At 37.3% G+C, this 576,716-nt stretch overlaps 2 protein-coding genes, 1 non-coding gene and 1 pseudogene across 7 annotated transcripts in view; 1 reads left to right on the top strand and 3 right to left on the bottom strand.

The window, feature by feature from the left end:
• Positions 1-137,724: 137,724 nt before the first annotated feature.
• UNC5C (unc-5 netrin receptor C) lies at positions 137,725-515,685 on the top strand. Its single transcript, XM_057727431.1, has 16 exons — positions 137,725-138,112; positions 338,672-338,893; positions 368,516-368,659; positions 386,149-386,252; positions 449,800-449,980; positions 453,871-454,038; positions 456,407-456,571; positions 473,158-473,349; positions 474,022-474,366; positions 477,183-477,270; positions 487,497-487,665; positions 491,229-491,462; positions 504,911-505,060; positions 507,024-507,188; positions 512,882-513,060; positions 513,840-515,685. The coding sequence occupies exons 1-16, from the start codon at positions 137,989-137,991 to the stop codon at positions 514,003-514,005; spliced, it is 2,796 nt and encodes a 931-aa protein (XP_057583414.1). The 5' UTR covers positions 137,725-137,988; the 3' UTR covers positions 514,006-515,685.
• On the bottom strand, positions 404,921-405,026 carry LOC130850540 (U6 spliceosomal RNA). Its single transcript, XR_009052913.1, has one exon. It is a non-coding gene; the product is annotated as a U6 spliceosomal RNA (small nuclear RNA).
• A 10,326-nt stretch (positions 515,686-526,011) lies between the features above and the next one.
• The window catches only part of BMPR1B (bone morphogenetic protein receptor type 1B), a 417,039-nt gene continuing 366,334 nt past the window's right edge, over positions 526,012-576,716 (bottom strand). For 4 of the 5 annotated variants that reach the window (XM_057725929.1, XM_057725928.1, XM_057725927.1 and 1 more), the window contains 9 exons: positions 570,765-570,867; positions 570,149-570,251; positions 553,183-553,279; positions 552,118-552,256; positions 545,840-546,032; positions 544,746-545,043; positions 533,884-534,059; positions 529,710-529,840; positions 526,012-527,749 (listed from right to left, as the gene is read on the bottom strand). In XM_057725929.1, coding sequence (XP_057581912.1) covers positions 527,624-527,749; positions 529,710-529,840; positions 533,884-534,059; positions 544,746-545,043; positions 545,840-546,032; positions 552,118-552,256; positions 553,183-553,279; positions 570,149-570,251; positions 570,765-570,867 — 1,366 coding nt within the window. In that variant the 3' untranslated portion in view covers positions 526,012-527,623. The remainder of the gene's footprint in view (positions 527,750-529,709; positions 529,841-533,883; positions 534,060-544,745; positions 545,044-545,839; positions 546,033-552,117; positions 552,257-553,182; positions 553,280-570,148; positions 570,252-570,764; positions 570,868-576,716) is intronic. The other variant, XM_057725931.1, reaches the window with a different exon arrangement.
• On the bottom strand, positions 567,293-569,015 carry LOC130848065 (protein lin-28 homolog A-like; annotated as a pseudogene).

The following is a 576,716-nucleotide window of genomic DNA, read 5'->3' as shown; positions in this document are numbered from 1 at the left end:
ATTGGGTGACTTTATATAGATGAACAACGTGATCTTGGTTCTAACAGGATCACTACGGTGGGAATGGATTGAAAAGTTCAAGAGGGATGAAGGGAACCCAGTTGGAAGCAATAGCAATATGACAGGTGAGAGAAGATTGTGCAGAGAACAGGATACTAGCAGTGGAAGAGGTGAGGGATGGTCAGTTTCTGAATATTTGCTGATGGTAAAGATACAGTAGAAAGGGGTGAATTGATGATGTTGGAAAGAGACATCCTAGAGTCAGTGACAGGATGGTATTTAGCGCAATTGGAAGAATTAACCTTTACCATGAGCATGGTTGTTGTTAACTGCCCTTAGTCCAAAATCCTCAAGTGGATAAGGGTAAGGTATCAAAGATTCAGAGAGCAGATTTTGGTGCCTTTCTCCTTCTCTCCTATTTTAATCCACTTGTGCTGTCATAACAAAATACCATAGACTGAATGGTTTAAACAACAAATTTATTTCTCACACTTCTGCAGCCTGGGAAGTCTAAGAATAAGGTGCTGGCAAGGTAGTTAATTATTTCCCTGTTATTTTAAATTTTTGTTTTTTTCAAATAATTCATTTATCAAAAGAAGTGTCATAACTTACCTCACATATACCCTACCAATTTCCTGCTAAATTTCAGTCTTAGTGTTTTGTAATTTATGGTCTTATTATGAATGAAATTGGTTTTTTAAGGTTTTCTAACTGATTAATGTTTTTGATAAGAAAGCTATTGTTTGTTATACTTGATACAAATGCTTTACTGAATTTTCATATTGTGTCTATTTTTTTCAATTAAATCACTTTTGTTTTATAAGTATGTATTAATATACTCTGTAAGTAATGATGATTTTTTTCTCTTTTTTCCAAAATTATAGTTCTCATTAATATTTCAAACCAAATTGTATCCTACCCCCCAAAAAAGATAAAAAAATAATGGTGTTATTGTCAGTCATTAAATATTGCTGATTCTGTGGGGAATGCCTTTAAAGTTGTACTGTTAAAAATGATGTTAGCTATTTATTTGAAGCAAATATTTTTTATGATGTTAGTTTAGAATCCCATTCCTGGATGGGTTTATTCTTTAGAAAGGATTGAGTTTATAATAGGAATAGTTTAAATGTTATCAAATGTTTTGAGGGGCTCTCTTGAAAAAAAAACCTGATTTTAAAATATTTGATCTACTGATGAATTATGTAATATTAATATATATCTTGACATTACACCATCCTTGCATTGCTGGGGTTCTCTCAGATCACATATGGGCATATCTCCTTTCATTGTGCTTCAATTTATTGTGCTTCCCAGATACTGCATTTTTTAACAAATTGAAGCTTTGTAGCAATCCTGTGTCAAACAAGGCTATCAGCACCATTTTTCCAATAGCATTTACTTACTTTGTGTCTCTGTGTCATATTAGGTAACTCTCATGACATTTCAAACATTTTCATTATTATTTTATTTGTTATGGTGATCTGTGACCAGTGATATTTGATGTTAATATTGTAATTGTTTGGGGGCTCCAAGAACTATGCCCATGTAAGACTGCTAACTTAATCAATAACTGTTGTACATGTTCTGACTGCTCCACCAACTGGACATTCTGCCATCTATCTCCCTCACATTGAAAGCTTCTAGTCCCTGAGACAGAACAATATTGAAATAGGACAATTAATAACTTTACAATGGCCTCTAGGTGTTGAAGTGAAGGGAAGAGTTACACGTCTCCCACTTTAAATCATAAGCTAGAAATGATTAAGCTTAGTGAGGAAGGCATGTCAAAAGCCAAGATAGGCTGAAAGGTAGGCCTCTTGCACAAAACAGTTAGCCAAGTTGTGAATGTAAAGGAAAAGTTCTTGAAGGAAATTAAAAGTGCTTATCCAGTGAATATACAAATAAGAAAGTGAAATAGTCCTATTGCTGCTATGGAGAAAGTTTTAGATTAGTCTAAAAATCTAGATAGATCAAACCAGTCACAACGTTCCCTTAAGTCAAAGCCTAATCCAGAGCAAAGACACAACTCTCTTCAATCCTATGAAAGAAGAGAGAGTTGAGGAAGCTGCAGAAGAAAAATGGGAAGCTGGCAGAGGTTCTTTGATAAAGTTTAAGGAAAGAAGCTATCTTTATAACATAGAAGTGCAAGATGAAGCAGTAAGTTCTGATATAACTGCAGCAAGTCATCCAGAAGATCTAGCTAAGATAATTAATGAAGGTGGCTACACTTAACAACAGATTTTGAATGTAGACCAAACAGCCTTCTATTGCAAGAAGATGCCATCTAGAACTTTCACAGCTAGAAAGGAGAAAATGCCTGACTTCAAAACTTCAAACGACTGGTTGACTCTCTTGTTAGGAAGTAATGTAGCTGGTAACTGAAGATGTAACTGAATTTGCTGCAATCTCATGATAAACCCCTAACAGATAAGAAATTGCTTCTTTATCAATGAGCAAAGAAAGTGGTTTCTTAAGATGGAATCTGCTTATGGTGAAGATGCTGTGAAGACTGTTGAAGTAACAACAAAGGACTTAGAATATTACATAAACTTAGTTAATAAAGCAGTGTCAGGGTTTGAGAGAATTGACTCCAATTTTGAAACAAGTTCCAGTGTGGGTAAAATGCTATCAAACAGCAGTGCATGCTACAGAGAAATCATTTGTGAAAGGACAAATCAATGGATTCAGAAAACTTTTTGTTTTCTTATTCAGAGAACTTGCCACAGCCACACCAACATTTAGTGACCACCATCTTGATCAGTCAGCAGCCATCATCATAAAGAAAAGGCCCTCAAAAGATTGTAACTTGTTGAATTCTCAGATAGTGGTTAGCATTTTTTAACAATAAAGTATTTTTTAATTATTTTTTGAGACATAAGGCTATTGCACACTTAATAGACTACAGTATAGCATAAACATAACTTATACATGCACTGGGAAACCAAAACATTCCTGAGATTCACTTTACTGTGGTATATGCTTAATTGGTGTGTTCTGGAACCAACAGGCAATATCTCCATGGTACGTCTGTATGATAATGAACTAGGTTAACAAAGCATATAGTTCATGTAATCAAACTCACATTAACTGCCACTTCCACATTTAGGTATTTCACTATTTTGATAAACAGCTGGAAGGGTATTTTCAATTCTATATTCACGACTTCTAACTTAATTTTTGACAAACATCTAAATGTATCTATTTGCAACAATAAGGGAAATCAAATTATGGAACAGAATGAGTCAAATAATGGTGTGAACAAAATAACTCAATGACTGGATTGTTCATTCATCAAGGCTGTTTAAATGCTTATAGAAGAAAATGCATGTGAGTATGTCTTTTTAAGAATGAGTTTCTTTTTATTTTAGCATTCTCCAAAATATGCAAAGATAAAATTTTTCTTGATCTAAATTATAAAGATGCATTGACTACTTCCTTTGAAATGTTTTTCATCCTAATAATTTAAGAAAGCTAAATATAATTCCTAACTGTGATACTGAGCAAAAATAATTGACATCATTGAGTCTTTTACATCAGGAGAAATTTGAGCTGTGACATGTCAGAAAATAATTATCAGTTTGAATTACTTAATTTATCTGTATATAACTATTCAAAACCCCAAGTTTAGTAATGCTGGGTGGGTAAAGAGAGCTAAATTCTTCAACTGAAGTGTGTACTTACCTATTCAGCAGGTCCCAAATACAATTATCTTTATGTAATACCATATGGAATGCCAATACTCCCCAATGTTTTATTTTAAATATTAAATCTACGGAAAAGTTGAAATATTAGTACAATGAACACCTATACACTCTTTAGATATATAAATCAAACTATAAACATTTGTCATATTTGTTTTATCTCTTCCTCTTCCTGTTTGTGTGTGTGTGTGTGTGTGTGTGTGTGTGTATTTTGGGGGGTGGTATTTTGTAGATGAATCATTTGACAGAAAGTTGCAGACATCATGATACTTAAGCACTACTTCAGCATACATATCCTAAGAATAAGACAATCACCTACATTACCACAATACTATTATCATATTAAGAAAGTCAATATTAATTCAATACTACCCAAAATATACTATACATTTCAATTTTCCCCAGAAGAAATATTTCATAATCTCTTTTCTTCTTTTTTTAACCCAAAAGTTAATCATTGCCTTTGCTGTTCTGTCTCTCAAATAAGAACTGTACCTTCTTTTTTCATATTTTGGAATTTTTCTTTTGTTTTGTTTTGTGTTTTTTGATATTGTAAATTTGGGGGGTGAGGGTTGTTTTAGCATTCAGACCAGTTGTTTATAGAGTGCTCTACTTTCTGAAATTGTCTGCTTGCTTCCTCATGATTAAATTTAGCACAAATATTACCTAGATGATGTTATATATTTCCTGCTGCACCATATCAAGAAGCATTATCAGTGACAGTGCTAAATTTGATGAGCTATTTAAGGGTCTTATCTATAGATATCATCATGATAAATGTGTAATTTTTTATTTGTATTTAGTAAATTTTCTATTGGATGATACATTGGCATCCTACCAATAATTATTCCCTAAAAATCTTTCACCCCATAGTTTTATCATCCACTTTTTTGCCTTTCCCTGAATCAATTACTATAGAAAATGCCTGGTTTAATACAATAAAAATATTTTTTCAACATACAGGAACAACCAATTAGTTGTTTTTATGGCTATCTAATTTATAGCATCTCTCTAAACTTTATAATAGGTAATCACATGGCAACCCACAAATTTATCATATCAATACCATAAACACACCAGAAGTTTTGAAATATTTTGTTAGTTTTTAATATCAAAAAATGTAAATATTCTTATGGATTTTTCTGAACACACAGCTTTGTTTAAATGACTACGACATGCTAATAATGGTTTTCTCTCAAATCACGGAAAATAAAAATAAACAAAAGGCATCTCCTACCTTGGAGAAAATATTTGCTCCTGCCTATTTCAGTGGCTTCATCCAGGACATCATTGCTGCATGACTCTTTAATTAAACCAATTATCATAAAGTGATCCCAATTTCTTCATTATAGTCCTTCACTTTACTTAGTACTCAAAATTTACATCCACTTGACAATTAAGGCTCCAAAACAGTTACTAAAGCCTTTTATATCTGGTTTTCATTAGTTCATATTAAACGATTCATTGGCTTGATTTTCACTTCAGTGAGCCCTCTCATAAAATCTGGTTAGACATGATGGTGATATAGCATGTAAAATGAAATGAATTAATACATCAGCAAAAACACTGCCAAGCAGACTATTTTAACACATTTTATTATCTCATGTATATACTTGTCACTGATATGAAAGATATATCAAAATGAGAAGAGTGAGGACTCTAAGCAGTTTTAAGGTTGAAGATACTGAAGCATGAGTTCTGCATTCATTTCCTGAAGCAGGTGTGTAGTCAGCAAGTCTCTCTGGAGAGGCATTATTCAGTGGATAGTTTCCTAGCATTATAGAAGTTCCCATTAATGCCTCTGCAATTAAGGTTTTTATAGCATTTTAGTATTTGAAGCCCTAATTTCAGATTAGTACATAAGTGGGTATGTGTGTATATATGTGTGTGTATGTGTGACTATTTTAACTTACAGAAAATACTGTTTGCAAACTCAGCTCTATTGAGGAATAAGAATATGTCTATATGCATAGTATATGTATAGGTTTGTGAACATATATGTGTGTCACACAAATGTATGCATTTTTTATATTTGAAATCAGAAATATGAACAATTTAGAAAATAGTAATTCTAAAGAATTACTATTTTCTTAAGTCTGATTCGTGGGAACTTCGAGAATGCACCAAAACTGTACTTGTTCAAAAAAACAATTAAAGAAGAGGGAAAGACAGAATGTCTGGATGACCTTCTAAATCTAAGTAAATCATTTCTTACAAATTAAGGTAGTTAATAATGAAGATAATTTAAATATTTTTGCTGACCATTAGTTGTGTCTGACAATATGTCTGGGTAAGATGGAAAGCAGTAAGAACATAGAAACATAGGTCCAAGAAATAGCACACTATGAGATACAGCAACCATATCCATTACACTCTAATTAAAAAAAAAAAAAATCTGCTTTAGAATGACTAGGTCTTCAAGTCATCAAAGATATGCCTAGGAAATTTTCACATATTCTAAGAAATAGATATGGTTTTTTTAACACCCCAAAGCTACAAACATTTATAAGAATATAGATACCAGAGGCTGTACATTAACTCACCAAAGGTAAACTGCTTTCACATTTTCCAATCAAGAACACAAGAGTGGTTTTTATGTCTGTAAATTGAATTTGGCATACTAGCACAAATAAGAGAAAAGCAACTTCATTTCACACTAATGTGAAGGCATAGGTCCCTTCCTGTGACCAAACATAAAGTATAATCATAAGCACTTGACATTTAAAAGAGCCCCTTTATTAATGAGTGTTAAAAATCCTTAAGCTTGCTTCTTGAACTTCTCTAGGGTATAAGATTCTTGATGGAGGCCATTTTTTCTACTTTTTACTCTTTATCTCAGGCTAGAAAATGGTATATGTTCAATAAATACTTGCTAAATGAGCATTTTTCTCATTCTCAATGCTTCCTCTCCTGTTAGAAATCCTCTCTGGTTGCTTAAGTATTGAATTAAAATGGTCATCAGACATTTCTGGCTGCTCTTCTTTTCTCTAATCTCTCATCATTAATATTCCCATCAACTCACATAGCTTCCCCTAACTTCTCTTCAGACAAAAGATTCAAAAGATCCATCCACCTTAACTTCTCCCATAAGCTCTATTTCTAGCTTCACGTTAAAGGAGTTCAGGACATGCCACCCCAAAATACAATATTTTGGTATATTGACTACTTTAGCTAAAGGCACTTGAGAAACAGTGGGTATAGGAATGGTTCGCTGACCTATACTTTCCTACTTAAAACAGGTCATAAATTTTCCCATGAGAAAGGTACCCTCCCTGCACCAGAAAGAGAACATCCCTATCCCCAGAGACTGGGAGTCAACACTGAAATGGATCTATATGAACTTATTAAAATAACACTTATCTTCCACTAGTTTTGTACCCATCGCATACACAGCCTTGTCACTTTCCCACAATTTACTTCCCCAGTCTAATCCCTTTTGTCTTGCCATTTCTTCACAAATTTACTGTTTCTTTATCTAAAAGGTATTAAAACTTTCTGTTCTGCTCACTTATTTGATAGAGGAGAATTTTTCCTCCCTTACAATGCGTATCGGGTGGGCCCCTGGGCAAAATGAGAGGTCTAAACGGCTTCATTCACATAGTTGACAGCTGAGACTGTTAGCTGGGGACCACAGTTTTCTTTCATGTGGGCCACTCCACAGGGCTATTTGGCATTCCTCATATATATGGTATCTGAAATCTATGAAGAATATTCCAAGAGGACAGATTAACGTTCAGTGCTGGTGTTGCATTGGCCAAAGATAGTCACATGGCCATGCTTGGAGTTGATATGGGAGGGGACTCACAAAGGTATGATTTCAAGGGACATGGTCATTGGGGGCCTCAAAAGTTTAGTCTCCTACACACTGCTAAGATAATACATGGAAAAGTGATCCATCAAAATTATATCCCTGAAGTAATTGCAAGGATATAATAAAGCATAGATGAAATAGGAATAAAGAGGTAAGATTTTGAAAATTTGAAAAAAAAAGAAGTTAGGCTATATGATTTACTTTTCTATTATATATAACATTTTAAAATTATATAACCAATTTTGCATGACAGTGACATAAATCTCAGTCAAGAGGGCTTAAACGAAGAACATGCTTATTGGGGAAATGTCCAGAGTAAAGACAGAGTTTTGTCAAATACCCCTAATACACACACACACACACACACACACACACAATTTGTTCCTTGAGAATCTCATACAATAATAATATCAGGCATACAGTTTCTATGTAGACTGGATTTTGTAAGGAATAGTGAGACCAAGCAGGATCCTGTAACACAAGCCTTTCCATGTCACCTGTTTCTTGTATGTAGGAAAATGCTTCAGCCTCCTAGACTTTTCCTGAGCTCCAAAGGGCAGATTCAAACAGTTACTAATTAGGGAAGTGCATGAATGCAGAAGCAAAGGAAAGGAAGTCAAGAAACAATAGTGTAGCAATGGGGCAGTGTCCTGGTTCTTCCTTGGATGATGTGCATAGCAATCTGATACATATCTCTGTGTTCTTCTACAGGAGCTAGGACCCCCACTCAGGTGGAGGATGGTAACTTCAGGCTGAGCATAAGCATGTGAATGCCAGGCCAGTTGGAACCAGAAGGCTGATGACTGAGATTCCTGGACCACCACCCCATTGCCTCACTACCAACCAATCAGAAGAAAGTCACACACCCTGCAGCCCTCCCCTCAAATTTGCCTTTAAAAACCATTCCTTGAAACTGCTCAGAGAACTTGGGCTTTTTGAACATGAGCTGCCTGTTCTCCTTGCTTGGCCTTTGCAATAAACCTTTCCTTGTTCCAAACTCTGACATTTAGGTTCATTTGACCTCACTGTGCATCAGACACATGAACTTGGCTTCAACAACAATAGGAATAGTATTTAAAAATTCAGGATACAATGAAAAATAGGAAGAGAAAATATGAGAGATACTAACACAAGCAATTTTAGAGTTTTACTGTCTTTGTCCGATTTCATTCCTAAGAGTGGTCAGCCAATATAGCAACTATATAATTAACCAAATAGAGTAGATAATAGATCAAGATAAACTTTTGTCAAATGATCTTAGTGTTTAAAATCAGCAGAGTTTCAAGCTACAGGAGAATTGCTCTGGAGGAATTCTCTGTACCCTTAGGTGATAGGAGTTTAGTAATGAAAGGCTGTTGGGCTATTTTCTAAATTTAGAAACATAAGATATATAAGCTAAAAATGTAAAGCAAATCACCACGATAATTTGCTTTTGCTTAGTGTTATATCAAGCCAGTATAATAGCCTTGATTTTTATTTAATCATCAGAAGCTGTTAGAAATTTGCTCATGTCTTTGATTACTGTGAAATGAGGAAATATTTTTAGCTCCAGCAGAAGAACTATGTCTACAGGACCTAAAATAGTGCTTAATTAATAGTAGATAATCAACAGTATTTGTTTAATAAATAAATGACTACAAATTAACATGGTAATTTGGTAGAGAAAATATCTTCAAACACAGGACATATAAGGGAAAAATACAAATGAAAGCTGTTGTTGAGAATATAGGGAGTTTCCTACCGTCCAGCTACTGAAATATCCCATGAAATATCACTAGAGATGTGGCTGAATATGACCAAGGTGAAATTAACTGCCATTCCTCAACAGTTCTAAAGGATGCCATTCCCTATTATACTCCCAAAACCAATGACAGTGTTCACAGTGACAGACTCTAAATGTCAATTTGGGTATCACTGGACAATGAAGAGTTGTAATTATTATCCCAGAAACAATTTTATAACTCATTTTTTTAAATTGATGCTGTGGAAGTTGAGGCAGAAGGCTTCCCATATTGCAACTTGTGCATTAACTATGGCCTAACTGTGTATCTCCCATCTCATTATTGCTAAGGACATAGAATTGTGTCACTCCTGTCTCTACACATGGCTACACATTGTGATTTGATCCCTAAAGAGCATTTAGATGTGAGAATATATATTTCTTTTCCTAAAGGAGGCCAAATTACTTAAGAACATACGTCTCTGTATTTTAAAATACTCATTTCTAAGCCACTAATAATGCTTTTGAGGCAATACCTCACAATATCTTCATAAGAGAGTGATCATATATGTTGTCCTTCTCATATAGCTCTAAGCTACAGCTTGATGAGTTGTCAGTAGGTAATGCTTGGAACCGAGTTGAGAACATAGCTTGTTGGTCACAGTTCTACATCACTTCTTTTAGCACAACTTTCATAAGCCCTGGATATGTAAAGTACTGAAAACGATCACATCTATAATTTTTTTACTCATTTTACTAACTTTACTCACTTTAACTAATACATATATTAATTCAAAATATATGAATTTGAAGTATTACATCAGGCACTAGTAATAAAATATAAAAATCAATAGCCAGTAAATATTTCCATGTAACAAAAATATGTTTTACTGAACTCATAAATCCTAATTCTGAGATGATCTACAACATAACTAAAGTACAGATTTTTCTTAACTAAATTAGGTAGGCAAATAAAACAAACAAAATAGTTCTTCTGATATCCAATGTGATTCTAAGAGACTTAAGTGCTTAAATCCATTTTGATATTTATCTTACATTTACATGAGCACCTGGAAAAGCTCTGTCAGCAACATAATAGCACATATATTAAATAATACTATACATTTTTAAAACTATAAATATGTACATTATCAGGAGGCAACTGCTTATGAAAAGATACATTTTAAAAGTCTGCATTATACTATATTATCCTGTCTTAAATATAGGATATGTTACTTCTTTTATAACTTCATGAGCAATTTTTAAAGATATACAAAAATCATAAAAAACATGTAAGTGCTTCAAGGACACATTCTTGAAACATCTTAAACACCTTTGCAAAAATCAATGCAGGAGAGAAAAAGATGGCGGCGAAGTAGAGAGACGTGGAGTGCATCCCTCTCCACAGATGCATTGGGAATGCACGGAAGGACACAGTCATTCCCACAGAGAACCAGCTGAACACCAGCAGACGGCCTCGGACACCGGAAAGGGCTGCGGAGAACCTGACATAGCCGACTGAATATTCGTCTAATCCAATACTTGGACATTAGTCTGAGGCTTGGACAGTCTTCTATAAACACCTCTATCACCAGGACAAGCAACCCCAAAAGCTTGGACAACCATGAGGAAACAAAGAAACACCATGCAGGCAAAGGAGCAGGAAAAAAACCCACAAGACCAAATAAATGAGGAGGAAATAGGAAAAATGCCTGAAAAAGAATTTAGAGTCATGATAGTAAAAATGATACAAAATCTCGATAACAAATTAGAGAAAGTACAAGAAACAGTTCATAAGAATTCAGAAAAACAAACAGCAATGGATAACAAAATAACTGAAATTAAAAATACTCTAGATGCTATAACCAGCAGAATGACTGAGGCAGAAGAACGAATAAGTGAGTTGGAAGATAGAATGGAAGAAATAAACGCCACAGAGCAGGAAAAAGATAAAAAAATAAAAAGACTAGAAGACAGCCTCAGAGACCTCAGTGATAACTTTAAACGTACCAACATTCGAATTATAGGCATCCCAGAAGAAGAAGAAAACAAGAAAGGGTCTGTGAAAATATTTGAAGAGGTTCTAGTGGAAAACTTCCCCAACATGGGAAAGGAAATAATCAACCAAGTCCAAGAAGCACAGAGAGTCCCATACAGAATAAACCCAAGGAGAAATACACCAAGACACATATTAATCAAACTAACGACAATTCAACACAAAGAAAAAATATGAAAAGCAGCAAGAGAAAAGCAACAAACAACATATAAGGGAAAACCCATCAGGATAACAGCTGACCTTTCTACAGAAACTCTGCAGGCCAGAAGGGAATGGCAGGATATACTGAAAGTCCTGAAAGAGAGAAACCTACAGCCAAGAATACTTTACCCAGCAAGAATCTCATTCAGATTTGAGGGAGAAATCAAAAGCTTTCCAGACAAGCAAAAGTTAAGAGAATTCAGCACCACCAAACCAGCCTTACAACAAGTGCTAAAGGAACTTCTCTAAGTAGGAAACACAAGAAAAGGAAAACACCTACAAATACAAACCCAAAACAATTCAGAAAATGGTAATTGGAACACACATGTCAATAATCACTTTAAATGTAAATGGATTAAATGCTCCAACCAAAAGACACAGACTGGCTGAATGGATACAGAAACAAGACCCTTCTATATGCTGCCTACAAGAAACCCACTTCAGACCAAGGGATACATATAGACTGAAAGTGAAGGGATGGAAAAAGATATTCCATGCAAATGGAAGTCAAAAGAAAGCTGGAGTAGCAATACTCATATCAGACAAATTAGACTTGAAAGTAAAGACTATTAAAAGAGACAAGGAAGGGCACTACATAATGATCAAGGGATCCATCCAAGAAGAACATATCACAATGGTAAATATCTATGCCCCCAATATAGGAGCACCTCAATACATAAGGCAAATGCTAACAGCTATAAAAGGGGACATCGACAGTAACACAATTATAGTGGGAGACTTGAACACCCCACTTACATCAATGGACAGATCATCCAAACAGAAAATAAATAAAGACACACAAGCTTTAAATGACACATTAGACCATCTCGATTTCATTGATATTTATAGGACATTCCATCCAAAAACGACAGACTACACGTTCTTCTCAAGTGCACACGGAACATTTTCCAGGATAGATCACATCTTGGGTCACAAATCAAACCTCAGCAAATTCAAGAAAATTGAAATCATATCAAGCATCTTCTCAGACCACAACGCCATGAGACTACATATCAATTACAGGAAAAAAACTGCAAAAAATACAAACACATGGAGGCTAAACAATTCACTCTTAAACAACCAAGGAATCACTACAGAAATCAAAGAGGAAATCAAAAAGTATCTAGAAACAAATGACAACGAAAACACAACAACCCAAAACCTATGGGACGCAGCAAAAGCAGTTCTAAGAGGGAAGTTTATAGCAATACAGTCCTACCTTAAGAAACAAGAAAATGATCGAATAAACAACCTAACCTTACACCTCAAACAACTAGAGAAAGAAGAACAAAGAAACCCCAAAGTGAGCAGAAGGAAAGAAATCGTAAAGATCAGAGCAGAAATAAATGAAAAAGAAAGGAAAGAAACCATAAGAAAAATAAATAAAACTAAAAGCTGGTTCTTTGAGAAGATTAACAAAATTGATAAACCATTAGCCAGACTCATCAAGAAAAAAAGGGAGAAGATGCAAATCAACAGAATTAGAAATGAAAAAGGAGAAGTCACAACGGACACCTCAGAAATACAAAACATCATGAGAGACTACTACAAGCAACTATATGCCAATCAATTGGATAACCTGGAAGAAATGGATACATTCTTAGAAAAATACAATCTTCCAAGACTGAACCAGGAAGAAATAGAAACCATGAACAGACCAATCACAAGTACAGAAATTGAGGCAGTGATTAAAAATCTCCCAACACACAAAAGCCCAGGACCAGATGGATTCACAGGCGAATTCTATCAAACATTTCGAGAAGAGTTAACACCTATCCTTCTCAAACTCTTCCAAAATATTGCAGAAGGCGGAGCACTCCCAAACTCATTCTATGAGGCTACCATCACCCTGATACCAAAACCAGGCAAAGATGTCACAAAAAAAGAAAACTACAGACCAATATCACTGATGAATATAGATGCAAAAATCCTCAACAAAATACTAGCTAACAGACTGCAACAGCACATTAAAAAAATCATACACCACGATCAAGTGGGGTTTATCCCTGGGATGCAAGGATTCTTCAATATACGCAAATCAATCAACGTGATACATCATATCAACAAATTGAAGGATAAAAACCATATGATCATTTCAATAGATGCAGAAAAAGCTTTTGACAAAGTTCAACATCCATTTATGATAAAAGCTCTCCAGAAAATGGGCATAGAAGGAAATTACCTCAACATCATAAAAGCCATATATGACAAACCAAAAGCCAACATTGTTCTCAATGGAGAAAAACTGGAAGAATTCCCTCTAAGAACAGGAACAAGACAAGGGTGTCCACTCTCACCACTGTTATTCAACATAGTTTTGGAAGTGTTAGCCACAGCAATCAGAGAAGAAAAAGAAATTAAAGGAATCCAAATTGGAAAAGAAGAAGTAAAATTATCACTCTTTGCAGATGACATGATACTATATATAGAAAACCCTAAAGACTCTACCAGAAAACTGCTAGCACTCATTGATGAGTTTAGTAAAGTAGCAGGATACAAAATTAATGCACAGAAATCTCTTGCATTCCTATACACGAACAACGGAAGAGCAGAAAGAGAAATTAAGGAAACTCTCCCATTCACCATTGCAACCAAAAGAATCAAATACCTAGGAATAAACCTGCCTAAGGAGGCAAAAGATCTGTATGCAGAAAACTTTAAGACATTGATGAAAGAAATCAAAGATGACATAAACAGATGGAGGGATATACCATGTTCCTGGATTGGAAGAATCAACATCGTGAAAATGACTGTACTACCCAAAGCAATTTACAGATTTAATGCAATCCCGATCAGATTACCAATGGCATTTTTCACAGAACTAGAGCAAGAAATCTTACGATTTGTATGGAAACGCAAAAGACCCCGAATAGCCAAAGCAATCTTGAGAAGGAAAAATGGAGTTGGTGGAATCAGGCTTCCTGACTTCAAACTATACTACAAGGCCATAGTGATCAAGACAGTATGGTACTGGCACAAAAATAGAAAGGAAGATCAATGGAACAGAATAGAGAACTCAGAAGTAAGCCCAAACACATATGGGCACCTTATCTTTGACAAAGGAGGCACGCGTATACAATGGAAAAAAGACAGCCTCTTCAATAAGTGGTGCTGGGAAAATTGGACAGCAACATGTAAAAGAATGAAATTAGAACACTTCCTAACACCATACACAAAAATAAACTCCAAATGGATTAAAGACCTACATGTAAGGCCAGACACTATCAAACTCCTAGAGGAAAACATAGGCAGAACACTCTTTGACATACATCAAAGCAACATCCTTTTTGACCCACCTCCTAGAATCATGGAAATAAAATCAAGAATAAACGAATGGGACCTCATGAAACTTAAAAGCTTTTGCACAGCAAAAGAAACCATAAACAAGACTAGAAGGCAACCCTCAGAATGGGAAAAAATAATTGCCTATGAAACAACGGACAAAAGATTAACCTCCAAAATACACAAGCAGTTCATGCAGCTTCATACCAAAAAAGCAAATAACCCAATCCACAAATGGGCAGAAGACCTAAATAGACATTTCTCCAAAGAAGACATACAGATGGCCAACAAACACATGAAAAGATGCTCAACATCACTCATCATCAGAGAAATGCAAGTCAAAGCCACAATGAGGTATCACCTCACACCAATCAGAATGGCCATCATCACAAAGTCTGGAAACAACAAATGTTGGAGAGGGTGTGGAGAAAAGGGAACTCTCCTGCACTGTTGGTGGGACTGTAAGTTGGTACAGCCACTATGGAAAACAATTTGGAGGTTCCTTAAAAAACTACAAATAGAACTACCATATGATCCAGTCATCCCACTCCTGGGCATATACCCAAAGAAAACCATAATCCCAAAAGAAACTTGTACCATAATGTTTATTGCAGCACTCTTTACAATAGCCAGGACATGGAAGCAACCTAAATGCCCATCAACAAATGAATGGATACAGAAGATGTGGCATATATATACAATGGAATATTACTCAGCTATAAAAAGGGATGAGATGGAGCTATATGTAATGAGGTGGATAGAACTACAATCTGTCATACAGAGTGAAGTAAGTCAGAAAGAGAAAGACAAATATTGTATGCTAACTCACATATACGGAATCTAAAAATGGTACTGATGAACTCAGTGACAAGAACAGGGAAGCAGATACAGGGAATGGACTGGAGAACTCGAGGTATGGGAGGGGGCGGGGGGTGAAGGGGAAACTGAGAAGAAGCGGGAGAGTAGTACAGACATATATATACTACCAACTGTAAAATAGTCAGTGGGAAGTTGTTGTATAACAAAGGGAGTCCAACTCGAGGATGGAAGATGCCTTAGAGGACTGGGGCAGGCAGGGTGGGGGGGAATCGAGGGGGGGGCGTCAAGGAAGGGAGGGAATATGGGGATATGTGTATAAAAACAGTTGATTGAACCTGGTGTACCCCCCAAAAAAATAAAATAAAATAATAATAAAAAAAAAAAATCAATGCAAAAATGTTTGCAGAATTGGGCATAAACCCTTCTGATAAACAAGTCTATTCATTCAACAAGTAATAGTAACTCTAGTAGAACATCATTAAACATAATTAGAGCTTCTTAACAGCATAAACTCTGAGTAATCCTTGTCATTTCTTTCAAATTGTTAAAGTATTTGAAAGATTAATCATTGTAATGAATTATTTTCAAGTTTTGAATCTTATTTTTAGTGTTGACAAATATTATTGGGAAGGAAATCTAACTAAAGGAAAATCACTCCTTATCTGGGAAGAACAGTTACCAAATTGGTAAATCAAATCTTACCTTAAAGGATATTTATTTTTATATCAATTAGGATTCTTTAACTTGGTCAGCTGTTAGAGTATAGTACTTTTAAAATAAATATGTACACTGAATGGAAATAACATTTGTGAATATTAATATATTTGGATGGTTCCAAAATTAGTTATGGAGAGGCACTGACAACATCAGCGAAGGTAAATCTGATTTGAACAATAGGAGTTCCAGTTCCAGACAAAATGGACTAGAATGCTTTCACCCTATTACTTCTGCTAAGTAGAAGTAAAACTCTGAACATAATATGACAAATAACATAAGAGTGTAAAAGGCAGAAAAAAGACAGATCTCAGGATTTGAGGAATAACACAGCAGTGTGCTTTCCGGGTTATGTTTTTGTTTTTCATATATTCCAGATTGGGGTCTAGAGAAGAGAGCAACCCAGAAATGCCAATAGGCACAGACAAAAAAGACCCAAGGAAAGACTGCTCTCTCTAACCAAAGAATCAAAAAAAAAAAAAAAAAAAAGATTTACCTGGAAGAAGAGAAAACTTCAGCCAACACCACACAGAAAAACGTATTCTTACCACTTCACTACCACCACCATTGCCTTTTCTCCTACCTCCCCGCATTCCCTTGTGACGTCATCAGAGGCCAAGTAGAGAGCCTGGGCTTCTACTACCATGAGGTGGCAGTAGGCAGTGCTCTGTATCTTCTGCTGAGATGGTGTCAGTGGTAGCTGAGTGGGGAGTCTGAACTTGCAACCCTGACCAGCTATTGTGGGTGGCATTACAGTACCCCAATTATGCTAGTGTCCACCTAGGCCAAAAGGAGAACTTAGACCACTTTCCTGCATAGGCAGGAGGAACTCCCTTCCACTCCCAACCAGAGTTTCAAGGGAGGGAGTTAGTGAGAGGGATTTATTAAACCTATGTATGAGTCTGTGCAGACTCCTGAGTAGCCCACATAAGAAACTGATGGGATTTAGCATAGCAGAATATTTGAGAGCTGGACTACTGTTTAGAAAACCACTGAGGTTTTCAGACTAGCCTCTGATACCACACAGACAAAGCAGAGCAGACTAGCACTGCAAAGACTGAAAACTAAACAGACCTATATGCTAAACCTAAATGTGGCAACTATCTAATAAAACGGAAGATTTAAATAGGATCCAGAGTTTAATAACATAATATCCCAAATATCTAAGATATATTTGAAAATTGCTTGTCATGTCAACAAACAGGAAAATCAAAACTGGAATAAGAAAAGACAATAACACCAACGTGAAGGTGAATCAACTACCAGGATCATCTGATAAGGACTGCAATGCAGCCATCTAGAAATACTTCAATGAGCAATTACAAACACTCTTGAAACAAGGGGAAAAACAGAAAATTAAAGCAAAAAGTAAAAAAATTAGAACCAAATGGAAATTATAGAATGGAAAAACACAAGTCAAAATTAAAATCTAATGAGGTATCACCTCACACCAGTTAGAATGGCTATTATCAAAAAATCTAGAGACAATAAATGTTGGAGAGGGTGTGGAGAAAAGGGAACTCTCCTGCACTGTTGGTGGGAATGTAAATTGGTACAGCCACTATGGAAAACAGTTTGGAGCTTCCTTAAAAAACTAAAAATGGAACTACCATACAACCCAGTAATCCCAATACTGGGCATATACCCAGAGAAAATCATAATCCAAAAAGAAACACGTACCATAATGTTCATTGCAGCACTATTTACAATAGCCAGGAGATGGAAGCAACCTAAATGCCCATCAACAGATGAATGGATAAAGAAGATGTGGCACATATATACAATGGAATATTACTCAGCCATAAAAAGGAATGAAATGGAGCTATTTGTAATGAGGTGAATAGACCTAGAGACTGTCATACAGGGCAAAGTAAGCCAGAAAGAGAAAAACAAATACCGTATGATAGCTCATATATATGGAATCTAAAAAAATGGAACTGATGAACCCAGTGACAGGGCAAGAATAAAGATGCAGATGTAGAGAATGAACTTGAGGACACAGGGTTTGGGGGGGAGGGGGCGTAAAGGGGAAGCTGGGATGAAGTAAGAGAGTAGCACAGACATATATACACTACCAACTGTAAAATAGATAGCTAGTGGGAAGTTGCTGTATAACAAAGGGAGATCAACTCGTTGATGGGTGATGCCTTAGAGGGCCAGGACAGTGAGAGCAGGAGGGAGTCGCAGGAGGGAAGGGATAAGGGGATATATGTATAAATACAGCTGATTCACTTTGGTGTACCTCAAAAACTGGTACAAGAGTGTAAAACAATTATATTCCAATAAAGGGCTTTAAAAAATTTAAAATCTCACTGTATATGCTCAACAGCAGAATAAAGTGACAGAGGAAATAACTGATAAATGTGATGACCAATCAATAAAAATTAACCAATCTAAACAAAGAAAAAAATTAGATTTAAAAGTAAAAATGAACAGAGTTTCAGTGACATGTAGGCAATAAAGATCTAAAACTTATGTCACTAAAGTCCTAGAAAGAGAAGAGAAAAAGTGTCAGTCTCAAAAAATATTTGAAGTAATGCCTAAAATTTTCTGTAATTTGGCAAGCGGTACAAGCCTTCATATTCAAGAAGATGAATGAATTCCATAAAGTATAAATTTATAGAAATCCACACTAACATATATCATAATCAGATTTATGAAAACTAAAGACAGAGGAAAAAAATCTTGAAAACAGCTAGCACAATATGACACATTGCCTACAGAGAACAGCAAATCAAAAAACAGTGGACTTCTCACCTGAAACCATGAAGGTCAGAAGGAATTGGCAAAACATTTTTCAAGTGCTGAAAGAACTTGAACCCAGAACAAATTTCTATATACCTTAAGAATGAAAGGGAGATAACAGACATTTTCAGATGATGACTAAGATAATTCATTGCCAGCAGACCAGACTGAATGTGTGGCTAATGGAAGTTCTTTGATCAGAAAGAAAATGATAACAAAGGGAAACCTGAAACATCAGGGAGGGAAGAATGATAGAATGGGTAAATATAGGGGAATAAAAATGAAACTATTTTCATTTTGAGCTTTTAAAAGATTTTTAAAGACTTAAAACTGCACTGTCCACAAGCCACTAGTCATATGTGGTTAATGAGAACCTGAAATCTACTCTGAATGGAGAAGTGCTGTATGTGTAAAATCCACCCTGAATTTCAAAGACATAGTACAAAAATGTAAAATTTTCCATTAACATTCTTGTTAATTTTATGTCAAAATGGTATTATTTTGAATAAAACATGTTATTGAATAAAATATGTTACTAATTGTGCCATTTATTTTTCCTTTCTTTAGTGTGGCTATTAGAAAATTTTAAATTACATATATGGCTCACATTTGTGGTTTGCACTATATTTCTTTTGGGCAGTGCTAACCTAAAGTGTTTGATATTCACACTCATTCATGAAAAAATACAAAAGATGCCCTTCTATAAGAAGAAATCTGAAACTAGTGGGATCCAATAAAATGCAATTTTTTGTTAAAATATTGATATATTTAAATAACTCGGTATAAAATTTTAGTAGTGTGTGATAGGGGACTGTTCACTGGGCATGTAAATTATCTTATGTTAGGTGAGAAAGTATTGCTGCTAAATACAGGACTTGCTTTTAAAAAAAACTTTTTCATTAAGATTTTGTATTACAAATTTTAGGATAACCTCTGAAAGAACAACTGCAGATAGCTTTAAACCATTCAAGGAAAAGAGAAGAGGGAATGCGGAAAGATTTTTCAATAAATAAATAAATAAATAAAATGAAAGACAGATAAATAGAAAGAAAAGGAAAAAGATTATAAACAGAAATTATAAAATGATATACTGAAAGTAAATATAAATATAAAAGTGACAAAAAATAAACCCATTTATTAAAAGATGGAACATATCAGATAAGACAAAGACCAATAATCACATAAAAACATTTCATTCCACTTAATCAAAGTGCAAATGAGCAAATCAATGAGATACCATTTTACCTATTTTTTTTACCTGAAAAAAGTGTGGTTGTGGAAAACCATATGCTTCCAACCCTCTCATTCACATCAAGAGGAGAACTAGAAGCTTAAGAGTTAGCTAGAGTCTCTGGGGTGCTGGTGTGCATGGAGTCCATCCACTATCCTCCCCAAGGAAAGAGCATGAATGGAATTCTCCCTTCTCAACTGAAGAGAGAGGACGATGAGGAAACCACTCAGGGGGCTTAATATTTGTCACCTGCAGCTGCTGTACATGGTGGGCAGATATCAGAACAAGTCTGAGAAATCTGAGGATGAGTAATTCCCTGACAAGTTTACCTGCCGAGGGAAGTAGGGGTGCTTTTACATTGGTATCTGCCTGTCTCCTCAAGCTTGTCCTGACCAGATATGGCCTCAAGTGGGAGACAGCCTGGTGGGCCTCAGTGATCCTAACCAGGATTACCATCCAGAGGCACAAGGAGACCCCAACAGTGAGAGAAAGTGTATGTGGCAGTGGAACACTGAGAACCAGGGAGAAAAAGAAAACAAGAGGGAGAGGCGAGGCTATTACCTGGACAAGGGAATTTCAAGTAAAAACTCCCATTAGGCAGAGAGGTTATGCAGAGCAGATTCCAAAGAACCCAAGAAAGTATTCCATGAGGGATAGTTTTAAATATCTGCCTGATAAAGAGCACATTCCAGCTCTGAAGTGGGTCGGTCAGATAAAGGAGTGTCTCATTCCCTTTCTTCTTCCCTCTCTCATTCCCCTGTAAGGATCAGAGGCTGTGACTGACAAGGCTAAGAAGAAGAAGGGGCAAAGTCATCAGTCAGAGAAAGAGGGGAAAGCATCCTTCTCTCCCGTGGCAGTTGCCTAGCCTAGAGCTGGCACAAGCTGGGAAAGGGGGAGTATCTAGTATTTTGAATGAGGTTAAAATGCTGAATATTACAGTGGACTGAAAATATCACTGTTTGGAGAAGATTTCATTATCTGAAAATGACTTGATAAGCCTGGGGACTTGCCCTAAATTCCATCCAGGAAAAGAACTAGGACTGGGAAAAGAATTAGTCAACACACTAAATGAAAAAAGACAAGAGGAGACAAGAATAAATGTGCTTTATGATTATATCCCACAAGGCATGCTTGATCCACATGGCAGTTAAATCTGGAAGAAAGAGGAGAGACTAGAAAGAAATCTACCCTTATTAGCAGTAGTATTGGGGGGAGAGAGTAATGAGAATACTTGTGATTTTTCTTTTTTCTTTTCTTTCTTTTTGATTTTTATAAAATCAATAAGATGTTTTTTGCCCTGTAACCAAATGGGATTTGTAGTGCATGGTTGCCTGGGCCCCCAGATCATAATGAATTGTTCCTTTTTAGTTAACTACAGAAGTTTCTTTCAGAAGATCGGATGGTTTCTCACTGAAGAACTATTGCAATCCTTCTAGGAAAATGCTAAGATGTATCTAAACTACCGTTTATTTTGTAAAATCTCAATATTACACATTAAACATATATTTTTTGCTATTATATAAAAATTATAAGTTGCACGAACAAAAAACAAATCATTCACAGTGACAAAGAGGTTCATTTTTAGTCTGTAGTAAACAAGGAAACAGGGTTAGGCACAAGGGAGGGGAGTCTATCATATACGTACAGAATTAATGCTTCATAGCTCTTCCTTCATGTTTCCTAGTGCACTTAAAAATTTTATATGCATACAGTATTTTACATATTTTGTAACCTCTTTTAGCTCACAAAATTATCACATACTTTTAGAAATTTATTGTAGAAATAAATAATTTTATTATATCATTTTTTATCATTTAGAGAAATTTTTTAAATTATATTCCCTATAAGAAGTCTTTGATTTGGGGGCATGCATTCCTGGACAATCAGAATGACTTGATTTAAGACCTTAGCTGTAATTTTTCTCTTTATAAAAATACCCAGTCTCCCTCATATGAGTGTTAGGATTTAATTAATCACCTGACACACTGAGAATATAAAGTACAGATCCATGTGAAGATTTTTCATTTACAGTTTCTTTTGTCACCAGAAATACAGCGCTGTGAATTAATTTTTATGTAACTCTCACAGATTAAAAAAAATTCTTTAATAAATTAACATTAAAATAAATTATCTGAAATGTTAGTCTCAATAACTGTATGGTTTTGGTGATTATGGGTATGCAGTTGAATGTCATGAGGGAAAGAATGCAGAAAAATTCTCTTTATCTTCTTTATGGTGTTTTCATGAATCAGATGGGATCTGGTAATTAGAACAGAGAAATATTATGACTGAACTAGAAAAAAATTTTTTAAAAATCAATATAAGAAGCTGATATGTCTACATTGATAAAAAAAACAAGTGTATGTATACATGCGCATGTAAAGAAAGAGAGACCTAGACAGAATTCTGAGATGGCCCCCAAGATTCCTGTCTCCTGGTGTAGTCGCCCTGTATATGTATTCCTCATGAGTGTAAGGAGGACTTATGAATATGAAGGGATAATTGCTTTGATGATTAAATTACATTTTATAAGACACTGTTGTAGCAGGCTGGGAAGATTCTCCTGCTAACTGAAGAATTAAGTCATTGTGTTATGAGAGGGGTCAAATGGTTAGGACCTGAGGGCAGCCTCTAGGAACTGGGAGTGACTCCTGGCTGACAACAGTGTCAGGACAGCTGTGTTCCTTTCTTCAGGCTCTAGATAGAATAAGTTTCCTTGCTTTTTCCAGCTTCCAGAGGCCATTCAGATCCCATGCTAGTGGCTCATTAGTCCACCTTCAAAGCCAGCAAGAATAGGTCAAGTCTTTCCCACATTCAATCACCTCTGACCTCCTCTTCTAACACCTCCCCCCAACCCGCGACCCCGGCTTCACATTTAAAAATCTGTGTGATCACATTAGACCCAATCAAATAATCCAGGAAGAGCTCCCTATCTTAAGGTCAGCAGACTAGAAACTTTAATTTCATCTGTTACTTTTATTTTCCTTTGCCGTATAATGCAACACATTCACAAATTTCTGATATTAGGATGCGCACATCCTCGGGGGACCATTATTCTGGCTATCAAATACTTCAACAAAAAATGGACATTAGAATGATGAAAGAAAAACAACACAAACATTAATTTCAAGGGTTTATTCTAAAATTTTAATCACACTGCTAGGTTGAATATTTAGAAAATGTTCTAAGTTACTGAAATGGAACAAAACTTAACTTTCTTCGTATCTTTCTATGTAAATTATCCTACATTGTATAGTGTTTAACAAGTTAAACCAATATTGTAAATAAAAATAATGTTCATAACACTTTAACAAAGCTGAACATATTTAAAATTCAACTAGCATTTAATTTTATTATCTTCTAATTGATTTGTGTACCTTAGTAATAGAACCAAAAACTTTTCCTTATTGCTCAGAGTAATTAGGAATATTGGTGTGTACATGTTTCAGCAAGATTCCTTTTTCATTGAAAATTAATAAATGTTACTGTGATATAACAATATCATCACTTAGTTGTTTCAAAGAAAAGCCAAATAAACCATTAATTTGTATTCTTTAAGATAAAATATATATGGTGAAAAGAACAGGAATAAAATGTATTATTTTATGTTATTACTCCAAAATTTTCCTTCATTAAAAACTAAAAATACAAGTCAATACTGTTTAAAACTACCACTAATGAGATTTGGTAATTTAAAAACTATAAATCCACAGTTTCCAGAGCTTAGCGGAAGATTTTTGTTTACTCAACATTACTGAATACATATACATGGGCTCTTAGAAAACATGGTTTTTCTGTCTGTCTCTGTTCACCAGTTTAACTGCGCTCATAATACATCATGAACAAAACCTGCTCTAGTTCAAACAATGTTTTGTAATAACACATTCATGAAATAATATAAATCCTTTGATGAAAACAAATTGTACAATGGGGACTTTTTTCTCTAAATAGGTAAAACTAAGTGTTACCTGAAGGAAAGAAATACATACAAATTGCTCAACAAATCCCTGCGGTCCTAGCCACAGGCAAACAAGGAACATGTATCAACCTTTGGGGATATCTCAATAATACCTAATACCTAAAATATCATCAAGCATATCAGGCAAAGGAAAACTTACTTCAGATTGTACACTCCAAAGTAGGTGCAAGGAGGGAAGAAATGCTACGAGATTCATTATAGTTTAAAATATACAATTACTATCTCAGAAGAAGACAAATTTGTATTCTAAGACTGACATGATCATTATAATCAATGCTCTAGATTGCAGTCTCTGATGAGTGTGGCATGGTTTTGTGTTTGCAAGTTTATTTGGTTGCTTTAACTGTTAATACTGCATTATGCCTTTTTTCTATATCAGTGCAGATTTGGAATTTGAAAATACCTTGAGAGATGACATCAAAGGCTTTTTAAGTCTACAGTCTAGCTAGATCAAACAATGGTGTAGTGTTATAGTTCTCAGAGCAACTACTGCTCTGCTGTAGCCCCTCCTGTGCTCAACAAATATTAGGTTTTGAGTTTCAATCTTATACAATAACACCCCAACTACAGGCAAATTCTTGTGGTTTAGAGTTCTTAAGAAACTCCTGGGACAGTAAATAAAATAAAATAGTCATATTTTATTACATCTTACTCATTAGGTCCCCATGAGTAGAAGTGGTTCCCCAAAGACAATTTTCAATCTCAAGTTAATATGAATTATAGAGTGCTAAAAGTCTACTATGTACATTAAATGAAAAGTGTGTACAAATAATGCCTAGTTTATGGCTTTTGTAGAGAATGGATGTTGAGTAACTGCTGTGAATTTAAACCAAAAGGTACTACATATCCGATCATATATATCAAAATATATGTATTGGTCTAGCATATCTCAAAATGACATGTGATTTTGTTAAAAAGGCTTGGCCACAAAATCCCTAACATCATTAAATATCAACAATATTACATAAATTATGCTTAATGTTTGCTATGGACTGGATTACATCCTCTCAAAATTCATATGATTCATATGATGAAGTCCTAACCCCCAATGTGATAGTGCTTGGAGACAGGGTCTAGAAGGATAAAGTTAAGGTTAGATGAAGTCATAATGGTGGGGGCCCTACTCCAATGGGATTAGTGTGCTTATAAGAAGAGACATGGAAGAGCTCACTGCCTCTGTCTCTCTGTGTGCACACTCAAAAGAAAAGCTATGTTAGGGCCCCATGAGATGGTACCTGTCTGCAACCCTCAAAGAGAGCTCTCGCCAGACATCAAACCCTCCTGGACCTTGGTCTAGGATATCTAACCTCCAAAATATGAGAAATAAATTTCTGTTGTTTAAACCACCCAGTCCATGGCATTGTGTTGCAATATAATATAATGTTGCAACTAATTACTTGACTCTTCAGACTAAATGCACATATATATGCTTATTTCAAATTTCATCTCATAATTTTTCTTTATTGGTTAAGTCATTGTTTAATTCCATTGTGGACATTATTTTCATATCATCACTCTATGGGCTTTTTCCCGCATTTTCTTGGAATTTTCCATTTTATGTGATAGTCTTATGAGTGATGGCACTGCTTTTTTATTGACTCTCTCTGGTTTATTTTCCCAAAGCAGCCCTACAGCTTTTGGCAACAATGTCAAATACTTCCAGAGAAAATTCCTACAAAATCTCATTGACTCAGCCACAATTATTTTAAGGCTTCTAAGAAACTTTATAAAATCCACAGACTATCTCTTTTTATTATTCCCTATGATTTCCCTAGTGCCTAATAGCATGGTTGATCTTACATGATATTGGCTAAATCAATGAACAAACAAAAGAGTATGCTTTTCCATCTTTCTCTTGCTATCAAAGGTAGCATCAACAGAATCTAGTTTCCAAAAGCAGCAAATATCAAATTTTCTTCAGTAGCATGTACTGTTGGTGATACAAGCCCTGGATGGGCAACAACATACACTGGTGTGTTTGGGGTATTTTTCTGAACTACATAATCCCCCAAGCCTTATTCTCTGACCCACTCAAAGATTCTGTAAGCTACTTACAATCTTTTAGTAAGTCTTGTCTCTGCTTTAGCCAACCAGAATTGGTTTCGGTTGTTTTCAGTGAAGACTTTGGTTGACACAGCAATTTTACCTAAGCAGAGGAGTCACCGCTTTCAACAGATACCAAAGAGGATCAGTGACCCAATAAAGGGTAAGAACTGCAACTTAAAGGAAAACAATTCGCTTCAGAAAAATGTGCTTAAAATTTTTTTCCAATTAAATTGGGTTTTAAAATTTCGAATGTGAAACATTTGAGAAAAGAAAGAGTAGAGACATAATAGCAGGCTATAGTAAAAAGATTAATATGGGAGTACCTTCTTTATTTTTACCAATTGCCTTTATTCTTTTAATCACATAACATATTAAGAATGTGAATAATTTTATAGTCACACTCATATTCACTGTGAGACTTCTGCCTACTTTGTATAATAAATGATTTGTCTTAGGTTTGAACCTGTGTAGAGTTCAGAGTCCTATGTATAGTGGGAACACAAAATAGCAATATATTTCAAATTTTATAATATAAATTAAAAAGTCAAGTAAATTCTTTATCTTTACATCTCTAGTCATTTACAAATGAGCTTGAATCAAATGACAATACCTTTCTCTAAGGAGCTAGGGAACTTGACAGGCATTATCCATTTCATGTTCTCATTAATCTTGGTGTGATATTACCATTGTTACTTTAACACTGGTGTAACTGAAGGACAGAAAAATTAAACATTAGTCCAAAGCTCCCCCTGCAACACACACACTGACTACTTATCTTAAGTCCAAGCTCATGAGAAAGAAAAGAACAAATAAAAAATGAATCCTTTCTTCAACATCATCTTCAGTTAATATGAGTCTACCTAGTAGTAGGAATGAAAATTACCTGTTCTGAAAACTTGAATTTTATTGTTAAAATTTCATCTTGCCGACTGAATTATGAGACTATTCAGAACATGTCTATATTACATTTAATTTTAAGCTTCTTGCATAACAAACTGATATTACATTTACTCATCATCGTGTACCATAATTTCTCCTCCATCAATCCATGAAGAATAGAAATTAACAGACACTTCAATAATACCCAGAGCTTCTGATCTAGTTTCCTGTCTTCTTGCTTATCCTAATGTGCCAGCTAGCCCACAAAGCTAGAAGTCTTCTTTAAGCATGTAGAAAAGTGCATGACACAGTGATTGGCATACAGTTAGATTTTTCTTTTCCATAAATCTACAACCACATCTAAGCAGTTAGCTCTTCATTTTATCTTAATTTGGTCTACCCCAGATAAAAAGATGAAGGCAGCCTACCTTGTACTATATAAGAATAAAAATAAGAAAGGAAAATATGTTTGTTTGTTTATTTGTTTTTAAGGTCCTAATGCTTCAATTAATAGCTGAAGCAAATTCAGAAAATGCAGCAGGAAATTTCAGGAGAGTTACCTATGTGGTTGAAGAGGTTGCACTGCAGGAAGCAGTGTGAAGAAGAGAGAAGGAAAGGGGGTGATGGGAGGAACAGTTTAAGGCTAAGATCTCTGACAGTTTTCATCACACTCAGAAGTCAAAAGGGAGTTCTGAATAAGGAGAAGGAGCTTATTCAACAATTTTAGTTCGAATCTCAAAAAGGTAAAAATAGAGGTGCCATGTTCCTATCTTGTACTAGAGTGCCTCAGTGTCTACTAAATGTAACAGACAGGCAAACCTCCTGCAGCAGAGGAAGAAACAAAACTCCAGGAGCAAAGCCACCAGCCCCTGGGGTTTGAGGATCATTAGCAGTAGTGTGGTGGCAGGAAACATGGAAAAGGGAGAGACGTGACAGTAGTTCAAATACTCAACAAACTTCATAAGCAGAAATCAAAATTAGCCATCATTCCATTTAATGGAATGCACTAAGTGGAGCTTATAGGTTTCTGTTCTCTCCCTCTGCACCACCTTTCTCTTTCTTTCTCTCCCTCTCCCCCTCTCCTTCACCCTCTCTCCCTTTGTCCCTCTCTCCCTCTTTCCCCATCTCTCTCCCCTTTTCTCCCTCTCTCCAATCTTATCAAAATCCTACAACATTTACACTACAACAACAACAACAAAATTAATGTGTGACAATCTTTCACAATTTCACATATCCAATTTTTGGAATGTTAATATTTCTTCTCTTCTTCAGAAATGGTCAATATATAATCCTGGGAGGGCAGGATGGATTGGAGAGAGATTGAAACAACAAAATTGTGATATTCAGGTAACCCCAGGACTTCAAAAAATTTTAGTTAATGTGTTACTCCTGAGGAGATAAAGGTTATGTCAACTAAATTACTTTGAAGACCCTTCTTATCATGCAGCTCTCTATCTCCTGATGCAGTTGCATTTCCTAACCATCTCAAATAGCCCCTGGGTTCCATTGAATATCAACAGAAGGAACTCATTTATCACTTCCTAATCCAAACCATAATTCATGTTTTCAGTGCTGTACCCTCTCCTTAGACTAATCTTCGTGGACAAAGGACCTCTCTCCTTGAGGCTATTCCATTTAGTGATCGCTTCTGTATTGTTTATGACTTTCCATAATCAATCATATCAAGAATGGAGAAGTCACCCATCACTAGGTTCTTTATGTTTCTGCCCGTGATTGTTTGTGGAAGCTTTATGCCTATTCTAAGGCTTTGCAAGCCAACATCAATGACTTGCTCTTTGAAAGGCCCTGTAGCCATGTTAACATGGCATAACCTGGTAACCTTTGCCCAAAGAATCACATCTTAGAAATTAAAAAGAGATATAAGTGTGACAGACATTTAAAACTACAGAAATACATCTTGATGCAAGGTCAGTTCTCTATTTTTACCACATTTTTTATTTGCCCTATTTTTACCACATAGATGCCTAAATTTCTCTATACAGACAAGAATGAGTCTAGTTTCCTTACCTCATATGTAACTCAATCTATTCCCATTAATTATGGTAAATGTGTTTACTCTTCACATGGGATGATAAATATACCTGAAAGTACTTCATCCCTAATCCTGCACTGAGACTGCAGAGCTATATTTTAAAAAAGAGCAGAGCAGAGCTCTGAAATCCTATAAACATTGTTTGAATCTTTGCTCTGCCAGTTATTTCTTATGAAGCTATGAACAAGGTCTTCACCTCTCTGAGCCTCAGTTTCCTTAATACAGACATGCTGATACCAATTTTCAGAGTAGTGAGAACTCTGTGAGACAAGGTATATGAAGTATCTATCCTATATTTTTTAGTTTTAAAATTTATTATTATCATTAAAGATGTTTCAGAGTTCATGGTTTCCTCATAAGACATCCTAAGAAGTCAAAGTTCCCAGAGCTCAGTCTTATTAAAAGGATAGCAGTCATATAATAACGCAAATTTTTACATATGTATACAATGTATATAATATATAAATATAAATCATATACATATAAATATGTATATATTAATATATAATATATTCATATATATAATATAATATATAGATATGGATATCTATATGCATATATATGTATATACAGATGTCCACATATGTATAAGTATATATGTACAGAACTTGGTTTAATTTTTAATAAACTCAGGTCTACAAAACTTGTAAATTAAATAATTTTTAACTCATCAAACTGACTTGTCACTGACTTAAAAGTAACACCTAAGAAATTGTATATTTTTTTTTAATTTTTTTTATTTATTGGCTACATTGGGTCTTCATTGCTGCACACGGGCTTTCTCTAGTTGCGGTGAGCCGGGGCTACTCTGTTGCGGTGTGCAGGCTTCTCATTACAGTGGCTTCTCTTGTTGTGGAGCACAGGCTCTAGGTGCATGAGCTTCAGTAGTTGCGGCACATGGGCTCAATAGTTGTGGCTCATGGGCCCTAGAGCACAGGCTCAGTAGTTGTGGCGCATGGGCTTAGTTGCTCCGTGGCATGTGGTATCTCCCTGGGGCAGGGATCGAACTCATGTCCCCTGCACTGGCAGGAGGATTCTTATCCACTGTGCCACCTAAGAAGTCCAGAAATTGTATATTTTTAATGATGGATCAATAGCACTGCATTTCTTTACTCAAGAAAGCTCATGATAAGGTATCCATTACTGAAAGCACTGTTATAAAATGTATAACTAAGCTTTTTTTCCTTGTCGCTTTAAAATGTGTTCTATTTGTCCTAGAAAAAGTGTAAGTGGATCCAAAGTCTTTTTTAAATCCCCCCATATCTTCCTGTAAAAACCGAGCAACTAAGATAACTAGCCTAAAATTAACAAATAAACAAATGCACAAGTCACAAGCAAAAGAAATAAAAATTAGGCTGGAAATGAATGAAATAGAGAATAGAAAAATAATAGCGAAAAATCAACAAAACCAAAAATTGGGTTATCAAAAAGATCAACAAAAATGACTCACCTTAACTATACTGACAAAGAAAAAAAAGAAGATTCAAATTAAGAAAATCAGGAATGCAATAGGAGACATCACAACTAACTTTACAAAAATAAAAATTATAAGGAATACTATGAATAGTTGTATGCTAACAAACCAGATAACACGGATAAAAAAGATTTATTCCTAAAGAGACACAAACTACCAAACTGACTCAATAAGAAATAGAAAATATGACTAGACCTATATCAAGCAAAGAGAATTAATTAATAATCAAAAATCTTTCCACTTCAAAGAAAATCCAAAGCCCAGATAGTGTCACTGGTTAATTTTACCAAACATTTAAAGAGCTATGACCAATTCTTCACAAACTCTTTCAAAATAGATAAGAATGGAATGCTTTCCTACTCATTCTATGGAGCTAGTATTTCCACGAAACTAAAACAAGACATTACAAGCAAAGCAAAACAAAACAATTTTTTAAAAAATCTTCAAGATAATACTGGAACATCAAATCCAGAAACAAGTAAAAAACAATTATACAACATTACCAGATGAGATATATCCTAGGAATGCAAGGTTGGCTTAACATATAAAAATATATCAACATAATATGCCATATTAATAGAAAAAAGTGCAAAAAACATGATAATTTCAAAAGACACAGGACACATATTTGACAAAATCACATACCCATTCACAATAAAAATCACTCAACAAATTAGAAATAGAAAGGAACCCTATCAGTCTGATAAAGGGATCTATGAAAACCCCAGAGCCAACATCATACTCAATGGGACTAACTGCTAATAGGTTTCACTGGGATTGATGAAAATGTTCTAAAATTAATTGTGGTGTTGGTTGCAAAATTCTGTGAATATGTTTAAACCCGCTAAATTGTACACTTTAAATGGATGAACTATGTGGTATGTGAAATAAAGCTGTTAAAAAAAGAAAAAACCCAAAGAAGACATGCAGATGGCCAACAGGCATATGAAAAGATGTTCAACATCACTAATAATCAAAGAAATGCAAATCAAAACCACAAGGAGATATCACCTCATGCCTGTCAGAATGGCTATAACAAAATAGCCACAAATAACAAATATTTGTGAGGAAGTGGAGAAGAGAGAACCCTTATACACTGTTGATGGGAGTGTAAATTGGTGCACCACTGTGGAAAACAGTATGGAGGTTTCTCAAAAAAATAAAAATAGAACTACCACATGACCCAGCAATTCCACTCCTGGGTACTTATCCAAAACAACCAAAAACACTAATTCAAAAAGATACATGCACCCCAATGTTCATAGTAGCATTGTTTATAATTGCCAAGATATGGAAGCAATCTAAGTGTTTGTCAACAGATGAATGGATAAAGAAGATGTGATATATACACACAATGGAATACTACTCAGCCATTAAAAAAAATGAAATAATGCTATTTGCAACAACATGGATGGACTTGGAGGATATTATACTAAGTGAAATAAGTCAGAGAAATACAAATATTGTATGTTATCACTCATAGTGGAATCTAAAAACACAACAAACTAGTGAATATAACAAAACAGCAACAGACTCACAGATATAGAGAACAAACTGGTGGTTACCAACAGAAAAAGGGAAGGTGGGAGGGGAGAGATAGGTATAAGAGATTAAGAGGTACAAACTACTGTGTATAAAATAAATATGATATAATGATATATAGTACAACACAAGGAATATAGCCACTATTTTAAAATAACTATAAATGGAAAATAACATTTAAATATTGAATCCCTATGTTGTATACCTGACTCATATAATATTATAGATCAACTATACCTCAATAAAAAAAAAGATACATGCAGCCCAATATTCATAGCAGCATTATTTACAATTGCCAAGATGTGAAAGCAACCTAAGTGTCCATCAACAAATAAATGGATAAGGAAGATGGGAGAGATGTATATGCATACCTACACATGCAATGGAATACTACTCAGCCATTAAAAAAATGAAATTTTGCCATTTGTAAGAACCATGGGTGGACCTGGAAGGTATTTTGCTTAGTGAAATAACTCAGACAGAGAAAGACAAATACTGTATGTTATCACTTACAGTGGAATCTAAAAAATAAAACAAACGAATACAACAAAACAGAAATAGACTCATGCATATAGAGAACAAACTAGCGGTTACCAGTGGGGAGAGGGAAGGGGTAAAAGGTAAAATATGTGTAGGGGATTAAGAGGTACAAACTACTATGTATAAAATAAATAATCTACAAGGATACGTTGTACAGCACGGGGACATATAGCCAATATTTTATAATCACTTTAAATGGAGTATAATCTATAAAAATTTTGAATCACTATGTTGAATACCTGAAACTAATATAATATTGTAAATCAACTATGCTTCGATTAAAAAAAAAATCTGACAGGTAACTTCTACAGCAAGGTCAATAACAGAGTGTCCTCAAAATAACAATATATGAAGGTGGGGCCAAAATACAGTGGTCAAAAGGACTGTGTGATAGTAGCAACCATGGAGGAGAACACAGAAGGAGGCCAAAGAGCTTCTCATTGGCTCAGTGAGTCAGACTTTGTAAAGGGAACTATCAACCATACTCTTTCCCAAATAACAAGAGTCTGATCACCATGCAAAACTTCACAGGTGAATAAAGGAGACATGGGAAAATGTGGACAGTACATGGCAGTCTGGACCCTATAAACTCTAGATACCAACCACACATACCTGGTATAAAGGATTCAGTCCGTCTTGAAAAGAAACTCCCGGAAAAAGAAACCTTATTGAACAGCAAGGAGACACTGGTGCAAAGGAAAAAGAAGTTCCATGTAAAAGTAGGGAGAGAAGCAGATGACACAGATCTCAAAGAACACGTCTATATTGTTGAGCACCCAGTGTTAACGACAGAGGAAGGAGCCCTAGAGATGTGAAGCTGGAGAACATATCCCAACTAAGAAAACAGAAAACCAATAATTGTGCCCGTCACTGATTTATTAACCATTAGTTTCAAATCTGTCCTTCTGTACTCTCCCCTTTGATGCTGTATCTGAGACTCTGCATACTATCACCAAATGGCAACCCATTAGGTTGTATCAATAGTAGTAGGATTTTAAGGCAGAGGAAGGGAGGATGAGTTTATCCTTTTCCTCTCTTTCTACTGTTCCTGATAGTAATGCCCTAGTCAGGACATTTCAACACAATAACAGGAGTTGGTTCCAGCCTCTAATTGCCTTGAGCATTCCCAGAACTGCTCCATTGTCCCCACTCACCATCATCCTTCACAGTTGGACAGGCGTCCCATAAGAAATTCTGAATTATAGTTACATGATGCCTTCCTTTAATCAATGTATTGATAACTTCAAGTTCTTGCCTGTAAATGTAATAGATTTTTTTGAAATTATCATGTTACCCAAGTGTTCCCTGTTTCTCATTCAGACTTTCAACACCTGTGTAATCAATTCACTTATTAAATTTCACTGTGAAGATACCTAGTTTGGTTGCTCTATTCTGGTATAAATCTTATTTGAGAAGGTTATTGGGTTTGTTGGCAATGTGTTTGAATGCAGGCTAGATTCTACATCGATGTGAAATAAGATTCTAGCAATCCACAATATTCAGAGTCATTATGGTAAATTAAATTGTAAGCAGTTGTTTGTGACAAAGTGCCTACTGAAGTAAGTACCTTAACAGATCAAATGGTTGTTGCACTTTACAGTTGTAAAGCAGTGGTAATGGTGGTAATGGCCACTTTAAAAGCTGTGAGGAAGGACGCATGTTTCTTATTACACTAGAGAGCTATACAAAAAGATGACAAGATTGGGACTTTAAACTCTCGATTTAAATCAGATTCTATGGCAGACCTAAAGAAATTACTTATTCCTTACAGCCAACAGAGTCAAGCCTTTTGAATATAAGACCAAACATGTAGTTGTGCAAGTTAAAGACGTACAATGTAAGTTGAACTTACAGTTTCAGCAACTGAAAGAGCATTGATTCAGAGATGTTGGGACACTGTGATTTGAAATGGGAACACATGGCTGAATTTGAATAATGGTGATCATCTGAACCGCCCAGTTTTCCTAAGCCTTCTTTACCAGCTAAATCTTCCCTTCCTCCCGTGTCTGAGGAAACACTCTTCCTTGCTTGAAGAACACATAATAAACTTACTGAGGCAGTCATATGGTAAGGAGATGCTGGGTACCCCAAGACCCCCCAAAACCACCCACTATTGCCTCTAGATCTTTACTTAGTATTAGATATCAGAAGGCTTGAGGAAAACAAAAGTGGAGTCTAAGCAAGAAGATAGTTTATACTCCAAAATAATTGCAACGTTTTGTTAATTTATATCACTGGAAACTTTGGGAAATACATGTGGTAATGAACTCTAAGAGTGTTTAACCATGGAGGATGGAATATAAGTTTTGATCATGCTAAATTATTGATATGGATACACTTATCACAGACTCTGAATTTAAGGTGCTGACTCCAGCAATACAAGCAGCTCTAGCAGCTTCCTTTAAACTAAGACATAGATTTGCAAGCAGCCTATATTCAATAAAGTTGATTTTCTTTGGCATAATGTAGTAGAAGGAATCTGAAGGCTTAAGAAAACACAGATATGGAAGTAGATTTATTATGTGCAATTGCACACTCAATACTCAATTCTTTGAGAGGACCCAAAGGATGCACCCTTTAGTAAAGTATCAAGAAATACGTTAGACATAGTGGCTGGTTTCCCCTCGTGAGTGATTCAAAAGATGAAGGCTGAAAGCCACAGTCTTTTATGACCTATCCTTAGAAGTCACACATCATCACTTCCAAAGTACATTTTTGGTCATACTGATTAACCTGATTTGGTTTGAAATGGGATTGTACAATGAAATGAATACCAGGAAGCAAAGATCTTTGTGGGCCACACTGGAAACTGGTTACTACAACTTGTTTGTGATTTTTGACTTTAAAATAATGAAAATACTCTAAATATATGGTGGAAAATTTAAATGCCACAGAAATATCTCAAAATCTGAAGCTAAATTTTAAATATTCACACATTCTAATTATTTATCGGGGTACTGACATAATCAAAAGGAGGAATTTTTCAAATGACTAAACACAAAATTTGACTGTATTTTCTTAGATATATCCTAAACACAAAAAATAACTGAAAAAAATTTTCAATCTTTTTTGTGTAATCATGTTTTTGGTGGTAGTACTGACAGTGTTTTCTGATAAAGTTAATATATATGCATATATATGTATTTAGAGTTTTTCATAATAAAAAAATTTTAATTAAAATATAAATCTATATGTTTTAGATTTTTTCTGTAAGGTCATTTAAACTATGACTTTTAACATTGATAGTTATGTCATCACATTATATATAGTCTCACATTAGCATATATTTTCTCTCTGGCAACTCCTATGATTAAAGTATACTCCACTTGATATGTATTTTTTCCCCTGGCATTTTAGATACCAACAACCTTACAGATTAGCACATGGCTTTATGCCCAGGCTTTAAGACATGAGGCTAGAGCTAACAATAAAAGTAATGACTAAGCACTGTCTGTTATTTACCTTCACTTAGATGGTCAAAGAGTTTTGAATTCAACAATTAGCCAAATTAGACTTGGCTGCAGATAGTCACTTAATTTTATAGCCTGTTAACTTTGATAGTCATAAGAGAGCATGAATTGTAGAGAGGTAAGGATAAAGTGGTTGGGTTAGTGCCTCATTATCCTTGCATCTCCATTTCTTTCCCTGACATGCAAAAAATGATGAATAAATTTTGATTTATCATTGAAGGAACGAAGAAAGAGGCTGCAGGACGAGACATAGAGAAAGGGAGGAAGGGAGAATGGAAAGAAGCTGTACCATTTATCTATTGCCATCATAATGCTATAGAAAAAGAACCACAAAACTTCAGTGGCACATAACAGTTAGATTTCGATGCCCAAGTGTTGGGGTTACTTTCTAGCTGTATTTGCTGAACGTTGCTGCACTCACTTTGTTGGCATCAAGCTTACCTCGGCCAGCTTCAGCTGGGACAACTGGAATAAATTAACTTTCTTACACTCCAGCAGGCTCTAGTCCAGGCCTGGTGCTGGCAGCAATGCAAGAGAGAGGGTAAGCCTATTTTTACTTTTCCAGCTTCTACTTAGGCATGTTTGCTACATGCTACTGACCCAAACAAGCCCCATGGCCAATCCCAGAACACTGCAAAGCTATATTAAAAAGATCATGGATGCATGATGCAGGGAAGAACTGAGGCCATTTTTTGCAATCTACAGCGAAAGAAATAAAGATAATAAATATAAGACAAAGTGAGAGAGTAGCAGAGACATATATACACTACCAAATGTAAAATAGATAGCTAGTGGGAAGCTGCTGCATAATACAGGGAAATCAACAAGATGATGGGTGATGACCTAGAGGGGTGGGATAGGGAGGGTGGGAGGGAGACTTAAGAGGGAGGGAATATGGGGATATATGCATAAATACAGCTGATTCACTTTGTTGTGCAGTAGAAACTGGCACAACAGTGTAAAGCAATTATACTCCAATAAAGAGCTGGAAAAAAAAAGAAAATATATAAATAAATGATGTGGCTATGTTTTATAAATAGATAGATAGGATAGATAGATAGATGATACAGATAGACAGATGATAGATAGATAGATAGATAGATAGATAGATAGATAGATAGATAGATAGATACAAGACAGTGCAACTTGGTATTCCGTTTATTGACTGTTTTCTTTTTCTTTTTCCAAACCCTAAACAAAGACAATTAGAATTGTGGCACCAATTAACTCTCGACTTGGATTTTTATGTTCAGTTGGAGTTTTTATATCATTTTTATTAATTAACCTTTTTTATTGACTTCAACCTCTTTGTAAACATCTGTATAAAGCATTGTCTTTTGTATATGACAGCTACTTGATAAATATTGATTAAAGTACCAATTTTGGTCAGATTCTTTGTCTACCTAACACCATTCCTTATTTGTCTCCATTATCCCATAACCAAGAGATGTTTTAGGTAAAGCAAGCATTAGTCTGCTTCTCCAGTCCTGATGTTTCCTTACATGTGGAATGATCACCCCTTGGCTAATATTCTTGCCCTCTCTAATCATATTCTGACTCCAGCTTAGGTGGAATTGCTTTTTCTAACTAGTAAGCATGGGACAAGAAACTGGGTACTTACAATCCCATCCCTCTGTTTCTCTTTCTCGTAAGAGAACAGACTCACACCAAGAATATTTTCACTCTACTCTGTTCCTCTATGAAGTCTGTCATAATAAGAATAATCCTAGGTAACTTGTGGTTGATTTTATTAAGAAGCCCTCCTGCCTTCAGATATAAGTCAAGTACTCTAATTCTCACTGAATCAATAAATGAGTTATTTTGGTTCCTATCTGCCTGATTCTGGTTTAGAACTTATGTGTCGGAAACACATGCTATTTATGACTCTTTTCCTTCAAAACATCTCCAACAGTCATATTTTATTATTCTACAATGACGTTGTACTTGTGACTAGAGGTTTGGCAGTCACGTGAATCTGATGTGATCCAAAGGAAAATATGTTCCCCAAACTACATAATCTGTGGCCCCATGGAAGTTTTTCCAGGGTGGCAATGAATGCACAATTTCAAACATTGGACTGAAAGTGAAAATATAATTAATTATCTGAATATAAAATGTTTACTATCCAGAACTTGAAAATATTAAAATGACTGCCTTTCCTGTGCTTCTTACGTCAAACTTTTTTTCAGAGCTTAATTCAAAGTCACTTTCAGACTGAAAATTTCAATAACCTCCATTTCCAATAAAGTTTCTTTTTATTTCCCAAATGATCTACTAACTATAGTTTTGTAATATGTTTTTTACAAGTATTTTCCCAAACCAGTTGTATAATATTAAAAAAAATCCAAGATGGCTAGCTAATCTTGCAAATAAAGATGCTGGATATAAAAATTTAAAGTGACAGCCCTGCCTCATCCTTGAAAATAAAGAAGAGATAATTTCTGTGATTTAATATGATTTACACTTGTTTGCTAACAACTTATATTAAAGCTTATCTGTAACCATCAAAAAATATTTACTGGTATGTACTATAAGGGTTTGTTTAAAGATAATGAAATTATTATAATTGGGTTCAAGGATTACATATTTGGCTCCATGCAGAATGATGAGTACTATCAAGCTGAATTAAACATTATGAATCGTTCTGTACTTTTTCATGACCTGCTGTACTTTCCAGTGGTAAGCAAGGACATAGAAAGATAACATCTATATTATATGTTATGCTTCACAAACTATCTCCATAGAAATACAGAATTCATTTTCTTTTCTGGTCAAAATTGTTTGGATAGGGTTCACTACTGATTTGAAATTTAAATAAAATTCTTCTCATGAATGAGAGGATTTTGTTTGTCAAGCATGTATTGTCTTTTTTGCTGATATGACCTCTGTTTTCAGGTGAATGACTTATTCCTCTTCAAAAGCTGATGGATTTTGTGAGGGGGAAAAAGCTACTATACCTTTGAGAGACAACTATTTCCCTTAAGTACTTATTTCAATATTTTTGATGCAAAGCTAAAATGCATCAAAAACAATTTTCCTGGTTTTATTTGTGTCTGGTTAACTGTTTTGGAAATGTATTAGGTATAGAAATTTAATGAAAGAGTTGTGGCTTTTCACAAAACCCTAAACTTGTCTTTTGATTTAAACATATGGAAAGATGGAAAGTGTGACATAAAAGGTAATGTCATTTGCCTAATGATATTTCATAGTGGGTTCTATAGTTGTTCTACACAGCTGAGTAGTAAAACAAATATATGCAGTACTTATATTGCATTCTTTTCACATTACCTCTTTTACAGTATGAAATTAACTGGTGTCTTTAATCCAATTTTGGCTAAAAAGAGTTACAAGTTGTTTCATTCTATCTAAAAATAGTTTTAAGTACTAGCTTCAATCCAATACATAAATAGTTGTTACCTATGCTAGGGATAGCCTTCACTCTCATCAAAATTAAACTTTTATGTAGCAGAAGGAAACAGACTCGTTTATCTTGTATGTTAACACTCTCTCACACTGCTTAGGGAGCCTTGAGGTTAACAAACATTACTGTAGATTTAAAGTTAATATTTATTTATTTATTAATTTTCTGATATTGTACACCATCACTTCTGCTTTATTCTTTTTTTTTTAAGCTCTTTATTGGAATGTAATTGCTTTACACTCTTCTACCAGCTTTTGAGGTACACCAAAGTGAATCAGCTCTATTTATGCACATATCCCCATATACCCTCCCTCCCGTGACTCCCTCCCACCCTCCCTGTCCTGGATCTCTAAGGCATCAGTCATCATCGAGTTGATCTTCCTTTGTTATACAGCAACTTCCCACTAGCTATCTATTTTACATTTGGTAGTGTATATATGTCTCTGCTACTCTCTCACTTCACCACAGCTTCCCCTACACCCCCTAGTCCCCCAACCCCGTGTCCTCCAGTCCATTCTTTGCATCTGCACCCTTATCCTTGCCCTGTCACTGGGTTCATCAGTACCATTTTTTTTTCCAGATACCTTATATATGAGTTAGCATACAATATTTGTTTTTCTCTTTCTGGCTTACTTCACTCTGTATGACAGACTCTAGGTCCATCCACCTCATTACATATAGCTTCATCTCATTCCTTTTTTTAGCTGAGTAATATTCCATTGTATATATGTGCCACATCTTCTTTATCCATTCATCTCCTGATGATGGATATTGGGGATTTAGGTTGCTTCCATCTCATGGCTATTGTAAATAGTGCTGCAATGAACATTATGGTACATGTTTCTTTTTGGATTATGGTTTTCTCTGCGTATATGTCCAGTAGTGGGATTACTGGATCATATGGTAGTTCCATTTTTAGTTTTTTAAGGAACCTCCAAACTGTTTTCCATAGTGGCTGTACCAACTTACATTCCCACCAACAGTGCAGGAGAGTTCTCTTTTCTCCACACCCTCTCCAACATTTATTGTCTCTAGATTTTGTGATGATGGCCATTCTGATCGGTGTGAGGTGATACCTCATTGTGGCTTTGACTTCCATTTCTCTAATGATGAGTGATGCTGAGCATCTTTTCATGTGTTTGTTGGCCATCATTTTGTCTTCTTTGGAGAAATGTCTATTTAGGTCTTCCGCCCATTTGTGGATTGGCTTGTTTGCTTTTTTGGTATGAAGCTGCATGAGCTGCTTGTGTATTTTGGAGATTAATCCTTTGTCCATTTCTTCGTTGGCAAGTATTGTCTCCCATTCTGAGGGCTGTCTTCTTGCATTGTTTATGGTTTCTTTCACTGTGCAAAAGCTTGTAAGTTTCATGAGGTCCCATTTGTTTATTCTTGATTTTATTTCCATGATTCTAGGAGGTGGGTCAAAAAGGATCTTGCTTTGATGGATGTCATAGAGTGTTCTGCCTATGTTTTCCTCTAGCAGTTTTATAGTGTCTGGCCTTACATATAGGTCTTTGATCCATTTTGAGTTTATTTTTGTGTATGGTGTTAGGAAGTGTTCTCATTTCATTCTTTCACATGTTGCTGTCCAATTTTCCCAGCACCACTTATTGAAGAGGCTGTCTTTTTTCCATTGTATATTCGTGCCTCCTTTGTCAAAAATAAGCTGCCCATATAAACCTGGGTTTACCTCTGGGTTCTCTATTCTGTTCCATTGATCTTCCTTTTTATTTTTGTGCCCAAACCATACTGTCTTGATCACTGTGGCCTTGTAGTATAGTTTGAAGTCAAGAAGCCTAATTTCACCAACTCCATCTTTCCTTCTCAAGATTGCTTTGGCTATTCAGGGTCTTTTGCATTTCAATACAAATCTTAAGATTTCTTGTTCAAGTTCTGTGAAAAATGCCATTGGTAATTTGATAGGGATTGCATTGAACCTGTAAATTGCTTTGGGTAGGAAAGTCATTTTCACAATGTTGATTCTTCCAATCCAGGAACATGGTGTGTCTCTCCGTTTGTATCGTCTTTGATTTCTTTCATCAGTGTCATAGTTTTCTGCATACAGGTCTTTTGCCTCCTTAGGCAGGTTTATTCCTAGGTATTTTATTCTTTTGTTTCAATGGTAAATGGGAGAGTTTCCTTAATTGCTCTTTCTGCTTTTTCGTTGTTAGTATGTAGGAATGCAAGAGATTTCTGTGCACTAATTTTGTATCCTGCTACTTTACTAAATTCATCAGTTAGTGCTAGCAGTTTTCTGGTAGAATCTTTAGGGTTCTCTATGCATAATATCATGTCATCTGCAAAGAGTGACAATTTTACTTCTTCTTTTCCAATTTGGATTCCTTTGATTTCTTTTTCTTCTCTGATTGCTATGGCTAAAACTTCCAAAACTATGTTGAATAATAATGGTGAGAGTGGACACCCTTGTCTTGTTACTGTACTTAAAGGGAATTCTTTCAGTTTTTCACCATTTAGAACGATGTTAGCTTTTGGTTTCTCATATATGGCTTTTTTTATATTTAGGTAATTTCTTTCTATGCCTATTTTCTGGAGAGTTTTTATCATAATGGATGTTGAATTTTGTCAAAAGCTTTTTCTCCATCTACTGAGATTATCATATGGTTTTTATCCTTCAATTTGTTGATATGATGTGTCACATTGATAGAATTGCGTATACTGAAGAATACTTGCATCCCAGGGATAAACCCCACTTGATCATGGTGTATGATCTTTTGAATGTGCTGTTGGATTCTGTTAGCTAGTATTTTGTTGAGGATTTTTGCATCTATATTCATCAGTGATATTGGACTGTAATTTTCTTTTTTTGTGACATCTTTGCCTGGTTTTGGTCTCAGGGTGATGGTGGCCTCGTAGAATGAGTTTGGGAGTCTTCCGCCTTCTGCAATATTTTGGAAGAGTTTGAGAAGGATAGGTGTTAGCTCTTCTCGAAATGTTTGATAGAATTCGCCCGTGAATCCGTCTGGTCCTGGGCTTTTGTGTGTTGGGAGATTTTTAATCACTGCCTCAATTCCCTCACTTGTGATTGGTCTGTTCATAGTTTCTATTTCTTCCTGGTTCAGTCTTGGAAGATTGTATTTTTCTAAGAATGTATCCATTTCTTCCAGGTTATCCAATTGATTGGCATATAGTTGCTTGTAGTAGTCTCTCATGATCTTTTGTATTTCTGAGGTGTCCGTTGTGACGTCTCCTTTTTCATTTCTAATTCCGTTGATTTGCATCTTCTCCCTCTTTTTCTTGATGAGTCTGGCTAATGGTTTATCAATTTTGTTAATCTTCTCAAAGAACCAGCTTTTAGTTTTATTTATTTTTCTTATGGTTTCTTTCCTTTCTTTTTCATTTATTTCTGATCTGATCTTTATGAATTCTTTCCTTTTGCTCACTTTGGGCTTTTTTTGTTCTTCTTTCTCTAATTGTTTTAGGTGTAAGGTTAGGCTGTTTATTTGATATTTTTCTTGTTTCTTAAGGCAGGATTGTATTGCTATAAACTTCCCTCTTAGAACTTCTTTTGCTGCATCCCATAGGTTTTAGGTTGTTGTGTTTTCATTGTCATTTGTTTCTAGATATTTTTTGATTTCCTCTTTGATTTCTTTAATGATTTCTTGGTTGTTTAGTAGCATATTGTTTAGCCTCCATGTGTTTGTATTTTTTACAGGTTTTTCCGGTAATTGATATCTAGTCTCATGGCGTTGTGGTCAGAGAAGGTGCTTGATATGATTTCAAATTTCTTGAATTTACTGAGGATTGATTTATGACCCAAGATATGATCTATCCTAGAAAATGTTCCGTGTGCACTTGAGAAGAAAGTGTATTCTGTCATTTTTCAATGGAATGTCCTATAAATATCAATTAAGTCAAGATGATCCCATGTGTCATTTAAAGCTCTTGTGTCTTTGTTTATTTTCTGTTTGGATGATCTGTCCATTGATGTAAGTGGGGTGTTCAAGTCTCCCACTATTATTGTGTTACTGTCGATGTCCCCTTTTATAGCTGTTAGCATTTGCCTTATGTATTGAGGTGCTCTTATGTTGGGGGCATAGATATTTACAATTGTTATATGTTCTTCTTGGATGGATTCCTTGATCATTAGGTAGTGTCCTTCCTTGTCTCTTTTAATAGTCTTTACTTTAAAGTCTAATTTGTCTGATATGAGTATTGCTGCTCCAGCTTTCTTTTGACTTCCATTTGCATGGAATATCTTTTTCCATCCCTTTACTTTCAGTCTATATGTATCCCTTGGTCTCAAGTGGGTTTCTTGTAGGCAGCATATAGGAGGGTCTTGTTTCTGTATCCATAAAGCCAGTCCGTGTCTTTTGGTTGGAGCATTGAATCCATTTACATTTAAGGTGATTATTGACATGTGTGTTCCAATTACCATTTCTTAATTGTTTGGGGTTTGTTTTTGTAGGCCTTTTCCTTCTCTTGTGTTTCCTACTTAGAAAAGTTCCTTTAGCACTTGTTGTAAGGCTGGTTTGGTGGTGCTGAATTCTGTTAACTTTTGCTTGTCTGTAAAGTTTTTGATTTCTCTATCAATTCTGAATGAGGTTCTTGCTGGGTAGAGTATTCTTGGCTGTAAGTTTTTCTCTTTCAGGACTTTCAGTATATCCTGCCATTCCCTTCTGGCCTGCAGCGCTTCTGTAGAAAGGTCAGCTGTTATCCTTATGGGTTTTCCTTTATATGTTATTTGTTGCTTTTCTCTTGCTGCTTTTAATATTTTTTCTTTGTGTTTAATTGTCATTAGTTTGATTAATATGTGCCTTGGTGTATTTCTGCTTGGGTTTATTCTGTATGGGACTCTGTGCTTCTTGGACTTGATTAATTATTTCCTTTCCCATGTTGGGGAAGTTTTCCATTATAACCTCTTCAAATATGTTCTCAGACCCTTTCTTGTTTTCTTCTTCTTCTGGGATGCCTATGATTCAAATGTTGGTGCACTTAATGTTGTCACCAAGGTCTCTGAGACTGTCTTCCATTCTTTTTATTCTTTTTTCTCTTTCCTGCTCTGTGGCAGTTATTTCCCCTATTCTATCTTCCAACTCACTTATTCGTTCTTCTGCCTCAGTTATTCTGCTGTTTATGCTGTTTAATTTTGGTTATTTTGTTGTCCATTACTGTTTGTTTGCTCTATACTTCTTCTGAGTCCTTATGAACTGTTTCTTGTACTTTCTCTATTTTGTTATCGAGATTTTGGATCATCTTTACTATCATTACTCTGAATTCTTTTTCAGGCATTTTTCCTATTTCCTCTTCATTTATTTGGTCTTGTGGGTTTTTCCCCTGCTGCTTTGCCTGCATGGTGTTTCTTTATTTTCTCATTTTGTCTAATTTATAGGATTTGCTGTTTCCTTTCCCTGTGGTATCTAGTAGTAATTCCTCTTGTTTCTGCCCTCTGCCCCCTGTGGGGTGGTTTGTCCATTGTCTTGAGTAGGCTTCCTGGTAGGGGGGTCTGGTGTCTGATTTCCGGTGTGTGGCTCTGTGTCTTTTCTCTCTGATTAGCAGGACCATGTTAGGTGGTGTGTTTTAGGGTATCTGTGAGTTTAATATGGCTTTAGGTAGTCTGTGTGCTCATGGGTGGGTTTGTGTTCCTGTCTCATTTGTAGTTTGGTGTGAGGTGTCCAGCACTGGCAGCTGCAGACAGTCGGAGAAAGCCGAGTCTTAGACTCTGATACAGAGCTCCATGAGAGTTCTCTGCAGTTAATCTTCCCTGTGTCTGAGAACTCCCTAGTAGTCTACCATCCTGGATTCAGTGCTCCCTCCCCAGAGCCTCCTACTTGACTTCTGATAGAGTAGGCCAGACTTCAGAGGTTGCTTGTCCCAGTTATGTTGAGATCTTTGCAGTTCCTTCTGGTGTCCGAGGTCATTTGCTGGTGTTCAGCTGGTTCTCTATGGGAATTATTGTGTCTTTTGGTGTATTCCTGATGCACCTGGATTCTCTAGCTAAGAGAAGCCCAGGACCTGGCCCAATACACAAGGATCCCTCCCCTTTCTTCTCATTTCCTCATTCCTGTCTCTCAATTCTGTCCTGCGAACCCGAGGGGAGATGCCTTCCACAGGGACCATTTCAAGGTGTTTCACATCCACAAGTTCAGAGCGATGCTTGGGAAGAACCAGCTAATCAGCTGGGTGAGAATGTTCTTTGGACGTGGCCTGGGGGCTGTGGTCCAGTCCATGGTCTAATATTTATTTTTGTTCATAGAAAATTATATTTATAGACCAAAAATTTAGCATTTGAATCAGTGTTGTCTTGAGATTGTTTTTATTTCAATTCACATTTGCCATTGTGCTCAGATCATTTTACAGCTCAGATAATTCAAAAGATAAACATATATTTTAAAATCTTACCAAAATTTTCAGTTAAAAAAATTCTATAACTGTTTATGCACGTTGGGTAAAACTGTAAAACAAAAGCTACTTCTCAAAAAACAAATTATTGTTCTTTTATTTAATCACTGAACACCTATTAAGTGCCAACTCATTGTACGCTGGCTGCAGCACTCAGTTTATGATACAAAATAAAACGTATGAGTGCATTTAACATTTTTACTTATTTCAGATCACAGGTGTGGGTACTGTTATAATCTTAGTTTTATAGATGAACACACTGAAATTTAGCAATGTTAATCAATTTCCTAGATAGCACAACTGGAAAGTGACAGAGAATGAATCTGGACTCATATTTTTGAGAATATACCATAAACACCTTTTTTACTGTATGCTTTATTTGTTCATTTCTTCCACCAGACTCTAATCTCCTTGAATTTTGAAATTATGATTTTTTGTGATTTTTGTGATTTTCCTCCTCTTACAAATGCCTCACATAACACATCATCTGACACTCACTAAATGTATTATAATAAATGCTTGAGAATTCTCAGTTAAAAAGTCATTTCATCAGGGGCTTTCCCTGATCATCCTACTTGAAATTATTCCTCCACCCTATCCTACCTCAGTTTTCCCTAAATTTAAACACTGTTTATTTTTCTGATTCCACTTATGACTTTTCAACATGTATACCATACTAGTTTACTATCGTCTTTCTTCTTTCGCTAGAATCTAAGCTCTATGAAATAAAGTAGTTTTGTCTGTTTTATTCACTGATGTCTCTGCTGAAGCAAAATAGTGCCTGGAACATACTAGACATTTTAGAAATATTTGTTGAATGAAGTCATTAATGAACAACCTGTTATTGGAATTCAGAATAGATATCACCAAAAAACCAGCTTGGAAGCCAATACAAAAGTCCAAGTGTTTAGTTCCACAAGTCAAGTGGTGGCAATGAAAAGAGGAGAGTAAATAATGAATCTAAGAAACATTTAATTGGCTGGGAAAGTTGGTCTTGCTTATCAATTAGGTAAATATTAGACAACTCTCTTTTCAATGTGCAAAGACAACTTCAAATGGATTCGTGGGACCTTAGAGTTGGAAAAGCTTAGATTCCAAAACCATCTCACTTATTCCCTCAATGTACAGAGGGAGACTGAGGGTCTGGTCAGTTAAGTAACATATACAAGGTACACCAGTCCCAAATTCTTCCCATACGACATGGTTCTATGGCAGACAGCAGCAAATACATTTATAATATATTGCTGTAATTTTTAAAGGTACAATTTAGTGGGAAGCTTTGGTTAATTTTGGTGCACACCAAAATCAATTATGAACTAATGACTCCTCCTACTTAAGCCTTATATAATACTAGCCATTCAACAACTCCTCTCTAATTCAAATATCAGTACAGTATGTGGAATACAGAACTTTAGAATAGCAAAGTCTAACCTTGAACAACATTCTTACTAGGTAATGAAAAAATAAAATTACAAGCTATAAAATAGAAGGAAATTTCGTATCAAGGGTTTGATGAGATTGTGTCTTTTGTACTTACACCTACTAAATGTTAAAGATTGATCTTTAGAGCCAACTGAGTATAAAGGTTTTTCTAATACTTAAAAATGTTACACGAGAAAAAGTTTCATTTAGCATGATTGTAAATGAAATAAAAAAGGTCATTTAAAAGTAAAAATTTAAAACACAGTATAATAGAAACTCCCACATTTTAAAAATTGCCTCTTGTTCATAAAATTCGACTTGAAGGTGTGGTTATAACACCATGCTCTTCCAATTATCAGAGTTGTTACACTTTAAATAAAAATCCACAATGATGATAACTAAATCTCCACAAAATATTTGTAGTTAAAATTAACCATACATTTAATTTCTATATCCATGTCTTAAGAAAATAACCAAACAACAGCCAACAATCAACAATGAAATGATGTTAAACAGGTGGCATTTGACGTGTTTTTCTTAATTTTGAAAAACCGTGGGAAAATTATTAACATGGGTCCCAGGGAGGTGATTAAATTGGGTCTAGAGACATTAATTGTAAAACTAATTAAAAGAACAAAGGTCACAGAAGAACTAAGATCTTGCTTTTTCATCCCAAATTCTTTTGGTTTACAGGATTTGTTGCTCCATTAAAATAGCACAGGAAAAGTAAGGCTTGAAATTTAATTAATTTCTCACTACTTAAATAGTTTTCCCCACACTCCTCACACCACCACCATATCTCTATGCTCATTCCCAATAAAGAAAAAGACACTAAATTTGACTGACTCCCATGCTTTGAGAGGATTAGACAATCAACAACCATCTCAGAGCCTGGGGGGTTTACTCTATTCTAAGGCCTTTCAAAATTGGCATAGGTGCTATTTTCTGCTCTTAAATGAAGAGCTTAAGTTGCCATATAAGTGTTCATGTTTGCCTAGTCCTCCCTAGTTCATCCTGTAACATCACCTGCACTTGAACCTTAATAGTGGTCTGACTCCACTAATAGGTGTAACACCTTTGTGCTTCTGCTCTAAATATACTGCTTGCAAGACTATAGCCCCATAAGCAGCTACACTAGCCTCTCTTCTGATCTGTCCCCAGCTCCCAACCTGGTTTTCACCTAGCTCACATTCATTCCACAGTCACTCTTTGAATCAGCAATATTTTTTCTCCCATCCTCTTCCTTGGCTGACAACCTTCCTTCCTATTTCACTGAGAAAATAGAAGCAATCCAAAGAGTTTTCACTCACTCTTACCAACACATTTCATAGCCTAACTATATTTCCCCTTTTGTCATAGATGTACTCTCCATTCACCTATGGAAGTCCAGTCCCTCCAACTCTGGAAACCATGCATTCAAATACACCGTTCTGGCCATTGTCCCCTTTCTAAGCTGCTTTTTCAAATATTTCCTTCACTTCCCATTAGCATCCAAATATACTAAAATATCCCCCTTTACAAGTGTTTTCCTTGAAGATATATGCTTTCTAGTTATTAGCCAATTTCTCTTATGTTCCTTTACCGTAAAATTCAGAGTAACTTACTCAAGAGAGTAATTGGCTTTACACTTTCTTCTCTCATTCTCTGCTAAACCCAATCCATCCATCTCCACTGAGATATCCAATGAGTATCTCAGAATTAACAAGTCACAAACCAAACGTCCAATTTACTCCATCAAACCTTTCATATTTTTCTCCATCTCAGCAAATGTAAACTTCATCATTCTATTTGTTCTGGATAAAATGTTTGGAGTCATCATTGATCTTCTCTGTCTCTCATACCTTGCATCCAATCCATCAAAAAACCTGTGGGCCCTAGCTTTAAAATATAGTACGTTCTTTAAAAAACCATCTCTTAACAGCTTCTTCTGCCTCCCTGGTCCTGACCTTCATCATTTCTGGGATTATTGAAATGGCTGCCTAGCTAAAATCCCAGTGTTTATTCTGCCCTCCCACCTCTCTGCCTTCAAATCTATTCTCTATAGAGTTAAGTCCCAGCTATCCTTTTAAAGTCTAAATCATAGGGCTTCCCTGGTGGCTCAGTGGTTAAGAATCTGCCTGCCAATGCAGGGGACACGGGTTCGAGCCCTGGGCCAGGAAGATCCCACATGCTGCAGAGCACCTAAGCCCGTGCGCCACAACAACTGAGCCTGTGCTCTAGAGCCTGCAAGCCACAACTATTGAGCCCACGTGCCACAACTACTGAAGCCCGTGTGCCTAGAGCCCATTCTCTGCAGCAAGAGAAGCCACCCCAATGAGAAGCCTGCACACCTCAATGAAGAGTAGCCCCCGCTCACCACAACTAGAGAAGGCCCATGAGCAGCAACGAACACCAAATGCAGCCAATAAATAAGTAAATAAATAAATTTTTTAAAGTCTAAATCATATTATTTCAATCCTATGGTAAAATCCTGCAATCACTTCCTGTCTCATTCAGAATAAAAATCAATAATATCCTCTACATCTGGTTTCTTGCCACCTCTCTGACTTCACCTTCACCACTCTCCCCTTATTCCTCTGCTTAGTTGCACTGACCTCCTTGCTATTCCTTGAACGGACCATGCTTCCCCCTTGATATCTTGGCTTTTGCATTTCCTTCTGCATAAAATGCTCTTGTCCCAATATCAACTCTCACATTTCCTTCCTTTCTCTACTCTATTGTCATCTCATCAGCCAGGCTTTCCTTAAACTCTCCATGTAAAAATAGCAACATTCCCCCTTTGACTCTTCCTATCTCCCTTACTCTATTTTATTCACCACCATAGCACTCACCACCACCTGACATAAGCCAGTCTCCCACACTAAAATGATGTGTCAAGGTGGGAACTTTATTTTGTTCACCGTTTCATCTGTAGTACCTAGAACAGTGTTTGGTAAACAGTAAGAAAATCACTGCTCTTTGCAGCCCAGAGGACATTTCTATGCCTTCCAAATGCAGTCAACTTCTTTTTCTCTAGGCATTTTAATCAAAACAACAGAAAACTTAGTGGAGGTCTACACAGTTTTTTATTTCCAATGGATGCACATTGGCAAATTGTCTCCCTTACTTTTATAATCCCCTTGGCTTCCCACCTTGGTCCACCCTTCTTTTATTTGCCAGCATAAATTTAGAAACTTAGCACTGTCTATTTCATTAATCATCTTCTATACTCCATAGAAAATTGCTGCAAATAATTGCCACCAGGACCTAGAGACATAGAGCTAAGATCACAAGCACTGTACCATCAAGTCCAAAGGAGGCCTCAACTCTGCTTTAATTAGAAGAACAGATGCATAGTAGGGTTTGCTTACTATTTGAAGTGGCAAGTGAAACTCTGTCCCCAGATTTATATAAGAAAGTCACTTTGAAAAGATTAAATTCCTGTTACAGAAGCCAAAGAGAGGAGAGCAAATTTCTCTTATAATTAGGTAAACATCCTTCTTTGAAGGTTAGCTAACCATATTAGTGTAGCCTTTTGGCTGATAGCAAGCAGATCTGTGGGTGTTGGCATTCCTGGGGCTGGCTGGATATCGTTTAGAGCAGAGTTCAGCAATCTTTTCCTCCAAAAGGCCATATAGAATGTAAATATTTTAAGCTTTATTAGCCATATACCATCTCTATCCCATATTCCTTTTGTTTGAACAACCCTTTAAAAAATGTAAAATCCATGCTTAGCTCCATAACTATACAAAAAGAGGCCACTTGCTGGATTTGACCCACTGTCAAAAATTTACTGACCTCTACCTTAGAGTTTAGCATTTTTTGTAGTAAGTGAAATGGCTCAAGTGTAAGATTCCCAGGACATGGGGGAGGAAAGTCCTATAGAAATGGGGTATTTAATAAGAAGCAACGATTAATAAGCAACTAGCCATCAGTAGCAGACAAGGCAATGGAAACTCTAAGTGTAGACCACAGTATGTTATACAGAATGTCATCTGAAGTGGTCTTACAAGATGCAGTGGATGAAACTAGGCAGGTGGAGTGTGGTTGCTGTGTAATATTGCTCATACATTAAGAAAATGAAGATGACCTGAGAACTGGTATTAATGGCCTGAATCGTATTTCTATCCTTGCATAATGCACAGAGATGTGCCTGCTGAGAAGAGCCCAGATGAAGTAGTTTATGAAGAGCCCAGATGAAGTAGCATATGTGGCTGCCACGTAGTCAGTGTTCACATTTCCATTGAAGACCTAATATATGCCAGATACTCCTCTGGGTACTGCAGGTGTAGCAGTAGACAGAACAAAGTCCCTGGAATCATGGAGCTTGCATTCCAGTCAAGAAATAGAGGCAGTGCACAAGACGGATAAGTAAATAAGATGATTTCAAGTATCAATAAGTTCTCAGCGTCAATCAGTCACGTAGGGGCAATGAAGCAAACAGAAGGTAACAGTCAACCCTTTATTCACCTATTGCAACAGTGCAAGCAAGAGGCAAAAAGAAACATCAGCTTACCAACGTTTCATTTTCCCCCACAGAAAGCATAGGGTGAGAGTCAGATGGATGAAGCACAGATAGGGCAATCACTTCACTGAAGGAGCCCCATACAAAAGGCTCTTTCTCTTTCGAGATCCATGGGCTGGGAGAAGGTAGAAGGGGAAGGGCCATGAGGAGAAATATGCTGTGTCAAAGTGCCTGAGCCTCAGCCAAGGTCCCGAAGAAAAGAGACCTCCAAGTGGAGAAGCCTGGGCTGGGAATGCAGACAGATGAGAGTATGAGCATGGCTGGCCTGGAAGGTGGAGGCAGGAGGTGAGTCCTGACTGTGACTCCCTCCAGAAAACTGCAATACACTCATTGTGGTGTGCAGAGGGCAACCCCACTGTCACCCCACCCTTGTCATGGTCTATGATTGGGTCTGAAGGATCACACAGAGGCTGTGGACCTGGAGGGGACTCCTCCCTTAGAAGAAAGCTGTTTATACATAAATGTAACTGGGAAGGCTTCACCAAGCAGGTAGGCAGTTAAGCTGGCACCCAAATGACAAAGAGGAGGCCACCATATGAAGAGCTGAGGAACTGACATTCCAGAAAAGAAAACAGCAGCTGTAAAATGTAAAAGATGTGGCAAGGGACTTGAAAGGTTCAAGCGAAAGAAAGAGGAAAGGACAGTGCGTGAGGAGCACTGTGAACCCAGGCCAGGCTGCTACAAAATGAGACCTCTCATCTCCTGAGCTGCTGTCACTTTCTAGGCAATTTTCTGGGAGATGGAGATTTTTGTCAGAAGGGAAACAGTCTCTGCCAACATACACACATTCAGACTCAGGTACAGTTATTGTAAATAAAGAGCAAAACTTTAGCGAGCTCCACCCTTTCAGGGACTGTGCCCAGAGCATTATATTATGAGGTCCTCAAAGCAACCCTGTGAACTGGGTTTTATAGAATGTGTTTTTACTTATAAAGCAAATAAGTCTCAGAGAGGTTAAGAAAGTTGTTGAGCGCAACCACTTAAGTGAAGCTACAGCCCACATTCTTGCTTCTACACCACGAGAAACTGGAAGTGTGGAGTCTGTGTTTACCAGCAAAGCCCACTGGGGTCTCCAGGAAAAATAAGATGGAATCTAAGCGATAAAATAAGGTCTAACCTCTTCTTTTGTGCTTAGTCTAGTTTCACTTGCCTGTAGGTGGCCATGTGCAGAGGACTTGCACCTGACACATCGGATTAGCATTCTCAGCGCAGAATTGCTGCAGGGACACACTGCGGCGCCTGTCTGGAGAAGCGCTAAGCACACTACCACAAACCCAAGATGGTGGCGGCCGGCCGTGGGCAGAGACCCTGCGGCTGCTCTGTGCGCAGGCGCGGAGCTGTGAGCCGTGCAGCTGTGCATCCCGAGAACTCCGCCCCTCCCTGCTGAGGAGAACCCAGGAAAGCACCCCTCCTGTGGGGAGAGCATGTGCTCTAGGGCATGAGCTCACACCTCTCCACCCCCGATCAAAGAATAGTGCTGTCCTTTGCTTCTGAAGCTGGCTCTGTCTATTGGCGAGAGTGACACCAAGCAGGGGGACCCTTGTTGGAGCCCTACTTGAAAGGGTAGGTAAAAACTGGTCATTACAAATTAGGATGGAAAGCTAGAAAAGGTCCAGGAACTCAGGTGACTTGCTGTTAAGCTTCTTCCTCTTCTCTTGGGACTCTTTATCTACCTTTGTCTGAGGAGCGATTTGAGAGTTTTGGATGATGCTAAATGTATAGCTATCGTCTAAGTGGCTGATACTGCAAATGCTAGAAGCTGCTTAAGCTGGGAAGCAGGTTGTGATTCCAATGAACCTCACAACACCCCATAGGATCTCAGGGTGTCCTTTGCCCCTGGACACCCTGAGATCCTAATCCTCACCTTGTACCATGACTCAATTTTATGCCCACATGGTTTTAGAAACGCTGTTCAAGCAAACATCTTTAACTGGAACACAGTCCTTTTGGAAGAATTGATGGCCGATTAAAAGAAAGAAGCAGTAGGACAGGACAGAGTAAGCAAAAGCCTAAGACAGAAGAGCTCAACATTATTAGCCTGCCTCAGAAATTAATTTCTCAGTCTTCCTTGGTGATATAGTTTATCTTCTATTCAACTTCAGTTTTATTTTACTAAGAATATTAATGTATCTAGTTATGGCAAAAAGAAATGGGGGTCTTAGTGTTTTTGTCTTTGAAATGGTGATAATATATACTTACATTAGAGAATCTGAGATAGAAGCAATGTGTGTTGCATAAGTACAGAGGAGTCTGATTATACAATAATTAGAGTCTTTTTCTGGTCTGAATATTTTTCCCCAGTGCTTAGAACATTTGCTAAGGCTCAAGGGGAATGTCCCTATTACTACCTGCATTTGCTATAATAGTTTTTTCACTTGGCTACCATCTTCCAAGCCTACAAAGAGAATGATTAATATTTTAAAGCAGCAGCACAGAGTGTTATTATAGACTGTCATTCTACCCTGGGCATTTTAATGCAATTGCGCCTTGTGACTGGAGTGGAGACCTCAGGTTAATGTCTACTGTCTTTCACTTTCAATTTAAACAGTAGATTAAAGATGATTTGCTCTTTTTGAACATGACAGAGACCTTTTGAGATGAAATGTCTTTAAGCCAATTTGGTTGCTGGAGTTGTTGGGCCCAGATCCCTGAGGGTAAACATTATGGTGACTGCTGAGAAATACCTCTCAAGTTCTTAGAAATGACTGCTTTTCAACTGTAGCAATGACAGACAGGAATACCAAAACAAAACTCAGCATCAGTTCTTTCCTTTACCAAGTTATCTATTCATATCAAGAGGACATTTTCCTTAGGAAAAGAGGTTAGAGCTTCTCTCCATTCACTACATCTTCTGTTTTCCCTTGTATTGATTGGTGCATCAGTGATTTCTTTTTCTTTTCTGAAAATATGCTATACCTCCTTATCTACCATACTTTTTAAAGGCTGCATCACCCAACTCATAACTGGTTTCCTCTTCAATTCAGTGCTACCACAAACTGTCAAGCATTTCTCATGCAAGTTTAGGCAATTAAGCCCTCTTTTGTGTTGTGTTTTTCCCATTTCTGTCAGTGGGGTGAACCAATATAAACTCAGAAAAAACCCAAAAAGTCAAATGCCATGAAGTGGATACATTTTGTGCTAGAAAACCATAGGAAAAAATTAATTATTCTAGCCATTCATATGCAGATTGATTTTTTTTCCTACTGTCACAGAACTTTGCACAATGAAGTGCTCAAAAATTATTACCTTTTGCTTTATTTTGTTTGTCTTTAAGGAACATGAATGAATGATGCATTTATATCAAAAATGTCCCTGGATTAATTTAAATAAATCTAAGCATATACATTTGATCTCTGAGGTTTTAGTTAGTATAAGCATAATCCATTCAGTGACTAAGTTACATTTCATAATCTAAAATCCTTTAGGAGTCAAGTTTCATAACATTCTCACTACAGAATAGCTTTCAAACAAAAATGTTGACAGTGTTTAAAATTGTTAAAAACAGTGTTTAAAACAGAAAAGAGAATTCAACATTAGAGAAAGTACTCTAAAGAATTACAATGAAGGGGGAAAATCTAAATCTACATAATATCTAAGACTAAGATAATCTCTTCTAATCTTTTCCAGCTTACTTGGTGAGAAATGAGAAAGTTCAGCAGAACTTGATTACAAAAGATTTAGTACGGAAAAAAAAGCTAAAACCGTGCCATGCATTTGCATTCTATCTTAATTTTTTTCTTGCAGTAAGTTTAATATATTGTTAATTGAATCATAAACACACCATAATAGTTTTTAAATTGCTTTTATACTTTTTTTAATTTTAATTTTTAAAGATAACATTTTAAAAAATCAAACAGAGTCATATTAGAGGGAACCTAGACTAAGAAAAACATGTAATAGCTTAAGAAAGTTCCTATTTGTTTAAATGACATTATTTCTCTTAATTCACACAATCAGATGTATATCATTTGTTCCTCTTGCTTCTAGTTTCAGAAGCCGTTAACTTCATATCACATGCAAGGCAGGATGTTTTGCGGTATAGTTTCCAGCTGAAGAGGGTACATGGGGTGACTTCTTGGCTACCTCTCCTGGGCATGCTCCTCCTATGGCTTTTGACTGTAATGTGAGGTAAATGGCACTGTGACTATTTTCATCCTAGTTTCCTTGTGATCAGAAAAGTAGCTTGGTCAGAGCAACAACCTCTGGAGCTCAAAATTCTATACCCAACTTCAGCTTGATCTCAAAGGGTTTTTCATTTGAAAAGAAACCGGCAATACTTTATAATACACAGTATTGTATAGTACAATACTTAAAGGTAAAAAAAAGATCTCTAAATTATCTATCCTGTGACTGTCTCCTCTATATTCCTTCTCTCTCCTCCTCTCTTCCTTTTCCCCTTACCCCTCTTGATGATTGAATTCCTGAAGGATGCAGAAGGCACACACAGCTGGGCCTAAGAACGTTGTATGCAATACGGGTTGTGTGTGTTAAACTATTTACACTGGTGTGTGGGAGGAAGCGAGAGATTTTGTTGCCCGATAAAGAGCAAGGATAACACAGAAATGGGAATTGAGAATAATAAACGTTAAGAGCCTCAACAGCTGACATTTAAAATGTTTACAAACCACAAAATTTCCATTAACATAAGCAGTGTTGTTATAAAGCAGTAAGATACAACATAAAGAGACACACATACACAAATAATCTCTGTGCATTTCATGCATCAGAACAAATGGTACAAGATGACCCCTAAGATTCTTATGGGATGATTCTAACTTAGTCCTATTTCATGTGTAGTGTGAATATTGGTAGTGTTCAGAAAAAGCACAAGGACATTTTCTTTTTAAATTGCAATTGTTTCCACAGAACATTATGTTCCAGTGTTCCCTAATGGCACAGTCAACCCCTATAAAGTATCCATTTATATTAGAAGATTTAGCTCTAATAATGTGTTTAAATTTTTTTCTTAGTTCTCAACAAAGTACATTAGTTTAATGCAGACTCCTTGATTTTTCTAATCATGTTTGCTAATCTGCAAAATTCAGTAATTTGCAATGGATCTCCCAGTCATTAGTGTCAATTAAGGAGGCTCTCCCTTATACCAGATGGTACTGAGGGAACAGAACAAGAGAGTGGGAATCAAATGTGTTTTCTGAAACCCTCCTACATGCCAGTTTAAACAAAAACTGTGTGATTTTTTTAAGGAAAAAATATAGTAAGAGTTGAGAACATAACGCCTTGTACTTATGGAGCATCTTAAATCCAGGAAATCCACCAAAAAAGAATTCACTAATGATACCCTTATGAGCTGGGTGTAGAGAGTCCATATGGCAATGATTTCCCTTTGCATATGAAACAAAAATAATAGTCTACACAGAACCCTGTTTTAACTCTGCCCTGTGCTTATGTTTAAAACCTCCATTATTTGTAGAGGAAGAATTAGCAAATCCCCCATTCCATCTTGTCAATTTAGAGTTTGGTTCCTAGCACAGGGGGAAAAAATGTAATAGTCTCAGCCTTTAAAGCCTTTAAAGACCATGTATTTCCTTAACCAGGAGCTCCCGTGAATGGCAACAAAGTATTATTAGTCATTACAAGGTCTGCCTTAATTATGGGAACATGGCAGGCTCCCACCAAGTAAGGGAGGAATGAATAAATAAATGAACAAAGGAAATGGTCCACCCTTATCCATAAAGTACTCTTTCCGAAATCCTCCCCACAATGCTTCTGCATGTTTTTATGGCTCCATGTCTCAGGTTAGGATCCCTCTGGGCGGAGAACTAAAGATAATGATTTGAGTGAAGTATCAGTAGTTTATTTGATAAGTGATCCCTGGAAGCATAAGTACTGGGGTAAAGGAGTGAGACAGGAAAGGAAGTTCATACAGGGTGTAGAGGAGCTTATTCCAGTGTGCTGCACAGCTGGGGCTCAGTCCTGTTAGGGACTTCAGGGAGACCCCATAAGGAAGCTTCATAGTTATTCCACCCACCGGGCAAGAATGCTGAGCTATTTATCCACCATCTCCTGTCCACTATTGATTAAGATCTACTCCTGGAATTGTTAACAACCAGGAAATTCAAGCTTGTCCCACAAAAACCTGAGAGGAACCAGAGTCATAGGTGTTTGTATACACCATTAATGTATTCAAATAGTGAGAGCTGAGAAGAAATGGGCAATGCATCTTTATTAACTGGTATATTCCCATACCTCAACAGGCCTTGCAGCCTTTTTTCCACTGCTCTATGACAAAAAATGGCTTAAACTTATATTTTGGCAATCCAAACCAATTACAGTTTTACTATCATTTTGAGACAAATTAATTTATAGGTATAAATATGTATACAGATAAATGCAGCATACTTTTTGCCTTAATAAGCAAACAATTTAACTTCATAGCTTCTTAAATTGTTTTCCATTAACATCAACTGAATCAAGGCTCAAGTGTAAACATGATGATAGCAAAATAGGTCAAAAAATAAAAAAGAAAGACCATTTTCTTTTGTCATCAGTCCTGTTAAAATCTGTGAAGTCATGAGGAAATGGGCATCACATCACAACTCCTGTGGGAAGATCATATTCACAGATTTCATCCAAATACTGGTAACATTTTCCTAACCATCTTTAATTCTACCATTCTACATGCCTCCACCCTTTTAGGACCCATCATCCCAAAAGACTTCAATAAAATGTTTGATTAGTATTCAAAAGTGAAAATTAACTCCATCTTGGCACACAACTGACTTTAGGACTTTCTGTCCCCGTCAAAGTTGTTTACTAGAATAGCATCTATAATAACTTGATTTTCTCCCAGAATTATCCCACGTATCTTTATTCTTCACCTTCCTATTGAGAAAATTTAGAGTTCTCAGCATGGAATGATTTATGTGCTGTGGTTTAAAGGAGGAATATGCACCAAGTAGGAGTTTTTGGATGGAAGAACTACTCTGAGATAGTTTCTTAGTACGCCACTGTACTTCAAGTCCACAGGCCCATCTGGCCCGGACAATCTGTGTCTGCCCACATAGGAGCTCCCCATGTGCTTCAGAATGTAGTGAAATGTTCCTTGAAGAACACACACATTTAGGGCATTTGTTAAAGTCCAAATAGTAAGAACAACCACAGAAGGGCTTATTAATGTAGTTACTAATGGATATAACAGCTTTTTTCAGTTAGGCTGAAAAGGCTGCTGCTGAAACTTAAACCTGACTGAGATCTATGTCACTACTTTAAAACTCACTTCTTTTGCTAACTGTCATCAAGGTTAGTCTATGGACACTCCTTTTTAAGATTTTCTAATCCCACTGTCTAGCCAAGGTAAGTTTTATGATTCCCTTTTTCCTATTTTCTTTCCCTTGCTCTATTCTAAATTGAAAAATAAATTTTACAGATAAGAAAAGACTAAGGCTTAAAAACATTAATCAAGTTTTCCCAGGACACACATCTAGTTAGTGGCCAAATCAGGAGCTCACATGTGACTGACCACAGAGCTTGGGCCATTGTCACCCTGTAGCTCTGGCTCCTGTGTCATGTTTGCAGCAGTGATATGACAGTGCCCAACAGAGATGAAGGAGGAGATTTGTGGTGGAAGTAATAAGAAATTAAGGGAGCACTCATCAACAGCTGGGAAGGAAGGAAAGGCCCACAGGAAAAAAATAAATAATAGAAAAGTAAGGAAACAGTTGCAATAAATTTTGCATGTAAATTATAATATTTTTGCCTTCATTATATCAAAGCATTTTGTTCATGTAAATTATCCAACATCCATACAACGATGTTTGTTAGTGCCTACTATGTTCCAAGCACCATTCTAGGCACTGCTGATACCAAAAGAAAGCCCTGACTTCATAGATTTTCCATCATAGGCAGGCAGAGAAACAACAGGCAAAGAAATAAATGGATAGCTTATATAACTTTGGATGGTGAAGAATGGTCAAGAAAGGAGTTATTGAATTATGCAAATTTATTGAATGATTTAATTTATTTAACAAATGAATTAAAAGTACTCAATGCACCTAGTTCATTACTCCAATTTCAGTTCGAGTTTAAGCATCTAGTTCAAAAGCATCTAGTTTAGGCATCCAGTTCATTGTTGAACTAATGAGCTTGATGCTATTTCAGATAGGCAGGCTTCACTGAAGAAATAATCTTTAAATATCACTTTGTTGTTAATGTTATTCAAATATTGCTTCTGGGAAGCAGAGCAGAGGAGAGTATTCTTATTTTCCCAAAAGGAATTGAAGTCCCAGATCAGTAAAATGACTTGCCTACTCTGTCATAAAACCTGCAATGAAGAAGAGAACTTCAGAAATTCAATTTACTGTTAATAATAATTGTGTTTGTTATATATAGTCACCGTTGCTATTGGTTAGACAGGGCTTATACCATCATCCAATTTTTTTTAACTGAGGAAAGAATTATTAAGAAATTTACCCCAAAGCCGGAGAGGGAAGGGTCTGAGTCCAAGTGGGATTCAGTCCTCACACCTCCGTGTTCTTACCACACACTCCAGTACCACCCAATGAAGCAGCAGGCTTCTGGTGAATATTGACTTGATTTTCTCCCATAGTATTTTAAAGTAGTGCATATATTTCAACAAGTCTCACCCACTCACCCACTCAGCTTAAAAAGAGCAGCGCTATGTTTCAGAAGAATATATGAACACATTTCTTACCAGTTTGTCATGTTCATCGTTCACAAATATTTACTGATTTTTCTAGAGTTTTAGGTGTTTAGAAATCACAGATCCTTGTAAGAATCTGATGAAGGCTATAAATCTTCCCCCAAATAAATGTATAAAGTTTCAGGAAGTTCATAGGCACATAGCATATTCTGAAACCCATTGGGGTCAATGGACTGCAAGTGAAAAACTTTTGATAAGGTGTGAACCCACACTTCCAATAAAAGCAAAAAAAAAAAATCAGCCAGATGTTCTTAGATATACCTTCTGGGTTTTTTAATGAATGTAATGTCCATCAAGACAAATGTCCATCAAAATTAAAGGGAGGGCAGGCAGAGATGCATGCAGTCGAGAACAGGGTAATGTAAGACCTGAGTCACACAGACTTGGTTTGATTCTGTGAGCTTTGTGTTCTTGAATATAATGCTCAATATCTTTAATTTAGTTTCCTCATCAATTAAGTGTGAAAATGATCACTAATCATTTTAAATTAGGTGATGCATATCAAGTACCAAGGTCACTGCCTACACTTCTATAAATACCCTATTTCGTTATTTGGTTTATTGTTAATGTTGTCATGGTGTTATGTCTATGTGATGCGTATTATGTCACTACATTACTGTACATCAATGTGATAGAATTTTGGCAAAGCTCCTATTTGAGATGAGAACTTATTACTAAACCAAAGTTCCAAATTTCACCAAAAGGAAAAACAAAGGACATGATCAGAAGATAAACCTCTACACAGTGTACAGATATTTCATAAGCACAGGATGCTATTTAATTGTAATAAGGTATAACAAACACAAAAATAGTAGATAATATTTCAACATTTCATCTTACTTTAAAAATCTGTTGTGTGAGCAAAACATTTATGTAGATGAGATTTTAATTAGACACATTTTCTATTAGCAGGATTATACCTCCAAATTTTGAAACATTATACAATGATAAAAAGGATCAACAGAAAGGAAAGAACACCTCCAAAATGTTTTCCACTGCATCTGGGGATATGCTAAACAACATCTGAACAAAGATAGCTGACTTTTCACTGCCCCCTTTGATATGTTTGGATTTATCTATGAGAAAGATGAGGCAGTCGGTGTTTATATATTTGGATATATTTGCCTTAAATATTTATACTGTGCAAACTGCTTAAGCATTTTGAGGATGTTTTGTGAATTCCTCATTAAGTTTTAGTTCAAATGAAATTTGTTGAAAATGTCAACATAAATGAAACCATTTGTTGACCAGAATGAGCTTTATGTTATCATCTAACAGGAAGTAAGAACGTCTGTAGATACAGATACTCATTCTAACTGACCTCATTTTTTTCATTTATAAAATGAGATATAGTAGAGCTCATCTAATGAAGACTTCTAAAAGGTGGCTCGTATTTGTTCTACTCCCTCTGTTTTCATTATAACCACCATATGGCAGGGACTGCTAATTGTCCAAACCCACACTCTCATTCTCTCCTTCTTTCTTGATAACAAAACCCTTATTGTTGCTGGGAAACCACACTCCTAGACCCTTTGAAGCTAGCTATGACCACTTAATATCTGTCCCACACGATGTAAAGAGGAGTGCTCTGTGGAAGTTCTGGAAAACCTTAAAGAGAGGGTTCGTGCCCTTTGCCTCCCCTTCCATTTCTCTATTGCCTGGGATATAGACCTGTTGGCAGAATTTGTGTGTCCATGTTGGTTCAGATAGTGCCATGCTTGGGAAAGTAGAGCAGTAAAACACGTGGCAGCTAGGAATCCGATGAGTGTGGAGCTGCTATATTTGTCTAGGACCTCCTATCTCATGAAATGGAAATGATAAGTTTTTATCTTTTGTTTTTCTATAACATACAATTGCACCAAATTCCAACGTTCACTATTTTTTATTATTAAGTATTTTAAACAGATTTTCTTTCTTCAAACTTGATACCTGGTTTTCATATCATTGACTATCATTCCTTTATTCACTTATTCATCAAGGTTTTAAAAAGAACCTACTTGTGTCAGTCACTGGGAAAGCAGCTAGTGATTGATCAAAAAACAGAATAGATATGATTATGGAGCTTATAATCTACCGGGGGGAGCCAAACATTAAGCAAATAACAAATAAATTAATATATAAGCATAATCAGTGGTGTAAAAAAGGAAATGATGTGATGAAAGTTAAAACAAGGTCTTAATTTGAATTGAGATTCAAACCAGAATTCTCTAGAAATGATATTAATCGAAACCAAAGGATGTTTAAAGTTACCAGAAAGAGAGTTGGAGGAGAGGAACATGTGAAAATGCCATCAGCTATGAAAGAGCTTAATTCATTTCAGGAACTGGAAGAAAGTCAATATAGCTGAAGATTAAAGGATAAAGTAAGGAGAGGCAAGAGATGCCACTGGAAAGGTATAACACAGGGTCTGTTGGTAATGTTGATTTGAAATTTTGTTCTAAGGGTGATAAGGAGAAATTCAAGGAACTTAAGCAGAGCATGCATGAGCTTACTTTGGCTTTAGAAATATTATTCTTCCTGTAATGGGAAGAATGGATTGGAAGAGGCAAGAGTGAAAGATGGAGAAGAGTAGGTTAGTTAATTGCAAGGATTCAGGTGAGGGAAGCTGGTGACTTGGGCTAGAAGTGAAGGCAGGGGAGATGAAAATGTGTGCATATTTGAAATTGTTTTGCTAGCAGTGTTGACACAGTAGAAAACAAAAGTTAACTATAGAGGGGTAAATGGTACAAAGGCATTGTGGCATGAGCATATAAAGGAAGGGAAGTGCCATTTCCTGGAACAGAGAAGTCTGAAAAAGAAGACGTGGAAAGAAGTCAAGAATTTACCCTTGAACTGGTTTAGTTTACCTGTCTGTGAGACATCCAAGCGGGAATGTCAAGTAGGAAGTTGGATAAACCGGCATGGTGCTTAGAAGAATAACATAAAAATGCAAGCAATTTATATCTCTTACCTGCTCAAAACCTTTCAACAACCTCTCATTGTCTGCAGGTATGAAAATGTCCAAATTCATAAGAATAGTGTTCTTTTCCATGCATGATCAAACAACTTTTCTTGTTATGTATCCCACTAAGCCCTCCAAAGGCCGTATGCTCTAGTCACGCTGGTCCCTGAAGGCGTCAACCATTTTCACAACTATGTGCCTTCTTTGTTCATATTGTCTGCAGCTGATATACAGTTTCCACCCCTGTCTCTTTCCCATATTTTTGTCTAATAATGCTACTCACATTGCAAGACTCAATTCAGAACCCAAATCCTCTGAGCAGTTTCCCCTAATTTCTAGATATAGTCTTCCTTCTTTTCTATGATGTTGTTAGTTTACTTATCTGAAAATACAGGAAATATTTAACTGTTTTATATTTCCCAAACTGAACTTGATTTCTATTTCAAGCCCTTCTTCCACAAGATGATAGAAAACTTAACTCAGTTAAGTCCAGTTTTTCCTAGTCAGTTTCTCAAACGTAATAGATTTAATTCAATCAACAAACTATTTTCAGTCAATTTAAGATTGATGCAGTCACTTCAAGATCTGACACTCCTTCCTCTTTTCTCTGAGACACATTTGATTTCCTGAGATACTTAAATGGTAATTGGGAAGTCAGTTTCTTGTTATTCTATAACCTCCTCCATATTGACTGATAGTTCTCTATTTCTTCTGACATCAGGTTATCACCATCCACCTTTCCTGGTCCCTCTATTTAATGCCCTTTTACTCCACATTCTCCTTGTCCTTAGCTTGAGTCTATTCCATAATTAAAGCCCCTCTTACCTAACTTCCACACACTCTGTGACAGCACAGGAAAAATGCAGTGTTCTTCCATGTTGACACAAGTTCAGAAATTTGTTGAGTTTACCTCCAATCCCCTGGTTCTTCTGTGGAGGCATATTCACTCTAGATATCCATTTCATAGATATCAGCATTCCATGGGGATCTTCTGAGAGGCTGAGACTGCCAGGGTTCCAGCCAAAAAAAATAACCTACATCTCCACTACTCTCTAGTTCCCTAGAAGAGTTATTTGGGGCTTCGATCACTTCATCCCTTCCCCAAGATCTTCAGACTCAGAAGAACAGGTCATAGATCCCTTTTCCTCAGCTCTAACTCCCTTCCTTTCTGATTCTTCCTCTCTGTCTAGACTACTCTACCTCCTAATTTCTGAGTAAGATGTAGGCTTGTTCTCCATGTCCTTTTAAATCTGTTGATAAAAACATGAACTTCATTTCAATACTACTAGGAACCTAACTGTTTAAAATTTCAAAATCCTGGCTCTTCCATACCACAAATATCTGACTCAAAAATTAATTAACTCATTATAGTTTAAAAAGTCAATTTAGATATTCAAAAGCCAGAAAACTTGCTCCTTGTTCTCTATAGTCTATGTAAACATTGCTCTGAAGAAATGCTTGCCTCTTAGGAATAAGAGTAAGGAAATTACCAGGTTTCTAAAGCCTCAAAATTTAAATCCACCACAGATATTCATTAAGCAGTATTTCATTCTACTTGTATTAAAATCCAGTCTACAATTCTGCCCACTCTTGGGAAGAGGTAGTCTTATGAGATGGTTAAAAGATCTCAGCTTTCGTGTCAGATGGCCAGGGTGTAAGTCTCAGGTCCACCACTTACCAACTGAGACCTCTGAGCATTTTTTTTTCTTTTTTTTTTTTTTTAATTTTTTATTTTTTTGGGCGTACACCAGGTTCAATCATCTGTTTTTATACACATATCCCCGTATTCCCTCGCTTCCTTGACGCCCCCCCCTCGAGTACCCCCCACCCTCCCTGCCCCAGTCCTCTAAGGCATCTTCCATCCTCGAGTTGGACTCCCTTTGTTATACAACAACTTCCCACTGACTATTTTACAGTTGGTAGTATATACATGTCTGTGCTACTCTCTTGCTTCGTCTCAGTTTCCCCTTCACCCCCCGCCCCTTCCCATACCTCGAGTTCTCCAGTCCATTCTCTGTACCTGCTTCCTTGTTCTTGTCACTGAGTTCATCAGTACCATTTTCAGATTCCGTATATGTGAGTTAGCATACAATATTTGTCCTTCTCTTTCTGACTTACTTCCTTCTGTATGACAGATTGTAGTTCTATCCACCTCATTACATATACCTCCATCTCATCCCTTTTTATAGCTGAGTAATATTCCATTGTATCTATCGGCCACATCTTCTGTATCCATTCATTTGTTGATGGGCATTTCGGTTGCTTCCATGTCCTGGCTATTGTAAAAATGCTGCAATAAACATTATGGTACAAGTTTCTTTTGGGATTATGGTTTTCTTTGGGTATATGCCCGGGAGTGGGATTACTGGATCATATGGTAGTTCTATTTGTAGTTTTTGAAGGAACCTCCAAATTGTTTTCCATAGTGGCTGTACCAACTTACATTCCCACCAACAGTGCAGGAGAGTTCCCTTTTCTCCACACCCTCTCCAACATTTGTTGTTTCCAGATTGTGTGATGATGGCCATTCTGATCGGTGTGAAGTGATACCTCATTGTGGCTTTGACTTGCATTTCTCTGATGATGAGTGATGTTGAGCATCTTTTCATGTGTGTGTTGGCCATCTGTATGTCTTATTTGGAGAAATGTCTATTGAGGTCTTCTGCCCATTTGTGGATTGGGTTATTTGCTTTTTTGGTATTAAGCTTCACGAGCTGCTTGTATGTTTTGGAGGTTAATCCTTTGTCCGTTGTTTCATAGGCAACTGTTTTTTCCCATTCTGAGGGTTGCCTTCTCGTATTGTTTATGGTTTCTTTCGCTGTGCAAAAGCTTGTAAGTTTCATGAGGTCCCATTCGTTTATTCTTGATTTTATTTCCATGATTCTAGGAGGTGGGTCAAAAAGGATCTTGCTTTGATGGATGTCATAGAGTGTTCTGCCTATGTTTTCCTCTAGGAGTTTTATAGTGTCTGGCTTTACATGTAGGTCTTTAATCCATTTGGAGTTACTTTTTGTGTATGGTGTTAGGAAGTGTTCTAATTTCATTCTTTTACATGTTGCTGTCCAATTGTCCCAGCACCACTTATTGAAGAGGCTGTCTTTTTTCCATTGTATACGCGTGCCTCCTTTGTCAAAGATAAGGTGCCCATATGTGTTTGGGCTTACTTCTGAGTTCTCTATTCTATTCCATTGATCATCCTTTCTATTTTTGTGCCAGTACCATACTGTCTTGATCACTATGGCCTTGTAGTATAGTTTGAAGTCAGGAAGCCTGATTCCACCAACTCCATTTTTCCTTCTCAAGATTGCTTTGGCTATTCGGGGTCTTTTGCGTTTCCATACAAATCGTAAGATTTCTTGCTCTAGTTCTGTGAAAAATGCCATTGGTAATTTGATCGGGATTGCATTGAATCTGTAAATTGCTTTGGGTAGTACAGACATTTTCACGATGTTGATTCTTCCAATCCAGGAACATGGTATGTCCCTCCATCTGTTTGTGTCATCTTTGATTTCTTTCATCAATGTCTTAAAGTTTTCTGCATACAGATCTTTTGCCTCCTTAGGCAGGTTTATTCCTAGGTATTTTATTCTTTTGGTTGCAATGGTGAATGGGAGAGTTTCCTTAATTTCTCTTTCTGCTCTTCTGTTGTTAGTGTATAGGAATGCAAGAGATTTCTGTGCATTAATGTTGTATCATACTACTTTACTAATCTCATCAATTAGTGCTAGCAGTTTTCTGGTAGAGTCTTTAGGGTTTTCTATATATAATATCATGTCATCTGCAAAGAGTGACAATTTTACTTCTTCTTTTCCAATTTGGATTCCTTTGATTTCTTTTTCTTTTCTGATTGCTGTGGCTAACACTTCCAAAGCTATGTTGAATAACAGTGGTAAGAGTGGACACCCTTGTCTTGTTCCAGTTCTTAGAGGGAATTCTTCCAGTTTTTTTCCATTGAGAACGATGTTGGCTTTTGGTTTTTCATATATGGCTTTTATTATGTTGAGGTAATTTCCTTCTATGCCCATTTTCTGGAGAGCTTTTATCATAAATGGATGTTGAACTTTGTCAAAAGCTTTTTCTGCATCTATTGAAATGATCATATGGTTTTTATCCTTCAATTTGTTGATATGATGTATCACATTGATCGATTTGCGTATATTGAAGAATCCTTGCATCCCAGGGATAAACCCCAATTGATCATGGTGTATGATTTTTTTAATGTGCTGTTGGAGTCTGTTAGCTAGTATTTTGTTGAGGATTTTTGCATCTATATTCATCAGTGATATCGGACTGTAATTTTCTTTTTTTGTGACATCTTTGCCTGGTTTTGGTATCAGGGTGATGGTGGCCTCGTAGAATGAGTTTGGGAGTGTTCCGCCTTCTGCAATATTTTGGAAGAGTTTGAGAAGGATAGGTGTTAACTCTTCTCTAAATGTTTGATAGAATTTGCCCGTGAATCCATCTGGTCCTGGGCTTTTGTGTGTTGGGAGATTTTTGATCACTGCCTCAGTTTCCGTACTTGTGATTGGTCTGTTCATGGTTTCTATTTCTTCCTGGTTCAGTCTTGGAAGATTGTATTTTTCTAAGAATGTATCCATTTCTTCCAGGTTATCCAATTGATTGGCATATAGTTGCTTGTAGTAGTCTCTCATGATGTTTTGTATTTCTGAGGTGTCTGTTGTTACTTCTCCTTTTTCATTTCTAATTCTGTTGATTTGCATCTTCTCCCTTTTTTTCTTGATGAGTCTGGCTAATGGTTTATCAATTTTGTTAATCTTCTCAAAGAACCAGCTTTTAGTTTTATTTATTTTTCTTATGGTTTCTTTCCTTTCTTTTTTATTTATTTCTGCTCTGATCTTTATGCTTTCTTTCCTTCTGCTCACTTTGGAGTTTCTTTGGTCTTCTTTCTCTAGTTGTTTTAGGTGTAAGATTAGGTTGTTTATTCGATAATTTTCTTGTTTCTTAAGGTAGGACTGTATTGCTATAAACTTCCCTCTTAGAACTGCTTTTGCTGCATCCCATTGGTTTTCAGTTGTTGTGTTTTCATTGTCATTTGTTTCTAGATATTTTTTTATTTCCTGTTTGATTTCTTTAGTGATTCCTTGGTTGTTTAAGAGTGAATTGTTTAGCCTTCATGTGTTTGTATTTTTTGCAGTTTTTTTCCTGTAATTGATATCTAGTCTCATGGCGTTGTGGTCTGAGAAGATGCTTGATATGATTTCAATTTTCTTGAATTTGCCAAGGTTTGATTTGTGACCCAAGATGTGATCTATCCTGGAGAATGTTCCGTGTGCACTTGAGAAGAAAGTGTAGTCTGTCGTTTTTGGATGGAATATCCTATAAATATCAATTAAGTCGAGATGGTCTAATGTGTCATTTAAAGCTTGTGTGTCTTTATTTATTTTCTGTTTGGATGATCTGTCCATTGATGTAAGTGGGGTGTTCAAGTCTCCCACTATTATTGTGTTACTGTCGATGTCCCCTTTTATGGCTGTTAGCATTTGCCTTATGTATTGAGGTGCTCCTATGTTGGGGGCATAGATATTTACCATTGTGATATGTTCTTCTTGAATGGATCCCTTGATCATTATGTAGTGTCCTTCCTTGTCTCTTGTAATAGTCTTTACTTTCAAGTCTAATTTGTCTGATATGAGTATTGCTGCTCCAGCTTTCTTTTGACTTCCATGTGCATGGAATATCTTTTTCCATCCCTTTACTTTCAGTCTATATGTATCCCTTGGTCTCAAGTGGGTTTCCTGTAGGCAGCATATAGAAGGGTCTTGTTTTTGTATCCATTCAGCCAGTCTGTGTCTTTTGGTTGGAGCATTTAATCCATTTACATTTAAAGTGATTATTGACATGTGTGTTCCAATTACCATTTTCTGAATTGTTTTGGGTTTGTATTTGTAGGTGTTTTACTTTTCTTGTGTTTCCTACTTAGAGAAGTTCCTTTAGCACTTATTGTAAGGCTGGTTTGGTGGTGCTGAATTCTCTTAACTTTTGCTTGTCTGGAAAGCTTTTGATTTCTCCCTCAAATCTGAATGAGATTCTTGCTGGGTAGAGTATTCTTGGCTGTAGGTTTCTCTCTTTCAGGACTTTCAGTATATCCTGCCATTCTACAGCGTTTCTGTAGAAAGGTCAGCTGTTATCCTGATGGGTTTTCCCTTATATGTTGTTTGTTGCTTTTCTCTTGCTGCTTTTCATATTTTTTCTTTGTGTTTAATTGTCATTAGTTTGATTAATATGTGTCTTGGTGTATTTCTCCTTGGGTTTATTCTGTATGGGACTCTCTGTGCTTCTTGGACTTGGTGAATTATTTCGTTTCCCATGTTGGGGAAGTTTTCCACTATAACCTTTTCAAATATTTTCTCAGACCCTTTCTTGTTTTCTTCTTCTTCTGGGATGCCTATAATTCGAATGTTGGTACGTTCAAGGTTATCACTGAGGTCTCTGAGACTGTCTTCTAATCTTTTTATTTTTTTTTCTTTTCCCTGCTCTGTGGCAGTTATTTCCCCCATTCTATCTTCCAACTCACTTATTCGTTCTTCTGCCTCAGTCATTCTGCTGGTTATAGCTTCTAGAGTATTTTTAATTTTGGTTATTTTGTTATCCATTGCTGTTTGTTTTTCTGAGTTCTTATGAACTGTTTCTTGTACTTTCTCTATTTTGTTATTGAGATTTTGTATCATTTTTACTATCATGACTCTAAATTCTTTTTCAGGCATTTTTCCTATTTCCTCCTCATTTATTTGGTCTTGTGGGTTTTTTTCCTGCTCCTTTGCCTGCATGGTGTTTCTTTGTTTCCTCATGGTTGTCCAAACTTTTGGGCTTGCTTGTCCTGGCGATAGAGGTGTTTATAGAAGACTCTCCAAGCCTCAGACTAATGTCCAAGTATCGGATTAAACGAATATTAAGTCTAGGAAACACATACATGTATAAGACACACAATTACTGAATCCGTTAGGACATAAGGCTCTAGAAAGACCTGACAGAACCCCAGTGTGCTATCAGATATTCAAAGAGAAACCCAACAGAAATTGACAACTGAAACAGAACAAATCAGAGACAAAAGCAAAAGCAAACAAACAACAAATAACACCCTACACATACAAACATCAATCCAGGGAGATTTTGTAAGCTAGGATCAAATATAGAAATGAGCTGGAGTACCACCAGAGAGAATGGAGATTCTCAGAATGTAATTAGACAACTGTACTAAGAACTAAGATAAAGACAAGCCTAATATTAAATACCAAGGCAGTGCGTCATCTGGAGAATAGAGCAAGGAGTCTGAGCACACCGATAGTGTTGCTTATAAGTATGTTAAGATAAACTTAAAATGGCTGGAAGAAAGGGGAACAGAAGAGCGTAATGTGGTTGTAAATATGCAAATAAAAAGAAAGGAATAGAAATGTATAAAAGATAGGGATGAAAGGAAAGTATGAGAGATATTTTGTCTGTACTACCAAAAACTTAGCTAGATATAGAAGTATATAAAAAGGGAAAAAAAAAAAGAATAAAAAATATCATTAAAAAGTTATGTCATAAAACTTGTAGATCCCTTAGGGCTAAGATCGTATTTAATAAATCAAAAAAAAAAAAAGAGAGAGAGAGAGAAAGAAAAAAAAGAAAAAAAATCCAGAACTGATCCCAGAATGGACCAGTTCAATAGGTATTGATACTACTATTTCTGTTTCCTTAGCGTCTCAGCTGTAAGTGTCCTTCTCCTTGCCTTGGGTTTTTTTTTGCGTTATTCTGTGACCAGCAGAGGTTCCTTTATTGTTCGTCTGTAAGCCTCAGCGTGTGGGGAGGGAGAGGGTACAATAGTGGCGCCTTCTCCTGGGAGTGAGTGAGCAGTGGCGCACTGTTGTTTCACTCAGGCTTGGAGGTGCCTGTTGCAGAGGCCGCTGGTGGCTCAGGCATAAACAGAAAGTCTTAGAGTTGGGCCTCTCTCGGGGTTTTTTTCTTTTTGATGCTGGGTTTTTGTTTGTTTTTTTTTTTTCTCTCGGCAGCCTCCCTGCTGCTGGCGTTGCAAGGAGTTTTAATCTAGCCCCACCCGAGTGCCTGAGGCTGCTTGTTATCCCTGAGAGCCTTAGGTGGCCTGCAGGGCGTCTCTCCACTGCCTGTTGCAGAGGCGCTGAAAGAGAGGGAGAGGCTATGTGCGCGGCTCCTCCCCTCCGCCCGTGAGCCTGCAGCCTCCAGCCGCCATCATGGCCGGGCAGCTCTCAGGGACGGGCACTCCTCTCCGCGGACCTCCTCCCTCCTGTCCTCTCGGTCCGTCACCCTACCGGCAACAATGTTTCTCACCCTGAACCAGCTCTCCAGTTCCCACGCTCCCGCTCCTGGACCCTCCGTTCAGCCGCAGATCGATGTCTCGGTCCGGAAACGCTGAGCTGCGCTGCGGACCCTCCGTATGTTTCTCACTCCCTCCCGTCTGCCACAGCTCCGCCGCTTCACCCTCTTTGAGCCCTCGTAGATGCCTCCCTATCAGCTATGTCGGGCTCCCCGCAGTCCTTTCTGGTGTCCGAGGCCGTCTGCTGGTGTTCAGCTGGTTCTCTGTGGGAATTACTGCGTCCTTCCGTGCATTCCCAGTGCATCTGTGGAGAGGGATGCACTCCAGGTCTCTCTACTTCGCCGCCATCTTTTCTTCTCCCTCTGAGCATTTTAATTAGCTTTTTAATTGTCAGTATCTTTTTATTTTTACTGTTTATCTACTTGGCTGCATCGGTGCGCAGGTTTCTCTCTAGTTGCGGAGCACGGGCTTTAGACCACACAGGTTTAGTTGCCCCGCAGTATGTTCCTCTACCAGAGATCGAACCTGCGTGCCCCCTGCTCTGAAAGTCAGATTCTTAACCATGACCACCAGGGAAGTCCCAATTGTCAGTATCTTTACCTGGGATGTTAATTGTACCAAAATTCAAAGGGTTGTTGTGAGGATTAAATTACATAATCCACTTTAAGCACTGATAATGGTGTTCTGAAATGTAACTAAGAAGAGCTGAAAATAAAAGGTTAGTTTTAATTATTATTGGCAAAAAAACTATTCCTTGAGTTTCAGAGTGAAAAAGAGCATACGGATCATCTAATCGAACACTGTCAATCTGTAGAGAAGGAAAACAATTTTGTAAAGGACAAAAACAATTTTGCAAAGGCCACAAAGCCTGGATGCACTCAGACTCATTGGTGTTTTACTTTGTTTTCTCTGCTTTATATATTATACCACACTAACTGTTGTACTTAATGAAGTGATCATAAAGTCTGATTCTATATGAATGATTATATTTGTCAATGGCAATCATGACCTAAAGATGTATAAAAGGGTCATTTTAATACTGAACATTGATAATGAAAATATAGAAGAACATTTGGCTACATTCTGAATATGGAAATCCATGAGCAGTCCTCTTTCTCTATATCCATGAGAAAGACCTGCTCAAGGGCACTCAGGGCAAATAAATCCAGATTTGTTGCTGACCCAGACTTTAGAGTTAATTCCTCAACCTCTTTTGAAATGTTTCTCAAACTCTAGTCCTAGATTTAAGAATCTAGAAATTGTGTGAATTTTAAATATATTTTCCTTTTGATGATAGCCTAGTAATTAATATAAATGTGCTCTTGGTCAGTCTGATGTTTACCTTTTAACAGAGTAGGATCTATATTTGGAATTTCTGCATTCAATGCATAGAAGAAAGTTGGGGCCATGAGATTCCATTAAGTGATAATGCATATGTGTTGGTAATATGTTTAATTTTAGTGTCTAAGTGAAGTAAAATTTGAACAATTGAAAAATGACAGTAACTATCCCTCTATTAAATGTGTGTATGTTGTTTGTTTTACATGGAAAATATTATATAGTGTTTGCAAGCTAGTGGGAATAATCCTTTAATAGGAAAATTAGGATGATGCAGAAAAGAGGTAATGTATTTGCAGGAGCAAAAGTCCTTGAGTAGAAGAAATTGAATGAGATCAAATATGTAAGTATAGTACACTCAATAAGAATAGTACTATTGGATGCTTTGTTGCAGAAGGAAACATAGAGTATACAGATACATAGGTAGGTATGTGGTAAAGTTGATGGCAGAAGGATAATGTTTTCTTGTCATTGATATATTCTCAGTGAAATAAAAAGCAAAGTCATCAGCTGACTCCACTTAAAGAATGTTAGAGTGAATTGACTGGGAAATACTGTGAATGTTACCTGGAAGTGCTGAGAATCCACTTGAAGTTTGACCTAAGCCGCAAAAATGTTCCTTTAATAAACTGAAGTACTCACTGAATGAAAAGAAAGAGTATGAATAGAAATGTAACCAATCTGTTGACACTAATATATAAAATGTTTGCAAAAATAATTTGTATATTTTTACATAATAATATGGTAAAGGATGTATGCAGAACAGCAGAAGTACTCAGATTGACAGAAGCCTTGCAAAGGTTGTCTGGTGCAAGTTGATGATGTACTTGAGAAAAAATAGGAACAGCGAAGTAATCCACTAAATGGCTCAGACAACTGACAAGTATAGGAAGTGACAGAAATGCCAAGCCAGGAAATATAGACAAATTCTTCCAGACATATACTAGAGGCATAAAAGCAAAATCAATGTTTGAAATAGTTTGCAGCAAGTGAAGATCTTGATGTAATTGATACCCATGGCATGTTTATTCAATTTCAGAAAAAAGAATACCAAAATAAAAGTTAAGCATTTAATAGGGGAAAAATGAAAAGAGTGGCTCTATCTAAAGAAACTTTTACAAATAATAAAGAATAGCAAGATGAGTGTGAACATTTAGGCACCCCAACTGACACTTACCACGTGAGATACAGTCTGTGAAAAGACTATTCTCTAAATAAAGTGAAAGGTAAAATCATTGGGGCCATTTGGTCTTTATCAGTACCAAATTTATGCTCAAGAATGACAAGGAGGGGGAGAAAAAGATGGCCGCGAAGTAGAGGGACATGGAATGCATCCCTCTCCACAGATGCATTGGGAATGCACCAAAAGACGCAATAATTCCCACAGAGAACCAACTGAACACCAGCAGACGACCTCGGACACCAGAAAGATCTGCAAGGAGCCCAATATAACCGGTAGGGAGGCATCTACGACGGCTGAAAGAGGGTGAAGCGGTGGAGCCGTGGCAGATGGGAGGGAGTGAGAAACACACGGAGGGTCCGCACCGCAGCTCAGCGTTCCCGGACTGAGATGTCAATCCACAGCTGAACAGAGGGTTCGGGAGCAGGAGCGTGGGAACCAGAGAGCTGGTTCAGGGTGAGAAGTATTGTTGCCAGTAAGGTGACAGATCGAGAGGACAGGAGGGAAGAGGTCTGCAGCGAGGAGTGCCTGTCCCTGAGAGCTGCCCGGCCATGATGGCGGCTGGATGCTGCAGGCTCACGGGCGGGGGGAAGAGCCATGGCCATAGCCTCTCTCTCTCTTCCGGTGCCTCTGCAACAGGCAGTGGAGAGATGCCCTGTGGGCCACCTATGGTGCTCAGGGATAACAAGTACCCTCAGGCACTCAGGTTGGGCTGGATTAAAACCCCTTGGAACATCTGCAGCAGGGAGGCTGCAGAGAAAAAAAAAAAAAAAACCCGAGAGAGGCCCAACTCTGAGACTTTCTGTTTACACCTGAGCCACTGGTGTCCCTCTGCAACAGGCACCTCCAAGCCCGACTGAAACAACAGTGTGCCACTGCTCACTCACTCCCAGGAGAAGGAGCCACTATTGTATCCTCTCCCTCCCTACACACCGAAGCCTACACACAAACAATAAAGGAAGCTCTGCTGGCCACAGAATAATGTAAAAAAACCCAAGGCGAGTAGAAGGACACTTACAGCTGAGACTCTAAGGAAACAGAAATATTAACATTAGTCTGAAGCTTGGACAGTTTTCTAGAAACACCTCTAACGCCAGGACAAGCAACCCCAAAACTCTGGACAACCATGAGGAAACAACGGAACACCATGCAGGCAAAGGAACAGGAAAAAAACTCACAAGACCAAATAAATGAGGAGGAAATAGGAAAAATGCATGAAAAAGAATTCAGAGTGATGATAGTAAAAATGATACAAAATCTCGATAACAAAATAGAGAAAGTACAAGAAACAGTTCATAAGAACTCAGAAAAACAAACAGCAATGGATAACAAAATAACTGAAATTAAAAATACTCTAGATGCTATAACCAGCAGAATGACTGAGGCAGAAGAACGAATAAGTGAGTTGGAAGATAGAATGGGGGAAATAACTGCCACAGAGCAGGAAAGAGAAAAAAAAGAATAGAAGACAGTCTCAGAGACCTCAGTGATAACATTAAGCGCACCAACATTCGAATTATAGGCATCCCAGAAGAAGAAGAAAACAAGAAAGGGTCTGAGAAAATATTTGAAAAGGTTATAGTGGAAAACTTCCCCAACATGGGAAACGAAATAATGAACCAAGTCCAAGAAGCACAGAGAGTCCCATACAGAATAAACCCAAGCAGAAATACACCAAGGCACGTATTAATCAAACTAATGACAATTAAACACAAAGAAAAAATATTAAAAGCAGCAAGAGAAAAGCAACAAACAACATATAAAGGAAAACCCATCAGGATAACAGCTGACCTTTCTACAGAAACGCTGTAGAATGGCAGGATATACTGAAAGTCCTGAAAGAGAGAAACCTACAGCCAAGAATACTCTACCCAGCAAGAATCTCATTCAGATTTGAGGGAGAAATCAAAAACTTTCCAGACAAGCAAAAGTTAAGAGAATTCAGCACCACCAAACCAGCCTTACAACAAGTGCTAAAGGAACTTCTCTAAGTAGGAAACACAAGAAAAGTAAAACACCTACAAATACAAACCCAAAACAATTCAGAAAATGGTAATTGGAACACACATGTCAATAATCACCTTAAATGTAAATGGATTCAATGCTCCAACCAAAAGACACAGACTGGCTGAATGGATACAAAAACAAGACCCTTCTATATGCTGCCTACAGGAAACCCACTTCAGACCAAGGGATACATATAGACTGAAAGTAAAGGGATGGAAAAAGATATTCCATGCACATGGAAGTCAAAAGAAAGCTGGAGCAGCAATACTCATATCAGACAAATTAGACTTGAAAGTAAAGACTATTACAAGAGACAAGGAAGGACACTACATAATGATCAAGGGATCCATTCAAGAAGAACATATCACAATGGTAAATATCTATGCCCCCAACATAGGAGCACCTCAATACATAAGGCAAATGCTAACAGCCATAAAAGGGGACATCGACAGTAACACAATAATAGTGGGAGACTTGAACATCCCACTTACATCAATGGACAGATCATCCAAACAGAAAATAAATAAAGACACACAAGCTTTAAATGACACATTAGACCATCTCGACTTAATTGATATTTGTAGGATATTCCATCCAAAAACGACAGAATACACTTTCTTCTCAAGTACACACGGAACATTCTCCAGGATAGATCACATCTTGGGTCACAAATCAAACCTTGGCAAATTCAAGAAAATTGAAATCATATCAAGCATCTTCTCAGACCACAACGCCATGAGACTAGATATCAATTACAGGAAAAAACTGCCAAAAATACAAACACATGAAGGCTAAACAATTCACTCTTAAACAACCAAGAAATCACTAAAGAAATCAAACAGGAAATAAAAAAATATCTAGAAACAAATGACAATGAAAACACAACAACCCAAAACCTATGGGACACAGCAAAACCAGTTCTAAGAGGGAAGTTTATAGCAATACAGTCCTACCTTAAGAAACAAGAAAATTATCGAATAAACAACCTAATCTTACACCCAAAACAATTAGAAAAAGAAGACCAAAGAAACCCCAAAGTGAGCAGCAGGAAAGAAATCATAAAGATCAGAGCAGAAATAAATGAAAAAGAAAGGAAGGAAGCAATAGCAAAAATTAATAAAACTAAAAGCTTATTCTTTGAGAAGATTGACAAAATTGATAAACCATTAGCCAGACTCATCAAGAATAAAAGGGAGAAGATGCAACGGAATTAGAAATGAAAAAGGAGAAGTAACAACCGACAACACAGAAATACAAAAGATCATGAGAGACTACTACAAGCAACTATATGCCAATCAATTGGATAACCTGGAAGAAATGGATACATTCTTAGAAAAATACAATCTTCCAAGACTGAACCAGGAAGAAATAGAAACTATGAACAGACCAATCACAAGTTCGGAAATTGAGGCAGTGATTAAAAATCTCCCAACACACAAAAGCCCAGGACCAGACGGATTCACGGGCGAATTCTATCAAACATTTCGAGAAGAGCTAACACCTATCCTTCTCAAACTCTTCCAAAATATTGCAGAAGGCGGAAGACTCCCAAACTCATTCTACGAGGCCACCATCACCCTGATACCAAAACCAGGCAAAGATGTCACAAAAAAAGAAAATTACAGTCCAATATCACTGATGAATATAGATGCAACAATCCTCAACAAAATACTAGCGAACAGAATCCAACGGCACATTATAAAAGTCATACACCATGATCAAGTAGGGTTTATCCCTGGGATGCAAGGATTCTTCAATATATGCAAATCAATCAACGTGATACATCATATCAACAAATTGAAGGATAAAAACCATATGATCATCTCAATAGATGCAGAAAAAGCTTTTGACAAAGTTCAACATCCATTTATGATAAAAGTTCTCCAGAAAATGGGCATAGAAGGAAATTACCTCAACATAATAAAAGCCATATATGAAAAACCAAAAGCCAACATCGTTCTAAATGGGGAAAAACTGAAAGAAATCCCTCTAAGAACAGGAACAAGACAAGGGTGTCCACTCTCACAGTTATTATTCAACATAGTTTTGGAAGTTTTAGCCATCCAATCAGAGAAGAAAAAGAAATAAAAGAAATCCAAATTGGAAAAGAAGAAGTAAAATTGTCACTCTTTGCAGATGACATGATATTATATATAGAAAACCCTAAAGACTCTACCAGAAAACTGCTAGCACTAATTGATGAGTTTAGTAAAGTAGTATGATACAAAATTAATGCACAGAAATCTCTTGCATTCCTATACACTAACAACGGAAGAGCAGAAAGAGAAATTAAGGAAACTCTCCCATTCACCATTGCAACCAAAAGAATAAAATACCTAGGAATAAACCTGCCTAAGGAGGCAAAAGATCTGTATGCAGAAAACTTTAAGACACTGATGAAAGAAATCAAAGACAACACAACAGATGGAGGGATATACCACGTTCCTGGATTGAAAGAATCAACATTGTGAAAATGTCTGTACTACCCAAAGCAATTTACAGATTCAATGCAATCCCGATCAAATTACCAATGGCATTTTTCACAGAACTAGAGCAAGAAATCCTACGATTTGTATGGAAATGCAAAAGACCCTGAATAGCCAAAGCAATCTTGAGAAGGAAAAATGGAGTTGGAGGAATTAGACTTCCTGACTTCAAACTACACTACAAGGCCATAGTGATCAAGACAGTATGGTACTGGCACAAAAACAGAAAGGAAGACCAGTGGAATAGAATAGAGAACACAGAAGTAAGCCCAAACACATATGGGCACCTTATCTTTGACAAAGGAGGCATGAATATACAGTGGAAAAAAGACAGCCTCTTCAATAAGTGGTGCTGGGGCAATTGGACAGCAACATGTAAAAGAATGAAATTAGAACACTTCCTAACACCATACACAAAAATAAGCTCCAAATGGATTAAAGACCTCAATGTAAGGCCAAACACTATAAAACTCCTAGAGGAAAACATAGGCACAGCACTCTATGACATCCATCAAAGCAAGATCCTTTTTGACCCACCTCCTAGAATCATGGAAATAAAATCAAGAATAAACGAATGGGACCTCATGAAACTTAAAAGCTTTTGCACAGCGAAAGAAACCATAAACAAGACTAAAAGGCAGCCCTCAGATTGGGAAAAAATAGTTGCCTACGAAACAACGGACAAAGGATTAACCTCCAAAATATACAAGCAGCTCATGAAGCTTAATACCAAAAAAGCAAATAACCCAATCCACAAATGGGCAGAAGACCTCAATAGACATTTCTCCAAAGAAGACATACAGATGGCCACAAACACATGAAAAGATGCTCAACATCACTCATCATCAGAGAAATGCAAGTCAAAGCCACAATGAGGTATCACTTCACACCGATCATAATGGCCATCATCACAAAATCTGGAAACAACAAATGTTGGAGAGGGTATGGAGAAAAGAGAACCCTCCTGCACTGTTGGTGGGAATGTAAGTTGGTACAGCCACTATGGAAAAGAATTTGGAGGTTCCTTAAAAAACTACAAATGGAACGACCATATGATCCAGTAATCCCACTCCTGGGCATATACCCAAAGAAAACCATAATCCCAAAAGAAACATGTACCATAATGTTTACTGCAGCACTCTTTACAATAGCCAGGACATGGAAGCAACCGAAATGCCCATCAACAAATGAATGGATAAAGAAGATGTGGCATATAGATACAATGGAATATTACTCAGCTATAAAAAGGGATGAAATGGAGCTATATGTCATGAGGTGGATAGACCTAAAGTCTGTCGTACAGAGTGAAGTAAGTCAGAAAGAAAAAGACAAATATCGTATGCTAACTCACATATACGGAATCTAAAAATGGTACTGATGAACTCAGTGACAAGACAAGAACAAGGACGCAGATGCAGAGAATGGACTGGAGAATTCGGGGTTTGGGGGGGGCGGGGGGGTGAAGGGGAAGCTGATACGAAGCAAGAGAGTAGCACAGACATATATATACTTCCAACTGTAAAATAGATAGCTAGTGGGAAGTTGTTATATAACAAAGGGAGTTCAAGTTGAGGATGGAAGATGCCTTAGAGGACTGGGACGGGGAGAGTGGGGGGGACTCGAGGGAGGGTGGGGGGGAGTCGAAGCAGGGAGGGAATACGGGAATATGTGTATAAAAACAGATGATTGAACTTGGTGTACCCCCAAAAAGATAATAAATTAATAAAACAAAATGCAAATAACAACTTAAAAATAAATTAATAAAGTCGGTATTTGAAAAAAAAAAAGAATGACAAGGAAATTGCAAACATTCTATGAACTGTATTTTTTTTGTTTTTTTTTCTGGATGCATTTTTTTTTATTTTTTTTTAATTTTTTTTATTTTTTATTTTTTTTGGGGGGTACACCAGGTTCAATCAACTGTTTTTATGCACATATCCCCGTATTCCCTCCCTTCCTTGATGCCCCCCCTCGAGTCCCCCCCACCCTCCCTGCCCCAGTCCTCTAAGGCATCTTCCATCCTCAAGTTGGACTCCCTTTGTTATACAACAACTTCCCACTGACTATTTTACAGTTGGTAGTATATATATGTCTGTGCTACTCTCTCGCTTCGTCTCAGTTTCCCCTTCACCCCCCGCCCCCTCCCATACCTCGAGTTCTCCAGTCCATTCTCTGTATCTGCTTCCTTGTTCTTGTCACTGAGTTCATCAGTACCATTTTTAGATTCCGTATATGTGAGTTAGCATACAATATTTGTCCTTCTCTTTCTGACTTACTTCCTTCTGTATGACAGATTGTAGTTCTATCCACCTCATTACATATAGCTCCATCTCATCCCTTTTTATAGCTGAGTAATATTCCATTGTATATATATGCCACATCTTCTGTATCCATTCATTTGTTGATGGGCATTTAGGTTGCTTTCATGTCCTGACTATTGTAAATAGTGCTGCAATAAACATTATGGTACAAGTTTCTTTTGGGATTATGGTTTTTTTTTGGGTATATGCCCAGGAGTGGGATTACTGGATCATATGGTAGTTCTATTTGTAGTTTTTGAAGGAACCTCCAAATTGTTTTCCATAGTGGCTGTACCAACTTACATTCCCACCAACAGTGCAGGAGAGTTCCCTTTTCTCCACACCCTCTCCAACATTTGTTGTTTCCAGACTTTGTGATGATGGCCATTCTGATTGGTGTGAGGTGATACCTCATATGAACTGTATTTTTGTATTTACTGAAAAAATTTTACAGAGCATTCCCATCTCATAATATTTTATCAGATAAAGCACAAAAACTTCATCTCTAACCAAAATTTTGGAAAATCCATACATATATGTCTATAAAACATCATTAATGTACCTGGCCTTATCATACAAGCAGCAGCTTTCTGAGAACCACAGACTTGCCAAGATATGCCCCAACTCTCAGAAAGTCTCCAGAAAAAGCAACAGATCACATACAATTAAATTAACTTTACCTCCATGGCAAGGAAGTTATAGACATAGTGCTGTTTTTTGAAATGCAATCTACTGATATCAAAGCAACGTTAGTTCTCACTAATCTGCTAGAGTTCTTTGGAAAGAACAAATAAACCGTTGAAGAAGGAGGAACTAGAAGGTAATTGTTTTTGACAGGAAAAATTTTCAAGATATTATTAAAACTATAGTAGAATAGATTATCTAATAAAATCACTTTTGTTGGCAAGGAAAGAGAGAAAGTAATTTAAAAAAAAAAAAAAAACCTCTCTTTAAAATAGCCAGGTGAACCCAGGCTTCTAATTCACCTCACCTACAACCCATCCCAGATCCCAAGGAAATTTTCAAAATAATATAAAAATAGGAATCAGTACTTGAAAACATTGCTCGTATTTCAAAAAAAAAATGAGAAATAACTACAATATTATAGTGCAGTTGGTTTCAAAAGATGTCATAACTCCTTTGATTAAGCAATGAAGGAAGCAAGAAGAGGCAATTTTGATCCCTATGATTTGAAAATCTAAGAGTTGGAGTTGAGAGAATGTCCTAGTACAAACTGGATCCACTCTTCCTCATTCATTCTCCCCACTAGAATTCCACAGCAGTGTGCTGGACAGACAGGTTCTACAAACCTCACCTAGTGGAAAGACAGTTGGCTTCCACTGGACATGAGAGTGAAAGCAACATCAATAAGGAGGTCAGATATCATCATGCCACACATTTGGGAAAAAAAAGGCAAGGTCAGACAAGAGACAGCAGAGATATTTGATCTTTCAACCAAAATTCACTGAACATGAAGTCTCCTGGAATTACACACCTAGGCTACGCCCTCTCCTCACGCTCTGGCTCCAGGATCTCTGAACTGATAATATAAGCTTACATCAACCAGCCCTTCAGACAAAAATAATTAAATAATTTCAAAAAAAACTTTAATAAACATGCACACCATACAGCCCATGTGCACATGCGCGCGCACACACACACACACGAACAGAAACTATATAGATCATAGTCTGTGACCTGTATTCAAAATAGAGATCACAGAAGGAGAAGCAGTTTTAGGAGCAACAGCAATGGAGCAATTTCTGGACATGCCGAGTCTCAAGGGCCTGCCATACCCTGGAAGGAAATGTTCGGTGGGTACATGTGGCAGGCTACCTCTACAATGGCCCTGGATGCCCCACTTCCTGGTGTGCATGCCCCTGTGTAAGCCCCTCACCTGAGGGGGACTGGATCAAGTGATTTACTTCTAATGAAGAGAATCTGGCAAAAGTGATGGGTTGACATTTCCAAGATCATAATATAATAAGACGGGCTTCCAGCTTGCTCTTCTCTCACTCTCCTACTCTGAGGGAAGCCAACTGCCAAATTGTGAGCTGCCCAATGGAGAGGGCTATAGGGCAAGACACTGAGAGAGGCCTTAGATCAACAGTTTCATGGAAGTGAATCCTGTAAACAATCATGAGAGTGCTCTTGGAAGCAGGGCCTCCTTCTGTTGAGCCTTTAGATGAGACCACAGGCAAGGCCTACATATGATTGCAGCCTTGTTGTCTACACGAGACCCTCAGTCAGAAGACCCAGCAAAACTAGGCCCAGAGTCCTGACTCCCAGAAAATATGATATAATAAAAGTTTGTTGTTCTATGCCATTACGTTTTGGGTAATCTGTTACATAGCAATACATAACTAATACAATACAGTACAGGCAGACCTCAGTGATATTGTACGTTCAGGTCCAGACAATCGCTATAAAGTGAATATTGCAATAAAGTGAGTCACATGAATTTTTTTGGTTTCCCCAAAAAGCATATAAAAGTTATGTTTACACCATACTGTAGTCTATTAAGTGTGCAATAGCATTATGTCTAAAAAAAAAAACCTGATGTATATGTGTTAATTAAAAAATACTTTATTGCTAAAAAATGTCAACCATCATTTGACAGTACAGGGTTGTCACAACCTTCGATTTCAAAAAATGCAGTATTTGTGAAGTGCGCTAAAATGAAGTGCAATAGAAGGAGGTATGCCTGTAATTGAATACAGCAGTTTGGAGTTCAGGATAGAGCTTGATTTGAAATCTTAATTGGCATGTTAGGAATATCAGTGTCTAGGTGATAGCTGAAGGTTGAGAATGAAATAACACGGGGGGAAAAATAAGAATGGGAAAGGACTAATGATAGAAGTTTTCATACTAATCTTGTCAACTTATCTGCTAACAGCTTCAAAAAATAATGTCTTTGTCCCTCTATGGGGTCTTCTTGTTTTAAAACTGATTCACCATACATGTGAATGCACAGTGATAAATACTCTCATTCAAAGACATGTCAACTCCAGATGGTTCATGACTCTATTAGCTTTAGATCATACTCTTTCATATGCATTTAATGAGCACAAATATCACCCTGGATTTTTCCTGTCAGGACCAACTGTAAAATGTAAAATTGCTAACATTGGGATGTCTTTATTCATGGACAGAGTGCTGACCAAAAGTGCCTTTGAATTGTTCTTAATCAAGGCTGATTTCTGAGAAAAGGCAAAATGTCAGCAACAACCAGTTAACCAGAGTTTTTTGTCCTCTTTATTTTGTGTTTTTGGATCATATGCTATGCTGTTTGGGGACAACAATAAAGAATAGAGAAACAATTGCAGTGAAAATTAAATCATTTAACTTTTTTCCTAAATGACGGTAGGAACAGTAAACCTTATACTATGATGAGACTTTCTCAATATTTTCATGCTAACATCAGCAGCCCTTGCTTGCTTAAAGCTACCATAACTGTTGACATTTAAATTCCAAAAATACCACAGAAACAATCTCTATGTGATAGATAAAAGTTATTTGTATAGTTTATTTATCATTAATATGTCAACAAGATTAATTGCAACAATAATTTGAGAAAAATCTTAAGCCATGCTGAGTATCTAAATGTTTGTTGCAAAAACTTCATTTTCCTGAACTTGCTGTTCTTTCTAGATTATGAAATAGACTGTTATGAGCTGCCTTTAAAACATTCACATCTACAATATATACTTCCATTCATAATAGTTTACCAAGGTATATAGAAATTGCTATTTCCCAGGGGATTCTATTTTGATTCCTACCTACAGTCTAATGTTCCAGGTGATCCTGTACGGACGTTATAAAGGAAGTAAAGTACAGAACCACTCCTCCTTCTTTTATTAAAATATTGACCCATCCTTTAGTAAGCCAATAAATAAGCAAGCTAGAACTCCATGTTCTTTCATCAAAGAGCATGTTCCCTCTTCACAGTAACGCCTAAGAATTCTGAAAATTTCTCAATGCTGAATTTGAGGCTTGGTGTTTTATCCAGGAAAAGTCTCTTTTCTATATCTCTAGTTGGCATTTAACAACCTCAAACTATGCTATGAACTGCGACATAAAAGTGCTTTCCTACAAAACATAAAATATCAAAGTGATATTTACAGAACTGTAAATATCTTCCTCATTGAATTTCGAATTGTTATATGAAAGGGCAAGTCACTCCTCAGTAATACTAGGAAAATTAGAACAAAGTCAAATAGGCAAATTTTCAGTCACCATTCAACCTCACCCCTGCAAATGTCTTTGTTACAAAGTCAAATAAGAAACAAGCGTGTTGTGGCAAGACCAAAGGAATCATTCTTATTTCAATACATGAAATCTTGGCCTTAATATTAAATTTTACCAGAATTTTTTCAAAGTAGAATTCAAAACACCAGTGGTTACTAGATCTTTCTGGGCCTCCCTCTCTATCAATGAAATAAACACTGTCACATACAGCTCTTGAGAAGATACTGTGCTTGCTCCATTGGCATCCTCTTTAAATGTTAGTTCTCTTCTCCATCACAATTTAATAGATAAGACATGACCACACAAAACAAATTAAGTGAACTATACTATATTCCATAAAAGATGTATAAATTCCTATTAGAAAGGAGGTAATAGTGTCAGATATTTATTTGGATAAGGCTAGGTGAAAGAGAAAGGGGGAGAATGAGAGAGCAGAATTAGAAAACGTGACACATTTTTAAAAAACAAGACATTTAAAAAATGGAAATAGTCTAGCTCATCAGCTGAGTGGGCTACTTCTAAAAAGAGCTTTTGGAAGACTAGCCTAGAAAGGTGATTTTGAGTCACATTATGAATGGTCTTGACAGTTTAAAAGCGTCCTGTAAAATATCGATCTAAAGTTGGTAGGTAAAAGGACCCTGTAGTGTCCATGGGTTGCTTTAGTTCTTTTGTTTTCTTCTAAATGATTAGAGAAGGGCTTTAGGATAACTCCATCTGAAAGTTATACATTGATTGGCTCAAAAGAAGAAAAGCTAATAGATGAGAGAGGTCAGTCAAGAGCTACCGAGGATAGCCCAGGTAATGATGTTATAAGCCAGAATAGATGCAGAACTAGAAAGTGGAGGAGAAACAGGAGAGACACACCATTGGTGGCTATAAAAGAGGGCTCACAAATGACTGAGTGTTCATCTCAAAGAAGAACAAGAATAAGAAGTTTCCTAAGTTTTCTACTCAAGTAATTAGAGAGAATAGCAATATCCTAGCCAGAAGAAGGAGTAATTTTGTGAGGAAAGATGAGTTTATGTTCTGACATAATGATTTTGAAGTATGTGAAGACATCAGGGTAGCTCTATTCGGCAGGTGGTTGAAAATAAGAACCTGAAATACAGGAGGGCCCTCAGGTCTGGAGATATAATCTCTTTTTTTTAATTGATTAATTAATTAATTAATTGGCTGCATTGGATTTTTGTTGCTGTGGCAGGCTTTCTCTAGTTGTGGTGAGCGGGGTCTACTCTTCATTGTGGTGTGTGGGCTTCTCATTATGGTGGCTTATCTTGTTCCAGAGCACAGGCTCTAGGCATGCGCGAGTTTCAGTAGTTGTGGCACATGGGCTCAATAGTTGTGGCTCACGGGCTCTAGAGCGCAGGCTCAGTAGTTGTGGTGCATGGGACTAGTTGCGCCACAACATGTGGGGTCTTTCCAGAACAGGGATGGAACCAGGACCCCTGCATTGGCAGAAGGATTCTTAACCACTGCGCCACCAGGGAAGTCCCTTGAGATGTAAATCTAAGAACAATAAATGAGAATGCTGAAGACATAAATGTAGATAAGATCATAAGATAAGGAGAAAGAGGATAAAGGGCTGGGAGTTCATGAAAGGTCTATAGTTAGCAGGTGATAAAGAAGCTGTTAGAAGAGATACAATTAAAGAGTTCATGGGAGTTGGAAGAAAACCAGGATATAATATCAATAGTACTATGAGATAGCAATGCGTAGCTTTAAGAAATTAGATTAGAGTTCCAGTCCTAGCTCTACTGCTTCATCAATACTGGAAACAGTACTGGTACATACGTATGAATTTAGGTGAGATTAAATCCAATAACGCAAGACAAACATTTAGTAGCATGTTTGGTACAGAGTTAATATTCAATAAATTTTAGTAATAAAATAATGATGAAAGAGTATTTTTTTTCAAAAAATAAAAATGTGAAACTGATGAGATAAATATCCTTATTGTCCCCATTTTACAGATGTGGAAAGAAACCAACAATGCCCTAAGAGTGATAAAAGATGGCTCCAGGCTCTAACCAGATCTGTCTGATTCTAGAACTTTCTTGCCTGGTAGTAATTGTTCTTCAGTGGAGCAATTTGGACTCAAATTCTTTGGGAAATGATTCTTAATTTTAAGTCTACTCAAGAGTGTATATCCCTACTTGCTTTCCGAAACTTCCATTTTTGTTTATACAAACTGAGTTTTGCTCAGAAGTCTGGAAACCTTAGGTTAAAATAGCATTTACAGTTAAATGTGTTTGTATTATTAATACTCACACTTGGCCTCTAGCACCCACATATTTTGCCTCTAAAAAGTTGCCTAGACAGCTTAAATTTGTTTCCTAGTACTGTTGCAGGGTTTACAGGAAGCACTAGAAATTGTGTTGCTTCCAGTTTGTGAAACATTTATATTCAGGGTTTCCATTTTGAGATTAAATTGGGAAATGAATTAAACTAATACCATTAGCTCTCCTCTGATTAGACATCTGCTTTGATGAGATATAAAAATATTCTCAGCAAAGGGCAGTATATCAGCCACCCCAAAGAATAAAACCTTTTTATTATGTTCCCTACTGACCAGATATGCCAACATAAACCAGACTAGAAAACCTAAGATAAATATATATAGATCCATACACACCCATATGTGTACACCTATAAGTTGATTAAATCTCTACTTTTAAATTCTCTCAAAAGAAAAATATGTTTTTCAAAATCTGATAAATACCAGCCAATATACTCTATAAGAAACACACCTAAATCATAAGTAAAAGTGTAGAAAAAGATATATATGCAAACATTTGTCAGAAAAAAAGTTGATATAGCTCTATTAATAGCAAATAAAAGAGGGTTTAAAGCAAAAAGTACTTCAAGAGATATTGATCACTATATGAAAATAAAACTTTCAAATCACCAGGAATCTAATTATTCTAAATGTGTATATCCTTAATAATGTGGCTTCAAAATTGAAAAATCAATCATAATCGGTGGAGATTAATACATTTCTCCCAGTAGCTGACAGATTAAGCAAAGAAAATCAACAATGAAAATAATGTTACTTGCATCAACATAGATAAATTTCATAAGCATAATAATGAGTAAAAGGCAAGTCCCACAGAACATAGATTAGTGATTGCACAGGGCTGGGGCTCTGAGGAGGTATAGGGAGTGACTGCCAATGAGTACAGAGTTTCTTTGGGGAGTGAATAAATGTTCTAAAGTTAGGTTGTGTCCATGGTTGCACAAGTCTGACTATACTAAAAACTACTGAATTATAGATTTTAATAGGTGAATTTTATACTACATGAATTACATCACAATAAAGCAGTTTTTTTTAAAGTCACAGACAATGCCCAAAGTGTGTTATCATTTTAATAAATTTTTAAATGTATTATCCATGATAATAAATATATGCACAATAACAATAAGCACAAAATCAAAATCATGGCAAGCCAGGAGAGGGTTATGGAAACATGGCACACAGGAAGCAGCAACAGTAATGCTCTGTTTTTCTTGTTGGGTGCTCTCATAATTTTATTATTACAATTTAAACTTATATATATGTATATCCTATTATGTTCTTCCATTTGTGTACATTAGTTCATACTTTTAAAATACCGATAATATAACTGGTTTCACATCAATTCTAAACATTTTTGTACTTGAGACTAAATATGGTGGATATTGATACTTTTCAACATTACTTCCCACATGTTATTTTACTGTCCTCACAACTAACTGAGCTGGGGGCTCAGATATCATCATCTTATTATACAAGTGAGGAAACAAAAAAATCCCAGTTTAATTGATTTCTACAGAGTCACTGAATGAACGTGCAAGTTCTTGTTGGAGTCAAAACTAGCACCCTATTTCCTGACTTTAGTGAATTTTCCAGTACAACTGACATTCTGGTTTTTGTTTGTTTGTTTTCTTTAATTTTCATCTCTAGAATTATAGAGATTATAAAATAAACACAACAAAAATAAGTACAATTCCTTGAGTCTTTACTATGAGCAAGAATCTCTACTCTTGTTACCTTACTTAATACTAAACAACCCTGTGTTGCTGGTGTTAATACCAAGTGTACAAGTGAGGAAAAGGAAAAACAGAAAATTTTACTTACCCAAGGGTATAAAAGTAATAATTGGTAAAGATGTAATTCTGAAACGCAGGCTTGCATTGCATTAAAACTAACATTTTTAACCACTGTAATAGATTATCTGCCTAAAATTCAATTCTAAATCCACACTGCAATTTAGGAGGGCATAAAAAAAGTTACAGGAACTCTTTGAGAATACACTACATGCATGTAATTGTCAGTACATAACAATAATACAAGAACTGGTACACTAGATTCTGAAAGTTACAGTTTGTCTTCTGTTTACCTACACTTAAGTGGATAATTTAGGCCCCAAAGAGAACACTGACCACATCTACTCCCTGATACAGATTGATGTAGTTTCTAAACTTTAATTTTACATGTCTTTTTTAACAGATGAACTTTGTAATTTTCATTTATAGCAGTATAATCTCCAATGCTTGGGATAAATAATAGGCTCAGTTTGGGGCTTAAATTAATTCATTTTAAGTTGTAGTTTAATTATTGTCCTCAAAGAAAGGCCATGCATTAGCACATGTGATTGGGGGAGTCAGCAAAAGACAAGCGATAAGCTTTCAATATGAGGTGGAGCCCTTGGGTTCAGACCACCTGTGTAAATCAAAGCTCTGCTTAAGCCAAGGAATTTGTAAAACACCTGTGTTTTATAATGTGTTTTATTTTCAGCCATACAAGCTACATTCTGAGGGATAGGTAATTTGGTTAGACTATTTAGCTTCTCCCTAGGGTTTACTACTATCAATGAGAAAATGTGTTACCTGTAGCTTCTAAAAAAAAGTCACTATTACCCTTATCACATGTCTGGATATCAAGTTCAAACTCAGGCAAATTATACTTGAACATTTGGGATTTTAAGAGCACTTCTAATCATTGCTTTTTTTAAAAAGCTGTAAAGTGCACCAACAGAATTGCAGCAACATCAATGATTTTCAGCTGTATTTGGAGATATTGGTGAAGAGGGAAATTATGTTTTCAAATGACACATGCTCCATACTCCATTAAGTTCTCTTCTGCCTCTATGAGACTGTTCTGTCCACCTTGAGAATAAAGAGATAGATTATGGCCTACTATACTTGTAAATAGTGTTTTATCAACAAAAAGATTGTGAATTATATACTTTGCAATTATTCTGTGAAGATTTTAAGATGTCTTCAGAATCATCAGGCTTATTTAATCACTCTGACATAATCAGATGGTAAAGAAAATATATGACTATACAAAAGTTCAAATATTTGTTTAAATTAAAAACTTTAAAGGGAATGTTGGTATATTCTCCTTCAGTGGCCTATGATAATAAGGATATTAAAATTTCCTTTGGATTATATTTCACTAAGTTCTATTTTATACATAAAAAATAATTACTTTGGTAAAACACCTAGAAACTATTTAAACATGTTTGCTCTAGCTTAATGTGTATGCTTAGTTTTATATTATTGTTTCTTAATGTATTTAATCTATTAGAGATTTTTATTAATTAATGCATTTTAATTCAATTTGACTAGACTACACTATGAAATGTAGGTATATTAAATGATTAATGATGAATAGGTTCAGTGAAGAGTGACAAAAAGAACAAAATATAAAAGTTTGAAAACAAATTATATTAAGTTCTTTTAAATATTCTTATGTAAAAAAATACATTTGTGTAAAATAATTCTCACACTGGAAGAGTATATAGGCCAGAGACGTGACTTCAAGATAAACACTTATAGTTAATACAGCCAAGAAGAAAATCACTGCCACGTTTGAGGATTAAAAACTTCATCACTCAGGAATATGCCAGGTCAAATTTAAGGTGGGTCATTCTTTGACATTTTAATAGGTGCAAATTAAATATAGTAATGGGTATATTTTACACAAAGTAAGATCTCCTGCAATCAAACTACAATAAAGCTCTTTTTTTTTTTTTTGAGAAAAAACAAGTTAAACACTCTGGAATGCCAAAGAAAGGTGACCATAAAATGACAAGATTTTAGTAATCAAATCACACTTCCTGCCGGACTTTTTGTCTGAGGGATGGAGAAGAGACTCAACTATGCAGAAAGACTCAAGGACTGTATTTTGACTACTTTCTTGAACTGGATAATTGAGAATCAGGGAATCCTGTTTGCTTCTTATCGTAAAAGGCTTCCATGGTGTGGAAATAAAGAGAATAGAAGACTTCCGTATCGATAGCTTTATCTTCAGAGGCCACATGGCACACCAAGGTTAAACTGAAGAAGGCAGATCCATTGAGTGGTGGAGGTGAACAATTGTGATGTAGTAGTTGCTGTAAATGCAAAGTTTCATACCTTTAGGAGTAAATTTTTAACTCCTTTGCATGGTGAAAAAGAACTTGGGGCTCCCTAATGAATCCTTAAACTTAACTGCTCTACTTAAGCCCAGTACCAAAGGGAATATAATTGTATTGAAGGTTTTCAGAGGCTGTGACTTACTGGAACAAAGTGATCAATTGCATTGGAAGCCTTTGAGGAAATTACAGATCCTGGTAAATACATGTTAAGTGAATTGCAAAGTGAGCCTTAGAATTGTGTAAACTGCAAATAAGTCATATGCTGCTTTGAAAAGTGAGTCAATGAAAGAAGACTGGAAGACCAGAATGAAGGGGACTCCAAAAGACATCTAGCATTTATATCATGGAAATGTGAAGAAATAAATTCCCTGGAGAGAGAAAGTAAAACTCAAAAAGAAAAGAAGAGTTTGAGAAAGAGAAATTGATGCTTAGTAAAGAAAAGAAAGAAATCACATAAAGGCCAGGAAAACACCAAAAAAGATGATGGGGTCTTAAAACAAAATCTACTGAATACTGTTGTATATCATTACACTAAAGTTGACCTGTAATGTCCTAGAGCCCCAGGCAAGAGGAGCTCCTGCTCTGGTTCCCGTGTTTTATAGGTCTCCTTGTTATCATGCATGTGCGTGTGCGCTTGCACACACACACACACACACACACACAGAGTTTTTCTGAACCACACAGAAGCAATTGTGTGCTTGGATATTATGCTTAGTACTGGCAGAGTATGACCATTGAGATACCACAGAAAATAGCTTTCCATATCTCTTGCCCTATGACCTCAAAACAGGTCATTGTGCACAAATGCTGTGAGGCTTTCAAGTTGTCTTGCTGCAGATGTAAGAGAAGAACACAGTTACTAAATGGGGAGGATTTGAGTAGTGACATTGTTCATATAAGAAAAATGACAAATTTTCTTGTCAAATCTTTCCTCTCAGATACCATGAAGAAATAAATTCCTGTGTAAAAAATTATCCGCTGCAGTAATGCCAAGCATTCACTTTATTATTTTGCTTGGTGTTCCAAATAATGTCTCTGGAGGTACTCTTGAATTTGGGTGATATTTACAACAGTTGCCCATGATGGCTGAGAAACATTTTGCAACATTAGACAATTTATTTATATTACTCTTAAATATGCATATGCCTAGGTCTAAACATAACTAGATGGATATTGAATACTGTAATTGATAATTTTTATAAAATATTTAATAAGATTTCATATTATCTTTTAAAGATAAAATTCTCAGACTTAATTTTGATTTTAAACGTTCATGTTTTCTAGTTATAGGTCATATTTTCTTTTAATTTTAATACAGAATTTGAGTATTTTCAAAGAATATATATTTATATTAATAGCATAGTAGTCAGGGTCCAGTCAGTGAAACAGAATACACACCAGTTATTTTCACGGAAAGAATTCAATATAGGAAATGTGTTAAATAGATTCTAGAGAAGTAAAAGGACAAAAATATAACACTGATTAACACAGAGATATTTACTGCTTAAACAAGCCATTACTCATAGGACTGGGAGAACAAAGAAAAGAGATTGGGTGTTTAGAACCTGGAAGTTTATATGGAGCCCTACAGAGCTAGGACCTAACCCTTAAAGCCAGTTCTTCAGGAGCTTGGAAGAGTGCCCCCATGGAGCTGGAACTAAGATATTAGGAGAGTACACTAGCTTTCTGGAGCTGGTATCTCTGAAGGAACAGAACAAGGTTTATCAAAAACCAAATCCTTCATACTGAATAAAACAAAACAGAAAGATGAATTTATGCCAAGGCTTTTGACCTGCAAGCCAGGAAACTCAAGACTAAGGGAGCACTGAATTCCAAGTTGCTCACAGACTAAGGGATTTTTAATGGATACATATGGAAGTTATTTGGCTTTTTCAGCTGATTTGGTTGCCTGCTGGTCTTCTTTCTTACTTGGATCAGAGTAGCTGAGTCAGGGCAATAAGGAAGTCCAGAGATTGCATGAACAGACTTGGCATTTGAGGATTGGCTGGTATGCTCTGCTGCTTTATGAAAAGAGTTGTTAATTCCTATAAGGTTAGGTTAAGGTTCCTATGTGTGCCTGAGCTGCCCATCTTCATTTTGTCCCCGACATAGGTGACTCCATTTTAGTTTAGTTCTATGGGTTGGCTTTGAATGTGAAATAAACAACAACTATAATAACAGAAATTGAAGCCAACAGCCACTACCAGGGTGCAGAAACATTGCCACAGAGATTCTGACAGCAACAAAAATTAAAATCAAAATAGGCCCTAGTCCTTCTTCCTCCTTTTGCTTTCCAGTCTTCTGTAGTGCCCCTATTGGAACAGGCCAACGGGGATCTAGTTGACAAAGAAGAAATGGGCATTGCCAAGTCCTAACTTAGCTTAAAAATGTAGTGTAGAAAAGGGTGGTTTTGCAGCAGAGAAACAAAAACTTAGTAAGTAACCTACATGGTTCATACCCCTGAGTATTCATATTATCTTCTGCATATATTTGAACTTTCTTGTAACAATAACAACCATTTTGGGGGGATGGGGGGGCTACCAAAATACATCTATTCCTTAAATAAAACTCTCACTTTCTCTTCTGAAAGGAGAAACATATATGTATGTGAACGGTCATTGCTACTCAGTATAGGTACTTCAACGTATTCTGTGACAATCACAGTATTCATCTCTGGAAATTATTAGTACCTCCTTAAAATCAGTCAAATTTCCACCTGAGTATTCTGTAACCTAAAGATTAAACTGCAAGATTAAACAATGCCAACCACCCTTATGGAAAACAGCAAGATGACCTGCACACAAAAACAGCAAAGGATAGTATGCCTAGAGTTTAAATCCCTCATTGCAGTAATTAGCCAGGAGGACATAGTTACTCTTCTTTCACTATTCACTTTATGTTACCTTTGCCTCCAGGCAGAACCTTGGCTAGTTGGAGTTCTTTACCTGGTGGGGTGATCCCAAACTTCATTCCTAAAGAATGTAAATCCTCAGTGTTTCTGCCCTTTTCCCGGCCCCGCCTTGGTATAGTATTTCATTAACTTTTACTATTTGATATGGAAATAATTAAATGTAGCTCAGGGAATCCACAGGGTTCCAAGTATAGTCCACCATACCCCCATTGTAAAGAGGATCCTAATTTCTTCTTGATTAATACCACATCCATCAGAGTGACACCCACCCCTGTTTTCTTTGCCTGTTAGTTCAAAACAATGAAAAGTCCAGAATGGACACATAGCAGTCCAGTTCACCGGACTTCTTGTCATAGCTCCTAGTAGAGGCAATCCCTCCTTTAGAAACTAAGAACTCCAAAGCAACATAATTCCAAGTTGCAGGGAACAGGAGCAAAAAGAAATTCTATGAGTGGATTGTAAGATGTCGTAATGAGAAGAACTATTACCATATTTATCCTTGATTCCAAAACCAATATTCTGGCTATAGGAGTAAATATCATAATGAATTGGTCACTGATTCAAGTATGGACTGCATCCTCTTGGATAGAAGCCCATTGTTTCAGGATACTATCTCCCAACTGCTGCAATCATATACTATCAAGAAAATAACTTACTAACCAACATATATATGGAATATAATTTTTAAATTTTAACATTTTCTGTTTACTATGCATTTTTGATGAAAATATATTCAATTTTGAATTCATTAAATGCAATTACACTTTATTTTTTAAACCTTTAGATTATGATTGATCTCAAGTTAAGATCATGATAGCAATAAAAGATTTGTAAATGAAACTCGAAACTAAGATGCTGAAAAGAAAAAGATAGGAAATCCTCAAAGAGTTGGTGTTCTCAAGTTTTAAAATTGTAACAATAAAAATGAATAGACTTCTGTCAAATGTGACATAAAATCCACAAATGAGATGTTACTAAATACTTAATTGTGCTATAGTTGCTAAGCAAAATAATAAAAATAAACATTATAAAAGTATAAAAATGTATCATTAATTTTCAACTTGAATAAGTCAGCTGAAATTAGACATTATATCACTTACTGGATGATGTAATTAATGATCAAAACAATTAGAATGAAAAAATTACTCATGTCAAATTTATGATTCAGAAACAACAAATGCAACCCTGGACTACCTGTTATAATATGAAAAAAACATATTCATAAAGTTGATAATTAGGCAGGAAAACACAAAAGTTCTTGATGATTTACTGTGTTTATTCAGTAGTAATTCTGGAAAGTGGTAATGATCATTCTGAGAAGATGAAAATACTTCTAACAAAACATAATCCTATTCAAATTTACTATCACAATTTTTCTGTCTATTATCCTGACAGAATATTTTTATTTAAATTTATGTCAGAATTATTTCAAATGGGAAAAGAAACTGTAGAAATGGGCTTTTTAAAAATTGTGGCAAAAGGTAATGATATAATATAAAATTTTCTTTTTTACTTATTAAGTGTCTAGCTCAGTGGCATTAAATATATTCATATTCATAGAATTGTGCAACCATAATCACTATCCACCTACAAATTTTTTTCATCACCCCAAATTGAAAATCTGTACCCATTAAACAATAACTTTCCATTGCTTTTTCTCCCCCAAAGAAACAGGATTTTATATTATAAATTCCAAAGCAAAATATTTTATTTCTACTATTACATTTCTCACAATCAATCTTCAAGATCAACTTTGGAATTCATTTATAATTGGAAACATTTAAGCTGGCAAATAAAAGAATAAAACAGGAAACCACGTTTGCAGAAATACAAACACACAAGCAATTACTAGAACTAGGGGTGGGGGTGGGGAGTGAATAAACAGTAAGAAATCAATAGCATTCAACACAAACAAGTAATTGCCAAAATAGAAATGGTAATGTTGCTCATAAAGATTAATAATATTTCTTCGGTATTTAGCTAAGCACAGCAGTGTTTTGTGGCAATAGCAATACAGTATCTTGGAAAAATTTGGAAAACTTTTTTCCATTAGAAAAAAACAGAGGAAAATGACTAGCTTTAATAGAATGATTTAGAAATATGATGGTAGTATGACCCAATATGAAGACAGGTAAAATATTGACAGGTTATTACTATCAAAGATAATTCAGAATGATATTGACACGAAGGGCATTAAAGTGAGAGAATGTATTATACCTACAATGAAAAAGGAAACAGTACACAGTTCAACCAGTTTGTAAGGGATAAAAATCCTGTTAAACAATTTTTAGTATACAAACTATTGAATTACCAGATAAAAATATAGAAGTCAAAGTTGAAGAGATTTTCATTGATTTTTTGCCTGATGTAAAAAGGATATGTTTTGAATGAAATGAAGAACTGAGTAAACAGCTTTCAGTTTTAGGCATTGACTTTCAAGATAATTGCATAACAATTCGAAGGAAAGTGTCTACAAGCTGGAATTTGGCTAAAGCTCTATATATATTCTAGGTGCCAAGCATGGCTCATAGTTTGAAACTGTCATGCAGAAACATGGTCTCAATGATGCCAGTAGCAGTAATAATCTTTGGAACAAGTCAAGATTATATGATATTTTCCAGATCTTTCCAAAGGTGGAACAGCTTGGTGAAACATGTATCTTATTTGATCTTATGATGACTCTCAGACACATTATGGAATGCAGACTAAATTTGCTTAATACCACTAGAATTAATTTAGACAAGACAAAATTCATTAGCAGAATTAAGGAAATATACTAACTATCCTCAAATCAAAATTGAATCATGTTTTTTGGTAGAAATTAAATGAATTTTTAACTCGAGCTACATGCAGTTATTTGTTATGAACTAATAATATTAATCATGATAGGAATAGGCTATAAAAAGTAAGTTAAGCTTTATTATTTTCCTTTACATTTCTAACATTATTTTTAACTTTGGGGATTTTTTTTTCTAAACTGAAGCAAATTTTATGTGAGCTGTGACATTTCAGTAAAATGTAAGGAAATTGGATCATATACAAATCCTGAAATTAATTTCTATAGAGACTTTTCTATTACAGATCAAGATTTAATCTTGAGTTAAGATATGTGGCCAGGTTTAGCAATATGTTGTTATTTAATTCCTCTACCACCATAGTACTGAAATATTTAAAAGAAAAATATCAACAAATACTGTGATTTATATACTGCTTTGGCAGTAAAAACTGTGATGTGCATTGAACTATAAGATAAAGTTAAAATATTTTGTAGTATTTTCTGTAATCATGATAATTTATATTTGATTCCATTATAATGTATGATCATAGCATCAAATTTATTGTATGTTTCCTATTTTAAATATGGCTTTAGTAATTTTATTCTATCCACTACTGCCTCAATCAAGAGAAAATCATCTAACTTGAAATTAATAAAATAAAACTGTAAGAACTATAATGCTTCAAGAAATGTTTAACATAAAAATATGAACTTTTTAATTATAATGATCAGTGATTTTATTATGATGAAGGCAAGAAAATTAAATTTTATGGAATAAATGTATAAAATATATGAATTATGTGATTTTATTACTTACCCAGATGTCACCAACCTATCAACAAACCACTCAGTAATGAACAATAATAATTAATTAAGCTCTCTATTATATTACTGACTTTCATTGATAAAAAAATGTTGCTACATTTGTCATCAATTTTGTCATTAGGAAGGTATACTTGCCAAGGTTTGGGGAAATAGAGATATCCCCAAGAGTCCTCGGGCAGCAATGGAAAGTAATCACAATGGCCTTGCTAGAACTCCAGACCTTTTCCATCTCATCCACCTCACCCCTTCATAGCTCAGCATCAGCCAGGAGGGAGCAGGTGGAGGTTGACCAAAGCCAGTAGACCCAACACAAAACGTACAGGCTGTTGAGTCCAATTTAGGGGCACAGATCATTCTCACAGCTTTCGGATTATTACAAGCACTGAAACCAGCAAATGCAAATGAAATAGCTGATGCTGATCATTTTCTGGAATTTTACCAGAAAGCAACCTCATTGTGGCCCAGGAAAGGCCCAAGGCCAGGGGTTAGGAAACACTCAGAACAAATTCCTAGAATTCTCCAATAAGTAAATAATGAAGATAATTAATTACTTTAGTTAATAAGAAATGTGAGAAAGGAAAATGAGTGGCAAATTTATATCATTATAGATGTGATTAATTAGATAAAGTTTAGTTTGTGTGGTTCCAGTTTAGCACAGTTTTCAAATAACAATGTCTGCTCAGTAGAGAATCATAAAATGGGATTATCATCCTATATGCCCTTAGTGGAAGTCAGGAAGCCTCTGGCCCATGGGACAATAGAATTTGTCTTTTGAGCCCAGAACTCATCTGAGGAATAAACAGATCCCTGGGATTCTGAGCTTCACTCTTATATTCTGAATACCTACATCTGTGCTTTAAATTTTAGATCTAAATTATGTTTTATAAAATTGTGTGTATTTAATCTTTTGTAAAAGCTGTTTCTTCAGTATAAAATAAACTCTCCCTTAGAGTTTCTATGGTTTACTTAAAAAGGTATTAAGGAAATCGCTGGGTATTCAGGAACTGCAGAGTGAAAATGAAAAGGAGTTTTCATTTGGAAACAAAGAGTTCTATTGTTAAATCTATGAAAGCCCTTCTCCTTTGAGCATGTGGTTTGTAACAATTATGTGGTCTGGCTGGCCCTGTGCATGCTCACCCATGTTTGTTTGTTCTCCATTTCCTTCTTTCACATGGGCCAAGGACATACATTCAACAATTAAATCTTCCTAATGCTAGTGAAAAATCACACAATTTGAGGTTGCTTGGTGTTCAGATTTGCGGGAGAAATATCTGGTCTATGAATAATTAAACCAAAGTTGGTTAACTCACATGCTTTGTTGTGATTTTCTTTTCCTATTTTAGGTATAAGAAATTCTCCCTGTCTGGGAGGGGACTTTTCTTTTCATTTATGCATATGTTTCCTTTTGTGAGGAGTGGTAGTAGATAGACTTTTTAACATGTCAGTAAAAAATTTTCCTTATATTATTTGGGAAATGGGACATTCTTTTTGCTTTTTAGGACTAATTTCCATTTCTATTCCATGGAAGAAGACTGCTAGTACCAAAGAAGGCTCTAGCGACCCAGGGGGGTGGATGTCAACTATAAAAAGGCAGATACATTAAAAAGGCCATATGCCCTCAATGAGTTATCAGGTAAAAGATTTGTGTCTTTGGATTTTTTCCCTGAAGACATAATCTCTTACTCTGAAAGAAGAGGGAACCGGAACATCAATTTTCCTCTTTTAGAGAATGCCAAATATAAAGTATGTTTTACAATTTATTATATTCTTAAAGATTGCAAAAGTATATGGCATAAAGAACTGAGAAATATATCACTCTTTAATTCAGAGTTTCTTGCCTAATGACCCCACCTGAGGTAAACTTTTCTGAGCTAAGAATGTGCTTCACCTCTGCAGTAACTTGTGACTAATACTGAACACAAAATCCTAGGAAGTAATGTGGCTTTTATAATTCATGAAAAAGAAAAAGCTGGATGCTTGCACTAAAATGTTGAATGTTTGTAATACGATTCACTATGAACATCTAGAAAGAAAGGGAGGGAGGGTGAGAAGGAGGGAAGGAAGGAGGGAAAGAAGGAAAAGGGGGGGAAGGAGGAAGAAAACCTTCATGGAGTTCCATGTAATGGGATTATGATATTGTAAAGTAAATGTACAGTGTAATTAAGATTTTGGCAATTTCATTTTTTTGTAGAGCTAGGTGACATTTAAAAACTTGTATGGATAATGTTTCATGTGAATTTTTCAGATAGGAATTTATATGTTCTAGCTCTACATTTTTCCCCTAGAAAGAAGGGGAAGGGAGTGGCTTAATAGTGATGCTAAAAGATACAAGATTTTCAAAATAAGAGAAATAAGCATCTCTAAACTTGCTTTTGGAAAAAGAAGAAGGGAAAAGGACAACCCTAAAGCAATCAATGCAGGTGCAAAAAGTAGGGGCTCTTTTGTCAGTCTGGGGCCTTATGTCCTTGTGATTGGGAGCCAGGTTGGGAATTTCTTTTTCTTTTCAGACAGCTAGAAGTTGACTCTGGTATGGCTGACAGAAATAATCAGGAGAAACTTCACTCTTCTGGGCCATTTTCCAAATGCATAACTGAAGGTCAAGAAGAAGAAGAGAAGGAACAAGAAAAAGCAGTCAAGCATTTTGACCACACTATTCCCATGAAGGCTCTACTCATACATTCTATTTCTAAGTCATGTTAATCTTCGAAAAGCCAATCATAAAATGACTTATGCACAAGCAATGGTCCCTTATGGCATAAGTGGATGATGCCTAAAACTCTGAACAACACTCTTTAATTTAAACACATGGATTGGGGAGCAGCTTCTAGCATTAGAATGTTAAGTTTAGCAGGATAATTAATATATTTATGATGCCTTAACCAATCATATTGAAACAATACTGAAAAAGAAATTGCAGAGCTTTGTGCACGTAACGTATAAACATCAACTCAAGATATCACATTAAGTAATTTTCTTTTCTCTTCTTCCCTGTCTACCAACACAACCAAACAGTTCTGTGTAGTCTCACCAGATGGCCAATATGTTATATCTAAAGAGGCTAGCTACATCTGGATTTTGTTTCCTTCCCTGTACCATCTTCTAGGTCTTCTAGGAAGGTGTTTGAAACCAGATTTGGGGGTAGTAAAAGAGGAAGAAAAGGGCAGAAAATTCCTGTTGCTCTCATACATATGAAAAAATAATAGAAAACTATAGTATTATAGTATATAAACTTATATACTATACTATATAAACCAGTAAATTATAGTATTATAAGCTACAGTAACTTCACTGGCAGGACAGTGATATATCGAGGATTTAAAATAATAGCACAGTAATTGTAATTCTATAATAAATAGAAATTGTTACATAATCATTATTGTAATCATTTGGAGTTGTTAAGTCTACCAGAAAAGATGTGCATGCACACGCACACACACACACACACACAGTGTGTATATAGATTTCCTAGTATTTACATAATTTTCAAAGTTTTTATTCAAAAGTTTGTATCTTAATCAATAAAACCATTTATTCAACAAATTTTATTGCTTTCCTGCTAAATGCTAGGCACTGTTCTAATGGTGATACAACAACATACAAACAGACAAAATCCTTGCCCTTATCAAACTAATATTCCATTATAGATTTTATTCTCTGGTTTTGGTCAACATTCATCCTTCAAATTATAATTGGTAAACAGAAGTAGAAGGGAAATAAAATTGAGTGCCTTCAAAAATCAAAATACACTTATGGTTGTAGCATAGTCTACTCATTTTCAGTTATGGTACAAAAGTGCATAAGTATTAGGACATATGAGGATTCTTTAATATTGAAACCAGTTACCTTCAGCCTCTGATAAAATTCAGCATGGTTCCAAACAGTAATAAGTTGCAGATCACTGGCCATATCCAAGTCTCTTAAGAGTTCTCAGGAGAACAGCCCCCAGTAAAGCTGATCAGAAAGCTGTGCATTTTTAAGAGTTGATTTTGGCTCTATGTACAAGTTGACCTCTAATACCCTGGATGGTTCTCTATTAACCTAACCACAGCTGTCACCCTTTAAGACCAGTTCACTTAACATTAAGTATATGAAAAGACAACCATCAAAAGACGAAATCCAATTCTACAGCTGAAATACAAACTGGATCTACCTTTAGGGAACTAAATAAAATTCAGCCAAAATCAGTTTAGGTTATTGACCAGAGAGAAAGGACCTGAGAGCTCCACTCAGCTACCTGCCTTGGTTACCACTATAAGCACATACGGAACTTGATGAAAACCATTTAGGAACTGCGTGACATAAACAGAGGAGGCAATAAAACAGGGATTTTATGACAAACTTTTGATTCTCAAGTAGGGATTGGGCACTGACCACAGTGTGAATCCCAAGAGGTCATTCCATGAGGCTTTCTACATTGGACTTTCTGAGCTTCAGAGTCTTGTTACCACCTGTTTACCTTCTTCCGTGGAAGGCCACCCTGGAGTGGAGATGGAGAGCCTGAGACTCCTCAAAGATCAAAGGCTTAGATAACCCGTATTTACATGAATTTAAGATGCCTCTAGGCTCTCCAAACTCAAGATTTGTGGAGCAGTTGTTTTATGCTGTGGATATGAGATAATGACAACAGCAAAGTCAGTGAAACCAGAGCTACACAATTTAAGAGAATATGATAGATCACTCTGACTGAAATGTATTAAAATATCCCAGCCAAAGACAAATTCCACTTTCAATTATGTACATAGAGAGAGGCTACTTTTCATAATATCCACATCTTGTCTTAATATCTCTCTTACTTTTAATTTTTCTCAATCTGTTTTCATTGGTGATAAGTTGATCTCCATGTTATACACACACCCATATAACTTGTGTATGAAAATTGTTGTCACTCTTGAGCCTTATTTTTGCCATGTCAAATATACTTACTGTCTCCTTCTTATACTCTTTTAACCATTTGTATCACTCATATTTTGTCAACAGGTAATTCATTAAAATTTGTATTTGGAAATAATTTTGATATAAATTTTTTTAGAGAGAAATGTATTTCATAGCTGAGTTAAAATTTGCCCCTAGCTCAATGTTATGAAAACTATATCTGCTCCATTTCACCTTAATTTTTCTGCCTTTTAAATTTTGCTTAATATTGCTAGCGCTTCCATTCCACCATTACTCAGACTGAAAACTTTCAAAATGGTGTCTTGCTTCTAATCCTCCATTCTTTCCTTTCTATTTTCCCCAAACTTCTATCTATATCTCATTACTAAATCTTAAATGAAATCTTCCTTCTTTCTAAAATTCCTTCCCAAGCTTCATCCTGAGCCCAGTTTCTTGGACTTCTGTAATGTGATTTACATTCATGTTAATTCTCCTGTCTCTGCACTATTCTCTGTGATTGCTTATCTCTAAGGTGCAATTTAATCCTTTAATCCAACCTGCTTATCCCTTTCTGCAGCAGAATTCCTAGTCAATTTCTGCACGGTTTATGTCTCAAAGATAGCTTTCAGATCCTCTGATACTTAGGAATTAAGCAAGAAGCATTTGGGCTTGACCCTCAGTTGACATAACAAAGTGGCACCAGTCTCAGCTCCTTAATGTTAAGCCTGCTCCACAGTGCACCCCTCCAATAGTTACAATCCCCCCAAATCCTCAGTGTGTGCTAAGTGCCTCTCTGGTTGCTCTTTAAGTTCTGGAACCAGGCCGCCTGGATCGGAAATCTTGGATTTGGAATCCTGGGTCTGCTGCTCACTAGATGTGTGACCCTAACCAAGAATTGCACCTCCCTCATATGAAGTTGCTGTGAAGTCTGAGTTAGCACAAAGTTCTTAGAACAATGCGTGGCATTTGAAGGCACTAATCAAATATTAGCTAATATTTTATTTGAAGGATAGACGAATTAGAAACACCTCAGTGTTCTATTTTAATTGAGCCCTCTAGTTCTTCTTTAGAACACCTTCATGCCTCTCTTTTAACTCTCATACCCTTAAACTCAAGTGTCACTTGCCACCTTAACATAGAAAGCACTCCTAGACTAAATGAGTAACTAATCTGAATGCTGTCATGAAGTAACATGATTTTCTCTTGGACAAAATCTGGAGAATTAAATTTTAAAAGTTTAGGCACTGGTAGGAGTATGAGTTTTACAGTCTGAATGACTTAAGGTTAATTCCTGGCTCCAGTACTTTCTGATGCATAAGCTTAAGAAAGTAATCTAATCTCAGCAAGTCTCAGTTTCTTAATTTATAAAACAGGGTACTATTAACCTCATGGTATTTTTTAAGATTTTATTTTATTGCAATATAGTTGATTTATAATGTTGTGTTAATTTCTGCTATACAGCAAAATGATTGTTATGCCTATATATACCTTCTTTTTCATATTCTTTTCCATTATGGTTTATCACAGGATATTGAAAATAGTTTCCTGTACTATACAGTAGCACCTTGTTGTCCTTATAGTGTTCTTGAGGGAATAAATGAACTGTTTTTGTACAAAGCATGGTGCTTGGCTCTTTAAGAAGTCTTAAGGCATGTGTGAAAAAAAAAAATTCCATGGAGGACTTAAAGGTGGATTGATGTTTGAAATGAATACTAAAACATGAATAAGAAGCACCTGGAGGGACTTCCTAGGTGGCACAGTGGGTAAGAATCTGCCTGCCAATGCAGGGGACACAGATTCAATCCCTGCCCCAGGAAGATACCACATGCCGTGGAGTAACTAAGCCCGTGCGCCACAACTGTTGAGCCCATGTGCCACAACTACTGAAACCCATGCACCTAGAGCCCGTGCTCTGCAACAAGAGAGGCCACCACAATGAGAAGCCCATGCACCACAACAAAGAGTAGCCCCCGCTCACTGCAACTAGAGAAAGTCCATGTGCAGCAACAAAGACCCAACACAGCCAATTAAATAAATAAATAGATAGATAAATGAAGCACTTGGAGGGGCAGGACAGTAGAGTGTGGGAGGTAGAGGTAGCATAGAGGTCAGATGTGGAAGGGGTGGGGAGTTGGGGAGAGTTTAACAAAATTGCCTCTACCTCAGGAACCCAGTTTTGCTTCTGTGTTAAAAAACATTAACATAATTTATCATTTGTTTAAATATTCTCAAGGAAACCTAATGATTCATTATATAATTTCAGTTCCATACAGTTGTCATGGAAATACTCTATTTGGCTTATATTATTTATTTGTATGTTCTTCCTGTCAGTAAACATGGATTACTTATCTCCAAGAGGCAACCAGTTTCACAACTCAGACAACTCCTCCCACTTCCTGAAGGTACAGATTATTGAGTTTTGATTTCAATATAATGGGTCATGCTGAAGAAAGGAGACCAAAATAGCAAACTACAAGTCATAGGGAAGCAAAGAAATTCTGAGCTCCTAAGCAAATATAAACATGCTTCTGGATATTTTCCTATGACGTTTTTCTTACCAAATTCATCCTAATGTTATGAGTCACTAATGTGGTAAAACACTAGAAAACAAATTTCAAAATCACATTATCTCATAAGCCTTTCTCTGCCAGACTCACATTTAGTGTCTTAATTGTTTCTATGTACAATATACACTGAAGAGGATGACATGATTAGATAATCAACAAAAAAAGTCTCACTCCAGTGTCTTCCTCTGCAATGAGGCAAGTGAATTTTTCATGTTTGCAATGAAAAGTATTTTATATATGACTGAAGAGCACAATAAACTCTCTGATACAGATAACATTTAACATGTTTTATTTCAATCAACAGCAAGATTATTACTTAGATATCTTTCACAACAGAGAACTTGGGCCTCACAGACTTGTGTCATCATTTTCTGCATCTTCATTTTTGCAAGAGTCTTGAGCATTTGCAAATAGAAAAAGAAATTACTTTTGGTAAGTGCAATATTGTGCCCAAAAAAGCACAATGTTTGACCCAAGTTGTTGGTCATCCAAAATTACATATTAAATCTTGCTCTTATCAAAATATTAATACTGCTTCACCAAACAAACATGAACTTATTACCCATGAAGGGAAATTTCTTTTTCTTTTTTTTTCAACCCAAAGCAGCAACAATGCTATTCTTAAAGATTGTGCTAAAATTTGTAATATAATATTCTTATCTCCTTTCATCATAGTGCAATATATTTTTTCATGTAGATAAGGCTGAGAGGAATATATTATCTCTTTGTTGTAATATTCAGGAAAAGGGTATTTTGATAGTTTTCAATATTCTAAAAGTATAGCGCAGGTGTCAAATTTAATTAAAACAAACATGTACAAATAAATGTTGTAGAAAATCAGTCTGAATGTATATTGACCCCAGATCTTATATTTGAAATGTTATTTTTAATTTAAAGTAGGGATGCGTAAAAAACTGATTTTCTTATTTCTACTTATTTTCCTGTGATTTTCTCTTTAAAAATCCAATGTGGATAACAAACTGATCAATTGAGTATACTTTCATTTAATGAATGAATTCATGTGTGTATGTACACATATGTATGTGTGTATGTATTTGACAAATATCACATAAATGTTAGTACAGAGCCTGACATATAGGAATGGCTTAGTAATTTTAAATAATTAAATTTGGATCTTTTGGATGTGTGGAGGGGCATCTAATAATGTTTATGTAAAATAAAAATCTTTGATTATGCAGTGAAATTGGGTCATTTTAAAAAGTCCGAAAAATTCAACTTGGTTGACAGGACATATTTTTCAACATTATTTAAAGTTAGAAATACTGGGGAAAAAGTTCTATGTAGCTCAAATATTTAGACAAACCTATAGAGTGAAGCCTAAATAACGACATACAGCCTAGTGGATATTTTATATGAAACATGATGCAATACATTTTTATCCTAATTTTTTTGCTTTTATTTTTTGCATTCCTTGCTAACCTACTTCATGCATGTACTAGGTAAACATAACATTCTCTGTTGTGAATAGAGAGACTTTATAAAGCCTAACATTCAGATGATACATGTTTTATCTTTTAGGCATTTTGGTGTTATTTAAACATGAATTTAATGGTCAAGGCAAACAAAATATGCATTTATCTGGCACATGGTTTCCTCTCACACATTAACGCTCTTTAGGCACTCACCTATCTTAACCCCTATAAAACCCAATCTTAACCCCTGTAACTAATATTACTATTTGTCAGATTTCATAACTCACACTACCTTTCAACCCATAGGCCTCTCTTATTACTGCCCTGCCCTTCATTGCCTTATCCTAAACCACACCATTGTCCTATGACATATTTCACAAAAGCCTGAAAATTGTCAGGAAGGAACTACTTCAATCAATATGTTCCCTATTTCCTAAAGCCATCTTCTTTAAGTCTTTTATGGTCCCCTCCCCCCTCCCTTTTTTTTTTTTGGTTAAATCAACCAGGATATTTTATTTAATTGATGCTTATATGATCAGTGACAGTTCTAAAATATATTTCTATTATTTGGTGCATATTTTTGAAATTTTATTTGCATTTTAAATCATATTTCTATTGGTCTCTTTTCTTTTCATGGAGTCATTGGAATAACTAGGAACACAAATCATACAATTTGATATATTGGTTCACAGGAGATTTAATTTTCTATGGGTATCTGCTTTTACATTTGGTTAAGGTTTAAGAGCTCAAAGTATTATTCCTGACAACATGTTAAATGTTTGAGGTATGGATGTATAATGAAATAAAGCAATAAATGTCTTGTGTCCATATTGATTTTGTAGATGAATCTGCTTTGAAAAATCTGGCACCCAGTAGTCCAGTATTATTTAACTGGTAACCTTTTACTTCTTTAAAAGAGTGTGGCACCTCCATACCCAGGTATAATCCCCCACAGACTCTTAGCGACAGGAAGAGAATTAATTCTCATCCTCTTGTGCTATAAGGTCATTTCAAGGAAACTGGCTCTCAAGAGCTGCACTTCCAGGAAAGCTAGGCAGTGCCAATGAGTTGAGACATGATCTGATGTTTTCTACAGTATCTGTTATTATTTACAAGAAGAAAGTGTTCCTCAAGAATTAAGGAATTATTGGATGGCGGAGTAGGAGGACATGCGCTCACTCCCTCTTGCAAGAGCACCGGAATTACAACTAACTGCTGAACAACCATCGACAGAAAGACACTGGAGCTCACCAAAAAAGACACCCCACATCCAGAGACAAAGGAGAAGCCGCAATGAGACAGTAGGAGGGGCTCAATCACGTTACAATCAAATCCCATAAATGCTGGGCGGGTGACACTCAAACTGGAGAACAGTTATACTGCAGAAGTCCACCCACTAAAGTGAGGGTTCTGAGCCCCACATCAGGCTTCCCAACCTGGGAGTCCAGCAACAGGAGCAGGAATCCCCAGAGAATCAGACCCTGAAAGCCAGTGGAATTTGATTGCAGGACCTCCACAGCACTGGTGGAAACAGAGACTCCACTCTTGGAGGGCACACAAAAAAATGTGCTCACCAGGACCCAGGGGGAAGGAGCAGTGACCCCATAGGAGACTGAAACAGACCTACCTGCTGGTGTTGGAGGGTTGCCTGCAGAGGTGGGGGGCAGCTGTGGCTCACGAGGAGGCAGGGGCACTGGCAGCAGGGGTTTTGGGAAGTGCTTATTGGTGTGAGCCCTCCCAGAGTCCCGTTAGCTCCACCAAAGAGCCTGTGGGCTCCAGTGCTAGGTGGCCTCAGGCCAAACAACCAACAAGGTGTGAACACAGCCCTACCCATTAGCAGACAAGCAGATTAAAGTTTTACTGAGTTCTGCCCACCAAATCGGATTAAAGCTTTACTGAGCTCCGCCCACCCAGCCCTACCCATCATCAGTCCCTCTCATGAGGAAGCAGGCACAAGCCTCCTAGATAGCTTCCTCCACAAGAGGGCAGACGGCAGTATCAGCAGTATTTCATCTTGCAGAACTGAAAACCACAACCACAGAAAGATAGAGAAAATGAAAAAGCAGAGGACTTTGTCCCAGATGAAGGGACAGGATAAAGCCCCAGAAAAACAACTAAATGAAGAGGAGATAGGCACCCTTACAGAAAAAGAATTCAGAATAATGGTAGTGAAGATGATCCAGGGCTTTGAAAAAAGACTGGATGTAAAGATCGAAAAGTTTACCAAAGACCTAGAAGAATTAAAGAGCAAACAAACAGAGATATGCAACACAATAACTGAAATGAAAAATACACTAGAAGGAACCAATAGCAGATTAACGGAGGCAGAAGGGCGAATAAGTAACCTGGAAGACAGAATGGTGATAATCACTGATGCAGAAAAGAATAAAGAAAACAGAATGAAAAGAACTGAAGACAGCCTAAGATACCTCTGGGACAATGTTAAACTCACCAACATTCACATTATAGGGGTCCCAGAAGGAGATGAGAGAGAGAAAGGACCTGAGAAAATATTGGAAGAGATTCTAGTTGAAAACTTCCCTAATATGGGAAAGGAAATAGCTACCCAAGTCCAGGAAGCACAGAGAGTCCCAGGCAGGATAAACCCAAGGAGAAACACGCCAAGACATATAGTAGTCAAGCTGACAAAAATTAAAGACAGAGAAAAGTTATTAAAAGCAACAAGGGAAAAAAATGACAAATAACATACAAGGGAACTCCCATCAGGTTAACAGCTGATTTCTCAGCAGAAACTCTGCAAGCCAGAAGGGAGTGGCATGATATATTTCAAGTGATGAAAGGGAACAACCTACAACCAAGAATACTTTACCCAGCAAGGATCTCATTCAGATTTGATGGAGAAATCAAAAGCTTTACAGACAAGCAACAGCTAAGAGAATTCAGCACCACCAAACCAGCCCTAACAGATGCTAAAGGAACTTCTCTAAGCGGGAAAGGTAAGAGAAGAAAAGGACCTACAAAAACAAAAACAAAACAATTAAGAAAATGGTAATAGGAACATACATATCAATAATTACCTTGAATGTAAATGGACTAAATGCACCAACCAGAAGACACAGACTGGCTGAATGGATACAAAAACAAGACCCATATATCTGCTGTCTCCAAGAGACCCACTTCAGACCTAGGCACACATACAGACTGAAAGTGAGGGGATGGAAAAAGATATTCCATGCAAATGGAAATCAAAAGAAAGCTGGAGTAGCAATACTCATATCAGGTAAAATAGACTTTAAAATAAAAAATGTTACAAGAGACAAGAAAGGACATTACATAAAGATCAAGGGATCCATCCAAGAAGAGGAGATAACAATTATAAATATATATGCACCCAATATAGGAGCACCTCAATACATAAGGCAAATGCTAACAACTATGAAAGAGGAAATGCAAGGCAGAAATAGAGACACAGATGTAGAGAACAAACATATGGACACCAAGTGGGGAAAGCAGGGAGGGTTGGGGGGGAATGAATTGGGGGATTTGGGATACCAAATTGTACACTCTAAATATATGCAGTTTATTGTATGTTAACTGTATCTCAATAAAAATTCTTTAAAAAAAAGCAGTTAAAAGTGATGTAAGTGAAAAGCAGGAACACCTATAAATCAAATAAAGATACGACTTTAAAGAACAAAAAAAAAAAAAAAAGAATTAAGGAATTATTGTGGCATGTGGCTTTGAGACGTGACAAATAGGGAGCAAGAGTTCATACCTTAGCATTACCTTCCTCATATGAGGTTTTTTGATGATATTTTGATATCCCTCAAAGACAGGGAAAACCTAATAAAACCAATGAAAGAATTCTCTGTTCTATGAAGGTAACTGGAAATGTGGAGAATCAAGGAAGGTATTTATCATGCACCATAGATGCTTCAGGATTAGTGTAAAAGTGTAATAGGGGAGACAGACTGTGAAGTGAATGAGCTAGTCAAGGAAGATAGGGGATTTTAGGGTCCCCTTTATTTCCAAATCCCTATACTTTCCTGGCCCATATCCTTAGCATCTGTTAAAGTGAATAGATTCCCACAAAGTATCTTAGGCCTGTCCAACTCAAAGCAGGTGTTTGAATCTTTTTCTAAGGCTTCCATTTGCCTAAGGTTCAAAAGAGAGGAAGGAAAGAAAGAAAAGAGGAAGTGAGGGAGGAAGGGAGGAAGGAAGGAAGGAAGATGGAGCAAACTAAGGAACAAAATGGTCTTTAGTGAGAAATTGTGGTGAAAGAATTAAAACCAACAGCTATCCTGTGCTGTAGATTTTCTGTGGACCCACCACCTTTTAATTTCTGTCTTTTCTTGGTCAATTTTCTTATCAAGGTGAAATTTTCCAAAACAAAACAAATAATGGTGTATACCTTCTAAGTATTTCCCTTTATCTGTTCCTACAATTGAGGATACATACGTGATTTTAAGTTCATCTTTAGAGCACTTTTTATTTTTTAGTACTTGCTTTTCCCTACAGAACTGATGGTAGAATTTGTTTGGGAGAATTATAACATCTTCTATTCATGTTTTGTGGCAACACTCTGCTTTCATCATCCTGAACTCCATTATTCATACCCATATCATTTCCATGCACTCATATCTATTCAGAATGCTTCATATTCAGTCACATCTTGCTTTTCTGTGCTCATTTTCTTATTAGGGCTTTTATGCATATATTCAACAAAAATGTCTTGAGGCTTTAAGGGTTTATTGTGTGCCCACACTTGTTCCGCTCTGGGACTACAGCAATGAGCCAGACACCCCTGCTCTCAGATACTTAAGACATTGATCCAAAGGAACAGAGTGATTCGAGACATAAATATTCAACTTACACGAAATCTTTTCAATAATCCACCTAAATCATTAGGCAGTTAGTCACATATACCGTGCTCTCTTTAAAGCATAATAAGTAAGCAATTCAGAAAAATAATCCTAAGCCATTTTCCTGAAATAGAAAAAGAAAATGATTTTTATAAACTTCTAAACTTTGCTTCTAATACAAATACATTTTTGTTTGTTTGCTTTTCATTTTTCAACTTGGTAAAATGTCTGTAATGTTAATTGGGCCATTTTTCAGTTGTCAGCATGTTAGTTTTTTCAAATTTAAATTCTGTTCTCAGCATTCATTTTTCATATCATTTAATATTACAGAGTGCACCCTTTTAAACTGTGTGCCCTACATACAAAACCATCTAGCATAAATAATACCTGAAACCTGGAGTAACGCTAAATTCTTCAACTAATAGGATTGAGCCTCATGAAAGCAATATGTAGCCCAATGAAAACAAGTTTGTTTTAGCCAACCCTGAATCAAAGAAAGAACTTTTAAAAGTACAAGCATTATCCATATCATCAGCAGTAGAAATAAATAATAACTTTTAAATTAGTATGTACCCTTGACCTAAACTTTATTGGTTTATGTGGCATTTAAGAAAAATAAATATATTCAATATCCCTTTTATAGTATTTCACAACTGTTAACAGATTTTAAACTATCAAGTGACCCAAAGAAAAAGCATTACAACTACGAAGGACTCAAAAGCAATTTGGCGAAATGTTATTTGAAGTCTCTGAGGCTGCTAAAGGCCAAACACATGGAAGTTTATTTTCCATTTTTACTGACTGTAGTTTTATCCAGACCAATGGTCCTTTCATTTCATGGTATTTTCTCAATCCATTGCTTTAAGTTCTCAGCTCTCACCACGATCAGGATGACGGAAAAAAGCAGAACTACAATTATTACCAAGAGATCCTATCTGCAGTGGCCTCGATTGATAGAGCTACTTTCCAAGCTGCTATAAATGTGTTAGGCTGCCTTTGACCTTTTTCCTCATCTCAGTGAGCTACAAAGGAGCAACTTTCACTGAACTGTTATTTTTCTCCTAAGGTCCATAACTTGTAATGCCTTCAAACTGAGATATCCTGATCATAAGAGAATACAATTACAATCTAGTGCCTCCAGAAGCTTCCTGGAGATTCCAGGTTGCTGCTTCCACTTTTTTTTTTTTTTTTTTTTTTTTGAGTAATACAAGAACCTATTTAGCAGTTATTTCTCACTAGAAATCACAGTCTAGCTAGTGAATTTTATCTGGCATGATGTAAATTCATGGCTGCACTGCTTTTATCTTGCTGAATAAGGAGTATACTGAAAATAATTGGGGTGAGGAAAAGTTTCCTTGTTTTCTTCTTTTATGTTCACTTTTTACTATACTTTGTTGTACTTTGTGGATATACTGCCTCATATTGTTTCATTTATGTTGTCTCTCTAGGTGAACTATAAATTCCTGAAACCAGTGAAGAGGTTTCCTGATTTGTAAAACCTCCCTTCATGCTCAATACTAAACAAAATATGGTGAATACCAGCTTCCTGAAATAAGTAGTTAATTAATTAATGACCATTTGCTTTGAAAGAAGTAAAATTTATAATTGTTATCTAAAAAAGTTTAATTTCCGAAATAGTAAGACTAATTTTGAATAAATCCATTAATGCTTTCAAGGTAAAATATTAGTTTACATCCTTCTGTGGAGGATAGTATGTAATCTACTTATGTTGTCATACATAACATACCTATGCACTATGCATATTAATACATGTACAAATTGCATGTATATTTTACTGTACTATCAACTAAGTTGTGAAATCATAAGGCATGAAATGAGCCAAGTTCTCTATAAATTGTAAATGTAGAATAGTGTATGTTTTTGTCAAAGGACCATTTTTTTATATAGTCCTCTATCTAATCTTACATTTCAAAAAATTATTAGAAACCTTAACATTGAAAAATCTGTGAGAATACAGTTATATAGTCAATGAAACTAACAATCTAATATAAGCATCCAGATCATGGCTTAACTTTCTAAGTATAGTATAAACTATCAGGAATCTTTGTTTATTCTTCTTTGAGGGCAAATCTCTTTGACCTGTTTTGTTTGCTCCTGTAATCCAAACAATTAGAATAATGCTTGGTGCATATTAGGAGCTCAATAAATATTTGTTGAGTAAATGACTGAATGACTTACAACTGTGTACAAGAGGACAACATGTGAGTTTATATTGATAGAGTTATGTAGACAAAGGCAGAAAGGATGAAGAGCTTAGCAAGGAGAAAGCCATGTGCAAAGGCCCTGTTGCAGAAGATAATACATAATGGTCCAGTGCTGAAAATCCTCAGAGTAGCTGGAATATAAAAAATGCAGAAAGTTATTTGAGATAGCCATGGAGATAGAAATGGACTATATTATAAAAATCTTTTCAGGCCATGTTAAGAATAGTGATCTTTATTTTTAGAGCAATCAGAAGCATTGCAGGATTTCAGGTAGGGTGGATTCATGATCTGACTTGCATTTTGAGGAAATGATGCTCATGGAGCTGAGAAAGGTTTAGAGTTCAGCATGACTAGAAAAAGGGAGCCCAGTTAGTAGGCCATGTGGTACTCCAGGTAAGAGATGATGTGGGCTGTACTAGACAGTAATGGTGAAATGGAAAGAAGCTTGTAGCTTTGACATAAGGTCACAAAGTACTGTGCACTTTCTCCATACCATTTATCAACGTTTGTAATTGCCCATTTGTTTATATGACTATTGAGTAATGTCTGCCCCTACTAATCTCTGACCTTCTGATTCTGTGCCTAGTCTGGTTCTCCATTCTATGTCAACATTTAACTCCACACCTGGCATGCAGTAACTACTCCAAAAGTATTTGTTGATAGAATGAATGAAAGTGCATTCAAAATTAAAACTGTCTTGTCAACGTAGATAAAAGTAAAGAGAGATTTGCTAAACAATCTATGTGTGAAACACTGAATTTTAGAATTTTTAAAGAAACCTGAAAGTACTATAGAAACCTTAAAATGTATATGAGTTCTAGAGTTTACTGTGTTTTATAACATTTCTAAAATATGATTGGCTGAGACAGCTCCACCTTGAGTAGCCCACTATCTTATGAGGCAATTTATTCCATTGCCAAAGAACTGGGCTTTGAAAGTAATTCTTATGATAAGACAAAATTCTATATTTTTTTCACTCCCACTATTAATCCTAGTTCTGAATTCTTGGAGCATCCTAAGAAAAATCTTATCTTTTTATTACTTTTGAAATTGTTTAAATATTTAAAGGTCGTTCTGTTGAGTCTACTCTTTCAAGGCTAAATAATCTCAATTGCTTCCAGATGACATGCTTTCTAGAATTTTTACAATCCTAAATGCCTTCTTCTGGAGGCAATCTAGTTTGCTAGCACTCCTAAAATGTATACCTACATTTGGGGAGCACTACATTGTATATATACACAGATACACAGTTTTTAAATTTATGAGGCAAAGGGTCAACACAGTACTATAATTGTGATTTGACCAGCCCAGGGTGTAATGGGTTTATAGCTTCCCATGATCTGAGCATTGTCTTTAAACAATATTAAAAACTAAAATTGAGAATAAGTCACATGCCCAAGTTGGGATCTCCTCATTCAGAGCTCATGCTTCTACCTACATGATTATTTCCCATTACATGTGAACCATAAGATTGTCACAGTAAAAACATTATGATTAGAAAAATAAATGATCCTTGCCATAATACACTTACATTCATTAAAACAACAATAATTATCAGTATATTTCTAATTTCCAAGCAGGATCTCAAAGCAATTAATGTAAATGCAAATACTTTTTAATAAATTAGGCTGGTTTTCACATGGAAGCACAGAAAATGTTGCAATTGTAAGTCATCCTTTCTATACAAAATATGGCTCATCCAAGGAATGCACATGTTTTCTGAAAAACAATTCCAAACTGAGAACATTTTCAATTTTAATTAGGATAATAATACACACCACACTGATATGGTTATTTCCCCTCATCTAATAAGCCTGTCAGTAAAAATCTAAAAATGTGTTTAAAACACATAAAACAAAATCGTATCCAATTATTAAGGACAGCCTCTATTTTCATCTGTTTGTAGTTTTTCAACCCAGATACAAATCATTTTTTTAGCCATTATATCTGATGTACTGAAGTCTAAATACTATAGGATAATTGAGTAAGTTGTTAATTGTGGAATCTAACTGAATCAGAATCAATTATAAACTATAGTACCTATTATTAAATGATAATCACTGCTATAAATATTAACATAAACATATAATGGAAAAATGTTAAGAAATTTCTAATTTTGAAATGTATTCTTTCATATCTTGTCTTATTGGGTCTTCTAATAATAGACAAAAAAGGACTTGCATGAATTCTTTAAAAGAAACTGATATGGATAGAAACAGAAACACTGAATCTGCATAGGAAAAAATATGTCATAATATATCAAAACCTAACAATTATTTTACAATCAACAATTTTTACTGGGTACAAACTATATGTAATATATTATCCTAACAAGGAATTTAATATCTATTGTATGTATGTATATCATTTAATAATAAATAATAATGTTTAATATACCTATACTATAATAATAGTATGTAATAATCTACACATACTATACATAAATATATATGTTTTCATAGATACATAAATTTTTTGAACTGGATCACAATTTAGATTCAGTAGTCCCCCTTTATCCTTGGGGGATAAGTTCCAAGATCCCCAATGGATGCCTGAAACAACAGATAGTACTGAACCATATGTATACTACATTTTTCCCTAGACACATTACCTATGATAAAGTTTAATTTATAAATTAGGCACAGTAAGAGATTAACAACAATAACTAATAATAAAATAGAATAATGATAACAATAAAAGTTATGTGAATGTGGTCTTTCTCTCAAAATATGGTACAAATTTAATGCCTTTTTCATCTTAACTAAGCACTTAACCACACACTGTGGCCATAACTTGTGCAGTTTGATGTGCAACAACAAAACTGGTACAAATTTCTGTTTTCTTCTTCGCGGTTTCACAGATAGAAGATTCCTTCTTGCCATAGATTATAGCAAACTCAGCACACAATTTTTTTCCTTTCCTTACGAAGTTGAGAACTTTCACCTTTTCATTTAAAGGAAACACCTATGGCTTCTCTTTAACATATCCAAATTGCCAGCATCACTACTCTTGTACTTTGGAACAATTATTAAGTAAAATAAAGGCTACCTGAACACAAGCACTGTGATACCAAGATGGTCCATCTGATGAGCAAGATGGCTGCCATGCAAGTAACTGGCGGGATACACAGGACAAGGAGGGGTCACGTCCTGAGTGGGATAGTGCGAGATTTCATCACACTACTCACAACAGCACGCAATTTAAAACTTATGAATTGTTTATTTCTGGAATTCTTCATTTAATATTTTTGTACTGGGGTTGACCACAGGTAACTGAAACCTCAGAAATAGAAACTGCAGATAAGAAGAAACTACTGTAATTACATTTATTCATTTTTCTATAGGCTGAACAGTTATCAGTTTTTCAGTAAGTAAGTACTAAATGTAACTAAGTTCAGATTCATATTCACAACAGATTCTTTTTGCATAACAAGTCCATTTGGTGCAATTGTTTGTACAATAAATGTCTCAGCTCATAAAATTAAAAATATAATACATCTGAACAGTCACCTAAAAGTTGGATCAAATGGTCACTTGAGGTTTTATCCATTTTATTAATCTTCATTTCTGGGTTGTAATTTCTATTAGTTGGATAAATTGCCTTTTATTGTGGATAAGAAGCATCCTATAAATAGATCAGAACTGGCCCAATGGTCTTTGAGTTTTTGCTTCAATACTTAGATACTATGAATTTTGAAAGACTATATAATTCCTTCACACAATTTTAGTCAGTGCTTAATGTCTTCATAAAACCTCAAGTAGTTGCAATTTATATTTTCTAACATGTTATAATTATTGACATTTAAAAAAATCCTATGTCATTTTAAAATGTAACAAATGGAATCTAAATATCATAGCAACCTTATACTTGCTATCACTCATATTTTAAAAATACGTGAAAAACTTTTCAACAGTCAGAAATTTGACATCATGAATTTTCTCTAGAACTCATCTATGCATTCTACTTACCCAGACAATTTTATTAAGACGTAATAAATTATTAGGTTTTGTCTCTTATTGACCCCCCATCATAATTTTCAACAATAAAATATTTGTATAAACTGAAATTTAATTTGTTAAAGTCTACAAGGCTCTCAAGTCCTAAAAATATCTTTTGGATTGAGTTAGAATTATTTGTAATACAAACTTGAGTAAACAACATGAACATGTTACATTTTGTAATAGTTGTTATCCTCCATACAGAGTAAAATTTTATTAGAAATGCATCTCCTAATGAGATGAATGCAGTTTTATTCCCCAATTAATTTGTGTATCCAGGGATGAATATTCTTTGTTACTAGAATAAGATAGAGTTCACCATCAATTCTATTCTATTTGATCTGTCATCAAATAGCAATCAATTAGGTACTTTTTCAATTTTGTTGAAAGCAAAGGATTAGAAACCATGTGATTTGCAAATGAATTTGGTGCTGTTTTTAGATTCATTTACTTCATCAGTACAAATACCAAAATTTGTAATGGTCATTTTATTTATGCTGAGAGTTGGGCTTCTACACTAAGACAATTCAACAGTGGCTGCAACACAGAAGGGAAGAGAAGCATGATTTTCTTTTGTGAAGTAAGAGAAGGGCAATTGTGAAGTAAAAGACATGCAATTGTGAACGGGGAAGTGGGAAATGAAGCCAGGTTAGGTACAAATATGCTTACTCAAGCTGATCTTTCATGTGTGTGTATGTTGTTTTCTAGTACTTAGGGAAGTTTGAACACCTCTGACCTAGTCCAGTGTTCCACTAGCAAAATAATCCATTTTAAGACAACCTTGAGAGAGATTAATAGCTATTGGTAGCCCTCCACGTTCACATTATCTCAATTTGAGTTTCAATGTCCAAGACACTCTCAGATTGGAGAAGAGGAAAGAGTGTGGAGAAAGAGGTTTTATTCCACTCACTGGCTCCCAAATTTTCCACCCAATTGTGCTGAATTTCCAGTTCCCCTCAATTGTTCTGGACAATAGTGGGTCTGAGCACAATGGTAACATGCATCACACCATGTTGAGGATTCCCTGCTTCAAATGATTTTAACTGGAACTAAGATTTTGGAGAAGCTGTCTGTACTTTTAGGAGGAAATTCCACTGCTTTTATCCCCAAACACACTCACCATTCAGTATCAGAAGGATCCATTTCTGCAATCACAGAAGATTCAACATTTGTTGGATTGACTTTGTTTTACTAATAACGCTGATCATAGTTACTCCCTTTAGTTATCACATAGGTCACATTTTATCATCATGTCCAAACATATATCATAAAAAAACTGACCCTATATCTATGGCATTCCCTTGAGATAATCTAGACAACTGTCCTAAAAGAAAATGGTGTTACTTAAATGTAAAGTTTTCTTAAAGATTCATGGTGACTACTAGTGAACTTTAACTTGTATATAAGCTCACAACTCATTGGACCTAGAATTTTTCCATGGATTGATGTAAGCTTACCAAAGTGAAACATGTAAGATTTACCTATCTCCTTTTTTGGAAAATACTATAACATTTGCCAGTTTTTCAGCCTTATGTCATCTCTACCACTTATATTGATTTACCAGCTATCACAAGTTTATATATATACATATACGTATATGTGTATACATGCATTCTTCTCTGCTGTAGAATTTTGTCTTTACAAGACACCACTAATGTAAGACATCTAGATGATTTATCATCTGTCTTGGTTTTAATTTCTTTTAAAATAAATAATTAATACTCTTCACTTTTAACATGTCTCTGACAGAAAATGAGGAAGCAAAATATTAGTTTTATTAAATGAATTAGAATGTGCTGTATCTCTATACTAATGACAATATTAGAGCTTTTTTGTTTTAATCAATTTGAACAAAAATCTATTTGAATATGGCATTTTAAGTATCGGGCATCATCCACTTAAGCAGACATTCAAGCATGGATAATTAATGTGTGGCCTGTAAACCCCATTCATATGAGCATTTAAGCCTCTGGTATGTATTCTGTTCAATGTACTCCAGTGAGGTTGTTATTCTCTGAGTACTAATTTCCCTTAGGGTGGTTCTCACCCTCTAATATGGTCATTATCATAACAAGTGCACCAGGATTTTTTTTCTTCACTTACCTTGTATGATATCTGTTATCAAAACTCTATCCTAAAATGTTCTTCTCAGAATGACATCTTCCTTTAATAGTATTCACAAAATGAAGCTAGTATGTAATTGTAATCATTCTTTGTAATGAATGGAAATATCAAATTATTGTCAATGTCCCAATATTTAATAATCATAAATATTTAATAATTCAGGAAAAACTAAGAGTGAATGGAGAATTAAAAATTCCAGATTCTTAAAAAGTAACACTTTTCCATTTAGTCATTCAAGTAGCTACTGGGTGCCTACTATGTGTCAGGTGCTATGAGAGGCGCTATGGAATCTGTGAGGAATACGATAGAAAGATCCATGGCTTCATGACCCTTTCATTTAGTTGGAGAACACAGAGAGGTCTGGTGGTGGTGAAGTGTGATGAAAGACATAAACAAGAAAATGTGATGAAGAGTGGAGATGGAGGTGGGTGATTATGGATGACCTCTGAGATACTGGAGGGCAGGAAGTTGCAGTGATGTAATGAAAGGTCCCTTCCAAGCCTGAAACATTTTTGATCTACAAGATTGTCATCCTTTCAATTAACTCAGTCTAATTTTACAATATGTCCTGCCCTGTCCTTTTTGAACTATAGCTTCTCTCCATTTTCTTCTGTTTCCTTCTGTCCCTTTTCTTCTGCCAGATCTTATTTTTATTTCATTCCTCAGTTATACGGAGAAATATAGCAGTCCTGTAACTTGAGTTTTATCCTGGGAGATTATGGAAATGGGAAGACTGGCAAAACTCAGAACCAATAATCCAGTTAGCAGTGGCTAGTATGTCGGTTATGGAAAATCTCCATGGACAAGGAAGGGGTCCCACACCAGAACTGTAGTTTTTATAGGGAAGAGGCAAGAAAGTAGAAAGGCCAGAGTTAACACCAAATCGATATCTGACCTGAAAAAGCAGACCCACGCAAACAAACAGGGCGAGCTGGAGCACATGATCCTTCTGTTACTATGTTTGCAGGTCTCAGATGGATGAATGTCAAGATTAGTATATTTCTAAACTATTATACAAATCAAGTGCTATAGTATTTTGGGGGACTCCATTCTGCTGTGCTGGCATCTGGGGATGCAAAGTTCAAAACCATGAAGCTGCCCTCAATGTCTTCACACTAAAGAAGTAGGCACAGATATGTAAACAAATAATATGCCCGGGGGGAAGTGAGTGGCGTGCTCTGTCTCTGTCTCTGTCTCTCTGTCTTCTCTCTCTCAGAGGTCTCAGTGATTATTTTTGAGACAACTAAGCTGATTTGACATATAAACAGTAATTTGACAGGAAACTCCATAACAAGTGGACATTAATGAGTTCTCGTCTGTTCATGTGAGTTAAAAAATGTCTTAGGAAGTAAATCAGGAAATTCTGCAGGGGTGAGCTAAACAGATAAGCTGAAGAAGGACAATTAGATCACACGTTTCTTCAAACTCCACAGCCTAGCCACTGACTATGGAGTGCATAATTTGGGACTGATTTAGAGGGTATAAAGAAATTGGGGTGAAGCCTTCTACCTCTGACCTTGAAGGAATAGAGATGTCCAGGTGTCCCCATGCATGTCAGGAGAAAAGATGTCATCCAATGAATCCATCTATGACCCAGGGGAGCTGGGTGAAGTTAAAGGAGATGCTTACAAAAGCAAAGCAGCACCATCCAGAAGGGATAGAACACTACAATTTTAAAACATGACTATCTACAGTTTGTAGTATATTTTGTACTTATACTGTAGCAAAGGTACTTTTGAAAATGTCATATTGGCTCAACTGTTTTAAGGGAAATAGGCTGCTGTTTAGGTTCAGGTCAAAATGCAAGCAAAGGTATAGATGGCGGCATGAAAAAAAAAACTGCTGCATAATGAAATGGATTCTAGCTATATGTGAGAGCTGGGAGTGGGGAGTGGAAGATTCAGGAGTAGGTGATCAGAAATGTCCCCAAAACCTCACCCTGACTTCTGCCCTTGTATTTGACAGTGTGCTTATAAAACCTTGGTATCTTGGCCCTCTTTTGGGGTTAACAGTATCAGGAGGGGCTGGAGAAGCAGCTGGTTCTAAGATGTTAAGAGACGCTGCTGTTTCATCAAAGTCCTACATAGATGGACCCACAGGTAAATCACCAGATGTAAGACGCTGATTCTCTCCCCACCTTGCTTAGCAAGAGAAGCAAGGACATATATTTATTCAATCATTTTTTCCTTTATGCATTTCATAAATATTTATTGACTACTGCTAAGCTCTGTGTTTTCTGCCAGTGGCCAGAGAAAGGCAGCGCCCCTGTGATGGTGCTATAGGAAAAATTCAAGTCCTGCAGAGAGATCAGAGACTCCAAACACATGCAGGAGGGGGAGCTGCTGCAGCTCTGGGCTACTTCAGCATGCAGATGTGCAGAATGCTTTGCAAGGCCTGTCGCTGTGTGATTTTCCATCTGCTCAACTTCAGACAAGCCTGCAGACAGGAAAGGGCTCTATCACTCAGGACATCTCTAAGAGATTTGGAAAAGATTTCTCCAGCCTCTGAAGTCTCAGCATGGGCATTGAATGAGAGAAAAGAGAGTAAAATAATAAGAAAAAAAAAGTAATTTTTCAGAAAGGAAAAGAGGGAACTAAAAAGGGAGATAGCAAGGTGATGTGACCTAAGAGAAAAAGCATTGACCTTGGTGGGGAAATCATATTTATGGTGCCCTTACTATGTTCTGTGTATCGTATTTGGTCATCTGATATCCATTCACACAGTGATGCTTGACAGCAACTCTCTTTATTCAGGTTTTATTATCCCCTATTTAGAGACAAGTAAACCAAAGGTTATTTGGTTGGGTTAAGTAACTCACCCCAAATCATATCAAAAGCTAACATCAGAAGCATAACTTATATCAGAAATCTTCTATTCTAGGAGCTTTCCAATATGACCAGAAAACAGAAGACATGGTTATTGGTACTGATTCTATCATTAAAGTATCTTGATTTGGAGACTTCCTTGGTGGTCCAGTGGCTAAAAGTCCGTGCTCCCAATGCAGGGGGCCGAGGTTCAATCCCTGGTTAGGGAAATAGATCCCACATGCTGCAACTAAGACCCGGTGCAGCCAAATAAATAAATATTAAAAATAAAATTAAAATAAAACATATTGATTTGGATAAGTCAGTTTGACATCGTGAAACTCAGTTTCCTTATCTATAAAATTATGTTCCCTAGGGTCAAATTCTAATCATGACAGGAAAATAAATCATGCTTTGGCTCTTTAGAAACTTTGGCTCTTTAGAAGCTCCTAGAGAAAAGAGGGGTATGTGGAAAGGGAAAGGGAAAGACTAAAGCAGTAGGAAAATGGGTAGTGGAAGGATACAGTATAAGAGATTAAAAATGTTAGAAGGGAATAGGTAGCAAGAGGGCTAAAATTGTGAATATATATACATGTATGTGAGAGAGAGAGCTACTGAAGCATTACTCATCCAATTCTGACAATTTCTTCTCTTTATATATTCCACATTCATCTACTTACAACACCACCTAAACAAAAGAAAGGGTGTTATCCTCCCACCCTCCCAAGAATGAGAAACTTTGGTGCCTCCAGGGGAACACAGGCAATTCCTTTTGTGTGTAGCAAAGGTTATTTACCCCCTGATGGAAACTGGAGTAACTTTCTGGCGCTTCTCCCTGGCATCTTTCATTTCTTTGGATTCAATAATCACCTGGAAGTCATAATGGTTTAAATGCTCAGATATCTGCATTTAGAGTTTTTCCTCCTTTCCTTTAGTTTAACGAGATCTTAGATTTTAGCATGTGTAAGAATTACTGGGCAAATTAGTACACACAAAACATATACCATGCTTTGTGACTTGATTTAAAGGATTTTTCAAAGGTAATTTTGGTAATTACCAAAAGGTAATTATTTTAATTATTCTGGATCTCAAATCTTACTTCAATGACTCCACTAATAAGACTTGTGGATATGGTTACTTACCTTATAATTCCATATATTTGTGGTCCATTTTATTGTGACCTATATCTATGGAAACCTATCCAAAATAAAAATTATCTTTGAATGACCATGTGGGACCTGCCATTTAATGCCATCATACAAATGGAAATAATGTAGTATTTGAGCTAATCAGACGTTTTAAAATGAGTCAATTTTAAGACATTGTTGGGAGGTTCAGGCTTTGAAAATTATGACATAAAATGCAAAGAAATGCAATCAGACAAGTTCCTACCAGGAAAAGAGTTCATTTTTTACTCTGCAGCTCAAATCAGTGTCTACATGACATTTATGTATCTTTAAGCTTTACATCAGTGCGGTACCGTGGGGGCGAGGTGGGAGGCTATCAGAATCACCCAGGAAGCCTTTTCAAACTACACCAGCCCTCCTCCTCCCGCAGTCCCTCCTCTCCCTGAGATTCTGCCTAAGATGTGTCTCTGAACTTGAGCAACACCATCTGTTCACTTACAAATAGGCATTTTTATCTCCAAAAGGGCAGGTTTCTGCACATGAGCCTCTAACGTGTGGGGGGCGGGGTGGGGGGGGCTGAAATATCCATCAATGACATAATCTTTCAGTTGAATGCTGACATGTTAAAAAATGGATACGTCTATATTTTCTGAGTGATATATTCAGTCGGTGAGCCCCTCGTACTAATGAGATGAAAATTGCTACTTTAACTACTCATATAGGTCAGTAAGCTTCATTCTGGGAGTGTTCTGTGAATTCAGGCTTGATTCTGTGAGATCTACAAATACAAGCATTTGTAGATTTAAGTAAAAAATTGTGGCAGACTCAGCTCAAATCAACCACTACTATTAGAAAAGCATGGTGAATGAGTAAATCAACTTCATATCATAAGCAGTGTTAAAAGCCATTTTTATTATATACACGTTTCCCATAGCTTAAATTCCTATGACAACTGTGTTACATTCCCTGGAGTGCATTTTTTTCCGTTTAAAAAACATTGTGAGGCTTGGTAGATATTGTTCTATTCTCCACGAAACTGACCTTCGAGGCCTCCTTTGCTTGCAAGCGTTATCTTGACTTTGTGAACATAACGTACCAACATAAGCACAAACATTGCTCACATTTTTATGTTGTAATCACATAGTTGAATCATTTTATTCTAGCATGCTTTTGCCAAATTTTTGGAATATGTTGTTTTTTTAAACTAAATATTCATAAATTATAATTATAATTTTCATTTTTTAAGTAAAATATTCATATGAATGAAGATAACACATTAAAGTACTTATGGAATTAAAATATTCAAAATGCTACACATATATCTGATATAACAAGTTTTTATATTGGTGAAATGACTAAAAGATTTCTGAAACCTCTTTGACAGATTGATACTTATTTACTGAAATTTCATTAATAATATTTAAATATAGTTAACTTTTAATGTTTATTCAATCTCATGCATAGTTAGTAGTTTCTATGTGAATTAATGTGTTCAACTCTTACAACAGTACTATAAAGCAGATACTATTAGTATCCCAATTTACAGACAAGAGTGCTGATGAAAAACAGGAGATTTTCTAATGTCACAAGATTAGTCAGGGGCGGAGTAGGGATTGGAACCCAGGCACTTTCCCTGCAGAGCCTGTGCTCTAAAACACCTGATGACTATCAAGGTCCACTGGTGCTCTGAGGCTCATCCTCAGGTTGAGTCCTGCCAGCCCTGCAAAACACACTGATTCCCACTCATGCCCTTGGGCTCCCAGAGTGGGTATCATGGAAGTTACCATGGCTTTCAAATCAGTGCTACCCTGCGTGTCTTTTTCCATTAAGGCCACTGTGGATGCCTCTCTGACACAAAATTGTCTTTGAAACACAAAGTAGTTTCTCTTTAAAAAATTTTTTTCCACTGAGGTACATCATGCTGATGTAAGGTGATCTTGTTGCCTCTTCTTAATCCGTAGGGTTTCTATCCTCATTTCCTTCATATGTAGACACCATGCAAGAAAAGACACCAGAAAAAAAGATCTGACATGCTGGCTCTTCCTTACTCTTTTTGCCACAATACCTGGAGATAGACATGGTGAGATTTGGATTTCCGTTTTTTTTACTCCCCCGTATTATATCCTCTAAATCAGCAAGTTCAATATCCTCAATCTTACTTAGAAGTAGCATCTTCCCTACACTATAGAAGCTAATTTAAAAATCCATTGTTCGGCCACAAACATAGAAATATTATCTTGGTGTTCAGAAACTAAATATGAATTGTTTTCCCTATGCATTCCTGCTCTATCCATAAGTATGCCCATTCCCTGCACCTTTCCCCTCTTCCTCAGATCAATGAGTACCTTGAGACGACAGGAAGGACTATTCTGTTTATGAAAAGACAAAACAGAAGGGCCCATTACCACATAAATAAAACTATTATCCACTTACTATATGTCAACCAACAAATTAGCTGTTGTTAGAGTCCAAAGATGTTTGAGACACAAACTTGAATCATACAGACCATATAAATTAGTAAAAGAAAACTATACATTTGTAGAGATATCAATAGAAGGTGATACAAATGCACATGGACATCGAGAAAGGCTGAGCACTTCCAGCTGTAGCACCCAGGGAAAGCTTGATACCTGGGTTAGCATTTGAACTAGACATTGAAGAACAGTTGGTCTATTTGTGAGGAAGGAAATTTCATGCAGAGTAAGGGTCATGAGAAAATGCAGAGACTTGAAGGTGTCAGCTTGCCAGCTCATAGGCTGTGACCAGACAAAAGACTTGATTCCTGGGAGAATGAAAGTTGGCCATGGCAAGGGCATAGAGGCACAGGTTTGGCTCCCATACCAGGTTCCAGTTGCTAACACCCCTCCTCAAATAACTTATTTTCAATTTCTTGAGAGATTTCAGCCTTTTCAGATATTCAAATAGATTGTTTTCAAGTTATTTGGCCCTATCTCCTACAATCACAAATTTGCTCAACAGATTCCTCTTAATCTATAAACCAGCACAAGTTGTAGCCTTTGGTTGGAGTGGTCTATGAAATTAAAAGTAAACCATTGCCTGTAAGTGGTCCCCTTGTATTTTTAAAAAGCAATATATTCACAAACGAAAAAAAAGTCTGTGAAGAGTGAGGTCCTCTTTGATCTCACTAGTGTTGAAAATGCAAGGTGTATTATTATTGAGAATAATAATCATCAAAAGATCTTTCTGGTCCTAAAAAGAAATAAAATAGCAAACAACAACAACAAAATAGCATTGATTAAATTAAAATGCACGCAAATTATTCTATCACTTACTCATTTTTAGATGAATTTTTTTCATTATGTAATCACTCTTAGGGTCTTCTAACAGGCATTGGGTAGGTGATGTTGGTGAGTCAAATATTCATATAGTAGGGGAAAATTCTTCTTGAGAAGCTCAAAGTCTACAGAAGCAACACATGTAAACAAGAAAGCAAATGAGCTGCAAGCCCTTTATTCTTGAGAGTGCCTCATTTATAACATCCTCATAAATCTTAATGCCAGGCTGCCCCCTGAATTCTACTGTACACTAGGCTGTTCTTGGCCAGTGGGGCCATCTGGTGGACCATATGGGTAATCATTTGAACCATTCTTCCTTCCTCACTATTCATCTCATGCTTTTTAACTTCTGTTTCACACAGTTCTGTTCAAAATACCTCCAGAAAATTCTCACTTGAATTATTTTAATCCTGTTTTCTTTCCCTGAATTTTTCATTTGTTTTCCTCAATTTTATCAGAAAAAAACACTTTTATCACAAAAAAAATCAGAATACTTCTTCACCTTCTTTATTTCTTGTAATGTAACCTGTTAACCAAAAAATAAACAAAAACCAACTATGATCAACATGAGGTTAGTTAGTACTAGTGCAACATCTCTGTTAAAGAAAATAAAATATTCCTATTTCCAACTGAAATTAAACATGAAGTAGAAAAAAATGGCTCCATTGTTGACAGTTGTTGGAAATATCATGAAATGAACTTAGGAATCTCAATAATATTTACTTCTTTTCCTCATTCTTCTTTATTTATACCATAAGCACAAAGATCAAATGTTTTGCTTTTTGTCTTATTTAATTATAAATGATTTTTAAAAAGTTTTAGTATAATTACATGTGCTGTAATATCACTGTTTTCCATGTAATTGTGCATGATGAACATGATTTTGTGGGCTGAATTCTAGATCATAATTTATGATATGTTTCTGTAAAATAAAGCACAACACATTTACAACAGTGACCTCATAAAAAAAATTCAGTAAAAAATTGAAAGTAAAAATCTCTTAGTGTATAATAACTGATTTAGTTTATATATTTTTAAAGTTTCTTATAATGATTATTCATTTATTCTTTAAATGCCTACCTATTACCTTTTCTGTGCCAGGCACAGTATAAGGGACTATGAAAAAAAATATTGTTATATAATCAAAATGTTAGTGAATCATTACACTATTGCTTGAACAAACCACTTCAAGTCCCCATGAACACAAGTAGTCCTAAGAAATTAGTGTCCCTCTCACCCTTTAAATCTTATTCCTAATTCTTTAATGCTTTTAATTGAGTTGAGGATAGTTTACTGTTGCAAGTAGCTTTGGGGGATTACATAGTTTATTCTTAATTATATCATACATATTTAATGATACAAACTTATTGTCCTGTGTTCTGGAATTAGTAACCCACCATCCCAACTGAACATCCCCTTCCTCTTTCTGCTACTTGTTATGTTCAGGCTTTCACTGCTTTTCATCTTCATTATTAGAAAAGACTCCATGACTTTTCTTCCCACATTAATTCATTTTGCACATTAATACAAGACTTGGTCATGATAGAATCTCATTGCCCAAAGCCCTTTAGTACCTTTCTAGTATATGCATGATGTAGGATAGACCACTAAGCAAACTACAAAGAGCCTTTCCAAAATTAGCCATACCTTCCTGTCCAAATTTACCTCGCTATATTTGCCTGCATCCAGACAAACTTAAGATCCCAATGTGACACTAATTTAGATATGCTAGTTACTTAATTCCTCTACGCCTTCACTTCCACACTCATGCTTAAAATGAGGATATTAACGATATCTACTTCATATAGAGTACTGTTGTGTGTATCAAATGAATATATGCAAGATGTCAGACTGTGTTCAAAAATGTTAACTGTAAGAATTTTTTTAAAATTATAATTAGTAATTATATTAAGTATGATCTTTCTGGACTCCAAACAAAGCCACTCAGTGTTTGATTTCCGTGCTCTACTCTTTTCTTGCTTTTGCCCCAGTTGTTTCTTCTGCCTGAAATGCTAACCTTTCCAACTCTCACAAACATAAATTCTATTTATCATTCAGGTCTAGGCCTAATATGTTCTCATTTAAGTCTCCACTAATCACTTCAATTTGAGGTTCTCTTTCCTCTCACCTACCATAGCTATATTTCCATACCTCTCCTGCTGCACTTCTTAGAGTCGCCCTGTTTAGTTCTCTATTCCGTCTTATTTTCTACTAGCTTATTAGCACCACAGGAGAGGTCACCAACTGATTTATCTTTAACTTGACCTGGGACATGATTTCTCACACTATGCATATCAGACACTTCTTGCTGTGATAATGCTGCATATGAAAATCACCCCAGCACTTGGTAGCTGAACTCAACAAGCTTGTTTTTGTTTGTTGTTTCCTGCCCGTGGGTCATTGGGTCTGCTGCGACTCAGTTACACTGGGCTGGATGCAGGCACCAGGCTCCAGGCTGCACATCCCTTCATGGTCTTTCATTCACTCTGAGTGGTGGCTACCTGGGAAATGTTCTTACCATGACTAGTGGCAGGAGCACAACAAAATGAGTAGACGTATGCAGTGGGAGGAACTAGCACTCTGTAGCACCTGCCCACAGTCATCGGCAAAAGCCAGTGCCACGGCTAAGCTGCCATCAGTGTGGCAGAGAAGTCCATCCCACCACAGTGGGGGGGACTTCAAAGGCCAAAAGCAAATCTAGTAACAGAGAAGGAGTCAAAAATCTGGAATAATGCAATCCAGCACAGCATGTTTACTCCAGAGCACCTTTTTTAAGGACAGGAGTTCCCTGTAATGGACTTTGGGAAAGGGGGCCTAAGGCGATGAGGAATCAATGGACAGGTTTTTAGGACAGTAAAATGACAGGATTTGCATTTTATGAGGTCATTCTGGGGTGTGTGGAGACCATGGATTGGGGTGTGAGGGCAGACTAGCTATTGAGGAAGTAACTATGAGAGACCACTGAAAACATGCCCGTATATTGCATGGCTGTGGAGTTGGAGATAATGGGATAGATCTCCAGGACCTATCAGGAGTAAAACTGGATTTTAGTAATGGAATAGGTGATGTGGGAAAAAGTGAGGAAGATACTGAGAACAGCTCCAAGGTTACACTAATAACGTAAAATTCATGTATGGAGAGCCATATCACTAATGCTATTCCTTACATGATTATGCAAATTAATAACTATGGACAATACAAAACATATGATAATGTCCTAAGTACAGACACACTACAAAGCACTTTCACACACATTTCATCTTCAGGGCACTTTATGTGTACATATTGTTCCTGTTTTTTATAACAAAGAAATTAAAGTGCAAATAAGTTGCAGAAACATCTGAGCAAATAACTTAGATAAATGGAGACTTAAATCTATATTTCCTGATTCAGAATCTTCCCGTCATTCCATAAAGTGTCTTATTTCTGCAATCTGTAACATGAAAAAAAAAACTGTGGTCCAATTGGGCAGATAAATTTAAAATAAAATGAGGTATTTGAAGGGCTCTAGTCAGCAAGAAGTTATAATATCTATCCCCAGTAATATTCTAAATTACACCTTCTATTAGTTTTCTTCTAATTTCTGTCAGGTTTTTCATTGTTTTCTCCCTCTCATAGCAATTACAGCCTGCTACACAAATGCAGAAATAACCCTGGACTTACTTTCTCTTCCTTTATTTCTTATTTTTATTCTCTTTCTACTTTTCCTTTTCTCTTTTTCCTTCCTTTGTTCCTTACACCTTTATCTCCTTTCTCTCTTTTCTCTCTCTTCTCAGTCTTTTGTGTTATCGTTCCTTCCTTTCTTTTCTTTTTCTTTTTCTTTTTTTTGCTTTCTTCTTTTTTGTAAATATTATCTGTACACCTCAACTATAAAGTCCTTGAGGACAAGATGCTATCTCAGGGCTACACGTCTCCTAAATTTTCAATAAACATTCTCTAGTGGACTGAAGAATACAGTCTGTTCCATCCTTTTATTTCCCAGTATGACAGAAAACACTTCCTCCCTTTTACTCAACTAAAGACAGAAGAATGACTTCCCATCTACTTACAATTCTCTAAATAAACTGTCATCTTCTGTTTTTACGTCTTTCTCTTTGTGTCTTCCTCTTGTCCCTCCTCTCCAATAGAATTGTGTCCAACACAGATATCCAGCCAGCATTCACCAGAACCTTTTCCTTATCCACTACACATGACTAGCCTACTAGGGTCATTTGACAGGCCATTGAGAAAATGCAAACTTCTTGGGCTAAGAACTTCCAGAAATGCGATTTACAAAGCAGCTATGCTGGCTGTATCCCCTAGGGCCTGTTGTTCCTTCTTCTTACTGCCTGGCAAGTGGGCCATGATGCCTGGAGGTGGAAAAGCCATAAAGAAACTGTGAGAGTGTAAATCACACATTATAGAACATGGAGCCAAGCCATGAAAAGAAAATACCTGAGCTTCTTTTAATCCAAAGTGACCCTGAACTGCCCACTCCCAGATTTCTTATTGTTTGAGATGAATACACATTTTGTGTTAAGCTTATCATTACTGATACACAAGTGCCTAAGTCATCCTTCTGGGTAATTTTCTTCTCAGATTCCCATAGTAATGATTTCCTTATATCTTTATATTTCCACCATATTTTTGGATTTATGTGAAATTTTGTTTATTCATCTATATTATTTGTTAGACTGTAAACCTTTGGTGCACAAGGACCCTTATTCATGAGTATTCTTTGCCAGGGATCCTGGAATGGAGCCTCAATATAACAGGGGCTGAGTGAAAGTTTTCTGAATTGAATTGAATTGAGTTGAGTTGAACTTAATTGAATTGCATTGAACTGAATGGAACTGAATTGAATAGTACTCAGTTCTCCCAGGCAATTAATGGGAAAAGCGATGTATTAGGAGCTGTTCCTCAGTTCCCCTGAATTCATGCTCTTCATTGGGTACCGTGATGTGTTGTGGCACAAAACTCAAGCCTGGAGAAGAATTCATTCTCCCCTTCCACACCACAGAATAGGCATAGTTACTTTGTCTGTCCTGCATCCATTTTCTTGGCATTTGTTCTTTCATATCAGTTGTTCCTTCTCAGTATATTGATTTTCCTCTTGGGGAACTGCTTCTCCCCACTGTCAATCCAAGTTTGCAAGTCCCGGAAACTGGCACCTGATCCAGGCCTTGCCATTCCGTATATTCTAATCACTTGGCCATGGTGATTGGCTCAGGTTTGAGTATGTGTCCCCAGATAGGCTGGGGTCATGATTCTGGTATTTTGTCAGCTAGATGGGAATGAGAGTGCTCTTTGTGCTGAGACTGATAATGTTAAAGACAATATATCCCTGGAGATACCAGGCATCCCAGTGTGGACACCATGGGTTTGTGAATGAAGCCAAAACAGAGAAGAGCAGAACTAAGAGACTGGGGGGAGTTGGGGAGGGACTAAGTCCTGTGAGTGGTGGCATTTAAGTTCTTGGATCTAGAACATGATCCCTGAAATCAGACTGGGCAAGGTTAGTTAACCCCTCTGTTTCCTCATGTATAAAATGGAGATAATAATAGTACTTTAATCCTCATTTTGAGGATTAAATGAGATAGAACATATAAAAAGCTTAGAACACTGTCTGACACACAGTGTGTGACCAGTAAACGCTGGCCATTATTAATGTAGGTATTTTTATCTCTGTCTTTTAAGTTATGTATAGCAATAAATTATCTTTTTTGCTTAAGGTGGTTTCAGTTGGGTTTCTATCACTTGCAACTAATAGGGTCTTGTCTAATACAATTAATATAAAGCATAAACCCCCAGAGTGTATGGGTTTATGGCGGGCCAAATTCCCTTCTGTGGGCTGAGGCAGAGAAGAGGCCCTGAATCAATTGAATCTGGACCATCTGGCTCTCCTCAATTGATGTCTATCAGCAGTTTTACCTGAGGCCTATGAACCCCCAACTCCTAGTGAGTTTCCTCATCACTATCCTACTTATATTCAATAAAATCCTCCTTCTTATATATTGCCAGTTAATAATATCTCTGATATGATTTATTTTTAAAAATACATAAAAAGACAAAAAAAGGGGAATCGAACATATGAGATAAAAATGAAAGAAAATATTTCTATAATTAAAATACATTTTAAGTTTTTTATGTCTTAAGCCTTAAGCTGGAAACTTTTCCCATACTAGTTTAGAGTAAATAATATTATAACTAAGCAGCCTACATCCTAAATAGGATACTTTTCTTGGTGTAGATTTCTGGAGGGATATGCAGGGGATTTGCATGTTTAATTCCCATTAGCACCTGTCACTGGGATTTATTATCCCAGAGTTAATTCTCCACTCACTGCAGCCAAGAAAAAGGAAGCCCTTGTACACGGATTTAAATGAAGCGTTTTATTTTTCAACATGAGATGAATTTCATGTCTGTTCCTTAAACACCTGCAGTATTCCAATCCTGAAAAAGTCATATCTAAATTCATTTTTGTGAATATTTGCCCCATATGATTTTATTCAACAACCAGAAAACCCCATTCATAATTTGAAATTTTGTCTTGGGGAAAAAGAAGAAGTTTTAATCAAGGACTTAGTTTTAAGATCCATTGGCTCTCATTCATCCATTCAATATTCAAGAAATGTTCACTGACCACCTATTATGTGCCAGGCAGTTTTCTAGGTTCTGGGTATAGATCAGTAAAAGTGCTAAGAAAAAAATTCCTCCCCTTGAGAAGCATACATTCTTTTGGAGAGTACTCAACAGATATACATATACATATATACATACATACCTTTATGTATACTTAAACATAGGCATATATGGTTTTTTTTAAGAAGATTTTTTTTAAATTAATTAATTTTATTGGCTTTGTTGGGTCTTTTTGCTGTGCGCAGGCTTTCTTTACAGTTGCGCAGTGCGTGGGGGCTACTCTTCGTTGTGGTGCGTGGGCTCCTCATTGCTGTGGCTTCTCTTGTTGTGGAGCACGGGCTCTAGGCGCATGGGCTTCAGCAGCTGCAGCACACGGGCTCAACAGTTGTGGCTCACAGGCTCTAAAGTGCAGGCTCAATAGTTGTGGCACACGGGCTTAGTTGCTCCGTGGCATATGGGATCTTCCTGGAGCAGGGATCGAACCCGTGTCCCCTGCATTGGCAGGCGGATTCTCAACCACTGCGCCACCTAGGAAGCCTGGCATATATGTTTTTATAAAATAAGTACTAGATGGAAAATCAAAGCAGGTATATGCAATTGAGGGTGATGAGGTAGCTGCTATTTTACGTAAATTGGTCAGAGAAGGAATCTCTAAGTAATGACATTTGAGCCCAGATTTAAGTGAGGTAAGTTAGCAGTTCTAGCTCAGAGGCCTATGCAGTACTGCATTATCTCTTTCATGAAGGATAAAACAGGCAGGATGTTGATACACCAGGCAAGTTTCATATGCAAGTATAGATTATAGAAAAGTCACCTGCTTGATAAAGCTATTGAGTTGCTGGTATTTTTACTGTCCTTGTTCTTGTGCACTAACTCTTCCCTCTTTTTTCCACCTCATCTCTACATACCATTTCTCAAACCATTCTCCTGCTCTCTGTAGACTGAATTTCAGTATTGAACTACTTTTCTCCTTCTTGTCTCTTACTCTTCCTTTTAAAGAATTAATTTTATGCAGTGTCTGTTATTGGGCACTTCAATGACCCAAATAGAATTATGTGACAATTTACTTCTACTTAACTAACTTGACTTTGAGGATTCTTCTCTATTAAGCCTTTTTGGCAATCAGTCAACCAATACTGATTGAGCACCAACTATATACTGCGTTCTGTGTTAGGAGCTTGGTATGAAATAGTGAAAAAGACAAAGTCTCTGCCCTAAAAAGAGTTAAATTCTAGTTAGAAAAGATAGGCAATAAAATTGCAAATGAATAAACAAATAAATTTTAGAGTTGTTAATATAGTGAGTATATGTGGGAGTTTCTTTCTTTAGTATTTAAGTTGCTGAGTGGCCCAGCTACACTGTCCGACATGGTAGCCCTTCGCCATGTGGCAACTAAAATGAACTAACTACATAAAAATAAAAATTCCCAATACATACTAGTCACATTGCAAGTGCTCAGCAGCCACATGTGTCTAATGACTACCATTTTGGAAAGCGTAGACACAAACGTTTCTCATTGCAGAATGTTCTGTTGGATAGCACTGGTCTAGCTAACATGCAGCTGATGGGAAACTTACCTCAAAGATAAGAACAGCAGCTAACAATTTTATGTGTCAGGAACTTCACATACGTTTAACTCATTTATCTCTCACAAAAGCCTAGAACATAGTTATTGCTAATAGACCCATCTCACAGATTAAGAAGCTGAGGCATCAAGCTTTATTTTTCAATATCTGTTAGCTAGTAATAAGAAGTGCTAAGAATTAAACCAGACGGTCTGTCACAGGAACCTCTTATCTTCTTACCAAAATATCTTGATATCTTGGTAGGGAGAAGCTGAAGAGGATGAAGAAGTGATTTTAGTATGTCAGGCTGTGCCTCCACAGAAATAAGAAATGGCCACATTTGTCAATGTCTTTGCCAAGAATGACCTTTTTAGATCTACCAGACTCATCCAAGACAGGTCTTATTGTCTAGAGCTTTAGATGGAGGTTAACTTTAAAACCACCTAATAAAATATTTCACAGATGAAGAAACTGAGACACGTAGTTTACCTGATCTGTCCAGGATAACAGAATGAGTCAGGACCACAGCCAAGATTAGACCACAAGCTTCCTGCCTGTGTGTGTGTTTACACGTTGCCTCCTTGGCACTAAGAGCTTAAAACTTCCTTGATATATTATTATTTGTTATTAGTTTAGAAATGTAATAATCTTGGGAAGTGGTTTTCTTCTTCCCAGGTCAGTGTGCCAATGTGTACTGAACTTTTAATCCATCCATTTTCCTTTTGTCCAGTCTTATTTTATCCATCCATTCTTACATTTACCCTTTACCATTACAACAGGGATCCACAACCTAGCTACCCAGGCAATTCTTCCCTGAGGAAAAAAATAAAAATAAAGATTCATAGCAGTTTGAGACCTTACACCATTAGGAATCTGGAAAACATATCATAGGTTCCACCATCACTCTGAGTATCTACAAAATTTGTTGTGCATTGTTTCTGGGAGTTCCTCCCAGTATCATCTCACCACTCTTTACATACTCAACCTTGCCAGCCACCAAGATGCACGAAAATAAAACTCTGTTGAAGAATGAGTTTTCCTTGAGTTTTTAGTTTCTGTTCCACTACAGAGTGGTCACAGGCGCCCAGAGCATAAAGCTGTCTAAGTGGGGCTGAAAACCCCAAGACTGCAGCGGGTTGGGGCACTGCAAAATCTTCATGCTTTCTTCCCGTCCACGCAGGACTTCAGCTCGAGCCCGAAAGCCGCTTCATCAATCGCAAGACCCGAAGTCGCAGAGCGAGTCCAGTCCGGGGGAGTCTGGCTCAGGCTCTGGCGGCGCCGTGGAGAAGCTGGCAGGCGGCAGACTGAGCTCCACTGGACACAGCCAAGTGGCTCGGGGCGCGCCCGCTGCGCTCTCAGAGTCCGGGTCTGGCGCACCGCGGGAGGCAGGCGCGCTCCCACTCTCCCCGGCCGCTTCTCTCCTCAGGTCTCTCTCGCCTCAGCTTCCGCAGGGAGACCAACTGCCGCTCTCCACCTCCGGCTCTGGGCACGCGGCTCCCTCAATCCTTGCTTACATAACGCGGGCTGGCGCGCTCCCGCCGCCTCTTACCCCCCAGCGGAGTTGGGCTGGGCCCTCCACGCCTCCGCGCTCCTGTGCGCCCCGAACTGGGAGGTGACCCTCTCTGGCCACCCAGCAGCAGCAGCAGCAGCAGCAGCAGCCGGGAGGTCTCTCCGCCGGCGTGAGAACACTGAGATTGGAGACGGGCGCGCCTCGCTGTGCACAACTCCCTCCCTCCGCTCCCTCCCCCTCTCGCTCTCTCTTCCTCTTCCTCCGCCCGCCCCCCGCGTGCCTGTGCGCGTTCGGCACAGGCGAGGGGACCCGGGGAGCAGTCCAGGCTCGGCTCGCGGCGGAGCTGCGGCTGCTCCTGCTGCGGAGGGGAGCGGCGGGCGAGGTGGCCGCCTTGCGCCTTCCCGGACTTCCCAAGTGGGGGCAGAGCAGCCGCTCGCGGAGCCGCCAGTTAGAAGGCACAGGGAAAGCGGGACCTCCAAACTCCTCCTCAGCGTCTCCTCTCCACCCCCTTCTGGCCCCTGCCCTTGGAGAAAGTGGAGTGTGGCGCTCGGTCATCGTTATTTCCTCAGACAGCTTCGCGGAGCGCGGATTCGGCTGCTGCCCAGTGGGGCTCTCCGCTGCGGGCGCGCCTCTGTGTGTGGTTCCCCCCGGCGTACCTCTGTCGACCATGAGGAAAGGTCTGCGGGCGACAGCGGCCCGCTGCGGACTGGGACTGGGATACGTGCTGCAAATGCTCGTGCTACCTGCCCTGGCCCTGCTCAGCGCCAGCGGCACCGGCTCGGCCGCGCAAGGTAAGGGGGTCCGCCGAGCTCCGCGGCCACCTCCCTTCGCTTCTCCCTTCTCTCCTTCTTCCTCTCCTCCTCCCCGGTTCTCCTGGCTTCCTTAATCCGCCTCGTTTCTCTCAGCTGGAAATCACTTTAAATTCTACTTTCCCAACTAGTCAAGAAGCTTTGGTTATGATTATTTTTTTAATTTATCTTCCGAGATGGGCACGGATGGGCCGGGGACGCGCGGGGTGTGGACGCACGTCTGTCTCTGGGCATGTGGGCGCCTTGGGTGTCTTCTGCACTTTCTGCTCCACACTCACACGTTGTTGTGCATTGTGCACTGCGAGGTTTGGAGAGACCCTGGGTGCGGGTGGCTGTGTGGCCTGCCGTGCATGCACGCTGATGCGCAGAGGCTGCCCGCGCTGTGCCACGTCTGGGTTGCGGGGATCTCCAGCGAGTCTCTGAGCGCCAGCCGCCGAAGGGCGCTCAGCCAGGGAAATGTGGCCGCTGCGGCCGGGGACCCGCTAGCGCCGGTGCCCCTCGGCGGCTGCCCGGGGCGCCGTGGAGGTTCGCCACGCACCCGCACCCGCGCCCCCAGGCTGCGGCAGGCCCCGGGGTGTGCCTCCTCCGCGCTCCTGCCCTCTCCGTGTCTCCCTCCCAGCAGGCTACCCGAGAAACTTAAAGCCTCACGGCTCTGAGGACACGGACTGGCCGTTCCAACCGCATCCGAAATTCCTCGGGGTAACCGGCCACTTTATAACTCTGACATTTTAATTTAATGCGTCTGAGCTTTAAAATAAGTGTCCGGGGCCCTGGGCAAAACCAGAGCGTGGAGAAGTTCGGCCAGGAGTTGAGGGTAGGTGAGGGAGGCGGGGAGGTAGGGGTGCTGATTGCCTAGTTTCCTTCTTGTCCTCCGAGTTTGAGGTGATAGAGGCAAATCCCAGCCTTCCGAGCCCGGGAAGCTGAGTGGAAGGGAGACTGAACGAAAAGAGCCAAGGCTCCCCTCTCTGAGGTCCCTCTCGGGTCATCTGGGTCCCCCACCTTAGGGCCAAGCCGAGCGCCCACCTGGGTCTTACCGCCCAGTTTTTTCGTGGTCGCTGGCTTAGGGGAGGCAGCTCAGCTTTTCCCTGGGATGAGGGTGGGGGTGGAGGAAGCTTCTGCAGCGTTCGGAGGTAATCCAGGCATCCCATCATCTCGGTTACACTCTTTCCAAATTTAGAAAGCAGAGGAGGTGCGGCGATAGCCTCAACTCCCCGGGAGATGCTCAGACACTCTGGAGACTACCGACAGCATTCCCTCAGATCTGCGAAGGCGCTGGGGGCGAGGGTGTTGGAGGTGGAGGGGAGCTCTGAGCTAGGCTAGTGGGGTCCGGGTGGGGAGGCAAGTGATTAGCGAGGCTTTGTGAATTAGCCATAGCTACTTGGGGAGTAAATTTTCCTGCTGCCTCGCTGAGTAGCCACGCTCATAAATCCTTCCTTCCCTTCTTGCCAGATGCCTCCCATCCCGAGGTTCTGCTCTGGTTTTCTTATTCATATTTCTAAAGCTCAGCTGTCTGTCCGTTTTACAAAGGAATCTCCATTGAGAATCATAAACTTATTGAAGGTTTCTTGAAATTGGAAGAAGTTCTCAGGAAGGCAGCTGAGGGTGCTTAGAGGGGGTGTTTGGAAGTTGAAGTGAGCAACCTGATGAATTGTTGTGGAATCAACCGCGTGACTCCCTGTGGAATTCGCCTGCTGTTATTGGGCTCACAAAGGACTAAGCTATAGGGTGAGGGTGAGGGTGGGGGCGGGAGGGGGACCAGGCGGTGAGAAAACTGTTTGGGAAAAGGACAAGTTAAAGTCCCCAAAGATGCCAAACAGGAGATATAGGATCCCTGCCGAGAGCTTACTAGAGCCAAATTAAAAAGACTGGGTAGAAAAAAAGATCAATAAAGATAATCAAACAGGAGATTGTAAGTGGATTAATATTGAAAGAGGAAGGGAGAAGAGATTAAAAGAAAAGGCGCTCAGGATAGACTGAGCCTTTGCCACATATACTTTTTTCATCTTATAGACCAGGCAAGCCAAAGATTGAGGATTGAACTTACTCTTCTGATCTTAAGTGGAAAATTAAACGTATTCTTTTGGGTGTGTGCATTTCACCTCTGTTCTTCTCCGTTTAGTTTATTTTTTTCTTTCAATTCCTGGTGAACAAACTATTTATGTTTGAATCTTATGATCTTTGAGAGACACTATTCCACCACTTTCATCTTTGTTTTCCTCCATGTTCCAGGATACCAGCTATTCCTGTGTTGTCTGTTAGGTATCAAAATTGCAGAAAGCACCAAACTCTACTTTCTGCTGCTAACACTATCACTCTATTCCATTCCCCTAGCCTGTTTACTACTGAACTGCTAATACATACACTTACTTCTCAGAATCGCAGTGCTATAATGGTCTGATAGTCAGACCTTCCTTTCCTTCTAATTTTTTCTCCTTTCTCTTCTCTCTTTGGACTAGATCATTATGTAAATAAAAGATGCTGTTGCTCCCTCAAGGTATGATTTCCTTGTGCTGAGGACTTAAAGATGGGAATAAACTATTTTTTATGAATGGAAGTATGTATGCAATTAAGATGAGAAAGTTAATTTAAGCACTTTACAATGTGAATAAGGTTTTTATCCCGTTGTTAGAAAGATACTAGAAAATTAGAAGTTTTAGGGAATATGTGTCTCTTCAGAGACAGCCAAGAAAATAGCAGATGTTTAAGATAAAAAAAGCAGAACGGGTGTTATTTGTGAGTGTACTTCGTTTTGTAACTGTGGTTTGCAGAAAGACAGCAGTTATTTTAAACAGGTCTTTGGGAGATTCCCTAGACTTTAGGCAACAACTTTCTCCTTTCTGGCTATGTTCTGATTGTTTTGTTCAGGACTGCTGGGAACTCCTAGCTCCAGGGAATTTGTGGTGTCTCTGACTTTCAAGAACGAAAGATTTTACTAGGAAAAGGCAGTGTGTGTGTGTTTGTGTGTGCGCTTGGTCACTTTGCTTCAGAATTAGTGCCCTCCTGTTTTATAAATGCATTTTATTTCTGGATTATACAGCATTGGTATTCTGCTTATCTAGCACCAACTAGTGTTACGAGTGTTAACACCACCAAACTCAGAACAGAAAATTACTGAAGACTCTAATTATATTGGGATAACTATTATTGTAAGATAATTTATAATGTTTTTAAAACAATATACGTCTTCCAAGAAAAGAGTAAAAATTACTTTCATGAATTTCTGCATATTGGTGTGGTACAAATAGACAACTGGCATGAAAAATTGAATTTCCTGACAAATATACCATATATTTTTCTACTTCAGGAGCAAAGTAAATTCAGAAATTCACATTTGGAATTTGCAGTAAGGACAAGTAGGCTAGTTTACCTTTGTTTAGTAGAATAATTTCATGTATCCTACCTTAGGGAATACTTAAAAGGCTTCAGAGAGAGCAAACTTTTCAAGTACTTGCAAAGAATGAGGAACCATTAAATTGTTAACATTTATTGACTTCCTGGCCTTCTGGGTTCTGGATACTGGGATTCTAAGTTCAACAAGACAGGGTCGTAGAGCATCTCCCACTGTAGTCTGGTTGTCCTGATCAGAATTCATACTGATCCTTTTTAAGCAACCCCCCTGAGGACATGAAGGAGGCACAGAGCTCCCCTAAGCAAACTGTCTTAGCTTATTTAGAATTATTGTTGAGACTTAAAAATAACTGTTCTCTAATGTATGCTAGGTTCTCCAATTACTGCAAATAGCCAGAGTGCTTTAACTGCGTTTAGCACTTTTCTGATTTAGGTCATGGCTTTGCTGGAGCAGCAGAGGGAGTCACTCTCAGAAGAAACATTAAAATTACAGGCTGCAACCACTTCAGGAAGATAATGGGGAGGCATGGCGGGGTGGGGACTGAGCCAGTGCTCTTCCCTTGCTCTTTTAGCCTACATCTTTTTTAGTTTGACTTTAGTGTTTGTGGCAGTTAAAAACAAACCTGTTCACATCCCCACAAATTAGAAATCCATTAGCTCATTTGGATAGTGTATGGCATTAGAAGTAAAGTTCTGAACAATTATTGTGCATTTATTATGTCCCACACTGCATGCTCTTTGTTAGGGACACAGATTTGAGGAGACAGTTTCACCCTTCGAGGAAGACAGAATTAGAAGCATGTAATTATCATTTACTTTCTGAAATATAACAGTGGGCATAAGTATAGTACCTTCTGGATTCAAGCATCCAATGTTAGTAAACCTAGGACAAGCTAGGGTTGTAGTGTGAGTGGTAGTAGGGGTTCCATAATTTCCACACAGAGAAACTTAAGGATGGCAGTTTGGCTGGAAGTGGGTTGTTCTTAAAGCTGAGTTTTCATTGCAACAGTCTTATTAAATCTTACCTAGATTTACTATATAATTGGTCTGGCTTTGGGGAGGCACAAGTTAGAGACTTAGTGGCATGTGCCCATTCTCCCTGTTAGTTTAGTGGTTGCCACTGCCTCATAATACCACCTCCATCACCTCCCAGCTGTGTGGCCATTGGTGAGTTATTTAGAGGCTCTGTACCTCAGTTTCCTCAGATGTAAAATGAGGATAAGATATACTGTAAGTCATATCAGGGTTGAATGAATTAATACATCTAAAGTATTCTTTGGCTTCCAACTCTGTAAACCATGCGCAAAGAAATCTAGAAGTTAAAAAAATTAAAGATTATTAATTTTGAACTCAGAGGGGGATTGCTGCAGACACTGCTTCCCCCAAAGCAACAAATGGAGCTATCTGAGGAGATGCTCCAAAGTGTACCACCGCAAACTCCTGGACATGGCTTGGTTCAGCCTGTGGAAATAGCCTCTGGGAAGTTCTCTTTTCATAGCCACGTTTCTTCCTTTCTGCACAATCTGGGAAAATTAACCTAAAACCAGTTCTAAAACTGCCATGTTAAGTCACAGCCTATTAAATCCTGGCTGCAGGCTCCACTCTTGACTTTCTATCTTTACAATGAATATTGAAAGATAACTTTGCATAAATCCATAAACACTTTTATGAAAAAAAAATGCAAGTTCCAGGTTTTCAGCTAATGGTTTTGAGAAAACCAGCCCTTTATGCAAATGTGGATAGTTTTTCTTAAAAAAGAAGAGACACAAGTGTATGTTTAAAGACCATAATTGAATACATGATAAAACAACATAAAAAAATACAAGTCTCCTATATACCAACGAGTTCTGTTCCGAGAGCACGTTCATAAGTACAATTTGTTCTTAAGTCCAACAAAGTTATCCTAGGTACCCAACTAACACAGTTAGCTGTATAGTACTGTAATCTACTAGGTTTGTAATACTTTTCACACAAATAATATGTAAAAAAACAAACACAAAAAATAAAGAAAATGTTTTTAATCTTACAGTGTGGTACCTTGAAAAGTATAATAGTACCAGCTACATCACTCCTGCTTTTATGCTTGCTTTCGGACACCCTGGGCTTGAAATAAAGATATTGTACTACTGTATATGGTATTATATAGTAAAGTACGCAAAAGCACACCACTTGTAGGCGATACGTGCACGTGACAATGTATGCCATACACATGCACTAACTTACATGATTCGACGCGCAAGTGCACGTTTGCATCTTTGAAAGTTCTCAACTTGGAGGTCTGTATGTAGGGGACTTACTGTACAGAGGAATACGTTGACTTGAAGGCAAAGCAAATTCACCTGGACTTTCATATATTTAAATTATATTTGCAATAGAAAGTTTCAACGTCATAATTTAGAACAACATGGATAATCTAGATAATATATATTTTGTAAGTGTCACAATTAATTACTTCTATTTGTTTAATGGTTATTGCTATTGCTATTTTTTTTTTTTTTTTTTTATCACGCTGCACAGCTTGCAGGATCTCAATTCCTTCACCAGGGATTGAACTTGTGGCCCTAGCAATAAGAGCACTGAGTCCTAACCACTGGACAGCCAGGGAATTTCCTCATGCTTGGTGTAAATGTTGTTTTCTGGCCAAATTTTAAGATAAAACTAGATATTTGTGGGGATTTTATGTTATTTAGAATTGACACATCTTTTACAGTATTTTCATTCTGCTTTTATTTTTAGATTGCCTGGTCTGCAGTTACAGAGGCCCAAATTTCTCATCCTTTTTCTTTTTTGACCTAACTCCCTAAAGCTATGTATGGGCTCTTCTTTGATTTCAGATTTATTTGGTTTTGTTACTGCTTATGTATTTCTGTCAGAGAGCTCCATGAATCCTGAGACCTTGGGTATTGTTCCATTATCACTTAGTTCAAGGATGTTTAAAGTAGAACAGAAACTCACAGAAACTCATTGCTATGTTTTATGTGACTTTTTGAAGTACAGTAAGTTTGCCTTGAACAATATTAAAAGATCTACTGCCTCCTTTTTTCTAGTTTTTAAAAAGAAATCCAATAATCGAATAATTTATAGTTTCTCCTATTTTAAATATTTGTAATATCCAAATTTATGGAGATTTTAATAAAAAACATTTGATAGTAATAATTTTGTGAGCTAACAAAATCAGAAATAGTAAATTTTATTATCTTCTCAACCTGATTTAGAACTTTCAGAAGAATTTCTGCCTTTTCCTGAAAACCAAATATATTCTGTTGCAGATAGCTGGACACTTTATAAACAAACTAATAGAAAATATTGTTATAATTTTGCAATTAAAAATGAGTTTTGGGTTAAAGTTTTAATGTGGTTTCTCATTTTGAGTATTCCTGCCCCCTGCAAAAGTTACTCCCTTAGGATTATATAATGAGATTTTGAAAGACAACAGAAGAATTCTCCCAATTTTATAGGTACTTAAAACATATCTAGCCTTCTACACATAGTGTTAAAGTTCTGTGACATTAATTAAATTGAAGTTATAATTTGGAAAGTGAGCTGTAGCTTTGAAAGTGCCAAATATGCAGATATTTGTCCTTACGTTAGTATACCTTTTATGAGCAGTGAGCAGTGATTCAAAAGTGCTTTGTGTGGCAAAAGTATAAGCCCAACATCTGAAAGCTCCAATGTTTGGGGAATACCCTCTTCTAATTAAATAACTAGCCATGTCTCATGGCCAGTGAGGTAGTGGAGTGAGAGAGAGAGAGGGGACAGGTGAGACTTCATTTTATTGATGTGCCTGTTACAGTTCTTACTTAAAATATGAGGACTCCAAATAATCATATTAACAGATGATATTGATTAATCAAATTTAACTCCAGAGTTACTAGTCTTATTTATTTTAAAATGTTGTGAAGATAAGGGTTTTATCTTCATTAATCATTGTCATTTGGATCCTGTGGCTAGATTCATTTCTCAGCAATTGTGAGAGCCATAAAAATGCCTCATGTAGATGAACGTATATTACCTCTTCTTCTAACTAAGGTTGTTAAACAACAGAAACTCCCTCAGCACATTTAACAAGTTTATTGATGAATGCTAACATTTCTCAGTTTTAGTCAATGTCTTAATTGATTATTTAATCATGGACTGACTGAACTCAAATGTAATTTATTGTCTTCTCTTTTTTTCTCTGTTCAGAATAAAAACCTTATATATGAACATTCATTTCCAGGAAAAACACATTAGTACTTGCACATTAAAATGCATCTGTAGCCCAGTTATAAGGGTAAATATGTCCATGAGTGGAAATGCAGGTGTTTCTCAAGTCAGGAAAATTAATATGCATAATAATATAAAATATGAAAGAGCAGTGTAGGAGTAAAGTGTACCATTTGTACAGAAAGGTAATTATTTTAAAATAGTGCATACTGTACATTCTCTTAGATAATAAAACTTTAGTGCAATATGATAGGGTATGTGATTGATATCCACTTTTAAAGTATAGGCATAGTGAAATACATTCATGTATCAGATAAAAGTGAAGGGAACAGTTTGGGATTATTCTAGTCTCTATGAATTTGCAAGTTTGTTTTTTGCATTCAAATTGAATATTTTAGATGATTCTAATATGTTTTTGGAATTCAAGAACCAAAAAAAATTATTTCAAGACGCAGATCAAAGATGACTCTTTAATAAATATTATTCTCCAACTTTTACAGGAACGAAAAGTGACAATCAGTGAAGAAAGCACTGTTGTTGTTTTATTACATGTTGTTGTCACAGACCTGTGTTATCTCTGATCCAAACCAAACAAATAACCAGATTACTACCACAACAAAAACTTTATGATTGGAAAGACATAGGAAATAATGGTAATTTCACTTTGAGCATTATGTCTGTGTGAAATATGTTGACATTTGAGTTTAGCTTTTGCTAAGGGAAAATGATATATTTTATCTTTCATTGAATAAAGAGTTTGCCAAATGTACACATTGTAGCCACCCAGTGGAAGTAGGCAAGTTTGGCAAGCAGCAATCTGAGTCATTCTAAATAAAACAGTAATTACGTTACCTGTCATTTTCTTTAGCAACTTTCCTTTTCCATCTGTATCTCCATAAGATAATGAGAGAGTATAAGCTTTAAAATGTGTTAGGGATCAAATTCAAGCATTGAAAGAGCCTAAGACATTTTCCTCCCAGCCTACTATAGCCATCACCCACAGAGCATGAAAGCTGGGTGGAAAACAGAAGCCCATTTCAGAAACTGCTCTCAGAAGCTGAGGAAAAACAGGCATGTTCAAATGATTTATTGTTTGTGCTATCTGGAATAGAGACTTAAGATTAGTATTTCATCATAATATTATTCAGTGGGCATTCTGACTTGAAACCTTTATATAAAGAGAGTCTTGATACACACCTATTTCAATTAACATAGCAAAAGAGTTTCTAAGTATTTAGAAGTTGTATTTTTGAAAGAAGTTACATTTGGACCTGTTTGAGCAGGAGGTGCTTGAGAAATCTAGACTTAAATCAGTGGTATACTGATACACAGAATCCTTCAAAAGTCTTCATAAAATGCTTTGCTATTTCCTCAGCTACTCTGTTAAGCAATGTCATTAATAATATCAATGTTGTATGTTAAGTCTCACCCCTACATCAGAAATTGAATAGCATTCTTAGGATTACATAGGAGTTATTAGGGACAATTGTCCCAGAAAAGAATTTGCTTAAGTGGAGTTTTATCTTTAATATAATTACATTTTTAGAAAATGTTGCCCATATCTTTCTCATATATATTGATCAAAATATATATTTTTGTTTGTATTTACATATTTATTTATTTATTTAAAAGGACTACAGTGAAGAAAGTTAGAGCTTACTTACTATAACCTGATGAAAAAATAGAGAAGAAGGATGGCTAGAAAAAGTTTTAACAATAGGTATGTTTTCCCAGTAGGGATGGGGTAATCAGTTTATTGGATTTATTGGAAATGATGATCACATGAAAGATATACTTTTTTTAAATTGAATTAAATAACTATGGAATTATTTCCTAGCAGGGTATTTCCAGACAGATTCTTAATGGAATGAAGAGTTACAAGGAGTAGGCAAATATAGTTCAGTAATTCTCTGTGAGTATATATACATACAAACACACACACACACACGTATATACATATGCTTGCGCTTTTTTTTGTTTTAGGAGAGTTTATTTTCAAACAGCCTTGGCCATACCCTTAAAAAACAACAAAAACTCCACGTTCACTGGCTTATTTGAAACATGTGGAGGAGAACTTCCGTATTTTCCTACACAGTAGACTATAATTTTTTGACCAAAGGAGGTCAACTATCCTGTGTGCACAAGTAAAATCCTTCATTCACATGTGGGGCCCCCTCTTCAGTAGAGACACCATTTCCCTGGTAAGCACCCTGCCTCACGTGACCTCTTATGGTTGGGCTGATTGAAGGCAGAGTCAGTTGTATCATTTTTCTCTGAATTCAGTGATGATTTGTTTCAACTTGAATAAAATGGAGTTATTTTTCCAGGCTGCAGAATGTTTAATTTTCTTGGACTCCCTCAGATGCCATACAGGTGGCTTTATTTCCAAATTTCTCCACTATATCCATCGATACCTTTATTTAAATAAACAAAGATAAAGTTAGCTGAGGTGAAAAGAAGAAGATTGTTACTAATGAAAGAATATAAAAAATTTAATTACACATAGAGGGATAATATACTTTCTTGCTTATTTTTAATATTATGTTGTGTTGATTAATATATAATTACATGACACATCAATATGCAAATATGTTAATTATTGCCATATGTTTCCACATCACTTGGCATTTCTGAGCTAGGATTTTAAAAGATGCAAATATATTCTAGCATGCAGGGAGTTGTTTCCTATGTTCTCTGTCTTACATATCATATGTTCATGGATGATGTGGGATTTTCATAGGAAAATATGTAATATTCTGTTAAGAATAGCAAAGTAATAATAATGCCCCACAAAGTTTTGTGATCACAAGTCTAAATGGTAATGAGAGAGGTTGCCTGTTTAATGCTGAATTGCAAGGTTAAAAAGAGGGTCTTAAAGATAACAGCGGATTCCGTAGTCCTTGAGTTTGTTTTGCATTCAGTGACAGTCACTAAATTAGGGAAAGGAATGTTCAAACAACACACTTGAGGAAAAGTGATTTTTATAGAAAGGAGCCATTTCTGCTAATAGCCAGTAACTGCACGTAACCCTGCTGACATTAAAAGTCCATTAGCTAAGCCCAGTTTAAATAGCAGCTGATGCAGTGTCAGCTAAATGTACTTTGGAATTTTTTCATATAATGCAGTAATAGCAGTTCTATAATTTTTTTCTAAAACTACATACATTAAGTAAAACAAATGTCATCTGATAGTAGCGGCAGGGCTGCTAATAAGCAGGCATAGATTTGTGATGAAACAAAAGTAGCAGTCTATAGAACAAGAAGATAATAAATGGTAGTGATGGTTTTAAAAGGGAGCCTTTGAGAAAAATCATATGGAGAAGCTTAAGCTGACATCCAGAAGGAGTTGTTTCCATAGAAGCACGTATTAATGTGCACTACTTTGAGATAGTCATTTAAAGTGAAGTGATTTTTTACTCTTAGCCTGTGTTTAGTGTTTCAGCGTATTTTGAAACAACAGGAAGCCCCCTCCTTAGACACTTGTTATATGTGTAAATGGCAGGGGAGTGGGGGTAGGGGATAAAAGGAGATTGAAAAAGGAAAACAAGTGAAAAAGTGAAAACAGAAATATAACTTTATATGTGTTAATATCTTTGAGGTGATTACTCTGGTAATATTTTTTAAGCAATATTGTTTATTAATGTTGCCAACAATGAAATCAAAGGTTGAAATGTTTGTATTATTTCCCCCTCCTGTTTTTCCACCTTTTGAATATTTCACAATCTCCACTTTAATCATCTGAAAGACAGGAAGTTTTACTGCAAATCTGTAATAGAATCCAAGAATTTTTAATAAGTCATCTTAAAGAATTCTGTAAGATATTGTTCTCGAAACTGTGAGACCATTGTGCAGACAGTGAGGGTTGCTCAGTAATCTAATGTGTGAGTTGAGAACAGGGTAGTAATTAATCAGTGGCTGTCGTGCTCACACCACTATAAAGTATTAGGAGAACCTCCATGCCAGCCACCTCTCCCCATTATCAGACCATTAGTAAAACCCTGTACAGCCAACAATGGGGAGCCCTGCTTAAGCTTATGACCCTCACCACTTGGGTATAAGCTTTGTGCATATTCTGAGAATGGTTACTCGAATTCTCATCACACTTTCTAGTACTCAGAATTATTTATCATTCTAACCTGAGAACTTATTTATGTCTAACCTGAGATATCACATCTTTTATTTTTAAAGTTAACTCAGTTTTCTTTATATGATTAAAAAAATACCTCACATAACCCTGCATGGCTTGAAAAGAGGGGAAAAAGAAAAGAAAGGAAAAGGAAAAAAAGAAGAAAGGACTACTATTTAATGACGATGGGGTGGCAGAGATCTCCCTTTTATGTTCACAGATTTTCATACAAGCATTTCATAATAAAATCAAGAAGTTCTCTTTGGTGTTGCTAACTGTTGTAATTCATTTCAGGCCACTGTAAAGGCTTGTTTTGAATGAATTGGAAGCTTCTATGGACAGAGTTTATGCAATTAAATTCCTAACCAAAATCCCATTTACTAACATATCGTATGAGGGACTTGATGAATAATCTCATCTTTAGTATGTAACTCAAACATTAATAACAGATGCAAATATGCCTCAGTTCAACCAGTGAGCTTTGATTTTTAATTCTAAACTGACTTTAGTTTTTCCAGACTAAGACATCTGTTAAAAGTGACTATTTTCCGTATGTTTTTCCTTTTCTGTTGCATAAATTTATTGCAAGTTGAAAAGAGAATGCCATAGTATTTGGCCACACAATAAATTTGTACACATCTATGAACTAGTGTTATGAAATTGAATTATGTTGAAAATTACAAGATGATGCTAGACTGATTGAAATAGGACAATTATTACATTAGAGTTTGGAACAGATTTTAGAAAAAAAATTACCCTGTAATGTTAATATACTGTTACATTCTTGGAAGTTTTACAATGTATCTTTTTTTTTGGATGAAGAATTACATTTTTAAAAATTTTGAGTGAACACAATATATAGTATGGTTTGGGCTAAATTGAATTTGTTTATTTATTTATGCTTGGAAAACTTTTCTTAAAATAATCTTTAATAATGTCTATTCTTTACTCTGATTATCATGACTGTGTTTAGAATAGTGAATGGTTTAGATCACTTTTTCTTTTTTGCTGTTTAACATTTCTTTTCTTTGTTAGAGAATTAAAAGGTATTAGATATATACATGTATGTGTGGGTCTGATAATTTCCTGGTATAGGAAGTTAATCAAAATTCATTGAAAAAATTAATGTTTACAATCAAGATATTCCTGGTAACTATGCTAGGGAAATACTAATGCAGCCTTTATAGAAGTCTCTTGGTACAAGTGAATAAACTGTGCTAAGCTCTAAGCTTGAAAATTGCATACAAGTTTAAAATCTCTTAGCTTCACTCCACATTTGTAAGTAGAATGTGAGAGTCATAATAGTATTAACATCACAGATTTGTGAGGATTAACAGGGTTATCAAAAGTGAAGAATTGAGAACGGTGCCTGGCACCAGATAAGCGCTTAATGCCCATTAGCGATTGTTCTTGCTGTTGCTGTTGTATTTTCATTATGTAAGTTTATACCATACAACAACTTTCACTTGGCACTGCTATGAAAATAACTGAATATATCACAAGAATGAAAGGATTGCCAATTAGGGGAACCATCAGGTGGATAAATACCATATGAACCAACAAAAGCGCATTGCCAAAGATGAAATTCTTAAAAAGAAATTGGTAGCCAACTGTTCAGTTATTAGATTTTAATTTTACATTAAAGCTATTTGGAAACTCAGCACGTGTGTTTGGTTTTATGGACAAGTTTTAGGTGATTTCTTTTTTTTTTAATGCCAGATTCTGAATGTAGAATATATTCCATTAGAACTAGTATCTAATAAATGTTAATGAAATAATCAGTTTATATTTTTCTCTACTATACATTGGCTATACTTGTAAAGACAAATATAAATAAAAACATTGGAAAAAACAATTGGAAAATTCTTTAAATTTTTTATAACATTTAAACTCTTTCTAGAAGAATATAAACATTTATATCAGAAATTTTAATATAGCAAAGCATTTACTGATCCTAGAGTAGAAGCAAAATTTATTAAACTGAAATTTCCAAGGAAAGCCAAATTTCTTGTATGTGCAAGGGGCATGTTATAATATAGGCAAAAAGAGAAATTAGACACCAAACTGTTAAATATATATGTTGTGATTGACACTTGCCTTTAATAAAGTATCATTCTAATGGATTAGTTCATGAACAAACTGTAGCTGAACTCATAGTTTCTCATAGGTATACACATGTTAATTATGAAATATAAGAAGGAAAAGGGAAAAGTGTGCAGATCATAGTTTTGCTTGAAAAAAGTTTCCTGGTGTCATTTATAAAATGAAAGTGTACTGTTGCTTTAAGTAACAGCTGTATTTTGAAAAAAAAATGAACAGGAAATGCTTTCAGCTATAGACAATATTCAGTACTATATTTTTGAATTCACTGTGACATTAAACTTTTGTTCGTTTTTAAAATAATCTTTTAAATGCCTCATTGTAAAATTAAAATAAGACAAAACATAAAAAATTTTTTCCTCAAAATGTGTCAACTTGATAGGAAGAATATAACCCAAAACATTTATAACCAAAAATAATGCAGTTGTGGACACTTTGCAAACAGAATGTAATAGATGCAGTAACTAACTAAATAAACAAGGATAACTTCTTCACCCCACTAAAATGATACCCACACTAGAAACACTTTAAAAAGCCCATTGAACACTGATCTGTTGCCGTTTTCTTTGTCCATAAAGCAAAGTTTAACACTCTTAGTTTTTAACTCCAACCCCCCCCCCCACTTCCCCAAGTCCAGCACTGTAGGAAACATCCCACTTTTAACAGAGAAAATTAATAAGAACTCTGGAATCAACAGTGTGGTTTAGTTCCTATGTAATTATAAATACTTCTTATCTTTATAGGATCTTATTCCATTTAAAAAACCCACAGAAACAACCTAGAATGTTTTAATGCTTGATTAAACTGCTTATTTGGGGGTTTTCTGCTGTATATAATATTTGGTTTGTAGAAGTTTTCTCTGAAGATTTCCAGGGGAAAAAACCACAACCTTTAAAAAGATGAGACTGTATTTATAACCTCTTCTTCTAGGCTATAGCTATTTTTTTTGTTTATTTGCTTTTCTTAAAGACAAACTTCTCAAAACTTTGATTTTCTGAACATTAAACAGTCTTAGGAAGTTCTATTGTGTGATTACTGAGGTTTTGGAGTTAAAAAATTGATATAAACAATATATCTTTTATACTGAATGCATTTTTATTTGTTATTATTTTGTTGAGGGAGGAGAGGAGCAATTTAGAAAGTCAAGTTGTTAAGACAAACAAAAAATTATATTTTCAGTCTCACATATTTAGACATTTGCAAGCACTTAAACATATGCAACGCTTTAATGATGCTATATTAGCAAAGATGACATATATTACCTAAATATGTTTTGAATATGCCCATTGCTCCCAACTGGATCACTAAAGAAGGTTTTTCCGGCTTCCTGTCCTGCCCACTCTCCTTTATCCTCCACACAGAGGCAAATCCTAGCAAATGCTATAAGTAAAGCTCTTTTTTCTTAAAACCTTTTGATGGCTTTCCATTGCTTCTAGAATCAGATCTGAACTTCTTAACATGGCTGATGGAGATATTTGTTCTTATACCTCCAATTCCATTCCTGGAACTCCTCTATAGTCTCCTCTGACCATGCACCTTCCCCAAACCTGGCACAGGTTGTTCCAGTGCAGCCCTAGAAAGGGACAGCCTTCAGGTATTTTCAGCAAGCTGGTAGTGAATGCGTATGGTGGCTTACACGCTTTCCTTTGCTATGAACACGTGTTCAATCTTTCCATCGCTTTCTACTGGCTGACTTCTTTTCCATCTTGATGTGTAGTTTAGATCTTCATTTCTTCATGAAGCTACCTTTCACACCCAACTGCAACACTCTTTCCTTTTCCTTGTGTCCCCAGCTGGCACATCAGCATGAGAGGGCAGGAACCATGTTCACTGTGGTATCTCTAGCATGTAAACTCGTGCTTTACACAGTCAGCATGTGATATAGATCTTTTGAATGATGTTGGATGAATGCGTATTTGTTCATGCATAAATAACACGTGTTAAAAGGGCTTTTGGTGACTACTCTTTGTGGTGCACTTAGCGGGAACTTTCCAGGTTCCCTCATCACCCACTTGGAGAACTGCCAGACAGAGTGAGCCGAATATGAAGTTGTACGTGGAAAGAACAGTTTTAGGAGTAAGAGTTCACCATCTGTTAGATTTTGCCTAAAAGGCCAATCTCCTTACCCTGCTTTCAGAAACCCATTCTGATCCATTCAGAAATCTATCCAGATCGTCTGCCCTATAATTTGGGACTGTTAAGTAATGAAGAACTTGGATTCTCATAGAGTTGAAGGAAAGAAACCTCAGACAATTGATGGGTAAGCAATGTGAGCACAACTAGACTCTTAACCAGTTTGGTCAAGTTGCCTAAAAAGAATGGGGAGTTAAAGAGGTCTACAAGTCAGGCAGCACCCTAGCGTGCCCCAGAGAACCTTTCTGATTATTCAGTTGTAGAATTCTATCATATGGAATATTGTTAAAATAGACTTTCTACTGGGTGATGAAGTTGTTTTTTATTAGGATTAGTGTCGTGTCAAACATTTCTCTATAGCATATTTCTTCTTATTTCTGTCCATTACAAAGTAAAGAAGTCTCTTGCAGGGTATGTGTCTTGGTCTCTTCAGCCTGCTGTAACAAAATAACACAGACTGGATGGTTTATAAACAACAGAAATTTGTTTCTTACAGTTCTGGAGGCTGGGAGTCCAAGATGAGACCCCAGCATGGTCATGTGGGCGAGGATCCCCTTCCTGGTTCACAGACAGCCATCGTCTCTCTGTGTCCTCACACGGCAGTAGGGCACAGGGTCTCTGGGGGTCTCTTTTATAGGAACACCAATGCCATTCATGAAGGCTCCACCCTCACGACCTAAGTATCTCCCAAAGGCCTCACCTCGTAATACATCAACTTTGGGGATTAGGACTCCACATGTGAATTTGGGTATGACACAAACACTTGACCTGTGGCAGTATGATAGTATGACTATGAGGTGGGTGGGGGGCAGAGGGGGGCAGAGTAGCCCGGAGTCAAGAAAAATCAGTCTGGTTGGGAGTGTATATTAAACCAGTTGTCTTCCTGTAATTGACTATTGTTTGAAAGTTCTTTTGCTAGGACCACAGTCTATTATCTTGGGGCAGGATGTTTTGTTTTTTAGACTAGGAGATAGTGTAGTGAAGTGTACCATTATAAAGCATTACTGAGTCAGTTATTCTCCTAGGCGCTTTTAAGGTAACCAAAATATGTTACGGATTATGCTACACTGCCAGCAAAGAGGAAATTATAACAAGTAACCACTTCTTTTTTGTTAAGACTTCAGTAAACACAGACCCAACTTGCCCTGAGTAATTACCACAGAGAGCTAGGCAGTGGTCTTTAACTGGTAGTTGTTTGTAATCAAGCAGCCTGAATCTTGCCTTGACATAAAGCAGAGGAAGTGGTTAGAAGACAGACCTGTAATTATCAGCAGCAGGTGCCCATAATGGAATGCCAGAGAGATGTTTAAAGAGGCAAATATGACTTTAGGAAAGCTTTCAAGACTGTCAATTTAGACCAAAAGACATCTAAATAAAAACAGGCTTGTGAGCAGTATTAAAAGAATGTTTCTTTGAAAACAAAAGAAAATGTAATAAATTCATTTTATGCAAATTAACCTCTTCTTCCATATGCTGAAACATTATCAAGATATGAAGTCTGAAACAAGAATGGACTCCATATCCAGAAAAGGGGTAATTTAATAGCTTTAGACATTTTTTGGTTATTAAAAGATTTATGGTATAAACAAAAGTTTTGTTCTTTAATAAGTATTGCATGAATAAATTGAATGAAAAATTAGCTCTTCTAAAGTGAATTTTTATGGCTTCAAAGGACACTAGATCATTGATTACATAATCATATATGACCAAAAGTTTTTATTTTAATTATATAAGTTAACAAACTTCTCCATTGTAACTTTTAATTTGAAGAATAAAAGCAAAAGAAACTGTATTAAATGGGAACCAAAACTTTAATATACATTTTACTAGTTTACTATATACTAATTTATTAGACATTTGTCAATTGTACAGAATTTCACTCTTCAGTGATAATAACATTTTTCAGTTTTCACCTCTTTTCTAAAAGAAATAAAATATCATCCTTTCTGAATGTTACTTAGAAGGAATAATGATCCATAAGATAAACTATATACAATAAAAACTTGTAATCAAGTTGTAAAACAAATGTTAAATGTAGATTTATAATGCCAGTTCCCCTTTAAGAAACACACAGCTAAGTTGTTTGATAGTGCACTATTATTTCAATATTTTTCTTTCATGTTAAACTGTAGACCAAAGGCTATGGTTTATATTAACTTAAAGGAAATTCTACTATATGAGGCAGAGAAAGACTAAAGAAAACCAACAAAACATAATTGCCTGGGTAGCTTTTTACGTTTTTAAATGGGGAATTTTCTTTTCCTTTTACTTTCTTTTCCAAGTAAGCATACACTTTGGCTGTTTTTATGTTGTGGGAGTGAATAACCTCATGGAACTGAATACCTTCTAATGGAGAGAGGAGTCATGATATATCTGTAAGACCCCATTCATTCTCAGATGTGCTTAGTGTGTATTTGGGGGAATATTTGTTTTCCTGCCTAATACTAACCATATATTTATCATTATGAAAACAAGTGGAGAAGTCAGTCATTCACTGCTCTTGCCAGAAATGCCTTCGGCTCCCACAGTACTTGTATGTCAAGATCTTGCCCTACTTAAAAGGAAGACATAAGATTTACTCTGGAAATTTACCAGGACAGACCAGCCCTCAAAAATGTGAAGGAAAAGATCTCTGTAGCTAAATTAAAATAAACTTGAGTTGCACTTGACGCATTATGCTTAAGATAACTCCATCTAAAAATATATATGTAAGTTGTAGAGGGTCTCAGTCCTTGTTCAAAGTGAACCCCAAATATGGAAAAGAGATTCAAGAATTACCTAAAAATGGATGGATAAAAATAAGGGGAATAATAGTTTTATGTCTTGAAATTTATGTGCATATTTTGACTTATTTGGAATTCTTTTTCTTCAGATTGTGAAGTAAATTAAACCAAGCTGAACATAGGGCTCATAGCTTATATAAGTGTAACAAAGCATCCAAGTACTTACCTGCATTCTCACTAGTGAAATTTAAAATTTACATGGAGGAGAAAGATGTGGTTAGAGCTGGTGGATATGTAAGTTACAGTATATTTCTAACTATTTTAATATGTAGTATATTCTCTCAAACCACAGTTCCACTTAACCTTTTTTTAATGGAGGAAAACTTCTAGTACAGCTGAGATCAGTTCAATTTAGGAAGAATTAATTGCTGTATCCCATAGAAATAAATGAAGTAGAATAGAATAAGAAGTGGTACCCGTCTTTAAGAAACTTAAAAATCTTGTTTGGAAGATAAATATTGCAGATAAAATATACAAAATTGCAAGATGGCAAATAAAAATATTTTGAAAGAGATAAAAGGAGAGAGAAATGTGATTTGGTGCTAGAACTTTCTGCTGGGATAAACTCTTAGCCAATCTCATTCCCTTTTATAAGTACTCCTCCCACTAAACTTAGAGGCCACCGGAAATATTTTGTTGTAGCTGTTCAGGATTCGATTATCTCTTCACCTCTTCCCATTTTCTTCCCCTTTCAATTTTCAGAGTAATTCTTGCCTCGGGCTTTCTCCTATTTACAGCACTTGTCTTTGCCTTGAAGAGGGGAATTACAGGGCCCTGGTTTCTGATTTCTTGAGATGCTCTCGCCTTTGCTCTCCCAGGGCTATGTTACACTTCTTCAGTGCAAAGTGAGTCTCTGATCCAAATTCAGCTTTTTTAATACAGACTCTGTAGCTAAGCTACTTTAGGCCAGACATGACTGCATCTCTCAGCAACAGTTTGTGTTTGTCAAGTTGTACAGGTTTGTTGTCTCCTTTTAAATACAGTTTTACATGTTGTAAAACTTGTTTGGATTTTGAGTAATGGTCTCCTTGGTGTTCTGATGTTTGTAAAATGATGTCAGTGCTTGAAGGTAGAGGATTTGCCCTTCTCTATAAGGGATATATGAAGGGGAGGAGGACCTTTTGCATGAATCTCCAGGGTGGGAAAATGGTTGAAGTTAAGCATATGCAACCTGTAGAACTACTTCAAAGTCAATTGTAGAACCTTCTATACTTAACTAAAATTCTTCAAGTAAATTTAAATTGAAAGGGCCAGAGGGATCTATGTGAACAGTTCTGAAACTTAGATTTAAAATTTTAAATATAAGAATGTTTTGCCTAACATCTCTCACAAATGTTTGAGAATATAGATGGATAGATAGACAGATAATTCATAGATATTCATTTTAAACTAGGTAGTATAATAATTTTTAGACCTCTAATGTTCTTACTCCATTGATCTCCCTTTAGTAAAGGCTTTTTAACTTTTTCTTATGCTTCTTGTCATTTGGAGAAACTAAGAGTATTGCTAGGGTAAACAGTATATGGGATGCCGATGAATATTTCTGAAGCTCTGGTATTTTCCAGTTTTAGAATTGTGAAAATGAACACGTGGGAAGAATGTGGGAGAAGAGTGTAAAGTGATTTTTCAGTTTAGTGTTACAGCTGTGCATGTGGTAGGATATTATTAAAAGTTTCTGGAATAACTGGATTAAAAATATATATAAAAGTTCATGTTTTAGATTAATAAGAGAACTACCTCATATTATTTTAAATGAAGGCTTTATAACTTTTAACAAATGCTCTTCTTCTCATCTGACCCACTAATTAGGTCTGTGAAAATAGACAATTCATTTTTACTAAAATATATGAAAATAACAATCATAAAAGCAATTATGAATGCTTTACTATGTTAAATGATATACATAAACATATATATTGATATTGATAGCTCCATAGAATACCAGCTTCAGGACTGTGAAGAAAGATATGGAGGATGAGAGCTACTCCAGTATTTCAAAAATCCTAAGGTTTGCACAGCTTGCTGAACAAGAATCTGGAGTTTGTCGTTAAATTAACAGTATTAACTCAATTTGATAACACTGATCAGAAGCCCTAATTTGTAGTGTATCTTTGTGATTAAAAGTGTGTTAATCTATTATTTTTCAATGAATGTAATTTATTAAGTAGTTAGTATAAAACAATGTCAAAGGCAGCGAAAAACATGAGGAGTCCTAAGTAGTGGAAAATTTGCAAAATACTGATACATTTTGTTTATTAATGTGTGTGTTTTTATCATTAGTTGTTAAAATATTTGGAATTGAAATTGACCACATTACTTGAGTTCAGTCAATTTTTGTCATTTGATTTTGTTCATTCGAATTTATTTGTAGAGTTTTTATACTGAATTTTAAATATTGTCACTTGACTCAACTTTATCTTAAAAAGCTATGATACCATGTCTGTATTAAAGATGTTATGGTTCCTATTGGTTTCTTCAGTGCTACAGTTTCTTTTAAAAAAGCTAAAATTGAACTCTCAGCTATTTTTATTCATGAGGGAATTAATGCAAATAATTATTCTTCTGCATCTTTATTATTAGTCTGTAATGTTGGTAATATAACTATATGATAGGATCATTTTCCAATTCACATAATTAGCTTCAGAGACCCCAACACAGAACAAAATTGACTTATTGTGAGAGTATTATTTCAACTTTGAAAAATGAGAGGCCCATTTAGGGCCCTTATTCGACGTTTTAAAAAACTTGACTTAATTATACAGTTTTTGGAATATAGTTCTTTTGTGGAGATTAAGTAGTTTGGGCTTTAATTTTGATTTTAAGATACAAATGTAAAACTTCATAGATATTGCAAGTAATGCATTTGTTCTTATATTACACACTAGTTTAGTTTTTTGAACTATTTGACCATTCTTCATTAAAAACTTCTATTTTCACTATTGAAAATTTAAGTATATCTTGACTAAAATTTGTATAGGAGTACATTTTATTTTATATCATAACCTCTTTTATTGAGCATTTTCTTTGTCAGATACACTTTTATCATTGAATTTACATGTCTATCTATCTGCAGCATGTTGAATAGAAGACTAGATTCATTACAGTGACCCAGAGGTAGGGAGACCACATAATTATTGACTAAATTAGGTCACTTCTGTGAATGAATGGGAAAGCTATTATTTCTGGAAACAAGCATACACTGGGATTGTCCTGGGTTAACAAGATGAATAATCACCCTACCAGGACCCTGCAAGATCCTGTAGTACCTTCTAAATCATTAGGTAAAAAAGGTAGTTTATATTCATAGTGGTTTTAGAATTAAATATACTTTATTCCATATTTTTGAAGTGATTTCCATTTCCCTTTCTTGATGTTGAAGAGAATAATTGATTAACCAGAATAGCTGCTTTCTTGCCTATGTCAAATAAGAGAGTGTGCTTTACCTGTGCACCTTCACTCTTTCATGAAACCTATTTGAATGTTTTATTAAGTGTATTGTAGGATGTAAAACAGCTTGCTTCCGGTAACAGATTATTTTTCAAAAAGTATTAAAAATCAAGATTTGTTCTAAAAGGCCTAGAAAATTCTTTGCCAGGGTTGGTCTTGCCCCCTTTCCTCCCATTTTTGTTAGTTGTCATTCTACTGTTTGGAATTGTCCCCAAATGGCCATAAGATTTGAGAGGCTCTGTCAACACATTCATTTTGGGCAGCTCCATAGATACTCAACAATAGAACACAAAACAGAGAAAACCTTGACAGTAATCTTCTCTAAGTTGGTTTATTTGTCTTTGTTGATTTCTACTTCAGAGCATATTGAAATTCAACTGAAAGGACCAAAATAGATTTTTGAACTGAAAAGAAGTAGTATTTCCAAACAAGTATCTTGGACAGAAGCGATATATATTTGCCATATACAGTATTATGTCTTTCTTTTTAAAAATAGTCTTAGCTCATTGATATGAGAATTGCATAAGGTTGTTTTTTTTTTTTAAGTATTTATCTTGGATGAAAATTATGGTGAAACATATTTGAGCTACATGGGTCTCACATTTTTTCGTCTTGTGGAATTTACAAAAATCATTTTATTAAAATTTTCTAGAATGAAAAACACACAAATAAACACACAATCATCAAGTTTCAAAAGGTAATTCTGCAAACTTACAAGAGGATAAGTTTGGAATTTCACCCAAGAATTATAAAACTGATCTAATTACTTTGGTAGTTGAGCATTCATTGGTATTTTAGGAAGAAGAATAAAGGTGGGGAAACAATTAGTTATATTTACTCAGTTAGAACTAATGCATGAGGCCAAGCAACACAGGGGAGGGCATTCTCAAAATTGCTACTATTATGTATATTATACTTCCTTTTGGCGTTTGAGCTTCCAAATGTATTCCATCAAGTCTGTGTGCAATGCTTCTTTTTTTGACAGGGGCATGTGAAGGGAGGGCTTTCTCTAATTCAGCCAGGCTTCAGTGACCCACTAATTTGGCATCATTTTAAAAAAAGAACACATGAGAAGCTGAAACCCAGATGGAGAACTGACTTGCCTTGTGTTCAGAAACTTGACCTACCCAGAACATATATTTTACAGATGAGGAAACAGACCCCCATAGAGCCCAGAGTTCACACAGGTGTTAATGTAGATGGGGATACAACTCATGTCCCCTGGCTCCTGGTTCCAGCTGTTTCCTACCATGCAGCACTGCATCTGCAACGGCCCCCATGCAGATTTATATTTCATGCCTCTGAATCTTATTCTTCCTTGGTAGATCCAGCGGTCACAGGCTCTAATGCCTACTGGGACCAGTGAGGTTATATGAGTAAGTGGGCTGAGTGGAGGATGACAGATACTGCTGGGGAGTGTGGCAAACCAGAAAGTACACATCCTGCCTGACAGAAGGCTCTAGTCCTCACTGCAGGAGTGTGGGCCTGATATGGTGACGGCTTCTAGTTTTTCAAGAAAAGCCAGAAATCTCGATTTTTATTTGAAATTTCTCAGGCAGGACAGGCCAAAGAAAACTTGCACTCCTGTGGACGTCTGCCAGCTGCCTGCAGATTACAACCTCCACTTCAGTGGATGCTTCTCATCTCCCTAACAGCAGCAATCGTAAGAGGCCCTGCTGTTTAAAACATACAATGCACCACATGTGCATTATGTCCTGTAATCCTCTCGACATCCCAGGAAAACATTGAAGATGAGGAGACTGAGGCTCTGACAATTTGAAGTCATTTTCCGAAGTCCAACAACTAAATGCAGGGCAAGGGCTGAAGCCTAGCCCTGTCTGATCCACAGCTTTTAATCTTATTCTCATACCCTACAGCCTCCCTGATGGTGCAGCCATCACTGGTTGAATTATAGCTACTGGTGAATCTACAGAGCTTTCCAAAGTCCATTTCAATTCAGCTTTTCCAACATGTATTGAATTATCACTATCTAAAGAGCATTTTGTACCCTGAAGATGAAGGGTAGCATTGCATAAAGCGTAATATTTGGCCTGGTGAACAAGCTACATTTGTAAACTAATAATTATTTTAAACACGGACATTGGTAATTTCTAGAATTTAAATCATATCTCTAGTGTAATAAATTTCTACCTGGCTATTTAGTTCAGTCCTAGCTGGGATGACACTTTTTTTTTTTTTTTAAATCAATAAATTATTTGTATACATGTAATGCAGCTGACATTCAGGCTTTTAAAAATCTTATTAGGTGATTGGTACTTTTGACATCTATTCCTAAAGGTAACATTGTTTCAATTTGATTTATTATGTATTTGGAATTGGAACTCTGACTCTTTCCATTTTTTTTATTGCACATCATTTTAAAAGCAATTATAAAAATTATTTTGTTATTAATTATTTTGATCTTTCAACTCTGAATACAGTACTGTCATTTTCAGTTTAGTGGAACTAGTAGAATCATTTAAAATTAATTTCTAATATTTTATTGTTATTTTCTCTAAGTATGGCCATGCATTCTTTCACAACATATATCCCTAATTAATTGCATAGTCACATTTCATTTCAACTACTGTCATTACTTTTCATCTGTCCTAACATCTGTTTCTGCTACATGCAGAGATGATCAGTTATATCAGAAGAGAGGTGACAGGAGATCTCTAGGGAATGGGCACCACAGTGGATGCTCTTGGTTCCCTGTCCTGATCTTCTTTACTGGCCCAGTGCACGCATCCCTCAGCTGCTGTGATGTTGGCGGCTGAAGGCTCACAGCTGTCCCTTTCTCCAAAGAATTGCCATTGGCTGAACCAGGAGCTGCCTTGCCTTGTAGGTTTCTTCAAGGTGGGAACAACACTGTGGGGCAGTTCAGGCTCCCTGTCCACAAGGCTGAAGCCTGACTCTAGCTAAGAGCAGATTTTTGCTTAGTTCCTCCTCTGCCCTGTCCTGCTCCCTCACTCCATTTCTCCTGAGACTGTCCTTCAGTGAATGAAAGGCACAGGAATCCCTGTATCAAGCTCTTCTTTGAGGGAACCCAGGTAAAGAAGACACAGGAATACCCATCAGTGTTGTTGACATATACTGTGATTTGCTAGAAAATGTGCCTGCGAAGGAGGGGCCCTTTAATTTCTTGTGCTTTGCTCTGGTCCCTGGTATTGCTCAAAATCAGAAACTATACAAGACTTCGGGGTATTTGTATACAACAATTATGAGAACATGTAGCTTGAAACACAGACTTTTCTGCCCTGTTGTCTCTAATATAGATACAAATCCACTATTAGGAGAAAAAGAAGAGGTTAAAATGAAAATACTGAAGTGATTTTAAGAATTCTGCTGGGGATTTCAAGAGCCGTTTGTTTTGAAGGTGATAACAGAATCCACTGTGATTTTGACTCTCAACTCTGAACCTTAAATGATTGATTGAGAATGCAGAACATTTTATTTACTACGATGGCAAAAAAATAAAATTGCAGTTTTTTTTTTGGTAGGTGGTTTTTCATGTTAATAGCTTGTTAGTAATGATGAAGTTGTTAAAATTTTAATAAAACATCACTTTCTCTCCCTCCTCTTTCTCATTTCCCCTCCTTTCTACCCCCCTCTACCACTCTCACCAACCCCCATCTCCCATACACACCTTTCACTCTCTCTCACACCTTCTTTCATCCAGCTCTGTCTAGTTTTATTTAAAGAAATATTACCACTGCACTTTAAAAATGATCATTTAAGTTTCTGGTACCAATATGTGAATAATTGAGGGATTTTGGTTTTAATTCTTTTATAAAAAAGGTATTTTCCAAAAATTGTTTTACATATAATTTAGTATCTGGAAATCAAATCTATAAACTATACCTTAAGAAAATGCTTAAATAATATCTTTTTTCACATGCATTTGTTCAGCCAGGGACTATTTGTAGATGATCTAGGAAAACTGAATATGATTTAGTATGCAATATTAAATTATTTTAGAAATAAAATACCAGAAGAAATTTGGTCATTTTTTTTCTTAGGAAAAAATGCACATTTCTGACATTTATTTTCAGTTTGATATTCATTAAGTTGAATTACATAATTTGTAACAGCCAGTTTTCTCATTCACCATGCCAAGATCAAATTGAATGATAAAATTAAATAGAAAATGATGTTTACTTTTACATAATTTTACTCATTTTGTTCTCCCTTGCATTCTGTAATATGTAAAGATGGGTAGCGAGTTTTAAAAATAAACAATTATTTCTCTCTGGAGTTTACATTTTTAATGAAGTATTTTGGGAAATTTATGAAGAACTAAGTACCTTTCTCACATTTTTCCTGTGGATGTTTCTACTTAGGGTGCCAAGACAAAGGGGGAATCGTTTTTTAAGGGTATATAGTAAAAGGTACCGAAATTACCAAAAAGCAGCATTTACTTTAAAGATTTTTTTTCTGAAGATAGTTTTTTAAATGCAGCTTCCTCAATGACTCAAGAAATCTCAGTTTCATGTTGTTCTATTTTTAGTGACTTATCCAAAGAGATATTAAATATCTCTTTAGATTAAACAATTTCTATCAGAGTTCAGTATAAATTTCCATCATGTTTTCACCATTCTGGATTTTGGAGTTTGTTATAGTAACTAATATAACCTGAACAAATATGAGTGAGTCAGTTAATTATAAAAAATGAAGAAGATAAGTCTTGAATTTTACTCTTGACTTAGGTTTAAACCTTACTTGAAATAGCGACTATCCTTTTTGTCCTGAATTGGTTGAAGTATCTTAGAACAATGATACAACAATGCATCAATACACCTACAAATATATTTCATATTCCTTATGGGGGGTGGGGTGATCTATAAACCTCTTTCCATGTTGGGTATTTAGAGACCTGAGAAGCTCTGTGACTTTAAGAAAGTCATTTTACCTTTTTGGGGCCTCAGTTTCTTCATCCATCTCAGTGTTTTAGGGAGTTGATAGAGATCCCTATATACTTCAGCATGTCTGAAAGGCTAAGAATCCATCTTGGCATTGCTAGCAGAACATTTTTATATGATTCCCAGTGGTTCAGGCACTGGTGATGTCTGGGTTAATGACTCCTCTGGGAGTAGAGCTTCTTCATTATGAAGTCAGCATGTTCCAAAAGCTCTTTATAAATAATTTCTATTAAAGATGCAGGCATTAGGAGCTATGCAAGACAAAAATACCTTCAGCTATGTTTGCAATTTAGGTTTGAAGGTAAGTAGGGCAGACAGTGAAAGAAATGGGGAATTCATAAAATTCTCCTCTTTCTGTTTCCTTATGCATTCTGGGCAATTAAGACATTTATTGAATGCTCCCACAATTAATTCCATTTCTTGTATTGATACAGGAAAGTGTTTGCTGTGAGGCAATTAGGTGAGTAGGTTGATTGTACTTTACTCCAGTGAATTCCAGTCAAAGTGTTGCCTCAGTCAGCATTTGAAGGAGGAAAGAGTTAAAAAAGAAAGAATGTGTGTGTGTGTGTGTGTGTGTGTGTGTGTGTGTGTGTTTGAGGGGGATGTGTATTTATGTTTGCTTTTCTGTTGAAGTTTTCTGAACTAGTAAGTGAAGCAGTGTTTTGGGTCATTGGGTGTAACTAATGGTGATGGTAGTGCTGATGAAATAATCTTAAGTCTATTTTATGGTCTATAAAGGGGAGAAATCATTTAATCACTCTGGAATGATAGGGTGGTATGATGGCCTGAAGGGAGATCTCTAGTTTCTCTGTCCAAATGGATTCTTCTCTGGGGGTTTCTGGCCTTGTTCTAAAGCCAAGCACCCAGTCCCCCTTTTCAGTGGGTTCAGGTGTCAATTACCACTCTCCTAGAATGTTTTTTTCTTAAGCAGCTGCTTGTAGCTTAACAGTGTACCCAAGCCTCATCGTAAAATTCTCTTTAGCTCCCTTTTCTCTGTGTCTTTGAAGCAACATTTCCCAAATGTTGATTTAACCTTGAAGCTACATTTCCAGAGTGTGTGATCCTTAGAAAATAGGAGCTGATTCTCTAGCCAAATTTCTCCCTCTCTCTCTCTCTGTTTCTCCCTCTCTTCCACTCTTTCTCAGCTTCAAAATGAATTTCAAATAAGACATTTTTGGAAATAATACTCTCAACCAATCTCTCTAGTTCTCTATCCCTGAGACACCCAAGTCAATATATTTTGCAAGTGCTGCACATGTATTTTTAAATATTAAATTATATTTCTCACTAGAGTCTCATCTATGCCTCCTTTAAAAAACTGTGTAAGTTTATTTATAAGGGCTTATACCTTGGGAAAATAACCTCTTCATCAAAGTAATAGTCATATTTTACTTAGCTATTCTTTGAACTCAGTCACCAAGTAAACCCTACACAAAATTAATATTATTTGATTGCTTTCTTATAAATGAAATTAAAATATAATTCTTCTAAACTAAATGGCTGAAAAGTACTTTTTAAAAAGTGAGATGGTTGTTCTTCTGCATATTGAAAATGACAAAATTCTTCCAACTGTAGTGAGCTACTACAGTTGTAGTTAATTTCCTAGGCCTTCCCCCATATTTATATACCTGACATTGGATCTTCATATAGTTTTCTCTATAAATGTGCATATTTAAGGTCAATATTTTAAAATATTTTAACTGTATTTTGTAGCATAATGACTAAGTCAAGTTTTTCTGTGTATGTTATAAAGAGCTTAAATCTTATCATTGTATACAGAGTCTTGTCTGTAGTGACCTCTTCTTTAGGTTAGTCGGTTAACAGATGAATGAAGTGTTGCTCGAAGAAAGGGAACAAAGACCATCTTCTTGCTCAATGTAAATATGGGGTGCTGGGTAGCTGGTGATTTATTTGCAGTGAGAAAATGGGCCTTGTTTTTTCAGACACCAACACCAGTGACATGTAGGCCAAACATAAAGGAGATTGTGTGGCCTTAGTTCTGGAAATCTGGTGGGGCAAGGCCTTCTTCTAGTGCTTTATCAGTTCTTGGACAAGGACTTCAGGGTTATGTTGAGTAACACATTCACTATCGCAGTCTTTTCTCCTCATTAAGGAAAAAAAAATTCTGCCATAATGTGATCCATGATTAGAGTTAATGCAGTCTCTAACATCTCCCAGATGTTTTAACGTCACTCATGTCACTTGCAGAGTTTATAAATGTGATTTGTCTACTGACTTTTCTTTTTGGACCAAACATTATCTTTCTGCTTGAGGGGAAGAAAGCTAAATCAGAGATTCAGTGAGTTACTTAACATAATTTACAGTATGTTTAGAAACAGTGCTAAAATGCAGAGTATGTAATCAGTGGCATGTTCTCATGAAGAATGTATTTGCACTCCCTAACAGAAATGTGATCATGCCAAAATGACCAGATGTCTCTTCTTAATGGATCCCTTTTTCTATACTGTGCCTCAATTCTGACTTTTCATAACTATAAAATATATTTCTTTTCCAGTACAGGGATAGATATAGCATAATCCCAACCTGGAAGAGTGTATCTTTGTGGTGTTGAGTTCGTATTTTAATTTTCAGAATTGTTGTCTCGATAATGGTATTTTAGGAGCACTTTACCACAGTTATCCTTTTTTGTTTTGTTTCAAGTTTCTGTGTTGTTTCAGTTTTTAGGGGGGGGTGTGTGTATGATGTAGATGGAGCACCCTCTTTTGCCTTTTTATTGTGTATGCTGGGCACCCTGTATCAGGTAGTCATATATTTATACATAGTAAGTGTGACTCCAACATAATGTTATTGGAGCTTAGAAACCCCCTAATTCATAGATTAAAACATAAATCAACAACAAAATGAGGAAGGTACAACTTTCAAAGAAGTAAGAATTGTATTTGGAGGAAGTAAGAATTTTCTGAGTTAGATTTAAGGAATAAGATATTGATATCTTGCATTTGAATAACACTTTAGTACTTTTATCACTATTAGTTGTTTTTATCTAACTTTATAATTTATAAAGCAATGTCTATATGTTATTACATCTAACCTTCATAATTAACCTTTGAGTCAGAAAAAATAGGTATTATCCCCTAATTTGTAGAAGAGGAAACTGATAGTGAGTGACTGAGCCATGTACACATCCTTTCCCTTCTTATGCTCTTTCATTACTTCATGGGGCCTATAAACCTCTATGCTGAGGACTTCAGTTCTCTTTTCCTACTGCTCTCCATGTGGATGAGCCATGGGAAACAGTAACTTGGCACTCACTGTATGTCCTTTAGGGCACACAGGAAGCGTCATTCCAAGAAGAGATTTTAAAATGTGTGGTTGAAATGAAGCCTTCTGCTGCTTGGCTCTCCAAGAGATAAACACCAGATGCAGACATTGATGTAACAATGATTATCCAGGCTGATGAGCATGTTACTTTGATTGCAAGGACAGTGGACTTAGAGGCAGTGCTTGGGAAGGCTTTGGGAGTAGTGGGAGCTTTTGCAAATCCATCACTCCCTCCACTCCAAAGGGTCATGTGCTCACTCTGACCAGGGCAGCTGACTACCACTGCACGTTCACACATACTCATCCCCAAACTTTCAGTGTCTACCAGCTGCAAGTCTTGGAAAACAAGGCACTTGATCTTCATAATCTGAAAAATTGGCCCAGCTTACAGCAGTTTCACTGAAAGTATGGGCCATGTGTGTTTTTACTCTTCATTACATATTCAGTGCTGACTATGTTTTGGTTGAATGAATAAAGGCTATTCCAAACCATATTCCATCCTTGTAGTACTGTTTCATTTGCTTAACACTTAGAACCTGCAGTCCAGAATTTATATATAAGAATTTTCTGTGAGGAGCTGTATTTTGGGGTCAATTTGTGATATCACAGTTTAGTCAAGTATCAAATATTTCTAATTTTAATTCCATTTTATTCTAATCCAAATAAAGTGACTATAGCAATTACCTTTAAGGATTAGGTTTGAACATATAGGCAAACATTATTACTATAGTACTGAGAAAAAATAATGAAGATTTTTCTGCACAGGTAATCCAGACCAAAAGCACAGACAGTTATAGTTGCTTAATTTTTCACTTAAGTTGTCCAATGTACGCACAGTTTATAAGTTTGTAATAAAAAATTTAATTTGTGCACACATGCATGCGCTTCCATAATTAATATATGTATACATGGACAATGCCACATCATTTAAGATTGGTTAATATTTATAAAAATTTTGCAACATCTGTATACGCTATTTAGACTGCCAAGTTCTACTTGGCTGAAGCCACCATACAGCCCTAAAATAGGAAAACATGATCTCTGAAAGTATAAGAATTGCTGAAATTTATTATTTTGGGTGAAAATTGATCTTTTTTGAGGTGTATTGTTTTTTAAAAATCCTATTAGGCATATAAGGTGTTTTTTCCTTTAGATCTTTATTGAACATCTGGTGGCTATTGGCTATATATAGCAGAGGATTAGAGCTACTTAACTGCATTCCTCATGCTTAACATTCATTTCTTTCTCTACCATAAAGGAAAATTTAATTTTAATTATCCATTTTATTCAGCTAACTAAAACTTTGGCTTACTGAGGAAAACCTAAGTAGCTAAGCACAAATACCTTATTTTAAGGGCAAACAGTAGAATATACTTTAAATTCTCTCTTTGGGATTTCAATCAGAATATAGGCTGTGCAGATTTCATTCTGTTATTACCACTTACTACCTGTTTAAATTTGGGCAGGTACTTAGCATTCTGAGATTCTGTTTGTCCATCTGTAAAACTGAAACCATAACACCTTACCCTAAGACCCTTGTGATAATTTATTGAGAAGACATGTGAAAGCAGCGTGTTCCATGAATGTACTATAATCAGGAATTGGATTCCAATCAGTAAATTAATTGCATGTATACCAGTATAAGATATATTGCATAAAAGAAATATTCTTGATGCCATTTTTGAATTATTCTTAGTTTTCCATATTACTTATGTAAAGCAATTGACTTCTTTCCTATCATCTGTATATTGAGGAATGCCTCAAGAAATTGAACCATACAGTAAGAATGTAAGAATTACTTGCTTCAGAAATGAGAAATTAGATACATTTAAAAGAGTACATTATTAAAATGGAGGAAATATCAAGGAATAAATGAGCATTCATATGTTTATTCATTTGATAAATATTTATTGAATCTCTGCTGTTTGCCTGGCACTTTCCTTGTATCTAAAGGTTCAGTATAAATAAAACTAATGTGTGATTCCTGCCCTCATGGTAATGTAAGAAATAAACAGTGAAGAGTGATATAGAAAATTATTTAATTGCAATTGTGATAAGTGCCTTGAAGGAAAGGTACAGTAAATTATAGAAAAATATGATAACTGTAGAGACTGCCTAGGAAGGCTTTTGAGAGGAGGCTTTTTGACCCTTAGAAGAGTCCTAAGAATTAACCCAGCTTAAAGGAAATTCCAAACCACTACAAGGACCAATAGAACTATTATAAAGTTCTATAAATTAGTCAAAGCATACTAAGGTCACACATATTTTCTTTAAGTCTAGATTTTATGTTTGTACTTAATTTGGAGAATAAATTTTTTAAAAAAATTTAGAGACACAAACTGCATATAGCCATTTAAATATAAATGTGTATTTTGTTAGTTGAGTTACTCCTTAGGTAATCAAGCTAATCCAATACAGATTTGGTCTTGAGTTATTATATGCTATGTATAATTTTTGAATGGTTTTCCTGTATAAATAACTTCTGGTGAAAGAGACCATGGAAAAATGACAAAAGTGGTAGTGGGACTGGCAAAACTGGCTAATCTCAGAAAGCTGCTTGGAGAAACAAGTTAAGAGGTTTGTCATGATGATTGGCAGTACCTGAGCATACAAGAAAAACATACTGAGGTTTGAATTTTCAAACTCCCAGAATATTCAAAAGGGATTTGCCAAGCTGTTCTAAAGCTGTTGCCTTATTCTGCCTCCCATATTGCCTGTTTCTCTTTTAAGTTTGGTGTGCTCTATCTAATATCCTCAGTTATAGAAATAAAATAATTGAAGTGAACATTTCAACATTTCAATACTGTTTGGTTCATGTGTCTTGATAAATATATAACAAGCTTGAACTTTGTGAGGAAATTACTATGGATTACTATTAAAATTTCAACATGATGGGCCTGCTTGTGAAGGAAAAGGAAAAGGAATACTGATACCTAGTAATGCTGGCCGATCTTCATGTTTATAAAAGATGTCAGTCTGTATCCTGAGATGGTATTACAGAAAGGAAGGTTTGTGAGAGAAAATTGCTCCCTGATGCAGTTGGATCATAATGTATTTGTTTCTCTAACCATTACCTTCTTATCACGTTATGAATGGAGGCACCACTTAGCACACCAGGTCTGTGTGCGCCTGGCATTCTGAACCTTAATCTGACTAATGCCCCCACTGCAAGATATAAATAGATTACAAAGAAAAATTCAATATTTTCGCCTTTCTCCCACCAGAGCAGCCCACATTAGTTGTTTCCTGCCACATAATTGCATTACATGTCGGGATGTGATCCATGGTTAATGGCAGTCACAGTCAACTGTCACTTTGCTTTTAGCCTCCATCATTCAGTGTGATTTACATATTTAGTACCATGACGAGAACTAGTTTTGTCAAACCACTTGTGGAGGCGTGATACCAACCTCTATCAAGAAAATAGGTTTTTTATTTTTTCCAGAGGGACACATTTGCCAAGGAGTAAAGCACGTATACACGTAGCATCGACGAGGTAGACTAATTTGTGAAGGATTTTTATGTCCTTAAAAATACTGACTAGATTTCTGGGTCAGCACGTCTGAGAAATGATTTTTATTACCTGAAGAGTTAATTTTTGTTTTAACCTAGTTTTTAAGAACAAAAACAAAATTACTTTTAAGTAGTAGTAGCAAACACCTGAGCAGTTTTCTGTGAATGTGGCATGAAAAAGTTGAGAGCCTAGTTTAGAATCGTCATTAACAAAACAAATATAATTTCAGGTAGAGAATCTTTAAACCCTATTAAAATGTGAGAAATGGTAACTTTTAGAAGATTGTATTTTTATGTGTAATTAGATGTCAATTTAAATGTACTTAAATCGTTCATTTATTTATATGAAAGTTTCCTCCCTGGAATGACTTGACTATCAGAAGATTTTGAGGATGAAAGGTGAAGTTCTCTCATTGTCTTATTTTATATCTGGATTCTTCAGAAGCATACCCAGTCTCCCTCACTACATTGTCTGGGGGAAGAACATTAGACAATTGCTAGCTGTGAATGAGAAATTCTCCATGCTTGGTTGAAAATAGTCCATCCAGTTTCTCTGTCAATGTTCTGATCTGTAAGCACAGGAAGAACTGCCTGATTCCAATCCGTTTTTCATACTTTCATCAGGGTATTTTGTTGTGCGGGTGAAATGCAAGTGTAATTATTTTTCATGTGTTCCCTCATCGAGTTCAAGCTTGACTCTCTACTTTAAATCTTAAAATGGGCCTTTATCACCAACTAAATGAAGGCACAGTTCCCTGTAGTCATGGGGCATGCCTCCTGCCTTCTTTTCCAGCCTCCTGCCTCGCGTTCTGGTCCTGCCTCCTGCCTTCTTTTCCAGCCCCATTTTTACTTCCATATTCCATTTGTATTGCTATGCTCTTTAACCACTTGGTGCCCAGTACCTGGCATCCTGCTTCCTCCTTGTCTGACAAATATTCTTCACTCAGCCTTCAAGTTTCATTCCGAACAGGATGAACTTGGCATAGCAATCTCCTTCTCTCACATCTTCTTCCAGACAGTGCCCAGGATGTTACCCCCAGTCATCCCCCACCCCGCCCAACTCCTCAGAAGAACGCTTCCACCACTTTCCTTCTACAGTCATTGGTACATATTACTGTTTCTCTCAATTTTTCCATTGCCTGGTTCTGAATCCCTACGTCTTTCTCCCACACGTGAGAGGAAACCCTTCAAAGAAAGGAATCCAGGACCGTTTGATCAGTTTAGCTTGTGCATCTAACGAGGACGATAGAGTTTCTCTCTCTAGAATATAGGCATGAGAGCAGATCTGCTATCCGTGGAGCTTAACTAGGAGCTCTGTACATACCTTTGGAAGGAATGGACCGGTGTAAATATTAAGTGAGGAAACCACTAGCCAAACAAATGTAGATTGTTGTCTGGTCGATAAACATTTCTCTATCAACTTCTACATCTTGGGCTTTTTTCTCCTTAGGTAATTTAATTAAGTTGAATATTAAAACCCTTACAACACTAATTTCTGTGTGCCTTATTTTTGGCATGTGGAAGAGAGGCAGATGCCATTTTCCTTAGTCATCTGGCAGAGCTAGTCTGGAATTCTAGCATGCCATGAAGGTGCTGAGGTTAGAAAAGGCTCTGAACCTGAGATGAACAAGAATTAATAGCAATCTCTTGTTAGAGAAAACACACACATGTGAACACAGTTAAAATCATGAGAGTATTACAAAACTCTCCTATGTGGTATTTGGGTTAGGCTTCTACCCTGGAACTCTTAGCTCCTGCTATTTGCACAGAGTCATCAGTGGCACTGTCTGCCTTGCAGTTATCAAGGGCTGTAAGGAGTTTCTCTCGGGTGAATCACAAAATCATTAGCTTTTCTATCATTGAAAGAGTTTCCCAGCTATTCTTTCTGTTTTTCTGGACCAGTATCCCCAGGGTATCAGTGTCCTATTATACTCAACAGGAATTATGAAATCACTTACCCTGTTTCTCAGGGCACTGGCTGATGGGGACCTGAAGAAACCTCGAATTGTCTCTGATAATAGCTCAATCTCTTTTCTCTCTGTGTATCAATTTATCTCTCTGGACCACCTAATAAAATAAGGGACAAACTTAGGAAGATGCTGAGGCAAATTTTGTACAGGGTTGTAAAACATTCTATGGGCTGAGGTTTTATTTATTAGTAAACTTGATACCAAAACTGTTGTTTGATTTTCTGTATTGGCGACGTCCGAGCTATTCTACTACGACGTGTCTGCTAAGTCTGAATTCTGATTTTGCTATTTTATTTATGATAAAATTTTAAAAGTAAGAAATTATGAAGGGATAAAAAACACTGAAGAAATGTATTAAAGCCATTTTTTAAAATATATGTGCCTATGTGTATATGGAGAGAGAGAGAGAGAGAGAGACCCAAGGATAGAGAGAGCCAGATTTGATTGCTTTAATTCTGAATTCCCAGGGTCTGGCACATGGTAAGCACCAAAAAAATAGTTGTTGAATGAAAAAATAAAGAAAAGAAGGAAAGAAGGAATGAGCATTAGGTATAACTAGTTATTTTAAAGAACTCTATCCATTTACTTATTCATAACTGAGAGCGGAGTGTTGCTTGCCCTCTAGTGGTCTGTTTTAATGAAATAGGAAAATAAAACTTTAACCTGGCTTTTAAAAGATGAACATTTACTTGATAATATAAAGTATTTATAGATGGATAGTTGGGTCATTTTAATTTTTTTTCTTTCAATCTTTATTGGAATATAATAGCTTTACACTGTTGTGCCAGTTTTCGCTGTATTAATTTTTAATAAATATATGTCTAATAAAATTTTCATTTGACAGTGTTAAAATTTTTGCAGTGAAATATGTCAGGGAGGATTTTGGAAACCAAAAAAAAGAAGGAACTTTTCCCTTAGAAAGATGCAGATATTTTATGTGTGATGTTGATGTCTTAAACTTGATATTGTTATATTTTAGGTATATTCCCAATTTGTTGTGCCTCAAAAGGTGTAGATGGAATTCAAATTGTGTTTCATGTCTTGCAAGAATCAATCAAGTATTTCACAGGTGGAAAACAAAATTTGTCTAACAGAGTATTGTAATTATAGACATGAAATGCAAACACTCTTCTTGTGGAATATTCTGATTATAGATACTTACAAGACTACTGGCAATTTAGACACCAGTGTGTCTGATTTACTTAGTTTTTTAAATATTATTCCTATTGTTCATGTTTGGTTACTATTATGCAAATAATTATTTGGATAAAAATGGCCTTCTAGTCTAACATCAAGTATAATCTAATGAGAATAAAATTAAATGAACATTCATAAAAATTTACATTATGAAGAATGTGTTTTGCTCTTAACAATTCTCTAATTGTCTAATAATTGTCTTTAATCTATACAATTGCAATTATGTTTTAATTGAATTAAAAACAGGGAATATACATTTTTAGTGAGCAGCAGTGGTTGATTCAGTTATTTAAAAGATCGGATGTCCATCTTTAACTTTTCATTAAATCTCTTTTCTTTGCTTCAGTTTATAGCTTATATAATAGACATAAAGATGGATTTTTTTCTAGCTACAAGGCAGGACCTAGAAATTAGGATGAAGGCTAATGTCTGCAAAAGAGCATAGAATTATTGACTAGGAGTCTGTATGAAATCAAACCATGGATAAGGAAGCTTAAAATAAAACTAATAAACATTGGATTATATTTCTTTGACTAACTGCCATCAGATACAGCAAAATAATTATACTGAAAAATGTGGGAAGGTATTCTTGTGGTTACCAAAAAGAAAGCTTTTAAAAAAAATCTTTCTCTGGGTTTCCAAAGTTTTTAATTGATATGGTAAAATAAGTCAGGGGTATACTTAATTAAATGTTATTAAACATTTTTGTTGGTATCATATGATATGTTAAACCTTTTACTTCATTGAAAATTGTTTCCATGTTCTCAATTCCCTAGGATTTACTTGAATTTCACTTTTGAATTTAGAATTATAGTGAGAAACTGTGAATACAACATAGTTTAAAAATTTAAAGAGTTTCAATTCTTTTCTTGACTCTGGAATATTCATGTCCAGATTTCTAACAGTTTTTCAGAAGGAAAAAAATGTTTCATCTTCAGATAAATTTGGGACACTGTGTTTAATAAAAGCTGTTTACAATAGGACTTCACAGATTATTAACACAATAATATTAATATTTAATTAAGTACTGTTCATTATTAAACTCCAAGATGGGTTATAACATACAGCTCTGTCCAAGTTTGAGGAACTCTTTTTTCTAGAAACTTTGGGCCACAGGAAATGCTTATCTGGTCCACCCTCTTTGGGAACAAACAAGACTTAAGTAGGTCGTTAAAGAAAGAGTAGTAAAGGTGGACAGAAAAAAAAAAAAAAAACATTAAGTGAAGAGAGGAACATCAGTGAGTCACAGCAAGAACGAAAACATAATTTCCAAGTATGGTTTATTAGTTCACCCTGACTTGACCAGATGATTCATATTAGCAAATACTGTTCATTGAAAGTGGGCTATTAACAAGGGCCAGACTGTCCAGAGCCTCTATGCCAGCTTAAGAGATTTGGGCTTTATACATTGCATACAGGAAACTGTTAAAATATTTTAATGAGAAAATTGATAATAGTGATAATAACAGTGGTCATCATTTATGGAACACTTGTCTTAGGAACTTTTCTAATTGCTTTACTTGTATGAACCCATCTGTTTCAACATCCCTAAGTTGTAGGTAGGAAATAAGGCAACAAAATACCAAGTAACTTTTACAAGATCAGTAACCTAGTGAAAGTTGGAGCTGGCATGCATGCATTCCCAAGCAGTGTGATTCCAGAACCTAGGCCCTTAAACTCTATTCCATAGTATAAAAACAGTGTTATATGAGGAGATTAAACTGAAATCATATGAAGGATGGATCCAAGAGGCAGTAGACTGGAAGAAAAATTGGTTGGTCCGGAGGTTCTTGCAGTAAACCAAGTGTGAGATCCTAATACTGTGTATTTTTCACTAATGTGGTGGTAGTGGGAATGGAAAGGAAGGGGTGAAGTTCAGAGATTCTAAGAAGACAACATTAATGCTGAACATTTTGACTTAATTGATGGCTTCACATTGATCCAGGGAAATAATGGAGTTCCCTGTATTAGTTATAGCTGACTGTGGCCTTTTGAACAAGACGATGAGAAAGATTATAATACCACTGACAAAACTGAGGAAGTCATACAGAAGAAATAGTCATAGGGGAAAATGATGCATCTGAATTTTAAAGCTCTTTAGTTGGAAATGATGTCAGCGTACTAGAATCATGTGACTGTATATTGGGAGGGAGAAATGGCTATACACAGGGTACTGGAGTCATTAACACCACTGTGATGACTGAGATCAGGAGGACCTATGAGGCTCTTTTAAGGCTAAGTATGAGATAAGAGCTGAGGTTAGAGAAAGGCATCTTGGGATCTGCTCAGTGTTACAAGTCTGTGGAAGAAGAAAAGTCAGAGAAGGAAAGTAAGAATGTGTAGAAAACAGAAAATGTAATGTTACAGAGATTACTTAGAAAAGAGATATTTAAAGTGATAACATCCAACACTGTTAAAGAGGACAAAGAGAGAGAGGGAACTGAAATGAGGGAGGAAGGGTTAAGCCATTTCATTGATTGGTCTGTTTGGCTGTCATTAGAAAGAACTTAGTCACTCCAGAGTTACCAGCTGTCAGTTATCTATCCTAATTATCTAATGGTGTATCATTAGCTCATTTTCTTCAGTCAGTTTAAATAGATAATCGCTTTCCTTTGTATCTGTCAGTTAATTTGCTCAGTGTGATATTATATTAGAGAAGAAATGAAATTGAATGTTCTGTTTTTTTGGTATGCTCGATAGTCTCAAATTCATGAGAGTAAAAACTTTGAAAACTGAAAAATGAAACACATTTTTTGGGTTCTTACATCTTTATTGAATTCCTAACCTGTACCTCAAAATAAAATTAGAGTGCAATTTCTAATCATTTAGTGTATATGTGTTTTGTATATACCTATATAAGGGTACCATTTATTGTTTATATCACTCATATTATACCTTGTTTGTATTATATTTATTAATATACTTGCACTCAGAATCTAAGAATGAAGGCATTAGAAGACAATAATAATGGAAGAAATTGAGATATGTCCTGGATATTATCATTGCCATATACATAAGCAAGCATTTTATTCTATTTCACTCCTCTTATTGGTATCGTACAACTATTTAGAAAAAAAAAACAGATTGGTGATGTAGATTCTGATTGATTTTTCCCATTTTTACCATCTGTATAGGCCAACTACATAGTCATTTTGCTAGGTCTTCTTTCCAATTAGCCTTTACTCAACATTCTGGGTCTTTTAAAAATGTAAAGTAACATGTAACATATTATTACATCAAAGACCACTCAAAATAGCAACTTTAAAATGTGTGAGTGACAGGATAAATTATTACTGAGTATTATGGCTAATATCACTATCACTTAGGGGCAAAAAACATCATGCAATGTTGGTGGTTTGATGACGTATTTTGATTGGAATGTGCTGCACTATTGACTACAGTTAAATTTAGTAATTTATGGTAATTACTGAATCTGAGGCAGATAAAAGCAACATCCTAAGTACAAACACTTTCATAGCACTATTGCTATGAACTTATTGCTCCAGAGTTGAATATCCTGCAAGTACATACTGATTTTGCTTCTAAATTATTTTTGATTTTTTTCATATAACAGAATGTTTTCTACTTTGTCTGTATTTCTTGGGGAGGCCATAAAAATAAATTTAGCCAGTTGTTGAGATTAACATGAATTTATAATGAAAATAAAAATTCAATAAATGAAGTAAATAAATTAAACATGATTTTCATCCTCTTCTTTTTGCCAGATATTAGGAGAAAGGATCCAGGTCAGCACATATCCTAGTCTTCTGGTACCATTCCCAAGAAAAAAGCACTTTAGACTGATTCTTCACCCTTGAAATAAGTTCAGTCTTGTGTTCTTTGAATCTGTTCTTGGTCTTCCTCAGAGACAGAGATAAAATCAAAGTTGTGACCTTAATGCTTCCTCTTTGCAAAAGACATAGTTTCTCACTTCTTGCAGAAACTACGGTATTGCTTTTTCAACATCTCCTATATTTCAAATAGAGGGGCAGCAGTTTCACCATTAGATATAAGGTTATATAGACACATATTTTCCCCCAGTAGCATAGTTAAGTGATACATTCATTTGGATATCATTAACATTTCTAGAACACAAACACAATGTGCTCTTATAACCTAAATTTGACATGTGTTGAGGAAGAACTTTTCATAATAATGATCAAACCAATTTGCTTTACTTGCTTAAAATATTATGTCACCCAGTGACAGAACAAAAAAAGTGTTTATAAGGCATACTGCATAATTAGGAAGTAAATTCCTAAGATATATGGCTAATACGGCAGGGTTTGAATAGCACCATTTCTGAAGCTGAATCATGGTCTTTGATGAGAGTGGGCTGTAACAATGCAGGCTTTGAGAGCCTTGCAAAATCTCAATTAAGTTGCTGAAATGTTTCCACAGTTTATTTTTCTAGGATCTTTTCCATGACTGCTTGCTCATAAAGACCTGGTTGTGGAAGGAAATTGGGCAGGAACTCTTGAATTGGCCTCTTGTTTGCCTAGTTCTTTTGACCTGTACCAGGGTGGTAACACTTTAGGGGCCTTAAGTTGTTCATTTGCTACTGTTCTTAATTGATAAATTGTGATAAATTGTTCTCTGTTAATGAATAATTAAAATCAAGTTCTAATAATGGACCAATTGAAGCAGGAGAGCAAAATTCTGAAATTGAGAAGGGAATATTTGTTGATTTCTCTCTTCGAGTCCCTGCCATATCTAGCATTGTTATTTTCATTTTTTTAAGGAGAATTTCAGGAATATTTGGTTAAATAAGCTAAGCCTCTGAGCTTTAACTGTTTGAATTTGAATAATTTAAAAATATATAGGAATCCTTTATTGAAAGTAATTGTAAAAAAAATGAAAATTAGATATCATAAGAAAAGATCATCAAAATTATAAAACAGACCGCCCCCAAATTTAAATTGAAGTGTATGACATCATGAAGCAAAGACATTAGTCAATGATTCACATAAGAGGGTATTGCACACATATACTGCATATATATAAAATATCTTTGCAAAATACATTTTTAAAAATTTGGGCACAAGGGTGAACTTTTCATTGCCCATTCTAATGTGTCAGCATCTCTTTTGAAACCACAGCTTGATTTTGTTATTGTGTGTGTAGACTTGAAGTAATGTGTGTTTTTCTTCCATTACAAACTTTTTTCTACTCATCTTCAAATAATAGGGGAAATCAGTATTGAAATACTCCCTAAATTATTCAGTACCATGGTCACGATTATGATTCATGCTAGTCTTTTTGGGAGTACTGTTACGAAGTTGGGTTCACAAAGATGTGATTCATGTAACAAATGTATACGTCCTTTATATATATTTACCACAGACATGGGGTCAGGAGGAAATGAGAGGTGCCCAAAAGAGACAACTGGGGATTTAAAGACAGGAGGTTAAAGAAATGCTTAGTGTTTTCAGTTTATTTTGTGCTATCTTTAGAACTGAGTGGTGGGGAAATTTGCTCAGAGGGGAATTCTGTTTGCAGTAAGAAAGGGGAAGAAGCCCTAGTGCAGAAAGGCAGAGAAAAATGGAGAACATTTTCCAGGATCTGAGAACCGGGAAGTGCCATCTTATATTACCATACATTGAATGTTCATTATTTCATAGAAAATGTCAGTGGAATTTCGAGAATGGAAGTCTTGGCTTTACTGTATATTGTGAAAGGAGTTAAGATGAAACCATGTATTGTAAAATCTGTAGGAAATAAGTTTTCAGGATTCTTAGTGATATTAGATAGCAGTTGATTGATTGACGACATTAATTTGACGTTCATTTTAGGTTGATATGAAGTGATAATTAGGGGCTGAGGTGAAAGAGGAGAAAATGCCGTAGGTCTGAAACTAAAGTTACACTAAGGATACTAGTGAAAAATTTCCGTTGAATATAAGCAAAATGAAATTGGAGAGGATAGAAGCAGTGTTGAGTGTCAAACAGCAATGAAGAACTTAGAGGGCTGGGGGAGGCATGCTATTTTATGCTTTTTTAAAGAGTTGGCTAGATTGTTTTGCATCTTCTGCAAGTGAAAAGAAGAGAAATAAAATAAAAAGTACATAAATCATACAGCTTCTATTCTATGATTTTAGTACCTCTTAATAAATTTGTTGAAGTTTTTATTTCATTTGCCTTCTGTTCTTCAGTAACTTTCAGAAGGTTTGTGTCCTGGTGGTAGCCAAACAATATTAGAAAAAAAGAAACTGAATTTATTGCATCAAGAGAAGAATGATGTCAAATGACTCTAACAGACAATAAGTTACAATAAGAATCTAAATGAATGTCAACCTATTAATGTTCAGAAAAAGTTAGATGTATTGGCCAATAATTACAAATTTGAAGATAATGGAAGACATATGAATTAAACTTTTTTCCTTAATAGGAAGTTAGGGTATGGAATACATTTTGGGAATATTAATAAAGGTAAAAAGAATTTTTTTCTGAAGAAAGAGGGAATGTAAAACTAGTTAGAATAGAGCATAACATCATTTGAAAAACCTGGAATAGAAGATGTGTGGAGTCTTGGCAGGATGAAAACAAAAGATTCTGGTAATATTTTATAACACTATAATATTCAAAATAACCTGGACTGAAATTTATGTTTTATCCTAAAAGGAAGTTATGGGTGATGGTTTTATTAAGCATTTAATGTAATGAAGATGTCTATTTCCATTGTTAATAATGGTAAAAACGGTGACGGGTATACACTGAGTGCTGTCCACAGGCAGTCAAGCCCATGCTGAACATTAGAGGTTGTCATGTAATTATGTTCTGTAATTATGTCATGTAACAGTTTGCAATTACTTATACTAGGGTGAGTCAAAAATTATCCACATTCTGGCTGTAGAATTTATAGAAGTTTTAATATACTGGAGTGCGGATAATTTTTGAATCACCCTCATAAGTCAGAAACATGTTTATGTGAAAATTCTTTTTGTTACGTTTCTAGCAAAGTTTCTGATCCCAAGTTTTTACTAGGTGATCAGGGCTGAACCAAATCCACTGTAATAAAACAACCAACCAAACTAGGAAAAATGATATTTGTCAGTAAAAGATCAAGTGTAAATGCTCATTAACTTGTGTCAAAATTAGTGATGGAGTTTGAATATACCAGCATGGTAAGAATTTGAAAACATGAGTATTCTTCAAACTAATGAACCACTGTTTTTGAATTTAAAAAAAGGACCAGTTCTTAGAACCCTTATTTGTCAACATAAGAGTAGGATTCATTTGTAATATTTACTTGACCTTTTTTTATAAACTGAAGGAAATAATTCTCCTCTTTCCTCTTACAGTAGGGTTTATCTGTGGCAGCATCACCACAGGCTTCCAATCAAGAAATAAACATTGCAACATTTCCAACCTAAGAGGAAAGGAGCTTTGTTAAACATATATTTCAAAAACTGTTTTACGTGGAAGAGGTCATTCATCACTGTGAGAATATTTTCAAAGGTGGTATCAGATGTGAAATTCAAAACTCCCTCAAAAGCTGAATTCTGAAAAAGCAATTGTAATAGACAAAAGAATCCTTGGTCCGACTCAGGTTCCTAGGATTCTGATTTACCTTTTTAATATTTGTACAAGTTATAAGCTGGTATTTTAAAAGCTATTTCACTTCAAATTATTTTATTTCAGATATATATGTATGTATTAATGAGAGTCAAAGAATATATTTAACAACAGTTATTGAGATTTCTATTGTATTTAGTATGTATCAATAATACTAATATTTGATAGGCTGGAAATGACCTTTCAGCTATGAAAGGGTCCGTTAAGCTAACCAGTAACAAAAAGTACGTGCAAGTGGAGATAGTTAGACTTTTTAGAAAGCAAACTCCTTTCAACATGTCTTAATTAAATAGTAAAATTATATGTAAATACCATATTTATAAAATGGTTGCTGACAATAAAATCCCTAAAATAATGATCTGGTTCTGACAGTTCTGAGTCAGTGAAATTTGCCTCGAACTAGTCCTTCTTTTAAAGGGCATAGGCACATGCAGAACAGAGGACTAGCTGCATATATAGCTTTAAGAAGTAAAATCTCATTATACTATCATCTATTTCAGTATTTCAAACACAAAGCACTTTCCAAGAACTAAAATAAGTACATTAATTCGTCCCTCTGTGTCAAGGCAGAGTTAGAATCACATCTTTTTTAATGTCCATGAATAAGATTTTTTATCTCCAATGAGAATTACCTAAATTCTACAAATACTTATTAACACACAGGAAACAGCATTATTCTGGGAGTTCATTTGCTAATGGTCATGTAGTTCTATTTGTAATAGCTGTTAATAATAGAAAGCTGGAAAATTGATGTTTCCATGTTATAGCACATGGCTTGCCTGTGGGGAAGAATATACCATACTTGTATGTAAACCCAATCAAGATGATATGTATGGGACTGAATTTTCCCTCCTTAAGTAACTAGTAAATGAAAATTACTCTCTAGTATTTCAAAGAAGAAAGTGCTAAAAACTATTAGCTAAAAGAGCTTTCTGCCTGACTGCATTAATTTCCTATTCATTTCATTAAAGAGAAAGTTTTGATAGGGCTTATAAATTACAACATGTTCGTAGCAGACTAATAGCTTGAGGAAAAACATGTAATGGCTCTCCTTAATCAAAATAAGAGCAAGTTGTTGTTTATCCAGCTGAAGAACCTTGGATCAAGGGTACTCATTATTTTTATGGCAAATCAAAAGTAACCCATAGAAACATGACCGATGAAATAAATATAGAAAGTTAGGAAAAAACACTAATGTGGCTATGATGGACTAGTTTCTTGGGAACTCATCTGTTCATTAACCAGCTTATTTATTTGGGACTTAATGTGGGCCAGTTATTGTTTTATAAGCACTAGGGCTATCATGATAAGCAAAACACTTATAGTCCCTGTCCTCATGAAATTTATTGTCTGGGAGGACACTGAATGGGTAGGATGAGGCTTGCAGAGGCTCTTGACTCCTTTGAAACTGGAAAGCCTCTCACTAATATTCTTTGTGGCATAACAAAGTGCTAAGAATGAAACCATAATGGAAATTAAATTTATTTTCTATTAAAAAGAAAATATTACAGCACTTCTGTGAACTAGGGGTTAAAAGATTGGCTACTCTAAAAACAAAATAAACCTCCAGATTTTATATCATTTATATTGTCTCCATGTCAACTGGCTTTACAGACTACCTTTAAAGTGCTTTAGCCACTAATGAGTCAAACACTGAAGGTGTATTAAGTATTTGAAGGATGGAGGGATTCCTCCTCGTGTGCCTTGTTTTCTGACACTCAGGTCTGCACTTAATGGCCTAGGAGGTAGCCAGTTAACCTTTCTGAAACACAGCCCTGTCTGGTCATGTTAATCACAGTGAACGACTGTCCTTTCACTACTGATTTTTCCTCCCCAACGTCTTCACCTTCCATATATGTACACACATACCAGCTTCTAACTGGACATCACTGTAAACTCACCTTAATGGCTTAGGCAAATGTCTTCAAATGAGGAAACGCACGTATGGAATGTGTTTAGTCTCTTTATGAGACTTAAAGGCGTTTAGGCTTCCTGTGATTGACTGCTGTGTTGCTCCCTCCATCTCCCCACAACTTCACTTCTCTGGCCCAAATCAATGTCAGTAGTTAAGTAAATCCGTTATATGAGCGCTGTCTGTTGACCTTGCCTTCCTCATTGATTACATGGACAGGGCACAGGAGTGAGGTTTCTAGGGAAGAGAAATGTCTTGCCACTTGCCCTTGCCACCACTCCATGAGATTGCTGGGGTTTCCCACAAGGCGTAGGCTACTTGTGCAAAACGTGAGAACACTCAAGTAACCGCAAGGAAGCTGAAAGCCACATCCAGCCTTTCTCCATAGCCTATGGGAGTCACTTACAAAGGGAAGACAGCAGTCGAGTGGTTTGTTGGCCTTCAAAACATTCCTGAAAAGGACACTGACCAGATCCTCAGTTGCCTAAGGGTATCAAGCTGACTTTATAACCTCCACCCATTACATCCAGAATATTCCTTCCACCTTGAACTCTGAGAATCACTGGAATTTGTGTTTTTCAAGTTGGAAATAACATAATGAATGGGATTTGACGTAGAATATGTTTTGCAACTGTATGTCTGAAAATATTTTCCTCACTTGAGTGCATTTCACCTCGTCCTTGATAAACTTCCTTTTTCCTCCATTTCATGAGGGGAAAGAGGTTTTATTAGCAAAACATTTTACCAATACAGAATGCTGTAAACTTGCATTTTTTTCTTCTCTAAGCATAGAGAAGTGCTTTTTTTTTTTTTCAATTTGAAAAGGACAGCAGATTTATGGCAGTAAAAGATAGAAAAGTATCAGCAATTAAAGTAGCATTTCTCTGTGTCTTGCCCCACCTGAGTTTTCATGAAGTTTTTACACGTTACTTCATATAAATCAACTCCAAAATAAAATATTTAAAAGTAAAATATGAACTGGGTTATAATGATACATGACCCCAGGAAAAAATATATTTCCCAATCAGAAAATATTTTGGAAGAAATAAAATGATTTAACAGAAGGGATTTTCCACAGGTCTTTTTAAAATTTCAAATATGTAGAGGTTGGCTCAAAATTTGAGCTACAACCAATCTGTGAAGAAAAAAAAATCCTACAATTAAATGATAGTATTAGTTAACAACTGTGTACACATTTTAAGTTTTTAGAGCACTTTGACCAATAGTATCTCATTTGGTATCTTTAGAGAAGATAGAATGATTTTCTTCTTATGTAATACTTGTCAACTAGTCAGGGGGAAATGTATTTTAAGTACAACTACCCTTGTCCTTCTTCCCTTATAACTCCCTGAATGATCTTTCTTTTTGCCAAAATAACTAGTATATTTACGATTTGAGATTAGAAAGTAAGAAATTGAGTGACTATAATAAATGGTAGGCAAAATTGCACATGGTCCTCAATAAAGCAATCTAAAAGGAATAATTATTTAAAATATTGTAATCCAATTCTACAACATTCAGGGAATAATAATAAACAATAGCTGCTGCTTCTTAGTTTTTAACTGAGTTTCAGCATCTGTGATAGGTGCTTCATAAATTAATTGTCTCTGATGTTCAAAAAGCCTGAAAGGTATATGTTATCATTCCCATTTTATAGAGAAGAAAATAGTCTAGTTAAATGGTATTGGTGCAATTATGAAATCTACACCCAGGTCCATGAGATTTGAAAGACTGGTTTTAGCATTATTCTATGATTATGACTTATCTAATCACTGAATGGAATATTATGTAGCTATTTAAAAGGTTATCATAAAATTATGTGGGATTATCTGAAAATGCCTGTGAGGGAGTAAATAAAAATGTAGGTCACAATAAAATGCATATTTTTAGAAAGACTGGGGAAAAACACGTAAGATGAAAGTACTTTCTGCGTTATGCTTTCTTTGCTGTACTTTCTAAACTTTCCTTAATATCATTATAATTATATTGTTCATAAATACCTATATTTAAATAATAAGTGAATTAAATGGTTGAATGATTAATGAGTGTGTGGAGAATACTAATTATTCTTTGTGTTACCTGTGTGCCTTTCATACCATCAGCTTACACTTACTGCATTAAGCCTTACAATTTGTGTACATCCCTAGGAAACTATTAATGATTTCCACATGAGTGTGGGCTCTAGGATCCAGCATGGCCCAGAGTGTTCATTAAATATACCCCAGGTGAATGACTGTTGAATAAGCAAGGGTTTTTCTTAAAGCTCAGTAATAATACAGCATTCATGGAATAAGCATAGAATTGATGAACATAATCTCTCATAAATGCCTTACATTACATATATCAATATGGGTTTATATTTCAAAATAAGTATAAATATATATTTCTTGTTGTACTTGTTTTCAATGCTGTTGTCACTTAGGGCCCAATATTTGTCACTTGATCAAATTAAAGTTATTCTTGATATGAATAATGTCTCTATTTTAAACCTAGAGTGGGCTAAAAGTGATTGTTTTGTTAGTAGCACACTTGAAAATATTTTAGGTTAAAAAAAATAAAAAATAAATTAAAAAAAAGAAAAAAAAAGAAAATATTTTAGGTTAAAACTTACAAATGGGCTGAAAATGTGCACTTTATAGCTTCCTAATTAAAGTAAAAACAACTTATAATTAATTCTAGTTTTGTATTCTTCAGATATTTAGCACACCACAATATTCAGATATGGTACAGTTCGAAATACAGTCAATACCTTTGATTTCATACCAGATACTATTATACCTTTTCTTGGCCCATCTGGGTCACTCACTAGTTTGAAAGAAAAAAGAAAAAAGCCATTAGACACATTTGGTTAAATCCTAATTTCTGAGGCTCACTGAATATCTCCTTTGAAAATCGGGAGAATCTAAAGCATGTAAGTAGTATGCCTACACAGAGGAGGCCACACTGCTAAGCTGATGAATAAGGATTTATGCAAACTAATTTATGTACAGAATGGCCAATACTGTTTTTCCCCAGAATAGTGTACTATCCCAGGCCTTGGATTTTCAGTTTTCTTGTGGTAGTTTTACATTTAAAAAATTTCTTTAACATTTATTGAGTTGGTCCTATGTGCAATATAAACGGGATAATGTATGTAAGACACCTTGAAAGTACAAAGTCCTATACAAATGGAAAGTGTTGCTATTAATATTAATATCATGTCCCTGAATAATTTCTAATTTCTCCATATGAGAAGAGTGTTGCCTGTAATCTGGATACTTTATCATGCATTTGAACTTTAGTGAATCCTTACAATAAAGCTCATTTTTTTGGCCCTTTATGTTGTTGCTACTGTAATGAAAAGAGAGATTTCCACTAGGTTCATAATTTAAAAATGAAGATGACTGAGTTGGCCACCAAAAGAATATGAGCTTTAGAGTCAGAACTCCCTATTTTTAGTCCTGGATGTGCCATTTAATAACTGTTCAAACTTGGGCATCTGTTTAATCTGCTGGAGTTGGTTCCCTGTCCATAAAACATGGATTATAACCTACGTCTTAATTTACTCACTGATATTGTTATGAAAGTGCAGACAAATAGTACATGTGAAACTAATGTTATCTTGATAAGTACACATCAGTTATTATCTTTTTTATTATAAATATGTGGATCTCAACTCAGTATAAAGTCCACCCTTTTCCTCAGAGGTTCTATCAATGCAAAAAAAAAAAAAAAAGTCAGTGCTTAATTTGACCTTGAAATTGACAAACTCTTCCCTTCTGGTGTTAGAGACAACAGTTTTGTCAATTTCAGGGCAGGCTTTATAGACCAGCAGAACCTGACCTCTATACTAGTACAATTTGTCTGTCTTCAAACTGACCAAAGCTAAAGGTGATATCCAAAAGGAATATCCTACTGTTAAGAACATTGGCAAGAGAGGAGAGTGGGAAATGTGTTCCAATTTTCATTTCAGTTAGGCTTGCAAAATATGGTGTTATGTAAAAAGAGAAGAATAGACAGCAATAATTTCTTCTTTCCAGCTTAATGACTAGTTGATTTCCATTAAAAATAATTAGAGAGGGAGGAGATATGAGGATATATATGTATACATATAGCTGATTCACTTTGTTGTACAGCAGAAACTAACACAACATTGTAAAACAATTATATTCCAATAAAGATGTATACAAAAATAATTAGAAATGCCTGTGTAAATGACAGGCACGAGCGTATGTAAGTTGATCACTTTTGTTACGTTTGGAGAAATATCCTAAATAAATCTAATTTCCAAATAGCTCTATACATGGAAACCATGTGTGTTAATACAAAATATTCTAATTTATAATGAAATCAAATTTTCCTCAGTTTTTTTCAATCAAATTTAAAGAAAGGTAATAGTGAGTTACTTCTGGGTACTATGATTAATGAAGACACTCACAATAGGTACTGATTTAAAAATTGTATCAATTCTGCACTTTAAGAGCATATGAATACATTATGTGAACATTCATTTTAAAATTGGATTTTAAAATGTTTTCATTTTAGCTAAGATTTAGTTTAATAAGTCTTAATATTAGCATTGTCTTTTTGAAACAGAAGACACCCCTCATTTCTTCATCAAATTTGCTTTTTCTCATCTAAATTTTACATCTGTAATTTTAAGAATTCCATTTAATGTGGAAAAGCATTCTAAACAGAGGTACATTCCATGCACTTTATTTGATAAAAGCATTGACTTCTCTTAACTGTATATAAAGGTGGAGGGGCAGGGAATGGCAACAAGATCTGAAAAAGATTTCTAAGGCCTGAAGCAAATTATGGGAGCTTTTTGGTCTAATTTTTAACAGCTGAAAAATCTCATCAATAATAATTTTTTTTACAGTTTCTGAAATCTTTGAATGAATTATGGGTTGCTGTTATTATTATGCCAGTTGAATGTCTGAACATACAGACCCACCTGGACACTGTCATTAAGTTATAAATGGTTTGCTCTTTTATAAAATGTAAATGGATTTAAATATCATTTTACATTCTCCAGATAGTATCACTCCTTAAGCCTATCCAGTGATTTAAGCTCTATTCAGTCAATCATCTTTTTTCTTTTTTTTTTTTTTACTCACTAATCATATGAGTGATTTTTCTTTCTTGCCCTTTTCAATCTAGGGAACATTTTTTAAGAACCTTAGAGTGAGTCAAGATAACTGACTCCTGCAGTTTTAATATCTCCTTATTGAATTTTGATATCATAGTTTTGATTTAATCATAAAATGCACCATATATTCGGCATCTTTGGCAGATTCAATTTTTTAAAACTTAAAAAATGGCATTGTAGTTGAAATAGAATAGTAACTGGGAATGGTAGTTGAGATTTCCTATCTATCATTTGCTTTTAGATTGTTTATTAATAACAAGATTGGCCTTTAGGTTGGAATATTGTTGATCAGCCAGACATCTTTAGCTTTGAGTTAAAAAATGAATGGTTTGCAAAGATCTCTGAAACAATCAGGAATATGCAGCAAGTTTTGTCAACATTTTAAAAATTCCTAACCCAGTTAAGGTGTGTTAAAAATCTATACAACTTTTGCCCTACAGTACATAGTTGGAAATGAATACCTAAGCACAACTTAAACATTTAGAAGAGAGATTTATTGGAAAGCAATTAGTGTGTTTATTTCTTACCCTTTTTATTACTACTGGTTTTTTTCACAGATTAAAAAAATTGTTCAAATTTAATAAAGCTCACCATCTGTTGTTTTCGTCCACTGATTTAAAAGTGCATTGTTGGGTAAAGACATTTAGAAAATCCTCTTTATTTATTTTTTTAATTTTTATTGGAGTAGTTGATTTACAGTGCTGTGTTAGTTTCAGGTGTACAGCAAAGTGAATCCCTCTTTTAAAAGAGTGTACACACTAGCACCTTATTTTGAAATTTGGTGTTTAACAGTCTGTTTCTAACTTACATTTCCTGCCATCTGTACAACCATGAAGTTCTACACAGTAATTGGATTGTTGTACTCACAGTTTTCCAAAGAGGTTTTATGAATTCCTCTTTCTAAGCAATATCCTTACTCTTGGTTTGGAATTTTTTGCACTTTCTTTCTGTTCCATAATGGTTTCAGATTTTAGTTCTGGGAATAGCTCATCCCTGCTAACCCCAGCCCATGGCCATTTCACATTTATCTGAACTTATATTGCAGTTATTATCTTTGTTCTAATTTGGGCTTAAGCTTACATTACCATATATTAATGCAGGTTACCTCTAAAGCTGTCCCCCTCCCACTATATTGTCATATGTACTTATAAATTCTCTCCAACATATATCCAACATATAATAGCAGTTTAATAAATATTTATGAGTTATTCTCTAATTGAAAGGAGTAGTTTGAATCAGTCAAAATCAGCATTATTTAAAATGTAAAAGAAATGAAACTTTTTACTACTAAATATATCTCTAGCTATCGGAGTATTACCTAACAGTAATCCTTGGACAATTTCTTTAATATGTAAATGAAAGAGGTAAAGTAAACCTAAAACTCTGGGACTTCCCTGGTGGCACAGTGGATAGGACTCTGCACTCTCATTACAGGGGGCCAGTGTTCGATTGCTGGTCAGGGAACCAGATCCCATATGCATGCCACAACTAAGAGTTTGCATGCCACAACTAAGAGTTTGCGTGCTACAACTAAGGAACCTGTGCGCCACAACTAAGACCAAGCACAACCTAATTAATTAATTAATTAGTAAAAAAATCCTAAAAATCTTATCTAAGTTAGTTGAAAATTTTGTTGTAAGTTAAACATTGCAATTATAGGAATTTACTCTGCTGAATTCATTAGCTGATGAATTTATCTTAGAACCACAGGCCTCTCCACTAGTAAACTAATCTCTTAAAGATGAAGTTGAGGGTTTTTTTGCATGCTAACATAAATGAAAGGTTAGGTTTATTTTTTCCTACCTTGAATAAAATATACTTTTGTTCAGAATGGCCATCATCACAAAATCTGGAAACAACAAATGTTGGAGAGGGTGTGGAGAAAAGGGAACTCTCCTGCACTGTTGGTTGGACTGTAAGTTGGTACAGCCACTATGGAAAACAATTTGGATGTTCCTTCAAAAACTACAAATAGAACTACCATATGATCCAGTAATCCCACTACTGGGCATATACCCAAAGAAAACCATAGTCCGAAAAGAAACATGTACCATAATGTTCATTGCAGCACTATTTACAATAGCCAGGACATGGAAACAACCTAAATGCCCATCAACAAATGAATGGATAAAGAAGATGTGGCGTATATATACAATGGAATATTACTCAGCTATAAAAAGGGATGAGATGGAGCTATATGTCATGAGGTGGATAGACCTAGAGTCTGTCATGCAGAGTGAAGTAAGTCAGAAAGAGAAAGACAAATATTGTATGCTAACTCACATATACAGAATCTAAAAATGGTACTGATGAACTCAGTGACAAGACAAGAACAAGGATGCATATGCAGAGAATGGACTGGAGAATTCGAGGTTTGGGGGGGCGGGGGGTGAAGGGGAAGCTGAGACGAAGTGAGAGAGTAGCACAGACATATATATATACTACCAACTGTAAAATAGATAGCCAGTGGGAAGTTGCTGTTTAACAAAGGGAGTTCAACTCGAGGATGGATGATGGCTTAGAGGAATGGGTCAGGGAGGGTGGGAGGGAATATGGGGATATGTGTATAAAAACAGATGATTGAACTTGGTATACCCCCCAAAAAATAATAAATAAATAAAATTTAAAAATATATATACTTTTGTATCTTAAACAAGTTTAAAAATGTTTAATGTACAAGGTTACCTAAAGACAAAATCTTTGATATCTGGTATATATTTTGAGAATGAGTATCATAAAACAGCAAAAAAAGAGTAGATAATTCAGGTTTCTAATGCTGGAAGAGGAAGGCTCAGTAACTATGGATGGTTTCTGCTAAGCTGACTACCTTTTTTTTAATTTTTTTTTTTTTTTAATTGGCTGCATTGGGTCTTCATCGCTGCAGGATTTCTGTAGAGAGCGGGGGCTACTCTTCATTGCAATATGCAGGTTTCTTATTGCCATGGCTTCTCTTGTTGCAGAGCATAGGCTCTTGATGTGTGGGTTTCAGTAGTTGCAGAGCGTGGACTCAGTAGTTGTGGCACACATGCTTAATTGCTCTGGCATGTGGGATCTTCCCAGGGCTTGAACCCGTGTCCCCTACATTGGCAGGTAGATTCTTTTTTTTTAATAAATTTATTTATTTTTTGGCTGTGTCGTGTCTCTGCTGCTGCACACGGGCTGTCCTCTAGTTGCAATGAGCAGGGGCTACTCTTTGTTGTGGTGCGTGGGGTCCTCATTGCTGTGGCTTCTCTTGTTGCAGAGCAGGGGCTCTAGGTATGCGAGCTTCAGTAGTTGCGGCACATGGGCTCAATAGTTGTGGCTCACAGGCTCTAGAACGCAGGCTCAATAGTTGTGGTGCACAGGCTTATTTGCTCCTCGGCATGTGGGATCTTCCTGAAGCAGGGCTCAAACCCGGGTCTCCTGCATTGGTAGGCAGATTCTTAACCACTGCGTCACCTAGGAAGTCCTGATTACCTATTATTTTTAACAAGAAGCAGAAATAACTTTATAAATTATACAACAAAGTTTTGCAAAGTCTCTTTTTAAAAAAATTAATAATAAATGGTAGAAGCATGGTAGAAACAAAGACATAAAGAATCTTGAACTATCATAATCTTGGCTACTCAGATAGTGCAAGAAAAAAGTACTTAAAATAATGTGGGTAAGCATAAAATAAGAGTATAATTTATCCAGAAACCCTATTACTATATAAACAGCATAGGAAATATATCCTGTTTTACACAAGAGATTTATTTCTGTCATTCACTTCCTTTCTTCTTCTCACAACTATTCAATCTCCTTCACACACACGGACACAAGCACACCTTCCTATAAAATTTTGCACAATAAATGGTAACTAGATAACTAATGTACTAATGTCAAGAGTTTCCGTGTATTTTCTTAATTTTATAGGCACATTTTGATATAAGCCAAAATTTTCTGGCTAATCTTGATGTTAGCTAAAAATGCCAGTGATAATGACATTTTACTATTTGGACATATATTGATATTCAAATGGCATTCTGTTTGAGAGTAAAACAAATCAGTAAATATCTCAGGAATGTCTTATTAAAAAAATAGAACAAAACAAAATGCAGAAATAAAATGATTTTCGTTGGAACACAATAGTAACATTTCAATGTAATTTACAGAGTACTTTCATGTAAATTATCTCATTTGATCTCTGAAACTATCTTATGTAATAATTATTTCTCACTGGACAGCTTGGTAAACGGGTAAACGGGTTGATGAGTGGATGAATCCAAATTTAGGTACATATTCTCTGTGACTGTCTAGTGGTCTTCTCTATCACAACTTCACAGTAAACAGAATGAATTGTCTCAGAATTAGAATGACTTTTTCTGACTTGCCCAGTTTTCTGCACATAGGTCTTCAAAACATTCAGTAAAGTCACATATCTTTGGCCTCTTTGCCAAAACTCCAAATGCTTGTTATCCTAAATGCTGCATATTTTTTCCCTACCAGTGAGTGACTATGATCACTTCTACGAAATACTGACCCTTTTCCGTCTTTAAAATGGCAAGGCAGTGAGTGCTGTACTGCATTTGTACCTGTGATTATTCTGTCAGTCTCTAGTTAAATAATTTACTATGTTCACATTTCCTTCCTTGTTTCATGCAAAATATATATATATATATATTCCTTCCTTAGAAAGGAAGCAATCTGTATATTCCCTCTTAGTTTTTTGGTGCCACCTGCCTATTCATTTGTTCATTCACCAGATACATATTAAGTTCCTACTCTATCCCATGAGCTAGGCATTGGAGAATTAGATAAACCTAGTCACTGCCATGAGGATCCTTTTATTTAGTGGGAGTAACAGGAAATATATAATAATTACAGAAATAAAGTATATTCTATAATTGATCTAGTATAGTGAAATGAGACCTGCCTGAATATAAAATAATTCAACGGTTGTTCAATTTCAAGCATTTTATATTCACAGAATATTTTATCTCGAAGTGTTTTGTTGTTTATTCTTCAGCATAAATCAAAAACTTCTCAGACAATGGACTACCTCTTAGATGTTCTTGTAATCAATATGACTAATGGATACATGTATTCAGAGACAAAATTTTCCCCTTACTAGGAAGATTATTGAGAGATAACTACTGAATGGTAATTTTCTTTTCCATTTATATTTGTGGTTATGCTGACATTTCGGTAAGATTTTATTGAAGCAATAAGGTCACTAAAATGCAGATGATGAATCTAATAATAGTGTTAATTATGCTTTATTTCATACATATAGACATGCAGAATCTGAGTCATAGTCAAGATGTTAATTACTTTATAAGGATTAGAATAAATTAATGTAGGGGCTCCTTTTATGTATTAATTAAAAGTTCACAGTGGAATCAGCAATTCAGACAAGCAATAAAATGTGGTTGAATGCTTATTTCATTATGAACTTTAGGATGTTTATTGGCAGAAATATCTTGAAAAGTTCAAAATATTTAGCATTGTCACATTTTAATGGCTTTTTCCTTTTGAGTTACTTGTGTAAAGATTTTTGGTAACTTGTTGTATTTGAATTTGATCATTGCAACCCCTTCCATCTTCTCGAAATACTTCTTTTGACTGCTGTGAAATCAGATTCTCCTTCCATGTTTCCCTCCCTCTCTTTGCCTCTCAGATCCATCATTTTCAGTCTCCTTTTCTGACTCTCCTTTTTCTTTACAACTCTTAAGTGTTGAGATCTCAGAGCTCCATCCTGAGTGCCTCTCTGGTCTCTATCTGTGTATTAGGACTTCTGCATATATTGTTTCAGTTGTGTGCCATGACATTGATTATCTTTTGTAGGTAATTGCACTTAGTCCCATGGATTAAAATTTCAACTCTATGATGATGCCTCCTAAATTCCAAATTTCAGTCCTGACCTTCCCCCTGAAATCCAGAATCATATAGTCAGCGCATATTGACATCTCCACCTTGAATAGGCCGTCCATGACAGAATCATTGATTTCTCTCCCTTCTTTCTTCACCCCAAAACTCATCTTCTGCATCCCATCACCACCCCTCATTTTCCCATGGTGTACGTCACCATCTCTTACTGAGCTTCACTTGCCTTCATTCTGTTCCTTACAAACGCTACTGTACTTTCCACATAGAGTCTTTGGTTCTTCTGACTGCAATTCCCTATCACCAGAAATTGACCACTGCTTTCTTAACAGGCATCAGTATTGTATTACTCTATGGTAACTTCTTAGATCTTGAAAAGTATATTTCTTATTTATTTCCTTCCTCCTTCCATTCCTTGCTCCCTTCCTCCCTCCCTCCCTTACCTTCTTCCTTTCCTAAATTCTCTCATTTTTATTACATTGTTATACCCTCATCCCCTTTGTGCATAACACAATTTAATATAGCAGAGAATAAATAACTATCTGCCAAATGGCATGGTTTAGTCAAATTCTCATTTTTCTAAATGATCTTTTCTTTTCTGAGGCTACCTCAGAAAGCTGGAGGGTGTGAATATCCTTGTGAGAGTGAGCTACTACTTTACCTAACATTATCATTATCTAAAGTTATCTAAATATTTGAAATATTCTGTGCTAACAACTCTTGCTTCCTCTTGAGACTGTGAATAGAATTATTTCCAGATGGTCCTGAAGTTTCAGCATATTGCTACAGTTAACAAAAAGCTCTTGTAAATGTTATATTAACCACTAAGGAGCATGTGCTACCATGAATTTGTGTTATGAGTTCCTGTTGTTAATGGTAGAATTTGACTGTATATGCATTTTTCTCCTTAAATTATATATAATGATTAGAATATTGGTTGTGAAGAATTACAGATACCAAAGGATTGACCATTGCAATTCTTAAAAACATATTGTATGCCTCTTAGCAAAGAATTAATTTTCAGAAGTGATGGAAGTATTGCACTGTTTGATCTTAAGAAAAATTTCTTTTGAAAATCTGCTAAAACAAAGCTAGGAAGACCTGGATTATTGTTTTTGGGGAGTGTATAAAATGTAATTCATTTATCTTTTTCTTTTCTTGTATTTATATCAAGTAAATTAATGGAAAATTCTCTTCAGAACATTATATTTCTCTGTTACTATGAATAATAATATTACGAATAATAGTAGCAGCATGTTGCATTATATAATACAGTGTTTTTTGAAGTTCTTTACTGTGAACATAAGTAAAGAAGTAAGCTTAACATCAATATTCCCGCCATTGACTTAGTTATTTCCAGAACATTTCCAGGATAGAGTATGTAGAAAGTCATTTGGGCTCACTGTAGTTTGGAGGAAGCTAAAGATTGCTTTATTGATTGGACCAGTGTATTAATCGAAGAAAAAAGAAAGGTCATCATACAACATCTGAAAAGTTTTAAAGAAAATGGGATGGGATTTACTAAAATTCTCTTCCACCTACTTGTAAAAAGGTAATTTAGATGAAAAAGACAAACCTAAAATTACCAGGAGGAAGGAGTTAACCAATAATGAATTCAAGGTCATAAAGTATACTTCCTATTTCTTTACAAGAACCTAGGGCTATAGTTTCTTTTGCTACTTGCCAACTTATATATGGTTACCAAGGAAACTTCCTGTTCCAAGTTATGCTGCATGAAAGTTACATGTATTATTTTAATTTAGACCCCATATTTAGATTCCATTTAAAATAACTAGGATGTGGTAGGAGGGAGTTCTCTAATATATCTTTTAACATTTGTAGTTTCTTTCTTAAAATGAAAAACTTTGGTGGCACCTAAGTATTTATAATAGTGTAAATCAGTACATAGTACGTTTAACCCTCCCATAAATCTAGCCAGTCTAGTTTCTTTGTCTAAACAGAATAAAATAGGCAAAAAGCAGTGTTTTACTTTGAGTGATTTTATGTATGGATATTAAAAAGTATACCACAGAATTTAGTGTTTATATGGCATTTCTCTTCTGTATCTCCTGTGGCAAAATGTGTGCTAGAGATTTGTGGGTGTATTTTCAAATGGGAATAAATATCTGTAGAGTCTTAGAGAATATGGTACTTCAGTCCTTTATGAAAACCTTGTATTCAGATGTCTATTCATTCACTTCTTTGTTCATTCAACAAGCACATACTGTTCACTGTCAGGTACAAGGCAATGTGCTAAACATGAAGGATCCCAAATCAAATATTGTACCTACTCTCAAGGAGACTATCAGGAAAGATAGCAATAAATCAATCATCATAGTATGCTGTGATAAATTCTATAAAAGGGAAATGTACTGGGGTCCAGGGTCATGGTGGAAGAGCATTCAAATGAGATGGTAAGACTCAGGACCATCTGGGTTCTTCCAGGATCTGGAAAAAGAAATACATTAAAGACTTTTAAGCCAAGGAGGAACTCAGATGATCAGATATGCACTTGAGAATAACTGTGATCGCTATGTGGAAGCTGATGGGGATGAGTCCATATGAGAGATAAGAACACAGTATGCTTGGGAGACTGCTGTGTTATTCAAGTCTGGGCTGATGAGAGCCTGAATGAAGGCAGTTGCAGTAGGAATATCAAGAAGGGATACCAAAGAGTGTTGACATGGCAATGATTTGGAGTCAAAGAATGTTAGAGAGGAAAGAGACTGAGGATGGTGAATGCCTGTATTTTATAGGTTAGGAAAAGATAGCTTAGAAAATGATGGTTACATATAGTCTAAAACTTAGACGAAGGCGATATTGTCAGTAGTGTGTATGCAATAATTTCAGGAACATTTTGTACACTGGGTTAAAGTAATAAAAACGTTCTGTAATGGTTATAAATTCTTAAATTATACATTTAATTTTCTTTCCTGTATATTTGACATTTTGAACTTGAACAAATCAGAAACTTAAAAGGTAAAGACTGATTTTTTAAAAATTAAAGCTGATTAAATCAGATAAAAATATTTCAGCAAAAGGTTGCCCCTTAAGAAACCTGGTATTTTTCAGAAAAATATTTTTTAGGGTTCATTTCTAACATAAATTTATAAAATCAGTTAATGTCATCTAACATTTTCTTAACTATTACAATATTCTAAATGGAAAAGATATTGGAAGATTGTATAATTAAATACATATTTGAACCTGCAGTTATTCTGTTCCTAGTATTACTCATAAAATTGACCGCCTGGGTAAAGCAGAAATGTAATTTACAGAACCCTAGCTGATAGCCTTGATCCTTTAAACCCATAGCTGAGATTTAACGTCAAAATAAATTACAGAAAAACATAACAACAAAACATCAGAACACCATCTCCTTCTATTTTCCATTTTAAAAATAACTAAAACTCAAGATGTATTGCATATCTGGCCTCTATTAGTTTAGGACCATTTTAAAATCATCAGTATGATAATCATTCAGTTTTTAAGTATTTATGTTGTCAAATGCATAGAGAAAATATGAGTATTCCACTGACGTGTAAGGAGGGAGTCTATATTATGTAATCTTATGACACTGTTAATTTACTTTGGGACCACATGAGATCCTTATACATCGTATTTTCCCAAACAATATAAAGTACGTGTTTAGGACTGTAGGCATTGATCTTAGAAAGTTCATAATTTTTTTATTTGATCATGACTCAAGTGCCTAGCATAGAGTCTCACACATCATTGTTTCCTTACTACATTTTTGCTAAATAAATAGCTTATGATACTTCAGGCACAATTTTAAACATAACTCACTTAGTATCACTATAATAGACATTGTCATATTTTGTCCCAGCATAAGATATCTAGTAATTCCCAATACAGTTTAGTGCAGTGAGTTTTTTAAAATTATATGTCTTTTTATTGGAAATTATTGCCGGAACATGTAGTTAATAACATACCATGTTCAATTAAATGGAAATTTTGTATTTTTTTCAAAATATATGCTCATACTAAAGAAAGGAAGGCAGAATATAAATGTCAGATATTCATCACTGCATTTGTTTTGAGACCACTTACAGGAATTATGTTACATCAGCCAAAAGAGATTATATATGCTTCGATGAATTGCATTTGTCATTTGCTAAATATTTTATAAGCAAGGACAAAAGTTTAGAGAGTGTTTTCAGGTTTAAAAATAATTTCTTATCAAGATAACAGGAATTTGTGAAAAGATTTGGTTTTACCTTCAGAATTCATACAGAATCTCACCTCCACTCCTTTCGCCTTGGTCTAAGCTACTGTCATCGCTGGAATGAGTCACTGTATTAGCCTCCTAACTAGTTGATTTCATCACAACAGACTAGGCTTCTACAGCAATGAATGCAACTCTCCAAACCTCACTGACTTGATACAAAAAAATTCATATATCTTTAAAAAAATTTTATTGGAGTATAGTTGATTTACAATATTGTGTTGGTTTCTGCTGTACAGCAAAGTGAATCAGTTCTACATATACATATATCAACTCTTTTTTAGATTCTGTTCTCATATAGGTCATTACAAAATATCGAGTAGAGTTTCCTGTACTATATAGTAGGTCCTTATTAATCTATTTTATATATAATAGTATGTATATGTCAGTCCCAATCTCCTGATTTATCCCTCTCCCTCTTTCCCCTCTGGGAACCATAAGTGTGTTTTCTATATCTGTGACTCTATTTCTGTATTGTAAATAGGTTCATTTGTATCTTTTTTTTTAGATTCCACAGATAAGCGATGTCATATGATATTTGTCTTTCTCTGTATGACTTACTTCACTCAGTATGACAACCTCTAGGTACATCCATGTTGCTGCAAATGGCATGATTTCATTCTTTTTTATGGCTGAGTAATATTCCACTGTATATATGTACCACATATTCTTTATCCATTCCTCTGTCGATGGACATTTAGGTTGCTTCCATGTCCTGGCTATTGTAAATAATGCTGCAGTGAACACTGGGGTACATGTATCTTTTCAAATTATGGTGTTCTCCAGATATATGCCCAGGAATAGGATTGCTGGATCATGTGGTAGCTCTACTTTTAGTTTTTTAAGGAACCTCCATACTGTTCTCCACAGTGGCTGCACCAACTTATATTCCCAACCAACAGTGTAGGAGGGCTCCCTTTTCTCCACATTCTCTCAAGCATTTATTGTTTGTAGATTTTTTGATGATACAATTCATATATTTTATTCACAAATGTGTATTTTGACAAGATGAAAGGGGCTGGGGGCAATTTCTTACAGTCATTCTGGGATCCAGGCTGAGGGAGGCTGCACCATTTGGTGTTGCCAGCTGAAGCAGTAGGGGATGAGACTGGAGAATCCTAGAGCATAAAAGTGATACAGGTCTCTACTGCTCACATTTCGTCACTTAACCCCAGTCCTGTGGCCCTGCTAACTGCGGAGGGGCTGGGAAACGTAACTCTTGTATGCCCAGGCAGAGAAAGGGGACTGGGAACTCCTGAGCCCTGGTAATGGCCTCTACACCAGTTTGGAAGATCAAACCCTTCCTTGCTACAAGACAATCTCAATAGAACAGTAAAACAATCATTTTAATGTATCAGATTATGTCACTCTTCTGCTTGAAATCATTGAATGGCTTCCTATTTCACTCAGAGGGAAAACCAATGTCCTTACTGTGAACAACAAAGCCTAATGTAGACCCTCCTGCATGGCTCACTCCCTCACTTCCTTTAGGTCTCCTTGTTAGAGAGGACCTTCTTCATCACTCTTCTTTATTTTTCTCAATGGCACATTACCACTCTTTGATATACTATGGTTATTGGTTTTGCCTATTTATTGCTTGTCTCTTCCTACTAGAATGTGAGTTACAAAAGGGCAAGGACTCTTGTCTCCTTCACCCCAAGGCCTGGAATAGTGCCTGACATGTTAGATCATGAATGAATGGATGAATGAATGAATGAATGAATGAATGGAATTCCCCTAAGAACTATATTGAGAATCTCATTTCCTCTATATAGTTAACTTATTTGTCATATATTATTCTTCAAAAAACATATTTTCTTTTATTTTTTCCTTGTTTCTGAGGGTATCACTAAAATTAGTTATACACAGACTTGCCCCATGCTTAATGGTATCTAGGTTGAAAACAGTAAAAATGAGAAATCAAAGGAAAACCTGGGGTACATTTATTTTATTCAGAGATTGTATCAAGGGGAGGAAACCTGCAGGTCAGTAGAGGCCTGATTTGGGGTGATTTTTTAACGTAGCTTCTGAGCCATATAGAGTCAGTAATAGAATATAGAACCATAAATGGATCTTTTTCCTAGCTTTATTTCATTTATTCTTAGAGTGGGACTGTATCTGGTTGTTGAAGTGAGAAAAGCTTATCACTCTGTCATTTTTTATACTGAAGTCATATTCTATGAACTTAAAATTATAATTGTTTATGATTTCTAGTAACCAGTTGCTTACTAACATGAGTAGAGAAAAATATGCATTCCTGTATATATATATATATATATATATATATATATATACACATTTACATTGGTAGAGTTAAGGAGTGGGTCTTTATAAAATAAAGAGTTAAAAGTAATATGAAAAGTGCTGATTTGACTTTAATAGTTGCAAAATGAAGAATGTTAATATCCTTTTTTAGTTCACTTGACAGGAGATGAACTGTCAAAGAAGGGAAGACAGAAGGGAGTCTGGATGAATTATTTGCTACTGTGAGACTGATGATTTATTATGCCTGAGTGGAACTTGAGTTCTTTGCCAGTGGACAGTCTAACATACCAGAACCAAACCCAGGCATTGACTATTAGCAGGAGGTCTTGAAAACAAGGTAGTGATGTGCTGGTGCTTATAAAGGGCTGGCTTGTGGGAACTGCTGGAACTCCCTGCTGCTATTCCAACAAATTCCATTGTGGTCATCTTAATGTGCTTTTTTTTTTTTTTTTTTTTTAATCTGAGGCATAACAAGCAGGCTGTGTGAGATGGCAGAAAAAGGTCACAGGAGGTGAACTTTGAGAAATTCTCAGCCAGGTTCCATCATATATACAGGCATATGGTAGCATTTATTGCTCATTTCTGAGAATATGGCCACAAGTGTTTTTATTTTATTTTTTATTTTTTTAATAAATTGATTGATTGATTGATTATTTTTTTTTTATTGGCTGTGTTGGGTCTTCATTGCTGCACCTGGGTTTCTCTAGTTGCCGAGAGCAGGGGCTACTCTTCATTGTGGTGCATGGGCTTCTCATTGCAGTGGCTTCTTTTGTTGTGGAGCACGGGCTGTAAGTGCATGGGCTTCAGTAGTTGGACCACATGGGCTCAATAGTTGTGGCTCACAGGCTCTAGAGCACAGGCTCAGTAGTTGTGGCACATGGGCTTAGTTGCTCCGCGGCATGTGGGATCTTCCCAGACTAGGGCTCAAACCCATGTCCCCTGCATTGTCAGGCGGATTCTTAACCACTGTGCCACTAGGGAAGCCTGCCACTAGTGTTTTTAGGCAACTGTTTCCTAAAGTAACAAGTATCTCAGAAGCAATAAACAGATGTTCCATTGTATGTCAGAGTTCTCCAGAGAAACAGAACTGATATATAAAAGAATATTTTTTATAAGAAATTGGCTCACATGAGTATGGAGGCTGAGAAGTCCCTGGATCTGTAGCCAGCAAGCTGGAGACCCAGGCGAGCTGATAGTGAAGTCCCAGTCTTAATCTGAAGGCTTGAGAAGCAGGAGAATCAGTGGTGTATGTTCCAGTCAAGACTGAATGTAAAGGCAAGAGAAGACTGACATCCCCAGCTGGATAATAGGCAGAGAGAGCTAATTCTCCCTTACTCAGCTCATTTCTTCTCTTCAGTCCTTCAAAGGACTGGGTAAAGACCACTGACATTGGGGAAGGCCATCTGCTTTACTAAGTCTACCTCTACTGATTCAAATGTTAATCTCATCCAGAAACATCTTCACAGATACACCCAGAATAATATTTAACCAAATATCTGGGCACTCTTTCACCCAGTCTATTGACACATAAAATGAACCATTACATTCATGAAAGGTAAATTACTTTTTGGCAGAGGGGGAAGGTTTCTGGTTGGAAAATACATTCACATTCTTGAGTCTCTTATAAACTAAGCTGTTCCTTAGAATGTGAGGACTCATCTCTGTTAAATACAGTTCATTTGGCATTTCAGACCTTCCATTGGGTATTGTAGCTGTTACATTCTAAACCTCCATATTGTTTCAAATATACATTTAAGTAACTAAGGGGGAAAATACTGTCCACTCAAGTGGTAACGTAGTTTCTATCTTCTGCAGGTGGTTTACACTGTAAGATCTCAATCCTGGCTGCACGTTAGCACTATCTAGGGGAGCTTTTGAAAATTCTCAGCCTTGGTCCGCTATCCAGAACGATTGTATTCATTGGGGTGAGTGTTTGGTAAAAGCCCCCCAGGTGATTCCTGGGCAGCCAGGATTGAAATCCCCTTGATTCCAAAAGCAAGCATTGATGGTGCAGTCCTTTACTGTGAGTTGCCTTCTGCTTAAGAAATGCCGTGTGCTGTGTGTATTGTCTGGTGGTCTAGAATTCCTGCTTTATCTCCCTAGATTCAAATGTCTGCACTTTGCCAAATAAATGCCAATTCCTGGACTCTCAGATGCTCCTATAGGCTATGCTGGCAAATACTTCAAAGTTTCTCACCTCTATCATTGTTTCACAAAGTCTGTCAGTGGCTGACTATTCCCTAAACACTCCGCAGGCCATGATGGTTGGACAGTTCAAGGAACCTCTAAACTTAGTACCTCCAAGTCCAGATTGGGCTTGTATTCCATCCCCTGCTGAAAGAAGATTAAAATTCTGGTGTTACATGACAATGTCAGGAAGCAGAGAATGGTTTCTTTGAAGAAAGGCTTCTTCAACTCCAAGCCAGTAGAGTTGCATTTGGAAAATAAACCTGAGGAGTATCTCTGTAAAACCTTAATTTCTTTGTCCTATGCCTTGATTATAGAGCTTAACAGTCACGCATCTTGAGAGTGACTGACTTCCTTTCCCATATCACAGAGTACAAAACATATCTCTTGCTTCTGGCATGATCTTTAGTCATACACTCAGGGATATACCCAGTGGTCTAAAATTCCATATCACATAAGCTCAAACAGGAACAGTGATAAGTTTTTTACTCCCAAACCAGAGACACACGACAAGAAAGAATGTACATATAAAAATAATGGGGGAGGCTATTTAAAATCAAGAATGACCTGGAAAGTAAAAATTCATGTAAGTCTGCATACAAATAGGTATAAGAATAAAGCTGCTATTTATTTGGGCTGCTGTAACAAAATACCACAGACTGGCTGGTGGCTTCTAAACAACAGAATTTATTTCTCATGGTTCTGGAGGCTGCAAGTCCAAGATCAAGGCAGCAGCATAGTCGGGTAAGGGCCCTCTTCCTGGTTCATAGCTGGCACCTTCTCACTGTGTCTTCACACAGTGGAAGCAGCATTGGGGTCTCCCTGGATCCTCTTTTGTAAGGCATTAATCCCATTCATGAGGGTTCCATCCTCATGACTTAATCACCTCCCAAAGGTCCCACCTACTAATACCATCACACTGGGCATCAGGATTTCAACATGTGAATTTGGGAGGGTCACATAGTCAGACCATAGCAAGCACACCACAGTCCCTAAAGGTAGATGTTCAAATAAAATATAATCCTAGATTCCGGACATCATAAACCATTGTGTCTGCCACTGATAGAACGAAATAATTAAACAATAAAAACCAGATCAATGAAAGAAAAGGCACTTGTGCCAGTTTAAACTAACTGAACTGCTTCAGGGGGGAGCGTATACATCATTTGATTTACATCAAGGGTTTGGAATAGAAACAACCACCCAGATAGTGGAAGGATCATGAGTGTCAACAATATTGTCCATAAAGATGACAGGAGGGACATAGAGTGAATGTGAAGCTGTCCCGAATCACTAAAATACATGGAAGAGTATCATTAACTGATTAGGGAAAGTAAATGTCAGGTAGCACAGATATTAAAAGAGTAGAGGTTGGGGAAAGTGACAGGGAGAAACAGGAAGAATGACTGTCTCTTACCCCTGTCCTGTGAGTCAGGAAGATTGGTGACAGAGGCACGTAGAAGGCTTGGTTTTTGTGGGCAAGGGTTATTACAGAAGAGAAGTGATATTAATTGAGAATGAATGACATGGTAGAAGAAGCTTTGGGAGCAAAAACCAAAAGGTTGAGGAAGTTGTCAATGCAGAGAGGGAATGGTGTAAGGACTGAGTAAAGGATTGGGGTTGGGTATCCGGTTTGGAGAGTGGTAGATCTGAGCTTAGAAATCTAGTCTAGTAACAATAACACCAACATCAGCAATAAAAATAGTTAAAATCTATCGAGCACTATGTTCCATGCACTATTCTAAGCATTTACAAATATTAACTTATTTAAATCGCATATCAGTCTATAAACTAGATACTATTATTGGTCCCAGAGAGAAGCTACATAATTTGGTCAGGATCACATGACTAGTGAACCCTTGGGCTACGATTCCAGCTCAGGTAATCCAGCTCCAAAGCCTATGCTCTGACGTATGAGAATGTGAACGTAAGTATGACAACAGCTGAAGGCAGTTGTGTCTAGATGACAGTTTTTTCACAAAAATCATGCTTTTTACAAAGACAGTACAATTCTAAATTTAGGAGAGTTCTAATGCAACATATACTTGATGAAAAAAGGCTGGTGTATGGTCTACACTTTGGGGAGGTTGTTTGGTGAATGTGGATGGATCAGGGTGGGAATATCCAAAGGAGTTTTGGTTAGAAGGTGGCCACTCTGACAGCTCAGAGTCTCCATCTCACGTAGGGATGTACCTGTCTGACAGTCCATGGAGCCCTCTTCTCGGCCAATGCTCTTAGCATGGGTCTGCCAGCTTCAGTTTCTCAGACTTTTTCCCTTTCTTTGATCCACGTTAATTCCCCCTTACATTGACATATTCTTTTCTCGGTCATGTTAATATCATCACTTAGGTCTTTGTCCTGGGAATCAGGAGTCTGTTTAATTTGCAGTTTTTCTTTCCTGTGATCTATTTTGTATTGATCTCATAGCTTTAACTCTCACAAGGTAGTCTTATTTCCAAATTAGTAGTCTGCATATGTACATAACATAGAAAGAATAACAAAATCATTGGGCTAAAGGGGATCTCAGATTAGTTTTCCCCATACATGGCTATGGAAAAGAGCACAGGCTGTGCAGGCAGGCAAACCTGGATGAAAAGACTCTGTGTGACCCTGAAGAGTTACTTCACCACTACCAGCCTCGATTTTCTTTTCTGTAAACTAGGGGTAAGAATAGCATACGCCTCAGAGGGTTAAGAAGATTTTTTTTTAAGTACAGAAAAATTCTTACTGCTATAATATGCATTATTTAATATTAAACAACTGTAATTTTTTCACACATCATCTCCACCATTTAATATGTGATCTTAGACAAATGACTAAGTATTACATAACTTCATTTCTTCAATTTTTTTTATTGGTGTATAGTTGATTAGTTCATTTACAGTGTTGTGTTAGTTTCAGATATACAACAAAGTGATTCAGTTATACATAAATTCATTTTTTTAGATTCTTTTATCATATAGGTTATCACAGAATATTGAATAGAGTTCCCTGTGCTCTACAGTAGGTCCTTGTTGGTTATCTATCTTATATATAGTGTAATTTTTATTAGTAGAGTCATACACCTTTTCTTCTCTTCAAAGCAATACTGTTTTTTCAAAGAAAAAAGGGAAACGGGGACTCTTACTGAACAGTACTAACTATGTATGTGACCACATTGGCCTGATCTGAACTGAACAAAATGTCACCCCAAACCAATGTGTATTGGGGATTTTTTTTATATACACACACCTGAGAGTTTTAAGTTCCCAAATTAGTAACAAATGATAGTTTTCTTTCACTGGGCACTTAATCTTATCATGAGACATAAGTTAATATATGTAGAACAGTGGATAAATAAGCCATTGCTAAATCTTCATGACAAATTGCAATTCAAGTCTCACTGTTCTTATTTTATGAATGAGGATGTGAGAAACTCGTCCAAGTTCCCACAGCTAGGAAGGGCCGTGAACTTGGAACTCAGGCCTTGCTCTAATGTCTGTGCTCTTCTCATTATATCAGCTGCTTTTCAGCCTGTGCAGTTTTTATCTCATACAGGACTTTTTGGTCTGTTTTGTTTCTTTGTTTGTTTCTTTTTCTTTTTTTTTTTTTGATTAAAGTGAGATTATGGTTCTTTGTAGCATATGAAAAAATTATAACATTTTAGAAACTATATCAAAATATGAATTTGTGTTTTTAAATTTAGGAAAGGTGATAGAGATAAAGGAAATGTTCTCTGACAAAACTAATGGACATTGCAGTTCTAAAAATTTTTATTATTTTTCACTTGGTTATATGAGATTTTATGTCATTTGTGCAATGTTTTATCTGTAATCTACTGTCACCTTCTGGGGCAAAGAAAATAACTCACTGCCTGTCATCTCCAAACTGCCATTCCTTTTACAACTACAAAATACCCTGTGGAGATGGTATATGCCAGGCCTTTTTAAGAGTTTACAAAGACTGGAGACCAACCGCTTTCAAACAGAAATATTTACTGAGAAGCTAATCCATATATCAGAGATATGAAGAAAGAGAGCATGACTAACAGCTGAAAATAGGGCTCATTATTGGAGAAATCTGCAATGAGCCCAGGGGGAAGTTCTCTAATTCTAGAAAGGATGTGTTTAAAAGGAAAGGTCAAGAAATGGAGTGAGAGCGAATGATATATTTGAAGTAAAAAGTTGGACAGACTGACTTCAGTTAGTGTGTATTAATAGAAGTGAATAAAATGGGCCCTATTAAGTTATTACAGTGCATCATATGGTCTTTAATCAGAGGTATTTGCTTATCTGACTAGGAAACTTGGCCTGTCCTCAATGGTATGCAGTAATGCAGGCAAACATAATTAGGCCTGGCATAAATTCATGAACTTTTAAAAATACTTTATTCCTCTGAGAAGTATAGTGGGGACCTTCTTGATATCATTAGTGACCATGCTGCCTATTCAGGGAAGGAAGTAGCTGATAAAATTTTTGATTCGGGGTCAAGCACTGAGGGAATTAAAACAATTAATGAATTAATCATATGAAAAATTAATACTGATCATAGAGGCTTCCTAGGAGCAAGTTGTGCTTGCTGTTTTTGTTTCTGAATATTCTGAATGTCATAGAACGAAAGTGAAGATGAAGGGCCTGGCATGTAAGGTTCACAGCGCAGCTTGTGTTTGTTTGGCCAGGGAGCTGGGTTTTATTTATTTATTTATTTAACTTTTTAAAGAACTTTTATTGAGATGCAGTTGACATAAAATAAACTACATATATTTAAAGTGTACAATTTGATTTTTTTTCCTTGTTAGTAATGTATATATGGCAATCCCAATCTCCTGCCACTTGTGTTTTTAATGTGTGCCATCATTTAGTTCTCTCAGCGGCTCTTCATATTGAGTATCATTATTACTTCCTCTTTATAGATTGGGAGATGGAGCAGAGAAGTGGGAGTGACCGAAGCAAGACCCAAAGTGGGTCTCTGATTCATAGTCCGTGTTCTCTTCCATCATGGATTTTTCACAGGGTCCCTGGAGTTTCTTATCATCCTTCAGTTGGCTTTCAGAACACAGAGTACAAAGACACCTCCTAATTTAAAGTTAGATTATGCCTTTATCTTCGGGAAAGCAGAGACAGTTGACTTCAGCTTCGAGTGAACAAAGCAGGAGGTAGAACCCCAGGATGACTCCCAGATGGGGCTGCTTGTTAGAGCGCAGAGCAGGCTGTGGTGGAGACAAAGAGGTGGAAACACCTTCACCAGGAATGTGCTTGGTGATATAGGTAAACCAATGTTTATTAAACCAAGATATTGTAAAGCGAACACGAAAAGTTCAAAACCAGGGAAAGCTAATCTGTGGTGTTAGAAGTCAGAATAGTGGTAACACTTGGGTGCCACGCATAGGGACTTGAAAATAGCACGAGAGGGGCTTCTGGGATTCTGAAAATTGCTCTTTCTTGCTCTGGTGCTGGATGGGCACATGGGTTCAATTTATGAAATTTAATGAGCTCTACATTACAATCTGTGTATTTTTCTAGGTGTTTTTTATTATTCATTGTTTTTATTTTGTGCTTTTGTTTGTATATAATTATGTTTTTCTGTTTCTACATTTTCTGGTCCTTAGGTTTCACTTTTTTATCCTGTTGTTCCATATCTTTTTTTAACTATATGTATGACCAAAAAATGCGTACGTGTGAATATATATGTATATATATGTATGTACACATGTGTGTGTATATACATTTATACATATATATATGTGCGTGTGTGTGTGTATGTGCGTCAAGCCCAATTTGACTGCATCTCAAAGGCCAGTCACAGAAGGGCCAGTCACAGAGGGCCAGTCACAGAAGGCAAATCAACTCTGAGGAATGCAAGCACATTTTTTTGTGCAATATAAACATAAGAGGGGGAAAAATAACACTAATGTGTTCTGTGTGAAAGAAAAATATCAAGTACAGAACCATTGAAGGAAGAATTTATCGCTCAAAGTTTCGGTGATGTAAGTAAGTGATTTGATCTTATGAAATATCATTGTCTTCAACACAGGAAACATTGACGGCTGAGGAAAAACATGTTTTGTGATTGTAGCCTATCAGGGTGGAAAAATTGTGTGATCTCTGTGAGAGAGTTAGACCTTGAAAAGAAACAGACTGTCAGGTGGGAGCCATTATCCTAACAAACATTTCCCTTCCAGAATTCTGCCCTTCTGAGACACTGTATTGACCTTACTCTCTCACAATTAAGTCATTAATGGCTACTGTCTCCCCTATGTAGAAGTCTTCAATGCAAGTGATATTAGACTTGGAATGTGCCCAGAAGAGTGGAGATCTTAATATTTCTGGAGTAATTTCAGCATAGGTCACTGACTTTGAAAATCTGCCTGCATGTGACCATCTCTAGCAAGACTTCATCTTTTGATAGCTTTCTTGAAAATGAATACTTAAGAACAGGTCACCTCAATTTAACATAAAGTTATACTTGTATCAGGAGAAAAGGAAAGAAAATTCAACCATTGTTAAAGAGATAAATTCTAAAGGGAGTTTGCTCTTATCATGAAATCTAGAGATAAATGCAGGGACATTTCTCAGCAAAAAGAGGAAAGGATATAACACACTGTTCGTAAAGCACAAACAAGCAGCAAGCTCTTAAGAGAGAAAAAGGGCATATTTTGCTCAGCTACCTAGTGAGAACTTCAGTATTCACAAATGAACTTCCCATTCATAGATGTTAAAATAAAACATAGCCCCGGTTAACATAGATGGGCATAGGGCAGAAATCGTAGGCAAGCACATCTTTGTTAAAATCATGTTTCAGATATTTGCGGTACAACAGGTCACTGATCACAAGTTCCAAGGGGACATTTTAAGACAACCTGTAAGTAGGCAGTCAAAATCAAAAGAAGAGGCTTCATCACTAATTATGATCGGATGAGTCTATCATCAGAGTATATTTTGAGGAACATAATAGGAATTAAATTCCAAATGCTCCATACCATTGACTGTTGGCAGCAAAATATAAGATATTTGAGTAACAGTTTTGTTATTAATCAATTTATGATCCTTTTATTTCAGTGACGCATAAGCGACATGAGAATTTGCTATAAATGAACAACAGCTTTGTTGAATAGGAGCATATTTTTTTTTAGATTTTAAAACAATAGAATGGGCCAAATATCCTTGTAAATTACATTAATGAGATAGATTGCTACTTTTAATGGAGGCTCTGTGCTCTACACTGTGCCTTATGCAGATTTGCCAGTTAATAAGCCTGAACAGTGTTTCTGTTCGTGGAAAATGAATCTGAAACAATTGTCAGATTATCTGTTTGGCATGCCTGGCTGCTGTCTGGAATGGCACTTTGCTAATGTGCTATTACTCAGTGTCATTAACTCACACAAATGATTGAAAGGTGAATTTATATGTGTACTATGGGGCTCAGCACAGGGAACATGCTGCAGTGAAATGATGTTACACAAGATAAAATGAACCATTCATTCTGGATTTCCATTCTTTACTCTTCACGTCCTCACCAAAGAAACATATGATATTGAAATATATGGAGAATAATGAGACAGAACTATTACCTAAAAATCACAACTTAAAATTGCCTCAGTGGCTGCAAAGTTATATAGTTGGAAAGTGGGTAGTCATCTGTCTCTCATGATTCCCATATTGGAGGGATATTGGCAAAAAAAAGTCAGATAAGTACTTTTAGAACTTATTTCATACAAGAATATTTTGGAAACCTTAAATAGAAAAAGTAGAACTTGTGATGGAAATGTGAAATGAAAGGCCTCTCACTCCATCACAGGAATTTAATTTACACTTTTGTGGATTAATTAAAATACTTCAGAATAGAAAAAAATTTTTCTTTAAATAACACGTCTGTAACAGACTATTACAGCAAAGCCTTAAGATGGAAACTACCAAAGATTTTCCATTTCAGTCTCTTTAATGAGTTGTATTTGATAGTCCTTCAGCAGATATTTTCATGTACACCAATGCTTTTAAATTTCAAAATCTTTGTAAATTTTGAATAGATTTGTAAATAGGTTGTGCCCTTATTCTTAAGGAAATAAAGAGAAACTGTGCAAAATATGCTTTGATTCTGATTCCCAGTCTCTGCAGAGCTAGATTTTGTTAAGATTTAACACAGATGTTTGAGGCCTGCATTTATTTATTTATATTTATAACATAATATATTTATATTATTTTTATTAATCCAATTTCAAACCAAAATCAGTACTCTCAAGGAAAATCTTTTCTTGGGCTTTTAATTCAAGCCTCCTTACCCCTGGCTTACTGTATGTCCCTCCCTCACTCTTGGCCCTCAGAAATAAAGAGTTTTAAGTTTCAGCCATTTTTCCTATATTTAAAGTTAAAAAGTTGTATGAAAAGTTTTAATTTCCTAATTTGGCTTCATTTTACTTGGATAGTGGTTTCCATCTTTGTATCTTTTCTTTGACAAGGATAAAAAACCACGTGTTTCCTGACATTTACCATACACAGCAAGAACTTTTTCAGCACCATTAATCTATCTTGTTGAGAGATTGAATATTTCATACTTTTTCTTTTTTTAAGAAAACAAGGCAGGTTCTTGCAATTTACAAAGAATAATTAGTAATTTCTGCTTAGCTAAGCAAATAGACCAGAAGGGTAATTTGGCCTTGCTAGAAATGGGTTTTCTTTTTATCACTGCCATAAAATATTTATCAAACCAGAATGTTGCTTATTTTCCTGCTCTAGTTATAAATGTTTTTTAAGCATAAAATTTGATAAATATCTGACCCATCTCAAAACCTATTATGAAATAGCCTTACTTTGTTTTGAGTCCTCACCTTGTTCACGCTTATGGTTTATTGCCATCACATATTTCTGCAGTTTTTTTCCTGGCCCCTCTCTCTGCCCTTTATGTAGCCATCATCTTTCCTTCACCCCCACACTAGAGCTACTCAAGCAGGGCCCCCCCTTCCAGGGCAGTGTCTCGTTCAAAGGTGCAGTCTCCATTTTCCCTGGTGTTGTAATACCTCGTGGAGAGTTCCATCCTCTGCTGACCAGGCAGCCTAAGTTACACTGATAAATGGATCCCTGTTAAATTGCTCACTCATCCTTCCTTTAAAATATTGACCCTTCCTCAGAGGCCCTCCTAGAAATAATACCTTATGCAGTGACTATTGGACACAGGGCTCCTCTTAACTTTCACATAACTTTATGGCTTTTCAAAACTTAGCTTTAGAATCTATGCAACAGTTTTGGTCAACTATGGGATATGTTGCTACAGAATAATGATTGTAAGTTCCAGGGAAATATGAAAAGAAAATAAATGTATATTGTAAAGGTTCTATTCTCTCTCCTCCCTCCTCTCTCTCCTTCTGTTTATATCTGATCGTTCTTTATGTGACTCTCTTTATGCAGACACACACACACACATACTCTGATTGCATTTCCTGGAATCCTATGCTTTCTTTACCCTCCAAAAATAATGTGATTGCATTAGTTATCTATTGCTGCATAACAAGTTACCCCCAAATTTAAGCAGCTTAAAACAAAAACATTTTATAACATTTATAAACATTATTTTTGTACGGGTTCTGAAGATCAGGTATGCTGGATGAGCCTAGTTGGTTGGGTCTGACAGGATCTTTCATGAGGTAGCAGTCAGGCAAACAGCAGGGACCAGAGTCCTCTAAAAAGCTTGACTGGGGCTGGAGGGTCAGCTTCTAAGTTGGCTCACTCATGTGGCTGTTGGCAGGAGGCTTCAGTTTCTCATCATGCTTTGAGTATTCTCACAACATGCCAGCTGGCTTCCATTGAGCAAGTGATCTCACAGAGAGCAAGAGGACAAGTAGGAAGCCCCGTGCCTTTCATGACCTACTCTCTAAAGTTATACACTCTCACATCCATCTCATTCTATCCACTAGAAGGGAGTCACTAGATCCATCCCTCACTCAATTGGAATGCAGTTAGGCTCTACCTCTTGAAGGGAGTGGCATCAAAGAACTTGTGGGCATATCTTAAAACCACATCTTTATTAAGAAAGAAAATATCTCTAGCTGCTGAAATTAACACTGTAATGAGTTTTGTTAATGGCTTTTAAATGTATAACAAATATGAGATTTCTTTGAGGGTTGGGATTTTTTAAGTGTTATTCACCCTTGTATCCATAGTTCAACTCAAGCATAGAACCTGGTAGATACTAGTAGGTGCTGAATAAGTATAGAATTAATTAACCAATGTCTCCAAAGGCTGGGGTATGTTTCCTGAACTTCTAAAGTTTTACTGCCTACGTTTGGTTCTTCTTGCTTGGCTTTCAATAATGTTACATAGGAGAAAATGGAATGAAATGAGTTTATGTCTTTTAATTTTGAAGATGTAATTCTAAAAGTTACAGGTGTCCAAATTTATCTCCTAATTACTGTCCCAAATATGTATAGTTTATATGTAGTGTATTATATGTTGATTATCTGTTATTAGATATCTTGTTTATTACCTGATACCTTTACTAGATTTTAAGCTTCATAAACACAAATATTTTTGGCTGTTTTGTTTAAGGCAGTATCCCCAGCACCGGGACATTGTTCTGTATAGCATAGGAATGTTTATTAAGTGAATTAATTAAAATATTCACTAAACTAAGGATGTCAGAATTTAGATATAGTTATAACTATATCTAATAAGATCTAATAAGCTTAACTATAACTATATAGTTATGTTTATTAGGTATAGCTATATAAATATATAGTTAGATATAGTTATACTTATTTGGAGATCTTCAAAACATCTCTCTGGGCTGAAGATTTCAGTGTTAAAGAGTTTATATATAAAAAATCTATCATTGAAACACCTATTTTTAACTATTGCCCTGATATAGGCCCTTGGGGATGACCCAGTTTAATTGATTAGCTTGTTAGCACTTTGGAAAGTATAGAGTAGATATGGGGCAGTCAAGTTTTACAGTGAAAGTATGGTAAAGAGAAGCCCTGGATACTGGTGAAGACAATACATGTTCAGGCCTGTGCAGGGTTGAAAAGAGGAGGAAGCTCTTGGGCTAAATCATTTATTTGCGGTTCTGAGAATAAAATATACTAGATATTCTCTGTTCATTTTTAGCCATCCTACATTACCCAAAATGATGATGCAAATTTACTTTAAAGAACCACCAAATCTGTTCAGAAAGGATGAGAGTGAGAGAAAGACTATTTTTGCTTCCTTCGACATGCAAGAAAAAACAAATACATGCAAAGGAGCTAGAACTTTTCTGTGAAGCTCACTACATAACATAGCGTACCACAAAATTATGCGCTTTTAAAGGGACTTTAGAGACTGTGTATTCTAATCCCCTTTTATTATGTTAGAGAATTTGGATAATTATCTACTCCAAAGTGTGTCAGTATGCCAGTTTTCATAGTTAAGCCTCTTTATTCCTTCATTTTGGGAGGAGATGGAAGTTATAGGCGGTGATATGGCTTGAGAAGCTATCCCCTGACAGATAATACAGGGAGTATATTTAAAATAATTCATCCTCTTCCCCTCCTGAGTGTTCCTAAGTCTTTATGGCCATTTGTTTTAAATTTTTTTATTGTTTACTTAACATGGCCTGTAAATGACCCATACAGTTTCATTCAGGACTCTGCCTTGGTGGTAGGATGTCAGGCAGGCACGTGGTCCAGTCCTCAGCATTGCTGAGGATGCATGTTTAGCCTGGATCATCTCTCTGTGAAAAGTTCCAGGAGAATTTCTTTTTTTCTTTTTTTTTTATTATTTAACACCTGATTATGTTATTTCATTTGAACATCAGAACTCTTCACTTATTTTGCCCAAAGTTAAAACATAGAACTTAACCCTGCTTAGAACACTAGTAAGTGTTCTCAGTTCTGAAAGTGATTCTTTTATTTATTTTTTTAAGTCATCATTATTATTATTTTTTAGTTTCACAACTTACAGGAAGGATAGATGGGAAGATATTCTTCAATAGATTCAAGTTGAAGCAAAAACTTATTTGGAATTTTTTTTCATGTTCATGATAAGAAAGTAAGACAATGGCTTTTAAGAGAAATTCAAACAAATAATTCCCATAAGTCATTTCAGTTACAAAATGATGTGAATTTATTTATATTTAAGAAATGCATCTGTGACATTTGGAAGTATTATTAGTGAAATGGTATTCTGTATTTAATTATACTTTCTGTAGATAATGCATGAGTACACGTTATTATGTTCATGAGTTAAAGAATTTAAAATAGTACTATTTTAGATTCTCTTACTTTTCTAGCTTAAAAAAACCTTTCACGTACCATACAGGATCCTGTCAAATAGCAATTCCTAAGGCTTGGAAAGAAACTTCTCTAATCAGACTCTTCTTAACGATGCTGTGCTCGATACTTGTCGTCTTTTAACTGTCTTTGACTAATTCTCATGTCTTAAAGAAAGATGGAATGGCTCACAAATGCTAAGATTAAAATGCCAGATGCAGCACATGAATCAATTGTAAATGACAAAAAACGAACAGTAACAATTTCATTTCCTTAGGAACCAATTCATTATTATGCAGCCTGCCAATGATGTTCCAACTCTTCCCAGCAGGCCAACTTAGCCTTCACCAACTATTTTTCCTTAAAAGTAAAAGCAAAACAGAGCTTTTTAGATGAGCCTTATGCTGTAGTTCACTATCAGTAGTTTCCACGTTGATTGTATTAGGTCACTAAAATGAGAAGTTTCTTTGCATCCACATATCCAATGCTTTTCTGTGATGTGGTAAAAATAGTAGCTTGTGAATAATAAAGGGTGTTGTTCTCTATGTAAGCTCATATTTTCAGCTTACATAAAAGTATTCATATTGATGAATTTCATCTTGTGCTTCCTGAGAAATGCTCGTTTATAGTAATCATCGGCAATCATTTCATTAAAATGCTCCTTTATTTAACTAAATATAAATGGTTTAATAATACAGTTGCAGAGTTTAAAAATACTTAAGTGAGCTGCCTCTGGTTTGTTTACGTATTTCTTTCCCTCCGTAGACTCTCCCCAGAGGGCAGGACCTGCTTCTTATTCATCTTTGTGTAGGAAGTACCCAACGCTGTGGTTTGAAAATAAGGAGTCAGCATAGGCCTGTTGATTAAATGAATGAATGATTAAATAGATGTAAATGTTGCTATAAGGCTTATGCTGAGATTACATTTAGTGATGTAAGAGTTTTAAAATCCCACATTTTCTTAAGCCTTGTCACCTTTTCTCTCTGTCTCACAAGTCATGTAAGTCACGTGGATTATTCGTAGTTTTGACTTGGAGGATTTTGCAGTACTAAGATTCCCTAGGCTTCCAGCCCTGTCCTCTGCTCCATCTTCCATTTTCCTGCTTTCCATTAGAATGGGTTCGTGCATCCTTCTGCTTCAGGGTTTGTTGCCTGAGCTTCAGCCTCTGGTTGTGCCTCATCCTGTGCCCACCACTCATTGCACAGTTGGGCTTCTTGGCCTTTGAATCTGGGAGAGGCTGATGTCTTCCTAAGCTGAGACCTCTCCTGCCCGTACTGCTTCCTGAGCACCTTTCCTCTTAGCAGCAGAAGCCTCTTGTTCTCACTCGTTACCAATCCATCTACACATTTAGCCGCTCCACCATTCCTGTGACGACTCGTCCCAGGACAAAGGTTGCAGTTGGATCCTGCAGCCTGGTTGCCGCTCCAATCACTGACCTTATTTATCATCCCTTTCTTTAGCCCTCTATGTGACTGGAAGCCTGGTTTTTCTCCAACATAAAAGCCCAGGGTTTAGCCAGTGGGGAGCCACAGCATGTTGGAGGGTGGAAGCTGGAGGAGTACCTGCCCCACCAGAACAGATCAAATGATCATCAGAGATATTTCCAAGTTTCCTTGTTTAAAAGTCAGGCAGATCAAAGACACTGCCACCCTCTAAAATTTGAAGACTAGCAGAGCAGCCTCAAGGCCTTCACCCCTTAGTGACCCCTAAATGTTCACCGTGTGTTATTTCACGTTCAAGTGCCTGAGTGTATGCAGTGACTTTGTAGTGTGCGATTTGACTATCCACCTTAATCAAGTAACCTGGAGAATCAAAGAGCACATTTACGTATACACTTAAATTTCTTGAATACACTTATCAACGAGAAAAAGGCCATTCGTCAGTTATTTCAGTATATTGGAAGAAAATCATCTGCATAAGTTGTTTTTAAATTTGTTACCTAAACCCAGGATACTTGCTAGTAGTTAACTGTATTTTTTCGGAAAGATGTAAAACATTACAGACTTCATTCTTACTCGTTTTATCCAGAAAGCTTTATCTGACTTTTCCTTAAGACAATTACTTCCTGTGTGCTTCCATATTATAAGAACTTACCCTTGAACTAGGAATTACTCCTGTGGATTTCATTTTTATATTCAGGGCTAACTTGACTATATTCTGCACTAGAATGCTTTTAGGCTGAGGAGGGCCTTTATAGGCAGGGAAGGGGTCGTGTTCATGATTTTATCCATAATGCCTAATATAGTACCAAGAACATATTTATTACTCTATAAATATTTCTTGAATTTATAAGTAAATCCATAGTGTACATTATGCTATTATCCTGTGACTGGCTTGAGTGTTTTATTTTTTGTTGTCTAAATTTACAATTATTTACTGTGTATCCACTTAGGTATAGTCTGTTTACACATGTGTATGTCAAACAGAAGGTATTTATATAGAGAGAGGGAGGGAAGGTGAGCAAGTATTGAGGAAATATTTTACCCATCCAATAACAGTTAAAAAGCAGCATTAACTATTTTTGAATGTGGTTATATTTTATTGTAGTACAGCATATCATTTTCTTTCTATTCCCTCACCTAAAAAACCCCAAGGCTCTATCAAGTTGATTGAGGAAAGAATTTTGGGAATCAGTAAACAAAAAGTCAATAAGTAATTCCAAGTGCCAATCATATAACCACAAGATAAAAATGAGAAAATCAAAAGGGGCAAAGAAATGTTTCCTCTTATTTGGCTAAATTTACACACATGAAAGAATATCTTGGGTGGGGAAGCAGGCTGATTTTGCCAGCAGCATTGCAACCACCATCAGTACCATCATGTGCATCAACTCTGATGGACTACCTCCTGTGTGGCAGGCACTGGGCCCAACAAAGGATTAGGAAAACACCTGGTTTGAGCTGTGCAACTGCATGCCGAAGGTGGACTTGCCCAATGAAAGAGCCAGAGTTTTCATTGGTGTTTTTTGGGTTTTTTTTTTTTTTTTTTTTTGCTGGAAAAAGACTAAGTAAACAACTTAACTGACCAGAAAATGAGAATGTATTGTTTTTCACACTACCATTAATCCCATTCTATCATCTTGAGATATTTCTAAGGTAAAACTGAAATTTTATTTAGATTAATGTGAATAGTTGATTCTCTGCCTTCTGGATGTTAATCGTATTTTGAATGAGCCAACAGTAATTTGTAATTTTACTTAGGAGAATGTTTTCATATGGACATTTGAGTATAATGTGTTCATAATACAGTATTTTAATCACAAAGAAAGCAACAATTTCTTTCTCTGATTTCTCTCTTCTGATGTCTATTCAACTCATTCCTGCCCTCCTCTCCATATTGGAAAAGGATTGTATCACATCTTAACTTCACAGGAAGATCAGTCTAATAATATGTGTTATTATAAATTTCATGCCTTACATTGTCCTTGGTGGAAGAGATATTTTGCTTTAAGAAGTTTTCTCTTCAAGTCTGAACAAATAAAGAGAGGACCTGTTTATATCATGAGAGTACTTAACGAAGTGGAATAGTTGTCACTGTCAATAATTTAAAATTAATACTTATGAATGTTTTCTATAATAATAAAATGTGACTTTTCATGATGTAATATGCCAAAATATCAAAAATATCTGAAATATTTTAAACCATCTGTAGTGCCTGTGTAGAAAACATTACTTTGTTTATAATTTTTGTAAATAATAAGAATCTTTTGTCTACATGTGGTAGGTAGAATTCTAAGATGGCCTACAAGATTACTTCCCTCTGGTAAATACGCCCTTGCAGAGTGTGGGTGGACCTATGAAAATAATGGGATGTCCCTTCCATGATTATGTTACATCATTTGGCAAAAGGGATTTTGTAGCTGTAATTAAGATCCATAAACAGTTGACATTGGCTTAGACAAAAGAGAAATAAGCAAATTGCTAACCGTCTAGGTTATTCTACACAGAAAACTTATTATTATAATGTTATTTAAATTAATATATAAAATATATTTGTTTATAAATTATATTTATATATTGTATATAAATATATAATAGTATAATATAAAATAATTATAATTATTTTAAAGTTAATATTTACATACACATATGTATAAATGGATAGAAAAAGCAAGTTTATTACAAGGAAATATGAAAAACACACTTTATCCTTCATCCCCTCCAAAAGATTTGCATTTTAATACGATCCATCCAGACAGTTTCAGAAGCGGGCTTGTAAGATACAGTAACCCACAGACAGTCCTCATGGGGGGACTCTCTGGTTACTTGTTACTCTTACCTCTTTTTAAAAATGTAGTTTTCTTGTCTTTGATCCAAAGAAAAATTCATTTTCACAAGAAGGAAATGGAATCTGAATCTAGTACCTGTCTGTATATTTTGACTCATTGGCTATTATGAAAAATAACCTCAGTTACTGTTTAAAAGAATTGGTAAGGTGCTCAATGTTATATGAATTATAGTTCATACAAATTCCTAATCCATGAGTAACTAATATGGTACACATGTAGAAAATTATTGAAAAATACTTAGATATTTCTAAGATTGCTAGTTGCTTGCAAAGTTGAGAACAATGTTGTTACCATTCACCTCACTCTATTGCAGTAAATAGTATCACTGTAAGTGATTGCTGTTCTACTTGAAAGTCTTTTAGGGGAATTCTTTTAGACCATCCTGGGATCACATGTTCCACCACCGTTGCAACGTGATGTGAGTTAAAGCCCTTCACGTCGCTTTATGTATTTCCAAAGGAATTGGAGCCCACATTAACTGCACTGCCTCCAATTCTGTTATCCTTGATAACACGGTGGGCAGTCATTCACAAGGTTGTTAGAATATTTATAACTTGTAAAGAAGTATATCAAGTCCATTGTAGTATTGAACTGGGTTGTAATTATAGTCTATTTGTATACATTTATTGTATTTTGTCCATTTGCAGTGTGACTTATGGGTCTGATATATTCTCAATCAATTATATGTGCATAATCATTATTGAACCAAAACAGACAATGGCAGGTCTGGAGCCAGTATAGTCTGATGCCTTGATGGGCCTTTAGGGACTTTTAATACACTTATTACTGGAATGATACAGAGTCAATCTACTGAATGACTTTGTACATTTTGATGTTTTTTTAATCTCCAGGTTATACACCAAAATCAGTTCTTAGAGGAAGGAACATAAAGTAACTATTACAATGCCATTTGAAAGGAATTAAATTGAATTCCAGGTGCATTTCACTATACTAAATATAGGAAGGGACTAGGGATTTGAAGGGAAATTCAAGAGTTGGAAGGAATAGTAAAAACACTGCACCATTGTAGTACTTTTGCCTCTAATGGAAGATAATTTTCAAATGGGACACAGGGTTTCTTTTAACTGTACTTTTTTCTTAAAATAGATGTAGTGAGTAAATAACCTAGGAAAATTCCTAGGTGGTTAGCTGGGCTTAAATGGAAAGGTGTTAGGAATGTCCACATAACTTTCTGAAATTAGGAGATAAGAGAACTCAGAAATCTTTTTAGAGAAAGCCAAAGGAAATTGTAATTTGAGTTTATTCATTCATTTGTTTATGTATTAGTGAATATAACCAATGGTTATAAATTCCTGCCATACTATTTAAATTTGGGGCCACTGTGAACTTCAATGTTTTATTAAATAATAGTAATAATAGTACCCACTCATTCAATCATTATGAGGATTAAAGGAGTTAATATGTGTAAAGCTAGAATAGGTACTCAGTAAAATTAAATAATTATTATTTATTTAAACCAAATCTTTTGAGTACTAATTACCTGCCTGACAGAGAAGATCTATGTTTGTAATTAACCTACTCTGAAAAAATTAACGGTAATTTTGAAAGGCCTTAGAAGAGATCTTGTTGAAGTGCTTTCCTTCTTCAGTTAGCTCTGGTAGGAGGCTATATATTTTGAGTTTGAGAGGGAAAAAAAGGAGAGACAAGTTTTATAACTTTAGAAAAAAGGAAAGAAATGGAAAAAGCAAATTAAAACTATGTGTTAGCTCTTGTGGAAAGAAAAACAGATATGTAAGGGAAACGACAGAAAATTCTATTCCTGTGTTTTTCTTCACCTGACTGAAAAATCATTCAGCAAAAATGCTGTTGGTAGAAAGATGTGATATAGACATTCTCTAAACTATCTTTTTTATCTCAGTGATCTGTATTTCATGGGCAACACAGAGGTAAAAATGTAATATTTAATGTAATGAATACTATTTAAATATTTAACTATTATTGTAATAGTTAAATATTTAATTTTATGGGGAGGCCACCTTATTCCTACCCTAGGTTCCATTTTTGTTAATTTGAAACTCCTAAACTCCTAAAAAATAATCCTAGCCCTAGATTAATAATGTGTATTTTGAAGCCTCATTTCCTTGTAAAATTCATTGAAACTATGTAATAAAAATTATAATTAAGAGGGTAAAATATACACATACACACAGCCTACAAGTTCAAGCAGAAACAGAAATATAAAGGAAAAGTAGATGAAAACACAAAAATGTCTCCACAATAAGTAAATATTGTTAGACACGAGATGCCAATGTTCTGGGAACATTGACGTTATAGATGAACATAATATGTTATTGTTTGTGTTACTCCTATTAAATTTCTTTGGTTTTAAGTACTTATGGACTTAGAATATACTCTCATTTGCTTTTTTTAAAATTTTTATTTATTTATTTATTTTTATTTATTTTCTGTGCTGGGTCTTTGTTGCTATGCATCGGCCTTCTGTAGTTGAGGAGAGTGGGGGCCACTCTTCATTGTGGTGCACGAGCTTCTCATTGCGGTGGCCTCTTTTGTTGTGGAGCAGGGCTCTAGGTGCATGGGCTTCAGTAGTTGCTGCATGTGGGCCCAGTAGTTGTGGCTCTCAGGCTCTAGAGTGCAGGCTCAGTTGTGGCACATGGGCTTAGTTGTTCTGCGGCATGTGGGATCTTCCTGGACCAGGGCTCGAACCCATGTGCCCCGCATTGGCAGGCAGATTCCCAACCACTGCACCACCAGGGAAGCCCTGCTTTTAATTTTCTAAGTAAATCTCTATTTCATGTTTATATAGGAAATATAATTTTAATGGTATTTTAAAAAATCTCTTATCAATGAATTTGTAATACCCATTAAATATGTAATTATATTTTTAAAAGAAAACCTATCTCTTTCTATCTACATGCATAACTTTACCTTCTTCAACTTACCTGAAATTTCCCATGTCCAAATTTTGGATAAGTCCTTGAATATTTGTAATTTTCTTAATATGCCTTGGCTCCAGTAATTTTTTTTAATCAGACAATATCTGTTATCTGAATATAAAGTCTAAAAAAACCCATTCATTTCATTTTCAAGATTTATATTGAACATCAGAACCAAATTTACATCTTGCATCCAAAAATTAAGAAATTTCTAATGACAGTCAGTGAAAATGTATAAACTTATGTTAGTTGAGTTTACCAAAGCAAATTAGCCTGTTTCTACTGTTGCTATGGTTGAGTTCCCTCAATTCATTGAGTTCTTTAGCCCTACAGCTCGCTTTCCTGCAGTCCTGGTATGCTCTTTGTACATAGTCCTCATATCTATGGAATGTAGATGTGAAATTAACTTAGCCTGTAATTTTATTTTACTTGAGCAGATTTTCTTTTCTTGATTTTATGTTTTTAACCTCTCTTAGAGAGTTGATGGTCTGCTCCACTTGTTAATATTATATTCTGAATTAATGTTTCATTGCCTTAATACAATCGTGGCCATCATATACAATTAAAATTAGGGGGAAGAGATACCTCTACATAAGGGGAGGCTGTATGTTGTCAACCTGGCACAAAGCCCCTGTCACCCACAAGCCTCAAGGGGCAGCAGTCATTATTATAGCAAATAAATTAGCATCTAAGGCCTGGCTCTCACACTTGTGTTTCAGACACCAGTAGATTCAGTCTTCTCCCATGGGTACACTAAGGTATCAAACCAAAACTCCAATTTAAAGTGGAAAACATAACCATTATATGGAGTGAAATACTCTCATGGACCATGGTGATGTATTCTCTCCCTATAGTCTAGACACATGGGAAGTCAAATAAATGCTAAGTTATTCATATCTAGTAAGAACTAATATCTCAAGGACAAGATTACCAAGGTCTGTATGACAAAAGCATTTTCTCTGTGTAGGAAAATGTGCATGGAAAAATAAGTAATAAAAGTTGTTTGGAATCAGGGCAAGGAGAATTAGATAAATCATATGGCTCTGGACCATTGCAGATGGCTACCAAATGCAGTAGAGAAGCTTCTGCTAATGGAAAGGGAACAATACAAGCCCCTCATCTATCTCCAGTTTAGACATGACTTTGCCAATGGGAAGAAATTCTTGAAGTTTATTGCCCAAAGCTCATACTCTCCCGAACAAAGTTTGAAAAATACTTTGAGTACTGACCTCTGTGACTCCCCTTTTAATATAATCTTCTGGATGATTAACGGTCCTCTGCCTTCTCCAGGGATTGAGACACTATTTTAATACATATATACATTTTGCATATCCCTTTCTTATTCCATTATGTTTCCATTTTATAGTTTAACATTAAGAGGGCAGTATCATTTCTTGCTGTTTTCAAGTTTGGGGGAATATCTTATCCTGGTCTGCAAATATTGACAAATATATATTTCTTAATGTCCTTTCCATAGACTTAAATGTAAAATTAGAAATGTTCTGCAGATATTTGGATACTGATATATTCAAATCATTAGAAAATTAGTTTTACAGATATAGAAAATGTATGTATATACATATGTAAAAAAATATACGTGTGTGTTATTAACCACAACTGCAACCAGAAAATGATTAATTCTAAGTCCCATTCTATGTTCAAGAACACCTAGATATTTTCTGCCAGGTTAAAAAGTAAATCAGCTATATCTGCAGCTAATTATATATTACTTCTAATTCACCTCTTCCTCAGTACACCATTTCCCCTCCTCCACAAATCCCACTTGCTTGTTTTCTTGCAGAGCTGCCAAGAAACTGTGAACAAATTTAACGTCTGAATAACTGCTTGCTCTCTCAGTGACCTTGAAAAATTACTTGCATCATTAAAAATTCATAGAAAAGAAAGTTTTTGAGAAGACTGACATATGTAATCATAGTACCTCCTGTTATGCTGCTGTACTATTACAGTCTTACGAACTTTGAAAATCATCTCAAAGACATTAACTTTGCTCTAGTTACCCAATTATATCAAAAGTTTCTGATTTTTTCCAGAGAATAGTACTATTTTCTGTCAGGGAGTAAGAAAGGAAAAAGAGAAGACTGATTGATCCTGTGAATTTTTGTGATATTTCACAATGACTGTTCCAGTGACAAAATTTCAAGTGAAATATTTCGATTGTTGTTTTCATTGAGGGTGAGGCTCACACAGCATACAATTAACCATCTTAAACTGTATAATTAAGTGGCACTTAGTGCATTCACAGTGTGTCTCTAGTTTCAGAACTTTTTCATCTTTCACTAAGAAGACCTTGTAATCACTCTCTAGGCCTCTCTCCTCCCTTCCCCTGACAACCACTAACGGATTCCCTGTCTCTAAGGATGTGCCTATTCTGCATTTCAGTGGTTCTAATTGTAAATATGTATAAATGTTAAATTCTATCTGTGCATTGATTTTGTTATCTATTTTTCTTGAGGAAAGAGATATGGAGGGAAAGGATATAAAATCCTAAGAATAAGTTATGAAAAATCTGATCAGAAGAAGCCTTATGATACCCCTCTCAGAGCAGGTACCAGACTGTAGTGTAATGATCGCCTTACTTGTCTGTTTCTCTTCGAGACTGAAATCATCAAACTTTTTTCACTTTAGCCCTAGTGCTTGGCACAGTGCTTTCATACATTTGAATGGTTACTGTTTCCTGAAGGGAATGGGCGGCAAGAAGAGAAGAGGTGGAGCTCATCAATAATATTTTGACCTAAGTTAATAAATAAATAATTATACTGGACCCTTCTTTCCTTTCCTTTCCTTTCCTTTCCTTTCCTTTCCTTTCCTTTCCTTTCCTTTCCTCTCCTCTCCTCTCCTCTCCTCTCCTCTCCTCTCCTCTCCTCTGCTTTCCTCTCCTCTCCTCTCCTCTCCTTTCCCTTCCTTTCCTTCCCGTTCCTTTTTTTCTTTTCTTCTTTCTTCATTTCTTTCTCTCCTGTGTGTGTGTGTGTGTTGTTTTGTTTTTGAGGTCTGATTTTCCTGAAGTTACTCTGAGGAATATAGACTTGGTTCCGAAATGTATCCTTACCTTCATTTATCCAACATTTAGCTTTATTGGCATATCGGCAGTAATTATGATAATGTATGTTACTGTCTAATTATCTGGGCAATGCAGTCTCATTTCGTCCTGTCTCTTTTCTTTCTCCAGGCATTTTTTCCTCTTGACACAACCTTTATCAACTCCAGCCCCATCCCCTTGCCCAAAAGCATTAATGCTCAGTCTGCTGGGATCAGTCATTGAACACTAAGTACTATAGTGGGAGACACATAGCATAGTGCACATGCAAAAGGGAGAAAAACTAGATCTAAATCACTTCCTCCTGTACACTTTCTCTAAAATATGATTTTTATTTTCCATGGGATAGTGGGAAACATGATCATTTAAAAACCCAGTGTCGATCCCGTTCAGCTTCCTACAAGGAAGCTCTCTTTGCGTAGACAAATTGCCAGCCACGGAGAGTGGTGGATATCATTTTAGCAATGGCTAAGATAAGGATTTTCCTTTACCTTACCTTTTTTTTCACTTCATGTTTGAGGATAATTCTACTGATGCTGGCAGATCTGTTTGTCGTGTCTGAAAAAAAGTCAGTGGGAAATAATAGCCTTTTCCATAATTCTTTAAACATCAGTGTCTACGAGCCCTCATTCTGTGTTGGTTTAGACAGACCGCTCCTTCACAGGTGGGGTGTTAGGACTGTATTTTAATCTCCTGTTTCCAAGGTTCTGTGAAGATAATGTTATACGTCTGATTTAAGGGCATGAATAGGTCGTTGTTGATTTAACTGAATTCCTAAGGAAATTGTTTTCTGCTCATTTTGTCTTTCCTCTGGGTAACACATCACATTATCTTGTTTGGGGGTGTCTGCTTCGTGCTGCTCAGCACCATTAACATGCATCTGGGCCACCCTTTGTGTGGAACTGTCCCCTGGTGAAACCCTCAGTGGTCTGGGGTAGAGAAAGACTGCAATTTACAGAGTCCATTATCACCTCTGGACGTGTAGAATGATAATGGAAGTGACAGAGGTGCAGCTGAAAATTGGCTCTTAATATTTTATGTGCTCAAGCAAAGGATTGGAAATCTCATGCTGCTCTTTAGGGAAAATGAAGTATGTGGGATTTTTTTTTTTTCTATTAGAAAGTCATATGCAAAGGGTTGACTGCAGGGTTTCAAAGAAAGTATTAAAGCACATTCATTTTGTGTTAACCAGTACTTCTCACTGGAGGTTTAGAGAGAAAAAAAATACTTCTGCTTGAAAATTAAAATATGGAAACAAAGTATATCCAACACTGAAGCAAAGTTTTAGAACTGACAATTCTAAAACAATGCACCATATACATTACCACTGTGTTTTAACTGCTGTCTTATGTCTAAGAAATCACAAATATTTGCCTAAAAAGATTATCTTCAACTTTTGGGGTTTTTTTCTCACTTTCCCCCACTATATTTTTCTTCTTACTTACAATTTAGAATAATGTTTCAAGAGCAATCATTGTCGCATTGATTTTGAAAACAGAAATTCTATCAGAATTTTGAAGTGTTTAAGACGTACAAGGTAGAAAATAAATACAGCTTCTGGAACAGTCATAGTAATAATTTAACACTTATCTTAATATATTACAATGCTTATAACAGCGCTAAAGAGATGCTTGTTGAAATAATTCTTTCTTAAAAAATGTAGTTTCTGGCTTGACTAAGATGAGACACAATACAGTGCCCTTTTTATGAGTATTTTATTACTTGTCATCCATCTTATTTCAGACAAAACAAAAGTAGCAAGGTAATAGATTTTCTTAATAATAAAAGACTAAATATTATTGAAATTTAGCAAATGTAAGTCCTGTCTGTATTTCCATGATGGATATTTACGCTATCAAGAATTTCTAATTTCTCTACCAATAGAGTGTACATTAGTGACATTACTTATATCACTATTGCCTGATGACTAATTTGTCTAGATTTTACATTTTGAGGCATTTGGAGATGATGGAATAAGCCTGGTGGGGTTTTTCTTCAGTTGCTTTTCAGAAAGGACAGCCTACTTTCTCTTGTATGTTTCTGTCAATGTTTCTTTTCTGGATATGAATATCCCTTAACTGTGAGTAGGAACCTTTCAAGTTGCTATGGTAGATTTCAAGCCTCATTTAAATCACCAGTGCCTGCCTTTTGAATAAGGTCTGTGTAGATCAGTTTATTTAGATGTGTCATTTGATTTAGTTGCCACTGACAGGATCAAAGTAACAAGACTCCAGATTCAGTTAAGGAGAATTCTAAATACTACAAACACCCTGCCAGTGATGCTCAAGGAACTCCTTGGATTATAAATTTCTTATATTTTTGATACAAAGTCTTTATATTGTGCGGAATCATTATTAGTTAATATCATTAAGTTTTATCAAATTTATTGAGCATTATGTGGCAAGCAAAATTTTAGGCACTTTTATGTGTATTCTCTATATGACATTAGTCTTTTGGGGCTTCCAAGTTTATGAGGGAAAAGATGGTCGCATTGGTCACTGTTAGCCCTGGAGCTAATCCAGTTCCCGGAAATTAATAGAAACTCAACAAATATCTGTTGAATGAGAAAAAGCATTACTTTACTTAATTCTAGACACGACAACAGGAGATAGCTATGTAAACATTTTAAGGAGTGGTTTCATTAAAGATCCGCAGTTCTGGTATTGATGGCAGGGCAGTGGTCCTCTCTTTGCTTTTGGGTACCTAGGATGTAAACAAATAGAATTCCAGAGATAAAAACTTCTTCATCAAATTGGGGCTTAGTTGGTTCGCTATTTAGCAGTGGGTCAGGTAGCAGTGTTCTTTCCTTTAGTTACCAGATGTAGTTAATCCCTCTGGGTCTTGCCAGGTCTAGAACAAAGTGTGAATATTTAAAGTGTCTTTTTTTTTTTTTTTAAATAATTGAATCATACAGTGATAAAATATTCATCTCAAAAGAGTGTATCTGTTGCTGACAGTTTTTCTATGTAAAAATGTATTTCCCAGGTGTTATTATATTACCATAGCCCTGTGTTAAAAATCTGAACGCATTATTGGTAATTGTAATTTAATTTATCAAAGGAAAATATGTAGAAAATTCCATTACTTCACACTTTGTCATGCTACTGAACCTTATGAACACTTGTAGCAGGTCTACATCCATTGCCACCATCTTCTCTCAGCTCCACACTGAGGTAGAGCTGCTTTGTGCACTGTCCATCCGGTAAAACCAGGCCAGTAAAGCAGGGTATGAAGACTTTTTTATAGTCTACCTTTAAATTGCTCCACCACGTGCCATCATTAGAATTTATTTTATTTATATATGGTATATATGTAAATTACATATATATTCCACAGATGAGGGAAGTAAGGCCCAGCTAGGTTGTATGCTTTGCCACTGATGACGAGATTTTCAAGTGTTGCATGTGGCGCTAAAACCCTCGCTCAGAGTTCTTCCACAGAAGTTACAGTGCAGTGTCCAGAAATCAGGCTTAGGTGTCTTTTTTTGAGTGAGAGAAGATCCTGACCAGAGAAGAAATCACACTCTAAACTGGACAGTGTGAACATGGAAGTGATTGTGTCCTCTACTGGCCAAGTCCTCCATCTCACTTTCATTGATCACAGTTGTAGCCATCCTAAGGGGCCAGCTCCCAAGCCCCTTCTTCCTGGAAGAAGAGCCTTTTTTCTGCATCTTCGTTTTCCTCTATTACAATATGCTTCATAGGTTGCCTTGTGGTAACCTTTTTTGTTTTCTATCATTGCATGTCAGTGAATCTACAGTTAGGCAGGCCTGAATTTTAATCTCAGATCTGCCGCTTCAAATTAGCAGTGTCACTGGGTAAGTTGCTAAATTTTCTAGTGTAACTTTTCTTGTTTGTAAATTAGGTCACCTGCCCCACAGTCAAGTTTTCAAGCTTAAAACATGTAAATAGCTTTGCAAAATGTGTGACACAGAGTAAGTGCTCAATAAATAGTAGCTATTATTATTTTTGGCCTGTGTATCTCACTAGAGTTTAATTCAGATATTCATCTGTCTAAGAATCTAACACAGTACTTGGATATTGGCTTTTTTAAGAATATCCATCTACCTAATATCCAACTCTTCAGCTATTACTGGACAAACTAGATTCAGGTCTAAGCGAATTTTTTCTAGATAAAATATAACATTTTTAACATACTACATAGGAACTCTTTTATCTTGATTCTGTGTTTCAAGATACTATGAATATATTTAAAAATGATTTTTATATAAATTCTTGATTGGGGTCAGAGAAAGAGATGAGCACAGATAATGGTAAGCCTCTCCCAGTCTACTGACCTGTGCATAGGGAATGAGAGAGAAATGCAGCAAGGACCACCTGATGAATGGTTGGCCAAGATATAGCAGTGGTGCTGGAGTCATATTCAGTCAGCAGACATATTTCATGCTCCACTATTTACAAACCAGAAAATGAACTGGTTTTAAATTGTGGTATCACTTAAATAGAGTCAGAGTCCCGCTACTTAGTTTACAGTTCTTTGAGGTTTGACAAACACCTTTAGTTATGTAGCCACCACAGTTGTGTAGCCAACACAATCAAGATATAGAATATTTATCACTGTCATGAATCTGGAATTAGGCAGGCCTAAGTTTAATTCCTGCACCTGCCACTTTCAGGCTGCTGGTCATTGACTATTTCCCTCACATCCAAAATACGGCTTCATGTCCACTTTTTGCCAACCCCTTTCCTTACTCCCAGCTTCTGGCAACACTTTATTTCCTGTCCCTATAGTTTTGCCTTTTCCAGAATGTCATATAAATATAATCATATAGTAGCTTTGTTCTTTGCTCTCTTTCATTTAGCATCGTTATTTGATATTCACCCAAGTTTTTGTATGTGTCAGTAGTTAATTCCTTTCATTCCTAAGTAGTATTCCATTGTATGGATGTACCATGGTTTGTTTATTCATTCACCAGTTGCAGGTTGCCTACAGTTCTTAGTAATTATGAGTAAAAACATTACACACATTTGTGGACAAGTTTTGGTGTGAACCTAAGTTTTCATTTCTCTTGGGCAAATACCTAGAAGTGGATTGCTAGGTCACATGGTAAGTGTTTCAAACTATTTCTGAGAGTGATTTTTTAAAAAGTATAATGTAAGTCGTGTCATACTGATTTTTTAATTGAAAAATTATGATTTATTATGACATAATATTAAGCATCATCTAAGATTTTCTTAGTCATCATTTTGAGCATCGCTTATTGAGTATTGAGTAATTACTATATGTAAGCATTTTTATTATGTGATCCTTTAGAGCATCACCGTATAGAGTGCTAATTTTCCCTGAATGGATTCAGACAACGATGGATTCTCATCTTCTATTTTGTAGATTTTTTTCCTTCTGTCTTTACAACTTGCTTTCAATTTGCCCTTTGGCTACTTCTTGCTGCTCTCTGCCCCTCTTACTTACTATGTTTTATCTACTCCTTAATAGTAAATTAGACTAATAACAGATAAGCTGTGAGCGAGGGCCTGTCTCTTTTAGTCACTCTTAAGAAGACATGTCCTTTTTTCATTTTAGATACTTTTCATAAAATCTTCTTTTGTAAAAACCAACCTCTTCTTTGCAGGTTCTTTGTCATCTTCCAGAAACTTTATATTCTTGATAAGTAACTCCTGGTGGTACTATCTTAATGATAACATAAATTCACATCCCAATTGTTCCCTCTCTTCCACTCTAGCAGTGAATACCCATCCTGCCCAAGGTAGCTTAAGACTTCCTTCCTCTTCAATAATGTATCTTGATGACTCCATTGATCTTGATTTCTCTAACTCAGATTGTTTAGAAAACTCATTTACTCATTTTAGGCTTATCTTAGCAACAGAATTGCCAGAAACTTTCACCTTCTTCTCTGAAGTGCTTCCCTTTGCACTGGATATATCAAACAATGTCAAACCAATAAATATTTATAAATATTATTATTGATTCGATAGTATAAAGCAATGTTATTGAGAGCATTATCTTACTGAATTTGCATACCTTATGTTCTGAGTCTATCACAGGGTGCTATTAAAACACAAACAGACCCTACATTCTGGCTGTTGCTGTCACAGGGTGATAGAGAAAAGCCCTATCTGATTCCAGATGGAATGCAACAGACACCTAAGCTGCATTCAGCTACGCCCGCCTCCCTTTTTCACCATGACTCACCTAAAGACAAAAGAATTGATCCTTTTAATTAATGTATCTAAGAAAAGAAAGATGGAGTTAAAGAAAATTAAAGAAGGGGAGACAGATGGAATTAAGGAGTAAAAAGTAAGAATGAAAATGATATATACTTATAAGTAAGGAGGAAACAAATAAACTTTGGTTATTTAGTTTGCAAAGCATTCCCTGCAAGTTGATACATACTTGATGTATGAATTGTCTGTAAACACTCTCCTTTGCAAAAATAGAAAAGCAAAAGGTAGCTAACAGTGAAAATAAGTTGAGTGAGGTGACGGCTTTGTCATTTTTTAAATTGGATTTGCTCTCTACTTCCCTTCCAGAATGACACATCTGAGGCTCTGCCTCCACTGCTGTCAGTTTAGTTCCCTCCAACGTTATTAAACTCTGCCGTGAGAGTCCCATTATAATAATCCTACTAAGAGAGGCTATTTATATGCTTTTTGGTACATTTCTAAATATAATTGAAGGCTGTTTGAATATAATATTTCAGTTAATTTTTTAATGGAAGCAAAATCTTGGATTTGCACAATGGTGATGATGCCCCTAAATATAAATATCAGAACTAGACCAGAGGCACTGGGTACCAGCAGCCACTGCAGGAAGGAATTATTAATCCACTGCTCCAACCTGAGGACCTTTCTCCTTAAACCTGTGGTACTGTTAATGTCCCCTTGGCTAATCATACAGGTTCCTAAATGACTTCACAAGGCAATCCATTCTTGCTACCTATTGTCAGACAAGCAGTTATCCTCGTTTCATAAATGGGGTTGCTGAGGCCCAAAGTTAACTTCCCGAGATCTCATAGTGAATAAAGGAAGATGAGGTTAATGAGAAGCAGGTCTCCATCTAACCAGTGCTGTTTTCATTGTAAAACCCCATGTTAACAAGGGTAACCAATTCTGTTGCTTTTCTGTCCATTTTCAGTACAATGTATAGAGAAATTTTTGTGCTCTCAAACTTTCAGTAGACTGTCAGTATATATGGAGATGTACTATTTTAGTAGCCATCTCCATGACAATAGACTAAGGAATTCATTCTGCAGTATTTAAAAAGGGTGATGGAGTCTTAATGGATTAATATAAGATTATATATGTAAAATAGGACATTCATGATTTAACTAAAAATTTTCCTAAATTTGGCTCGAGTTTGTCTTTAGTGAAAAATAGGGTATTTGTATCATACAGGAAGGAGCAGTTCAGATCCTATTAGTATTTAGACTTAGAATTCAATAACCTCACGGAAACCCAAATAAAGAGTAATATTTTAAAACAACAGCAAATACATAGCCCAAATAAACTTTTGCTATACTCCCTTAAAATTGGTAAAATTCTATTCAGAAACATCAATTTTCACATTGCAGTTCTGAAAAAGTATAAACTTAAAAGAATAAAATAACAAAAGGGAATATTGGTAAAAACCAAATTTTCGGTAAATTCCAAAAGGAGAAAAGAACTTCTTAAATTCTCAAAGGTTATAGATTCCACCAAGGCTGGAAAGATGACCCACCAATTGCTTTGACTGTTCATATAATACCTAAGTATATTTAGGTTAGCAGACAGCATTAGATCATTCAAAGGAATCTCTTGAAAGTTAGTAAGCCTTAAGAAAAGAGCATTTCAAACACTAATTCATACTGTGAGTAGAAAAAAATAGGTAGCTTATTGCCCTTTAGTAATTTTTAATTACACTTGAAAATAACAATAAAAACCAGCAAAGGCCTCTGAGGCCCTCTGTAATCTTTCAGTGGCCCCCTGCCTGGCTGTGTCCCGTCTAATCTGGCAGGTACCATTCTCCTCTTGCTGTGTCACACTGGCCTCCTGATGTCTCTTGGCCTATCCAGGCTTCCCAGTTCAAGCCTCCTGCCTTAGCTGTTCCCTCTCCAGGGGATATTCTCAGAGCAGAATGCTTCCTTGTTCGTATCATCAAGTCTTTTCCCGACCAGTCCCACTAAAATATCACCAGCTTCCCACTTGCTTTCTCTCCAGTTAGCTTATTTCTTTACATGTTCCCTCCAACTGGAATGTAATCTCTTTGAGGGAGCAAGGACTGTCTTGTTCATCATTAGGTCCCCTAAACCTAGGAAACACCTGCCTGAGTTATTAGTAAGATAAATAGTACAGGAAGAGGCTGTACATAATATGTATTTCTATGAATATGTGCACGGGACTTCTAAGAGAAAAAGTAGAGGACACATCTATATATATTACTGATTGTTTAGAATACATTGCTAATTATTCTTTGTAGGATTACTATTATTTTACCTCACCAAAATTTTTCCAAGCACAAATATTAGAGGCAGAATACATTATTGAAAAACAGTAGGGACCTTTAAGACTTTGTAATTCGGTTTCTTTCTCTCCACCTCAGTTGTACAGTTAAAGTAAGCGGGATCCAGAAAGGTGACATAGTGCACTGGGTCACATGTCTGGTAGATTGTACAAGCCATTCTCCAAACTGAGCTTCTGAATGGAAATCAGTTGAGCGTTCTTTCTGCTTATCCAGGTTTTCTTTCCTCTCTGCTGGATTAGCCATTGATCTACCTGCCTAGCATCTCTTGGTCTTAGTAATTTCCTATTTGGCTTCATGTAAGGGACTTATTCTGAAACAGTGCTTAAGAGCCCAGGCTCCCAAAACAGACTGTCTGGTTTGAGTCCTGACTGTAACATTCACCAGGTATAATATCCTAGTTAAGTAAATTATGCACCTGCATTTCAGTTAATTTGCCCATAAGATGGTGATAACTACTTATTTTTTCCTCTGAGAATTAAATAAAGCAATTGATATACATAAAACAGTCATTATACTTATTTTTTACAAGGGCTGTAAAACATTTGTTTGTAGAGTTATTTTGGATAAATAAAAATTGAGTACTAACATATTAAACAAATAATACCTGGGCAGAGTAATTTAGAAATTTCGTTGTTAGTTAAATATTGATTTAAGACAAAAGCACCCTGGACAGATATTTTTACCACGAACTAAGGAGTTCTCTTTCACCATTAATTAAATGTAAAACAATTTCAGTATTGTCTTTTGAAACATTCAGTTTTAAATTTACTGCAAGGAGAGTAATAAATTCATTTGAAGTCCATTATGAATGATTTTTATATTATGTCTTGCATTAGCAGTGCCATTGCTTCCTTTCATTAAGCCAGGTAATGACGAGATAGATATATTTGATTCTTGAGGAAGTGGATAGAAACAAAATGCAAAAAATGGGAGTCTGCTGGCTTTAAATTGAAGTTTACCCTTTTGTATCCATTTTTGAACCAGTTTCTCAAACTCTTGAATTTAAACAACTTCCGTGAAGGAATGCTTTTTTGTCAAAAACCAAATTTAGATATCAGGAATTCTAAATGCTAATGTTATACTAAGTTTATTTCCAACTGGCCTGACCAGTTTTTATTTTTAAATTGTTTTTGTTCCTCTTCTTTTAAAAATCAGTTAAGTATGGCTTAAGTTTAATATTTGTGAAGTCCTTTTATATTCTTCAAATGAGTGACTATGTAAATGCAAAATATCATTGTTAATTCTCAGGAGTGTTATAAAAATTACTTGATGTTTGCAATATACGTTGAAGAGGAAAATTGAGATATAAGCACTTTGTGAAAGTTTTATGTATTAAAGAAAACCATATTAGAGCTAAGTTTGCTGATGAATACTTTCTAAATTTCATTTCCCCGAACTTTCAAAAGTTCACTGAGGCACGCATGCCATGCTATTCAAACACTTCATGAATTTTTCCCTTCTTTTTTTTCCATTTTTGGGGTTTTTTTGTTTGTTTTCTTTAGTGTCAGGTCTCAGGAATTTTAATATTCTCTTAACCATCACCGTTACAAACGTCTAGAAACCTATTTGTAACATCTTAACATTGTATGCCAATGATATTAGCCGTAGATGCACTGTTGCCTTTTTACTTTAAAGGCATAAGTAGAGTTTTCTACTCAGACTTTATTTATTAATTAAAATCATACCAATATTTGAAATAATTATGAGAGTATAGAGAGAGACTCTAACATCCTCCCTTGATGGTAAAAGATGCGAATGATCACTACTAACTTACTGCTGAAAGCTATGAAAAAGTGGTCTGTTTTGTTTGACTTTCTCACATTTAGAGAGCCAGATACTTTTTTTAGATGTTCATCTGGGGTATCTCTTTTTTTGTCCTCATTCCCTTCTCTGCTACTGGTGATTAGGGGGGATAAAAGCCAACAAACACAGATAACTGACCTCCCACTGAAAATAATCTGTAATCTGGTGTCTCCATTTATCCCATTACATATATTTCTGGCATCTCTGTCCATGTAGAGCAATAGTGAGCCTATCCGTGATTTTTAAATGTCCAAACAGTAACACAAACAAAAATAGCTGAAGGTGGCTGCCTTGCCAAACAAAGAATGGAAGTGGCAGAAATGCCAATAAAAAGCAGAAACAGCAACAGTTGACCAAATCTGTGGCCACAGAGAGTTGGAAGACAGGAGAGAAATGTGAATGAGAGAAAACACACAATCAGTATTATGGATGTGGAAGCTTTTGGCTTGTCCTCTCCTCCTGCACCCTTCTCTCTCCCTTTCTAATATTTCAACCCTTGGTAAGGAGTTGATGAAGGAGCAGTGCTATGAGACTGCAAGAGAAAGACTGGCATTCCATTTCCTTGTGCCTGTGGGGTCGCTACACACTCTGACATATGGGTTTATGTTTCCCACACAATTAGCCAGTCAAAGTGGGAATGTTCATTGTTTTAAGAAAATTCAAGTTGACATCAGCATCTCCTAAATTTATTTGACCTCGGAACACTTTTTTTTCCCTGAAACACCATTCACGTCCCACTTTTAGAGCTAGTGTTCCATAGAATGCACTTGTGGGTATGATGCTTTAAATAATCAAAAAAGGTTTAATTACATTTTCAACATACCACACTAACTAGGGAGTATGTGATATGGTTTTGAAGAGTTTCCTTCAAAAAGAGTTCAAATAAAAATGCTTTGTTTCTAAAAGCATTTCTCTTTCATCTGTCAGAAGCTTATCTATGACCCTAATCATATCAGATAACTAAGGGGATGCTTGTGTGCTGTGTTAAATAAACTTTGTCTTAAAACATAAAAAGGAAAAAGAGGAAAGAAAGAAAACAAAAACTCACATAACACTCTTCTTTTTGCTAAATGATTCAGATTTTTCTTTTTGAGTTTACGGTTCAAATGGCCTCTGAACCCTTCTTCATGTCATCCATGTGAGCTGTACCTATAAATCTTTTACATTCTAGAAGCTTACGATGTTTCATTATTTATCTGTATTTGTTGGGGCCAGTCTTGATGAAGAAGACTGTTTATAATGGACTGCTTATTGCAAGGGCCTATAAAAGAAAAATAAGCTGAACTTGGCCTGTGAACTTGGGTATGTAGCAGAGGTGTAGTTTTTCTTACTACATGACAGGGCAGAAGGAGACTAAAATTACTGATGGAAGTTTTTGAGGATTTAGGAATTAAAAACAAAGCTACCTTGTATCATCTTCACTAGGGGAGAAGGAAAGACATTTAGCATTTAGGGATGACCTAGTACTACATAATGGCCCTCAGTTTATTGCTGAGTTTCCTCACTGTTTATGGATAACATAACAAGGAGACAATATCTATAGATCATTTCTGGAAAACAATATTTTCAGAAGCTAGAACTACGATTTGTAAATTTTTCAAATCAATCAACAAAAGCCGCTGTTTAGGAAGCTCCACAGGTGGTGAGCATTTTCTATTCCAGCACATCTTAGATAATGTGTGCTTAGATTCCTTAGATGCAAAATGCAGATAATAAGAAATACCTATCTCTTAAGCCTATTTGAGTGATAACTATATTTTTGCTCTCATTATTTATCAGTGAAAAGTTAGCATTTTTCACAAATTATGTTTTTGTTCTGAGGAATATATTTTTGCCTCATACTATACTTTTTAATATATTTTTATGATTATCTCATTTACAGATATTTTTGAAAAGATACTTTTCCATGGTTGAATTTTTAACTAGGAGGTTACTTGTTTTCAGACAATCATCTTGACTCCAAAGCCATGAGAATTTATTCTTCTAATCTGCGCTACTAAATAGTGATACGTGGTTTGGGGGAACTTTGCTTTAACAGAGGAAGGAGAGGGTATGGTTTTGATTTTTACTTGTATTAGTTTAAAGTGGTCATGGAATCTCCAAGTTTAGGTGTAGGACTATCTGCATGAGGAATGGCTTATGAAAAATAGAGCAATCCCTGGAAGAACAAACATTTTTTAGTTATGTTGGTAGACTTCAAAACTCTAATTTGGTAAAACAGGGGCAATATCTGTAAAAGGAGCGCCTCTGTGGCAGTTTCTTTTACCATGGATTTTGTTATCGTGATAGAAAAGAAAATCCAGACGATTATGAATGAATTTAGAGGTGGGAATGCACAAAGGTTACCTGCAGCTCTGCCTTTATTTTACACCTAAATAAACTTCAGCTAAATTGTGAAATTAATCACCCTGAAGTCCTAGGCCCTGATAAGGATCCTACCACTCAATTTTATTTCTTTTGATGCTGCAAAACAATTGAGTAAAGTTTTCTTAGTTGGGCTTTTGCTTTTTTTACAGAATCATACAGCATCACAAGATCTTATCTTGATGCTGTATCATTCCAGTGATTGGATCCAGCTTCTTCAACTTCTTTGCGAAGTTGCCATGTTACAGGAAAGCTAATTATAGTTCTATATCGAACTGACTGGGCCTTGTTATCTACTCTACCCACCACAAAATATGGTGATCTCTATGATAAAAAATTTTCAGTATTTTATAGTTTCTTGCTTTATCAACTCTCTTTATGAGAGGACTATGTTGTTTATTAAAGATTATTTAGCACATCTTCAAAATTCTAGAATTTTTCCCTAGTGTTACAGGTTCTTAATACAATATAACACAGAATAAAATAGGCTTTTATTTTCTCATTTATGTGATACTATTATTTATGAATCTTCAATAAATAAAAATATCGAAGTTAATAATTTAAAATCTTTTGCATTTCTTGAATCCTTGAGAGTTTTGAAAGAAAGAACTATGGCCATAAAATATCACCAGTTCAAGTATTCAGGGCCATCTAAATATGAATTTTTAATAATATTTTTAATAAAATATAATAAATATATTAGAATTGACATGATATACTTATGTAAATTTCACAATTAGAGCTGCATAATTTATTCACATCAATATTAGACCTATATCTGATGTTCAGCTATGCTTTTATTCACTTTAAAATGGTTTCTGTTCTGCTTAATTGGTTTGGATTTGCTCTGTCAGGTTTTTTCTCCTTTATTTCTTTAGTGAGAAAGTTGCAGACCTGCTGTTTTATATTGTCTCTATTTTTTTTTTAGCCAAAAAGAAAAAGGCAAGCAAATATCCAAGCCCGATTAAAAGCAGTTTATTCACTTTATGAGCACTTCAGAACATGCTTCCTATCTTCATTGAAGCATTATGAAAATCCCATGACACATCCTTCATAGAAAATAGAAATTGGAAAATACATAAACCGTAAAATTCTGTTAAAGGTCATTATTTCTAAGATCATAATATTGACTGTGTTCTAGAAAAATAGAGCTTAATGTCACAGGGACATGTCCCTCCACACCCTTGTTAATTGATTTGCGAATATTTCTATTGGCTGTAGATCAATTAGCGTTATTCTTGTATGTATCAGTAAAATATTATCTTAGTAGCTTGAAAGTGTTTAATTCTGAGTTATTCTTAGAGTAATTACCAGAAACAACCTAGAGCCTTTTGTCCTGAGTGACCAGTCTTCACACTTTTAGAAAGATGACTGCTTCAAAAATGCCCAGACAAGAACTGTTCAACCATAGCAGTTTCTATAGTTATTTGTATATCTTGCAATATTCAGTGTAATATTTGAACAATCACTGTAGTTACAATTTTTCTTTAATTTCATAACTGTGGGTTTTTTCCACTTTTTTATACTGAAGAATCTGTTTTAGTTACAAAAGAGTTTTGTGGTTTACCTCCAAGAAAATAATTCGTGGACTTTTTGAAGATATTACTATGTAATAGAGGAGGATTTTCTCAATTTCAAAGAAATAGACTATAGGTTATTATTTTTAATCCACTACAGCTAATGATTGCTACAGCTAATTTTCTCTTTGGATTTTTTTCCATGAAAGAAATTATAATTTCTTATATCCCTAGTTATTACCAACCCTGCAAATGGATAATCACAGAAAATTATTAGAATAAAATTATTTTAAGTTAAATTTTCATTTAATATCATAAGGTACTTTTAAACTGTGGAGAGGGGTCTTCATAAAAATCACACAAATAGCAATAAGAAATTGTACAGTTGTTTCTGCTACAAGATAACATGTGTGTTCCTAAAATTCACCTCTCTATACAAAATCATGAAATTAAAAATCACAAGCACTTAGTGGGAAAAGAGGGCATTGGGGCATAACACTCAAAATCTGAATTAGGCACACACACAAAGACAAAACCCTAATAAAAGTAGTAGCATAGTCTTACATGTGTAAATGGTTAAAGAAATACATAAATGCTACAATAAATATGGACTTTACCTTGAAAGAGATCCAAAGTTTGCTTATAGAAGAGTTTCAGTTAGAGAGTTATTGTGAAGAAGTGGAGGGAAGGTTATCTGAAACCTGGTAGGAAGTTCTAACACCAGATGTGGATGAATGTGGTTCTTAACACATGTGATGAACTGAAGTAGCCGGTAGATGTTTGAGGGGCGTTTTGTGTGGGTGGGTGGGTGGGTGGGTGTATGCACACACGTGCAATTTGTGGATTCCTGTGTAACCTGTTCAGTTGGGTGTAGTTTTCTGTGTTCCTCTGTTGTCTGTCACAAATAAAATGATGCATAATCAAATGGGAAATTTGTGTCACGCTCAAATTATTTCCTGTTGGGAGTTTGCGTTTTCAAAACAGAGTTATAGGGGAATTGACTATACGTTTGAAAGCTAGGCACACTAACTTTCTAATTGAAGATGATGAGCTTTATGGTAAAAAGAGGTGACTGTTCAGTATTGTCAAAAACATCAATACAATCAATATGCTGCATTTTGATTTTTTCCCTCTACTGTTATGCAAAATTGAGCTTCAACTTCTGTCCAACTTGATTCATTCATTTAAATTTGTTTTGCACTGAGAAATAATATCTCACCTGGAAGAGATATCAGAATCAGGAGACCACTGAGTATTCATGTAACATTTAAAAATCTTTTGTCTGCTTTCTTGTGCTCTGACTCTGGGATTTGTGCTCACCACCCCAGTCGCTACAAGTAAACATGGGATTCTCTATTCATTTAATGAATGAATGGATTTAAAGGACTAAGTAAAAGCATGGGAAATGCCGAATTTATTCAACCTATCCTATTTCTACAAGAGCAAGAATGTCCTGTGATGTGTTTCTGTACTCTGAGAGAAGTTAACAAATATTGGAAGGAACGGGCTTTGAGAGACTTCAGTGCTTCTGTGGCCCTTGCAATGTGCTTTCATATTATGGAGCTAGACTCCAGTGCACAGAGTAGAAAAATAATAAGTTCTTTGAGCTGAAACTTCATAGTCACTGTGGGATATTCAGGAAGAAGACCAATGGGGAGAAAGATAATATAGTCATAGCTTTGAACTTGTCCTGGATTTTACTTGCTAGAAGCCAAGTGAAAGTCACTCTGACACCTTATTATTACTAGCTCTTTCTCCATGTAGGGAAAAGTGCTCCACAGTCCATGTTGATAAAAGTGAAAGGGAGTTCGCACATGAGAGAGAAGGTGGTCTTGAATTTAGTGTGTGAAAGAAGGGTAGTAAAGCTAAGATCTACGCCAAGCTTCAGCTTGGAGACCACTTTCAGTGGCAAGTCTTTGCTACCCATCTGATCCAAGTTAGGTATCCTTTCTTGCATTCCCAAAGCACTTTTCAGGCTGTAGTGTATTTCTCTGTTTCCTGTGTCTTGTTGTGGAATGAGTATAGAAACATTTCTGTCTCATTCCCTATTCATTGCCCCTGTTATTAATTGTTTAGTTAATTGTCTGAGGCAAAGTAGGTGCTTAATAAACATATATGAATGAATGAATATGCATTAGAACTTAAAAGCTTACTGTCTAGAGAAAGAGAGAAAAGATAAACATACAAATTGGGAAATAATATGGCTCATTATTATATAATAAACAAGTAGTGTCTAAGAAAGAAGCAATCAAAGATCCTATAATTCATTCAGTGAATAGTTATGTGCTGTATGCCTACTATGTTTCACCATGTTAGATGACATAGTGAATTAGAAATATATAGTTCCTACAATCATGGAGGTTCTAGCCTAGTGAAGTGCACAGACATTAAATAAAGAAAACCTAAACAAATGTGTAATTCAAATTTTGATAAGAACAATTACAGAGCATAGCTGGGAAGACATAATCTACATGAGCAGGCAGTAAGGGAATTTTTAAGGAGGTGATATTTAAGAGTGACAACCAAAGAATGAGGAGGGACAAAAAGAAGGATTAACTTTTGTGTAGGCTGTGAAGATAACAGGAGCTCAGCTTGTGTGAGAAAAAGAAAGAAGGTTGATGTAACTGGAGATGGGTGAGCTAGAAGTGATGGACTGGAGTTCTGGTTAGAGAAACAGCCTGGAGCCAGGTCGGGCTTGCTGTAGAGGGTTTGGATTTTAATCAGGTAGAGTTGCATGCATTCTTCAAAACACAGTGAGTTTTAATAGTTTGGGATTAACAGATACAAACGACTATACATAAAGTAAACAAGGACCTACTCTATAGCACAGGGAACTATATTCAATATCTTGTAATAACCTATAATGGAAAAAATCTGGCAAAGAATACACACACACACACACACACACACACACACACACACAAACTGAATCACTTTGCTGTACACCTGAAACTAACATACAACCCTGTAAATCAATTATACTTCAATTAGAAAAAAGAACTTTCACTCAGGGAAAAAAAAACCCACTGAATTTAGTCATAGTATTTGTGAATTCTGTTTTGTGTAAATGTTACATAAGAAACTAAACAAATATTGAACTCTAGTTAATGATATGCATTCTTTTCTATTTAGGGGAAAGTGTACTAGAGTTTGTAATTTACTTTGAAGTGCATCCAAAATATAAGATTAATTGATAGAGGAATGAATAGATGTATAGAAATGTGTAAAGTTACTAGTAAAATCTAGGTGGTGGATATGTAGATATTTACTATAAAATTTCTTCAATTTTGCTATATGTTTGTATTAATATTTGTATTAAAATGTTGGGAAAAGTAAGGGAATGCTCAAAAATGATAATAATAAAAACATAACAGGGACTTCCCTGGTGGCACAGTGGTTAAGAATCCGCCTGCCAATGCAGGGGACACAGGTTTGAGCTCTGGTCCGGGAAGATCCCACATGCCACAGAGCAACTAAGCCTGTGCGCCACAACTACTAAGCCTACCCTCCAGAGCCTGCGAACCACAACTGTTGAGCCCATGTGTCACAACTAATGAAGCCTGCACACCTAGAGCCTGTGCTCCACAACAAGAGAAGCCACTGCAGTGAGAAGCCCAGACACCACAATGAAGAGTAGACCCTGCTCACTGCAACTAGAGAAAGCCTGCATGCAGCAATGAAGACCCAGTGCAGCCAATTAATTAATTATTAATTAATTTTTAAAAAAGAAAGAAAGACATAAGAATCACAGAACCTCAAAACCAAAAGGAAGCATTATTCTAGCCTATAACCACTTGATTCTTTTCCTATGAGTTTTTATTTTTATGGAATTGGTACCGCTTTCATGGTAATAATCATATCCCATAGCTTTAAAAAACATTTCAAATTATTTGCATGATTTGCACCACTTAAACTATCAAATCTTTTGATGGGGTATTTCTTTGAGTAAGTATGAAGATAAATCTGTTAGATTAAGAACTCATGAATCTTCAACTGTCCACCAGCACCTATCAGTATAGTAGAAAGGAAATGAACACACTTGAGTCTATTAGTGTGATCAGCTCTCTGAAGAAGATTCTACTTTAAAATTTTTTTTTCAGTTTTGTGGTTAACTTAAATGATATAAAAGAAGAACTACTGTTTCTTTGAAAGTGTGCCCAAGAGGCTTGGTGTACTTAGGAGTCTGGCTTCTAACCTTTCTCTAAGAATTTAAGTAGTGTGATTCCAAGGCTCTGGAACAGAGATTACTCTTCTCCTTGATTCCTTACCCACCATGAGCATTTCACTGATAAATTAGTGCATCACAGAATCACATCAGAAACCTTGTGCTTGATCTCCCTATGTTTTCAATAAAAACATTTCCCTTTTATTGATGTTTGTTCTTATTGACCCTTTGAGGTCAGAAGACAGAGTTTCTTTATTAAATCGGTAAATCAGGGATATTTAATTGGCTCTAGAAACTTCTGAGTGATCCTGGCCTATTCCAGCCCCAAACAGAGTTCTGACCAACCACTGTGAATTCTGCTTTTCCAAGAAGGTAGGGGGTGAGAGATTATAACAGGCTCTGTGTAAGTAGTCAGTCACTTATTGCCTTCAAAGCACTGATTTTCTTGGTGTAGGCAAAATGCCAAAATCAATGTTTTTGTCACATATAAAGAAATAGTTTAGCATGTAGAAAACTATACGGTTATTTCCCTTTTTCTGAAAAGCGATCAGACATTTAAAAGGTAAAATATGTGGTTTTACAGAGGAACTTATTTTTATTCTCCATATTACAGAGAAAATAATTAGATGATTGTTGGCATTAGCAACTGCGCTAAGATCAATTATACTGCAGGAGCGATGAAAGCAGACTTTCATAATGAGAGCAAATGGCCTGGAGTCTGCGAGAAATTGCTGAGAATCTTTTTAGGGTGGCACCATTGCTAATTAAAACCTGAGAAACAACACCAAAATTGTTCAGGAAACACGATACTCATTGCAGAACCAACCTTGAGGGTCATTCCAATTTCTAAACTATCTTCATTGGAATTTGAGTTTTAAAAAATGTCTCCAGAGCTGCATAACCTCATTTATACTCATTTCCTTTTATATCCTTTTCATTTGGTTCCCTTGGTTTTCTGTTCTTGCGCTTGACATCATTATTACTTAATATGAGGCACTGAGAAGTAAGGGAAGCAAGTTGTTCAGAAATCATGCCTGTGGCAAATATTTTAGACTGGAGAATGTAGCCTCATCTATCATCATCATTATTACTAAAAAGCTGTAGGTCAGGAGTGTCTTAAGTCCCCTGTGTTTCAGCATTGTCTGCTAAATTGGGGTTAATTAAAATGTCTCTTTTGAAAGTACTTCTGTTGAATACACACACACACACACACACACACACACACACACGCACATTTTTGCTCCAGTCTTCTTTAAAGGAGTCATTATTCTGTGTCTTGCAGGGGAGAATGAAATTGACATGTAGAAGGTATTATTTCATTTTTCTAGACTAGAAACGGAAGAAAATCATCTAGAGAATTGTGACTTTCAGATAATATGTTTTTGAGCCACTACCCTTATTCTCTTGATATTTTAAAACAGCAAAAGTATCTTCAATCTGTGCTTTTACTCCTCCAAAGAATGTAGCCTCTGAAGTAAGGGTGGGTAAGTATTATCTGGGAAGTTTATTTATAAAGTGCAGCTTTCTCAGCTCCATTCCCAAAGATTTAGATTCAGGAGGACAATGGTGGGACCCAGAATGTTGTGTTTTAAGAGGGCTTTGGGAGATTCTGATGCATGTAATCTTTGGACACATTTTGAAAACCTTTGCTCCATACCACCTCTCTTGAGTGTTATGGGGGTGAGTGAGGGGTGCATTAAACTGCACAGAAGGGGAACCTAAGCTGACATGGTAGTAGCACTGGATTCAAGCTGAGTACTGAAGGTTGAGTGAGAGTTACCTGATTAGGCGGGTAGGATTAATGGGAATGAGAAGGTGAGGGTATTTTAGGTAGAAATAAATTTAAGTGCAAAGACTTAGGGGCTAGAGAGAAAATGGTGCTTTCTAGAGTCTACAAATACATCTATCTGGATGAAGTATGTCAATGAGTGGTTGAGGAGGCATGATATAAAGATGAGGTTGGAAAAGTGGGTTGAGATCAGATTACAGAGTTCTTGTAGCCAACTCAAGGATTTAGTTCAGCATCCTGCCAGCTATCACAACTCCTGTACACTAGGTGCTTTTGCCACCATTACTGTGCTTGTTCAAGTTCTTAAGCTCCAAATAATCTTGGGTCTATCACAGTCTTAAGAAGAAAGCAGCTTTCGGTACAGTTATTGTACTGCAATTTCCAAGGGCGGAACCCCTACAGAAATGACAAGTCATGATGTAACGTGCAAGAAGAATGGCTTTTTGAATATATTTTATTTGGAGATAACTTTTACCTAATAATTTAGACTGCTCTCTTCATTGACTTTGCCTTGTAAATATTAGGAAACAAACAGTAGCACTGTGGTAAAACAATGTCTTGTGACAAAAATAAAACGAAAAAAAAAAACGGATCTAAAATTCTACCGTTAGGTCTTGTGGCCTGAATTTTTAAGTGCATTTCTTTTCTACACAGTAACAGAAGGTAAACCAGACATTTTTAATATTTTATTTTGAATACATTTTATCTTGAAATTTAAATAAGTAAATATTACTATCTGGCTTCACAAATTAATATTAAGATACATGTTAACCTTCAGACCGAAGAAATTTCTTGTTTTGTGTCTTTTGGCCATTAGTTTTTCAGTCAGTTACCCATACATGTTTTCTCTTCCTGCTTAAGGATATGTATGTGTTTAAATGTGTCAAGAATTGCCAGTCAAGTAATGGCAAGTAAATATGCACTAAATGTAAGAAATGTAAGAAGACACCTACCTTGAATTTAAACTTGATGTGTTAGCTCCGCTGCTGTGAAAGCGACTTCTTGGCCCTGCTCTGATCACATCAGTGTACAAACACCTTTAAATGGAAAGCTTAGCGTCTGCCAGGAAGCAACTTTTTTTTTCCTCTCCTTTTTCTCCATTTAACTTTGAAAGTAGGAGGATTTGATTTTTTGATCTGCCAAGTAGCTGTCAACTCAAAACAACTAGATTTTATTTCCTAGTGTTTGATTTCCTGATCTGGATAAAGACTTGAACAAGAAAACATCTACCAATCTAAACAGGTATTGAGGCAAGAAAAACTAAAGCTTTTACTCTATGAGTTCTTGATAGAATGCAGACCCAACCTTGTAGTCTGCATGATTAGATAGTAAACTCCAGGGTTTTTTTTCTGAAAGGATCACTAACTATTATTTAAAGGAAGATGCAAAGTATTCCTTCAACTAGAAATTAAATTCTTAAGGCAGTCTTTAAAGACAGTTTCAGACCTGTCATCTAGATGCTACTTTTAAAGTGCCACCTAATGAACTGGAAAAGGCCTTTATTAGCAAATTTACTTGCGTTTGGCCTACCATAGTGAAAGCCTTGTTTAGGGTGGGTTCTGCTTTCTCAAATTGCCCTCTTTAAATAAACAGAGCAAGGGAAGAAAGCTTTTAGATGTATAACATGAAGCCATTACAAAAAGCTGAAAGTCAACCCATGAAAGAAAGGAGCTGTTTAGTGTATTTCCAGTTAAGGATCTGGGTGGTGCTGGAGAGAGAATGGAAGATAATAGACTCCTAGTGACGGGGCTGTCAGGAGACCGAAAACTGTTGCAGCTTTGTGGGAGAATAGAATTGCTGGCTTTGCCTACTTGACCTTTAGTCTGAATAGATGGGCTTAAGAAGATCACAAAGGGCTTTGCAAGAAAGTGGTCTGTTCAGTTCTTTTGGTTCCTGAAACTCCTCTTTATTCAGGGGAGTTTTAAGTTTGTTTCTTGGTACCTTAAAGGGATTCCATGAAATCTCTATTACCATAGCATAGCTATGTGTTTTAAATGAAGGCATTGCTCACTGTATGGCCATCATGCTTCCTATGCAGCAGTGAGATGGAGTGTATTTATGGGGAAGGGTTACTGAATAGGGACTCCAGCATCTGTACACTCCACATGATCACTCCTGTCAAAGGCATTCACTGGGTCCCCTTCTCTGTTTCTGGGTAAATGCATAAACTTATTTAAATGAAAAACACAATCACCATTTTGAAAGTGCACTGGATATCAAATGCATATATATTGCTATGTAGATGAAAGGCTTGTAGATCAATTGATAATATTTTCAGAAAATGGGGCTTGACAGTAGTGGCTCATGTGAAGAAGATCTGGGAAATTTTAGTTAAGTACCCACTGAACTCATGCCGAGGTTGTGATGTGGTAGCCAACAACTGTATTTAATCTTAGTTGCTTTCATGGAATTACAATTTCCTACCCTAAGATACATGGACACTGATAGTTCACTTAAAAAATTGTGTCCAGTTGTGAACATTCTACTTCCAAACAAAACTGGCAAATTTGTGAACATACAGAGGAGACTGCTTTCTAAACCCCTTTGGAAAAAGAAGGGATTGATTGTATTTAACAGAGACATTTTGTGATTTGGATGGAAGAGAAATGATAGGTATGATCATAGATTTCAAATATCTGAAGGCCTGTTATATAGAGGAATTTCATTTGTGGGGTTTCAGAAATTTATAGTTTCTCAAACCATATAAATATATGCCAGAATAAATGACAGATAAAGAGATGACGTAGAAAATATTAAGAAACCATAAAAATTACACAAGAAAAGAGGAGCAAATATTTAACTTCTTTTGGAGTTGAAATGGGTGATACCAATGAAGAAACCGTAAAGGAAATATTGATAGTTATGAGTAGGAATATCTGAATTACTCACAAATTCTTAAAAATTATAATAATTTTTAAATATAAAGAAGCTAAAACAATTATTAAAATCCTATTCAGCAAGAATAGTTAATGGCATGAATAAATGTTCATATTATACTTTTTAGTAAAAAGATCACTAGCTCAAAGTTTAATTCTTAAAGTTGAAATATGTGTATTAAAGTAATTGCTAAGATATCCCTTTTTAATGGATTTCTCTGAGTGGTTAAATTGTAAGTTTTTAAAATTTTATTTTTAGTATTCTTGTATTTTCCAAAACTTTTCATAATAATTCTGTTTTCTTTATATTTGTAGAAAGTTATAAAAAGCAAAGGATGCAAGAAACAAAAGTGCATTAATTTAAGACTTAAGGGTAGATATACTTAAGGTAAATAAAAAGAAGATATTTCTAACAATTAAACTTTTAACAGTGTCTCTTGTCCTATGGGCTATGCCTTTCACTGGAAGAATTCCTGCAGAAAAATCACAGTAAATCAGAGATAATATAGGATGAATTGCCTTAGTGGAGAGTGGGGCTCTGGATTTGGGTATCTCAAATGCCCTTTCAACACTAAATTTCTGGGGGCAATTTACAGTTTGAAAGATTATGCAGATTGGAGCTGAAAAGTGAGGTAGAAATCTGCAACTTCAAGTTATTTAGATATTTTTGAAATGAGAAGGTGGAGGTTCAGAGAGTCATTATAATGGGAAAAAAAGCAGCTGATGAAAACTTCCTGAACCCTCTTCCAGTTCTTTCCCCTCCAGTAGACACAGAATAATTGATTGGTGGTTAAAGTGCATGGATTTGGATCCCAGTCCAGTCACTTCCAGTTTCTGTGCTTCTCTATGCCTCGGTTTCCTCATCTGTAAAACTAAAAGTGCGATTATACTTGTAAGGTTGCTGAGAGGACTGAATAATATATATAAAGCACTCAGCAGAGTTCCTATCATATATGAACAATTGATATCACCTATTCTTCATTCATTAAAGATATATATCTCTATATGATAAGTTTAGTACTACAATTTGGGAGGAGAGGAATGTCAAGGGGTATTCCTATTAGTTTATTTATTTTAATGATATCTTAGTACCGTCAGAAGTCTCTCACCAGGTTTCTTATCCTGCAATCAAATTTACTAAGAATTTCATGAACCAGAGAGAGAAAAAGTAGAGCCTGTTATGTTGCCCTCATGAAAAAAAAAATACATGGCAGTTTTCTATGTGTGAATTCATGCTTTCCTTTTATGTAGTGTTTAATGTTTATGGAAAATAATTTTGTTATATAGTTATCCATGCTGAGAGCGTCGAGCTTAGGCCATGAGCATACTTCTGTTCATTCTAGAAACAATAATAACTCTGTTGAAATGTTTGTTTCACTGCCATTTGTGTCTTCAACTTTAGAAGATTATGGAGGGAATGTTTACTTCAGAGTTAACTAGAGCCTGGCTCTTAATCACACCAATACAGATGTTCACTTGTCCCAATACTTTTCTCTCAGGCACGCAGGAATGGGCACAGAATCTGTACATTTAAAAGAAAAAACTGAGATGACTTATGGCTTTGGAAGTCTACTCTCTATTTTAAAGGACATTTCTCCCTAAATGCTTTTATTTATTTATTTATTTATTTATTTATTTATTTACTTACTTACTTATTGGCTGTGTTGGGTCTTTGCTGTTACATGGGCTTTCTCTCTCTAGTTGTGGTGGGTGGGGGCTACACTTCATTACGGTGGGCGGGCTTCTCATTGCAGTGGCTTCTCTTTTTGGGGAACACGGGTTCTAGGCACGTGGGCTTCAGTAGTTGTGGTACGCAGGTCCTAGAGTGCAGGCTTGGTAGTTGTGGCTATGCGGGCTCTGTAGTTGTGGTGCACAGGCTTAGTTGCCCTGCAGCACATGGGCTCTTCCCAGAAGAGGGATTGAATCCATGTCCCCTGCATTGGCAGGCGGATTCTTAACTACTGCACCACCAGGGAAGTCCCTAAATGCTTTTTAAAATACATTTGTGATTTATATTCCCTGTTCCAAACATATTTTAAATATTGAAAGCTAAAACAGAAGATTTATAGAAAAGAACAGTATAAAAATGTTCTTTTCTGTTTTGAGAATGTATTTTCTTATGAAAGCTTTTTCAAATCTTATAGTGGCCCGTGGATGGAATCCCTAACCTACAATTTCACAACCTCATAATTCCATGGTGTTACTTATAGCTATTTAAAATTTTAAAGTGCAGCTGCATTGGGAAAGGTGAGCTGAGAGCAGACACCTTGCTTCCTCTTGCCCTATAAAAGCACCCAATAGGTTAAGCTGCCCGTGAACACAGGTGGAGGTCGTACCCATGGATTCTGGTAGCATGGCCAAATCACTGTTGTCTTTAGTGTCACAGAGGTTCAATATGCAATTTTGTTTCCTCCAGCTCCCAGAGAGCTGCTTCTATTGAGATGCTCTGGTGATGTTCAGTTCAGGAAATTCTCTTCTAAAAGAAGATATAATCCTTTCATATAGAAAGTACCATCATTGCAATAGGGTTTGTCAAAGGATTTATCTGCATTAGTAAAGGTGTTCCCTAGAGGTAGCAGGAGAAGTCTCATTACTGAGCCAAGACCACCACCACTTTATGTATATTTAATAATGATGTTCCTGAGATTTAAAAATCAGCAAATTTATAGTTCTGAGATTGTGGATTGATATTTTTGTCTTATATGCATGATGCCTACAGTCATCCTTGGGATTCCATTTTCAAGAATGCTCTTCTCAGTGCCTTCCCTCATAGTTTTGTTGTTGTTTTATATCTGGAAGAGGAAATACACCTAACCAAGCATGTGAGTACAAACACACATGTAAGTACAGCAGAATCATCCACTGGCAGCCATTATCTGTAAAACTACTTAAAGAGAATAGCATATTAACACGCACACCGTGAAGCAAACTCCATTCTCTCTAGAGTATTCTTTCATTGAGATACAAAGACTTTATCTTTGGCACAGTGGGTCTGAACTAATTGAGATGTCATTAAAAAAAGAAGTCAGTTAAGAAGGTTAGAGGAGACGGATGTTGTTGCGAAATTGTCAGTGTGCAAGAATACATTTTTAAGTAAAAATACAGCCCCCAGTTGCAGATCTAATCAGTGGCAGATATGGGGCAGGAATGAGGGGGAGATAACAGAGAAAAATAATGTCTCAAAGAGAAAAGAAAAAAGACCAAGACCCTAATTGAAATGGGAAGCACTCATTCTAGAAAATGTTTCCTTAACAGATTGCTCTAGCCCTCTGCCTCAAGGTTTTTGATTAAATTAATGATGGTAGTGATAAGCTCCATTAGTGTTGCTGTTTCCAGAGGGACAGTTTTTACAGCCTTCTCTTTTCCTTCCTTTCCCAAATCTCAGGTATGACAATAGAATTGCTAATTGAGGCCAGAACAAGCCAAGAAGATGAACTTATTATTACTATGCAAATGCAGACAATCTGGGAAATTAATATTTCATGTGTGCCTACCTAAACGAGTAATGTTTCCATTATGGGCTTCGTGTCACTCAGCCGGGAAGCTGTTGCTGCAGCTTGTTGTCGTCAGTGAGGTCTTGAACTTCTCTTTTTTGTTGCGTGTTGCCTGCTGTCTTGGGACCTGTCAGCACGTCTGACATGTTGGCCCTTGCTGTTACCACAGATCTTCCACCAGTGCAAATAGATGAACTTGTTATGATCTGCAGGACACTATCAACTTGATTTCCTGTCTTGGTAGTAGAGTATTAGAGGAAAAAAGCATCCAAGTCTAGATAATGAAGAAGGGAAGAAGTATTTCAGTAAAATGAACCATAAAACTGATAATAGAGGATATGTTAAGGACTCTTCTGTGCAACATAATTATCTTACTGAGAGCTTTGGAAAACACAATAAAAAGAGTGTTACATTGGGGGCCTGAAATAGCTACATTAAATTATTCATAAACATTTGTTTGCTAAACACCATTATATTTCATATTCTGATGAAAACTATTGTAGTTAACACTGTGTGTCTGAAAAAGAGAGTGTAGTAGTAGAAGTGAGAGGGAAGTGATTTTGGTTTTAACTTTCTGATTCTTGTTTTGTATTAAGTATTAAATAATAGATACGCTACTTAAGAGCAGAAGAAAATCTTTTTCACCTACCATAGTGCCTGAAATAATATTGAACATTCAAATAGATGTCCAGTAAATATGCTGAACTTATTTTTACTTCCCTAACCTTGTTGAAAAATAAATTCCAGAAATGGAGGAAGGAGATGAGTGACAGAGAAAAGTGGGCTTGTTGAGGTGTCCGCTATTCTCTGTCATTCTGTCTGCAAAGCCATTGATTCAGATATTATCCTTCACAGTCTGTTAGGTCTTTCTTTACCTTTATGAAGAATACTCTACAGTTATAAGTGGTATTCAATAGGAAAGAGTAACTGGAGTCAGGAACATCTGTTCCAAAAAAGATCATGTGGAAGTTTTCAGGATGCAGAGTAATTTGTTTAGACAGAAATGAGTGGAAAGTACATGTGTGACAACTGAGAAAGGGGAAGGCGTTACTTACATTGATATTTGCTTAGACAGAGTAGAAAGACTGAACTAAAACATTACAGAGATTGAAGATAGTTAGATCTTTCTGAGAACTGGCCCCAAATCTCAACATGTAATACACGGTAGACCTGGAATTAAATTCTGCAGTGGCCTTGGTTTGCTAATCTCAAGTGTTAATCATATGATTTATAGAATTTGATCAAAGTACCTTTTGTTCTTTACTGGAGAATTTTCTTCATTTAAGCTCTTTGAAAAATGTAACCCAGATTATATCTATTTCCCTTTTCTGGTCCTTCTTTGAGTCTCGTATATCTTTTCCATGTTACTCACAGAACAAATGTATAGATGCCTCCATGAAAGAGTATGTTTTCTACTATGTTTGCAGGACCTCTGTGTTGAAGCCACTTTTTATTGCATCTTTTTATTACAGCTCATTGTAATAAAAACTGGAAAAGATTCCCATTTAAAAGAAAGGAAAACAAAATGAACAAACAAATGAGTTTAAACCAATTTAGAACTCTAAAAAATATTTCATATAAAAATATTTCATATGTTTTAGCATATGCATCAATAAAACATACTTGTGTACAGTTTTACTGGGAAATATTTATCAATCCTCTTTTCAAAAATAAAAGTGTGCAATTGCTGGTAGCTAAAACAAATTAAATTTGTTGAATCTCTGGGCTTATGAAAATATTGATTCTTGTAGTTGTATCCTCTTTGACACAAATATATCAGACATTCTCAATGAAATTGCTTACAAAATAGACTAAATCTGCCTGAATTTTATGTCAGACATCCCCAATGAATGTAACAAGGAGGAAGAACTGAAATTGGAACCTAAAGATGCTGTCTTGGTGCTTGTTCGGTGAGTTTTCATCATATTTTAGAAGGTTTATAATACTTTTCAAGTAAGACTAATTTAACCTGATCTATTTTTCAGACACACAGAAAGTGCAGAATAAATTAATAAATTCTAAATACTTACTAATGCTTTGTTTTTATACTTGATTCTTTGTATTTATTATCAAGCCCCCTCAAGTGCAAATGTTGAAAATGCCATTTCTTCATAAAAAGACCATCAAAATTATGGAAATACTGTGTTACATATCAAGTTCTTTTTATTTATCTTGTAACCAAGATCATGCTACTCATTTCTAAAAGAACTATGGAACTATTTTAAGCTTATATTTTAGAGGTTAAGTTCTAGAGGGCAAGGATCCTTTGTTTTGCGTATTTGTATTATTGAGTGTATCCATTATAGCATCGGGAGTAATTAGTATTTTATAAATGTTCAACATGTACCAGAAAACCACCCCTCCAGGAAGGAATTCCCTGGGTGCACAGCTCTGAAAGAAACATTGAGGGTCTTTAGGGTGGCAAGGTGGTGACTGCATTACCACATTACTGTAACATTCTGTCTTTTGTACAGCTCAATAAATATCCGTTTACTTTAATTGAGTGGGCATAAATAGCATTTACCAGAAATCCTTTGCTGGCAGCCAGCTGCATTAGGCTGCAAAGAACCATAGAATATTCTCCCTGGAGCTGGAGGGAACACAACCTCTTTTTAGTGTTCACCTCTGCTCAAAGGGAAGACTCAAGTTGTAAGATCAATTATGATTTCATTCTGATCACTAGTAAATAGTTTATTAGAAAATTTCACATTGTCATAAAGAATCCATGGGCAAAAAGGCAAATGGAGTAAAATTCTGGGTTTTCAAATAATTATTTGAGTTTTTAGTGGTTTTCATCATCTTAAGAAATTAAGAATTACTTTCTCTGCATATGTTTACATAATAGCAAGCTTACTTTGTCGTCTCAATTTCCCCGATATAAAACCAGGTAGGCTAGAGGGAATATTTAGAAACCAGTGATAAAACCTCATGGATGTAGTTTATTCCATCTCCATCAATCACTTATCACAAACTTGATATCTTAATATTTCAGCTGTCAGAATATTGACTTTAATCTAAGGAAGTCTATGTTTTTGTTTACATTATCTCAATTCCAAGTATCTCTGAGAAAGAAATTAAGGGATGTCAAAAATAGCAAAGACTATATAATGTCTCACCTAATGGGATGGATACTCCGGAAACAAACTAAAGTCAATGATACGGAAAGTGAGCAACAGAAAAACATTCTGAAGTCCAGGAAGATGAGAGTAGGGGGAGGGCGGCAGTTTAGGGAGGAGTGGAGTTAGTCTGAGATTTTGCCTGGTGTTGGCCTCTCATTGTCATGAAGAACAGGAACTGTCATATAATCATGTTTTACCTTGCTAAAGAAAGTTACATTTTCTCTTGTTAGCACTGAAAGTTTTCCTTTTTCTCCAAAGTTTTACCTTTTCTCTCTATAAATGCTCAGGAGTCAGAGCCGTGGGCATCTGGTGCTTGTTCAATAAACGTTATTCATGTTGTTGTAGCAGAAGACAGGCCTCAGGTTACTACACACACTTCCCAGCTGTCATCCCTGTGCAGATGGATATTTTAGATCACAGCATGATTACTTGTAATACATTTTCTTCTCATTCTTAATTTTGTGTTTCTTAAAATTCCTAACCAAGTTTATTCTAAAAATTGCTTAAAAGATAACACAAACTCCTCCTCATTTCCAAAAACTATCAATAAATTAAAGCCAAAGGTTCTTATCATGGCATTTCTTATCATGCTTGTATAGTTTTAGAATTGAATTCTGAAAGAGAGCAGTAACCTCAGACTGATATTTCAAGGGAGCACACAATCGTTTTTGAAATGTGTAATCATTCACTCTGGCAAGACTAAGGCTCTAAAGCTATCAGAGTCCACAGTCATGGGCAAGTGGGGGAGGTCCTCACTGCTCCTTCACCTGAGGGGAGGAATCGTCCACAGATGAGTTTGGAGGATGCAGCCCATTGGGAACACAGTCTCCCAGAGACTTTTTGCCCACTCCCAAGCTACCGCTTCTCCATACTAAAGAAGCAGTAAGAATTAAGTTTCTAATCTCATCACATGATCACCAAATATCTTAATATATCAGTAAGTCATTTTCTTTGGGAGAAGCAGCAGCCAGAGACTACCTGGTGCTTGGAGGGAGAGGTGCCTATAAGGAGGAGTGTAGGTACAGAAAGGGAAGCACAGGAAGACAAATTTCAGTTGCTTTAACTTTCTCTAAGAACTGACAGGATAGCAAGCAGGTAAGTCCATTTCATGAAATTCCACAGTTTGAAAGCGTTCTGAGAAGTTTGGAGAAGATGCATTTAAGTCAAATGAAGTGGTATACTAAAGAAGATTGTAAAATAAGATTACTAAACAGAAGACTATATCTGTCTTGCGGAGTAAAGCTAAAACTATAAATAGACTCATAAAGAATTTAGCTAAAGTCACAGATAAACCATACTTATTTATTTAGAGGGTGTTTGGGTGTGTGTCCCTAATCTTTTGCAATTGATATTACGGGAGAGCAAACGAGTATCACTTATCTTAAAGTGCCATTATATCAGAATTCTTTGCTTAAAATTGATAGAGCATTCTTGGATTTTTAAGGACTCTCCCTTTTGTGCTTTGCATTTTGTATATAGTTGTTTTAATTGTGCTTGATAACAGGTTAGGGGAGAGGGAATAACTGGTGTGGCTCTGACAAAACAACAGATAACAACCACATGTTTATTTGGACCTGGCATAATGCTAGAGGGGAACACTCAGTCCTCTGTGTGCACATTCACCTACTCACTCCCTTTGTGCCGGCCCCCATTTCCTTCCTGCCTTGGCTCTACTTCATGAATAATCACTGTATGAATGATGAAATACAACTATGAAATGTTATGTCAATTACAGAGATTTTATATGATGCTAATTAGCTTAGGAACTGAAGATGCTTGCCTCCTTTTTCCTCTACATTAGTTTTAATCTATCTGAACAACATCCCAAGGAAACATTTTCAAGGAGAATTACAAAATGGTCATCAAGAGGATGATTTTTCCTGCCCACTAAATGTGAAAATCACTATGCAACAAGTGCATGATGTCAAACACTGGAGTTTATTAATAATGAAAATATAGGTCAAAGAGCTCTGTAGTAGAGGGAGGCATGTTTAAAACAAATGATTAAACCTAATGCACATTCAGGACTTACAGTGCTAATTTATGTAAAAAGATGTATTAAATCTCCACCTGGCAAAATCATTTTCATATACAATTCATTTTTCTGTGTGCCATTAGAAGTATAGTTTCTCAGACTACAGAGGTCCTGATGCAGCTCATTTTGAAATACATAAAATAAAATACACTGGAGCAAGAGGAGTCTGAAGGTCACTCAGCCCAGGCTTAACAGTGGGTAAGCATGTGGTTTGGGATTGAACAGACTTGAATTCAATTCTTCTTTCTAGCACTTAACTTACCGCGGGCAAGTTCCTTGGCCTCAGTCTGTCACCAGTAAGAGAGTTTCATAGAATCTACTTCATATGGCTATTTAAAGAAATGTGAGACAATAGATTTAACACCCCTTGAATTCCTGGAACAGAAGTTTGAGCTACCACAAGCACTCATCTAGTTCTGATATATGCATTCTATATGTCTTTATGGAGTATTTACCTTGTACAGGATAGGCACCCTGCTGGATCCTTTCAAACAGCTTTAAGTGCTATTTATTAAATACTATAAATGCTTATTTTTCCAAGAAGCACAAGCTATTTAATTACATCATATATTTTGCTCTGCTGCCCTGTGATTTGGACATGGTGTGCAGACATTTCGATAATGATGTCATAGAAGTTTTGGAAGTGAAAGCATATTTCTGTAATGTTGATAAAAATATATTTAAGCAAACTGGACCTAACTGTGAAAAATCCAATTTATCTTGAATCATATCTCATCTTAAATTTAACACATGAATTTTCTTTCTATCCCCTAGAGCCAGGGAATCAAGGTAGCACTTATATATGACAGCAGAGATTTTGTATCATATCCACATCCTTATTGCCTCTTTTTTTGTTGATATTTAAATCACTGTCCCCAGGATAGTCTCTAGTTACTTGGTGTTCCACTGGATTCTTAAGGATACACTGAAGAGTGAACTTCTCTTAAATTAAACTTTCTAATTCTCTAGGGAAGCTACAGTGCACACCACCATTTTAGGTGCTTTCTCACTCTAAAAACTCATATTTAGCCAGTAATCTTTCAAAACCCTTAGGCTGAGTGCCCACAGAAACCCTGACAGATGGTTCTCTTGTCTCTGTTGACATGCTGGCCCATCCATGAAATAAGTGCTTAAAAGTTCTTCCTTACATTGACTTAAATCTTTCTAACTTCCATTAACCACTCTTTTTCTAACTTCCATTCTATTTCTGACCTCTGGACGTTCATAAATAAATTTACTACAAAGCCCCCTTTCTCTCACTTATTTGGTCCTATTTGAATCTTAACATGTCCAGTTCCATCAGTGTTTTTGCATGATCTGATGAAGTTTTAAGTTGGGGTTGGGGGACATAGGGACATAATTGTCTTTCAGTAATTGCCAGAGTAAAAAGCAACAATTTTAAGCAATTTTCAAAGCACTTGAAAAGTGGTCTCAAAGCAAGTGCCTTTTTTCAGAATGATGGGTTCACACTTCAGGTTGCCTTTTAAACACCTGCATGTCCTGAACTCAAACAATAAGTTCACCCTGTTTACCCTGTACTTTCTAATGACTCATCATGGATACTCTTCAAAGTTGTTAATCACTGAGGTTATTTAGGAAATGAATTCTGATACATGTAATAAGCCTTATTTTAAAAATCATCATTGTTTAAATGAAAATGAGACATTGAACTTATTAAAAGCAGACAGTTAACCTAATGAATAATGTGTAAATTGTGCCCAGGAACTAGAAAAGCGACTGACACATAAAAGAACCTTAATAAATATCAGCTCAGTCAGTGAATAATTGTTTTAACGTATTCATTCTATTTTTCATTGACTTGCTTTTTTGTTTGTTAGTTTTTCTTAGAAATCTGTGTTTTGGGGGCAAACTCCAGGTGTTTGCTATGAATCATCTGTTTTCCCAGCCCCATCTGAGATTTGGTTTCAGAAAGTCAAATTAGGGCTGGGAAGCTGTAATCACCGAAACCATTCCAGTGATTCCTTTTGCCAAGTAATTTGAGGATCATTGTCCTAATGTATTTGTAAACTTGAACTAAAAAGTTTCTAGAAGAAGGAAGTAGGGTGTAAGTAAAAATTGGCTAGTTTGAGACAAATATTAATGGCTAATGAACCTTTTGTATGCTAATATTTTTTAAAAATTATTTACTTGGTACTTTCACATTTATTTTTCTGGTACTCCCTTTAAGAGTTAAAATGGTCTGTGACAGCTCAGGCTAAAGTATCAAAAAGATAAGAAAAGAAAGAAATCTTTAGTTGTGGTGGCCAGGGCTCAGGTGGATTTATAATCAAGGGAGAGGCTTAAGGTTATATGAATTTAATATGATGAATAAATATTATTGTACTGAAGATTTGGGCTTTATTTTATTTCCCACTTGTAAAAGAAAGGTCACAATAATCTCCAAAATTCTTTTCTTTATATTTTCAGCATAATTATCCAGATCATTGTTTCTCCTTCACTGCACTATATAACCTCCTTGAAGAAAACACGTTTAAGTTCAAAGACATTTTACTGTGAACCTAAAAAAATTACCTTAAAATATTAGGTTATGAGTTTCTATCTGCCTAATTACAAAATGCAAAACAGTTGGGTCTAAGCACCTTAGTTGCTAAGTATTTTCTTTATACTCTGCTTTTTGCCATCATATGTCAGTAAGTTCAGGTAATACTACCTATTGCGTGACAGAATTCAAATCATTGCTGACGGTCTTCATAGTAAAGCCAGTTGAATTCCACACTTAGCTTGTGTCTTCAGAAACTCATAAGCAGTTATGGAGGTGCTGGGAGCACAGAGTCAGTTTTACAGGCAGGGTAGACCTTCAGATGCTTGCCTAATTTCTTTGTTGGTACGACCTTCTACATTTTCATCCTATCTGTCCTTTTTTTGGGGTGGGGGGGTGACTTTCCCTCTCCAAAAAGGCCTGGGAAGAAAAAGAAATGGAAACTGAAACAGGAGATTTGAGGGGTTTATAAAGAACTGATACAGAATCTCTTCTTAATTTCAGAATTTTTACCAACCATATGAGTGATTCAGTACATTAACTTGGTGTGCTGTTTAAGGTGATACATTGATCTGATTGTTTAAAAAAAATTCATATTAGTCTATGTGCCTCCACTATTTAATAAGGTCCAGAGAAGTTTGACAGTGTCTTTGGGTCTGAGAGAAAATTAGGAAACAGCTCTTCTCTGAAGAGTGAGGACTCTTTTCCCATTTCCCAGGCTGTATCTCTTGTTTTAAAAGAAAAGCCAGGGAGCCATTCTGCACCTAATAAAAGAGTACATTTGCAGGGTTTGCCATGGGGAGCTGTGTAATCTAATGATGCAGGAATGGGAAATATATGATCTTCTGCTTCCTCGGCTGTTGCACAGACTTGCAAATAGATTATGAGGAAGTTTTCAACGCTTTGGAAGCAACATGTTTTTAATGCAGAAGTTATTATTGTGACAAGAACAAAAATGAGATATATGGCAAAGCTACGAAACACTTTCTCCAATCTGTGTAGCTTGAAAACCTTCATTCCCATCATTGGGAGAATGAATTCAGTTGATTATTCTGACTTGTATTGTCTTCAATAAAGTGCAAAGGTAATAAGACCCTCCACACAAATGTGGTATAATCAGAATAATTAGATGTTAGATCCCATCTGAATGATGAGGCTGATGAATGGCAATTCTGGAAAGGAGTGTAACCCTCTGTAGGAAACTGTTGGAGGTCAGGCTCCACCATGGGTGGCCTTGAGAAGGCAGGGCTGAGAAGGCAGGCAAGGAAATATAGGTCAGTGCTCTCTCTAGTTGGCATCTCCAGAGAGCACATGAAAATGCCCACTTGAGTTGCGTTAGTGATGTTATGAGAGATGCTGGAAACAGAGGAGGAACCATAACAAAATTTGAACAGGATATGTCTCAGGTATATTAAAGTAGTAGCTCCAAAAAAAACCAAGGAAGTTTAAGATTCAGGAGGCTGGAGTATGACAGGGGCATTGGGGTATGAGTTTGGAGAACTGAGTTTGCTAAAGAGGGAAGGTGGGTTTATCAGAAGTTCACAAGGGATTCTCCATTCTTTGTGTACCAAGATTTGCTGTACCTTCGAAATAAAAAAATTGACATGTTCACTTTTGTTCAGTTCCCATAAATGAAAGAAGCAAGAGCGAATCCTGGCTTTGTAGATGGAAAGCAAGTGCTGATGCCAAGGAAAATTCTGAAGCTGATAAACTTTTACTCTTCTCCTCTGTTGTCTGTGCAATTTGGCCTCACTTTTTTGTTGTCTGCTGTTTCTCTTATCATCTGTCTTATGCTCTCAGTTCTCTCTGGTAACAGTGGGAACCTAAAACTACTCAGGGTCAGTAGTTGGTGACTTTCTGTCCTAATTCTCACAAGAGAATTTACACTTTAATAGTCTTCCAGGAATAAGGCAATAAATCATTTACTGAGTAAATCATGAATGGTAGGTTTTCAGGCATCAGTATAATTGTTTTGGAGACATTTGACTTTTCACTTCTCATTTTATACCAAATACAGTGACTTTCAACTCAGTATACCCTTAATATATTCATTTATCCAACAAACATTGTCAAGTGTCTACTAATATGTATCAGGCACAACTCTTGATACTTGAAAAACAACTATAAGATAAAGGTTGGTTTCTTTAAGCAGCTTACAGTCCAGAAAAGGGGGAAAAGCTGCCATCTAGTTACAATAAAGTGTGAGAAAGGAAAAGCAGATCCGGTGGGAGCCCCTGATGGGACATTTGTACCACACAGAATGTGTTCAGGGAAGGCTTCATGGAAAAGGTAATATCCGAGTTGAATTTTTTGTAGTGATATGAACCCAGTGAACAGAATTGAGGAGGGGGAGCCTTGAGAAGGGGGAGAAGTATATGAACATAAAAAGGCTTAAAGAGCGTACCACACTGCAAGTCATTTGCCCTGAGTTGAACATGAGATAAGGGTTAGGACACTGGCAGGAGGGGACCTGTTGAGGGAAAATAGTGACTAGTTTAGGATTCATGATTTTAGGATGCTGAAAGCCATCAGAAAAACTCCAACTTAATAACCAGCTGTATTCTCCCAGACATCACTTAGCCAACTGTGAGAATTTAAAACTTATGAATAAAGAGACAGAGATCCCATTTAATTGCAGCTTTTTCATTTGCTTAATTTCCTTCAGTGTAATACACACTCATACTGTGTTATGTGAATTATTTAAAATATATGTGCTTTTCCTCTCTTGTGCAGATTTATAGGTGGATGTAAGGGAGCCTGATGTTAAACATATGTGTACATTCATTTTTGAAAATTGGGAAACTAGAGAGTTACTATTTCCTGCAGGAACTTCTAACAAAAACCAAAAAAGTAATATAATGTGCCAGAAAGCTCAAGGGAATGTATAAAAGTAAATTGCCAGGAAGAGAAACCTGGCCACCCAAAGAAAGATAATTTTCTCTTTAAAATTCTGCCCTCTGTGTCCTTAAACAGATAGGCTGAGTGACTGACACAGGACCCTTTACAGACGTCCAAGTTTCTTTTGCCCCCAGACCAGAAACATAAATCTTGTTTCTCTAATAAAGACATTTAAGGCAGAAAGTTATGATAGTATCCTCAATATCTTAAAGTTAGATGTGTCAAGACATGGGAAGACATCCATCTTCCCTGTCCTGCCCATTCTCTGGTGTGTCCTGAGGGGCTGTGGCATGTGTTTTCCTTGAAATTTTCAATAAAAGATAAGAAAATAATTTCTTTTGGATGATCAGCTTTCCCAGCTGAACTCCTGCGAGGTTGACTTGTAGAGACAATTAAACCGAGCATTTGCTCAGTTTACGTGGACATTGTTATTGCAGCATTTGTCCCTTTCCTGACAAATTGCATTATTCCTCTGCCCTCTGAACCATTAGAAGGTCCAGAGGGGATCAGGTGGTGATGAGGAGGGGCTGATGGGCCGATCTCACATTTGTCAACCCTGAGGCAGAGCCAGGCTGAACTGCGAACTCCCTTTGATTCTTTACCCTGGTGAGGGGGGTGGGGGCTGAGTTTGGGTGGGACACACTTTTGAATGCTGTCACTTGCCTTTGAGCAGAAGGACATCATCTCTTTAGTGCTCAGAGTGAATGCGATGCCCCCATATTTGTTCGATAATTGCCCTGATTTCTGCCTGAGGCTTGACTTTCTTCTAGCTAAATGTTGTGTCCCCTAACACTCTCCCCCATTACTAACAAAGTACCTCTTTCATTTGCTCTGGGTGGTAGCTGCATCGTCCCCCCTGTGCTTCAGCTCTGAGGCTGATTCAGCATCACAGACTTCCCTTTGTGAGCGTCTTGCCTCTTCTCTCTTTTCTCTCCCCTCCTCCAGGAATTGAAAAAATAATAGGGGATTTTAGTTAATGCTGAAACATCTGTTGAATTCTAAAGGAGTAGAGTTTGTAATAAATGCACAAAAGTAAGAGAGGACAGGTAGCCCCTTGAATGGAATCTGTTGGTCTTTTTTTTTTTTATTAAAAAGCTGTGACCTAGTGTAGGATGCTGTGTATTTGGAGTGGTACCAGGGACAATATAACCCAGTGGATTAGGACAGTTGTCAGGAGCATGCAGATGTTGTTAAGAGGTGCATTAGTACCTCTTCCTGGTGTGGTCCAGGGTATGGTGTCTAACTCCTCTGAGAATTAGTTTGTCATCTATAAAGTAGAGGTAATAATAGCTATCTTACAGACCAGGAAGCAAATACAATATATATGTAAGGCACTAACATAATGTGCTAAGCACCCCAAAACTATCAACAGTCACCATTTTCATTGGCATAGTCATTCTACTTATGCTGTGATCACCTACTCTCTAAGAGGATAGAGCCAGGAGCCAGCTGGGAGAATGGGTGTGACAACGTTCCTTCCATATGATGTCTGCAGAGCTTGGTGAAGCCCATCCTTTGCCCCGGGCCAATCCTGGGTGCACACAACACTGACTCTGCCCTCGTGGACCACACCATCTTGTGGCAGGTGAGGGATGGATCAGAGTGGACTCCAGAACAAGTCAGAAGATAAAGGGAATGCTTGTGAGTGTGGTGAGTGCTATGAAGAGTAAAAGGGGCTAAGCCAGAGAACAGTGCATTGAGTGGGTGCTTAATTTAGTTTAGCTGGTCAAGCAGAGCCTCTCTGAGAGCGTGGTGTAAAGTTCCCCAACTTTATTTGTATAGGATCCCTTTCCACAGCAAAACATTTGACCACCTCCACAGAATAAGTAGTGGTACTTTCAATTTTCATTCATCTGAGAATACACAGAGATAAAAGGCTATTGTGAATTCAGTAAAAACTTTTGCACAAATATTTATATTTTATTCATCAGAGCAACGTCAATGTTTATTTGAGAAGTAGAAGTACGTATGTGTGTAGGATATATTATTGGTTCTTCTGAAGATAATGCCAGGTTTACATTTGGACCTGAGGATTTGGACACTAAAATTACTCTGAGTCCCTTGGGTGTTTGAGGCCAGTATGTTGGGAGTTGCTGACAGGGTGAAAAAAGATTTGGGTGGAAAAGATAGGAGACCTGAACCCTATTTTCTGCTTTTTCAAAAATTAAACAAAGAGCAAAGAAGCCAGTTAACTTTTTTTTTCAAGAACTTTTATTGAGATACAGTTAACAGACAATAAACAGCATATATTTAGAGTGTACAATTTGATATCCCAATCTCTCAATTCATTCCCCCCCAACCCTCCCAGCTTTCCCCACTTGGTGTCCATGTGTTTGTTCTCTACATCTGTGTCTCTATTTCTGCCTTGCATTTCCTCTTTCATAGTTGTTAGCATTTGCCTTATGTATTGAGGTGCTCCTATGTTGGGTGCATATATATTTATAATTGTTATCTCCTCTTCTTGGATGCATCCCTTGATCTTTATGTAATATCTTTTCTTGTCTCTTGTAACATTTTTTATTTTAAAGTCTATTTGATCTGATATGGGTATTGCTACTCCAGCTTTCTTTTGATTTTCATTTGCATGGAATATCTTTTCGCATCCCCTCACTTTCAGTCTGTATGTGTGCCTAGGTCTGAAGTGGGTCTCTTGGAGACAGCAGATATATGGGTCTTGTTTTTGTATCCATTCAGCCAGTCTGTGTCTTCTGGTTGGTGCATTTAGTCCATTTACATTCAAGGTAATTATCGATATGTATGTTCCTATTACCATTTTCTTAATTGTTTTGTTTTTGTTTTTGTAGGTCCTTCTCTTCTCTTATGTTTCCTGCTTACAGAAGTTCCTTTAGCATTTGTTGTAGGGCTGGTTTGGTGGTGCTGAATTCTCTTAGCTGTTGCTTGTCTGTAAAGCTTTTGATTTCTCCATCGAATCTGAAAGAGATCCTTGCTGGGTAGAGTATTCTTGGTTGTAGGTTCTTTCCTTTCATCACTTGAAATATAGCATGCCACTCCCTTCTGGCTTGCAGAGTTTCTGCTGAGAAATCAGCTGTTACCCTTATGGGAGTTCCCTTGTATGTTATTTGTCATTTTTCCCTTGTTGCTTTTAATAACATTTCTCTGTCTTTAATTTTTGTCAGCTTGACTACTATATGTCTTGGCGTGTTTCTCCTTGGATTTATCCTGCCTGGGACTCTCTGTGCTTCCTGGACTTGGGTAGCTATTTCCTTTCCCATGTTGGGGAAGTTTTCAACTAGAATCTCTTCCAATATTTTCTCAGGTCCTTTCTCTCTCTCGTCTCCTTCTGGGACCCCTATAATGCGAATGTTGGCACGTTTAACATTGTCCCAAAGGTATCTTAGGCTGTCTTCAGTTCTTTTCATTCTTTTTTCTTTATTCTTTTCCGCATCAGTGATTATCACCATTCTGTCTTCCAGGTCACTTATTCGCCCCTCTGCCTGTGTTAATCTCCTATTGGTTCCTTCTAGTGTATTTTTCATTTCAGTTATTGTGTTACATATCTCTGTTTGTTTGCTCTTTAATTCTTCTAGGTCTTTGGTAAACTTTTCGATCTTTGCATCCAGTCTTTTATCAAAGTCCTGGATCATCTTCACTATCATTATTCTGAATTCTTTTTCTGTAAGGGTGCCTATCTCCTCTTCATTTAGTTGTTTTTCTGGGGCTTTATCCTGTCCCTTCATCTGGTACAAAGTCCTCTGCTTTTTCATTTTCTCTGTCTTTCTGTGGTTGTGGTTTTCAGTTCCACAGGACGAAATACTGCTGATACTGCTTGATACTGCTGTCTGCCCTCTTGTCCAGTTAACTTTTTTGAGTCTGTTTCCTCATTATTGGAATGAGGATAATAACATCTGTCATTTAACTTCCTAATGATTGTGTGAGGTTGAACTAATCTGACAGATAGGAAAGTTCTTGCAAAGCATTTCAAATTATATGAAGATATTAGCGATGGCTTGAAATAAGAAATTCTAAGACTACAGAAATCAGTTCAATCGTTAAAAAAGCTAATTTGTCAAACTACCTACTTTACCTGCCTCTTCCTGGATTATGGTCCCAAGAAACTACACTGGCATCAGCTGCTTTAGTCTGTGTCCATTTCTTAAATGATGTGAATGTGGGTCAAATCATGGGCTCAAAAGAGTAAATGGATTATTATCCTCAACCCTCTAATCTTTGGAGAGGTTATACTATGTAGGCTACTTAATGCTGCAGAAGAAGTGGTGAATTTGAAGTAGCTAGAAATGTCTCTTTCTTTCTAAATATATATATACATAGATAGATAGCTATATATAGAAGTATCTATATATAGATGGATAGATATTTATAGAAATTAACAATTGTTTAAGCAATAAATGTATTTAACAATACATTTAACAAGGTAGAGACATTTATTTTAATTTACATATTAATAAATGTGTAGTATATTTTTATACTACTAGTCAAAGATAACATTTTCAGAAGTCAAATAATTCCTTACCTATCCCTTTCAAACCTCTGAACCAACCACTTTTGACACTTTTAATTGTTTCTTCTGGTGTTCACATATTTATTCCTAAAGAAACTGTTGGTTTTATTATTTTTTAATGTTTTTAGTCATCCATGATTGACTTTCAACAATTGCAAATTGCAATTTAGCTCTATTATAACTCCCTTTTCCACCCCCCATGCTCCCCTCGCTTGTCTCCCCCATCTAGTTATAAAACACTTTTTGATTAAATTAGTATTGTTTACAGCCTCATGATTGTGTATATATCATCATATTCTTTTCTTGTACAACTTTTTGTTTTTACTGAAATAATAATTGCCTCTCTCTGCATCTCTCTCAGTATTTCTCTCTCTTTCTCCCTCTCTGTCTCCGTCTTTGTTTGTTACCCCGTCACTTCAGATTTCTAAGTACTAACATTAATGTATCCCCAAAGCCTTCCACCAAATTCTAAAATCCCTCCCAGCAAGGACAAATGCATCACATAATCTATCTGTTGTCCCTTGGAAACAATCATTTTGGAGCCTTCTGTCCTCTGTCCGAGCTCCAGTGTTTTTGGTGCCCCTCCAGGCTTGCTGCACAGCTGTCTACCTAAGATCCCCTTGCCTGTTGCCTGAGAAATACCCTCTTCTTTTACTGGATATTCTGCCTCTTGAAATACGTTACTTCTTCTTGTCTGGTTTACTCTCTAGTGTTGGTGAAATACACCCTTTAGCATCTTCCTAGGAATAAATGTGTGAAAGATAAAGATAAGAAAGAGTAAATTCTAGTGTCCTTGGAATATATGAAAACATCTTTATTCTCTTTGAATAGTCAATTGGTACTGAGCTGTATATAGATTTCTAGATAAGAACTTTACTATCTAAAACCTTAGCTTTTAATAATTCATCATCTTATTTCCATAATTCTTTTTTTTTCTTACAACCAACATCTGCTATGGTCTACTTTCCCATACTTTTCTGTTTTTTCATTAGAATTAGGAGTTTCAGGGGTGAGGTGCAACCATCCACTTATAATCAATAAGTTGTACCTCCTTTGTGAAACCCCTAAAATATCCCCATTTAACATCATATTTGTTGAATTTGCAATTGATAACCAGTGAATTATTTTGGTTTTAAAAGCATGTTTACATTTTTGAATGGTCATATTTTATTTATTTTTTAATTTTTTTATGGCTGTGTTGGGTCTTCGTTGCTGCACATGGGCTTTCTCTAGTTGTGGCGAGCAGGGGCTACTCTTCATTGTGGTGCATGGGGTCCTCATTGTGGTGGCTTCTCTTGTTGCAGAGCATGGGCTCTAGGTACGTGGGCTTCAGTAGCTGTGGCACATGGGCTCAATAGTTGTGGCTCATGGGGCTCTAGAGTACAGGCTCAATAGTTGTAGTGCACGGGCTTAGTTGCACCATGGCATGTGGTATTTTCCTGGGGCAGGGATCAAACCCATATCCCCTGCATTGGCAAGTCGATTCTTAACCACTCTGCCACCTAGGAAGTCCAAATGGGCATATTTTTTAAATAATTAAGTTGCTGAAAGTATAGTTTGGTGTGAACCAGCTTTTGAAAAATATAAAGATTACTTTCAGTTAACAATTTTAACCACTAAGATTTAAATGTTACTCTCAATACCCAGGAGCATATTACTTTATTTCTCATTGTTTGAATTGCTTTGTAAGTTATACTCAGAAATTTAAACATGGAAATAAGGAATAAATACACTTTGTTATAGAAGTAGGGTGGCTTAAAGGACTAAGAGTAAAAGAAGTCAAGATTATGACCTATTTTTTGTTAGATAACCTATTCTTTTGGCCACATTCTGATAAATTTGGACTGTGAATCAAGTCTGCCCTAGTTGCGTCACATATAAGCCATGCCTAAATCACAGTTGTCAGGTTTCATTTTAGAGAAATGAGATCAGGCTTGGCCCTAATGGAATCAAACAATAACTTTTCAGATGATTTCAAGGTCTTTGAAAAGCCTGCCACAGTACCTGCAGATCATGGCACTGTCTCCAAGAAGCTCATGCTATACATTGCAGCCTATTAACTGGAGGGCAGGCAACTTCTTACCCAACTTAACATTGATTTAGATGATGTATTCCTACAGGTGGGGTCCAGAGCATTAGAAAGCAGTGAGATGGGAAATAGAATTAGTAAATGATTAATGTGAGAGTGGAGTCAGAAGTCAAGATATTGGAAAGTCAAGTAATCTTGGAATCTTAACTTGATCTAGCATGTAAGTAGAGTTGTTTCTGTTTTTCAGAACTCATTCAGACAGGAATTTCTATATTTTACTACTTGGCTAACATCTCCTAACATTTGCTAATTTCAATTTTTAACGAAAAGAGTCTGCCTTAGGCCCCAGGCTTATGGCAAGTAAAAGTATTTTACTAAAGGATGAAGCATTGTTTTGTGTTCATTTTACATATTATGGTAACCTGTTGACAGCAGTTGATACTATTTCCATTTAATGTGATGATATACAGATTTTTCTTGTAATAAATATGCTTAAGAAAAAACATGAATTGATTTCAATTAAAAAAAAATCACATACAAGCCACAAACACATGGAGGCTAAACTGAATAACCAAAAGATCATTGAAGAAATCAAAGAGGAAATCAAAGACATGACCACAGACTGTTATCACACACATGCAAGCCCCAAGCCAAAACTCAACAATATATGTTATCATCAAATATTCAGGCACTGTTCAAATTTCCCCAGGTGTCCCATGAATACATTCTTCGTGATATCTGAGTCCATCTTTTCTTAAGGTACAAAAAAGAAGATTGATCCTCATGGTGCTTTGACCGTCTTATTTTTCTGAATGTCTTGTAGAGAATGGCTTCCAATCTCTTTTTACTATATTTGTTATAAGTAGGTATAATCATGAGATGACCTTATTGTGTATGTCCCCCAGCCTGATCTGTTTAGCTACATATTAAAATAGTTATTTTGTACTAAAAAAAATCACAAATAATACTTCAAGGCAAGCAAATATATCAGAAACTGTGAACATGGAGCTAAGGTTTAGGATGCAGGATGAGAGGATGGGAGTCCTGGACTTTGGTTCTGTCCATAGCAAATATATGACATGAGCAGGTCATCTAACTTCTCCATCAAAAATGAGGCGTCAGACCAGATTTCTTATTTAAACCCCTTATATTTCTTAAATTTTGTGATTTGAAGGATTTTTTTCTGGCACTTACTACGTGTGTAGGTTGTTTTTAGTTTGATGTATCTGGGGAGGAGTGAAAAATTATGATGATAGCCATCAACAACAGTGCACTAAGGAACAGAGGAATCACACAGCAACAAACCAACTTTGTTTCACAGAACTTCAGAGCTGGTAGCACCCTTAACAAACATAAAGACTAACTTCCCCTGCCAACACTCATTTAATAAAAAAGAAAACTAAAGTATCTCAGAAAACTCACGAAGCTTATTATCATACAGCCTAGTAGTCAGAGGCCAAAAACTACTTGGATCCTTGGACTTCGGCCTAGAACCTTGGGTCCACTTGGATCATCTTCATATGATATCATTATGACCTTGTGATAGGAGTTTCTCCAACTTGTCGAATTCAAGAAGTGTGGGTTGGTCTGGGATGCTGAATTTTTTTACATCCAACACAATCAGAAACCAAACAGGGCTCAGCCAAGTAGGCACTTGAAGAATTATATGATTTGCTTCATCAGTACCAGCAGCTAATAAAAATAACTCAAGACTACTAACTTTTTTCTAACATACCTTTGGGTAGTTTTGTTCAAAGTATTCTATTTTCCTTCAGTGGTCAGATCTAAATGAAATATGAGTAGTATAATCAGACCCCCTTCCAGGAGAACATATGAAGATTAGCAGACATTGTAAATTATTTCAGAATTGTAAACAGTTGAGTTATTAATTTGTTTTCATATTTGGTGATATAAGTTACTCTTAAGGACAAATAGAGGAGGAGAATGTTTATGTGCTTTTTTGTTTTTTCCTCCCAGTCTGTTAGAGTGTATTGATTCTTCATCAATTTAATTATTGTGTTATATATGTCTAATGTACTTGCCACACAGGAGGCTAAGTAGTTTCCTTCCCCCAAGGTAGCTTTCTCTTGCTAGAAAGCGATCCATCTGTGAGCCACACTGGCTACTTTGGAAATATGCTCCTATTGATTACAAGAAAGAATTTTAAAAGATGACTCAAGAAACACTGCTAAGGAAACATACCAGTGTTTCCTTCTTTAATTATGACCTAAAGCAAATCCTTGAAACAAGAGATTGTGAAAGATCTGTAGAGCAGTGCAGTGACATAGAAATTGAGGTAAATGGAAAGAGATGGATTTGGGCCAGAAAAAAAGGCACTTGTGAAATAGGGATTGATCTGCCGCTGACAGTGGGTAAGGAAAATATATATTTATTTTATTTCCATGATAAAAGCATTATATTTAAAATATTTACAGTGACTCCTGAAGGGGAGCAAGGCTCTGAAAGGTAAGAGAAATAAAACAAAAATATTAGGAAATATTTATTGAGCACGATTGACTTCCCTGCATCAAAACTTTCAGTGGCTTCCCACTGTCTGTCAAATTAAATACCTTCTCTTCAGCTCCACACTGAGCTTTTTCCCAAGTGTGCGTCCCAGCCAAGCTGACATGTTCAAGAACATGCTCTCAGTTGCTCTATCAACACGTTTTTGCTCAGGGTGTTTCCTTAAATGTTCTCTTCCCAGCCAACTCCCTGTCTCTTACTTTTAAAATGGCATTAATACTGAGAGGCTTATTTAAAGACCTTACTCTGAGAAGCCTTACCTGATTCTCCCAACCAGATGCAATATTTTGCTCCTTTTTTATTTTTAATGCCCTCTGCATTTACTCCTGCATTCTACTTATTGATTATTGGTGCCCTTGTCTAATTCTTTCTCTCTGCCTCTAAGACTATGAAGTTCTTGACCTCCTGAGCATAGGAGTAATTTATACTCATAAATTGGAAAAGATATCTTAAATACCTTACAGCGTATTTTAAAGAATTGCTGTTTAATACATGATAAAGTAAATAACCCAAAATTTAGATCACTCTTAGGAGCACAGAAGAAATGTCCCAAGGAGACTTTAGATTAGTTTACAACATTAGAAAAAAAGGAGCAATCTCTTTAGACTAAGGGACTCTGGAGAAATTGTTGCCAAGGAATCAGGATTTCAAATAGGTTTAGTAAGATTTAGCTGAGTGGAAATAATAATCTTGAAAAGTTGCCTGAACTAAAATGGAGAGGAGGAAAGTATAGGGTACAGCCACAAAATAGATAGTAAATATGTGTTACAGTATATTTATATAGTGATAGAGGGTTTTTATAGTTTATAAATTATCTTTGTGTATATATTATCTTTGTCCTCAATACCACCCTGTAACACTTAGGTACTATAACCCTTTAAGGCTATCTGGGATTATCTGTTTATTCCTCTCCTCTATTGGTCTTGCGTCATCAGAAACAGGGAGAAGCATTTGTGTTTTTTATTCCCCTCAAGGCTAAGCAGTTCTTCAAGAAATAAACAAATGGAGAATGATTATGCCTATTACACAAAATAAGTCCCTGAGAGAAGTATGCTTGATCACAGAGCCCAGATTTAAACATAGGTCTTCTTTGTCCATGTCCAGAGCACTTTCTTCCACATCAGGGCCTCCGTGTGCCAGGACAGCAGGCCCAGGCAGAAGGGAGAAACATTGCATAGTTGATGGATGCTACGCAGGGTGTCGGAGTCATTTAAAAATTATATCCAGCAGAGTGAAACATAGATACTATCTTTAAGTTGCAAAATAGCATTGATCAGAAGGCATTCTGAAAAAAATTACCAGAAGGTAGGGGTGGAATTAAGTGAAGAAGTTGCATTAGTAGTATTACATTTCACCAAATGAGTAAAACTACAAATGATACATTTTTAGAAACAGCTTTTAGGGGAAAACTAGATAATTAGTACCTGAAATTGCAAAAAGACAGGAGAAAAGCTATTTCTCCAATCTCTCTATTAATAACTGCTGTCCACATCTTCAGAAACCAACATAAGACATCCCTTTCCAGATGCTATCCTTGCCGCCATCGTACTATGATATATCTCAGATTTTCAATTAAAAAATCAGTATTTCTTGAACGTCAACTACTCATCTAGAGAATACACAGGTGAAAAAAAACAAAAAACAGCACTCTTCCTGGCCTCATATGAGAAGGCCTCCTATCAGGCAGTTCTGCAGGCTCAGGTCTAATTAGCCTCACCTCTCTCATGCCCTTGGCCACTTTTTCTGCCCCAGATACCAGTAGGGGCTCCACCCCAGCCTCTCATGGACAAGGACTAGAATAAAAATATCATGTAGAGGCACTAAACAAATATGATTGAGTTCTTTGTATTACTATCCAGTCTGTTTTATATTATTGAATTATGTGTTTTCTCTAGCAGCTTCAGAACTCCCCCCAAAGAGGGCAGTCTAACTTATGCATCCTGTAGCACACTCAGTCATTAACAAGTTAAAGCCCCTCAATCAGAAAATATATTGAAAAGAAAAATACCTCTAAGATTTCTTTCAGTGAGAAAATAATCTCTTAAAAAATAAAAAAGGAAAACACCCTACCATCCAAAACTCTGTTGATAAAGTCAGAATAAAAGAAGAAAGAAGACATTTGATGGTTATTTGGCTTTGGAGGTGATGCAGTTTGGCAGTTGTATTAGTTTCCTGCTACAGAAAAAAAAAAAAAAAAAAACCCCGCAAAACTAGCAACTTAAAATACCACGCATCTTGTACTTCACAGTGTCTGTAAGTAAGGAGTCCAAGCGTGGCTTACCTGGGTTCTCTGCTCAGTGTCTACCAGGCTACAGCACATTTGTCAGCCAGAGGGGAGTTCTTATCAGAGGCTTGATGGGGTGGGGAGAAAGATCCACTTCTTGGCTCCCACAGGTTGTTGAAATAATTCCTTTTCTTACGGCTATAGGGCTGAGGGCCATATTTCTTTGCTGGCTGTTGCTGAGGTCTGCTCTGAGCTCCTACGGTCTGCCCACAGCTCTTTGCCACATGCCTCTCTCAGACCATGGAAGCCTACTTCTTCAAAACCAACATGGGAAGTCTGTCTGCTAAGACAGGATCTTTTATAATGTAAGCTAATCATAAGAGAGACATTCCATCACCGTTGCTATATTCTGCTGGTCAGAAGTAAGTCACAGGTTTCTCCTCCGCTCAAGGAAAGGGGATTATACAAGGATGTAAGTCATTGGGATTAGTTTAGGATATGTTCACTACAATAGTTTTGTCCACTACAGCATGTGTGTGTGTATCTCAAAGATAGATTACCTTTTTCTATAACAATTTTAGGAACCAAATCCAATGATTGAGAAGTTAACCATTATTTCTAGAAATATATAAGTGAACATATGCAGGTATTGTGTTAGTTTAGGGGTAAACAATGAAGACAGTCCCTATAGTTGAGGAACGTATACTTCAATGGGGAAGACTACTATTAAAGACAAACAAACAAAAATCCTACACATATACAATTATAGTTTCCAGTAAGTTCTGAGAAGGAAAGGAGCAAGGTTCTCAGAAAAAGATTAATGAAGGAAACCCATTTGGGTGTTATGAGAGAGAATAAAAAGCAAAAAGTACTCTGGATTTGGTGATCATGACATGCTTCCTTAAATGTCATCCGACCACCTAAAGAATCTCTTGAAGTTATTCAAGAGGAAAGAAAGGGAACTTTAGGTAGGAAGAACAGTCATGCAAAGGTGTTGAGGCAGGAAAGACTAAGCCCATCTGAGAGACTGGAGAAGATCAGTGTAACTGGAGGAGATGCACTGTGGATAGATGAAGATGGGGAGGTAGAAAGGGGCTACAGACCTTGATGAGGATTTTACATTCATCCTGAGTGCAGTGGGAGTCCATTGAAGGGTTTTCAGTGAGGAAATGACAGGATCCAATTTGAAAACACTAATGGAGAAAAAATATTTTGCATGTTTTCTTTAACCTCAATAACTTAACAATTCTTGTCTGTTGTATACAATGTCTTTTTGTGAAGTTGTTGACAAGGTTTCCCTGGTAGTCTCTAGGGAAGGCCCTACTTAAAGTAATTGCTACTTAATCGTGTCTCATTTAACATTTTTAGAATACTTTTTTGGGCATTATAATTTCTGTGTCTTGGGCTTTTTCTTATTTTCTACTGATTGCATTTTTATTTTAGGGGCATAACATTGCAGGTGACATACTTCTATTCATATTTCTTATCCTAATTATGTTGAAAGTGTTAGAAAGAGCTGTGATATAAATAGCATGTTTAAAGTAAATTGACCTTATTTTGGAAGATTTCAGTGGAGAAACAAGAACTAAGATCTATATTTTTCCAGTATTATTCAGGGAATTCATGGAGTAAAATAATGTTTTCAGTTTCCTCTCAAGTAATAAACAGTATTTTTCCTGTGATTTTTATCTAATTAGTTCTAAAGCTGCATTTATATCTGAAAGCCTTCTGCAGCAACCTCATTCCCACACAGAATTCACTGTTGGCAGAAAAAGGACATGCTGCTGAAGTTTTTTTGCTACCAATTAAATAGCAAAAACCATCCCACTGAGAAAGCACAGACTAAACTTTATCTCATTAAGACAAAGTCCAGATGCCTTGTTTACTTGTGGTTGAAAATCAATGCCCTATTGTCTTCTAGAAATACATAATTTGCAACAGAAACAAGAAAAAGGAAGTATGCATGTGTTGCTTTGTCTAAACTAGTAGTTAAAATGCAAGTTTTTATTTTCAGATGAAATTTTAACAAATCAATAATAGTTTAGAATGATATAAACACTCAATGGGGAGAATCCTCTGTTATGGTAGAACTTTACTTACTGCCTTGTGCCTAGGCTGAAACTCAAATAATTGTTGAATCAGTGAATAATGAGTGATCGAATGAAGTTAGACCTCTGACTTGCAGCTATTATTCTCACTAATTTGGTAGACAGTTTACAGAATCTGGCAACGAGGATTGGGCAGGACTGGTATCACAATTGGGGGTGATCTTGGTTGCAACTTTGGTAAAATGCAGAACAGATTCAGTTACTCAGCAGTACAGAATACCTTTCATTAAAATTCTGGAGACATAATTTCTTATGATTACCCAAGTCATTTTGATGACCCAAGTAAATGGTTTTGATTATAACCATGGAATCCTTTATTTCAATTTGCATATGGTTAGAGATATAAATTTTCTTCCTGCCCTTTGGGAGCAAGGATGTATATTATCCACTGTAGCATTTTACATAGGAAGCAAAAAAAAGTTACATTTGGCTAGTTCTTATTGGGAAATTGTGTCCCAAGGGTGCAATAAAGATGCCAATTTTATGAACAGATTGTAGAACTAGACACATTGAATTATGAAGATGGAGCAGAATGCAGACAATTAATAATACTACTGCTCTAAAATATAGATGAGAGTTTCCAAGAAGTGTTTTTGATAGTTGTCTCAATGTTGTGTGATGAGATGATCTCTACTCTCTGCCTTGCTCAGCTAATTGAAATATGCTTTATTCCCTGAAGTCCATGTCTAAAAATTTGAAGGACAGTAGAAACTCAGACGTTGTTTCTTCAGTAGATGGACATTTGTCCAAACAACTGAATTTTAAGGATGTTGCTGGGCACATTGTATACATTCATGTCCTAGGTATCTGATGACATATATAGACAAAATCTACCAAAAGAGCTCCTTAAGTTTCTACTTATAGTGTATCCTGTACAGTGCACCTTTTTCTATTTTGGCAGAATGTACTTGGTGTTTATTTGAAAACTAATTGTTATCATAATGTCAAATGAAAAGTCAGGAGGGATATAAAGATAGTTTTTTCTTGTATGTGTAAACCATAATTAACTAAATCCTTTAGCTGCCTGAGTGTTTTCTTATTAACTTTTTTTTAATGTTACTGTTTAAAAATCATTAATGGAATGAGATTAACAGAAAAACAAATGTGAGTTCTCATGTCCATACTTATTTAGTTGAAAATAATACTGATTGGCAAAGATTTAAGTACATCAATTTATTAACCTTGGAATTTGGTAGACATTCTTACTTTGTGTAAAGCACTTGGGTTTCTCAGAACCATGAGTGAAACCTATTTTATAGTCATTGGAAACTTTCTTGCTTCCCACTTCTCAAACCTCTACTTTTCCATTCTGTGCTCTGCTCTTCCCCAGGGCACCCAGACAATACAGGTAGACTTCCCACCTTTCCTTTTCCTACCCCCGCTTCCCTGGCTCCAGCCTCCTGGCTTCCCTGTCTGAATGTACTGAACCCATGGGGTCTGCCATAGATTCTAGCAGGTGGTACATAGAAGTTTGGTGAATGTCAGTGTCTCTAAGGTCTTTGGACCTCAAATCCCTTATCTGTAAAACAGGCATAATTATAGTATTTACCTCACCAAGTATCTATGAAGATTAGATGAGCTAAATATAAACCAAATCAGTTAAATGCAACATGTGAAGCACTTAAAGCTTAGTGCATAGCATCATCATCATCATTAATCTTCTACAAACATAAATGCCCATTAAAGTGGAGTGTTCCACTAGGATGGCTATGATGAAAGATAAACAGCGTTGGGGAGGTTGTAGAGAAATTGGAATGCTTATCCATTGCTGGCAGGAATGTAAAGTGTTTCAGCCATTGTGGAAAACAGTTTAGCTGTTTTCTAACTTTTTAACTTTAAAAAGTTAAACATAGAATATTCATATCACCCAGAAATTCCACTCCTAGGAATATACCCAAAAGAATTGAAAACATGTGTTCATACAAATACATGTACATGCATGTTTATAGCATCACTATTGACAACAGCCAAAATGTGGAAACAGCCCAAAGGTCCATCAATGGATAAACACATTGTGGTATATACATACAGTGGGATACTATTCAGCCATAAAAAGCAGTGAAGACCTGATACACACAGTACGACATGAACCTCAAAAACATTATGCTAAGTGAAAGAAACCAGATATAAAAGGTCATATACCATATGATTCCATTTCTATGAAATATCCAGAGTAGGTAAATCCACAGGGATAGAAAGCAGAATGGTGGTTGCTAGGGTCTAGAGGGGAGGATAAAAGGGGGAGGAACTGTTATAATGAGTACAGGGTTTCCTTCTGGGGTGATAAAAATGTTTTTGAACTAGATAAAAGTAGTGGTTGTACAACATTATGAATGTACTAAAAAACTGAATTTTTCCCCTTAAAAAAGGAGGAAAAAAAAGAAGCTAAGAGTGGACCAAAACACTGTACAGAATAAAGTGCTATGATTTTCAAAAAAAAAAGTAGAGGTGTTTCCCTCTTTCAGAAGAGAAAATACAGTTCATCTCTCTTTTTTCTCATCTCATAGATTTAACAAATATTCCATGGACCCTTAGAAACATATATCCAACACTTTTACTTTATAAGTGAGAAAAAGGAGCTCCACAGAGCTAAAATATCTTTACAAGATCACATAGCTAGTTAATGAGTACCAGATCGTGAATCCAAGCGTTCTGATATCTGTGGGGTCAGCACATGTTTTCTACTCACAGAATCTCCTATCTCCTCCTTTCTTTGTAGCTTCCCAGGATTCTAAAGGCACAGACTCTCAGAGTCATATCCTGTGGGTTGATCTCAAGCTGAAACTCCTTGCCTTATTTATCAGTTACCTGTTTATAATAGTCTGCAGGTTATTTCCTAGGACTCTTACCATAAAGGCTGATTCAGGAAAATAAAGAAATTGCTTTGGGATGAAGTCAGAGAAACTGCGCTGCTCTAAAAGCTGCCCACATGCTCATTCCAGGTCAATAAGATGCAGAAACAGAGCCAGCTTCATGGGTGTGTCACCAGAAGCGTTGTGGACCTCAAAAGGGCCCCATGCTTAGTTTAATGCTCTGCTGTTGCTATCTTGAAATTTGTAGTATTTTTTGAATAAAGAATCCCATATTTTCATGATCTCTTGGCCCTACCAGTTATTTGCCCAGTTCTCTGAAAGTGGTGGGTCTTTTTGTGGTTAATCCCTTGGTACTCAGGAAACTTTAAATCTCTGCATGGAAGGAACTAAGATGCAAAACAAGACTATTAAACCCCTCAATTTAGTACTATAGATAAGGCGTGTATTTTCATTAAAGCAGCATGTTGCATTTTATTTAAAAGAGGGTTCTTTAGCTTTGATATGGCAGCTGAGAAGGAAAAAACCTTCTCTGAGACAGCTGTACCCTTTGACAGGTCATGGAGGACACTAAGACTTGGAACTCTACAGATTTAACCTGGACTAATTCCTCTTGAACTCTGTGTAAAGGGACTTTGTTCTGATTTTTTTTTAATGATGAATATAGTTTTATATATAAGAATAAAGTGGGGGAATGAATTGGGAGATTGGGATACCAAATTGTACACTCTAAATATATGCAGTTTATTGTATGTTAACTGTATCTCAATAAAAAAAGAATAAAGTTATTAGTGCTTTATTAGAACTTATGCAGAAGAAAAATTGCTTTACTGTGGTGATGACCAGCATTTTAACTATCCAACTGACTTAGTGACCCTGTTGGAAAAATAAGGCAGTAACTAAAAAAAAAATCACAGAAGTACATTGCTAAAAGGCAAATAACTTTGGATCCAGTTAGCAGTCAGTTAGCTTTTCAATGTAGACAACTCACAGAGCTCAAACTAATAGTCTACAGGGGGCCACTTTTACACTGATGTAAAGAGAGGCTTGGCCAAATGACCTGCCCACCGTGGAAGGCTCCTCCAAACCATTTAGCTCCTGGGCAGAGAGGAGGGCTGAGGAGGCAAACTGGTGGGAAATGGGGGGCTCACTGTGAATCTTTGCCCTTTGAATTAATTCTAGTTGACCTACTTGAGCAGTGATTGAGAAATTTTTGATTCAGTTTGCCCCGATCTATCCCCTGGTGAGCATGGGCTTGTTATTTTTTAATGAAACCATTTTCACAGCCTGTTGTTTTAGGTGTCAGCAATAGAAGAGAGTGAGGTTATTTTTTTGGTTCTTATTCTATTTTTCCATCAATTCTTCTAGTGTTGTTTGTGCTGCTGAATTGCTTTGAACCAGCATCTTTCTGCTGAGTGTATTTTCTAGCAAACAGCTGGATAACGCTAACAAAGGATAAAAATAATTCCAGATAATGACAGATGAGAAAAAATACGTAGCAAATACCTTTTTAGAATTATGACTGTATATTGTTGTCATCCCTTCTGATTTATGTAGAGAAATATGTTGGGAGGTACTTGTCCCAGTATTGAACTTTTCCCGCCCAATTCATAGCCTATCTCTGGAAACCAATGGAAAAATATTACTTTATATGTTTTGCTGTTAAGGTGAACACAGTTTTTTTACTCCAGTTTTCATCTTTTGGCAGTCAGAGTAAGTAAAGGTCAATCCTTGTCCTACCAAGAGGAGTTTTCCAATTAGAAACATTTTATTCATAGTACAAGGAGGGACTGACTGCACAGTTAGCTCCTCCTGGTTTGTGAGATTTCATTACCGCCTTTCAAAAATTGCTTTAGTAGGATTGAAGGTACCTTCACAAATTATTCATAAAGCTTCAGGAGTGGACAGAAGTCTCAGTTAGATGGTTAGAAAGCAGCTGGATACAGAAGTCAAGCTTAGCTAACTTTAAAAAATAAAACAAATGGAGTAGCAATACTGCAGAGAATAGCAAATTTATTTCACTGCGTCAGTATGAGCTTTGGTCCATCAAAGCACCACTAAGGGCAATGCATTAACAGTACTCAGTACAGGTTTGCAGATAAGATGTCCTTAGCCACCCAACCATACATCTTCATTTATTTTTCTATTTCTTAATGAAACTATCAGATAATAGGTTTTCAAAAGTGAGTGCCATTATCATAACTTTAATCTTATTTACATTCAAAACTGTCCTCCGGGGTTGATGCCTACAGGAGAGATGTATAGTAAGCCAATCTTTAAAAAACGAAGATCACGTAGGAATTGCTTTTTGAATTCTATTTTTTAAAGCATCTATAATTTATGGAATAGCTCGTTATAATAAAACATCAGAAAAATGACCATTTCAGGTTTTTAATTTCAAGTGAGTAAGTAATCATGGGAAGAAAGTATCAGTGTGCTAAATGTTCTCCACATAAACATGGTAAAATGATACTTATGTCCATATTTCTGGTGTGGGGGTGGACAGTTAAACCACAGAAATAATATTCTCATTCAATATTTAGACGCAACAAAAAAATTAAATATTTGAAAATGTTAATGGTGCCTAGTGAAACTTCCTAATCAAGTCCAGAGTGTCAATTGGAGTAACTGTAATTTAGAAAATACTCCAGGAGAACCTTAATAAGATATAAGAAGTGTCCTATGGGGTTATCACCTCAGCCCACATAGCTGCTATAAGCATTTTAAAGGAAGAGTCTTTTGCTTCCTTTCTTGATATCCTCCCCCCACCCCGATTCTGCCAACAGTGTTGTACAGCCAGGGAAGATGATCAGGTCACAAAAGTTCTGTCCTGGAAAATTCAAATTACTTACATTCATTCACTGTTTTATCCTTTGACCTTCTTAAAATAGTAATTCCTAATATATTGGTGTGGGGGAGATAACATTGCAGTCAACAGGCGTGACTGTTAGATTCCTTCTGAACCATCTAATTCCTCCATCTGTCCTACTCCCACCTTGCATTTTATCATCAAGTGACACATAATAGAAGAGCAGTTTAATAAATCTAAGCCTGTGACTTACTGTGTTTCCCCAAGGGTAGAGATCCCTTCTGTTTCTTTTCTCTTTTGTTTCCAGGTTAAAGGGTGCATTTGTGGATATCTAATACCATGCATGCTGATCTGAAGGAATGTCCCCAGGGGAATGTGAGATGTATATATCTTATTTATAGTCTCCTGGGAGAATTTTACTTTTAGATAGTCATGGCTAAATCAATATGGCCTAAGTTCTTCCGAACCAGTAATATATGTTTAGCCGAATTGGTTTATGAAATATTTGATAAATTGAAATTCTCTTTTTTTCTATCTTGTGACACTTTTAATCACTTGGCAGTGATAAGATTTTCATGGTAAAATAGTGTATTGGAAAAGTGTTTAGATAGTTCAAACTTTTAAAAATAGCTCTGCCAGTTGTTTAAATTTTCCCAAAATTTATACCATTTTTAGACTAATTAATGACTAATCATTTACTAGAATGCTTTCTTCTTGCCTAAAAATTGTACCAGTTATATAATTATTTTCTACTGACTCACAGAAAAAGGAGTAACTGCATAGTTACTCAATAACGAACCAGGTTTCTGGGGAGAGGAGGTTGTTCTTAGTTGAAAATTGGGTAAATTTTTAAGCAATTTAGTTCTTCTAGGTCTCAAAGATATAATTCTGTTAAAAAAAATTCATATATTTTTCAACTTACATTAAAAAATATTATGAGTACCTATTACAAAGCACTGGTTTTCCTCATGTAAAGAACAGGGCTCACGTCATAGTTTGTACAACATGGTAGTTGAAAAAGTTGAGGTTTGTTATCATTAAAACAGTTATAACACTGTCTACCAAATAGTTTTTATCTATATTTAATAGATATTCTCACTGAGTTCTAATAGTTTATGTATAAAGTGAGTGGTGCTGATAGTGAAAGAAAAGGCAAAGAGTGGAAAATATATTAGAAAGAAATGACAGTTACCTGACTGTCTAGCTCATCTCTTGCAAATGATTTAATATATGAAAATTGTTCAGCATAATTTATGCAATTGTCAGAAGATACAATATAATATACTAGAAAATGATTTAGATTAGTTGCAATCCCATGCTCCCCAGTTTTTAAAAATGCGTCAGTTTGGAGGACATTTAGCCTCTCTGCGTCTCAGATCTCTCCTCTGTAAAGGAGGGTTAAAAAGCCTGTCACCAGGTTGTTGTGAATTAAACTTGGAAGGTGCTAGGAAAAATGGAAAGCATGCTGTAAGAGTTAGCTTTTTAGAATCCATTTAGAATCACCCACTTTGAGAGCCAGAAGGAGCCTTTGGAGATAGTGAGCCTCCCCAGTGCCATTTGGGAAATAAGAGAATAGGCCAGGGCGGCAGTGACCCTTTGCTTCATGTCACACAGAACTTGGACCTCAATTTAGACCTCTTGACACACTGAGCCCTCTTATTTATTTGTGTGTTTATTTGTTTTGTTTGATTATATCTACTTTTTAGAATGTAGCCCAAAAGATAGAACCCCATTGGGGTTATTAAGTAGTTTATTAAGGGTATTAAGAAGTTCAAGCAATGAACTTTTAACTTTACCTTCTAGAACAGCTCTTTCCAGGAGAACTATAATGCACATGGAATATGTAATTTAAAATTTTCTTGTAGTCACACTAAAAAAAGTAAAAGGAAGCAATGTTAAAATTAATTTTAACTATTTTTAACTCAATATATCTAAACTATCTCATGTTATCAATATTTTAAAACTATTAATGAGATGTTTTACATTCTTTTTTTTAAGTAAGTCTTTGAACTCCACAACACATCTTAATTCACATGCTAAATTTTCATTGGAAGTACCTGATCTGTATTTGATTTCATAGAATTTGCAGTTGAAAAAAAAACTTTGCACACTCCAGCTGTTTCAGATACTTTTAAAAAATATCCTATTGCTGAATTAAATATCAGTTCGGTTTGTCAGTTACATTAGCCAGATTTTCAGTGCTCAACAGCCTTGTGTAGCTAGTGGCTATCATATAGAATAGCACAATTTCAGAAACCTGTGCAATGCTCTTAGTTTAGCACATCCCTATTTATGTGAGAGAAAAAAAAAAAAAAGAGTCAAAAATCCATCTATCCATCTACTTTTTTATTTCATTGACTAATGCTTTATTTTGTTATGCAAACACCTTCTCCATGCTTTCTGTAGTAAATACTTAGATTTTCCTTTTCATACTGACTGGTAAAACATCCATTATAAGAACTGATGGAAGATAAATGTTGGGAAATTGCCTTAACTGTGATTGTTAGTACTTGAATTGACCAGATTTCCTCTCCAACAGCTTTGAATGCTTTGTGGGTTTGTATAACTGTGTGCCCTGCTTTATAAGTACTTTCAATGTAACCTGCTTTGTTTCACTTGATTGCTCTAGTATGGTTAAGCACAAATGTTTTGGAATAATAACAGGCCTATCAAATTGCCAACTGGGAGATCCATGGAATATGCTGAGGGCAGCTTTTTGTAGCATTTCCTGTACCTGGCAAACCATTTTAGAAAAAAATGTTCAACTTCACAATCGATTCTTAACTGGCAGATCCTAGAAAACATTTTTTGTATGATATAAGACATTAGTTACCATTATTTTCTTATAAGTTAGTGTTCTTTGGCTGTGTAGAGAGATGGTAAAACAAAGGAATTGAGAGTGTGGCTCGTAAGTCAGGCTGGCTGTGTTTGTATCATGATTCCACTATTTATAAACTATATGAATTTGTGCAAAGTTACTTCACCTTTACAAGCCTTAGTTTTCTTATTCTAGAATGGAGTTAGGAATTGGATGTACTTACTAGAGAATCAAATGAGAATATATCCTCAGCCCCGTGCCTGGCACCGAGCAAGTGCTCAGAATATGAATTATTACTATACAGAACTAGTACAACTATAAGGCACTGTCACACTTTAAACCTGTTTCCAAAGGTTAAAAAGAGGAACAGCACATGCCATATGTGGCCGTGGTGAAGGAAAGTCAAAGCATATAAACCCTGAAGAGTGGAGCGTCAAAGTGGAGAGTCTCCAGTTTCATTTTTTGTTGTTTTTCTTTTCAATTAGTGTGCAGGTTCTTTCTCCCAAGACATAAAAGGAATTGTTCATCACTTTCACTGTGAAAATTTTGCTTTTCCTACCTGTTCCAAGATGACTAGTTTGCATCTGTTTTGAAACAAGACTTTATAAACAAATTCTCAAAAATGATTCTATGAATAATAGATCAGACTTTTATCAAGGTATGGTTTTATGTTCAGAAAATTATAGCAGAGATAAATATCATGAAGTACATTTGCTAGTTTTGTGTAGTGCCAGGTTGGTAAATTACTGTACTTTTTTGCTGTCCTGTTGTTGTTGTTGGTTGTGTTTTAATTTACATCATTCTTCATGTTCCTCAACTTCTATTTCTCAGAACTCTTTTCTGTATTATTATTATTAATGTGGCATGTGTTATGTTTATAGTGCTTGTATAAAAATAGATCATCTCTGTTAAGTAGTTTTCAATGTTTAAAGCAAATGTGCATACTCATTGACTATGAAAAATATCCTTCTGGAGCAAATGTAGAACCATCCATCTCTTGAACGGAGTTCTTATGGGCTTTGCTTATCTACCTGACTCCCTTGAAAACATAGCTTGGAAATCATTCCCGTACTTTTGGGAGCAGTCAATCATTTAAGCATTTTCTACTGAACAGCAAAATCCTTGAGATAATCAGGTTATTACAAGTAAAAATATTTTAGGAAAGGGGTCTTTGTCAGCTAAAGTGAAAACCTACACTGAACCAATGTTTAAGATGCATTATCATGTGCGGAAAGAAAATCTTACCTTGCTTTTTGACAGGGTTAGTTACAAAAGTTCATAGCCAGGTCAGCAAAGGAGGAAACAGGGTTTTAGAATATATTCAGCATTATTTTAAAAATATTGAGTTGTTAGCTTTGTATGTGGATGGAGCTTCAGAACACTTTTTTTTTGTTTTTCATTTTAAAAGTGGAACTGAGTCAGAAAGTGGCATAAAATTAGAAATCTCAGGATATTTAATTTGACACATGGCTGTTTATCCTTAAAGATACTGAATTTGAACAAATAGAGCACAATGTCGCGTAAAACATGAACGCGTTTTTAAAAATGTTATTTCTTTATGTTATAATACGTTTTTCTTCCATATTTGAATTAATATTCTTTAAATTTGACATTTTATTTATGTGAGGAGTGAAAGAGAAGTGAGTGCATCTAGAAGACCAGAGTTTAGATTAAACATTATCACAAATGTCCAAGCCTTGGTAATATACCTTGTATTCCATTGACATCTTGTGTAGGTTTCTAATCTTGGATTATAACCCATATGAATGTCTATTAAGAGCCACAAAAGATTTTCATGGAGAGGAAAAAAAAACTTTACTACATTAAATTAAGTATAAGAGGAGCATCAGATAAGGACATTTTGGGTGGGAATTGAGAACAGCTCCAGTTTGCCCTTCCCGACAAGGCAAGCACATAGTCATGGTGTCTCCTGTTATCAACATTTTTGTCCCCAAGAGAGACTAGCAAGTCACAGCCCTGCAGAGTTTGTCCTTTTTGTTAAAGAGGACATCACCACCAGGGAGACAGAGATCATCTCCTTTTCAAAGTATAAACAGGCATTAGATAGAGAAGGACAGAGGGCTTCAGAGAGAAACAGTGGAATGATCAAAGGCATTCATTATGCAACTGTACTCAGTGTGCTCAGAAGAAAGAAATGTTTGAGTGCATCAAAAGCTGAGTGCTATAGTGAGGAAGGAGATAAGACTGACAAAATATGGAGACATAAATGCTTGGCCAGCAATACATGCAAAAAGTGTATCTGGGCATAACAGTAGTGTCAAAGAGACCAGTTAGAGATTGGATGTAATAAAACCAGAGTGAGCTGGGGGAATGAAGAAACAGATGGAAGAAACATTAGAAAAATTACAGAGAAAGACACTGCAAGTTATGATGGATGATTAGAAATGAGTCAAGATGACTTTCAAAATGGGTACCAAGCAGTAATGGTGGCACCATTAATAGACTCTGTATGTAGAGAGAATGTTAGATGTCTTTAGAAGAGGACTGAGACTTCTTGATGTTTCAGCTTTGTATAAACCTGATTCAGCCCTTGACCAACTTTTTAGCTTGGGATTTTGCAACAATTGTCATCCTAATAGAGCCTGATTTTTCTCAGGTCATTACTAAAATATGGGCAAAGAAGAGAATTCTGGACATATCAGAACTCAGAAAGATATTAAATTAAAATAAAGACTGACATGGTGTATTTCTTAAATATGTGTGACTTGAGGTCCCAGGAGGACATTCAGGTAGGTTGTCTACTGGAGTTTGTTATCATGGGATTAGACCTTCAGCCTGTGGCCAGCATTGGAGATAAAGTTTGGATAGCCATTAGCAAAAGTAATAATTTTGTTGTAAGAATATAAGGATTTACAAGTTTATAAGCACTTTTTTGTCTCTTCTTTCTTGTGTAAAAACCATCTACTTGATAGCAATGGAAACTTCTGACACTTTTAATTGCAGAACCCTGGAATAATACACTATGCTATTAGAATTCCTCTTTATGTGTTCTATAGTTCTATAAAGTATCACTGAAAATCATTTGGCTTTAGTTCCTACTTGTTTAGTGATGATAAAAATGAATTTTAATGAAAATATAAATTTTTTACAAGAACAAAATGAAATTGAGCAACACAACATTATATATTCTTCTGTCTTCCTGCAAATTGTAATCTACCACTTTTATAGGTATCAGCAATTCAGCATATCTACGCAATAGGGAAAAAAACATGAGCAGCACAGTTTGTTTTCAGAGCATGTTTGAAATAAGATGAAGTCTTTATGTGCATGAAAAGTTTTTCTTTGAGAGTTTACAAAGCACTGAGTGAACAAATGATATAACCAGGGGCCATAATCATCCTAATGATTGAGGACATTTCACTTCACTCTGGGAGATCTCCCATTGCCACTTCCAGATGGGCTCCAGACCTCCCTCTGGGCATGGATGCAGTGCTAGGGAACTCATTACCCTTCTTCCCTCTTTAAACTCTGTTCTTTTTTTACATTCTTTGTCTAATTTATTGGTAGCACTAGTGGGCCAAGTCAGACACTTCACCTCTCTTCACCAGTATCCACATCAATTCGAAGATCTAAGCTTCTCAATTCGGCCTTTAAGGATCTTGTACGACTTTCTTCCTCACCTTCTCCAAAGCCAGTATTTTGGTACGAGCCTCCTTAATCTCTCAGCAGATTTGCAGTATCCTTCTGCCTACTTCTCTCCTTGTGTGTCTTCCACCCCTTCCAGTCCCGCCTCCACACAGCCGCCAGAATAATTATTTTTAAATGGAAATCTGGACCTGTCACTCTCCCCTGGAAAATTCCTTGTTGGTGTCTTGCCAGGATGTCATTCAGGTTTCTCGATTCCACCTGCCCAGCTCCCATCTACTCTCCAGCCTCTGTCCATACTTAGGCGCGCGAGGCCTGTGCTCCAGCTCCGCCAGCCTTTCTGTGCTGCCTCACAGCTGCTCCGTTGGGCCCTCCTTGTGGAACACAGCAAGCGTGGAGAGTGCCTTTACCCCCCTGCTGACCTACCTAGGTCATCCCTCAAGATTCTGCTAAACTGTAATCTCCTCTGACCTCCTCCCTTGTAGGCACAATTTGCTCCTTTCGTTTTAGACGTCTCTCTATTATTCCTATAATTTTAATTATTTGTCAATTTCTCCTTACATTTTACTATGAATTCTTTAAAGACTTTCCATAAGCACATTGTATACATGAGCCCAAGCACAGCACCTGATACGTAATACTTACCCAATAAATATTTCCTTCATGAATTGATTTAAGAAAGTAGGCAGAGATGGGCTTAATGTTGGGAAAATATTCAGTTCTCTTCTTAACCTTACCATTGACAAGCTTTCATATAAAGCTTATTGGAAAAAAAAATATGTATATATCCACACACACATATATATATATATCTGTATTGGGGAGGTATACAATTAATAATAGTTATATACAATAAATATTTGGGTTTGAAATATGCTACTTTAGTTATTACTTTCTTTTAGAGTAAATTATTTTTTTCAATACTCTACTGCTAATTTAATAAATGACACTTTATGAAATAAACTAGTTAATGCTATCTACAAAAGTGTATAGGGTACTAAAGAAAACAATGTTTGGAAAGAATCTAGTGCCCTTTTTAAAATGAAAGATGAAAGAAACAAATTCAAGTATCCTGACATAAAGAGGAAACCCATGGTCTTTTTGAAAATTAAGATGAAAAGTTTACGTGTACAGTTATTTGCTGGTGTAATGAGAATGTCCATGTCTCAGCTTAGCAAAAATTGGGAAGTTTATATTAAAGCTAGTTGTCATGCTTCAATTAAGTTAGCAAATATGAATGTCAATATTATCACAAATGCAATATTAAAACTGATGTTTAGTCGACTTGAATGCAATGAATGATTATATTAAGTCTAGTACTCCTTCATATTGAATAAGGAGTAAACAGCTTGTTTTCCTTATCACAGAAATCTCTTGGTGTTCTGTTTTTTAGTATTTATATAAATAAGCAGTTAGAAAAAGGTAAACAAACTCATCATTAAGTTGTTGTGTTAAATCAGTAAAGTGATAATTGAGTCTTAACATCCAAAACAGAAATCTTGAGGATAACTATTATGGAAATAGTTTTTAAAAGGAGAAAACATTAAATCACCCAAAGAGGTTTAACATCCCACTATTTTTATGTACTGAACAAAAGCAATAAAGAAAATCCATTCACATAGAGTTTACAGTACTTATCCTTTTATAACTGTTTATCAGTTTGAAAAAGATGTCTAACTAAAGGTAAAATATATATATATATACCCACACACATACATACACACATATATATATCAGATAATTTGCATGTCTTTTTTTGAAAGAAGAAAAAATGAGAATGTGTTGACAATTTAGCTTCTTTTTCTTCATCCTCTTCTTTTTTTGGTTTGTTATTTTCACGCTTATCTTCCACTTTGATATTGCATTAAGCTTTGGCAGCATTGTTTATTGTGTATTCTAGGGATGCTTCCTGTATAGTCTCTGTTATCATATCCTGCTAACAATACAGTAAATGGAAATTTGGGAAAAGCAACAGTAGGAAATGCTGTGTATCTGCAGTAAGTTAATCAAATTTAGACACCCCAAACCTAACACAGCCCACAAGACTGATAGCCAGAATGCTACAGTAAATTGTTTCTTAGCAGGAAATCTACAGTACCAGTGTAATTTAGACAATGGAGCATTTGACAGCTAACTCATCAAAAGCAGTGCACCCTGAGGAAGTTGCTCACTTTTAGTTTTACATTTAGCCAAACATTGGTAAAGCAGTGGCCAATAGGAGAATCTGTTTAGAATCAAACTATGGCAAGGCTAGTTATCCTGTTGCCAAAAGTAGACATAAGCAGATAAAACGAGGGTGAGTCAAAAATTATCCACACTGTGGCTGTAGAATTTATTTTAATTACCTTTTAGAAAAGACAAATGCATCATTTTTTGACATATTCTTCTTGCTTTTCAATACACTTTGTCGATCTGTCAACAAGCTTTTGTTTTAGGCTGAGCTGCGAGCCACGAATGCACCACTGTCTTCACTTCTTCACATGGACAGGCATCCGGCTCCTTCTTGATGGCTAACACTTGTGTGACCTTCCTTGAACTTCTCTATCCGTTCATACACACTTCTTCACGACAAAACACTTTCTCCATACTGCACACAAAGTCTTCAATAAATAATGGCACCAGTTACACTCTCAAACCACGAAAAGCGAGTCACTGCACGCTGCTCTTCTTTCGTGCAAATCACAAGTGGGCCATCCATTTTTGCTTGCACCGCAGTTACAAATGAACTGATGTAATACCTTCACACCTGCACAGCATTGACTGGGGAGACAGTAGCCTTGAACAGAAAGTGCTCATAAGACTGTGCAGTCAACTGAAGTTTTAATATAACCGGCGTGCGAATAATTTTTGACTCACCCTTATAGATTAGTCTACCTGGGGACCCTACACTATGTACTTAGCCAGATTAGAAGATGGGTCATCTATGCCTTATGAATTCCTTTTGAATGCCAATTTGCTCATATATTAATAAGCATGATTAAAAGCTAAGCTATTATCCGTTCCCAAAAGATTGAATTATGCAAAACGACACAGGATAGTCCTGAGTTGTCTCTCATGCAGTGTACTAGAAGTAATCAAATAAGCAAGATGATGTTTGTGACTTCAAAGAAAAGAGAACTTTGGAGAATATGTTCATAATGTTTCTATATGGAAATTTATCTTATATAGTGGGCCAGAAAGTGGTAAAATATTTAAAGTGGATAAAGATGCTTCCAGTTCCCAAATTTGGGAGAGCATTTCTTTGAATGTGAGCTTTTTATGTTTTACCATATTAAGCAAAGTATACAGAGTTATTTCACATGCCCCACAGTTATCACCTATTCTTTTCTGCTTAAGAGAAGACTTCAGGTTCAAGATCCCTACTCTGTATCCCAACTTGCTATAAGGAAAGGCCAGAGATACCAGTCACAGCGGAGTCAGGAGAGAGAGCGAAGCTGTGAGAGGAAGAAAGTCACTGATGGCTGTGACACCAAACCTGTTGTCATATCTGCCAGGCAGTATAAGTGAGAAGAGTGATTCACTGAAATAGGTTGTACTAACCAGGCCAATGACCTCCTGCCATCAAAAGTAGAACAACAGAAAAAAAGATGTTTGGAGAAATTAGAGAGAAAAAAACCTTTTCTTACAACTGTAGATCTTATGAAATCCCTATACAGATCAAGCATAACTGATCGAATTTAATTTTTGAATTGAAATGTGCTATAATCAAGAAACAGTGTATTTCAAGGCTCAGAAAGAAGAAAAGGATATAATATATCTTGTTTTTCATTCTGATATGGACCACATTTTGAATAATAATATTCAGATTTCCTTTGTTTAAAAAAAAAAAGTAGAACCAAGAACGTGTGTTTAGGAATAAGAAGCTAAAAGGAAGTAGCATTGAAAAATTGAAAAACTTTTAAAGACCAACATGACAGTGGACTGCAAGGCTGAAATTATAACCCAAGGAAATGTGACCTTACATTTTACATACTAAACACAAAACCTTTGTTACATGCATAAGCCATCAAAGAGTAGGTAAAAAAACAAATGCAAGAATAAAAAGTATTATAGAAGCGTGACAAACAGTTAAAAAGAAAAAAATGTTACTCTTCTGAGTTGTGATATTTGTAATTTTTTTCAGATTTTCAATTTATTAGAGTTTCTTTTCTCATTCTAAATAAAATATCCAATTTGTATGTAAATGTATATGCATGATTTTGGATTCTTCTTCTTATTGGGGCCTCCTAAATTTTTAAAGCTTAGGTGCCACAAAACCTGGACATATTCCTGCAGGTCAGAGATGATGTCCCTCGTAAAAAGTGCTGACACTGAACTTTGAAATAGGCCACTCTTGACCTGCACCCACTCATTGGCATCAATTTCACATTGTCTGGGAAACCTGGAGACTAGATTCTCACCCAGCTTTGTCTGGGGCCCCTGAGCTTCTGGATGGATGCTTTAGCAACCCTAGAGTGTGGGCTTTGTTCTTTTCTTCTAGTAACACACTCGTACGGACAACCTGCTCCTACCCACCTCACACGCATACACGCACACTTATATTCTGGGGTTGTGTCAACAGCCAATCACTGTTAAACTGATAGCATGTTAGCATGCGAAGACCCCATTGTCTGAATATCTTAATAATTTTGTAAATTTATAGTTTTTATTCAATGCTTTAGTAGGATTTGGGTTTTTTTTTAGTTTGTTTCTTTGTTTTAATATCTAGGCACATATGTTGCCATTTAAGTAGTTGGTAAGTGTATATGCAGTATTTTTCACAATTGTTCCAATTCTCCATTATTGACAGTAACATACTTAAAATTTAGAAGTAAAGTATCAGATCATTAAGTTGTACAATTTAATCTGATGTTCTAATATCTGAGCTTTCGACATAGTCTTCAAAATTTTAATTACTTTTTGTTAAAGTTAATGCTACCCAAGATTACTGTCTCACAGTCAGGGATATATGGTGGTGGTGGTCATGGAGTAATTTTTATTTTTTGGTGGGGAGGAAGTTAAGAATGGCATGTTTATTTGAAATAAGATAAAATAGGAAGATGTAAGAATAGGAACAGTTGCTCCTTCCACTTCTGCTTTCTTCTAGCAACATGGCACCCACACAGGCATGTTTTCCTTTTACAGCAGATCTGCTGTGGACTTCAAGCCGTTCAGCACCTTCATGAATAATTTCACAGAAATGTACAATCAACACATCCAGCTCCATGATGTTGCTCTTCAAAGTGGCTCTCTTAGCAGCACTATTATGTTCAATAATGATGAGTGTTCATATTGAGAAGCAAAGCATAGATCTCTTTCTGTGCCCATGAGTAATTCAAGTTGTGCCTTGTTAGAGGATAGTACAATGAAAGTTTTAAAAAACATATGATTCTAAAATAAAAAGCTCATTAGAAATCTATAAACAGTAATGATATCAGGTATTAGGATTTAAAGGTGTTGAAATCCTAAGTGGCTTGTTTTCTGGTTTTCTTGTGGACTGAGTTAAATCCTCTCTCATATAAATTACATACATAACAAATATTCATTACAATGAAGATTTAAAATTGGCATGGTAAAATTGAACAACATATGAACTTTTATATTTCACTTGTCATGTGGTCCCTGGGAAAGAGATCTTTTCTTTAATGAGGTTAAGTTAATTAAGGTGGGCTCCCTGCTATTAGCTACATGCAAAATCGGAAGCTAAGTGCTTAATAATAAAATTAGAAATGATCATTTAATGAATTCTGAATAAATAGTGTGGTTTTACTCAAGGACATTCACAAAAGGGAGTTGTCTGTCACATAGAAAGAAAGGTGAGAAAAATAGCATCTCTTGGCAACTCTAGAGATTTAGTTTGCAGGGTTTTTTTTAATGTCCACTTTTAAAAAGTTATCTTAAAGATGGTTACATAAGGAATATAAAGGTCTTAGACATGAAGAAAAACAGTAATTTATAATCATAATTATATTAGTGATTTTGAGTGTTCTTTATAATGTATTGTTTATATTCTGCCCAAATTTGACCATGTTAATGAGACATAGAATACAAATTGATAAACTTTATTTTGTTTTAAATAAATTTAAATGTTTATATTATTTTATTTATTAAAATCAAAGTAAGCTTAAGAATACATTTGAAATACTTGTAAAGAAACCAGATATGCAACTATAGCTCAAATGAAAATTGGTGCATGAGAAAATGGGACCAAATATGATTACTTTTCATTGAAGAGAGTTAAGTCAACATGGAGGGCATGAAAATAAAGTAAGGAACAAAGAGAATTAACAAATCAGAAACTTTAAAGAGAATATTTCAGAAAGCTTCCTAATGGAGGAGGAGTAGAATGACAAATGCAACAAATGCTGTAATAACATATATGGTTTTTGTCATCAAGCCACAAGTCTTTCAGGGACTGCTCAAGGCTCCTGTCCTTCTAGTGGCCCCATCTAAGGACCTTCCCTAGGAGTAGCTGACAGAACTAACAAAGACAGGCGGCAGGGCTGCCATCTTGTCACCTCCTTATCTTCTGCCTCTGCTCTCTGAGATTCCTTATCATGCCTCAGAAGTGCCAAGTCCTTGTTACTCTGTTGGCTCCTGAGCACTGATCTACCACCATGTGAAACTAAATCATGTGAAACTAAATCCAAAATTCCACAAGGAATGGGGTCAACCTATCAGTGAAAATAATAGCCCATTTGAGCACTTCTTTCTCTGACCGGAAGGCAAGCTCTCCAGAGTCCACTGGGGATATTTCCTAAAAACACTTTGAAAGCTCACACATGTGTGCCGTGATTTTTTTAGAAAGCAGGATACTCTGTTTGGGGAATAGGAAAGCCTCTGCAACAATGAAAAATGGTAGAAACAGGAAAGATCCATGAGCATGTCCAGAGAGGTGTTTGCATAATGTTGTTTATGTTTTCTAAAGCTTAGATAATTGCTCATTAAAGACTTCATGGAGTTTATAGAAACAGTGCCTGCTACATGATAGCCACTGTATGGCATAAACCTATTTTAGCAAATTTTCCGATAGTGCACAGCATGCATCTGTGACTGAGACAAAAATCAATGCTTATGGATTTAACAGTGTAATCCTATCACTTGTTCTGTGAGATATGATTTGAAATGTAAAGTACGTTAAGACTTAAGTGAACTTGGAGGCATGGAGTCTCTGGGGTGTTTCTTAGTATCCTATTTATTATTGATCAGACTATTTCTTTATTGTCTCTCTTCTCTTGGCCCCAGTTATTCTTCTTTCCCTATTCACCAGTAGCTTTTAAATTATGTGTACCAGAGCCAATAAACTATCCTCAGTATGAATATTTACTTCCTACTTTCAAAACAAGGAATAATTCCTACAGTTTTCAAAGCAAGAACATTATAATGTGACCGATTAGGTTAAGTCTTAAAACAAAAATACTACTAAAATGTTAGGTGAAGTTTCTAAGTTTTATCAAGGAATTTTAGTGTTTTCTCTAGAAACATAAAGCGAAGTAAGTCAACTACTTTTAAGTAAACTTAAATAACCCTAAATTATCGTTTTATATTTATAGGAAGTTCTTAATGTAAAATTTGAGAAATTATGGGTAGTAATCTAATTAAGATTTTAAAAATGAGATGCTTACCTCACATTTACTATGAAAGAATAATTACAGTTTAAAATAGTCATAGCTACCTGGAGTCATTCATTCATTCATCCATTCATCCAAGAAATATTTATGGGAGACCTGATGTTCCAGGCACTGACAGGAAGTGGAACAAAGCCTGCAACTGTTAATGATATTCTAGTAATTCCTCATAAGCTTTGTACCGGAGGCTACTACTAACTGGAATTTACAAAAGTCATGTTTGTAACACGCAAAAAGTTTGACTTTCTTTTTGCTCCTGAAATGATCATTGGCCATAATAGCCTTAGGGTATCATAAAAATTGTTACAATTACATAGGCTTTTATCAGCACTTTAACCTGATTTGAGATAAAATTCTGCCCAGTTTAATAATATGTTCCTTCCATTAATAGATTATATCTCTGAGTATCTGACTTTTAGTCCCTGTTCTGAAAGTGGGTTATATTTTCCATTTACTGTATTCTTTTAATATGGATGATTCATTTGCAAACTAATCCCAGTTCTAAAAAGTATAATTTTCATTTTCATCAGAATATTCTTAATTTAGGGAAAAGCATGAACTGCCAATGAAAGTTAGGCCACCATCTACATAAACTACTAAATCTTGAGTTTAACTAGGTGGCTTTGAGATGTAGGCAAGAGAAATGAAAGAAAAAAATATAGATTTCCCTACAAGGTAAGGTATGAGTGAAAGTCATTCAGAACACTTCTGTCCAGACTATGTATGAAAATAATTATGGGGAAAAAACCTGTCCCATTGGTGTGAGCTCTTCTTGCTTGGGTGCATGTGTATGTATTTAAAGCTTGTCACTTACTTAGAAGGAATCCTGAATTCGATTGGATAGTATCTGCTTACACATGCAGTCTGAATGTTTTAAAAGTTATTTTGTCTTTAAAAGAGCAAATCCACAGAATGACCTTGAGCTACTATTAATCCATCTAAATGTAAGGCGTGAATGCAGAACACATCTGCCATCTGTCAGCTGAGAATTCCCCTGCCACTACCCCAGCCCCTACTCCTCACAAAGTCCTCTTAGGGCTAAGATAACTTAGGGAGAGGTCTTCCTTGGCTGGCAAGGAAAGAGTGCATTTAGGCTAATCATTAAAACCCATTACCTAACAAAGTGCATATTCTTAAGGAATACAGTGATACTTGCCAATGAATTAATCAGCAAAACAGACTATGAGAAGGTGAGATTAACAGTCTCAGAAAAGATCAAAATCCATGAGATGCCAAAGCAGTTTCTAGTAGCCATAAATCTTAGCCCAATTAAAGGGATTTTCTCTTAGCAATTTAGAATTCTATCTGGATTTGGTCTCTTTGTTGCTCCACACTGTTTTATATCTGAGGCTGGGACGACCAGGACTCTCCTGGAGCTTGATAGGGAGAATCATTTATTTGAATAATTGATCATTCAATTAGTAGAGCAAATGTTGAACAGTTGGACAGCTCTTTTTATCAGTGTTGATGGGAAGTAATTGGCTGCAGTTTGTTATAAAGCAGAAAATTGAGAAGTGTGATTTTAAAATAAGAATATTAAATACAACCTTCCCCCTCACAATAAAGCCTTCTTACCTGTTCTTTTTGCCATAGCTGTTTGATTTTCTTTTCCCTCAGTGTTATTACATTCCAAAATATAATCAAGTAAGTGATTACATTCCCTGAATATAACTGAATAGTGATTTGCTTATACAAAGTGTGTCTAATGTTAAATAATTCTGTAGCGTTGAGGCTGATGAGTAGAGAATATTAGCACTTCATTGGGTTTAAAATACTGGAGAAAAGGCCGGCAACCAAAACTGTTGTCTAGGGGCCCTGAGGATACCTTTGGGCTATGCTGACTCGAAGCTCAATTTGTAGGAAGAGACTATATTTTCAAGAAAAATGCATACATCTTAAATGGTCAAATTTGAATTTTTAACATAATAAAATAATAGATGGATGTATAGTGTATTATAGACAATAACTTGTCTTGAAGTCAATTTGAAAATACTTAATCAAGGAAAACCCTGTGTAATTGCAGCCTATGCTTTTTTCATGTTAAGTTTAAACTAATGTCAAAAGACAGTAATTTGATTCAGGATGATAAGCTCATAACTCAGTTATCATAATAAAAAATTTTAAAAACATTTTATTTAAAAAAAAGAAGAAACTTCTAAAGGTATAAATAATTGCTAATTCTTAGGCTGACCGTGTTTTAAACCAACATATCTACTTGTTCACAGAGAACATGGGAACAATTTTAATATTTTAAAAAAATCTATTTCCTTCTAGTTTCTAATATATAACCTTCTTCTTAGAGTAGAAACTGTGAATCACCTTATAGCTCAACAGTACAAGATATAAAGCAAGCATATTTCACTGAAAAAAGTATGTGTGTTTCTGTACGTATATATGAGATATATCTATATGTCAAGGGCAAAATTTTTAAAAAATATATATGTGTATATATTAAGGGCATTAATAAAAATGAATTAATAAATCAAATATCATTTATGTTTATTCCCTTTATTTTGAAAGCATTTTGTGTAAGAAATATTAAATAATTATGTAGTATAAATTAATATAACATAAAATAATGTTAAATAGTGAGCATCTTATTTCATTCCTGCATTTAAAGGGACTTTCTTAAGAATTTTGCCATTGAGAACATTGCTTTTCATTTTAAAATAGACACTTTGCTATTAGAAAATTATCTGTCTAATCTTATTTTAAATGGTTTTGTTAAAGATAAGTGTTAAAAGTTATCAAATAGTTTTTTGGCTTTAATTAATTATATGATATTTTGGTTGCTATTTAATTAGCATGTTGCATTAACACATTTTCTTTATAATAATCACCGTTGCATTTCTACCATTGTTTCATCTGCACTGCAAAAAGAATATCTACACATTTCTCGATAATGGTTTCTTTTAAAATAATCCACTGCTGTTTTTTTCACCGTTTGGGAATGTGGAAAATTTATTTTTCTGTGAAGTTACAGAATCTTAAGAGAAAGTGTTTTGATAATGTTTTTTCTTGTTAATTTTAACTGTTTTAAAATATTTTTGTCAATTATGTCCTTAATAACCAATTCTAATTCATCTTTATATTGATTCAGAATTCTGATTATTTACTCTCTCTGTCATCTTCTCTCACCTTTTTCTTAATTTAACTTTTTATTTATTCATCCACTTCTTACCCAGATGTTAACTGAGAATCAACCATGATAAGCCACTATGCAAGGTGGATGAAGGAAAGACAAATAGGATAAAATGCTCACTTCCCAGTTTCTGTTAAGTATTTTTAGTGTATATTACTCCAATCTATGTTGTTTTCCATGTCAATGCTATTATTTAATACTTGAGGTGCTGATTTAAATATTCAGTATTACAATTCAACCTTATTATATCATTGTAATTTAGCTCCCATGACATTTTTAACTTTCTTATTAATAATGTGATTCTAAACTCTGTTTACTTTATATGACCTATGTACTGTGTTTGATTTCCACGCTCTTCTGCTTCCATCTTTCCCTATTATATAGAAAGTTTCTGACTGGTGCTGGACCGTACATCTTCAGGCCTGGGCGAGAGGGTCTGCTGCCCTCTCTTACTCTAGAGGGTCTCCATTCTGGCCCTCCTCCAGCTATGCCTCTCCTTACCCACCTCCTCTTCTAGATTATGCTATGGGTACCCAGGACTGCAGAGTTCCCTGCTCAAATGGCTCTAGCTTGATTTCAGGGATGGCCATGTAGGTGCCTGCAAGGCCACTCATGGCAACAAGGGGATACGCAAGTGGAAAGAGAATAATAAGTTCTTGCTAGGACCCATGGAACTCACCAAGGAACTCAGAGCACTTAAATAATGATAATTTAGAACTTAGTCACATAATAAATCCCTGGAAGGTATATTTGTCAAGATCAGAGATACCAAATATTTTATTTATTAGTTTGTTAGCTTGATTTATAACTTGAACTGTTTAGACATATGGCATGCAGGCTTCCATTTGTACTCTTGTCCTGAGTCCTGCAAATGCTGGGGACACGTCTGTGTTAAAATACTACTTTCCTTTGTTTTCTTGGATTACTTTCCTAATTTGTTGACATCTATACTTGAGGGACATTGCTTTGACATCACTTTCCTCTTTTCTGAACATCAAACTGCACACTTACCAAGTTTGTGTTGGGATGCGGACCTGCTTATAATCCAACTGAAGGGCTGACTTAGACCCATTCTTCACATTTACTAAAGATGACAGCTGGAGGCCAACTAGAGAGCAGGTCTCATCTATGGTGATTTGATGAGAGATTGTCATCAGAATGATTCAGTTATATTTAGAATTGCTTCTCAAACCAAGATGAAACAATGTGTTTATTCTTGCCTTTTATCTTGAAGCTTAGTATATTTCAAGGAACAAAGGGGAGTTAATGGAAGTATTCCCTCATCTTCCCACATTTGTGTAAAGAGTCAATGTCTCATCTTCTATCCCATAGTCCATCAACTAAGCCATTTATTTCCTAGAAACTGGAGGTCCGTTCACTTACTCATAGTCTTCTGTTGGTATCCATGTGCCAGCCACAGTGCTGATGCTGAGGAGACAGCAGTGAAACAAGTAGTTTCAGGACATTTGAGAGGAGGAACTAGATGAAAATCATATTAACAAATCAACATATGTCATAATGTTGAGTGAAGATTAAGGCCACCAAGAAAAATGAAGTAGTAAATAAGGAGCCAGAGAAGAATTAGGGAAAGCTTCTCTGGGTAAGTGACAGTGGAAGGGGATCCTGGATGAGTTGAGAGAGCAGAGTGGAAAGAGAAATGTCCCAACTGACAGAACCACAAACAACCCTGAGGCAGGAGATTATTTGGCAGGTGTCAGAGGAACACCAGAAAAGCCCAGTGGCTGGAACTGAGTTGAAGAGGGAGAGAGTGGTAAGAAGGATGGGAAGCTAGTGTCAAGCCGTATAGATATAGGGCGTTTGAGGGCCTGGTGGCACGAAGCCATCAAGGGTTTTAAGTGGCATGTGTTCATTTCTGTTTTAAGACTATCACTTTGATGTTGGGGAATAATGGTGTTTAGGAATTTGAAGTCAAAGTAGGATGAGTTGAGGGAGGCTCCTATGGTAGATACAAGACAAAAGATCATGGTGGGTTGCGTTCTGAGAATGCTGCAAGAAATGAATTTGGGGATATCTGGTTTTGCAGAAGTCAGCTCTTAATTCTAGCTGCAAGGCGTGTTGGCAGACTCCTGCTACCTTTTTTTTTTTTTGTCATTCTTCTCTCTCATGTGGTAGTATAGCTTCTGGAGGGCCTAGAGTCTGGTACAATCTCTTACACTCAACTGTACAGAAATCTAGACTATATTCTTTTGTTATATTTGCATTCTCTGAGCATAATAGAAGGATTTGGGGGTACTTTACTTAGGAGCAGAGCAAGAGAGTCTCCTCTGTGTTCACAAACCACCAAAGTTCTGGCTTTAAGTCCTATGTTGTATATCTGTTTTTGAATGTGGAATGAATACTGATTTTTAATAAAAATGTAGTATTACTCAAAAGAGAGTGAAGAAACTGAGTATTCAGAATGCTTACCTCGTAAAATGTTTTGACTATTTCTCAATTTTGTAGACTAAGAAAGTAATAGGAAGGATTAAGAAATCTCTTTGGAATCAGTGCCTGATAGAGCAGATATTTCCTGTTTGAAAATTAGTTTTGTGTATGTGATTGGGTAGGGAGGACTAGTTACAGCATCTGAAATATCACGGAGACCATTATGTCTGCACTTGTGTCTCTGGGTTCACCTAATTTGGGCCTCAAATAAAATACATGGATGCCAAACACTTAGAAAGCAGCTGTGCTTCTAAATGTATTAAGCAATTTACCTTAGGTAATGTATCCTATAAAATTTTAATTTTGGATTAAATAAACCATATCCTTCACCATGCCTATTGCACCTTGATATTCAAAAGATGAAATATGGGCATAGTTAGTGAATTTCTTCTCCGGATGCTCCACTGGAGAAGGGTCAATGGTTTCCTAATGAAAGTCGTCAATAGCAGTTCCTCTTTGGAAGCTCAAGGAAATAAGCATTAAACAACAGGCATGGGTGTCTTGGGTGTTACACAATTATGTGATAGGATTGTTACATGTTTTAGGAAATGGTTTCAGGAGGCATTGCATTGAAGAGGTAATTGATAGGAAATTGTAATTTTCTGGGCTCTGGTGCTAGTTGCATTATAATCTAGAAACCAGAGAGACGGATACCTTGAAAATCTTTACTAAGAAATGCAGAACATGGTCTTTATAAATAAATTGCCAAAGTTCAGTAAGGGTTATTGCATTTTAATGTTTTATTTGGATGGAACATATGTTATACTGGATAAAACTTGAATTAAATACCCTTTTGACATTGCTTCTCAAGTGTCTGCTGTATGCTGTAAGGTCTTGAGCTTGCTTCCTTCTATGAAAAGCTATTTGCTTAACAGACATTGACAAGGCTCTTGTGTTCCCAATACTTTTACATATTAATTTGTTTAATCTACATAACAATGCTTTGAAGTTGGTAATAAAATTATCCCTATTTCTCAAATGAAAAAACGTGGAACAGAGAGGTTAGTTAACCTGCCCAAATTCTCATAGGTATTAAATGGTGAGCTCAGACAATGTAGATGAAGAGGCATGGCTCTTAACAGACAGATTATGCCGCATCTTCCTTATCCTTTAGAATAACCAAAGGTTTTGATAACTTTTCCAATTCTAATCTCAATTCTATCTGCTTTCACCAGAAGCAACAACAACAAAACACTTGTGTTTTATTGTCTTTCTTATCATAACTATAAGTTCAGCAAATGTTGAAGCACAATGGCAAGGCTGCCTATGCAAAGTGTGTTTAAAAAGCTGTCTGGATTTTCTCATCTTTTACATTTCTTACTTCTTTTATGGCACTGTTTCTGCAAGATAAAAACCAAGAAAAAATCTACCAAGTGGCACTATGGTGAGGAGCCAGTTGTAGCTGGGAAAAAGCTGATTAACCGAAGCATTTGTAAAAACAGGCAGGCTTTCAATTCACCTATGAAGACACTTGCTTTTCCCAGTTAAAAGAGGGAGATAGGTCATAAATATTGAGCCAAGAAAGTTTATCTGTTTCCTGTATAACATTTTAATAAATAAAGAGTGAAAAGAAAATCAATGCTTGCTTATTTTCTAATGCCAACCCTGGTTTATCTCATTGTCTAATTAACATTTGACATACCATGTAGAGTCTTAGAGCACACAGAATTCACTAGTGGCCTGAAGCAAATTCCGTTGCTGTGATATTATTAGATCACTTAAGCTAACTTGTGATAGACAAAGGTAGTTGCAGAAACACTAAGGAATATTTCAATGCTCTAGACATCTTGCTTTCATAGATGGCATCTGTCTTTTAAGTATACCCAAAATTAATATCAGCTGTTCTAAGAGTATTAGATGATAATGAGTCTCCAAATTTCCTATTATTGGCTGACTACAGGTCCTTTCTCCCTGAAGAATGAATACAGATTTAGGAAATTACAGCTTGTCTCCCCTGTCCTTGCTGTTTCTCAATCAAAATAGTAGCCTAACCATGATTGCATTTGATAAACCCATGTCTTATTTTCCTCAGTTTATGTCCCATCTACAGCTCTGTTGAAACAGTCAGTTTTACTCAACATGTATTAAGTTCTTGCTGTGTGTAAGGCTGGACAAATGGGAAGATACATTGCTCAGTTTGATAATGGAGACAGCAAAGCATAACCCAAGGTAGACTGGGTTAAGTGCTACGGTGGCATGAGAAGTATTAATTACACCTAAAGAATCAAGAACAACCTCAAAAAGAAGCCAATATTAGATCTATGAGTTTAAGGATAGGTGAGATTTAGCCAGCTAAAGGATGGGTAACTAGGCAAGGTATGAGGGTGCCTTGGAAACAGAAAATACAATGAACAATGTCATTCAGGGAATTTATTCATTAAACAGATATGTATTGAATATTCACTATGTTTTAGAAGCTATTCTAAATTCTTAGAGTGGTATGACCTTCTAAGACTGAATCAGGAAGAAACAGAAAATACGAACAGACCAGTCACAAGTAATGAAATTGAAACTGTAATTAAAAATTCTTCCAGCCAACAAAAGTCCAGAACCAGATGACTTCACAGGTGAATTCTATCAAACATTCAGAGAAGACCTAACACCTAAGCTTTTCAAAATCTTCCCAAAAATTGTAGAGGGAGGAACACTCCCAAACTCATTCTACAAGGCCACCAGCACGCTGATACCAAACCCAGACAAAGATACTACAAAAAAAGAAAATTACAGACCAATATCACTGATGAATTCAGATGCAAAAATCCTCAGAATCCAGCAACACATTAAAAGGATCATACATCATGATCAGATAGGATTTATCCCTGGAATGCAAGGATTCTTCAATATATGCAAATCAATCAATGTGATACACCATATTAACAAATTGAAGAATAAAAACCATATGATCATCTCAATAGATGCAGAAAAAAAAGCTTTTGACAAAATTCAACACCAATTTATGATAAAAACTCTCCAGAACGTGGGCATAGAGAGAACCTACCTCAACATAATAAAGGCCATATACAACAAACCCACAGCAAACATCATTCTGAATGGTGAAAAACTGAAAGCATTCCCTCTAAGATCAGGAACAAGACAAGGATGTCCATTCTTACCACTACTATTCAACATAGTTTTGCAAGTCCTTGCCACAGCAATCAGAGAAGAAAAAGAAATCAAAGGAATCCAAATTGGAAAAGAAGAAGTAAAACTGTCACTGTTTGCAGATGACATGATACCATACATAGAAAATCCTAAAGATGCCACCAGAAAACTACTTGAGCTAATCAGTGAATTTGATAAAGTTGCAAGATACAAAATTAACACACAGAAAACTCTTACATTCCTATACACTAACAATGGAAGATCATAAAGAGAAATTAAGGAAACAATCCCATTCACCACTGCAACAAAAAGAATAAAATATCTAAGGATAAACCTAACTAAGGAGGTAAAAGACCTGTACTTAGAAAACTATAACTGATGAAAGAAATTAAAGATGACACAAACAGATGGAGAGATATACCATGTTCTTGGATTGGAAGAATCAACAGTGTGAAAATGTCTATACTACCCAAAGCAATCTACAGAGTCAGTGCAATCCCTATCAAATTACCAATGGTGTTTTTCACAGAACTAGAACAAAAAAATCTTAAAATTTGTATGGAGACACAAAAGACCTTAAATAGCCAAAGCAAGAAAAATGGAGCTGGAGGAATCAGACTCCCTGACTTCAGACTATACTACAAGGATATAGTAATCAAGACAATATGGTACTGGCACAAAAACAGAAATATAGATCAATGGAACAGGATAGTAAGCCCAGAGATCAACTATTGTCAACTCATCTGTGACAAAGGAGGCAAGGATATACAATGGAGAAAAGACAGCCTCTTCAATAAGTGGTGCTGGGAAAACTGGACAGCTGCATATAGAAGAATGAAATTAGAACACTCCCTAACACCATACACAAAAATAAACTCAAAATGGATTAAAGATCTAAAGGTAAGGCCAGACACTATAAAACTCTTAGAGGAAAACATAGGAAGAACACTCTTTGACATAAATCACAGCAAGATCTTTTTTGACCCACCCCTTAGAGTAATTGAAATGAAAGCAAAAATAAGCAAGTGGGACCTAATGAAACTTAAAAGCTTTTGCACAACAAAGGAAACTATAAACAAGACAAAAAGACAACCCTCAGAATGGGAGAAAATATTTGCAAATGAATCAACAAACAAAGAATTAATCTCCAAAATATATAAACAGTTCATGCACCTCAATATCAAAAAAACAAACAACCCAATCAAAAAATGGGCAGAAGACCTAAACAGGCATTTCTCCAAAGAAGACATATGGATGGCCAAGAGGCACATGAAAAGCTGCTCAACATCATTAATTATTAGAGAAATCCAAATCAAAACTACACTGAGGTATCACCTCACCCAGGTTAGAATGGGCATCATCAGAAAATCTACAAACAATAAATGCTGCATAGGGTATAGAGAAAAGAGAACCCTCCTGCACTGTTGGTGGGAATGTAAATTGTTACAGCCACTATGGAGAACAGTATGGAGGTTCCTTGAAAAATGAAAAATGGAATTACCACATGACCCAGCAATCCCACTCCTGGGCATGTACCCAGAGAGCACCATAATTCAAAAAGACACATGCACCTCAGTGTTCATTGCAGCACTATTTACAATAGCCAGGACATGGAAGCAACCTAAATGTCTATCAATAGATGAATGGATAAAGAAGATGTGGTACATATATACAATGGAATATTACTCAGCCATGAAAACGAATGAAATTGGGACATTTGTAGAGGCACGGACGGACGTAGAGACTGTCATACAGAGTGAACTAAGCCAGAAAGAAGAGCAAATATCGTATATTAATGCATATATGTGGAATCTAGAAAAATGGTATAGATCAACCATTTGCAAGGCAGGAATAGAGACACAGATGTAGAGGACAAATATATGGACACCAAGAGGGGAAAGTGGCAGGGAGAAGGCTGGGATGAATTGGGAGATTGGGATTGCCATGTATACATTACTAATAAGAAAAGAAATCAAATTGTACACTTTAAATATTTGCAGTTTATTGTATGTCAATTATATCTCAATAGAAGTCCTTAAAAATAATAAAAAGTATACTCACCTTAAAAAAAGAAAGAAAAGCTACCTGAAATTAAAATAAAGTAGGAAATTCTCACTAAAAAATAAAATGTTCTGGTCATTTGCAATGATAAGTATATAGAGGAGCAAAACAGACAAAAATCCCTGTTCTGGTGGGGCCTGAATTCTAGTGAAATAAAAATTAACAGTAAATAATAGAGAAATAAGTAAAATATTGACAGGTTAGAGGGTGATAGATGTTGTAGGGAGAAAAATGTGGAGCAAAGTAAGAGGAATTAAGAGTGCTAGATGCAGGACGAGAGCTGTAATTATAATAAGTTGAATGAAGATTAAAGATAAGAATCAGAGGCCAAGAATTAAAGATTAAGGCCAGGATTTAGATTAAGGGCTGAGAATAAAAGTCCTATAAGACCAGAGTAGGGTTGGGTGGTGTCAGATGAGGTAGACCAGAGCCATAAAATAAAAGACTTTGAATGTAAATACAAGATGATTGACTTTAATGCCAGAGATAAAGGGGGAACATGAAAGGATTTTGGAGAACATTAGTAATATGATTAAACTGCATTAGAAAAATAAACAAAAACCGCAGGCAATGTGGTGTTTCCATTCAGGCAGGAAGAACAGATGGGTGGTTCTGGTAGAAATTCATTCAGGTGAAGCTAGGGACCATAGGACTAAAAGTTGATGGAAAAGGAAAATGGGGGTGGAATGTGGAAACAGGTCATGAATACAATGGACAAGACTTGAAAATGGAGTGAGTGTAAGGAGTAAGGGAGAAGGAAGAATTAAACTTGATTCCCGTGTTTTCTAACTTTGTTGACTTAAGAGAAAAGGTATATTTAATTAACTACATTTGAGCTAAGGAACACAGGAGGAGAATCAGGCTAGTGACCCTCATATAAAACTTGTGTAATCATAAATTACCTCGTTCTTGATTTTTTACACCCTCCCTTCTCTCCACCTTGGACAGGTTGAAATTGAAAATGTGAGTTGCATATTTATGTAAAGGTGTCCAATCAGACGGCAACTTGCATTTGACACAGAGGTTTGGAGACATAATTTATGAGTTATGAACTAAAGTCAGGGAAGGGAATAAGAGTATACAGGGATTGCAGAATAAATTTTTAAAATAATTATCAGTTGAACTCATAAGACCTACAGGAACTTTCATGGTCATGAAAAAAAAAAACTGTACTAATTTCCTTACTGAATATGTATTAATGTACTTGAAATTAAAGGAAGTAGAGGGGAAAAAAAGGAGTATACAGGGAAAGAAGGGGGAAAGAAGTCAATTTTAAGGAACAAAACAATCTTCAGCCAGCCACAAGAATTGAAACGGTAACTCAGATTTCCTCTTTGATTTGATTAAATGAATTTTCCTACCAACATTTCCAAAAGTTTTCCTTGGTAACTCTATAATATACAGCTTGTACTATGCTATCAAAAATATGTAAAATTGTAAACTGTCCACCTAGTATCCCTTCCACAGTTCTGAGCACTTAACATTCTTCCATTATAAAACTTTTTACTTCTTTTGTTCTAGATCATCCGTGATTGGTTCAAATCAACGAGTCAGAGAAAAAAAACCAGCGAAGTTTACTGTTTGCCTTACTTTAACTTAATAATCTTAAACAAAGCTGGCTTATTTTTCTTTAACGCCCTCTCATGCTACCTGAAGAGTGTAACAGAGATATGTATATACACACAGAGATATATACGTATAGAATTATGAATTACTAGGAGAGTTGACATTTCCTTTAGGAGGCCATAAACTTGGACAACTCAGCATTTAGGTAGAAGGTTATTGGCTGAACAGTCTTTCAGTTTGTTATCAGACAAAAGACTGAAGGGATCCCGTGGTTAATGTCAGCCATGTGCTGTTTCTTGATTGACTGATTTAAAGATTGTTCTGTTGCATAATTAGAATAACCTATATGTGAATTGCTTAAAATTAGTGTTAAGGGTTGGAGAGTGAGTTATGAGCAACAATTTTGTAGCTTAGTTAAGTGTCACTAAAATACAGACATATTGTGTTCTATATGACTAAAAGCATGTGGTAGTTTCTTTATAGGCTCATTTTTTATTTATCTGTACAGTATTTAGAACATTATGTAAGCAAAGGGTAATGCCAAGGACTTAGAGATTAGAGACTTCTAGCTGTTTATTGATAAACAGTTATTGTGAACATTATTCAATCCAAAAATTTTAGCTCACTAAAATCAATCCTAAGCTTCATCAACATGCTATTTCAAGCAATTAAAAAAATCATATTATTATCAAGCTTGAACAAGCAATCTCAGTACTCACTTTTGAATAATTGCTGCAGTAATGCTAGTAGGTAATAGTCACCCGACTTTATCTCAGGTGCATTTTTTCAACATAAAGAGACCGTCTGTTAGCTCAGTAGAAATGGGTGATAGAAATCATAACTTTAAGTTGAGTGATAGAAGTAAAGACATTACAAGCTTCAAGCCTTGGAATCACATTTTTGATTCTTCATCTTGCCAATTCTGGAAAAGAAGACTGAGAAACATACTTTTGTCTATCACCAGAGAGATTTGACATTATTTTCTATTACCAGGGGACAACTGCTTGAGGGCTTCTGCAGCCTAGATTAAGACTTTGTCTGATGGTAACAAGTAGTAACATATCTCTAAAATTTCATATTTATCATTGCATAACTCCTTTTGTGCTAACAGTGTAGCTTAATAGAAAGCCCCAGCCTCTACAGTCAGGCAGACCAGCATCCTGTCTGCATTCTGTACATACAAGTTATGTGACCTTGGAGAACCTGCTCTCACTTACCCTTGGTTTCCTCTTCTATATATGAAGCTCATACTTGAGCTGATAGTTGTAAGGATTAAAAAGGCCAGGTACTTACGTGCCAAGTACTGTGCCTGCATACAGTAGGCACTCAACAAATGTAATATTATTTAATTCAAAATCTTAGAAATTCTTTCTGAGAAAGTCATGCCAATTAAATGTGGCCATAACAACAAAGACAGAATATCAAACTGTTTAATCATGTCAGCTATATATTATTCAAGCCGTAAATTAATTGACAAATGTTAGGTGTAGTCCCCTGAGTGTATTCCTCCTTTTCCTGTCCATCTCTACCAACACTTGTTAAATTTTTATTAGGAAAACAGATGTATTGAAATCCCATGCCTTTCACATTCTGTTCCCAAGGATATGTCTCTTCTATTTACAAGTGAGATTTTGGGTAAATAATTCTGAGAGAAAAAGGCAGATATTATGTAATTAATATCCCAGCTTGACTCTTCTGGAAATTCACTGGAACTAATAATTAGAAAAATAATTATTTCTTTAAAGTGTATTGTGGTATGCATTTGAAATACACATAGGTACCCACATGGGGTGCTAAAGTCAGTGTTTACTTCAACTGCCATTCATCTTCTTGTCTTCCAGCAAGATTAACCTTTAAAAAGGTGAATTACATTAGCTATTTTCTGTTTCAGTCATGCACGCAACCTTATCAACCCTTTAAAAGGAAGCACTGAGGTTGATGGACCTCCGCGGAGCATTCTGTGTAACTCTGTCCTTTTATGTTTCCTGTTGAAAGTCTGTGCTTGTAAATGGTGTTATTAAATGGTATATTTTCAATGAGGTTTGACTATTTCATATGTTAGGGGCTCCCTTTGTGGGATCCTTAGAGGCACATTACCACAGGGTTACAAGGCAGGGAGAAAGCTGCTCCTTGTTACCTCGGCCATGCAAGAGCGTGTTGTATTAGAACCCCAGAGCTGCAGTCAAAATGCCTTTCACAGGCCAAATGCAGAGAGTTTTGGGGTGTGGAAGCAAACGTTCTATGTTCATGATAGGTGCCAGGAAACTTCACAAAGGGTGGTGAGCATCGAATGTGGTGTTGGCAACTCAGCAAAGCACCCTCTGTGTCACTTGCATTGAGGAATTGGATGACAGTGCCCTGTGCTAAGACAGAGTACTGAGGCCACATATAGTTCAATCACTTATCAAAGAAGGCTCCCAAACCTGATATGATAGGACCACTTTTAGAGATTTTCCAAACTGAAGTTCCCAGATGCCACTTCTTCAGAATGTGTGTAAGCAACACAGACAGTCACTAAGTATCTTGGCATAAAACCACTGAAGCTATTTTCCCCACCTTTCCAATCAATGAGAGTATAGTAGAGTGGGGCAACAGGAGAAGTCCTTTCAACTTTTCTGACAACCTCAGGACCATGCTACATAGATCGTCTGATAACCAGATATGCAATGGAAGGACTGAAGCTTAAAGAAAACTATAGCTTTCCTTCTAGGCTGCCTGTAAAGGAATGCATGACCACTTTGAACTGCATATTCTTTTTAATGACATGGTCTTCTAAAAAACCTGGATCATTTCATTCATATAATCATTCACATAGTGCTTTTCTTGTGAAGCCTTTGTCCTACTGTGATAAAAATGTAAAACTGCATGCAATAATTGCATAGAATCACCCACAATGGGTGGTGCAGTTTGCTACTTTTGCAACTCCTAAAGAATGAAAAGCACACATCAAGCTACCAAACATAAATGAGCAAAAGAAGGTTAATAGAACAAAACAACAATTAGCTGAAAATGAGTACAGATAAACCTTCCTTTTCATGTAGGCCCTGGAGTCCACACTAGCTGTGCTTGAGAAAGCCAGCAACAGGAAACCAGGTCATAAAGCCCCACTGCGGCCTAGAATATGCATCCTTTTCTTGGCTGCATGTTGGTGAAGAAGAGTTCTGGGAATGTCAGAAATCACATGTCCAAAGTAAACCAAAAACCAAGCAATGCCTCCTCAGGAGTCAACTCTGTGATGCAGGCAAATGCAAGCTCTCTCTCTAGACGGTGCTGCCCAATAAAAATATAATATGGCCACATATGAAATTTTAACTATAATATGACCACATATAAAATTTCTAGTAGCTGTGTTAAGAAATAAAAAGGAACCACTAAAATTAACTTTAATAATTTAATTCTATAGTCCAGTATATCCAATATATGATTATTTTAATGTGTATTCAATCTTATAACATTACTAATGAGACATTTTACCTTTTCGGGTGTGTGTGTGTACGAGGTCTTTGAAATTCGTTGTGTATTTTATACTTACAGGACTGCTCAGTTTGGACTAGCCACGTTTCAAGCACCCAGCAGCTGCATGTGGCTAGTGGCCAATGTATTGCACAGTTCAACTATAGACTAAATTTTTCTTGTTGATAAAACGGATTTGAAATGGGTGCTCATTAGCTCCATTCTAACCTTAAAACTGTGTCCTGTATTTTTTTGTGGATAGCAAATAGACAGATAGCAAAATTACCCTGGAAACCACAAAATGATAGAATAATCTTAGAAACACAAAATTACCCTTAGAAACCACAAAATGATAGAATAATCTTAGAAACCACAAAATGATAGAATAATCTTTTGTTTTTAATTTGGCTTATGAAAAGTAGCTTTATCCATATTTACCGTTTATACTGGTTTTCTTCCTCTAGAATGCCATCCTTCATATTTTGTCCTATTTTACCTACTGATCCACTTGAAACTTTTGCTTAATTTGTTCAGTTTGTGCTATCTAATATGTAACCCTAGCTACATTGAATGATTGAGGACTTAAAATATTGCTAGTATGACAGGAATTGAATTCTTCATTTTATTTCATTTTCGTTAGTTTAAATTTAAAACTGATACTGGAGTCAATTGTTAGTATTTAAGTATGTTTGGAATATTTTGGGTATGTGAATCTACTATAGTTACTGAACTATAAATTTTATGAGAACCAAATTTCTAGTGAAAATTTGTTTTGTTTTATTTTTTAATAAATTTATTTATTTATTTATTTATTGGCTACATTGAGTCTTCATTGCTGCACAGACTTCCTCTAGTTGTGGCAAGCAGGGGCTACTCTTCACTGTGGTGCTCAGGCTCTTCACTGTGGTGGCTTCTCTTGTCTCTAGGCATGTGGCCTTCAGTAGTTGCAGCACATGGGCTCAATAGTTGTGGCTCATAGGCTCTAGAGCATAGGCTCAATAGTTGTGGCACATGGGCATAGTTGCTCTGCGGCATGTGGGATCTTCCTGGAGCAGGGATCGAACCCATGTCCCCTGCATTGGTAGGTGGATTCTTAACTGCTGCACCACCTAGGAAGTCCCTAGTGAAAATTTAGCTCTCACATTAAGATTGCTGGAATTATAAATATAATACACACTGGATTGCATAGGCTTAGTGCAAGAAAAAGAATGCAAAATGTCAGTGTTTTTATGTTGAGTGTACATTATGGTGACAATTTTTTTGATATATTGGGTTAAATAAAATATTTAAACTAACCATTTGTTTCTTCTTCTTTTTTTTCTTTTGTAATATGACTACTGGAAATTTTAACTTGCCTATGTGGTTTTGGGTAGTTCTGACTTAGGTTCTTATACTTACCTGAGTTTGGGAAATTCTCAAACACTTGGTTTGAAGAGTAATGGCTGAGAGTAGAACACATTCCTGAAATCTACAAATCGTAACTGATTTACAGGTGGCCCCTTGAAAAAATCAAAGGGTTTAATGAAGTGCATCATAAGTGAACATTAGCAGCCATCAGAGCTGGCCTAACTTCCAACATACTGCTCTGTGAGATGTTCTTGCCTCTTTTGTTTTGGGTTTCTTTTAATGTATTCATATGTTTAAAGTCAATTAATAATTCTTACCAATTCCATAAAGTGACCTGAAGTATAGTAGTAAGTCTATATTTTGTTAAAGTGTTTTGAAATTAACAGTAAAAGAAAAAAAAAAGATACTATAATAACAGAAGTTTTTACTTAGATTCTGTGGGTAGAGGGAAAAAACATAGACGTCATTTTATTGAATTTGCTTTTCCAAATACCTCAGTGTTCAATCGAACTACTCAGCTATGAAGTATTATAATTTCATACATCACAGATAACTAGATTTAATGTTATTTTAGACGTCAAAATGTTTTTAAATCATGAAAGAGGTATTCATACACGAGGCTGAACAGGCTGTCAGCACACCAGAGGCTAATTTAGACTGTGTCTGGGTATTTTCATGGGCTCTAATGCTTCTGTGAAAGCATCTATTCAGTGCACCGTATCTGTCTTTCATCAGAATGAATTTGTCAGTCATTTCTAGGGAAGATAATATAAAATAATTTTCTGAATGTACTATTTGTATTCCATTGCTAACAAAATCTACAATTGTGTCCTTAGATAGAAGCTGGTCAATTAAAAAAGAATTTCTTAAACACCTACTATGAGCTAAGTATGGTAGGCCATGTAACCATTTCCTGGAAACAACTAAAATCTATGTGAATCATTCAAATTAATCTATGTGGAAAGTTTAAATGCGAGAACAAAGAAAGATAATATTAATATAATACATAATAATGCTCAAAAATTTGAATATAATCAGGAAAACATTATCAATCTTAGTTTCTTTCAGTTTTTTTGGAGTAACCATAAGATTTATGAAGAGAGAAGATCAAAATTTTAGAGGATAAGTATAGATATTTAATATGTAGAGTGTTTAGAATATCTAATATCTATATGCAAATAAAGTAGCACGACATAATATTGGAAAGGACTGGAGAAGAAGTGAGAAGATCCAGATTTGAGTTCTGACCTACCATTGATCGGAAGTATAACTTGGGGATTTGTTAGTAAGCTTTCTGAGCCTCAGTATCATTACATTAAAATGGTGATTAATAAACCCTTCCCTGTCTGATCTTACAGGGTCTTGGTGAAGATAACAGGAGATAGGTTTCTGAAGGATTCTTCCTGAACTTTAAATGACTAGTCGAATGCGAGATATTATTACCAACATAACTTCTTTAATTCCTTTGAAGGTTTTTGTTCCTCTGCTTTCTTCAGCTGTTTGTAAACCTGATATCATTGCATATTGCACTTGGGCACAAATAGAAATGTTTTGGCATAAACTGCATCGCAAAGAAAAGTTATTATTTTAAAATAACAAACTCAGTTAAATGTGACCAAAACAAGTTGAACAATTAAAAAATACAAAGTTAGGTTTAACTGGACGTAATCAGAAGATCACAGAGAGTTTTAATATGAAACTATAGTTGGCCCTTGAACAGCACGGGGGGTGAGGGGAGTCAGCCGTCCGCACAGTCGAAAATCTGAGTAGAATTTATAGCTGGCCCTCTGTATCTGAGGTTCCTCTGATCCCTGGATTCAACCAACTGCAGATCATGCAGCACCGTAGTATTTACTTTTGAAAAAAAATCTGCATATAAGTGGACTTGCACAGTTCAAACTGTTGTTGTTCAGAGGTCAAGTGTACTTTATAAATTATTTTACAGTTAGGTTTCCAGCGAGCATTTATTTTAACAAAGGGCCTACCAGTAATAGCTTCTTGTTACATTTCATAATGAACTGTATGTCTAGTTTAGTATTTAATTTTTTATTTAAATGAGAGATTTTAGACTCTGAAGCAATTTCTCAAGACTTAGAAGAATCCAAGAAGAAGACTGGGATTTTAACTGTGTTGTCTCTGTTATTGTTGAAGACTCCAGGCAGTTTAGATTTCTCAAGAAGTTTAAGATAAAAGGATATAGTGACTCATCCATCTCCTAATTTGGGCTGAAATATAACTTGTTAATTGATTAGTGTTTTCAACATTACATGTATTTTATTAATATAAAACTAATGCTTACTTTGACTTCATTTCTTAAAAAACTTAAGCTTGTACCTTTCTCTTTTGAACAGTAGGTAATTCCATGCTCTTTTATTGACAGGATTAGATAGTGGGTTTGCATTATCTTTTCTCTATGGTATTCTATAGAGAGTCGAATTTAATTTTTCTTCAAATGGAAGAAAGATATAGATAATTGCTTATAATCTGAATATGAAAAAAATATTTCTCAGGAAATTCCTTACCGCGAAGGAATGGGGCGGGGCGGTGGGGGGCGGCAGAGACAGTTACTTGGTACATAACAGTTAAATCCTGGATTAGAAGGAAGATACTGCTCTGTAGGTGAGTGCCACTGCCGGAGCTCAGATCTCTAGCAATGATCACTCATCTCAGAAAACCCAAGTCTTGTCATTTTACTTACCTTTTATGTTATTTATTCTCCATAATTTTTCATATGCATTGGTATTTAAGGCACGTGTAGTTTTAACTTTATGAGTATTAGAAATTGATCTGTGTTTGAAAAGACCACTTTACATTTCAGCACATATTTGGGTGTTGAGAAGACCAGTTTTAAATATGGTACGAGCCATTAGAAGTAGCATTATGAAATAGAGTCTTCAAATTTTATTAGAAAATAAAATTTCCAATGAGGGTGTGCTTGTAAAAGCAAAGTGGAGTGCTATTTCTGTTAGAAAATTAAAAGAATAAATTATGTTGTTTTATTTTGTTTATATTGAACTGTGCTCGATAAAGAATTTGGCAACGCTTAGAAAAATACATAAACTGCAGTGAATAAGATAAATCATAGAGGAAGTCCGTAAGGCAGGAAAATCATCCAGGCCATGATGATTATGAATTGATGATGATGATGACATGTTTATTCAGTGTGTCCTCAAGGCCAGGCCCTGTTGTGAACACTTTTCATGTAGGAATTCGTTTAATCCTCACCGTAACTTTAACTGGTCAGAACATCTTACAGATGAAGAAAAGGCATTAAGATGCACGTTCCGAGTCACAGAGTTAAAGAGGCAGAACCCATGCTGGAAACTTGGCACCTGGCCTTTGAGCCTGGGCTGCAGGTCACTGAGCTCTGCTGCCTTCTCTGTAAACCCAGCATGCAGTTTTATCCACAGGGTATCACAGATTTGGCTCTAAGACTTTTAGCAGCTAAAACAAAGCTGTAAATATAGTGTCAATGGGAATAATATATCAGTCATCTTGGGGAATTAAAGTCATAACACTTTATAGATGTATTTGAAACTACCTCACTGCACCATGTATTGAATCATACCAAGAGTCAAATTTCACCCCCATACCAGTAATGGGATGCCCCTCCTGAAAGTATCCACACCTCCAAACAGCAGCATATTAGTACAGCCAGGTGAGCACCATTGTATTTTGCTAGCTCAGCTGAGAGTCATATCTTTCAGCCTCCAGACCAATGGTATTTTATGACATACAGGTCAGAGGGTGCTTTAGAAATTTTCACATTCTGAGTAAGGATAGCAGCAGGTTGGACTAGGAATGATGCAAATGGGTAATTTTGAACATGCAGCCAAACTTGTGGCAAATCTTACTACATTGATAAATACAGATGTAAATGTGTATGGATTTGTCATCCCAATACTTTATCCAAACAATTTAGCCAGCATGGTTCAAATCCTGGGTTACAATTGCTTCCTCCAAGAGTAAGATTCACCATTTAAGAAAAGCAATCAACCCAAGCCCAGGGGCTGGAGCTGTTTTATCCTGTGAACTAGAGGTGGCCTAGTCTGAGTTTGACTCCAGGAGTGAGGCATCAGGCATGCTCACCTAGGGTTGCCAGGGGAGCTGTGGCTGTTAATCCACCAGAAAAGAAAAGCAGCAGCATCACCCTGAAAGTCTCAGAGTATTTTTTTGTAACTAAACAATGAACTACCTTGGCATCGCTTCAGAAGAGGCGTTTATATCAAAGAACTTTTTTTTTCCTCTCTCTCTCCTTTGTGACTGAGAACAAGAGGAGCAAAGCCTCTTTTATACAGTGCATATTAATCACTATCAAAACACACAGCTGTTGGATTAATTTGGGTACTAATTTACTTATAGTTTGATTTTACCACTTAAAATGAAGTATTATCACTGAGGCAACAGTGTGAAAGTATGTTGTTGTAAATGACCTTTGAGTCATAAAAACGCCACTTGTTTTGCCAAATAATTAATCTGATGTTCAATGAATCTCCCACTGCCCAGAGACCTCTGTAATGCTGAGATGCAACATTTGATGTTTGCAGATGCTTGATTTAGTGGTGCTTCTGCCAGCTGATCACTAACAAATGATAGCACAGCCAAAGAAGACCAGTGAGATTTGTGTCTGGTTTGTGTAATGGTAAACCTGTGGTGCCAGCTGTCTGCCAGAAACTCTCCTTAAAAACTCAAATATAGTGAGCAATAATCAGTTCATTAAAAGATGCAACAGCCAAGAACTATTACGGAAATTGAAAATACTTGCTTGTGCAAGCTTTTGGCTGGCCCAGTCAACCAGCTGAGAGAGGTATAGTTGGGTTGGGTTTCTGTGTATGACTCCAAGTGATGACACTTACATAACTATGATGTGAATGGCGCCCCCTAGAGTTGTGTAATATAGTAGTTCTACATTTTATATTGTCCATGGTTCTTACCGTTTTAACAGTATCCTATGATTATTTAACACATTTGTGCCCCTGCTTGCCTATAAACTCCTTCAGGATTAGTTTTATTTTCTTATTCTTAATATTGCCAAACCCTGGTAGAGTCCCTATGGCATAAGAAACTTTTTTTAAAGCTCATACATTTAATTGAACAAAAGTGAAAATGTATTTTATAAAGCCAAGGATTTTAGCTTTTGTGTTTAAACAAATAAGAACTTTCCATAAATTTTATTCGTACTGGTATACCAGCTCAGCCTTCACACTGTAATAGTTAGGAATCTTTAGGATGCAAGTGAAAGAAGACCAAATCAAACAAGTCTAAGTCAAAAGAAAAAAATGAATTTAGTGGTCCACATAACAGAAAATCCCAGAATTAGACCCATCTGACTTCAGTTGCAGGCAAGTCCATTGACCCATTGAGATCATCATTCAGGTCAATGGACTCCCTACAGCTCTCAGCTCTGCCTTTCTCTATGTTGGCTCCATTCAAGCTGGCTCTTTCCATCCCACATCAGTGTGGCCACTAACAGCCATTTCTATCAGCAGTCATTTTCTTTCCATGACAACAAAATCCCAGATTTCATTTTTTTTTTTTTTTTTTTGGCACACGGGCTTAGTTGCTCCGTGGCATGTGGGATCTTCCTGGAGCTGGGATCGAACCCGTGACCTCTGCATTGGCAGGCGGATTTTTAACCACTGCGCCACCTAGGAAGCCCCCCAGATTTCATTTTGATGACACTACCTTGGGTCACATGCTCACCTTGCACCAGTAATTGTGATCACAGGACTGGAATGCTCTGATGGGCTGGAGGAGAAATGAATGGGAAACTGAACCACTTGGCCTGAGAGTGTAAGAGACATTTCTGTCACACCCAGAAAAAGAGGAAATGGATGACGGGAAAAGAAAAACGTTTCCACCATAGTATCTTTCATTAAAAGGTAATGAAACTAAGACTCAGAAAGGATAGATGTCTTCACAATGTAGGTCTTCTGACACTGAGTCCAGTATGTTTTGCACATTTTCTGTCATTCATTCGGTCATTCCTGTGAAGACTAAGGCTTGTAGGTAATTAACAGCAAGGACTTTTTTAGACCTGTAACATGATACTCTGAGATACTGAAGACTCAGAAGCAGTGACTGGATAAATTGATAATAGGAGTTATGAGAATGTTTTTTGACTCTTTGGTTCAGGAGGATTCAACTTGATTTCCCAATTTATGAAAAAAGGCAGCCTGATTTTCCTGACAGATCATACAAGTGAAAGCTGTCCCTGAAGTACTGGCAGTGATTTCAACAGAAACGAGTTCGGATAGCTTTCTTCTTTCTCTGCTCTCCTGACAATTGAAAGAATTTTATTTGCTTTGCTTTGGATGCGGTTCTGATTTTGGTGAGAGTGAAGTGGCACTTTGGCCTGAAGGACTTGCATGTGTTTTAAAGAGTCATAGACATTTGAACTGCCTGCAGCCCGCACTGCATAGGAGACATCTTCATAAATACTGCATGATTCTGCATCCACATTTGCCCAGAGCGGTGCATCCTTGATAACCACATTTATTTTAGTTTAGTTTTGTTGACTTTATGATTCATTTCATGCAGTAGTCAGTCTGGAAGATATGAAGAGGATGATGATTTCACAAGAACTTGAACCCTTACAGAGGAAGAGGGAGTTTGGGGCAGAGCGGGGGGGGGGGGGGGGGGGGGAATCTGCCCTGAAATCAACCTGTTTATTTAAGTAGATTTGAAGAAAAACAGAGCATGAGAACAGCAAATCAGCCTGACTTATCTAAGAGGAGTGGATAAAATAGTCCCTGCAGGAGGAAACGTGTAACCCAATCCAGTAGTTTATCACATCTTCCTGAAACCTTGAAATAGCTCTATGAATTTATATTGTTTCCGAAAGCCATGTGAGCCGGTGCTGTCTTTCCCTGCCCCACTGTGAACCCTGAAATCAATCCACTGCTCTCTCAAACTTTGGGAAAATGATATGCCGCTAATGTCAGTGAACTAGCTGCATTCACAGAATGGTTTTTCACTCCCTGAGTTTACTGAAGTGGAAGACAGAAAGGGTACGCCTTCCTGAAAATAACCACATGTGCTCAAAGACTTAGATTTTCTAGGCATGAGTGCATTTCTGATAAAATACCTCCTTAGCATGAGGAAACCTTGTTATCCTTCCTTTCCACAAATCGTTTGCCTCCTTTATATTTGTAAAGATTGTCAACTCCTGTTTCTCTTTTGGAGGTTTGATAAAACAGAAGCCTTGGTGAGAGGAAAATGGATACCATTCAAGGAAATCTACCTCCTGTAACAGAAGAGGTCAGAACTGTATCCTCTGTGCTCTGTCCTTCCACAAATCTCCCTCTTCTGCCTCAGTTTTCATTAGTTCATAGTCACTATTTATATAATAGATATTCTGAAGAGGCACTTTGTAGGTGGGTAAAATGCAAGTTAACATTTCTGGCTCAAGAATAAAAGTTGTTAAATTTTGCTTTTGAGTGACTACAAGTTGCTAAAAGTTAAATTTTGCATTTGAGTTGCACTACATGTCAGAATATTTTCTTTATATTATTTTTGCAGATTGTTCTAGCGTGTTATCACTTATTTCACAATAATTTTAACAATGGTAATACCTTATTCTGTGGGGGTAGTTAACAGTTTTCAAATTTCTTACACATATTATATGCCACTGTGTTTCATTGTTCCTGGCTGTATGTGGACAATGATTTGCTAAGTCTTTTCCCTTTATATTAGATAATAGCTTTTACAGGTAATTTAAAACAGTTAAATATATCAGTGTAAACACAAGTATGTTTGAAAAAGTTAGGAAGTAATCAAACAATAAGAACATATTGTAATCCCTGAAGAGATTAGCAGATAAGTATTAAAAAATAGTGTATTGAAAAAGTAGCATCTGTATATCTCATTTTGACCTGTAACTGATAAACAGATGTTGGTATCTTCTTGAGAAACTCCACAGAGCTGATTATTCATCAGGTGATTTTCTAAGTCAGTGTACTGAGTGTCAGTCAAAGGAAACTTCTGCTACTTATTAGCTGTGCGGACCTTGTGCCTATTTCTCTGTGCCTCTGTTTTTTCATCTTTACAGTGGAGAGAACTACTTTACCCATGGTGCTGTTGTGTAAAGTAAGTGAGGGAATAAATCTAAAGTACTTAGTGGGACATCTGGCATTTTGTAAATGCTTTAAATTATCAATATGTGTTATTTTTCATAGTTTCTATGTTGTTGCTAACAGTAATACTGTAAGAGAATTGTGGACAATGATTTGCTAAGTTACAAGTTTCCACACTGTGGGAGGCAGCATCACTTATAGGGCACTCAGGCTTACAAAGCCAGAAGTACCTGGATTCCTTTCCTAGCTTCCGTTAAACGGATGGATAATCTTAGGAGACATATTCAAAATTTCAAAACCCAAGTTTTCACTTATGAAAGACATAGGGAACTCCTGATAAAAGGTCACATCCCATAGGGTAGCTAACAAATGAGACAGCAATATAATGTTATTAAGTAATATAGGAAACAATTGGCTTCATGAAGAAAACTTAACCTCTTCTTAGGAAGTCTCTGGCTTTAAAGCAGGTGATCGTGGAGCCCATCATTAAATCTCATTCAGTCTTTTGCCCTAGAGCTGAGTATCCTGGATCAACAACAAACAGTACATGCCTAATCTTTACGTTGTAAAACAAAATTAAAGTAATATTTTCTGTTTATTTATAAAATGTAGGAACAGATTTAAAGTAATTGGCAACTTGGAAAGTTTTAATTTTACCTCAGCAGAGACATACTTAAGCAGTGCAGTATTCCCTATCTTAATCCCTTATTTTATTTGATCTTTACTTTATCTTCTAAATAGATAACAGCATTAAAAGTGGTGCTTAATTCTGTAGTCCAATATGAGTTCCAAAACAGACTTATCTGGAATGAGTTCAGCTCTACTGCTTGGTTAATCTTTTTCTGATTTTGTTGAAGAATTTAACTATAGACCCCAATTATACTACTTCTAAAAATAATAATACAGTTTTAAAAGTTTAACTGTTTTTACGTGAGACCAGAGTCTTTGGAACTTTTGGTTTACTTGTAAACTTCTAGAAATGCTGAAGCATTTGTCATACATCAAAATATAGTCTTTTGTTTTCTATAAATTTATTTATTTATTCATTGGCTGTGTTGGATTTTCATTGCCGCACACGGGCTTTCTCTAGTTGCAGTGAGTGGGGGCTACTCTTCATTGCAGTGCTCAGGCTTCTTATTGTGGTGGTTTCTCTTGTTGCAGAGCACGGGCTCTAGAGCACAAGCTCAGTAGTTGTGGCACATGGGCTTAGTTGCTCCGCAGCATGTGGAATCTTCCTGGGGCAGGGATCGAACCTATGTCCCCTGCATTGGCAGGCAGATTCTTAATCATTGTGCCACCAGGAAAGCCCCTGAAATATAGTCTTTATCAGAAACATCAAGGTAGATTTAGATTTTGAAAGATTTTTTATTTTATAAAAATAGTTCACTGCTCTCAACTTCATATAAAGATGGCAGGCTAGGCTAAAGTGACAAAGAATGCCTTGAGGGAAACTTTGAATGAATAACTTTGAAGGAAAACTATTTTCACCAAAGACTTGTCCAGATTTAATTACTTACAGGAGTTAAAGACAGGGAGAAAAGGCCAGGAGCCTAAGGGATTTCAGGAGTAAAGTGTCAAGGAGAAGTGAGGTCTCACATAGAGAAGGAAGTGTTGCTGCTTTAAGGTTTAATAATTCTGTGACCTAGTGTCAAGTGTTGTGATTTCCAGTAGCAGAGTAGGTGAAAATGTGAAAAATTAACCAACCCTGCATCTTGCTGGTGGTGATTCATACTCTTACCACTTCTTTAGTATGCTGGGTAGATTATCTTTTGAAACAGTAAATTTTGGAAGAATGTCATTTACTCCATCAAAAAGGATAAAAATGGATATATTAGTACATAATCAGTACCCTCACTTAGTAAGCAGAATTCATAGAATATGAATTTACATCACATGCCACATGGAAACTATGATTTTTAAAAGGACACATGTGGATCCAGAATTCAACTGTCAAAGCTAAAGATAATGACATTAATAAATGCTTGTTTGTTCTTGTTAAAAAAACCCCTGCAGAATTTTGGTGTCATACAAACACTTCCAAAGCCTTAAATGTACAGTTTTTTTTTTTTTTCCTATTGTATGTTAGCTTATATGAAGCATAGTAGGACAACGGTTGGCACATAGTAGGCATATTATAGCACTCACTTTGGCAAGTGATGGATCCAGTGAGGCAGAGAATCTACTATACAAAGCAGTAGTCAGCACAGAGCAACATGTACAGCATGATCCCATTTGTATTTCCTTAATACCATAGATATATAGGTATATAGATATATCTCCACACATGTTTACACACACATCTGCATAAGTAACTGCATAGAGAAAGTTCTGGAACAAAACTCACTAGTGTTAACAACAGGTAGGTCTGGGGAGTGGGACGGAGCTTGAGGAGTGACTTTCTGTTTTTGTTATTTGTTTATTATAGAGTTTTAGCAACTAAACTCTATACATATTGTAACTTTTCAGTAAAGAAAAATAGCAGCATAAATAAGCAATGCCCATGGGATAACTCAAAAATAAGAAGACAGCAAATAAACTGTCAGGTGAATTAAGAGTGGGGGGCTGAGATAGTGCCCCGAGTTTACATAATCAGAAAATATATACTAGAGCCATGACATTTCAATATTGGCCTGGGAGATCTGTTTCTGCCACTTAATAGCTGTGCAATCTCAGACTAACCCCTCAGTTTCCTCTTCTATAAAATGGGCCAACTCACAAATTTTATGTAGATATTGAATTATGCAACAAATTACTTCTTTACAACTGCAAGAAGCACTCACCATGTTTTCCCCACTCCACAGTTCAGTGACAGCCACCTAGCCAGTGAGACAGGACACAAAGAAAGGAGACAATTTCCTGAAGAAAGGGCACAAGGAAATGAGACACTTCCTGTAGTGTCTTTCTCCCACCACTGTAACCCTGGCCTCCTTCCCACAGTCCTGGTACAGTCATGGTGGAGGCACAGACTTCTAGACTAGAGGACTTCTAGAGTACTCTCACTTTCTGGAAGCTCTGCTATTTGTATGTATGGTATTCTCACGAATTGGATTTTAGTTCTCGTGATACAAACCTTCCTATCAACCTACCTAACCACACTTACAAAAAGCAATAAATCATTGGGAAGTGACTGGGACCAGCACCATGTTCCCAATTTGCAGTGCAGTGTTTCTTTTACCATCTCCTGCTGGCTCCTCCAAAGCAGCACAATAAACATACTTTGGAAATTTATATGGTAACTGAAGTTTGTATGTATGGAGACTATCAGTGAGAGAGCAAATTCCAAAATTTTATTTCTAAATTACGTCCAAATTTTTAAAAGAGAGAATTAACATAAGACAAAAGTAATTTACATGCCCATAAGAAAGAAGGATTCAAGAAAGTGCTAACACAAAATTTAAAGTCTCATTTGTTACAAAGTAGAAAAATGAAGAGTATTGACTTTTACATTTAAAAAAGTGTATAACTTACAGTTTCAGAAATTTCTGTATCTCTTCATCAATTCATTCAATAAACATAATCTTTTATTCATATTTTGGTTTTGTTGTATACCAGACATGGCTGAGTACTACAAATTCCTGAATGAAATACACATAATCTTGTTCAGATAAGCTCTCTGTTCAGCAGGGACACAGAAGAGGTCAGTATGACTTACTACTGTGTGAGGAGTGCAGGATATAATGGTGCCTACTGTGCCTTGGTGGCAGAGAGAGAGGCATGCTGGAAGGGTCTAGAGTGACTTCCTGGAGGAGAGACAGCTTAAGGTGAACTTGGAAAGAAGAGTTTATTAGGCACAGGAGAGAAAGGACATTTCAGGAAAACAGGTTAAAGAGATACTAGCCCTCAAGAGTGTTTAGGAAAATGAGAGAAGCTTAGTATCCACAGCAGCAATTACAGCAAGAAAATAATACAAATAGTTACCAAGTATGAAGATTTTATCTGTAGTCAGCTCTGTGCTCAATCGTGACTATAATCTTATCTTACAGAACCTGCATCCTATTACCAAATTGCTGTACCTACCCATTTTATAGCCATGTATATAGTAAGCAGTGGTGCAGAGATTCAAACGCGTCTGTGGGGGCCCAGTAGGGGTTTCTATTTTTGTAGCAATTACACAATTCATAATCTCTGAGAACCCAAAGTCTATGTGTTCTTCCCTAGATACAGAAAGCCCTGCAAGCGTTTATTCAGAAAAGGTATATTTAGCTCCAAAGACTATAATAAGCACCAAGTATACAAAGACGAATAAGAGCCAGTTAGTTACATACGAAGTTAATTATAAAATGCAGTGCTAAAAATATATATGAGTTCCTACCAAAGTTGAAGGTAGGGGTGGGAAGAGGTAGGTTCTAAGCTGGCAGAGGTGAGGAAAGCAAAGAAAACTTCCTAGAAGAAATGATGCCTGAGCTGAGGCTTAGAGGATGAGGAGGAGCAAGTAAAATAGAAGAGGAATGTCACTGAAGACAGAAGGGGTAGAAACTGCATATTGTGTCCAGCGCAGGGTAATCGATCTGTATTGTTGGAATGTGGAGGCCAAGGCAGGGAGTGGTGAGATAGGAAGGTGGAATGGTGGGCATGCTTCAGATTAGGAAGGAGTTTGGATACTATGCAGATGAGCTTGGATTTACCTTATAGGAAATGAGAAGCTTTAGGATTTTAAATAGGGAATTAACTTGAGATAGGAAGCAAAGGATACCAATTATGAGGCTTTGAAAATGTTCTGACAAGAAATGGTGATGGCAGTGGAATCAGAAATTGAGAAAAAGAGGGAGATTCAAGAAGCACGTAGGTGGTAAAAGTGGGAGAACTTGATTCTTTTCATGTTGGAAGTGAGGGAGAGGAAAGACTCAATGACAATTCTTAGATTTCTGGCTTGGGAAAGACTGAGATTTCATAATTGTGAAGATTCCTATACTTGTGAACTTTATCATTGACTTATGGCTACTGTACTGTTCAGCTATGTTATTATTTCATTAAATTTAAGAGATAATTTCTTCATTTTAAAGTCACTAAACAGGGCTTCCTAGGTGGCGTAGTGGTTAAGAATCCGCCTGCCAATGCAGAGGTCACAGGTTCGATTCCTGCTCCAGGAAGATCCCACATGCCGCGGTGCAACTAAGCCCGTGTGCCACAAAAAATAAAATAAAATAAAATAAAATAAAAAATAAAGTCACTAAACAGAGACTAATTTGTGTGGGAAATCTCAGATTAGAGTGTTTTAATGGTTGTCTTATCAAATGTTCTTTAAACTATGTGATTTATCATTGATCATTATCATTTTTAGGTCTTAAGTTTAGAGGTAAATGTACCCATAAACCTGGTATTCTTATTTTCAATGTATTACTATAGATTTTATTTTCATAGTTTCCAGTATTTTGAATTTAATTCTTATTCTTAATTTGGTGATATTTCTCCTTCATCATCTCAGCCTAGTACTCTGATAGGTTCAGTTTCCCTTACTTATGAATTGTAAATGCTTACAAAAAAATTTGTGTGTGTATGTAAAACAAAACTAGCACACTGTTGAAATTCTTTGAAATTAGGTTATGGATAATTGAGGTTCTTTTCTGTAATTTTGCATATACTTGAAATTTTCCATCATAGTTTAAAATATAAACAGATTTTTGATCAATAGCTATATATAGATTATATTCTGATAATTTGAATTATCCTAATACATTATCTATGGAAATGACATTAATTTTCTTCATAATTCTTAAAACAAGTAATCAATTTTAGATATGTTCACTTCAATTGAGAAACAGTTTTAGAGGCTACTGGATGTATGTTTGAGCCAGGCTGCAGTAAGGAATACAAAAATGATTGGGACTCTCAAATTGCATTAAAGGATTTTTACAATTAAACAGTAAAAAATGGTTTTCTCTGGGAGGATTAAGAATAGATTTTTGGGTGGTATTGAGATAAGCATTGAAGAGTCAATAGGAAATAAGGCACTATGTGCAGAGCAAATATATGGAAGTGAAAAAATTTTAAAGCTATGTTTATGGAATATGGAATTACCAAATTTAGCTTTGGTGAGGTGGTGGTAAATAAGCTGAAAATTAAATTAACTTGGGGCCATGTTTTGTTGAACACTGAAAGTTTCCAGCAAAAGCTGTTATGATTCCATTTTCTGTTTAGAAATGCTAATATAATGATGTGATATAGATGGTATTGAGAAAGGAAAGTCAGGAGCAAGTCAAATCAGTTACAAGGGTCTTGTAAAAATCTCAGTGAAAATGGTAGAACCTCATTTTGAGTTCTGGTGATGAAAAGGGGAATAAGGATTGATTGCAAGAGAGACAATTTAGAGCAGATTTTATGCACTGTACATGTAGGCGGGTTCAACTTGATGGGGAGATGGGACTCCAGACTTTTGAGGATATTATAGTCAGAAATAAGGAGTTGAGTCAAAAGAAGAAGCTAGTTTTAGAGGGAAGGTAAGTTTATCTGATATTGATGCTGAGCCTAGAGTGTTAAACAAAATGGGTAAAATTTATGATCTCATAAAGCTTAGAGTTTTCTGGGAGGGTAAAAGAAAATCGCAACTAACTTGGCAAGCAAGCTAATTTGAGATAGTGATAGGTGATAATGTAATAGGGAAGGACATTTGTATTCTATTACAAGTTAATCACTGAAGGGATGTTGTCTGTAAGCTTAAATTATACATAATGGCCCATCACCAGGAACCCTGCCTCCCAGGTAATGAGCATTATGCTAAAATACCTTTGTTTAGCTCACAGGAGACATCCTGAGCAGGCACACCCGTGAATGACTGAAGGAAGGAAGAAATTAACACATACCCTCCAGCCGCTGACCAGAATCAGGAAATGTTTGACTTTACTCCCTCCCCTTTTAGTATAAAAGAAGCCTAAATTCTAACTCAGGCAAGATGGTTCTTTGAGACACGAGTTCACCATGTTCTTAGTGTGCCTGCTTTCCAAATAAAATCACTATTTCTTGCCCCAACAACCCATCTCTCAATTTATTGGCCTGTTGTGCACTGAAGTACATGTTTGGACTCAGTAACAATAAGAAGAAATCAAATAGAAATCAGGTAGAATGTCTTGGAGAGAGACATCAAAAGATTGAGATTGGGTGGTCAAGAACCGCTCTTTGTCCAGGAGGCATCTTGAGCTGAAACTTAAGTGGAAGGAGAGGGAAGATCTTTCCTAGAGGAATGAAGAGCAAGCACAAGTACAAATGACCTCTGGTGGAGCTGAGTTTGCTCTGTTCAGAGATATAAATACCAGTCTGTCTCGAGCATGGTGATGAAAGGACAGGAGGGTTGGAAAGGAGACATAGAGGCTGGCAGCAGTCAGATCAGGCGGGTCTTTTTTGGCCGTGGTAAAGAATCTGATTTCATTCTCAGTCAATGCAAAGGCATTGAAAAGTTTTAAGAAGCAGGGGCGGTGGGTGGAGTGGAAGGTTGTATGTGTGACATGATCTGATAATTGTAGCCATAGTTGTGGATGACATGCCCAAGGGAGAGACTGAAGGAGAGAACCTTGGTAAGTATCTTACTGTATTCAAGCAGCAAAGAGAGAAGAGAAAGGTCAAAGAGGTAGGACGGGAAGCAATCTAGTGCTAATGCACAGTCCCCAAGAGAGGAGGAAGTTTCAAAAAGGAGGGAGTGGTGCAATGAAGGCAAGTGTAAAATGAGGCCAAGAGGTTGAAGAGGCACTGTAATCAGATGTATTGTATTTCTCACTCACAAAATGTTTTAAATTCGACTTTGATTAGTGAGGGAATGTATTTAGTCAAAAGCCATGCACACCTCATGATATATATGACATTTACACTTGCTTAGAGGATAGATATACTTTTTTTATACGGGAACTGGATCTCTACTTATAAACAGTAAAGGACCACCTTTCAAATATGTATATTTCTGGTATATTTTGTGCAAGGATTCTTCTCATGATTTCTATTGATAGAGTAGTTTCTATATACTTATATTCTATCCTATAGAACTTCTTTAGAAACAACAATTCAAATAGAAAGGAAAAAAAGAAAAAAAACCTGAAGTTTGTGCCAGGCACTGGACTGAATGTCAGTTATACAGAGATGAATAAGATAAGCACTGTTCCTAACCCTTGAACTTGCCTTCTAGTGGGGAAGAAACATAAACAAGAAGAGTAGAGAGCAGTGGGAAATGATCTCAGGGGTTTATGTCCAGGCTTTGAGGAGGAGAGGCCTTCAGAAGAAGGAGTGTTTAATATCTAAAGAATGAGTAAGAGTTACAAATGAGATGATGATGAAGTTGTGAGAATTGTAATGGCCAACTTTATGTGTAAGCTTGGCTAGGCTGCAGTCCCCATTATTCAACCAAACACTAATCTAGGTGTTGCTCAGGAAAGCCTTAGCTCTGCTTGTTAGGCCTTTCTACTGATGGAATCAGGCACACACACATTATCTAGGATAATTTCTCTTACTCAAGGAAACTAATTTTGTACTTAATCACATCTAGAAAATGCTTTCACAGCAGCACCTAGATTAGCATTTGATTGAATAATTGGGGAATGTATTCCTGGCCAAATTGACACATAAAGCTGACCATCACACAGAGTTTTCCAGGAAAGAGAGAAGCATGTGCTATGTGAATATAATGTTGACTTTTCAAATCTTTATTGGATTCTTTTAAGCTATAAATCATTCTTTTAGTGAACTAGTAAGGTTTAATTTTAAATTTATGCTATCTTATCTATTTATAATTGTTTAATTTCTATAATATTCTTCTGAGTGATCTTGTTTTATTCTTTAGATTCCTTAAGTTCAAAATAACAGTACAGGATTTGTAACTATAACCATTAATAGAAAGTAAGAAAACAGTAGAACTTTTTCTTAATTCACTAAGTGTTTATACACATTAGCAAACCTTTTTGACATCCTAAAATTAAGCATTTTAAAGTGAAAGTCAAGTATTAATGAATTATAAATGTTATTTACATAACCAGACTAATAGACCAATTTTTATTATAAATTCAGATTTTCATAAATTTAGTATCTTTTATTTCATTATTTCATTATTTCATTTTATAAGAAAAAAGATGAGAGATAAAGTGCAGCTTGGCTGTAACCGCTAGGACGGTCCTAGCATATAGAAGATGATCCACAAAGATTTATTTTTTAACTAATTTTGAGAAAGATAGTAAACTATTTTAGTTCAAAGCCAGAGATCACAGACATGAGGAAATTAGGACAATGGACTATAAGAGAAAAATGAGATGAAACTAGGCAGAATGAAATAAGTGCTGTATAGCTACAAGTGATATGGTCTTTGAACACAAGTTTTAGTGGAGACACCACATAAGGCTTTATGGAGTCAGTATCATTGACTTGGGAGGGCTTAGTTAGTGAAGAAACCTGTAGTGGTTATTCTGGGCTGAAGCAATAGGTTGCACATGGGATTATTTAATTTCTTCACCTCAATTTAAATAAAACCTCAAAAAACATATTAAGAACTAGAAATCATCCATAATCTAGTATCTGAAAAACTCATTCTAAATAGAGGATAAAAGTGCCCCCTAAAGCGCTTCAATTCTTCTCTCCAGAAGTAGTTACTGTTAGTATTTTTGAGCTTTGGCTTCTAGGCTTCGCCTTATGCTTCATCTTGTAATTTACTGATGCAGCCATCTACACACACGCGCGCGTGCGCACACACACACACACATACACACTTCTTTCTCCCTTCTTCCTCCTTTTTTTCCCTTTTCTTTCTTCATTAACAAAAAGTGGCATCGCTCTATACAGACTGACCCAAACCTTGTTTTATTTGTCTAGTGAATAATGGACGCCCTTCTAGTTTAATACATACAAATCTGCCTCCTTATTTTCATTGGTGAAATAGTGTTCTCTTGAACAGATATATCATAAATAATTATCTAACCATTCCTCAGTTTGTTGTTAAGTTGTTCTCAGACTCATTTAAATAGTTAATTCCAGCTGCCTTTTTTTGCAATATATCATTTATTTTTTAAATAAACAATGCTGCAGTGAACATCTTTGTATACATTTGTATTTTGATGTCATATGTCTGTAACATGGATTCCAAGAAGTGGGATAAACTATTTGGAGGTATGCATAGATTTAATTTTTATTTGTATTGTCAAATATTCTCTACTGTGATACCAATTTACACTACAGCCGGTGTATGCAAATACACATTTCCTCTACACCTCATCAATCATTCAGTATTTTTTTAGCTAATCTGATAAGCAAAAAGAAAGTTACCATCTTACTTTACATTGCATTTATTAAATTATTTGCAGGAGGGAGCAAATATATTTTTTAAAAACTTTCCTAAGAGCATGGTGCATAGACCACATGGCAAGGGTAGAGACTGTAGGCAGGAAAACAGGAGGATTTTATGTTAGCAAAAGTCAGAAATAATAAAGGCTTAAACTGGGGCAGAAGGAGGTGCCTCTCTTTCACAGCTAAGTGCATGTCAAATAGCATGCTGACTTCATGTCACTATTAATAATGCATGGGCATTATTTGGAAATTATTTCTTTAAAAGCAGAAAAAGTTTTCCTTTTATAGTTAGAAATCATTCAATACCTTCAAATTGTGCAATACCTTTAAGGCATTGTATATTCAGCTACTTAAATTTAAATGATGCATCCATAAATATGTAACTTGAAATATAAGCCATAGTCTTTGTCTTTCAAAGGATATTTTAATCAAAATATTAAAAATAAGCTGGAGTCTCATTCAGATAGTTAATTCCAGTTGCCTTTTGTTGTAATATATCATGAATTAACTCTCTGATGGATGGGCAGCCAAATGCAGATAAAATTAGCTTTGCAGTCATTCATTTTAAATTGCTCTTGAATCATTTGGAAGTAAATTCCATTTCAGAAGAATACGCTTCAGGTCTCAGGCAAAGAGATAATAGTCCTATATTTTATGATATAAGCAATAATAGTTTGTCTTATGATTCAGAAATATAGAAACTTATGTATTAAGTTGATGAAAATTAAGGCTTAATATATAGCAGTAAAACCAGAAACCTAAAGCTTCCTAGATTGATGTTCATAGCATAATATTTTCCTGTCAAGAATTAGGTGGAATGAAAGTCTATAAAAATAATACATGGTGCAAAGCTTTGTCTTCTTGTATGTAAATGAAAAAACAAAAAGCTATCTGAGATAAGAGAAAAGGAAATGCTGAGATTTACTTGATATCAAGATAAAAATGGCAATATCATTTTGCCGTATTGAGTGATGGTAAAAAGTGGAAAATTAAGTCAAGTGTTGGGGAGGGTAAAATGAATAATAATGTTACATCTAAATCAAAAAGGCAGTATAGCTTTAAGTTAATACTGAATTCAATGTACAGAATAAAACCAACTTTGGAAATTTTACTTATTTAATTTGAAAGAGCTACATGTAGAAAACCTATTTAGCAATTTAATTAATCAACTCAGTTCCCTAAGTAGCATAATGTAGGCAATATCAGCATCTGGAATGTGCCTTTATGTACAACATATAATAACTTAGGATAACTGTGGCACATTGTCAGAAATAACTTCACAGTCTGAAGTTGCTATTCAGAAATCGAGTTTCTATTATCTCCGTGAAGACTTCAGGGGGCTCTTTGGCTATTTATATTAAGAAATAAAGTAGTAAGAGGATGCACTCACCCGTCTCCCTGGCTGAAAAATCAAATTGTTCTTTATAGCTTCAAGTTTTGCAGCATGACCTTAATAGTAACAAAAAGCTAGTTTATTTGTGTAGTAAAATAAATTGCATGTTAGGAAATGATCTCAGTAAACAGTCCACCAATTGAAGGTAGAATCTCAAACCTTGTTTATTATTCTCATGTACTAAACAGCCCTCTAGTGCCCTAAAAAAGTTAATTTCGGTGTGGCAGGAATTTTACTTGTTTTGGATCAGGCCCTTGGATGGGCCCTGGAGTATATCCAAAGGGAAAGCCAGAAGCAGATAAAATCACACACTTTCCCTTGTACACCACTGTAAACACACTTGCTTAGAGAATTGATTGGCACCTGAGTTTCTCAGTCTGAAAAGCCATTTCTTCTTCTAGAAAACATCTAATCTCTGTAAGAAGCTGGGAAATACCAAATAAGTTCAAAAACGGATATCCCCTAAGTAACATGTAATTTCAATTCTCAGACTTCACATGAAGTGGAACACTCAACTAAATGACATTTGTAGACAGGGCCAGCTTCATGGTATGTGACCTGTGCTGTCACACAGGACCAGTGCTTGCTTTAATACTCTGCTGTCACCATCTCAGAATTCTTAATACATTTTCCTACAAGGATCCCCAAATTGTCATTCTGCACTGGGGCGCACAAATTTCATAGCCAGTCCAGTTTGTAGATATTACTATTGTCAAGATACCTTATATTTGTAAATGAATTTGAGGCACTATAAACTCTAAAATACCTTATGGATCTGTTAATAATGATCAAAGTCACCATTAGTGTAAACATTTTATTGACCTCTTATTAATGCCTGATGCTATACTAGACTTATGGAAAATAAAAATGAAAACGACAGTAGTTCCTGTCTTCAAAGAACTTTCATAGTAGTGTTAAGCACTTGTTATGTATTTCTAGCTTTTGAAAATTGGGAATAGTCGCATAACTCTGGTTGCCAAAACTGAAAAATAGATTTCTCCATATGTGAGAGGCAAATTTATAGTGCAGAACAGCTAAATGTTCATGAAGAGGTATTTGTAGGTGATCATCTGCAGATGACAATTTTCTCCTTATTAAACACACATGGTATTTGGAGATGATCACTTTTTCCTTGTTAAATACATATAGATGTAACTATACTAGATATTTAAATATTCAGCCATTTTTCTTTATAAATTTTGCTGAAAGAGAACTGACTTGCTTGTTTTATTTTTTAAAATAACTAGAAAAAAAATAGAAGATGAAATTTCAAAAAAGGCAATTTATGAAATACCACTATATCTGGAAATTAATGCTTACACTTACCATTTATCATTTTTTTGTCTAGAGCAAAAAAAGTATTATCTTAGCATGCTTAACCTGATGGTGAGGGAGTTGTTATCTGGGCCAGTTTCCATGGTTGGGCATTGTACCCAGGCAATCTGTTGCAAATGAAGAAGAGAAGAATTTCACAACATCCTGTGAGCCCTCTGGTAATCAGTCCATTCGCATTTTGTCATATCTCTTGCTATGTATATCTTACTGACTCAGGGTCTTGAAAATTATCTTTATAAATATCATTCTTACACCTGACTTGAGTACTAGAAGTGATGTACCATATTGCCCAGTGTGAATTAGTCTAGGGCATAGACTTAAATATACTATGTATGTATTATAAGAAATATTAATAAACTAATATGCCATAGTTGGTTGGGGCCACTCCCTAGGTCAAATTTAAGAGATGGGGTTCATACAGAGACTAGGGTAATATATTAAAGAAATACTGGATTAATGACATGAAGAAAACATTTCAAATGATGGAAATCATTTCTTTATAAGTTACATATTAAGTGTTATTTAACAAACACCTTGAAAAATGAATACTTTATGAAGCCTCAAACCAAGACATAGAATTATTTCTCTTTCCTTGTAGGGATTCTCTTGTTTTAAAATTCCAAATTAAGTAAATGCAAAATGAGATTGTCTATACATTTTCTAAATACATCAAATCATTACTGGTTTTTTTCCCCAGTAGTTAACAGAGCCCTGCTTGACTTGAAAACATGTGTGACTTTTTCTCAATGTCCATTAGTGTCCCACTAGTTTACAATAAAATAATCAAAAGAATTTTTTTTAATGACTAAAGCAGTTCATATCATTTTATCCACATTTGAACTTTGCTGAAGTCAGGGATGACATGAAGGATAAAGAGATATATGCATTGGCCAGGCAGGGTAATCAATTTTTAGTGATTCTCTATATTTCTATAGAATGTGAATATATAAATACTTTTGCTACATTATTGAATAAGGTAAGGCGGTGTACAATCATCTGGTATCTTGCAATCATCATTCCTTCTGAAGGAAGAAGTCTTACCTTCTAAAACAATGACTGACAGAAAGGCTTTTTATATTTTATGTACCTGAATAAATATATTGTTATGAAATACATACATGATGTTGTATGTACAAATATACACCCATAGTAGAAAAAAATCGAGTTGACCCTCTGCCTTCATGAGTAATAATAATTAAAAACACAGTAACATTTCACAGGATTTGAGTCTGATATTCTGTGGCACTTCATTGATTATCAGTTCTGTCCGTCATTACATATAACAGTAAGTGCTCTGGAAGAGAAAAACAAGAAAAAATGGAATAAGGCCTTCAGGACATCAGCTTCATGCTGATGGGTCTGTCCATACCTCAGTTCCCCATTCCTTCGCCTTTCTGAACTATGTTTATTTAAGCAGTCTTGAGTGTTCTTGCATATTGACTAAAAAAGCTGAAATTGATGGAAATGAGGTTATTCTTTAGTAAGCTGACAGTTTGGGTCCTTGATGTTCAACAATTGAAAAACCAGAAATGATGTCCTGCCAGAAGAAAGTAAATGAAGGAAGTAAAGTGAGAAAGCAAGTTAGAGACAGGAAACATCATTTACATTGCATTTACATTGCAGGCTCAGTAATTTATAACTGTGGAGCAGTTTTGAAAGCTAGTTTTGTCTGTGATGCAAGTGAAGCCAGTTTTGACTGCAAAACAGATTGGTAGAGACCAGATGTCGTAACTATTCGACAGCTATAACATGACCTGGCTGAAAAAAGTCCCAGGCCAAGATTCTTAGTGGACAAATGTCCCCTTTACCAATTGGCTGCCTCCCTGAACAGGGCAACAACTGAATAAGTGATGAAATGAGTTCCAAGATAATGTCTTAGCAACAAGTTTTTAACTACCAACACCATAACCTGTATTTGCTGCTGAATATATGTACTTTTAAAGAACTTGTAAAAACTTTTAATTTTGGCCTCAGAATTTTAACCTTACATATTAGCCCAGGGTGCTTAATCAACTTAGGGAATTAATAATAAGTTTGTTCTCCCTCGTAGGAAGAAAATTATCAGGCCTAACTTAAGTATAGTGTATTAGACTCTTTTGACTTTTGTGAAATATAATAATAGGGTTTTTAAAGGCACTTTTATTATTTTATATGTTTTATTTGGAATCATGCAGAACCCAAGTTAAAGGAAAACATACCTCAACGTGAGCAAATATCTCAAATGGTCTTGGGTTTTTTCTGTGGTGTTGGAACAGCAGGGTGGAAGCAATATGTTTAATAAATTTCAGTGTTATAAAAAATGAGACTTTTGTTCTTCATGTTAATACTTTAATATTATTACTATTCTAATGAGAATAGGTGTGGCTAGTCATGTAACACATATGGTATTTGAGATATAGTTTCCAAATAAGACTAAACAGCATATCTATATTCTAGGCTGTACTGTGGAACTACTATTGGTTGACTCAATGTTATCATCTACATTTCCAGTGTTGAGAATAATTATGAGCTTAATAAATATGGTTGAGTGAATGAACATGTCATGAAGCGTCATCTTTTGAAAATAATGACAGATTTGAATCTGAACTGAAAGATCTTTAATTTGTATTTCTAGTATTTCTTCTCAGCTCCTTGCGGAGGATTCAAGGTTTATCTAAGAGCCTTGTACTTTTCAGATAAATTTTTCTAATGAAGATCCTCTTGCTTTTGTCAGCTTTCAAGGGTAGCACTATATAGTGGGAGGTGTAGTGCTATGTTGGGAAGATCACAGTTTTTGAGGGAGACAAACCTGGGTCTGATCCCAGTTCTACCTGTATTCTCAGGGCAAGATGGTTATCCTCCCAGATGTTGAGTTTTGCCGTGTGTAAAAATGAGAATAATCATCTAAATCCTTTACTGAACAACCAGTCAGTAGACCTAACATGCTGCCTGGTGCATAGCAAGCACTCAAATTATTTAATTAGATGATTTACGAATTATTATTGTTACCAAACCAGGTTTGTTTGCCCAATATGCAGCAAGTCAAAACACAGAGATGCCTAGGTTTGCAGTAAAGAGATGGTTTATTCACAAGGCAGCCAAGTAAGGAGATGAACTTGTCTCAGAACCACCTCCCCAAAGGCAAGGGCTTGGGTTATTGGTGAGATAAAGAATAAAGGAGCAGGGTGGTCTAAGGCACGGGGAGCATGGGGAGCATGGGGAAAGGTGATTGGAAAGAGGCGCAGTAATTGTTGTTCCGCACAGGCGTAACTCATCTACAGACCGCTGCTTATTCAAAAATGAAGGTACTTAGCACGATCTAAGGGTGGAGTGAGTTTTCAACCCTCTGATGTCAAAAGGTCACCCAGTGGATGCTCACACATGCCCAGTTGGAGGGTTGATGGTCCTATCCAGTCTTAACCAGCTCAGCTCAAAGTAGACACAGCTGACTCCAAGTTCCTAGAAAATGACTCAGGCAAACATCTTATTGTTCAGGTGAGGTGCCTCTTGGAGGACATGCAAGAACTTGTCTACCTTCTTTTGTAGACCTTGATTAGTGAAGGCAGGTGAAATGGATTTGATTAATGATTACCCACAATTTCATTATTTTTGAAAGAGCAGCAAGTGAAAGGCAAATGGCTACAATGTTTTGAATGTTTTTCACTTTCTTCTTGTTTTACCAGATGATGACTTTTTTCATGAACTCCCAGAAACCTTTCCATCTGATCCACCTGAGCCTCTGCCACATTTCCTTATTGAGCCTGAAGAAGCTTATATTGTGAAGAATAAGCCTGTGAACCTGTATTGTAAAGCCAGCCCCGCCACCCAGATCTACTTCAAGTGCAATAGTGAATGGGTTCATCAGAAGGACCACATAGTAGATGAGAGAGTAGACGAAACCTCTGGTGAGTTTTCCATAGCATTTGGACTGCTGTTTAGGATTCACTTACTACTTAGGCATGTTGTCATATTGTTCTTTCAATTTTTGAAATTGAAACTAGAATTATTATCCTTTGGTAAAAAGTTTTAAATCAGTTTGGTTAAGATTTGGTGATCTTATTCCATACATTGCAAAGTAAAATGTAATGAATAAATCTTGACTTGATTCCTGTTGGACTACGTAGAATTAAGGCATGGTTCATGCTTAAGAAGATAAATAATGAGAGTGAATAGACTAAATTATGGTAAATAAATACTCTAGTAAAAGATGCCCTTGAATTTCACTTGCGCATCAAGTCTGGTGTCAGGTCTAAATATCCTGGAACATGTTCAACTAAGGATAAATTGTACTTGTTTACATGACTGTCAAATGTTAATTTCCATGCATAGTTTCCCCTTATATATTTTTAAACAATTTGTAAACATTGTAGATTCGAAATATTCTGTATCTTTTACTTACATCTGAAAATGAATCCTAATTATCAATTTTCAGCTAAAGTTAAATTGAGAGTAATTGAGAATAGTTATACTGTGGAATCCACAAAGAGAAGTGGTGAGTATAGCCTCCAACTGGGTGGGTCTTAATCAGAGTATCTTTGCTTCTGGCATTGTTAAAACTCCTGACTTTATTGCTCTGTAAATACCATTCTTAATAGTGAAATACTATAGGTAAAAAGTGGATGAAGTAGATCGTAATAAACTGTGGGATTTACATTGGCTATAAAGGAAACTTTCTTGATAGGAAATTTTTATTCCATAATGGGTAACTTAAGATAGTTGTGGAAACCCCTAGAGTTATTTTAAACTAAAAAGATATATATCTTTCTACAGCAGTGTAAGAGTTTTTGTTTGAATTTCTCCGGTAGGGAGAATAATAATTTGAACTTTCACATCCCTTCCAGATCTGTGATTTTATAATATTGACATGTATTTTAAAAATTAAGACTCTGTTGATCAATATTTCCAAGCTACATAGTGACAAATATGATAAAAATGAAAGCATTTAAATGTCTTCATTTTCTTTCATAAATACCTCTACATACCAAAATGAATACGTTTTAAAATTCAATTGTAATTAATTCATATTTGTATCCAAATGTTGGTTAATGAGGGGCAACTAGTGACCAGCATTTGAAGAAAATTTGTTTTCAGTTTCTCTAACAATAAAGAGCTATTAAGTGATGGAACATAAATAGAACAGATTGTGAGGGGCCTGAGAAGAGGCATCTTTCAAAAAAAAAAAGCATGTGAGACATATACTTACATAACACAAATGGTCTTAGAAAATCAGTTGGCAGTTCTACATAATTGTCAGTTTGTGAATCAATATGCTTACTGCATGCAAGCTGATGACTGTAGAAATAACTGGGTATCCAACTGTATGGTCTCTTCCTTCAGGGAATTGGTCTATTACACCTCTTGGTCTAATTACTCAGTAAATAACTCCACCAGATGTCTTCAAAATCTCAAGGGAATTGAGTTTTATTTGTTTCAGCTCATTTATTTGTAAAGATTTCAAATACACACGTTTTAATAGTAAGAGGAAAAAGAAAGAAATCACAAAACTAAAATGAGAGTCATAAACATACCTAGGCTTGTCTTTACTAGATTAATGAAAATGCTTTTATAGGAAGATTATAAATAAAAACAAAACCCCTCTGATATTGAGCACCTCTAGCAGCTTCATGCTATCTTGGTAATGTGTGTGTGAGTGTGTGTGTTTTTATTTTCTTTTTAAAAAGACATTTCCTTAAGCATTATTATTTTTTTATTATTTCCACATAAAATTAATTAATATTGCATATATCGATAATCTAAAATACTTCTTAAAGCAACTATAAATGAAAATATATGGCATGTTTTCATTCAAATTCAGGATGGGATAGATTAGAGCTAAGGAAAGATTTGGCAGCCCTAATGCTTGCATAGTATTCATATTTGGAGTGGAATGCAACATACTTTTTCATTGTCTTTTGTTTTCATCCAAAACTTTACAAGATAGCTAGCATCCAGGAGAATGATTACCTTTAAATTTATGAAAAAGACAGAGATACCCACAGATACTAGTATTATTTGGTATTGTTCTTAACATACTAGACAATGCAATTAGACAAGACAAATAATTGAAAAACTTAAAAATTGTAAAGCAAGTTGAAAACTATCATTTGGACAAATATGACTTTGTAGCTGTGGAAAACATTCAGTTTCAAAGCAAAAAAATTGAAAAAACATTAAGAGAATATAGAAAAGTAGCTGATAAAAGATATACATAACCCACCAACTTTTCTAAGTACAGTCAATTCAAATAATGGAATAAAATTATCATTTATAATAACAATATAAAAGATGTAGATACAAAGCTATCAAGAAATTTGCAGAATTTTAGAAAAAATTTAAAATCTTCTCAGAGACCAAAAAAATACAATGACTTGAATAATGACTGGAAAGACATATATTATTCCTAGATAGAAAGACTATGTTTTTAACTGTTTGCTATTTATAAATGAATCCATAAAGTCACCAACATTGTGTGAAAAATAATTTGTGAAAATAGCTGGAAGAATTCTGAAATAGTAGCATAATAATGAAATATCTGCTCTTTATAGTGTATTATAAGGCTAAAGAAGTTTGATTTTAGCAGAGAGTAAGACATACAGATTAATGGACCAATGGAAACCAGGAAATAAACATCTAAGGCATTTTACAGTGTGATGAAGATGATTTTTAAGCCCACAAGGTCAGCAGTTGGAAAAGTGAAAAATAAGTAAAGCTTGCGTTCTAGCTCATTCTTTAGAATAAAATAAATTCTAGATGTTAGGGCTTAACATCATCATCATCCTCGTCATTATTCTTGCCATTGTAGTTACCACCATCATCACTAGAAGAAAATTTTGGCAATTTGTTAATTGGTTGTTTGGTTTCAGTGGTGATCAAAACTTTTTTAATGAAGACAAAATCCAGAAGTCTTATAAGAAAGCATTATTTAAAAAAAAAAGCATTATTAAATTTAAAGCAAGAAAACCACAAAAACCAAGAGACAGATATATACTAATCAAAGGGCTAATTTAATTAATATATTATTAGCTCTTAAAACATATTTAAGAAAAAAATCTGCAACCCAATATAAAATTGAGCAGACTTTGAAAATGGAGATATAGGAAAAGAAATGTAAATGGTAAATACGCATCTAAGAAAATGTTGTCAAGGGACTTCCCTGGTGGCACAGTGGTTAGAAATCTGCCTGCCAATGCAGGGGACACGGGTTTGAGTCCTGGTCCTGGAAGATCCCACATGCTGCAGAGCAACTAAGCCCATGTGCCACAACTACTGAGCCTGCACTCAGAGCCCGCAAGCCACAACTACTGAGTCCATGTGCCTCAACCACTGAAGCCAGTGCTCTGCAACAAGAGAAGCCACTACACTGAGAAGCCAACACACCCCACAACTGAGTAGCCCCCCGCTCACCGTAACTAGAGAAAGTCCAACGCAGCCAAAATTAAATTAATTAATTAAAAAAAAAAGATAATGTCAAGATGAGAACAGTTGTTAGTATACACTGTTGATGAAGGAGGGGGATCGGGATATTTCATACTTTCTTGATGAGGTTCCAAATTGATACAGTCTTTTTTGAAGATAAATTTGAAAATATCTATCAATATTTAAATGTCTATACCCTTTCACTCAATAACTACAAGTTTAGGAACTATCTAAAAATAAAATTCCTAATGAGCACAAAGACTTGTATGCAAGGTTGTCCACTGCATCCTTGTTGCAGTTAGCATACCGAGGACTGTTCATCTCTAGAGTGGAATACTGTGCTGCTTTGTAAAACAATGAGGTGTCTCCATATGTGCTGTAGAAAAATCTCTCACATAAAATTTGAAGTGAAAACCAAAGGACAGAACATTGTGTGCAATATGTCCTTATTATGTAAAAAAGAGGATACACACATATTTGTCTATGCATTGTGATTTTTTGGAGAAACATACAAGCAGTTGACAGCTCAGAATCTGGGGCAGTAAGAGACTTACTGTTTGATTTTTGTTCAATCTTGTGAATGTGTTTTCATGATAGATAATGAAACTTGAATTTTAAAAGCCCAAACTACTTTATTGCATCTTTGCCTATTATCATAAATCTCCGATCTGTACAACTACTGGGAGTGGGGGAATTTGTAGGCCTCTTATTAGAGCTCTTTGCTTTTCTGTGAGATCAGAATATTGTGAATGGAATTGAACTACTTGGTTACTGGGTTTTTTCCTCTGAAGTTACATTCACCTGCAACTTTGGTGCTTGACTCTTTATTTAATACAGTCTGGGTATTGCTTTGTTATGGGCCTTAGTGATTCTTAATATTAAATGTTAGAATACATTGTCTTGAAATATATTACAAATCAGAGAAATTTTCTTGGCATTTTAAAAATCAAATTGATTCTCAGATGATAGGACAAAGAGAAGTCATTGCAAACAAGTTTGTTTTTATAGATACCTCTACCTTAGAATAATGATATCTGGAAGCATGTGGCGATCAGCTACATTGCCTTGCAACTAAGAAAAATCAACTACATTCAGTAAATTCTCCATCAGAGGTATGTTTTAGTTAAAAACTACAAAATAATAAAACAAAAAAGAACAAAAGTTTCTCTGCAACTCACAAAATTCTTCCTTTTAAACTATGAAGGTATTAAATATGGTCCCCTGCTCTAAAGTATTAAGTAAAGGATTATTTATATTCACTGAGCAAAGCTATTCCATTGATCATAAAAATACTGATTAAAGATCATTCATTATTGTTACTGTTTACCTTTCCATCATTTAAATCACACTTGCATTTCTTGCAAATATGTAATATTAAGAAACAGAGAAGAGGAAAGCAGCATATATTAGATGGTTTAGAAATTTCCAGTGTTGAGAAGCTCTTGATTTGATAATACAGTAAAAACTACGCATGTTCCTTCAGGATTCTGATGAAATTTTGATCTGCTCAAAATTTTATGGTTACATTTTTACGAAAAGCTCAGGCTTGGCTGCTTGCTTTCTATTTACCTGAAGCCTTTTCAACCCTTGTTTCCATGGTACCTAAGATTCACCATTGAAAAGTGCATATTTCCCCTCTATGAAGAAGCAAGGGAGTTTAGAAAACTTTCATTGGTTTGAAATTTTAGTAAGCCCTAGGTTTTCCCTTTTCACCTTTAATTATTCTCACATCAGCAGAACATTATCAATAGGACCGACACAACAATGCAAAGAGTTCCAAGCTTTATACTGAATGCCACGTATTATGTCATTTAGTCATCACAGCAATCTTATGAGATAATTTTGGGATTCTCCTTTTGCAAATGAGAAAACTGAGACTCAGCAGGGTAAAGAAACTAATTTGCCCCAGTTGCATAGCTAGGTGGTGACAGAGTCAAGATGTAAACCCAGGGCTCTCTGATTCCAAAGCCTTTTGCTCTTGGACCTATAGTCAGTGTCTCCCTAAATTCTGCCATAACTTTGAATACAGAACTAAATTAAACTAAAGAAGAGCTAGGTAATGCAATTATCCCTTTTCTCAGAAAAGCATATCTGGTTCTAAAATGTCAGCTACACATATATCTTTCAAGCTATTCATCTCCTTTCTTGCCTTGTGACGAGATTTTCATATGTGGCCCTTTGCGGTTCTTTAATAATTAAGATAGTGCTTAGGATTTGATTGTTTTTATTTGTAAAGGTATTTAACATTTGAACAAATAGCAAAAATAGAAAGAATTCCAACTGGTGAGCAAAAGGTGAGCCTTAACAGAAAAAAATTGATGAAGAGAAACTATACTTGGATACAAATTAAAGTAAATTGCCTTTACTCAAAACAGAACTTTCAAAAAATATATTGTGCTCGCTTAGGTCCCCATTTGTTATGAGTGGCACAGTTGAAATTCTTTGTCCTCTTGTATTCCTATTTTAGATACCTCTTTATTTCATTCTGTCAGCAAGAACAGAAATCTCAGCTTCACCCCTTCCTCTACTTGCCAAAGTAATCATCAAATACTGCTAATTCCTTCTCAGAATTCTCCCATAAAACATCCTTCTGTCTTTAATTCTTGCTGCTACTCCCCTAGTATAGGTCTTAATTGTATTACCTCTTAGATTATTTAAATAGCCTCCTACACTTTCTTGGTGTCAGCCTTTATCCTCAGGTAGTTGTAGGCCAAAAGAACAGGCCCAAGTGTTTATATCATTCCATTTCTTAAAATATGTCTTTCCTTTGTCCATGGAATAAAGCATTTCCTTCTTGGTCATATATTCAAAAGCTTCAGTACAATCTGTTCCTAATCAAACTTTCTAGCCTTATTTTAATAGTTTCTCCCCCTACCACATGCCCTATATACTAGGCCAGTTTGGTTTTTCCTCTTAAACTGTGTTCAGTGAACCACCAGTGTCTTATAAGTGCTATTTGGGATAAAAACAAAAAAGAAACAAACAAAAAGCTTTGTGGTCACATAATTTAGGGAACACTGCAATAATTGTATTCCCCTTTTGGAGAAACTATAAAGTATGTTTGCATGTAGAAGTCCCAGGAAACTCTGAAGTGGAAAAACTTTTTTCAACCTCATATTATTTGGTAGGTGAACTCTTTTACTCAGAACTTCTGTTAAAATGTCATGAGAACTTAATGTCACACCAGGACATGATTAAGAAAATCCTGCTCATACATTTTCAGAGTGAAATTATGCAAGATTTGCTTAAACTTTATTAAGTGAATGCAAACACTCTACACTTTTGTGTCTTGGGATCCTAAAAGGTTTAAGTTGCGAGACTGTAACAGTCATTTAAACTCAGTGAATTATTGGCATGCTTCTCTTTTAATTATATTAAAGTGAGCGTAATCAGTTTTCCGTTATCATGACTCAGTGGTCCAACTTAGGTCATGTGGAACTTTAGGAAATAGGTCTGGTCACCTCCTGGCCTATTCCTAATTTTAGATATTTGAAAGGGATGGTTATCACTTCTCCTCTCCCACGTTCTCCCTCCTCTTCAGTCTAAACATTATGAAATGAAGAGTAAAGCTCCAGGAATTCAGGGATTATTTCTATCTTTTTTGCTATTCCAGTTCCATGCTTAACTTGGTGTTGGGTACTTAGTAGGTGCTCAATAAATGTGTGTTGTATAAAATAATGTTTCATTATACCATACTTTCCTCCATCCCACCTCTGTTAAAATCCTACTCATTCTTAAAGAAGTATCTCAAAAGCAATATCATTGATAAATCTTTCTATAAAACCCCATCATAGCATAGACCTGTCCATATTTCACTTATTTGTGCTTCTGTTTTCATTATACTCATAAATGTGAAATGTACATGTATATTCAGTTAAACTATATGAAGTTATCAATATTCAGTCATTTTGGCAGTACAAAATAGCAGTTTCTTATAGTTCAATATCATGTTATTTATGATATATTCATATATATATCATATTATATGTCATACATATATTATTATGATATATTCATATATATATGTAAAATCTCTCTCTTCAACTAAATTAGAATGGTATGGTAAGATCTATGTTTTGTAAAGCTTGTCTTTTGTAAAGTTTATAACACACTGCATTAAGCGCAGGAGATGATACATAAAAGTTTGTTTTGTGGGATTATAACCATTCATCCTGCTAAATTTGGGTGACTGCAGTGCAGTGATAACACATTGATGGTGTTTTTATTTGGAATACTTCATGAATAGGTAATTTGAGAAATGCACAAACAAAGCATAATCTTCTATAAGAAAAGTTAGTTTACACATTAAATACACACATCAGACCAGTTGTTATTCTCCATGTAAAATAATTACTCTAAACTGAGTTCTTATTAATAGAGTGAATATTTTCAAAAGAAAGTTAGGTGGGCTTTGTTTAAATTTTAGTAAATGATGCACAAAATTTGGAAGCGCCTTTTGAACTTTATTCCATATTTTTAAATTTAATTCCTTGGGAGTATTGCCTTTGCAAGAATAGAGACTTATAATTGTAATATGTTTGCCTGTCAATGAAGATAAATTATTCTGGAATATAAATCAATTATTTATTTGATTTCCTTCTCAGAGGTCATTCTGTCAATGCTAGAAACTAACAATTTTTCTTTTCAGTATGAGGCTGGCCCCAAAATAAAAATAGAAAATTGGCAAGGATCCATGTACGTTAAGGCTTTTCCACTGAGTCAGTCTGATAACTTGGCAAGAACGTAGTTACCAGTTAGTGATAACAGAATATTAATTATCCCCAAATATATACTTTTTCTTATTCTTCATTTGTTAGTGCTCACAATTGATTTATCCTACTTTCACATTGACGTTGTCTTTGAACACCTGGGTTCCCATGGCCAACATAATCCCAGCTGCAGTTACAAAAGTTGGTTGGATCAGAGTTCCAGAAGTTGGATTTTAGTTGCTTGCAGTCCATTCTAGCATGAAAATAGTCTCTGGTAGCTGAGTGATTTGGGCTTTCACTGTATATAAAGCTGGCTTTTGTTTCCATTCTTTTCCTAACTTACAAACAGAAGTGAGTACTTGAAAAGTTTGGGCTGCACATTTGGATTCCTTTTGTTTCTAATATGTCATTGTCATGAAGTTTTTCTTGTTGTTGCATGTTTTATAATTCCAGTATTTGCAAATATCAATATTATAGATTCTGCACATACTGCAGAACACCCTGACTACACCATATTTACAGAACTATATAATTTTAATTTAGTTTTATCCCATGGGGAAGATTTTTAACATTTGAATTACATACTGTATAGAAAAATGTAACACCATCTATTTTTTAAACAGATACAGCCCAGAACATGATTGCAAAGTAAAGGCAAGAACACATTACACCTTTCAATGCAGTTTTAGCTAGCTGTGTTTCATTAGAGGAAAACAGTAATTTTCTAAAATTATATACAGCGAGAGTTTTTAATGTAATGAACACAAAGGAACTCTCCCCTGCCAATTAATACTTAGGGCAAGGTTACTTGTAATGCATTACTCCTTTTTCTTCCTAGAATTAAGATGAAAGCATTGATTAATACAGTGTAATCAAGAATAAGCATATAAGTAGACATGTAAGTACATACATATGTATATGTGTGTGTGTGTTTGTGTGTGTGTACCTTTCTAAATTTTGAGAGGAAAAGATCAAACACTACCCACCCCTAGGTTCACACAGAGACTATAGTAAGAAACAGGAGTCCAAGGACCATTCTTCACTAGATTACTTGCTACCCAACCAGGGCATTTCAGGAGCAAAACTAGTGATTGTGTTGCTATAGCAATTCTGCCGTGTGCCCAGCAACCATGCACATGTCATGGCTTAGAGTTTTAATATGCCCACTTCAAAGTGAGAATAGCACAAGTGCTAAAAGCCGTAATGTATTTTTAATCTAACCTTTGGCTAAAATATATAAGGGCTTTAAGGAGAGTTTCATGTTCTTTATTTTCATGGTAAGGAACATACTTAACAGAGTTCTGGATTGTAATATGAAATGGATTTATCATCTTGTTTAAGGAAGTTTAAGAAACAATTCCAACTTAAAAAAAAAGAGGGTTTGCTTCCTAAAGAGCATGGTTTTCTCTCAAAATTTAAATGTTCTTTTTTGGTGTCTGTACCTATAGTGCTAAATATAAATAAACCTGGTTGATAATTATGCAATAACGACCCAGATTGTTGTCCTTCTTATTCTGTGATGTCACGAATTGTTACCCATTCTATTTGAGGCTCTGTATCTATCACTAAATCTTCCTATCCAATATTCTCCCAATACTTGGCTCCAAATTCTCTGTCTCCTAACCTCAAGTTTTTGGGCCATTTAAAAAAACAGAACAAAGAATTTTTAGTTAAAAAAATGGTGCAATCAATGAATAATCTAATGCTAAAACTTGAGGGGAGAAGCCTTTACTTGCTCTGGATTCATTAGTCTCCTCCCCCAAATATGATCAATCCAGAGTCATCCCTTAGCTGGCAATTTTCAGAGCCCTCTTGGGGATGCCTGTTGAAATAACCACTCTTGCCAATTCCTCTGAAAAGCACTATTTGAAGATATAAAACCAGCATGTATGACATGAGAACTACAATTAGCAAAATATCAGGGTCTGGCAAAAAAGCAAGCACAGCATGTAGGAAGTGTAATATCTAGCAGTGGAAAACAATTCAGATTAGGGGAAGTCTTGGATTCATTCCTAATTTCATTGAGGGTTAAACCTGATTTTAAAAATCTGTTTTGTAGGAAATCTCCAAGAACATGAAAGCAAGAGCAACAAGAAACTGTTAGGGCATTTGCTGTCAACTCTGACTGCATTTGACAATCACCAGTGGGGGATTTTCGAAAATACCTATGTCTGGCCCCACCCCCAGAGAGAATGGTTTATTTGGGGACAGGGTTTAACTTTTTTTTGTCTGTCTGTTTGCTTGTTTTAAGCTCACTGGTAACACTAATGTACAACCAGGCCTGGAAACTGGTGAGACACTGTTGTGAAAATGCAGCATAAAGGAAGTACATAGACTTTCTATTCAAAAACCATGACCCAGATACTTTACTTGGTGCTATAAGTAGAGATAAAACTAAGACCTAATGCACTTAAGGAGATCACAGTCTAGAGAGGGCAAAATAGAGAAGGGAAAAGAGAGAGTGAAAAAGTGTATGCTTTACTGTTTGCTTGGGTTCTCCTTTCATTATGAGAATAAATTTGTGAAACCCCTTGATATTTCCATGGTATAGAGTTACATGATAGAGAGCCCCTGCTTTCTTCAATATCCCTTCGCCTGTCTCTGCCTATTAAACTTCTCAGGCTGAGAGATAGCAGCCTCCTGAGGGAAGAGGGGGGAACTCTAGGGCTTGAGTGAATTAAAATTTAGCTGGAAAAACCCAGGGGAATGTTCTGTACAAGGCAATTCCAGGAATGGCAGGGAATGAATGACATGCCTCTTTTTATAGCTACAGCCTTGATGATTCTAGACAATGATGCCCTGTGTATGAAATGAGGTTAGTAACTAAAAGGCTACCTCCCCACACCCATTGCATGGGGCATTTGTGAAACCAGAAAAACACCGCATGGCAGACAGCTTTTCCTCACCTTTTTGCTCTGTGAGATTCTTGAGTCTACTCTTTACATGTAGAGACAGAGAGTAATTACCCTCAGTCACTGTATTAGTTTCTGAGGGCTGCCACAAGAAATTACTATGAAATTCGTAGCTTAAAACAACAGAAATTTATTTGCTTACAGTTTCGGAGACTAGAAGTCTGAAATCCAGCAGAGCCGCCACACTCCTTCTGGGCACTCTAGAGGAAGATCTTTTCCTTGCTTCTTCCAGCTTCTGGTGGGGGCCCCAGCATTCCTGGGCTTGTGGCCCCATCACTTCAATCTCTGCCTTTCTTCACATCACTGTCTCTTCTTTGTCTGTCTGCTCTGTATGTCACTTATAAAGATACTTATCACTGGATTTAGGGCCCACCTGGATAATTCAGGATCTCAAAATACTTAATTTAAGTATATCTGCAAAGACCTTTTACCAAATAAGGTAACATTCAGCTGTTCTGGGGATTCATATGTGAACATAATCTTGTTAGGGGCCACCATTTAGCTCACTATAGTCACCAAACATCTGTCAAGAAAAAGTCACTTAATGTGACAGTTGGGAGGGGCAATGAACTTTAACAGACATCACACTAAGGAGACATATAGATGGCAAGTAAGCATAGGAAATGACGCTCCACATTGTATGTCATCAGGGAAATGCAAATTGAACCAATGAGATACCACTACAAACCAATTCAAATGGCCAGAAATCAGAACACTGACAACACCAATGCTGGCAAGAGTGTGGAATAACACAAACTATCATTTATTTCTGGTTGGAAAGCAAAACGGTACAGCCACTTAGAAGGCAGTTTAGCGGTTTCTTCCAAAACAAAACATACCTAACCATACGACACAGCCACTGCACTCCTTGGTATTTACCCAAAGGAACTGAACACTTATGTTCACACAAAAACATGGATGCTTATAGCAACTTTATTCATAATTGCCAAGACTTGGAAGCAACCAAGATGTCCTTCAGTAGGTGAATGGATAAATAAGCTTTAGTCCATCCAGACAATGGAATATTATTCAGTGCTAAAAAAAAAATAAACTGTCATGCCATGAAAAGATATGGAGGAATCTTAAATGCATATTATTAAGTGAAAGAAATCAATGCAAAAAAGGCTACATACTGTATGATTTCAACTATTTGACATTTGGGAAAAGGGAAAACTATGGAGACAGTAAAAAAAAAAAAAAAAAAAAAAAATCAGTGGTCGCCAGGGAAGGGAAGGATGAATTGGTGGAGCACAGAGGATTTTTAGGGCAGTGAAACTACTCTGTATCATACTTTCGTGGTGGATACATGTCATTACATTTGTCCAAATCCATAGAATGTACAATACCAAGAGTGAACCTTAAAGTGAACTACGGGCTTTGGGTGATTATGTGTCAATGTAGGCTCATCGATTATAAAACAAGTACCAGTCTGGTGGGGGATATTGATAATGGGGAAGGCTATGCGTGGGAGCAGGAGGTATATGGGAAACTTCCGTACCTTTCTCTCAATTTTGCTGGGAACCTAAAACTTCTCTAAAAAATAGTCTGTTAAATACTATGACCAAAGAAAGGACATGATAGTGAATGGGTGAGTAAGGGTGGATGGGGATGAGAGGGAAGGCACTTACCTGGCTATTTTCCCTTGTTTAGTCAATATTTCTTCTTTTTTTTTAATTGACTGCATTGAGTCTTTGTTGCTGCGCACGAGCTTTCTGTAGTTGCGGAGAGCGGGGCTACTCTTCATTTCCTTGCGAAGGCTTCTTATTGTGGTGGCTTCTCTTGTTGCAGAGCACGGGCTCTAGGCACGCGGGCTTCAGTAGTTGTGGCTCACAGGCTTAGTTGCTCCGCGGCATGTGGGATCTTCCCCTACCAGGGATAGAACCCGTGTCCCCTGCATTGGCAGGCAGATTCTTAACCGCTGCACCACCAGGGAAGTCCGAGTTAGTATTCCTGTGTTAACTATACATGTGACAGGCAATGAAAGCATTTCCTCCTGTTCTTTACCAGCTTTCTGAAGCCTCTCCCAGTCTGTTGCATTGTACTGTGGGCCAGATGTAGGGAAAGAGCTGCACAGCCCAGGCTCTTGTATCGCTCACTCTCCTCATGCCACGGCATCCTTGCCAGCCTCTGTGCTCTAACAGTTGTCCTGTCTCATGGAGACCTAAAAATTCTCACAGCCATGTTTCTCATGAAAATTCTTTCCCCACAGAGTTGCCAAAACCAAATCGAAATAGCCAATACAACCAAAAGAGCTGCATTTGATAATTTCCTCTACACACACACACACACACACACACACACACACACACACACACACACTTTTGCTTGGCCTAGCAACACAATGGGAATGTAAACACGTTGTTAATGCAGTCACTCTCAGTTGGCTTCCCAGATGGCTTAAGTTCAATAGATTTTTCCCCCTGATTTCCTCAGCTTCTCCTAGCAAGTGCTAAACAGCCATTATGCCTTTTCCTGCACATTGAGATTCATCTGCAGCTACTAAACTGCCTCCAAAGTGTTTCAATTTTGCATGAGTGCTAAGCTGGGGACTGGGAGACATTACCCTGTGCTGAAGGCCCAGATCATTAGAAAGAGCATGTAAATCCTCTGAACCAGAAATAAAAAGTGTAGAGATTTCCTTTGTGAAGTCCCAACTGCAGCTTTATGTAAAACATGAACCTTTGGCAAGATTTTATGTGTTTCTTTTTACCTTCTCAATTTTAATTTTGCCTTTTTTTTTGTTTACTTTGGCATATGTGTTCTAATTTTTTTTTAAGCACAGATTTATTTCATAATCAGGAACATACAAAATAATAGCCATGCGCTGTCATTATTTCTCTTCTTAGGACACCAGAGCCCTCTTCACTTTTAACAGGGATGGAACTTCAAAGTATTACTAAGGGATCACCCACATGATAGATTTTTTAAAACAAACCTGAAACCAGCTTTGGGGGGATGGGTTAAGATTTATGAGATACGTGTAAGGGACATAAATCTATATTATTTAAGTATAGATATAGGAAGTATACAGATACTGGATTATGGAGAGAGGTTGGGGTAGATTCAACAGGGGATTGTGAAAATTATTAATGAGGAAGTTGTGTTCTCATTTTTCAATAGATATATCCCTGTACATTATTACCTGGAAGTCTTATTTGTGTTTTTCAAGGTGAACATATTTTTATCTATACTTGATCTGTTTCCATCTCTGCTGTCCTCCCAGTCTGCTTGTCAGACTGTCTTGCTGCAAATTAGAAGCATGCATGTGGTCAGCTGGAGCAGTGCCTACCAGAGGGCGGACACAGTAGGATTGGAATTCGGAATTCCTGCAGTTCTGCCTGCTGTGGGGCTGGGCCCGTGCCCTAAGCCCACAGAGTTGTGACAGAAGCACTTATGGTGGAAAGGTTGACTCTCCATCCTCATTTGGTATTTCCTTTGCAGGAGAATTTTGTGAGCAGTTATGAGAGCATTTTACTTTTTTGTCTATAGTATATCCATTCAAGAGTAATAAACCAGGTTCCTCTTACATAATTGCTCTGTAATTATTCCTCTTTTTCCGTGTATGTATGTAATAACTCAGGCTGTCTGTTTTTTGAGATTCTGAGAGTAAAAATATACATTTATGATGAGATACAGCAGTTCACTATTTATCTCTAAACGCATTTCCAAGGACATTTATTAATCACAGATTTATTCAACACTGCATATGCAAGTGAGATCTGACAGAAATGTAACTTAATGGGCTTATAATAGGGTATGAAGTAAATGCATTCCAGCTTGGAAGTAAAAAGAAAATACTAGATGAATGGTATGCATATAAATATACATAGTGATGTTAGATGTGTGTTTACAGCTTACATAACATACCCACTTTATGCTGAAACCCAGTATTGTTTGTCAGCATGTTGTATGTATCCTTCAGACTGAATAATCCTATCCATTAATTTCATTTTACTAAAAACATGGCTAATCATGAAAATGTCATCTTTATTAGTGTATCATCACAAAATATTATTTATTGTGATTCCACACCTCATGACACTGAACTGCACATATTAAATAGGAAGCTTTCCTGTTTTCCCATAGAGATTGTTTATCCGCTAGGGTATCTATCCTTTGAAGGGAATACATTTACAAAAGAAAGGAAGAGAACAAAACTTTGCCTGAAGATATGAACAGATCCATGACTGAAGCTGTTTGTTCAGTTGGCAGTATTATACAGTTACATAAATATCTCAGGGAATCCGAGCTGGTGGTGGGAAACGATCATTTTTCCTTCTTTCTTTTCCTTTGTGGTGCTAGTGCCAAATGGACATGAAGACAAGTTACACACGACATTCAGAATCAGGCATCATTCTTACATTATTTCAAATGTTAGTTTTCCTATCTCTTGTGAAAACATCAAAATAAGATGTTTGATGGTAAAGAAAATTATAATAGTAACTAAACATTTAACCTAGATTTTCACATCAATTTCCTCAACATTTATTTTAGAAATAGTATTTTGAAAAACTGCAAGCGTACCATTTGAAAATATTTTGTTACATAATAAGCAAATCATACTGTTTTATTGCATTTTGGGTATAATATTAAAATCATGCATTCAGATATTTGAAAACTCAAAATTAATAGAAATTCTTCTTTGTGTATCTAACAAGATGTTGCCAAATTTTTTTTAATTTAATAATTTGGAGCTAAGCACTGAATCATGGTTTAAAAAAAACAACAAAGTATTGTGAAATTTATATTCTCTTCGTTTATCCAAGTCATATGAAAACCCACTGTGTGTCAAGTGTATTATAGTCAGTATCATTTAAGTCTGTATTATGCTAAGCTACAGAAACAATTAGACCCTTCCAAGGATAGGATGGCTCAAATATGATAGAATGGCTTACCTAATAGTCCCAGAAACGTACCCTTGAATGTAGGGCAGCACTGTTCTCTTCCGTCAGGCATGGACCCAGACTCCTTCCCTCTTGTGGCTCTGCCATTCTCTCAGGCTTCTTCTTCTTCTGCATCCAGCCAGCAGAAAGGGAAAGACAGCAAGGAGAACACTCACCAGCTTCTTCAACAGCTTGGCCAAGAAGATGTCCATGTTCCTTCCACTCACATTATATTGACCAGAACTTCTAAAAGGAAGCTAAAAAATATGGTCCAGTTGTTTTTCTGGGAAGATGTAAGGAGCTGTCAGTCTTTGCCACAGTCTGTCTATAAAAGTACTTTCCTTTAGAGATTTCTTTTGATCTAGTAACAGTCTGGTGAAGTATTCTGGGAAAGGACTATCTCTTTTTTATCAATTTAAATTTTAAGAAAATGAGAAATTTAACGATCTGCCCAAAATTAGGCATGATGCTAGCCAAGAAAGGACTAAAAATTGGGTTTTCTTCCTTTTGGTCTAGTATTCTATCTTTTCTACATTTAGCTCTTTCTGTCAGTAAAGACTTTCATACCACAGAAAACAATGATCCAAATTTCATTTGATTTGATAACTATAGGTATTTCAGTATCATTGTGATTTCTTAAAAATGTAATTCCTTGTTTTTCCTGTTGAAGTAGCTTTATCGATTATATTGTAGAAGGACATCTAATACTCATGTCCTAGTCCCTCCTTCCTGGGCACACAGGAATACTACAAGTCCTTCATCCTTGCCATGCAGCTTGGCCTAGCGATTACTTCTAGCCCATGGGCTATGAGTGAGCTATGTTGAACTTCCAAGCCAAGCCTTTTAAGAGCAAGTGTGAGCTCTCTGTGCTCTCTCTTCTCCTTGCTTAGGGACCCTGGTAGCCATAGTTGAGAAGATGTAGGTTGAAGATAGATGCAGCCTGGATTACCAAGAAAGTTCATATAAAATAGCTGCCCTGAAGACTTTTGTGATGGAAAAATAGACTTTCATTTTGTAAAGCCTCTGAAATGAGGGGCATTGTTTAGTACACAGCGTGGCATCAACTATTTTAGCTTCTGAAATCACATTAGTTAGGCTAGTTAGTCTCGTATTAAGGGCTTACTCTGCTAAGAGTTTTACATGTATCACCTCATTTAATCCTTAAAATAACCTACTGAGTTAGGAATTTTAATTCCCATTTTCTTGATGAGGAAAGTGTTATTTAGTGAGGTAGAGGAATTTTCCCAAGGTCATACATCTAGTCATTGGAGGAACTAGAATTTGATCCAAGTCCTCCTCCAAAGATCATACTCTCAATTAAGTTAATTGCCAGAATTAATTAAATGTAAGGTTTTACTGGCATATGTGTAGCAGTATTGTCTTCTGGAATTCTACCTAAAGCCTTAGGTTTACAAAAAACTAAGTATATGTAACTTAGAATCAGTAGAAGTTCAAAGAGACATTCTCTGTATTTAAAAAAAAAAAGGGAAAAGCTTAAGTGTGTTATACTTATTTGCATTATTTTATTGTCATCTTTCCCTTTGGAATAATAAAAGATTGAGGTAAGCATCTCAGAATACATGGAAATATTTTGGAAATATCAGAACAAATAGTTATTTCTCAGTCTCTCTATAAAGTTAAATTGAAAATTGATGTTTCCGCAGGAGTTCAGTACATACTCCTGGCTTGAAAATATGAAATGCTAATATTTTTCTTCTCTACTTAGAATTTCACAAGTTAAATTTTTTTCCTTCTTGTAAATTGAGTCATTCTCGCATACTAGAATTCTTTTTTAAAAGGATAAGAAAAAAGGATCTTCTCATTGGTTCTTGATCTGTGTTTACTCAGCTATTCCTGGAGGCTCAACAATTTTGGAGGCTCTAAAAAGCATTACAATAACTCCTCTTTTTGTTCCCCGTTCTTAGTGTGAATACCAAGCATGTTCAAAATTTAAATCAAAGCTGTATTTGATTATTTCTTTCTGGCTAAGATAGGAGGTACAACTGCCGTCATGACTGAAAGTTCCTTTCCTCTAAAATGTAAGGGGACACAAACACATATCTTTTAGATAAGTATAGCATAGTATCCTGGGGGGAAATTCTTTCGTTAATTCAACACATATTTATTGTATGCCTACAGTATGTATCAGGTATTATTCTAGGCCACAGCAACGTCAGGTAACATACAAAAAATTCTACCTTGATGAAGCTCATATCCTAGTTGGAAAGTGAAGAAAGACTCTAGAAGATGTGATTGTGGTCATCAATTTTAAATCTTCTCTAAACGATGGATGTTTGCTTATCCTGTCCCAAATTAGTCAGAATTGGCCTAGTTATTTCCACTCAGTTGCTTAGTGTCCCTGCCTCACCTGTGTTCTCGAATAAGGATGTAAGAAATTCCTAATGGGTGAGCTGTACAAGCTTCTTGGTTACTGATATCAGGAGACTCTTCACTCATCCCATCAAGGTAGCTCCACTCTATCTGTGCTTGAATACAGTGGGGAGCTTGAGGGTGAGTAAAGTCCTGGGTGACTCGGCTGAAGGACAGGAAACTTAAGGGCAAATCACTAGAACCTATTCCTGCTGTTCAAATTCCATTTCTAAATATCGTAGCCACCTCTGTATTGCCCTGGATGGTTCACATCCCTACCCAGACTGAACTCGCAGCTCTGTTGAAAATTTCCCAAGCCAGCCACATCTTTCTCATCTGGGTATGTGACTAATACAATTTACAATACAATCAGGGTGTTCTTCCCCTCCCTTAAGACTATGTTAGTACCCCAATGGTAATTTTGTTAATAGAATATAGTTTTATTCTCAGTTATTATTTTATAGGATATGTAAAAGGAATTTTATGGATTTCAAAACTTCTGTAGCTGTTATTCCATTTCTTTTCTCGCAACCCAACGAAACGAACAGATTCTTAACTTCATTTGAAAAGTTGGGAAACCAAGGCTTGATGAATTTAAGACTTTCCAAAAGTCAGATAGTAAATACAGAGCAGGAATTTATTCTTTTATCTAAATAAATCTCTAGATTGATGTGTATTAGATCAGTATTTGTCTAGTCCCTCAATTGTAATAATAATTGTCTGGATGAGTTGAATTAAAAAAAAAAGATCATTTATAGTTTGTTTTTAAAGTTTTTTAAAGAATATGAAATGTAGGGTGGGGGGGAGTTGAGGGAGGGAGGGAATATGGGGATATGTGTATAAAAACGGATGATTGAACTTGGTGTACCCCCCAAAAAAATAATAAATAAAAAAAAATGGGAGAGAAAAAAAAAGAATATGAAATGTATTGCTTTTAAGATAAACAAGTACCTGTTCCCAATATCCGACATGGGAACTGTTATAAGTGGTAGTCACTCTAGAGGTGACAGCTCTTAATGCTTGTATCTAGATCATTTGGGATAAGAAAAAAACGAAAGCCTGACAGTATGAGTAATTATTATTCTGAATGTATGTACCTGATTTCTATTGTTAGACTGTTCTCAGAGGGTCACCAAGAATATTGCTCTTAACACTTACGATTAATGACAATATAAAGATCATACACCTGAAAACAAATTTTGTAATGATAATTAAAATTAAAATTATTAAAGTTCAATTTAAGTAAATCAGATTAGTTTTGCTTACTAGTAAAGTCATATTAATCTTCCTAAAGCATATGTCATTTTTAATATATACAATGGAATATTACTCAGCTATAAAAAGGGATGAGATGGAGCTATATGTAATGAGGTGGGTAGAACTACAGTCTGTCATACAGAATGAAGTAAGTCAGAAAGAGAAAGACAAATATTGTATGCTAACTCACATATACGGAATCTAAAAATGGTACTGATGAACTCAGTGACAAGAATAGGGAAGCAGATACAGAGAGTGGACTGGAGAACTCGAGGTTTGGGAGGGGGCGGGGGGTGAAGGGGAAGCTGAGACGAAGTGAGAGAGTAGCACAGACATATATATACTACCAACTGTAAAATAGATAGTCAGTGGGAAGTTGTTGTATAACAAAGGGAGTTCAACTCGAGGATGGAAGATGCCTTAGAGGACTGGGGCGGGGAGGGTGGGGGGGACTTGGGGGGGGGAGTCAAGGAAGGGAGGGAATATGGATATGGGAATACGGGTATAAAAACAGTTGATTGAACTTGGTGTACCCCCCCCCAAAAAAAAAACCTTAAAAAAAGAAAAAGAAAATATACAAGAGCACCAGCTGAAAAAGATGCACAGCAGTTGCAGAGATATAAAATTCTAAATAAATGTGCATCTAAGGGGAAACTGAGACGAAGCGAGAGAGTAGCACAGACATATATATACTACCAACTGTAAAATAGTCAGTGGGAAGTTGTTGTATAACAAAGGGAGTCCAACTCGAGGATGGAAGATGCCTTAGAGGACTGGGGCAGGGAGGGTGGGGGGGACTCGAGGGGGGGCATCAAGAAAGGGAGGGAATACGGGGATATGTGTATAAAAACAGTTGATTGAACCTGGTGTACCCCCAAAAAAATTTAAAAAAAATTAAAAAAAAAAAATCCAGAAAAAAAATAAATAAATAAAGCATATGTGATTTTAAAAAATGTCATTTCACCACTGTACAATTTTCACAGGCTCCCTTCTCCACAATATAATCTTCTATAGCTACCATACAAGGCTCTCCAGGAATCTCTCTTCTAATTCCATGGTCTTATTTCTTTACTTAATTCATGTAAACTACCCTGTACTGTGGTCTCCATGCTTTTTCATCTCTGACCTTTGGCTTTTTTCTGTTCTCTCCTCCTCAAGTGTCTTTGATTCCTCTCTAAATTTTTAAACCCAAACCATGCTTTAGCATCAAACTCAAATATTCCATTCTCCAGGTTTCCTCTGATCTCTCCTTCCAAAGCAGTTTCACTATAGCTTTCTTTGTGGGTTTTTCAGAATTTTCCAAACAATGGATTACTTTTATTCAATTAGATCAACATCTGGAGAATGCTAAACAAGACCGCATTGAAAGCCATGATGAAATGGGTTCTGTGTTGATGTTGACTGTAGGGTTCTATGGTTTAATAAATTTGGGGGGAATGGTGGCAGTCCAAATTAACCCCACTTCTTTCTTTATGGCAGAACTTCTGACCACCGCCTTAGTATACTAATGGGCACTCTGAGTTTCTAAGAGAAAGTTGTATTAAGCAGAAATCTCCAAACTTATTTGAGCAAAACACTTTTTTTAGACAGTTTGAAGAAGAGTGGTGTAATGAAAGGAATAGGAACATTGGATCCAGACAAATGTGGATCTAAATCCTGATTTCGGTAGTTATTGGATGTGTGAACAATTGTTTAAATTCCGACCTCCATGCCTTACCTGTATTATAGGTATGACAGTATTAATCCCAAGGATTATTATGCAGATTAACTGAGACCCATGGTAGATGCTCCGTAAACACTAGTTACCTTTACTGTTCTGAGTTTCAATTACATTTACCTGTAGCTGGGATTTTACACTACTTTGTATTATAGCTGTAACATATAAATCACTCATTCAACATACATTTACTAGACAGATATTTGTGCCAATTACTATAATGATGAATATACAATGCATATGACACAGTCCCTTTACTCAGTAAACTACTATTTTTATCTCTAGTATTAGGCAGTAAACTTCTGAAAGAAGGATCCATAGGCGTTTCATCTCTGTGCCCACCTTGGAAACTACTATGCATGAAACAGGTGCTCCAGAACAATCTCCACAATAGAATGTAACCCATAGGAGGATAGAGTCCTTATCTATCTTCTTTACCACTGTGTCATCAGCACATAGAAGAGCGTGTGGCACATAGTAGAGTCTCAATAAATACCTATTGAATGAATGACTGGACGAAAGTAGTAGTAAGGTCTATAATTCATAAGTCCACAGTTAACTAATCTCCAATAACACGTTATTCCCCACCCTATTGACAGGATTTTTTTTTTAATTTGTTAAAATTACTTCTATTGAAATTACTAATGAATTACATGAAATAGGGACAGAAAGAAATGCATGTAGTTAGGTTTAGATAATGATTAAGAATGATACTTTTAAAGAAAAATGTTGGCATATATATTCAAATATATATAATAAGTTTGATGTTTTAGGGGAAATATTTAGATGAGTAGTGTATTTGCTATCTCAATGGAATGTGCTCTGTGTTTTTCCAAATTAAACACATTGTCATGTTTTCACAGAATTGCTCCTTTATAGTCTAAAGAACATTGACATACGAGAAGAGGTTAGTTACAGAAAGCATTTTAATTCCCATTTTGGACTCAGAAAGGCTTCTTGGAACAGAGATTCAATAGTTTTTTTTTTGTTGTTGTTAAGAATTTTTATTGAGATATAATTGACATACAATAAACTGCATATATTTAAAGTATACAATTTCATTTTTTTTATTAGTGACATATATATGGCAATCCCATCTCCCAGTTCATCCCACCCCAACCCCCCCATCCCCTGCTTTCCCCACTTGGTGTATATATTTGTTCTCTACATCTGTGTCTCTATTTCTGCCTTGCAAACTGGTTGATCTGTACCATTTTTCTATATTCCACATATATGCATTAATATACTAAATTTGTTTTTCTCTTTCTGACTTACTTCACTCTGTATGACAGTCTCTAGGTCCATCCATGTCTCTACAGATGTCCCAATTTTGTTCCTTTTTACAGCTGAGTACTATTCCATTGTATGTATGTGCCACATCTTTATCCATTTATCTGTTGATGGACATTTAGATTGCTTCCATGACCTGGCTATTGTAAATAGTGCTGCAATGAACATTGGGGTGCATGTGTCTTTTTGAATTATGGTTTTCTCTGGGTATATGCCCAGTAGTGGGATTGCTGGGTCATATTCCATTTTTCATTTTTCAAGGAACATCCTGTTCTCCATAGCAGCTGTATCAATTTACATTCCCATCAACAATGCAAGAGGGTCCCCTCAATCGTTTTTTCATCACCAAAGTCAAGAATAGGAATTACATGATGGGCCGAAGCTGGTAGGATTAATTTCTGTTAACTCATTCATACAAGTCTATAAGTAAGAGAAAATATTTTGTATACCCACCACTCTAATTATCCTTCATACTTGCATCCCTGAGTCTGATGGTGGTTAGAAATTCAAATCAATAGTAGGACCAGGACTTCCCTGGTGGTCCAGCAGTAAAGAATATGCCTTGCAATGCAGGGGACGCGGGTTCCATCCCTGGTCAGGAGACAAAGATCCCACATGCCTCGGGGCAACTAACCCCATGTGCCACAACTACAGAGCTCACGCGCCTCAGCTAGAGAGCATGCGTGCCACAAACTGCAGAGCCCACGCGCTCTGGAACCTGCGTGCCACAGCTGCAGAGCCCATGCGCCCTGGAGCCTGCACGCCACAAATAGGAAAGAGAAAAAAAAACATAGCCACAACTAGAGAAAAGCCCGTGTGCCACAGTAAAAGATCCTGCATACCTCAGGGAAGATCCCACTTGATGCAGTGCAGCCAAAAAAATTAATTAATTAATAAAGTAAAGTAAAGTAAAATAAAAAATGTAGGCGCACTGGTTCTCCTGTAACATCTAAAGCCTGACACTTCATATGTATAAAATAGATGACTAATAAGAAAAAAAATCGAATTGTACACTTTAAATATATGCAGTGTATTGTATGCCAATTATATCTCAATAGAAGTCTTTTTAAAAGGAAAAAAAAATAAAAAATAAAACCTGACACTCCTACAAAGAAAAGGGAAAAAACAGTGTTAGCATTGTCAGGTGAGTATCATTTGTCACTCTTTTAATACCATCATGCAATTCAATTTTCAAGTCTCAGAGGGGAAGACTGCATTTACCTATGGTTGTCGTATAACCTTCTAGAAGCATTAGACGTCTCCCCACTACAGATACATAATCCAATAAATATTTTTTTCTCAGCTCTAGAGAAAACAAAAATGTAACAAAACAAAACACAGATCCCCATTGGACACAGAATGCCACACAGAACCAAGTGACTAGAAACTATCACATAAAAGGGAATCAAGTCAACGGCCTAGGTATGAAATGCTTTCAAGCAAATCTCTCAAACCACTCAGTCCCAGCCATGTTATTCCTTAACTTTTAGATAAATTCCTTTTGATCACAAAGATAGTAAATGTAACTTTAGCAAAATTATACTCATAATAAGGTTAATATACCAGTAAGCTGCAATTCCCAATTACACGAAGTAATTTTCGTTAATTAGATGGCCTATTTATATAGTAAATGTTTTATTGAAAATTCAAGGAAAGATTGTCAAATGACTTCATGTAACATAAAACAATGTCTTAAATATAAAGTTCTACCTTTTGAGTTATGTTTTGATTATTTTAGTAAGAGTTATGTTACTAAAATAATTATCATTTTTTTTATGGTATGACATCCTTGTAAACAATGATAGCATTTTGTGTGGTTAAGTTTATATTAAGACATCTTGAGGTGATATGTTTCACATTTTAGATATTAGTGAAAACTAATACGGTTAAGCTCCAGAAAAAAAGCTTAAAAGAGAAGAAAAAGAGACCACGCTAATTCAATAAAATTGTAATATATTCCAGAACATCCTTACCTGCAGCTTTGTACGTTTCCCACCAATCCGTGTCCTAACTCTGAATGTACTATAATGAGATTTGGTAGAGTCACCTCCACAGCTCTTCTCCCAATAGGGAGAATGATGCAAGAAATAGAATTGCCAGGTCTGCACAACATGGTGTCTCAAAACTTTCCTTTGCGTATGAAAGATAAAGTAATTGCGAGGAATGAGAAATGCAACTCAGCCACACAAAACACCTAAATCCAACATGAGGTGAGGATGCTTTTTAGTGAAACATACCTGGGGTATTAGAAGGTGCAGATTTGAGGAGCGCATTTAAAAAATCTTTTAAGGTGATGTATGATTTTTGAGTATCACCTAAAAACATGGTAAATGAAGAGCACAAACTTGGGTGTGATATTTGGTCCATCTTTACATTTCTCGAACTTAATTTTTGACATTAGTGGACTTTTAATATTTGTTGACAGTACTGCAGGATTACATTTCTGGGGAATAAAAATGGATTTTTTAAAAAAGGGAATGTTAATTAATTAAGTAAGTAATTTTTTTTGACTGCATCGTCTTAGTTGCGGCACTCAGGATCTTCATTGAGGCATGTGGGATCTTTCATTGCAGCGCAGGCTCTTCATTGTGGTGTATGGGCTTCTCTCTAGTTGTGGTGTGCTGGGTTTTCTCTTCTCTAGTTGTGGCGTGCAGGCTCCAGAGCCCATGGGCTCTGTAGTTTGCGGCATGCAGGCTCTCTAGTTGAGGTGCATGAGTTCAGCAGTTGTTCCTCGCACGTGGGCTTAGTTGCCCCAGGGCATGTGGAATCTTAGTCCCCTGACCAGGGGTCAAACCTACGTCCCCTACGTTAGAAGGTGGATTCTTTACCACTGGACCACCAGGAAAGTCCCAGAATGCGGATATTGTTTTAAATAATTATACAACAGGATTAATCATGGATTTTTAATCACATTGTAATAATCTCTAGAAAAACACTATTTGTGGTGCTTGACCACTGTTATGAAATTGAAATTATGCTAAAGATAAGCAATAAATGTCAATTACCAGATTTTATTGCCATATTCATGTAGAGCCTCACAAAGATCAAATCAGAGGGTTGCATTTGCATCTGAATTTCTAAAATAATTTGAAACTGTCTATTAACAATTAAAAGGAGTTTCATTATTACATATTCATACTCATTATAAGACTTCTTGGTATAGTATGCTAATTACTTTCCTGCACTCTGACTCCCAAACCACAGTGACTCCTATTATAAAAGCAAATCACTGCAAACTTCAAACAGCATGCATCCTTGAGATGCCACTATTAAAGGAAGAACAGTGATGGGAAATCTTTGATGTTATCAGACAGGATGGAAAATACACATTTGTATTTGAGTAAATCCTGTAGGCCGAAGCATTTCCCCCCACCCTTAAATAACCTGAAACCAATTTCGAGTTCCCAAATGCTCTTCAAAGCAACCTGCCTTGGAAGTAATGCTGATGGTATTTCAAATTTCAAGGCAGCTTGCTTATTCCATTTCAAGACTTCAAGCAAATTTGAAATTTCACTTTCAAAGAGAAAGGATATTACCTACTTTTAGCCAAACCACTAGCCTCTGGTTTGGTGAACAAAATGTCATAGGTAATGAACCTACCTATGGTAATGAAAAGATGATATAGAACCAAGTAACTCAGAGTCTGAATAATGCAGCTAATTCTAGAGAATTCTAAAATGTAAGTGTTTAGATAACTTCATGCTTCAGTGTTTTCTTGTTCTGGTGTTGTTGACCAAATGTTGGAATGTAAACTTTGGGCATGTGGCAGGACCAGTGTACACAACTTAATTAATCCATCTTCACTTCAATGGGGCATCTGTGAAGCTGAAGACAAAAATCGGTGTATGCTTGATGCCTGTGCCCATGGGGAGCCTGGGCCACACACTTCAGAACATTCATACTATGAATAATCCCTGTAGCGGGAGTGTTGGTCTGTGGCTTCTTAAAAGGATTTAGATTTGCGGTCAGTAGAAACATCCATGAACCTCTTTGGGCAAAAGGATATAGTGGCCCTCATGAAGTCCCCCCTCTCATTTAATTAGGTTTCCTGTAATTGCTTTAAGTAAAAGGGGGGGAATGAAACCTGAAGTCATCATCTTGGGACACAAAATATTTGTGTGCGGTTTTAATATCCTGAGCCCACTTCTTGCTGCTCTGCATTTTGGAAAGAGCCATTATAGTACTAAGGAAATACACACTGCAGGTTTATCAGCCCTTCGGTGACTGTAAATTTACTGCAACAACCTTTAGAGGAAGGGTTTCATTTCCAGTAACTGCCTTTCTGCATGAGCAGAGAAGGTATAAACAAGTAAAACAGGCAAAAGTATTAAACACAAAAGAGTGGAATAAAAAGAAAGGGGGCAGGTGAGGAGGGAAGGCTCTGTCCCATCTTTGCATGGATTTCTAGATATCAGAAAAATGAGAATAATCACAATGAGACAGGAAAATGAAAGGCCCAAGCAAGGACCAGAAAAGAGGAAGGGAAGTAGTGTTACTTGTTAATAAGTTGGTTTTTTACTGTGGAGATTTATTAGTTAGACATTGGCTAAAATAATATAGTAATCTTTTCATAAAAGAGTGAGGGATTAGGATATGCCAGTTACTTGAAAATTCTTTTTAAATTGATCACTATATAAACATAAAAGCATTACTAATTTCCAAAATTTTTACATAATATTAAATATACTTAATAAACTTTTGTAAATAGAGTTGCCCCATCAGGATCTTGCCCTGCCTTGGGCTTATAAAACCCACTTTCCTGGGGCTTCATTCCAATTCGGGGACTCTTGAGTGGACCTAAGAACTTAGCTGTTCCTGTGACTCAACTCCCATCAGTTTGTGATAGGAAGAACTGTTTATCCCCCAATGGGTCAGCATCTACTATTGTTGGGTGGTTGTTAGTTTCCCTGAGTGCTTTTACCCATATGAGCATGTCCTAGATTTTAGGGTAAGTACTGGAATATTCTTTTTAGGATCTCCAGATGACACCCCTTTGATGTCAATACTTAATACCAAGAAGTCATGATCTAACATTTTAAGAAATCATAAGTTTTAGGAACTAAACTCTATCTTGTACATATCATTATATCATATATATATCATATATCATATCTATATGTATATTTATATGTGTATATATTTTTAATTCTCATCTGATTATGTTATCTTCTTGTTTAAAACACTTGGCTGCCAGAAAGAAATCCCAAATCCTCAACGTGGTGTACAACAGTGGGTTCTCAAATTGTAGCAAGCATCAGAATTCTTGGAGGGCTTGTTAAAATATTGCTGAGCTGGACTCTCAGTTTTTCTTTTTCACTGAGTCTGGAGTGGGGCCCAGGAATCTCTATTTTCAGCAAGTTCCCACGTGATGTTGATAAAGCTGTTCTGTGGGCCATACTTTGAGAACTGCGGGTTTACAAGAATGTATATAAACTGGTCCCTTTCTTGTCTCTAGTTTCATCTGATGCTAGTATTCTCTACGTCCAGTGCTCAGTTGTCTTCTCCTGGGTTCTCCATCTCCTCCTTCGCCTTCCTGCTTCTTCCCATGTGTCCTGTCCCTCTCCCCACATGATTTAATCAACACAGCTCATGTTGGAGCCTTCATAACCAAGTTGGGTTCCCTTGTTATTTACTCTCATTGTCTCTATACTTCTCTGCAGCATTGAACACAATTGTAATTAAATAATCAATTGCACAATAATCTAGTTAATATGTGTGCTCCTCACAAAAATAAAAGTTGAGAGCAATGACTCTCTTACTCATAAGAGTTTCACAAGCACCTAGTGCAATATCTTCTACATAATTGATACTCAGTAGATATTTGGTCAATGAATGAATTAATGAATGAATAAACAGTACAAAGTAACACATTTAATTTTTCTTAGTGTGCTCATACCTGACCCAGAGCAAATTCTCCTACTCCCTAAAGGGTGCCCCTGCCAGTTCTATCAATAGACACTCCATGCTGGAAGTGTGTGCAAGAGAACTGGCAGTTGCCCACATATACTGTCCAGATAATCCTTCTTGCTGAGTGCAGAGAGGCATCTTGCAGGATGAATCTCTGAAACAGACTTTGGTATCACAGGATAAATACCCCTAAGATGATAATCCCAGATTCTTAGTTCAATTTTTGTTATATTTAGGATTACATAATACTGTGAAATAAATTCCAATCATTTTGAGCATTTTTAACTGGAAGCCACTTTATTTTTAACAGGATTTTGGTTATATTGTTATTATAGAGAAACATTTGGGCTTTCAAAATATTACTCATGAAAACCTTAAAGTCATACATTCTTTGGATAAAACAGCAGAGGTTTGTTAACTGAGGCTAGTATTCCTTTTAAGAAAAACAATGTGCCTTAATAATAAACAAAGCTGTTTAAAATGACTTCGTTTTAAAAAATCACCACAGGTTTGTAAAGTACTAGGTCATGTAATAATAAAAACTGATATGCATATTTGTGTATATAGATATATATACTGATGATTTATATACCTATGATTATAGTTTTAGGTCGTTCTCTCTGATTTCATGTAAAGAATTAGGTAGGCTTAGTCATTGTAAAGTTGTGTGCAGCATATGGGTATCTTACCCACAACCTATGTAATTAAGATAGAATCCTTAGAAGATGTTAAATTCAAGTTGATGTTTGAATACACAAAGGAAGATAACTTGCTGGAGGGTGAATATTAGGCTATGAGGAGAAAGGTGTAATTTTGTGGCATGATAGATCAGCTCCACTTTCATTTTCTGACAAATCTGGAAGATCTGAAATAGCAAATAAGAGAATGAAAAAGCTGTGGGTCAAGTAACTGGAGCCAGAGGAAAATCGGAGGAGATGAGAGGCAATACCTGGGATGTTGGTCTGTGGCATCAAGAAGGATCACTGTGGGGGAAATTTAGGTATGGTGCTTTGTATTTTCTTAGTTCAAGTTTTCTCCTGACTTAAATCTTCCTTTGCCTTCACAGGTCTCATCGTCCGGGAAGTGAGCATTGAGATTTCACGCCAGCAAGTGGAAGAACTCTTTGGGCCTGAAGATTATTGGTGCCAGTGTGTAGCCTGGAGCTCGGCAGGTACCACCAAGAGCCGGAAGGCCTACGTGCGCATCGCATGTGAGTCATTGTGCAGGGACGCTGTGGATTCCAGAAACTGATGGAAAGTGGGAAAATTTAGACCATAACTGCTCTAGTGTCAAAGAACCCTGGTTAAAAACTGCTCCCAGATTTCTGCATTTGAGCTACACTTTCCCTTTAAGTTACCAGAATATCATTTTATTTTTTGTTTCAAGGCAGTGTTATCTTCCTTTTAGGGATGTGAAAGAATTAGTGCTACTTTCAAAAGACTGAATTTTCCTTTTTAATCTGGTAGTAATTAGGCTATGGGAAAACCAAGTATATTCCTTTAATGACTTTATTCTGTCAATTTGTTAGGACAGTGTTAACTAGTTTTGCTGTTAGAAATAGAAATTACCCAGACAAGTTTTCTCTATTTATTTTAGAACTGTTCTAGTGCATCAAAATACACACTGTTTTCCAAACTGTGTTAATTTCTAGAGTGTTTGTGTTCAGGGAGAGGTTAAAAGGTGCCTCACAAAAAAGGGTTCCATAATCAATAATTGCGGGAAATACATTTTTTGGACAAAGTTAAAGAGGTTTCTTCATTGCAAAACTTTCCAGATTCTTTAATATGCTAATGTGTATATTATCTCCAAGGAGATGTAGCCTGCAGCTCTTTCTGCAAGCCCTTTTCTCAACTAGCACTGTTCATGCCTTGAGCAGCATGAATGCTGCTTTAATATGTCTTAAGGTTCCATATTGAGAAATTTTCTCAAGTATGAGACCACTGAAACCCATGTAAATTTTATTATCTGAATTCCTTTGCATGTCTATATTTTATTAAATTTCAATTTGCATTGATGTCGATGTCACTTACCTGTAATATGTCACTAAGTCCCAACAATTTTGACTCTGATGCTTCCCCCAGTTCTCTTCTCACCTCTTCCTTCCATCCTGCTTGATCTAGAACCCAACTGTTGCAAACACTTCCCAGTTAGTCTCCATGACTCAAGTTTTTTCCCTTTTCCAATCCTTTCTCCATATTACCACAAATGAAAGATTTCAGAAGATTCCTAAAACTCAGGTCTCACCTCAGCTCACCTCCATCTCTGATTAAATTTTGATAGTGGCTTGTGAGACAAAGTCAAAATTTCCTACAGTGGTATATATCATTGAATTAGTTTGCTAGGGCTGCCATAAAATTCTACCAACTGGTGGCCTAAACAGCAGAAACTTATTTTCTCACAGTTCTGGAAGCTGGAGTTCCAAGATCAAGGTGCTGGCAGTGTTGGCTTCTTCTGAAGCCTCTCTCCTTGGCCTGTAGATGGTTATCTTCTCCGTGTGTTCACAAAATCTTCCTTCTCTAACTATCCACATCCAGTTTCTCTTCTCATAAGGAGGCCAGTCAAATTGGATTAAGGCCACCCTAATGGTTTCATTTTAACCTAATCACCTCTTTAAGGTCCATATCTCCAAATAAAGTCACATTCTGAGGTACTAGGAGCTAGGACTTCAACATGTGAATTTGGGGGGGACACATTTCAGCCTATAACAACCATATTTCATTGTTTACATAAGGTAACCTAAGTTTCCAGCTCCAACAACAAAGAATGTCTCCAATCTAGTCACACTAGATTAGAAATACTTCCATTTCTTTGCTTGCCAGCTATTGTTCATACTGAAGGGCTTCACCTTTCTCTTACTTCCCTTCATTATTTGTAAAAATTCATTTATTCAACAAACATTCAATAAGCACTTACTTTGTTCTTGGGACAGTTGTAGGTGCTGGGTATGGAGCCAGAATCAAAGCATGTAATGATCCCTGCCCTCAGGAGGCTTGTGTCTTGTGAGCAAGGGCACACTCTAAATGCAACAAATAATCAGAGACAGAGCAGATGGTAAGTGCTATGAAGAGAGATAAGTGGGAAAAGCGGGTATGTTGTGCTGGGGAGGATGGTCAGGGGAGACCTCCAGAGGAAGTTGACAGTTGAAGAAACCTGAAGGAAGGGAGAGAGGAAGTCAGGCAGAGGGGGCAGCAGGTGGCGTAAGTACAAATGCCCTAAGGCAGGAATGTGCTGGTGGGTACTAAGAAGACCTAATTAACCAGAGTGGCTGGAAGAGAGTGAGTGAGAGGAATCTCCTGGATGAGCTGAGAAATGTAAGGACAGGAGGGCAGTGTGGAGATGGCCTAGACCCTGTGGGTGTAACATCTTTGGTTCTCAGTATGAAATGAGAATTTGGGGATGTTTTCCGCAGAGAGATTCATGACATGACTTCCATTTTAGCAGAACACCTGACTGCTGTGTTGAGAATAGACCATGAGAAGCAAGAATAGAAGCAGGGAGACCAGTTATGAGGCTTGCAGCTGTGAGAGATCTTAGGATACCATAGATTAGAAGCTGTGAAGCTGTGAGACCTGGATTCTAGATATATTCAAAGGCAGAGGCAGCAGCACTTTTTTTGAGAGATTGGATGTGGGATGTGAGAGAAAGAAAGGAAAGAGTGATTCAAGAGACCTGAGCTTGTTGAAGGATTTCTTTCAGTTGTCCTTAGTGAAGTCATTCCTGCCTCAGCAGTCTCCAGAATGATAGATGCTCCTTTCTCAAATCTTTCAGAGCAGTTTGTCCATCCTCTTAATATAGGCTTATCTCCTTTGAATTGTATTCTCCTGTTGTAACATCTGTGTTTCATGCCAGCGAGTTCCTTGAGATCAGTTTTGCTTAATTCAGCTTTGCTTAACTGTATGTCTTCAGCGCTTAGCACAATGCCTAGAACATCAAAGATGTTTAATAAATTTTGTTGAATTAAAACCATTATAAATAATTGCTCTATATTAATCATTCCTCTCTGAGCATGTCTAAAGAGATTTTTTACTTTGTGCTATGTGGATTCTCCATGAAATAGACTGTGAGTTGGAGACATGCATGTGGGCAGTGTATTAGCGAGGCCTCTCCAGAACAGTATCTATGGAGGAATAGAATTGGGCAGAGGGAGAAATGTGAACTGCAGTGCAGGTACAGCAAAAGATGGCCCCATGGGAAACTCTGGAGCTAGGACAGCCCTTCAGAGTTGCCCCGCCTTGAGGCATGGGAGGTAAGCTGACCTTTCTCCCCGACACTGAGTAGTCAGTGGATGTAGGCCCCTCCTTTTCTCCTCACCCTCACCAACTTGTATGACCGGGGACAAGTCAGCTCTTCTCAACTGAGGGCAATTCCAGGAGGGAGAGGCTGGGAGCCTTCACCATCATCACTCCCAACAGATGGGATCGGTCCTGAAAACGTGTCATCCACTGCAGTTGTCTACCACAGATCTTGAAGATTTTATTTTAATAATTATGAAGAAAAAGGTATTTCCAAACATTTTACAAAGAACAAGAAAATTATTGTTTTGGTCAGATAATTAAACGAATGCAAAATTAGCTTCTAGTTATAATCGAAAGAGGCACAATGATATACAATTATATCTTTCCTTACTATATGTTCACTAATATCAAGTATAATAAATATTTAAAATTGCCAATCTACACTCTATACTAAATTGGCTTGCCTAAAAGCTGAAATTTAAGGGCTTCATAGTTACAAATGATGACTCATGGGGTGCCAATTTCATATATATGTATATATAAATAATATACAATTAATAAATAATAAAATAGCATATATAATATTCTCTTCATATACCCCTATTTGCCACGTTAAAAATTAAAAACATATAAGAACCTCATTTTTCTTTGCAACATATTACATAAACTTTGCTATTTACTTCACAGCTTTTAAACGTAGTTTGACATTTTCAAATAATAATAAGACAAACTCTTCTTCTAGTAAGACATTAGTTTGCCCATAGCACCTTTTCATCTTCATGTATTAAGACTGAAGAGCAGTTTGCTTGTACTTTCATAATTAACTGAACTCATATGTGTGTGGCCAGGGAACGACATTCAGTGTATAAAGATTTACTCATATAGATTTATATCAGGATGAAAAAAAAAAGTTAAATTTCACATTCTCTCTGTCAGGGCTGATCCCTACCAAGCGAGTCCTCGCTGATGTCACAGGAAGGCTGCAGATTTTCTGATTTGCTATGTTTCAAGTCAGCTGTGGTGCTTTGCCCAGTAATATTTGACAGATGGCTGTCACATCAGCTGCATTTAAAGCTTACATTTTTCTCAGGTAAAGATAACCAGGAGGCTAAAGTTAAAGAAGTACAATCACCTCTCACCTAATTCCATCTATACTCACTATGCGTTCTATGGCGGGGCTTCTAGTTCTTTCATGAAAAACCTCTATTTTCGGAAGTTTATAAAGCAGAAATGAAGATTAGCTATTCATTCAAGTTTTCTGATATTTTATACATTCAAACTGTATAAAATACAAGAATAAGTTTGTGAGACAATCAGGGCAGAGGGAAAACAGGAAATAGGAAAAAGTTCGGATTCGGCCAGGCATGAGCTGAGAACATGATATGCCCGCTGTAAATCCGTATACATTTAGCAGAGCAGTGTCAGGTGTCCTTAGTGGGTGCTGCAGCTTCCATCATAGAGAGAGGAGTTTCTTCTGAGGGAACCTGAGTGGACACTATAATGACTGTCCAAAGTAGAACCCTGATAGTGACGCAGCCGCCAGTTTCATTGAGTTGTTTCTTCCAGTGTCCCTTGTTATAACAAGGCCAGTGCGAAAATTATGTGCTAAGGTAGGGAAATGTAATTCAGGCAAAATACCAGCAAACACGGTCTTTCTTTGGGAAGCGTCTTGGCTGCTGTTGTTGATGTTGTGATCACTGATGATGTTGTTCATGGTTGCCGTTGTCGGGATGGTGGGTATAATGTGAAAGGAGTAGCACGGTGGAGTGGTTAGAGCAGACTTTTGGGGCCAGGTTGGCTTATGTATTCAGACCCTAGTTCCATCACTTACTAGTGAGAACTTCGTCAAGTGACTTGACCCCTCTGAGACTTAGTTCCATCAACCATGAAATGAAGATGATAGGGTTATTTTAAGATTAAACTAGAATAAGCGTGTTAAGCATGTGGCATAGTGCCAGACAGAAAGCAAGTGCTCAGGGCAGGATAAGGTGTTCATCACAGCAAAGATAGGGATTCAAACAACTTTATTTGTGCATTTTGAAACTTACTGATACTAAGTTAACTTTCAAAGCTAAACAGTTTTTTCTTCTTTCACCGCTTCCTGTACCAGGCCTGGGATGTCAGTCCTAGAGGCTGAAGTTCTCTGCTGATTCAAGTATAATTAGACTGTAATTTTGTCCCTGTGCCTGAGGATGGAGGAGCCTTCTATGTGGTCACCCTTCTCCTCAATTCAGGAGTTACAGTGGATTTATGTGCACAGACAATCCATCTTCCTGGGAATGTCAGGATAGTTCCTAAGGAGTTTTTGTTTCTTATTGTGCAAACCAGTAAATCACAGCCACCACCACAAAGGCCACTGACTACAGATTGGAATAGGATAGTTCCTGGGAAGAATTAAGGAGAATCAGGGTGGTCCTCTCTGCCTTCCTCTCATAGCTCACTCATCCTTTTCTCTGAGATCAGAGCCACCTTGTGAGCCATGTAGACCTGGACCAAGCCGTGTTTACAACTGTCTGTAATGTCTAGAACACTGTCCAGAACAATAACGTCCAAGGAACTATAATGACAGCCACGTCATTTCAACTTTTTTTAATAGCCACCCTTAAAAAAGTTAAAAAAAAGAAAAAGAAAAGAAAAAAAGAAAACCCAGGCAGAATTAATTTTAATAATATGTTAGTCCACTGTATTTATCATTTCAATAAAATAACCAATATAAATAAGTATTCAGGACGTACCTCACATTCTTTTTTTCATACTAATCTTTGCACTACAGTACTTCTCAGTTGAGACTAGCCACATATCAACTGCTCCATAGCCACGAGTGGCTCACACTGGACAGATAGGCTATAGAATAATAATAATAGATGTACTGTTTCAATCACTTTTTCACCTCACATAGTTACCGTGTGTGTGTGTGTATGGTGAAAGCACTTAGGATAATACTCTCTTAGCAAATTTTAATTACACAGTACAGTGCTATTAACTATAGTAACCGTGCTGTACAGAAATATCCCCAGAACTTATCCATCGTGTACCTGAAAGTCTATACCCTTTGACCAACACTTACATGGATTAGTTCATTCAATCCTTGCAACAATTCTGTGTGACGGGTGTTATTTTCCTCATTTGACAGATGAGGAAATGGAGAACAAAGGGAGATTTAAAAACCTGCCTGAGTTCAAAGCTCATATATGGAGAAGCAGATCAGACCAGCAAAGGAGTCCATGCTTTTAACCAACACACTGGATACAAATAAGAGAGGAGGTGACCGTGATTTTGTGTCAGGTGGCAGTTCACAAAAAATATCTTATTTTCCATATGCTTAATGGTATAGGCTCACTATTATTTATAATGAAGAGGTGTAAGAAGGCCTTGGGTTCCTGGCTCCCTCCTATTGCTTGGTCTGCTCCAACCACACCAGTTTCTTTGTTTTTAGAATATTGGATACACTCATTCCAGATACAGGCTATTTGCAATAACTCTTCCCTCCCACCTGGAACATTCTTCCCCAACTCTGCCTGTGGCTCACCTCCTTCTTTCATTCAGATTTCTGCTGGGACATCAGCTCTTCAGAGGGGGCAACCCTGACCAGTTTACCTAGTACCCACTGATGCCAACTCTGTCACTTTTCTAACCGCAAGCCTGCTTTATTTTTCTTGAGAGCATTCCTCATCATCATTATTTGTGATCTGTCTCCACCACTGGAATATCACCTTTACTAGAGCAGGCACTGTTCTAGTGAAAAATAGTGCTTCGGACATGGCTGGTGCTAAAGAACTGAATACGTAAATAAATGGAATGAAATTGAATTAAATTGAAAGCATATGATAAGGCAAAGTGATGCTGCTATTTCATGCTAATGATTTGTTCTTTCAGTAAAAATCTTTTATCACCCAAGGAATTTGAGGACATCAGAAGAGATTGAAGTGACTGCCCTGGGCTCCCCCCCACTTCAAATTCCCATTAGACTTTTGTACCTAATTATTTTCTCCATAACACCTATCAACTTCTAACCTACTATATTCTTACTTATTTATTATGTTCATGACCTATGGTCTATTTCCCCCAGCCCCTTAGAAATTAAGGTCCACATGGGCAAAGATTTTTGTTTGGTTTGTTCACTGATCAATTCAAAATGCCTACAATGATGCCTGACACTGTGTAGGAACTCCATAAATATCTTAAAGAAATGAATGAACTAATATTTTTATAGTAGGGGTAGTAGTATCTCCAGTTAAATGTGTATGTCAGCTTGTCAATTATTATGTTAGTTTATATATACAGAAGTCATTATCTGTGACCTTGTATGTTACTTTTCCATTTCCTACCTGTCTACTCAGCATAATCAAAATTAAAAATCCAATTTAAACAAATAATGCAGGTGTTCTCCATTAACCAGGTGTTCTGAATAGGTTTTACTGTGGCAGAACCTGGCAGCCTAATGTCAATGCCTTGGTAGAGCTCAGCAGGCTTGCCAACACAGCAGAATAAATGGCCTGTTTACTAACGTGCATTTCTGAGCAGTGGTTTGATCCCTTGTATGACCATGTAAGCCCCCAGTAAACCCACTGTAACTTACAGAGGCCAGATGTTGAATTAGATGAGATTAATTGCACAATTTAGACACCTTTAGATAAGAAAAATTTTAACAATAAATATCTCCTGTTTCATATAAATCTCAACTTATATTAATTAGTTCATCATGTGGTTCCTATTTCAAGATTAAAAACCATAACACATACCTTATTGCATCAGTCTGTATTTTTCCAAACATATTTGCTTTTGTGTTTAGACAGAAGTTCCCAAGATTCGTGGAGGCTCCACAAATCCATAGGCATTTATAGCTCATATTTGTTCTGAGAGGTAGACATCTAATTGATAGAATACTGTCTCACAAGTTATAGTTTGGGAAAAAATCATCCATCTGTGTGCTATTGGAAGGGCTGGTAACCCACTGGACTAAAATATGTCATTAAAGTTATGTTTTCTGCTGTATGAAATGGGAAGTTTATGGCTAAATTGCTTATTTGCAAAAGTTTGTCTGCAATTGTGTTCTCCTTTTGTACTTTGAGAAAGAGCCTTAACTTTTTGATATATCGGGTTTCTCATCCATAAAGTTGCATGTTTCTTATTTATCCCTAAGACATACCTTAAAAAATATTGTGATGACATATAATCTTCTTTTTTTCTGAAGATAAAGATGCAGTGTGAATAGAAGAGTGGCTTATATGTTTTTTTCCCCCTTCCTCTTCTCCGTAATGGATGTCTTTCGAGTTCTAGCTCTAAAATATTTATTTTTTTAAAAAGCCTTTAGCAAAGCTATCTGAATACAAATATGTTTGTCCTGTAAATGCCCCAAAGCCAAGAAATAAAGAAAAATGGCTGAAATCATACTTCCCTTTGCAGGGACTTTGCTCACTCAGGATTTCTGTTTAAATGACCCCATGCAGTAAGGGATAGCCATGCCTCCGCAAAACTAAAGACATTGCCAAGATAATCCTTCTGCTGATTTGCTCAAAGATCATTCTAACCTCTGTCCCTGCCTATAACTGTGATATTATGAAAATGTTTATGCTAAATTCATGAGTGGTCAAAACAGTTTTTTAAAAAGTAAAAAAGGTTACAAAACAATAATAGGAACAAAATCTTTCCTCTTCAATCTTTTGTCTTTGAAAGACCCCGTGTCGTAGTAACCAACATTTATGGTATGCTTACTGTATGCCTAATTCTATAAGCCCCTTGTGCATCTTAACTCTTGTGATGCCTCCAACAATCCTATGAGTGGGTTCTGTTATATCCTTATTTTGCAAATAATGAAACAGAAGCATGGAAATGAAATATTAGATAAATTACCCAAGTCACTTGTTTAGGAAGCAGTAAATCTGAATTTTAAACTTTTCTTTTTACAGTCTAATTCGTTGTACAGGTTTGCAGAAATGTGATAGTTCACATCGCAATCCAACCATAAAGGAGACTTCATGTTTTTGTTGGTTCGTGGTTTTTTGTTTTGTTTTGTTTTGTTTTGTTGTATCTTTTACAATATTTGAGAAGAAAAAGCAAGTTAAAAAGAAAACTCCTTCCAACATGTTTTTTATACTGTGTCCCTTCCATTTAAAAACCACAATGGAAGTTGCTGAATATAAATTTTTTTTCATGATTTTTTTAAATTCCAGCAAAGATACTCTGTTCCTGGAAAAGAAAACCATGGCAAACTTTTTAGGGTTCTATAGCATTGTCAGGACTACTTCACTTTTAATAAATGCTCAAAGCTTGGAAGGCTAGTCTAGTTTTCCCAAAATATGCTATATAGGTCGGTTCATGGCAGTTATTTGCTGTTAACAGCCAGATTTAGTGATTTAAGCATAAGTTATACTCTATTATGACAACATAATTATCGCCTTTTATCATTATTGGAAGGAAGGCTCATTTTTCCCTCTAAGAACACAAGTATTATTACTTTATGTGACCATAGATTTATTTGCTAGAGGAACACTTTGAAAGAACAGTGATACAAAATTTTAACAACTGAAAAAATGTGTTCACCGCCTCTTTTCATTGAGCATGAAAAGAATTAATTGATTACTAGTTTCTGTCAAAAATGGGGTCTGTGGCTCACTGAACCTGTATTCCTATATGGCAGCATAGAGCTGAGTAGCAAGTAAAAAGTTAAGTGAATTGGTTTTGTACCCATGTCTCTATTAAAATTTGAAAAACCAAAGACAGCCCAGGTTGGTGCTGTGTTTTAAGATAAAAAATAATTCTTGTGCCTAACTTTCTTTCATTTAAGTCACCTGCATGTCCCCTAGAGACGTGAAATTTCAGTTTCTGTGCTAAACAATATCAGCCGTCAGTCTGGACAAAAGTAAGTACTGACACTGGGGAGACACCAACAGGGACTCATTGTCTTAAGAACCACAGGGCAGAAACAGACTTCTTGGTTCCCACAGCCTCCCAGGCCCCTCTCTCCCTCTGTTTACAGGGCCTAGCACAGTGCCATGCATATAGTAGGTGTTCCATAAATAATCAGTCAATCAATCTGTGGTTCTCAGATTTTAGTGCTATGTGTAAAACACACCTGGGGACCAATAAAAACTGGATTCCTGGAGCCCAATCTAAGTATGGAATCTGCAGTTTTTTTCACGCACATTATGGTAGTCCCCGAGTTTCTCTTTGTGACACATCGCTTTTAATCATTAGTCTCCCACACTCGTAATTACTTTGTCTCACTTGTTTATGATTATTTTGACTGACGATGATAATGTCTCATGTTTGTGTAGCATACTAAAATTCACTAATACTGTGGGAAGAATGGTGTGGGGATTACCATCTTCTGAGCACATATTATACTCAAGGCGTGATGCTAGAGTTTTATAGGTGCTTCTTCCTATATAACCCTGTAAAAATAGTTACTATTATCACACCCATTTTTTAGCTGAAGAAACTAAAGTAAGACGAGGTTAAGCAGTGTGCTCAAGGTCACACAACTAATCAAGCGGTAAAGTCAGAACTTGAACCCAAGTTTGTCCAAACTGAAGATCTTGCTCTTGGCTGCAGTGTTATCTTGCTTTGCAGGAGCTTTCAGACCTCTTTCACAGTGACCTATAATAACAAATATGTTTATATCATGATCCATGAAATAAACATATACCCATCTCTTCACCCATACACATACACAGAGGTGTGTGTGCATGTGTGTGTGTGTATGTACATATGTACATACATAATAATACTGTGTATGATCGCTTGACATTTTCTATTTATTCCATTTCATATTTTAATGCTGGTTTTTTTCATCTTTATTGGAGTATAATTGCTTTACAATATTGTGTTAGTTTCTGCTATACAACAAAGTGAATCAGCTATATACAGTATACATATATTCCCATATCCCCTCCCTTGAAAGCCTCCCTCCCAGCCTTCCTATCCCACCCCTCTAGGTGATCATCAAGCATCAAGTTGATCTCCCTGTGCTATGCAGCAGCTTCCCACTAGCCATCTATTTTACATTTGGTTGTGTATATATGTCAGTGCTACACTCTCACTTCATCTCAGCTTCCCCCTCCCCCCACCCCATGTTCTCAAGTCCATTCTCTATTCCTGCCCTGCCACTATTTACCCAGATGAGTAATCATCTTTTATGCCAGAACTCTCTAACTAATAGTAATAGAAATAGTTGTAATAATTTATTACATGTGTTTTGTGCTTCATAATCTTCCCAAACCTTTTCAGATTCAATATCTCTTTTAATATTCACAAAACCCTACCAGATCTAAAAGACAACCAACATTAATAAGATAATAATATGTCATTTATATCTTATTATTCAATGGAACTTAAGGATTTTATTTTCCATTAGAATAATCTATTGAAGTATATCCATCAGAGAATTCTTGACTTCATAGTGTCAGTCTATCACATTGTCAAGATTCTGTCTTTTAAAAAATATTTTATTCTAATAAATCTTTCTGCATAATGAAGTAGCATTGCTAAGGGAATAAACATTTTTAACAACTGTAAATTAGTTTTTTCAAAACTTGGAGTGAGAACATGTTTCTTTTTCAAAGACAATAGTATCAGCAACCTGCCTTTTCAGACACCATAGAGAGATCTTTTGCTGGTATTTTCTCCTGGTTTCCTTCCCAAATCAGCAGGGCTCACAGGGTCTTGGATGGTAGTATGACCTGTTATAGTCAAAGCTCCCACCTGTCCAGCCTCAACTTTCCCATTGTAGGCCACTCTCACCCTTTTCAGATGGTGTCAGGCAAAGATGCTCAAGGGATGTCACTGCGGAGGAGACCTGATTTGGGGCCCCTTTCATAAATATGCGCTTTGGTGAGATAGGTTTTCTTGCATGCTGTTTTGGGTAGGCATTTCCCTTCCACCTCTCCACGGAGAGAGAAAAAATTAATTTTGTCAGAGTAATTCTCATTGCATTTATAATCATTAGAGCTTTAATATTCATCTGTTTTTGTGATGTATATTCATATATTGCTCTCTTGGATTTGTACAAAGGATTTTTTCATATTTTTAATATGAAATCTTCTGGAACCCATCCATCACCCCATTTTCTTTTTTTTTTTTCCCCCTCAAGTATCTAATGCCTTTTTTTTTTAATTTTTTTTAAATTTTTTTAATTTTTTTATTTTTTGGGGGGTACACCAAGTTCAATCATCTGTTTTTATACACATATCCCCGTATTCCCTCCCTTCCTTGACTCCCTCCGCCTCGAGTCCCCCCCACCCTCCCCGCCCCAGTCCTCTAAGGCATCTTCCATCCTCGAGTTGAACTCCCTTTGTTATACAACAACTTCTCACTATCTATTTTACAGTTGATAGTATATATATGTCTGTGCTGCTCTCTCGCTTCGTCTCAGTTTCCCCTTCACCCCCCGCCCCCTCCCATACCTCGAGTTCTCCAGTCCATTCTCTGTATCTTCGTCCTTGTTCTTGTCACTGAGTTCATCAGTACCATTTTTAGATTCCGTATATGTGAGTTAGCATACAATATTTGTCCTTCTCTTTCTGACTTACTTCACTCTGTATGACAGATTGTAGTTCTATCCACCTCATTACATATAGCTCCATCTCATCCCTTTTTATAGCTGAGTAATATTCCATTGTGTATATATGCCACATCTTCTGTATCCATTCATTTGTTGATGGGCATTTAGGTTGCCTCCATGTCCTGGCTATTGTAAATAGTGCTGCAATAAACATTATGGTACAAGTTTCTTTTGGGATTATGGTTTTCTTTGGGTATATGCCCAGGAGTGGGATTACTGGATCATATGGTCATTCTATTTGTAGTTTTTTAAGGAACCTCCAAATTGTTTTCCATAGTGGCTGTACCAACTTACAGTCCCACCAACAGTGCAGGAGAGTTCCCTTTTCTCCACACCCTCTCCAACATTTGTTGTTTCCAGATTTTGTGATCATCACCCCATTTTCTAATTCTTACCCATACCTGTATATTGAAGTGCACAAAAGTTCCATGAAGATTGTCCTAAGAGGAAAATGTATAAGCTTTTCTTTTCAAAGACGCATCATCTCCTAGATTATTGAAAAATAATTTCTTCTATTATTTCTCTTGGACACTGATAATTAGTATAAATCCTTAAAGATCTTATTTGACAAAGGATAGGCTGTTTTCCCCTAAAATGCATATTTAAAATCTTAGTTTACTCAGTCATAGGCCCTTATGACAAAAGAGACCTTTAAAAGCATCCAGTCATTTACTTTCATTTTACAAATAAGGAGGGTAAGGCCACAAAGTCTTCGAACTCCCAGGTAGCCTTCTTTTCTGCCTACCACACTGTCAAAAAGCAGAGTTCATGTTTGTAGAACGCCATGAAATTAGTGGGTTTCACATCATAAATAATTTGTAACCACACTATTATTACTGTGCAAAAAAATCACTGACAACCTCAAAATTCTACCATAAAAAATGAGACGCTGTGTACACCCACATGAATGTGTTCTAAAAGGCTTTCTTTGATCACTGTGTAAATGGTAAATAGAAATCCATATAGTTTCAGGTCTAATTCTATATCTGCTAATTGGATTTCACTGTATGGATTTAGTAAACCAATATTCATGTTCTTAAGTAAACATCTCTCTGAATGTATGCATATGACAAAGCTGATTTTTCTTTTAATTGATGGAATCAATGACTAAATCAGAGGTAAGCCAAGTTGACTTTGCAAAAGTAATCTAGGTTATAATGAAAGGACTTCATACTTATTTTAGTAGCAGCCTTAGAACTAATGGAAAGAAAACAGAAACGTAGAATCCTAAAGGTCTTCCAAGGGCAGAAATTCATCTTTTTCCTGACAGAAATGCCCACATTATTCTAAAACATTCTGTTTTACATCTAATTCCTAGCTGACAAGTGTCCGTTTTTCATGCTTATTCATTTGTCACCCTTGTGTTCTCTCTGCCTGCAAGGCATCCAGCCTGCCTTCGATCACATCTCTCCAGATGATAAAGGATATGCTTAAAATGTTACACACCCTACTTACAGAGTACCGTGGAGGCATGTGAAAGGAGCAGCTGCCATGCTGGCTGGCGCAATATATTCTGTTCTCTTTATACAACCTGAAAGCTAGAAAAGAGGTTTGGGGCAGGAATTAAAAGGATTTTTCAGGAAGAAGTATTACCTTGTGGCGAGTTAAATGCGAATCATTTTAGAAATTAGATGAAATTTATGTAGAGTTTAAAATTAAATAATAACAAAACAACAGATTTATATGGTATTCAGTGATGGTTCAGTTAAACCTGTCTTTTGAAGTACATGCTTGTGATGCGTGGTCACCATTCTCAGTTAGGAAACAAGGATTCTCATAAGGTGTGCCTTCATATGGCAGGAATTTGAAAACTGTGCCCCAAACTATACCATATCCTAAGAAGAATTATAGCCTGCTGTGTTCTGGCCCATCATCCCTTAATGGTGCTGCTGACTTCTGTGCCCATAAAATTTTGCAGACGAGTAGTAGGTCTCATGATGGTCATTTTCCCAATTCCTGTGCACCCTCAACATAGCTGGGCTTCAACTCCCTCTTCATTCATAAATTTCCCAAGCTTCTTCTCCTGAGTCCTTTGCTGCATTTGTCCTGTTGGCCTCCCAGTGTCATAAAACTTTGTTCTCCTCTTGGTTCCTCTGACACTTGTCTCTTGGTTTTTCTTCTGTGTCTTTGTTCATACCATATCATTTTTGCAGGCAGCTTTTCCCGTTGAATGCTGGTGTCCTTGTTTTTTGTTTTGTTTTGGTTTTTTGTTGTTTTTTTCTCTTCTCGTAGTGTCATCTATTTCTAGTGCTTCAGCTATCCTCCTAGACAATGAAGCACAAATCTTCTTTTCCAGAGTTTAGACTAGTGGTTCTCAACTTGAGGTGATTTTTCCTGTCAGGAGGGAGACATTTGGCATTATTTGGAGGCATTCATTTTGTCATGGCTTGAAGGGGTACTACTGGTACCTGCTGGGTAGAGTTCAGGGATGCTGCTAGGCAACTTACTATGTACAGGACAACCTCACAACAGAATTATCCAGTCCCAAATGTCAGTTGTGCTGAGGTTGAGAAGTCATGATCTGGACCTATTGGGCTTTTCCATTTGAGTAGCCTACAGATGCACCAAACTGAATGTGTACCAAAATAAATTTGCTATCTTTGTCACCACTTTCCTGCCCAATTTGCTGTTATTTCATTTAATGATGGTATCAACTTAACAATTGCAGTAGCTCAGAATATAGTATTATCCTTTCCTCTTGGTACTCTTCAAATACCTAGGTCTTCCCCAACCTATGATCTATCTATTACTAGAATCGGCTTTCTCCTCTTCTTATCCACTATCACTAGCTGAGTTCAGGACCCCATCATCCCTCCTGCTCTATTCAAATGGGTTCCTAACTACCTTCTGTTTCTTCACTACCACCTCAATCACACTGATGGCAGTGTGACATCTGATCTCCCTCCTCTGCTTAAAAGCCTTTGAGGGTTTGCCATACCTCAGCATGGCAGGAAGGCTTTTCATAAATAGATCTCAGCTCACCTTTCTAGTCTTGAGTCTGTATCTTACATATCTTCATTCTAAGTACCTAATAAAGTTCTACCATAAGGAGATAATTTGTAAATATTAAAAGAATTTCTTTTCACTATTTGAGTATATATGTGCCTCACTCTTTCTAATTCTCAATCCTTATTTTGTGATATTCTGGTTAGTTTAACTGAGAGTCAATATGTTATCTGATTTAAGAACTAATTCCAGTCTTTAGGTCTTCACCCTACCCAGCATCAGACGGGAGTTTTTCAACATCATTTTTCACAAACAAGATATACCCTGTCAAGAACATTTTATCCCATTAAAGTTATTTACTGCTGCTATTGTTTTTATTAATATTTGGTGTTTTGCCAAAATTTTCATCTTAATGTAGATTAAAAACAAAGAGAAGCTACCATAAGAGAAAAGAAAGAGTAGAAAAAATTGTAATGTTTTTGTTGAAAGGGCACAAATCAACCAAAAGAGATGTGAAGCGATGTGTGGGATAGAAAAATATGTATCAAATCAAGAGTCAGCTGGTTCTAACGCAGCATCAATTATTTTGCTGTGAAGCTTTGAGTAATTAGAGAAACTTGTTTGTCATGTGTAAAATAAGGACCTGGTTTAGATAACTTTCAATTTCTAATAACTCTGGATTTTAAGTGTTCATTCCTGCCGTGTACTCGATTTCTTGATGATCAAATTAGAAATGCTTTTCCAACAGAAATTTTGTCACCATGTGTAGAGTCTCTCGTCTTACTTCAGACCCACATAGATCCAATAATCTTTTCACAACCCCTAAGTTCATGAAGGTTTTCTTCTGCGAAGAAATTCAACCAAATGGCAAACATATGACAATGAATTTTTGTCTCACTGCATTTTCCAAGTGTGCTTTCTAATAGCTCCTTGAAAGACATTAGAGAGAGACCTCTAGAGTCTTCAGATTTCCACCCATTAGTTCAGTAGGCTGAAATGGTGCTTTTAGATTCTTAAGTCATTATTGAGGACATGGGATGAAAGGAAAGAGGCATTAAGTTTCTAATAAAATCAACTGGTTAAAATTCCAATAACTTTTAATGGGAAGGAGCTGAACAGTATATATTAAATAAATTTTTTCTTTGTTTAAAAACAAATGCTGCTTCAAAGCTCTATGACTGACTCATTTACTTTTTAGCTTTGGTGTTTAAAATGACAAACTGGTTTCTAACATTTTTGTGTCCATCAATAGCAGTCTTTAAAATTGTACTGCATCTTGCTATATCAATTTTAAGTATATATAAATACATAATTAGATTCCTGGTACATTTGAGCAGAAATGAGTATTTAATCTTCTAATTGAAGATTTGTCACATAATTATATATTGAGGTATTTCTGGACTCATCCCAATAGTTACTCTTTTCCCTGTCTTGTGTTTGAGACACCTCAAGAAGCTATATTCATTCCTTGAGGACTCCAGCATTCTGTTTTTCACTCTGAACAGAAACTTGCTTTTGAGTTATTTATCAAAAGATCTCAGAGTTATTACAACTTCAATAGTATCTATTGTGAAGAAAGAAAAAATATTAATATACATTAGGGACTCTATGAATAAGTATCGTGACGATGGGATTCTTTTGATTAAAAATGTGATCATTTTATAGTTAATTATTAAGAAATACTAAGGAAGTACAATGAATGAGTTTCACTAATTGTTAGAATCAGGATCTCCAAAGCATTCCAGTGAAGATTAAAGTAGGAATAGTTAATAGCCTCTAAATTTTGTAATTTCCACTATACAGAATATAACCACTCACATTATGGTACAGCACTAACATGGTTAAAAAATACAAAGAAACATAAAAGTAATAAACCGCAAAATTTTTATCGTACTTCCTATACATGAATAAATGTTAATTAGTTTTGTCTTATATTTTATTGCTTGTGCTTTCTAGATCTGCGGAAGACATTTGAGCAGGAACCCCTGGGAAAGGAAGTATCCTTGGAACAGGAAGTCTTGCTCCAGTGTCGACCACCTGAAGGGATCCCAGTGGCTGAAGTGAGTAGCAAAACTTCTTCACATTTAGCACTTGGCACTTAGTTATTCTAACAGAGGCCTAATCCATGGCTAATGGTGCAGTGAATTAGGATGTGGCATGATGAATTGTTGGTAATGGAGTCCTAACTGCTTGCTACTGGCGAAATAGATTGATTGGGAACTGATTAATGACTTGGAGTCAATTAGAATGCCCCACTGGACAAAGCCACAGGCAGCTTGGTTTAATTTTGCCATTGTCTTTTAAGAAATCAGAACCACTGTTTTATTTTATCTGGCACTAATCATAGAGAAAGATGGTATGACTTAATAAATGTGCCATCGATTTTATTATTGTTCTTGATCCTATGTGAAAAATGTAAGAAAGGCATGTATGTGTGTGTGTGTGTGTGAGAGAGAGAGAGAGACACAGAGAGCCTGTGCACTCCACATACGTATTTCCTGCTCTGTGATGTACTCATGGACATACCTAAAAGCCATAGCCACACGCAATGAATAAACACATGTTTGAGGGAATGTCAATTAGTTTCATCCTGTAAGCTTTCCATTTTCTGTTTTTGGTGAAACAAAGCCTATTGATAGTTAATGAAATATTGTAAATCAGATTCATACCATGACTTTTTATTAGCACCAAACGACACAATGCCCTTTGAAAATGCCTGTCCGTGGGGGATAGGCCTCCGTGACCCCAAGAGGGTTCCATGCTCTCCTTAAGACGCCATCGTCTTAGAGCGCACTGCTGAGGAAAGTCATCTAATACCCAGTTCAGATAATTCCAAACTCTGAAAAATGTTACCCTTTTCTGATTATTAGGAGACATTCTAATATGCATTGAACACTATTGTCCTGGCAGATCCAATATACTACAAACACAGGAAAACTTTAATTTGACAAGTAACATAGCTGCCAATTTGCTGGTGGCCCTTGTTAGCTTCTAAACTATCAATACATTAAGTTCTTTGGAATTTTTACTCTTTATTGCATATGTGGAAAGAGGTATTTTAAAAATTGCTTCAATTTGGGCCTGTATATGAGTCAGCAGATTTTTTATAAAAATTAGCCCGAAATTTTTCCTGTCTATGAGATTGCAAACCAGTATTACTAAGATAACATTGTCCAAAAATATTTTAATAGTTGGTCAGTGCACTTACTATTAGATTTCCATAGTTTTTCAGTCTTTTGAAAGTTCAGGCAAAAGTAGGAGTCAGCACAGTTAGCTGGTCCCATGACAACAAAATTAAACATCTGATTGCTCTCTCAAAATTAATAATAATAATAAATTAATTAGAAATTTAGGCAGGGCCTTTACAAAGTTACTCCATTTTCCTGTCACAGCCATTCTTGTCTCCAGTGTATCAATGCAAAGACTCTAAGTGGCACTTGTAATGAAATTTCCTTTTTCACTTTGAAAGAAGAAAGCTATTTTTTGCCTTGTACCTGGCATCCCATGGCACTTTCTAGCACTGTATCAGAGACTTTGTATGATTATTGCTATTTTATCCAACCACACCAAAACCTTATCTTCCAACAGTGACACACAATATGATTTATTGTGATTATAAAGGAGGCAGCTCTTATCTATTCAGTACTTCATTTCACTTAGGACAATAAGTGCATCTGTCTCCTTAACTGTATTTCTGAAATTCTAATGCAACCCTCCACCATTAAACTACCTTGAAGACCAAAACATATCCTGAGTAACGTGGGTATCCATAGACTCTTCTTGACGCGATGTTTCTTAAAGAGAGCAGATTCCTACAGAGATTTTCAGTGAGGAGATTCTAGTAGTTTCTTCATTTTTTTCTGGTCTCCTCAGCAAACTGGTTCACTTTGTCAAGAAGTAAAGATTCATGAGTGCAAACTAATTGGCTGTGAATTTTATCTGTATCATCACTGGGGAAGAGACCAATTAACACTTGGCAAGCTCAAAAAATCATATACCCATTTGACATTCAAAGAACTATATTTAATGTGAATTTTTTTTCATTTTTTTTGAAGTCAGGATAGAGATCAAACACACATGCTTGAGAGCAGGCTAATAAACTCCTGTGTAGATTATTTTCAGCACCCCTAGAGTCACCAAGATCAGATATCTAATGAATGCCCTAGCATGACACATTACAACTGTCATTTGCTCAAGAGGGGCAGATAAATTAAAGAAGAAAGGGATGAAATGTAATGTGGTGAATTAAGGGATTATAAGATTATTTTAATTTACGGATGTATATATTCATTATTTGATTTGTTTGAGGAATTTAATAGCATAAAAATAGCATAAAATGGAATATTGATCTTAAAGGGACACCAGCAGGTAAAGCTCTCATGTTTTACTGTAAACAAAGTCAGTCCTTAAGACATCAGGCCATGCTGGCAAGGATTCATGCTTCCTTCATATTCAAGGCAAATGAATCTAAAAAACTTGGATAGAAAATGCTCAACAAATACATAGCTGATTGATTCAGTTTGTCTTTGTTTAATAAGTATACGTCTAGTGCCATTGAATAAGTAATCAAGTTCATTCTTTGCAGAATATCAGGAGACAATCATTTCCTTCCCATAAAAGTCAGTAGGCTTCTAAAGAGCTCTATTAATCTTGAGTTACAGTGGCATCACCTTTGGCACAAATAATAGCATAGGCACTTCTGAGATAATAAATAACATTTAATTTTCTCCCTGGGATTTCCTTGGTGATGCGGTGGTTAAGAACGCGCCTGCCAATGCAGGGGACAGGGGTTCAATCCCTGGGCTGGGAAGATCCCATATGCCACAGAGCAACTAAGCCCATGCACCACAAATACAGAGCCCATGCTCCCTAGAGCCTGTGCACCACCACTACTGAGCCAACCTGCCAGAACTACTGAAGCCCACACACTCTAGGGCCCATGTGCCACAACTACTGAGCCCATGTGCTGCAACTATTGCAGCCTGCATGCCTAGAGCCTGTACTCTGCAGCAAGAGAAGGCACAGCAATGAGGACCCCGCTCACTGCAATGAAGGGTAGCCTCCACTCACTGCAGCTAGAGAAGGCCTGTGTGTAGCAGCGAAGACCCGACACAGCCCAAAAAAAAAAATTTTTTTTGCTCCCCTATTGTGGCTTTAATTTCTGCTACAGAATGTTAAACTAATTTCATTACAGAACTCTAGGTTTAAATTCAAGTGTCACCATTTTTAAGTCTTGGACTTTAGGCAAAGTATTTCAACTCTCTGTATCTAAGTTTCCTCAGTTAAATTACAAAATGAAGATAATAATGGTGTCTCTCCAGAATGTAGTTGAAGGTTAAATGAGATATATGCAAACCATTTAGAACATGTAGAAACACTTAAGAAACATTATTAATGCTATTATTATATCACCTATTGATTCACAGAAGACTCATTTCAACCTCTTGAATTCAAAACTGGTCACTGAGCACATTGCACCTCTGTTGGGTGCTGTGGGGTATGAAGAGATGAAGCTTCTGTCCTATGAAAAATCACGAAGATGCCCTCCTGCTTTTTCTATCCAGTTTCTTTGGTTAGAGTCCATAAATCCTACAAATGAAGATAACGTTTGAGCTTTAAAACAAGGAAACTCCCTTATTTAACATATTTGCTTTACAAATAACTTGTTAACATGAATATCTACAGCAAGTCCTGATGTGCTGCTGTCCTTACTCTGATTTTTCAAGTTGTCTATTTAGTCATAATGGTCCCAGGATATTGGACCAGACTTCATATTTTCTCCCAAAGAGGAAATTTGGGCTGGGGCTCCTTTTCCAAGCCAAAGGAAAGAGAGTGACAGAGAAAGTTCAGAGGAGGACGAGGCCAACCCAGGATTCCTTATAAGCCATCTCTCCAGGTGCTAACAGTTTTGACTAAGAACTCCTCTCAGTACTCATTGGTTAAGAAAAACATGTCAGTTATTAAGAAGCAGATAGAGAACTACTCAGTATTTGATACCTGGTATGAGTGAACCAGTATAACTGCCGGAACATCAGCTCCTGTGTTCCCTGATTTTTTTCACAGCTCCAACTGTTACCTGTGTTGAAATGTATCTGTTTACTATTCTGCCTGCCTGCCTAGATTGGGATAAAATAAGGAGCAAAAAGGGATTTTTGTTCATGTTTATCTTTAACACCAGCAGACTGTAGGTTACATAGTAGATTTTCTAGGTATATTTAACTAAATGAAACAAAGAGTCCCTGTTGGGTGTGGCACAGAGGCTGCACCTCAGGAAATGGAACTTCCCAGAAAAGGATATTTGCATCTCTGAAGATGCTTACTGAGAGAACTCCATGAGGGTGGAGTAAGGGAATCTATCAGTCTAATGGTTCTAACCCACTAGATCGGAATAAAAGGCCATTGGGAGCTACTTCAGTTCAAAGACTATAGGACAGGCTAATAATAATTATATTAAAATTAAAAGTAGACTAGGTGAAAGAAAGAAAAACAAATCCCAGAAATACTCTAAAATGGTATTGCTCAGTATTTTTAATAACTCTTTTGCTAGGTAGGATCAAGCCAAAAATATAATGCTTTTCTCTCATTTCTGGAGAGGCACTTGCCTCCCTTTCAGCAGAAACCCCCCATCTCCCCAAAGAAGCCAGAAAATTAATCTGCCCATGAACGGGTGCTGGGTTGCTCCCGTGGCATAATAGCAGCACTCTACGAAATGAATCCCTCTTTGCTCATTTTAGTTTATGCCTGGAAAACTTTGCTGTCATATGGTGAGCCAGAAATATACTCAGAGATGCTTTATTTCATCAGATTATCTCCTTTGGCGAGTACTGGGGTCAGAACATCAATGGATACAAGACTTGTTGGCATGGCAGAAGGAGCAAAACTGAATTTTTCACTAAAACAAACCTGTGATTTGTTTCACCTTAAACAAGGGGATAATTGCTCCTCTAATTATAATTGAACTATTTCTCATAAGAGTCTAATTGGAGGAACAGGGCACAATGTTCAAACCACCATCTTATCAACATTTGCATCTCTAATTAGCAAGTGGGAAAATATGGGGGGAAGTGCAAAAGAATAGGTTATTTTGCTGAGTTTAGTCTTGTTAAACAGGAAAGAGATTTTTTTAAAGCTGATACTGCCAGGGAAAAAAGCTGCTGGCAGCTGGAGGCTTCACCAAATGTACAGCATCAGGTGGCTCTCCACCTAATTGATTATTAATATTGCCACTGAACACTTTGTTTCATGAAAGGCATGCATGTTGCACTGCCATTCCCTCATAATTGGAACTTCGTGTCCATGCATTTCCATGCAGGTGCATTGTCTCCCAAGCTGTGCTTTATATTCTTTGCAGGCAAAAATGGTTTAGAGAGAAAAGAAGAGTTTGAATACTAATTTGGAGGGAGACACTGCTTTCAGTGCCCGGTGATATCTGTTGGAATTTTCTCCTAGCATGCGTGTAGCGACAAGAAGGGATTTTGCTTATGAGATGCTTATCAGCCTTACAAATAGGTTTGCTACAAGTATTAGGTTCCCTGACTGGCAGTCAGCCTGCAAGCTTTGCATTGGTCCAGTCAGTATTTGCCAACGTCATCTCTTTATTTTGGTCACTTCATATGTTTTTCTGCCAATATAAGTAATATGCCTCTAATATTTACGCACAGAGAGCACAAGCACAGATAACTGTGTGAACCAAGTTAAAAATTACAATAAAATTAAACAATATCAACATCAAGTTTTAAAACACGGGAATAAATAATAAACCTTCTCTGATTTATAACAGATTTGTGGCTTGACCTCTGCACATACACACTGATTCCTTTGAGCCTACAGTACAATATCCAGTTTTTATTTTTAATCATTAATTCATTTATTCAAGAAATATTTATTGTTCACTCACTGTGTGCTGGATACTCTTCTAGTTTAAGGAAATATACGTCAAAGTCCCTAAAGGGTAACAAAACAAAACACTACCAAGAATAGAAATAAAAGAACAAGACATTGTCAGATAATTGCAAGTTAAAGGAAATAAGACAATGTCATATCTGAGAGGTTGATGGTTGTGGGGGATCAGGAGACACTTTAAAGTTCAAGGAGAATCTATCTGAAGAAATAACATTTGAGCTGAGATCTGAATGACAGGAAAGAGCCAGACTTGAAAAGATCTGGGTCAGGAAGCTCCAGGCAGGGGAGCAGAATACCTCAGAATGTGGTTATGGTTTAAAAAGGAGGCCAGTGTCTCTGAGACACAGTGAGCCACGAGAAGGGCAGGAAGCCCTTCACTCAGAGGGTTAGGCTGAGCTTGGGGACTCACACGTGGTAATGGTGTAAGGGATTTGGAATTGTTTCTGAATATATGCAGAGTCATTGGAGACTTTAAGGAATTGCCATGACCTGATATATATTTATGTCATTCTTGCTGCTCTAGGGAGTACAGATTTTATAAGTGTAAGAATGGAAGCAGAGATCCATTCTTGCTGCTCTAGGGAGTACAGATTTTATAAGTGTAAGAATGGAAGCAGAGACAACATTTAGGAGATTTTGCCTTACTTCAAATAAGAGAAGATAGTTGTTGGTCTTAGGGTAGAAATAGAAGAGAGAGAGAAAGGTGGAGAAATAAAGGCTACATTTAAATTCCTGTGGGTACAGAAAATGCTGCACATGGATCTTAAATTTGATTTTATCAAATGAATAAAACCTGGGAACTGTTTGGTCCTTCAGAAGAAAGTGAAATCTTCCATGCTAAAGGTCAGCCACCCCGGTAGAGTGATCTTTTCTTAGATGACCTAAAATCAGTGGTCAGTAAACGTCAACTGTTTTCCGATACAGTCTTTCTCTCTCAGCGATGCTTCAGCAGGGACAGTGACCTAGCCTGAGTCCATAATCCCAGGGCAGGAGGGTCTTTTATTTCCACAGCCCTTATTTCATGAAAATAAGGTTTTTGGTTTTTAAGGAAGTTCTTTGCTTTGAAATTTCTTTCAGTGCTTCGTCATATGCCTAAAGGCACTCTTTATTATAAACTCATTGTGGAAGAAAAATGGTAGTCATAGAGAGCAAAAAGAGCAAAAAGTCAGTGTTTTTTAATGGTGGTCAGACTTAGCAAGAGTCCAAACACTTTTTTTCTTTAAAGCTCTTTATTGGAATATAATTGCTTTACACTCTTGTACCAGCTTTTGAGGTACACCAAAGTGAATCAGCTGTATTTATACATATATCCCCATATCCCCTCCCTCCCGCTCTCCCTGTCCTGGCCCTCTAAGGCATCACCCATCACCGAGTTGATCTCCCTGTGTTATACAGCAGCTTCCCACTAGCTATCTATTTTACAGTTTTTAGTGTATCTATGTCTATGCTACTCTCTCACTTCATCCCAGCTTCCCCTTCAACTCCCCCCCCACCCCCAGGCCAGTGTCCTCAAGTCCATTCTCTACATCTGCATCTTTATTCTTAATTGGTAAATAAGAGGAAATGCTGAGTTACTTAACCTGAAAGGCAAGATTATAGTAAAGACTGATTAAGAACTATCTCAGGATCTAATCAACTTATAGTCCTTTTGCCTTGGAAAAGTTAACATTTTAAGGACATTTCAGTGCCATTTTGCTCCCTTGTAAGATATTATCAGAGTAATTCTACTTTGGACTCTTTTGATGGTTGTCATTATTAATTCATTTATCAACGTGCTTTTATCTCCTCACAGTTGAATTTAAGGCTTTAGAAATGTTGTTTTCAAATTTCAAGACAAGTTCACCTCCACAACGTGCTCTGCACACATTCAGCTCTCAAAAGCAATAAGCCAGATATATGTGCAATTAAGGGAGTGTTTCCCCAGCAGGAAAACAAAATCCCTTTCTTAGCAAATTCCTTCCCTTTGCAGAAGCTGCAACAGCTGAGCAAAATGTCACTCTAGTTTCTGTTACTAACCAAGTCCCTACGCCAGACTTGCAGTGAACCCATCGCTAAGACGCTGAGGTTTACAGCTGAGAAGAGGTTACTCACAAGGCAGCCAAGTAAGAACATGGAGAACGTCTTAGCTCAGCCTCCCGGAGGTGGAGGGGGTTGGGATATTTACGGGATAAGCAAGGCGGTGATTGGAGGTGGGAAAAGGCGTGGAAATGGGTGTTCTGCGCAGGAGCATCTCCGTGAAACGCTTTTTCATACTCAAAATAGAGGCGCCAAATGTGGCCTGAGGGTGTGTTTCCAGTCTTATGAAGTCAACAGGCCGCTCATCGCCTGCAACTGACCACAGGCCCAGTTTTAGGGTCAGGGGTCCCAACCAGCATTAGCCGCTCCCACCTCCCACCGGGCAGGAGCTGACTTCAAGTTTCTGTAAAACAACCGGACTTCGAGGAAGTTGGGGAGGTATGTAATTAAAGAGAGAAAAAAAGAAAGAAATACTAAAATGGGCTTAATCAGTGAAGGAGTTTAGAAACAAAGAGGCTTTGATAAGCTGTTGCCTTCCTTATCTGTTCTGTAAGACAAGCTCAAGAATTTCTGTTATCTGCTTCTGTTAAGTCCTTGGGGCATGGTTTCACTTTTACTTGCTTTTTTTTTTTTTTCCCATCCTTTGGCTATTGTTTTGGTACAGTTGTCTAAGGTGTAATTTCAGCTTGCTTGAAGTTCAGTACTTTTTACAGTATAAAAATACAAATACTTTCACAAAGCTGCTGAAAGGTACAAGGTATGTTGGACTGTGGGGCAACGCAGAAGTGGAGTGTCTTACTGCTGTTGCCAACCTAAGCAGCAAATAGCTGCATAAACAAAGTAGCCTTCCGTTCTTGACAAGAGAGAACTTGTAGAACAGTGTCTCCACAATAGACTTGGGGGGTGGGGAGACTTTATACACTTTTTCTTTTTTTTTTCATGGCCTTTTGATGCCTGTCTTTTAAGATACTTTTTATCCACAACTTTAATGGGTAAATAACGTTCACTTGCATTCTATAATGAAGACTTTTTTCTTGGTGGTCATATGAGACACCTGTTGTCAGTGTGAGACCGCAGCAGAAAATAATTCTGTGGTTTTGAACTCTGGAGCAATGGAGTTAAATCCTACCTGGTAAAAGTCTACAGAACAATTATTAGCTATAGGTATCTTTTAGCATTGTCGAGGCTTTACTATTAAAAGTGTGATGCATAGATGATCCGTACTGGCTTGACCTGGGAGCTTCTTAGGCACAATCTCAAGCCCCATCCAGGGCACTTAATCAGAATCTGCATTTTAGCAAAATTATCAGAACCAGTCTGCAATACTGGTTCTCAAACTAGGGTGCACACTGGGATCACCTGGGATTCATTAGAAAATACGGGTGCTTATAGTAGCCCACACTAAAGATACTGATTTAATAGGTATTTTATGCAGCCTGGGTTATCACTATTTTTGATAGGTTTTTAATAGCTCCCGGGGTGAGTCTAAAGTGCAACAAGCTTTGAGAACCACTGGTCTAAAGCAGTGGTCCCCAACTTTTTTGGCACCAGGGACCAGTTTCAGGGAAGACAGTTTTTTCTTGGACAGGGGTATGGTTCAGGTGGTACTGCAGATGAAGCTTCTTTGCTAGCCGGGCGCTCACCTCCTGCTATGGGGCCTGGTTCCTAACAGGCTGCCGGCTGGTACTGGTCTGCGAATGGGGTTTGGGATTCCTGGTCTAAAGGGCAAGGTTAAAACAAACAAATACAAGAGAAGCTTCAAATTTTTTACTTCTAAACCAGTCAGTAAAACTTGGCGGACTCCCAGCTTCTAGCTAATGCTTCTTCTAGAAGCTTGACTTGGCTGAGTGTGCATTTGATAATTGCCCCATAATTGCTTTACCTATTTGTTTGATTAATGTACCTGCATATGGCAATTCTAGGCTGAATCTCCATTCTCTTAGGTGTACACGTGCTTCTCAACTCTGCTATGTCATTTTCAACCTCAGTATTCAGACTTGAGGGACCCCAGTTTGAGTTTAGCAGAGTAACCTTTCTGATGGATATGGATTTTTCTAGCTAATGCTTGCTGGACTCACTTCTCATATTGGGTGGCATGTGGCAATTTTCCTTTGTTAATTAGAACAAATGTGCCAATTATGTTAATGTTTCTCCCAATATCAATCAGTGAATAATTTGACACAACACATCTGTCTTTCACAGGGGAGTAGAATAGAAAAGAAAACTGCAAGGTGCTTTGCTCTTTATTATTGACATATATGATTAGACAGTTCCTTAGCCAATCACATGGTTAACAAGTTCATGCATCAAAAGGGCAAAGGGTGCCAATAGCTCCTTGGGGGTCTGAGCACCTCTTCTTGTTGGCAATTTCCTGACCAAAGTCTGACTATCTCTAAAGGATCTCTGCAAAGAATTTAAGTGGTCTGTCTTTTCTTTTTTCCTTTTTTTTAATAAACTTGCATTTCCTCATCAGTAAATGCAGGTATGTCATTTACCCTGAACTACAGAAAGAAACAGGTTCTTAAGACGTATTTACAGCTTTCAAAAAGAATTCAGCTTAATTGATATAAAAGAGTACACTGAAAGAAATCACACAATCTAGCCTGTAGGATTATATTGAAGGTATTGTAAACATATGTAAATCCCCATTGGATTTATAATTTGTTGCAGTTTCTGCTTATATGTCTCCATGTGTCTTAACTTTGGAGCTTTCTGATTAATGGGAAAAAAATTGATTTTGCTTCTATTGTTTTACTGGCATTTGCAGTCCATACTTGGCAGGAGTTTATAGAGATGTAGCCAAATTATTTCACAGTGTGAGTAATGCCTATACCCTTGTGTTGACTCTGGCAGTATGGAGAAGAGACTCATGAAACCAACATATTAGCCTTCTTGAAGATAGTCAAAATGTATCCTGACCACTTTTCAGATAAAGCTTTTTGTTTAGTTTAGAATTTAAAGCATATGCACTCTAGGAAATGTGGCTTACATTCCTAATGTTTGATAATATTAAACTATGTACTTTTGTCATCTAAAGGCAAAACATCATCGTTTTTATAATGTCTATATTATTGTGGTTCCAAATATATTGTCACTATTGTTCTCTTATAAACAGTTGGCCAGAAAAGAAGAATGAATTTCAGATTATAAATTCTTTTTTCTTACTATGACACTTAAAGGAATAACTGAGAGCAGACATTTAATGTATTTGGAAATAGTTGTGCTTGCTAATACTAGTGTACTAGTGCCAGGCATTTCTAGAAAGCTCCGAATACATGAATCATCCTGGGATATGTTCCTTTTGCCCTGGGGGTTGGAAGGGATGAGGCAACGAATGGATGTGGTTGTTGATTTATTTTTATTACATCATTCTGCCCCAAATATGTCTTTTATTTTTTAATAGTAAAACATGAACGTAGTTAGGTTTTAAACAATTTTAGTAGTAAGCCATGAAAAAAAAAACTACTGGAGATAAGTAGTTTTTGGAAAATAATTGTCTTGTGTAAATGGGTCCTCCACTTTATATACTCTTAACTTTGGAAGTTTTGAAATCTGTTGTAGGTAGCCTAGCTTTTATGATGTTTAATTAGAGAGGAGGGAAGTGAATAAAGGTGATAAAGTGAGTATAGGAAGTCAAGATTAAATATGGGGATTATTTACTCCATCTGGAATGTTAATCCACTTTTCTCTGTCCTTGCTGATGATACAAATCAAAAATTAAATTTAAAATGAAAAAAAAAAGTATTTGGGGAAAAGATAATAGAATTTTTGAAACATGAGGGTGGTTAAATGCTTGAGGAGCTGCTCAAAAATGGTTAGTCAAGACTGAGCCGTTGAAAAATGATCTTCATGTTTTTCTGCAAAACTTCTCTTCCCCTGACAGCACTTATATAGCCAATAGTTCTGAATTTTATAAAATATCAGTAACAATAAAACTATGCATGTAAGAGCCATAAAAAAAAAAAGTTGATCCTTAAATCACACCACACACAGGCAGGGATGGCAGTTTTACACACCTTTTCTGGGAACACACAATATGGAGTCAGTGTGCTCTAGTTCTACAACTTATAATCAAATTGGGATTCACTCATCTTCATTAATAAAATCATATTAGGGTTTTCAGAACTCTGTGCTAGGCTGAAGGCGTCAGTAGGACTGAAAGACCCAACTGTTGGAGGGATTTCTAAACAGTTTATCCTCTTACTATCCTTACAATATGAGAGCTGGGAAGCAGTCCTCTTATAGGCTGGCTAGAAATATGACATCTCTTCTGGTATATGCACTAGGAGGAATTGAGGTTATAAATAAGGAGAAACTTTCCTCACCAGTAGAGTTTTATGAATGAAGTCTCATAAACCAAAACCAATAGTCCTATGTAGTGGACTGAAAGATTTCTCCCCATTTTTTTTTCCTGATAGGTATTATGAATATAGAGGTATGTATTTCTTAATAAAGACATGGAGGGACACCGAATCATCAACATTTAAAATATATTCATGCAGATGTAGTTCTGTTTGGGATAAACTTAGGGAAGAGACAATTAAATTCATTGACCGTCTCCTAATTCTAAGTGCTTTACCTTCCATATTTCATTAAATCTGCCTACAACCCTGGGAGGGTCGGTCTTTCCCTTTGTACAGGTGAGAATTGTGATTCTCAAAACTTAGAGCCTACTCAAGGCTGCAGACTGAGCAAATGGGAGAGCCAAAATACAGAGCCAAGTCTGGCCAACTCCAAAGCCGATGTTTTTTCTTATAACAAAAAACATTTTAGTGACTGTATATTTTTGAAATTTAGTTCACTAAAGTGACACAAATTGGGTGTAGCCTTATTTGATCAGTTTTCGTAAGTTAAATCATATAAAATCCAAAGATATCTTTTGGGTAAAGTTCTTTATTTCAAAAGTGTTATATTATCTCATCAGTTTTCCAAAAGTGGAGTACTCACATTTATTTAAGTTGTGTTACTATTACACACACTTCTTAAAATAATTAGAATTTTAGAATGTAAAAGAGAAGTGAAACTCAACTTTGGGTCCATTAATAAAGAATATCTCAATGATTTTTAAACATTTTATTTGATCAAGAAATTTTCCAAAATGTTTTTCTAAAGTGAAATTAATTGATAGGTTCACAGGTCACTGTTTTTTTGTCTGTCATAATACTGCTCTTAGTTTTTTGATAAATAGTACTTCTTAGTACTTAGAAGTCATCTGAATATTTCAGCTTCTAGAAATTAAAATATATGTATATATTGCTAAGAATCGATGGAATCCAACATTGTAATTGTCTGAAACTTTAGGAATCCTAATTTTTTAACATTTTTCCTAATTTCTGGCATCTGCAATAGTGCTTGGTGCATAGATATTCACAGAGTAAACTAATTTTGAGTAGATCCTACTATCTTATTGTTCTGTGCAGTCATGTCTTTGTTTCTTCTCTTTGAATGTGGCAACATATCTCAATTGAAGGAATGCTTATTTTCAGAACCTTATTGATTATTGCAATAATTTTTATTTTCCATATGGATAAAGTTCACTCATCCATGTCTCTGTTCATATATCATCCATTCTTTCTTTCACCACACTTTATTTCTGCTTCTCAAACAATAGCTTTTGCAAGTGCCCTTCCCTGTACCTGGAACACTCTGGCTCAGGATTGGCTCTTCCTAAATATTCGTGTCCTAGTGCAGCAGTCCCCAACCTTTTTGGCATCAGGGACCAATTTTGTGGAAGACAGTTTTTCCACGGACCGGGGGTTTGGGGATGATTCAAGCGCATTACATTTATGGTGCGCTTTATTTCTATTATTATTACATTGTAATATATAATGAAATAATTACACAACTCACCATATTGCTGACAGGAGGTGGAGCTCAGGTGGTAATGCAAGCGATGGAAATACAGATGAAGCTGTATTTACAGCTCGCCTGCTGCCGGCTTCCTGCTGTGTGCCTGATTCCCAACAGGCCACAGACCAGTGCTGGTCTGGCGGTTGGGGACCCCTTTGCTAGTGTGTAGACACCTCTTCAGAGAAGCCGTGCCTTTCTTCTAAAGTAAGGGTCAGCGGACTACAGTCTACAGGCCAAATATGGCCCACTTCCTGTTTTTGTAAACAAAGTTTTATTGGAATACAACCATGCTCATTCATTTACATTGTCTATGGTTTTTTTTCAGAGACCATATGGCCCCCAAAGTCTAAAATATTAAATATATAGTCCTTTACAGAGCAAGTTTTCTAACTCCTGATCAAAAACACTTTATAATGCTGATTTTTTTCTAGACCTTAGGACCACTGAAATTATTCAATATGTTTATTTATATATTGTTTATTTGTTTATATGTTGCTTTTTTTCTCTCTTGAGAATCACTTTGAGAACAAACTTTGTTTGGTTTATTGATGCATCCCAGGTACCAGAAATAGTGAGGCCACATAGTAGATGTTCAACAAATATTCATTGGGTAAACAATCAAAACATTTTTGAACATCTCTGCTAGGGCATTATGCTTTATATTGTGCATACAAAATGTATTGTTCGAAATGTATCATTGTAGGTATCATATACATATACAAGGTATATATTGTAAATATATATTTTAAATATTTATAGATATATATATATATAATCATGCTCTCAAGAGCTTTCATGATAGGATTCCACAAACTCTACATAAATTATTACAGTATAATATGATGAATGGTTTGAAAAGAGTGCTAGCGCTGCACGTAAAAGGAAAACACTGACTCTGCTTAGAAGAGACAAAAAAGGTTTAGAAAGGAAGTGTCTTTTGAGGTGAACACTGAAGAATGAATGGAATTGTCTCAGCAGAAAAGGAGGAGAAAGCATTCTGGGTAGAGTGCACAGACAGTACAAAGGTAGGAGTGGCCATGTTACTGATGGTTACATGCTAAGGAAACTTCAGGAATTTCAGTGTTCCTAGAGAATAGGATTAAGTTTTCCAGGTGAAGCTATTACCAGCCAGAGTCCTTGGACTCTTTAATCAATGGAAATTGATAAGAAGCAGACAAGGAATTCAGGCAAGGCTATATTGGGGCTCATGCCACAGCACGAGGAAGCGAAAACAAGAAACAAGTACCATTTCTTGCTCTCCTAGGAGGGTGCGCTGGTTCCTTCAGTGGGGTGAGGGTGGGGGCAGATCAGTGGGTTCCGAGGGGTGGCTTAGGGGGTCTGCCTACCCACTTGGTGCTGTGTGCAGGGGTTATGCACAGTACCTTGCTTTTGCTCCAAGTACCTCAGATGTTGGTTTGGGGCCTTTTGTAGCTCATTGTTTATAATTTGCCCCAAGTGAGGCATATATGCAGTTATTTTTAGTCCTTTATAGTTTCTTTGTATTTCTGTTGTTTGAAGAGACGTTTGTCCAGGTGCAAGCACTCTAGTAAAGGGTCCCAGGACCCAGCCTGTCTCCAGGCTAGAGCAGTCATTGAGGGCAGCTTGCAGAAGCTTTCATGTGGCACACTGTGAAGTTTGGATTTTAAACTGGATACAGTGACACATGGAGAACATCTTTTGCTGATATTATTGTTTTTAAGATTTACTTTTTAGAGAGAATTGTTGGAATTAAAATGGTATCAGAATACTTAAGAAGACTGGGGCTAAAGAAGAGGGCCAGGTTTGAGAAATATTTGAATAGTGTTACTGAACCCAGGTTCAGCTGCTTGCCGATCACAAGCCAATAATTCAGGAGACAAGTGTCAGTGGAAAGGAAAGGTGCTTTAATTGGAAGAGCTGGCAAACCTGGGAAAAAGGTGGACTCATGTCCAGAGACCAACTCCGAAGATTCTGCTCAGCCATGACAGCTTTTAAAGGGAATAATAGAGGGGGGAAGAATCAGCAAATCATCGAGGCAGAAGGTTGAGGTCTGCGTCCTTCTCTGTTGCACGCAAGCTGGCTGACTCTCTCTTCAGATGTTATCTTGCCCAAGTGATCTGCCCTTAGGATTGCTAAGGGAGCTGTGGCGGGTAGAGAGCTAGTCATTTTTTAATGGCTTAATTCTTCGTTTTTACTTCTTTTTATCTAGGAAAAGATTCAAGAGGTTAGACAAGGCATGGTATGCATTCAGGAGAGCATAAGTCAGGAGTTAGTCTCAATTGCTTAGTGATCTCATTCATATAATTAGGTTCTTTTAAGGTTAGATGGGAACAGAAAATGGGCAAATGAGAAAGGGGCAAAAGAGCTGCTTTCAGTTCTCCACTGTTAAACATTATTCCGTTTCTGTGGGAATAGGGATGAAGATCCACCTCCTGTAACTACTTCTTGCTGACATAGGGAGCCACATTCTCAGAGTGGAAGATGTCAACATGGGTCTGTAGCATCTCTGTGCTGACAATTTTAGTTGCTTTCTTACATATACGGGCAGAGCAAGCTACAATTATTTTGATGCCCATGAAAATATAGATTATTATGAGCAATAATATTATCTCCTTCCTTTGAGGCCAATTCTTGGAATTATGTTAGCCATAGATTCAGTACTGCTCACGATGGAGCAGCTTATGTCATGGCTACAGTCTGGTCATCATGCAGTTAGCTTTCTTCCCCCCTGGTTTTGTACTTGGGGTTACCCTGTAGGGTTCTGCTAAGTTCCAGTAAAATCTGTAACACAATGGAATGATTTTTGAAGAGAGCTGCGAGGATTACTATAAGCTTTGAGTTTAGGAATGGGAGAATAAGGACTCAATTAAGAAGACCAAGTTTATAGAGAGAGGACCAATGTGAGGAGATATTGACAGCAATTCAGCACCTTAGGCTTTTCATATTTGTTGGGCATTCAGATGGAATTATCTAGAAAGTAATTGGAAATGTGAATGTCGTTTAACAAAACTTGAGACTGAAGTTAATGGTTTTTGAGTTAGAAGCCGTGAGAGGGACTCACCCAGCCAGTACATAGAGGCTGGTTGTTTGAAACCTGGCATCACCTGAGGAGCTTTAAAAACACTGATACCTGGGCCCTTTGTCAGCCCAGTTAAATCAGACCCTCTGCAGGTGCGGCCCAGGCATGGGCAGGGCTTCACAGCTCCCCACGTGATTGGGGGATTCTCAACAAAGTTGAAAGCCACTGCTATAGTTAAAAGGGGAGAAAATGAAAGAGAGATCCCTGGGGAGGACTATATGAAAATGGTGGATGAAATGAAGGGACCAGTGAAAGAAGTTTTAGGAAGAACAGGTAAGTGGCAAGAGTACAGCAGAGCGAGAGAAAATGCACTTGGACTGGGCAGTTGGTGAGGTCTCTGGTCATCTCTAAAAGTGAAGTTTGAGTGTAAATTCAGACAGCAGTAAATTGAAGAGTGAATGGGCAGGTGAATAGCTGGTGATTGAATGTGCTGCTCTTTCAAGCAGTTTAGCCACTAAGGGAAGGAGAATGCAGAAGCATAGATGAGAAGGAGTGGACTTGTGGTGGGCAATTTTGTTGGTGGTTTGTTTTGGGGATGGAGGAGATGTGCATGTTTGTGGGTGACCTGACAGGAGAAAGGAAGAGCTTTGAGAAGAGTTTGTGTCTTTTGGCCTATTTGGTCTTAAATACATACGTCATCTGCTGAAATTAAGGAAGACCACAACAATATTGAGTAATTTGTTGATGACCTAGGGCCTGAAAAAGCCTAAGAGGTGGAGGAAGTGACTGGTGAGTGCAAATCTGAATGCAAGATTCGGCAAGGCAAGCCGAATCTTTGTCTTAGTTGCTGACACTTTTCAGCTCGGGTAAGATCTTGTTTTCATTTGTCTTTCTTTGACTGAATGTTGCACGAGGTCTCATAATGTGAAGATTGGTTTTTAAAGAACTATATCACATTGCTTAGCATCTTTGGCATGGACCATGTTGCCTAAGAAAATAACAAACCAGGGACTATTAAGTTAGGTTTAATGCAGGTGAATCTGGATATGTGCGAATAGAAGGTGTCTTTAGGACAGAATTTGATGGAATGCTGTTAGGAAAAAACGTGACCATTAAAAATATTTTAAAATATTTTGCATTAGATATTATTGTTTCCTGTTTACTAAACTTAAATCTTAATTTATAAGTCATTTAAACTAGTAAAGACACTGAAAGTTGCTATAACTTAATTTTAACTGAAGTAAATTATTTACTCTGTAGAAGAACAATGTTAACACCAGCTTAAAGTCGTATAGCAGTAATCAAAAGTGCTTTCATATATATTCTTTTTATATCTCACAGGATCTTTATGGAGTCATGACAAATATTAATATGTAGAGATAGAAAAATAAAGTTTAATGATGTTAAGTGACTTGCCTAAAGTCAAACAATTAGTGGATGGGACAGCTGGGTCTTAACTCTAGCCCTTAGAACTTGAAACTAAAGTGTCTTTCGGTAAGAGCTCATCGGCCTTATGTAAATGAGAAGCAATACACATAACTGCAGAAGTACCCAGGAGAAATATGCAGAGGGTTCCATTCACTGGTCCCCAACTCCCACTCCTATTATCCTGTTCTTTGGTTTTCTTGATTGTCAGCCTCTCTCATTCTCCCCTGAGTTCTTTTCTTGATGACAGAATCACCATCCTCCCATGCCCTAATGTAGTGATGGTCAAAATTTTTTTTTTTTTGGGGGGGTACACCAAGTTCATTCATCTGTTTTTATACACATATCCCCGTATTCCCTCCCTTCCTTGACTCCCCCCCCTTGAGTCCCGCCCCCCACCCCAGTCCTCTAAGGCATCTTCGATCCTGGAGTTGGACTCCCTTTGTTATACAACAACTTCCCACTGACTATTTTACAGTTGGTAGTATATATATGTCTGTGCTACTCTCTTGCTTCATCTCAGCTTCCTCTTCACCCAAAAATATGGAACGCTTCACGAATTTGCGTGTATCCTTGCGCAGGGGCCATGCTAATCTTCTCTGTATTGTTCCAATTTTAGTATATGTGCTGCCGAAGCGAGCACGATGGTCAAATTTTTTTAGCACATTTCTAAAAGACTTAAATAAAAGTAGAGGGATAGATAATATATATCTATATATCTCCCCAACATTTTAAAGTTGATATCTAAAATGTTTATCATAAAATTAAATAGTAGGAAAAGATAACATGTCTGGATGTATTATAAATATTTGGCATCTTTAAATAAAATGGTTTGGTGACTGAAGATGATCCAATGGAATGCAAACACCAGACACCGTAATGATTTCTTACCCAAAATTGTCCATTGACAAAATATGAGAACAAGTTCTTCTTTAATAGAAGGAGATATTTACAGTGTTCCTTTTTCTATCTTAATTTTTATTTCTACACCACTTCCTCCATGGATTTTTTTTAGTGTATCTAATTTTTTAAATTTATTTTTATTGGAGTATAGTTGATTTACGTTGTTAGTTTCTACTGTACAACGAAGTGAATCAGCTATATGTGTGTGTGTATGTGTATATATATCCCCTCCCTCTTGGATCTCCATCCCACTCGCCCCTCCCATCCCACCCACCTAGGTCATCACAGAGCTGAGTTTCCTGTGCTATACAGCAGGTTCCTACTAGCTCTCTGTTTTACACATGGTAGTGTATATATGTCAATCCTAATCTCCCAGTTCATCCCACCTTTCTCTTCCCCCACTGTGTCCACATTGTCTGTCCTCTATGTCTGTGTCTCTATTCCTACCCTGTAAATACTTTCGTGCCACTTTTCTAGATTCCACTCATATGCGTTAATATATGATATTTGTTATTGTCTTTCTGACTTACTTCACTCTGTATGACAGACTCTAGGTCCATCCACGTCTCTACAAATGACCCAATTTCGTTCCTTTTTAATGGCTAAGTGATATTCCATGGTATGTATGTACCACATCTTCTCTATCCAGTCATCTGTCAGTGAACATTTACGTTGTTTCCATGTCCTGACTATTGTAAATAGTGCTGCAATGAACATTGTGGTACGTGTGTCTGTTTGAGTTATGGTTTTCTCAGGGTATATGCCCAGCAGTGGGATTGCTGGATCATATGGTAGTTCTATTTTTAGTTTTTTAAGGATGCTCTGTACTGCTCTCCATAGTGGCTGTATCAATTTACATTCCCACCAACAGTGTAGAAGGGTTCCCTTTTCTCCACACCCTCTCCAGCATGTATTGTTTCTAGATTTTTTTGATGATGACCATTCTGACAAATGTGAGGTGATACCTCATTGTAGTTTTGATTTGCAATTCTCTAATAGTTAGTGATGTTGAGCATCTTTTCATTTGCCTCTCGGTCATCTGTATCTCTTCTTTGGAGAAATGTCTGTTTAGGTATTCCACCCATTTTTTGATTAGGTTGTTTGTTTTTTTTTTGATATTGAGCCACATAAGCTATTTGTATATTTTGGAAATTAATCCTTTGTCGCTTCATTGACAAATATTTTCTCCCATTCTGAGGGTTGTCTTTTCATCTTATTTATGATTTCTTTTGCTGTGCAAAAGCTTTTAAGTTTCATTAGGTCCCATTTGTTTGTTTTTGTTTTTATTTTCATTACTCTAGGAGGTGGGTCAAAAAGGATCTTGCTGTGATTTATGTCATAGTGTTCTGCCTGTATTTTCTTCTAAGAGTTTTATAGTGTCTGGCCTTACATTTAGGTCTTTGATGTGTTTTGAGTTTTTGTTTATGGTGTTAGGTAGTGTTCTATTTCATTGTTTTACATGTAGCTGTCCAATTTTCCCAGTAAAACTAATTGAAGAGGTTGTCTTTTCTCCATTGTATATTCCTGCCTCCTTTGTCATAGTTTAGATGATATAGGTATGTGGGTTTATCTCTGGGCTTTGTATCCTGTTCCATTGATCTATATTTCTGTTTTTGTGCCAATACCATACTGTCTTGATTACTGTAGCTTTGTAGTATAGTCTGAAGTCAGGGAGCCTGATTCAAGATTGCTTTCGCTATTCAGGGTCTTTTGTGTTTCCATACAAATTGTAAAATTTTTTGTTCTAATTCTGTGAAAAATGCCATTGGTAATTTGATAGGGATTGCATTCAATCTGTAGATTGCTTTGGGTAGTATAGTTATTTTCACGATGTTGATTCTTCCAACTGAAGAACGTGGTATATCTCTCCATCTGTTTGTATCCTCTTTGATTTTTCATCAGTGTTTTATAGTTTTCTGCATACAGCTCTTTTGCCTCCTTAGACAGGTTTATTCCTAGGCATTTTATTCTTTTTGTTGCAGTGGTAAAGGAGATTGTTTCCTTAATTTCTTGTTATGATCTTTCATTGTTAGTATATATGAATGCAAGAGATTTCCGTATGTTAATTTTGTATCCTGCAACTTTATCAAATTCATTAATTAGCTCAAGTAGTTTTCTGGTGGCGTTTTCTATGTATAGTGTCATGTCATCTGCAGATAGTGACAGTTTTACTTCTTTTCCAATTTGGATTCCTTTTACTTCTTTTTCTTCTCTGATTGGCATGGCTAGGACTTCCAAATACATGCTGAATAATAGTGGCAAGAGTGGACATCCTTGTCTTGTTCCTGATCTTAGAGGAAATGCTTTCAGTTTTTTACCATTGAGAATGATGTTTACTGTGGGTTTGTCTCATATGGCTTTTATTATGTTGAGGTAGGTTCCCTCTATGCCCACTTTCTGGAGAGTTTTTATCATAAATGGGTGTTGAATTTTGTCAGAACCGTTTTCTGCATCTATTGAGATGATCTTTTTTTTTTTATTCTTTAATTTGTTAATATGGTGTATCACCTTGATTTGCATATATTGAAGAATCCTTGCATCCCTGGGATAAATCCCACTTGATCGTGGTGTATAGTCCTTTTAATGTGTTGTTAGATTCTGTTTGCTAGAATTTTGTTGAGGATTTTTGTGTCTGTGTTCATCAGTGATACTGGTTTGTAATTTTCTTTTTTGTGTGGTATCTTTATCTGGTTTTGGTATCAGGGTGGTGGTGTCCTCATAGAATGAGTTTGGGAGTGCCACTCCCTCTGAAATTTTTTGGAAGATTTTGAGAAGGATAGATGTTAGCTCTTCTCTAAGTGTTTGATAGAATCAGCCTGTGAAGCCATCTGGTCCTGGACTTTGGTTTGTTGGAAGATTTTTAATCACAGTTTCAACTTCATTACGTGTGATTGGTCTGTTCATATTTTCTGTTCCTTCCTGATTCAGCTTTGGAAGGTTATACTTTTCTAAGAATCTGTCTGTTTCATCCAGGTTGTCCATTTTATTGGCATATAGGTGCTTGTAGTAGTCTCTCGTGGTGCTTTTTATTTCTGTGGTGTCCGTTGTAACTTCTCCTGTTTCATTTCTAATTTTATTGATTTGAGTCCTCTCCCTCTTTTTCTTGATGAGTCTTGCTAGAGGTTTATCAATTTTATTTATTTTCTCAAAGAACCAGCTTTTAGTTTTATTGATTTTTGCTATTGTTTTCTTTGTTTCTATTTCATTTGTTTCTGCTCTGATGTTTATGATTACTCTCCGTCTACTAACTTTGCGTTTTGTTTGCTCTTCTTTCTTTAGTTTCTTTAGGTGTGAAGTTAGATTGTTTGGGATTTTTCTTATTTCTTGAGGTAGGATTGTATTGCTATAAAATTCCGTCTTAGAACTGCTTTTGCCTCATCCCATAGGTTTTGGATCATTGTGTTTTCATTGTCATTTGTCTCTAGGTATTTTTGATTTCCTCTTTGATTTCTTCAGTGATCTCTTGGTTATTTAGTAGCATATTGTTTAGCCTCCATGTGTTTGTGTTTTTTACAGTTTTTTTAACTGATTTCTAATCTCGTAGCGTTGTGGTCCGAAAAGATGCTTGATATGATTTCAATTTCCTTAAATTTACCAAGGCTTGATTTGTAGCCCAAAATGTGATCTATCCTGGAGAATGTTCCATGTGCCCTTGAGAAGAAAATGTAGTCTGCTGTTTTTGGATGTAATGTCCTATAGATATCTATTAAATCTAGCTGGTTTATTGTGTCACTTAAAGCTTGTTTTTCCTTATTAATTTTCTGTCTGGATAATCTGTCCATTGGTGTAAGTGGCATGTTAAAGTCCCCTACTATTATTGTGTTACTATCAATTTCTCCTTTTATGGCTGTTAGCATTTGCCTTATGTATTGAGGTCCTTCTATGTTGGGTGCATAAATATTTATAATTGGTATATTTTCTTCTTGGATTGATCCCTTGATCATTATATAATGTCCTTTTTTTATCTCTTGTAACAGTCTTTATTTTAAAGTCTGTTTATCTGATATGAGTATTGCTCCTCCAGCTTTCTTTTGATTTCCATTTGCATGGAATATCCTTTTCCATCCCCTCAGTTTCAGTCTGTATGTGACCCTAGGTCTGAAGTGGATGTCTTGTAGACAGTGTATATACAGGTCTTGTTTTTGTATCCATTCAGCCAGTCTTTTGGTTGGAGCATTTAATCCATTCACAGTTAAGGTAATTATTGATATGTTTGTTCCTATTACAATTTTCTTAATTTGTTTTTGAGGGTTTGGGTTTGTTTTTGATGGTCTTTTCCCTCTCTTGTGTTTCCCTCCTAGAGAAGTTCCTGTAGCATTTTCTGTAAAGCTGGTTTTGTGGTGCAGGAATTCTCTTAGATTATTTTGTCTGTAAAACTTTTGATTTCTCTGTCGAATCTGTATGAGATCCTTGCTGGGTTGAATAATCTTGGTTGTAGGTTTTTCCCTTTCATCACTCTAAGTATATCCTGCCTCTCTTTCCACCCTCACATTGCACTATGGGAAGATTAGGATACAAGATATGCCTTTATTTTTAAAAGTAGAGGGCAAGTTCTCAAGGCAATTAGTTTTAGGATGCATATGGGCATTCAAGATACAAATATTAATTCCCTTAAATACATTTTTGCCCCATTGGAAAATCTTGCATGCTGCTGGTTACTTGAATCCAAACTTGAAATCCTCATGCCTTCTAACACATCTTTATTGAAATTGAAAAGGATTTTCCCTAAGTCATTTGTATGCCATATTTTATAATACTTCATATCGTTTAAGATGTGATTTCTTCAGGTCATTTGTATGTGAAGAGAACCCTCTAATGGTGGAATTAAAAACCAGCTCCACTTAAAAACATTTCAAGTCACTGCCAAAAATTCAGGGGACCGTTTTGGAGAGCACAGAGGTTTTCCTAATGCCCCGAAATCAAAGCACACCTAGTCCTAGTGTTACCTCTGAAAGTGAATCTGAGTTGATCCTTTAAGACAGGGCAGGGTAGTAGTGATAACAGACCATGGATCCTCGGTTCCTTTCCAATGGATCTCACTGCCTCCCTAGAGAACATTAGCCAGAGGCTAGGCCAAGCCCATCTCCTGGTGTAGCTAAGGTGTTTTTTGGTGTCCCAGCTTCTTCTAGCCACCATCACATGATCTGGAGCACACTCTGTCAATGCTCAAGTCTGTGGCAATACAGTTGCCTCCTCCAAGTTCTTTGCTTAGTAGACAAAAAAGAGCCCAGAGCTCCAGTCAGTCCTTAATTCAGGTCTGTGCTTACTCCTTTACAAGCTTTGTAAGCCTGTGGTAGTTCTTCTCTCTGAGCATCACAGAGCTCTTGTGAGGAACAGAGGTTATGTACCTAAAGTACCCAGCTAGCTGCCTGAAATGCGCCCACAGTGCTATTTTCCTTCTTTTCACTCATAGCCAATGTGCTCCATACCTCTTGCCCCTTTCTATTCTCTAAATTTCAGCACAGGGAAAATACTCTGCTTTTGATCTCTCCTTAAACCAGCAGACTGTTAGTTTGCAACCTCCTTGGGAGCCTCCTGGGTGAAATTCAAAACTGGCCCTCAATGGGGGAGATCAGGGAGAGACCCAAGAAAGAGGCAGACCACTCCAGACTGGTAGGTGGCAGGTTTAATAAGCAAGGAAACTTATATACAAGGCTTGTCTTGAATGGCCACAGGATGAGTAGATCTCCGCACCTGCAGGCTAGAATCTTAAAATTAATAGAGAGGCCTAAATTGGGTTCTGTCATGTATACCATCAAGATGGTCCCAACATCACATTACAGTCTCAGAGCTGCATCCTTGGGCAGCTTCTAGTGCAAAACAGGCAAGCAGAAATTACATCCCAAGGATGGGGGAGGGAGTGAAGGAACTCCAATTGCCCACGTCCAGCTCACAGGTCAAGCTGTGGGCCTGTCTTGTTGATTACCTCCCTCAGCATTCATGATTCACATTAGAGACTACAGGGTGCCCTCTCCACTTCCAGGCTGAACACCTACTTGCCCCATTTGTTGACTTTGCTTTTTTTTTTTTTTCTTTACTTTTGCTTTAGGAGACAGATTCAAAAAAATATTGCTATGATTTATGTTAGAGATTGTTCTGCCTATATTTTCTTCCAGTATTTTATGGATGCCTGTCTTACATTTTGGTCTTTAATCCATTTTGAGTATATTTTGGTATATACTGTAAGAAGATGTCCCAGTTTAATTCTTTTACTTGTAGCTGTCCATTTTTCCCAGCACCACTTATTGAAGAGACTGTCTTTACTCCGTTGTATATTCTTGCCATAGATTAATTGACCTTAGGTGTGCAGTTTTATTTTTATTTTTATTTTCATTGTTCTGTTCCACTTATCCATGTGTCTATTTTTGTGCCATTCCCATACTGTTTTCTTCTTTTTTACATTTTAAAAGTATTTTTGTTTTATATTGGAGTATAGTTGATTAACAATGTTGTTTTAGCTTCAGGTGTGCAACAGTGATTAAGTTATAATATACATGTATGTATTCTATTTCAAATTCTTTTCCCATTTAGGTTATTACAGAATATGGAGCAGAGTTCCCTGTGCTATACAGTAGGTCCTTCTTGGTTATCTACTTTATTTAATTTTATTATTTTTTATACATCTTTATTGGAATATAATTGCTTTACAATGTAGTTCCTGTTGCACAACATGGTGGAACAGCTATGTTTATGCGTATAGCCCCATATCCCCTCCCTCTTGAGCCTCTGTCCCACCCTCCCCATCCCACCCCCGTAGTTCATCACAAACCAGCAAGCTGATTTCCCTGTGCTATGCAGCAGCTTCCCCCTAGCTATTTAACCATGGTAGTGTATATATGTCAATGCTACTCTTTCATTACATACCATCTACCCCTTCTCCCCCCTCCATTCTCTATGTCTGCATCTTTATTCCTGCCCTGTCGCTAGGTTCATCAGTACCATTTTCCTAGATTCCACTTATATTCATTAGCATAGGGTATTTCTTTTTCTCTTTCTGACTTACTTCACTCTGTATGACAGACTCTAGGTCCATCCACCTCACTACAAATAACTCAGTTTTGTTCCTTTTTATGGCTGAATAATATTCCATTGTATATATGTGCCACATCTTTTTCATTCATTCATCTGTGGATGGATGTTTAGGTTGCTTTCATGTCCTGGCTATTGTAAATAATGCTACAGTGAACATTGTGATACGTGACTTTTTGAGTTATGATTTTCTCAGGGTATATGCCCAGCAGTGGGATTGCTGTGTTATACAGTAGTTCTATTTTTAGTTTTTTAAGGATGCTCTGTATTGTTCTCCATAGTGGCTGTATCAATTTACATTCCCACCAACAGTGTAGAAGGGTTCCCTTTTCTCCACACCCTCTCCAGCATGTATTGTTTCTAGATTTTTTAATGATGGCCATTCTGACCAGTGTAAGGTGATATCTCATTGTGGCTTTGATTTGCATTTCCCTAATAATTAGTGATGTTGAGCATCTTTTCATGTGCCTCTTGGCCATCTGTATGTTTTCTTTGGAGAAATATCTATTTAGGTATTCCACCCATGTTTTGATTGGGTTGGTTTTTTGTTTTGTTTTGTTATTGAGCTGATGAGCTGCTTGTATATTTTGGAGGTTAATCCTTTGTCCGTTGTTTCATAGGCAATTATTTTTTCCCATTCTGAGGGTTGCCTGTTAGTCTTGTTTATGGTCTCTTTTGCTGTGCAAAAGCTCTTAAGTTTCAGTAGGTCCCATTTGTTTATTTTTGTTTTTATTTTCGTTACTCTAGGAGGTGGGTCAAAAAGGATCTTGCTGTAATCTGCCTGTGTTTTCCTCTAAGCATTGTATAATGTTTGGCCTTACATGTAGGTCTTTAATCCATTTTGAGGTTTTTTTGTGTGTATATGGTGTTAGGAACTGTTCTAATTTCATTCTTTTACATGTAGCTGTCCAGTTTTCCCAGCTGTTGGGGAAGCTACTAGAGTAGGCTTGTTTAGGCTTCAGAGGCAGAAGTAGGCCTCTGACCAACCTGTGATTCTGTCTGTAATGAGCACCTAACAATTACATACCTAACAATTGCTGCTAGCAAGTGAAATGGCGCTTATGATAGAAAGGGAATGGGTCTTGGAATTTCTTGAACCCTGGGGACATGGCCAGTCCCTTGGGGTCTGGAAAATCTTGTGACTCACATGACGAAACCAACAGCATTGTTAAAATAAGTCCAAAGCTGCATTTTTGCACACAAACTGATGATATCAGTTTGTGGCCTGGAATTATAAGGAGAAGCCCTCAGAACTCCAATCTGAACTCTCACCTGTGGAGTGGATCTGCTGTCCAGGACCCTTCCCAACTGGGGCTCCAGATTGCTGTTCCAGGGACTTCCCAGTGCTACTTGAAGCTGGATGTAGATGTTTCCTGAATTTGCTGATGTATATACACTTATTTCTTGCTATGTTGTCAGTGGTTATGCTGTAACATTGGGACACCGGATTGCTGCTGCTTGGATCTGAATGTAGGTGCTTCCCAAGTTCAGTGATGTATAAACCTTTGTCTTTACTATTCTTTCTCAGTATACTGTAATCTTTGTTAATTCAATAACTCTCTCTAAATTCTTGTGTAACTGTGTGTAGTAGAGTGGTTATTTTGCCAGCAAATCTGATGAACCTTGAAACCGAAAATAAGGCTTTTGGCAAAACACCAGCATCGCTTATTGAAGAGGCTGTCTTTTCTCCATTGTATATTCCTGCCTCCTTTGTCAAAGATAAGGTAACCATATGTGTATGGGTTTATCTCTGGGCTGTCTATCCTGTTCCATTGATCTATATTTCTGTTTTTGTGCCAGTACCATACTTTCTTGATTACTGTAGCTTTGTAGTATAGTCTGAAGTCAGGGAGCCTGATTCAAGATTGCTTTCGCTATTCAGGGTCTTTTGTGTTTCCATACAAATTGTAAAATTTTTTGTTCTAGTTCTGTGAAAAATACCATTGGTAATTTGATAGGGATTGCATTGTATCTGTAGATAGCTTTGGGTAGTTTAGCCATTTTCACAATGTCAACTCTTCCAATCCAAGAACATGGTATGTCTCTCCATCGATTTGTATCATCTTTTATTTCTTTCATCAGTATCTTATAGTTTTCTGCATATAGTTGTTTTGCCTCCTTAGGTAGGTTCATTCCTAGGTATTTTATTCTTTTTATTGCAATGATGTATGGGAGTGTTTCCTTAATTTTTCATTCTGGTTTTTCATTGTTAGTGTATAGGAATGCAAGGGATTTCTGTGCATTAATTTTGTATCCTGCTACTTTACCAAATTCATTGATTAGCTCTAGTTGTTTTCTGGTGGCATCTTCAGGATTTTCTATATATAGTATCATGTCATCTGCAGGCAGTGAAAGTTTTACTTCTTTTCCAATTTGGACTCCTTTTATTTCTTTTTCTTCTCTGATTGCTGTAGCTAAAACTTCCAAAACACTGTTGAATAATAGTGGTGAAGATGGGCACACATGTCTTGTTTGTGATCTTAGAGGAAATTCTTCCAGTTTTTCACCATTGAGAATGATGTTGACTGTGGGTTTGTCGTCTATGGCTTTTATTACATTGAGGTAGGTTCCCTCTATGCCCACTTTCCGGAGAGTTTTTATTATAAATGAGTGATGGTTTTGTCAAAAGATTTTTCTGTATCTATCGAGATTATCACATGGTTTTTTCCCTTCAATTTGTTGATATGGTGTATCACATTGATTGATTTGGATATATTGAAGAATCCTTGCATCCCTGGGATGAACCCCACTTGATCATGGTGTATGATCCTTTTAATGTGCTGTTGGATTCTGTTTGCTAGTAGTTTGTTGAGGATTTTTGCATCTATGTTCATCAGTGATATTGGCCTGTAATTTTCTTTTTTTTGTGATATTTTTGTCTGGTTTTGGTATCAGGGTGATGGTGACCTCACAGAATGAGTTTGGTAGTGTTCCTCCCTCTGGTATATTTTGGAAGAGTTTTAGATGGATAGGTGTTAGCTCTTCTCTAAATGTTTGATAGAATTTGCTTGCGAAGACATCTGGCCCTGGGCTTTTATTGGAAGATTTATTTTTTTAATATTTGTTCATTTACTTATTTATTTATTTGCTGTGTTGGGTGTTCATTGCTGCACACAGGCTTTCTCTGGTTGCAACGAGTGGGGGCTACTCTTCATTGTGGTGGGCAGACTTCTCATTACAGTGGCTTTTCTTGTTGAGCATGGGCTCTAAGCACACGGGCTTCAGTAGTTGCAACACACAGGCTCAATGGTTGTGGCTCATGGACTGTAGAGTGCATGCTCAATAGTTGTGGAGCATGGGCTTAGTTGCTCCATGGCATGTGGGATCTTCCTGGAGCAGGGCTCAAATCCATGTGCCCTGCATTGGCAGGCGGATCTTAACCACTGCACCACCTGGGAAGTCCCTGTTGGAAGATTTTTAATCACAGTTTCAATTTCAGTGCTTGTGATTGGTCTGTTCATATTTTCTGTTTCTTCCTGGCCCAGTCTTGGAAGGCTGTACTTTTCTAAGAATTCATCCATTTCTTCCAGGTTGTCCATTTTATTGGCATATAGTTGCTTGTAGTAGTCTTTCATGATCCTTTGTATTTCTGCAGTGTCAGTTACTTCTTTTTTTGTTTCTAATTCTGTTGATTTGAGTCTTCTCTGTTTTTTCCTGATGAGTCTGGCTAATGGTTTATTGATTTTGTTTATCTTCTCAAAGAACCAGCTTCAGTTCTTTCAACTTTGTTAGTGTTTCCTTCATTTTTTTTTTCATTTTTTCTGATCTAACCTTTGTGATTTCTTTCCTTCTGCTAGCATCAGGGGTTCCTTTGTTCTTCTTTCTCTAATTGCTTTAGGTTTAAGGTTATATTGTTTATTTAAGATTTTTCTTGTTTCTTGAGGTAGAATTGTATTGCTATGAACTTCTCTCTTAGAGCTGCTTTTGCTGCATCTCATAGGTTTTGGGGCATCATGTTTTCATTGTCATTTGTTTCTAGTTAATTTTTTAGTTTCCTCTTTGATTTCTTCAGTGATCTCTTGGTTATTTAGTAGCACATTGTTTAGCCTCCATGTGTTTGTATTTTTTACAGTTTTTGTTCTGTAATTGATATCTAGTTTCATAGCATTGTGGTCAGAAAAAATGCTTGTTACAATTTCAGTTTTCTTAAATTTATTCAGGATTGATTTCTGACCCAGGATGTGATCTATCCTGAAGAATGTTCCCTGTGCACTTGAAAAGAATGTTTATTCTGTTGTTTTTGGATGGAATGTCCTATAAATATTAAGTCCATCTTATCTAATGTATCATTTAGAGTTTGTGTTACTTTATTTTCTGTTTGGATCATCTGTCCATTGGTGTAAGTGGGGTGTTAAAGTCCCCTACTATTTTTGTGTTACTGTTAATTTCTCCTTTTAGGGCTGTTAGTATTTGCCTTATGTATTGAGGTACTCCTATGTTGGGTGCATAGATAGTTACAGTTGTTATTTCTTTTTCTTGGATTGATCCCTTTATCATTATGCAGTGTCCTTCCTTGTCTCTTGTAATAGTCTTTATTTGAAAGTCTATTTTGTGTGATATGAGTACTGCTCCTCCAGCTTTCTTTTGATTTCCATTTGCATGGAATATCTTTTTCCATCTCCTCACTTTCAGTCTGTATGTGTTCCTAGTTCTGAAGTGTGTCTCTTGTAGACAGCCTACATATGGGTCTTGTTTTTGTATCCATTCAGCAAGTCTGTGTCTTTTGGTGGGAACATTTAATCCATTCACATTTAAGGTAATTATCAATATTTCCTGTTTTCATTTTCTTGTTTTGTTTTTGTGTTTTAGGTCTTTTCCTTCTCTTGTGTTTCCTGTCTAGAGAAGTTCCTTTAGCATTTACTGTAAAGCTTGTTTGGTGGTGCTGAATTCTCTTAATTTTTGCTCATCTGTGATGCTTTTGATTTCTCCATAAAATTTGAATGAGATTCTTGCTGGGTAGAATAATCTTGGTTGTAGATTTTTCCCTTTCATCACTTTGAGTATATCCTGACACTCCCTTCTGGCCTGCAGAGTTTCTGCTTAAAGATCAGCTGTTAACCTTATGGGGATTCCCTTGTATGTTATTTGTTGCTTTCCCTTGCTGTTTTTAATATGTTTCCTTTGTATTTAATTTTTGATAGTTTGATTAATATGTGTCTCAGGCATATTTCTCCTTGGCTTTATCCTGTATGGGACTCTGCACTTCCTGGACTTGACTCTTTCTTTTCCCATGTTAGGGAAGTTTTCAACTATAATCTCTTCAAATATTTTCTCAGACCCCTTTTCTCTTCTTTTTCTGAAACCCATATAATTCAAATGTTGGTGCATTTAATGTTTTCCCAGAGGTCTTTGAGACTGCCCTCAATTCTTTTCATTCTTTTTTCTTTATTCTCCTCCACTACAGTTATTTCCACCATTCTGTCTCACAGGTCACTTTTCTGTTCTTTTGTCTGTTTTTCTACTATTGATTCCTTCTAAAGTATTTTTAATTTCAGTTATTGTGTTCTTCATCACTATTTGCTCTTTAGCTCTTCTAGCTCCTTGTTAAACATTTCTTGTATTTTCTCCATCTGCGCCTCCATACTATTTCTGAGATCTTGGATCATCTTTACTATCATTACTCTCAATTCTTTTTCAGGTAGATTCCCTCTCTCTTCTTTGTTTGGTCTTATAGGTTTTTACCTTGTTCTTTCATCTGTTGCATCTTTCTCTGTCTTCTCATTTTGTTTAGCTTACTGTGTTTGGGATCTCCTTTCCTCAGGCTGCAGGGTCATAGTTCTTCTTACCTCTCTTCTCTGTACCCAGTGGGGAGTTGGTCCAGTGGCTTGTGTAGGCTTCTTGGTGGGGGAGGACTGGTGCTTATGTTTTGATGGGTGGAGATGGATCTTGTCCTTCTGATGGGCAGCGCTGTGTCCAGTGGTGTGTTTTGAGGTGTCTGTGAGCTATTATGACTGTTGGCAGTCTGTCTGCTAATGGGTGGGGTTGTGTTCCTATCTTGCTGGTTGTTTGGCATGATGTGTCTAGCACTGGAGTTTACTGGCCGTTGGGTGGAGTTGGATCTTGCTGTTGAGATGGAGACCTCTGGGAGAGTGCTTGCTGATTAATATTCCATGGGGCCAGGAGTTCTCTGGTGGTGAAATGTCCTGGACTCAGCTCTCCCACCTCAGATGACCAGGTCTGACTCCTGGCCAGGTCACCAAGACCTTACAGGCTTTTTGAATGTCTTAGGTCCCCTGCCAGTGTTCAGTAGGTGTTCTGTAGGAGCTATTCCCCATGTAGATGTATTCTTGATGTATTTGTGGGGAGGAATGTGATCTCCATGTCTTACTCCTCCACCATCTTAAAGGTCCTCCCTTTTATTTTATTTATTTATTTTTAAAATAAATTTATTATTTATTTATTTATTTATTGGCTGCATTGGGTCTTAATTGCTACAGATGGGCTTTCTGTCATTGTGGTGAGTCAGGCTACTCTTCATTGTGTTGCGCAGGCTCCTCATTTCAGTGTAGCTTCTCTTGTTGCAGAGCATGGGCTCTAGGCACATGGGCTTCAGTAGTTGTGACACATGGGCTCAGTAGTTGTGGCTCATGTGCTCTAGAGCACAGGCTCAACAGTTTTGGCACACCGGCTTAGTTGCTCCATGGTGTGTGGGATCTTCCTGGAGCAGGGATCTAACTCATGTCACCTGCATTGGTAGGCTGACTGTTAAGCACTGTTCCACCTAGGAAGTCCCTTCCTCCTCTATTTTAAATATGACTGTGTGTATATGGCAATCCGAAATTCCCAGACTATCCTTCCCCACCATCCTTCCTCTCGGTGACTGTAAGTTCATTCTCTAAGTGTGTGAGTCTGTTTCTATTTTGTAAATAAGTTCATTTGTATCATTTTTTTTTCAGATTCCACATATTAGTGATATATATTTTTCTTTCTTTGTTAAACTTCACATAGGATGATAGTCTCCAGGTCCATCCATGTTGCTTCAAATGGCATTTTTTCATTCTTCTTAATGGTTGAGTGATATTCCATTGTATATATGTACATCTTCTTTATCCATTTATCTGTTGATGGACATTTAGGTTGCTTCCATATCTTGGCTATTGTAAACAGCACTGCAATGAACATTGGAGTTCAGGTACCTTTTCAAAGTATAGTTTTTCTCCCAGGAGTGGGAGTGCTAGATCATATACTAGCTCTATTTTTAATGTCTTAAGGAACCTCCATATTGTTCTCCATAATGGCTTTACTCATTTACATTCCTACCAACAGTGTAGGAGGGTTTCCTTCTCGCCACATATATTGTTTGCCTATACTGTTTTGATTACTATATCTTTGTTGTATAGCTTGAAGTCAGGGAGCCTGATACCTCCAGCTTTGTTCTCTTTTCTCAAGATTTCTTTGGCTACTCAGAGTCTTTTGTGGTTCCATAAAACATTTAGGATTATTTGTTCTAGCTCTGTGAAAAAATGTTATGGGTGTTTTGATTAGAGTTACATTAAATCTGTAATTTGTTTTGAGTAGTATGGACATTTTAGCAATATTCTTCCATCCATGAAAATGGGATATTTTTCCATTTATTTGTATCATCTTTAGCTTCCTTCATCAGTGTCTTACAGTTTTCAGAGTATAGATCTTTCACCTCCTTGGTTAAATTTATACCTGTGTATTTACTCTTTTCAATGTGATTTTAAAAGATATTGTTTTCTTGCTTTCTCTTTCTGATAGTTCATTATTACTATATACAAAAGCAACATATTTCTGTATATTATCTTGTATCCTGCAAGATAACATACAGAATTCATTTATCCTAATAGTTTTTTGGTGGAGACTTTAGGGTTTTCTATATATAGTATCATGTCATATGAAAGTACTTCTTTCCCTCCAGTTTGAATGCATTTTATTTTTTTGTGTGTCTCATTCCTGTGGCTAGGACTTGCAATACTGTGTTAAGTAGAAATGGCAAGAGTGGGCATCCTTGTTTTGTTCCTGATTTAGAGGAAAAGCTTTCAACTTTTCACTGTTGAGCATGGTGTTAGTTGTGGGTTTGTCATAAATGGTCTTTATTATATTGGGATATGCTTCTTCCATACCAATTTTGATGACAGTTTTTATCATGAATGGATGTTGAATTTTGTGAAATGCTTTTTCTGCATCTGTTGGGGATGATCATGTGATTTTTATCCTTCCTCTTGCTAATGTGGTGTGTCGCATTGATTTGCAGATATTGAATCATCCTTACATGACTAGAATAAATCTCACTTCATCATGGTGTATGCTTCTTTGTATATATTGCTGAATTCAGTTTGCTAATATTTTGTTGAGAATTTTTGCATCTATACTCATCAGAGGTATCGGCCTGTAATTTTTTGTAGCATATTTGTCTGGCTTTGGTATTAGAGTCATGGTGGCCTCATACAATACATTTGGGAGTGTTTCCACCTCTTCAAATTTTTGAAATAGTTTTAGAAGAGTAGGTATTAGCTCTTCTTTATATGTTTGGTAGAATTCCTCTATGAAGCCATCTGGTCCTGGACTTTTCTTTGCTGGGAGGGTTTTTTGTTTGTTTGTTTACATATTCAGTTTTACTACTAGTTATTGGGCTGTTCAGATTGTTTCTTCATGGTTCAGTTTTGGAAGATTATGTATTTTTAGGAATTTATCTGTTTCTTCTAGGTTGTCCCATGTGTTGATATATAACTGTTTGTAGTATTGTTATATGATTTTTTTTTTTATCTCTGCGGTATCACTTGTTACTTTTCCTCTCTCATTTCTTATTTTGTTTGTTTGGGTCCTCTCTTTTCTTAATGAGCCTGGCTAAAGGTTTACCAATTTTTTGTATCTTTTGGAAGAAACAGCTCTTGGTTTCATTGATGTTTTCTGTTTTTTTTAATTAATATTTTAAAAATTTTCCTCTTTATTTATTATATGTTTCTGCTGACTTCGGGCTGCATTCTTCTTTTTCTAATTCCTTAGCAGATAAGTTAGGTTGTTTATTTGAGGTTTTTCTTGTTTTTGGGGAAAGCGTTAATTGTTATATATTTCCCTTTTAGAATTGCTTTTGCTGCATCCTATATATTTTGGAAAATTATTTTGGGAAGTTTTATTTTCATTTGTCTTAAGGTATTTTTTGTTTTTCTCTGTGATTTATTCAGTGACCAATTGTTTTTTTTAGCAACATTTTTGTTTAGTCTCCATGTTTTTGTGTTTTTCCCATTTTAATTAACATAGTTGATTTCTAGTTTTATATTGTAGTCAGAAAAATGCTTCACATAATTTCTATCCTCTTAAATTTGTTGGGACTTCTTTTGTGGCCTAGAATTCGAATTTTCCATGAGAATATTCTGTCTGCACTTGAAAAAGTGTATTCCTCTGTTTTTGTATGGAATATCCCATAGATACCTACTAAGTCCACCTGGTCTATTGTGTCCTTTAAAATGCCTGTTTCCTTATTGAATTTATGCCTGGATAATCTGTCCATTGATGTAAGTGGGGTGTTAAAGTCCCCTACAATTATTGTGTTATTGTCAGTTTCTCCCTTTATGTTTAACATTTGCTTTATGTATTTTCATGCTCTTATCTTACATACATAGATGATGATGAGTATACTATCCTCTTCTTGCATTGATCACCTTTTCAGTATATAATGCCCTTTGACTTTTGTTATAGACTTTGGTTTAAAGTCTGTGTTGCCTAATATGAGTATTGTTACCCCCACCTTCTTGTTTCCATTTGCATTAAATATCTTTCTTCATCTCCTCACTTTAAATCTGTGTGTGATTATCTCTGAAGTGTATTTTATTTTATTTTTTTATAAATTAATTAATTTTTTGGGGGATGTGTTGGTTATTTTTTGCTGTGTGCAGGCTTTCTTTTAGTTGCAGTGAGTGGGGGCTACTCTTCGTTGCAGTGTGCAGGCTCCTCATTGCCGTGGCTTCTCTTGTTGTGGAGCACGGGCTCTAGGTGTGTGGACTTCAGTAGTTGCAGCACATGGGCTCAAGAGTTGTGGCTCATGGGCTCTAAAGCTCAGGCTCAATAGTTGTGGCGCACGGGCTTAGTTGCTGCATGGCATGTGGGATCTTCCAGGAGCAGGGATCGAACCCATGTCCCCTGCATTGGCAGGTAGATTCTTAACCACTGCACCACCTAGGAAGCCCCTGAAGTATTTTAAACAGCATATCAGTGGGTCCTGTTTTTTATATCGCGTCAGTCACCCTGTGTCTTTTGATTGGAGCGTTTAGTTAATTGATATTTAAAGTGGTTATTGATAGGTACGTTCTTATTGCCATTTTTTTGTGTGTGTGTGATTCTGTCTTTTTTTTTTTTATTTTTTATTTTTTTGGGGGGTACACCAAGTTCAATCATCTGTTTTTTTTTTTTTTTTTTTTGCAATCATCTGTTTTTATACACATATCCACGTATTCCCTGCCTCGCTCAACTGCCCCCTACCCTCCCCGTCCCAGTCCTCTAAGCCATCATTCATCCTCAACTAGAACTCCCTTTGTTATACAGCAAATTTCCACTGGCTATCTGTTTTACAGCTGGTGGTATATATATGTCTATGCTACTCTCTCACTTTGTCTCAGCTTCCCCTGCATCCCTGGCCCCCGCAAACCTCAATTTCTCCAGCCCATTCTCTGCATCTGCATCCTTATTCTTGTCTTGTCACTGAGTTCATCAGTACCATTTTTAGATTCCGTATATATGGGTTACCATACAATATTTATCTTTCTCTTTCTGACTTACTTCACTCTGTATGACAGACTCTAGGTCTGTCCACCTCATTACATATAGCTCCATCTCATCCCTTTTTATAGCTGAGTAATATTCCATTGTATATATATGCCACATCTTCTTGATCCATTCATTTGTTGATGGGCATTTAGGTTGCCTCCATGTCCTGGCTATTGTAAATGCACCATTTAATGCAGTAAACATTATGGTACATGTTTCTTTTGGGATTATGGTTTTCTTCGGGTATATGCCCAGGAGTGGGGTTACTGAATCATATGGTTGTTCTAATTTAGATTTTTAAGGAACCTCCAAACTGTTTTCCATAGTGGCTGTAACAACTTATATTCCCACCAACAGTGCAGGAGAGTTCCCTTTTCTCCACACCCTCTCCAACATTTGTGGTTTCCAGATTTTGTGATGATGGCCATTCTGACTGGTGTGAGGTGATACCTCATTCTGGCCTTGACTTGCATTTCTTTGATGATTAGTGATGTTGAGCATCTTTTCATGTGTTTGTTGGCCATCTGTCTTCTTTGGAGAAATGTCTACCTAGGTCTTCCGCCCATTTGTGGATTGGGTTATTTGCTTTTTTGGTATTAAGCTTCATGAGCTGCTTGTATATTTTGGAGGTTAATCCTTTGTCCGTTGTTTCATAGGCAACTATTTTTTCCCATTCTAAGGGTTGCCTGTTAGTCTTGTTTATGGTTTCTTTCACTGTGCATACGCTTTTAAGTTTCATGAGGTCCCATTTGTTTATTCTTGATTTTATTTCCATGATTCTAGGAGGTGGGTCAAAAAGGATCTTGCTTTGATGGATGTCATAGAGTGTTCTGCCTATGTTTTCCTCTAGGAGTTTTTTTTTTTTTCTTTTTCTTTTTTTTTTTTTATTTTATTTTATTTTTTTGGGGTACACCAGGTTCAATCAACTGTTTTTATACACATATCCCCATATTCCCTCCCTTCCTTGATGTCCCCCCTCGATTCCCCCCCACCCTCCCTGCCCCAGTCCTCTAAGGCATCTTCCATCCTCAAGTTGGACTCCCTTTGTTATACAACAACTTCCCACTGACTATTTTACAGTTGGTAGTATATATATGTCTGTGCTACTCTCTCGCTTCTTCTCAGTTTCCCCTTCACCCCCCGCCCCCTCCCATACCTCGAGTTCTCCAGTCCATTCTCTGTATCTGCTTCCCTGTTCTTGTCACTGAGTTCATCAGTACTATTTTTAGATTCCGTATATGTGAGTTAGCATACAATATTTGTCTTTCTCTTTCTGACTTACTTCACTCTGTATGACAGATTGTAATTCTATCCACCTCATTACATATAGCTCCATCTCATCCCTTTTTATAGCTGAGTAATATTCCATTGTATATATATGCCACATCTTCTGTATCCATTCATTTGTTGATGGGCATTTAGGTTGCTTCCATGTCCTGGCTATTGTAAAGAGTGCTGCAATAAACATGATGGTACAAGTTTCTTTTGGGATTATGGTTTTCTTTGGGTATATGCCCAGGAGTGGGATTACTGGATCATATGGTAGTTCTATTTGTAGTTTTTTAAGGAACCTCCAAATTGTTTTCCATAGTGGCTGTACCAACTTACATTCCCACCAACAGTGCAGGAGAGTTCCCTTTTCTCCACACCCTCTCCAACATTTGTTGTTTCCAGACTTTGTGATGATGGCCATTCTGATTGGTGTGAGGTGATACCTCATTGTGGCTTTGACTTGCATTTCTCTGATGATGAGTGATGTTGAGCATCTTTTCATGTGTTTGTTGGCCATCTGTATGTCTTCTTTGGAGAAATGTCTATTTAGGTCTTCTGCCCATTTGTGGATTGGGTTATTTGCTTTTTTGGTATGAAGCTGCATGAGCTGCTTGTATATTTTGGAGGTTAATCCTTTGTCCGTTGTTTCATAGGCAATTATTTTTTCCCATTCTGAGGGTTGCCTTTTAGTCTTGTTTATGGTTTCTTTTGCTGTGCAAAAGCTTTTAAGTTTCATGAGGTCCCATTCGTTTATTCTTGATTTTATTTCCATGATTCTAGGAGGTGGGTCAAAAAGGATGTTGCTTTGATGTATGTCAAAGAGTGTTCTGCCTATGTTTTCCTCTAGGAGTTTGATAGTGTCTGGCCTTACATGTAGGTCTTTAATCCATTTGGAGTTTATTTTTGTGTATGGTGTTAGGAAGTGTTCTAATTTCATTCTTTTACATGTTGCTGTCCAATTTTCCCAGCACCACTTATTGAAGAGGCTGTCTTTTTTCCATTGTATACTCGTGCCTCCTTTGTCAAAGATAATGTGCCCATATGTGTTTGGGCTTACTTCTGAGTTCTCTATTCTGTTCCATTGATCTTCCTTTCTATTTTTGTGCCAGTACCATACTGTCTTGATCACTATGGCCTTGTAGTATAGTTTGAAGTCAGGAAGCCTGATTCCACCAACTCCATTTTTCCTTCTCAAGTGCACACGGAACATTTTCCAGGATAGATCACATCTTGGGTCACAAATCAAACCTCAGCAAATTCAAGAAAATTGAAATCATATCAAGCATCTTCTCAGACCACAATACCATGAGACTAGTATCAATTACAGGAAAAAAACTGCAAAAAATACAAACACATGGAGGATAAACAATTCACTCTTAAACAACCAAGGAATCACTACAGAAATCAAAGAGGAAATCAAAAAGTATCTGGAAACAAATGACAATGAAAACACAACAACCCAAAACCTATGGGACGCAGCAAAAGCAGTTCTAAGAGGGAAGTTTATAGCAATACAGTCCTACCTTAAGAAACAAGAAAATGATCGAATAAACAACCTAACCTTACACCTCAAACAACTAGAGAAAGAAGAACAAAGAAACCCCAAAGTGAGCAGAAGGAAAGAAATCGTAAAGATCAGAGCAGAAATAAATGAAAAAGAAAGGAAAGAAACCATAAGAAAAATAAATAAAACTAAAAGCTGGTTCTTTGAGAAGATTAACAAAATAGATAAACCATTAGCCAGACTCATCAAGAAAAAAAGGGAGAAGATGCAAATCAACAGAATTAGAAATGAAAAAGGAGAAGTCACAACGGACACCTCAGAAATACAAAAGATCATGAGAGACTACTACAAGCAACTATATGCCAATCAATTGGATAACCTGGAAGAAATGGATACATTCTTAGAAAAATACAATCTTCCAAGACTGAACCAGGAAGAAATAGAAACCATGAACAGACCAATCACAAGTACAGAAATTGAGGCAGTGATTAAAAATCTCCCAACACACAAAAGCCCAGGACCAGATGGATTCACAGGCGAATTCTATCAAACATTTCGAGAAGAGTTAACACCTATCCTTCTCAAACTCTTCCAAAATATTGCAGATGGCGGAGCACTCCCAAACTCAACCTCTAGGAGTTTTATAGTGACTGGCCTTACATGTAGGTCTTTAATCCATTTGGAATTTATTTTTGTGTATGGTGTCAGGAAGTGTTCTAATTTCATTCTTTTCCATGTTGCTGTCCAATTTTCCCAGCACCACTTATTGAAGAGGCTGTCTTTTTTCCATTGTATACTCATGCCTCCTTTGTCAAAGATAAGGTGCCCATATGTGTTTGGGCTTACTTCTGAGTTCTGTATTCTGTTCCATTCATCTTCCTTTCTATTTTTGTGGCAGTACCATACTGTCTTGATCACTATGGCCTTGTAGTATAGTTTGAAGTCAGGAAGCCTGATTCCACCAACTCCATTTTTCCTTCTCAAGATTGCTTTGGCTATTCAGGGTCTTTTGCGTTTCCATACAAATCGTAAGATTTCTTGCTCTAGTTCTGTGAAAAATGCCATTGGCAATTTGATCGGGATTGCATTGAATCTATAAATTGCTTTGGGTAGTATAGTCATTTTCACGATGTTGATTCTTCCAATCCAGGAACATGGTATGTCCCTCCATCTGTTTGTGTCATCTTTGATTTCTTTCATCAATGTCTTAAAGTTTTCTGCATACAGATCTTTTGCCTCCTTAGGCAGGTTTATTCCTAGGTCTTTTATTCTTTTTGTTGCAATGGTGAATGGGAGAGTTTCCTTAATTTCTCTTTCTGCTCTTCTGTTGTTAGTGTATAGGAATGCAAGAGATTTCTGTGCATTAATTTTGTATCCTGCTCCTTTACTAAACTCATCAATTAGTGCTAGCAGTTTTCTGGTAGAGTCTTTAGGGTTTTCTATATATAATATCATGTCATCTGCAAAGAGTGACAGTTTTACTTCTTCTTTTCCAATTTGGATTCCTTTTATTTCTTTTTCTTCTCTGATTGCTGTGGCTAAAACTTCCAAAGCTATGTTGAATAATAGTGGTGAGAGTGGACACCCTTGTCTTGTTCCTGTTCTTAGAGGGAATTCTTCCATTTTTTCCCCTTGAGAACGATGTTGGCTTTTGGTTTTTCATATATGACTTTTATTATGTTGAGGTAATTTCCTTCTATGCCCATTTTCTGGAGAGCTTTTATCATAAATGGATGTTGAACTTTGTCAAAAGCTTTTTCTGCATCTATTGAAATGATCATATGGTTTTTATCCTTCAATTTGTTGATATGATGTATCACGTTGATTGATTTGCGTATATTGAAGAATCCTTGCATCCCAGGGATAAACCCCACTTGATCATGGTGTATGATCTTTTTAATGTGGTGTTGGATTCTGTTAGCTAGTATTTTGTTGAGGATTTTTGCACCTATATTCATCAGTGATATTGGTCTGTAGTTTTCTTTTTTTGTGACATCTTTGCCTGGTTTTGGTATCAGGGTGATGGTAGCCTCGTAGAATGAGTTTGGGAGTGTTCCGCCTTCTGCAATATTTTGGAAGAGTTTGAGAAGGATAGGTGTTAACTGTTCTCGAAATGTTTGATAGAATTCGCCTGTGAACCCATCTGGTCCTGGGCTTTTGTGTGTTGGGAGATTTTTAATCACTGCCTCAATTTCCGTACTTGTGATTGGTCTGTTCATGGTTTCTATTTCTTCCTGGTTCAGTCTTGGAAGATTGTATTTTTCTAAGAATGTATCCATTTCTTCCTGGTTATCCAATTGATTGGCATATAGTTGCTTGTAGTAGTTTCTCATGATGTTTTGTATTTCTGAGGTGTCCGTTGTGACTTCTCCTTTTTCATTTCTAATTGTTGTTTTACATCTTCTCCCTTTTTTTCTTGATGAGTCTGGCTAATGGTTTATCAATTTTGTTAATCTTCTTAAGGAACCAGCTTTTAGTTTTATTTATTTTTCTTATGGTTTCTTTCCTTTCTTTTTCATTTATTTCTGTTCTGATCTTTATGATTTCTTTCCTTCTGCTCACTTTGGGGTTTCTTTGTTCTTCTTTCTCTAGTTGTTTTAGGTGTAAGGTTAGGTTGTTTATTTGATCATTTTCTTGTTTCTTAAAGTAGGACTGTATTGCTATAAACTTCCCTCTTAGAACTGCTTTTGCTGTGTCCCATAGGTTTTGGGTTGTTGTGTTTCCATTGTCATTTGTTTCTAGATATTTTTTGATTTCCTCTTTGATTTCTTTAGTGATTCCTTGGTTGTTTAGGAGAGAATTGTTTAGCCTCCATGTGTTTGTATTTTTTGCAGTTTTTTTCCTGTAATTGATACTAGTCTCATGGCATTGTGGTCTGAGAAGATGCTTGATATGATTTCAGTTTTCTTGAATTTGCCGAGGTTTGATTTGTGACCCAAGGTGTGATCTATCCTGGAAAATGTTCCGTGTGCACTTGAGAAGAAGGTGTAGTCTATCGTTTTTGGATGGAATGTCTTATAAATATCAATTAAGTCGAGATGGTCTAATGTGTCATTTAAAGCTTGTGTGTCTTTATTTATTTTCTGTTTGGATGATCTGTCCATTGATGTAAGTGGGGTGTTCAAGTCTCCCACTGTTATTGTGTTCTTGTTGATGTCCCCTTTTATAGCTGTTAGCATTTGCCTTCTGTATTGAGGTGCTCCTATATTGGGGGCATAGATATTTACCATTGTGATATGTTCTTCTTGAATGGATCCCTTGATCATTTGGTAGTGTCCTTCCTTGTCTCTTTTAATAGTCTTTACTTTAAAGTCTAATTTGTCTGATATGAGTATTGCTACTCCAGCTTTCTTTTGACTTCCATTTGCATGGAATATCTTTTTCCATCCCTTTCCTTTCAGTCTGTATGTATCCCTTTGTCTGAAGTGGGTTTCATGTAGGCAGCATATAGAAGGGTCTTGTTTTTGTATCCATTCAGCCAGTCTGTGTCTTTTGGTTGGAGCATTGAATTCATTGACATTTAAAGTGATTATTGACATATGTGTTCCAATTACCATTTTCTTCATTGTTTTGGGTTTGTATTTGTAGGTGTTTTTCTTTTCTTGTGTTTCCTACTTAGAGAAGTTCCTTTAGCACTTGTTGTAAGGCTGGTTTGGTGGTGCTGAATTCTCTTAACTTTTGCTTGTCTGGAAAGCTTTTGATTTCTCCCTCAAATCTGAATGAGATTCTTGCTGGGTATAGTATTCTTGGCTGTAGGTTTCTCTCTTTCGGGACTTTCAGTATATCCTGCCATTCCCTTCTGGCCTGCAGAGTTTCTGTAGAAAGGTCAGCTGTTATCCTTATGGGTTTTCCCTTATATGTTGTTTGCTGCTTTTCTCTTGCTGCTTTTCCTACTTTTTCTTTGTGTTTAATTGTCGTTAGTTTGATTAATATGTGCCTTGGTGTATTTCTCCTTGGGTTTATTCTGTATGGGACTCTCTGTGCTTCTTGGACTTGGTGAATTATTTTGTTTCCCATGTTGGGGAAGTTTTCCACTATAACCTCTTCAAATATTTTCTCAGACCCTTTCTTGTTTTCTTCTTCTTCTGGGATGCTTATAATTCGAATGTTGGTACGCTTCATGTTATCACTGAGGTCTCTGAGACTGTCTTCTAATCTTTTTATTCTATTTTCTTTTTCCTGCTCTGTGGCATTTATTTCCCCCATTCTATCTTCCAACTCACTTATTCGTTCTTCTGCCTCCATCATTCTGCTGGTTATAGCATCTAGAGTATTTTTAATTTCAGTTATTTTGTTATCCATTGCTGTTTGTTTTTCTGAGTTCTTATGAACTGTTTCTTGTACTTTCTCTATTTTGTTATTGAGATTTTATATCATTTTTACTATCATTACTCTAAATTCTTTTTCAGGCATTTTTCCTATTTCCTCCTCATTTATTTGGTCTTGTGGGTTTTTTTCCTGCTTCTTTGCCTGCATGGTGTTTCTTTGTTTCCTCATGGTTGTCCATACTTTTGGGGTTGCTTGTCCTGGCGATAGAGGTGTTTATAGAAGACTGTCCAAGCCTCCGACTAATGTCCAAGGATTGGATTAAACGAATATTAAGTCTTGGAAACACATACATGTATAAGACACACAATTACTGAATCCGTTAGGACATAAGGCTCTAGAAAGACCTGACAGAACCCCAGTGTGCTATCAGATATTCAAAGAGAAACCCAGCAGAAATTGACAACTGAAACAGAACAAATCAGAGACAAAAGCAAAAGCAAACAAACAAACAAATAACACCCTACACGTACAAACATTAATCCAGGGAGATTTTGTAAGCTAGGGTCAAATATAGAAAAGAGCCAGAGTACCACCAGAGAGAATGAAGATTCTCAGAATGTAATTAGACAACTGTACTAAGAACTAAGATAAAGACAAAAGCCTAATATTAAATACCAAGGCAGGGTGTCATCTGGAGAATAGAGCAAGGAGTCTGAGCAGACCGATAGTGTTGCTTATAAGTAAGTTAAGATAAAATAAACTTAAAAAGGCTGGAAGAAAGGGGAACAGAAGAGCGTAATGTGGTTGTAAATATGCAAATAAAAAGACAGGAATAGAAATGTATAAAAGATAGGAATGAAAGGAAAGTATGAGAGATATCTTGTCCATACTACCAAAAACTTAGCTAGATATAGAAGTATATAAAAAGGCAAAAAAAAAAAAAAAGAATAAAAAATATCATTAAAAAATTATGTTATAAAACTTGTAGATTTCTTAGGGCTAAGATCGTATTTAATAAAGAAAAAAAAAAGAGAGAGAGAGAAAGAGAAAAAAAAAAAAAAATCCAGAACTGATCCCAGAATGGACCAGTTCAATAGGTATTGATGCTACTATTTCTTTCTCCTTAGCGTCTCAGCTGTAAGTGTCCTTCTCCTTGCCTTGGGTTTTTTTGCATTATTCTGTGACCAGCAGAGGTTCCTTTATTGTTCGTCTGTAAGCGTCGGTGTGTGGGGAGGGAGAGGGTACAATAGTGGCTCCTTCTCCTGGGAGTGAGTGAGCAGTGGTGCACTGTTGTTTCAGTCAGGCTTGGAGGTGCCTTTTGCAGGGGGCGCTGGTGGCTCAGGCATAAACAGAAAGTCTTAGAGTTGGGCCTCTCTTGGGTTTTTTTTTGTTGTTGCTGTTGTTGTTGTTGTTTTTCTCTGGGCAGCCTCCCTGCTGCTGGCATTGCAAGGGGTTTTAATCTAGCCCCGCCCGAGCGCCTGAGGGTGCTTGTTATCCCTGAGCTCCTTAAGTGGCCCACCGGCATCTCTCCACTGCCTGTTGCAGAGGCGCCGAAAGAGAGGGAGAGGCTAAGCACGCGGCTCCTCCCCCCTGCCCATGAGCCTGCAGCCTCCAGCCGCCATCATGGCCAGGCAGCTCTCAGGGACGGGCACTCCTCTCCACGGACCTCCTCCCTCCTGTCCTCTCGGTCCGTCCCCCTACCGGCAACAATGTTTCTCACCCTGAACCAGCTTTCCGGTTCCCACGCTCCCACTCCTGGACCCTCCGTTCAGCCACGGATCAACGTCTCGGTCCGGGAACGCTGAGCTGCGCTGCGGACCCTCCGTATGTTTCTCACTCCCTCCCGTCTGCCACAGCTCCGCCGCTTCACCCTCTTTGAGCCTTTGTAGATGCCTCCCTACCGGCTATGTCGGGCTCCCCGCAGTCCTTTCTGGTGTCCGAGGCCGTCTGCTGGTGTTCAGCTGGTTCTCTGTGGGAATGACTGCGTCCTTCCGTGCATTCCCAATGCATCTGTGGAGAGGGATGCGCTCCATGTCTCTCTACTTCGCCGCCATCTTTTCTCTCTCTTATTGCCATTTTTTAAAATTTATTTTATATTGGAGTATAGTTGATTAACAAAGTTCTATTAATTTCAGGTGTTCAGCAAAGTGAATCTGTTATACAAATACATATATCTACACTTTTTTAGATTCGTTTCCCATATAGGCTATTATAGAGTATTGAGTAGAGTTCCCTATGCTATACAGTATCTCCGTATTAATTGTCTATTTTATATATAGTGGTGTGTATGTGTCAATCCCAATCTTCCAATTTTTACCCCCCACCCCTCTTAGCCCAGTAACCATAAGTTTATTTTCTATATCTGTAACTCTATTTCAGTTTTGTGGATAAGTTCACTTATAGCCTTTTTTAGATTCCACATAAAAGCACTATTGTATGATATTTGTCTTTCTCTGTCTGACCCAGTATGACAGGCTTTAGGTGCATGTGTGTCACTGCAAATGACACTATTTTGTTCTTTTTTATGGCTGAGTAATGTTCCATTGTATATATGTAGCACATTTTCTTTATCCGTTCATCTTTGATGGACATTTAAGTTGCTTCATGTCTTTGCTGTTGTAAACAGTGCTGCAGTGAACACTCGGGAGTGTGTCTCCTTTCAAACTATGTTTTTCTCCAGAAATGTGCCCAGGAGTGGGAATGCTCAATCATATAGTAGCTCTATTTTTAGTTTCCTAAGGAACTTCCATACTGTTCTCCATAATGTCTGTTCCAATTTACATTCCTACCAACACTGTAGGAGGGTTCTTTTCTCTCAACACCCTCTCTAGCATTTATTGTTTGTAGATGTTTTGGTGACGGCCATTCTGACTGGTGTGAGGTGATATCTCATTATAATCTTGATTTTCATTTCTCTAATAATTAGTGATGTTGAGCATCTTTTCCCTTGCTTCTTGGGCTTCTGTATGTCTTATTTGGAGAAATGTCTATTTAGGTCTTCTGACCATTTTTTGACTGCATTAATTATCTTTTGATATTGAGCTGTGTGAGTTGTTTGTAAATTTTGGAGATTAATCCCTTGTGTGTTGCATTGCTTGCAAGTATTTTCTCCCATTATGTGGGTTGTCTTTTTGTTTTGTTTATGGTTTCCTTTGCTGTGCAAAAGTTTTTCAGTTTAATTAATTCCCGTTTGTTCATTTTTGTTTTTATTTCCATTAATCTAGGACAGTGGTCCCCAACCTTTTTGTCACCAGGGACCAGTTTCGTAGAAGACAATTTTTTCACAGGTAGGGTGGGGAGGATGGCTCAGGTGGTAATGCAACTGATGGTTCAGGAAGTAATGCAAGCGATGGGGAGTGGCAGATGAAGCTTTGCGCTCTCGCTCACCACTCAACTCCTGCTTTGCAGCCCAATTCCTAACAGGTGGGTACTCTTGCTCTAGGAGATGGATCTAAAAAGGTATTGCCGTGATTTATGTTAGAGAGTGTTCTGCCTGTATTTTCATTTAAAAGTTTTTTCATATCCCATCTTAGATTTATGTCTTTAATGCATTTTGAGTTTATTTTTATGTATAGTATTAAAGAGTTTTCTAATTTCCTTTTTTAAAAATTACACATAGCTGTCCAGTTTTCCCAGCTTCATTTATTGAAGACACTATCTTTCCTCTGTTGTGTAGTCTTGCCTCCCTTGCCATAGATTAATTGAGCATAGGTGCATAGGTTTATTTCTGCACTTTCTATCCTGTTCCATTGATCTGTAGTTCTGTTTTTGTTTCATTACCATACTATTTTCATGACTGTAGCTTTGTAGTATAGTCTGAAGTCAAGGAGCCTGATTCTTCCAGCTCTGTTTTTCTTTCTCAAGATTGCATTGGCTATTTGGGCTCTTTTATGTCTCCATATGAATTTTAAGACTTTTTGTTCTAGTTCTGTGAAGAATACCATTGGTAAGTTGATACAGATTGTGTTGAATCTGTAGATTACCTTGGGTAGTATGATCATTTTGACAATATTAAGTCTTCCAATCCAAGAACATGGTATATCTTTCCATCTGTTTGTATTTTGTTTGATTTCTTTCTTCATTGTCTTATAGTTTTCTGAGTACAGGTCTTTTGCCTCCTTAGGTAGATTTATTCCTATGTTTTTATTCTTTTTGACGCATTGGTAAATAGGATTATTTTGAAATTTCTCTTTCTGATCTTTTGTGGTTAGTGTATAGAGATGCAGCAGATTTCTGTGTATTAGTTTTGTAACCTCCAATTTTACCAAATTCATTGATGAGCTCTAGTGGTTTTCTGGTAGCATCTTTAGGATTTTCTATGTATCGTATCTTGTGATCTTTAAACAGTGACAGTTGTACTTCTTTTCCAATTTGGATTCCTTTTATTTCTTTTTCTTCTCTGATTGCTGTAGCTAGGACTTCCAAAACTATTTTGAGTAATAGTGGTGAGAGTGGACATCCTTGTCTTGTTCCTGATCTTAGAGAAAATGCTTTTAGCTTTTCACCATTGAGTGTGATGTTAGCTGTAGGTTTGACATATATAGGCTTTATTATGTTGAGTTACATTACCTCTATGCCCACTTTTTAGATAGTTTTTATCATAATTGGGTGTTGGGTTTCGTCAAAAGCTTTTTCTGCGTCTGTTGAGATGATCATATGATTTTTATTCTTCAATTTGTTGGTGTGTTGTGTCACACTGATTCATTTGGGGATATTGAAAACTTCTTGCATCCCTCAGATAAATCCTACTTGGTCATGGTGTGTGATCCTTTTAGTGTATTGTTTGATTTAGATTGCTAGTATTTTGTTGAGGATTTTTGCCTCTGTGTTCACCAGTGCTATTGGCCTGTAATTTTCTTTTTTTATGGTATCATTGTGTGATTTTGGTATCAGGGTGATGATAGCCTTATAGAATGTGTTTTGGTAATGTTTCTTCTGCAATTTTTTCAGAAGGATAGGTGTTAACTCTTCTCAAGACATTTGATAGAATTTACCTGTGGAGCCATGTGGTCCTGGACTTTTGTATATTGGAAGTCTTTTAATCACACTTTCAATTTCAGTACTTGGGATTAGTTTGTTCATATTTTCTGTTTCTTCCTGATTTGGTCTTTGGAAATTGTACCTTTCTAAGAATTTGTCCATTTCTTCCAAGCTGTCCATTTCATTGGCATATAGTTGCTTTTGGTAGTCTCTTATGATCCTTTGTATTTCTGTGGTGTTTGTTGTAACTTCTCTTTTTTCATTTCGAATTTTATTGATTTTTTTTTTTCTTGATGAGTCTGGCTAAAAGTTTATCAACTTCATCTTCTCAAAGAACCAGTTTTTTAGATTCATTGATATTTTCTGTTGTTTCGCTCATTTCTATTTCATCTATTTTTTTCTCTTTGTAGTTGCTTTCCTTCTACTAACTTTGAGTTTGTTTGTTGTTCTTTCTCTAGTTTCTTTAGGTGTAAGGATAGGTTGTTTATTTGTGATTTTTCTTGTTTCCCAAGGTGAGATTATATTGTTGTAAACTTCCCTCTTAGAACTGCTTTTGCCTCATCCCATAAGTTTTGGATCGTTGTGCTTTTGTTTTCATTTGTCTCTAGGTATTTTTTGGTTTCCTCTTTTATTTCTTCAGTGATCCATTGGTTGTTTAGTAGCATATTGTTTAGCCTCCACTTGTTTGTGTTTTTTATATATTTTTTTTCTTAAATGTGGTTTCTGATTTCATAGTGTTGTGGTTGGAAAAGATGCTTGATATAATTTCACTTTTCTGAAATTTATCAAAGCTCACTTTGTGGCCCAGCATGTGGTCAGTTCTGGAGAATGTTCCATGTGCACTTGAGAAGGCTGTGTATTCTGTTGCTTTTGGATGGAATGCTTTATAAATATCAATTAAGTCTATCTGTTCTCATGTATCATTTGAGACCTATGTATCCTTATTGATTTTCTGTCTCAGTGATCTGTCCATTGATGAAAATGAGCTGTTAAAGGCTCCATTATTATTGTGTTACTTTCAATTTCTCCTTTTATGGCTGTTATTATATGCCTTATATGTTGATGTGCTTCTATGTTGGGTGCATATATATTTGCAATTGTTATATCTTCTTCTTGGATTGATCCCTTGATCATTATATAGTGTCTTTCCTTGTCTCTTGTAACAGTCTTTATTTTAAAGTCTATTTTATATGAGTATTACTACTCCAGCTTTCTTTTGATTTCCATTTGCATGGAATACCCTTATCCATCCCCTCACTTTCAGTTGATATGTGTCCCCAGGTCTGAAGTGGGTCTCTTGTTGACAATGTATTACACATCTTGTTTTTATATCCATTCAGTCAGTCTGTGTCTTTTGGTTGGAGCACTTAATCCATTTTCATTTAAGGTAGTTTTTAATATGTATGTTCTTATTGCCATTTTGTTCATTCTTTTGGGTTTATTTTTGTAGGTTTTTTTCTTCTGTGCTTCTTTTGTTCTGTTCTCTTGTGATTTGATGACACTGACTTTAGTGTTGTGTTTGGATTCCTTTTTGTTTTATGTGTGTGTGTCTATTGTAGATTTTTGATTTGCGGTTACTATCAGGTTTTGATATAGTAGTCTATATATAAATAAAATTGTTTTAGGTTGCCTGTCTTTTAATTTCAAATGCATTTCCAATATCCTGCATTTGTGCTCGCCTCACAATTGCTCTTTTTGATATCATATTTGTGTGCGGATGATTTCCTAACTTTACTGTGTGTTTGCCTTTACCCATAAGCTTTTTCATAATTTTCCTGTTTTTAGTTGTAGCACTTTGTATTCCACCTAGAAAATTTCCCTTAGCATTTTTTGCAAAGCTGGTCTGTTGGTGCTGAATTCCCTTAACTTCTGCATGTCTGTAAAGCTTTTGATTTCTCCATGAAATTTGAATGAGAGCCTTGATGGGAAGAGTATTCTTGGTTGTAAATTATTCCCTTTCATCTCTTTAAATATATGTCACTCCTTTCTGGCCTACAAAATTTCTACTGAGAAATCAGCTGATAACTTTATGGGAGTTTCCTTGTATGTTATATGTTGCTTTTTCCTTGTTGATTTTAACTTTTTAAATTCATCTTTAATTTTTTCAATTTGGTTACTGTGTGTCTCCACATGTTCCTCCTTGGGTTTATCCTACCTGGGACTCTGCACTCCCTGGACTTGAGTGACTGTTTCCTTTCCAATGTTAGGGAAGTTTTCAGGTGTTATGTCTTCAAATATATTGTTATTTGAAAATATTATATTTTTTCTATTATATATTCATATATTTTCTTTCTCTCCCTCTTTTCCATATGGCACTGATATATTTGAATGTTGGTGTGTTTATCGTTGTCCCAAAAGTCTCTTAGACTGTTATCATTTATTTTCCTTCTTTTCTCTTTGTTCTGTTCTGTGGCACTGATTTCTGCCATTCTGTTTCTCAGCTCACTTATCCTGCCTCAGTTATTCTGCTATTGATTCTTTCTAGTGTGTTTTTCATTTCAGTTATTGTATTGTTCATCTCTGTTTGTTCCTTAGTTCTTCTAGGCCTTTTTTAAACATTCTTGTATTTTCCAGATCTGTGCCTCCATTCTTTTTCTGAGATCTTGGATCGTCTTCACTATCATTACTCTGAATTTTTTTCAGGCAGAAAATGCCTATCTCTACTTCACTTAGTTGTTCCTTGGGGGTTCTTTCATCTGGCACATATTCCTCTGCCATCTCATTTTGTCTAACTTTCTGTGATTGCAGTTTCTGTTCCACAGGTTGCATGGTTGTTCATCTTGCTTCTTCTGTCTGTCCTCTGGTGAATGAGGCTGTCTAAGAGGCTCGTGCATGCTCCCTGGTCGGAAGGACTGTTCCCTCTCCACTTGTGCATGGAATTGGGTCTTGTTCCTCTGGTGTGCTTGGCCGTGTCAAGGGATGTATCTGGGGACAGCTGTGTGCTCGGGAAGACTGTAAGCAGCATGCCTGCTGATGAGTGGGAATGCTTCCCTGCTCTTTCAGCCATTTGGTGTCCCAGCACTGGAGCCCACATGCTGTTGAGTGGGGCCAGGTCCTGGCAAGAGAATGGCAGCCACCAGGAGGGCTCACGCCAATGAATACTTCCCAGAACTACCGTCGACAGTGTCTTTGTCCCCACAGTGAGCCATAGCCACCCCTGCCTTTGCAAAAGACCATCCAATACTAGCAGGTAGGTTTGGCCCACTCACGTATGAGGTCATTCCTTTTTTCCCTGGGTCCTTGTGTGCACGAGACCTTGTTTGCAGCCTACAGTAGTAGAGCTTCTGTTTCTCCCAGTCCTGTGGAATTCCTGCTGTGAAACCCCTCCAGCCTTCACAGCCAAATTCTCTGGGGACTCCTTCTACTGTTGCCAGACCCTAAGGCTGGGGAACCTGACATGGGGTTCAGAACTTTCACTCCTGTGGGAGAACTCCTGTGATATAATTATTTTCTAGTTTGTTGGTTGCTCACTCAGCAGGTATGAGATTTGATTTTATCACAGTTGCACCCCTGCTACTGTCTTGTGGCTTCTTCTTTGACATTGGATGTAGGGTATATTTTTTGGTAGGTTCCAGAATTTTTTTGGCAATAGTTGTTTAGCAGTTAGCTGTGATTTAGTGTTTTTGTAAGATTAGGGGTGCTCATATCCTTCTACTCCACCATTTTTTCTCTGTACCCCTGTTACTTCTTTTTTGGTTGTTTTTGTATTTTTTCTGTGTTCTTTTAGTTTTGTCCCTTGTGGCTTGGTGATTTTTTTTTTACTGATGTGTTGGTGTTCCTTTCTCTGTAGTTTTTGTGTATCTGTTGTAGGTTTTGATTTGTGGTAGCCACGGGGTCCATATATGTTGACCTATAACTGTATCTGCTTGTTTTAAACTAGTAGTTGGGCTTCCTAGGTGGTGCAGTGGTTAAGAATCCACCTGCCAATGCAGAGGTCACAGGTTCGATCCCAGCTCCAGGAAGATCCCACATGCCGCGGAGCAACTAAGCCCATGTGCCAAAAAAAAAAAAAAAAAAAACTAGTAGTCATTTAAGTTCAAAACCATTCCAAAATACAGTAAAACCTTGGTTTGCAAGTGGAATTCGTTCCAGAAACATGCTTGTAATCCAAAGCACTTGTATATAAAAGCGAATTTCCCCATAAGAAATAATGGAAACTCAGATGATTCATTCCACAACCCCAAAATATTTGTATAAAAATGATTACAGTACAGTAATGTAATGCAAAATAATAAAGGAAATATAAAGAAAAATATACAAATTAACCTGCACTTACCTTTTAGAACCTTCGTGGCTGGTGTGAGGGAGATGAGAGAGGAGGGTTATTGTGTAGGACGACTTTCACTATCACTGATGGAATCACTGCTATCTACTGGCTCAATGGAATCATTTTCTTTTTGTGCAACTTTAACAAGGAACGTATCCAATGACACTTGTTTTTGCCTCCTTTTGAGAATTTTGCAGAAATGTGACATTGCATTGTCATTGAACAGATTCATTGCTCGCACTGCTACAGCCTTATTTGGGTGGTGGTTTTCTACAAAATTTTGCACTGTTTCCCACATTTTACGCATCTCCCTAATCTCATTTGAAGTGAGGGATTCCTCCACCTTTTTCTCCTCCTCCTCTGCCGATGAGATCTCCTCCATAATCTCTTGCTGTTGCTTGTGATGCAGATCCATCAGTTCGTCGGTGGTCAGCTCCGTTGGCTCAGTTGTGATTATGTGACATTCAGCATCACATACTACTCATATTGCAAGATATCACTCATACATCAAGTTAAAATTTATTAGAAATGTTTGCCTGTCTTGCAGAACACGCACAGAGCAAGTTACTCTCAACCCAAGGTTTTACTGTATATCTACATTTTTTTACTCCCCTCCCTCACATGTTGTGTTTTGATGTCACATTTTACATCTTTATGTTTGTCTCTTCATTGTTTGTTGTAGTTATACTTGATTTAATTTTTTTTTCTTTTAATCTTTCTACTAGCTTATTTAAGTGGGTAATCCATAGCCTTTACTATATATTTGTCTTTACTAGTGGGATTTTTCCTTTCATTTAGATTCTTATTGTTGTCTTTTCCACTGACCCTTAAACATTTCTTTTAGGGTAGGTTTAGTTCTGATGAACTCCTTAGTTACTGCTTTCCAAGAACTTCTTTACCTCTCCTTTAATTCTAAATCATAATCTTGTTGGATAGTGTGTCCTACGTTGTAAGGTTTTCTCTTTCAACACTTTAAATATATCATGCCACACCCTTCTGGCCTGCAGAGTTTCTGCAGGGAAATCAGCTCATAGCCTTGTGGAGGTTCCTTCATATATTTTTTTTTTTTTTTCTGTTGATGCCTTTTGAATTCTTTCCTTAACTCTTGCCATTTTGATTATGACATGTTTTGGTGTGGGTCTGTTTGGGCTCATCTGTATCTGGATATCTGTTTCCTTTTTCAGGTTCAGGAAGTGTTCAACAATAATTTCATCAAATGTATTTTCAGTCCTTTTCTCTGTCTCCTCACCTTCTGGGCCCCCTATAATGTGGATATTGGTACACTTGATGTTGTCTTAAAGGTCTGTTAAGTTGCTCTCATTTTAATTTTTTTTTTCTGTTCTGATTAGGAGATTTCTATTATTCTGTCTTCTAGATCACTTATGCATTCTTTTGTATCACTTAGTCTGCTGTTAATTCCTTGTAGTGTGTTTTTCATTTCAGTTATTGTTTTCTTCAGTTCTGACTCATTCTTTTTTATATTTTCTAGTTCCTTATTAAAATTCTCACTGTGCTCATCTATTATTTTCCCTAATTCAGTTAGCATTCTTATTATTAATGCTTTGACCTTTTTATCTGGTATATTATTTGTTTCATTGCTTGCTTTTCCAGGGTTTTTCTCTTATTCTTTCGTTTGAAACAAATTTCTTCACGTTCTCATTTTGCTTAAATTTCTCTGTCTGTATGATATTAGGTGAAACAATGACCTATTCTGGTATTGAAGTACTATTCTTGTATGGGCGCATCCCTATACAGTATGTTTATGCCCAGTGGCTTTGGTGGAAGAGCTGGGTATGACATGAGATATCTCACATCTTCCCTTAGGGTGTAGCAGCTTTTACCTTTGTAGGAGATGGAGGTGCTAGAGCCAGAGCCAAGTGTGAGCTGGGGTTTCTTCTCTACTCATTGACCAGCACCACTCTATTAGGGGCAGAGGCAGGTCCCAAGTTGCTGGAGCAAAAACCTTGAGGGTCAGTTCCAAACTGGCTCCATTTCCTCTAAGTGTGTGCTCTCTCCCCTCCCAGTACCTGCACCCTCATCCTGTTGGGAAGCAGTGCTGGAGCAAGAGAAGTGCATACTTGGTGTGGTTGGGGCACAGGCTGTGGTGGTTCCAGCCCCAGGCAGAGTCCAGGACCTCTCCCCATGTGGTGCCTCAAAAAGCACCAGCAATGGCTGCCCTCACCCCATCCAGATGCATTCTGGGCCCCAGCCAGCTCAGTCCTTCACAACTGTGCACTCCCCTCAGCTACTGCAGCACTCCTCCTAATGTGGAGCTGTGCTGTGGAGCAAGAGGAGCCAGAGCAGGTGCTCAGCTCAGACTGTGGCATGTGCTGGGGCAGTTGCAGGAAACTGGTCAAGGCCCAGACAATTTCATTCTGCTTCCTCTGCCTTGTTCCTGGCAGTAAGCAAGCATGTGCAGTCTTCACAAGCAGGGTTTAGGTTCCTTACAGCCCTCTTGTTAGTATACTTGTTTTCAGACCAGCTAAGGGCACTCATCTTCCCACTTTTGGACCCCAGGGCTGGAGTGCCCAATATACAGCTTGAACTGCCCACTCTCTAGGGCTGATCTTTGTCCTTGTAATCTCCCTTTTTCTCTATGTCTCTTCCCAGAGACACAGGTCCCAACCTGGTTGCTTCTCTCCCCTTCCTACTCTATTCTGTGAGGATCTTTTTTATAGCCTTGGCACCACAAGAGTCTTTCTGCCTGTCTCCACTTTGTTTTCAATGAGAATTGTTCCGTATGTAGATATGTTTTTGATGTGCTCATGGGAAGAGGTGAGCTCCACATCCTCCTACTCCACCATTTTGATCTCTCCTTTGCTTTTTGTTTTTAGGTGAACACCACTTCTCTGTTTTTTTGTAGAGTTGTTGGGTTTTGTCCCATCTCCTTTAGAATATTCTTAATATAACATTAATAATAATTTAAGAATATTGACTATATGTCAAGCACTAAGTAATTTTGTTTTAATTCATTTGATCCTTAAAAACCTTATGGAATCAATTCTAGAATTATCTTCATGTTATAAATGAGGACCCTAGGGCACATAGAAGATAAGAAACTTGCCCAAGAGAGGCACAGAAATGAGTTTTGAACCCAGGCAGTATGGCCTGAGAGCAGCCCTCTTATGTGGTGCTGTAGGAACTGCTTCTTATAGTAAGATTCTCAATGACACACAATGGGATAATCCACATCTAACAGTAACCAAATATGCAAACAGGGCATCCTAGCATTTCCTCATAATTATTTTTATTACCTGTTAATAAAATCCCATGTCTTTATAAATACTTGAGAAAATTACTTCAAATATGCCCCAAATTATTGAGAAGACTGCAGTTACTGAGCCACAAGGACAGAAACAGTGCTTTGCCTCACTGCAACCCTGACAAGTTATGGTTTATGGGCGAAGCCTTTTATTGTTTTCTGAACTTCATCCTATTTTTCTCTCTTCTTGAATGTTTTATACATAGCTAAAAATAACTTCTAACTCAGAAAGACTTCTCTTTGTATAAATCAAATTGTTTGCTAAATGGGAGGGGTGAGAGGAAGCCAAGTCTCAGGGTGAAGTCAACAGGGAGCATTGAAATGAACAAAATATGAACAGAATTCAGAGGCCAGACTCAGGTACTGACTCCTGATTAACCAAGATTAGCTTACAAGTAATTAGCATTGCAAAAATATAATTAAATACTTACTACTCAATACTATTAATTTCTACCACCACAAAAGATACTGTATTGTTTCTTGGGATTGTGCATACAGTTTATGTAAGGAGACTCACTGTGAAATTACTCTAAATGGAAGGGTGCCACTTTATGTGGTTGTGTTGAGTTCTGGAGATACTGCATGAAAATGATATATTTTTTAATAAAAGAATACATCTGTAAGGCTTTTATATTGATTTATCTTGCTGATTCAGACAACCCTTTACGTGATAAACAGAATTATTCTCACACATTGTTTTTCCTTCCATACATCCTCTAATAAGTTTTCAATTAACCAGAATGGGAATAAATGTTTTTATCTTTTTAATCAATATCTGTGTTCTGTTCTTAGTGCTGTGATCTAAGAGAAGCAGAAGTAATGAGAGTTTTATTGTTGTTATTTTTGTATTTCAAAACTATAGAGGAAAAATAGTCACTCTTTTCATGGAAATAACTGGAGAACTTTGAGCAATTTAGCTATTGTAGAGAATCAGGCTGTACTACCTGGATTCCTTGTAAGATCAGCCAGATCAACTCATCATTATGCTTTCAGCCCTTAAACCTTGTCTCACTCCTTTACCCTGATCCACACACAGGTCCCCAAGCCAGAAATGAGATGTTTTTGTCTTGCAGCCTCCTTTCCACATGCAGTCAACTCTTCTGCCCTATCCCTTGCCCCTTCAGATTACTTTCTGTATCCACTCTTTTTTCCCCAGTCCCCTTGCTCGTTCCTTAATTCACTCTTCATGGTCTTTCATCAGGACTATGACAGTAGCCTTTTAAATTGGTTTCCAGCTTCCACTGTGCCTCCCTAGTAATTCAGTGGCCCCTAAAATAGTCATTCTTAAAGCAAAGTGTCATAATGCCTCTTGTCTTTAAACCCTTCAGTGGATCGCAGCATTGGAGTCCCTCAGTGATTTCCTGAAAGCAGCTTCTCCATCCTTGCTTTGCTTCCCCTGCCTGTGTAGTTAAGACCCCTGTCCAGTGCTGACTCCCCAAGAGGCTTCAAGCCTGTGTGAAGCATCTGCTGCTTCCTCTTCCTGAAATGTCCTCTTCATCCTTCATCCTGCACAAGCTTAATTCCATCTTTGAGAAACTAGTTTAGATGTCTCCTCCTCAAATGTCCACTCCTCACATCATTTGAACCCCAACTTGCTTCCATCCTTGCACATGTCTGTTTGTCACATTGTAATTAGTTGTTTATAGGTTTGTCTTATATGGGGAATGCCACAACGCAAGCATGTATCTGATTTATCTCTTTATCCCCCAGCACTTGACATGATGCGTAGCACATAGTAGGTACTCAGTGTTTGTGGAATGGAATTGAAATAACAAGATGCCAAACTCATTGTTTATTGAAATTGACAGCTCTTGGGAAACTGTATTGTAGTCTCGGGTTCACTGTGATCACCTAGATTCTGTGTTTACTAGATAAAGTTCTGCAGTAATTACTCAAACACCTTATAATTTTGCAGCAGACATACAGGTGTAATGTGGGCTAGAGGGAGTTCTATTTTCAAAAATGCCTTAGTTAAAACATATTGGCCACTGGACCCTTTAGACTCATACTAATAAATGGCAGTGAAACATTGGAGGTCTCCTAGCATCATTCCAGAGGCCCTCTTCTATCTCATGAGTTCTCCAATGAATCCGCTTGAAGGCCAGGCCAGCTCTGTAGGACTTGACCTCAGGCAGTGGAGATTTGTATTCTTATTCTTCAGCAGAACTTAGCTAGAAGGGATGTTTAAAATTGCTCTCACTATACATATATTTATTATTAATTTTGACAGTTAAAGCACCAACTTTATAGAGATCTAAAAATGTGTAACAGACTTGACCCCACTACGTCTTGTTTTTTGCATACATTTAGCAAATGCTAATTTAGCACCTACTATATATGCCAGTTCCAGGCCACAGGTATATAACAATGATCAAAAATTGACCCAAATCCGTGGACCTTACATTCTGGTGGAAGAGACAGCTAACAAGTAAAATACAGACTAAATGGGATGAAGAAAGTAAAAGATAATGAGAGATTGGGGGTGTACGCAGAGAGAGATGTTTCAGTTTTAAAGGTTGATTAGGAAGTGACTCATTGAGAAGGTAACATCTGAGTAAAGACCGGAAGGAGAGAAGAAAGCAAACTTACTGGGGGAAAGATTATTCCAGGTAGGTGCACCAGCAGACTCAACATCCCCTAGACAGGAGTACCCCTGATGTGCATAAGAACCAGCAAAGGTGCCAGCATCTAAAAAGATAAGAGAAAGGGAGAGAATAGGTGACCTCAAAGAGGTCAGTGTTCCTGGTGATACAGGACCTTGTGGGTCCTTGTAAGGACTTTGGCATTGACACTCAGCAATATATGGAACCATTGGAGGGTTGTAGATGAAGTATAGCATGATCTGACTTAGGGTTTAAGGATCACTCTGCTGTGTTGAGAATAGATGTTAGGACCAAGGGGGGAAAGCAAAGATATAGACAGAAAGTTGTTGCAACAATCCAGGAGAGAAATGATGGTGACCTGCATGGGGAAGGGAGTTTTGCTGAGGGGACAAGAAGTGGTCAGATTCTGATATGCTGCTCTGACATCAAATGGGCAAAGGCAGAGGAAGAGAGGAGTCAAGGCCAGCCAAGTCTGAGGTTTCTGTCTTAAGTTACTAGAAGGATGGAGTTAGCCTTAACTGAGACAGGTAAGGCTGTGGGAGAAGCAGTTTTGGAGGGCAGTTCGGGAGGTCATTATTAGACAACCCAGTGGAGTTGCAAGAAGGCAGTTGGATATATGAGTCTGAAGTTCAGGGACAGGGTCTGGACTGGAGATAAATTTAGGAGTCATCTGCATGAGACTGGATGAGCTCACCAAGAATGTCAATATGGATGGAAAATAGAAAGAAAAGGAGGTCCAAGGACAGAGTTACCCAGGGAGAACAGACCTAAGTCCAAGGAAGCTGTGGGGTTGGGGGGAAGATGGGAAAAAATTAAGAAAGTGCCCTGTCTGGAGAAAGCAAGCGAGGAAGAGGGAGAAGCTGATGGGGGTCAAATGCTGCTGCTCAGTCAAGTGAGTGAAGTACTAAAACCTCACCAGTCCATCTAACAAAGTGAAAGTAATCAATACCTTTGAAAAGAACAGTTCTAACGGTGGAGGTTAATGTGAGTTAGAGTAGATTCAATAGAGATGAAGAGGACAGGAACTGGAGAGAGTGTATAAAAAAAGTATTCCAAGGGGTCCTTTAAGGTGAGCAAAGGAACGTGGGGGTGACTAAAGGCAGAAATGAGTGGGGAGGGGTTTTAAGTTGTGAAAAATAACCACGTCTGTTTGCTGGTGGCAATGATTCTGTGTAGAGGGAAATTAATGATGTGAGAGAGAGAGGAGAATTTCTGGGGCTTGCCCTTGAATAGGAGAACAGGAATGGGATACAGAGTAGAAGTGAGAGGTGACAGATAGGAGCAGAGGGCTGCCCCAGTAGCAAGGGGAAAGGTGCAGAACGGGTGGTAGGCGGGTAGTGGGAGCTTTGGGAGATGTCTGGTGATTGTCAGTTTTCTCAGTGACATGGAAATCTTGGTCATTGGCTGAAAGTGAGGATAGAGGGGGAGGTAATGTTTAAGTAGAGAGGAGAAGGTGTGAAATAGCTATCTAGGAGTGTTGGACAGTGAATAGATGATGAAAATATAGTACAATTTTTTTTGGCAGAATTTAGGGCCCACTTAAGTTCTGTCATCATGAATGTAAGACTAGGCCACTCAACATGGCTTTGCACAGCCACATTCCACTACAAGGATGCGAAGGTGGAGCAGACAATGCAGATCAAGGAGGGCACTTACTGAATCCCCAGGTGTGGTGGTGCATTGGGGTTGGGAAATCAAACATCCTACATTCGAGAGGACTCCAGAAAAAAAGAGCAGCATCATGAAGAGCTAGAGAAAAGTGAAGAAAACAATCTGAAAAGAGGTTGAAATTTTGGAAGATGTTGGTGCTGTGTTCCAAGGCAGCGTGGAAGGATTTCAGGAGTTTTGGAGGGTAGGTGATGGGGATGTGCTGAGCAAGGTGATGATTCCAGTGTAGGAGGTGAGTGATGACCTGCAGTCCAGATCTGAGCTTCTCTTGGAGATGAGGTTTCAAAACAGGACGTTGTGACTCAATTGGGAGTTCTAGGGCATCGGGCACTGGGAGGGGGGCATTTTGCGAAAAGCCAGAGTCCTTGGATCCTTTCTTCATTCCTACAGCTATTTTCTAGCTATACACCTCATTGTTTGTTCAAACAAAGGCATACAGGCAAGCCCAGTGCAGAGAATAAATCAAAGCAGAGCTTCCCTGGTTAAAGGCAGAGTGAGGTGAAGAAGGCAGTGAGTGTCCCTCACAGGGTCCAGGGGTACTGCCGCAGCATTTCTAGGGCTCCTCAGGGATCCTTGAATCTCAGGTCATAATCACTGCTCCGATGTTGAGAAGAGACACTGAGGAAAATACAGAGTCATGTATAAGAAAGTAGAGATCATATACCCAATAATCATGCAAGTCTTTTTTAAATCTTTTGTCAGCAGTGCAGATTGCTTTTTCTTCTTCCATGCAATAAACTGTTCAAACAAACAAGTGGTGTGTAATATCCCTTGGGATCTCTTTGTGTCATTTATGATCAGGATAGCATTACTGTTGTTAACTATTACGTACATAGAAGAAACCATAGTTTTGAACGGCCCTGACTTAGATCTGGTTCTCCAGAAGCAAACCACGAGGCAAAGGTTTGAATGAAAATGATTTGTTGTAGAAGTGCTCCCAGGAGAGCCCGGAAAGTGGGTAGAGCAAGAGGAGAGAAAAGGAGAAGCCCAGAAAGTATACATTTAGGAGATGTCTCAAGGAAGTAGCTTCAGCCTGAACCCTGCAGGGGAACTCTGGAGAGTAACAACTCAGGTTCCAACCTGTTTGGACACAAGGCTTGTTTCCACACCTGTGAGGGAATAGCAAAGGAGAAAGTTGCAGGGGAAGCTGTGAACCCCTAGGTACTTCCAGGCAAAACATCCAGGAGCCTGAGGGCCATCCTTCCAAGGAAAGTAGTAGGTACGGGCCCTTGAAACAAAATTGTGTGCGCATGTGTGCGCGCGTGCACACACACGTAACACACACATACACACACACACACAGGATCTGAGACCAAGTCAGGGCAGCCCAACAGTACCTTCTATAAGTGGAAAGCTTATAGAAGGTACTGTTCAGATGGCAAAGATAACCTGTGTAAAGATTAAATTCAAAAGATATTAATGTCAGCTTTTCATTATCATCAAGCAATTTTCTAACAATCTGAATCTTGCTTCCTTTCTCCTTGCATGTCTCGCAAGATCATATTACCACACATGCAGGGCCAAATTTTGAGAAAATCCAGGTCAAGTGACTGTGCATCTCTAGTCAAATATATCCAAGCACAGGACTGGATGTGCTGTCTTTATTGAAAACAAAATTCATGTTTTAAAACTCCACTATTTTAGGTGGATTTCACTGTTTTTCACTTCCATTAGTGTAAATATCAACGATGCTTAGCTAGTTCAATGTTTTAGCTACATCATTACAAATAGTTGCTCTTATCTACCTCCTCATATGTTTATTTCAAGATAATTGTTTTTTATTTTTCCCTTTAAATTGTGGTCTCTCTTCTAAGGATTAGAGAAACATTATTTTAGAGTCCCTGTGTTAGCTGTAATGTAGAGCTGTAACATCCAGCCCACTGACAGATTTAGAGATTAATTTCCAGACCTCTTGTGGTGCTAGGGAAGCTCCTTAAGATTTTGAAAATGGCAACACTGTTGACTCCCTACCACTAAAGGTTACTTGTAGCTATATCCACACTGATGCAAAAGGAAGTTTAAGTGTGGTAAATATCAATGTTATTTTGCTTTATGGAAAAATCTGTGCATGGGGGAAAAAGCAATTTATAGAACAAGAAATAGGTTATCCTTCATAAGGACATTTTATATAGACATATTTCCCTCTTTTCATTCTGTAAGGATAAAATTGCTGTTGCTAAACTGATATTTGCATAGGAAAAATAGTTCAGTAGTTTTGAACAGTCATGTTTTATGTCAGGTTATCCGGAAGCAAACCATGAGCTAAAGATTTGATGCTGGTGATAGACAAAAGGAGAGATTTGGCTGTGATTTACATGCTATTTAGATTATATTGAGAGTTGGTTGAAAACCTTTTTTTTTTTTTTCCTCCCAAGATTTTGGCTTGGATATATCTCTAAATATGTGTTTGCTACATTTTAAAGTAAGTGCATTTTCATGGAAATCTAATCCATATGTTTCAGCAAGGCTACACATAAATCATCTATTAGAGCTACATGATGTCTAAGATGCCTTTTGAGCTTTTTTAATAGTCCTTGTATTCTTTTCTGAAAAGCAGCAGGTAAGTTGCCAAGAGTAAACAAATCAAATAGCAAAAGGTTTGAGTTCAGTTTGAAATGCTTAGCCTATTATTTTTGATTGGGTTCTGAACTTGGCAGTGTACATCCCCTATTCCTGCCTTGAGGGCAAAGTGAAAACAGTTTGAACAGTGTATTTCCCAATTGGGTCATTGACATTTGAGAATAAGGTAGTACAGACAGAATATTTGTCAGGTGAGTGATACTTAACATGACCTCAAAAAGTTACTTCCTCCAGTTTGCAGAAGTTCATAGCATGGAACAATGTTATTCACATTGCAAAACAAAAGTTAGGACAGACAGCCATGGAGGGATCCATACTGGAAATTTATCTGTTTGTCTTATGCATTTTTAGGTGGAATGGTTGAAAAATGAAGACATCATTGATCCTGTTGAAGATCGGAATTTTTATATTACTATTGATCACAACCTCATCATCAAGCAGGCCCGTCTCTCAGATACTGCAAACTATACTTGTGTTGCCAAAAACATTGTCGCCAAGAGGAAAAGCACAACTGCAACTGTCATAGTCTATGGTGAGTAAGCTTTTGGGGCTTCAATCTAGTTCAGTCAAACTGCAGTTTCTCATTTTAATTTTAAAATATCAAGTGAAGAGGTCCCCTTTTCAGTCCCCATTGTGGCTCTCTTCCAGCTTCTCATGTAGACAGTGAGGTTTAACTGCTTTCCTGATACTCATAGAAAAACTAGACTTGGAAATTTCTAGTCCTTTGTCAGTCCGTTTATAGGAAAGTGAAGGAAATCTACCTAAGTACCAGGAGGGTTCGCTGCTTCCCTAGGCCCTCCCCATCTCTATAGCGTGGACCACCGAGATCTAGAGGGAGTTCCGAAATGAAGATGCTTAAAGCAGCCTGCTGCTCTTTCTGTGGGCCTCAGGAGAGTGATTGCAAAACCTCAGGTAAACTGGAGCTGACATGTTCTCTGAACACATCAGAGCAACTTTAACTTCCTGGAACTTGCTCTATACTCCACCAGCGGCATCTAGAGGGAAGCAGCCCTAATCCTAACCCTGTAGCAAGTTGCAACATGATGACATTTTCAGAAAGCTTCTCTTCCACTCCGGCCCTTTCTAATCCATCTCATCTCTAAGCCTGTCCTTTCTCCAGAAGTTCTAGATGATTCCTCACCCGATTTTGCTGCCGCATGTGATGCTTTTAATCTCCTCGTCTGCTTTAGCACTCAGTGGTTTTCTCATCATTTCATGAGTAGGTCTATCTCCCCAGCTAAACTTTTAAGCTCCTTAGTAGACTGAGAGACAGTCCTATAAATGTATGTGTTTCTCACAGTGTTAGATACATATTAGGTCTTCATATTTTTGATGAGTTATTGTCTCAGAGGAAACTGAATGACCCTAAGAAATGTTTTGAGGTTCTGCCACCTCTGGAATGATATGGCTACAACTTAGATGTAAGGAAACTCTTCGTAGCTGCTTCAGTGTTAAATGACACTCCAGGAGATTTGTCTAAATGACTGCAAAGGAAGGATAGCCACGGGAGAGTATGTGGCTTATGGCACTTACTGCAAGTAGTACTATTTGGGTGGATGTGTCCTCATGCTACAGGGTGTCATAAGAATAGAAACCACCACAATGTTCGAAAGGCTGAATGTAGTGATCCTTTAACACTGTCATTTTCATTATAGGACAGATGCGTGATATTTTTTTTTTTAATCTTCTGAATACTCTGAAGTTAAATTTCCTTAAGTCACAATGGGATGTTTCCCACTTTTTGTCTTTTTCTAAACTTTCTGAATGACTTAATTAGCACCAGTGGATATGCAAAAGAGAAATGGGGCACATCACAGCTTATACCAATCATAAATAGCTAATGAAGACAGACTCTAAATAGATGCATTGCATAGATGTTTAATGTACATGCAGATCTCTTTTCCTATGTATAGCATGCTTTCAGAATCCATAAACACAAGCTGAACATTGTCTTTAGGAAGGATCAAACACAAGTAACTTTAAAGAACAGCATGGGATTAGGGGACAGGAATCTTATATTCTAGGCCTAGTTCTGTCACCGGCTGACCTTCAGTTGGTCACTCAAACAGGATGCTCGGAGCCCATATCTCCTTCTCCATAAAATGAGGGAATAAGCTTAGGGTCTTCAAGACCTGTCTTTCTCTAAAAGTTTATGATTATTCATTGCTCATTAAAATGCTGCCAGAGCAGTACATGCATACTGTAACCCCAGTTAGCTGCTTGCCAGTATGTTGGTAAGCAACTTATACCAACAGGTCTGCGACATTGGAAATTTGTGAAGTTGAGTGGATTAAATTGCTTTTTGGAACACTAAATGGAACTCTACCTGGCAGACATCCGCTTGTCCTTTTCATGGCTTCGTAAAATAAGTTGTCCAAGGCTCATAGGTTGAATTCACTAGAAGTCCACAGAAAAACATATATATCTAACCAGTATTTCATTTCTGGGTCTGTTGTATATATTTACTTTTGTTAGCATCATTTTAAGCTTGCAAATATACATTCATTATAGAAAATTTGGGAGATACGGAAAAACTTTCAAAGAAAAAAATACCTATAATCCTGTCATTTTGTCATCCAGAGATAGCTTTAAAAAAGATTGATACTACTGGAGTTTTCTTAGCACAGATAGGATTTTAAAATAAGGGATATAAATATATTTTTTTACTTAAAAGATAATGTTTAAATATCCATGTATTAAACAGATACAGTATCTTTTTAAATTTATTTTTAATTGAAGTATAGTTGAATTACAGTGTTGTATTAAATACTGCTGTAAAGCAAAGTGACTCAGTTATACATATATATGTATATATATACATATATGTACATATACATTCTTTTTCATATTCTTTTCCATTATGATTTATCACAGGATATTGAATATAGTTCCCTGTGCTATACGGTAGGACCTTGTTGTTGATCCATTCTATGTATACCAGTTTACATCTGCTAATCCCAAACTCCCAATCCATCCCTCCCCCACTTCCCTCCCCCTAGGCAACCACAAGTCTGTTCTCTGTGTCCCTTATTCTGTTTCTATTTCATAGACAGGTTCATTAGTGTCATATTTTAGATTCCACATATAAGTAATATCATATGGTATTTATCTTTCTCTTTCTGACTTACTTCACTTAGTATGATAATCTCTAGGTCCATCTATGTTGCTGCAAATGGCATTATTTCATTCTTTTTTATGGCTGAGTAGTATTCTATTGTGTGTATGTACTACCTTCTTTATCCATTAACCTGTCAATTGACATTTAGATTGTTTCCATGTCTTGGCTATTGTAAACAGTGCTGCTATGAACATAGGGGTGCATGTATACAGAATCATTCTTAATAGCTGCCTAGGAGTCAATCTCATGAATGTACATGTTTATCATGTTCCTGTTGTTGAATATCACAGTTGTTTTCAATTATTTATCTTTAAATAAAAATAACTTTCCAGTGGATAATAGTGTATATCTGTATATATATAACACATTCATGATTATTCCCTATTGCATAAGTTTCTGGAGAAGAAGATGGGCATATGATGTTCACATATAAGCTTTGTGTTATCTGAGTAACACTCTTCTTTACCATCAGGAAGCAGATATCTGCATATACTAGTTGTGCCATGTTTTAACCACCAACAAATAATTTTTGTTAGAAATTGCTTAATTAAAATAATCTCACAGACTCATATATTGAAATATGAAAGTATATCAGAGTATTTTCTAGAGCAAGATCTCCAGAGGTAAATACTGAACATAGTGTTAGAGGGTAGGTTTTATCATTGCACCTATACTGATTGCTCCATCAAACACCATAAATACTCTTTATACACAAAAGAGATGTCTATTTCAGTTACATCAACTAATCGCTGATTCATTCAAATAGATAATTAGTTAAAAATTCAGCTATCAAGATTTTTTAAAAGCTAGATTCACTTATTAATGAAACTAACTAAAAGTCCTTAAAAGGTTATAAAGTTTGCATATGCTAAAGAAAAATAATCATCTGTTATTAAGAAAAGGCTAAATGATTTCATCAGTTCCTATGCTTCATAGCCACTCACAGCCTTGGTATAAGGATGTAAACATATATTGTTTGAGGTAAGTTGTCAAAAGTAATGCTTTTTTGGAGCTTTACTAGGTAAGAGGATTTTTTTTTTTTTAAACAACACTGGCTAAGGAGAGGAGAACACTCCTATTTTTGAGTAGGTAAATCGAAGTTCATAATTTATCTCATTTATCTCTATGCTTAGATTCTTCAGCTCTGCAACAAAATTTTAAGTGAAATGATATCCAAGGTCTCTTGTAGCTTTGAAATTTTCGATTTTTTTTATCGTCACTTGGGATACAACTTTTTTGTGTTGTGTGTCTCTGTATATATGCACATACATTTAATTCACATTTTGTTTTTTACCTCCTTCCAGTAAATGGTGGCTGGTCTACCTGGACAGAGTGGTCTGTGTGTAATAGCCGCTGTGGAAGAGGATATCAGAAGCGCACAAGGACCTGCACCAATCCAGCCCCACTCAATGGTGGTGCCTTCTGTGAAGGGCAGAGTGTGCAGAAAATAGCCTGTACCACATTATGCCCAGGTAAATGAACCAGCGCTCATTCCAAATGTCTCATCCCATTCTAGAAATAAGTTTTAGGGTATATATACAAAGCCTTATTCTTGACCTGAGTGTGTAATAAACATTATTTAAATCCATCATTCCATTCAGTGCTTATGTTGCTGGGAAATCAAGTCTTTTCCTCCAAAAGAATACTTAACTTTATTACCCTAACATGAGAAATAGTATAAAACAGGAGATTAAGCACACATGAACATAATCCCTCTCTGTTACTCAATGAAACTGTTGGAGCCAAGATTGCAGGATCTGTAGTTCAAGGCATGTGAGCAGCATTGAAAGCCACACATTTAGAATAACAACCCTTAGTCTTCAGAAAGCCATGGAAATTAATTGGAACTGAAATTTAGAAAATGTTTTAGGTGAAGTACTTGATATTTGGTGTCAGTTTCTGGGCAAGGGCAAATAAAATATTTGGAAGGAATTAATAGGAAGTCTAGGTTTTATGACACATGAGCTAATGGATTTTGAAAATGCAGTGCAGTCAGCTATTATCTGTACATGTTGGTCACCTATTTTTGAGTTATTTGCAGTGGTACCTATAGCAAAATTGCATCCCTTTGCCTCTGAACATCTTTCTGTGTTATCTCATGTTGTCCCAAGGTTTTATCCTTTGATAAATTGAAGTTACTATTTACCAAAACCCAAACCCACTAAAATGTCTAATTATATAATATATTGAAAAGTTAAACTAAAATTATTTTGAAATAACCCATAAATTTATTGTATTCCATTGGGGTAGCTATTATAGTGTCACTTTTGTTATTTAGATACAAAGACTCCTTATTTCCCTTTATTTTGCCTAACTTTTGTCAGGCTCATCCTTTTAGTAGAACCTTTCTCAGAGATAGGTTGGAGAAATGAACTGGAGAGAAAACCATAATCTAAATTTTATACTCCTGTGTTAATTTCTAAATATCAAAACAGTATCCCACACTGAACCCTTTGAGAGCTTTTATTTATGGAACAAACTTTGACACTTAGGCTAAGAATTTCAGTATTTAATCTTGTAATCTCCTACATTTTGTCTGCATACTGACTCCTACTGTTGGAAATGCACTGAGCGTTTAGTTGAAATAGAAATGTGTGTTTGTGTGTGTACTTTGGGATGGTCTAGGTCAAAGCAAATATCTTCACATAGCTGGGAGTTGATTATATAGCTAACTCTGTACAGTTGAAATATTAATACTTTCATCATTTTTTCATGTGGACATATTTATACCTCTATACATATTATGCATAATACATATATTTACACAATAATTTGAATATGAAATCACATGGATTTCCCAAACTATGTAAATTATTAAAATTGATCTAATTTCTATCAATATGTAGGTATAATGTGTTGTATACATTGCATGTTCAATAAATGATGTTTGCCATTGTCTTTAATTGAATCCTAGATGATTATTTATGTATTTCAGGAAAATTTTTAAAAATTTAACTCTTATTTTAATATTTTCCTCTTATTTATGTAAAAACCTTTATAGAATGTATTTTAAAGTAGGTCCTTAGTGAAATTTACTATAGGATTTAAGTTGTGTGTTTTTACAATAAAGATATCTTAGCTTGTTATCACTGAAATTTACTAACAAGTCAAGCACCAAAATTAAGAAGAAAGTGAGCCTATTCTACATGACTGAATCACAGGAAAAAATTAGGAATGTGCTTAAATGTTATTTTTAAAACAAAAATAGAAACACATCATCAAATAATGGAATGAAACCATCAAGTAATAAATGGAAAATAATATAGTCTTTTCAGAAGTCATTGCAGAAGATCTTAGAATCAAGCAGCATGGATGAAAAAATAAAAAGTGTGTAGGATGTAGATGAGTGAGAGAAAGGGAGAGAGGGAGAGAGAGGTAGGTAAGTGGATGAATAAATGGGTGTGGGTGGATGGGTGGATGGATGGGTGGATGGGTGGATTTCTTCCCCACTCTACCAGCTTCTTCCCCTGAATCCCACAGAGGTTTACTTGCACTACCCACATTACATTATACATGAAGGAATCTTGGATCTGAAGAGAGGTCCCCTAGTTTTCAATCCAAAATCCAGAAGTTTCCTCTTTAATAGAAAAAGGGTCACCACCAGGATTTACTGTTACGCAGTGCCTGGTGACAGCTTTGGTTTCTGTGTGTCCTGTTAAGCTTCCCTTTGCTTGGTCAGTGAAGAAATAGCCACACACAATGTATATAGAGCATGCCCTATTTCCAGCAGTTGAAATGAATGCAGTACTCTTCGGTGGGGCATTTTCTTCAGTGTTCGGTGGTGTTTCGTTTCTACTTGAGCTTCTCCCTTTGACCTGATGCTGGTTTTTTTTGTGACAGTGGATGGCAGGTGGACCTCATGGAGCAAGTGGTCTACGTGTGGGACCGAGTGCACACACTGGCGCAGGAGGGAGTGCACGGCACCAGCCCCCAAGAATGGAGGCAAGGACTGTGATGGCCTGGTCCTGCAATCCAAGAACTGCACGGATGGTCTGTGCATGCAGAGTAAGTCTATGTGAGCAAATTACAGACGCTGGGGAGGTCTGGGGTTTAACCATTTGGATTTCTTTGAAAGAAATATCAAAAAATAAAAATTCCTTGAACAACAACAAAACTGCAGTACAGTGCCAGTTTCCTGGGTCTCTCTCAGAATTGAAAAACGAATCTCCCAGAAACCAAAATGAATAATAACTGTGTCCAGTTAACAAATGACACACACAGTATTGCTTTCCCATAAGCAAAAAGTGATTTAATTGTTTCCATGGAGGGAATGTCATTCTTTTCAGGGCAGGAGAGTGCTACTGAGCTTTATTATAGTGCACAAAAAGGCACCCTAAACTCCTCAGAGAGTCACATGACTTCCAAAAAGTAAGCTATTTCTAATTCATGGCTGTTACTGAACCAATGTCCATGAAATTTAAAATATATGTATAAGGACAGGAAACATTTCTGCAGATATATTTACCAGTTTACAACAAGTATTTACTGGGAACATCTTCACAACACGTTGAAAATGCTGGGTTTGTGTTAGAAATTATAATGTTTATCTTAAGGGAATAATGTTTGTGAAACATAAATTTAAAAAATGGGTATAGAAGATTGGCTCAGGAATATAATAGGTGCCAGAAGCTAAATATTCCAGATTTTTCATGACTTTGTTCTTTAGATTTTCTTAATGAGATGGTGGTTTGATTTCCACACTTGCAGACTCTCACTCCTTTGTTGAGGTGCCCTTAGATGTACAAAATCTACCATCTCTTTTATGACCATGAATTAAGGTACTGAGAATTGTTCTGAAATCTCACCTGTACTGATGAATGGATCAAACAGTGTGCTGTCTTTGAATCTTAACTAATGGCAGCCAAATGTTGACACTTCTTACAACACATTACAAATTGCTTGTAGAATACAAGCGACCAAATGTACTTGTATGGAAGTGTTTGTACTTGTCATTTAAGAATAAGATTTTATTTTCAGCACATTTATGAAATTCTGTTTACCTTCCAGAGTCTATACACACAAGGGCCTTTAAAAAGAAACTGTACTTAAAATACAAATAGGTAATTACATTACTGACACAATAAAACTCCAGTGGGCCTCTTATTTTTCTGTCCACGGTACATGGTATTCTTTGAAAACAGGCTGCAGCTGAGTGTAAAGCATAGCTTCTGGTTGTGATTTGGGGGTGGCTGCTGGGCATCTCACTAAGTTTGTACCAGAAACATAGAATGAAAAGAGTACAGCTATTTTACTAAGCATTTATCCAGAGATATAGGGTTTGGTCCTTCTGGTGTTAATTTAAGTTGAGGATTAAAATGAAAATATACCACACACAAGTTTTTTTTAAACATTTTTATAATTTAGTATTCTTCTTTTAGTGTTGATTCATGTGATTGAAGCCTAGCAATATTTGAAGTTTCTCTCTCTCTCTCACACTCCCTTTCTCAATATTATACTTCAACCTTGGGTGATTTAGTGTCTATTGTTTCTATTGTGCATAATTTAAAAATTCCCAAAGAACCTATTTAACAAAGATTACAATGCTGCAAGATGGAACATTGGGCCTTTTATTAGTTAAATAAAACGACACATTCTAAATTATGACATTTGTCAAATACAAGCATGAAATATTCAGGTTAAGATTTTCATGACATAGCATCCCCATAGCATCTAGCTGATTTCTTACAGCATTAATAGAATTTTTTCTAATGATTGGATGTTTATCAATAATGATGGCATGAGGTGTGTGTGTGTAAATAAGGAAGGGAAATGAGGCTACAGGAGTTGTTTGTTGTTTGTTTTTGTTTATTTCTTTATCAAGTCTCTTATTAGGCTGGAACATTTGGGTGTTTGAATTAATTAGTTAAAAAGCTATTTCCTTTCATAATTCTGATTTGCTATAGTAACAATCTATACTAGGTCAATAAACTCTTGCATTTGCCCTCCTTTATCTATTCTAGTGCAGAAGAGAACTGCAGTTTGTACTATTATTGATTTCTTCAGTGATAAAAACCTCAGATACTGTTGTGCTGAATAGTTATAGTATTTTACAGTGAAAGCTATAGTTTCTGTTTACCAGTAAGCTGGGTGTTTCTGGTATAGCATTGCTGACAAAGTTTTGCAAAGAAATAATAATGTTCTTGGTCCTTATTTTGGAAAACAAAAGGCTTTCAGATAGTGAAAGTACTAAGCTTATAAGAAGGACAAGGTCTGTATTTGAAAAAAAAAAAAGAATGGGAGCGGAAAAGACAGCTAGAAAGTTGCAGTTGACAATTAGGAATTATCATTTAATGTTTAATTACTTTAGGAAAATTAGTGTCTTCAATGCATTGATAATACTGCAATACTGATAAAGAACTATTCATCTCAGAATAAAGCTAGCCTACTTATCATTGAACTGGGGAGGCAATACAACCTCTGAATCTACTCAAAAGGGTCTACAAATGATTTGGATATAAATGTAGATATACTGCTAGGAAGGAGAAGTTCAGAGTTCATAATGGATGTCAGTAGAATTTAGAGTTACCTAGATAACAAACTGTGGTATGTTTTATTTTTTTTTTTTTTTTTTTTTTTTTTGGCACACGGGCTTAGTTGCTCCGCGGCATATGGGATCTTCCTGGAGCTGGGATCGAACCTGTGACCTCTGCATTGGCAGGCGGATTCTTAACCACTGCGCCACCTAGGAAGCCCCTTTTTTTTTTTTTTTTTTTTTTTTTTTTTGTGTGGTATGTTTTAAAAATCCAGATTGGTACTTAGGAGCAATACAATGTGAAATAAATAGAAAATATTACTGTCAATGTTTATTTACTAATTTGTTAAAAATAATATTCAGACATATTTTTCCTTAGCCATTTCCTTCATCATAAATACCTTTGACTCAAAATATGTAGAAGTATTGGATAAAATGTCTAAACTTAAAAGACATACACACATTTGGAGAGAGAGAGAGAGTGTGTGTGTGTGTGTGTGTGAGAGAGAGAGAGAGAGAGCGCGCGCGCGAGAGTATCAAGTTCAAAAGAAAGAGGAATCCTCAAGTACCAGAAAGGAAGTAGGAACTCAGATCTGGAGAAGTACCTGTATGCGTGAACACCAGAATAACCAAGAGGAGCATTAGACATGGATGTGAGTCCTAGGGATTAAGAGTTAGGGTTTCAGTTCTGAGGCTAAAAGTTGAAAGCAAGAACCTTGAATAAAACTGGGTCTCATAAATGGCTGCCCTTGTCATGAAAAATACCTAGAAATTTTTTACCCATCAGCCCAGGGAAGCTATAGGAAAATTCATGCTAGAGAAAAGAAAAAGTCTTCACTTAGATAAAACCTGTGATAAAACCACAATCTTAAACCCAGATCTGGGTATGGAGTCTAAGATACAGTACAGGGAGCAAAAAGCAAAGTATGTGAAGTTTATAAAATTAGTAAAACTTCTGGGATACCAGCAGAGGTGAACAGCAAGCCATTCTCTAGAGTTCTTTCCACAAGTGCATTGGTCTATGATAAAGGTAGCCCACTCCTGAAAATGAATTTATGATGCAACGTTTTATGTCACCCAAGGGAATAGTCTGTTGTAAGAGAGAGCTGGCAGCATAATAAATAGGTGAGTTAGAACTCTAATAACATGGACTCCTAGAGCAATCTGAATGAGGCTATAAAATAAATAAAAATAAAAAGACAAACTATTTTTGAAAGGAATATAAGCACAAATGAAAGGAATGTTATAAAAAGGACAGACAGATTTGGGGAAAAGTCAAACAGAATGTGATCCATTGAAAGGTAGAACTCAATGGGAGATTAAAAATCAGATCAGATCAGAGATAGCTTTAGATAAAGCTGAAGAGAAATCTGGTAAACTGGACTGTAGATCTCATGAAACTTTGAACAATACAAGGAAGAAAGATAAAGTGAGTGATTATATAAAAGGTAGGTTAAAACACACGGAAGATGGAATGAAAAAGTCCCACATTTATTACTCAAGAGAGCAAAATTTAAAGTTTTTGAGACAATAAAGATAGAGCTTACTACCCACAAACTCTCAATGAGTAAACTACTAAAAATATGAAAATTGATTCTTTAAAAAATGAGGGACCAGTTAAGGGGCAGTTGAAAATAAGATGGAACTAAACTATAGACAACATTAACACAGAATATGGGAAGGTATAATCTAAGTTAAAATGTTCTAATTTTTGTGTACTGTTCAAGAAAAGAATGGTAATACTACTTGTGTTAGACTTTACTGATTCAGGTGTCCCAAGTAAAATGTTAAGACTGACTACACACATAAAGTTTGAATATATAAATTCAGAATGTGATTTTAAAGGTCAGAAAAGGAGCAGAAAAGAAAGAAAAAGTATGGTTAAATGAAAACAAATAAGATAGTATCTATTAAAGATTATCATATATCAAGGATAATAATGTAAATTAATTAAATCCTGTTAAAGGAAATTCAGAATTATAGGAAAAATTTAGTTTTATATTGTTTATGAGAGACATACTTAAATCACAATTATAGAGAAAGATTCAAAGTTAAGAAGTGCAACCTAATCTTTATTTTATAAAATTTATTTATTTATTTATTTATTGGCTGCATTGGGTCTTTGTTGCTGCACACAGACTTTCTCTAGTTGAGGCGAGTGCGGGCTACTCTTCATTGTGGTGCATGGGCTCCTCGCTGTGGTAGCTTCTCTTGTTGTGGAGCACAGGCTCTAGGTACATGGGCTTCAGTAGCTGTGGCACACGGGCTTAGTTGCTCTGCGGCATGTGAGATCTTGCTGGAGCAGAGATTTAACCCGTGTCCCCTGCATTGGCAGGTGGATTCTTAACCACTGCGCCACCTAGGAAGTCCCGAATCTTTATTTTAAAATGTCCAGTTAATGGCATTGACTATCTAATTGGGCCATTCTTAATTCCATTTCCCATAAGTCACACATATTAGAGATTGGTTTTGCTCATAGTTTTAATTTAGATTCTTGTTTTTCTTAGACTTTATAGTTTTTAGAATGTTTAATTCTCTGTTGGATAATTAAAAGTTTTCTAAATTGTTTACCAGGCTATTAGTTTTTTTGTGTAAGACATCTTAGGAATCCAGATATTTCCTCAATGCCAACTGAAGTTTTAACCATGACTTTAAGGGTTATTTACAAAATTATTCCATATTTTAATGGTATAATAATGCTAAATGTTAGCAAATGTGCAGTAAAGTAGAATCTCTTGTATTTTGCAGATGCAAAAACAAATTTTTATGATTATTTGGGGAAGCAATTTGACAGTATGAGTTAAGAGCTTTAAAATTATTTCTATCCTTTGATCCAGGAATGCTACTTCAATGAATAAATTTTAAGTAATTAATATGAATACCTAAAATATATGTGCCAAATACGTTTGTATTCTTTGTTATTTTATTGTAAAAAATGCAAAACACAAAAGTCCAGTACTAGAGCAATGATTAAGTAATACATGTAATTTCGATAAGGTGGACTATCATATAGCCATTAAAATATTTATGATGGCTTAACATGGAAAAGCAGAATATGGATTTATATATATATTCAGTCATAACTATTTAAAAGTAAGCTTAAGAAAGATGAGTGAAATTTATGCATTTATGCTAGTGAGATTATGAGTAATTTTTTTCTTTTTCAATATGCTTTCTATTATCAGCATTCTTTTATTATACTTATAATTGTAAATGACTTTTTAAAAAGGAAAGTTGAGGGTTGTCTGGGACAACGGCATGATCTTGGAAACAGGAGTTTCATTTTGGTTCTGGGAACGTGAGCACATTGATTCAAATTAGATTAGATTTAGATTAGGTTACAAAACAAGTATTTGCATAAAATAGTTGTATAAAATCCTATTCACATAAAACCCAGGAGGCAAGAGTTATTTATAGCCAGTAAACCAAGTACATATATAAAAGGGTTTTGAAGATATGGGGATTTGGAACTGAATTATAGTTTTGCATTATTTCCCAGTTGTTTGTCATATACATATCACACTGTCCTTGCAACCATATTTATTCTTAAACTGTTTAATAAATTGGATTCATTATGTGTAGTAAGATCTACTTTGTGATGGTTGGCATATAATGGTTTAAGCCATACTTCTTCCTTTTGAAAATAGCAGTCCAAGGACTATGCATGTGGTTTGGTCCAGAAATGGTACTTTATATGTACTTATGAATACACTCAATTAGATTATTACATTACCGCAGCTATTCCGATACATGTTGGTTTTTAATCCCATTTGAAGACTGGGGTCCCACATAGGGATAAGTAAGAGTTCAAATCTGAGTTTAGAATTACTCCTTGCTGAAGAGGGTTTATGCCGCAGTAGACAATTAGAAATTGTAATTTACAAACAAGAGCTGCCTGGGAATTGTGTCTGCATCAGTGAACTTCCTGACTTTGGGAAATTAAAATGTTATGCAGTCTGCAAATTTAGCACTTTCTACTCATTAAAAAATTTACATGTCACCCTGCTCTTCCATTAATTCTCACTTGCAGAGGAAGTGGCAGAACTCTGTGTGTGAATTGTAGTGCGGACACACTGCATACCAGGGCCCCCAGAATCCCAGGTGAATTTAATGTGAGGAAACAATTTACTTTACAAATAGTCTGCTCTTGACTTTAGCATGATGTGTTTATAACCACTGTGGCAGGCATTTGAGAAGGTGCTAGTCAGTTTCCAGTGAAATTCTTGTCAACACAGCAGTTTGATAGGAGAGCATAATTGTGAGTGTCAGACAGTGAGTGCTTTTATCTATAGTTTGGAAGAAGTTGATGTCATAGCTGTGTTTGTATAGTCCTTGATATGTGTAGTGTCCCAGCTGGCAAATAAATATTCTGTCCGTGCACTGGCTGCCCAGCACCGTGCTCTGCTGTCTCCAGTATAATGAGTGTGGTTTACTTTTGCTTTTTTCCTTTCTGGTAAAACATTTTCCTGATTTTGAAAGCAGGGATGTGGTTAGGAACTTTAGCCCACAGAAACCTGCTGAACACCTAGGGAGCCCCAGACAGAAGAGGACAAATGCAAGGTCTTCGGCTTCCAGAATGCAAAGTAAACTCCGAAGAGATCAAGAAAGGTACCACTTTCACAACTGCAGCAAAGCTAGGACTCCTTCAAGATCACATAGGAGCAGGGCCAGTGCTTTTGCTTGTTTTCTTTTTGCCTAAAAACCCAGCAAACAGGGTGATGTATGATAGGAATCAGCCTCTTTACTTCAGGACTTTTCATCACTTTACTTTTTCTAGCAAATGTCTTTAATACTATGGATTTATTTGTCACTGCCTTTGGATTTAGTATTCTTTTTCTGAAGGATCGTTGATGGGGATAGAAAATGCCGCATTGAAAATGCTTGGGCAGCTGATCTATGGATATGATTTTACTCAACTGTTGAGTTAAATTTCAGACATTTGTTCATCACCTCCTGTGGATCACAAGATAAGGCTTTTATATCTGAGACATTCATTCCCTGCTCTTCATTTTCAGAAGGGCGTGGTCATAGGTGTTAGGAACAGGGCAGTGGATCAGTTAGTGATGTGTGACCCACTGTCCTGTGAAGGCTGCAGCACGGATTACTGTGGCAGTTTAGGTAACTGACATCAGTGATAAACAAATGTTCTTTTAAGTTTTTGTTGTCATGTCCCAGGATTTACGTATTCATTTATTTAGAGTTCCTCAAGCCCTTGTCAATAAATAAACCCTCAGAAGAGTGGTAAATTATAATAAATGACCATGAGTGTCTTTGACAGACCTGACCTTTGACATCATTAGTGCAGTCCTGATGGGCTGGCTAGATAAGAGCCAACCTAAAGGAAAAAAAAAACACAAGATCTGATCATGTTTATTTTGAATGGCCCTTGAGGTTTTTAATAAGAACATTTGCATCAGAAGAAATGTAATTGGAATGAGAAAAATCACATATGTTGGCTTAGTGTAAGGTCACTGGCAAAAAAGAAAGACCAAGCAACCAGGTCAAGGAGAGGGGAAAATCCATGGAGAATAGAGATTCTTCTAATGCTAGGATCATAAAAATGAGAACAGATCTTCTGAAGTGGCCTATTGTACTTAAGATAGATAAATATTCTAAAACTAACCCAAAGCTTGATGATTTAAAAACATGGACTTTTACAGAACACACAATGCTTTTATAAACTAGAATTATGTCATATTCATAACTTATATACTACTCCCCATATGAAATGCGAACTCATCATCTATTTTATTTAATCCTCACAATATCATAATATCTGTTTACGTGTATTAAGGTCATAGATGCAGCTCCATATTGAAATATAATCAGTAATCTTGAAGGCAAGCAGGAACTCCTTAAAAAAAACCACCCGTCTCCCTTTTGGCTACAAACTTTATAGCTAATCTAAAGACAGAGTTAATTCCAAGACAGCTACATAAAGACTTTCCTTTTATGCCTTGCTTAAATCTGGCTCGGTGGTTCTCAAACTTTGGAGAGTGGAAAAATTACTGTATCATGTATATATATATTTTTTTAGTTTAAAGGAATTGCAGATGTTACTTTAATTTTATTCATTTTCCACCTAATATAATGACTTAAGGCCCTGGCATTAATTGCTTCTGACTCCAATCTACCATGTTAGACCTGGCTAAACTGAAGCAAAATTGACCTGAGTTTAACTTAATAAAACTCAAAAAGTAAAAAAAATAATCTTACAAACAGAACTTTTGCTATTCCCCTAATAATAGCTCTTTATCTTGGAAAGGAAGAAACCGAGGCTTAAAATTGAAACAGCCCACCAGCACCCACAAGTTAGTGTGAGAACCAGTATAGGAACCCAAATCTGTCTCATTTTGAAATAAGCCTTGTTTCATGTGGGCTCTTGGAGGCTGAAAGCAAGTGGTTGTCAGCTTTTATTGCTTTAAAATGTGATTTTCTTCTTATATGTAGTGTCCCTCCAATTTTTGATGTTTATTCTTTTTTTCCTCTTGGCATCATTTTTGAGGGAAACAATGTTTCTCTTTTAAATATTTACATTTATGGTAGGTTCTATGCCAAATACAATGTGATTTTCATACATTAACAACTACATCATTCTAGCATGGCTCTCCAATTACATTAGAGTAGAGATGCCCAAGTTTGGTGCACTTCTTTGCTTACCTCACACTTGAAACAAAAGACACTATTTAGAAGTTGTTTTATTTAAGGGTGAAAATCTCTGCTGTTTTAACTTTTTCATGAATATCAATGATAACATTTCAAATGGAGAGGTATTTTCTAGTCTAAACAATTAGCATTACCTCATTCAATAACTGAATTGCAAATTAACCCATGACATATCAAGCCCTTTTCTATTATTTCTTTGTCTCTCCTCATTTAAATCTATTCATCAGACAATGCGCATAAAAGTGAATGATGGGGCTGTAGCCTAAGAGCTGGGATCTGCCCCTCACTTTGCTCTTTCACCAGCTTTGTGATATTAGGCAAGTCCCTTCATCACTCTGCTCTGGCTCCTTGGTCTGCGAGTACAAAGGGGTTAGAAGAGGGAATTCTGATCAGTGATCCATCTTAACTTAACATCCTTGGTGTTTGCAAGTTAGAAAGGGCATAGACTTGGTTTTGAGGAATTTAAACCTAGCTTGTGATGCTCAGAAGTTCTAACATTTCTCACATTGGCATGTTTGCTTGATAACTATTTCTGTTAAAATATTACTTATGGCATAAAAACAGTTTGCATTATCTTTTAAAAATTTAATCATAAAATCATGATCATTTTGACTATTGTCTGTTAACTCTATCGCATGAAAAGAAAACTTAAAAGACTAGAAATATCAAAGCAGTTGGTGTTTACTAGGGAAATGAAGATTTACATATGATTCCTGGTGTTGTTCCTGTGATTTCCCAAATGTAAACCCACCAAATAGGCTATGTTCAGATGTAGTATTGCACAATTATGAGCCATGTAACTTAAGGATAACTTGATATTACTTACTGCTGTATAAAACCAAGGAAAGCTCACTTTCCTTTTTAAGATACTTGGGCATGGGCTCTCATCTTTTATAACAGTTGGACATCAGCTGAGAAATATGGGCAAACCCCGTCTCCAGTGTAAAGGATGACTTTGTGAAAATTAGAAAAAGTCATTGCTTCCTCAAGTCATTTAACCACCAGAGCATTGTTATATTAACAGTCCAGATCCACAGTCAACACGACTGTGAACAGGGCCTCCCAGAGCTGGACGTGCAAAACCTGCACGTGGTCAGATTTACGCACAGGAGGATGGAAACCAAATCGAAGTCTAAACACTTTCCTTGACTTTAAAATATCACTCCGCATTTTGGGGAATGATTCTCCTCTTCTGAAAAAAAAAAAAAAAGTTGAACTAGATAATCTCTTAAATGAATGTTTTGAGCGATTATGGCTTGGCTTCTTAGCATAGGAAGCATTTCAGTATTTAAGAACAGCCCACCATTGCTCTGTGCTCCTTCTGTCAGTCCACGGGAGGTGATTTTGAAAGTTGTTATCAATGGAGGTATGTTTTGTTCCTGACAGTTCTTCCATGGCAAGACTGTTCCTCCCATTGCAGGACATTCAGTACCCTTGGCCCTCACTCACTAAATGCCACAAACAACCCCCTAATCATTATGACAAGTAAAAAACACCTCCTCTGCCCTATTTCCAAACACCCCTTTAGAAGTGGCACCACTTCTGGTTGAGAAATCATTTTAGTGTCAAGTTGCTCTCTGGCCTTGGAAATTGTCTTCTGAAACATGCCACTATGTCTTTGCCAGAAGCCACAAAGGCCAGGAATAAACCTCTTTAAAAGGGGAGGGTGAAAGAGTCGACGGCACTTAAAAGAGTGCATTTCTTGTGGCTTTTCAGAAAAACTGGGCTCCTTGTCTCTGTCATAAGTAGGAATCCTGAAATTCAAACAAATTTCCTACTCATTTTATTGACTAATAGGCTGTGTCGACTCTACAAATAAAATCTTTCAAGGGCCATTGTCTTAGTGTACTTATAGTGCATCATAACGATATAGTTGTTACTTATTGCTTTCAATGTCCCGACATTTTATCAATCTCATTTATCTTTTCCACAGCTATATGGAAGTGCATATTCCTAATCCCTTACACAGATTAGAAAACTGATGCTTAGAGAAGTGAAGTATTTAGATTTGACCAAGCTCTCATAGTTAGGAACTGACAGGGCTAAGATTCAAACTGAAGCCCATGAGATTGAAAAACTCAGTTTCACTGCCTCGGCCAACAGCTGAGGTGCTTTTTCAATCGACCTGCCTTTCAAGTAGTAGGAAAGTTAACTGAAATCCCTAACTTATGAACCAGGCTGTTGATAGTGACACCGAAAACAATTATTTTGCACTGTGTTCTGCCAGAGATGCGATTTTTCATTATTGCTAGGACTGCTCTCAGCAGGATCACCTCATTAGCTGAAGAAAATGTTCCCTGATGTTCTGTGAGAGACGGATCAAATGGAGAAGTATACAAGCAAACTCTAGAAAGTGATTCTGTGTTCCCCCCGTTTGGGGAATAGAACAGTAATCCCCTTCTATCCTGATACCTAGCCTCCTAAGTGATATTTTAGTGGTGTAGCTGCCGAAGTGTTTTGAAAAGGGTGGGAAAAGTTTTGCAAAGTTGCCTTCCAAAACTCTTTATCAGTTTCCATAACAGAGTAACTTGGGGTATTGAACCAATAGTGAGTGTACTTAATACTTGTCTGTTTTAAATTTTCCCATATAGGAAAATAACAGTTTGTCTAGATTGATCACTATTGGCTATGAGAAATAACTAACAGTGAGACTTTCTTTTTTTTAATTTTAAAGCAACCTCAAATGCAAACACTTCATTAAATATATTGGTAACACCTATTGATAGACATTTCCCAGGCCAAGTTTTATAGAAACCACCCGTAAAATTCGGTCACTTCATTCCCTTTGCTCTCCATTATCTATACAGAAACCAAAGTGATCTTTTCAAAATTAGTTTGATGACAGGATTTGCATTTCATTTAGAATAAAATTGAAACTCCTCATGGTGGACCACCAGGCCTACAAGATCTGGCTGCTCTCTGCTCTGAGCCTACCACCTCCCTCTTTCCTTTCACTCACTACCATCTGACCGCTTCATTTATATGTCAGGACTTTTGCATCTACTGTCCCTCTTCATGGAACATTGTTTCCTCCAGATCTTTACTTGGCTGATTCTTTCTCATTGTTCAAGCTTCAGTTTAAATTTCAACAGAAAATTCTTTCCTGATTCCCTAAGTTGGTCATTCTTTTATCTCCAATCACATTAAATTTTTTGTTTCATTTTCCAAGAAGACTTTTTCAGCATTTGAAATGACCTTATTTTGTTTACTTGTTTATTTTCTGTTAAAGAAGAATGAAAGCAGTGACTTTTCCCATCTTGTCTGTCATTGTACCCCTATGCCTAAAACAGAATCTAGCATACAGTAATAGGGTTCAAGAGTATTTTTTAGGTGAATGAATGAATAGATTCCAGTTTTGTGCCCAGAAGTATAAGTCTCAGATAAATTACCACAAGGCACAAAAGTATTTATTGAGTGGTCCAAATCTACATAAACATGGGAAAGTAGAGATTAAAATAAAGATTATAAATTTCCTTCTTATTATTCCTTGGTCTGCCTGTCAAGAACAGGGATTCTGTTGGGAAATAGAGATGAAAGCCAAACAAAACCCAGAACTGCTTCACAGGGTGAAATTTCAGACCTTGCTATATCTCTCTGGAGATAGTCTTCTACCTTTACAAGATATAGCTCTTCTGCATACTTCAGCAGGCCCACCCTGATTCTTACAAAAATTTTCAGGGTGAACATCAGACCATCCCCAAATACCCTATTTTACACTTATTTCTGGGCCCTCTCACCTGCAAAAAAAAAAAAAAAAAAAAATCTTTTGCCATCCCTCTACTTAAAATCATCCCTACAGCAATGACATCACTTGTCTGGTCTAGCAGTGACATTATATTGTCTTAAGTCTTTGGATTTCAAAAATAACCTTTTGTCTTGTGCTTGTGTATGTCCCAGATGTCCTTTTATTGAGTTCACAGAATACAAATGGAAAAAGGTTATTACCAGACAGAAGTGTTTAAAAATGAAAATCAAACCTAATACATGGACTCAGACAACTGGAATAAGGAATATAATATTTATAAAACTGAATAGGAGGTTGCAATCATTGCTCTAAAATAAAACATTAAAAATTAATTCAGAGCAAACCTGTCTGTGCTACAGCAAACCTCTCTTTCATTAAGGTAACACTGCATGTTTCTCCCGAATTAGTTCCACAAAATAGGTAAATAGCTTGTAAGAACTGCGTGTTCTGCAAACTACAGAAGATCTACATGAGGCACGATTTAGAGTTACCTTTAGTGTTAAAGCATTACAGACCTTTAAGTTTGAACCAATTAATTGTGATTCTTGCAATTTCTCTACATTTTTTGCCTTTGAGTATTACTAGGAAAGTTTAATTCGTATGGTTCTTATTCATCTTCATTTGATTAATCCAAATGGTGCTGCCATTTGATTAATTCATATGTTGCAGAGTGTTAAATATTAGGAAACTGTGGACGCTAGCTATGTGATACGTTAAATTTTTCCATAGATTTTCATTTCAAAAAGTTTATGTTCCACATTTAAAAAATGTTTTCTCTCGATCTTCTACTCCACCTCATTGCTGTTATTTATTATTGTTATTACGTTCAATCATCATCATCAGTTTCCTACCTTGGAAGATACTAAAAGAAAGAAGAATAAAACTGCATTTACCGTTGGGGTGAGGTTTTTATTTTGCCCAATTTATACTATTCCTCTGAAGCTCTAAAATAAACAACCTTATAACCTCTAGGCCCTATTGATTTTTGAATGATTTCAAATAAAAAGCATCCAGTTTCCATTGTATTGACAAACTGCTCAGTCCCTGGGCAAAACCTATTGGATTCCTATTAAATGGAGGGGCAAGAAACAACTGAAATTCCAAAAAGTAGATTTGAGCTGGAAGGAGGAGAGGTGGTCTTGCTCAGCTCAGTAAATGGGTATTTAACCTCTGACCAATGATGACAGGCCTTCTTTAGTTCTGTTAGACTGAGAGCAAGCTGGTATGATTAAATAAAAGAGAAAAAAACTGTTTAGAGCCTTACTGAATATGTCTTGGGAATTAAGGCATATGGCAGGGATAAGGAAAAAAGATTTTCCTTATGCTAATGACCCTTGATGTCTGAAATAAATTAGATCCATTAGAGTTTATGCTCAATAAAAGAAAGACTTTAAGCACTCCAAAGTTAGTGACTCGAGACTAGTTTTTGCTCTGAAATTCAATCTTCCTACTTATTAATTCTTAGTGAGGCTCCAGAGTGGACAGGAGATGCAAAATCATAATTCTGTACTGGACCAGAATTTTAAAGGACCCAGGTTTCTTCTTTTAATTAAACCATTTTTCATGCTTTTCATTTTGTTTCCCTCATTAATTTGATTTTGTTCCCATTTTTGTTTCATTTTTTGTTTCTTTTCAAGGTTTCATTTATCCTATTTCAACAGAGCAGAGAACCCAGAATGAATATGGATTTTCTTGTAAGTTGACGTTTGGTTTTTATGTTGCTGAATAGTCATTTAACATTATTGCCCCCAGTTCAAGTTTACCTTTCTTTGGATCACAGATGTGCACACAGGAAATAGGCGCCTAATATATTCTAACATGAAAAACAAATTAGATTTTCACTGCTGAAAAGAAGGGTCATTTCAAGTCTCTGCTAGCTTTAAAATCTGTCAGTCTACCATTGAAAGCTTAAGTCCCAGTAGCTGACAAAACCTATCATGAAATATGTGGATCTAAATAAAGGGCAGGGTTCTAATGCTAAAAAGTAAAGAGATGAGAAAATGCAGATCTGTTGAGTTAGAAATCATGAATGTTGAATAAGTAATTACAGCCTGCTAAAATAAAACATTAAGGATTTAGATACAGTATTCTGACCAGAGTTCAGAACACTGCTGTAGGGCCTCAAATAAAACCCAGCAGCAAAGTGAAGTCAGCACTTTGAAAGTAGTGCTCACACAGCCAGAAGGGTTTGGTATGTCACTGGTTTCCGGAAAAGACTGTCAACACTAACTTGATTGATGCTTGAGCACATATTCTAGAAACTCTGGGAAAGACAAGTGTTTAAAAAGAAGGGATTCTTTCACATATAGTACATTTAAACACAGAATCCTAAAAGAGATGGAGCAGTTTCCCACAGGGAATTTTTTTTACTGTCAGCGTGTTGAAGATACATGACATGAGAGTGTGGGTGATTGCGTGGGCCACTGGCAATCCAAATGACAAGTCATTTCACCGTATAAACCATGTGGCTGGGAGTGTTAGGAGAGTGTAGTAGTTCCTTGACTTTTGGGAGGCCATGGGACCTACAAACCTGAAAATTCTCTGCCTGCAAAATACACATGTATAAAATTGAGCATAAAAAGGCTGTTCTTGACCATCTGAAGTACCAGTTTAATCACCTTTCAGAGTGAGCAGAACAGCTTTGGTTAATTTTGCTGACAATTTTTGTGGGTCACAGAAAACTAAAAATAGAGACTTAAAGATGTCTCAGGGATCCAGGAAAGGTTTAATTTTGTTGGTTTGTTTTGTTTAAATTGTCAGCTTTTATCACCATTTGCCACTGAATCAGAGTATGTTCTGTGCCACTAAGGCAATGTGCAACATTTATAGGAATTTTCCTCTTGCCTTACCCAGAGATAGACCTCCCAGCTGACCTCACACCATATTAATCAAATGCCTAATTGCCTTTTGGGGGTACTCTGACCTTTCTGATCACTGAAACAGGCCTTTATCTTACTCAGTACACCATCGAGCTATATTTTATTCCAGTAATGAGTAGCTCAAATGCAAATCTCTAAGAAACCATGAGAAGCTCAGGGTTCTCAGAGGTAATACTAAATCTGTAGCAAAAGCCTGGAGTTATCAGCAGTAACCTCTGCTCCCCAGATCTGGGTCTTCTGAAAGTACACCTTTCAAACCCAAAATGTTTGCTCCCAGTGTTTGCTTTGCTTCGTTCCACCATTCCCACCCACCCCTTCATTGATTTAGGGGAAAGTGAGAAGAGTGCTGTGGAAAGTAATTTTGCAACTTGGAATGATACTTAGAAAGATACTCTGGTTCAATAAATATACAGATTCAGAATGTGCCAGATGTTTCTCACAGAGTGTTTATGTTTTTAAAGAACTATCAGTGAATTTCAAAGCTGCCTTCCAAACTTTTCCACCTGAAAATAGTAATAAACTTTTTTTTCCTGTGGGTTGAGATGGTTTTAGCTGGTTTCTTTTTATGCCTCGTAGTAAACGGTCTGTTATGTTGCCCAATTTTAGATAGATTAGTGAGTGGATAGATGCAGAGTGAGAAAGGAAAAGAAATCATAGATAATTTTCCACTGAAAGGCCACAGTTTGTTTTATATAGCTTTTGAAATAGATTTGAAATTAACCTATAAAAAAGGCAATAAATGTCTAAAAAAATTATAACAATATATATGCGTATTATGGGAAATTTCTCTAACCGTTTAATTCAGTGTTTCCTTCTCCCCGTTATTTAGCTGCTCCTGATGCAGATGATGTGGCTCTGTATGTTGGCATTGTGATAGCTGTGATAGTTTGCTTGGCCATTTCTGTAGTTGTGGCTCTCTTTGTGTATCGGAAGAATCATCGTGACTTTGAGTCTGATATTATTGACTCTTCTGCACTCAATGGAGGCTTTCAGCCTGTGAACATCAAGGCAGCAAGACAAGGTCAGTTGACAATGCACTTCCCGCTTGGACTTACGCATGTAAGCAGCCTCCGTTGTTATGTGTCTTCAAAATCAACGAAATCACATCAGCTGGAATGTATGCTCCATGAAGACAGGGATTTTGGTCTGTTTTGTTGATTACTGTATTAGCATCTTTCATATAACAAATTAGAGTTGACAGGGTGCACAAATCTTTTTTTTTCCTTCTCTAACAGGTTTCTCTGTCATACTTTTAAACTTTGATTTGAAAAGAGTGCACCGATTGGTTGATTGATTTCTTGAGTTTCCTTTTTTTTCCTTTCAACAAGACATCTTGCATTGCTGTGAATACAGTGGTCTACAGATGAACCCAAATCCAATGTAGAAAAGAGAAACTATTACCTAGTCACCTTGTGAGGATCGCTGTCTATGAATCCAATCTATTGAAATAGCTAAGTTCCATAGAAGCAATGGAAAGGCAAAATGTAGAATGAACTTGTCTGTTTATTTGTAGCCAATAATAAAACAGATCCCAGTTATCTAATTGCCCTGTTTGTAGCAGAATTTTAGAGTCTGTCCAGTGCTAATATTTGTTGAATTGGTATTGATTCAAAAAGTGTCAGGGGGGAGTTTGACTAATGTGAGTTGCCTGAATGAAGGGTGCAAATAGATGTTCCTCCTCTTTCTGACTCAGATCTCCTGGCAGTACCCCCTGACCTCACATCAGCTGCAGCCATGTACAGAGGACCTGTTTATGCCTTGCATGATGTTTCGGACAAAATCCCAATGACCAACTCTCCAATTCTGGACCCACTGCCTAACCTGAAAATCAAAGTGTACAACACCTCAGGTGCTGTCACACCCCAAGATGACCTCTCTGAGTTTGCATCAAAGCTGTCCCCTCAAATGACCCAATCCTTGTTGGAGAATGAGGCCCTCAACCTGAAGAGTCAGAGTCTAGCAAGGCAGACGGACCCATCCTGCACTGCATTTGGCACCTTCAACTCCCTCGGCGGTCACCTTATTATTCCCAATTCAGGTAATCCCTAAAGGTTTTTACATTGAAGAGATAGAGTTTGAATACTTATTCTTGTACCAAAATCTTTATTATTTGTTTTCATTAGGCCTGAAAAGTTAAAAGTATCCTGTCTGACCCAAATCTACTTTCAGTGTAAACCAAACATCACTTCAGTCAAAATCAGCAAAACAGTTTATCTTTCTGCAACCACCTCTGAAAACACTTCCTCTAGAAGCATTACATTGACAACTTTCTGCCGAGTCATAATTTACAACTGTCATTGACCTTCTTTTTAATAGTGTTTTAGAAGGCAGCATTAAGCCAGAAGCCCTCACTGTTGTCATCACACTTTAAAAGGACAAATTAATTAGAAAACATATCAGTTGGTTCCCTTCCAGTTTCCTACAGGAAGCAATACTTCAGAATATGAATTTTTAGATGATCAGAGGACATGATAATAGACATCAAATCTTCATTTATAAACTTAACTCTTTATTACACTGTCTTCAGGCTCAAAGTATTTATAAGGTACTCCAGTCTCTGATGTATCTATCGAGAATCACAGGTTCATCGCGTGCTTTTTTGTAATATTACTCAGCTTTCAGTTTAGTTATCTGCTTCTAAAGCATAAGCCCCATAAAGCTCTTAAATAGTGAACTGAAGTTAGTGATTCATAATGTTTGATTAAAGTTTGGTATTCGTTAATCAACAGTAGTAATGGGCTTGGAACTATCAGTTATGAGAGGGTTAGTGGATTCCTTTGTGAATGTACAGTCGCTCTTTTGAACCAGACAGAGTATTTTGTGAACACAGCAAAAAGAAACAATTTAACTGAACTAAGGTTTATAGGTAGCATAAGAAGAGAATATAATGTGTAAACAGCCATAGAGCCAAATAGTATATAGAACCAGCTGGTCTTCAGGTCTGAATATGAACTTGTCTTTGATTCTTCCTCTCACTCAGTCCCCCATGTCAACACCTTGGCAATTTTTCACCCCATACCTTTAAAAGTATATTTTAATAAATTGAAATATTGAATGGAATATCATTTTTCCTTTTTTAAAATATATTTTACATAGCTGAGATCACACATTACATAAAGTGCTTTTATTCAGATTTTATCATTCTCATGCTATTGCATGTTTTTTGAAATCATGATTTTAAATATATTTTTAATAATCTACCAAATGAATACTCTATTGTTCTTTCATTTTTTTAACATTATATGATTCCCAAGACAGTTTTATTTTTTCATGATATCCACTGGATTCTACCTCTCCTTTCCATTTCTACATCTGTCACTTTATCACATATGAATTATTACAAAGGCTTCTTAAGTGGAAAGGAGGGAGCTAGCATGTTTTAAATATGTACTGGGCAATGGTGATCTACGTGCATTATTCTATTTAATACAGTAACAATAGTCACCTAATACGTGTCAGGCCTCATTCTTGTTACTTTACATCCATAATTTGTTCCATCCCCATAACAAACATAAAGGTATATTTGATTGTTCCCATTGGAAAAAATGAAAACACGGAGGCTTGGGTGCCTCATGTGTGGTCTTCCTCTTCTACTCTGTGCCTCACCAGCATCCTGACACAGGTGTGACCTTCCACTTCTCACAGCACCACAAGGCTCACCTTACTTTCCTTCTCAAGAAGGCCACGCCTCAACACTTCAACCAGTTATACAAAGGCTCTGAATAACCATTCCTCTGTCCTTTACTCTTGAGACTTTCCAACGTGGCCGGGCAGGTTTCCTTATTGTCCTGTGCTCATATGGTGTATTCCATTTCCTTGCTAATTAAATATAGCTACTCAAAGATAGGAACACTGTCTTTTACTTCTTGGCATTCACAGCATGCAAAATACTGTACTCACAATCATGTTCTGTAAAGTTTTATTGAGTTGAAATTAACTGCATTTATTAGAATAAAATCATGGATCCAAGCATCTTCAAGTTGCTGCCTGTCTTGAATTACTCTCTCTGGTGACGCCGCAGTGGTGCAAGCCCGTGGTTCCTACGGTGTGCGCCACAGACCACCATCATTGGCATCACCTGGCGACATGTTAGAACTGCAGTTTCCCCAAACCTTCTGAATCAGAAACTCTGAGGGTTGGATCCAGTAATCTGTGCTTTAGCAAAACCTCCAGGTGATTTTGCTGCAAGCTCAAGTTGCAAACCACGACTATTGGCACAGTTAACTTAGAACAGTGCTCAATCCAACAGTACTACAAAATACACCAATTAGCACCTAAGTAAAAACCTGCTTGACCAGCTGTGACTAAAACCAGCAGTGGGTGTTCACTTTCTAGAGTTATGTATGATGAAAGAAGTTCTTCACCAATTATTATTCTGTTGCAGAAAAACAGTGATGCTAACCATACACTTCAGAAGTAAACATTTTTTGATATTGCTGAGGTGAGCATTTCCCTGACTTTGAATCTTGTGGGGATTTTTTTAAAATTAGAAATGACGCATCATTACAGCTGTTTGAAATGTTAAGAGCAGTTGTTGGTTTTCCCCTCGTTTTACAAGGAAAACAACAGTGGAACCATCTGTCTATTCTTTAAATAAAACAAGAGTTTAGAAAATTACATCATTCCTTTAAGTAATTCCATAACAGTTCAGAGGGAGCTGTGGTAACAAGGCCAATAAGGAAGGGAAGCAGGTCAGCTATGAATATTTACATGTCTTTAGAGAAAAAGCAGCAGGCTTATGGCTATGTGGCCACAAAATCTCCTCATTCCTTTTCACTTGCTTCAAAGGCATTCTGTGAAGTTTCCTTTTGATTCATAGGTCTTATGTGACTGCTTTTCTCTTTTGCTATTCAGGAGTAAGCTTGCTGATTCCCGCTGGGGCCATTCCCCAAGGGAGAGTCTACGAAATGTATGTGACTGTACACAGGAAGGAAAATATGAGGTAAATATGCTTTTTCTGGTGCACTTGACTTTATCAATGTCTGACTTGGAGGAGAATGGTACATTAGAAAGAATAAACCCAACATGTTTTTGTCTTGATTGCCCAGCTTCTGGCATATCCTTTTTCACCTGGACCTATGAAAGGTCTGTTTTTACTTCTCTTTATCTTTGAAGCTCCAGACACTTTTGCAAATCTTGAACATGGGCAGAAGGCCAGAGTTCTTTTCCCACGTGGAAATGTGGCCATATTAGCTAAAAAAAAAGTGGCCAGAAACGTGATCCATAGATTGTGCGAGAGTTACAAAGAGACCTCAGCTTCATGTAGCCTGGCTCAGGAACCCAGCCTGTTGCCATTATAGGGTTAAAGGCCACAGAGAATTAGACAGTCCCTTAAGCCCTGGCCTGTCATCCCCACCTCAGCCTAGCACTCTATTCTCACCTGCAGATTCTTCTTTTGGGGACTGTCTTCTAGCTTTTAAGTGTTGTCAACCTCTTCTGTTTAGGACCTATAAAGTCTGTATTTCTGAATGCACCTAGGGTTGATTAAAATTCGACTGAATCTAAGGGCTGTTTTGAATGTGTCATAATCATAAAGATGAAGTTACTTTAAGTAAAAATAACAAGCGACGTCTATAAGTCCTAAATTCAGTTTTCAGCTTGGCTTCTCACGAATTGTATCTGGTCCTTCTTGATTAGTTCCCACATGAAGTGCGTGTGTTAAATAGTATTTTAGAGGCCTGATTAATGCTTCTGAAGTGCACTGAGATCTTAAACTAAGAGATGTTGTTGAAATGAAGATCCTTACATGTAATTATCATTGTTTTTCCCCAAGGGAAAGGCATCTGCTCCTCTGCCCTGAGCTCTGAATGCAAAGCATGAGTGACAAATGTGGAACTAGGTTATCATTATAAGGCATTATACCTTTTTTCTTCCCCTCTGTCATCTTCAGAAAAACATCTCTTTTTAGTCTTGTTCTTGGGTAGCCGAAAAGCTCTTTCATTATGCTCTCAGGTGGAGATTTAGAATCTGTAGGTCCCAAACCATTGTTTTCTTCAGGTGGTGTACTTTCACCTAAACAAACGCTAGTCTCAGAAAATAATAAAAATTCCTTGAACATTATTCATGTGGCTTAAATTTGAGCAACAGAAAATCACTAAAAGGCTTGTATTTGCTCACATCAAATATTCATTTTTCCATTCTCAATGCAGAGTAACATTCACAGGCCCTCAGAGCACCCTTCTTTTGCAGCAGGAGAAAGGAAGGTTAGCAAATTCCAAGATCCCTTTGTATTTTTCTTTACTTCTTTCTTTTGTCCAGAGTCAAGGTTAGCACTAAACTAAGCACCTCTTTCCCTCAAGACCTTTTGCCAACATGGACATTTTGTTTAAACAGAAATGAGTATTGGCTTGTGCTTCATCCTGAAAAGTAGTGAGGTGTTCATGTCTCTTATTTTCTATCTGATCACCATTATCTGTAGCTGAAGATCAAGTCTTAAAGGGCTGCTGCAGGGTGTGCTGAAACTGAAAGACATGGGCACTCAGGTGCCTCGTATGATTTTTCTTCCCACAATTTAGTCAGCACCCTGACCAGGAAAATTGTACCCTTTGGATAAAGGAGGGAGAAAACAGGAAATTGATAAAGCTAGACACTTCTGCCTTTAGCTTCCTCTGCCTTTGACTTTAAAGAAAAGGAAACTATAAATCACTCTTGCTATGCCTACCACCTGAAGTTAAGTGCAGAGGGAATTACTCTATTAAATTTGGTGTGCATCAAAGAAGTTCTGTTTTTAAAAATGAAGCTAGAGGATTCTCAAGATCTCAAAAGAAAATATGCACAAGAGACCATGAAACAAGAAACAAACACAAGAAGACAACTGTCTCAAGTAAATGAGAAAGTCCTCTCCACTAGTTTTCCGTTCTGAACTAGGTGCGTTTTTCTTGTAAGAACACAGTAACAAGAATGTTGTTTTAGAGTAATGATACAAAACATAGCTACTATATAGTCACAATACTTTTTTTGGACAAATGATGATAAAATATATAATACTTTTTATTATAAATTTCATATAGTCAATTGATTCTCACAGAAGGCTTTCACTGAGTTTTGCCAAACCCTTGTATGGTTATAATTCAGCCACAATTTGACAAAATCAGGCTATGAATAAATGCTTTATTACTATCTGATTTAGCAAAGAATTGCTGATGTTATTGAGGAACAAGGGCAGTTCTGACCTGAATGTTCATTGTTATTTTCTTTTACATTTAAGACCAAAGTGAAACAAAAAAGAGATACCTGGGAACTGCACTTGCTCATCACTGATGGGAGTGCATTCTTCGTGGGGTCTGATGATAGTTTTCAGATACTGGAAGCATATGCTTCCCTCATGTTTTTTGATGCTGTTTGCAATGTACAGCTGCACATACGATATACTTTTAACTGCATTAACATTTTCTTCATCCCTTCAGTCTAGGAAGTCAGCAAAACAATAAACTTTAATTTCATTTATTCCTCAGTACAACTCTGCAAGTTACGATGAGCTCCACCTTTAAAGATGAAAAGACTAGGGCTCAGGGAATTGTCACGTCACCGAGGTTTCACAGTTAACAACTGAGGGAAGGCAGAATTCACACCCAGGTTATCTCCTTGCAGAGCTCTTCTGCTGACATGCCATCCCTCCTCCATAGCACCCAGTACACAGACAGAGTCTCTGCCCTCGTGTTGTAGTGCATTGCAGGACGCAGTTTCTTTTTACTGCTCACCAAAGACCCTTTCTAGCCTCACAGGATCTTAGAACTTCTTTCAGAAAAGACACTATGAGGGCAACAGGAGATATGAATGTTACTTCAAGGCATTTATAGGAAAATTTTGATTATTTTTCTCCATTTTCCCTCTCTGTGATTTCCTTTATTGCATCCAAAACTGGGTGTTTTTCCAGCTGGATGGTGTCCAGCTGGTCATCTGGTGAAGTGAACTGTCTAAAGGGAGGTGTGAACTTAATTGCCTGTGGCAAGTGAATGTGACAAGAGGGGGCCTTATCATTACGGAATATGCTCTAAGAGAAAGCACGGACTGGCAGATGAGCGCCTAAATGAGTTGCAGAAACGGGACAGGTTCTCTGACCAAAAGGGATCTGAGCTCTGAGGCTACACTCATGATTTCTACCACTTCTGCTTTACACACCCCTGGGGAGGCTGCAAAGCCTCCCCTCCCCTCCCCCCATGGATACAGTTCCCATAATTAATGGCACTAACATGGACCTTTCTTCCTTGTTTCCGGCAGCATTTTAAAACAGTGAGTGACTCAGACTGAAATTGTGCCTTTTGCCATTTCTTATGGAAAAACGAATTGAAGCTATGCACGTTAATGTTCTCTTCCTCTGTATTCTGTACTTGCCTAGCAGTTTTCTCAAAAGGCCAAAAAATCAATTTAGACATTCCAAATATAAAGGTAAATAGACCTTTTTTTTTTGTAAACTGTAGGGAACCATGAAAGGTCTTTGAGTAGTCAAGTGCTGCAGGAATAGCAGTGCTTTTAAAAGATTGATCTGGTGACGGTGTGCAGGATGAATTGGTACAGGGAACAGAAAGACTCCCCCAAAGGCTGGGGGCCCTGGTTGGCCCTTGGCAGTAATCAAGGTGTGGGGCGGGGTGGGGAGGGAAGGAGCCAGGCCTAAGTCTGGAGAATGGAAAGAAAAACATGTTGCAAAAGAAAAAGTGTTTCACACCTGGTTAGAAGTGTGGCAGGAAAGTGGAATAACACAAAGAATGTACTTAGGGATCAAGCCCGGGGCACTGAGAAAATCGTGAGAGCACTGAGAAAGGGTCAGAAGCAGCAACTGGTTCAAGCAGAGAATGGACAAGTTCTGATTTAGCTGTGTGCAGTGTGTGCAAAAGGAGACATAGGATTCTTGCTGGAGACACAGCTGCGAGGTCACCAGTGAGCGGATCCTCCGGGGGAAGAGTGCAGAGGCAGAAAGAAGAGGACTGGGGAAAGAACTTGGGGAGATACTCTTACTTAAGGTTTGGGTATGATGGGCAAAACTGAACAGAATGTGTGAGGATAAGGCAGATAAAGAGATTCAGCATCTAGCAAGGTGCTTAATATATAGTTGCTCCTCGGTGAATATTTTTGAATGAAAGAATGAATGATAATAATTACAACAGGAAAAAGTCAAAGGTAAAAAGTTTCAAGATGGAGGGAGTGGTTGGCAGAGGTATGACTAAAATTAAAGTGTAAAGAAGGAATGATAATTTAAAAATTATTGGATTCGTCAACTATAGGACATTGGTTGCCTTTAGGACTTTTTTTTTTTAAGGATGAAATCCCAGTAGGAAGGGTTTAAGGTGTGAGTTAGTGGTGAGGCAGTGAAGACTGTCATCATATTCACTGAAGGTAAATAATAAAGTAAAATGTTAGGATAGTGGGCCAAAATGTCTTATGTATGTAATCATATAGCAGAAAGTCTCTGTTTATTTTAATGTGATTTTTGGAACTTTGTGTAGTTGTAGTTGACATTATTTCTCAGTGAAACTCAGTGATGTTCTCCTTTTAGGTAGCGTCCTAAATTTCTTGTTTGAGGGAACAGCTATAGAAAGACTAAAGGTAGAGCGGGAAGGGCATGGAATCCAGGTATATTTAAATCTTTCTCACTGTTCTCCACAATGATTCTTTATTGAAGTCCTGCTTTTAAAAAATGATTCAAGATAATTTATGAAAGCAGTCTTTTCAATGGGAGGAAAAATTTTTTTTAAATAAGTGGATAAAAGAGAAAATGGAAAAAATAAGATGAGAAAAGATAAAATAAATTCAGGTGAGCAGTTAGAATATAAAATATTTGGTGGAATTTCCAGCATATTTCTTGTTAATAGGTCATGAGGTTACTGTTTCAAAGCTTTCAAGAGGGAAACTTGGTAAATTATAAGATCCATGTGTCCAAAAAGGAAAAATATGCCTGGAGGAAGCTCAATTATTTCTCCTTCGGTTCCTCATGAAGGAAACTTCTTTTTTTTCATACGGTGAACAACCTTTAAAAGATTAAAATAGCAATGAGCTTCATAGGGCTACTTCTGTTAGTATCCCTCAATGTGAGTAGATAGTATAACGCCCAGGGATAAATTCAGTAAAATAATTCCACAAGGATTCAGCAGTTCAATCCAGGGCACAATACTTAGCTGTTCGAGCTTAATCCAGGGACAGATTTTGGCCTATCTAGGGAAATAGGGGCACGCCCTTCAGAGTGGCTTCCATAAATATTTTTTTTTGCTCAATTGATCTTTTGATAGCAAGTGAGTTAGATATTCCTTGTCAGATACCTAGAGTGCAAATATTTCAAGTGCCAGTTATACATGTGCTTTAAAAGGCAGCTGAGCCTAGGGTGGGATTGTCATCCTGAGGGACCTGACAAAAGACATGTGTGTTAATAGAAGGCATCTTGTCTCCACACAGAGGTAGATGGAGAAAGATTCTTTTCAAGAGGCAGTTTTGAGCTTGCTCTAGCAAACAGATCAAAGACATTTCTCAAGGCCCTAAATCTAGATAAGCAACCCAGAATACAACACTGTGTGAAAGAAACCAAATGACTTGTATTTGGATCCTAGTTTTGTGGCTTTAGGCAAGTGTGTTCATTTCTATAGCTTTCAGTTTCCTCTTTTGGGAAAAAATGGTAATATAAATACTTATCTTGACTACCTTACAGGTGTGCCTTGGACAGCAAATGCAATAGCTTTTATGAAAGTTTTGTAAATGATGTTCTTATGTGTAGGAGGAGTTCTCCTCGCTGATAACAGCAAGCAAAGGATAAGAGAATCTGACAGGAAACTAAAACTCCTCTCCGAGGGCTTTGTCCTGGAGTCCTCAAAACCCATCCAACATTTACCATGATATTATCCTTGTTGAATTTTGAAAAGCCTTTAAAACTTTAATCATTGTTCATTACTGGATTTCTACTTAATTGCTGTTTTTGCAGCTAATTTTTGTTTTGAGTTCATTTCCATATCATCTGCAATTAATATTTATAGAATGTTTGCTTAAACATCTTAGATAACACATGAGGCATAACAGAGTAAAGCCCTTCTCTATAAAAACATAAAAGATTGTTTTATATTTATTTTCTACTATTTTTGTTTTATGTATTTTAATATCCCCCCTTTATGTAAATAAAGGAAATGTGGATTTAAATGCTCTGACCTTTGGTTTCACGTAGTTAAATCTTAACCTTCCCTAAGTGGCTCCTTCCGTATATGCTTGGAAATGTTTCCAGTTTCGGTGCTACTTCTTTCATCTTGAAAACCCAAAAAGATTCTTATCATTATTTCTTCTTTGTTTTCCATTCCCTGTTATGAATTCCATGTCACCACTTCCCTATTCATTACATTCTTGCACCTCACTGGGTTAATAAATTCTTTTGACACCTACTGCCCCTTCCTTCCCTTGCTTTCCCTCCTCCAAGAATGGTGCCCGTCAATATTGCATGCCAGGGGAGTGCAGGTCTGACAGCGCCCCAGCCCAGCAGGGAGTCTTCTCCCTTCTGTTCCAACTCGGAGATGAGAAGAATCCCTCCTCCTCCTGCCTCAAGCACCGGCTGCTAACAGCAGACTGCGAGACAGATGTTTCCAATCCCCAACTCTACTGCAAGGACCACTTGAAATGCATTCCACTTTAGTCTCCTTCCTTAAAAGTTTAATGCTTGTTCTCCAGGTACACTTGTAACTAAAAGATAAGAGTAGCACTCAGGAAAATGCAGCCATTGCTTTTTTTGCCCTGATAGGAAAAGTAGAATTAAACAAGAATATAGTTACTGCTTCAGGCAGATTGTGTAATATCAGCCATGGCACAGTGAGAGTAAGACTTCACGCAGGTTCTAAGAGGATGAATTTGAGACTGGAACAAAGGGGGACAAACTGGGTTAAGAGGAAATGAAAGCCAAAAGGGGATCGTAATGAGTTCTCAAGCTGCCAGTCGCCTTATAATTCCAAATATAAGTACATTTCCAAGTACTTTGATAACTTTAGATTTAATAAAACTCTGTTATTATTCAGTGAGAATGGAGATGATATTAAGAGACAAAAAAGAGACAATTTTTAAACATTTTTTTTCTAAATAGGAAAGCCATAGGTTGGGAGATTCTAGTGAAATTTTAGAATAAAAGAGGAAGCACTGATAGCCAAGTTTTATTCAGGGGAACATATGCCAGATTTTAGCTGAGTTCCTAGCTGATGGTAATAGTCACCAAGAACTTAGGAATTTCTAAGATTTGACCTACCAAGTTGGCTGCCACAGTTTTGTAGATGCTGATAAATGACACAAGACTCCTGAGTCAGAGACAAAGGATCCGTTATTGCTCACAGCAATAGCACTATCCAAAGTATTACCATTTTTTGTGCCAGTTTCCCAGGCCCCAGTTCTGAAAGGGTGATGTAAAGACAGTCAGAGGACATCTACACACTCAGTGGTTCCATTCCAGGAACAGACCATTGAGTTTAGGGCACCTGAGTATTTTATAATGGGGAGTAGACATGTCTGCCATTTGCTCCAGAGGTAAGCACTATCTTTATCTTCCAAGGAGATTGCTATACAGTTGTTTGAAAAGACAGTCCAGGCCATGCAAAAACGTGAGAGATCGATGGAGAATAGTCTTCCAACAATATTAAAAAAAATAACAGCTACTATCATTCATTGACTGTTAAATGAGGGTAAGCCATAGATATAAGCTAACTTCTAGATTATGTAGTACTTAATATATTAATCATAGATAAGGACTAAAGGAAAATCCATTTCAAGTGGCTGTTCCAACAGTAAAGGAATTTGATATGACCTTTGTAATATCCATGTGAATGAAATGGAAAGATATGAACTGGACAGTGTACATTTTAATGGGTTTATATTTGACTGAACTACACTCAAAGTATTGATGTCAGACTGGAGAGAGGTTTCAAGTAGTGTCCTTGAAAAGGTCTCTGTCTTTGCCCTGTTCTTGTATTACAATGTTATCAATGATTGGGATGAGAACATAAATGACAGGCATATCAAATTTATGGAAGATAAAAGACTGGAAGAGGTAGCCAGCATATGGAGGAAAGACATAGCATTAAGAAATAGATGACCTGAAAAATTTCCTAAAACAATTACAGTGAAATTAGATGGCTAAATATAAATTTCTCTATATAGGTTCAAATGCCATCATTGCAACCACAGACCTATAAAGACAGCCCAAGAGCCTTTCATGTTAGGAATACATAGAGCGGTTAGCTTTAACAAATTACTTAACCTTCTTGGGGTTTCATTGCCTCCTTTTATAAAGGACATGCTTAACCGTATTATCTCTAACTTCCCGTCTAACTCAAGACTGCTAAATAATATTTATAAATAATTGATTGAGAATAATCTAAGGCAACAGTTTTGTGAGGCATTGATATAACCACATATTACAAAGCAAAGCAAACAGTAGTCCTCCTATACTGTATACTTGAGTACAGTCAGCCCTCTGTATCTGTGAGTTCTGCATCTGCAGATTCAGCCAACCTTGGATCAATAATATTTGGAAAGAAACAAATTTTTCCAGGAAGTTCCAAAAACCAGAACTTGAATTTGCAGCACACTGGCAACTATTTACATAACATTTACATTGTATTAGGTATTATAAATAATCTAGAGATGATTTAAAGTATATGGGAGGATGTGCATAGATTATATGCCATTTTATATAATAGTTATATAATTTTTTGGTTATAAATGCTTATAAAAATTTTATAATGGTTATATAATTTTTGTATAATGGTTATATGTCATTTTATATAATACTGTGCCCTTTTATGTAGGGAACTTGAACATCTGGGGATTTTAGTATCTGCAGGGGGCTCCTTGGAACCAATCTTCCATGGGTACCAACGGGTGACTGTCTTACATTCATTTCAAGATGCCTCACTCTAGTGAAGACAGTGAAACACTAACAGACATCTCTATGCAAATAAAGATAGAATTATAGGGAGAGATCTAGAAACTATGCTTTTCAAGTTGGAGTAGTGAAAACTGAGGAAGTTTGGTCTGGAAGAAGACTTTTTAGAGATAACATAATAATCTCTAAATGCTTGAGAGGCTCTTTCATGCCAGAGTGGAGAGAAAGCAGGTCAAGGATATGTGGAGATAAGTGTCAGGAAGGCAAATTGTATTCATTCTAAGTAGAATGTTTTGTAAATTTGAGTTGATAATAGATGAGGTGACCCCTCAGTAGTAGTGGACTACAATTTTGGATTAATTTAAAGCACTAACCACATGTCAGCATCTTGTAGAGAAGCTCTGTGCTTGTTGGCCTTGAGGGCTCTTCCTGCTCTAAAATTCTGTGAGTCCAGGGTTTCTTTATTCTGACAGCATAGTTGTATTGTCTTTGCAAAGGCACTGGTTTTAGTTCCAGCAGCAGCCCTTGTTAGTTGTGAGACTCGGGGCAATCCACTCAACACCTTGGGGCTACTTCCTCACATATCAACTGACAGCTTAGGTTAATTTATTCATTGGCTGTTGATTATAATTTTACTAGGGAAAAAATAAGGCAATTAAAAAAAAACACATGTAAAAATAAAGAATTTGGATCTTTGAAGTTCATTCCACCCAAATTCTCAGAGTATGAAGTACACATGTAGAGAAATATCATTTTAAATTGCTATAGAAATACAGTTCTACATTCTCTTCGTCATATTTGAAAAACCGAATCTGCTATACTAGCCTGAATTATTCCTGAAAGTCATTGGAAGAAGTTTAGCTTTAGGGTGTCGTTACTCTAAAGTGATTTTTTTGAAGTGTTTTTCAAGTTAGATCCTAAAAACACAAAAGTATCTAAAACTCTGTGAAACCACTGGCAAGTATTATCAGAAAAGATGCTTATATAACTTCATAAGGACCCTGTTCCTTCTCATTCCATCTTAAAAGTATCTGGATGTGAATTCACAGGAAATTACCAAAGGCAGACCTGTGTCTGAAGGGAGGGATCAAAGAGATGCAGGCAGAGTCACTATTATCAGAAAGACCTCAAGCCTTGCAAGATCAAAGTCTTGGCATAAAGTGCATGTCTTCCCATTTAATTTTGCCTCACTCCCCATGCCCCCCCCCCGCAACCCCTCCCAAAAAACTCCAAGAAGAAGCTACTTGTTCAATTTTAGATCTGAAATCTCAATGAGTACGTAGTACATAAATACTACAGAACTGTCGTGATGCAGATCTGTGCTCTCCTCCTAGGCCGCCTGTGGAGGACTCTCAGACGCTCTTGACCCCTGTGGTGAGCTGTGGACCTCCAGGAGCCCTCCTGACCCGCCCCATCATTCTCACCATGCATCACTGCGCAGATCCCAATACCGAGGACTGGAAGATACAGCTCAAGAACCAGGCAGTGCAGGGACAGTGGGAGGTGAGCTTCTGTTGGGGTAAAGATAGAAAGAACCCAGGAGCAATCCATGCAGATGAGCAAGGGCAATTATCGGAAGGATTTTATTTTTAAAGCAAAATATGGATGGAATTTTAGCTTATACTCAAAATGAAACAGGGAGAAAGGGAAAGAGGGAAGAAAGAAGAGAGGGGGAGATAGACAGACTCTGGTTCCTGAGTGCTTTATCTACTGACTGATAGGCACAAAGAAAATGATGGTCAGGCATTAGCTAACTCATAGGGAAAGTGTACTTGAGAGTCTTACATAAGTCCCTTTTGAATATACGTACAATCTTGGGAAGGGAAACATATATATATATATATATATATATTTAATTTTCAGGTAGAGAAACATGGCACCTGGGTCAGAAAATGATAGACACTTACTTGCTAACAAGTCCTGGGAATATAGGTCTGAACTTAACCTAGGAAAACAGGAAGGGTGTATCCTAAGCTCCAGTACAATGAAGAACACCTGTGGCATCTTGACTCTCTGTAACTGCTACCATCAGAACTTCTTAAGGACAGTGCCTTAAACAGATCCTGTTCTTTACATCAGAACCCTGCAGTTAGCACCTGAAATTAAGTGCAGAAGGATTTGTTATATTTACCGTGAAGATTTTATACCTAATACCTAAAAAAAAAGATTTGTGTAGTCATTACAAAGAGAATTATCCAGTATACATGTTGGATATGTTTTGTGATTACTTACAGTATTTTTCTTTTAGGAAAAAAAAGTTTAGGGAAAAAAATATGCATGAAGACTCAAACCCCTAATATTTCAGGATAAAGTAGTAGTAGAGGTAGAAGCATAGCAGGGCATCCCTGGATTACCTAGAATATCCTCTCTATGGACGTGCTCTCCTCCTGGCCACAGCGGGGGTCACTCCTTGCCAGAGGACCTGGATCGAAGTCTAAGGCTATACATTATGTTGAGACTGGACTTTACCAGATCTAACTGCACTTCCACTTAAGCTTAAATGATTTATCTCAAAAACATCCCAAGGTCTTAATCTCAAGGGATTCTAAATTGTTTGCCTGATTCTCTGCCCTGATACCCTGTTTCTGGATTTGAGTAATAACAGCAATAACAACAATAATAAGAGAAAAAGAAAGAGATGTGAAGAGTAGAAGAGGGAAATCCTTATGAAACTACTCTTATATTTGTGACAGGAACATGGAGCACCTTTATTCTCTGCCATTTCTTCTAGGAGATTTTTTGTAACATGCTGTCACGAAATGACCCTCGAGGCTTGCCCTGCTGGAGAAAGCAGCTTCTTTCCAGGTGTCCTTTTGGGGCTGGAATAAACGTGGACGTGCTGAGCTCCTTTCTCTCCTTTCCAGTTCAGTTTAAGCTTTGGGTACAGGTTCCGCTGAAGAAATGATTTCATGGATGCTATTAAAACACAGTCCTTGCTTTAGCTTGGATGATGTTGCAAGACCTAACTAATAAACAGCCACCTGAGGGGGCTCCTTTCATAGCTTTGTCCAGCCTCAGGGACTCAATTTATGATGAAACATTTTTTCATATTTTTGACAAATAACCATTTGTTCACCATGGCCCACTGAGATACAGGATGAAGCAAAGAAGCGATGGTTGCTGCCTCTGCAGAGGTTAAGTAGCCTAATGCAGAAGCTGAATCATGCCCATGCACGGATTTTATTTCTCCCCATGAAGTTTTCTTTTAAATTTGAATTTATTAAAAATTGGAAGATTTCACATAAAAATCTGAACTTCCAACGTCACATGAAAAATTAAAGGCTGTGTCCTCACTGGGCCTGCATTCCTGCTGTGCCTGGTACTTTTACTATAAGCATCTTTGCCATAGACATCTTTGCCCCAAGCATTTTTGCCATGTAACTAATTGGCCATAGGCAATTTTGCTGTAAAAGATATAATAACTGGTGGACAGTTTGGTTTCAACTGGTTGACAGCTTGGTTTCATCTCTCCACTGACACAGTACTACCATTTTTATATTACATTAATCTGAAAGAGGCCAAGGGCTGAAAAGGTACAGAGTTGAGCCCACATTTCCCATGGAACTTTTGAACATCTGTCAATGGACATGTAACAGTATATACCAAGAGCAAACAACAGTGTAGAGGCTTTCACAACATAATACAAAGCTCAGTTATAAATATGCATCCTCGTATGTGGAAACTGATACCTCTCTTAATGAAGAAGAAATTTTAGCAAAAATAGAAAAGTGGAATGCCAATGAGGAAATAAGTTAACAAGCAAAAAATATGTATAGTACTGCAAGTGATAGACTTTTGAAGACAAGTGCTTAGGTACAACCCACAAAATAAAATCAGTTATTTGCACAGTATTGCCATGAATCAATACATATTTCGAATGTTTTTAAATATTTTGTATTTCATAATAGTCATTTTAATTTTGTTATTCATTTTTCATGTTTTATTATTTTTGTTAATGCCACTCTTATTGCTTTTTCATCTTTTATGGCAAAATTGCTTTACAGCCAATCAGTTATACAGCAAAAATGTCTATGGCAAAGATGCTTATGGTTAAAGTACCAAGAGCCCATTCCTCCAAGGCTGCAATGGCTGAAGCCAAGTGGAGATTGAGCTCTCTAGACAGGCTTGTGTTCTGCTTCACCACAGTCTTCACCACTCCTTATTGTCTCTACCCTAACTGCTTCACAAGTTCCTAGCACCTTCCCACCCTCGGAGGCATGTGGAATTGTGACCCTCGCCTCGTTTTATGGATTCTATGCTTGGTCTTTCGGATGATTTCTTCTGCAGCCTGAGTCATTTGGTTAAATCAAAACCTAGTTAAGTTAGTAACTATTTTTATAAAACTCATCAGTTCCACTTATTTTTATTACCTGCTAAACGTTAAAAATCTAAAAGGTTAAACTGCTTAAAGGTTTATATGAAAAATAACAGAGAGAAAATAATACGTGTCAAACGCATAGAGTTTGCCATGCTGTGCTTTTAACGAAGTTCAAGAGCCCAGATTATGAGGAAAAGCAGCATATTGCTTTGGAAAGTAATTGATGGGTAAGTTTGGAAGAACTCAGTAGAATGGTATTGCATAATTCTTTAATTTCCCTAGTTCTTTTTTAAAAATTCTTATCAAACCCTAGATTTTAGGGGAAAAAACTACTATGCTAAAATAACATTGAAATAAGATAGTACTTTTGGAATAAATTAGCAATTTAGAGATTAAAGCAAGTTATCAGAAACATATAATCAACTCAAATATGCTGAAGTTAAAAGGATAACTTACACATTTCTTTGGAATTTGAGGTAGATTCCAATAATGTAGATTCTTAAAAGGTCAAAAAAGACTAAATGAAGGTCTTCTAAGTAAAGCATGTTATCAGCATAAAGGCAAGGGAAGTAAGGAAGAGGATGATTAAGAATGGAAATAGAAGTATAATAAAGTCAGAGAAGGAGAAAAGAGCAGGAAAAGGAATAATCAAAACTCGGGAGAAGAGGTCCTGCTCTCTGCACCACCGTTGGCCACCATCATGGCAGCCAGGAGGCTCAGCCACTGCTCCTTCCTTCTTGTCCCACAGGATGTGGTGGTGGTTGGAGAAGAAAACTTCACCACCCCCTGCTACATCCAGCTGGACGCAGAGGCCTGCCACCTCCTCTCCGAGAACCTTGGTACCTACGCCCTGGTCGGGCAGTCCATCACCAAAGCAGCTGCAAAGCGCCTGAAGCTGGCCATCTTCGGGCCACTCTGCTGCTCCTCTCTGGAGTACAGCCTCCGAGTCTACTGTCTGGATGACACTCAGGATGCCCTGAAGGTAAGTGGCTCCAGCCTGATCCGCCCACCTCACACCCAGAGGCAATATGCGTGCATGCGTGCGTGCGTGCGTGCGTGCGTGTGTGTGTGTGTGTGTGTGTGTGTGTACCCAAGTGCGTGAACAGAAGTATTTGGCCCCAAAAGATGCAATTACAAAAACAAATTAGATATTTCTCTGAGGCCATGCTGATGAATAAGCTGTTTCCATTATGTTGATTCCTCCCAAGGGCTACTTTTGTTTACCTTCCTTGATTTTTTCTAATGAAAAATTTAGAAGTGGAAGAATTTGGCATTGAGACCCGTGGAAGGTAAATAATCTGCTTCCATGTTGATCTCAGCTGTGTTCTTCCTATAAAAGGAACTGGCATAATTGCTCACACGCTATGTTCCTCTTGTGTGCTACTTCATTATATGTTTCCCCACTCTTTTTACAAGGACTGTGAGGATGAGGGTTAGCATTGACAACAGGCTGCTGCTTTACAGAATAAATGGGCTTAATTCCTGGTGCTGTTATGGCCATTCATTTTCTCCCATTGGAAGCTTTAAAGGATCTAGTAAGTGCCTCTGAAGAAGTTATGATCTGGAATGAGGAATAAAAGAAGTCTGCAAAGGACTAGGAGGCAAGTCAGAGTGTGACACGGGCCTTAGATGAATGCAGAGTTGTTTGGGAGAAGAACTTCAGAAGGAGGAGGCATCATATTGTTTTGGGAAATCTGAAAAGGAGCTAACATATGAGATTGACCTTAAAAGGAAGGTAGGGTTTGACCAGCAATAATGGGGAAAAACTTAAGATTTCTGGGTGCAGGGAACAGTATGAAGAAACTGAAGTAAGAGGGAACAGTAAATACAGACTCTACACAGCATGTTATTTCTCGAAAGCCGAGAATAATAGATTTATTGGGATGGACCTTGACGACCAGAGAGAGGAGAGGAGATTAAGTTTCTTGAGTTAATGGAAAACCACTGGAGAGATGTACATAGAAGATAGACGTGACTGGAAATACATGTTAGAAATACTAGTCTGACGTCAGTGGAAAGATAGAGTGAAGTTAAGGAAAGTGTGGTAGAGCTGGAGTGAAGACAGAGGAGTTAGAGAAAGGAAATAGGTGTGAAAGGCCCTATTAAGTAACTCTTGCAGGCCCTGGTGACTAACCCTGAATGGGTGAAGCAGAAGATCAAGTCTGCCTCTAAGTAACAGTAGCAAACTCAAGGGCAGGTAGCTCTGGAGTGTGGATATGGTGACTTTGCCTTTGGAATATTGAGTTAGAGGTAATGGGTTAGACATCAGGACAAAGATGCCCAAAGGACAGTTAGAAATATAGGGGTGGCTCTTTGAACCGAGAGCAGATCCTTGAGATAGAGACTCAGGAACCAACTATATAATTTAGATATTTGTCCTCCATGGTGGTTGACAAGAATATCAAGGGGGAGTAGAGAGAGAACATAATAATAAAGATAATAAACATTACTGAGAATTTCCTGTGTGCCAGGCAAGATTCTCAGTATCTTTTTTTTTTAATTTATTTATTTGGTTGCGCCAGGTCTTAGTTGTGGCAGGTAGGCTCCTTAGTTGTGGCCAGTGGACTACTTAGCCGCGGCTTGCTGGCTCCTTAGTTGTGGCATGCAAACTATTATTTGCAGCTCACGGGCTCCTTAGTTGTGGCATGCAAAGTCTTAGTTGTGGATCGCCAGCTCCTTAGTTGTGGCATGTGAACTCTTAGTTGCGGCATGCATGTGGGATCTAGTTACCTGACCAGGGATCCCCTGAGTTGGGAGCTTGGAGTCTTAACCGTTGTGCCATCTGAGAAGTCCCTCGGTATCTTTTCTTAACTCATTCAATCTTCACAACAACCTGTAGGACACCATTGTCCCTATTTTACAGATGTGCAATCCAAGGCACAGAAAGGTTAAGTAGGTTGCTCTAGGTCACACAGCTGTTGAGTGGAGAAAGCAGGCCTCATGTCCCAGCAGCTGGCTGTAGTCTGGGCTCTCAGCTCCTAAAGTGGGGTGCTCAGAGAGCCACGCCCTAGAGCACAGGGACCAGGGGAGCCCTGCCATTGCAAGGGAGGAGGGGGCAGCCAACAGAAGAGCTACAGAAGGAGGAGCACCCAGAGCAGGAAGAGGAGAAGTCGGAGAAAGATGCACCTAGGAAGCCAAGGGAAGAAATGTTTTCCCCTGAAACTCAGGGTATTTCATTCTGGAGTTTCCACACAGAGAATAGTTCTGGGTCATGAAAACTGAGTGGTGCAGGTTGCGTTCCTGCAGGAGATGAGACAGTCAGTCCCTGGATATATTTTTGATGGCTGAGCCTGTAGGAGTTTCTGATGTTAAATAAATGATGTGAACACACAGCTCTAGTGTAAAGCTTAAGGTTATTTCTTTTGTATTCCTTGCAAATGTGATACCTTTTAAGGCACTGTCTGGATAGAAATCATCCTAGGCTTAAATCCTTCTGAGGGAAAACTGTATTTGTAGGCAAGCCATGGGGTCTGATTAAGGCAAATCTTTTTAATAATTCAAAGAAAAATCATTGCAAAAAGCATCTGTAGATCTACATCATATTTGAAGTACCTGATACACATATTTTATATTCACACAAATAGTTCTTGTACTCAGGCACTCTTCACCTTTCTTCTTAACAGACACACGCAAACCCATGCAAAAAAGTAAAATTTTATAAAATAACTTTGATTATGTTAATTAGTGAAAGAGATGCATATGGTCAACACTGAGAAAGACTAACAAACAGGTTTAAGAAGTAAAAACAACCCAAGAGCAGTTTATATCATGGTCAGTGCTTTCCAAATAGACATTTATAAATTCTCAGCATCTGGGGATCCAGCACTTAGCCTGAAAGAAACATGAATAATGGATAAGGCTTTCTTGCACCTCATGACCTTTAAATAATGCAGAAATACCAAAATCCTAGTTATAGGTACACCATCATACCGAAGAGACAGTTAGCAAAGTCCCACCACAACTGCCTCATGCCCATGCTTGAATTGGAACTTGGGGGCCAATTAACTCTGAAAGGCCCTTCGTTACCTAAATTCTGCCTTCTTGGCACCTTGCCTGCTCGTGTTCCCGCCAGCCTCTCTCCCATCGCTCTGCTCCTCTAATCGCTGTTACCCATAAATACCATCCTTTGCATCTCCTCTCCAAATACCTCCTCCTTCAGGCCCACCCCACTCCTCACTCATGCTCCTCCTAAATCCTAAACCGTAGTATCCAGCGCACACAGGAATCAGTTGAGAAACTTTAAAAAAAGACTTGTTTCAGAGTCCCAGCCCAAAGGGTCTGATCTGTTTGGTGTAGGTATCGGGTTTGGTTTTTTGTTTGAGCACCGGCCAGGTTATTCTACTGTGCAACCGAGGTTGAGAACTATTATATTAAACAATTTCAGGGGTCTTTTTGGAACTTTAATCCTACTAAGAACAAACCTTCCTGTATCCTCAGATCATTTTCTCGCCCATTCCTTCCCCTGCTCACATGAACTGCAGCTGGATCTGCCAACTGACATGTATCCCTTACAGTCCCTGCAGTGAGGACCACACCCCTAACTAACCACAAGGCCAAGAGGAAAAGTTCCGATACTTCTCATACCCCTGACCACTTCTGGGGCATCACTCTGCTTCTGGGCTGGCTTTTGGGTTTGTTATTCTTTATTCGGTTACTCTGGTTCATCACCCACTTCAGTTGCTCAGCACAGAGTCCCCTCGGTACAAAACTTCACCCTAGCAGTACCTGCCTTGTGGTCTTTCTTTCCACTCCTTTTACTCCCCTCTTCCTCTCAGAGTCACCTCTTATTCACAGTTCTTTTGCCCAAGTGGATTCTAGTAACCTTCACATCATTCTGCCACCAGTGCGGGTGCACTTCATCCTCAGTAGGAACTGCACCAGGATCTCCACCAGCCAAGATCTCCACCTGTGGAAGCATCTGTCCTTCCATCTCTCTCCCACAAGGTGCACGTAAGCCGTAAGCAGCTCTTTGTTTTAAGGAAGACCTCCCTCAACCATCCCTGGTCTCCTGGTCCGCAAACCTTCATCTGCTCTTAATCGTATCTACAGGGAGCTCACTTCCACTCAGAAATCTCTTGCCATCTGAAGCTGCTGCAGGCTTTTCTAATTTCCATAGCTACATATGACCTCCACTGAACAAGCCCTCTACTACTACTTCCAGGCTGTTGAGTTTCTCTAAAAAAAAATGATAAATTTCTGATTGAATCTATTATACTCTCAACACATCTGCCCTAAGCTGTGGCTCTCCCGCTTCTCCACCGTCTTTTTATGTGTTTTTTCTTGACTCATGAGATTTCACACAGCACTTCTTCCAAGCCTCTCCCACTCTTCCCAAATCTCTGATTGTACCACAGCCCCTTCATGCATTGCAATGACCTAACACCTATGGTACCACTCAAGGGACACTCCCTCGGCTACTGTCCTTTACCTTTCAAACTTTTTATTTCAGCCTCTTCTCACCTAGTCTGGGCTGTGATGAAAAGGAGCTCTACTTCCTTGTTTGGGCCGTAATCCAACTCCTCCACCACCTCTGTCTCCAGCCTAGCAAGTGAGGCCTGAAAGGGGGTCTCCCTAGATTTGATATTTTCTTAGACTTATTGCTGTGTACTGGGGATTCTTTCTAAACTGCAGAAACCCTCACAGAAGGTTGGACAAGGGCAGAGCGGGAAGCTCAGTCAGCACTCATCCTCGGAGGTCAGAACTACACAGTCTGGAGAGCGATTAGAAAAAGCCTGGCCCAATTGTCTGCATCTGAACATACTGAGAATATGAATTCCCACCTTTTATCATGTCCACATGGATGGGGAAAAAATAAAACAAGATACCACATCCGTCAATCTCAGCAACGCTGATGCATGTTTTCATCTTCCTACCCACCTCTTTGAGTTTGGTAGTTTTTATAACAGTTTCCTTGAGCTTTGTTAAACCTGGAAGCAAAAATGGTCACCTGAAACTTAAAAGCTATATTTAGCAACGTAGAAGCATTCATGTTGAATTAGAATGCAGGCAGTAACTGTTGGAGTAAAAGTCAAGGCTGCTGGGAGACAGTGGAATTCTTTGATATACCTTTCAGGTGGGTTTTTTTTTTTTTTTTTCCTGTGCATTTGCTAGAAGGACCAGTGGGAACAATGTGCGAGTTGAGTTCATGTGAAGAGATAAAGGTGCTAAGAATTGTGAGAATAGTTTAGAACCAGTTCTGTTCTCAAAGAGGTCACATCTATTGAAAAGATTGAGTTGGGTATGTCACAGCTTTTCTCTTTACCTCCTCTTCAGGTGAGTAAAGTAATATTGGTATTTTCCTTTCATTGCTTGCAAAGACTTAAATCCTAATATAAATAGACCAGAAATTAATAGAGAACAAGGTTATATTTGGGGTAAGTTTAAAAACACTTCAGGGAGAAACATACATCAGTGTTGATATAAGTAATTTCTGTCCCACTATCCTAGGGGTACAATTAATAAGATTTTCTTTTCCTGATAAAGGGGTTTATACTAAACTCTGAATCTAAAAGAAGAGTTATTTGCATATAATATGGGCAGTCTTATATATCATAACATTCAATGATGTTAATTGAATTTCTGACAAATGGATATGTGATACAAACCAAATGATGTGTACTAGCTTTCTTTATGTAGTTGTTTGGCATGGAAGAGAATCGTCTTTGGATTACTTCAGTTTTCACATACCCTAATCTAGGCTGTAACACAGTAGCTCTGTGAAAGATCATAGTATGTGAAAAGATAAGAGAAAAATGAGAGACATTGGAAATGGAAGTGGGAAGCCTAGTTCAGAAATGCATGATACTCGGTTTCTTGGCTACGTCATAGATAGTCATAGGTAGCCCATTATAAGTTTTATTTCATCCTGAAAGCTGGTGCTTCCCCCACGCTTGTCCTTCTGATGTCCCCTCCATGGCCAGCGGTGACCCTGCTGCACCAAGAACACCTCACACCTGCCTGTTCTGGGCCAACAAAGGCTGACCCTCCATTGGGTTGGCCCTATTTACCGTATCTTTTCTTTCACTTCCCTCAAACCATCTCAAAACTAGTGTGACCTGTGTTTCATATTTTCAGGATCTTGGCCTCTGGAATTAAATGAATACATTCATACACGTAACACATGCATTAGATAGCAACAACAAATGTGTTAAAGATGACAGATGTGTTTTCCCACTCAGTGTATGGAAGGAAGTGTGGTGTCAGAGGAAAGCTTGAGTCAACCTGGCTGACTTGCTTGCTTCTGCCCTCATCAGCGCTGTGGCCCTGGTCATTGAACTTGAGCTCTTAGGGGCGTCATTTGGTCTGCATCAGGGACCCTTAAAAGATTCAAGGAGACTATTGGGAGGTTGGGATACCAAATTGTACACTCTAAATACATGCAGTTTATTGTTAAAAAAAAAAAAAAATTCAAGGAGACTAAAGTCATTAAATTTTCCTGGCACAAAATAGTCACTAGATAATGTTAATTGTGCCTAGGTGGGTGTTTAGATTATAATGGCATTTTGAAGATAATGGCTCAGGGACTATATTAAATCTTAATTGTGATCTAATTGTGGGTGAGTGTCAGGTTTGGTAGCAGGCTGGTTGGTCAGCTATTTAGGGACAGGGTTATTTTTGGTGCCTCTAAATTTACTCCATTATCATCTTCTTGTGAGACTTGGCCCTGGCCCTACCATATATTTTCAAAATGACCTGAAATGTTGAATGTATGTTTTGAGAGAGAGGGAGGAAAGAGAGAAGAGGAAATAGAAGTTGTGGTAGACGGAATAATGACTCCCCTAAGATATCTGCACACCATATTCAGAACCTGTGAAGATGTTACCTTACATGGCAAAGGAGACTTTACAGACATGAGTGCACAGACCTTGAGATGGGGAGATTATCCTGGATGATCAGGGTGGGTTTGATCTAATTACTTTGTGCTTAAAAGTGGGGAACCTTTCCCAGCTATGGGCAAAGGGAGATGTGACCATGGAAGAAGGATCAGAGATGTGCCTTTGTTGGCTCTGAAGAGGGAGGAAGGGCACCATTAGCCAGAGAATGTGGGCAACTCTGGAAGGTGGAAAAGACCAAAGAGCAGATTCTTCCCTAGAGCCTCCAAAAAGGCAGCCTTACCACCACTCAATGTTAGCCCAGGGGGAGCTGTGTCAAACTTCTGGCCCACAGAACTGTAAGGAAACAAATCTACATCATTAAGCTTATGGTAATTTCTTATTACAGAAACAGGAACCTAATACAGAAGTTAAAAAAAAAAAAAAAGTTCAAGGGTGAAAAGAGATACAAGGTGAGTCCAGAAGTTCTAGAACAACCTAAAAAGTCTTATTCCTAACACACAGATGTGCGAGACCATCTTTTCCTTAGAAGTAAGCCCAGAGGTGGACAAGTGGCAGAGCCACTTCCCTGTGTGCTCCCCTTCAGCATTTTGCTTTAAAAGTGTCACAAACCAACCTCACTGGGCAGCTGAAGTGGCAGCTCAGACCAAGCATCCGTGGCGACAGCAGCTGTGGGAGCAGCAGGCAGAGCCCTAGAAATGAGGTGGCTTGATGGGACGTGTTTGCACATGGTCACCCGACTCCACCCTTGTTGTTATTAGGGACGAAGTATGGCAGACAGACTCAGGGGGAGAGCAGAGCACCCCAGCGCGAGCACAGGAAAAGAAAGTAGCGCAGCGAGGCCAGGCGCCTGCGACGATGACCCGAGCAGGTGGCAGAGGCCGGCTGACAGTCAGATGTTCCCACAGCCGGCTCTGCAGCCCGAGGCCGGAAGAGGAGGCAGCCCGCGGGGAGCTGAGCTTGGTGTCGCGGGAAAGCTGGCGGGGAACTGGAGAGAAGGATGGCCCTGTCCCTTTGGCCTCTGCTTTGGAAGAGGGCAGGCTCACGGCTGTGAGAGCGACAGCGGAGATGAGATAGCCTCTAGCAGAGAGAAGTTCCTCATCCCCAGATGACAAGGGCAGGTTCCAACACAGGATTAAAGAGTGAATACGAGCAAAGCAGTTTCTATAAAACCCGATGGGAGACGTGATTTTTTTTTTAAACACCAGGCAGCACAGTCCTTGAGGGTTGGTCTTTTGAGGTTTCATACGTGTGGCACGCTGAACATCTGCCGGTTGTTCTTTGTGCCTGGAGAGCCCTGAGTCCGCGTGGCAGAATCGTGGTGAAGGTGGGGCACGGGTCTCCACCTGCAGAACTCGCTCGGCCCTCCGCGCTCAGTCCAGCGCCCGCCCCGTGCCGCGCGTGGAGCGAGGGCCCCTCTCTGTGGGGCGGTACCGCCAAACCAAACAGAAGACTCTGCTGTGCAAGGCTGTCTGCGGCCCCACGTGCTGCCCTGAGTGCTCGTGCCCTGCGCGGAACTCGTCGTGGTGTCCCCACAAGAGCTGCGTCCACCTGCCCAGGTTCCAGGCACTGCCCCCCAAGTCCCTCGGTAGCAGTGGATACAGCGGATTCAGGGCTCTGTGCTTCTGTCAAGAATAAAGACTGTGCGGACAAGTCACATCAAGACAATACCAAGAAAGAAACAGCACAAAATGAAGCAGAGCCTTGATTTAACCTCCTCTTCCAGAAGAGGTTTCAATGTGCTATAGGGGATTTAAGTTTCATCATTTGTGTCTTCCATTCTGTAGCCGATAAACTTTCTAAGAAGAGGAGGAGAGTGATAGGAGAGTTATTGGAGGGAATACAAGAGAGGGAGAAGCTAAAGGCTTGATAACCCAGAAATTGGATTGGATTCCTAAGAAAGTGGAGGCTATAAAACAAACGCCTTCAAGGAAGAAGGCACAATTCAAGGCAGTGGTGTGAGAGGAGGAGGCGAGGGGGACAGGAGCACGAGGGTGAGCACAGAGCGTGGAGGACAAAGCCGGGGCCCCAGCACCTCACACAGTTCCTGGCGCACGGTCACTGCTTTGCACTCAGAGAGACTTGTCACATTCCTGAACCTGTGCTTCAGGCATCTCGGTGTAGGCAGCCCTGTCACTCGGGGGTGCGTGTGTGCGCCTGCCTTGAGGCTGCAATTGCCCCCGCTGGGAAGGACCCAGAGGAGGAGGAGGAACAGGGGTGGCAGTGGAGGCAGGCATGGTCTAGCCCAGCAGTAACGCAGAGTGAAGAACGCGGGCTTAGGAGCCCAGAGGGTAGGAGTTGCAGGGCTCCTCCCACGCGCCATAACAGGGGCAGATCCTATCTTCACAGAGCCCGGGAGAGCTGGGCACCGGCCAGAGGTGCTCCCTTCATACGCACAGGCCTTTAAAACAGCTTGGATTTATTGTGGCTCTTAAGTGGCCAGCGCTAATGGCTTGGCATGGATCATGTCTTGGTTTAATTGGTTATTGTGAAAGCTGCTTGTTTCTCCTGTGGAATCCCTTGTCCCTGCCTTTCGGAACAGTCCCTCACAGGCTCCCTGAATCAATACAGCCCTTACTCAGGGCCTGTGTTGGGGCGGCCGCCACACTGGGAAGCAGCCGTCCCGTGGGATTGCCCAGATCCTGGCGGGCTCCGCCTCTGATGCACAGGCCTGCTCCCTGCAGCATGGGGTGTTTTCCCATGGGAGGACGGGCTGGAGACATTTCTGTTGGTAACTGACCCCCGCGAGAGTCTTTCAAGGTTATGTTGGAGGGGTGGAGATAGAACTGACAAAGGCAGGCAGAAAGTGACCCCTTCTGTAGAAGCAGAGCCCACACAAGGCACTGAGACAGCGGTGCTGCCGGGAGGAATGACAGCCTTTGCAGAGGAAGGTGACATTTATATTTCTGAGAACAAAGAGCTAGATGATCCTAATTCCTATTATGGCATTTCTTTCCAAAGTCACGGTATTTTTCTTAAATCTTCCTAAATCTTTTGACCTTAAATATATTTTGTTCCTATCCTGTTTTAAGGTGTAAAATATCCTAACCTTTGGATGCAAAAGCACCTGTCTTAGAGCTGAGCACACTGTGTGGGCTTATGGGTTTATATGTTGGTCTCCCCACAACTGAGGTTTGTGAGTGTGGTTTGAAGCCAGGACAGAGGCTGACTTTGTGTGTCCCAGATCCTGGCAGGCATGTTGAATGAATGCTCCCAGGAAGATTAAGGAGAGGAAAGCATGTAACTCTAAAGCTATATCTTATTGATTCACACATGTGTTATTTTTGTGTTGTTACTTCTCTGTATCACGTATAATAACCACAATGATTTCATGCAGACGGAATTCAGAGAATCAAGCTTTTTAAAATATGTGACATTAACTTTCAGCTATAAAATATCTGAAATTATGGTACTTTAACAATATGGAACAAAACCCTGATTAGCCTATCAAGTGGGCTTGCTTCTTCTGTTTTCCGGTGTAAAGTATCTATGTGGGATTCGCTGTACATGGCAAGTCATCTCCACCTCATGTGTGGCTTTAGATGATTTTAGTTTCCAAGAAGGTATTTTATTTACTGATCGTAATATCTTTAATTCATACTTCAATGTTTTTAATTTACACGTTGGTTATTGTCCTCTCCTTTCTTTTGTTGCGTTTCCTTGAAGTTGAACATCCTGGGTGTAATGATACCAGTTGCTACTTTTCAAAAAAACATGTTAAATTTAAGTTTGGTAACGATTCTTCTTACTGAATCATTTATTCCTGGGCTGATTTCTCCCAAAGCACTAGTGGAGGAACAGCTGCCTAGCCAGCAGTCTCTAAAATGGACTTCATAGACCCTAGGCCAATGAGATTTTGGGGGCAAAAATAGACAATATTAGGACTTCTCTGTCTATTCATCTTAGCTCATACTTTTAACCTTGGGTGTATTTTATAATATATTAACATACTAATGTATTAATACAGGTATATGATTTATGAAGAAACAAACGAAACACATGCTTGGTTTTTTGACTGATGGCATGTGCACCCAAATATGTTTAGAGACCTTGCTCCAAGCATGGATGCATCCTGGTGGGCAGTCCGTCTTTCACCAGGGTTCCTGTCCAACTGAACAGGATAGAAAGGTCAGGTTCCTCCCCGCTGTGGGCAGCAGCTTTGTGTCACTCCTGGTTAGCGGAGAGATGGAGAAATTAAGAATATAGAGAGAGTGTGTTCTCTGGCACCATGTTCTTTAAAATGGCATTTTGATACTTTCTCTCAGAAAAGAGCTTGAGCCAACCCAGTCTCTTTCCTCACTGGGAGCACTCTGTACCATGACTTTCGAGGTCAGTACTGAAGAAGCCAAGGACTGAGCCTTCTTCTTGGGCTGCCTCCTACCCAGACTTTGCACTCAAAAATGTGGTACTGGATTCGATTTCTTGACCTCAAGGTCATGGCCAATAGGCAGTTTAGGTCTTTTGCGATGGTCCTCCCTGCCAAGAAAACTGATCATGTTCTCCATCTCCTCTGGCAGTCTGTGTTGATTGTAGGAATGGGGTGTGGATCATATATTGTTGGGTACAATTATCTCCCGGAATACAATGCATCTTCTTTTAGACATCCCAGGGAGATAATTTGGACATAATGAAGATCTATAGTAATCAGATAATTACTATCGATTGCTCTTTAGATGTCTTGATGAGGTAATTAGGGTGTACTGGAAAGAAGCTAGAACTGATTGATTGGCATGACTGTAATCTCAAAGATTTCTAATTACGTTTCTTTTCTTCTAATGGCTTATAAACAAACATCATTTTGGCTTTAGAATTTGTCAGGTGCCAGGTTCACTGGGAACATCAGCTTTCTCTGTTATGCTAACTAGACACCAAACATGATCAAGGTAAGCTCATTACGCCTTCCTGCTGAAGCAGAAGAAACTGCAGTTAACCCTCACTTTTCTTCTCCGATCTTCATTTCCACGTGGCCAGATTCTCGTCAAAGAACAGAGCGTGAAGTGTTGTGGGAGGGCGTTCCATGAGAAGCGTATGCGACTCTGGGCTGGGTAGATCCAGAGGCCTGCAGGAGACCCTCAGAGCCTGCTGAGCTGCAGGCACAGCAGAGCCAGGGCACAGTGACACGACGTATGTGTCGGGGTGGCAGACTGGCTGGCTGGTGGCTGGCTAAGTGCTCGGGCTCCTGTCACAAGTAATAGCTACTCATCCGCCAACAAGGTTGAATATTCTCAACGTCAGTGCTCTCAAGCAGCTGGACGCCGCCCGTCTCTCTGTCAATGTGCTATTGCCTCATCTCTTCCATTACACACTAATTAGAGGAGTCCCTGCCTGAGACCACATTCCCCGTTACGCTAATAATCCCTACACCTTATAGGACCTTTCAGCAGCTTGCATTGTGCAGAAGAGTGGCCTGACTCAAAAATGATGGATGCTAAGAACCACTAAAGGAGCAGTTTGAAATGAGCTGTTTCCATCTAATCAATGATGTTGGTAAGCTCTGCACTGTGACCATCTATCTGTTGCAGGAGTGGTTCCCTCTACATGCGTGTGGAATAGCCCGAGTGATCACTTGTGTTATTAAACCCCATGCTTGCAACTGCAGTCTCACCAAAGAAGAAAATCATATTTTGTTTTTATATTGTTATAAAATCCATTATTTTCCTAAACCCCTTTGGAAAAAAGGTCATAAATGTTTGCACATTTGTGTCACTATAACTTTTAAACCATGAGAGGAACAAAATGCATAGGGATGGTTCACACAGCAGAGGAGACCCAGGATATTTGTTCATTGATAACTTATGCTTTGTTGGTGTTTGGATAACGGCAGCTGTGGTTGGAAATGCTTCATTAACTCCCGTTAACTAGCTTGAGGAGTGGAAGTAGGTATAGAGTTTATCTTCATGTTATATCTGTATAGCATAAGTAAAGTTTACATAGCAAACATTTTAATCATGCGTCTTGAAAAATGAGGTGGTTTTTTAAAAAATTTAATCTATTTAGATCAATATTGGGTGCTGAAAAATCCTAATCTGTATCAATATACTTTCCTCTAATAGAATATTTAATGGGAATATTTTAATTTTTTGATAACTGGGAATTGTGCAATGGATAATTTTAAGCAAAACTTTTACTTCTGTAGGTAAAGAAACTAAAAAAGTGCCTAAAACACATTGCAGGCTTTTATTTGTTAGCTGGTATTAACTTATCTAAGATATGGTTTGTTTTCTAGTTATTTGAAAATCTACTTATGTATTTGTTTATATTTCTACCTGTTTTTTTCCTTTATTGGGGATTCTTCCATTTTAGGTTCTTATTGTTATTTCCCTGTATTTGATTAAATATCCCACTTGTCCATCAGGAAGTGCGGACTGTACCAAGTGTACCCCACAACAGTGTCGTGTGGCTTGCTGACACAGTCCATGGTTGGTAAGAGCCAGTCTTGTGCAAACGGCCAGGGCCTCAGTTGGAGGGTCTTGAGACTGCAGGATGGAGGTCATGTGTTGCACAGTGAGGTGTGGGGCAGGGGGGCAGAATGAGGAAGCATACTGCGGAAGTGATGCCAGTCATTCATCTGCTTTTGGTTTGGGGCGTGTCATTGCAGGAAGTGTTGCAGCTCGAAAGACAGATGGGAGGACAGCTCCTAGAAGAACCTAAGGCTCTTCACTTTAAAGGCAGCACCCACAACCTGCGCCTGTCCATTCATGATGTCGCCCATTCCCTTTGGAAGAGCAAACTGCTGGCCAAATATCAGGTAAGGTTCCCAAGCTGAACTAAAGGCTTGGCGACATCTCCAAGAGGACTAGAAAGATTTAGACAGAAGATATTCCCTTCCTTGAACATAATCCTACCTTAATCCTCGCTTCTCCAGTATAGTTTGGGGTTATTTAGGATTTTCTGAAAAATACTCTAGACATACTGGAGGAAATTCTTTTTTCTGATTTCTCTTTCAGATAAGTGTACTGTCATTGTTTTACTTTTAGTAAATAAGACTTCCAGGGCCACCGCATCTATTCATTTTCAGAGTAATAATATTGAATTGGTAAAACTCGCTTCAGATGCATTCATAGAAAGAAGAACACTGTTCTCCCATGTGACACAAATTAGGCTTCAGCCTGGCTAGGAAATGCCTTTACGTTGAAAACTTAGAAGGAACCTCTGCTTGAAAACTGAAATAGCAAGTAAAAATAAAACCTGGTCAGGATTTTATTAAATAACAGCATAAAAATACTGTTCCCAAGTCCCACTGTAAGTAGCTGTGTGTGGGAAGAACAAGACTCTCCGGAGGTCCTCACCGCCTCCTCCATCAGCCAGCCCAAGCTCTCAGGAGCCTGTGCGACAGGACCTCTAGCCTCAGACCCATCCTAGGAGCTGCACACACCCTTAGATGAGCAGTGAGTCCCTGTCTACATGCATGCAAATCCAGTCCCACACCCTGTGCTGCAGCTGCACTAGTTGTGATTTCCTGATGTAAGTCAATGGACATACTAGAAGGGATGAAGGAAGGATTTTCAGCTGCATTCTTACTCTCAGATGTCTGGTACTTACACATAAACTGTGGGAAACAAACCTACTCGTTCACTAACAGTCTCGAACTTTGATGGGGGTGCGTGCCAGACTCTTCTGTGTAGCTCAGCACTTGATTGAGAGATCGGCTTTGACTTTCCTATTAAATCTCTTCTTTTGCTTTCTTCTTTCTCTGATTTTGCAGCTGCCACAAAAGTCCACAAATCTTCCTCTTTTATGAACAATGTCTTTTGTGCAACAGTAATGGAAAATACTGTTTGTATAATAATGATAATCTGATATTAGTTCAAGCTAAGCCTGGCGGAGTTCTCACCATCTGCCAGCCTCTCGGGCACTTTGATTAATCTCATTTAACCCCCTCCATTCAGGTACTCTCTTGCTTAGGTACAGTCTTTCACAGATGAGGAAACTGAGGAAAGGTTAAGTAACTTGCCCCAAATCACCAAGTAAGCAAGGAGAAGGCGTCTCATTTGTACTGAATTTGTCTCCAGAGCCTGTGTTCTTAACCAGTATGTTCTCCCATTTTGTATCAACCTTTTCTTTCATTTGTTGAAAAAAAAAGATTCTCGGATGGGCTCTGTGAGGTGATCTAGACTCACAGACAATTGTGTCTGTTAGGGGCTTGGTGCTTTTTTAGGCCAAGAACTTTTCTATGGCAGCTAATCAAGCCTCCGGGTTCCAACTTGTAGTGGGTCATACCTTTCCCTGCCCTGTGCAGAGGGAGGGCGTAGGCATGAAAGGGAACTGGGTCAGCGCATCATCCTTCACACTTTCTTTGCTTTTCTCCAGGATACCATGGCAGGGATTCCTTTTAATGGGCAGTGACTGGAGTGTGTAGGTTTTATTCGGAGGATTGTCTAAACCTTAAGAAAAAAAATCAGACAATGGCTTTTTTGTAAATGACAGAGACGTGGCAGGCTGGTTGGATATATGGATTCCGGGGCTAATTCCCTAGGTTCAGATCTCAACTCTGCCACTTACTAGCTGTGGGACTTTGAGTGAGTTATTTAACATCTCTGGGCCTCAGTGTTTTCCAACTGGAAAGGGGGTTGGGACGTACTTGTGCATGGACCTATCGTGAGGATTAACCAACACGTGCAGCACTGAGACGCGTACTCAGCAGCACAGTGTCTGACGTCTGCTTTTACTGTGAGTCCCTCACTTGCGGCTCACCCTTTTATATGCTTCAGGAAATTCCTTTCTACCATATCTGGAGTGGGTCTCAGAGAAACCTCCACTGCACGTTCACTCTGGAAAGATTTAGCCTGAACACAGTGGAGCTGGTCTGCAAACTCTGTGTGCGGCAGGTGGAGGGAGAAGGGCAGATCTTCCAGCTAAACTGCACCGTGTCCGAGGTAAGAGGCGCTCGTCGGTCTCGGACCCGAGGAGGGACCGACCGCGGGGAGGGGCCGTCGGGGATAAAGTATCTCAGCGTGGGAAGTCCTGAAAAGCTCTCTGGAGGGCCTGCTTGTTCACAGGATAGTATTTTTAATGAAGTCAGGGAGCTAAAACTATATAAAAGTGTAATAGAGGATACTTTTCAAAAAACAAGACTTTTATAGTATTTATATATGTTTATAGTATGAATTTAAGGGTCTGAACTTTTCACACAGAGCTGAACTTCAACCATGAGGTTCAATTTAAGTAGCGGCACATACAGCAGCTTTCCCAAAGCATCCCCACTGTCCCCCGCTCCCAGCATCCTCCGCCCCTCCGCCGCTGCTTCTGCTTCCTTCCTCGGGAACTTGCCTGCCTTAGCCTGACCGGGCGTCGCCTGCCCGTTGGGATGGAGGAAATGATGGGCCTCTGCCCGCCCCCTCCTTTTGCTTCCTTTCCTTTTTTTCTCCGCGTTGAAAGGCAAAATCTCTTGGTCTGCTTGCTCTCTTATACATCCTCCTCCAAATAGATGTCCGTCTCCCCAGGGTGGGCGAGACGGTCCAGAAATAGAAGCGAAATCTTCACATTTCTCCGCTAGAGCCCATCACACTGCCTTTCCTCCCGGTGATCCTCTCTCCCTTCAGGTGGGATCTTTGAAATGTCTGTATCTCAGAAGTAACAGTCATCACTGCTGTTTAAAACGTCTCTGGGTGGAAAGAAGGGGTGCTCGTGACCTTATCGGTTACCTGGGACCCTGAGGCTTAGAGTCAGACTCATGGAGACCCCTTCCGGCTGGAGGGACAAAAGGAAGAGGCCAGGGAGAAAGGGAGGGGCAGCACCTTCCAGGGCCTGTGGAGCTGAGCTTGGTGCTTTTTGAGCCGCAGCACAGAACTGTCATGTTTTAGAACTACAGCAGGACGGTATGTGATTTAAAAGACTCCTTCTCCCTCACTGTTTCATGCAGTGACAAATGAAATGTCACCATGTTCGGCGTGTCTCACGCCACATGTTGTATTTAAAGACTGTCTTCCTTAGCAAACTGAGGAGGGAAGCACGTCAGCCTGGATGCCACCGCATCCTTCTTTCCCACAGCCTGCCGAGCTGCGGGCATCATTTCCTCCCTCAGTTTCATGAGACTTTTGACTCATAAACAACGTTAGTCACAGACCTTGGTGACATTCATAAGGCATGATCTCGGTGTCAGGGCGCCATGGCAACCGCCGGGCCTTTCGCTGTGCGGGCCTATCTCCCGGGCCCACAGCACCACCCCTGCTGGCTCGGGAGGGTGTTTTCACTTTCCAGGCCCAGCAGGTCTGCAAAGTTCAATAACCACCCAGCTCCAGTGACAACAAAGGCTGCGGAATTTTGGAGGGGGGCGAGGAGGTCTGCTCCTTTGATGCTTGCTCTCTGTTCAGCGTTGAGCGTTTGCTGTGTGATGAAAAGGTGGATCAGCTGCAGCCACAAGTGAAAGACCGCTGTTCAGGGCTCTCCCCCTGCCAGGCCCGCCACCCCTCGCAGAGGAGACAGTGTCGCATAGCGTGATCACAGTTCAAGGACTTTCTTTCTTGTGCCAACAGAGAGGAAAGATGATTTCTTTTGCAAGCTGGTGGCAGTCAGCTCAGAGAGGCCAACCCTTCCGTCTCCTCAGAGGCCTGTGACAGACAAGCACACGTAACAGAGTGGGGGGCAGAAATGCCTGAGCCAGCTGACTGGGGATGAGGGGGGCACGCTGTTGCTTTTCCTTCTGGGTCACTGAGCCCCACGGTTGTTGTCAGCATTTGAATGCAGTGCATGCAGCCCGCCGAGCGGGGAGAGTGGGGCTGGTACTGATGTTGGGAGCCAGGCTCTGCGCTCCTGAACAATGAGCTCTGGAGGGCCCTGAGACCGGGATCCTCATCAAAAGCTCGAGGAGGGGTCCCCTGTGACGGACAAGCCATAGCCAACCAGAGAAAAGGCTCCACTGGTGGTGTCTGTCTTCTGGACAGGGCTGCTCCCTCGGGTCACACGGCAAGCTGGCGGGTGGGCTGGGGTTGCCGTTCCAGCGTCTCATCTCCGAGAAAGAGCGGACTTTCCAGGAATGTGCTGCACCGCCCCCAGCCCCGCCACTCTGGGTTTCCCCGGTGCTCATTTCTAAAGCCACGTGGCCATGGGCCTGTCCAGTCAGGCACAGGACCTGCTGCCCCCCAGGGAGACCAGGCTGTGCTTGACATAGACCGAGGTGATGTCAAGAGCTGAACGGTTCCTCTTTGGGCGCCTTGGCCAGAGATTCTTTACCTAGAGATAAAGCCTTTAGTCTCACAGAGATGAAGTTTAAGAATAAAAATGCCTAGAAGAATTAAAAGTATGAGGATCAATGAATGCCAGAATGTAAATGAGGATAAAAGGTTTTTTCTTAGAGGGACAGGGGAGGTAATAAGGGGGAAGCCGCCCACCACCACCAAGAAAAGAAAAAGTAGAGATGAGAGAGAAACGTCCGTCTCCTAAGGACGTTTAGTTTTAACTGCAGGATAGACAAAGACGTCACAACCCTGTTAACTGTTGACACACGGCATGTCCGTGCACACCAAGAACAATATTAAAAATGTACGAAGCCTCGCTCTGCTGTAGCCGTCCTATTTCCCTCTTCTGTTTTCTATAACCTGTTCAAAAAGGACCCTTGGGAAAATCTAGTTTTTCTAAGTGACTTCAGGAAGAGTCAGGATACAGGAATGAAAGTTATTTCTTCTGTGGAGTGTTAAACACGTGTGCCCTAGCAGCTGTTTGGTTAATGGTAAAAAAAAAAATCATATGTTTAACTAAGGGAATCATAACATCAAAGACAGATGGTACCAATATCATAAACAATTATTGTAATACGCGTTCTGTGAGAGTAAACTCTACTTTTACCTGGAAGTAAAGGAAGAACTAATAGCAACAGAAATTACTAGATGAAATTTAAATGTAAATATATATGTATTTTTCTTTTGCTTCTAAGGCTGTTGTCAGCCATCTGATAAGAGAGACCAGAAATTATGCCCTGTTGGGCCTGTTTCATCCACAAGGAAATAAACAGGCACAGCAGTCACGCGTGGAGACTCAGGGTTGAAGGCCCATGTAAAGTGCTGACGGTTCTTTATTCACCAAGAAAAAGAGGACCACGTGGATGTGTGAGCAAGCCTTCCTGAGAGGCATGCCTGCCTTTACCTTCAGTACTGAACAGTGAGAAGAGCCTACCTTTAGCCACCTTTAGTTGGAAGGAAGCTGAGCACTACTCTGCAGGGTGGGCTTCTATTAGGAACTGGCTTACATCCTCTTTCTCTACCAGAAAACATGCTCTCTCTCTCTTCCACAAATATGAGTTGAGTAGCTTCCATATGCAGGGCACTGCCCTGAGGGTCATAGAAGTTCTGAGGATGACAAAAATATTCTGCATCTCTAAGAAATTTGGGAAATCCAAGGAAGTCACCTGTAAATACAAGCAGCGTGCATAACAAGGCAGCGCATGAGGAGGGCAGGAGCCGCGGGACGTGCTCTAGGAGGGCCCCAGGTGGGTGGCTTTGGGTGGGCTTGCTCAGGCAACATGCTTTTCGGTCCAGGCTTCGAGGGGTTTGCCCCACCGTGGTTAAGGGAAAGGCTAGAGGAACTATCTCGGGTACATCCTTAAGAAAGGCACTAGGCACAGTGAACGGTGCAGTCTGAGGAGAGCGAGCCATGCCACAAGGCACCCGGAAGAAGGCGGGGGCCCGGCTGTGCCAGGTGGAGGGCGCACACGGGCACCCCCTCCCTGGCAGGCCCGGCCCTACAGGTTTTGGGCATCCCTGGGGCTTCAGACCAGCTGACTAGGCAGTTCCTGCAAGTACCCCTCATGGCCTCATGAGGAGGCGGGAGTCCGTGTTGTCGGAGAGCCGTTTAACATTTACTAGAGAAAGCAGGAGCTGAGCCTGGCAGAAGGGCAGCAGGGAGCTGGTTTGGCCCATGTTGAGAACATCTAGGGCCCGGAGTCAGCGCTATGCCAAGCAGACCGCCGCCCCTCACCCTCCACTGCTGCTCAGGGTGGATTTCCTTCTAGGCCCCACTCTTATAGCCCAAACAAGGAGCAAGCAGGACTTCAAAGCGGGCGATAGCGCTAAGGTGTGACATAAGGTGTGAGTTTTCTACGCCTCTGCCCCCCCCCCCCCCCGCCGCCCCCGATTTTATACCTGATAGAAGTGTTGGCCACTTGGGTTCAGATATTCCCAACATAAACCCATTGAGAAACACCAACACGTGCCTTCAGCCCTCTCTTCTAGTCCCCTTTGTTTAGGCCCTTTGCCCTTGAGGTCAAGAGCTCTCTGTCCTCGTGGTCCCTTGGAATGAGCTCTACACCCAGTGCAGGGACTCCACCTCCCATTTGTTGCTTCTGTATTTCATACCAGTCTTTTAAGGCCTGGTATGTGCTGGAGTTAACATGAAAGACGCCAGTGGAATCCTTGGAGACTCAGCTGGCCAAGCGTTGGGTTCTGAAGCCAAATATTGTGATCACAGCCAACACTGCTGTGTGTTCTATGGCAAAAAAATTTGTTTTGCTCTAACATGTGCTCCAGAGCCCCCAGCCAGACCCTGTGCGATTGCACGAGACTCACAGTGAGCCTTGGCTACTGATCCCAGAACGCACAGCAGGCGGCAGGCAGCGGCCCCGCAGTGCAGGAGCAGCAGGGTTTGGGAGGCTCTGGGTGGCAGGAGCACAGACCTCTGGGTGGAGCGCTCCACCAGACCGCGAGACTTCCTGATGGCTGGAACTGCATGTGGCTGCTTTACCCTCCAGCAACTAATTATGTTCACCACAGAGTTACCTGCTCTGAAAGAGAGAGAGATGACATTTAAAGTAGATTAAGTGGATTTTCTTTTATTGCTTTAACAGTTCCCAGGCAACATTTGCTTTCGCTTTTCCAACCAGCAGAAGTGATCAGAAAATGATTAGAGTTTCTCCTGAAGATGAATTTCAGATTTTGTATTTGTGCTGTTTTATGAGCTGAAACTATCTTAAGAGCCAATCTATGGTTTTTTCCTACTAAAATTGACTTCTTAAAAAATAAGGGTGTACAGCAATTGGTGGATTCTGTTAGCAGGTTGCCCTAAGGCAGTGTGCTGTGTTCACCATTTTCTCTTTAAAAAATTGGTTTTAATTTGATATTATTTAGAGGAGAGCTGTGTTCCATTTCATTCAACGAAAGCGGAACAAAGCCACCTCCTACAGAGGTTAGAGGGAGAACGTACTCGAACATTTGCACAGGGCATTCCCCTCAGGGTCAGATTCTAGAAGCTCAGATCTAGATCAGTTCATTCTCAAAGAACTGCCCTTTTGAACATTTCTCTTCCCCTGAAATCTAAACCTTCAGGAGTATTGATATTCCCTTGCTCATCCTGGAGAGTCTCATTAGAAAAGCTGTAATTGAATTACACCCGAGCTTTCCAGCTAGCCCTGTTCTTAAACCCATAAACCCAAAGCTGTGCAAAATCAGCTCAAAATGTACCTCTTCCTCTCAGCCAGGTTACAGAGAATCACAGCTTTCAAGCGAGAAAGAAGCCATTCTCACTAAGAAGAATACTCATTCTCTTATCATTTAAAGCAAGGCATTATGTTGATTGGTTCAATAAGGATTGCTTTTGTCTTCAGAAATAATGCTGTGTTGTTCCCCTGTCTGAACTACAGGAACCTACTGGCATCGATTTGCCTCTGCTGGATCCAGCAAGCACCATCACCACCATGACGGGGCCCAGTGCTTTCAGCATCCCTCCCCCTATCCGGCAGAAGCTCTGTAGCAGCCTGGACGCCCCACAGACGAGGGGTCATGACTGGAGGATGCTGGCCCATAAGCTAAACCTGGACAGGTGGGCATGGCTAGGCTTCAAGACTAGTTCCTGTCAGACACAGGGCTCCAGGACTGATAACTATTAGACATAATAGGTTTTTTTGCACAGGCAACATTCTTTTTTTCCCATCTGTACACTTAGTTACTTTTCATTTTGCCAAGTGTATTAAGCTCCCACCTTGTATCTTGCACCATGGTCTTGCAAACACATTGCTGAAAGACATCCTGGCCTACCTGACATTTGTAAGTATCAGGTTTTGTGATCCACTTCCCAAAGCCGATGGGCTAAATCCCCCTAAGTAATATATCCATTCATTCATTATTGTTCCTCACCTCCTGTTGAGCAGGACCTAATGCTAGATGGGTAATTAACATGCTAAACACAGCATTGCTATTAAGGTGTGAAGAGACCTCAGGAGCCTGTTCTTTGTAGAATGTTGCCGTCACTACCAAGCAAAAGGCATGGCACGATCTGTCAAAGAAGATCAGAGCCTGGGCTGGAAAGAAAACATAAGTCTCTTGGTTTCCTGTTTAGGATGTGACCCATAGACATCGCATCTCTTAAATTATCCTACTCAGAGCTGAGGTTAACAAAGTGAAGCATCACGTCTCCTGTCTGGGGCTGACCTAATTAAGTATGGGCTAGTTATTCAGAACAGCTCACTGCAAGCCACAGTTTCTCAAGTGGGACCAGTTATACTTACAGAAATGCAGAAACAAAAATGCATAGTAAAAAATGAAAGGAAAATAGGTCCAGAAATCAAGCCATTCAGCACATTTTCCCATTACCAATTACAGGTACTTGAATTACTTTGCCACCAAATCAAGTCCAACTGGCGTCATCCTGGATCTTTGGGAAGCACAGAACTTCCCAGATGGAAACCTGAGCGTGCTGGCAGCTGTCTTGGAGGAAATGGGAAGACATGAAACAGTAGTGTCGTTAGCAGCAGAAGGGCAGTATTGACCCAGGCTGGGGGTAAAGTGGAGGAGGAGAGTCGCAGGCAGTCTGTGGCCATCCAGGGGCTCAGAGCTGAGGAGGAACCCCAGTCTAGACCAATGAGCTCCACAGGCAAGACGGCAGCGGGAGAGAGAAGGAAAACAGACACGACTACCAATATACATGCCCACTCTACTCGGACATCATCACAGGAGTTAAGAACAATTGTACACATGTGTATCTTGAATTTAGAAATCAACCTAATTTTCCTCTTAGTTGGGCTGTATGCTGTGTGGTACAGGATCTTAGTTTCCTAGGAAACGCTTTTTATTGCTATCCAGATATATGGATAAACTTTCTTAACAAACCCAATTTCTACAAACGTTGTTTACATCAAATTGGACAGGGATGCAGACACTGTCCATGGCTCGTTCTATTTTTGTTTAAATCATTTGAAGTTGAAGCTGTGGACGGTTTGCTGTGTCTCTCTCAGATTAGTAATTTACAGAGAAATCATAGGCTTTTCCTACAAATCGTGTGCATCAAGTGTCTCAGATAATCCTCCCATCAGTGTTCTGTTTTTAGAACTTGTAGAACCAGTGTTACTGTTTGTATCAGGGAAGTGGAGAATCTTAAGTGTAAAGGAGAAATAGCTAAGACTTCCTTATTCCTTGAGGGCACCCCTCTCATGCCCTCGGGGAATAAAGCTGTAGCATCCCAGGGAAGACAGGGATTCACGTTCAGCCACACAAACAAGCATTTCTTCACAACATGTGTGTTTGTAATACTCAACTTGAAGTGGTTTTTTTTTTTTTTTTAAAAAAAAGGTATTATCATCATCATTATTATTGATGAGTATTTACAAGTATTCTAGTAAAAGGATTTTCTTTTAACTTGTTTTTGTTAGCAGTGCTGTTAGTATTTAGCTATTGACCTGACCTGGCTGGGCACCTTCTCATAACCAGGTGATCACTGGTTTAATTAAACAGGCATTGCTTCCTTGACCTTTTATCTTTCTTCCATCATTCTGCCTGGAAAGGTGATAAATGCTCACTGACTTTGTCAGTCTGTTCTTTGCGTTTGCTCAGGCAGCCCTCTCAGTCTTGTCGTGAGAAGCATTCTCAATTCAAGCTCACTCAGTATTGTGGTCACACGGCCCCACGTGCCTCCCGTCTACCTTGGAAGCAGTGTGGTTGAAGGAGTGGCCTCTGAGCTGGAAATTAGGAAACCAGTTCTCATTCTGGGCTTGTCATTGTCTAGCTGTGCTACCTTGGGAGAGTCATTTATCCTCACTGGACCTCAGTTTCCTCACCTGTAAAATAAAGGGGTGGGATTAGATCAGCTCAAGGTTCTAAAGTAGCTCGACTTCCACTGTGATGCCTCCAGTCTCCTTCATCAGTATGAAGACCACAATGGACGCTGACCTGGATCGTTTAAAGATTCACCTAGTCTTTTGCCCAGGCTACATTATGCCATTCAAATAGTTCCTGCTTGGAAGATAATTATTCTAACCTGTAACATATTTGTTATGCTTTCAAGTCTTGCCTTTTTGTCACTGCATCATGCTGTTCACCCAGAGATGGCATCCCTTTATTATCACTTTCTTTCCTCTCTTGGGACCAGTTGCCTTCCTGACTAGTTGCAAATTATGTTCTATTATTGTCTTGGTCAAAGCTTTTTTAATTAAAAAAAATTTTAACTGAAAAATAGTCAGTCAACAGACTACTTTGTGTAAACGGTGATATTTCCTTAGGACCATTGCAGGCTCTTTGTCGTAACACAGGGACTCCATTCAGCAGGTGGGGAGTAAAGAGTCAACAGCCCAGGAGCCAAACCAAGACTGAACAACAAGCACCTGTGCATGTGAGTCAGAACTTTCAAAACAAGGCTCTGGCTGACCTTTGGGCTGGAGGTATCCCAGATGCTGACCGGATTTGAATTAGAAATAATTTTATACCTTTTTCCCCTTCTTTCTACATATATTTCTTCTGACTATTTCTGTAACTTTCTGATATTCCTAGGTTTCTCCATCCTCATCGTTGAGAAACTAGTGATACCTTGGTAGGGAGCTTTTTCTTTCCTGCCTTTTATTTCGTATCTTCTGTTTTAGATACATGTTCCAAAATCTGTTTCTCTCAGACCATCCCCTGTACCATATATAAAAATATATTACACTTATTGTGAAAGGGAAAGATTGCACTAATAAATCAGTTCAGTGGATAACGCTTATACCAATGCATCTCTGACCAAAAGATAGATAGTAAAATTATATTCTACATTTTAAAAAATTGATAGTTTTTTAAAAAGAGGAGGAGGAAAGAGAGCTATTGTCCATTGCTGCATCTTAAAATAACGTCTCAAGATTACTCACCATTACTGGTCTGGGTGGCTGTCACCTATAGAAGTCAAGAACTAGAAAACTGATGTCTAATGAAAAACAGAAAGGAGCAAATATGAAGTATCCAGATAAGTCAATTCCAAAACTCACCCAAAAAAGTCATCAACACAGAACTATAGAACATAGCAGGAACTATGGGCTTTTGGGTTCACTTCAGGGGCTTTATGGGTTTTGGTTCAACATCTCAGCACCGGAAACAGGAAGAGCAGTTGATCCCCCTGTAAGTGAGGTACTCATCTGTCATAGACCCTGTCATGTTCTCCATCAGGTGAAAGGCAACTTCCATATGTACCGCACACCATTTACATCAAATAATTCTCACTGCAAATTCTCATTTCCTTCTTTTGGGGAGTGAAGTAATTAATAGCTGTTAGATTGCTCTCAAACTCAGAAGGTCCAGACTCAGAACGGTTCAGTACTTAGGGAGCCACCTCATCAGCCTTCCCATAACACGTCCTGCCTGTCATTCCTAGGGCTTCTATGTAGGTTGTGAGGAAAGACTGGTTTACTTCATGTGGAAGGGGGGAAAAAACATCTATCACTTGTGCATGGTGCCATCTAGTGGTGGATAACACAGTCTCCCCTGAGTCTAACAGAAAAACTCAGGAAACGTTTGACAAAGGGAGGATACTTGCTTGCAGCATCTACAGGACCTTTATGAGAAACAGACATGGGGAAATCTTCACTGCAAGTGTAGTTTTCTTTTTCTCACATTTTTTCACTTAAATTACCCATATCAAAAAGTACATGTCATTACGAGCCTTGAGCGTTCATCCCTAGCTCATCCATACACATGTCTCAAGGTGGGTTTTGCTTATAGAAATAATAGAAATGCATAAAAGCCTGTACAAAAGAGATTCTGAAGCGTTGTCATTTCTTAATATTTCTATTTTTCATTGGGCTTTTTATGTTTTAAATCTTACTAATATTTATTTTTGAAGATGTAAGGAGCATCCACTTAGAACTAAGTCCTATATGCAAATGAAAATACTCTGTCTAATGAAGTGAAAACTGTGGTTGTTAACCAAGGAGAAGCAATTAGCTTTCTTCTGGATTTGGGGATCTAAAGGCAGAGGTTTCATCCTGTTTTCATTTTCCTCTCACCAAATTCATTCAAACTTCCTTTAAGTGAGCTGGAAGGAATGGAAGCTAGATTCAGAATTGATAACTGGGCACAAGGTGGTGCCGACCATGTAACACCAAGGTGCTCACAGCCAGCAGCCTTTTCATGAACAACATGAACACCAACGTGGATACTCACCTCAGTTACCCAGAAGAATCCCCACTGTCACAGAAGCAACGTAAGCTCGTCCGGGGCAGGCCAATATTTGGGGTGAGATGTCCATTGCTAAACTGCATCGCCATCAGCCATTTTTATGTGTACTCTTATTTTGTAGATTTTAACCTCCCAACTTTCAAATAGTAGAACTATTCTTCAGGAAGAAGTCATGGCGACTGAGTTCAGGACACTCTAGAAACTATACCGTCAGTAATATACTTTTTAAAGGTATTTCTCCTATGAGATATCATACAAGTAAACATTCCAATAGTAGAATTGAGATTTTTTTTTTTTAACTTCTGGAGAGGAGCAGGCAGGGCTCTTGCTTATGTATCCCTAAGTGTGTCTCTGTCGGGGACACAGCAGCTGTGCTCCTGGTCCACTTACTCCTCTGTCTCTGTCATTAATGTTTGAGGAAGGGAGTGGTAGATGATCACTGTCTCCCCAGAATTCACAGCCTTTGCCACCACAAGATCTGCCCCCGTGAGGTCAAGCAAATACAAATACTGACCTGCAAGAGAGTATAAAGTAGGTAGAAAAAGCTTACTTGTCGCACTTTCAGTCTTCAGGTTGAATGGGAGCTTCGGCTCTCGCTGAGCCGTTGTTCTGGTCAAGTTATCAGTCTCGCACAGAGACTTCAGTCCAAGTCCAAGGCCGATGAGAGAAAGAATGACTGTGGAAACAGCCAAAATGAAATTGGGTTTTATGCATCTTCTTTCAGAACATAGGAGCTTTTGTGAGTCAGGATGCCATGCTCAAAGCCAATTATTTGTAAAGATGATAATGGTCAATCAGCAGTAGATTGTATGGCTCCAATAAGGAAAATATCTTTATTATTGATTATCTCAAGGTAATAAAATGTTTTACCTTTCGAGTGCCTCACAGGACCAACGATTACACTTTTTTTGTGTATTTTTTTAAACCTTACTGAGCTAATGTTGACCGAAATCCTTAGAACTTTGCCTCTGTGCAAACGAAGTGCTGTTTCTTTACCCTAAGAAATCTATTTGTATAATCTCTGCCTGTGATGATCACTTTGAAATAGTTCCTTTGCCTCTCAATTTTTTTTTCATGAAATAGGCATAAGGGACTACATACATTGTAAGCATTGTTAATTTAAGCCTGTGTCCATACAGATCAAGTAAGCCAAATGGAGTCATAAATATGTCCAAAATTCATCCCTGAAACCTCCTAGTTTTGAAAAGTAGGGAGATGGCCTTGTACGTCACTGGAAGGGTTTTCGCTACAGACTAACGATTAACTTCCTGATCCTTTAGTCTTATCAGCCTTGTGATTGCCCCCATTTTGGGAAATCCTGCTCTAAAAATCTGTCTTCAGAAGAGTTCATGGCTCCCAGCTTTTCCAGTGGCTGTGTCACCTCCCTGCATGGATCTACAGGTGGGATACTTATGGGCTCATGAAACAAAACGTAACATACACTCCTGGTGCTATTTTCGCGTGGCCAGGGAGGTGCTGCCAGGACAGACAGGAAGTCCACAACCGCACTAGCACACAAAACCAAGCGGCTGTAAGAGGCCATTTCCCAGCCCGCTGCATACTCAGACCTTTGCATATGACAGAGAACTGTCCAGAGATTCTCTGGAATCCCCACAGGGTGTCAGGAGAGTCTGCTGAGAAGGTGCCCTGAGACAAGGTCAGCTGCCCACCAGGCAGAGCATTTGCTACCAGCCTCTCAACAGGCCATTTCAGATTGTGCCTCGGCAAAATTCTAAGTTGCTGAGGCCATAAGACTTCAGGGTCTTCTAACAAATAGGCTTAAATCCTGTGTGCCAACCTTAAATGCCAAAAATCTACCAGACGTGGCACTATCAGAGCTGCCACTGAGCCCGACGGCACCTACCCAGGGTGGAATAACCTTCAGTCCTGAATTCAGAACGTGAACCACAGGTAATTTTTGCCGATAGGCAGCCTAAGAACTGATGAGCCCTTGACCTCTGAACGTCAGCAGTACAGTGAGGCAACATCCAAGAATCATGACCTGCACTATGTCCTAGACGTTAAACCTGTTTAGAGCAGCATAAAAGAGCAAGAAATCCACAGCCAGTGGAATACGCCTTCGCCCTTTCATATTCTCAAAGTACCTGTGACACTTGTAAATGTAGGGCATATAAGTTCAAGTGCATACTCCTGCAGGCCTTGGAAAAGCAAGAGGACAGCAATTGGAACACGCTGAACGTGCGATTTGCATTCTCCCCTTTGCTCTTTCCCAGGCCTCCAGTTGGTAGCAAGACCCTCACCCTCCCGACAGGATGCGTTTAGCCCAGTCGCAGGGAATAGCATCCGTGTGTGTGTGTGTGTGTGTGTCGCGTGTCAAGGTCTTGTACGTGTTCACTGAGTTTAATGTTGATCTGTCGCAAGTTGGTGACCTTCCTCTTTGCTCCTTCTGGAGAAGACAACTAGTGTTTGTCAGAGAAAACTCCCCAGCAGTCTGTGGTGAAGAGCCATGTCATCCACATGCCACTCCCTGGGGAACAGGTCAACTGCAGAAATGTCCCATTAAGGTTTTGTACTTTGTTGTCTTTTTTTAAACGCGATGACACAACCTTGGCTTTTCAGATACATAACACTTCTTTTGCTGTTGTGGCGTTCCCTCTTGCTGTATCTTCTATGCAATTCCTTTTCTAGAGAAGCCCCACGGAGGCTTGCCCTCTGGGGTCCCATCCGCGTCGCCCTGCGCTGGAAGGGAGGGACGTGGCTCTGGCTGCGTCTCTCCTCTCTCCCTGGCTGCCTCTCCCCGTTTTCCTGCAGTCCCTTGGTTTGTAAATTTGCCTGCATTTATCCTGTCAGCCAACATGTACAAAATGTAAAAGAATTTTTAAACAGGTAATAAATTATATTTATAAGCAACACAGAGTGCTGCCTCCCTTGTTCCTTCACAACAAAGCCCCCCTCCGTGTGCAGAGTCCCCCAGGGTTTCTTCAGTAGGACAGAAAAGCCCTTGGATTCTGCATGGATGGTAATCACAGCCTCCCCAGGGCCAGGATGAGGTTCTACAACGGGGCTTCTCAAGCCTCTCCGCACGCTGGAGTCCCCCAGGGAGCTTTACAGAACATGACAGCCTGGGTCTCCGAGAACCTGGATTCGTGGGTCTGGGGTACAGCCTGGGCACTGGGAGTGTTTTAAGCTCCCAGGTTAGCAGTTCTGGGGGGACCAGGTCTGGGGACTGCTGGTCAGAGGCCCTGGGGAGTTGGGAAGAAAAAAGTAGGAGGCCAGACCCTCAGAGACTTGATTTTAAATGAAGTCTGCACAGAGAGAACAGACTTGTGGTTGCCAAAGGGGTGGGGAGGGATGGATTGGGAGTTTGGGATTGACAGACATAAACTCGTATAACATACAGGATGGATAAACAGCAAGGTCCTACTGTATAGCACGGAGAACAACATTCAATATCCTATGACAAACCATAATGGAAAAGAATATGAAAAAGGATACATATATGAGTCCCTTTGCTGTATAGCAGAAAGTAACACACCATTGTAAATCAACTGTACCTCAATACAATTTAAAAAATAAATGAAGTCTGCAAATAGCAGCATTAGTAGGTAGGAAATGAAAGGGGAGGACGCCCAGAGCTACAGCAAATGCCAGGCAGACCTGCTCAACTTGTTGCACAGCCAGCCACTCCCTCGGGGTGATGAGTGGGAGACAAATTCTGAGGGTGTGCATGTGGGCGGGGGACTCCGGCAAAGCCCCTTTCCTAGTGAAGGAGCTGCGCTGAGAAGCGCCTTTGATGGGAGGCTCCTGCCCCAGACCATCCCTCAGCCTCCAGCCAAAGAGCCGTGAGCAGCTAAACCAGCCCTGAGGCGCTGGGGTCACAAAACCAGTTGTGGGTCAGGGCTGAGGAAGTGGTGGCAATGTGTCAACTGGAACCTGGGTAAAACAGAAGGGAGAAGTGGGTCCTGTGGCTGAGAATTTAACTCCATTAAAGAATGGAAATTCAGTAAAGAACAAAATGGTACTTCACAGAGAAAGCATATGACAGCACAGACTCAGTCCACCACCATCCCTGGAACCTTGCTTTGGAGCTTTGGTGGCCAGGACTCCTGTTGGGAAAACCACACCCAGGAAAGCACACGCACATTTTCCAAGTCGGAGGGGCCCTGGAAAGTTCAGGGACGTGGCCTGGGCAAAGAACCCTCATCAGCCCCAGCGCCCTCTACAGCCAGTTAAAATTACAACCTGGGTGAGGAATTACTTTGCAGGAACAAAGGTCCTTCTGAGAGCAGGGTCACCTGTACTTTGCTGCTGTGACCAGAAGGAGCCACCAAGCTTGCAACTTAAAAGTGACCAGGGCAAGAGAAGATGCTCTTCACCTCAGCCGGGGTTTACTGTCTCTCTGCCTTTGAGTCCTGGGAAAGCCCACATGTAGAAGTGGGGTGCAGAGAAGGTGGGAGAGGTGTCCCCACTGCAAACTCTGGCTTGTTTTAAACGTTGCCAGCTTTCTATCCTGTAAAACTAACGTCAGTGAGGGAAAGCAGCATTTATGAGCACCTGCTGTGTGCCTGGCGCCGAGCCACTGCGTACGTCACATGTTCACCTCATTTGTTCCTCCTACGAGTCCTAAGAGGTGGGTATTTTTGTCCCGATTGACAGGGAAATGACTGGGGCTCAGACTATGTACTTCCACAGAATCGAGGAGGTGAAAACCATGGGACGTGAGTGAAACTGATCTGAATCCCAATGCTGGGATGACTTCTCTTGGCCTAAGTGCAGCTGGCTAAACACAGCCAGTCACACGAAAACTCTGGAGTCCCTGGTAAATGAGATGCAAGCCTGCCTGTACTCTGGGCCCAAACAACTGGATTTCCTCTCTCCTGACCCATCCCCAATGGATGCCCTCAAAACCAGACTTTCCACTCTGCCCTCCAGGATTCCCAGTGCATGCACGGCATCCTAACAAGTTCCCTGTCCCTCTGAAGAGGGTTTTCTCCTCTCCAGGGGACACTGACTCGGAAACAACAGCAACCAACCTGGTTGTTTCACACCCCACGTACCTCAGTCGGGAAGAAGGATGGAGTCTTGCTCCTGCTGTCGTGCTGCTCCAGGTCACTGCCCTTGCATGAAACCCCACTCCTTTGTACATCAGGCCATCGGGCTCCACTCTATGTGCTCCCCTATTCCCCACAGCCCTGGAGGACCGTGCCTCACAATCTTCATTTCGTTAGACTGCCACCATCCAGGGGGGCTTCAAAATCCACAGACAGATCCAATGGCCTGGCTTTTGGGTTCCTCTTTCATCACCAATAATCTTGTCCACTAGTGAACCCGCCCACCCTTGGGATCACCTCCTCAGCCTGTCCTTGGTCTTGCTCCCCCGCCTTTGAAACCTTGATTCTGAACACAGCCCCTTTCTCAGTAATTGCTAATGCACCACCTTTACCCCAACACAGTTCCCTGTCCTCTGACCTTGTTTCTTTGGGCCTATCAGCTGCTTCCTCTTTAATCCCCTCCCTCCTCTGGACCACGTCAGGCATCCCCTTGAGGATGGTGAATTCTGATTTTCCATGACCCACTGCCGCATACGCCTGATAACTCCCACTCTGAATGATTCCACTTGCCAGTCTCCATGCCTACACTGGGATGCTGATAGAAAAATAAAACCATAAAATTACACAGAAGAGTAGCACAAGGATTTGTATACTCTCTACACAAGTAGCACGAGAATTTGTAATGATAGCGAACATTTAGTAATTGAGTGCTAGGTGAGTGCTTACCTCATGCTTGGTGCATCTTCAGAACCACTCCATGCAGTAGAGATGAATATTATTCTCACCTTCAAGGGGAAGAAGCTGAGTCTTCTAGAGGGTGAGACATGCCTACCATCACAGAGCGGAGAGAACGAGGGAGCCCGGTTCACACAAAGGGGCCGTCTCATGGTCCAGGGGCCACACCCTGGCCGTGAAGCCACAGTTGGCATCATCCATCGTAACAGGGCCCTCGGTGTTGCCTGCAACCATTCCGCTGTGATCTCCCACAGCGCAATTTTAGACCTTGTCACCAACTTTTCTACCTTTCCTCTCACTCTCAACAGATGACTGTGCCTCCTAATTACAGAGAAAACAGGAGACATGAGACCATTTGTCTTGCTCTCCTGCCCCCAAACGTACACACTTACCTGCATCCCTCTGCACGGCTGCCTTTCCCGCCTGTACAATGTGAAATTTTTAAAGAGGAAAAAAGGCACGACTATAAGATAACCGACATGTTCATTCCAAGGGGAGAATGAAACCATTTTATTCAGGGGAATGTTAAAACAAAGCCATATACAATTTGTAACAAATACAATTGTTTGTTCCCTAGTCCTGAATAGTTACAGTATATACAAATTCAATAAGGCACTGGTTCCCCAAAAGAACACAAATGAGTCTTCTTTTGAAACAGACAACAAAATCCCTTATATATTCTAACTTTTCTCCAAAAAAATATGGCATTGTTTTTTTGTTTTGTTTTACAAAAGGAATCAAAGCTGCTAAATTAAGTCACTTCTGACGCCTTCTTTCATTTCCACGGCTATGTGACTAAGTTTTCTAAGGAGATATAACTACAGAATTATTCAAGTTTAAAAAAACTGTACTTCTTTCAGTGCCTTTCACCTACAAACAAAGAAGAACCAGAACAGACCAACAACATAAAACACTGTAACTTCTAATGAATATGCATGACTCCGGACACGGGAAAGTCGGTCATTATTCAGAACTTGCTCTACCTGACTACACAGCAATTGAAATGTGTTAAAGAATTCCACGTAAATAAAATCTTAGCATGTTTTCTGAGAAGCTCTGTTTTGAGGATAAAAAGAATGGTCACTAGTGACTCCTGAGTGGTGCTTTCCAGGAGGTCAAAGGCCGGTCTCCTCATACACAATGTTCATAGCACTGCCGCCTGTGATTTAACAATCTACGCCTTTTTATAAATAAATATTATGTTTCATTTAGTACTTTATCATCTATAATATTTTACTCTCTAATCCACACAATGGAGTTGTGCCAGACTCCAAACTGAACATAATATCTATATGTACATATATATTTATATAATATATACAAACATACATAAACTATAAACCCAAACATCTTAGCATACAAAACTTATATTAGCTAACAAGTAATATTTTAGGATTCCTTTGCAGGGAAAAGATTAGAAGAAAGTTTTAGTCTTTGTTCAGTCCTGAAAGTAAGCATCAACTACATTGTTTCCAGGTTCCCACTCTTCTGTTGAAAGACAAGACAAAAAAATAAAATTCACTTCTGAGCTACCAGAAATTTAAAAATCAAAATGAATTATTTGGAAGTGAGTAGGTAGTCTCTTTAAGAACAACTGAATATTCCCTAAGCACGGTGGGTTCTGGTAAGATACAAAGAAAAATCTATTCATAAATAACTTCTTGTCTCATTGAAAGACTACAGGTCTTTTTAAGTATGTCACAAATAGTTTTTAAGTTCGTAGTGAGTAAATTGGGTTGGGGATTAGAAAGTAAGCTATCCATTTTTCCAAAGCAACCGAACAAATAACATAGAAGAAATCTGCATACTATTTTAATTTCTTCCCATTCTTCACAGGAACCAACACCTCCCTAGAAATCTAGTTTTCTCCAAAATCATCACCTCTTCACAATATATTCTGATTTGAAGTTATCCATGTGTAAGAACTTACCAAAAAGAAAACACACTGTTATCTAAGAGATAAGCCCAACATCACTTACATTTAGGGAAAACCAAGAAACACAAACACTCTGCACTTAACTGACATAAATGTTTACTTATATGTTTTGCAGACAATCTGATTAGAGGCACTGAAGCTTCCCTCCCAGGCTCAGGTGATTATCGCACACAGCTCCAGCCACGTACTCCTGAGCTGTCACAAAGAACACGATTTGACACAGGAGGAAGGAAACTTTACACTGCTATTGAGGTTATCCTAATATCAGTAAAAGCAGCATTCTGATTATAATTATATTTGGGACCAACTGTTTTTAATCTTTGAAAAAGCATAAGCTTTCTTCATCTTCAAGGATTAAGAAAATATTCTTTGTTACGAAGGAGATGTGGTTATGAAGCACTGGGGAGTGAATGCTGAATACAGAACACTGTCCTTTTGCTTCTCCCAGACCGTGAGCACAGCTCACAGCCAGCCTCTGCTCTAGGATGCTTTCTGGAGGAACAAGTCACCCGCTGCAAGCCCACTTCAGAAGTGAGGAAAACGTTTTCTCATTTTTAATGCAGCTGTCACATTTCAAAAACCCTCCATCCTTCAGCCACCAAGTGGTGAAATGAGAATGTGTGATAAAACACTGCCCCCTGGAGTATTCTGGAAGGAACTTTTTTTTTTTTTTTTAAAGGGCAAAAGCGGGGGGTACTTTCAAATTCTTTACTAAATGCTACAGAATTTCTAAGAAGCAAAAGAAAACCACAGTCAGGAAGTACATGAATAAAGTTGAGAGGGATGTGTGTACAGTTTTAACCTCTGTTATGTTCCTGTGGCTGAGGAATACTGGCCCTGTCAGTGATTTGACTCATGTTGCTTGAAAGTTAAAACCCCACATAATTGAATAGGTGAAAAGATGTTTTTTGCACAAGTGCCACAGAGAAGAAAAAATAATAAATTAAAAAGTGAATTGAACGTCATGAGAATAAAATAAAATAAACTGAGTCAGCATTCCTAGGAAGTGAAGCTATCACATGAGACGTACATATTCGATCCATATCTATTCTCGAATAATAAATCACAGCAGCCATAATATTTCTGTGGCCTCCACTAGCATTCCTCTGCTGTCCCATTTGGAGGTTATATTTATCTATTTTAAAATTAAAATTAGTTAAATTAACCCGACATATGTTTCCTCTCCTTCCCTTAACTCAGACACAAAAAAGGCAGATAATAACAGAAAGAACCCGTCTTTGTCTGCACACAGTAAGCTGTGCACGTGTTTCCCCTTGTGCTCCTGTGAAGGGCTCTTCCACATACATAAGAAACAGGCCATGTGCACCTCCACACTCATCCCCTACCTTTCTGACGTGATCTTTTTACAGCACAAGAGCAAATTATCTCTCTTTTAAAGCGCCTTGTCTTCAACAGTACTAATGGCAATCTGATACCTAATATTGATCCTTTCATTAGAGAGATCAAAAGCATGCATGGGTCAATTCTCTGCACATAAAAAAAGCTTTGTGTTTAATGAAAAGGAAGGGACTTTACTATGAAAGAAAAAGTCTAACAGGATCAGAAACACAAAGTGGTTCTGAAGAATAGTGTCAACATTTACTTCTAATGCAGTCACATAAAGCCTTCATTTGTTCCATATCCTCTGAAGCTACAAAAGGTCACCTGTAGGAATCCCCCAATGTGGTCCCAGACAGGTGGCGCTTGTACCCAGACGCATTCACATTGCTGCGGCTGCCCCAGCGCAGGGCTGGCCGGAGTGGTCTGAAGAGCCAGGGGAGTGCGGGGGCTTTTAAGGTGAGTCCCATTCTGTTCTCCAACTTCACAGAGTGTTGCTGGTAGAGTGCAACAAAACTTCACCGATGGAAACACATTTTAATTTATCTTCCAGTAGAGGTTCTGGGAAGAACTTTTGTTGCTATTATTTAAACTATAATAGTATAAACCTTAAAACATCTACATTGTTTTATTTTGGCAAAATTAAAGCATCTTAAAAAAAAAAAAAGGCAATCCCAAAATACAGGGCTTTCTTAGAAAGCAACATGCACCATATCTTGAACAAGTTACCCAAGCGGTTTGTCCCTCCTACAAACAGACACGATGAATCCGTGTTTCTGGGAACTTCTCTTTGTCCAGGCTGCTCCCTGAGAGGTGAGGCTAAACCTACCGGGAAGCAGGACCATGTTCAAGGCTTGTTCTGTGGATGTTTCTGGAACAACTTTTGCTCTGCCCACAAACAGAAGAGCATCTACTGGCTTTCTCCAGAAACGCTTATTCTTGCCCTCAAATCAGAGTTTAATGTCCTGGGACTCTGACATTTTGGCGAGTGTTTTCTTAACCCGCAGGGCTGTCAGTCTCGAGGCAGGGTTGTGAGCCCAGCATTCTGTCATGAGTTTCCCCATCTGCCTTAGACACTGTGAGGAGGAAAAGGAAAACTGGGGTTACACTAGAGAAACGTATTATCTGTAAGGCTGGCAGGTGACACTGGTTTTTAGTTTTGGGTTTCTGAAGTTTGAGTATATTTTTAAGACTCTTAAAACCATGTAGGCATAAAATTCCATAAAAATTCTTTTCTCATCATGCAAATATTAAATGACTAAAACAGATTTTCATGTCTTCTTTGTGACAGAAGCGAGCAGGTGGTTCTGCTGATTGTAGAAGAGCATCTTTGAAGTCAGATTAAACAAAATTCAAAAATACTCAGGGAGTCTTTATTGCACTGCACACTCCCAGATCGTTTCTAACACTCGATAAGCTTACATCTTTTATCTAATTCCATACTATTCAAACAAACACGGTTATTCCTAAATCACAGCTGTCTGCTACAACGGTAGCATCACACTATACCATTTAACAAGATTAATGACCTGTGCACAGCCTCACTACAACCTTCTCCTGTGTTATCCTGTGGTACATCAATTATTGGCCTTCCTGTTGAAAAGCAAAATTTCACTTCGTTACCAATCCTCAGTGAAGGGATTCTGAGTCATACCAATGCCCATAACCACCTTCAAAATAACATAAACTCCAGCATTTCAAAAAGCTTTCTGCACAGCTCACTGGAAAACATATGTATTATTCAGCATTTCAGTAACTGGCCACAAAACCAATGAACCAAAGGTTATTTTTAAATGCATTTAACAGTGAAGAACTAGTTTATAAACAGTATTCTGTCCATTTGTCTGCACTGGCTTTGGTACATTTTGTTTTTCAGGGATGCTTTAAACTCCCCTCTGAATGTTCCACTCCTCTGAGTGCTGCCAGGCTTTCCAGGCCTGGGCAGGTTTAGAGGTGCAGAGGGCAGATGGAGAAGGGGTGAAGCAGGAGGAGGTGGGGCAGGAAAGGCTGAGCTGGCCCGGCCCACTTCCTCCTGTGCAGCTCCTTGCTAGACCTGGTTAGGTTTCACCGGGACACGCTCAGAGCCAAGGAAATGTGGATTTTTCCCACAGCATCGAGCCATCCAAATATATATATACATATATATGTATGTATGTATGTATGAATGAATGTATGTATGTATGTATGTATGTATGTATTTATTTATTGGCAGCATTGGGTCTTTGTTGCTGCATGCTGGCTTTCTCTAGTTGTGAGAGCAGGGGCTACTTTTCATTGCCGTGTGCAGGCTTCTCAGTGAGGTGGCTCTTCTTGTTGCGAAGCGTAGGCTCTAAGAGAGTGGGCTTCAGTAGTTGCAGCATGCGGGCTCCATAGTTGTGGCACATGGGCCCTAGGGAGTGTGGGTTTCAGTAGTAGTGGCTTGCAGGCTCTTGAGCGCCGGCTCAGTAGTTGCGGTGCACAGGCTTAGTTGCTCTGCAGCATGTGGGATCTTCCCAGACCAGGAATCAAACCTGTGTCCCATGCACTGGCAGGCAGATTCTTAACCACTGCACCACCAGGGAAATCCCGCATCGTCCTTATTAAGGAAGATCCACGGCACAGTAGGGCATCTCAACTAGGTCAACTTGTACCACTTCTGTGTGTAAAAAACTGAATTCTTCAGATGCCTGTCTTTTCTCTCATCAAAACAAAAGAATGCTGTTGGTGAGTTTGTTATGGAGAAAGCTCACAAAACTTTACAAACACACATGCAGAGAAATAATGGCCTTTATGCAAGTATCAGGGCATCAGCAACAAATGAAATAATGTCATCAGTTATGCAGGCTAAATATTAGCGGACCCTGAAGTGGGAAAATCAAACAGGAGGAAGGGGCAGATGACACAGGGCACTAAGCTCCATGTAAACTACTGCCATGAGGCACCATTACCATCACAACAAAGAAGAAGAATTCCTGTGATAAATATTTGGAATTCTGGCAAAAGGAGAAAAGTCTGTTTCAACACCGATCACAGCCACACAGTGACTTGCAGCCTCACCTCATCACTGCTCCACCGGTTGGGGAAGGAGGGACGCAGCTTCTTGATACACACGATCTCTCTCATGTCTTCATAAGAGGGGTCGCTGGGCACTAGATCATGATAGGGAAGCTGATATTCTTCCACTATACCTGAAAATATGGTTTCATTACTGTTAGTATTTTCTGTGAAAAGGAAATAAAAGTCTAACAAATAAACTGTTCTCAAAGGAAAGTTCTGTTGGTACCAAAGACAAGTTCAGGTTGAAAAACAGCAAAAACAAAAACAACACCAACCTTGAAAAAAATGTGCCCAAATGACACAATCTAATTTTAAAAAATGGAAAGAAAGCATAATGAAATATATAATTATACGACTTCAAGCCTTTTTTATAACTTTCAAAAGCTAAGTAAATAAGCACCTCAAGTTTATTTCCAATGTGAGAAAGGCTCTTTTACTGTACGCCAAATTTTTTAAATCTGTATTAAATCTTGTTGCAAATTTGGCAGACACACCCCAAATTCATACCACACAATATATAACCATTTCTGTTACTGCAGTGTGAGATGATGCTCTCATAATAAATTTGGCAGTGTATCCTACTTGAACAAAATGTCAGATTTACATTTTTTTCTGCTTAATCATAAGAATTCATTTTTGCACATTTAAAACTTGGAAAACTATACACACCTAAAAATATTAACCATGATTTTTTAGACGCAATGACTATCTGATTTTTATTTTCTTCTTTAAATTTTCTGCATCTATCCAAACTTTCTACAACTATTAGAAACACATCACTATTAGAAAAAAAAAACTAGAGCTTCCCTGGTACAGTGGTTAAGAATCCGCCTGCCAATGCAGGGGACACGGGTTTAAGCCCTCGCCCAGGAACATCCCACATACCACAGAGCAACTAAACCCTTGCACCACAACTACTGAGCCTGCGCTCTAGAGCCCGAGAGCCACAACTATTGAGCCCACGTGCCACAACTACTGAAGCCTGTGCACCTAGAGCCTTTGCTCTGCAACAAGAGAAGGCACCGCAATGAGAAGCCTGCACATTGCAACAAAGAGTAGCCCCCATTCACTGCAACTACAGAAAGCCTGCATGCAGCAATAAAGACCCAACACAGCCAATAAATAAAAATTAATTAATTAATTAAAAAATAATAAAGTTAAATAAAATAAAATAATTTTTAAAAAAAGAAAAAAATATGTACTGTTGAAAGAAGGGTTAAGAAATACAAAAGAATGTCATGCTTAGGGAAAGGTACTGATCATGCTAAATTCTATCCCATTTCACTTTCCTAGTATCTAATTTCTACTTTTTTCCTCTTGTCCTTTAAAAAAGCACGCTACCTGTGTCTTCTTTCTGACCTTATCTGAGTAACTCCTCACAATACTTATAAGCAGCCTTTGTCCTCAGAGGATGCTGCTCTGAGCAACCTTTCCAGAGAACCCTTTCTCCCTCTCCTAAATCATCTTTTATAGAAATTTCATTGCTTTTTATCTGAACAAGATGATACCAGCGGGTTGGAAGATTATACACTACATCATTAAATTCACTGAGGATTTACTCTAAAAAAAATCTGGAGCCTGTATTATATCCTTTCTTGTAAACTCAAATCCATTTATAATCATAAAGGACCAGAAGGTTTGAAAGTTTTCTCAGACCATTCCAACTCACCATTTAGTCGGTCCCCTGCTGAGATCACAGAGCATAATTACATGTATTATCTATGTTAATATTTCCTTCCACGGTGTGTCATCTCTATATAGTGAAAGCACAAGGTCTAATGGACAAGAGACACACTTCATCCCCATTCTTCCTGCCTTTCTAATTCTCAAGACAGTGGCTCTGGAAACGTCTTGAGAGCAGCGATGATGTTGACGTAATTTATCTCAACTTTTCCTCAGGGCCTCATGCAGATGCCATGACGGGGATGGCCTGACGCGTGGATGGGAGGCAGGTGCGGACACCACAGCAGACACACAGCCAACCACCCGAAATCACTGATCAATTTAAGTCTGTCTCAAACTCTAGGCCTTACTTCTTTCTCCTTATCACGCAATTAAGTTATCAAAATTTTTCTGCTGTCTTTGTGTCTGAAACTTCAAAACTTTCTCTCTTTTTCTTCCAAAGTTTGAAAAGCCTACACCTGGAATGTGTATACTTTATCCAAAAGTATCTGGACTAGAAAGATAAGCCCCCAAACTTCCAACTTCTTCATAAAGGCAAGTGCTAGAGAAGGGTTGTGTGCTTTACCTCTCTGGAAGAGAAAAGAAACTCATTTATTGAGAGCCTACTATCTACAAGGCATGGAGGAAGGTATGTTATACAATTTACCTTATTAAATTCTCACAAACACATTTGTGAGATAGCATTATTATACACACTCTGCAGATGAGGAAAGTTGGTTTTGAAGGGTTAAGTAATTTGCCCAAGGCCATACAGTTGGTATGAAACAGAGCTGGGGATCTCTGACAAATACACACCAATCTCACACAGAGATAAGAGAACATTTTTAGTACCTCTCGAACCTCCACAGGCAAAGACAGCCCTAGCAAAGCAATTAATACCCTGCTGTTTACATAAGCTGGCTTGTTTCTTAAGCAGAGAATCATTTCTCCGTTATTTCTGTCCTCAGGTTTTTAAATATAGGCTTCTTGTAGCCCTATTCGCTTTAGATGTTCAGGAAAACATGATTAGAAAATTAATCTACCCCTTTAACTTCTATAAACCTATCTTAATACGTGTAAGCATGTTATTCAAAAATAGGCTCATTTACTCTTAATAAAGCATGAGATCATAATTATGATGGGAGATTTATAAAATATCTGGTTAGGAAAATCTTCCTATATACAATAACTTTCCTTTTGGACTAAAGGCTTGTCTCATGTTAGAGGGAATGTGTTCTATTTTAAATTGCATACAAGAGGCACAGAATTCCCAGAGTGATCAGAAGGCAGAACATCACTGAACACCATCTCTCTACAAAGCTGTGAATGCCTGCTGATTTCCTGTTTCTCCTTCGTATTTAAATATAAATCTAGATATAAGTTAAGTCTCTACCGACCAAAATGAAAATTTAAACTAATAGCTAACATGTTTTGAGTGCTATTTATTCACCAGGCAGTTTTAATTCTTTCCAAAATCACTGAAACCTCACAACTATTTGAGGTAGATAGAATAATTCACCTCCTTCTGACAAGAAGAAAACAGAAACAAAGAAAGATTTGGTAACCTGTCAAAGGTTATATAAAATGTTATACAAATAAAAAATGGCAGGTCTAAGAAAAGAATCCCCATACTAGTCAATGCATGCTGCACTTTCAGACTCTTGGACAACCTCAAGTTTTTGTGAAAGTGAAGAACCAGCCGTCGTGAGGAAAGGCAGCAGCGTCAAGGTTTCTGAACCAGCACAACCATGAGGAGAGGCATAAACAGGGCACTTGACACTGAAGAGCCTGCGCCTCCGCTCCTCACCTAAAAAGATGCCGACGTCTACTCAAACGCAGAGTATGCAGCAGTAAGGAAAAGACTACAAGCGATAATATTACCTCTGAATATTTAAGGATATCCTCTTAGTCTTACTAGGGAATCCTTATGTTTGCAGAAAAGTTATCATGAACAATAATATCCTTAGGCTTTAATTTCCTTTTGATACAAACCGATGTTTTCAAACTCCTTTACGAGGAAGCATTATAGAAAGTCAAGACTACGGGGTTCAATCAACCACGGGTGCCCCACCCCACATTTACGTGTCTCCCTTCATCTGCGCAGAAGAAGCCACAGGGAAGGGGGCACTGATGTTGGGGGTTGGGCCAGGAGCTTGGCAAGAAGCAGCTGGAAGGGGCAAGAAAAGGGGTTTTACTTGATGGAGCAACTGCTGGAGGAAAAGCTCAAGAGAGAACGGAGACAACACATATGGCAGAAGTGGGTGGTCTCCGAAAAGGCAAGAGGAAGCGGACAGTGTGTCTGGAAGAGACTCATGAGTAGCAGGTGGAGGGAAGGAGGCAGCCATATAATGCTGAGAGGTTAAACATCGTTTCCTGGGAGGCTTGTGACTGTGTGGACAGAAACAAAGGGGAAAATAAAACAACATCTGATTTTGTAAACAATATGATCACTCTGATTTCTGATCAGAAAGAAAGGATCTGTTGTCGCTCCAACAGCACCACGGTTACTTACCTCCCGATACACATCTCCTAGCAATCTCCCAAAGGATGAGTCCAAAACTGTACATGTCCGCCATGATGTAAGACTGAAAGTGATTTCTATTCAAGCTCTCATCCAACACTTCTGGAGGCATGTAGCGTTTGGTACCAACTCGAGTGTTGGGTGGTATGTCAACTTCATTCGTATCACTAAGGAAAGAGTAAAGTAAAGTGCTATCAGCACTGAAGAGGACCAACAAATGACAAGCGGCACTCCACCTGCCACCCAGGCTTGGCCTCAGGCTACTCTCTTAGGTGGCCAGGGTCGGCCTCTCCTGCGGTCCCAGGCAGCCCCTCTGGGTCCCACCTTGGCCTGGGCCCCCGGGAGCCTGCCCTTGGCCTTTGGAGGCCTCTGGTCATTGCCTTGGTCTGGCTTCCGTTCCTCACCAGGGGGAGAAGCAGAAGAGAGGCCTGAGGTCCGGGAGGTGGCTGGTCCTGGGCCCCTGCCAGCCTCTGCAAGTCCATTGAACCGAAACTCCCAGAGATAAACGATGCACATTGATTCCTGACCCAGGGCTTTAGTGAAAGGTGGGAAAGGATATCCTTTCAGGGTGTAACATTTCCTTAAGGAATATTTCTTGCCAAAAGTTAAATATTCATAGGTAAAAACCTAATGAAGATGACATTCAACCAGGATGAAGCTGCCGCATATAGGACAGCACTGCCACTAGATCAAATGTAAACTCTAAATTACTGCTAAGTATCTATTAGATGGCTAAAAAATACCATGCTTCCCTTCATATTTAGTAGCTTTGCTCTTAAAACCGGCAGGTGCACATGTCAATCCGGTTCGTTTGAGACAGTATTTCTTAAGCCAAGTGTTGAGAGGCTTTTATAGCTACAAACAAGTAAAAAGGGATGGGAGGAGAGGACCAACAAAGATTTGCAAGTGTTTACTTTGACAAGCAGAGACCTATAAAAAAGCTTTCTACTATCACTATTATTTCATAACCCAAATAACGTATTTTTAATAAAAAAAGGAAATAACTGAATACAGTATCTTTAGCTTTAGGAAAATTTCACAACATAAGCCATTCATTACTATTCCCCATAGACAGGGAGGAAATGCCTGATGGAAGGACAGCAATTTGCAGGCTGGCACAGGGGAACCACGGCCTCGGTGCAGGGCGCTGCAGCTGGAGCTAGGAACGCACGTTGCAAAGTTGCTGAACAACGACTGCTTGAGAGGCTGACCATTAAATGAGAGGAGACGTGTAATACCACTGCCAGCACAGCACCGAACACACACCACAAGTTTCACAAGTCCTGCGGCTCAACAGAAACTGGTGGAACTAAGGAGCAATAAGCCCCCGTTCTGATGGATGAAGAAACTAGAAGACAGAAAAGGTACAAAAACGTATGATTACACTGAAATTTCTGGAAAATCTTGGATAAACCCTTCCTCTCTCCTGATTCCCAAGGAAGAGTTTTTCTTTTTCTTTTCACCACACTCCACAGTGACTCTCAGCATTTATATGTTCTTTTTCCTCAGTGTGGAAAACAGTTGCACACATCAGAAATCACATTTATCACGCTGTGTCACAGACAACAGCAAACTCAGCAACACACTCGTGGCTTTTAGGAAAAAACCTCTGGGTCTGATCTTATCGCCTCAATCTCTGTCTTCTAAAACTCTGTATATCTCAACACTGTTTACATTTAGTAAAACTTATAAATATAAAGCTTCATTCTTACAACCATTTAAAATTCACTTCCAGCTACAATCTTTAAGCCAAATCTCTTTCATCGGATGTGTCACCAGGATGCTCATTAGGCCCCTCGAGATCTTCTAAGAGCAACAACTCTGAAAGAGCCTATTTTCCTAAAAGTTAAAGTGAAAAAGTTTAAAAAAAACAAAACAAAAAAACTAACAAGCTGGTACTCCTTACCATCTGGCAAATGTAGGTCTTAGTACTCTGGGTTCTTTTCTAAGACTAGAAAGAGCTTAAAATGTGAATCATAGTATTTACCAGCAGGAAAATGTCATCTGTGCACCTATATAGTACACAGTAAGGAAAGAATGTTGAGCAGAGAAGAGGCTTAATGATAACCATCAGATTTAAAAGATGCCACAAAGGGTCCATCTTCAATTATAAAGCATTTTTTCTCCTCCTCTTCTACCCACTGACAACTCTCATGTGAACACACAGTGGATATTTCATTCATGTGTTACACGTGTGTGTTATAATTTATAATTTTCAATCAGAGGAGACAGTGCTGGGGCTGGATAGATGATTCTGGGTTCTATGCAGAGAAACGAACACGGGGGTTTGCAGATGGGAAGAAGATGGTAAAGGACCTAAATTACACTCCAGAACACATCCTGGGAAATGAAACCAAGAACAGTCTTAGCATGGGCCCCACAGGAGTGCATTCAGGCCAAAGAAAGACTCTGACCACAGCTAAGAAAGATTTTAGACAATTCCTTTCCGTTCTTACACTTAGCTCCTTAATGTTTTATTTTGGATTTGGGAGGTCAGAAAGGGCTGATGGAATTCGTGACATGAAGATATCTATTGGAAACCTAAAAGGTAATTGGTATCCGATGGCAACAGAATTAAGATTTCTGATGGCCAGACTATACACAGTTCTCTTAACTCTCATTCCTTCAAACACGGAAAAAACATACAGTCAAGGGCGCCGCTTGTCCATCAAATGCCCCCAAGCCAGTTCCTTACACAGGCCGGGCGTGCTTGGCACTACTGTCCCTCCTTCACCTTCCTCTCCCATCCTACGTGTTTCCCCACTAGTATCTGAATAAACACCTCCCCTGGGAGTATTTGAATAAATATCTTCCCCTAGAAGAATCTGAATAAATAGTCTCCCTTGCAGTATCTCAATAAATATCCATCTTCCAACCTAAGACAGTAAACTCCTCTGAGCCCCGAATAACTGTCCTCATCATCTGTTAGTCCCTAAAGAGTAGAGCCCACTCCATCTCCATTCACAGTGTGCCTTGAACACGGCAGATAAAGAATATACTTTAAATGAAAGAAGAAAAAGGCCTTTTTAAAGCAAACTTTGCTATGGATGATTTAAAGAGAAATGTGAGAATCTCTACAGACCATAAAATGAGACATTACAGATATACAGGAAGATAAATTGAATTTTGTTAAGCAAATTAATTTTGTAACAGATGACTATTAACCCAATGGCAAGTGCCTTTAGCACTGTATTTAAAGAACAAACATACTAATTGTAAGTAATTCCCATCTGATATTATAAAGTATCAGATCCTCCAAGATACACAAGCTCTGTCCCTTCTTCCCTTGGGAGGGTTTCTCTACTTGAAAGTCATTAAACTGCATTTCTCTCCCAGGTCCTTTGGTCACATCACCTTTCTCATTCTCAAATAAGAGAAAAATGGAACTTGTTCTAATATTCAAAGACAAAAAGACAAATTAAAGTGATTTAACACTGGGGTAGCAAGAGTAAAGGAAGAAAAAGAGACAGGAAGTAGAGTCAGTGCAGAACCTTAAGGCTAGGTATGGAGTAACTGGAGGAAAGGGCCAAGGAGAAGGAAGGAAGTAGAAAGGGTCAGGTTGCCTTCAGCTTTCCCTGCCTTCCTTTTCCCTGGAGGCCTGGAGGGCTGGGAGTCGAGGTTGGCAAGAAAAGATGGATACAGCACAAGGGGGCAGAGTCGGAGAAGAACTCCAAACCCACAACATAATTCCATGTGCTACAGTGGCCACACACACGTGTGTGTAAATTATGACATCATATACAGGAAATACAAAATACCAACTCCAGGACACGGTTACTTCTGGGAGGAAAAGGGGGGATAAAATAGGGAGGAGAATGCAGAGGGCTCTTTAACATTGGATTTCTTTTTTAAAAAAAAAAGACCAGACAAAAATAAGGCAAATTGTTTACTATTATTGTTAAATTATTATATGAATGACTCATTTTTTTATATTTTCTGTATGTTTAAAATATATTATAAATAAAAAGAACTCAGCAGTATCAGGACCAAGAAAAATATACATGTCAAGGATTAAGGCACAGGCATATACGGAATCTAGAAAAATGGTACTGATGAACCTAGTGGCAGGGCAGAAATAAAGATGCAGATGTAGAGAACGGACTTGAGGACACTGCGGGGGAAGGGGAGGCTGGGATGTAGTGAGAAAGTAGCATTGACATATACACACTAACAATGTAAAATAGATAGCTAGTGGGAAGCTGCTTCAGAGCACAGGGAGATCAGCTCGGTGCTCTGGGGAGGGTGGGAGGGAGGCTCAAGGGAGAGGGGATGTGGGGATATATGTATAAATATGACTGAATCACTTTGTTGTACAGCAGAAACTAACACAACACTGTAAAGCAATTATAGTCCAATAAAAATGTGGAAAAAAATTAAATTATTAAAAAGGATTAAGGCAAAGGTTAGAGGCACAAGGCTCTGAAGATCAAGTCCTCTGAATAAACTGGACAAATTACAGAAAAGACATATTTCTACCAAGCAGAACTAAAAATACTCCATCAAAGTGTGGGTGCTTCATTCACTGTAGAGAAAACATGATCTCTCTTCTCCCTCCCCATGGAAAGGGGTGGGAATATTTGCACAAAAGGGTCATGATTAAAGAACTGGATTTAGAGAATTACAAAGTTACATAATTTTTACCCAGTTATGTCTTTACAACTAATACTTCTACTACATCCAACAAGGCTTTTGTCCCTATTAATGTGAGTACCACTGAGATATAGATTTCAATAGAATTGGAAGAAAAGTAAAATTTGAACAAAATAAGTTAAGGGATGTCAAGTAAATTCCTCTCCAGGAAAAAACCTGGTGTTAGAATCATACTTTAAGGGCCATTTTCTTTATGAACTTTAGAGACAGCAGGGCTGGGACAGGATAAAATAAAAATACCTAAAATTTTCTAAGAAATGAACAGTACCTTGGGAGGCTGGTGTAAGGCGCAAGCTGGTGGGGAGAAGAGGGGTTCTCCCCCAGGCCCAGAGTTATGACAAGATGCTAAGGCCCTGGGGGGAGGGGAGGAAGGAAAAATGTTCTGGTAGTGTGAATTTTACAATAAATTTCATGCAGTACCCTACAACATAGCCCAGTAAAGATGTCTTCAATCTTGAGCTGACAGTGTTTGGGGAAGAAAAGAATCAGCAGCTACATCATGTAGAAAAGGCACAGCATGTATCAGAGGTATAAGGCTGAGGGATCCACAGATGTGCTGTGAATGGCACCGAGTTCCCTGCTGCACTAGGGAGGAATAGGGACTATAAAGCCTAATTTTATTGGAATCTCAAAATGCAGGGTGCCCTCACTAGGGTTCCATAAAGAGGCATGAAAACCAAGTTCCTATTTCTGACCAACATCACTTGAATGACAGTGGCAGGGTTAAAAAAAAAAAAAAATGCCAGCGTGGTGAAAGAGGAGGTCCACACGGATGCCAAAGGGCCCTATACGTGCACGCACACGTCGCGTGGCTCCTCTCACCTGGGGCCATGAAGTAAGTGAGAGATCTTAAGGCAACTGCGTTAGAGGGGGGAGGAAAGCAAAGATGACTTTGATACTCCGTGTGTGTGTGTGTGTGTGTGTGTGTGTGTGTGTGTGTGTGTGTGTGAGAGAGAGAGAGAGAGAGAGAGAGAGAGAGAGAGAAGAAAAAGATACAAAACTGAGATTTTCCTCTTCCCTTCTGAAGGTGCCAGGTAGGGGCATCTAAGGAGAGGACAGTAGAAGCAATGCACTCTATTGGGAGATGCTGCTTTATCACTGACATTGTTCAGGGCTGTGGCACGTGGTGATATTTGTAATCGGTTTGATTGTCTACAAACAGCGCAGCCCGTTACCGCCGGTACCCAGGCGGGCTGCCTGCCCTGCTCCCCCCGGGTCCAGCACTCGTGTCTACAGTGGAGCGTGCGCTGCAGGTGTTGGTGTAACTGAGGGCAAGAATCAAAGAGCTCCTGTGGGTGCAGAAAGGCTGAAAGTGGGGCCTCCCATCAGGATCCCGAGTGAACCAGAGAATGAATCTGAGCCCCATCGAACCCGGTGGAGCAGACTGTGCCCTACACTCTCGGCTATCATGCACTGGCAGAAGGGCAGGAAGAAGATTTTTATTTTGGTGGCAGGAAATAAAAGGGATATTTAAAAACATAGTATCTATCTTAACCTTACTTTATATAAAATATGTTCACGTTAATTAAGCTTCTAATTGTAATAAATCCATAGCAGGAATTCTTGCAAGAAGTGTTACATAGGGGAAAATGCCACAGCGTGGTTCAGCACAGTGTACTCTCCCAGCGCCCCATCAACTGAAGGGGGGGTTGCATGGAATCACAGGCAGAGCCCACTGAGGCCAGCTTGGGAATCGAGCTGTCAGCTCCAACGAGGTGGCTCTACCTCACTGAGCCTTTGGGCACATGTGGGTGGTCTTTTGCTGGACATTATTGATGCCTTACACAGAGAAGAAAGGGAGAGAGGGAGAAAGGAAATTAAAAGGTAACAGAGAAAGAGGAGAAGCAAACATCATACACCTTTAATAATATAAAAAGCTTTTTTAAAAATATGAATGGAACTTTAAAGAACAATGTAAAAAGGGCAGGAGGCAGAAGAGGTGAAGGAGGCCATTGGTTTGCTTGTGGCTCACAACTGATGTTTGAAATTAACTATACATGAAACATACCAGAGAATATCGAATTACCTCTCAGGGAGACTAAGATGACCTCCCAAAGCATGAAATATTCTCCTGAGCCTTCAGAAGAAGGGGCTCTGTACATCCTTTGTGTTTCCTGAAGCATCTTGCAAACCACCGTGGAACTGATGTGCTGAACTCAGCTCTGCCCAGTTAGTTAACCAAGGAGGAGAGTTTTCTACAGCAATTTCCAACAGAATTCGTTACTCCTGTGACTAAATCTTGAGAAATCTCAGGGTTTCTTAGAAACAGAACTTTGACATAAAAACTCTTCAACAGAAGATAGATAAGGCTGCAGAAACCCTGACTGGGAGTGCTAACTCTGCCACTAATGCTTGGTCTGTGGCTTTGGCCCGTCATTTAACCACGTCACTTAAAAAAAAAAAAAAAAAAAAACCATTAAGTATACGAACCAGAAGCAGTGGTAAAAAATAAAGACATTGAAAGGTTGAGGACATTCAGTATCCTCCTGTCCTTTGCACTTGGACAATTCTAAAATCATCAATCGGGAGATGTGTGTTACAGCCCAGTCTTCGTTGTAGGCTTTCTATTTAAAATGTAATACCTGAGAGGCCCTAAGCCAGGATTTATTTCCCCCCCCTAAGAAAATAAATCATTCTGTCATTGAAGTACCAGAGGGGTTGCTTGAGCCTCCAGAGGGAAGAGTGAAAAGCTCTGTAAGTTCCTTCAAGGGATTTCACGTGTCATTGTTTTCTCCTCCCAAGAGAGATTTGGGGTAATGGTAATGTCTGCCACGGCATCACCCGGATTAAATCTCTGTGGGCAGGAAATGCATCAGCACTTACATCATTTGCAAGAGAGTGCATGAAGAAACCAATACAGCATAAAAAGAATTAAGTGAGCAGGAAATTTCTAATGCACAGTCTGCTTTCTCTGTGGCTCTCAACTTCCCTGGGAACCTCCCAGAAATGATTTAAAAGCCTGAGAGAACACTTACCACATAGAGACCAGGATAAAGATTACGTTCTCACAGGAAGTTCACATATGAAGTCTAACTCAACACTCAGTTAGCTTTGACCCCACTTATAATAAAATGCTTAAATATCTGTGTGAGCACATGCACTACACACCCCAAAACAGGAAAGTCAGGAAAAGAATGAAAACCAAAGAAATATATATAACAAGGTTTAAAAGTGAGGTTCAAAAATTGAGAAGACCAAAGTTCCGCTTAAACATATAAAATAAAAACATGAAAAGGACCTCAAACTATCAAACGCAACCTCCATTTAATGTAGAGGAAACTGAGCCCCAGGATGGCAAATGGTCCCACAGCTGCTCTTTACCCATATGAGGTCTGTGCATCCAACAGCCATTGTAGCTGTACATCTGAGCCAGTACCCTCATATTATCCTTCCTCGCTTGATGAACTAGTCAATATATGCCAAATAAATCTCTGAATTATCCCTTAAAGTATTTCCTTCCACGTCCTAAATCAGGGTTTGCATGAAATTTGAGAGTTCATTTAGTTCATTCCCATTACATCAAGCAGAACTAAGTTTCAGAAATACAATACTCACTTTCCTTGTTTGTTTTAAGGTCTATAAAGAAGATGAGCTCTTAATTACTTTGCTATTACCAACATTTATTGATTCAAAACAATGTTGGGATACCTATAATGGGTAACTCACTATGTCATGTCAAATGGGAAACACATTACCTAACGTGGCAGAGATCCTGCTCTCAAGATGCCCAAGGACTAGGAGGGCAAGATGAGGCATGTCCTAAAGTAATTATAACATCAGGCAGACCAGGGCCAGGAAATTATTACAGGAGTAGAAGAAATGATGTCATTATTCCAACCTGGGAGATGAGAAAAGTGACTTAAAGGCAACTCTGAGACTGGATGACATCACACAGAGAAGCAAGGGCATTCCAAGCTAGATGCTGTTCCGTCAAAAGCAAGGCAGTGCCAAACATGGAGTATATGTGGAGAAAACACAAATAAGCTCAGTTTTGCAAAAGAAAGCATGCAAATTGGGGAGTCTGTGCACTATAAAATTAGAAAGGTGAATTTAATCCAGCGTGTGCAAGGTCTCTGGAGCTAAGGAAAAAAAAAAAAAGCCTTTTTCCTTCATCCTATTGTCCGTACGCAATCATTCACTTATCCTTTACACAAAATTCTGAAGCAACCCCTCAATAATGGACACCAAGGAAAGGCACAGGGATGTTAATTTGAAAAAAAACATGGCACTTACCTCCAAGGAACTTAGTCTCCACTGGGAGTGACAGATAAGCTGTCTATGATGACCATACAATAGTGTGAGAAATGTCACGACAGTATGCCGGGGTCACATGGAAGGGCACGAGAAAACTCACTGAAAATCAGGCTTGTAAGGGACGAATGGGGTCTCATAGGAAGAAACTGAAGATAAGCAGTAGTTACGGAAATAGAGGAGGGGATGTTGGGTATTCAGATAAAGATAAAAGTGCGTTAAAAACACATGAAGTTGTGAGAAAGTATAAAGTGTTCAGAACAGACACTACGTTTTAACCCAAAGCCATAGGAAACGACAAAATTATGATGATGTGCAAAATTATGCTTCAAGAAAATAAATCTGGCAGCAGCATGTAGAAAATAATTGGAAAGAGGAAATAACTACAAAATGCTTTACTCCAGAATCTAGAAAAATGGCATGGAAGACCCAAACTGGCCCACTTCCAGTGAGAATATCATGGAGACAGAATTTATTCCACTGAGCAAATCACAAACTTATGGAACAAAGGAAATGCCAGGCACCTCACATTTTTTAATGGGTAGACCAAAAGCGGGTACTAGGAAGGAAAAGCACATGCAGCAGGAAATTGAGAAGTAAGAAAATATTTAAGAAACAGAGAGCAGAACCCATAGAGAGAAAGGAGGAGAATCTGGACTAAAGGTACATCAGGAACACAGGCGGAAGGAAGGTGTGGCCACTGCGGAGAGTGGGATGACAGGAAGAAAGGCTTCTGGTGACAAAAATCAACATTATCCTTCAGCAAAGGAGTTTCAGGAGAGAACGGAGCAGAAGCCAAACTGCAAAATATCATGAATTACCAGACTGTGAAAGCAGGTTGCTCTTTGGAACTCTCAAGAAATTTAACAGGAGAGGAAAGGAGAAAGACTGGTAATTTGAGAAGCATCGTGGGGAAATGTTTTTGGTAGAGGAGACTTGAAAAAGGTTGCAGGTCAGAAAAAAATAATTCAGAAGAGAGAGAATTTAATAATCTTCATTGGCCGGCAGTTCATATTTCTAACTTCAATCTACAGTCCGAAGCATTTCCTCCTGCTTTGCTTTTAAAAACTGAGAACGTCAATTTGCCATCCTCTAAATGGTGAAGACCTTCATATAGTTGGGACCTATTATTTTATCATCCCTCAGTCTTCATTTCTGGGTGAAAATACCAATCCATTATTCCTTTCTCGTGAGTTTTATTCTTTGCCATAGCTTTTCCTTTGTGCCCTTCTCCATATTCTACCATCTTTTTTGGAAAAAAAAGAAATCTATAAAAGGGTCCAACAATTTAAGAAAGGCTAAGCCTAAACAGACCTTTCCAAAAGGTAGGTATATGATGATCACTCTATTCATGTGATTTGCAAACTCACTTTGTTTTGTTTTCAAAGCAAAAAAACCATTTCTTCTAATTAAATCACCCACAAGATCAAAGGAGCGGCTATGAATAGAGCGAAGGTGCACAAAATAGAGCCCCAACCATGGTGAATTCCTACTCCCCACACTGCCTGTGTGTTGCTTATTAGTTTTTAACATTTCTCACAGAATATCTATGCAAGTTATCATTATATCATTTAAAAATCACCTTTATCACTATATACTCTGGAGCTCTTTCTTGAAACCTTTTCCTACTTATAAATGTTATGCAGAATTCTGACCACATAATCCCAGACATTAGCTACCTCTTTTCTAAACAGCTTCAGGACAGCTCAAACCTACAAGAACAGTCTTGAAGCCAGGTCACTGGTGAGCTTAGAAACAGCAGGACTGACCCAAACACGGTTTATTTGTTGCAAAGAAAATGTTTCTTCTTTTTTCCTCCACAGAAAAGTGAAAATTAATAAAATTCCTCCTCCATTAAATATCCTAGACGCTCTGAGCTACAAAATGTATCATCCATTAAAAGTGATAGAAAAGAACCATAAGAAGTATATTCGTTCACATTTGATACTAACCTAATAAATTTAACAGCCAAGCCCAGGTCAGCTATACAGCAAGTTCCATTTTTTTTCACCAGGATGTTCTTACTTTTAAGATCGCGATGGGCAATTGCTGGTTTGCCTTGAGTACTAAAGATTTCAGTGTGTAAGTGACAAAGGCCACTGACAGAAGAATAGGCTAACTTCAGCATCGATTTAGCATCTAGGGTGGTGGACTTCAGGTAATCATAGAGAGAACCATTTTCATGATAATCCGTGATTAGGTACAACTGGGTCCAGGACCCCGTCCCTTTGATATCAGCAGCAATGAACCCTAAAAGGGAAAAAGACAAAAAGCGTTGGAGCGATGTGTTTTCTGAATATTATCAGAATAATTATTTTTTTCAACTATCATTCTTTGCCACAGGTGTCTTTTGCTTGGCATTTCATTCAGTTTCCTGATGGTACCTATGACAGTATTAAATCACTAATACCAATCAGAGGCAATCGAAACAGCAGGAGTGGAGAAGCACTAAGAGTTTGTATCTGAAAACAGGATCCCTTTCGAATCAGTAGTTGATATTTAAATTATCTCTAAGTTAACAGTAAATAGTTCATGGTATTAGAGTTACACGCAAGACACTGTTTACAAAACAGGCACACACTCCATGATGAGCTCACCCTCTTTCTACTTGAATAATCCAGCTAGATCATTTCTAACTTGAGAAAATAAAAAGGAAATCAATTCTCAGTATAAACTCTGGATATAAATAAATGCTGCAGATAAAATTCCCATGACTTTTCACAGCACTCAGACAAAAATGTGCTCCTTCAAATCCCTAAGAAACCCTAAGAAATTCTGGTATTGCATTTGCATTTCCTGTCCCGGAAGAAAAAATTATTTGAGCATGTTCCATTTCCAGCCCACCATTCATTCACAGAAGTGCCTTAGTCATTCCTCCTGTGAGGTCTCCCATTAGAAGCGTATGACATTCTTGGGCTCATGCCAAGAAGAAAATGTCTATATATTTCATAACGGGTCTAGACAGATGAGTTAACACACAGATGTTAACAGAAAAAGAGAGGAAAGCTAGGAAACCCTGAACACTGCTATATAGACTTTTACTCACCCAAAATGTTTTCATGCCTCATCAACACTGTCTGATATATTTCTGTCTCTCGGAACCAGCTGGCTTCCTCTGTGGTGAAGAACACTTTCACAGCTACCTTTTCGCCACGCCACTTTCCCATCCAAACTTCCCCATAGCGACCTTTTCCAATCTGTTTCACCATCTGAATCTGCTTAGCTATCGTCCTCTGGACCTGTTAAATCCCAAAACACACTGTTAATGTATTCACAGCACTACAGATTTGTTTAATCTTTTTTTTTCCTCCAGAGAAGAAACAATTGCATGTAAAATATACTTAGCCAGTAGTTTTTCTTTATATAGACAGGTTATTTGTATTTATTAATTTATGCTATCCTCTTTTAAATGTATTTGAGATTGAATGTGGATTCTGGGTGTTTGAAGTACTGCTTCCAAATTATTAACTATTTCATTCTACCTATTATTATTTTCACAGAGAAAAAACCTGAATGGGTTCACAGTAATTGTCAGAATAGAATACTTTTCACTTCCACCACTATAGTGGGATAATAGATACTCTGAAGGGAATCATGACACTATATGCTTGGATAAAATACAACAAAACAAAAATGTAAAGCACTGTTGGGCACATGTAGGAAAAAAGGAAATCTCTGAGCAGGGAGGGGTGGAGGGAGAAAAACAGGAAGGAAAGAGTTAAGAGCAGAGCAAGGATAAATAAGCATTCAGCATATACAAAAGCCAGGTTGCTGCCCAGGCGAAGAATAACACAGCACTGAGATCTAGAATATGAACTTTGACTCCTTAAAAATTAGAGAAACTGAACCCTGGGCTTTAGCATTAAGCTGGAACCACTGAATGGTACCAAATTTGCCCTAGGTTGGTAGCACACCATCACCACGGCTCCCAGTAAAAAACAAATACCAATCCTCTTTTGAGGAAATCATTTGCAGAATACGTTTCACTCCACCACTATGATGATATACTAGATACTCTGAAGGAGCTCCTGCCACCATGCAACTTGATCACAGATAAAATATAAGAAACAAAAAACTGTAATGCATTGTTGGGCTCACAAGGAAATAAAGGAAATCCCCAGGTTCGGGGGGGATGGAGGGGTGGAAGAAAGGAAAGAAAATGGAGGGAGAGAAAGAAAGGAGAGAGAAAGAGAAGATCCCACAGAATAAAAGACTTAGAACAAAAGGAAACAGCCACTGCAAATGAGAGGCAGGAGAAACAATCCGGGCAGATTTAACCCCTTCAAGTTACAGATGCTGAATTTTCAGGTACAGAATGCCAAGAACACTACAGGAGATGTGTGAAGAAACAGGAGACAGAATTAAATGTAAGCAAGCAGTAAGAAATTGTTGAAAACTATACTTTGAGGCGGAAGAGTCATCACACCAAAAATGTAAAATGGAGAGGTAAAACAGCCAGTTAGAGCTGGTGAGAAAGTTAAGCTATGAGAGAGCTCTGAAGCATTATAGAGAGTGCAACAGAGACAAAGAGAAGGAAAATATGAGAGTTAAACAGCATAAAGGTTAAATGTCTCTTTATATATGATCTTCATTCTATCTGTGCTTAAATGTTTTAAGAACTCCATGATTGAAGGGCTAAGTATTGGTGACCATTTACATAATTTGGGAGACATATATAAAGAATCAAACATGGAACTCTCATAAGATCTGGTCAGAAAATTGGGATGTTCTCTTCACAGAGACATGCTTTGCATCAGGTAAACCCAAAGTGTTTCTTTCTGTATTTGCACTTTTAAGGACCATGTCATTACACTGAGTCCACCCAGATAATATGGAATAATCTCATGTCAAGGTCAGCTGATGAGCAACCTTAACTCCCCTTTGCCATGTAAAATAAGAGATTCCAGGGATTAGGACATGGACATTTTGAGGGGCTAGTACTCTGCCTACCACAGATGTCTACCAACTGGGATCGGTTCTGTTTTTGCATAATGGATGATTTTATCAATTCAAGAGGTAATGCTATCCATTGCCAGAACCATTACCAGCACTAATATCAGATTGAAAGCTTTTGGGCACAAGATAAAGTCCTTTTTTCTCCTCCTCTAAAAGAAGAATTAAAAAATAAAAGCATTGCTGACATGCCATTAAGCCATTCAGCCTGAAGGAAATGAGGGATCAAGTATATGTGCAGAGCAGCCTCCTCCCTTCAAGAGTCGAAAAGTCTCTGTGAGGAAACCTTCAGTACATTTCCACTCCCAAATAAGGGGACCGAAGCGTCAAGAGCCCTGAGCAGTCTAGAGCCAAATCCATAGGCAGTTAAATTACTGACTTGAGAGGAGACTTCCTACATTTATTAAAGAAATATTACTAATTGATAGATGTTACAAAGCACTGCTTATGCAAATCTACAGAACATTTCCTAACATAAACGGTTTTACATCCACTTCTTCTCTAATGATAAAATATATAATTAATTTAATGAAAGTGCAGTTGGAACTGGCAATGCTCACAAGAACAGGAACAACTCATCTCAAAGATAAAAAGTCTCACTAAATTATATTCAGAAATTTTAAATATACTTATATTCTGAGATTTATTATAACATCTATGGATCTGAAAATATAATTTGAAAAATGTTTTAATTATGCTATTTACTTGAGTTTTTAATTTGATTTAGCTGATGTTTCAGGTCTTTCTGTACTTAAACTTTCCTTCTGTATTATATTCTTAGATATCAATTTTGAAAGTTAGATTGTATAAATAAAAAATAATCACTATAATTGTGATTCCAAAAGGAAAAGAATTATTTCATATAAAATGGGTACAACTAGCTGTATAAGGATTACAGGGAGTTATCACTATTTCAGAAATGTCCTCTTATCTAGTGATCAGCTATCTGATAGTGTCTAACGGTTAAGCCCACGTGCACAACTGACACTAAAAACCATGCATTTGCAAGTAATGCTCTGTGCTCTCTACATGTCCCTGAATTAACAAAACACACACCCCTACATACAAATATACTGTTTAAAATAATTTGCTTAGTAGGGCTGTATTAATGATACATATTGGAAAGATTTTCCACAAAAGATTCCTCAACTGAGAGGTGTAATGTTCAGTTAGACAATTTATTTATTTTATTTATTTTATTTTTTTTTATTTTTTTTTATTTTTATTTATTTATTTTTTGGGGGGGTACACCAGGTTCAGTCATCCGTTTTTATACACATATCCCCATCTTCCCTCCCTTCCTTGACGCCCCCCCAAGGCCCCCCCACCCTCCCCGCCCCAGTCCTCAAAGGCATCTTCCATCCTCGAGTTGGACTCCCTTTGTTATACAACAACTTCCCACTGACTATTTTACAGTTGGTAGTATATATATGTCTGTGCTACTCTCTCGCTTCGTCAGTTAGACAATTTACTTCACCTTTTGTTCCTTTACAAGGTCAGATAAATAGGGTTTAAATAAATATTAATAATGCTCCTATTTCTTGAATGTATACAGTGTATGTATGGGTTGGCCAACAAGTTCGTTTGGGTTTTTCTGTAAGATGTTATGGGAAACCCAAACGAACTTTTTGGCTAACCCAATATTAAATGTAACAGGTATGTTTACATGTATATTTATATATACATGGCAGGCAAACACCCACTATCTTAATTCTCACAACCATCCTGTGATAATCCTCCCCTAAAGGATTCATATACAAAGTCACTCGGTAAATATTAGGTCCAAGTATGTTTATACACAAGGTACGAACTTTTCCTTTACGTTAATGAAATAAACAACATATTGGAATTAAGGTGAGATACTCGCTCACATAATATGTAGAGAGACTACTGGACATTTCTGCATTGTTTATCTTAAAAACCAAATCTTAAAACAGGATCTTAAATCTGTAATACCAAGACTTTTCCCTCACTCAGCTGAGTTTGACAAGATCCTTCTTCCCATCCTGTTGCTATCAAATGCAGTTCTTTGTTTTATTTAACTAACATTTGGTTCACAAACAGCAAGAGCACAGATTCTAGAGGCAGATCGTCTGGGTCTGAATCCTGGCTTCTCCACATATTAGCCGGTTGACCCAAGGGGCCTGTGTCCCTGATGTGTGATATAGGGATACATTTCCAGCACTACCTCACAGTTGCTATGAGGATTAAATGAGATCATGCTTTAAAGGCCAGGACTGCAACCCTGACAATCTGGCTGCTCTTAACCATTATATGGTTAATAGCCAAATGCTGCCGGTTTTGGTGTCTAGATTACAGAAATAAGATAGTATTTTCACATACGTTAAAAGTTGGGAGTGGAAAGTTTTTTCAAACAAATTATTGGGCAGCTTCTTTAATCACTCAGGTGTGCTACTAAGGATACAAAGCGAAAAAATGCAGCCTCCACCCCAAAAAGATGAGAGTCTACCTAAAGACACAGGTACACTAACACCAATTACAGTGTTATTTTAAACTGCTATATTGGTACAACAAGCAAACTGTTATGACAGAAGCTAAATAGACTGGCTCGGTCTGGGCTAATTTGTCACAGAGATAAAACATGCGGTGGGCCTTGGGCCAGTCTGAGGAACTCTCCAGAAACACCTTACATTTGAAAAGACACGGATTTTAAAAACACTGTATTTTTGAAACAATTACTCAAGGCTGATGCCAGAGCTCAAGAAGCAAGTGGGGAAGAGGTGGGAGGAGAGGGATGTCGTGCTCACCAAGCTAAGAAAGACGACCCATAACCACTACTGGATATTAGAATGTGTTATCCAAGAAAGTAAGACAGTTAATAAGGTCAAAGATTTGAGAGAGAGAAAGTCACAGGAATGAGAAAGATGGGCGAGAAGGAGGAAAACAGGTATTTTCAATTCTAAGAGCATAAGTATCTGATTAATATCAAAAGGGATTTTAATACTTGTACTTGAAAAGTATAATAAAACAGATTTTTAAATATAAGAATGGTATTTGCTATATATGAGTTAAATTCTAAAAGTGAAAAGTCAAACAATTTGATAAGAACTTTTACATTAAAAGAAAATTTTACATCCTAAGTAGCACTGGTTTGGTCATAATGACTACTTCACAAGTGGTTTTCTGTCTGGTTTATTACCTCCAGGGGAGGTATTAGTTGAAGAATACAGAGTTTCAGTTATGCAAGATGAATAAGTCCTAGAGATCTACTGTATAGCACAGTGTCCGCAGTTAACAATAGTGTACTGTATACTTTTTTCTTAGTTTAGAGCTAAAAGCTGACATTAACTTTTAGTTAGATATAATTGACATATAACATTTTGTAAGTTTAAGGTATACATGTTGATATATTTATATATTGCAATATGATTATCACAGTAGTGTTAGCTAACACCTCTATTATATGTGTGCTGTATTTTTAAAAATTTGCTAAGAGATTAGATCTTGTGTTCTTATCATAAAATAATAATAATAATAAATGGATGAATGGGGCAGGAGGAAACCTTTGGAGGTGACGGCTTCATGGCTGTATACTCATCTCCAAACTCTTCAAATTATAAATGTATACAGCTTTTTGTATGTTAAAAAAAAAAGTTATAAAAAAAATTCTCGGCTTGAGATTTTTTTTTGAAGTTACTTTCAGTACTAAATAAAAGGTCACCAAAAGAATCACGTAAACAAGATATCCACAGTCAGAACCAGACAATAAAGATTAGGAAAATCAATCTTAAAAGTTTATAAAGGAAAATATCTCATTAAAATTGTTATTTCCATTCCGAATCCCAACAATCTTTTTGCATGGTCCATAAAGTAACCAAATGCTTTTCTCATTAAAGCAAGTGCCTTGGATTTGGTATATATTTTCTTCCAAGTTGGCAGTGTTGACCATCAGAAAATTAAAACTCTCCTGAATGGAAAAGCCAGAGCTTCACCCTGAAACATAAACCCTCCAGCTGAGATGCAGTCTTCTTCCCTTGTAAAAGGACTCAGGTCCCAGTTGGTTGTCATACTTTTGGCTTCAAAAGCGAGGCCAACGTGCAGTAACGTTATCCTCACTGAAAACAGAGGGAAGATGTTCCCATGTTGAATGTTTTCTAATCTCTTCTTTATCAGAACGTCTGAGGGTCTGGATTGTAACCATACACTTACATTAAAAAACAATGACCTCACCCCCAATATGTCAAAATGTTATCAGGAAACCCTGTATCTGAGATCTGATGTCTGACTGACTGCAGAGAGCTTTCTCTTTGTCCACTGCCCTATCTGTTTCAGTAAAACGAAACCTGGCAGTTATTGACATTTCCTCTCAGAAGACACTTCCTTTAAATTCAAGGTATGTTCTTCTCATACCAGCAGAGGGAGGCCTGATCCGCTTCCTGAGCTCTGAGACTGCTCAATTAAGTCTCTCAGGGATTCTCCAGGAGGAATGTAAGTTTCGTCCTGTTCTAACCCAATGCTGTACCGGGGTCTGGTTTCTTGTCTTTTATACCTGAGGAAACACAAAAAAGAACATAATGTTAGATACTGGATTGCAATGATAGCGGCAAAACATGTAGATGAAACAGTAACCACAGCAGGTTTTATCTTTGCACATAAATACAAGATTAGATGCTCAGTATTTATTACCCTTAGTTATGATTTCCAAAACACAAAATCCTAATTATTCTTCTAACCTATTTTTTTAAAGTAAACTACATTTTTTTACTTAGTCATAACCATCTATAATTTTTCTTCTCTATTTCTTTCAATTGCATATATCCAAGCAGCCTACATTCCAATAACGTTTCTATACAGTTCCAATATTCATTCCCTAAAATCATTTCTTATAAGGTCCTTAATTAACTAAGGATGCAAATCTCTGGTTTACAAAAGACAGTACAACTTTCTCATCTAAGGCAATGAATAAAGCAATAATATAAATAAATTGAAACTCTAAAAGCTTTTGTCAATGATTATGTCTTCAATTAGAAATGATGTTATGTGAATCAAACTCCTATTTGTAGAAGAGTAACCTACGTAAGTATTAAAAAAAGGCCAGTGATAATACCTTAAGGGTCCCTGATAGTTCACAAACTAGAAAATGAGTTCTTAGGTAACTGATCTAAGTTCACCATGGTCATGGCTCTGCTTTGAATCAAACCTCAGCAGCAACTAGTTGCTGAATTTCCTAGCTACCATAAATTTCCTAGGGATGAAATTTTTCTGGGTGGTTTTGATATCTGAAACGGAAATGAGATAGGTATCTATTAATAGCTTCATTTAAGACAAATATTTATCAATAGTAACTGATATTATCAGTGAAAGCTAAGATTTAATTAGGTCAAGGAAAGCTGTGGTTAAAAATGTCAACAGGTAGAAGAGTATAAGTATGATGTTATAAACTCAAAATTCTATACCTGCATGTTAGAAACTTACCTGAAGTAACAGAATAAAATGATAAGGACCAAGAGCAGACTACAGACAGTCACAGATATAAGTAAGGCCTTGTGGTGTATAGATCCATCAACAAAATCTGAAATTAAAAAGAAAGTAAAGAGAGCCACAATACAGAGATTATTTTCATTTAAAAATTAGGAAGCAACTCTTTCCTAAAAGTACTTGCTAAGCTCCACATGCAAGATGTGAGAGGTCCTTTTAATCTGCTAATTGATAAGAAATATATATATATATATATACACTATCAAAATTAAATAAGTCTGAGTAATATGAATCATTCTTCATCAAGGCACTCATTTCAAGAGTATGCATTTCTTCCTCTCTGGAAGGAACAGGCTTGACACAGGATAAAAGCACAGAATATAAATAAATATAGATGGATCAATATCCCTAAAATATAAGCAGGTAGTTCATCTTTATTTGAGATCCAGCTGATGGGTTTACAGGCTTTTCTCATGTGATTTCTGGAGCACTCTATACCATGAATTTGGATTAAAAAAAAGAATTTATATTTATTGTACATAAAAAATCAAGTAATCCTATGATGGATACAAAGGAACAGAATTCCTCAAATATTGCCAAATAAATAGAATACATGATGTGCGTTACTTTAAACAAAGATGCCCTTCAAAAATACATAGCTGAATTTTTCATAAAACGGCATGCTATTTTAAAAGAATGGGTATGTTCTACTCAAAGAATTATTGTGTGATCCTTTTAAAGAACAAATTATTAAATAGTATTCATGCTGTTTTAACTCCAGTTCTTGACAAATAAGATTTATAATACTTATGGCATGATTTCTCAAAAATCATAAATATAAGAATGACCTGTAGAGCTTTATACAAATGCATATTTACTCACTTCAACCCCAGAGATTTTTATTCAAAGTATTTTTTTTAACAAACATCCCAGGTGATTTATATGCAGGTAGTTTCTGAAACATATTTTGAGGAAACTGACTAAAAACCAGGTGCACTTACACAGTAATAGAATTAGCACCGTTCTTATTAAGGGTACCATACATCCTTGGGAGAGAAATTACTGCTATTTAATTTTTAAAAGTATCATGTATTGTAATTTATGACTTTGGTTACCTACAAACAAGATGTTCTCCGACTGTGCTGTATACTTTTAATTGTATGGCTACCTAAACATTTTGGCTGGGGACCTTATTCCACTCAATGTAACTTTCTTTTTTTCATTCAAAAGTATCATATGTTCCCTGAAGAAAAACTGAAAAGCACCAACTAAAATAAAATTGCCACCACGTCACTACTTACAAAAATTACCAATAATATTTTAGTGTATGCCTTTCCAGTATCATTTCAATGAACAAAAAAAGTTCATGAGCAAAACAGTTCACAAAAAGGCATGATATATACCCATGCCCACGGCTATATTACTCACAACAGCTAAAACATGGAAGAAACCCAAGTGTCCACTGACATATGAATGGATAAGCAAAATGTTGTGTGTGTGTGTGTGTGTACACACACATATATGTGGTTTAGCCTTAAAAAGGAAGGAGATTCTTACATATACTACAACATGAATGAACCTTGAAGACACTGTGCTAATGAAATAAGCCAGTCACAAAAAGACAAACACTCCACTTATATGAGATACTTAGAGACGTCAAAATCATCAAGACAAAAAGAATGGTAGTTCCCAGGGGTTGGGGGAAGTTAATATTTAATGGGTAAGAGTTTTGGTTCTACAAGACGAACAGAGCTATAGAGATGGATGGTGGTGATGGTTGTACAACATTATAAACATATTTAGTATCACTGAACTGTACACTTAAAAGTGATTAAGATGGTAAACTTTATGTTACACGTATTTCACCACAAATAAAAAACTGGGGAAAAATCATTATAATTGCCTTGTAACTAGACTGTTTTCATTTATAACACTGTAAACATTTTTCAAACCAATAAAAATTTTTCTGCAACATGAGTTTTGAAGATTACACAGTATATACACAGACACATCCTAAATCCTAACTGGAAAGTCAGTCTTCTGATGATGTATATTTAGGAGACTGTGAAGATTTTCTTACAACTTTGCTGTGATACATAAAATTCTGTGATGCACATTCTTACACACATCACTGCACATGCCAATGATTATTTTCTTAATCTAGATTCAAAGAAGTGGAAAAATTAGTTTGAAGGATATGTATTTTAAGTTTTCGCATACATATTGTCAAAATACCCTTACAACAGTTTTTTTTTTTACCATCACTGTGAACATATGTCTTAATTATTTTGAAATAATTTCAGTCTTATAGAAAACCTGTAAGGATAAAGGACTCTAATATGCCCTTTAGAGAGTTTTTATCTTAAAAATTTTACCATATTTACTTTATAATTCTCTTGCTCTCTCAGTACGTATGTGTGCGCCTATCTCCCTCTCTCTATATAAAGATATGTATGTGTACACGTGTTTGTATTCACATTCGCTTATTCATTTATATGTATGTATAATCTGTGGGTCATCTGAAGTTACAGGCATAGTGTCCCCACCCACAAGCACTTCAGAGCGAGCCTCCCAAGAGCAAGGAAACATAAAATACCATTCTCACCAAATGCTAATGCAATTATCAAAATCAGGAAAGTAACATGAACATATGAAAGGAAAATAAATTTACTTTGAAATATATCAGAGAAAGTCTGGATTCTTATTATAAACTACAATCCACAGATTTTTATACTAATTTCTTGTCCAAGTCTTATGATGGTTAATGTTGTGATTTACTCATCCATCTAAAATATATGTTTAACAATTACTTATGATCTATACTACTTGCAAAATATTAATGGAAGTTGTCTGTGTGCATCTGAAAAGACTAAACGAGAGACCGTTTTTTAAAAGGCAGTGTTACACTAAATTTAGAAACCCTGCCAATTGACCAGAGAAAAATAGTTCAGGACCGTGATCTACTAGAGTAACACATCCAAAGAGGCTTTCACAACAATAGGAATCATACATAATTACCACATTCTCCAAAAAGTGCTGCTTAGGAAATCCTGAAAATAATTTGTAAGCTCTTAAAATTACGCAGGCTAAGATTTTACACAATGAATTTTCTTAGTAAATTTTCCTCCATCCTCCTTTCAGTTACAGGCAAAGTCAACAATAAACCCAAAATGAGCACAATACCTCCACCAGTGAGATAACAACTGACAATGTTTAGACACACACAGGTATACAAATACCAAGGTGCACATGTCATTGGAAACAGTTTAAAATCCATTTCCAATTTTAAGGACCACAAAAGCAAAAAGTCTGATTTTGCAGAAAATCAAAGAGAATGCTGGATACTCTATCAAAACTAGAGGAACTAACTATATAAGCACAACATATTATCAGTATTTGAATAGAGAATACTTTTTCATTCAAGTGATATAATTTTACTAAAAACTATCAGCCTTGTTGATTTTCACTGTTTCACATAAATGCAGACTACTCTGTGAATCTTAAAAACAGTATGTTTATTACTCATCATATTAGATTTCTGATTTATGAGGGCAATGAGACCAGAAAGAATCTAAGGGATTTTTTTTTCCTTACCATCAAGTCCTTTTTTAAAGGCTAGCATTAGCTTTCCACTTTCCTTTTCTTTGCCTCAATAACCCTATCCCCTACTGCCTCCTTGTCTTCAGTCATGAATAGGGAGCCTTATCAATATACCTTTTGTTTCTTTGGTCCTGCCTGTCATGTTTTAATCTGCCATTACCTGTGCTCAGAGCATTAACAATGTAAACATTCAAGTCACTGCCAGGGTCTTGGAAAGCAAACACGACCAGATACGTATCAGGAAAAGAACAGAGCCCACAGTTCTCTCCAGGCCAGCAGATTTCTACCTGACAGTCACTCCAGCTGCTCAGGGAAGGAGAACAGAGAACTCTCCAGGGAAGTCTGGTTCACTCTGAGAGGCAAGTAGGAATCACCAGTGGCTTCCCAACAAAATAGCCTTCCGTCACGACTTGTCTCTTCTCGGATTATTAACTGGTTTGCAACTGCTTAAACTGCTAGGACTATTTTTAAAAGTCTAGAAGATGGCTCATAACTGCAATAAGAAATAAAAGAAAAAACCATATTGCTAGAAAGAATCTTGGAAATACAATTGCCCAAAGACATCTTTATATGCGCTCTCAATGTTATAAATCACAGATAAATTGGAGACATCTTTCTATTAATAGGGCACAAAGTGCCTGAAAAGCATATTCTTCTCAGAGGATTTTAGTCAACAAATAATACTGTAAAGTAATTTACCTTCATCATATATTGGGATGTCATCTTACAGTAACATCTAGAAATAAATTCACTATAAGAACAAAGACATAATATTCTTGTTATTTTCCCACAGAAAAAAATTTATCATTGTATTTCCTGGTAACAAAGGAAGTTAAGACAGAATTGTTATATCCAGATTATTGTGTTCAGTGAGAAAAAAAAAGACTAATTATTTATAAATTTCATTCATCTGTCCCAAATACAAAGTTAACCAGAATTTCCGAAACAGTTAGAAGCTGCACATTTCAAGAAGTGTTAGAGCTATTCTTTGGCAAAGAATTCAGCTCAGACTCATGTACTGGTTTCTACTGCCACAAGCATGACATGTGTCAAAAGGAAAATCCTGCAACTCACCTCTGCATTCTAGATGCTAGTATATACTCAACCTATCTGTGTGGTAGAGAATAAGGGAGATGTTTCACTGGTTGAATACCTGTTACCTATTGAGTTTAATTTGTAATTGACAATACCAAAGGTAAGCAACAGCATTTTTAAACAAATCTATAAACTGCTCAGAATACATTTTTTAGTTGAGTAAGAAAAGAAATAAGAAGATAAAGTTTAGCTCTGGAAATCCTGTATTATAATTTTACTTAAACTACATTGAAATTATCCTATTTCAAAACAGAAACAGTTGTTTCTGATACATTTCCTATGAAGTATACATGTAGTATATATGAGTAATTCCCATATTTAAAACACAAACTGTACCTATTCCAAAAATTATATGAACTTTATTTGTTCTTGTAAAAGCCAAATTAAAGGATTCCATTTAATAAAGCAAGGGCTTCTGTTCATTTTAACACCAGTCTTTCACTTAAGTACTCATTTGAAAAAAAATTAAACAAAAATAAGTAATAATATGTAATTTGGGAGGAGGGAAAAAACCTCGTCAAATTCTCTCGCCTACACGCCATTTCAAAAGAACATTTTACTCACAATATCTTGGTCAAACCATGTGATGCTGAGAGTCTGGGCATACATCATTCCTCCCAGCATCTCGGTGCCCCTCATCACTAATTCTTCAGGCAGGAAGCCAGACACCAGGGCACCACAACTTCTCCCTACAAGCCTCTCCATCAAAACGGACATCTCTCCCTCCTCTTAGCACCAGCTGCAGTGTTACTGGGCTTCCCGAATCATGTTTTATTGTTTATAATGAAGGTGCTGCATTTGATCTAATTACTTTTCATATTTCTTCCTTCAGGAGAAAGAATATTATCCCAGGGTATTCTGCTTTGCTGGTGCTGAAATAGAATAAGCAAAGCAAATAGAAAACTAATATTCGTAAAAGAATTTCTGCTGCTTTCTGGCCACCTTTCAACTTCTTTTTTGAAACAGAGGACGACAAATAAAATTTCAAGGATCTAAATATATATTGATAAATATTTATTAGATGTGATCTTATATCTCTAATTTCCTGCTAAACACATCTAAGTTGGGGGGAAAAAAGAGTGAAAAAACTCTGAATCAGTAGAAAAGGTTTTCTTGTTTATTTTTTCAGGAGAATAAGAAGGGTTTTAATGCTCAGAGGGAAGGTCCTTCTCACTGCACAGCTCTGCGTAGTGGGGAGTGGCTGTGCGAGGGAGGACCAGACAAGGTGGGGGATGGGGCTGAGGCTCCTTTGAGCCTGTGCGTGGACAGCTCGGGAAGCAGGTGGGCAGGGGCTGTGTGCCTGGTTCCCAGTCAGACTCAGGCCAGGAGATGACAGCTTTAAAAAATAAACTTTGAAATACGATCATTGTTGAAAATTGTGAACATACGGAAAAGCTGAAGAAAAAAATCATTCTATTCCCAAACCAAAGACAACTATTAACATTTTAACATTGCCTTAGTGGTCTTTTAAAAAAAATCTCATTTTGAAAACATAGTTGAAATAATATCATAGTTCTGCATTTTGCTCTTTTTTCATAGTATAGCAGAAACGCTTCTTCACTACACTAAAACATTTGTAAAACAACTAGAACTGGCTTCATAATATCCTGATAAAATGAAAGTACTGTGTATCAGTGAGGGTCCAGTGGAAAACAGAAACACTGTAAGTATTTTAATAGAAAGAATTTCCCAGCAAGGAGTTGGTTACATGGGTGAAGAAAAAACCAGGAAGGCAAAGCCAAGCAGAGGATTGAGGGGGAAACCCAGACATGAGCAGCCGCACAGTCCACTGCCAGCCTGGGGGCTGGACGCACAAGGGAGGGGATGCTGTTATCAGCATCTAGAAGTGGGGACTGCAGGGCAGGAGCTAGAGCAGTTCTAGAGACCGCAGAGGAGATGCTACAGGAAGCAGAGATGGACGGGGAGACACCCAGTTTCCTCCCTCCTCCCGCCTTCCACCTTGCGGCAGTCTCTCTCACGGGCTAAATCTGACGGTAGCCCCTTTCTTGTTCTGGACCTTCCTTGGCTCCCCATTACACACAGTGTAAAAAGTGAACTCCTTGCTCTGCTATAAAGGCTCTTCCCAGTCTGACTCCAGCTTAAATGCCCATCCTAGCATCTCCTGTCTCTGCTCCCTACTCCCCATGAAAAGTCCCAATCCTAAGCCCACCAGACTTTTCATTGTTTCCTTTAATGCCTCTGTGCCTCCGACATGCTGCTCCTGCATCCTGGGATGCCCTTCTTATCCTTGTCCTCCTGATGAGATCCATTCATCTCGCCAGACGCAGCTCAACCCTTACTTTGTCTGTGGAGCCCCCTCACCTCTTCTCTGGGGCAGACGCAGTTGGATCTTCAGCGCCACTGGTGTCACATCTCCTCTGGGGCATTCTCGGGGTTCTTGTTTATTTTTAATAAGCCAATTTATTTGTAGGTATTTACCCCTATACTTAGTACTTCTCTGATGTCTAATAACAGAACCTCACCTAAGCCTGTTATTATTTAGCACCTAGTAATACAGATGTTTTGAGATAAGGTAAACCATTTAACTTTTTTGGAAGAGCAATTATTAAGAAAAAAGGACAACAACAACAAAGAAATGGAGAGCTGGATTTTTTAGCCTTCTCATCTTTTAATAACATAGTGTCTGCTTTATACTAGTTTGACATATAGGTTCATAGTAAGTCTACTATAATAGTATGCAACAAGCTACTAGGCAACACCCATTACAGGGGTCTCAAAATATGGTCTCTGGACCAACATCATCAGTATCACCTGGAAACTCCTTAGAAAGACAAATTATTGGGGTCCACTCAGATCTACTGAACCAGAAACTCTGGGTGGAGGCCAGCAACTGGGTTTTAACAAGCCCCCAGGCGATTCTGATGCACCTAAGTTTGAAAACCACTGGCCTAGAATGAATACATAAGAGGGACTTAATAAATGATAAGTTATATAGAAGGAAGAGGAGGAGGAGGGGAGAGAGACAGTGTGTGTGCAAGAGAGAGAGGGAGCAACCTTCCAACACCATATTCTAAGAATGGAGAAAATCCTAATTGTGCGAAGCAAACATAACAAACAGAAGGCTTCAAAGTAATCGTATTGTTTATTGACTATTTTGTGACATGGCTAATCACTATTTACTTAGAGTTTTCTAACTCTTAGATATGTACAAGTTTTTTTGGTTGTTTGTTTGTTTCTTTTTAAGAACGTCATTTGGGGCTTTTTATAGAAGATTCAGGGAGATGAGGTCATAGGCCCATTTCCCATCTCCAGTTACTCTAGCTGTGTAACCTTCTCACGGTATCGACCTCACTATTCCTCAGCTGCATGTCTATGAAATGGGGATAATGATAATAGTGCCTTCCCCACTGGGCTGTTACGAGGATTAAATGAGTCAGCATACGTAAAGTACTTAGGAAAGAGCCACAGGAAGCAAGCGCTCCATTCACGTTAGCAAATATCACGATGATGATGATGATTTCCACTGCTCTTAGCCAGAAAACTGGCCTGGGCTCTAGCTCTAGAGGGTCCTGCTCTGGCTCCCTTCAACCGTGCCCCTTCCCACTGAGCAGTGGGTCTGCAGAACACAGGTGATGTGTCCTCCCAGAATTTGTCCCATCCTGCTCTCCATGTAAAACACTGGTTATTGCCCCAAAGTCTGGATTTCTACCCAAATGGCCCCAGGCCTGTGTCTGGGACCTGCGAGGGCCCCCTGTCTTCCTGAGGGTGGACCAAGGGGCTGGTGTACTTGCCCTAGGCCTAAGGGGGGACCAAGAGATGGCCAAGCGGTGGCTGGGCAAGACGTGGGCACAGCATAAACCAGAGGTCTGGGGTGTTGTAGTGTAGGTGCCTGACATTAAGCTTTTGATTACTGAGGCATCTGTTTCAAAGACATCTATCTCAGATAAATACATTGCCAGCTGTATGACACAACTACTGGTAAAACAACTAGATAAGAGAGCAGGCCACTCCACCCATGAAGTTCCCTGGATAACTGACTGCTTGAATAATTCCATTTCTCCCTTCCCGTGCCCTAATTCCCACTCTTATGATCTAAACTTGCCGATATTTTTGTAACCATGCATAGTGACAAATGTTAGCTAGACTTATTGTGATGATTTTTGCAATATACACAAATATTGAGTCATTATGTTGTACACCTGAAACTAATATAATGTTTGTCAATTATAACTCAATTTTCAAAATTAATTTGCCAATAAAGAGTGATACTGTGGGGACTTCCCCGGTGGCACGGTGGTTAAGAATCTGCCTGCTAATGCAGGGGACATTGATTCGAGCCCTGGGAAGATCCCACATGCCACAGAGCAACTAAGCCCGCGTGCCACAACCACTGAGCCTGCGCTCTGGAGCCTGCGAGCCACAACTACTAAGCCCATGAGCCACAACTACTGAAGCCCATGAGCCTACAGCCCATGCTCTGCAACAAGAGAAGCCACCACAATGAGAAGCCTGCGCACCACGATAAAGAGTAGCCCCCATTCACCGCAACTAGAGAGAGCCCGCGTGCAGCAACACCCAACACAGCCAATAAATTAATAAGAAAAAAAAGAGTGAAACTGTGAAACCCTAGGCACGCCACCTTTGACCCCGATAGAGGTAGAACCCCAAGTCCCCACCCCCCATACCTGTGGCCCTGCTGTGAGGCCCTCAGGTGTGCTGTGCACCCTCTGGTTCCTGTGCATAAGACATCTTTCAAATTCCTCTGACAGTGGTTGCTGAGCTGTGTTTTATATACGAACCACGCGAGCCAGTCTAGCCACAACACTGGCTCCAGTTGGAGAAAGGCCTGTGGGGGCTGCCACAGTGGTATGGGCCCAGGTAAGTGCTTCAGGCTTTCCTGGCTGATAGTGTCACTACCGGCAGGCGGAGACAGACTCAAAACAGGTGTCCCGCTGCACGCACGCGAGGCCCCTCCCAGTGCCAGACAGAACCGAGAACGGCGCTCCCCAACCACGCCCACTCCCACTCCCACGCTGAATGAATACGTCTAAGTCGTTCAAGCATTCTACATGCCAAGCTGGTGTTCCCTATCACTATGAAGATATACCTGTTAAGTCTGGTTAATAGAAAGTATTTTATTTACCAGTCTTCCACAAAAGTTAGGGCTGGTCCTAAGTATAAAAACAACGGCTGAGGTTAAAGATATCAGAATAAGACGGTTCCATGTCTCTCCAACATCTCTGTTCTTTATTTGGGGGCTTATACCAAAACACGAACACACGTATCTCCAGCATGACTACATGAAGACATATATCCAGTATGGCTGCAACACAAATGTTTCTGACCAAGGCATTACTGATACTCAGGAAACATATATAGTACACTGTCAATAAAAATGCTACCCATGTGTATATGGTAGAGGGGGAAAAAAAAAAAAAAGGGCAGCAGCTCTACCCAGACCACAGCCTGCAGTGACTTTTACTGGACCCCAAAATGACTGTGCCCAAAATGGTAAGGTGGAATCTGCAGAGACCTCACCCAGGCACTACCTGGGATCCTTAGAGTTCAAAATAGTAAACCCTAAAGCCACTAAACTCCCCCCAAGTCTATCACCTTGTATAATTCTCAGCATAATCCACCAGCCACCCTAACTATCCTTCTTTTCAAAGTCTTTTCACTCAGTTCTCTAGAGACTGACTCTGTTTTTAAAATACATAGGACTCAACATCAGAGAATCCTCCCTGCCCGCCTGGTCCTAACTAGAATCCAGCTCCATCTACAGGACAGTATGTGAACTGCAGCCCCTGCAGCATTTGAGTCAGTTTTCCTAAACCCTACTGCTACTGCTAGGACACATCACTTCCACATACAGGTGTGAAAAAAACAAAAAACAAAACAAAATCCTTTTCTCCTTGAGGGAAGTGATTCTAGAACATCTACCTTCACTTCCAGCACGCCTCACCCACCTCCCGCCCCCACTCCCAACACATCAGTGTTGACTAAAGATGCTATTCAAAATGCTATTCAAAATGTTGTCTACAGATCGCCTATTTTTCACAACTGATTCACAAGGGAATAACTACAAAAAGCGAACGTAAACATTTAGAATTTTCCAGAAACTTGACATTAGTGGAATTCTCTTTGAACAAGGTGGTGTTGAACTCACGTGCTGAGACACAGTGGTGCTAGTTATATCCACATTTAGGTCTTTTTCTACCAAAAGTGTTGCCCAAACTTTAATGTGCATGTAAATCACTTGGGGGATCATTAAACATGCAGGTTTGGTGGTGTGGGCTGGGGCCTGAGAGTCTGCATGTCTAATGAGCTCCAAGGGATGCCTCTGCCGCTGATCCCCAGGCCCATTCTGAACTGCGAGGCTGCAGGCAACTGAATTAGGAGACTTTCTCCAACCAGCCATGCTGCTTCATACGCTTGTATTTTGCAAATCTTTCTTAAATGTTACAAACTAAACCTCTGCGCTTACTAGACTGCCTCTGTTTAGAGTCACTGACACTCACAGGCTGTGCAACCTTGGGAAAGTGAATTAACCTTTCTGTGCTGCCATTTCCTCATCTTTAAATGGGGAATCATATGCCTAAGTTCCCCACAGGATAGTTGTGAGGCTCAAATGGTTTAATTAATGTAACCGTTATTAGCATAATTCTTGGCTTATGTTAGCCATTTTAAGTTTTAGATTTTTTTATTCCTGCCTTATCCACTTGGCAAACTTCTGTTCATCCTTAAAGTCTGTTCAAGTATCACTTCTACGAAGCTATTCTGACATCCTCCCACCTCAAAGTGAGCCACTAACTAACTCTTTTGTGTTCTTTTTTTTTTTTTTTTTTTTTCAGTACCAATAGGTCTTTATTCATTGTATTTTCCCAAGGAAAAGGAAGGGAGGGGAAAAGGGTCAGCATGTGTGTTACAAAATGACAGCAAATGGGAAAGGAAGTACCTGGCACAACAAAATCAACCATCAAACACTGCCCAGATGGGGTGGCCAAAGCCCAAGGGGGGCTCAGTCTCCTGCAGGTCAGGAATGAGGGGAAGGGATGAGGGAAAGAACAGACAGGTACATGCTTTTCTACCCTCCCTCCCTCCCCATAAATTCAAGATTTCACACAAAGCTTTGGTTTCTAGCAGTAAACATGGAGTTACATTCGTCCGTCTCCTATTAAACAATCTTGTGGCCACTTTGACATAAGTTTCTTGCACCTGCATAAAAGTTCCTGAGTGACTTGGATATACATTCATCTTTCCTTTCATGGTCTCCCATCCCCACTTTCTACATGGAAGGTCCCCTCATTGTTTCTCTCTACCCTAGGATTAGAGATTAAAGTAGGTTTTAATCCATCCAAAGACAGCAGTCTGTTCGGCATGAATCACATCAAGGAATGGTCATGACTCAGGAAACTGGGAACAAGGGATAGAGTTCTTAGCCTCTTCAGGATTTTTGCACAAATCATTTAATCACAGACACCCCACAAATTAAATGTATAGGTGTATGGGCTATTTTGGGGGTGGGGGGTGGCACAAAGGGGGAAAGAGGAGGGGGTAGGAATCCAGTTTTTAGGACAGAAGATCTTGTTCAAAATAGGAAAGAGGGGAAAGGGAACACAAAAGAAAGTGTGGTTCAAGACCCCCCCACCTCAAGAAGAGGGGCTCCCAAGCTTATGTTTCAGATCTTTTTGCCTGGTGCAGAACCTTTTGTCAAAGATGCTTTGGCTATTTTTCTCAATATAAAAAGAAGTTTGTAAACAATAAAGCCCCAAAAGAACATGGAGAAGACCAACACATTATATTTACACAAACTAGTCCACCTAGCAATCACCAAATCAGCTACTTGTGAAGTCCTCCAAAGCCTGGACAAATACAATAACTAGAGATGGGCAGCAATTGGGGGAGACAAGAACCCAGGATCAGACACACATCACCCAATGCGTTCTATTGCATTTGCCCCGTTACAACACAGTGAGGTAGGTTTGCAGTGATCTCACAGCATGTAAACGAAACCCCCTTTTCTCCTTTAGTTACCATGATACTAATCACTGCTGCAGCAGGGCAGGACACTGGCTCTGGGAACCACAAAGAAGCCATCGCTAATGGTCTCTCTGGAAGCCAAGGAGGAAAAGCCCAGAATTGTTAAAGGTTAAGCATCTTGGCCTTGCTTCATATGTCCATCCCGGGGCAGCTCAAGATGGGTACAGAGGCATCGTTCTTAAAACCAATCCTTACCGACTCACGTTTTTTACAAACACACACACAATACACACTGTTGTGCATGGTAGGCCTAGCCCAATCTAGTGAAGCATGGATCTGGTATGTAAAACGAGTCCTGTGCCCTGTGATTAGAGGTCTGGAACAGGAATCCTTTATCACACATACAGATGACCTTTGCCTAATTTTGGCTTCCCTTCTTGGCATCTTTTACTTGGCCCAGGCTCTCCTAACCTCTCTGCACCACCTTTCCTGTTCAGACCAATTTCCAGTCTTTCAGTAGAAGGAGACCAAGTCATGGGGCAACCCAGTTAAAACCTAGTCTTCCATGAAACATTGAAGATGGAGGGGTTTCAAGAGGACACTGTGGCAGAAAAGCCAGCTCTAATTGGCAAAAATGAGGTAGTTCAATAGGCTATAGACTCTAAATAGTTGTTCTCTCTGGTGATACAGCAACAAAAAGTATTCCTGCTGTGCAGACCCGGAGCTGCTGCCGACTTATTCCTGAGATTGTTCACGTACCTGAGAACACAGTGCAGGAATGAGGGCCTTAGATTAAAATACACACAAGTACAAAACCAGAATATTTATATTACGAAAAAAAAAATTAAAATGCACAAGATATGTCATTTGCACACAGCTAGTGCAGTTGGCATCCTGGAGAAAGTGGGACCCAAGGTACAGTCATCCAAGGGAGCAAATAAATAAAATTGTATTGGCCCAGAGTGGGGTGGCAGTGAGCTCAGAAGCAGCAGGTCTGCAGCTGTTCCCTTAACCACCCCCTTTTGCCTATCATCACAACCCACTGCTTGGGACAGTTCTCAGCACTCTATCCCAAGAAGGGGTTATAAGGAGACAAGACGTGGAAAACCCTGCCTTACCCCTGAGGTATTTCTTCCCACAGAATGCAGTGGCTTGTGGGTTGGGTCCATCAATCTGGTCTCATACTTAATCTTTTCACTCTGGCATGGGAAATATTATTCCATATCCTTCTTTGAGAGTAAAGCAACTTCCCTATTCAGGCCACTTTTAAAAGCTGGAGATTCTAGGGGAGAAGACTCGGATAAAATAGTCAGGGAGGGTTGCCCCCCAAAGCCCTCACGTGCACTTGGATAAAGCATGATTGGAGTTCCTTAGCCTCACCCCTTCCCCCCACCAAGAGGGAAGAGGGGATGATGCTGTGGACCCCGGCCTGAGATATACGGCAGTGCCAGCTGCCCCCCACCCACCCTGTGCCCACTTTCTCCACTCTGCAGATTGATGCCTATTCCTCAAAACTTTCCAATCACAAAAGGCCAGCCCCCACCCACTGCAGCTCAATTGTGGGCCTCTGGGAGCATGGCAGGGCTATGGATCTCTTCTTCCTCCTCCTGAAAGTAGGCTGGCTTTCCCTGGGAGCTGGGAGCTTGCTGGGCCTTCAGTGGACACGAGGCTACCATATGGTTGATGCTCTGGCAGAAGTGGCACTTCTTGGGCTGGGGTGGCAGTTTGCATTCCTTGGCATGATGGTCTAGACCTCCACAGTTGTAGCACCTATCTCCCTTTGATCTGCGTTTCTGCATGTTCTTCCCTTTAGGCTGCCTCTCACTCCCAATACAGAACACCCCACCGGGGCCAGTGACTCGGACAGATTCCAGGCCCTTGGCAGACTTCTTCTTTTTTTTTTTTTTTTAAACTTTCAGAATCCATTTATTTTGTTTTGTTTTTTTTGATGATTCTTTTTTTTTTTTTGGGGGGGGGGGTACACCAAGTTCAATCGTCTGTTTTTATACACATCCCCATATTCTCTCCCTTCCTTGACTCCCCCCACCTCGAGTCCCCCCCACCCTCCCCGCCCCAGTCCTCTAAGGCATCTTCCATCTTCGAGTTGGACTCCCTTTGTTATACAACAACTTCCCACTGACTATCTATTTTACAGTTGGTAGTATACATATGTCTGTGCTACTCTCTCGCTTCGTCTCAGTTTCCCCTTCACCCCCCGCCCCCTCCCATACCTCGAGTTCTCCAGTCCATTCTCTGTATCTGCGTCCTTGTTCTTGTCACTGAGTTCATCAGTACCATTTTTAGATTCCACATATGTGAGTTAGCATACAATATTTGTCCTTCTCTTTCTGACTTACTTCACTCTGTATGACAGATTGTAGTTCTATCCACCTCATTACATATAGCTCCATCTCATCCCTTTTTAGAGCTGAGTAATATTCCATTGTATATATATGCCACATCTTCTGTATCCATTCATTTGTTGATGGGCATTTAGGTTGCTTCCATGTCCTGGCTACTGTAAATAGCGCTGCAATAAACATTACGGTACAAGTTTCTTTTGGGATTATGATTTTCTTTGGGTATATGCCCAGTAGTGGGATGACTGAATCATATGGTAGTTCTATTTGTAGTTTTTAAAGGAACCTCTAAATTGTTTTCCATAGTGGCTGTACCAACTTACATTTCCACCAACAGTGCAGGAGACTTCCCTTTTCTCCACACCCTCTTCAACACTTGTTGTTTCCAGATTTTGTGATGATGGCCATTCTGATTGGTGTGAGGTGATACCTCATTGTGGCTTTGACTTGCATTTCTCTGATGATGAGTGATGTTGAGCATCTTTTCATATGTTTGTGGGCCATCTGTATGTCTTCTTTGGAGAAATGTCTATTTAGATCTTGGCAGACTTCTTAAAGGTGAACTCCACGGCCTCACCCTCCTTCAGGCTCCAGAAGCCCTCCATGTGCAGCTTACTCCGGTGCACAAAGACATCCACCGGGGGGGTCGAGTGTGACCCCGGCGCGGGCGGTCATGGACAGGAAGCCGAATCCCATGCGCACGTTGAACCACTTACAGATGCCGGCACCGTGCAGCCGCTGCGGCTCCTCGGCCGCCCGGGCCGTGTCTTCCTGCGCCTCCTCCGACGCCTTGGTGCAGCCACCTGCAAACTGCTGGTTTGACACACAGCCCATGGTAGTCGGCTGAGCCCACGGCCCCGGGCCCCTGGTCGGGCGGCTGCTGGCCCCAGAGAAGTCCGGAGGCAAAGGGGTGGCTCGGGGAAGAGGCTGCTACATCTTCCCCAGCATAATCTTTTGTGTTCTTAATACACTTTATAATCTAAGTCTACTGAGATTTTCCTGAGTATAATTTAATTATTTCCATGTTTCTCTCTCACAACCTAGTGTGCCTGTCTTGAGAGCAAGAATCTTCTTCTTCCATTTCTGTATCCCTAACACCTAGCCTGTTGACTGGCAAAATTAAGATGTCTGTGAATTTCTGATGTGAATTATTATGAATCAATCTTACAGAGCTTTCTAGGCTATATGAGAAACAAATATTATAAAACATTATCATCAAAACCCAGAAATGTCATTGTTTTTTTGTTGGGAAGATTTTCTCTCTCAAGAAATAAAAATCAATCATGATAAATCATTTTAAGCTACTTATATAAGACTTAGGACTCTAAGACAATTACAAATCATTTATTTTATGGTGAGAATAAGAAGAAAGGAAATGAGGAAACTGCTTTTAACCAGGAGTCTTTGGGGATGAAGTGTCTTTTTTAATGAGCAACACTAAATGTATAAGTCTTGGAATTAAACTTTCTAGATATTTTCTCCATTTTACCAGTATATATGAATTGACTAAAAAGTAGTTACTCTAGCATAAATAAAAGGAAATGCCATCCAGCAAATAATCTGAATTAGTCATTTATAAGGTCCTTATTTTTAAAACAAATGTAGCCAAATAGCAGTTTCTGAGTGAAGTGCAACTTCTGAATAACATTTAGAGATAAACATAAAACACTAGCCCCTTTCTCTATGCTCCTGAAACCCATTCCAAGCTCTAGACACCGTAGTTTTCTGAAGGAAGTGAGGACAGGTTCAAGAAGTAAGAATCTTAGGAGGGAAGCCACATGGCACTATTTTCCTGAGAACTTCTTGCACGTGTCTTTGAATGACAGTTTCATTATGTCCTCTTGCCTCAGTCCTCTGCCCCAGTAGTGGAAAATGGTACAGGTAGATGCATTTAGAAAAGAGAATAATTCAAGTTGTCGTTTTCTTTATGTCTAAAGCTTCCAACCTGGAAGCCTTCCCCTCCTTACCTCTGTTTTTCAGTGGAGGCAGTGTAGGATGTAGATCTTTATTACATTCATTCCGTTCCGTGCAGCATTCAATTGATCTTCTTTGATGAGGAATGGGAGTGTCCTAAAATTGAACCCAAACGCTATCAATAGGTTTCCCCTAAACTGAAAGTCATACCATCTAAAACTAGTAAATTAACACTAGTTAAAGAACTCACTTAAAATTCTGATAATTGTATTCAAACACAGTGAAAATGTTGTATTAGGTAATTTCTTTCAAATCATCATGTATTATCTTACTGCCACTTTTGCATTTCAACCAAATTACTACTGTATCTGTAATAACCAGTGTGTGTAGCGTAAACTGAGGAAGAAGCCTTGGTATAATACAATTAACCAAACTGGAATTTGAGCAAGGTGACCTAATGGGTCACTAAGCCATAAGTTAACAGCAGAAATAAAATTACTATTTGATTTCAAAATGAAGGGAGAATTGACCCAATGTGAATTTTCAAATTATTTTCCAAATTACTGAAAATAAGATAGTCAAAAAAATTGTTATATCTTGCTTGAAACTAGGCTGTTTGAAATCTAGCCAATGAAAGGTTACAAAGTAGAAACAAGCTATCTTCCTTACCCGACACTGAAAATCTGAGCCTTCTAGTCCTAGACATCCAGAAGTGACCACAGGCATCCCAGAATCATCTTCTTCTATCATTGTGAAACAATATCCATCTGTGCTAAAGACCAAACAGGCAAAGTTAATGTGTAGGTGTGTGTGTGTCTAGGGTAAAAGAAAATGAAGATGTTTATCACTTGTTTCATTACAAACAAGAAGAAAGTAAATGATCATTACAGGTTACAATCTGTTTAAAGAATCCCCAAACTTCCTTTTATGAAAGTTGATTTAATTATCATAAAATATTTAGAAATACCTCCTCTGCACAGAAACTTCAGAGAAAGAAGGATCCAAAATTTCCATATAATGTATAAATTAATAATCATACATACTAAATACTAAACACTTATTTTGGTCCTTCACAGTATCACCCTCAGAAGTCCACTCTAAGAGGAAGGTAAGTACTACACTTACTTTCCATATGAGGAAACTGAGGCTTAGAGACCTTGAGTAATTTCTCAAAGGCTGTACAGCTAGTGAGAGGAGCAGCAGGGGTTTGAACCTGTGCAGGTGAACATTTATTCTGGTTCAACTTGCTCTGAGGTAGTGAAATAAATGTATCCCTTACTAAGGCACACAGACTAAGGAGAGGCAGGAGTTGGGATCAGCACAGCCTAAGTGAGGCGACTAAGATCCTGCCATGCAGTACCCTCTGCTTCCAGGGTGGGACACGAAAACATCAGGTAAACAGACTGATAAACAGCCCAGTCTTAGTTGGGTGTGGGGTAAGGGTGGACAACAGAAAAAAGGGCTTTTAACAAGATCATGGAACCAAAAGAAACAGTACTTTTCATTTCTGTCTGGTTTTCTACATTGAAAAGAACTTTCACTTATTCTATCTCACTTAATCCTCTCAACAACAATGAGAAATGATATTATTTCTATTTTACAAATGGGTATACTAAAGTTATGAGAGTCTAACAAACTTATACAAGGTCACAAAACAGTTACAGAATCAGGTCTTGAATCAAGGACTTCTTGCTTCATTTTTCACAGGTTTTCGAAAGCCCCTCCTGGGATTAAAAGTGAAAAACAAGGGCTATTATATATAGAACTATTTATAAACAGACATTACTGTCTTCGCAAGTGTGGGTGAAGAATGCCAGCAGACTCCCAATATGTCATAAATCACCACTGCGTGTCTAAGAACTAAAGTACTAAGCTGTATCTCCATCTTTCTCTGCTATATATGCATGCTCAGCGCCTAACACAGATGTGACAACATAGTCCTAAAAGGTCAGGGGAAGAAAGCTCTGAGCACGGTGTTAGCCGTGATTTGTATATTCGTCGATTCTGTTAGTGGTAGCTGCATTCTGCCATACATTAGTGCTTCAGTTATCATCAACACCCTTAGAACTGTTTACTTGGTTTATAAGCCTCAAGTGATCCAAAATGCCTCAGTTTACAAGAACTAGCACAGCAAAGGTCAAACATAGTAATGAATGGCTAGGAACGGCCAATGATAAATCTCTTTGTTACACTAAGGTCATATGCATGAATATTGTTGTAGGAGAAAGACTTTCTATGAACAGCCCATGCTCTAAATTCTTTGGGGCTTTTTAGCCAATGTACTGAAATTGCTTTGAAAATCTAAAGCATGTATACACCAAAGGCAATAAATAAAAGACCTGTCCCTTAGAAATTTACTTTAAACAATATAAGCAAACAATACCCATGTGATTGTTTTAATCCCTTGCCTATACATTTAGACTATATGTGTAACTTACATTTCTCATCAAAAGTAAAATTCAGGAGTTGGAAATAAAATGAGTTTAAATTTCTGACACTAGGAAATCACAGAGCCGCTACTAAAGTTTGATACAATATATTAAATCTAAAAAGACATTTCTTCCTCATCAGGAGGTCCCCTTAACTCAAAATCTGAAGAAATGTACTGTTAGGCCACTTTAAGAATCAAAAAAGAATCAAAGAAGAAAAGAAACAGTTGGTAAAGCTGTTGGCATGTTACTGTTATAATGTCCTGGGAAATGTAAAGAAACATCAGAAGAGTAAATTCAAGCCTTAAAAATGCACTCCGTCTGTGAAGAGCGGGAAGCTAAAAATAAAAAGAAAGGATGGAAAATAAATTTCTGGTGGAGAGCATGCTGTAGTGTATACAGAAGTAGAAATAAAATGCTGCACGCATGAAACTTATATAATGTTATAAACCAATGTTACTTCAATAAAAAATAAGTTTAAAAAAGGGGATGGAGAGGGACGGAGAGAGACCCTGGAGAGAAAAATCAGTGTCCCATAAGTCATAAATTCGGACAGGAACTCAAATATTTAGCTGGAGGACAAGCAAGGACGTGAGAGAACCATTTCAAGTGCGTATTATTGACCACAAAGCAAAAATAATTTATACGCTTCTTTTTGAAATTGCTAGCTAGTACAGGGCATTAACTGGAAACCTGCAACACAATAACAGAAGCTTAAAAATTACTTCAGAACTTTCAACTCTCAAGCAAGCACAAAAGTAAACACAACCACACTCTGGAGTCAGAGCTGATCAGCGTCACCCACCGCTAAGAGACGGCTGCTAAATGTCACAAAAAGCACTCAACTCTTACCACGGGCTTATGGGAACATTCTGCGGCTGGCTATCATGTTGAAGCGTAGGTTTTAAATGCTTTATATGGATTATTACCCCCAACATCCCCACAGTGTTGAAAGTGATAGCAAGAAGAGATGAAGAACTATGAAGGAAACAAAGTTGAAATAACTGTAAATAAAATTCAAAGTAGTGAGATGTGTTCACGAACATAGGGTGGGTCATTTGATTGCAATCAGGATTATGGATTTTAAAAGAAGGCAACTGATGGGGGGGGGGGGCAAGGGAGGAGAGGGGATCAAGAGGTACATGCTACCATGTATAAAACAGACCAGCTACAAGGGTATATTGTACAGCACAGGCAAATATAGCCATCATTTTATAATGACTTTAAATGGAGTATAATCTATAAAATCATTGAATCATTATGTTGTGCACATAACACTAATATCATAGTGTACATCAACTATACTCCAATAAAAAAGAAGACAACTGATGTAACATTTCAAAAATTCTGCCCCTGTGTTATAGGTAAAGAAAAGTAACTAACAAAACAAAACAGTTGCATACAAACATGCTCAGTCATCTGTACTGAATGCCTCTCAACATAATGCTAATTCACAAAAAAGCAAAGCATTTGAAAATGTAAAGGTCATGTGAGGTCAAAGTAGTGATGATAAAACTTCTGTTACAACCTTTGGATGGTTTTTACAGGTTCGTGACTCCTTGAATCTGTCCAGTATTCCAAAAGCAAAGGAGTACCTGGAACATCTTGAGAGATCATCAGGGAAATACTGCCTCAAGAGATCTTCGATGCGCCCAAGTGAACATTTACTAGCAAGTAAGAAAGGGATATACTTGGTTTAAAGCTTTGAGGGACCAAATGATACTCTTTAGGTGGATGTGCATCCAGGGCCTGAAAGTTTTGCCTGTTCTCAATTGGGGTCAAATGGATTTATAAACAGCCTTCTGGACCCCAACTCATTCATCACAGAGTGAGTACAGGGTTTATAAGGTTTACCCAAGTCTTGGTCCCTTTAACTCTACTCTTTCCCTAAGATCTTATGCTTCTTTATTGTAAACCTTAGGGTTGTCCAGAAACATCACCACCACAGTTGAGAAGGGACTATTGTGGAAGTTTTTTTCTAACTAGTTTAGATCTTTATAAAGATTAATTTAACTATAAAATAATTTTTTAAATTATTACTTAAAAAGAGTTTATCTGATGTGCTCAATCAAGGTGATAGGAAATTTTAGAGTACTAATAAAATTATCCCTGGTGGTCCAGTGGTCAAGAATCTGCCTTCCAATGCAGAGGACATGGGTTCAAACCCTTGGTTAGGGAACTAAGATCCCACATGCTATGGGGCAACTAAGCCTGCATGCCTCAACTAGAGAGCCCGAGTGCCACAAACTACAGAGCCCACGTACTCCGGAGCCCATGCGCGCCACAACTAGAGAGAAGCCAGCACGCCACAGCCAAGAGCCTGTGCATGGCAATGAAGGTCCCGTGTGCTGCAACTAAGAACCAATGCAGCCAAAAATAAATAAAATAAACATTTCTTTAAATGCCATATTAAAAAAATAAAATAACCTAAAAATTATTAAATAACTCAAAATTATTATTTATTAGTTTAAAATTTTGCTCTTGACAAAAACTGAGTAAATAAATGAATACTTGCTCAAGCGCATCAGCCCACAGGGATTAATAGTTCTCTATACTGATCAATTTATTTATTCCAATCAAACTGAATCAAATTATTTATTCCACTTTCTTTTTTCAATATGTAAGAATTACTACAATTCTTAAATTTCTTTCAAATTTCTTTTATGTTTCAGTCAGAATCTATTTGAAAGGCTGCTTGTTTTAGGTCAGTTATAAGTTGGTCCTTGAGAACACTGTCTTCTAAAATACCTATTTCACATTGAAGGGAATAAAGTTTGCTGTCACAGGTAAACTGAAAGATACACACAACTTTTAGAATTGCTATTTAAATCATGTAGATTTTAGTCAGTTAACGAAAACAGCGGAAAGCTGCTTAGAGTTTTGTTAACGATAGTTAATTTTACAAACATTCATTAAGCATACTGTGCCTCAGACAGAGTCAGATGCTGAGAAGCAAGGGTGAGGAAGATGCAGCCTTTGCTTTCAAGGAGCTCCACATCCATGAACCAATCCTAGGAAAGACAAAGTCATTCAACTTCAAGCAGGAGGGACAGAAACCACCAGCTAAGGAAGTGCTTTCTACTGACTGGGGGGAAGGGCAAAGAAGAATGCGAAGCAAAGGTAATCAGCAGAGTAACAGAACCCTAAGGTTTATATGTGGTTTCTTCCCCTTATCATCTCAGGTGCGTGGGTTCCCACCGCAGTAGAGGGAAAGAGGCTTAAATGAGACATGACAATCACTGCCCCCCCTTCTCTGGCTTTTCCTCTGAGAGCTCACAGCACTGGGGGAAGGTGAAGTGACAACGTTAATGATGACGTTCCGACGTGAGAGAGGCCTTCTTACTTCATCCTCAAGAAAGTGTAACTATCCTACATCCTTCTCTGGCAGCCATACCACGTAATTTAGCATCTGGTTCACTCTTTTCCCAGGAGGCACACGACATTTTGAACTTGTCTCACTTTTTACATGAAACAAGCATTTGCATATTCTCACCCCCACCACCCCGTGCAGACCTCTCGCCTAGACTGCTCTGAGAGCCTTCTAGCAGGATGCCCCCTCTTCTCTCTCGAGACTCTCATTCTGCACAGCACTGCCTGATAAATGGTACATTTCCCTTCCTGTTCACACATCTTCAATGGTTCCCTGTGTGTAAGTGTACAGAGCCCTACACGATCCACTTTCTATTAAGTCCAACAGCAAATGGGCCCATGTAAGTATCACCGATAACTGAGAGGCACAAAAGCAGAGTTATTCCCTACAAAAGACTTCATGAGTGCATTTGAAACCATATCCTCATCCAACTGAATTATAAGTTCTAAAAAAGGACCCATCATTCTCATAAGTGAGATGATTTTAACTCAACATCGTCCACTGGAAAAAAAAAAAAAAACAGGATTGTGATGCTCAGTGTTCAGATGGCCTGGGTCACAGTGGAATAAACTGGATGAACAGAAGAGGTACAAACAAACACGAACAATGCTCCCTTTAAACACTCTGACACCTGGGTCAGGAGCACCTCTGAAAGTGCACAGCACCACACGCAGCAGGGGGTTAAAAGCTCTGGGTTAATACAAACTTTGTATAAGGGCCCTGTACAGCATCACCGGATAAATCTTACATTTTCCTTCCTGCTCAAAAATCTTCAATGCTTCTCTGTGTACAGTTGTAAACAGCCTTATACTGTTCACTTTC

Source organism: Hippopotamus amphibius, chromosome 3 (genome assembly GCF_030028045.1).
Source record: "Hippopotamus amphibius kiboko isolate mHipAmp2 chromosome 3, mHipAmp2.hap2, whole genome shotgun sequence".
Lineage (NCBI taxonomy): Eukaryota > Metazoa > Chordata > Mammalia > Artiodactyla > Hippopotamidae > Hippopotamus > Hippopotamus amphibius.
The sequence above is the reverse complement of the archived record's forward strand: the minus strand, read 5'-3'. Positions and strand labels throughout refer to the sequence as shown.

Coding starts and splice junctions, on each gene's coding strand:
- UNC5C (XM_057727431.1), top strand. CDS start 137,989: ATGAGGAAAGGTCTGCGGGCGACAGCGGCCCGCTGCGGACTGGGACTG. Junction 505,061..507,023: donor AACTGCTGGCCAAATATCAG/GTAAGGTTCCCA, acceptor TATATGCTTCAG/GAAATTCCTTTCTACCATAT. Junction 507,189..512,881: donor TAAACTGCACCGTGTCCGAG/GTAAGAGGCGCT, acceptor TCTGAACTACAG/GAACCTACTGGCATCGATTT.